Source organism: Odocoileus virginianus, chromosome 33, assembly GCF_023699985.2.
Source record: "Odocoileus virginianus isolate 20LAN1187 ecotype Illinois chromosome 33, Ovbor_1.2, whole genome shotgun sequence".
Taxonomy (NCBI): domain Eukaryota; kingdom Metazoa; phylum Chordata; class Mammalia; order Artiodactyla; family Cervidae; genus Odocoileus; species Odocoileus virginianus.
The window spans coordinates 458,119-906,347 of NC_069706.1; the positions used below are offsets into that span (position 1 = coordinate 458,119).

At 61.0% G+C, this 448,229-nt stretch overlaps 31 protein-coding genes, 4 long non-coding RNA genes, 2 other non-coding genes and 1 pseudogene across 77 annotated transcripts; 20 read left to right on the top strand and 18 right to left on the bottom strand.

Moving 5' to 3' along the window:
• The first annotated feature begins 3,212 nt into the window (after nucleotides 1–3,212).
• PRR35 (proline rich 35) lies at nucleotides 3,213–8,632 on the top strand. 2 transcript variants are annotated; one of them, XM_020886480.2, is made up of 3 exons: nucleotides 3,213–3,664; nucleotides 6,409–7,554; nucleotides 7,820–8,632. In XM_020886480.2, the coding sequence occupies exons 2-3, from the start codon at nucleotides 6,446–6,448 to the stop codon at nucleotides 8,439–8,441; spliced, it is 1,731 nt and encodes a 576-aa protein (XP_020742139.2). In that variant the 5' UTR covers nucleotides 3,213–3,664; nucleotides 6,409–6,445; the 3' UTR covers nucleotides 8,442–8,632. The 2 variants fall into 2 exon arrangements, with proteins under 2 accessions (XP_020742139.2, XP_070316435.1); XM_070460334.1 differs by lacking the exon at nucleotides 3,213–3,664 and adding an exon at nucleotides 3,861–3,913.
• A 1,757-nt stretch (nucleotides 8,633–10,389) lies between these two features.
• NHLRC4 (NHL repeat containing 4) lies at nucleotides 10,390–12,586 on the top strand. The gene is made up of 2 exons (XM_070461086.1): nucleotides 10,390–11,432; nucleotides 11,854–12,586. The coding sequence occupies exon 1, from the start codon at nucleotides 10,390–10,392 to the stop codon at nucleotides 11,398–11,400; it is 1,011 nt and encodes a 336-aa protein (XP_070317187.1). The 3' UTR covers nucleotides 11,401–11,432; nucleotides 11,854–12,586.
• Nucleotides 12,587–12,870: 284 nt separating this feature from the next.
• PIGQ (phosphatidylinositol glycan anchor biosynthesis class Q) lies at nucleotides 12,871–24,019 on the top strand. Its single transcript, XM_070460396.1, has 11 exons — nucleotides 12,871–13,012; nucleotides 15,870–16,568; nucleotides 18,099–18,230; nucleotides 18,310–18,430; nucleotides 19,756–19,882; nucleotides 20,083–20,236; nucleotides 20,354–20,465; nucleotides 21,035–21,115; nucleotides 21,568–21,682; nucleotides 22,982–23,043; nucleotides 23,773–24,019. Exons 2-11 carry the CDS (start codon nucleotides 15,880–15,882, stop codon nucleotides 23,923–23,925), a joined length of 1,746 nt encoding a protein of 581 aa, XP_070316497.1. The 5' UTR covers nucleotides 12,871–13,012; nucleotides 15,870–15,879; the 3' UTR covers nucleotides 23,926–24,019.
• Nucleotides 24,020–30,610: 6,591 nt separating this feature from the next.
• Nucleotides 30,611–52,265, top strand: RAB40C (RAB40C, member RAS oncogene family). Of its 3 annotated transcripts, none has more exons than XM_070460406.1 (7): nucleotides 30,611–30,830; nucleotides 31,558–31,775; nucleotides 43,507–43,567; nucleotides 44,012–44,072; nucleotides 49,315–49,392; nucleotides 49,690–49,912; nucleotides 50,472–52,265. In XM_070460406.1, the coding sequence occupies exons 2-7, from the start codon at nucleotides 31,634–31,636 to the stop codon at nucleotides 50,750–50,752; spliced, it is 846 nt and encodes a 281-aa protein (XP_070316507.1). In that variant the 5' UTR covers nucleotides 30,611–30,830; nucleotides 31,558–31,633; the 3' UTR covers nucleotides 50,753–52,265. The 3 variants fall into 3 exon arrangements, with proteins under 3 accessions (XP_070316507.1, XP_070316508.1, XP_070316506.1); XM_070460407.1 differs by lacking the exon at nucleotides 30,611–30,830 and adding an exon at nucleotides 30,916–30,974; XM_070460405.1 differs by lacking the exon at nucleotides 30,611–30,830 and having other exon boundaries at nucleotides 31,411–31,775.
• Nucleotides 52,266–52,359: 94 nt separating this feature from the next.
• WFIKKN1 (WAP, follistatin/kazal, immunoglobulin, kunitz and netrin domain containing 1) lies at nucleotides 52,360–56,206 on the top strand. Its single transcript, XM_020886395.2, has 2 exons — nucleotides 52,360–53,710; nucleotides 54,592–56,206. Exons 1-2 carry the CDS (start codon nucleotides 53,540–53,542, stop codon nucleotides 56,071–56,073), a joined length of 1,653 nt encoding a protein of 550 aa, XP_020742054.2. The 5' UTR covers nucleotides 52,360–53,539; the 3' UTR covers nucleotides 56,074–56,206.
• Nucleotides 56,207–56,501: 295 nt separating this feature from the next.
• METTL26 (methyltransferase like 26) lies at nucleotides 56,502–58,249 on the bottom strand. Of its 2 annotated transcripts, XM_020886396.2 has the most exons (6): nucleotides 57,899–58,246; nucleotides 57,579–57,741; nucleotides 57,341–57,400; nucleotides 56,945–57,012; nucleotides 56,777–56,855; nucleotides 56,502–56,697 (listed from the first exon to the last, which is right to left on the bottom strand). In XM_020886396.2, exons 1-6 carry the CDS (start codon nucleotides 58,093–58,095, stop codon nucleotides 56,650–56,652), a joined length of 615 nt encoding a protein of 204 aa, XP_020742055.1. In that variant the 5' UTR covers nucleotides 58,096–58,246; the 3' UTR covers nucleotides 56,502–56,649. The 2 variants fall into 2 exon arrangements, with proteins under 2 accessions (XP_020742055.1, XP_020742056.1); XM_020886397.2 differs by lacking the exon at nucleotides 57,341–57,400 and having other exon boundaries at nucleotides 57,899–58,249.
• A 382-nt stretch (nucleotides 58,250–58,631) lies between these two features.
• On the bottom strand, nucleotides 58,632–58,702 carry TRNAG-CCC (transfer RNA glycine (anticodon CCC)). The gene has a single exon. It is a non-coding gene; the product is annotated as a tRNA-Gly (tRNA).
• Nucleotides 58,703–58,779: 77 nt separating this feature from the next.
• On the top strand, nucleotides 58,780–70,424 carry MCRIP2 (MAPK regulated corepressor interacting protein 2). 4 transcript variants are annotated; one of them, XM_020886398.2, is made up of 5 exons: nucleotides 58,780–58,989; nucleotides 65,525–65,639; nucleotides 69,350–69,477; nucleotides 69,709–69,810; nucleotides 70,036–70,424. In XM_020886398.2, exons 1-5 carry the CDS (start codon nucleotides 58,908–58,910, stop codon nucleotides 70,104–70,106), a joined length of 498 nt encoding a protein of 165 aa, XP_020742057.1. In that variant the 5' UTR covers nucleotides 58,780–58,907; the 3' UTR covers nucleotides 70,107–70,424. The 4 variants fall into 4 exon arrangements, with proteins under 4 accessions (XP_020742057.1, XP_020742058.1, XP_070316505.1 ...); XM_020886399.2 differs by lacking the exon at nucleotides 58,780–58,989 and adding an exon at nucleotides 64,874–65,416; XM_070460403.1 differs by lacking the exons at nucleotides 58,780–58,989; nucleotides 65,525–65,639 and adding exons at nucleotides 65,702–66,228; nucleotides 68,335–68,470.
• Nucleotides 70,425–71,222: 798 nt separating this feature from the next.
• Nucleotides 71,223–85,365, top strand: WDR90 (WD repeat domain 90). Of its 2 annotated transcripts, none has more exons than XM_070460391.1 (42): nucleotides 71,223–71,325; nucleotides 71,527–71,618; nucleotides 71,743–71,919; nucleotides 72,009–72,117; nucleotides 72,299–72,460; nucleotides 72,721–72,835; nucleotides 72,912–72,979; nucleotides 73,324–73,421; nucleotides 73,503–73,718; nucleotides 73,869–73,931; nucleotides 74,161–74,229; nucleotides 74,854–74,964; nucleotides 75,032–75,177; nucleotides 75,248–75,305; nucleotides 75,703–75,821; nucleotides 75,903–76,046; nucleotides 76,134–76,264; nucleotides 76,334–76,450; nucleotides 76,751–76,986; nucleotides 77,128–77,267; nucleotides 77,404–77,534; nucleotides 77,877–78,007; nucleotides 78,246–78,407; nucleotides 78,598–78,726; nucleotides 78,811–78,965; nucleotides 79,057–79,097; nucleotides 79,273–79,401; nucleotides 79,526–79,693; nucleotides 79,968–80,065; nucleotides 80,531–80,633; nucleotides 80,802–80,923; nucleotides 81,031–81,190; nucleotides 81,284–81,474; nucleotides 81,551–81,719; nucleotides 81,840–81,951; nucleotides 82,055–82,226; nucleotides 83,369–83,491; nucleotides 83,681–83,855; nucleotides 83,969–84,099; nucleotides 84,202–84,531; nucleotides 84,656–84,740; nucleotides 84,999–85,365. In XM_070460391.1, exons 1-42 carry the CDS (start codon nucleotides 71,316–71,318, stop codon nucleotides 85,154–85,156), a joined length of 5,556 nt encoding a protein of 1,851 aa, XP_070316492.1. In that variant the 5' UTR covers nucleotides 71,223–71,315; the 3' UTR covers nucleotides 85,157–85,365. The 2 variants fall into 2 exon arrangements, with proteins under 2 accessions (XP_070316492.1, XP_070316493.1); XM_070460392.1 differs by having other exon boundaries at nucleotides 78,835–78,965.
• Nucleotides 85,366–85,534: 169 nt separating this feature from the next.
• Nucleotides 85,535–90,871, top strand: RHOT2 (ras homolog family member T2). 5 transcript variants are annotated; one of them, XM_070460393.1, is made up of 19 exons: nucleotides 85,535–85,680; nucleotides 85,784–85,842; nucleotides 85,915–85,996; nucleotides 86,075–86,118; nucleotides 86,959–87,012; nucleotides 87,441–87,493; nucleotides 87,570–87,678; nucleotides 87,761–87,862; nucleotides 87,934–88,032; nucleotides 88,160–88,268; nucleotides 88,359–88,479; nucleotides 88,677–88,761; nucleotides 88,835–88,977; nucleotides 89,061–89,161; nucleotides 89,246–89,376; nucleotides 89,465–89,551; nucleotides 89,662–89,784; nucleotides 89,875–90,074; nucleotides 90,302–90,871. In XM_070460393.1, the coding sequence occupies exons 1-19, from the start codon at nucleotides 85,644–85,646 to the stop codon at nucleotides 90,426–90,428; spliced, it is 1,866 nt and encodes a 621-aa protein (XP_070316494.1). In that variant the 5' UTR covers nucleotides 85,535–85,643; the 3' UTR covers nucleotides 90,429–90,871. The 5 variants fall into 5 exon arrangements, with proteins under 5 accessions (XP_070316494.1, XP_070316495.1, XP_020742064.1 ...); XM_070460394.1 differs by having other exon boundaries at nucleotides 85,536–85,680; nucleotides 89,872–90,078; XM_020886405.2 differs by having other exon boundaries at nucleotides 85,536–85,680; nucleotides 88,871–88,977; nucleotides 89,872–90,074.
• Nucleotides 90,872–90,962: 91 nt separating this feature from the next.
• On the top strand, nucleotides 90,963–94,851 carry RHBDL1 (rhomboid like 1). 3 transcript variants are annotated; one of them, XM_020886406.2, is made up of 8 exons: nucleotides 90,963–92,364; nucleotides 92,804–92,965; nucleotides 93,195–93,419; nucleotides 93,500–93,648; nucleotides 93,769–93,881; nucleotides 93,953–94,053; nucleotides 94,135–94,195; nucleotides 94,266–94,851. In XM_020886406.2, exons 1-8 carry the CDS (start codon nucleotides 91,867–91,869, stop codon nucleotides 94,535–94,537), a joined length of 1,581 nt encoding a protein of 526 aa, XP_020742065.2. In that variant the 5' UTR covers nucleotides 90,963–91,866; the 3' UTR covers nucleotides 94,538–94,851. The 3 variants fall into 3 exon arrangements, with proteins under 3 accessions (XP_020742065.2, XP_070316498.1, XP_020742067.2); XM_070460397.1 differs by having other exon boundaries at nucleotides 93,246–93,419; XM_020886408.2 differs by lacking the exon at nucleotides 93,195–93,419.
• Nucleotides 94,852–95,053: 202 nt separating this feature from the next.
• On the bottom strand, nucleotides 95,054–96,688 carry LOC110132847 (uncharacterized). Of its 2 annotated transcripts, none has more exons than XM_070460409.1 (5): nucleotides 96,558–96,688; nucleotides 96,057–96,150; nucleotides 95,765–95,924; nucleotides 95,440–95,592; nucleotides 95,054–95,340 (listed from the first exon to the last, which is right to left on the bottom strand). In XM_070460409.1, exons 1-5 carry the CDS (start codon nucleotides 96,686–96,688, stop codon nucleotides 95,177–95,179), a joined length of 702 nt encoding a protein of 233 aa, XP_070316510.1. In that variant the 3' UTR covers nucleotides 95,054–95,176. The 2 variants fall into 2 exon arrangements, with proteins under 2 accessions (XP_070316510.1, XP_070316511.1); XM_070460410.1 differs by lacking the exon at nucleotides 96,558–96,688 and adding an exon at nucleotides 96,223–96,432.
• STUB1 (STIP1 homology and U-box containing protein 1) lies at nucleotides 96,687–98,935 on the top strand. Of its 3 annotated transcripts, XM_020886411.2 has the most exons (7): nucleotides 96,687–96,845; nucleotides 97,336–97,534; nucleotides 97,621–97,786; nucleotides 97,971–98,058; nucleotides 98,212–98,268; nucleotides 98,356–98,472; nucleotides 98,550–98,935. In XM_020886411.2, exons 1-7 carry the CDS (start codon nucleotides 96,687–96,689, stop codon nucleotides 98,673–98,675), a joined length of 912 nt encoding a protein of 303 aa, XP_020742070.1. In that variant the 3' UTR covers nucleotides 98,676–98,935. The 3 variants fall into 3 exon arrangements, with proteins under 3 accessions (XP_020742070.1, XP_020742069.1, XP_070316502.1); XM_020886410.2 differs by having other exon boundaries at nucleotides 97,971–98,268; XM_070460401.1 differs by lacking the exon at nucleotides 98,550–98,935 and having other exon boundaries at nucleotides 97,971–98,268; nucleotides 98,356–98,526.
• On the bottom strand, nucleotides 97,821–100,652 carry JMJD8 (jumonji domain containing 8). 2 transcript variants are annotated; one of them, XM_070460408.1, is made up of 9 exons: nucleotides 100,476–100,652; nucleotides 100,299–100,397; nucleotides 100,064–100,112; nucleotides 99,890–99,986; nucleotides 99,732–99,800; nucleotides 99,528–99,647; nucleotides 99,392–99,441; nucleotides 99,156–99,290; nucleotides 97,821–99,063 (listed from the first exon to the last, which is right to left on the bottom strand). In XM_070460408.1, exons 1-9 carry the CDS (start codon nucleotides 100,565–100,567, stop codon nucleotides 98,983–98,985), a joined length of 792 nt encoding a protein of 263 aa, XP_070316509.1. In that variant the 5' UTR covers nucleotides 100,568–100,652; the 3' UTR covers nucleotides 97,821–98,982. The 2 variants fall into 2 exon arrangements, with proteins under 2 accessions (XP_070316509.1, XP_020742030.1); XM_020886371.2 differs by having other exon boundaries at nucleotides 99,374–99,441; nucleotides 100,476–100,650.
• A 143-nt stretch (nucleotides 100,653–100,795) lies between these two features.
• On the bottom strand, nucleotides 100,796–106,889 carry WDR24 (WD repeat domain 24). Its single transcript, XM_020886420.2, has 8 exons — nucleotides 104,978–106,889; nucleotides 103,631–103,808; nucleotides 102,819–103,491; nucleotides 102,180–102,298; nucleotides 101,980–102,101; nucleotides 101,783–101,887; nucleotides 101,350–101,690; nucleotides 100,796–101,209 (listed from the first exon to the last, which is right to left on the bottom strand). The coding sequence occupies exons 1-8, from the start codon at nucleotides 105,456–105,458 to the stop codon at nucleotides 100,856–100,858; spliced, it is 2,373 nt and encodes a 790-aa protein (XP_020742079.1). The 5' UTR covers nucleotides 105,459–106,889; the 3' UTR covers nucleotides 100,796–100,855.
• A 355-nt stretch (nucleotides 106,890–107,244) lies between these two features.
• FBXL16 (F-box and leucine rich repeat protein 16) lies at nucleotides 107,245–118,796 on the bottom strand. 3 transcript variants are annotated; one of them, XM_070460398.1, is made up of 6 exons: nucleotides 118,460–118,796; nucleotides 111,428–112,083; nucleotides 109,988–110,496; nucleotides 109,537–109,621; nucleotides 109,176–109,239; nucleotides 107,245–108,987 (listed from the first exon to the last, which is right to left on the bottom strand). In XM_070460398.1, exons 2-6 carry the CDS (start codon nucleotides 112,067–112,069, stop codon nucleotides 108,839–108,841), a joined length of 1,449 nt encoding a protein of 482 aa, XP_070316499.1. In that variant the 5' UTR covers nucleotides 112,070–112,083; nucleotides 118,460–118,796; the 3' UTR covers nucleotides 107,245–108,838. The 3 variants fall into 3 exon arrangements, with proteins under 3 accessions (XP_070316499.1, XP_070316501.1, XP_070316500.1); XM_070460400.1 differs by having other exon boundaries at nucleotides 111,428–112,116; XM_070460399.1 differs by having other exon boundaries at nucleotides 118,455–118,796.
• Nucleotides 118,797–119,040: 244 nt separating this feature from the next.
• On the bottom strand, nucleotides 119,041–126,945 carry LOC110132853 (uncharacterized). Its single transcript, XR_002312604.2, has 3 exons — nucleotides 121,001–126,945; nucleotides 120,268–120,423; nucleotides 119,041–119,482 (listed from the first exon to the last, which is right to left on the bottom strand). It is a non-coding gene; the product is annotated as an uncharacterized lncRNA (long non-coding RNA).
• A 70-nt stretch (nucleotides 126,946–127,015) lies between these two features.
• Nucleotides 127,016–129,242, top strand: METRN (meteorin, glial cell differentiation regulator). The gene is made up of 4 exons (XM_070460710.1): nucleotides 127,016–127,240; nucleotides 127,526–127,926; nucleotides 128,669–128,728; nucleotides 128,816–129,242. Exons 1-4 carry the CDS (start codon nucleotides 127,143–127,145, stop codon nucleotides 129,130–129,132), a joined length of 876 nt encoding a protein of 291 aa, XP_070316811.1. The 5' UTR covers nucleotides 127,016–127,142; the 3' UTR covers nucleotides 129,133–129,242.
• A 597-nt stretch (nucleotides 129,243–129,839) lies between these two features.
• On the top strand, nucleotides 129,840–133,847 carry ANTKMT (adenine nucleotide translocase lysine methyltransferase). 2 transcript variants are annotated; one of them, XM_020886487.2, is made up of 5 exons: nucleotides 129,841–132,673; nucleotides 132,886–132,990; nucleotides 133,081–133,221; nucleotides 133,414–133,464; nucleotides 133,592–133,847. In XM_020886487.2, exons 1-5 carry the CDS (start codon nucleotides 132,512–132,514, stop codon nucleotides 133,811–133,813), a joined length of 681 nt encoding a protein of 226 aa, XP_020742146.2. In that variant the 5' UTR covers nucleotides 129,841–132,511; the 3' UTR covers nucleotides 133,814–133,847. The 2 variants fall into 2 exon arrangements, with proteins under 2 accessions (XP_070316813.1, XP_020742146.2); XM_070460712.1 differs by lacking the exon at nucleotides 133,414–133,464 and having other exon boundaries at nucleotides 129,840–132,673.
• On the bottom strand, nucleotides 133,848–137,849 carry CCDC78 (coiled-coil domain containing 78). 9 transcript variants are annotated; one of them, XM_070460708.1, is made up of 15 exons: nucleotides 137,718–137,849; nucleotides 137,293–137,412; nucleotides 137,120–137,206; nucleotides 136,786–136,938; nucleotides 136,595–136,678; nucleotides 136,430–136,497; nucleotides 136,233–136,311; nucleotides 136,022–136,147; nucleotides 135,606–135,793; nucleotides 135,334–135,505; nucleotides 135,169–135,212; nucleotides 134,519–134,585; nucleotides 134,369–134,441; nucleotides 134,219–134,252; nucleotides 133,848–134,129 (listed from the first exon to the last, which is right to left on the bottom strand). In XM_070460708.1, the coding sequence occupies exons 1-14, from the start codon at nucleotides 137,847–137,849 to the stop codon at nucleotides 134,233–134,235; spliced, it is 1,413 nt and encodes a 470-aa protein (XP_070316809.1). In that variant the 3' UTR covers nucleotides 133,848–134,129; nucleotides 134,219–134,232. The 9 variants fall into 9 exon arrangements, with proteins under 9 accessions (XP_070316809.1, XP_070316808.1, XP_070316806.1 ...); XM_070460707.1 differs by having other exon boundaries at nucleotides 134,345–134,441; XM_070460705.1 differs by having other exon boundaries at nucleotides 134,369–134,445.
• Nucleotides 137,850–138,916: 1,067 nt separating this feature from the next.
• Nucleotides 138,917–141,248, top strand: HAGHL (hydroxyacylglutathione hydrolase like). Of its 4 annotated transcripts, none has more exons than XM_020886474.2 (8): nucleotides 138,917–139,021; nucleotides 139,351–139,415; nucleotides 139,504–139,621; nucleotides 139,692–139,800; nucleotides 139,878–139,981; nucleotides 140,178–140,279; nucleotides 140,573–140,652; nucleotides 140,872–141,248. In XM_020886474.2, the coding sequence occupies exons 1-8, from the start codon at nucleotides 138,917–138,919 to the stop codon at nucleotides 141,038–141,040; spliced, it is 852 nt and encodes a 283-aa protein (XP_020742133.1). In that variant the 3' UTR covers nucleotides 141,041–141,248. The 4 variants fall into 4 exon arrangements, with proteins under 4 accessions (XP_020742133.1, XP_020742135.1, XP_020742134.1 ...); XM_020886476.2 differs by having other exon boundaries at nucleotides 140,576–140,652; XM_020886475.2 differs by having other exon boundaries at nucleotides 140,181–140,279.
• A 7-nt stretch (nucleotides 141,249–141,255) lies between these two features.
• Nucleotides 141,256–147,562, bottom strand: CIAO3 (cytosolic iron-sulfur assembly component 3). Its single transcript, XM_020886469.2, has 11 exons — nucleotides 147,454–147,562; nucleotides 146,513–146,608; nucleotides 144,971–145,114; nucleotides 144,615–144,747; nucleotides 143,952–144,086; nucleotides 143,594–143,712; nucleotides 143,370–143,499; nucleotides 143,187–143,259; nucleotides 142,587–142,724; nucleotides 142,080–142,237; nucleotides 141,256–141,998 (listed from the first exon to the last, which is right to left on the bottom strand). Exons 1-11 carry the CDS (start codon nucleotides 147,517–147,519, stop codon nucleotides 141,760–141,762), a joined length of 1,431 nt encoding a protein of 476 aa, XP_020742128.2. The 5' UTR covers nucleotides 147,520–147,562; the 3' UTR covers nucleotides 141,256–141,759.
• Nucleotides 147,563–162,277: 14,715 nt separating this feature from the next.
• Nucleotides 162,278–165,941, top strand: MSLN (mesothelin). The gene is given in 11 exon segments (XM_020886454.2): nucleotides 162,278–162,474; nucleotides 162,972–163,015; nucleotides 163,129–163,228; nucleotides 163,837–164,015; nucleotides 164,106–164,261; nucleotides 164,511–164,653; nucleotides 164,732–164,859; nucleotides 165,175–165,269; nucleotides 165,481–165,490; nucleotides 165,493–165,666; nucleotides 165,741–165,941. Coding segments are annotated over 11 exon segments (1,209 nt in total). The 5' UTR covers nucleotides 162,278–162,389; the 3' UTR covers nucleotides 165,836–165,941.
• A 294-nt stretch (nucleotides 165,942–166,235) lies between these two features.
• On the bottom strand, nucleotides 166,236–172,440 carry LOC110132873 (mesothelin-like protein). The gene is made up of 15 exons (XM_070461087.1): nucleotides 172,321–172,440; nucleotides 171,969–172,080; nucleotides 171,381–171,501; nucleotides 170,756–170,860; nucleotides 170,514–170,640; nucleotides 170,251–170,441; nucleotides 169,908–169,998; nucleotides 169,553–169,694; nucleotides 169,019–169,206; nucleotides 168,786–168,941; nucleotides 168,582–168,709; nucleotides 167,667–167,797; nucleotides 167,489–167,583; nucleotides 167,034–167,289; nucleotides 166,236–166,654 (listed from the first exon to the last, which is right to left on the bottom strand). The coding sequence occupies exons 1-15, from the start codon at nucleotides 172,438–172,440 to the stop codon at nucleotides 166,557–166,559; spliced, it is 2,061 nt and encodes a 686-aa protein (XP_070317188.1). The 3' UTR covers nucleotides 166,236–166,556.
• A 5,570-nt stretch (nucleotides 172,441–178,010) lies between these two features.
• RPUSD1 (RNA pseudouridine synthase domain containing 1) lies at nucleotides 178,011–181,192 on the bottom strand. The gene is made up of 6 exons (XM_020886446.2): nucleotides 181,040–181,192; nucleotides 180,314–180,500; nucleotides 180,109–180,232; nucleotides 179,875–179,977; nucleotides 179,620–179,721; nucleotides 178,011–179,192 (listed from the first exon to the last, which is right to left on the bottom strand). Exons 2-6 carry the CDS (start codon nucleotides 180,493–180,495, stop codon nucleotides 178,777–178,779), a joined length of 927 nt encoding a protein of 308 aa, XP_020742105.1. The 5' UTR covers nucleotides 180,496–180,500; nucleotides 181,040–181,192; the 3' UTR covers nucleotides 178,011–178,776.
• Nucleotides 181,193–181,414: 222 nt separating this feature from the next.
• Nucleotides 181,415–189,612, top strand: CHTF18 (chromosome transmission fidelity factor 18). Of its 2 annotated transcripts, XM_020886492.2 has the most exons (22): nucleotides 181,415–181,560; nucleotides 181,777–181,971; nucleotides 182,056–182,206; nucleotides 182,341–182,509; nucleotides 182,862–182,954; nucleotides 183,039–183,091; nucleotides 183,221–183,365; nucleotides 183,662–183,871; nucleotides 184,377–184,474; nucleotides 184,749–184,872; nucleotides 184,958–185,109; nucleotides 185,243–185,336; nucleotides 185,574–185,672; nucleotides 185,801–185,931; nucleotides 186,152–186,323; nucleotides 187,105–187,329; nucleotides 187,410–187,559; nucleotides 187,639–187,769; nucleotides 188,410–188,554; nucleotides 188,657–188,770; nucleotides 189,089–189,146; nucleotides 189,220–189,524. In XM_020886492.2, exons 1-22 carry the CDS (start codon nucleotides 181,470–181,472, stop codon nucleotides 189,354–189,356), a joined length of 2,937 nt encoding a protein of 978 aa, XP_020742151.2. In that variant the 5' UTR covers nucleotides 181,415–181,469; the 3' UTR covers nucleotides 189,357–189,524. The 2 variants fall into 2 exon arrangements, with proteins under 2 accessions (XP_020742151.2, XP_020742150.2); XM_020886491.2 differs by lacking the exon at nucleotides 189,089–189,146 and having other exon boundaries at nucleotides 189,220–189,612.
• Nucleotides 189,579–191,659, bottom strand: GNG13 (G protein subunit gamma 13). Of its 2 annotated transcripts, none has more exons than XM_020886494.2 (3): nucleotides 191,506–191,659; nucleotides 189,945–190,076; nucleotides 189,579–189,765 (listed from the first exon to the last, which is right to left on the bottom strand). In XM_020886494.2, the coding sequence occupies exons 2-3, from the start codon at nucleotides 190,040–190,042 to the stop codon at nucleotides 189,660–189,662; spliced, it is 204 nt and encodes a 67-aa protein (XP_020742153.1). In that variant the 5' UTR covers nucleotides 190,043–190,076; nucleotides 191,506–191,659; the 3' UTR covers nucleotides 189,579–189,659. The 2 variants fall into 2 exon arrangements, with proteins under 2 accessions (XP_020742153.1, XP_070316434.1); XM_070460333.1 differs by lacking the exon at nucleotides 191,506–191,659 and adding an exon at nucleotides 191,194–191,309.
• A 4,509-nt stretch (nucleotides 191,660–196,168) lies between these two features.
• Nucleotides 196,169–280,307, top strand: LOC139032833 (uncharacterized). 5 transcript variants are annotated; one of them, XR_011485455.1, is made up of 6 exons: nucleotides 196,169–196,355; nucleotides 221,109–221,398; nucleotides 253,959–259,512; nucleotides 259,707–271,861; nucleotides 275,246–276,660; nucleotides 277,221–280,307. It is a non-coding gene; the product is annotated as an uncharacterized lncRNA (long non-coding RNA). The 5 variants fall into 5 exon arrangements; XR_011485457.1 differs by having other exon boundaries at nucleotides 259,707–268,854; nucleotides 269,750–271,861; nucleotides 275,246–280,307; XR_011485456.1 differs by having other exon boundaries at nucleotides 259,707–259,890; nucleotides 260,923–271,861; nucleotides 275,246–280,307.
• Nucleotides 207,038–207,112, top strand: LOC139032928 (U6 spliceosomal RNA; annotated as a pseudogene).
• Nucleotides 235,058–286,381, bottom strand: LMF1 (lipase maturation factor 1). Of its 2 annotated transcripts, none has more exons than XM_020886372.2 (11): nucleotides 286,168–286,381; nucleotides 279,998–280,307; nucleotides 276,460–276,470; nucleotides 259,724–259,872; nucleotides 249,843–249,908; nucleotides 247,229–247,396; nucleotides 237,311–237,494; nucleotides 236,657–236,810; nucleotides 236,327–236,510; nucleotides 235,606–235,718; nucleotides 235,058–235,277 (listed from the first exon to the last, which is right to left on the bottom strand). In XM_020886372.2, exons 1-11 carry the CDS (start codon nucleotides 286,358–286,360, stop codon nucleotides 235,103–235,105), a joined length of 1,707 nt encoding a protein of 568 aa, XP_020742031.2. In that variant the 5' UTR covers nucleotides 286,361–286,381; the 3' UTR covers nucleotides 235,058–235,102. The 2 variants fall into 2 exon arrangements, with proteins under 2 accessions (XP_020742031.2, XP_070317108.1); XM_070461007.1 differs by having other exon boundaries at nucleotides 236,657–236,813.
• A 3,318-nt stretch (nucleotides 286,382–289,699) lies between these two features.
• LOC139032834 (uncharacterized) lies at nucleotides 289,700–296,260 on the bottom strand. Its single transcript, XR_011485459.1, has 3 exons — nucleotides 295,988–296,260; nucleotides 290,456–290,750; nucleotides 289,700–289,787 (listed from the first exon to the last, which is right to left on the bottom strand). It is a non-coding gene; the product is annotated as an uncharacterized lncRNA (long non-coding RNA).
• A 1,496-nt stretch (nucleotides 296,261–297,756) lies between these two features.
• On the top strand, nucleotides 297,757–302,792 carry SOX8 (SRY-box transcription factor 8). The gene is made up of 3 exons (XM_020886447.2): nucleotides 297,757–298,451; nucleotides 299,718–299,944; nucleotides 300,636–302,792. Exons 1-3 carry the CDS (start codon nucleotides 297,814–297,816, stop codon nucleotides 301,373–301,375), a joined length of 1,605 nt encoding a protein of 534 aa, XP_020742106.2. The 5' UTR covers nucleotides 297,757–297,813; the 3' UTR covers nucleotides 301,376–302,792.
• Nucleotides 302,793–360,497: 57,705 nt separating this feature from the next.
• On the top strand, nucleotides 360,498–360,570 carry TRNAG-CCC (transfer RNA glycine (anticodon CCC)). Its single transcript has one exon. It is a non-coding gene; the product is annotated as a tRNA-Gly (tRNA).
• A 7,791-nt stretch (nucleotides 360,571–368,361) lies between these two features.
• Nucleotides 368,362–370,180, top strand: SSTR5 (somatostatin receptor 5). The gene has a single exon (XM_020886504.2). It carries the CDS (start codon nucleotides 368,398–368,400, stop codon nucleotides 369,502–369,504), a length of 1,107 nt encoding a protein of 368 aa, XP_020742163.2. The 5' UTR covers nucleotides 368,362–368,397; the 3' UTR covers nucleotides 369,505–370,180.
• A 6,334-nt stretch (nucleotides 370,181–376,514) lies between these two features.
• On the bottom strand, nucleotides 376,515–380,163 carry C1QTNF8 (C1q and TNF related 8). The gene is made up of 3 exons (XM_070460671.1): nucleotides 379,699–380,163; nucleotides 378,030–378,246; nucleotides 376,515–377,465 (listed from the first exon to the last, which is right to left on the bottom strand). The coding sequence occupies exons 1-3, from the start codon at nucleotides 379,699–379,701 to the stop codon at nucleotides 376,915–376,917; spliced, it is 771 nt and encodes a 256-aa protein (XP_070316772.1). The 5' UTR covers nucleotides 379,702–380,163; the 3' UTR covers nucleotides 376,515–376,914.
• Nucleotides 380,164–382,120: 1,957 nt separating this feature from the next.
• On the bottom strand, nucleotides 382,121–388,927 carry TEKT4 (tektin 4). 2 transcript variants are annotated; one of them, XM_020886445.2, is made up of 6 exons: nucleotides 388,491–388,927; nucleotides 386,358–386,428; nucleotides 385,880–386,023; nucleotides 383,962–384,184; nucleotides 382,963–383,117; nucleotides 382,121–382,389 (listed from the first exon to the last, which is right to left on the bottom strand). In XM_020886445.2, exons 1-6 carry the CDS (start codon nucleotides 388,794–388,796, stop codon nucleotides 382,173–382,175), a joined length of 1,116 nt encoding a protein of 371 aa, XP_020742104.2. In that variant the 5' UTR covers nucleotides 388,797–388,927; the 3' UTR covers nucleotides 382,121–382,172. The 2 variants fall into 2 exon arrangements, with proteins under 2 accessions (XP_020742104.2, XP_020742103.2); XM_020886444.2 differs by having other exon boundaries at nucleotides 388,263–388,927.
• Nucleotides 388,928–400,313: 11,386 nt separating this feature from the next.
• Nucleotides 400,314–403,864, bottom strand: LOC139032789 (uncharacterized). The gene is made up of 3 exons (XR_011485395.1): nucleotides 403,516–403,864; nucleotides 402,008–402,149; nucleotides 400,314–401,247 (listed from the first exon to the last, which is right to left on the bottom strand). It is a non-coding gene; the product is annotated as an uncharacterized lncRNA (long non-coding RNA).
• A 33,786-nt stretch (nucleotides 403,865–437,650) lies between these two features.
• On the bottom strand, nucleotides 437,651–441,791 carry LOC139032856 (collagen alpha-1(I) chain-like). The gene is made up of 2 exons (XM_070461089.1): nucleotides 441,016–441,791; nucleotides 437,651–438,809 (listed from the first exon to the last, which is right to left on the bottom strand). The coding sequence occupies exons 1-2, from the start codon at nucleotides 441,789–441,791 to the stop codon at nucleotides 437,651–437,653; spliced, it is 1,935 nt and encodes a 644-aa protein (XP_070317190.1).
• Between the last annotated feature and the right edge of the window lie 6,438 nt (nucleotides 441,792–448,229).

A 448,229-nucleotide genomic window follows, 5' to 3' on the forward strand; every position in this document is an offset into this window, starting at 1 on the left:
GCACCAAGCTGGCCCTGAGCTCCAGGGCCAGCGTGCAGAGCCATGGGGGGACAGACCCCAAGCCACACAGAGACTGCAGCCCCCGCTGCCCCGCCTGCCGGCCGGCCTGCCACTCAAGCAGGGAAAATCGCCTGTGACAGGCCCAGGAAGGCCGGGCCCCGGGGGCCGCGCGGGACACGCACAGCTCCTCTTCCAACATATGGTTGCTGTCGGCCCCGGGCGCTGCTCGGCCAGCGCTCCAGAGCTCCTCGGCCTGAGCTGCGCCCCCACCCGCCCAGCCGGCTGCTCCCGCGGATCCACACGGCCCCTGCCCCACTGGCATGCGTCCCCTGACGGGGAGCTCACTCCCACGGCAGCCCCTTTAGTGAGCAGCCAGGAGCCTCTGGTTCCAGGACCTCCAGCGCACGTGGAGCCGCTGAGCGAGCTTTGGGGGAGGGGCCGGGGGTGCTTCCAGAGGATGGCGCTGGTTGGGGGAGGGCTGCAGTGCACAGGTTTGGGGCCAGAGGCCTTCTGGGGTCTGGCCAGAGTTCTTCTAGAGTCCCAGTGTCAGGAGCCTCCCAGCTGCACACCCCCTCCCTCAGCGTGGGCCCACTCTGCCCCATGTCTTGGGTGGGCTGGGTAGCCCCACGATGCCCTCCCTGGAGCACGCCTCCCATGGGTACGCTCCCCACCCCCCACGTGTCTGTGGTGAGGTCCCTGAACCTGTTTGCAGCCCCCACCAGTGTCAGCCACTCCCGTCAGCGTGGCTTTGCTGCCCCTCACAGACCTGCAGTGAACCTGAGGCTCCCCAGTGCTCTCAGGGCCCCAGGTGTGACCTTGCCCCTGGGAACCACGCCATGAGTCCCTGAGGCCACCTCAAGTGTGCAGGAGGGAAGTGCCAAGGACGACCCGGGCTCTGCCCGTGGTGGGGCTCTCAGACGCTTGGGGGGCTGCTGTGTCATCAGCAAGAGGGTGACCCTGAGCCACGGCCACCGTCTGCCTGGCGTTGACCCCTCCCGGGGCTCTTAGACCCTGCTCACGGGCTGTGCCACTGTCCCTCTTCCCACGGGGCGAGCAGAGGCTGCCCGGCCCCAATACCAGTCCTGGTGAGGGCCGCACATGGATGCTGAGGGGAGGAGACAGGCCTGCCTCGGGCACCACACCGCTGTCCCCCTGCCTTCCCTGGACCCACTGTCTGTCCTGCCCACGTGCCCCTGGCACACAAGTGCCGGCATCAGTGGAAGTGACAGGTGTGCAGCCTTGGGCAAGCGGGCAGAGCAGGTTAATGGCCACGACGCCTCCAGCTGGAGGCAGAGGGAGGGGCTGCGTGTTCCCCGCCCCCCACACCAGGACAAGCTGAGGGAAGGCTGCTCCCTAGGGCCCCCCCCCACTCAGTCTGCAGGCCCAGACCGATACCTGGGGAGCGTGAGCAGAGGTTTCCGGGCTCAGGCCACAAGGGGATCAAGCCCCTGAGCTCGGGGGTCCCTGACACTGCCTCGGGTAGGGCCAACTCCCTGGGCCCGAGCACGCCCCAGCATGTTGGGGTGGGGCCTGTGGGTGGGTCACTGCAGGGTGGAAAGTGGGACAGGCTCCGGGCACACTGTGCCAGCCGCAGGGAGCAGAAATGCCCCCAGTGGCTCAGGTAGAGCCCTGCTGACCGGCCTCCCCTGCTGTGGCTGCGGCGGCCTGTGCACCCTGACTCAGCACTGGGGACAGGCCATTAGGCTGCGGCTGCAGCCAAGCTCTGGGACCCCTGCTGTGCGCCCGAGGCCCACCTGCACCCCTGGCAAGACCCCTCCTGGAGCCTGGCCACGCCCCTCAGTTTGAGCTCAGGGGGTGGGACTGCTCCTTGTCCCACCCAGACTCCAGGGAGGGCCATCCACAGGGTGGAGCTGGCCTCCAATGGCCTCTTCCCCTCTCTCCTGGGCTTCATCAGGCTGTGCTGAGACGCCCCTCCCTTCTCCTGGAGGGCCGGCAGCAGGGCCTCCCAGAGACCAGGAGGAGGAGTCAGCCGTGGGGGGCCAGGAGGCTCAGTGTCACCCCTGGGACCCCCAGCCCCAGGTCTCAGGGTGACCTGTGCCCCCTGCCCCGTCTGGGTGTGTCCGGAGTGGGGTCTGTGTGCAGAAGGAGCAGGCCTCCTGGCCCCCACGCTCCACAGAGCTGCTGGCGTGACGACCGCTCAAGCTGTCTCCCGGCCTGGGGCTGCCTGCACGGTCAGCTGGTCAGCTGGGCCAGGCCAGGTGGGCAGAGAGGGACGGCTGGTGGGCCGTGCCCCCCCGCAGCCCTCCAGCCCTCCCACCCTGCCCAGTGGGCTTGCAGGGGGGAAGTGGGGTCTCCCCAGTTGTATCAGGGAGGGTGACACTGGACAGTCACCCTCACACCAGTGTCCTGGCACCGGATGCCCCCAGAACATGGCGCCCTGCTCCTTACAAACGCCGGTCAGGGCTGACCAGAGCACCAGCGACAGCGCCGTGGCCAGTCACCCTCCTGCACAGCCGGAGCCCAAAACTGCGGCCAGGCTCACAGGGCCCAGAGAGCTCCATCCCAGAGACCCTACAGGACACGCCCTTGCCCCCAGAGTGCCCCTGTCCCCGCACTGAGCTGGCTGCCCTGGGCTTTGATGGGGGCTCTAGCAAAGGTGGAGTGGATGCTCACGGGGGCCTCCAGGGCAGCACATGCCCCTCCGACGGCCGACCCCACCCCACTCCTGAGATGGACATCACGCACCTCCGGGTTCGGACACCGTCCCCTAAACAAAGGCAAACATCCCCTGAGGAACACAACTGGCCTGGCCTGCGGTCTGTGTCCACTTCCAGAATGGTGCTGGCTGCTCAGGGGGACTTCTGCTAGGACCCAGCTGAGACATGGGGCCCCAGACTATTGTGTTGGACGTTTGGTATCAACATGGAGTCGAGCTCCACGGGCGGTGGAGCGGCTCAGGCTGTGAGGATAGAGGGGGCGGCGTTTCCTGGTGGGCCCTTTCCCCGCCCCCCCTGGCCCTCCCGAGAGGGACGAGAGGGACGGGCAGTGGAGAGGAGGCCTGCCAGCAGCGGACAGGGGCAGGGCCCTCCCCAGAGCGCCTGCCAGGGAGGCTTCCAGAAAGTGGGAGTGAGCGCAAGGGACCCCCTTTTCCCGGGTCAGTGACCGTCATTGGGCAGGGCGGGGGCTTGGGGGTGCAGAGCCATTCAGCCTCCTGTTTGGAGAAGAGAGAAGGGCACTGCAGGCAAGCCTTGGTCAGCAGAGGAGACTCTGCCCGGCATGTGATGGGCTCTGCCCTCCCCTGCCGGCTCTTTTCTCCAGGGTCCTCCTGTCCCGGGGCTCAGCCTCCAGGCCCTGGCTCAGGCGGAGGGGCTGTCAGGGGCCAGAGCCCTGCCCTGACGAATGAGTGCTGACGGCCCCACTCCCTGTGCCCTCGGCCGCTGACACCCCATCACACCGCTGCGGGGACCCCGGGAGACCTGGCTGCCTCTGCGCACCCCCGCGGCAGCCTGCAGGCGACGGGGGCGGGGACGTACCAAGCGCCCCTCGTTCGGCCGCACACCTGCGTCTGCACTGCGCGCTCCTCCACGGGGCTGCTCGACCCTGCCCTGCTCGGGTGGCGCCACCAGTGTCACCGGCCAGGACTCCATCCACGAGTTGCGGGAGCGGCGCAGATTGCTGAGCCGGTCCTGGGCGCGCGAGGCTGGTGAGTGCGCCGAGGGGGCGACTGCGGGCCGGGGAGTGGGAGAGACGGGGGTGCACCTGAGGTGGGGAGGGGATCGCTGCTGGCGCTCGGGCGCCTCCGCCCCCCTAGAGCCTGGGTCGGAGGTCGCCGCGCCCCCCGGAGCCCAGCGCCGTGGCGCACGCGCGGCCGCTCCTGCCGCCAACTTCGGTAGGTGCGAGTCGGCGTCGGGGAACGCGGTCCGTGGCGGAGGCTTCAGGGACTCGCTGCCTAGTGAGTGACCGCAGACCGCGCGGGGTCCCTCCGCAGTTTCCCTGGCGGAAATCGGGGTCGCGCCCCGAGAGCCCGTGCGGGTCCCGGGGAAGCGGGGTCGTGGCGGCGCCGGTAGGGGCGGGGCGGGAAGTTCCCGCGGGGTCCCGGGGCTACGCGCAGACTTATCGCGGCGCAGCAGGCTCTGCTTGGCCCAGGGCGCAGGTAGAGCGGCGCGGGCGGCGGCGGGTCTGAAGTTTGGGGGCCGCGAGGGGCCGACAGGATTGTCCGGGCGTGGGCAGGGCTGCCCCAGCCCCACGTCCCCCACTTCGCGGTGTCCAGGCTCCACGAACTATTAGGGCGCAGCAGCAGCCTCCTTATAGGAGGACGCCCTGGAGGGAGGCGGGGAGGGAGTCGGGGTCTGGACTTCAGCCGCGGAGGAGCCTGGTCACCTGCACCATGCCCTATGGGGTGCTCCCAAGTCGCAAGGGCCGCAAGCTCTAACCCCCCGGTGGCTGGTGGGGGCTCCAAGCGCTGGGTGCCCCCTCTCCCCCCTGGGGTGGGGCTCCTGACTGGCCGGCCCTCAGCTCTTCCCCAGCCAGGGAAGGGTTAGTGGGACCAGGTGTCTGGGCAAGCACCCTGGGGGGCAGGCTGCACTTGGGATGCCTTTGGGGGTGTGGGGTGTGTGCTGGTGTCTGGGGGTGTCTTCTGCTTGTGCACAGTCATGCTGGGCAGGTACCAGGTGTTCTCTGGGCTCCCATGGGGTCAGCGGCGCTGAGATGGCTCCCTACCAAGCCCCCCTGCAGCCAGGTGACTGCTTCGAAGCAGCAACACAGGGCAAGCCTCTTGCTTGCTGAGTCCAGGGGTCTAGGAGGAGCCCCCCCAGTCCAGGGGCCCGGCTGGGAGGTGGGGTGTTGGTGGCACCAGGCGGCACAGCTGTGTGGCTCCCAGGGCTGGGTGATCGATGGCCCCAGCACAGCCGCCTCTGTCTCTGGAGCACACACGCCCATTTGTCATCTGTGTCTTAGGGGGGTGGGGGACAGGAGTGGGGCCTGCCACTGCACCCACCGCCAAGTTCAGGGTGTGTCTGCGGCCCCCGGGGGCCCCAGCCCCTCTCCTCAGCCAGCCCCCTCCTCCCAGCCCTGCTGGGAGCCCTGTCCCTTCCCGGATAAACGCAGCCCTCCACACCCGAGCACTGGCCGTGCTAGCCCCCTCCCAGGACCCGTCCGAATGGGCGGCCCCCTCTGCCCCTCTGGCCATTCTCATAATGGGGGTGCCCGCTCAGTGTTTGGAGGCAGCAGACGTGACTCCCCACCATGTGCAGAGCCCAAAGGCCAGCAGGGAGGACGGTCTGCTCCCAATGACTGCCCCAGCCCTGCCCGGCTGAGCCCCAGGGAGTGGGACACATGCCCGTGTGTCCACGCCCGTGAATGACTGTGACCCTATGTGTCCTCGGTGTGTGTGTGCATGCATGTGCAGTGCATTCACGTGGGCGGTGGCCTGTCTACTCTGAGTGGTCTGTGAGCCTTGTGTGCCTGGGCCCCCTGCCTTCTGGCAACTGCCGGGCTCTGTTCCGAGGTGGCCCAGCTGCGCTGAGGTGGTCTCTGCGGGCGCTGCGTGAGGAGGGCTCAGTAGGAGCCCTGCACGCTTGTATGCATGCACTCGCCGAGCCCCGGCCGAGGCGCGCGCTGGGGCGGTGGACGGCCCAGGTGGCAGCCCAGATGGACCGCAGAGTGGCTTCTGAGCAGGCGAGCGGGGTGTGGGGAGAGGAGGGTCTTGGCCAAGCTCGGCCGCGGCAGGCTCGGCCGCCGACCTGCCGGCAGTCACCCAGATGGAGCCGGGCTGAGCAGGTGGCCATGCCGTGGGGCCGTGCCGGACATCCACGCCCCTCAGCCTGGCCTGGCCCACGCGTGGTGACCCCCTCGGAGACCGCATTGCCCAGGGACACCCTGCAGAGCAGGGACGTGCTGTGTCAACAGGCTCTCAGAGCTCCTGCTGGTTCCTCATCTCGGCAGCAGCCGGGGGCAGGGGTCTCTGGGGGTGGGGTGAGACAAGGAAGGGCCTTGTGTCCCCAGGAGGGAGTCTGCTCATATGCTGATACTTGGCTTCCTCCAGTCACTCACCAGTGCCCCCGGGGTAGACGGAGACCCAGGCTCTGCCTGCAGTGGGGCAGATGGGTGTGGATGGAGTCACCCCAGAATTGGGCCTGCCGGGGACTGGCCGACATGTATGTAGGGTCAACCAAGAAAGTTCAGGACTTAAATTTCGGATAAACAACAAATAATTTTTTAGTGCCCAAATGGTGGCTCGGCCATGCTTACACTAAGAAAGCATTTGCTGTTTGTCTGAATCCCATTTCCCTGGGCGTCCTGCGTTTTTGTGTGCTGACCGTGTCTGCTGACCCTCCAGGGAGGCCTGCTGGTCTGGGCAGCAGAGACCAGGGGGGCGGAGGGCCGCTGTGGTGACGGGGTGTGGGGTGTCGGCTAGGGTGCCGGCGCTGACCCAGGCCCCGTCTGCAGGTGGCATGGGGCCGTGGCCCGCCGGCTAGCCACCGCCATGTCCCGAGAGGCCAGCTCCTGCCGCCTGGGCCCCGGGGCTCGCGCTCGCGCGCGGAAGCCCAAGAAGCCGCACTACATCCCGCGGCCCTGGGGCAAGCCCTACAACTACAAGTGCTTCCAGTGCCCCTTCACCTGCCTGGAGAAGTCCCACCTCTACAACCACATGAAGTACAGCCTCTGCAAGGACTCACTGTCCCTCCTGCTGGACTCCCCCGACTGGGCCTGCCGCCGCACCCCGGCCACACCCCGGCCTCCCGCGGCCACCCCGGGCCGCCCCACGGACCCCTCGGCCCCAGCTGACCCCGGCACCCGGCCCCGAAGGGCACGGCTCCTGGACGCCCCCACCACGCCTGACCTGGACCTCACAGCCGCCGACATCCTCTCCTTGCGCCGCCGGGTCGGGGGCCCCCGGCTGGGGGCCGAGGGCTCCTCCCCAGGGACACCACCCCCTGAGGCCGGGGACATGCAGAAGGGTGCGGGCTTGGGGGGCCTCCTGGCTGAGGCATGGAAGCCGGGGTCGGGTGGGGGCCGGAGAAGTGCAGCCATGGTGGGTGCGGGTGCCTCGGGCCCCGAGACCAGCGTCCCCTGCTACCCTCCGCCCAGCTCCGGGGAGCTCCCCGAGGCCCAGAGCCTCCACCTGTCCCTGCTGGGCGTCAACTACCCTCTCGGCCCGAGCCTTTTTTCCTACTTGGGGCCCTCCCTGGCCGCCGCCGCACACGTGCCCTTCCTGGCCTCGGCCAGCCCCCTGTTGCCCCCGGCCGCTGCCTTCCCTGCCCCACAGCCCCCCGAAAGCCCCACCCTGATCCCCCGCCTGTACTACCCCCTGCTACTGGAGCATAGCCTGGGGCTGCCGGCCGGCAAGACCGCCCTCGCCAAGCCCCCCGTGCCCCCGAGAGGGCCCCCGGGGGCCCTGGTCCCTGGGCTGCTGAAGGTGCCGGTGCCGGGGCTGGGTGGGCCCTGGCCCCGCAGCACTCTCAGGGACCCCAGGCAGGAAGAGCAGCTGGGGCGGGCCGCCCAGAGCGACCCCAAGAGAAAGCTGGCCCTGGGGGCCCAGCCAGAACCCCTGAAGGCCCCCTGCAGCCGAGCGAGCGTCAGCGCCCAGAGCAGGTGGGTGTGGGGGCCCAGGCATGGGGCACTCAGGGAGGCGGGAACAGGGCTGAGGGGGCAGGGTGGCCCCCCCCCCCACCCTACCCAGAGTTCAGCCTGCAGAGGGGAACTTCAGGCTGCAGGGGGGAGACTGAGAGCACAAAGCCAGCCTTCCTCCCTTCTGGGGTTCCGAGGCCCCAGGCCAGGGTGCCAGGCTGGACAGGGTCATGGGGGGCGGGCGCTGTGGGGACAGTGCAGCCTTCTGACCGGCTCCCGCCACCCCCAGCCTGCGGACCGGCCCCTCCGCGATGCTCTGGCCCGAGGACAAGGAGCTGAGCGACCTCGAGACAGCTGGCCCCAAGGCCTCCCTGCCCCCGCAGCCACTGGGCCTGGCGCTGGGGGGCCCCGGGCACATGGGCGAGGACCTGACGCGGGTCCTGGGCGACTGTGCCAGGGCGGAGCAGCGCCTGGGCCAGCTGGCGCCTGCCGGGGGCCTGGCCCCGCGGCCCCTGCGGGAGCAGCTGGGGAAGATCCGCCGCGAGCTGCTCACCATCCACCAGGCGCTGGCGCGGGCCGTGCGGCCACCCGACGCACCCCTCGACCTCTCAGTGAAACGGGCGCCCACCAAGGCGCATGAGGTGCCCGCGGGGCCGTGGGCGCAGCCGGAGCTGGGCCCCACACTGGCCCGGGGGACCCCAGAGCCCCGTGGCCTGCTGGCAGCCCCGCCTCTGACCAGCCACACCACCAAGTGTGAGGCTGATTCCAGTGTCCCCCCGCCGGCTCTTCCCCTGCAGGCTCCCGAGGACCCTGGCATTCCCGGCAGCTGGGGTGCCCACGCTGGGGCTGGGGGCTCCTGGCCCCCTGAGGCTGTCCCAGGCCTGCAGAGCCCGCCGGGTGCCGAGGTCTGACCACAGCCCCTGCTGCCCCTTCCCAGATGGGCGCTCTCCTCCGACCCCGCGCCCACCGCCTGGCTCCCCTCCTGCCCCAGCATGCCCGGGGGCAGACCCCCACCCGCCGTGGCCACACCTGTCTCTGGGCCACGCAGTTACTGCCCAGGGCCCCTCAGTGAGCACGGTTGTGGACATTAAAACGGAGACCACCTTCACACACCCGTCTGGGCTCCTTCTTCACTGCCGCTGCAGCGTCACCGTCCACGTCAATGTCTCCAGACTGGGTGTCGGGGCACAGTGTCCTGGACCCTCCCCGGGGACTCAAGAGTCTGGGAGAGAGTGGGGTGCTATCCACGGGGGCAGAGCGGGGGCGGGCGAGGCAGGCATGCACAGTTTCGGATTCTCTGCGTTTCTGCACTAGGATGGTGGGCAGGGACCCTGGGGCATGCCTCCAGCCCCTGGCTGGCCAGCCCTAATGTCAGATTCGTCCAGGAGGCGGCTCGCTCTGGTTAAACGGCACCCCACGTGCTGTGGCCCAGGGCTGGTCGCGCAGTGTGGCCTCCACTGGGCCCTGGCCAGCCCCTGCAGCTGCGATAGGCATCGGGCGGCTTTCACAGCCCACTGCCTCCCTCCCAGTGCGGCCAGACTTGGCTTTCCCACAGCGGGGGGAGGGGTGCCCCGGGGACCCTTGGACCCAGCTAATCGCTTCTCTGCCCAGGAGCTGGCCACACCTCTGTGCCCACCCAGGAGTGGCCCCAGGAGGGCCGCTCCTGCCTGTTCCCGGCTCCCTAGGCTGGGCTGGCCGGGCTGGGGCCAGTCGGATCAGGACTGCTGCTGCCCATCAGCCGTGGCGACAGCAGATAGCATCGCGCCCACCCCCCACGGCCTCCAGAGCTGGGGTGCAGGAGGCTGGGTAGGGAGTGCTATGGGTCACAGACACAGACTGACCCCCACCTTCCAGGGGCTTCCTGGAGGGGTTTAGGGGCTGAGGGCTGAGCCACACACAAGGGGTCTGGAGAATCCCCAAGTACCGGGTCTGAGGAAGCCCCCTTCCACTTCAGCCCCCCGTTAGCACCCCCACGTGACTGCCGTACCCCGACTTCTCAGCACCCACTGGACTGACTCTGCAGGTGGGTGACCCCCGCACCACAGGTGCAGAAACAGGACCCAACCTGCTAGCCTGTGTGGGGGCACCCCCACCCTGGACTCCTAGGTGGGTGACCTAGCCAGCAGGTCAGGGGCACAGCCCTCCCCCCAGTCCTGAACTTGTGGTCCCGCTGGAGGACAGAGGGGGTGCTATCCCCTGAGATGGTGGCTGGGTGGACCTTGAGTGCAACCAGCCGGGCAGGCTGAGGAATGTCCCAGAGGCCAGTGCAAAGGCCCCGAGGCGGGAATGCGGCGGCACTGGAGGGTGTCTGGCAGGGTAGCAGCTGAGCGCCGGGCTCCTTCGGGCTTCCTTGGGCTTCAGCTCAAAGGCCGCCTGGCCGGAGCTCTGCTGGCCCCTCCCCGAGGCCAGGTGGCTCCTCCCACCCCCTTGAGCTCTGGTTTCCAACAACACAGGCCCGTGGCCCAGGGAGCCTAGCCCCAGGTAGGAGACCCCTGCCCCCGGCCAGAGAGGCCTAGGAAAGGACCCCTGCTTTACCCCTCAGGGGCTGGAGGTCTCCAACAAGGCGCCGTTCCTCTGCCCATAGAGAAACACTGCTCATCCATCACCCCTCCCCCACCTCGGACAGCAAGGTGCCCCGAGCTCCTCTTGAATCTCAGAGGGGAACAGCAGCCGTCCGGGAGGGGCGGGGGGGTGTGTGGGTCGTGCATCTCTCAGAACTGTGCTCAGGGACCACAGCTGGGAAAACAGAGCCCAGAGGCCCGACTGGCAGTGGGGGCGTGGTGGGACAGTCAGGTCTGTAGGTCAGGAAGACACTAGGATGCCAGGAAGCCATGTCGGGCCCGCAGCGCTGCCCGGCACATGGCGGGGTGTTACTTGTCTTGCAGCCTCACGCTTGGCCGGGCTGGAGGACCGGCTCAGAGAGGCCGAGGCCGTGACAGCCGCCCAACGCCTGCTCCCGGGCCTCCTTCTTGGGCTTCCTGGGCCTCCCCCACCAGTGCGCCAGCCACGGCCCAGGGACCGCGCCCCGCACTGGACCTTCCCAGAGACCCTGCCTGCTGCCGGCGGCCTCGGCTGCTTGGGCGGATCCCAGCGCCCACCGCGGTTGCCGGGGGACCCCGGGGCCTGCACTGCTCCCCAGATGGTCTGCTTTTCCTGACGGCGGGCGCCACACCCTGCGTCCACGTGCTGGACCTCGAGGGACGCTCCGTCTGCCACCTGCCCTGCCACGTGCCAGGGGCTGGGGCCTTTGTGCCGGAAGATGTGGTGGTGACAGCCGCTGGGCTCGTGGTGGTCAGCGACCTGGTCCACGGGGCTGTCCGTGCGCTCCAGCACACCGCCCGAGCCCCTCAAGGCCGCTGGGTGACGGTGGGCTCCTTCTCCGCCCCCCGGGGGCTAGCTGTAGATGCCTTCGGCCGCCTCTCAGTGACAGACTACGTGCCCGGGGCTGTGCACAGCTTCACACTGGGCCCTGACTTAGCACCACTGGCCCCCGCCTCCCTGCTGGGCCTGGAGGGCCCCTGCTGGGTGGGCCTGGCGCCCGACGGGGGCCTGGCAGTGAGCGAGGAGTTTGGGGATGTGCAGCTGTTCGGCAGTGCCCGCCAGCCCCTGGGCTCCCTGGGGGACCTGACCGGGCACCGCTTTGGCAGCCCAGCAGGTGTGTGCACCGACGCAGCGGGCGGTGTCATTGTGGCGGACCAGCGGCAGCGCCAGGTGACCCTGTTCCCCCAGGTCAGGGCGCCCATCTGCCTGGTTTCCGAGGGGCTGAGGCGACCCCTGGGTGTGGCCTGTGGGCCCCAGGGCCAGCTGCTGGTGGCAGACGCAGAGGACGGCGACATCAAAGTGTACCAGTCCCACCTGGAGTTGGCCTGATACCGTGGGCTTGAACCGGAACGCCCCTCTCTGTGCGTGGAGTAGCCCCCCAGACCTGGACCACGATGGGAGAAACGTTCAGGGTTCTCAGGGTTCTCCTGGGCCATGGGCCTCGCCCTCCTGACCCTGCACATTTGCAGACAGTCCTCAGCCACGTCATACCGGGCCCTGGCCTGGTCTCCTCTCCTTCTCCTGGGGAGGATTCAGATTCAGGGGGCAGCCGGAATCAGCTGCCTCCAGCCCCCAGGGCCCAGGAGGCCTGCGCTTTGGGGCAGCAGCTGAAGCCTGGAGGTCTCCGGCCTGTTGGGCCAGTCGCCAGCACTTACCCGGGCCGGCTCTCCATTCAGTGCTCCAGCCCCAGCCTCCTAATCAGAGGGAGGCAGGCAGGGTGGGTGTGGCTGGGCTGGGCTGGGCTGGGCAGGGGTGCGGCTCCTCACTGTCCCCTGTTTTCAGAGACGCCTTGGGTGCCCAGACTGCTGCAGCTTCTCTGGGCCCAGCTGAGGTAAGGGGGAAGCAGAGGACGGGCCACCTGGACGCGCCCTGGGGTGACACACGGCCGGTTACCAGCCTCCATGCTCTGGGCCCACGTGAGACTGTCTGACCTCCTGGAGCTGGACCAAACAGCTCAGGCTCATGGGTGGGGGGAGAGTCCCTGGCAGTGGTCAAGAGCAGGAGAACCTTCCTGTGAGCAGACAGGAAAACCAGGCTGGGGGTGCGGACGAGTGGGGTTCCTCTGAATCTGGGCCCAGCCAGGCTCCCAGCTCCCTCAGGGGTCCTGGGGGGCAGGCCACGCCTAGTCTGGCCCCAGGCGCGGTGAGGGGGTGGTCTCAGGGTCCCTCCATGTGTCCTGGCTCCTGAGAGCGTGGGCCTGGACTAAGTGGGTCAGAGTAAGGAAGTGCAGGGAACAGGTGCTGCGTCAATGCTGACGGCTACTGCTGAGTTAGAGGTCTTGTTCCCTGGAGAAGAGGGGGCCAGGGGCGCCCCCAACCCCCACCCCAGATGGCTTCACCCTCTGGACTGGCCCTGCAACCTCAGGGATCACTTGGCCTCTGCGGGGAGCAGAGTGCAAGTGGGCCAGCCCGGGGCTGGAGAGGCAGTTTCTTCTGGGACCCCCGGCGCCCCACCCGCTCCGGAGACTGGGGGGTCCTTTAACGCCGCGGTGATGGGGCAAGGTGGGGTTTGGAGCCCTCAGGGTAGGAAACCAGGGACAGGGGAGGTCTGGCCACCGTGGTGGGGGACTGGAAGGCAGGGGTTTGGGGGACACTGTAGGTAGACCGGGGGGGACAGTAGCGCTGCGACGGGGACAAGTCCTTGGGCACAGCGCGTGGGGAGACAAGGCCGCGGGAGGGACCGAGGCACAGCGCGGGTCGGCCGCTGGCTCCGGGACCGGAACGCTGCGTGCGCGGAACGCTCCGGCGGGGGCCAGCGGGCAGCCCGGGCGCCTGTGCGGCGGACCGTCGCGCGGCAACGCCGGGAGCGGGCGGAAATGGGGCGCGTGTCCCGCGGCGCGGCCGCGGCTGCGCTGGGGGCCTGGAGCGCCGCCGTCTGCCCGGGACCGCCCGACGCGGTTCCCGACCCCAGCCGGACCCCGCCGGCCCAGTGCGCGGCCCCGGTGAGCACCGCGGGGGAGGCCGGCGGCCTTGGGGCGCGACCTTGGGGGCCCGCCCAGCCGGGCTGTGCGCCCAGGCCCCGCCGCGGCGGCCGGGGAGCCCGGGGGCCTCCGGAGCCGACGCGGGCGTCTTACCTCTCGGAGCCCCTGCTTTCTCAGCCGTAAAGTGGGGGCGCCACCGGGGGCCAGCCGGGGCGGGCCTGGGACGGGAGGCGCTGCGGCCGCGCAGCCCAGCGACGCCGGGTTCGCGGCGGGCCACGGGGGCGCTCTGGCTGGGCGTCTGGAGCCCGGCCCTGTGGGGTGAGGGGCGGCCGGCCGGTGCCCTCTGGCCCGCCCCACCCGGTCCCGCCGTGGACCCGGCGTCAAGGGGTCAAGGGGACCGGCCATCAGCGCTGTACTGTCGTCCCTGATTGAGGTACAGGCCAAAACCTAGAGCCCTGGATTCGTGTCCTTCTGAAAAAAGAGGGGGAAAGCCCTCTTTAAACACAATCCTTGTTGTTTTTAAACACAGACATAAGGAGTAACAAGGAATTCTTGTGAGCTACCAAGGGCAGTGATCAGGAGACTCCCCAGAGGATGGTTTTAGGCAGTGAGGGGTTCTGGCCAGTCATAACTGGGTGTTTGCCTTAAATCAGTTCTGGCGGAGGACGACAGACTGCGGACTTTACAAGGCAGATGGTTGAGTTCAGGTCCTGTGGAGAGGGGTGTCCCACAGACTGTTGCCTGACCTGGGATGGTGGGCTGAGTCACAGGGCACCTGGTGTCCTGGGTAGCAGGCAGCTTTCCCGGGCTTGTGCCCTTGTCTTTATCGCAGTCTTTAAAGATGCACACGGTGCCGAGTTGCCCCGCTTTCTCCCGTCTGCACCTCTGCTATCGATTGCCTGCTCTTTCATCTTTTTCTGGCTGTCTGATCTGAGCAGACTTCTTTGTGTTGGTCACTCCCAGAGGCTGAGGTGGGGGTGGGGATGGAAACTTGCTCCTAGATTTAAGAGTTCTTTCTTACTGCCCCACAGATGGGAACACCACCATCTGCCCTCTGCTGCCTTCCCCAGACATGAGGAGCTCTTCTTCCCCTTCCTTTGTTTTTTTTTAGGTAAACTTTGTAGATGAAGCATAACACACACAAAGTGCACAGAGCGTATGTGTACAGCTCGATGAATTTTCTGCAAGTGAACCCACCGTGTAACCAGCTTTGCCCAGAGCATCTCCTCCCTCTTAGGCCAAGTGTGTTTGTCTTCTGACAGTAGCTCTGGGCGGTTTTCCTTAGCTCCTGTGAGAGGAGTCCCCAAACAGGGGACCGTGATCCTGTCATTTGGCTGACCTGGTGGTTGCAACTGGCTGGTGCTGAGAGGCTTGGGCTGTGCTGGCTGTTCCCTGATGGTGGTCAACATGCATTGGCCAGACTCTGACACACAGAATGCCTCTGTCCCTTTCATGATGCCCTTGACAGGTGTCAGGAGACAGAGCGGTCCTTGATGCCCCTGCCAGTGGCCACAGGGACTTGGCCCAGGGCTGCCTTTGGGCTCCAGGTTTCCCTGCAGACACCATGTTGCTTGCTGTCTCTGATCTCTGCAGGGAGGGGCATTTGGGAGTCTGGCTGCTGTTGGACTCAGGGGGACCCTTTCAGTCAGAACCCACAAGTGGGAGAGGCCTCTCCCTCCAGCCCGCTCTGGGCGCCGTGGAGTGGAGGAAAGTAGCTGCCCCAGTTGCCTGGGGTTAAGTCCTGGGTGTGTGAGGCCCCCTCCAGAGCCCCCCAACCCTCAGGAAAAGGCTCCCTCAAAGTCACACCTCCTCAGCCTCGCTGTCCCCCTGTTCCTGAGGGCCTGGTGAGCCCTGGGGCCTGGAGGGCCAGGCTCAGGGGGAGGCCTGTGTCCCTCCTACTCCAGGGTCTTAGCTCGGCGCCGCTGCTCTGCGCTTTGTGCTGACTGTGGGGTCGTTTGTGTCTGGGAGAGGGCCGGAGCCCCAGCGAGCCCTCACCAAGGCGAAGCTCCTGCCCGCCAGGCCCTCTTGCAGCCCTGCAGGACTCAAAGCACAGCCTACTGGGGAGGTTCTTGCTACTCAGGATCACGTGAAGGCTGGGAGGGCTGGGGAGACCCACCCCCACCTCTAGGGCCTGCGGGGGTGGGGCGGGGGGAGGTCCTGAGGGGGGTGCTCAGCTGTGACAAGAGGGTGGGGCCCCAGGGAGGGGTGGGCCCCTGAGTTGGAGGCTGGGGCAGGATGGATGCCGGTGGCTCCCTGCCTGAGCCCTGAGGCTCCCCTGGGGGTCACTGGGGCACCAGGCATGTGCCCAGGCATCTTCTGGGGGCCCCACACCAAGGCTCACAGCTGCCGGCAGTGGACTCGAGCCTCACTTTACTTAGCTCAGCAGTGATTCGTTTAGGTGTCCCATCTTTGTTCTTGCTAGCTTAGTAAGTCAAGCTTTGAGATGTTTAAATTACTTTAATTGTTAATGAGATTGTAGATTTTCCCTTGTGCTGCACTTCAGAAACTGTAATCAGTTCTTTAAAAACAAAAATTGAGCCCTGTACTCAGCCCTGTAGGCTGTGACCCCGCCTGTTTCAAGTGCTTGTGTCTTGAGGAGGGAAGCCTGGCCCCGCCTCTGGGTGGGGTGGGCGTGGCCTGGGCCTGAGCTCACTGCAGCCCAGGGCAGAGATGGGCAGCTGGGGGCTCCCTCGCCAGCCTCCTGACCAGACACGAAGCTGGGTCGCCCCCACCTGTGGGCCCAGTGGCTACATGGACGTGTCTGAGAGGGTTGTCTGAGCCACGAGCTGTGGCCAGAGCCTGTCTCTCCGGCACTGGCAGGCACCCTGGGCCCTTGCGGGGCGGCAGCGGCTCTGAGTTGAGCCATCCTCTCTTCCAGCTACCCCGGCATGGTGCTCAAGGCCTTCTTCCCCACGTGCTGCGCCTCGGCGGACAGCGGCCTCCTGGTGGGACGGTGGGTCCCGGAGCAGAGCAGTGCCGTGGTCCTGGCTGTGGTACACTTTCCCTTCATCCCCGTCCAGGTCAAGGAGCTCCTGGCCCAGGTGCAGCAGGCCAGCCGGGTGGGCGTGGCTGTGCTGGGCACCTGGTGCCACCGCCGGCAGGAGCTGGAGGAGAGCCTGGGCCCCTTCCTGGAGGGCCTGGGCGCCCTCTTCTCCCACGAACCCTGGCTGCAGCTGTGTCGGGAGAGGGGCAGCAAGTCCTGGAGCTGCAAGGCCACCCGCCGGCAGGGGCCCGCCCCCCTCGCCCCCGCCTGTGAGGACCAGGTCATGCTCATCTTCTACGACCAGCGCAAGGTACTGCTGTCGCAGCTACACCCGCCCGCGGCCCTGCCTGAGCGCCAGGCTGGGGACGCCACGGCCAGCGCGGGCGGCCTGGCTGCCGTCTTTGACACAGTGGCACGGAGCGAGGTGCTCTTCCAAAGTGACCGGTTCGATGAGGGCCCCGTGCGGCTGACACACTGGCAGTCGGAGGGCATGGAGGCCAGCATCCTCGTGGAGCTGGCCAAGCGCGCAGCGGGGCCCGTCTGCCTGCTGCTAGCCTGTCTGCTGTCACTGGTCTCCACTGCCAGCGCCTGTCGGTAGGTGCCCCCGGGGGGGGCAGATGGGTTGGGCTCACAGGCCAGATGGGCCCTTCTGAGGCCCATGCTGCCCCTGCACCCCAGCTCTCGTCCTGTGCCCCGTCCCCGCTGGGGGCTGCTCTCCTGGTGCATTTTGCTCAGGGTAAAGCCAGGCTTCCCGGCAGCCTTGGTGGTTGCCTGGGACCTGCTGGGTAGGGGATGTGGTGACCCTCAGACAGCTCAGGCCCTGACAGGGAACTTAGGTGATGGGAGAGCCAGGGTGTTCCACACAGGGCCCCCTGTTGGTCCCCCGGCACTTGCCCACCCCCTTCCCTGGCGCTGCAGGAGTGGCCGCCCCAGGAGGCTGTGGGCAGTAGCCCCTTGCTGTCCGCTGGGGGCTGGTCTTGGGGTTCACCAGAGCACTTCTGGCTGTGGGCCCTCTCCCTGTGAGAAGCCCCCCAGAGGCACCGCTGGGTGCAGAGCAGCTGTGCTGCACCCCAGATTGAGGGGTTTGGCCTCAGGTCTGGGGACGGGCCTTGCCGACTCCACAGAGGCTCTGGGGGAATGTGGCCCTGTCCCCACAGAGAGACCTCAGCAGCTGTGTATGGGCAGCACCTTAGGTTATGGGGACTGCTAGTGTCTTGGCTTGTGGGGTGGGTTCCAGAACTTCATGACTCCTTGAAATAAGTCACGTGAAAGTGTCTGGGCTTGCCTGGCGGCATTTTTGGAAAGAGAAGGTCCTTTGCTTTTGATGGCTTTCAAAAAATGCAAGAACGGCCATGAGTTGCCATGAGTTGCTCGCGTGCCCCTAGTCCCGAAGCCCCAGAGGCAGGTGCTAGTCCTTGATGGCTGTCAGGAGCCCCAGGACATCAGTCTGAGGCATGGCTGTGGCTGCAGGAGCGAAGCCCTGGGGTGCTGCCCAGGGCTGGCCTTGGCCTTGGCAAGACCCTGCCATCACCTGCCTTCCACTGGGTGGAACAGGGGTGTGCTGACCGCATTCCTCTTTGGGAGCTGGGTCAAAGTCTAAACCTGCAGGGTCAAGGCCTCCTTCCCCCCGTGGGCCTGAGTGTGCTCGTTTGGTGGCCCTGCTCTTGGCAGGCGCCCTGTCGGTCTCTCTGGCCAACAGCAGGGCTCTGGGTTACCCCAGAGTCAGGTGCTGAGTTGCCATTGGAAGCTTTGTTAACCTTTGCTTGAGAACATGTCTGCAGGTCTGTGAAGCGTCTGGTGTTTCCTTTGCCACGTGAGAGGTCAGCTTTGCTGGGCTTGACTCTTGACACGGTCGTCCGTCCGGCAGGTGCTCAGCTTCAGTGCCTGGAGTCAGCACCTCGTATTCCCAGTTGACAGTCATGAGTGGCTGCCACCCCCGCTGGGCTGCCCACCAGGGCCCTCTCCCGTGTCCGCAGCCCACGGTGTTCAGCAGTGTGGCCATGGGTGTTTGGGGCCACCAGGGCCTTTTCTCTCTGCACGTCTAGGGGTAGTGGCTGTGGCTGCAGCAGCCCCAGCACAGGGAAACCAGAGGCCCCGAAGGCCCATTGCCTCCGTCCCTCACAGGGTGTTCCGGCTGTGGCCGCTGTCCTTCATCTGGAGCAAGCTGTCCACCTGCGAGCAGCTCAGGCACCGGCTGGACCAGCTTGCGCTCGTCGTCAGCACCCACAGGGCCGAGGGCCCCGCCCAGCTGATGAGGTGCGGGCGCCACGGACCCCCTGCCCCCACTGACCCCCGCGGCCACCCGCATGCTCACGCCTGCTGAACCCGCTTCCAGGAAGGCCAACACGCTGGTCTCCATGCTGCTCGACATGGCCCTGGGCCTCCTGCTGCTGTCCTGGCTGCACAGGAAGGACCGCTTCGCGCAGCTGGCCGAGGCGCTCGTCCCCGTGGCTGACGTGAGTCGGCAGGAGGGCCCCAGCTCCTCTCCAGTACCTGCTTCCCGGGGGTGGGGCGGGCACTTCTGGGGCAGCTCACTGCGGGCCCACCCAGCCCCCTCTGAACCCATGTCCCGCGGGACCTGTGGGGCTGCACAGACGAGGGCCCTGTAGCTGGGCCGCCCTGCCGTCCTGACAGTGCCATCTGCAGCCCCTGTCCGGGCTTTGCAGGGGCGCCACCTGCCTGCCAGGCTCAGGCCCCGGCGCCCTGTGGCCCCACTGTGCACAGTTGTTTCTGCTCTCCTGGCCATCAGCCTGGGCCTCTGCACGGTCAGCGATCAGCGTCACGGAGACCCTGTGCCTCCAGGCTGCTCTCTCTGTGGCACGCTCAGCCTCCCACCTGCCCCCCCCGCACCGGTTCTGCGGCTCCTGCACTGAGGGCCACAGGCCCCGGCCTCCTCTCCCGATCACAGCCGCCCGCCCGCTGTCCGTCCACACTGGCTCTGAGCCCTCCTCATCTCTGCGCTTTTATCGGGAGCTTGCCTTTTTGCCTAGGGCAGCCCCCAGCACCCCTCCCCACCCCTCCCCACCCATGCCTTCTTGGCCTGGCTGCAAGCCACTCAGGTCTGGCTGCAGTGTGCTTGTGGGGTCAGCCACTCCTGCTATCGTTGGTGTCCAGTCACAGGTGGGCACTGGACCTGCTGGTGGCCAGGAGCCCCCAGGCGAGTCCCGTAGCTTCTAAGGGAGGCCTGGCCTGAGAGGGAGGAGGGGGGCCTGGGGGCTGGGGAGGGGGCTCGGTCACTCCGCCTGTTTCATCCGCGCTCTGCCTTTTGGCCAGTTTTATCCTAGGCCTCTTTTCTGCAGAATTGCTCAGAAATATAAATATTTAATTTAAAAATGAAAGCCTCTTCCTGCTGCCAAGCTCTTACCCTTTAAATATTAAATAAGCTCTATTTATAAAGAACATTCTGTTCCCTTCTCACTGCCCCAGACGTGGCAGAAGCCGTCACCCAGGGCTGGGAGAGGCCTGCGTGGAGGCGGGAGGGGCTGGAAGACGGGGCAGGGACAGGGCTCCTGTGGCCCCCCCGTGGGTGCCAAGGCCCAGGCCTGAGGGCCCGCCCGCCGTGCTGGCACCGCTCTCCTCCTGGGGCGGCCGGGACGGGGTTCGGCTTACTTGCTCTTTGTGAGGCCCCATGCTGGACCCTCACCCCTCGTCATTCTTCTCCCTGTGGGACCCTCCAGCCACTCTGCCCCCACCTTGCTCGTGGGCCCTTGATGGGATTGACCCCCTCAGGCTCATGTAGGGTCCCCAGGCGGGTCACCGGGTGACACCCCCGTCTTTGCAGCGTGTGGCCGAGGAGCTCCAGCATCTGCTGCAGTGGTTGATGGGTGCGCCTGCCGGGCTCAAGATGAACCGGGCGTTGGACCAGGTGCTGGGCCGCTTCTTTCTGTACCACATCCACCTCTGGATCAGTGAGTGCCCGCCAGCCCCGCGGTGCGTGCCCTCGGGACAGAGGTCCAGCCGAGGGGGCAGTGGGGCCCCTTGGCCTCTGCTTCCTGTCGGCCCAGCACCCCGTGTTTGGAGCCGGGCCATGCCTCAGGCTGCCATCCTCAGGAAGGACTGGGGGCTGCAGGACCCCGGGCGCCCCTCAAAGGTGACCCCGTCCCACCAGGCTACATCCACCTCATGTCCCCGTTCATCGAGCACATCCTGTGGCACTTGGGTCTCTCAGCCTGCCTGGGCCTGACGGTCGCCCTGTCCATCCTGTCGGACATCATTTCCCTTCTCACCTTCCACATCTACTGCTTCTACGTCTATGGCGCCAGGTGGGTGTGCGCCCCACCCCGCAGGCTGGCGCGTGCAGCCCTGGGCCCTGGGCACAGACGGACTCCCAGGCCGGGCGGGCATGGAGCGGCCCCCACCCTGATGGCCGTGGTCTGCAGGCTCTACTGCCTGAAGATCCATGGCCTGTCCTCGCTGTGGCGCCTGTTCCGAGGGAAGAAGTGGAATGTTCTGCGCCAGCGCGTGGACTCCTGCTCCTACGACCTGGACCAGGTACCAGCTCCATCCAGCTGGCCTTCGGCCTGCACCGGCACATGCAGCGGCTCAGGCATCATGAGGGGCAGCCTTGCTCCTGCTCTGCAGGCCCCAGGGGTGCAGGGAGCTGCAAGGGGCAGGGTGTACGCGGGGCCACGACGGGGCAGAACTCGCCGCAGGCAGGGACAGACCCTGCTCCGGGAGGCTGCAGGGCAGCAGGTGCTGGAGGTGCGTGCACATGGGGCCTGGCTCGTCCTGTTAGCTTGTCCACACCTGCCATGGGGATCCTGAGTGCTGCCCTCCAGGGTATTCTTTCCTGCCTAATTTTCACCACCCCCCTCCTGTCTAGTGTATGGGCTGCACACCTCTCAGCTGGTCCTGTCTCTGCCCGCTCTCTGCCCTTGTTTCACCAGGTCTGGAGAGCAGGTGTCCCTCCCAGGACTGGGGAGGGCTGTCCTGAGCGGCGTCAGGCAGCCGGCGGGCGCTCCATCTCTGGACGGGCGGAGGGGCTGTGGTCAGTGCAGGCAGGGGCACCCCCAGCACAGGGCTCTCACTGACGCTGACGCTGGCGTCCTCTCTCCTCGTAGCTGTTCATCGGGACCTTGCTCTTCACCATCCTGATCTTTCTGCTGCCCACCACGGCGCTGTACTACCTGGTGTTCACCCTGGTGAGCCAAGCGCCACGTCTAGGGCCTGGCCCACAGTGCTTGTGGTTAACTGCCGGCTCTGCCTGCCAGCGGGCAGCTGTGGGCAGGCCACCCACCCATGCTGGCCACAGCAGAGGGTGGCTGTTCGGGACTCCGTGTACTGGGCCCTGGAGCGGGCAGGGGTCCACCCTGGGGGGGTACCACCCCCTACTGCCCCAGGACATGCTGCTGGATGCATAGAGGGCAGGGCTCTCCGTGGTACAGGAGGGGTGTGGTACCCGGGTGGCCGGGCCGAGGGGCCAGTGGCGTGTGTTCCTGGGTTGGAGTGGCCCATCTTCTGACTGAGCGGGAGGGGGTTTCCTGCCCTGGCCCCCCCCACCCCCGGGACCTGTCAGGCCACTCGGCTCAGGCCTGTACAGCGTGGCTCTGCCACCGTCCCAGGCTCAAGGCCCTAAGCGCTGTCTGTGCTGCAGCTCCGGCTCCTGGTGGTCACCGTGCAGGGCTTGGTCCATCTGCTCGTGGACCTCATCAACTCGCTGCCGCTGTACTCGCTCGGTCTCCGGCTGTGCCGGCCCTACAGGCTTGCGGGTAGGTCTGCGTGCTGGGTGGGAGGCATGCCCAGGGGCCCTGAAAGCCGTGGTGTGTGCGGTGGGCAGGCAGGGAGCACAAGGCCCTGGTTCCAGGGGTGAGCTGCAGGGGGAGCCCCGCCTTCAGGTTCGGAGGCCGCAGGCACAGCCCTCTTGCCTCCTGAGTCTTTCCTGTGATGAGTGTGCAGTTTGCTTGGAAGCGTGTCTGCAGTGTAGTGTGGGCAGCGCCTGTGTGTGGTTCAGAAGAGAGACGTCCCCTGTGGCTGTGAGGGTGTGTGCCTGCTGGCGCCCCTCCACTGGGAGCTGGCCCCCTAGAAGACTGCCTCCTGCCGGGGCCACGCTGGCCAGCCTAGCCACCCCTGCTGGCCCCCCTGCATTCAGAGGCCCCTGTTTGCATGCTGACACCAGCCACAGGTTGGCCAGATGCCCCTGACAGGAGGCTGTCCCCACTGCAGGCCTAGGGAGGCCTGACCCGACTGGTCAGAGTTGTGGTCCAGCCCACCCAGTGCAGGGTCTTTGAACAGTCGGGGAACCTGGGGGTTCCTGGCGTGGCCCCCAGGTGACCAGTGTGCCCAGAAGGCCCTGGGCTGGTTTGCAGCCCACAGCTCAGCCCACCCCAGAGCTCGTGGTGGCTGCTCACAGCCAGTTTGGAGTCAGGAGACACGAATGTGTGTGTTTGTGGGCTTTGGGCCTTGAGTCTGCCCACCGGACATCCTTAAACCCTCTTTCCAAGAGCTTCCTCCGCTAACCCCCAGGTGGCCCAGGCTCCCCCAGCCCCACCACACCTCAGCCCCCAGACCCAACTCCTCCCTGGCCCCACCCGCGCTCAGGCTGGCATGGTCCTTTTAACTTCACAGGAAAGGCCGCAGATGCTGCCTCTCCTCTCCACTGTGTTGCCTTGGGGCCTCTTCATCAATTGATAATTAGCTCTTGTTTCTCCTTTTAAGAACCTTCCACCTTGGGGATCCCCAGGCGTGGGAGCCCATACTGCAGGCCAGAGTGTGGTGGGTCCCCGAGTCAGCCATGCTGGAAGGCGCTGAGATGAGCAGGGTGCCCACCGCCCAGCGGGTGCCTTGTCCACTCTCGGGAACCCCTGTCCTGCTCACAGAGCAGCACAGCCTGCTGGCTCTTCCCTGCCTGCAGACCCGGGACTTTGGTCTCAGTGTGGTTCTGCTGGAGCTCTGGTGAGGGGCGGATGGTGGACGGGACTGGAGAGGCAGCTGCTGCCCACAGCCGGCAGCCCTCCGAGGGGCGCAGTGTGGGGACCACCCTCCTTCACCAGGCCTCGCTCTCCTCGCAGCCGGTGTGAAGTTCCGGGTCCTGGAGCACGAGGCTGGCCGGCCCCTGCGCCTCCTGATGCAGGTAAGGCCTCCCCACGGCCCTCGCGTTGCTGCCCGTGGACAGGCGCCCCTCCCACCGTGAGGCCCCCTGTCCGGGGCATGTTCTCTGCTCCCCCTAGTGGGGGGCCTCAGGGGCCCTGGGGAGACTCTCCTGCCCTCAAGGCCTTTGGGCGCCGTGACCCCCTCTCTGCCTGGGCCCTCCCCCAGTGTGGAATCTCTGTGGTGTGCCAGACACCCTGGGGTACCCAGGCTCCAGCCTGCTGGGCCCTGCATCCCTGTCTTCTGCCCTGGACTGGGGCTCCATCTCCAGGCAAAGTAGCAGAGACCTGGCACAGGGCGGCCCTGTTGGGTCAGGGCCTGTCCTGTTGGGGCTGTGGACCAGTTGCCGGAGGTGCAGAAGGCCCTGTTGACTGCAGGCAGCCAGGCTGGCCTGAGAGGAGAGTTCAGAGGCTGAGGAGCCTGTGGTTTTCTGGGGAGGCTCCTACGAATCGAGTGAGTCCTGGAGTGGGCCCCCGCAGCCAGGCCCCCGCAGCCAGGCCAGAGCAGAGCACTGCTGACTGAGGCCCAGGCCTGCCTCCCGAGCTGCCTGCCCCAACCCACGTGCCCTGGCGAGATTGTGTCTAGCTTGGAGCCGGCCCTGCCCTGCGGTTGTCCAGTCCAGGGACCCCCAGGACAGCCTGCGAGGCCTGGAGAGGAAGTCCCAGGGGGTTGGGGGCCACGTCCTGGCTGATCGCTGCCCTTGTGCTTCCAGATAAACCCCCTGCCCTTCAGCCACGTGGTGCGCACCTACCGCCTCCCCAGCTGTGGCTGCCATCCCAAGCACTCCTGGGGCTCCCTGTGCCGCAAGCTGTTCTTCGGGGAGCTCATCTACCCCTGGAGGCAGAGAGGGGACAAGCAGGACTGAGGGCCCGGCCCCCGGCCCACCTCGCACCGCCACTTGCCAGTTGTCAGGGCGGCACACACCTCTTGCTGCCCCTGGTTGTCAGGGCCTCTGCAGGCCCCGCCTGTTGCATCTCCGCCCGACTCTGGTCCTGGGGGTGGTGAGCAGGGGGATGCACGCGGTCAGCCAGGCCAGTGCCCAGCTTCAGCACCATCACCTCCGCCTCAGGACATCCTGCTGACCCGTTGTGACGGCATAGTTCACCTGGTCCCACTGGCCCCTGGGCCTGCCGTAGACCCGGACGGGTGTGCAGAGCCCTGCCTCTGCCCGCTTTGCCCGTTCCCAGTAGGATGGGCCGGCAGGTCCTGGCTGCTCCCCTGCACCCCGCCCTGTCATGGGTGCACTAGAGTAACCTCAAGACTCTGGCCCCCAAGCGTCTCCTTCCCTGGGGGCTGCCCCTTGGGGTCCCCAGTGCCTTCCAACTTGTCTCAGTGGGGCAGCAGCCAGCCAGTCTGGGGTCCAAGCCACCACCGACCCCCAGCCTGGTCCAGCGGTTCCAGGAAACTGGGCAGCAGCGCCGCTGGCACTGAGTCACACACGGCTTCCTGTCGACGCTTCTGGGGAGACTGCTTTGCAGCAGGAGCTGCCCACGGGCCTCTGGGTGTCTCTCTGTGAAGCCAGGCCACATGGGGTGCCCCAGCTGGTAGCAGGGCCCCGCCCACCTGGCTGCCCGCTCCCGCCCTACTCCCTGCAGGAACAGGCTTGTTGGCCATATCTTCCATCCTGTCACTGGCCCCTGGCAGGGGCAGGCAGCCCCAAGGCAGGGGTCTCAGCACTGGTCTGGACCTGCCTGGCAGCCATAGGCAGGATCTGGGTGTGGGTGTGAGCCCAGAGTCCCGGAGGCGGGGTGCCTCAAGAGGCAGTGGCATCATGTACAACGTGTCATTGTGAAGGCGGAGACATGCGTGCAGCAGGCGGTGGGGCTGTGCCCCCGTCCACCCAGGCACTCGGGACTGGCCACCTGACACCACGCTCCCCAGCTGAGGGCTACAGTGGGGAGGCCTGGGCGCATCCCCTACAGCCCAGGGTCAGGCGGGTGGGTCCTGGCTCTGTCTTTTCTGCCGGGACAATAAAGCCTCCAATGTATTTGGAGTACACCACTGTGCCTTCATCAGCACTTGAGCGATGGGTCTGGGGAGGTGCCCCTTCTGGGGCGGGGGCCCCCACTGTCTGTCCTAAGACGACGACCAAGCTGGGGGGCAGTGGGCACTCCACGGGCCTCTGCAGATTTGGGGGCTGGGTGTATAGCCCCTTGATGTTCTGGCATGGATGGACGGACCCAGGGCCACTTGCTTTCTAGTTTTGGGCCTTGCCCTGGCGTGAGGGGCTCCCAGAGCAGGACATGGGCCCGGGGTGCAGACCTTTGGGTGAGTGGGTGAGCTCTGATAAGCATGTTATTGTCTGAGACCTGGGACTCCGTGCACGGAAGGGGTACTTCCTGATGGACTCTTCCGTCCTGCAGCCTGCAGTGCCCGCGGGTGGCTGCCCTGAGCCTGCTATCTGGGCTGTGGAGGAAAGGGTAGAAGCCTAAAGAGGCCATTTGGCAGCTGCCAGGCCGGCCTCTCCACCGGGGTCAGCAGAGGGCCTATGTGGGGCTTGGCGGGCAGCCCACGTTCTGCTAAGAAGGGTCTCCACCTTCAGATGCTGGGACTCAGAAACAGCACCTGGGGCCTGCCTCACCTCCTGCTGAATTCTCCCCTGCTCCGCTCAGCCCGCTGGGCAGTGGTAGCCATGTTCCCGGCCTTGTCAGGCAGCTGTCACTCGTTCTGGTTGCAGGACTGCCTGCCCGTCTCCCAAGGGCCAGGCCTGGCCCCAGAGCTGGCAGAGGGAACACTGGCCACTGGCAGCCACTGAGACACACCACCTGCACGTCCCAGCTGCTCGCATCCTGTCTGGTCTCTGGACCTGTATGACTTTCATCAGTGGCCCCCACCCCAGCCCAGGGCTCTGACCGCCCCTACCATGCTGACCTGGTAGGGCTTTGTGCTACATACAGCTCAGGCTCCCCTGCTGCGGCTGCTGCGAAGTCGCGTCAGTCGTGTCCAACTCTGCGACCCCATAGACGGCAGCCCACCAGGCTCCTCCATCCCTGGGATTGTCCAGGCAAGAACACTGGCGTGGGTTGCCATTTCCTTCTCCAGTGCATGAAAGTGAACAGTGAAAGTGAAGTCACTCAGTTGTGTCAGACTTTCTGCAACCCCATGGACTGTAGCCCACCAGGCTCCTCCGTCCATGGGATTCTCCAGGCAAGAGTACTGGAGTGGGTTGCCATTGCCTTCTCCGCAGGCTGCCCTGAGAAATGGACAATTCCCTTTTCATCTGGGGCCACTACCTCCCTGACAGGTCTTCACAGCCGCCAACAGAGGAGGGCCCGGTGCTCCTCTGGTGCAGACGGGCTCAGAGAGGGACGGCCAGCTGCTGAAGCAGGCAGCCTGAACCCCACAGTGTGCTCCTGGTGTGACCACTGGGAGACAGCCGGCACGCCACTTTGCGCCCTTCACCAGATCCCCGTGGCTACTGGCTTGCTGTGGCCGTTTTGTTGAGCTCATACTCTGATCATCAGTTGCCCCTAACTGTGCCCTGAAAGGCCCAGTGTGCGTCCTATCTTGTGGGGCCAAGGCCTGATCTATGCACCCATGGCACAGTGAGGGAAATGGCGACTTAGGGGTGGGGCCGCCTCATCCCCTGCTCCCTCTGCCCCCAAACGCCCCCAGCCCCACTCTGCCTGTCCCAGCACTGGGGTCCTTAAGATCCCACTAGTCACTTTGTAGCCTGTCCCTACGTGGGGTTCGTCTGATGATTCTGGGCTTCAGCTCCTGTGCTTTTGGTGGGAACAGGCAAATGCCATTGTGACCTCAGGCATCGCCTTGGGAAGAACACCGTGTTTGCCCATCCCTGTGATGTCAGCCGGACACACCAGGGCCACCTCTGCAAGCTGCTGTCCCATCCATGTGACAGTGACCAGTACAGAGACAGCGGCTCCCTGTCCTGCCCCTCCTCCCTCTGTGGCCCGCTGCTTGCAGTGTCCCCCGCTGGTTCTTGCTGGGCGTGCACATGCTCCAGCGCCCTCCACCTATGGCACTTCAGTGGGGCCTCTCTTGGCAGCAGGCCCAGGGCCTGGGGTTGAGGGTTGAGTAACCAGCGGGCCAGTTACTCAGTCACTTGTGTGACTCACCCCATTGGGTGGACCCCAGGCCCTACTCAGTGGGGAAGAGGAGACACCCCAGACCACTTCTTTGTTCCCTCTCTGGACAGAGGCTGGGTCTGGAGGCCTGGCCCCCATCCTGGCCCCAGCCAGTGGATGGGGGAACTGCAGGGGCCACCATCAGGCTCTTCACCAGAGGGGCCCAGAGTGACCCTCGACCACCCAGCATCTGGGCGCATTGCGGGGCTGACCCAGGACTTGTGAGCGAAGGGCTGTTTTGGGCTGCTGTGTCCTTGGCCTCAGGCTCTTCAAAGGTCATCCCTGCAGAAAGGCACAAGCTACGTGGAGGCCAGCTCCCCCACAGGGCCACCTGGGTTCAGGGAAGGGCAACCGTCCGCCATCCCTCCCTCGTCTGCCCCCGCCCCCCCCCAGACCCTATGGGTTCTTGCCAAGCCCTTCTGCCCTGAGGCCAGGAGGTCAGAGGCCAGAGAGGATAGTGGCGCAGAAACGCAGGACTGGAGGCACCTGGAAGGCTGCTGCGTCTTTCTCCCAGGACTGGACTCCGTGGACAGGTCTTGGGTGGCTGCGCCTGCGGCACAGGCTGTACTGGTAAGGACCCAGTGGCCTTGCTCCGCCCTGGGTAATGGAGAACCAGGGAGCAGGGGCCCCCAGTCCTGAGGTACAAAGGGTGGTTTTGACTTAAAATTCTCTTCAAAGTGGGATAACAGTTTCCCACCCACCATCCCTTCCAAGCAGCCTCAGACTCCGAGAAAGAAATGTCACCACCAGTGAGGAGTTACTTCCGAGCAGGGAGAAGGCAAGGCCAAGCAGAGGTGGGCTCCAAGGTTGGTGCAGTGACCTCTGCAGGAGAGGCTTGGCTTGGCTGTGGCTCCCCAGCTCTGCCGGCTGAGGACTAACGAGACTCTACCCACTGGCTGGCATTTCTGCAAACGCTGTGTTGTGGGAGGATGTGCCCTGTCTTGGCATGCTGGCGGCCCTGTCTGCCATGGGCCAGCATCCAGGCTATGGCCACTCTGTGGATTATGAATGAACCAGGTGGCCCTGCCGACCCCGCTGCCCATGAGTGCCCCAGAGCCAGGAGGGTGCCAAGAGCCTCTCCCTGCAGGCAGGTGAAAAGGGCCCGGTACTCACCAGGTGCTGTGCACCCAAAAGAGCGACCAGGCTCCTTAGGAGGCCTCCTCAGGCGCCTCACCAAAGCGAAATAGCAGAGTCCACGTGGCTCACTGCTCACTGCAGGTTATCTGTGGCTTGTGGGGGGTGGTCACTCAGTCGTGCCCCTGCCACGCAGAGGTCTGCTCCCTGTGAAGACCACCTACTGCTGGAGAATGGTCTGGGCTCAGTGACCTGCTAGGAAGAGTTCCTGGTGCCCTCTTGCTCGCCTCCTGGACACTTGCCAGTCGAGCTATCCTCAGCCCTAGTTGCTGTGCTGACGTGCTTGTCCCCTCTGCATGCAGTCTTCTTAGGGAGCTCCAACACACGTGGCCTCTGTCAGCTCGGGTCCTTTTCATTGACTTATTGTTTTCAATGTCTTTATTAAGGCATACTTTACATATTACAAAATTCACCCATTTCAAATGTACAGTTCTTGAGTTTTACAAAATAATTGTTATTTGGCCACGCTGGATCTTAGTTGCAGCATGTGGGACCTAGTTCCCTGACCAGGGATCGAACCCCGGCTCTCTGCATTGGAGCGCAGAGTCCTTGTCACTGGACCACCAGGGAAGTCCCTACAGTCACTGGATTTTTAATAGCTTTACCAAGTAATATAACCATCACCACTGTTAGAACGTTTTCATTATCCCAGAGACATTGTGCCCAGTAAGCAGGCACTTACCATTTCCCCTCCCCCAGGTCCTGGCAACCACTGATTACTTTCTGTGAACTTGCCTATTCTGGATGTTTCATATAAATATAGCAGGCATCAGCACTTTACTCCTTTTTACGAATGCAAATCTGTGGTGTGGTTACGCCACATCTTGTTTATCCGTTGATTTGCTGATAGATGTTTGTTTACACCTTTTGGTTACTGTGAGTAATGCTGCTGTGAACATACATACGCTATTTTTGTATAAGAGTATGTTTTCATTTCTCTAGGAGAGGAATTGCTGCATTGTACATTTATGCTGGACTTTAAAATTTTTTTGTTTATTTTTGGCTGTGCTGGGTCTCTGTTGCTGTGCAGGCTTTTCTCTGGTTGCAGGGAAAGGGAGCTACTCTCTAGTTGTAGTGTGCGGGTTTCTCACTGAAGTGGCTTCTCTTGTTGCGGAGCACAGGCTCTTGGGCTCCCAGGCTCTACAGGCTCAGTAACTGTGACATATGGGCTTGGTTGCTCCGTGGCATGTGGAATATTCCCCAACCAGGGATTAAACCCATGTCTCCTACATTGGCGGGTGGATTCTTTACCACTGAGCCACTAGCGAAGCCCATATGCTAAACTTTTGTTAACTACATGTCATGTGTGAATATGTTCTTGGGAAAATGTTATCAATGAGAACACCACTCTCCATGCCCAAAGGAAACCATGCTGTCCATTTGGTGAGCATCCTTCCAGACTATCCTGTGCACACATTATATTTCTCTACTCACAAATCTAGAATGAAGCGAATTAAAATTATAAAGCATCCTGTTAAAGTTACACTGGGTATAACTGTACTGTCATTTGTCTTCTCAGGTCAGTATTGTTCCCAGTTTACCTCATTGACTGAAGGGGCTGAGTAAACCTGGTTGATTAAATGGCATCCTAGCCCGGGTCTAGGCGGTTTCACCACTTTCACCATCACTGCAATGCTACAGTGATTCCTTGAGCTTGTTTCTGACAACTTCTCCAGACTAAACAAGACACGGGATTATTAGGCTGTCCAACCTCCCTCCCAGAAAGCTGTTCCCCACATCGTGGCCCACACGTGACATTGCCGATCCAATGGGGAGAAAAGTATTATTTTGCTTTACTTTCCATCTTGAAGAGTAAAACTGTTATCTTCACACGTGTTCACACGCAGTTCTAACCCATCCTGTAAACAACCCCAAAGTCACTTCCTCCTGGAGGCCCCCTGGTCAAACCTGAGAGCCCCACGCCCTACCCCGACCCGGCCTCACCAGCTCCGAGCCGGCAGTGCCATCTTCTCTGGAGCCGGAGGAAAACCAGCGCGCTGAGCCCGCCATTCGTAGCGTCGGGCCATCGGAGCCCGGCTGTCTAACTACAGACCTTGCCAGGGGAAAAGCAGAAGCGAAGGACCGGAGGGGACCTGCTGCGCTGGGGGCCCTGCGCCCCCTCTAAGACCCGCGCGTCCCCTCTCCGCCCCCAAGCATCCCCTCCTCACCGCCGCCCACCGGCCTCCCCGGTCCTTCGGGCCCGCCCCCTCCTCACACTTGACTTCACTGCCCCGGCAGCCCAGCTGCCCAGGAGGCCGAAGCGCCCGCGCGCGAGCGGAAGTCCCGCCTCCCGTGGTCACTCCGAGACCGATTGGCTCCCCTCTCCGCGCCACGCCCCCTTGGCGGAGAGCTCCGCTTCCGAGGGCACTGAGGCAGGTGGGCCGCTCCGTCCCGTCCGAGGTTTTCGTGAGGGAAGCAGCCACGACTTTCCCGAAAGCTCAGTCCTCCCGCGCCTAGCCGCCTCACCGCCTCTTGGGGACGGCCGCCGCCCTCCTCCGTCCGCGGAAGCAGGAGTGTACGCAAACAACCTGAAGCTCCAGGCTCCTGATTGGTGAGCATCTCGAAAGGGGGGCGGGCTCAGCGGCCGGGACCAACGTGCGGGCGGTCCAGCTGTTCTGGGAGGGTCTGCAGCGGCGGCCAGTGGCGAAGGAGAGAGCGGGCCGAGGAGTCGCGGGAGCAGGGGGCAGGGTTGCCGGTGAGTCCGCGATGCTCCGTGGGACGCAGCGGGGACGGCGGGGCTATGACGGACATGCAGGCGGACCAGTGCTTCCGGGAAAGCGGGCGGCAGAGGGCCAATGGCGACGGCGGGGAGGCGGGGCGTGGCGACGACGGGGCGGGGCATCTGCGGGCTTCTCCGCGCGGCCTGGGAAGCGGCGGGGCGGGGCATCTGTGATGGACCTGCGCTCGGGCTAATGGCCGCTGAGAGGGGGCGGGGCATGACCGATGGCGACGGCGCGGGGGCGGGGCGGCGGCGGGGCTGGGCTCTCGGAGGTCTCGCGGCGGAGTCTGGGAAGCGGGGGCGGGGGCTGGGGCGCCCGTGGTTCTGAAGGACGTGGCCGCCGGCCAATGGCCATGGGAAGGGGGATGGCGGACGACCAATGGAGGCGTGCGGGGCGGGGCGGGGCGGTGGGGCTGCGCGGCGCCTTGCGGGAAGCGGCGGGGCGGCGGCGGCGGCGCTGAGGCGAGCAGAGAAGAGGCCTGGCGGGGGTGGTGGAGCAGGTGCGGGCTGGGAGGCCTCGCCGTCCCCCGGCCCCGCTCACCCGCGCCGGCGCCCACAGGTCGGCCGGAGGCCTCCTCCCCGGGCTTCGCGGCGCCGTGGGAATGCGGGCGAGGCCCGTGCGCGCGTGAGCGACGATGGGGACGCAGGGCAGCCCGGTCAAGAGCTACGACTACCTGCTCAAGTTCCTGCTGGTGGGCGACAGCGACGTGGGCAAGGGCGAGATCCTGGAGAGCCTGCAGGACGGCGCGGCCGAGTCCCCGTACGCCTACAGCAACGGTAAGCTGGCACCTGGTGCCACCCGGCGACCTGCGTCCGCCTGGCCGCGGGCCGGCGCCGGGCGGGGGCCGGGGAGCAGCGCCCTAGCTCGCCGGGGCCCGCCGCGGCCCGCGGCGTCTCTGGGGCGGAGACTTGGTCTCGGGCCTCCGAGGAAGAAGGGCCTTGCTTTGGCCGCGCAGCCACGCCAGGTGTGCACACCTGGGCGTCCTCAGAGGAAGGCGGTTGGCTCCGGGCTCCGAGCATCAGTACCTTGTGCTGGAGGAAAACGCGCACTTCTGACGGGATTAAACGTTCTGTCCACGTTCTCGGACGTGTGGCCCAAACACGGCACATACACATCTGTGGCATCTACCTGGGTTTCTCTCAGCGTCCGCGGTTGACGGGGCAGCGCGGCCCCTCCCAGGCTCTGGCGCTTCTTCCCCAGGACCTTCGTGTTCCTGGCAAGGCTGTCTTTCCTGAGGAATTCTGCTTCTTGGCATTCTCATCCTCCACACTCTTTGTGTCTGGGATTCTTGTGAAGGCTGTTTACTAACCTTCTGGCCTGTGGCGGCCGAGACTGTGGGCGCTGCTCCTCCATCCTTTCCTTTCAGGACTCTCAGGGTCGTGGGGCTACCTGGGCTGGCCGGGCCCCCTCCCCGAGCACGTCCTCCCAGCCTCAGCGAGGGTAGGGCCCTGGGTTCGTTTTAGGGGCGAGAGGGCCAGCGGGAGGCCTCCACCGCCTCTGCCGGGTGTCTCCAGGCGCAGATGGTGGGCTCTTGAGTCACCCTCACCGAGTCGCTGCCCAGGCCGGTGGTGCGTATCCAGCAGATCGCGAAGCCAGGGCGCCGTCAGGGCAGCAGCGGTTTCTTCGGATGAGACCTCTGCTGCTGAGGGTCCTCCCGCCGGTTGTGGCGAGCGCTGGGGACACAGCCACTGGTGGAGAGGGGACCCGCCTCCTCCCTGTGACAGGCGGAGCACTGCCTGAGGCATGGAGACGGCAGGGACCCAGGGACTCCTGGTGACCTGGGCCAGCGTGGGTCATCAGCCAGAAACGGTGACGGGAGCCCCTCGCAGGTGGTCCTCTCCCTCCCTGGGAGCTCAGATTCCTTCCTGCTAACACCCCGCCATGGGGCCAGGGGAGGTGTCCGTGCCTGGGGCAGGACTTGGCGTCGAGGCTCCTGTGGACCGGCTGGGAGTTGCTGGTACAGTGGCGGCTGGCAGGAGGGAGGCACTGGCGGCCCAGCTGCTTCTCCCCAGGGCTCCACAGACTCCGCTCCAGCGCTATCTGCACTGCTGGGTCCCTGGGGTGCTAAGTGCGCCCCAGAGCTTGGAAGCCTTCTGCCACTGCTCAGGCCCTTCCCATTCACAGAGGGCAGTTCCGCCCTTCGCACCCTGGCTCCCAGAGTCTTCAGGGTTAGGAGCAGCGGGAAGACATGTCGTGGTGATGCGCCCACATCCTGGGAGCCTGGAGACCAGGCACAGCTCCGTCCTCACTGTCTGCTCCTGGCATCAGTGCTGCTGGGCGCGCACCTCCTTCGAGCCCGGGTTGTGGGGGAGGGAAGGAAAGAGATGGAGGGGCCGGAGGGGCGAGCTGGTGTGAGCGGTGTGCTTGTGCAGTGGCCGGCCCGGGGTCTGCCCTGCCGGATTTTCTCTGTTTCTGGGACCCAGTGTGCCGCTGTGGCTCTGCACAAGTCTGGCTGTTTCTGGGGCTGGAGGTTGGTTTCTGTCCTCAATGCCGACCCGAGGGAAGCTGCATCCTGGAGCTCTCATGCTGGGGTGTGCCCCCTGCTGTTTTCTCCGTTGTTTGTCCCCAGTGTTGGCAGGAGACTCGAGCTCCAGAGGCACAGCAGGCAGCCTGCTATGGCACCCCTGGGCTCACGGTTGCCACCCAACCCCTCCCAGTCTCTTTTGTTCCTTTGTGCTTTCTTGGGCGCCTCATTCTGGAGCCGAGTGAGTTCGGGGTGTCTTCCCTTGGTCGGGTGCTGGGTTCTGGGGTGAGATCGCAGCGGCAAGCCCTTCTCCCACTCGTGCCTGCACCCTCGGCTGCATCTCCGGCCTGGGCCTGGCCTGCTCCCTGATGACCACAGCCCTCCACTGCAGCGCTTTATATGTGCAATGCATCCCAGGAATTGACCAGGCGCACAGTGGCTGCTCCCTTAAGAGCTGGCCACTTGCCTGGTTTGCGCGTGGGCAGTACTTAGTGTGGCGGGCTGTCGCAGGGCCCAGGACCACATCAGTGAGGACATCGTCCCTCAGTCCCTTGGAGAACGTGGGGAAGGTGTCAGTGTCTGGTGCCCTGACCTGGAGCGAGCTGCAGAAGGAACGCGGGAGGGCGGGGAGGTGGCGCAGGGCTGACTGTACTGACCTAGGTGCTCTGGAGAGCATGCTGGGACTGTGTGCGGGTGTCAGAGACCGTGTGCAGGTCCCTCTGAGGATGGGAAGCTGGACTTCGTCAGTGCTTTGGGAATGAGCTGGGAAGTAGAAGTGAATAAAGTGAACTCGAGCTTCCCAGGTGGCACAGTGGTAAAGAATCTGCCTGCCAAGGCAGGAGACGCAGGTTCGATCCCTGGGTCTGGAAGATCCCCTGAAGGAGGAAGTGATACCCACTCCTGTGTTCTTGCCTGGAAATTCGACAGACAGAGAAGACTGGAGGACTGCAGTCCATGGGGTCACAAAGAGCTGGACTGAGCAACTGGGCATGCAGGAAAGGTGAACTTGAACTCGAGTGCAAGGCGGTAACTGAGGTTTCTCAGCCACATTTGGGATCTGGTAGTGATGAGCAGATTCTGGTGTCCACGGTGGACAGTTTTCTTCTGTGGAGGTTGGAATATCCAGACCCTCGTTGGCTGTGGACTTGCGTCCTTTGGAAGCAGGGGGAACGGAAACAGCGGCGAGGGAGACCGGCCCCAATGGGGGCGGTGGGCACCACCGGGAGCGCTCAGGGGAAGTGCTCACACACGGGGAGGCTGCTCGGCAGGCAGGCTTCCAGGATGCTGGGCGGGCTCTGCCTAGTTGAGTCAAGGTGTGCAGAGGGCATGGCGGAGGGGACACCCGTCCTCAGACGGAAGAGCAGAGTGGGGAAGGCCCGAGCCCTGGGAGTGGGCCGGTTCTCTGCCCACAGCAGGTGCAGGTCTGGGCGAAGGAGTCAGTGTCAACCCTGGACACAGGTCTGTGTGGTTGCTGTTTAGTTGCTCAGTTGTGTCCGACTCTTTGCAACCCCATGGAGTATAGTCCACCAGGCTCCATTGTCCATGGGCTTCTCCAAGCAAGAATATTGGAGTGGATTGCCAGCATTTCCTTCCCTGGGGGATCTTCCTGACCCAGGGATTGTACCCGGGTCTCCTGCATTGGCAGGCAGATTCTTTACCACTGAACCACCTGGGAAGCCCCTGGACAGAGATCTTGGCTGGTGATAAACACCAAGGGTTTGTGAACCCGAAAGGCTACCTGGTGTGTTCTCTGGGTCAGACAGCATGGCCCCGTGGGCCCCCAGTGGGCAGATGTCCTGGGACCAGGGTGGTTCTTGGGGGCGTGAGCTGAGCTGACAGCCGCCTGCGCTTTCCTAGGGAGCAGTCATCTGGTCTGAGGTGGGATGGTACCTGTGGACGAGGGCTGTGCATGCTGCTCTGGGAGGGGATGGTGATAGGTGCATGGGATGGAGTGTGCAGGCCTGAGAATGCAGAGACGTCCATCTGAGGGGCACTGGGGTGCTGTGTTCAGGTCCAGAAGCTGCCGCGGAGGCTGTGGATGCTGCAGTGCGGCAGCGTGGCCGGCCACCCGCACCCTCCCTGTGGGCCACACTGCCCCAGGGCTGCGGTGGCTCAGCGTGCTCTCCTTCCCCTCGTTTGGTCCCCCCTCTCTTCCTGGGTCCAATGTTGTCCGTCCTCAAACTGCCGGACTCTGATTTTCCAGCTGATGTAGTTTGGGCGGGAGGAGGTGTGTCCCTGAGCACAGGGCTCAGGTGTGATGTGGCTGCAGAAGCCTGTCAGCTGCAGGTGTGTACGTGTGCATACACACACCCCACGCACACCATGGAGCTGTGGTGATTTGACTTGGTCCGCGTCAGCAGCACCCACATCCCTTAACAATGGGAGCAACTTGGTCATGCTGTTGCTGCTGGGAGTGTTCTCTCTGTCACCTGGCAACACGGAGAGTCATCAGAGGGGAGGTCCTGGTGAAGAGCACGTGGGGGACGCTCACCCTGAGGAGCAGTGGGATGGGGTGCTCGCCTGTGAGCTCAGCACAGCGCAGCTCAGAGGAGGCTCGCTTTTCCGCTGGGTGTGCCTGCGTCCATAGCCGGACGAGCCCCGCTTCCCACGAGTGATGAGGCGCCCACCCTGAGGAATTTAAGGGGCACACCTGCAGGAAAGCAAAGCTTTTTTTTTTTTTTAATAAAAATGAAAAACTTCAAGCAGCCGCAGGTCTAGCAAGGACATACGGAAATTGGTAGGGTGAGATATTGTGGAGCCTTTAAAAATGCTGGTGTGGAGGAATATTGAATGAACATTCAGTAGTTAGAGAAGCCTTTGTCATCTTGTCAAGTCTGTGTAAGTAAGACAAAGGGCAGAATCGTTGACTGAAGCACTCGAGACGTTAATGGTCACCCTTGAGTTTTGGGATTATCAGTAGGGTGTTGTGTGTTTTTTTTTTAAATAATGTTGGAGGTTTTGTGTGTGAAACATGGCTTGCTCTTCATGGACAGTAGAAAGCTTTTGCTGTGGTTGGTCTCATGTGGTTTTCAAGGTGTTAAGGGAACCAGCCCATGACCTCTTTGGAGCTGCTCCCCAGCCCGAGTGTCCACTTGCAACGGCGTCCGCTCCGTCCCTTCCAGGCCCATGACGGGCTCCCGCCTGCACCTGTGGTTCCAACCCTGTGCCGCCGGAGAAGGGTGGGTGCGGGGCCAGCAGGTGGTGCTTGTGCGGACAAGTCTCTGTAGTCAGCAGATCAGTGGCTAGCCCTGATCACCGTGTGACATGGGCCCCAGCCGCCCCACCCCACACCCCCGCCAGCCCGCTTTCTTGCCTGAACTTCTGTAAATGGAGCCGGACGACCTGGCCTTTCTTGGCTGCTCGTTTTGACCAGCAGGTTTCCATGTCTGGGTCACCCTGAGGGGCGCTGGCGTGCAGATTCTCACATGTGTCTTGGCGAGCGAGCACGCGTGTTTCTGTTGGGCGTGGTGAGTGCTGGGGGTGGGCGCCGCCTGGCAGCTCTCCAGTGCGCTGCCCCGCAGGGAGGGCGTGAGGGCTGCAGGCACTCCACGCTCACCGTGCTGAGGGCCGCCTCCTGGTAAATCCTCCCAGCAGGCGGGTTTTAGACCGTGTTGAGTTGTTACGGCCGGCCTGAGATCGCCGCCCCGGTCACCCATCCCCTGAGACCCCCGCTGTGGTCGCCCGCCCCTTGAGACCCCTGCCACGGTCGCCCATCCCCTGAGACCCCCCCAACGCAGCCGCCCGTCCCCTGAGACCCCTGACGCAGTCGCCCGCCCCTCGCCGTCTCACCGCTCTGTGGGCACAGTGGTCAGTCAGGTGGGGCTGAGTCCCTGTTCCTTTGCTGTCGACAGAGGGCTGTCCCAGCCCCTCAGGGTCACCTGCGCTCCTCACCAGATCCCCCTCCTCCACTCTGAGAGCCAGGGCAAGGCCCTCCTTCCATCATGTCTGTCAGACTCACTGGCCAAGGGTGCCCACCTCTGACTCTCGATGACATTGGGCCGGGGAGCCCGGGGTCCTCTCTCCTCTTGAGGCCCATGACCCATCATGTCGGCAGAGCCCTTCGCCCTGTGGGAAGCGTGTCCTCGGTTCCGGGACTAGGACTGCCACAGCCCTACGGAAGGGTCTTTGGGTTGTTGGTGTCGTTGGCTTTTGCAGGCTGGTCGGCACAGCGCACATCTGTGTTTCTGCCCCTGCCAGCACTGGGCGGGTGTTCCCCAGTTGACACGCTCACACCTGACCCCGGAGATGGTGTCAGGAGGTGGGGCCTTCGGGAGGTGATCTGGTCAGGAGGGCTCCCTCGCAGCCCCCGCCCGAGGATACAGTGGGCAGCCACCCCTTCAGACGCTGGATCCCCCTGCGCTGAGTGGTCTCCTGGCCTCCAGACGGCGGGAGATAAATGTCTGCTGTCTGTGGGTTTCAGTCTGCGGAATTGTTTTAGCTCCGAGCCGACCAGAAAGCGTCACACACATGTCTGTGGGGCAGGAATCTGGGCCTCAGGGGCTCTGCGCACTCGTGGGCCAGGCCAAAGGCCCGCTGAGCTCGAGTGTTGTCAGCGGTGGTGCCTGCCCTCCATTCCTGGGCACAGGCCACTCCCTAGGAGCGTCCTGCTTCACGGAGCCACAGGGTTGTCCAGGCAGTGTGACCGTTGTGGGGCCATCGTCACTGGGCCCTTCTCTGAGGGGCGGAAACCAGGCTTGGCCCCCATCGCCCTTGGGAGGACTGGGGCCTGTGCCCACCTGTGAGAGGGCCCGCCACACTGTAGGAGACCCTCCTCTGCCCCCCGCGTGCCCTGGAAGGAAGCACGTGGCAAAGAGAGGCCTTGCTGTCCCCCCCACCCCTGGGGAGAGGGTGTGCAAGGCTGGTCAGGTGTGTCCAGGAGGACTGCTTGGCCTGGTGCTTTCCGCATGGCCACGCACAGCCCCAGCACTTCTGCACGTCTGCTGCTGTTGCTGAATGCTTTTTCTGGTTCCACAAGGACCTGGGCCTTTTTTGCCTTTGTTTGTCTCTGGGAACTTGGCGAGATCTGGTTCTCCCTCCCTGAGGAGTAGCTCTGAGGAGCAGCAGCTGCCTGTCTGCCCACTCACCCTGACGCTGGGCGTTGGCATCGTGTTGGGTCCAGGAGGGGAGCAGGGGTCTGGGGGCCGTGCTGGGAGACCAGCTCCTCCAGCACAGGGATGGCGGGGTGACAGCAGCCCCTCCGTGCCCGGGAGCTGTGCACCCGAGTCAAGTGCAATGGAAGGCGTTGATCAGCATTTTCTCCTTCGTTCTTAACCCAGTCTTTATCACTCGGTTTTTTCTCACTATTACGAATTTTTAACGAGTTATCCTGTGGCTTTTCATCTTGTTTGGAAGTGCCTAGGTGGATACACACTAGAGCTGCCAATTTCTCCTTAAGGACTAAACTTGGGATGGAAGTGGGGCTGGCAGGTTGTTTTGTAGGTGCGGCACCCCTCCTTGCCAGTCCTGCAGACGGGTCTGAGTTTTGCCTGGACTGGTGCATGGGAAATGCCCCCCAGCCCCCAGGGGTCAGGCAGGCTGTGCTTGGCAGTCTTGGTCCTGACAGCTGTTGCTCCCAGGGAGGGCGGAGCCCTGGGCTTCTGAATACCCGCAGTCTTGGTTTGTGTGCAGGTTAAAGCTGAGAGCTGATGCCGCTTGTCCCCTTCACCCTGCTGACCTTGTTCCTTCCCAGGGCTGGAGCGAAGGTGGGTCTTCTCGAGGTCTTTTGTCCTGCGTCGGCGCCTGCGGGTGTGGGAGATGTGGGTCCCAAGGGAGGACCGCTTGCTGCACTGCGGGGAGAAGTGCCCGAGGGAGGCGGCCCCGGCACCAGGCCGTCCTCCACAGGAGGGCCGTAGGGGCCCCACCAGGCTGCGAAGAGTGGGGGGGGGCGGGTTCCTGCTAGCTGGTGCCGCCCAGCCTTCCTCCTGTGTGTCCCTGCACGCAGTCCCAGCCCCTGGTGTGGTGGCTGTCAGGGCCTGAGGGGTGCCTGGTAGACTCCCCGAACACCAGGACGTGGGCACTTGCCAGGATGGGACCTGAGTGACCTGCTGCCTCCTCCTCCGAGCACCTCTGGGGAGGGTGGAAGCGTCGGTGCCGGGAAGTTCCTGTTGTGCCCCTGCCTCCTGGGCTGTGCTCCTCCCTGCTGGGTGGGTCCTGTGGGCCAGGGGACGTGGGGTCTGCAGGGGAGTGGGGTCCCAGGCGTTGGCTCTTCTGGACAGGTCTCTGCAGCATCCCCTTGACTCTCCTTGAGAAGGAGCGAAATTAGTGGATCACCTGTTCTGCCCACGCCGATCACTCAGCGCACACGTCTGTAATGTGAAGCAGGAAGAAAGGGTGCGGACGGTGTCGTAAGGTGGCTGTGGCCGAGTGAGTCGGTGCCTGGGGACAGCTTTGCGACGCTGAGAGGGTAAAGGGAAAGTGGGCCTGGCGGGGGGGTCACTGTTCACGATGTGGTTTCTTTCAAAATGCTGAACAGTTCTTACTCAGATTCTGAGCAAACAACAGACTCCTATGATTCATAAAGTGGAAATGTCCCTGTAAAATGTTGGACCCCACACAATGTGCAAGGTGGGGTCTCAGCTGTGAACACCCAGCGGCAGCGGGGGCGCGGGGTGGAAGTCGAGGCTCAGGCTGCAGTTCCTGGCTCGGGGCCGTGCAGGGTGGCTGGGGCCTGGCAGAGTGAGCCGTGCAGAAGGCCACCACGTCAGGTGAACCGCGCCCCCTCAGAAGCCCCGGGGAGCAGCAGACCTCCCATGAGCCCCCAGGAGAGAGGGGCCAACCATCTAGGAGGCGCAGAGCTGAAGCCTGGGCAGCCCGGGCCAGCGGGGACACAGCAGGCCTGCTCTGGCCCCCAGCCACCACTTGAGCCCTGCATCCATTGGAGGAGTGTCTGCAGTCCTAGGCCCCCGGCCGGGTCCTGCGGGGCCTCCTCCCCGTGTGTGAGGTGCCCTTGCCCCGCCCCTGTGTGTGCTGGGCAGTCGCCCTGGCAGCTGGGACTGGTTCTGTGCCCACCTGTGCCCACCAGGTGTTCCATGCATCCCATGAACCTGCTGGTCCTCGAGGATGGCCGGGGGACTGCAGTTCTGCCCGGACAGGTGTTGAGGCCACAGAGGGGTTCCAGGCTGGGAAGCTGTGGGGTCTGGTGCTGTCCCTGCGGGCGGGCCTCCCTTTGCACTCGAGTGTCTGGTTGTCTGAGTCTGTAACGCACACTGTACATTTCTGCCAAGATTTCGGGGGGTTGGTGGGTGAGCGGCAGTGTAAGTGTGAAGAGCATACTTGAGATGTGTTTTAACCACGCTGTGCGGCTCGTGGGATGTTAGTTCCCCTAGAGGTATGGGACCCCTGCCCCTACGTGCAAACACAGCATCCTAACCCCTGAACCGCCAGGGAAGCCCCTCCTTGCGGTTGTTTAGAACCTCCGAGGCAGTGGGTCAGTCTGCCGGCTCCTGTGTCTTCTGCCGAGCTGGCCCCCCTGCCATTTTCAGCTGGACCCTGCTGTCTGCCCTGAGGATCCTCCGACCCTGGGCGGGCTCCTGGGCAGGCGTCCCACTGGTTCCCGTCCGTGGGCCCTCTGGCTCAGCTGCTGTGCGTGGGGGAGTGCTGGGGGGAAGGCGGAGCTGGTCCCAACTCTGTGAGCCTGTCCGCACAGGGCCCTCTGGGGCATCTGGCAGCGCTGTGAGCAGAGGCCCTGAAGGCTGGGGGCCGGCCGTCCTCTCTGGAGTTGAAGTCCTGAGTGAGGAGTCGGGCGGGCTCAGGCGGGAGGTGGGCGAGGTCCCTGTGTCACCGCCCCTTGGCCACGGAGGCTGGTGTGCTTGCAGCGGCTCCCTGTGCCCTGCTTCCTCCTGGGCCCTCCCTGGGCGCCCGCTCCTCCCCACAGCTCCAGGCTGACCCTTGGGTCCTGGTGCCAAGTCAGCCGCAGTCCTTTCGTGGGGGCGGCCTCGGGGTGGGTCCCTGTGGCCAGCACCCACTGGTCTGAGCCCCCACAGAGGTGACTGCCTAGAGGATGGACGTCTGCAGCCTTCCTGGGAATCACTGTGTCCAGCACTGTCCTCACAGGGTCTGGCTCATGCAGCTGGAGAATCCGGACCTTCTAAGGCGTCCGGGGCCAAATCTGAGCTCCCCGTTTGACAGAGAATTCCAGGAGTTCCCTCCCAAAGAAGTGGGTTGTTGGCAGACGGTTGAGGGGAGGTGAACGCACAGGAAAGATGGTGGAGACACCCGAGTTCTGTTGGCTTGAGAGTGTGTGGGAGAATCTTCTCTTCCATCTTGAAAAAATTTGTGGCAAAATATACGCAACATAAAATTTATCATTTTAAATATTTTAGGTGTACAGTTCAGTGGCCCTCCCAGCATCTCCAGAGCTTTTTCATTTCCCAGCTGAGACTCCCCACTGAGCGCCCCCTCCCAACCCCCACACCACCTCCGGCCCTAGGCAGCCTCACTCCCTCCACTCTCTGTCTGAGGCTCATGCTCCAGGGACCTCGCAGAAGGGAGTCAGGCAGGGTTTGTCTTGTGTCTGGCCTGTTTTACTGAGCACAATAATGTCTTTAAGGTTCATTCCTGTTGCAGCATGTGTCAGATGCTCCTTCCTCTTTAAGGTGTGATAATACTTTATTGTACAAATGGACTGTGTTTTGATTATTCATTCTTTCATCTTTAGAGACTGGGGCTGTGTCCATCTTTTAGCTATCATGAATAGTGCTGCAGTGAGCGTGCATGTGCAGATGCATACATGTTGGCTGGGCTTTGTGGATTCCGTGGTGATTCTGAGTTTAATTCTCTGGGGGAGCGCCACGCTGTTCTCCATGGTGGCTGCACCATTTTCCAGCCCCACCAGCAGTGTTCACGGGTTCCAGTTTCTCTGCATCCTCACCAGCTCGGCTTGTTTTCTGTTTTTTTGATAATAACCATCTGATGGGTGTGATGTGGTGTCTCATATGGCTTTCATCTGCATTTCCCTGATGATCAGTGATTTGAGCACCTTTCATGTGCTTATTAGCTATTTGCATATCTTCATTGGAGAGACATCTCTTTTAAGTCTTTGGTCCACTTCTTAATTGGATTCTTTTTGTTGAGTTGTAAGATTTCTTTGTATTTTCTGAATACTGGTCCTTTTTCAGGTACATGATTTGCAAGTATTTATCGTGTCCCATTTTGTGGATCGTGTTTTCCTTCTGCTGAGTGTCTTGATGGGTGGGAGCCAGGCTTTGACACGTGGCCAGCTGTGAGTGGGGTGGAACGCCCTCAGGTTAGAGGCCCCTCGTGCAGCGCTATGGTGGACTCGGCCCACGTGCCGGGTCTGCATGGAAAATGCCCATTTCCAAGCCTCCCTGAAGCAGGTGTTGTGACTAGCCGAGAACCTGGGATGTTTAAGGCTTCAGGGAGGAGGAGGAAGGACTGAGCTTTTAGGACACCAGTTGAAGATCTTGCGTGTAAGGTGATGTGTCCAGCACTGTCCCTGCTCCTGCCAGGGATGGGACTTCTTGGGCTTTTTCCTCATGAAAGTATAAGAAAGTAATAAACAGGGAACTGCTACATGATATAAGAAACTGAATCCAATATGTTATATTAACCTATGATGGAGAAGAATCTGAAAAAGGATACATGTATAAAACTGAACTGCTTTGTGGTATAGCTGAAGCAATTGTAATTCAACTATACTTCAATTTTAAAAGTATTCAAAAAATGAAAAGTAAAGACGTGGCCAGCAGAGGTTCTCTGAGAGCTTTCTGGAGAAGCAGCGTTTCAGATGCCACTTTGTCATTAACAGTGCTCCAGACACACTCCAGTTGTCAGCACCTGGGTGCTGGGTGAACCCAGGAATTCAGAAAACCCATTAGCTCTGAGAAGCGCGTGCCGTGGCCAGTGCTGAGACCAGCCACCACCCTCCCTTTGGCTCACGCTTTGGCACCCACCTCGGGCCACTGGGACGCCAGCTCAGGTGACTGAGGTTTCTGGGCTCCCCGGCTGCAGCCGTGACTCCTCTGGGCTGCAGAGACCGGGTCCTGGCCAGGCGAGTCCTTCACCCTCTCTCCGCTTTATTGCAGGGATCGACTACAAGACAACCACCATCCTGCTGGACGGCCGGCGGGTCAAGCTGGAGCTCTGGTGAGTCGGGCTGCACGCCCAGACACTGGGGTGGGGGCTGCTGTGCTTCCATTGTTGCCGGGGCCGGGGAGCAGGGTGTAGTGAGTCAGGCCTTAAGGAAGCCCCCAGCACAGCAGCCGTGGAGACAGGACCACATGTGGTGCAGAGACCGGAAGGTCAGGGCTGCCTGTCCTGGCAGAGCCCAGCTCCCTTTTGCCCATAAAGACGTGTTTCCAGGGGCCCCAGTCCTTCCCTCCTTGCCCCGACCGGACTCCACATGGAGGGCGTTTGCAGACCCTCGCAGTTGATGTGTGACTTCCCCCGCACTTGGGTTCTCCAGCCCCACAGAGCAGTCTCTGGGGTGTTCTGGCCAAGGAGGTCCATGGGGCGCATGCAGAGCGGGAGGGGGCTGGGTCCTTCATGCAGCTGGGCTCCCATGGGTCACATCCCCCCACTTTGTTTCAGGGACACCTCGGGCCAGGGCCGGTTCTGCACCATCTTCAGGTCCTACTCACGGGGTGCACAGGTAAGGCCTGCACAGCCATCCTCCGGGGGGACCGCAGGGCTGTGGCACCACGTGCGGAGCACGGCAGCTGTGGGCTCGGGGCCAGCCGGCGGGACAGAGGGCTGAGCCCCGTGGGAAGGGCTGCTGCAGATCCCAGAGGGCGGACACAGGCTGTGGTGGCGGGCCTGCAGGGAGGGGCTGCGGGGCTGGGCTGTGTGCAGTGCGGGGGCTCCTGGGGGCCTGCTCGTCCCTGTCCTGGGCGTCTCACGGCGGCCTGGGTGCCAGCCGTCAGTGTGAGATTTGAGGCTGCACGGAGGGAAGCAGCAGTTGTGTGAACAGACCAGCTGCCCACTCGCTGCCTTTGAGAGGGGACTGGCTTCAGGGGACCTGTGGGGGGCCCAGAGTCTGACCAGGTGGGGCCTGCCCCCTGACGGTGGACTGGACAGTGGAGGCCGGGCCTCCTCTGCTTGGCGAGCAGGAGCTGACCAGTTAGCAGGCGCCTCTCAGGAGTGTCTGGAGCTCCGCTCCCTGCCGCGGGCGGGCGGGTGTGTGGTGGACAGCCCTCGGCGGGGCTCCCTGCTGTGCAGGCCTCCACCGAAGTGCCGGCGACAGTGCTGCTGTCAATCCGCTTAGCCTGGCGGTCCCACCTGGAGCAGCTGCTCCCAGACGGTCAGAGCCAGCAGCCCGCAGACTGGCCGGCACCAGCGTGGACACAAGGGTGCGGGGCCGCCCTACAGCCCAGGACTGCGGGAGAGTGCGGGCGGCCTGGTCTCTGCAGGGCTCTGACGAGGAGTCCACACGTGCACGGGGGGACGGGTGTCGGGGCCTGAGACCACGGGCTTCCTGACAGGTCTCTGGTCTTCCTGTTGCTTTTGAATGTTTCCCAATGTTTACGATGCACACGTTGCTACTTTTTAAATAAAACAGGAAATGAGCTGGGGGGGGTAGTTACCTCGGTTTATGGGGACAGGGCGATCGGGGAACGGCAAGGAGGCCCTGGGGGCCTGAACGCAGGCGGGCCGGCTGAGGGCTCGCCTGCAGGGGCCTGGGGAGGGGAATGCCTTTCCGTGTCCACTGCTCTGCAGGGCAGTGGGCGTGGACGTGTCACTTGTGCTGACTGACTGCGCTAGTTCCGGAGGCTCCTGTTGCTTCTGGGCTGGAGGGACCAGGCGTGGACCCTGAGTGTGTCTCCAGCCTGGGTGGTGGGTGGGGTGGCTCTCCCGCCTGGTCGGTGCCCCGCGCTGGCTGCAGTGTGGCCTCTGCGGCCTGGGGCGCGGTCAGCGGCCGCTCCTCCCCAGGTCCTGTGTGTCCTGTTGCCCCCCTGCCCTGGCGCAGTTCCCAGAGGCCCCGCAGCCGCCGCCGCAGCCCTGGCTGCACTCACAGGTCTCTTCCTGGGAGGCCCTCTCTGTCTCAGGTCTCCTGACTTGTGACCCTTGTTTTCTGTTGCTGAGGTGGCAGTGTGTGGCCCAGGCGGCCAGCTTGGGGGACCGTGTTCCCCTGTGCCATTTCCCGCGGGCTGGGCATGTGGTGGGAGCCAGGGGTGGGCAGCGTCCTGTTGAGCTGGGGCTTGGGATCAGCTGGGTTAGCACCAAGGGGAGCTCAGCCAGGCACTGGTCTCCTGGAGAGAGGTGAGTGGTCTGGGCACACACGCCCTTCCAGCGAGTGCCTGGGCGGGGTGTGTGCGGGTCGTCTGCTCTCCTCGTCAGCGCATTCGTTTCTGGGCAGAGTCGTGCTTGCGCCGTGGGGCGTGGGCAGGGGCATTCAGCCACAGCCTGTGGTTCCTGGCCGCTGTACCACAAGCGCGTGACTCAACCCTACACTCTCTGACCTTGGTCAGGTGGTGATTGCGCAGGTGTGTGTTTGTCCAAACTCATTGAACAGGTCATACCTGAAATCCCTACGTTTTGTGGTGTGTAAGCTCAGTAAACTACCTTGGCAACAAGGGTGCACACGCCCACCCCACACCTGGGAGGTTTTCTCTCACAGCTCGAGTCACCGGTGTGTGCTCAGAGGCTCGCTGCTGATGTTTGTGACAAAATGAGGTGCGTCGCCTGTGACCCAGCAGCCACACCCTCTGATGAGCCTGGGGCGAGAGTGGCTGCTGCGGGGAAGGGCCCTGGCATGCCAGGCGGTTTGCACCAGGACCCTTTCTGGGTCAGGAGACGTCTGTGGGCCCTTGAAAGACAGCAGCAGGTGACTGGGGATGGGGGGCAGGACCAGAGCCTCTGTTTCTACCCTGGAGTGCTTACTAAGTTTTAAGAAGCTGAGCCAAAGTTAAGAGAAACAGGACGAATACAGTAAGAATGTACTTCCCACTCCTGTGGCTCTCTGAGGTCACAGCTGACTCTGGGGTCCTTTGGAGGGGTCCTGGTGACCAGGAGCCTCATTTTGGGGTCTCAAGGAAGCCACCTGTGCTCACTCCCAGGCGTCTCTCCTGCCAAGTCTGTGGTCCCTTTGGTCCCCGCCCACAGTTGGCCGTCTGGCTGTCCTTCATCCTGTGACATCTCTGTCATCACCCTGACCTGGCGGACACGGGTGGTGGCGGTAGGCAGAGACTGGCGCCAGTTAGGAGACCAGCCAGAGGCTCTTCGACAGCCTTGGGGTGCACTTGAGCCTGAACCCAAGAGATGGGCTTCTCCCCATTTGCTTGAGCTTCTAAACATTACTGGTCCCCTCTTCCCCACCTGCCCGCACTGGCTTGGTGGGTCTGTGCGATTGGCTGGGGCCCGCTCAAGCTGCCAGTGAGGTGAGCTGTGCGTGAGACACAGCTTGTGGGACCTGGGTCCCTGACCACGGCTGGAACCTGGGCCCCCCGCGTTGGGAGACTGAGGCCCTGGACCACCAGGGCAGTGCCTTTCTGCAGTTTTACATGTGGAACCTCCTGGAACAGGCAGGTGGACTGAGTGGGAAGCTATCATCAATGCTCAGCTGGGGGAGGATGTCTGAGGAATTCCCATTCACAATGAAGAGGACATGTAGGATGAATTAGTGCTGACAAAGTTACAAGGAAATAGAAACATGGAGATGGGGATCTTGTAACAGATTTGATAGTGCTGACCTTATCCTTGCAAGTCAGAAAACTGAAGCATAGTATTTATTAATGGCTGGCCAAGACTCCTTGTCAGGCCAGGCAAAACCGTCAGCAAGAACTAATGGGACGTGGAAGTAGCGTACACTGCATACTGGATGGCTCGGGAACCAGGACCACCCAGAGGTGCTCCTGGGAGTGGGGTGTGGTGGTGGGAGGAGCGCCTCTGCTCTCTGTGCTCCCGGAGCACAGTCCGCTCAGGTTCTGGAGCACGACGGTCCGCTTCTGACGCTTTAACAAGCCAGGACGAAATCACTGAAGATGTCCTGTCGGCGTCTGGCTTGACGGGTACTCTGGTTTCAGGGCTCCGGCAGGCGGCCATCGGGAGCATTCCCAGCACTGCTGCCTCACCCCGCTCGCCGCTGGGAGCTCAGGTCAGGCTGGTCGGAGCTCAGAGCAGCTGTGCCCACAGCAGGGTGGAGTTCAGCCTTCAGGCCGTGGCCAGCACCCGGGCCCCCACAGCCTCAGCAGTCCTGGCCTTTTCCGGTCGGCCTCAATGGCTGCCTGCTCACCCCACCTTGGCAGTTACCCCGCACACTGGCATGGCCAGGCCTTTGGTTGCATGGCAGCCCCTGCCTCTTGCCCTGGTATGGCTCCAGGCCAGACGGGGTCCCATCAGCCCCAGAGGAGGTTTCCCCTCCTGAAGGCCACGCTTCCATGCTCCCTCTGATCAGGGCTGCACCTGGCCTGGACTGGACTGTCAGTGAAGGCTCAGTCAGGATCCCAAAGAGCACTGCTCTCTTAACATGATGTACTAAAGTAGATTCCTTTTTATATTATGTGTAAAATGTAACATTGATAAGTTAATAAAGATGCTTGAATCAAAAACATCACATAGGAAGCATAAGCAAGGAAATAAGTCCCCGTCCAGCCCTTCCACGGGCGGTCACATCTGTGGAAGTCTGTTCTGTGTGGTATGTTTGTATTTCTGTTTTCTAAAACTGCCCATGTGTGGCATTGGGGTTCGTGTTTGTCACCTCACTGTCTGTGGTGCCTGTGAGCAGTGTGGGTGAGCACAAGTGCACCCTGTCTTCGTTGCCTGCTCGCCTGACTGCCGGGGAATCTGGGGGCCACGCGTTTAGTTTGTCTGTTGACGTTTGTTTTATGAGCAGTTGTGTGTTGAGTATCTGCAAAGACTGAACACGGATGTTTGGCCTGGCCCTTGGTCCCTGTGCCTTTTGGTGGACTCTGCCCCCCACAGCGGGCAGCTCCCCTCCAGGCTGGGCGTCACCCCCCACCCCTTACCCGCAGGCATCTCCGCCCTGCCCTGAAAGCAGTCTCCACCTGCTCCTTAGCAGGGCCTAATTTGAAGCACAGTTTCAAGGGGAAAGGCTTCAGAATTCCTCATTTTGAGATGGAGGGTGCCTTCCATCGCAGCTGCACTCTCCCCTTCTCCATGTGTGATGGAGACGTGGGCTAGATGAAGGCGACTCCCTGCACAGGGAGGGCATGAGCCCTGCTGGCGGGTGGTTCTCACAGAGCCTGTTTCGGGGTGGAACATGAGGCCAGAGACAGGGGTGAGCCTGGGGCCCCAAGGTTTGTGAGAGGTTGCCGCCAGGCGGGTGGAGTAGTGGTCTCCAAGGGCTGTGGTAGGGAAGTCTCCGCAGTAGAGCCTCTGTGCAGCTCTCTCGGGGGCAGCTGCTCCCGGACTCACGTCCCCTGCAAGTGTGGGTGGGACCGCTCAGAAACACCTCTGCTAGGCACCCCTGGTTCCCCCAGGAAGAGTGCCCCCCACCACAGCCCTGTGTGCGCCTGCCTGTCTCAGGTGGAGTGAGTTTTAAACGAAGTAGGGTAACACAGCGTGCTTGAAGGAAAGACATGGAAAAACTGTGGTTCTGCCCCAGTGGATTTGTCATGTGGAGGGAGGCAGTACTGAGCCCTTGAGGTCCCTGACAGTCAGATGGCCCCCACCCAGACGGTGGACAGGGCAGACCACGGTGAGGAGACAGTTCAGGGCTAGGTGAGCCCTGTGCACAGAGCCCCCCTTAAACGCAGGAGGAAGGTTCAGAGCTCATTTTCCTGTTGGGTAAATTGCATGTCCACCTGACAGCTTGGCTGGTGCCCGAGTGACCCTGGCCCTGCCCATGTGGGGAAGGAGGGATGTGGGGGAGAGCCTGAACAAGACCCCGTCCATCCACGGGAAATGACCTCGTAATGCCTGCACTTCTCTTGCAGGGAATCCTGCTGGTGTATGATATCACCAACCGCTGGTCCTTTGACGGCATTGACCGGTGGATCAAAGAGATCGACGAGGTAGGTGTGCTGCCCCAGACCCCCTTCCAGGGCCACGCCCATCCCTGGCACGTGGGCCGCCATCCCCCACTTGCAAGGGGAGCCTCTGTGGTCCCCACTTGCAGCGCTTCCTACGCCCAGGTTCTGTGCGTCCCCATCCGCTGGCTGCTATGGCACCGTGGGTTGGGGTCCTGGGCCCCCATGAACCCCACCTCAGCACGGAATCTGTGGAGGGCCTGCCCGCGGGCTGGGGGCCGGGGGTGGGTGCAGAGGGGCATCCCGCCACTGCACTTCTGCTGAGTCCTGCACACCCCCTAGCACGCACCCGGAGTCCCCCGGATCCTGGTGGGGAACCGGCTGCACCTAGCCTTCAAGCGGCAAGTTCCAACAGAGCAGGCGCGCGCCTACGCGGAGAAGAACTGCATGACCTTCTTCGAGGTCAGCCCGCTGTGCAACTTCAACGTCATCGAGTCCTTCACTGAGCTGTCCCGCATCGTGCTCATGCGGCATGGCATGGAGAAGATCTGGAGGCCCAACAGAGGTGATGCGGGGGCGGGGCTCGGAGGGGAGGGGCCGGCTGCGGGGGAGGGGGCTCGGAGGGGAGGGGCCGGTTGTGGGGCGGGGCTAAGATGGGAGGGGCCTGTTGCAGGGGCGGGGGAGAGGGGCCTGTTGCGGGGGCGTGGCCTGGAGGGGAGGGGCCGGCTGCAGCCTGACCTGTCCAACCGCCAGCCAGAGGACAGGTTCCAGGCCCCATTCCCACCAGAGCAGAGCTAACGAGCCGGCCACGGGGGCTCAGTTCGCACCCAGGGTGACGGGTTTGGGGGGGTCTAGCCGCCAAGCCCTGCGGGGTGGGGAGGAGATGGGGGTGGGGTGCCCAGTGGCTGCTCTTGGCTTGCCTGGCTCCAGAAGGGGGTTGTTCTGCTTCAGGAAACCTGGAAGCTTTGCGCACCGCCACCCCCCCCCCCCCCAGTCCCCAAACCCCTTCTCTGTCACTTGTGCTCATCTGATGGCGAAATTGTCAGTTGCCACCAAGACCCCCCACTTTGCCTCCCCATGACCTGACCCCTCATCATCTGATACCCCCCTGCCCCGCCCCGCAGTGTTCAGTCTGCAGGACCTCTGCTGCCGGGCCATCGTTTCTTGCACCCCCGTGCACCTCATCGACAAGCTCCCTCTGCCCGTCACCATCAAGAGCCACCTCAAGTCCTTCTCAATGGCCAATGGCATGAATGCTGTCATGATGCACGGGCGCTCCTACTCGCTGGCCAGTGGGGCTGGGGGCGGCGGCAGCAAGGGCAACAGCCTCAAGCGGTCCAAGTCCATCCGGCCGCCGCAGAGCCCCCCCCAGAACTGCTCGCGCAGCAACTGCAAGATCTCCTAGCCGCGGGGGGCTCAGCCTGGGAATGCTCCTGGCGGGCTCTGGGCCCCGTGCTGTGTGTCGGGGACTTTGGCCACACAGCCCCTCCTGGGAGGCATGGGGGACGCACCTGGTAGGCTGGTGGTCTCGGCCAGACCAGCTGCACAGGACAGCGGGGACCATGCTGTGCAGATGCTGGCGGAACACGCCGGGACCCCGAGGAGCGGCTGAGAAGGGCCCTGAGGAGGCTGTGCCTGGCGATGGCCTGAGGACTGGGGCCAGGCCCCCTTTCTTATTTATGTAAAGGATGGTTGACCCGTTTTGTACATTTTTAAAGGACCAGCAGGGAAGCCTCTGTGCAGCCACGCAGTGAGCGCACAGCTGCTGAGGGGACGAGCCCGGGGACACTGGGGGAGGGTGGTGAGGCTGAGGCCAGAAGAGAGCCACCATCCAGGCTTGAGTCTGAACTCACAGTGCACTTCACACGGGGCATGGCCATGGGGTCCAGCGGGGGTCACGGGGACCCCCAGCTGCACTGTCGGCCTCTGAGCATGGTGGTCGGTGTGCCTGCCCCAGGATGCTGGGCTGCAGCTTCCAGGGCTCCCACTAGCCCTCCTGGAGGACAGTCCTGACCTGTGGGATCAGGGCCAGGGGTGACTCAGAGGTCTCAGGTTTCTTGGAAAAGGAAGTGGGCATACCCCCATGTCCCTCCCCCGTGCCCTCTCCCCACTCGGGGGCTGGCAGCCTTGTGTGATTCTGCACCTTCAGTTCCGTTTGTACCTGTTGCCACGTGAAGTTGGCTTGGCCTCTCTCCGAATTGAGGACACAGCTGTTTGTAGGCAGGCAGTGCTTGCTGGGCCATGAGGCCAGGGTAGGTCTGGGCCGAGCCAATCCCACTTGCCCTGGAGTTTCTAGACCCTACTCTGGCCAGCTTCAGTTTCCTGACCTTGGGTGGGATCCCATAGCTGCTCCTCACCCAGACTCACCTCTCTGTGAGGTCACACGTCACAAGAACCTTCCTCGCCCGTTTTTTCGTGGTGGACACTGAGCCCCTCCTCGAGGACCCACCAGCCAGCCTGAGCTGGAAGCTTAGCTTCCTTCCGTCCACCTGGCTGGTGACGTGACCACAGGTCACACTGGTGCTCAACTCTACCTCCTGCCTGTGGGCTCCTCCCTGGCCTGTGACCCCTTGATCAGGACTTCTGTGGTGGGTGCCCCGGGGGCTGCTGTCCTGAGAGGTGAGGTGGGGGGGGGGGGCCCGCAGCATCTGTGGACGGGTGCCCGGCTGCCAGCAGGGCCTGCGGAGGAGGCCCACCCTTCCCGTCTGCCAGTGGGCACCCCTTTGGACTGTTTGGAGGGAACAGACGGCCCTGCGTTCACCGTGTCAACACTACCCCTGCTGCTGTCCATAGTTGCTGGACGGTCCTGCATTCACCGTATCAACACTACCCTTCGCTGCTGTCCACACCCGCACCATTCCTGGGCTTGTCTTGGGACGGTTTTCATTTCTTTGTTCAGTAAACATAATTCAGCTCTGGTCTCTTGGCTGCATTGGGAGGGAATGAAGGTCTGGCTCTAACGGGCTGGGCTGGGTGGCAGATGGCACTGCAGACGGCTGCTTTGTCCTCAGTCTCTTCCGCACCTGGGGTGTCTCCTGGTGTTTGGACCAGACCAGGCTCTTGGGACCCTGCCTCTCAAGTCAGCAGGTCAGACGCAGGGCGGCAGGATGTTTTCCTGTAGGTCTCAAAGTGGGTAGTCCAGCGCCTGGGCCCTGATCTGCCCCTGCCCATGAGGGGCTTCCTGCCTGCTGGGAGGGTGACTCCCTGTTGCGGGGCCTATAGGGGATGGGCCATGGCCTTTGGGTCCTGGCTGTTCTTAAGCTCTCCTGGGACTCTTCTCAGGGTGCTCCTAGATGCCCTTGGTTTCTCTCAGGACTGCACGGCCCCACGTAGGGCCATACATGGCCACTGAGTCTCAAGTCAGTACAAGTAAACACTCAGCCTGTCTAGTGTCCACGACTCATGTGATTAGGACTCCCCTTTGCTGGCATCCACCGTTAGCCAGTTGAGGAGAAGCCTGGACCAGGGGTTGGGCACCTGGGTGGGGGTGGGGGCCCCCTAAATGCAAGAGTTCTGTCCTACATCAGCTACCCCCCCTCAACCAACCACTGGCCACAAGAGCAAGCCCAGGTGACGCCACCCACCAGGTACATTTGTGCTGTGAATGCCCCTCTCCAGCATGCCTGTGGGAAGGAGCAGGGGAAGAGGCTCCTCTGGGAAGGGAGTAGAAACCCATGGTGCCTGGGCTGGATGCAGAGCCCCTGCAGCTCTGCCTGGACACAGTCACTCCTAGGGGGCAGCCTGCTCTGGGGAAGGGGCTGGCCAGCCCTGCCCCCTCCTGCAGGGCAGCTTTGATCCCAGGGCCTGGAGGGCGGAGGGGCTCCAGTTACAGCAGTCCCCCCTCCCCTCTCTGGCCAGAGCCGCCCTTCTCCGCCCCTCGGTGACCCTTGTCGCCAGTGTCTCTGCTCCTGAGCGCCGGCCCCTCCCCGGCCTTCCTCCAGTCTCCCCGCCCCCTGCCCTGAGCTGACCAGAGGGGCCAGGCGGGGGAGGGGCCGGTGCCACATGCACGGACTCTGCTCTACCCGGCCAGCGTCTGCTGTGGGCTTCGACCTGGGCACAGGGGAACCCAGGGCAGACAACAGGGGCACCGATCGCAGGTCTGGGAGGGTGGATGCCTGCAGGGCGTGGGGCTCAGCAGGGTCTGAGGAGGGGCTAGTGGCCACACCCCCCACCCTGTGGGCCCGCTGTCCTCATGCCGGCCCTGAGGCCGCTCCTGCCGCTGTTGCTCCTGGCTGGGCTGACTGTAGGGGCCAGCCTGCCGCCCGGGCCTGGGGGCCACCCGGGGGTGTGCCCCAACCAGCTCAGCCCCAACCTGTGGGTGGACGCGCAGAGCACCTGTGAGCGAGAGTGCGTCGGAGATCAGGTGAGCACCGGCAGTCCCCACCAGCCCGGCTGTAGGGGAGGCCAGCTCCTGGGGGGCCCAGGGTGTTTTGGGGGTCTGGTCGGTCGGCGCCGGAGGAGCGCAGACCTCACCCCTGCCCCAGGCCTTGCCTGCACTGCAGAGAGGACCCAGCCACCCTTGACCCTGGAGGTCATTTTCTCTTGGGGCCCCCCACTCTTCACACTGAGCTCCATGTGAGGGGCCCTGGGGACAGACACCCCCAGATGCTGCCTTCACGTGTCTGAAGATTGAATGGGCTTCCCTGGTGGCTCAGCTGGTAAAGAGTCCGCCTGAAATGTGGGAGGCCTGGGTTCGATTCCCTGGGTTGGGAGGATCCCCTGGAGAAGGGAATGGCTACCCACTGCATTATCAAGGCTTGGAGAAATTCATGGACGGTATAGTCCGTGGGGTCACAAAGAATCGGACACGACTGAGTGACTTTCATTTCTCAGTCCTCAGACCTGCCCACCCACACTCTGAAACTAACTGTTCTTGGGCCCAGCAAGGCAGAGGCCAGGGCCCTGTTTGGATGTGCTGTCCCTGCAGTCCGACTGCACAGCACTGCAGTGGCGTGAAAAACATTTTACGTCCTCCCCAGGCCTTCGTGTCCTCTGTACGATGGGAGTAACAACCACCTGCTTTGGGGGCCAAGGGTCTGGGGGCTCAGTGAGGTTCAGCAAGGTGACTTGTGAGGGGCTGCTGACAGTTGTGGCTCACCCCCAGATGGAGAGCAAACCTGCTCGGCTCTGGAGGACACTGGCGCAAGGAGGGGTGGCAGGCCTCCCCTGCCCAAGCTGGGCACGCTGGCGCTGGGTGGGAGGGAGCATCTAGGTGCCCGCTGAGCTGTGCCCCCCGCCCCCCAGGACTGCGCGGCCACTGAGAAGTGCTGCACCAACGTGTGTGGGCTGCAAAGCTGCGTGGCTGCCCGCTTCCCGGACGGCGGCCCGGCCGCACCCAGGCTGGCGGCCTCGTGTGAGGGCTTCGTGTGCGCACAGCAGGGCTCCGACTGCGACATCTGGGACGGGCAGCCGGTGTGCCGCTGCCGGGACCGCTGCGAGAAGGAGCCCAGCTTCACCTGCGCCTCGGATGGCCTCACCTACTACAACCGCTGCTACATGGACGCCGAGGCCTGCCTGCGCGGCCTGCGCCTGCACGTCGTGCCCTGCAAGCACGTCCTCAGCTGGCCACCCAGCAGCCCCAGGCCCCCCGAGACCACTGCCCGCCCCACGCCCGGGGATGCCCCAGTGCCGCCCGCCCTCTACAGCAGCCCCTCCCCGCAGGCAGTATATGTGGGGGGCACAGCCAGCCTCCACTGCGACGTCAGCGGCCGCCCGCCCCCCGCTGTGACCTGGGAGAAGCAGAGTGACCAGCGGGAGAACCTGATCATGCGGCCAGACCAGATGTACGGAAACGTGGTGGTCACCAGCATTGGGCAGCTGGTGCTTTACAACGCCCGGCCCGAGGACGCTGGCCTCTACACGTGCACGGCGCGCAACGCCGCCGGCCTGCTGCGGGCCGACTTCCCGCTGTCTGTGATTCAGCGGGATCCAGCCAGTGCTGGGGCCCACGAGGCCGCCACCTCCCCGGCCCAGTGCCTGCCCAGCACGCAGGCTTGTGTTGGCCCCCCATCTGGCCGGGTCCTCTGGTACTTTGACCCGCAGCGGCGCGGCTGCATGACCTTCCCAGTGGGCAGCTGTGCTGGGGGCACCCAGGGCTTTGAGACCTATGAGGCGTGCCAGCAGGCGTGTGCCCGTGACCCCGGGGACGCCTGCGCACTGCCGGCCGTGCAGGGCCCCTGCCAGGGCTGGGAGCCACGCTGGGCCTACAGCCCGCTGCTGCAGCACTGCCACCCCTTCGAGTACAGCGGCTGCGAGGGCAATGGCAACAACTTTGAGAGCCGCGAGAGCTGCGAGCACGCCTGCCCGGTGCCGCGCACGCCGCCCTGCCGGGCCTGCCGGCTCCGCAGCAAGCTGGCACTCAGCCTGTGCCGCAGCGACTTCGCCATCGTGGGGCGGCTCACCGAGGTGCTGGAGGAGCCCGAGGCGGGCGGCGGCGGCATCGCACGCGTGGCGCTGGATGAGGTGCTCAAGGACGACAAGATGGGCCTCCGGCTCCTGGGCACCAAGTATCTGGAGGTGACGCTGGTCGGTGTGGACCGAGCCTGCCCCTGCCCCAACGTGACAGCCGGCGATGGCCCACTGGTTATCATGGGCGAGGTGCGTGACGGCGTGGCCATGCTGGACGCGGGCAGCTATGTGCGCACTGCCAGTGAGAAGCGCGTCAAGAAGATCGCTGAGCTGCTAGAGAGGAAGGCCTGCGAGCTGCTCAACCGCTTCCAGGACTAGCTTGCCCACCAACCCACGGCCCCAGCTCCCCACCAACCCGCTAGGCCCCGCCCTCCCCACACCCTCGCCCTCTGCCTGAATAAAGTCCTGGACCTCACGGCCTGTGGGTGCTGGGGGCCAGGCCCCGACATGCGCACGTGGCTCTGCTCTGAGATCAGAAGGGAGCACCAGTGAGCAGCCTGGGAGGTGGGTGCCACCTCCCCCCAGCAAGAGGACCAGGCAGTCAGCTCAGTCCTGCCTCAGCATTCCTGGGGCTTTTCTCCCTCGTCCCCTCACTGGTCGACGGGAGCAGCAGAGTCCAGGATGCCCGGGAGTCCTGACCCACAGGCCAGACCCCTCCTGTGCCCAGTATGGAAACCTCAGAGACAGACTGCCCACAGGCATCCTGCAGGGGTGCTCCTAGGAGATGACATGGGAGATACCAGCAGTGGGGCAGCAGGAAAGACTTTATTCTCAGGTTCTCAGCAGCCCTGTGGCCACTGGTCAAGAATCCCCAGTCAGCAGGGTCACACCCCGCAGTCTGGCCCAGGATGGCAGAGGCTTTGTCCAGGAACACAGGTATCGTGGAAGAGGGAGTTACTGTTTTCGGAAAATTAGGCACTTGTTGTTGGCTGGCATGTCCACCTGGGGGAGATACTTGGGCTGGAGAAGCTGCTCCTGGTCCCCAGGGAGGCTGCCCACGACCCTATTCCTCTCCACCTACCATCCTCTCCAGGAGCAGGCCGCTGGCCTGGCCCAGGTCCTTGAGAAGGGAGGTGTCCCGTAGCCCCCATTCGGGGTTCCTGCATGAGGAGAGGAGGCAGGGTCGTGGCCTGGGGGTCATTTGACCCACCTGCCCCCCAGCCAAGCCCCCTACCCACCCAGCTCTGACCTGCATCTGAGAGTCAGGTCAAAGTCCACGTTACTCTGGGGAGAAATCTTCCCGTTGACAGCATAGGCCTGTGGAGATTGGAGACACGGTTCTGCCCACTGTCCACAGGCTCAACCGTCCCCAGCCAGGCACGGTGCACACTCGCAGGATGGCACCCACAGAATGGAAAGGACACACCCCTCGATGCCCCCAGACAGGGGACAGTGGAGGACAGTGCTGAGCAAGGGCAAGTGACAGGGGAGTGCTGGAGAGCAGAGGGCTTGGGTGTGCTTCAGTGCGGACAGGAAGCTGGAGGGAAAGGCAACTGAAAATACCAAGAGGAGAAGGCAGTTCAGAAAGGCCCAGATAGCCAAGGCTGCCTGCCTGGGGAGGCCCATCTCAGGCAGAAGCACTCACCCCATAGGTGATGAGCACAGCCTTGGGTTTGAGCAGGTGTCCTGCTGCTCTGAACAGGCCCTGCGGACGGGGGGAGGCAGGACAGCAATAAGGAGCTTTCCCGGGACCTCCCCAGGCCTGAATCCCCATCGCTGATACTGGGCAGATTGGGCATTCCGCTCCCTCCCAGTGCAGGAAAAAGAGTGCCACATGGCGCAGGTGGGTGGCCCCCGGGTGGCTCACCCACGCTCCCACAGACCTCAGTGCAACTCAGGGGGCTGATGTGGCTCAAGTTGATGCAGAGCAGCAGGTCCAGCGACTGCGGCAGGATCCCGCCCCACTGTTTCCAATCCCAGCTGACGTCCAGGTACATCGGGGCCTTCACGTTGGGCAGCCCGTGGGCCTGAGTGGTGGCCAAGATGCTGCGGAGGACAGCCCGTGGTGGGGAGGCCTGTGCAGCCTTTTCTGAGCCCCCGCAAGCCTGCTTGGGGGGGCTTAGAGGAACCACAATAGCGGGAGTGTCCAGGGCAGCGGGACGGGGCCCACTTTCACCCGCAGGGTCCCACCTTCCCGCCGCACCTGTCCAGGCAGCGCTGGTCCACGTCGGACGGCTGCCATTCCGCGTGGGGGAAGGCTCGCGCAAAGTGGGCTGTGTGTTGGCCCGAGCCCGAGGCCACTTCCAGCACGCGGACGCCGCGCTGGGCCGAGTCCACGTACTGCCGCAACACCCGCAGGATGGGCTCCTTGTTCCGCTCGGCGGCCTCCGCAACCAGCATCTTTCCAGTCTCCCCCGGAGAGCGCCTTCGCGAGTTTGGCACAGCCGGGAGCGTCGGGGGCGGTAGTCAGGCACCGCGGGCCCTTCAGCAGTGGTAGTCCAACGCCGCGGCGCCTGTCGCGAGTGGTATTCCAGAGCCGCGGGGCCCGTCGGGAGTGGTAGTCAGGCACCGCAAGGGGGCGGGGGCTGTGGCCTGGCCGCATTGCAATTGGCCTTCCCTCTCCACGGACTACAATTCCCAGGAGGACACGCGCCACGACTTAAAGGCACCGCAGTCCCGGGAGGCCCACCGCGAGCCGCGGCGTCGGGACAGGGACCGGGGGCAAGATTGGGTCGTTAAGTTTACAGGCGTCCATTGGCTCAGCACCCGGTGCTCGTGGCTGTCCTAGCACTTTTTCATAGTGCTTGTTACTCCGAAATTGTCTCATTCGTGTCTCACTGGAATAGATTCCTTCCCTTTGTCTGGCTTTCTTTTCTTTTAATTAAATCTCTCGGGGGTTTTGGGGGCTGAGAGGGAAAAAAAAGTAAGTCGTAACCTGCGCCGCCCGGGAATCGAACCCGGGTCGCAAGAATGGGAATCTTGCATGATACCACTACACCAGCGGCGCGGCTGACAGTTAGGGTGTCCGCGAGACTTAGGAGATTGTGACGCAAGCGCCGCCGCCCTGGCCCGGACAAAGTCGTCAGAGCGCAGGCGTCGCTGCGGCTTGAGCAGCAGGGCTGAGAGCACTGGACTTGAGGGGCGGGGGGGCGTGAAAGAGGGGGTCCCACCGAGTCTCTCAGGCACCCAGCACTCCAGGGGAAGGAGCGGCGATGAGGGACGCGGTTTCTGGCCGACTGGATTCGAATTGGCGCCGTGGAAACCATAGCAACCGCGGCATTCCGGAAATTGTGGGTAAGGGGCCATGAGAGGGCCTTCGCGGTTAGACTGGGTTCCTGTCTGAGCGGGGCCGCGGGTGGGCGGGGGCAGCGGGGCGGAGCTCCCTGCGGTGGGTGGGGGCACGGGGCGGAGCTCCCTGCGGTAGGCGGGGCACGGCCCCAGGAGGGGCGGGCCGCCTGCGGAAGCGAGCCCGTACTGCTCAGGGGTCTCTGTGGGCTTGCGATAAGCAGTGCAAACCCGGGGTTCACGGGTGTTGAGGGGTCGGTGACCTCTGAGTCTCGTCGGGGGCCGGTTTGTGTGTTCGACCGCTCTTCCCTGGTTGTCTGGGGCCCGTGTCTCGGAAAGGGCCCTCTTAGCAGGCGTGAGGCAGCGCTCAACTCTCAGGTCTAGCTGATCTCCTTTGCTGGGCGATTTTTCTTGCGCGAGACGCTCCCTGCCCCACCCCCGCCCCCCACACACAGCCAGGGTCGCTCTGACAAGAAGCTCTGCGAATGGCGCTGACCGGGCTTTAGTATGGGGTTGCTCTCTCCGGGGCATGCAGAGTGGGACCAGAGACTACAGTATGAATGCGGTCAGAAGGGGAGGACAGCCTTGCCTGTTAGGGCCAAGAGGTGGTGTAGGGTTGGCCAGTGTGAACACAAGGCCCCTGGAAAAGCTTTCACTCAGTGGGCCGCCCTCCAGACAGCCCCTTAGCATTCAGCGGTACCACACTTTTCTTAGCCGACTTTCTCATTCATAAGCTTTCATTACCTGACTCACTTCTGCCTCAAGTTCTGGTTTGCTGGGGCTTCCCAGGTGGTGCCAGTGGTAAAGAATCAGCATTGTCAATGCAGGAGATGCAAGACACATGGGTTCAATCCCTGAGTCGGGATAGATCCCCTGGAGTAGGAAATGGCAACCAACTCCAGGATTCTTACCTGGAAAATTCCACGGACAGTGCGGGAGGCAACACAACTGAGCAACATACGCACGCCTGGTTTTTTGGGTATTTTCTGCGTCTCCAGGTGGATAAGAGGTGTCCCTCAATGTGAATCTCTGCCCCCTACCTGTGATGGTCAGTGACCAGCTGGGGCCTCTCCACCCAGGCCCCTCAGCTTCCTTGCCCGTTCAAGAGGTGCAAAGCTTCCTGGCATTCCTGGGCTACCCTGTGATGTTAAAATACAATAAAAAATAGAAGGCCTTCTTTGGTAGTCCAGTGGCTAAGACTCCTCACTCCTAATGGGAAAGAAAGTGTTAGTCACTCAGTCAACTTTTTGTGACCCCATGGACTGTAGCCTGGCCAGGCTTCTCTGTTCATGGGATTCTCCAGGCAAGAATACTGGAGTGGGTTGCCATGCTCTCCTCCAGGGGATCTTCCTAACCCAGGGACTGAACCCCGTATTCTGCACTCAGGAGGCAGATTCTTTACCACTGAGCCATCATCCCTGGTCAATGAACTAGATCTCACATGCCACAACTAAAAAGCGTGCATGCTTCAATGAAAATCAAAGATCCCCTGTGTGGCAACAAACACCCAGACACAGAGCAGTCAAAGAAACTTAAAAAAAAAAAAAGAAAGAAATGGATATTTGGTCTTCATCCTGATTTCGGAATAGAACTCTTAAAACTCTGGGATTTCCTGAAGGAAAGGGTGAGAGGAGCATCTGTTATGCATAACAAGCCCCTTTCAATCTCACCTGGGTTCACACCGGACAGGTGACAAGTCAGGAGGAGTGGGGGGCAGGCGGTTTCCAGGGGAAACTTCAGTCCTGCTCCTGACCTCTGACCTCCTGGGATGGGGGCTGGAGATGCAGCTAATCTCCAATGGTTCAGGATTAACTAGTCCTGCCCATGTGATGGACCTCCACTCAAGCCCCAAACGGAGGGAGTCAGGGAGCTTCCAGTCAGTGAACGTGGAGGGCTGGGAGGGTGGCTCCTGGGGAGAGTGTGGGGCTCCGCACCACTTCCCACACCTTCCCTGGGCATCTCCTGCATTTGTTCCCAAGTTGTGTCCTTTGTGGTAAACCAATAAGGTAAGCAAAATGCTCCCCTGAGTTCTGTGAGTCATTCTGGCAAGTTACAGGACCCCAATTTACAGCTGGTTAGTCACAAATCCACCTGTAATGCAGGAGCTGCAGGAGACACTGGTTTGATCCCTGGGTCAGGAAGATCCCCTGGAAAAGGGGATGGCAACCCACTCCAGTATTCTTACCTGCTGTGTTGTGGGACTGAGCCCTGAGCCTATGGATCTGTGTGAACACTGGGTGGCTGGAGTTAGAATCCACTTAGATTGTAGGATACCCAGTTGGGGTCCAAAGAGAACTAGAGGATTGCTTAGTAAGAAAAGCCCAAACTCTTTGTCAGAGGTGTGTCCTGTAGGAGGGAGGGAGCCTTCATGTTGTATGTGCTGCCCACATGCCCAGCAACGTCTTCCATTTAACAGTCCTTGACCTCAAGTTGCTCTCTGCCTGCCTTTCATCCCTCTGGGCTGGATTCTGTGTGAACTGACACCTGCCCTCCCTTCAAACTCATCAGGCTCAGAGCCTGGGGCAGAGGCAGAAGCAGTGGACAGAGCAGAGCAATGGGCTTCACTGCAGTATGAGCACGCATGCGTGTGTGAATGCTTGCATGGGAGCACCTGGGAGCTGTGTGAACGTGTGTGGGCACACACTTTCCATAAAGTCCCCGATGTATGTCAGACTCTGAAGCCCCCCAAGAGATGCTGAACATCAGACCCCTGGAAGCGTCCCATGCCTGGGCCTGCACTCAGTGCTCCCTCCTGAGGTTGTGTCCTGAGGGTTACCGTTGGAGCCAAAAGGGCCCTCTCGGCTACTCCTGCTGCCTCATGATGTCCAGAGCCAACAGCGGCGTCCACCGTCCTTCCTGGGGTCCAGGCCCAGGTGCCCACCACCTGCTGAGCTCCCTCCCGAGCCCTGCAGTGTGTACCCCGGGTGCTCACCCACTACTGATTCTCTCAGTATATTGATTTTCCAGAGCTACAGTGACAAATTACTCCAAAGTGTGGTGGCTCCAAACAACAGTTTCCTTTCTCACAGTTCTGCAGGCCAGAAGTCCAGAATAAAGATGTCGGCTCCCCATCGGCCCTACCGGAAGCTCTTTCGTCAGCACAGCTTCCTGCTCCTCTGTGGCTCCAGGCACTCCCGGGCTTGTGGCCGCCTCTCTGCCATCTCTCCTCTGGGTCTCTCTGTGTCCTAATACCCCTCTCCTTTTTATCTTTACTTAAATTTTTTTTTCTTTTTTAAGTTATAAAAGTATGATAACACATTTACAGGATACTTGGAAAATATAAAGTTCCACTATACATGACAATTATTTTCTTAAGTAGATAAAGTAAGATTTTTAGTTGGAGTTTCAATATCAAACTCTTAGAAATTAGTAGAATTTAAAAAATTAATAGGATGAATAGACACGTAGAAGGATAGAGTAGACCTGAAAAGCACTATGAACCAATTTGACATAATTAGGACTTATACAATTTTCACACAATGGGAGGATACGACTCTCTCCTTTCCCAAGGACAGGCTTCACTGGATTTTAGGGCCCTCTCTAATCTGGGATGACCTTATCTCAAATCCCTTGCTTTAACTATATCTGCAAAGACCATTATTTTAAAGAAGGTCATTTTCTGAGGTTCCAGGTGGTGTTTCTTTGAGGGGCCACTGTTCAACTCACTGTACTTGGGTGTGGGAATGGGCAAGCCCTAGGAATTCCCTGGCAGTCCAGTGGCTAGGACTCCGTGCTCTCACTCCCAGAACCGGGGCTCAATCTCCGATCAAGAAACTAAGATCCTACAAGCTGCAGCCAAACAAACAAAAAGGGATGGGCAATCCCTGGACACTTGGTGGCAGGTAAGGGAGCACCTGCCAGAGCTTTTCCTGGGGCCACTGACCACGCTTTGTTGGCAGAAGCCCATCCTCCAGTCTGGGTTGGTGAGGGCATGAACTTCAGATCTGCAAAGTGACTGAGGATGGCTGAAAACTTAAACTTTCTCCTCTAATACGAAATTTCAGTATCATATTTAGAGCCTTTTAGAAGAGAAAGTCTAGAGCAGGAACTGGCAACCCACTGCAATATGCTTGCCTGGAGAATTTCATGGACAGAGGGGCCTGGCAGGCTATAGTCCATGGGGTCACAAAGAGTTGGACACGACTGAGCAACTAACACACGCAGAAGAGAAGGGCTTCCCCAGTAGCTCAGCAGTAGAGAATCTGCCTGCCAATGCAGGAGACGCGGGTTTTATCTCTGGGTTGGGAAGAACCCCTGGAGGAGGGCATGGCATCCCACTCTAGTATTCTTGCCTGGAGAATCCCAGAGACAGAGGAGCCTGGTGGGCTACAGTCCATGGGGTTGCAAAGAATCACACAACTGAGTGACTAAACTACAGCAAAGAACAGAAAAGCCCTAATGTCTTCATTAGGGTTAACTGTAGTCAGTAAGGTAAAGGTCCCTCCTTGTTACGACGCCCATGTTCTCTGTGTGGCTCCAGGCGTTTCTGGGCTTGTGGCTGGCTGCTGGGTGAGGCTCCTGCTTCCTATTCAGCTGCCTGTGACTGACTCTGGGCTGGGTTCCCAGCCTCTCTGACAGTAGGGAATGTTTGCCGGCTGCAAGACGCTGTCTCTGGGGGCTTAGCAGGTTGCTCACTGTCATGGACAGTGTAGTCCAGGCAAGGTCAGACTGGCCAGGCTTCCTACCCCAACTGGAGAACCGACCTGAGCTCTTGGTCGCAGACAGACTAGACCCCGACCTCTCCCGGCTCAGGCTGGGCCCTCCCCGTGCCTCCTGGCTCTGTCCCCAAGTCAGGGTGGGTCAGGTGCTCAGGCTGAGTTCTGGCAGCAGGGAGTCTGGGAAGGCCCCTGGGTGGCTGTGGGGGTTGGGAGATAGGCCCTGCCCTCCTGCACACAGGTGTCAGGGCTGTGCTGCCTGCCCCCTGCAACCTGGCCTTCTTTCCCCCTGGCTGCCTGCTCCCCCAGCTCAGTGTCTTTGGGGGCCCTCTGGGTTCCTTCACCCCCCTGCCCCCAGCCTGTCCTGCACCCCCTCCCCTCTCACTTGGCAGGACCATTCCTCTTCTGTGGCTTTCCCGTGGAGTCTTTCTAAGGGCTCTGGACCCAACCTTTGACCTCAGACAAGGGCCAGGGGCAGGGCTGGGACATTAGGGTATAGCAGCCTTGCCCACCATCAAGGCCAAGCCTGCCTGCCCATCAATAGGGTCCTCTCCACGCTGGCCTGAGGGGGTGTCCATGAGAGGAGGAGCGCTCAGCTCCGTGTCAGCCCAGGGCCTGTCTCCTCCTGCCCAGGGCATTTGCCTTCTGGAAGAGACCCTCCCCACCCCTAGGCCCCTCACCCTTCAAAGTCTCCCCAGCGTGGGTTGGCATTGTGTTCGAGGCCACCGAACAGGCCAGGGCCGCCAGCACAGATGACGCAGGACCATGCTGGCCTTGACACAGCTGGGGGGAGGGGCGGGAGATGGGCCCCAGGGATGGAAAGGGGGCCCAGCGTGGCTGAGCGAGGGGGCTGTGCTCATGCCCTGGGCATGCTCTCCCCTCTCCTCTGGTTCCTCCTGAGGCACTGAAGTATGTCTCGCGTTCAGACCCCAGTGCCTGGGGGGTGGAGGAGTAAGTGCTCTTTCTCCCGCGCGGGATGACAGGCAAGCTGGGCTCCTTCACTTGCCTTCTGCACCCCCCAGCACCCAGGGTGCTCCTCCCTGAGAGCCTCCCTCCCGCCTCCCTGGGGTCTGCAGGAGCACACGTGGCAGACGGTACCCTGCTCCTGTCCCGTGGGGTGAAATGGAGATCCCCAGGGTGCCATGTCTCTGCCCAAACCCGGGAGCCGACCCGTTGTTCTCATCTTTGACCCCCCTCAGTCGCGTGTGAGTGAACAGCAGTGGCCCAAGCCGGCCCAGGCACCTTGGCGGAGGGTCTCCGACGTGCGGTGCGTGGGGACACTCTTGCTTCCAGGGTACACACAGATCTTTCCCAGCGCCTGTCAACGCCTCGGCTCCTGGGACACCACCGCCGACCCCACGAGGGCCTGAGCCAGAGCCTCGCCACGTCTGGGTGCCCGTGCCGCGCCCCCCCGCGCCTCCTCCAGTGGCGGACGGCGGCCCGGGCCCTGCGAAACTTGCTTAAACTCCGCCCTCAGACCTCTCCGGAGGTCCCGCCGGTTTCCCCAAGGCTTGAGCACCACCCCTGCCGCGAGCCTCGGCGCGGGCCCTTTAAGGTCCGGGGGTGTGCGGCGGGCCCGCCCCCTCCCCGCGGCGCCGGCCGCCTGTTAAAGGGGCCGCACCCGCGGCGCCAGCCGAGTGCCAGCCGGGCGGAGGGCGCGAGATCTGGCCGCGGGCCGGCGGGCGGGGAGGGCGCGGAAGGCGCGGGCGCGCTGCGGCCCCTCCGCACCATGTACACCATCACCAAGGGACCCAGCAAGCTGGTCGCGCAGCGGCGCACAGGTGCGCGGCAGGGGCGGGCAAGGCAGGGAGGGGGCGGACGGGGGTCCGCACATGCTGCCCGCCCCCGGCGCGGCGCCGGCTGCTGACGCGCGCTCCCGGTGCCCGCAGGTCCGACGCAGCAGCAGGTGGAGAGCAGGCTCGGCGAGCTCCTGAAATGCCGGCATTCCGCGCCGATCCCGCAGCACCCACGGGCACAGCCGCCGGGCCCCTGGCCCCTGTCGAGGTGAGACGCGCGGCCCTCCCCTCCCCCGCCGGCCGCCTCGGGGCCGCGAGGGTGACCTTGGGGAAAGGTTAGCGGAGCCAGGGCCACATGCTCCCGGCGGGCGCGGAGGGGGCGGAGCCCGCGGACCCGGCCCGCCTGCGGTTCGCAACCGCGACTCCGCGCTTCCGCCTCACCTGGCACCTGGCTGGGTCGGAGGGGATTGGGCTGGGGGTGCGTGATACACCTCCGAGCCCTGGGGCCCCATGCACCCAGCGTCGGGAGGAAGCCGACCGGCTTCTGGATTTTAGGGGCTCCAGGCGGCTGAGTCAGGTGCTCGGGCCGACCTTGGGCGGCGAAGGCCAAGCTTTGAAAGAAGCTGCCGCGGACTCGCCCCGGAGGGCGGGAGCGGCCGCCGCCGGAGGCTGCCAGCCCCGAGCTGGCCGAGCAGCGGGGGAGAGGTGCACGTGGTTCCCTTGGGCCCTGCCAGGCCGCTGCTCTCCTCCGCCTTCTCCCCGAGCCCCCGCCGGCGCTTTTCTGCCTTTCCTGACCAGCAGTTTTGCTGGGAGCCTCAGTTCAACCACTGTGGCCTCCAAGTCACTGTGCCCAGGAGGTCAGAGCCTCCACCTCCGGGACTGAACCTGTAACTTTTTGGCTCGGGTCCTGTCTCTGGTCTTACTTATTCTCTGCAGGCTCAGGGCCCAGGGCTTGGTCCAGGCCACACAGGCCTGAGGCTCCTGTGGGCTGTGGGTGGGTGGGGGCAGCACTGACAAGCCTTGGGATTTCTTCTCTAGTTGAGGATAGACGACCTCCGGGTTGGTAAGAGCTGGGGGCTGTGTTGCTGCGCGCCCTCAACCTGCCCTCCCCCTCAGTACGGGCCTGAGATGCCACAGGTAGGGGCAGCCCGTGAGACCCGTGTAGGCTGAGGCCCTTTCCTGGTGGCCTACTGCTGGGAGCACGCTGACACTCTGAGGCTGGTCCTGTGAGGACCACAAGCGCCTCCTGGGGAGAGGGGTGCCTGCGGCTGTGGGGGGCGTGTCCCGGGCCCACTGTGCTGTGACCCTGCCTTGTGACATCAGTCTGGTCCTCAGCCGCCCTGCCCCCCAGGGAGGGAAACGAGGCACAGGTGTGTTGGCCCCAGGCCCAGTCACCCAGGCAGGAAGCCCCCACTGTCTTACCTGGAGAAGCTTGTGCTTTCTCCATGCACCTTTGCCGGGGAGTGGGGGAGGAAGCATGCGGTGTGTGCAGGGTCCGGGTCCTGGGAGAGATGGAAGAGACAAGGGGCTGCAGCCAGCCAGGTCCCGGTCGGGGGTGCTGGTGCTCGGCCCCCGCCTCCGCAGTCCCGTCTGGCAGGGGGTCAGCAGGAAGGCAGATTGTGCTGGTCGTGCCGTACCCCCTTCCCTCTGAAGTCACTCCTTCCCTGAGCCAATCCCCTCCCAGCCTCAGGGGCGAGCCCCCACTGGGAGGCCAGAGCACCTACAGGTCTCCCACACAGGAACCCCCAGCCTTGCTCCTGAAACTTCTGGGGGGGGAGCCCATCAAAATCACTCCACCCAGACTTCCGGTCCACCCCTCCTCAGCCTGGCTTGCCGGGGAAGGAGGCGTCTGAGCCACTGGGGGTGCTCTGTGCCTGGAGCACCACGGGTGCCCCAGGCGTCTGCCCCTGACTGGGCTTGGGTCTAGGCGCTGCCCATGGTGGTGAACAGGCTGTGTGAGTCTGGGCCTCTTGATGAGCTCTCTCCCTCTGAGCCAGAGAGAGTAAGACTTGCTTTCGGGGAGAAGAGCACATGGAACCCTGTGACCAGCTGATGGTGCAGGGGGTGCAGGCTGATGGGGGAGGCGACTTGGGAGCTGCACTGCCTCATGGGCTTCGGGCTCAGACACGCATACAGTTCTGATGCTGCCGTCCACTCACCATGTGTGACCCTGGACAAGTCACTTCTCTCTTGAGTCTGGGCTGAAAATAGGTGTGTGGTCTACGTTGGAGGATGGTGAAGGGGATGAAGAGGAGGCCCTAGTTGGCAGGCCCTGAGCAGGGAGTCCAGAGCCGCTGCTGCCGTGGGCGGGGCCTGCCAGTGGACCGTGACCCTGGGCGCTGGCACGAGGGTGGAGGTGGGGGTGGCACCAGACTCGACCATAGGCACACCAAAGGGAGCAGTGCCCTTTCTTCCAGAGGGCCCATGGAGCCGCCTTACGTAACTGCCAGCAGGGGGCGGGCAGGTGCCAGCCTGAGCCCCTTCTCAGCCCCAGCCAGGCCACCCTCTGGTAGTTGAGTCACTAAGTCGTGTCTGACTCTTGTGGCCCCATGGACTGGGCTCTCCAGGCAAGGATACTGGAGTGGGTTGCCATTTCCTTCTCCAGGGGATCCTCCTCCAGGAATTGAATCTGGGTCTCCTGCATTGCAGGTGGATTCTTTACCACTGAACCACCAGGGAAACCACCCTCTAAGTACTTGGCAGTTTGTAGCCTTTGACTGCAATTCTTTTTTTCCTTCTTGGATGCTTAGTCTCCAACTTTCCTGGTGTTTGTGGCCTTGCAGGGGTAAGGTTAGCAGGCAGGCAAGGGGCTGTCCCACTTGAGGACAGACATCCACGCCCACTGGTTGGTATCGCTCAAGCCTGGAAGCAGCCCTGCCCCTCCACGTTCTTTGTGGCCACCCGACCTGCCAGCCTGGAGCTGGTGGGACTGGTGCCCCTCAGGATGCTCCTCTTTATTTTAGTGCCCCTCTCAGCTGAGGAGGAACCCCGCGCGGCGGTGGGGCACCTGAGCCCAGGATGGCGAGCAGGCCGGCGGGACCGCGAGTGCCTGGCGGAGTGGCACGTGCAGCCCAGGACTCCCGGCTCCCACCTCCTGCTGTAGGTGTGGGCCCCGCTCCCTCCACGGCCCTGTCCGGGGCTTCATGTGTGCAGGGCTGGGCCAGCTGCCTCCGGCCAGGGCAGACCATCCATGCCCTGGGCCCGGCTGGCCGGGGTGGGCCCAGTGGCCACTTGGACATTGAATGCCCACCAGGCCAGGTTCCAGCACCCAGGGCCATCTCCGTACTCAGCATTCCTGCACTGTGGGCAAGAGCACAGTCCTTGCCTGGAAGCTGCAGGGGTGGACCAGGGCCACAGTCGCCCTCCCCACTCAAGATGGCCCACTCAGCACTTGGCACTGTCTAGCCAGACCAGGCGCTGTCTCTGGGGCCGGGGCAGCTGCAAAGGGCCAAGTCCACCTGCTCTCCTTCGGGTCCTTCCTTCCATCCTGGGGCATCTTGAGATGAAGAGGCTTCTGTGGGGGAGAAAGTGACCAAGAACTATGCCTGGGGGCGGGGTGGGGGCGGGGTATGGCCGCAAAACCTGTTCACTCACGTCAGAACCTGGGCTGCTGGAGGCCTGGCCCGTCAGTGGGGAGGTGGGAGGCAAGTGGCAGTGGAGGTTCCTGAGAGACCCATGGGGGGCCGTCTGTGTGCCTTGAGCATGGGGCTCTGCGGGGATCTGGGGACATAGAGCCCCTCTGCAGCCTTAGACCTGCCTCAGGGCCAGGGCCTGCAGGTGTGAGCTGAGCTGTTGGGTGTAGGTCTGCAGGAGAAAGGCCTCGGCCACTGGCTGCAGCCCACAGCTGCCCTGTGGTTCAGGGATGTGCCCCGACTGGGCCTGGCCTGTGGGGCAGGGTGGCCTGCGGCTGCTCCAGGAGCTCTGCCAGGTAGCACCTGGCCTGGGAACGTGGCTGAGTGTCTCCTCGCCTTCCCACAGTCCAGGGCCGAGGCTCGTGTTCAATCGGGTGAATGGCCGCCGGCCGCCTGCCACGTCCCCATCCTTCGAGGGAACCCAGGAGCCCTACACACTGGCCCACGAGGAGAACGTCCGATTTGTGTCAGAAGGTAGTGCTGAGGCCCGAGGGAATGGCCCAGGCCACTGGTCCCCTTCCCACTGTAACCTGAACTTGAAGTTGCTGGAGGGCTGGGACGTACCTGGGCTCTGGGCCCGTCTATCCTGTGACCGTCCAGCAGGCCGCCTGTTCCCGTTCCCAGCTCTGGGCAGGGGTCCAGGCTAGCCACTGGTGTGGGAAGGTGCCAGGGGCCTGGCTCAGTCTGACTGTCCTCTCCCCACAGCCTGGCAGCAAGTGGAGCAGCAGCTGGGTGGTGGCCCGGCCGGTGAGAGCGGGCCAAGGCCTGTGCAGTATGTGGAGAGGACCCCCAACCCCCGGCTGCAGAGTGAGCCCTCCCCCACCCGCAAGGAGCAACCCCCCCTCCACTCCTGACCTGGCTCAGCCAGGTTCTAGCCCCAAGGGGGTGGGGCGAGGAATGGAACCTGATCCACTCTTCCCAGTGTCTGCTACAGCTGGGATCTGGGTGAGGGGCTTGTGGCCAGCTGGAGGGGGGATGCACGCTGGTCCGCCGGGAAGGTGTGTCACTGCCCAGCCTTCTGTTTCTCCACAGACTTCGTGCCCATCGACCTGGACGAGTGGTGGGCACAGCAGTTCCTGGCCAGGATCACCAACTGCTCCTAGTCGCAGCTTTGGAAGGAAGGCTGTCTTGTGCAGGGCCTGGCCCTGCCCCACGCTGGACCCTCTGCCAGGAGAGGACCACGGCGCCCTGTCTACCCGCTGAGGCAGGCCGTGCTTCACTCTGGGCCTGGCCAGGCGCCGGCCACACCTGAAGTGCCAGCATTTGGACTTTTGCCCCTGCTGATCCCTTGGCCCAGCTGTTCCAGGCTGCCGGGGGCCAGGGGTTGAAACTGTCTGACCTCAGTCCTGCTCACTGTGCCCGGGGACCAGCCCGTGGGGCTGGCAGAGAGGAGCTCCAGGCTAATAAAGTTGAGAAACTGCCTTTTGGAGAGGCCCTGACTCGGTGGGCTGTGGGGAGTGGGCGGGGGAGAGGTGCTCGTGTCCGGGCCCTAGGCCCGGCACGACTTGTTCTGCAGCCTCCTTTCCCCACAGCTGAAGCTCTGTCCAACTCTGGCACCTAGCCTCCTGCCCAGCTGCCTTCCTGTGTCTTGGGCCAGGTCATTTGGCATAGAAGTCTGTAAATGCCAGCTGACCCCCCACTGACACCCATGCCCCCTTCCTCTCCCTGTAATCATTGTCGGGTGTCGAAACCTGCTCTCAAGATCCAGAAATGTTACTTAACTGACCCTGAGATGGGGTCCCAGCCACCCAGAATTGGGGTCAGGTTTCAGGACGCCTGCTGTCGTATCTGAACCCCCAGGTCTGGCGGGGAGCCTTCGGGGTCCTGTGGGGCCGGCCGCTGACATAAGTGTCTCCAGAAGGCTGGGCAGCAGCAGGGGAGGGGAGGACCGCCCCCGCCAAGTGCGGTCAGGATTTCTGGGCTGCGTGTCACTCCCATCGCGAACATGGGACTCGGCGTCACGAACCTCCCTGATCAGACCTCACAGCGGGGGTGCCGGGGGTGCTAGGGCATGCCCACGGGGTCCCGGCCTGGGGATGGCCGCAGAGGCCCGGGGGCGGAGGGTCCTGCCCCGTGGCAAGACAGCAGTAGAGAAGTGGCTGCACATCAACCCGGGGCGACCAGAGGAGAGGTAGCCGGGCCCACTGGGGTCTGGCCCCGCCCTGCGCCGCGGTCACGTGTCAGGCGCGGTGACGTACATGCCGCCGTGCAGCGTCAGTGACGCCGTTGCCAGGCTTCTGTTGCTAGGCACGCGTTGCGTGCCCTGCGTGCGGTGCGCGTCGGCAGAAGCGGGAAGTGCGAGTTGAGGCGTCATGGCGCGAGGTAGCGGCGCGCGGACATGGGCCCGGGGCGGGGGTCTGGGGTCCAAGGCCCGGCGCCGCCGCGCACGGGTTGGTGCTGAGACTCGGTCGCAGCCCAGTCCGCGCGCCGCGCTGACCGTCACCGCTGGGGAGCGCGCAGGCCCTGCCGGGCCCTCCCTGGACCTGCGGTGGGCCTGGCACCTCATGTCCCGTTGTCCCCCAGTGTGGCAGCAGCCGTTCCTCAACGTCTTCAGACACTTCAAGGTGGACGAGTGGAAGCGCTCCACTAAGGAGGGCGACGTGGCCGCCGTGACGGTGAGTGGCCGGGGCGCCCGGCGGCGGGAGCGGCGGCCTCTCCTCTCTTCTCCCTGGACGTTTGTTTGCAGCCCTCCTGGCCTCCCCGGGCTGCAGGACGTCTGCAAGACGTCTCTCTGTCCAGGACAAGACTCTCAAGTGCACCGTGTACCGCGTGCGGGGCTCTGTCTCTGCGAGCAACTACATCCAGCTCCCCAAAACCAGCACCCAGTCCCTGGGGCTGAACGGACGGTACCTGTACGTGCTCTTTCGGCCACTGCCTGCCAAGCATTTCGTCATTCACCTGGATGTGTCCACTGAGGTGCCGACCTGAGAGGTGGAGGCTGCCCGGGGCCTGCCCCGCACTTCTGCAGCAGCCTTGACCCCTCATGTCCACCTTGTGTCCCACAGGACAGCCAGGTCATCCGAGTTTCCTTCTCCAACCTCTTCAAGGAGTTCAAGTCCACAGCTACGTGGCTTCAGTTCCCTTTCATTTGTGAGGCTGGGACACCCAGGGAAGGTAACGTGCAGATGAGGCATGAATGGGACAAGGGGATGGTCTGGGAGAGGCGTCCAGTCAGAAGGCTCAGGGGGAGGTCTGGGTGGGGGTCACGTGGTTGTGGCCGTGAGACTGGGAACAGGCCGAGGACACAGTGCTGTGGCCGGTGCTGACCTTGGCATGAGTCCTGCACACCTGCCAGGTGTGGCCTTCCCTGGTGCCCGCTGGACCTGCCTGCAGCTTGACCTGCACGACATCCTGCTGGTCTACCTGCATCGATGCTACAGTCATCTGAAGGGCGTCAGGCTGTGTGCCAGCATGCTGGTCCGGAGCCTCTACACCAGTGACCTGAGCTTCGACCCTGGTGAGGGCCACAGCTGTGTTAGCCTGCAGCCCACCTGCTTTTGCTCCCTGGGTGCCACCCTCCGCTCCATCCCTGGCACTCCATGAAAATGCCCATGCTGTGCCAGTTTGAGCCTCCCAGCTCCCGAGGCAGCTGTCAGAAGGAGTGGTGGCTGGGCTGGTGACCAGGCGGGACCCTGCTAGCCGCTGGTGTTGAGACCCCTGGACTGGGAGAAGGGCCTGGACGGTTCCCTGGACCTGGACCAACTCTGCTCTTTGCAGCCATCACTGTTGCTGAAGCCCGACGCGCAAAACTGCCTGTTACCCCCATACCTCGAGAAATGGCTTTCCCGGTGCCAAAGGGGGAGAGCTGGCACGATCGCTATGTCCACATCCGGTGAGTGCCTCTGCCGTCCCAGGCGCAGGGAGGGCAGGGCTGTCCCAGAAGCTGACTCTCCCTCTACCCTGCCGAGGTTTCCGAGCGGCAGCTCGCACGCGCCCTCCGAGCTGGTGCAGAAGAGCGGTTTCCCTCCTGAGGCAGGTGGGCCTGTGGGGCAGAGGTGACCTGGTTCAGGTCTGCAGAGCCCATGGTGCTCAGCAGGAGAGGGGGCCTGATGCTGCATCTGGGGAGGTGACCCCACCAGTGTGGTGCCTGCAAGGGCGCGGGGAGGCAGCCCTGGAGCAGCGGTAGATTGTGACTTGAGTGCTTGGGGCTTCAAACTTTCCTGCTGGGATGGGTGTTGGGGCCCCTGCTAGGGCGGACTGCCGCTGTCAGCCTGGCTCCTCTCCTGCAGAGTGGGCAAGGCCGGGCCCCCTGCTGCCCCGCCCAGTGCCTTGTGCCTGTCTGTACTCTGCTCAGTCGGTTCTTCTCCATTGTGGTCTTAGCGGGGCACGTACCGCGGCTGCTCCCTTCCCCAGCAGCCTGTAGCAAACCTGCGCGGGACCCCAGGACCCTCGTGGTCCAGAAGCATGACCCCACAGCCGTGAGTGCCCGGTGCCCTCGGAGATGGGGCTGGGGGTGTTGGCCTCAGGCAGGGTGCTCATGGGCACTTGTCCTCCTGCAGTCCCGCTGGGCCCCTGCCATGCCCAGGCCCCTTCCAGAGGTCCGCGTGTCCTGTGAGCGCTCAGAGGTCTCCAGTGTGGCTGGCCCTGGTGACTGTAGCCAGGAGCCCTCGGCCTGGGTGGAGACCACTGACGAGCATGCAGCCAGTGACGGCCTTCACGTGTTTGCCCATCAGGCAACGGAGCCCATGGCCCCAGAGGATGCAGCTCCAAATGAGGTGCGTGCCTTTCCCGAGGGAGGTGGGGCTGGACTGCGCCCCCAAGGGAGTCATGTGGGGACGAGCAGTGGATGGAGGGCTGCTGGGATGCTGCCCGCAGGGAACGGGCAAGGGGTGGGTGGTCCCCTCTGACGGTCCCTTCCCATCCAGCCTCCTGGCAGGAAGCAGAACTTACCGGAGGCAGCTTTGGGCAAGAAGCGTTTTCAAGAAGGAGTAAGAGAGTCGGTGCCCAGCCCCAGTGGTCTGCAGGGGGACCTCAGGAATGGGGCACCTGGAGGGTCCAGCACGGTGACTGCAGTTCTGGCTTCCTGCCGCAGAGTGGCTGGCAGGAGCTCAGGACTGGGTGACTTTCTTGGGAGGCTGGAACTGGCTCTGGGTGGGGCAGCCCTGCTGCAACAGGGACCTTGCCACCTGGCTCTCACTGTGCGTCTACCTGTTTCAGAGCTTCCTCCCAGATCCGATCCTGAGGCTCAAGGGGGTCATCGGCTTTGGGGGTCATAGCACCAAATGGGTGAGGAGTTCTGTGCTCTTGTTGGGTCCTACAAGAATCAGCTACACCAAGCAGACAGCAGGCAGACGCCGCGTTTCCCTGCCTTGGCTGCGTGAACCTCTGAGCTCCCCTAGGCACTGGGTCCCTGCACTGCTGTGGTTACCCAGCCCCGCCCGCATCCACACACACCTGGTGCCTCTTTGGTGCTTTGATGTCCAGACACAGGCGGCCCTTTGTGTTGTGAGCACCAGCCAGGGCGGTGCTGGTCCAGATGCTCGAGCTTTGAGAAAGCTGAGACCCTTGTTCATCCTTTAAGTCTTGGATGCATGTCGTCCAACCGAGTGGGCCTTGGTGTGGACAAGACAGGGTCCCTGTGGAGGCAGCCGCGGGAGAGGTGGCTGTGTGCTCACCAGGCTGTCCTGGCTGTGGGCTCTGAGTCTTTGTGGGCTCTCGTGCTCTTGTTAGTTGAACCCCATGGTTTCTTGCTTAGCGGGAGCCCTGCCGTGCCCACATGTGACTGGGCTTTTTCTGCCCTTTTGGCTCAAGCAACGCGGTGACTCCTGTGCTTATGCCTCGGGAGGCTCACGGGCGGTGGGGAGTGAAGCTGACAAGCCTGTGACCTCAGCCTCTGGCCCCTGCTTGCAGGCCCTGTGGACCCCGGATGGGGCTGCTGTTGTGTACCCTTGCCACGCGATCATCGTCGTCCTGCATGTCGAAACCCGGGAGCAGCGTCTCTTCCTTGGCCACACAGAGAAGGTGGGCAGCCCTGGCCTGGGGCAGCCTGGTCTGCTGGCCCATACCCTCCCTAACTCCCTGCCCCCAGGTCTCTGCTCTGGCGCTGGACGGGAGCGGCTCGCTGCTGGCCTCTGCCCAGGCCTGGCCCCACAGCATGCTGCGTCTCTGGGACTTCCAGACAGGGAGCTGCCTGGCCCTCTTCCGGAGCCCGGTCCACACCATCTGTTCCCTCCGGTGGGTGCAGGGCCTCCGGGGGGGGGTGGGGGCCAGCCCCTGTGACGCTGACTGTCGCCTCTGTCCACAGCTTCTCCAACAGCGGGGAGCTGCTCTTCGGCGTCGGCAAGGACCGCCATGGGCGGACGGTAACTGGGCTGGCGGGGAGGCGGGGCAGCCGTCCCAGGGTACAGGCAGGCGGCAGGGACCCCCGTTGGCCTACCCCATCCTGGCCGGGCACCCCCACGTCACACACTTCGCAGGGCATCTGTCTCACCCTTGTGGATGGAGCTGTCTTTTGAGTGACTAGTCTTGTTCTCTTTGCTGGCGAGTTCTGCAGGCCTGAGATGGATGTTTTTTCACGCCAGTGTCTCTGAAGCTGGGTGTTCCCCCTGGGGCCTCCCCTCCACTTGTGGTTGCGTTTTCTGCTCCTCTCTGCAGACACACATCTGTGGACACCCTGGGTGGGCATGGCAGGTTCCTCTGGCTTCTGCTGGAGAGGCTGGGTGGGCGGGCGGGTGGGCACTCAGTGCAGGCTTGTTGCAGACGGTGCTGGTGTGGGGCATGGCCCAGCTGGGGAGAGGCGGAGAGGCTATCATCCTTGCGAAGGCGCACAGTGACGCTGATGTCCAGGCGTTCCAGGTGGCCTTCTTTGACGAAGCCAGGTGATCGCCCGCCCTCTCTGGGTGCTGGGGCCACTGAGTCGTGAGCCTGCCCCTCACCCCACTCACCTCCCACCCTTGCAGGATGGCGTCGTGCGGGCGGGGCAGTGTGCGGCTGTGGCGGCTCCGAGGTGGGGTGCTGCGCTCCTGCGCTGTGGACCTGGGGGAGCATCATGCGCTGGAGTTCACTGACCTGGCCTTTGGGCCAGCCCAGGATGGCCACACTCTGTAAGCACCCCACCCCCCGCCCTCTTCCCTGAAGGCCTGGCGCCCCGCCCGTGGTGCCCACAGCCCTCACCTGCTGCTCCCTGGCAGCTATGTGTGCAGCCGCAGCGGCCACATCCTGGAGATCGACCACCAGCGCATGGCCGTGAGGCATGCTCGCCGTCTCCTGCCCTTGCAGAACCCCTGTGACCCCCTCGCACAGAAGCAGACCTTCAGTTTGAGTAGGTGGGCCTTGCTGCGCAGGGGGAGGGGTCCTGCTGCTGGGGGCTGACCCGGCTCCCCCCACCCAGGCCCCGGCATCGCCATCAGCAGCCTCAGCGTCTCCCAGTCGGCGTGCGCTGTGGGCTCCGAGGATGGCTACCTGCGCCTCTGGCCGCTGGACTTCTCCTCCGTTCTCCTGGAGGCAGGTGGGGCCTGCACACCACCTTGCCCCAGGGTTGGCACAGGAGGGCCATGTCCCCAGGCTGGACAGCGTGGGGCTCCACAGGGCCGTGTCCTGAACCTGGGAGTGGGTGGTCACGGGGGCGGTGCTGGTCCTAGGTCACAGGGAGAGGGGGCTCCAGGCAGCAGGAAGATGCACTTCTTGCTGTTCTGGACAAGGGGCTAGGGGTTGGTACAGCCTGGCTGTGGTCAGCCTGCCCGGGTGGGCCCTGGTGCGGGACCTGCCCCACTGCAGGCCCGGCGGTCACCGAGCCCCCTGCCTGCAGAGCACGAGGGCCCCGTCACCTCCGTCCGCGTCAGCCCCGGCGGCCTGCGTGTGCTGTCCACCACCTCCTCGGGCCACCTGGGCTTCCTGGACGTCCCCTCGCAGGTGTACAGCGTGCTGGTGCGCTCGCACACCGCCCCGGTGCTGGCCCTTGCCACCGAACGCAGCCGGGGACAGCTGGCCACCGTGTCCCAGGACCACACTGTGCGCGTCTGGGGCCTGGCGACCCTGCAGCAGGTGGGGTGTGGCCAGAGGGGCGCCGGCTAGGAGGGCGGTCTGGAGGCTGCAGGCGGGCGGCCCGAGGTGCAAGCCCCCTGGGGAGACCGGCTCTCGGGGTCCTGCTGTCCACCCTCATGCGGCTCCCCCCTTCCCCCCCAGCTGTATGACTTCGCGTCGCCCGAGGAGGCCCCGTGTGCTGTTGCCTTCCACCCCACGCAGCCGACCTTCTTCTGTGGCTTCAGCAGCGGGGCTGTCCGCTCCTTTAGCCTGGAAGCCGCCGAGGTCCTGGTGGAACATAGGTGGGCGCCCAGGCGGGCCTGCCTCACAGACGCCCGCAGTGGACGCCGGGCTGGAGTGTGGGCTCTCTGGGAGAGCCCGCCCTCCGCTGCCCCTGGACACCCTGTGAGCGTCTGCACACCTTTCTGTGTGGGGCAGGTGTCACCGAGGAGCCATCACCGGCCTGGCCACCAGCCCCGACGGTCGCTTCCTGTTCAGCACCTGCTCCCGGGGCACCCTGGCCCAGTACCACAGTGGCGCGCCCCGGTGCCGCGTCCTGCGAGTGGCAGGTCAGGCCCCCACGCCCAGCCCTGCGTGGGCCTCCCAGTACCTCCCTGACTGTGGTGTTGTGGCCTGTAGCCTCACTCATAGACCCACGGGGCCAGGTGTGGTCTTAGGACTGCCCAGCACCGCGGAAGTGAGAGATCAGTGTGTGCCCGCCCTGCACCAGGAAGGGGTGATCGCCTGCAGCCTGAGCAACAGGGAGCAGGGCCGGCCTCCTCGGACACTGTGTCTCGGGCCGGCCAGGCGGTCTCTGGGTGGTCACTGGGAGAGTCCCAGTGCTCCGGCAGTGCACACTGCCGTGGGGCCCCGCCCTACTCAGCTGACTGCCCGCCTCTATGTGCTGGCAGCTAACGTGGTGTGCCAGGAGGCCTGCCCCAGCTCCAGCGTCCTGGTGGTCAGTGGGGACAGCCGCCTCCTGGCCTTCGTGGGTCCCTGCAAGTACACGGTGAGCGTTGTGGACGCAGCCTCGCTGGATGAGGTGAGTTAGCTGGAGCCCTGCGTGTGTCTGCTGAGGGTGCCCGGGGTCTGTGGGCAACCCTGACCCTAATGGCTGGGTCATTCCTGTGGGCAGAAGGCCACACTCATTGCAGAGAGGACATGTGACCTGTGGGTGGCTGGGCAGGGCAGAGTGCCCACAGCTGCCCACCACCTGGGCCTCGGCTCTGGGGCTCCAGCTCCGCCTGGAGCTCATGGGGGCAATACTTACTCCCCCGCAGCTTCTGAGGGTTGACATCAGCACCCTGGACCTGGCTGGCAGCTGCCTGGACTCGCCTGTGGCCCTCTGCTTTGGCCCCTCACCCCCCGGCCACCTGCTGGTGTCCACCTCCTCAAACACGATCGCCGTGCTGGACGCCAGATCAGGCTGTGTGGTCCGGGAGGTGAGCTCAGGCCGAGGCTGGTGGCCTGGCCCCCTTCCTCCCGGTTCCGGCCTTGCAGCCCGCAGCACCCGCGGCGGGGCGGCCCTGGGCTGCCTGCTGCGCCCGGGTGGCAGCGCTCTGGGGAGGGCTCCCCCGGTCAGCGGTCCTGGGCGCACCCACGTTTCCTCGCAGCAAGTGTGCTCTCCCGCAGCTGTCCTGTGGCCGCCCTGCGGCCTGCGCCTCCCTGGCCCTCAGCGCGGACGGGCGCTTTCTGCTCACAGCCGCTGAGCGGGCTCTCAGGCTGTGGGACTACGCGGTGCAGGCCGGCCCCAGCTGCCAGGTGTGTGTCCTGGGCGGGGGCGCAGCAGGGTGGAGGACAGCCCCCGGCGCTCTGGGCTGACCCCGCGCAAGGGCCATTCCTCAGGTCTGTGCGACACCACCGCCCCAGGTGTACATTGGCCACTCGGAGCCAGTGCGGGCCGTGGCCTTCACCCCCGACCAGCAGCAGCTCCTCAGCGTGGGAGATGCCATCTTCCTCTGGGACATTCTGGTTCCCCGTGAGGGGCGCTCCCCAGAAAGGCAAGTGTCTGCCTTCACTTGAACCTGCTAGGCCTCTCTGGGCCCCTGCCTCCCCCACACACACTGACAGCCTCTCTTGTTGCCTCTGCAGTGTCCAGGGTGCTCCCGGGGCCCCCCTGACCTGCGAAGCAGGTGAGTGGCCCCACCACGCTGGCAGGCCCTGTGGTGACCGCTGGTGTGGGAGGCACATGCTGATGCTGTGCTGGGGCCCCAGGGCAGAGCTGGTTGGGAGTCGGGGGCTGGCACACCTCCTGCTCTGCGCCCACGCCCCTCAGCTCTGAGCACAGCCTGGCTCCTCCGTCCGCAGGCCCAGATTCAGAACAGCTGGAGGGCATGGCATCCGGGGCCAGAGGGCCCCTCCAGCAGCTGTCCATGTCACCCCCGGCGCTCCTACCCCGGCCGGGCCTCTGTGCTGGGCCCCCTGAAGGCTTTGACGGTGAGGGCAGCGATCCTGGGAGGGGGAGGCTCCCCCTGCATGCTCTGCTGCTCCTGGCCTGGGGGTGGGCTGGAGGCTCCGGGCACCTGCTCCCCCACCACTGCTGTCTCCCCAACCTCCCCAGGCGCCCTCTTCCTATCAGACGAGAGCCGTGGCCCCGAGGATCCCCATCAGGCCTCAGGCCTGTCCGTGATGGTCCAGAAGGAAGCCGGCCGGGCTGGCGAAGGGGCCTGCAGGGTGACAGGAAGCCCCCGGGACTTGGGCAGGCGCCCCCACCCCTGTGGCTGGCCCAGTAAGCAGGCGGTGCAGCAGAGTGGGGCAGGGTCTCGCATCTGGGCTGGGGCCCAGGTGGATTCCAGGTGGTCTAAGGACAAAGCCAGTTGCCCCAGCAAAGGGGGGTCACCTGCAGGGCAGATAGCCTGAGGCCCCGGTCAAGCCAGGTGGGCAGGGCGATGTAGCCTGTCCGTGCCCTCTGACTCCAAGCCTCTGACTAGCCAGGACAGGGCGACAGCGGGGAGGTTGCCATGTGGTCCCGGGGGTCCACAGCCTCTCGCCCTGCCTGACAGGTGCCTGCAGCACAGGGGGAGCCAGGGCCCGGCCCCCCGCTCACCCGAACTCCTACCGGCACTTCACTGCGCGCTACAAGGCCTCCTCGCCGGCCCAGGTGGGCGGGGTGGGGGTCGTCCTGGTCCCGGCCACTGGTGGATGCTGTGGAGGCCAGGCTCAGGCAGCGCGGCCTGTGGTGTCGGAGGGTCCCCTCCCGCCCCCCCGGCCCCGCCGTCAGCAGTGGCTCCTGGCGTGTCCCTGGGGCGGCTCCCTGGGCCGGAGGCTGCTGGTCACCCTCCACCTCGCACCCAGCCTGTGCTCCTGACAGGCTGCCAGTGGGACCAGGAGTGTCCCGTGCAGCAGCTCACCGTGCTGGCTCCCTCCTGCCTTCCCACACCGCGGCCTTCTCTAGGCTCCTCCCTGCCCCCCAGGCCATCCCCAGGAGCCCCTGCCTGGCCTCCCTTCTCTCCCACGCTCCTGCCCTCTGCCGCCTCCGCCCGGAGCCACACCTGCGGGCTCATCCAGGCCTGGCCTGAGGGCAGAGTCTGAGGTGGGCACCCGCGTCCTGGCCACTTCCCCGCAGGGCCTCTCCCTGCCCCCTGCTGGCGACGAGCGGCTGCGCCTGAAGGCCGTCGTGGGCTATAACGGGAACGGGCGCGCCAACCTCGTCTGGAGGCCAGATACCGGTGCGGCCATGGCCCAGGGGCTGCGGGGGGCCTGTCCTGCTGCCCCTCTGGGCCTCTTGTCCCCAGCCCTTCTCCATGGGGGAGGGCATGGGTGTGAGCCCCTGTAGCTGGGCCCACGGGGAGGTGCGCCGTGCCGTGCTGACCTGCCGGGCTCTGTCCGGCCCACAGGCTTCTTCGCCTACACGTGTGGCTGCCTGGTGGTGGTGGAGGACCTGCACTCGGGCGCCCAGCAGCACTGGCTCGGCCACCCCGAGGAGATCTCCACGCTGGCCCTCAGCCACGATGCCCAGGTGCCCGCCCTGCAGCACCCCCACAGGCCCAGAGTTGAGGTGCCCCTGCAGCTCGAGCAGGCCCGTGGACCTCACCCTCCCTGCTGACAGCGCCCCTCCACCACCAGGTCCTGGCCTCGGCCTCTGGCCGAAGCGGCGCTGCCTCCTGCTGCCAGATCCGTCTCTGGGACATTCCCCGGGGCTCCTGCCGGCAGCTCCTCTGTCACCACGACACCACGGTCCAGGCTCTGGCTTTTTCACCAGACGACAGGCTCCTGGTCACACTGGGTCAGCGGGCGGAGGTGGAGGACTGTGGTCTCTGAGCCCCTGCCTGTCCTAGGACCCCTGGGCTGCTGACACAGGCCCTCTGCGTCTCCCCAGGGGGCTATGGTGACGACACCCTGGCCCTATGGAGCATGGCCACCTGCGAGCTCGTGTCCTCCACACGCCTCCCAGAGCCGGTGCACGGTGTGGCCTTCAACCCCTGGGATGCCGGCAAACTGACCTGCGTGGGCCGGGGTGTCCTCACCCTGCAGCTCCTGTGGGGGCGGGCAGGTGACATCAGCCTCCAGGTGCCGGGGCTCGGAGGTGGCCTTGGAAGATGGGGTGTGGCAGCCCGGGCGTGGCTGACCCCCGTTCTCCCGCCAGGCCCACCGGGAGCCTGTCCCCGAGGAGGCGGGGGTCTGGGAGCTGAGCTCACTCTGCTACGGGGCCACACCCCTGCTCTACTGCGGCTCCAGTGAGGGCCAGGTGTGCGTGTGGGACATGCGTGCCGACTGCTGCTTCCTTGCCTGGGAGGCAGATGACGGCGAGATCGGTGGGTGTCTGAAGAGCCCGCGGCTCGGTTCCCCCTGGGAGTCATGATGCCGGGGCGGCGGGACGCCTTCTGGAGCCCCAGGCCTTGGGGACACGGCTCACGCCCGCTCCTGCTCCCCAGGAGTGCTGCTGTGCTCAGGCACCTGGCTGGTCAGCGGCAGCAACACACGTCGGCTGCGCCTGTGGGACGTGGGGGCCGTGCCGGAGCTGCGGCGCCAGGGCTCGGGGGCCAGGTGAGCGTGGGCCCTCCAGCTGGCTGGGCCCACCCCCAGGGGTGTGCTCGGGTGAGGCAGTGCCCTGGGCTCTCGAGGAAGCCCTGTGACCCCTGCTCTCCAGGTCCAGCTCTGTGTTCCTGGAGCGTGAACTGACCCTCGACGGGGCTGTCGTGAGCGCGGTCTTCCATGACAGCATGGACATGGGTGTGGTGGGCACCACGGCAGGCACACTCTGGTACATCAGCTGGGCCGAGGGCACCAGCACTCGCCTCATCAGTGGCCACCGGAGCAAGGTGAGTGCCGGGCGGGCCGCTGCTCACACGGCGGGGGAGCCACCGCGCTCCCCCTGCGCCCGTGGGTGCTGTGTCCGCGAGGCGTCCCCGCAGCAGCCCCAGGCCGTGGCCTTCGCGACCCTGCTTGTCCCGCCTCTGTTTCTTGTAGTGTACTTGGAGAAAGCTGGTTGTTCCTGCTGGGATCCCCCACCAGCGGGCTGGGTGTGCCCCTCTAGGGCCCCCGGGGTCTGGAGGCCAGGCCGGGGTCTAGGCAGGGCCAGCCAGCTGGTGTCTGCCCAGCAGTGCCCGTGTCTGGCAGCGGCGGTGGCAGTGGCCTTGTTGGCTCTGAGTCCCCCTGAGCTGGTGGTGACTGCGGCCCTACCTCCCGAGGGGCACGTGTGCTCCAGGCCCTCCCTCTGCAGCTCTGCCTGACCCTGGCCTGCCTGACCTGGTTCTGTGCCTCTCCAGTGGGAACTGGGCTTAGAGGTCACAGTCTGAGGGCCAGAGGGCCCAGCACTTCTCGCCCAAGCAGGACTCAGTTCTTACTTTTTTATTCAAATACAAGACTTGGCTTTTGTCCCCACCTCATTGGTGCACGTTCCCCGTCTCCTTGTTTTACACCAGAGACCCTGATTCTGTGTAATCTTTCTTTCCACACACATGATGATCTCAGGCCGCCCCCCACCGCGCCCCCCACGAGGCTCGGTTAACAGCACGTCCTTTACTTCAGTCTGTGGCCCCCAGAAGTCCCATGTTCTAGGTTCTGTAAGGACTGTTCTTTCTGTCATATCCCAGCAAGTGGACGGTCAAGTTCAACTGACTGGTGGGCTTCCTGTGGTTCACATTTCACCCAGGCTTCATGGGGACCTCAGGAGGGGGCCCTTCACCCAGGCCTCGTGGTGGACCTCGGGAGGGGCCTTCACCCAGGCCTCGTGGGGGACCTTGGGAGGGGGTCTTCACCCAGGCCTCATGGGGGACCTCGGGAGGGGGCCTTCACCCAGGCCTCGTGGGGGACCTCGGGAGGCTGGGACAGTGAGGCTGTGTCCTGTGGCAGGGCTGGGGCCCGGCAGCTCCAGGGGGAGGCGGATGCTCTCCAGAGCCACGTGGCTATGCTGTGTCCCTCCTTGGCCGTGGGCCTCAGGCAGCCTGGTGGCTCCTCACAGGTGAATGAAGTGGCCTTCAGCCCCGACGAGTCCCACTGTGCCACGTGCAGTGATGATGGGAGCGTGAGGGTATGGTGCGTGGCTAGCACGGAGCTGTTGATCCAGTTCCAGGTGCTCAACCAGGTATTCAGTGGTGCTACAGGGCTGAGGGCACGTCCAGGGCTGGGGGCACGCCCAGGTAGAGCCTGGACCAGGTGCTTGCTGGCCTGGCTCCTGCAGGCCCCATGGCCTCCCTCCAGTCTCAGTGTCTGGCTAGGCCTGCGCCCCGCCCCTTCCTGGGGAGTCCTGATGTTTTCTGCCGGTGGTCCCCAGAGCTGCCTCTGCCTGGCTTGGAGCCCCTTGTCGTGCAGACGCCCGGAAGAGCAGTACGTGGCAGCAGGCTACAGCGACGGGGCACTGCGGATCTTCAGCATCCCGCGCACAGCCGTGGAGCTTAAGATGTACCCGCACGTGGCTGCGATCACAGCCCTCGCCTTCTCTGCTGATGGTGAGGCTGGGCTCCCGGTGGCGGCACGGCTCTGCGGCTCTGCCTGGTCCAGGTCACCCCTTTGGGCTGAAGGCCAGGTGCACGAGTGACAGCACAGGGTCTGCCTGGCCCAGGTCAGACCATCGTCTCTGGAGACAAGGACGGGCTCGTGGCCGTGAGCCACCCCTGCACGGGGATGACCTTCCGGGTGCTGAGTGACCATCGTGGCGCCCCCATTTGCACCCTCCAGAGCACAAGGAAGGAGGTGACATGGTCCTTCCTGGGTGGGGCCGGCCCAGGCCAGGGTGCTGGCGGGACAGGGAGGGAGAACAGGGCAGGTGACACCCACCAGCCCTTGTCCCCACAGTGTGGAGACTTCGGGGCAGAGGGCACAGATCTGTGGCTGGCCGCCAGCGGGGACCAGCGAGTCAGCGTCTGGGCCTCTGACTGGCTGCGCGACCACTGTGAGCTTGTGGATTGGCTGAGCTTCCCAGCGCCCGGCCTCAAAGGGGTAAGCGTCCTGGCAGCCCCATGGGCGCAGTGCCCCGGCTGCCCACCCTGCACTGTGCCTCCACAGGCCTCCGGCTGCTTGCCACCCTCGCTCGCTGCCTTCTGCCCCTGGGACCCGGCGCTGCTAGTGTGCACAGGCCTTGGTGTGCACCCCGAGGTGGTCTTCTACAGCCTCCGCCAGAAGCAGGCACGTGCGCCTCTCCACGGTGCTGGGAGCCTGCGGGCCCCAGAGCTGGGGAGGGACAGGTCTCAGGGTCAGGGACCCCTCCCCCAGCCCCCCTCCCCCAGAGCCTCCTGCTTGCTGCCTGCAGGTGGTGGAGAAGATCCCACTGCCTTTCTTTGCTGTGTCCATGAGTCTGTCCCCTGGGGCCCACCTCGTGGCCATTGGCTTCTCTGGTGAGTGCTGGTGACTTGAGTGGGGCTGGCTGGGCACCGCTGTGTACCCTCACAGAGCCATACTCTTCACCATTGGGCCCTGGGTTCCTTGTCCCTGTAGGTGGACTGAGGACACCGCTCCCGGGGCTCACGGATAGATCTGTGACGGGGTGGGGCGCCGGGTTCCCCAGCGAGGCACCAGCTCCGTCTGGGGAGAGGGCCAGGGGGGCAGCAGGCCCCCGCCCCCGCCCTGGCCCAGCCCCTGCTGTCTGCCTGCAGAGCGCATGGTGCGGCTGCTGGACCGCTCATCGGGGGCCGTGCAGGACTTCGCGGGCCATGACGACTCCGTGCAGCTGTGCAGGTTTGCCCCGTCGGCCAAACTGCTCTTCACGGCAGCCTACAGCGAGATCTTGGTGTGGGAAGTGACAGGCTGCTGAGCCCTACCGCTCAGCTGGGCTCTTGGCCTGGGCAGAGGCTTCACTGAGAAGCTGGGTCGGCCCCGTGGGCTCTCCACTCTGTACCGGCGCCTCAGGAGCGTGTGTGAAGCATCAGGAACCCGAACATGTGTGAAGTACTCGGAGCCCCTCACCCTTGGGGTTTTGTTTCTGCCTTGTACAGTTCAAATAAATGTGCGTGTAGCGGTGAAGCATCGTCTCCTGGTCGCTGCAGACTACTGCCCGAGCTCAGCTTCCCCGCAGCCCCAGACCTCCTCCGGGCCTGGACCGCGCGCGCCCGCAGTGCCTGGCGCGCCCACGCGGGGGCGCCGCCGCGCTCTGCCGCCACTCTGGCCCGCCGGTCTCAGTGCGGCTGCGTGGGCGGGGCCGGAAGTGCGCGCTCCGAGAGCGCTGGTCCGGGTCTGGGTCGCGGTCGCGGTGGTGGGTGGGCGGGTGTGCCCAGGTCTGGGCCTTAGCTCCCGGCGCCACCATGAAGCGGGACGTGCGCATCCTGCTGCTGGGCGAGGGTAGGCGCTTGGGTACCGGGTGGGCAGGGGTCTCGGGGCCGGGCCGGGCCGGGGCGGGGCGGCGCGACCTCAGCCTCCGCGCTGACCGCGCTGCCCCGCGCAGCCCAGGTGGGGAAGACGTCGCTGATACTGTCGCTGGTGGGCGAGGAGTTCCCCGAGGAGGTAAGGCCGAACGTCCCGCGCCCCCGCGCCCCTGCGCCCCTGCCCGGCTCCCTCACGGCTGCGTCTGCCCAGGTCCCCGCCCGGGCGGAGGAGATCACGATTCCCGCGGACGTCACCCCGGAGAAGGTGCCCACCCACATCGTGGATTATTCAGGTAGCGCAGCCGCCCGCCCGCCGTTCCATCCAGGAGCCGGCGTCTCTGGCAGGTCTGCAGCGGGGTCTCTTGTTTCAGAAACCGAGCAGACGGTGGAGGAGCTCCAGGGTGAGATTGACAAGGTACAGGGTGTCCTGGGGGCTGCTGGGCACCGGGTCAGGGCTCACGGCTTGGGGGCCGAGCCACCGCGGCTTGATCTGCTTCATCCTCCGAGGGAGCGGATTAAGGAGCCACAACCTTGCTAATTCTGTCCCGACCTGCCCGCGTGGAGCTCTTCGAGCGGGGGTGGGGCTCTGCCTCTCCTGCCCACCAGGCTGGTCAGCCCTCCAGCCCTCCTCCCCTCGTCTTCCCTCTTCTGCGGACCCTGGGGAGCAGTCTCCAAGTTCTTGAAAGTGATCCGTTGGACAACTGTGTGCCCACACCCCCAGTCCTGACCCTTTAGTCCAATGCACCATCCTGGGTCTCCCGGTTGCACTGGGCGCCGTGAACAGTGCTGTGGGCTCTCTACCTTCCTGTTTTCCGGAGAACCTGGGCCTGGACTAAGCTTCGGGTGCCGCCCCTGCAACCTCCGCTGTGTCCTGGGGTGCGGCTGGCCAGGGTCCGGGCCACAGCCACTGTTTTACCATCACCCCCGTTGTGCTGTCGCCCTCTATCTGCTGTTGGCGGTAGGGGCCAACGAGCGAAGAGCTGAGGCTGGGGTTGGGGCACCAAGTGTCAGGATGGCTGTGTCCTGAGCCCTCATGGGACTCGCTGTCCAGAGCTGAGTACTAGGGCCTGGCTTCTGCAGCGGAAGTGGGCAGCGAAGGGCTGACCTGAGGTGTGGGTGGCCAATGGCCAGTGACTCAGCCTGGGAGCAGCTGAAGCGGTGGGCTTCCCTGGTCTCTGAGCCCCGTCCTGTCTCGCCTGTGAGCAGAGCAGGAAGCTTCAGGTCCCGCCGTGCGACCTCTGCCCTCCTTCAACAGGCAGACGTGGTGTGCGTGGTGTATGACGTGTCTGAAGAGGCCACTGTCGAGAAGGTGAGCATTCCAGGTTCTTGTTACTGGTGCTCAGCCTGGTCACCTGCCTGTTCTCCACACACACCCCAGGCTGGCCCAGGTTCAGGGCAACTTGCACCCGTGGCAGACCGCATGTCTCACGAGGGCTTTGGGGAGTCTCATGGGGCCCCTGGCATCCATCTTCCCTGGAATTCCCCAGAACGTGTCTGAGCAGAGATAGTGGATGGCCTTACATCTGAGTGTCTTTAGGCCTGGGGGGAAGGGCTCCTGACGCCAGGCCTTTTGTGAGTGTTTGGGAACTGCCTGCTGGCTGCTCTCCTGCACTGGCCTTGTTGCTGGTGGCCGTGACTTCCCTCCTCAGTGGGCCTGTCTTGAGCCAAGTGAGAGCTGCACCTGGGAGCTGTGGGCCGGGTGGGCCCCAGCCCTCACGGGCAGCTCTTACTTTTCAGATCCGAACCAAATGGATCCCGCTGGTGAACGGGGATACCAAGAGGGGACCCAGGTAGTAGGCAGGGCTTGGGGAGGAGGCGGGGCCCTGCCGGCTCCCTGATCGCTGGTGACCGTGGGCCTCTCCCCAGGGTTCCCATCATCCTGGTGGGCAACAAGGCAGACCTGCGGCCAGGGGGCTCCATGGAGGCCGTGCTGCCCATCATGAGCCAGTTCCCCGAGATCGAGACCTGCGTGGAGGTGAGCAGACAGGGCCATGGGGCTGCAGAGGCAAGGGCGTGTGCTTTCACGTCTCACCCGAGTCTGCTCCCACATGTCCCAGTGCTCGGCCAAGAACCTGAAGAACATCTCAGAGCTGTTCTACTATGCTCAGAAGGCCGTGCTGCACCCCACAGCCCCCCTCTATGACCCTGAGGCCAAGCAGGTGGGCAGTGGGTGCTGGCGTGGGGGGGAGCAGGAGGGAGCGGCGGGGGTGCTGAGCTGCCATCTCCACAGCTGAGGCCCGCATGTGCCCAGGCGCTCACCCGCATCTTCAAGCTCTCAGACCAGGACATGGACCAGGCGCTCAGTGACCAGGAGCTCAACGCCTTCCAGGTGTGGCCCCGCCTGTCTCCCGGCTCCCTATCCCCCGCCCCCTGGTGGCAGCAGCCCCCACTCCTGGGCCGCCCTCGAGACAGAGGGAGAGGGTGCCCAACCAACAACCACTTTCTATTGGAGACAGACGTCCTGCTTCGGGCACCCTCTGGCCCCACAGGCCCTGGAAGACGTGAAGATGGTGGTGAGCAAAAACGTGGCGGGAGGTGTACGTGACGACCGACTGACTCTGGACGGTGAGGCCTGACGCCCTTCTGCCCGGGGGTCGGGGGTGGGCGAGGCCGGGCTGTGCCCGGTGCCACTCCGTCCTCTGCATCCCTGAGCAGGCTTCCTTTTCTTGAACACGCTCTTCATCCAGCGAGGCCGCCACGAGACCACGTGGACCATCCTGAGGCGCTTTGGCTATGGAGACTCGCTGGAGTTGACAGCTGACTACCTCTGCCCACCGTGAGTGGCATTCAGGCTCCAGGCTCTCCTCCACTCTGTGTCGGGTTGGGCATGGGGCTCCTGGACCCTGCGTTGGGGGCCCTTGGCGTGCTCTCCCTGGGTTGGGGGGGCTGGCTGCCTGCCTGGATGGCCTGTGCTGGGAGGAAGTGCCCTGCAGTGCCCGGGAGCTGAGCGCATCCCCACCCCGGTGCCCACAGGCTCCGTGTGCCCCCTGGCTGCAGTGCCGAGCTCAACCACCGAGGTTACCAGTTTGTGCAGAGGATGTTTGAGAAGCACGACCAGGTGAGGGTGCTGGGCCCCGGCTGCGCCCGCGCAGCCCCCTGAGCGCCTGTCACTGCCGCCCCTCTGCTCACAGGACCGGGACGGTGCCCTCTCCCCGGCGGAGCTGCAGAGCCTTTTCAGTGTGTTTCCCGCTGCTCCCTGGGGCCCCCAACTCCCCAGCACGGTCCGCACCAAGGCCGGGCGGCTGCCCCTGCACGGGTACCTGTGCCAGTGGACGTAAGTGTAGCCCTTGCCTGCCCAGACAGGCCCATGCCCTCTGCCCTGCGGCGATGCCACGTGCCCCCCTCTCCTGTCCCCAGCCTGGTGACCTACTTGGATGTCCGGCGCTCTCTTGAGCACCTGGGCTATCTGGGCTACCCCACACTCTGCGAGCAGGACTCCCAGGCCCACGCCATCACAGGTGGGTGCCCGCTTCACCCCGGCCCCTGGCTAGCACCTCCCTGGCAGCCCCCACTTCCTGCTCATCCTCTCTCCCTGCCCACAGTCACCCGGGAGAAGAGGCTGGACCAGGAGAAGGGACAGACGCAGAGAAACGTCCTCCTGTGCAAGGTGGTGGGGGCCCCTGGTGTGGGCAAGTCATCCTTCCTGCAGGCCTTCCTTGGCCATGGCCTGGGGGTGAGCATCTGCGAGACTATGAGGGGGCCTGGGGGCTGGGCTTCTGGGGAGCAGCCGAGCCGTAAGCTGCAGGGGCCTCCCTCCTCAGCACCAGGATGCCCGCAAGCCTGCCGGGGAGCCTTCCATCTATGCCATTGACACAGTGCAGGTCAACGGGCAGGAGAAGTACCTAATCGTGAGTGCCAGGGGGTCCCCAGGGTGGGCCTGGCATGTGCACACGGGGGGGCACTGCGCAGCGTGGCCCAGGGACCCAGCCCTGTGCCCCTCTGCGGCCATCCCATTTAGCTGTGCGAGGTGGCTGCGGACAGCCTGCTGACCGCCTCGGCGGACGCCTCCTGTGATGTGGCCTGCTTGATGTTTGACGGCAGTGACCCCAGGTCCTTCGCGCTGTGCGCTAGCGTCTATAAGGCAAGGTCCCGCCCGCCCTGAGGGCCTGCGGGGTAGCAGGGCGTGAGCAGGGACCCCCGGCGCACTCACACGGCCCCCGCCCTGCAGCAGCACTACATGGATGGACAGACCCCCTGCCTCTTCGTCTGCTCCAAGGCTGACCTGCCCGGAGGCGTCCCACTGCCTGGCCTGTCGCCTGCTGAGTTCTGCCGGCGGCACCGGCTGCCCGCCCCTGCCCCGTTCTCCTGTGCCGGCCCAGTTGAGCCCCGCTTGGGCATCTTCACCCGGCTGGCCACAATGGCCACCTTCCCGTGGGTACCAGCACACAGCCCCGTGGGAGATGCACCCTGTCCCAGGAGGGCGGCGTGGCTTGGTGTTGGCACTGTGGTGGGGCGGGGCAGGCCCTAGGGGTCAGGCCTCTCAGGCTGCCCCTGCTTGGGGCGGTCTGTCGAGTGGGCGCGGGCAGGGAGCAGCTGCGGCGGCTCGGTGGTCTCTGGGAGACGGGGATACAGCAGCAAGGGTCTCCTTTCTCCTGCAGACACCTTGTCCACGGGCAGCTGCAGGCCACCTCCTTCTGGCTTCGGGTGGCGCTGGGAGCCGTGGGGGCTGCCGTCGCTGCCGTCCTCAGCTTCTCCCTCTATAGGGTCCTGGTGAAGAGCCGATGAGGCCCCGGGCCCCGCGGTCTATCTCAGGGTGCTGCGGGGGCAGGGCTTCCCCCGGTCTCCACTTTCCTCCTGAGGACAGCCCCCCACTGCCCTGCCGCTGCCCCTGCCCCTGCCCCGCCTGCAGGTAGGCTGGCTCCCAGCTGCTGCAGGTGCTGGGTGTGGCCTGCCTCTGTGGGCAGCAGGTGTTGGAGGGACCAGGGGTGTTTGAGCAAGTCAGTGCCCCCAGACCCGAATTCTCAGGGCTCCATCCCTTCTTCCTGGTCCTTGGTGTATGGCCAGTGGGTGTGAAGGGGGTATGAAGGCAGGAACTTAGGGCTAAAGGCAGGGGGTGGGAGCAAGAAAGGGCTGGACCAGCATGTGCCCCCCCCCCTACCCCCCAGGGACCAGTCCAGGGCAGACGTGAGATTGGGTTTCCTGATTAAATGTCACTTGCGTCTTTTCCATATTGGGTCCTGCTTACTGAAAACGACTTCTTGAATTAATTGAAGTGCGTCCTTGTGAGTGTGGGCTGGGAACATTCCTCTGGAGCTCATGCCTCCCCTCTTGGCCTGGGTCACCATCCTGGGGCCTCGGGTCCAGGTCAGGACCAGTTCGGCCCCGATGCAGCCTCAGAGCCTTGGGGACCATGGAGTCCACACTGGCTGAGGGTGAGGCTGGGGTGCCTAATACTGGAGGTCCCACTGATGCGACCCCCTCCCCCCACTGCCAGGTGTACCCACTCTCCAATCTCAGCCTCCACCTGTTGGCTTGGCTGAAGTGTGCTGAGGCTCTGGGATATGCTGGCATGCCCTGTTATGGGGAAGCTGCCTTCTTTCTCACCACTACCCCCGCCCCGCCCCTCCCCAGAGCCTCTGTCCCTCCCACTGGGCAGGGGACAGCCTGAGGACAAGGGGGCAGAGAGCCTTCCTGGGGCTGAGGTGGGGGCCTGGCTTGGCATTCAGGCCCTCACGCCGGCGTTCATCCTGGGCTCCCGTCCCCTCCGTCCCGCACTTGGTCTTTCTGTGCAAGGCAGGCCCTGGGCCCAGGCCCTCAAGCCCTGACAAGCTGTTTCTAGGGGGCAGGGAGCTGCCCACCCAGCAGGAACGCTCAGACCTAGCCCAGTAGGGACTGGGGGTCAGACCCGGAAGTTGTCCGACCATCCCAAGGCTCCTGGTGCAGTCCTCACTGGTGCCAGGCATGGCAGGATGCTCTTTGCTGCTGCGTCCATCCCAAGACCCAGCTGCATGGGGGTGAGAGTGGCCCTGTGGTGCGCGTCCCGAGTGCCATCTTCCTTACTGGAGGGGTCTGCCTGCCCTCCCTATGGGCCAGGGCCCCTCCCCATCCCAGCTCTGGCCACAGGCGGGGTCAGAAGCCTCCAGCCCAAGGTGTGTGGGTCCCCACCCGCTAAGCAGGGCCAGCTGCAGGCCTTCCCTGCCCCCTGCTATGTGGGCTGGGCCTGATGCTAGGCTGTCAGGATGGGCAAGTTGCCTGCAGGGAGGTACCTTCTGGGAGCCCCCGCCTGGAGAGTCCCAGCAGTGGGCTGTTCCCTGAGGCCTTCCCCGAGGAGGTGGCGTTGGCGCTGACACCCCGCCCGGGAAAACGGGTCGTGTGCAGGAGGGTCTTGGGTACTGCGCGTGACTCAGTTTCACGGCTGCCGCTCCGCGGGACTAGCAGGATGGGAATTGGGAGCCGCGCGCCGTTCTTGCCCGGGCACGTCCTCGTGCGGGGTGCGCGCGTGTCCCGACCGCGCGTGGCTGGGCGGGCGTCGGTGGCGTGTGCGGCGGGGGCGGGCGGCTCCGTGACGCGGCGCCGAACGGAGCGGGCGGAGCCGGAGGGCCGGGGCGGAGCGGAGTCGTCCGCAGAGCAGCCCCTCCCGGCCGCGGCCGCCGACCCCGGCCCCGGCCCCCGGCCCGGCTCTATGGACAGGAGCTCGCTGCTGCAGCTTATCCAGGAGCAGGTGCGTGCAGAGGTGGGGGGCGACGGCACCGCCCCCGCCGCGGCCCTTCGCCCTTGGGTGGGCCGGGGAACGGACTTCTCAGAGACCCTCAGCCCAGCGTCTCCCTGCGCGACCTTAGCCTCCCGCCCAAGACCCAGGAAAGGGCGAGCCAGAGCAGGGCGCTCGCAGCGTGGCGGGAGGGGGGTGACTGCCCTCATACCTTGGCCCTACCCCTCCAGGATGGGCAGGGCTTAAATGAGGGGGAGAACCCTGGAGAACTAGCGGAGCTTCAGGCCAGGGACCTAGGCGCTGGTGCCTGCAGCTCCTAGGACCACGTGGGTACAGGGACCTGGACCTGGGGTGTTCAGAGGCTGCCTCTCCAGGCTGACCTGCCCAGCCCTGTGGTCTGGGGGCCAGGCCCACGCTCAAGCTCTGGCTGCTGGCCTCCCCCCAACTGCAGCAGCTGGACCCTGAGAACACAGGCTTCATTGGTGCAGACACCTTCACTGGCCTGGTGCACCGCCATGAGCTGCCCCTGGACCCAGCCAAGCTGGACATGCTGGTGGCACTGGCCCAGAGCAACGAGCGGGGCCAGGTCTGCTATCAGGAGCTGGTGGACCTGGTCAGTGCACTGTGGGCGGGCAGCTGGGGTGGGGGCCCAGCCTAGCATGTGCAGTCCCTTGGCTGGAGTGGGGTGGGCAGGTGGCCCCTCCTCCCTGCCCTTTCCACTGGGGAGGGCTGTGGACACAGGGCAGAGCCTGGGACCCTGTGAGGAGCTGGGTGGACCCCTCAGGAGGGGCGTCCCTGGGTGGGGGGAGTATGGTGGTCTATGCCTGGGCCCCGCCCCCTAGATCAGCAGCAAGCGCTCAAGCAGCTTCAAGCGGGCCATCGCCAACGGACAGCGGGCGCTGCCTCGGGACGGGCTGCTGGATGAGCCAGGCCTGGGTGTTTACAAGCGGTTCGTGCGCTACGTGGCCTACGAGATCCTGCCCCGAGAGGTGGACCGCCACTGGTATTTCTACCGGCACCGCAGCTGCCCGCCCCCCGTATTTATGGCCTCAGTCACCCTTGCCCAGGTGGGCCTGCCTGTCCAGCCAGCTCCCCGGGCGCCTCCCTCGCCCCTGGTCCTGCCTGGCCCCAGCACTTGTCCCCCCAGATCATCGTGTTCCTGTGCTATGGGGCCCGGCTCAACAAGTGGGTGCTGCAGACCTACCACCCCGAGTACATGAAGAGCCCCCTCGTGTACCACCCCGGCCACCGGGCTCGGGCCTGGCGCTTCCTCACCTATATGTTCATGCATGTCGGGTGAGCACCCCCCATCTGGGTCTGGAGAGCTCAGCCCCTCGAAGTGGGGGCAGGGGGCTGGTAGCCCCACTGTGGACCCCACCCTTCCCTTCACACCCATTTGCCCCCCTCCATGGCCAGGCTGGAGCAGCTGGGGTTCAATGCCCTCCTGCAGCTGATGATCGGGGTGCCATTGGAGATGGTGCACGGCCTGCTCCGCATCAGCCTGCTCTACCTGGCGGGTGTGCTGGCAGGTGAGGCAGCTGCGTGCGCCGGGGCTGCCACAGCCGGCCTCACCCTCACGGCTCTCCCCTTGCTCACACAGGTTCCCTGACCGTCTCCATTACTGACATGCGGGCCCCTGTGGTGGGGGGCTCCGGCGGGGTCTATGCCCTGTGTTCTGCACACCTGGCCAATGTCGTCATGGTAATGGGGCAGCCCCTGGGGTGGGGTGAGGGGAGGGGCCCACGAGACCTATCTCACCGCCTCTTCTTTGCACCCCATCAGAACTGGGCTGGGATGAGGTGTCCCTACAAGCTGCTGAGGATGGTGCTGGCCCTGGTGTGCAGTAAGTAGGGAGCCAGGGCGGGGGCCTCAGCCCCTGGCCAGGGAGCCTCACCTGCCACCTCCCCCTGCAGTGAGCTCCGAGGTGGGCCGGGCCGTATGGCTGCGCTTCTCCCCGCCACTGCCTGCCTCAGGCCCACAGCCCAGCTTCATGGCGCACCTGGCGGGCGCGGTGGTGGGCGTCAGCATGGGCCTGACCATCCTGCGCAGCTACGAAGAGCGCCTGCGGGACCAGTGCGGCTGGTGGGTGGTACTGCTTGCCTATGGCACCTTCCTGCTGTTTGCCATCTTCTGGAACATCTTTGCCTACGACCTGTTGGGTGCCCATATCCCCCCACCACCCTGACAAGGTCACAGGGGCCAGGGTGTGGACCCCAGGGCCAGCCACTGGGCGGGCCTGCATGTCCACCCTCAGTGAATGTAGTCTCGAGGCTGCTCCTTCCCGGTGTGGAATGGTGGCCCCTGTGGCCCACTGAGTCCAGGCCAAGCCTTACACCAGCCCTGGCCACCCCCTCCCAGGCTGGAGGGGCAAGGACTGCTGGCCTGGGCCAGGTGGTGGAGGTCCCCAGGGGTGGCCCCAGAGGAGACCCTGCCCCCACCTCTTCCCTGAGACTTGCAGTCTGAGCCTTTTTGAAGAATGAATAAATATTTTACACAGCATCAGCTGGCTGTACTGGGGCCCTGGGCTGGGCTCGTCTCCTCCTCACTCTGAGAGAGTTAACTAACCAGTTAACTAACTGTGAGAGCCCTTCCCTCCACAAGAGTGGCTGAGGTGCCCCCCTTGCTTCTCTGTACCCAGCGTGAGGTGTGTCTGTGGGAGCCGGGAGCCCTGGGGAGGGGCTGTGGGCCTCACATTCAGGTATCAGTTCAGCAGGCATTTATTGAGCTTCGAGAGCAGCCAGCTTCCTGGTCAGCCAGCCTCCTGTCCAGAGACTTATGGCCTGAGATCACAGGGCAGGTGAGCAGGCTCTGGGCCGCAGCCAAGTCACTCAGCCTGGGTCCTGCGCTTCTTGGCTGGCCTGGTGTCCTCAGCGGGGACCAGGCTGGGACCCAGGTTGGGCAGCAGGTTCGGGCACATCTTCCGCCCTACAGCCCAGGTCCACAGGGCCATCTCCACGTGGTGTGGGGTCCACAGCCCAGATGGACTGCCTAGAGAAGGGCAGAAGGAGCCTGGGGCTTGGAGATACCGATCTTCCTACCGTCAGAGAGAGCTCTCTGTGACCACCCTGGCCGCCGTGGTCTCCGCACCTTGGCTCAGAGCTGTGGCACGCTCCTGCATCCGGCTCAGGTAGAGCAAGTAGTGCTTGACAGTGTACTGCAGGGCGGGCAGGCCGGGCACTGCGGCCACTGCCTCCTCAGACATGAAGGCTGCCACCTCAGGAGCTCTGGCAGCCAGTACCGCTGTGGGCAGTGAATGGACAGCACTCAGCCCCTCGTGGGCCTGGGGCTGCTGTCTCCAGCAACTCTCCCGTGTAACGTATCTTGCCATCAGACCATTTCACGGATAAGGACACTAACAGGCCAGGTTCCGCCCGCGACCCTGCCCGAGAATGGTCCAGCTTTCCCGACTAACCCGAGGCGGTAGCCGGGCCCACGCCGCGGAGGGTGCACAGAGCCATGACTGCTGCGTGCATGTCTGGCAGAAGGCGGAAGGCGGCGGCCGAACGCTGCACCACCAGCTCCGGAGAGTTGGCGGCCACAAGTTGCCGCAGGCGCGGTCGGAAGCGGCCCCTCTGTGGCCAGGTCGGGTCGGGTATCACGGGTGGTGGCTCTTGCCAGGAGCCCCCTCAAGACTGCCACGAGGGTGCGCCCCCAGGGAAGCCCCGCCCACGTGGCTGTGCCGCGCCCCACATGTGAAGCCTTACCGCCAGTTTCCACTCCAGCAGCCGCTCCAGCTCGTCTCGTGTCACGTGCTTCTCCGCGCGGGCCTCGATGGCCGCGGGCAGCTCCTCTCGGTACCTGGGGGGAGGCGGTGCTAGGAACTCCGGGCCACGGGGCTCGGCCCGCCCGCCCCTACCCCCTCCGCCCTACCACCGGTCCAGCGCTTCCAGCCGACCCTGGGGGCCCGCGCGTGCCCGCAGCACCACCCCGCGGCACTCCAAGACCGCGGCCCAGCGACTCGGGTCCGCACAGCTCCAGAGCCCGCCGGCCGCGGCCATCTCTAAGCGCCGGGCGGGGCCTCAGGGGCGGGGCGTCAGAGCGCGGCCGCGGCTGGCGTCTGCCCGGGTGACCCGGCCCTTCGCAAACCTCGACGCCGCGTCGCGTTGCTAGAGTCACACTCCCCGCCGGCCCCGCCCCGCAGCGCGCCGGGGGCACGCGCGGCCCCGCCCACCCGCGCGGCGGTCCGCTCCGCCGGCCACGCCCACCTGCAGACCGGAAGTTCCGGTGGCGGAGCGCTGGACCGGGCCCGAGCGGATCGCGGGCTCGGGCTGCGGGGGCAGGGCGGGCTGGGTGCGGAGCCTGGGAGCGGAGCCCAGGCGGTGCCGCGCGGCGCCATGAAGGGCAAGGAGGAGAAGGAGGGCGGCGCACGGCTCGGCGCCGGCGGCGGCAGCCCCGAGAAGAGCCCGAGTGCACAGGAGCTCAAGGAGCAGGGCAATCGGCTCTTCGTGGGCCGCAAGTACCCGGAGGCGGCGGCCTGCTACGGCCGCGCCATCGTGAGTTCGCCCGCGCTGCGGGAGGGGCTTGGCGTCCGAGCCAGGGGAGGGGCCGGGCTGCGGCTTCTGCCCCGCGCCCTCCCCAGAACACGTCGGGCCGTGCCCGCCAGACTTTCGGAGGGAGGGGTGGGTGCTTGGGGTCTGGGGCCAAGGCCGCGCCTTTCCCGAGCCAGTGCGGGTTGCCAGAGAACTGTGTTGGGTGGGAACTGTAGCTGTTCGAGGCCCACTGGGCTGGGGACCAGGCACCCTTGCCCCTTGAAGAGTCACACGCGATGCTGGGGATTTCCACGAGTCTGGGAAAGCTACCTTCACAAGACTCATTGGAGTCCAGAGAGTGGGCTCACGTAGGCTTCACCCTCCCTCAGAACTCAGAGGCTTGGAAGCTGAGAAAACGCTAGTGTCTTGGTTCCAACTGTGGGCCTCAAGTTGGGACGGAGTGGGCAGACTGAGCTCACTCCCTCATGCTGGCTGGTCCGGCCTTGGTCCCCAGACCCGGAACCCCTTGGTGGCAGTGTATTACACCAACCGGGCACTGTGCTACCTGAAGATGCAGCAGCACGAGCAAGCCCTGGCTGACTGTCGGCGCGCCCTGGAGCTGGACGGGCAGTCTGTGAAGGCACACTTCTTCCTGGGGCAGTGCCAGCTGGAGATGGAAAGCTATGATGAGGCTATTGCCAACCTGCAGCGAGGTGGGCTTACAGGCTAGCCGGTTCCAGGGTGCCTGGGACCAGGTGGGTGGACCGGCTGAGGTTTACCCAAATACTCTATCCCCCAGCCTACAACCTGGCCAAGGAGCAGCGGCTCAACTTTGGGGACGACATCCCCAGTGCTCTGCGCATCGCAAAGAAGAAGCGCTGGAACAGCATCGAGGAGCGGCGCATCCACCAGGAAAATGAGCTGCACTCTTACCTCACACGGCTCATTGTGGCTGAGCGTGAGAGGTGGGCTCCCCCCTCTAGTCACCACTCAGGTTAATTCTGAGGTGTGAACACAAATGTTTATTGAAGGCCAACTCTGGCACGCAGGAGATGGAGGAGAATGAGGCCTGAATGAGCCTAAGACTGGAGTGGAGTCTGACTGCCCCTGGCCAGACCCATCTCTGATCACCTTTTGGTCAACCCCCAGGGAACTGGAAGAGTGTCAGCGGAACCACGAGGGTGATGAGGACGACAGCCACATACGGGCCCAGCAGGCCTGCATTGAAGCCAAGCATGTGAGGGTGCCCCAGCTCAAGTGTGTGTCCTGTGTGTGTGTGCGTGCGTGCTGTGACGTGAGGTGCCCCAGCTCCTGTCGGGTCTGTGTCTCTCTCTGCATGGGGAGGGGAGAGGGGTGTCAGGCCCACAAGTGGCTGTTTGGTTCTTTGCAGGACAAGTACTTGGCAGACATGGATGAGCTCTTCTCCCAGGTAGATGAGAAGAGAAAGGTGAGCTGCCCATCTTCTGGGGCCTGTGGGTAGCCAGAGCAGTGCCCCTTCCCAGCCCCTGACCTGACCCTACCCTGTGTGCTGCAGAAGCGAGACATCCCCGACTACCTGTGCGGCAAGATCAGCTTTGAGCTGATGCGGGAGCCCTGCATCACGCCCAGCGGCATCACTTACGACCGCAAGGACATCGAGGAGCACCTGCAGGTGAGGGCCTGTGGGTGTTGGCAGTGGAACCCCCACCCACTGAGCAGCTCCTAATTCTAATCCTGTTGTCACTACAGCGCGTGGGCCATTTTGACCCTGTGACTCGGAGCCCCCTGACCCAGGAACAGCTCATCCCCAACCTGGCCATGAAAGAGGTCATCGATGCCTTCATCTCTGAGAATGGCTGGGTAGAGGATTACTGAGCAGGGTGGGTGTATGGGCCACCCACCTGCCTTGCCCGGTATCCTAGCTCAGGAGGGCCTTGGGGCAGTAGCCCCTAGTTTTCTGTATATAGTTTGTGTCCCTGGATCCCTACCCTGGTGTCCCCATCCCCACCCTCATCAGTTCTGCTGGGCAACGCGCCTCTCATCCTCCTCCTGGGCCAGAAAAGCGGGGTGAGGGTGGGCTGGGCTGAGGCTGCTGCCGCCACCTCTGTCCCTGTAATAAAACCTGTGAGCACTGCGGGGATGCGTGCTGGTGTGCAGTGGGCTCGCCAGCCACCCCCTTTGGCTAGCTGAGGAAGGTAGAGATGAAGACGCTGGTGTCAAGGTTGAGTGTGGCATGCCACCATCGGTCAGGGAAATACAGCACCTGGCAAGGGGTGGGGGGGACATGTGGGTTGATGGGTTGGCCTGGGGGTCCTTGGCCCGGCTCAGCCTGGCCCTTGCCTGCCAGCCACTGACCTCACCAGCCTGGACAGTGCATTCCAGGGGCCGTGCAGATGGTGTCAGGGCCGGGTATGTGTCCCGGAGCCAGGCCAGTGTGGTTTTGTTGGGGTGGAATTCGGGCGTCTTCTCAGGAGGGTACAGGAACCAGCGCTGGGGGGTGGGGGGGAGCAGCAGAGTTATGCTTTGTGTTTTGGTCAGTGAACCCAGAGTCTCAGCCCACACCCTGTGCTGACCTTGCGGCCATAGATCACCTCCGAGAACCCGGGTCCATGCCAGTGGAAGGGCACCCCAGAGCCAGCTCCTGTGGGGCAAGTTATGAGCACCTGGTTGCCAAGCTTAATCCTCCCCACCCAGCCCCAAAGTCCCCTCATCCTGCAAGGCACCCACCTGCAATCCCAAAGCTGTAAGCAGGAGTTGTACCCAGTAGGCTGAACGGAGGTGGAGAGTAGTGCCGAAAGAGGGAGGCCCATTCAGTGAAGTTGTTGTCCCCAAAGAAGTACAGAGTGTCTGCCAGCAGAAAACAGGAGAAAATGGGGATCTCCAAGTCACCCCCCACACACATACACACCCATGGCCACCTGTCTGGCTCACCATTGCCCATGGAGATAGGGTCCTGGGGGTGCAGCATCTGCTCCACATACTTCTGAAAGGGCAGGTCCACTGCAGTTTGAAAGGTATTGGTCAGGACTAGTTGGTGCTGCCTGCAAGATGCTGGCAAGTAGGCTGGGCTGCAAGGTGGGGCAGCTCACCTTTCTGGTAGGAGTAGGTGTTGGCGGTGCTCAACCGGACCACGCTGTGTCCAAAGGAGGCCAACAGCCTCTGACGGGTGCATAGGTCCCGGAACCTCTGCAGAGGTAGAGAAAGGACTTAGGGGTGGGGCCCTGCACTGGCGAGTGGTGGTCGAGAGGAGCGTGAATACTCACTGAATTGTCTGTGAGCCCCCGCAGAATAACAGGTCTGGAAAAGGCGTAGCTAGAAGGAAGGGCAGGGTCACGGCCAGGTCTGACCCGCGCCCACCCTCGGCTCCCGCCCACACGCGCTCGAAGGGGCTCAAGGGGAAGCGGCCTAGGGAGGAACAGTGCGCGTCCTCGGCGGTGCAGGGGACAGCTCTAGGGACAGGTTTCCGGGAGGTGTGGCCCCGCAGGAGGGCGCAAGTACCGCTGCACGAACTCGGCGTAGCTGAGGTCGGCCCGGCGCTCCACAGTGCAGTGCTCCTCCTCCGTCACGGCCGCCGGCGCCCCCGGCCCGGGCCGCCGCCTGCCGACACAGCGGCTCAGTTGGCCGGCCGCCCCGCCGCGCTCCCCGCCCCGCCTCGCCCCGCCCGGCGTCGCTCACCACCCTCCGTCGGCGTCCTCCCCGGAGCTCCGGGCGGGAACCGCCAGGGTCCAGAGCGCGAGCCACAGAAGCGGCCGCGCCCCCAGCGCCATGAACCCGCCGCCGCGAGGCACGCCGGGAGCGCCGCCGTGATGCTACCGACTGGCTGGGGAGCCGCTTCCTTCGGCCCGGAAGGAGGGCGCGCTTCCGGGGGGCGGGGCGAGGGCCACTCCAAGAGCTGCTATTGGTTCCTGCGCCGCGGAGGCCCCGCCCTCCGCCCAGCAGAGCAGGCTGCGCGGGGACCTGACTTCAAGCGACGCGAGCAGGTAACGAGCCGCTCAGAATGTCTCCCGCGTCCTTTATTTGGTTCAGAAGCCCGTCCCCACCAGCCCGGCAGCGGGTCAGGAGTACTCGCACAGGTGGCCGCAGCCAGCGGGGCAGTGGGAGCTGCCCTCCAGCCACTTCATGATGTGCTGCAGGTGGCCGCCGTGGCTGCAGCCTTGGCACCACACGAAGAGCCCCTTGACCACGTGGTGGCAGACGGCGCACATGCTGGCGCAGCGGCGGCAGCGGTCGCACACCCAGCCCCGGCTGCTCATGGGCCGCTTGCAGTGACTACAGTTGACATGCAGGGTGGTGGAGGCCTGGTTGAGGCAGCTGATGGCGCGACTGGTGCTGAGCTTGACCACTTGGTTGGACACATTCCAGAGGCAGAAGCGCTGCAGCAGGTCGATGTAGGAAGTGTACCAGTGCTCCTGGCGGCAGGACAGAGAGGGCGGAGTAAGAGCCCGGGCTTCCCTGGGCACAGACACAGGTGTGGGTGTAGGCGGGGCGTGCAGGGGCAGTCTTCGGGGTGGCAGCTGCTCCGGGGAGACCCCCAGACCCTGTCACCCACCTGGGTCTGTTCGTCGATGTCCTTGCGCACACGCTCACCCAGCACAATGAGCACGGACACGGCCATCTGCACGTCACCCTGCTCGGCATAGAAGCGCAGCATGTCACACACCAGGGCACTGAAGAAGTCAGGCGGCAGGCGGCTGTCACACAGCGCGTGCGAGACAGAGATGAGCGAGAAGGAGGAGTCCACAGGCACCAGGGAGGCTGCATCGGCCTCACTGCCGCTCACGTGGGGAGAGTCGGCCTTGTCTTGCAGGTGCTCGGGCCCTGGTGGGGTATCCACAATCTCGTGGCGCAGAGGGAAGGCCTCCTGGGGCAGCACATACTCGGGCTCCTCGGCTGCAACACAGGGGCAGTAAGGGTAGACAGGCTCTGAGCCTCTGGCCCTGCCTCCCAGCCCCGCCCCATCCCTTCCCCACACCCCCACTTACAGTGTGCGTGTTCCGGATCCAACAGGTAAAGCTCATCGTCCTCACCTTCCACGTCGCCCAGCAGGTAATCAGTGGGCACATCACTGCCCTCAGTCTCCTCATTATCTGTCCAAGGGAGGGAGGGCATTCCAGGACTGCCTCACGCTGGGAGACCCAGTCCCACTCCCATGAAGGCCCTCTGCCCGCCCCCACCCTACCTTCGTTGGTTATAAGTGTGGCTGAGGAGTCCAGCAGCACTGTGTCGCTCCGTGTATCACCCTTGCTGCGGTCCAGCCGAGTCTCACTGCCCAGCCCCGGGGCCATATCCTTCAGGTTGAAACTAGGGGCAGGGAGGGCCGATGGGTGGGTAGGTACCAGCAGTCCCACCCTCTGGGGAAAGCCGCCCCCAAGTGTCTACCTGTTCATGAGGGGCAGGCCACAGGAGCTGCCCTTGCCCACACTGTGGTTGAGATTGGTGGTGGGCACCAGGCCAGGACTACAGTAGATGATCCGGAGCATGGTCCACGTCTGAGCCACCTAGGGGTGGGCACTAGTCACTCATGGGGGTCCTGGGTCCCTGGCACCCTGCACAAGCCTCCCTCTGCCTGGATAGAACCACAAACCCTCAGCTTTCAGCTGCCCCAGGGACCCAATGTCCTGTCCCACCCCAGGTGGGAAGCCGAGGCCCACAGGAAAAACAAACACCCTAGCCTCCATCCTGTAGGGGCAAAGGAAACATGGAAATGGGCCTGAGGTCCCAGGGAGGTGATGAGAAAGGCATTGTGGACGTTCTCTGTAGGGCTGGACACCCTGGGAAGTTTAGAAGCAAGGACAAACCAAGAGGGGCCAAGACCCCACAACACCCAGGCCTGCAACCCCAGGAATGGCACTGGTGTCGGCCCACTCCTGGGGCTCTGTACACTCTCAGTTACTGGGGCAAGCTGGGGGTGTCCTCAGCCAGAGCTGAACTCTGAACTCAGGGCAGGGTCCGGCCACATCTGTCAGAGGAGCTCCAGGCCCTGTGCCAAGATCCTGGCCCTCAGCCCAACCTGTGTACCTGGTTGCGGCCAAGCTCTCGAGCCACTTTCGCATTGTGGTCACAGAGTTCAGCCAGTGGTCGGCCGGCCAGGGCATAACGCTCGGCCGTGTCCACGAACCAGCTCATGCTGCCACTGCCGGGTTCTATCTCAAAGACATTGAGGGCACTGGAGGCAAGGCCTGCAAAGGGCTCGGCAGGGTCCAGCTTGCGCTTGAAGAAGATGGGGTGGCGCCGATCCCCAGCGTAGGGTTTGCGCCCCGACTCAGTGGCCACGAGGCTCTCCTTGGCTGCGAAGGCCAGGTCCCCAAAGAGGCCATAGCAGAGGCCCTCAGGGTTGGCTCGCTCAACAGGCTGGCTGGCGTCGCGGAACAGGTGCTGACACAGAGTGCTGTCCTTAGAGCCAGAGAGCAGGAAGGAGGGGTCATGTGGGTGGCGCCAGGCGATGCCTGTCGTGACGTCCCGGTGCTCCTCAAACATGGCGGCGGGCACGAAGGGGCGGCGCACGTCCCACACATAGACGTTGTGGTCCACCATCATGGAGCATGTGGCGAGGTGGTGGCGGCACTCGGGCCTCCACTTGACTCTGGCTACGGAGGCGATGGTCTGCACGCAGTGCACCTCCTTGGCACGGTGTGTGGCCATGTCCCAGACCTTCACCATCTTGTCACGCCCACCTGTGGCCAGCCAGCCCCTGGGGAAGGCACATGAAGTCCCCAGTGACCTCCTTCGGGGTGGGAGGGCTCCCCACTGTCTCACGGGTCTTGAGGCAGTGAGAGAGCCCTTCCACAAGCCCACCCACCCTGCCCTGCTGCCCTGGCCCCTACCCACACCTGTCCTCGGGGTGCCAGTCGCAGCAGAATACAGGCCCATTGTGGGCTGTGAACATTCGCTCACAGCGGTCAGGCCGTCGAATGTCCCAAAGCTGCACGTTGCCATTCTCGAAGGTGGACGCGAAGGTGAAGTAGTCCCGGATGCTGAACTGGACATCACGTACACTCTCAGACTGGCCTGTGAGCGGACATTAGTGGAGGGAGAAGGTTGGGGGTGGGGGACGGGGTGGCCCACAGGAGCTCCAGAGGGGAGAGCAAGCAGCCAAGGGGGATTCCTCGGAATGGATGTGGGCTGGTGTTGCATGCCTGCCCGTGGCCCAGACTAGAAGGCCTGGAGGGTGGCGTAGACACTGCCAAGGCCTGTCCAAGGTGGACAGGGGCCAAGAGAGACATGGCAAAGCAGGCATGGCAATAGCCTAGGCAGGTGAGAGGGACACCAGGCATCAGGTGGTTTTTAACAGACTCCTGGACCTTGATTTTCTCTGGATTCTGCATCTGACATCCATCCTCGTGCAAAGCTGTCACTGCTTCAGGACCAGGTGTCAGAACACTGTGTGAACAGGAGCCTTGGTGGGCCAAATACAATCCTCTGGAAGCCTCAGGTCCCAGGAGGCAGGGATAGAATGCCCCGGGCTCTGCCCTGGCCCTACACCTTGAGCTGGAGCTACCAGGTTGGCCAGCCCCCAAGGACTGGAGACCTTGAGGGGTCACGTCCAGCCCTGAGGACCACCATACCAGGAGCCTCCGAATGCAGCACCCAGCTTTCCCCCACACGGGGAGCTCAAGGGCTGTCGTAAGAGACGCCCTGATTATCTGAGGGCTCTGCCCTGTCCTTCATTTGGTCTCATCGAGGTAAAAAGGAGAGCTGGCTCAAGGCGGGGGTGTCAGGAGCTGGGCCTGCTGGGAAGGGAACTGGGGGGAGGGGGGAACCAGGCAGTGCCCCACTCCTCACTGCTTCCCTGGCTGAGCACCCTGGAAGCAGACTTCACGCAATGAGGTGGCCTGGGGTTCTGAGGCATGGCGAGAGGAGGTTAAGCTGCCAGGGCAGCCACCCACTTGCCCTCTCCCTGATCCCACACTACCCTCGCCTCCTGCTGGCCCCGCAAGTGCATCAACGCTGTGCCCACACTTCAGGTACCCCTCACACTTCCACCAGGCCCACCCCTGCCCCTTTCCTGCTGACCAGCACCCCCTCCTCCAGTGCCAGCTCAGCTGGCTCCTCCTCCAGGAAGCCCTCTGGGAGCACACCTGAGGGCCTCTGTCACACACAGCGCTTCTCAACCTGCCTAGACAGGCCGGCCACCTGCAGAGATGCACACCTGCCCGACCTGCCTCCCGGGGCCTCACCCGAGAAGGTGCTGACAGAGTCCTTCCTGCGCAGATCAAAGCACTTCATGAAGCCATCCTGGGAGCCGCTGAGCAGCACGTGGGCCTCAGTCGGGTGGAAGCAGACTTTGTTCACCGTGCGCTTGTGCTCCGTGAACAGCTGGTCCTGCTTGTTGCGGGACGGCCGGCCCAGGTTCCAGGTGACCACCACGCCATTGGTGGCCGCTGTGGCCAGCAGGTTCTCGTCCATCTGGTGCCAGACAACGTCTGCACAGCTCAGGTTGAGGGAGGGCTTGCGGCCCACGCGCAGGTTCAGCTTCTCCACAAACTGCTCCTCCTCAATGGCATAGATCTTGAAGATGCTGCGGCCTGCTACGACCACCTGGGCTGCGTCACGGCACACGCTGATGGCGTTGGCTGGAGCATCCAGGTGGCAGTGCATGGTGCGGCCCGTCAGCACGCTCCCACTGAGGGCCGTGGTCACGCGGGACATCTTCTCCATGGCTGCAGGGGTGGCGAGGACAGGTCGGTGAAATGGGCAGGCCTGGTCAGCTTGGTGGCAGGGGCGTGTCCGTTCAGACCCTTCACCCTGGGTGGTTCCTCCAAAACTGCTTAGTCCAGAGGAGTCCACCGTTAGTCACTCGGTCTGACAGGCAAGTTTCATCACCCTGGCCGGGCAGTTGGAGGGCGCCATGGCTGCCCTGAGGCTAGCCAGCCCCATGTCTGACTTCTGGGGGAGACCTTACCTGGTCAGCCCCAGGCCAGGCCACTTCTCCAACACCCTAACTGCCAGATCAGGATGGTCACTGGACCTTCGGGCAGTCAGTCCCGTCAGGGAAGCCAGATGACTCCCACCGTGCACAGTCGGCCTCTGGAAAAGGGGCGGGAAGACCAGAGGCGCCCGGAGAACACAGGCTACCGAGGCACGAGGGTCAGAGGGGCTTTCAGGACCGAGCTGTTTACGGAGCCCGAGGGGTGGCTGGCGCGACCGCTCAGGAGAGCCCGGCGGCGCGGAGGTTGCGGCGGGAGCTGAGACAGCGGGAACAGAACCGGAGGAACAGAGAAGTCTCTCTTTCCGCGGGCACCTGAGCCATTTCCCGAAACTGCCGGTCCGGGGAGGAACTGCCACGCCGGAAACAGCCCTTCTCCGTCCCGCCCCCCGCCGAACGTGGTCCTTTTCTTTCCAGCTCCGCGCCGGAAGCGGGTGCCCACACTAAAAGCGTTCCGGAACGGGAGCGCGCCGTGGAGGCGGAGGGGCGAGCAGAGGTCGGGGAGAGGTTCCGCAGAGGTCGGGGAGAGGTTCCGCAGATTCCGCCTCCGGTATTCTTCCTCTTCCCCTTTTACTCGCGTTATTTTAACGCTAGTGCTCATCTCTGCCCCATGGTCCTTCAGCAAGCTCAGGCACCCCCAGACTGGCCCCACGCCCCTCCTCCGTCTCCGCCTTCTTTTTCGTCCTCTTCGGACCCGGGAACAGCCTCCTAGCGGCTCTCCAGAGGTCCCCCCTCCTGTCTCATCTGAGCCCGGCACAGCCAGGGACTCCAGCCTGCGGGCCTCCACACGTCCTCACCGCGCTGGGAGGCAAATCCCGAGCTCCCGGCCGCGTCCTCCCCACGCACCTCCCGCCACGGCGGCTGCCAGCCTGCCGAGCCCTTGCCTTCCTCACGGTCATCGCGTGTGCTCGCTCGGTGTCCTCCCCAGAACGCTTCTCCTCATCCCTCAGAGTTCAGCTTCAATGGCATGTTTTTAGAGGCCTTTCCCAGCCACCCCATCTAAGTGGCCTCCACGGCGCTCGTCACAACCAGTTCCCCGGTATACTGATTACATCTGTTTCACACGAGTGTGAACTCGCATCCGTCTGTCTCCAAGAGCTCTGGTGCCTGACTGGACCTGCTCACACAAAAGGTCCAATCAGTGACCCTCTCTGAGCCGCCCTTTCTCTCCTGGGTGTGCGCCCTGACCTGTGCTTGCTGCGCTGTGATCTTCTAGGATACCCCTAGCAGCCCTCATTTTTGCCCTTGTAAGAATGGGCGAGATCCTAGATATTTTGGAAGGAGTGTTATATGTAATGATTTTAGCGTCTATCCCCGCTGACACAGTGAGAGGTTAGGGGCCTTCTGTGGTGGTCACTGCTGGGTTTCCAGTCTGGCACAGTGTTACCAGTCTCTGCATGTTTATTGAAAGAACCAATAAACCTGATGAGGGGTGCACAAAAATTCAGACTTGGGCCACTCAAGACAGATAACACCTTCCCTCCACCGTGGTGTGATGACCTAAAAACAATTCAGACGTGTTTTTACAACTTTTTTAATATATATTTTTATAAACAGGTCACGTGATAAAATAGCACAAGAAACACTTACCAAATATAAGGTTATATCTTCCGCATATACAGGAGAATGAGGTCGTTATGTACAATAAGAAAATGATTTTAGGGGTTGGTTGGTTTTGTTTTCCTCTGTCCCCCTAATTTTTCCTCCTACAGTCGTTGGAAATATCACAGCTTCAGTTGCATTAATACTTTGGACAAATAGACAGCTGCCCCTCCCCACTGGGAGCTATGGGGAGGAGAGGCTGAAGAAACTGGCTCCTGACCATCTCAGCCCTGGAGCCTCTGACCAGCGCTCCAAGGGCAGGGAAATCTTTGGGCTGTTGAACTGTCTCTCTTCAACAGCATCTCTCGCTCGCTCTTTCTCTTTCTCTCTCTCTTTCACTCTCTGGCTCTCTGGAAACTGGCTACTCTCTTCCAACCAGATTGGGGTGGGGGGGAGTGTCCCAAGATAGGGTGTGGGTGCTCAAGGTTGGGATGGAAAGGGGTCCCAGCCCCCTCCTCAGCAATCGCCAAGATGGGCCAGCACCCCAGGACTTCCTGATGTCTTGGGACTGGACAGAACACGGTGAGCCCACGTGGGCAGGTGGAAGTCTGGGAAGCTGGGGAAAGGGAGGCTGTGGCTAGAAAGGAGCTCTCCCTCTGGGTGTTGAGGGGGAGCTGGTCACTGGAAGATTGGTCACTGGCTAGGGCCCCCCTTTCCAGCTTCCACCTGGTGGAGACCTGCCCGGGATGAACTGTTCCACTGAGGGGCCTGGGCCCAGCTGGCTACAAGGGTTGCGGGGCAGGGTCCACTCAGGACTGCTGCCAAGGCCTGCAGGCCCTACTGGTCGCTCCAGCTGCAGGCCTCTCAAGGTAGCTATGCCATCCCTGGTTTAAGGTGGACTGGGGCCAGCTGGGCTAATGTTGATTATGCCAAGGTCACTGTCAGCCCGGTGGCCCCTCTCCTAATCCAGTTCTGCCCTAGCCTAGCCAGGGTCCAAGGACCTTAGGCCTGTGGGTGGGGGTGGGGCGAGCCGGGCCTGTCTCACACAGCGGCAAGGAAGAGGGGAGGTCGCTGGGGGTCAGGCTGGCATGAGTGGGGGAAGGGCAGGTGGGACTTGGGCTCCTGGGCGGGCCATGGCTTTGGCGGCGGCCTGTTTCCCCTCGCACCCCTCGGAGGGCTCCAGGCGCGGTGCAGTGGAAGATGTGGGAAGCCCTGGGGGCTCTTCCAGGCCCCTGTGTCCTAGGGGACCCAGCTCCCCTCAATCCCCCTGGGCCCTGCCCGGGGTGGGGAGACAGAGCGGGGTGTGGCGGAGAAGGCGGTAGGGGCGGCCGTCTGGCGAACTCAAGGCGCCCCCAGGACCGAGCCCCAGCGCTCCCCCTCCGGCGGGCGGGCGAACGATGGAGGCGACTGTGGCGTGGCGAAGGGCGGGCGTGCAGTTGCGGGTGCGAGGGGCATGCACAAATTCCCCGAGCGTGCGTGCGTGCGTGCGCGGGGCTGGCCCGCCCGCCGCCCTCCCTGCTCGGGGCGGGGCGGGGAGGAGAGCGAGGGGCCGAGGGCGGGGAGGCCCGGACTACTCGACGACGAGGCAGCGGGGCAGGTGCTGCGAGAAGTACTTGAAGAGCTCGGGGGTGGCTCCGGGGCAGTTGGTCAGCTCCAGCTCCTCCAGGTCCTGCAGCTGCACCAGGCCCGATAGCCCGGTGGCGGTCAGCAGCGGGCAGCCTGCGGAGGGGCGGGGCTTAGTGGGCGTGGCCCGGAGGGGTGAGACTCCGCCCTCTGGCCGGGTGGGACCTGCGCCACCGCGAGTCAACACCAGGCGTGGGTCTACACAAGGGTCCCGGCAGTGCTGGCGGAGTCGGCCTAGGTGGGGGTGAGTGGCCACTGCCCAGGAGGGCGGCACAGGGTCTCACCTGCCAGAGACAAGAGACGCAGACTCCTCATGGCCAGGAGGTGCTTCAGCCCGAAGTCCTGCACCTGGGCGGGAAGGCGGGGCGAGTTAGCTATTTCCTTTCGCGCCTCGAGGGAGCCCCACTCCTAGCGTCAGGCCGTAGGGGGCAGGGGGTAGGTTCTCAGGTCCCCACGGAGTCGCTGAGGGCCCTGGGGACTCCGTGCGCGCAGCTTGGGTGTGAAGGGATCCCAGACTTCCTTACAGGATCTGAGTGGGCCGGATGCATGCAGGTCAGCGGCATATCTGGGTGGGGGCTTTCCCCGCGCCCCCCCCCCACCTCCCCCGCCTACTCCCCAGTCTCTGGAGGCGTGGAGGGCTGATACCTGGCAGCACCATCGCAGGTAGAGGCTGCGGAGGGACGACATGGTGGACAAATAGCTGAGGCCAGTGTCCGTGATGCGTACACACCTGTGGCCGCAACAGAAGGGGTTGCCCACCTTCAAAACACTTGACCCACCCCTCAGGTCCGGCCCCTTCCTTTTCCGCCCCAGACGCCGGAGCTGAGCTACCTCCCTACCCCACCTTGCCGCGCCCCACCCAGGCTCCGCCCCCAACTGGCTGCTAGGTCGTATTCCCTGGCTGGGGGATGGGGGGCACTGCTCAGCCCCGCCCCCGTGTTATAGTCCACACTAGGCTAGCCTCTTATGAGGGCCCCGCCCCCCCTCACTGCAGCCCCCCTCTAGCTCCAGGCTTGTTCACTAGGCTCCCTTCATAGAGTTCCAGCAGCCTCGCCTGGCCCTGCCCTCTGTGGCCTAGGGGTGGGGCCGTGCACACCTGTCCAGCACAAGCTCCTCCAGGCGATGCAGGTCGCAGGCTACATACTCGAGCGCCATGTCAGTGATGCGCGGGCACCAGGAGAGGTCGAGGCTGCGGAGCTTCCGCAGGTTCTCGGCCACGAGCTCCACGCCGTCATCCGTGACCTTGGAGCAGCCGGAGAGGCTGAGCGCGGTGAGGTTGGGCAGGCTGTGCACCACGTTGACCACGCCATGGTTGGTGATCTCCCAGCAGGAGAGCAGGCGCAGCGTGTGCGTGCTGTGGCCCTGGCGCGCCGTGAAGTAGGCCAGCGCTGTGTCCGTCACGTGGTAGGCCTGCAAGCTCAGCTCGGCCAGGTTGGGCAGCAGCTGCGAGATGGCCGCGATGGCGTCGTCGGCCACGTTGATGCAGTCGCTCACGCTCAGCGAGGTGATCCGCGCACTCAGGCTGGACCACAGCCCAGCCTCAGTGAAGTCGTTGCAACCTGACAGCTCCAGGCGCACCACGCCCTGCATCTGCTCCAGCATCACCTGTGGACAGGTGCAGGGTCAGGAGGGGGTCAGGAGGCCTCCATGGGGCTCAAGCCTACTGTGGTTTCCCAGGCATGACACTCCCCACGGGCATGGTGGGCTGATCGCAGACAGGGTGGAAGGAGCCTGCCGAGGGGCAGGAAGATGTGTTCTTGAGGGTGCAGACAGTGTAAACACCCATCAAGCTGGACTCTGCCAAGTGCACTTTACAGTGTGTTCGTTACACATAAACAACATTCTTAAGAGAGGAGGCAGGGCACAGGAGATCTGGGAGTCCGAGGCCAGGCTGGAGCAGGTGCTCAGAGCCCTTGGTGTTAATGATGCAATGATTAGAGTCCCCTTCCTGGGGAAGGGGCCGCCTCCACAGCTGCTCCTCTGACCTTTGCCCCTGCTTCTCCCACCTCCTCCAGCATCCTCCCTACCCAAGGCGACCTTCTCGGCATGCAGGGTCTCACATTTGTCTGCTTTGCTGTTGCATGCATGAGTGCTAAGTCGGTTGAGTTGTGTCCAACTTTGCAACCTCTGTCCATGGGATTCTCCAGGCAAAAATACTAGAGTGGGTTGCCACACCCTCCTCCAGGGGATCTTCCCAACCCAGGGACTGAAGCTGTCTCCTCCACTGGCAGGTGGGTTCTTTAGCGATAACTGGGAAGCCCCTGCATTGCTGTTACTGTCTTGAAATCCTTAGTTATCTTTGAGCAAAGAACCTGAATTTTCATTTTGAACTAGATCCCCCAAACTAGTAGCCAGCCCTGCTCCCCCCACCCCAGAACCACACTCCTCAGGGCACCAGCCCCACCCTCAGCCACTTTGCTGCTTGCCTGTGAAAGCTTCTCCCCGCCCACCCCCCCCACCAACACACATGTGCTGAGTGGCTGCTGCCTGGCCCAGCCCCCCACCCCTGCTCCTCTGGGCCCGTGGCCGTGCGCACCTCCAGGCCGGCGTCAGTGATGGTGGAGCGCTTGAGGCTCATGGCTTTGACACCCTTCTTGGAGAGCGCATAGTTGTCGATGAACTCACAGATGTCCAAGTCAGAGACGCCGACCAGGCAGAAACCCTCAAAGCCACGTGCCGCGAAGCCCTGTAGGTTCACGAACTCCTTCTCACCTCCAGGCAGCACTGTATAGAGCTCCTTGGCGTGCAACACAGGCGTGAGACCTGCCCAGAACTTGGGCTGGTAGAGCACACGCCTCCAGGCCTTGCACACTTGCGCCAGCACACACTTCTCGCAGGCCGAGAAGTACCAGAAAAGGCCATTGAGGATCTTCTCATCTGTGGCCAGGGGTGGTCGCTCTGCTGGGGGCCCGGACACTGGGGCTAAGGCTGGTCCACCAAGGGGGAGCCCTGCCTGGGGGCACAGGCCCCCGGCCAGGGCAGCCCGGGGCGGTGGGGCAGCCAGGCTGGGTGGTGGGAGGGTGGGTGGGGGTGGCTGGCAAGGGCGGTTCTTGGCAGCTGGCGTGCCCTTGGTGATGCTGGCTGCACCCAGGCCATTGGGCTGGCCCGGCAACTTCACCAGGCCATTGCGAGGCAAGCATGGAGGCTTGGGGTCGCCGTCGATGCCCGGGCTCGACATCTTCCTCGCTCGGGCTGCAGACAGGGTCCAGGAGACGGCAGTCAGTCCTGTGCAGGAGGACTAGGTTCCGCCCCATTCCCTGGCGGCCCCTCCCAGGCCATTCTCAGAATCGCCCAAGAGAAAGGGTCTGAGTGTAAGCCCTGCCTCCCTGACTGAGCAGGTGCAGGAAGGCAGGGCTGGTCATGACTACAACACTCCCGAGCACCTACTGTATGCACTGAGCTCAACCTCCACCCACCACAGAGCTTTTTGACCCCCAGGTTCTTTGGAGGACAGAACAGAGGTGGAGGGACACTTGCTGGTGACTTCCCCCTTCACCTCTGCTGCCCACCATCGGTGCCTGCCAGGCCTCTCTCTGCCAGGCAGGGCTGGGGAACTGAGGGTTTGGGGCATTCTCTGACCACTCCTCTATGCCACACCAGTGTAGCTCTCTGGAATGATTTAAGTGCTCCATCTGAGGCTCATGCACTGAGAATCTCCGTGGCTGCAGGAGGTTCTGTGGCTCAGAACGTACCCAGAGAAAGGGCAAGTGTCTTCCCAGGGTACTCACGGTGATGCCATCACTATGAGCCCTGCACACATATTGTTTCCTTAATCTTCCACTCAACCCATGGAGGACGAGGCTTTGATGATTGTACCCATTGTACAGATGAGGAAACCATAGCTTGAGGCAGCATGAATTGCTTGCCTGAGGTCACAGTAAGTGGTGGAGCCAAGACAAAGACAGAGAACTGGCTACGGAAGGCTATGTGTAGGGATCTTCCCACAGGGTGGGGCTGAGACCCCCCCCCCCCCCCGTCCCCCTGCTCAGGCCTCCAAGGCTGTGAATGGGTGGCAGAGGGCACTGGATGCAGATGACCCCAGAGAGAAGAGGCAGTGGGCCCCTCACAGGGCTACCATCTGCCTCTCGTTGCAGATCTCCTGCCGTCCCCACCCCTGACACTCAGCAAGGAGGTCACCCCAAATGGCTGTGTGGTCTTGGGGAGCCCTTTACCTGCTCCGAGCCTCACTGTCCTCACTTCAAAGCTTGGGGGTGATGACATGCCCCATGGAACAGCACGAGAAGAAGAGGGTAAGTGCAGGGCGCGGCTCACAGGGAGCTTGCTGGCCCGGGGGGCGGGGGCCAGTGGTCCTGCCCCGCCCTTCCCAGCGTCACACCCCCCACTGGTTTCCAAGCCCTGGGCAGGACAACACTGGCTGGCATTCCACATCCTGGGCTGGGCCCAAGGGTCTAACTGGGACACATGGCCCTCGTGGCTGCCAGCCCAGCTTTGAGTCCAAAGGCCTTCCTGCCATGAACCTTCAGGCTGCCAGTCCACGCCCCAAGAGGAGACCCCCACACCTTGGCTGCCCCTTCACTGCAGGTCATGACCAGGTAGTTGCATTCCTCACCTGGGCTAATACATCCCTAACAGCACTTGCCAAAGGCCCACTGGGATAATTGTGTATGTCAGCCTCACAACAGCCCGGCTGGGGGGCACAGGGGAAGCACTGCTGTGATCACAGTTTTCACACCAGGAAACTGAGGCTCCCAGGAGTTACAGCTGCCCACAGTGGCAGGGGTGGCACAGCTTGAGAGCTGCCCCAGACCCCTTAATGCCAGTACATAGGAGGGGCCATCCTGGGACAACCGCGCCGCATGGAGGGACAGTATGAAGCCCACAAGTGCCCCCCCCCATCCTGGGGCCAGGTGGGAGAGTATCCTGGCAATTCCCTCGTGCGGGCTGTGCTGGTTAGAGGGGCAGCCCCTGTCTGAATACTTTTTGCGTCCCCAGAGCAGGGCGCGCCCGGCGGCGGCAGCACCATGGACAGCGCCCCCGCAGGCGCCTCGTGCGTGCTCCGGGGCCGGGCCGGGTCGGGCCGCGCCACCACGGACAGCGGCAGCGCGCGGCGGATAGGGCATGGCCCGGCAAACTCAGCTCGGCTGGGAGGGGCCCGGGAGGCTTGCGAGGGGAGGGGGGAGAAGACGCCCGCTCGGCTAAGATCCGGAGGAGGAGGCGGCGGAGGCGGCACCAAGGGAGAAATAACTCAAGAGCAGTGCCGATTTAGGTTGAAAATTCTCCCAGCCATGGGTGCGCACGTGGAGCCTGAGTCGAGGGGATCACGTGTATGCCCCCGGCATCCGCGGGGCTCCCTTCCGTCCCCCACAGGAGCTCACATTTGCATACACCCACAGTCCCAGCCCCAGCCCCCAGACCTCTGGGTGGAGCCCATCCACGGAAAAGAGCTTACAGCAACCTGCAGGGAGTGTCCGAGGCCTGGCCGCCCCTCTTTCCACAGCCCCTGGCCGGCCTGTCTGTTAGCCTCCCCGCCCCCTACGTTCTGGGTTTGAGCACCCTTCCCAGAGGCAGGCCTGCTGCTCCCCGACCTTGTCCACAGTCTTGCACTCCAGCGGCTCTTCACACTCCAGCCTCGCTGACTTAGTCTGAGCCCTGGATCTTCAGCTCAGAACTGGAAACAGCCACACCTTAGCGCAGGGGTCAGGGCTTTGGGACAATGCTCAAATCAGAAATGGGTCTTCCTGCCGGTGAGGCAAGAGGCCCCTCAGCCTGGCTCTGACCCCCTGACCCAGCAGACGGTTGCAGAGCCTCCGCCTTCCTGGCACCTGCCCCCACTGCACCCAGTGTGTCCAGGAGGACCCACCTGGTCTTCCTGTCAGGACGGGGCAGGGGCAGCCAGTCCACTGGGGACTACTCCCCTTTAGGGAGAAGCACCAGCAGCTAACGTGCAGGGAAAGAGGCTTTTAAAATAAGACGGTCAGGCTCGCACTATTCTCAGTCTCAGCCCCTGGTGTGCCGTGTCTCCATGAGGGGTGGGATTCTGGGGGAGGGCTTCTCCTGTGATGGCTGCAGGGGCTCCAGGCTCCTGATTCACCACAGGAGGAGGGAGGTGGTCACTAGTTTAGCTTCTTGTCTTCACCAGCTGAGCCAGAGGTGAATCAGGGAGAGCAAACCAGGCCTCTGCTTCCCCAGCAGACTCACGGGAACCGTGGGGGCCAGAGGGCACCTGGGGAGCACCGTGAGTCCTGCAAGGACTCCAGACCTTGGTGGCTTCCAGGTCTGGAGATGGCCATGCTGGGGCTTCCTGAGGAGCTGCCTCTTCTACAGATGAAGTCACTGGGCCCCGAGACCCAGCAAGTCCACCTTAGAGCCTCACTTCCAGCCCCTTTCCAGACCTGACCCTACAGTTCAGCCAGACCTGCTGTCCTGTACTCCCCTATCCCTCTGCCCGGGCACATGCTGGTCCCCTGCTTGCTCAGGAGGCCTCCGGGCACATGCTGGTCCCCTGCTTGCTCAGGAGGCCTCCAGGATCCTTAACCCCGCAAGCTCCTCCTGTTCTATCCTTCAGTGTGAGCACCGCCCTGCCTCTCCCCATGCGACCCCTGGCCTGAAAGCATCTCCAGATGTCCGCCATGACGTGGACTATCATCACTGTCTGCCTGTCTGTCTCTCCTGAGGACAGACAGCATGACGGCTGAATGGCTGAATGAATGAAGAATGCCAGTCCAATGATCAGGGTCATGTAGAAAGGGGTGCAGTTTCCCCGGAGGCAGGACGGAGGGCAGTCGACGGAAGGGCTGGGGCTCAGCTCCTCAGTCTGGGTTGTGACACGGGCCGGTGTCCATGGGGGAGTGAGAGAGTGATGCCAGGACCCTTGGGAAGGCTCCCAAGACCCTGGGGCTTGGGGCGGGCTGTGCCTTTACTCAAACCTTTGGGAAGGGGATGGCTTGTGTCTCCTTTTTGTCCGAGTCCCCCCCTTGAGGGCTGCAGGGTTGAGGGTGCTGGTTGCCTGTTCCCCATGGTCGGGCCGGACCAGGGGGGAGGGGACAGGAAGCATTAGAAGGGAGGGAAGCTTCCCAGCACCACATCCCCCCGCTGCACTGCTGGTCTCAGCCCATCACACACTGCCCAACCACAAGCCGGGACAGCAAGTTTCAGAGTACATTTTCAGAAGTTGCACAAAGCTAGGATTTGACCCCAAGTCCTCCAGCTGTCTGACTCCCAAGACTCAGGCCAGGCATGGCTGTCCAGAGTGCAACCCTGCGCCCCCACCCACCCACCCTGCCTGCTCCCGCCTGCTGCTGCTGCCTCCTTTCTCTGCTCTGTTCTGCTTCAGTCCCTATGCTCTCCCAGCCTGGAGCCCTGGGCTGGGGGCCTCTCCCAGTGTGCCCCCTGTCATGCCCCTGCTCTCCTTCCAGAGGCTGCAAGCTGCGCGTCGACCACTGAGACACTCATCTTTGGGACTGCTCATACCCAGGAAGAGTGCTCATACCCACCTGTCACGGTCCTCAGCTCAGAGGCCTCTTCACTCATCCCTGATACCCCATCTAAAACAGTAGAACCTGCACTGACCAGTTCCCCCTACTGGCTGAGGGCCATCGAGCTGGACAAGGCACGGGTAGCCAGAAAAGCTCATATCAGATCAACCTGCAACGGCAGTCCAGGGGCTGGGGTGACGACCGGGGTAGCTTGGGGTTGGGGACACAGCGCAGGCTGACAAATTCCGTGACAAAGCTCTGTGACTCAGGCACGCTCACATCCCTACCACGTTGCACACATCCTAGCAGCAGCGCTCCCCTCCCGCCCCCAGCTCAGAGATGCTTGGGGGTGTGGGTTGCCCCACCCGAGCGCCTGGGGCTCTGGAAAGGCAGCATGTGGGGCTCAAGAGAGAGCCGAGTTGGTGCTCCAGCAGAGCACGTCCTGTGGCCAAGCTCAGCCACATGGGACTGGGTGCCTCCAGGAGTACGTGCCAGGCTCCAGGCCTCTCTGCTCCGTGCCCTCCAGGGCATGGGGCATCCAGTGCCTCAAACACTGCCCAGGGGATGCACGTGTCCAAGCCCACCCTCTGCAATGGGTCTGACTGAGGCTCCCCTGGGCCACTGGGTGGGGAGGTTCCGGGCCACCCACTTCGCTGCCACCTCCGCTCGTCCCTCAAGCCAGCCCTCAGACACAGCAGCAGCTCCCACGTGTGATGAGACGGGGGCTGCAGACAGCTCACAGTGCCAGCCCAGGAACCCCTTCCCCAGCCTCCAGGCAAGAGGTCTCCCTGGTCCCCGCAGCGCAGCCCTTCTCGAGGCTGGGCCCAGCTGGCCTGAGTGTCTGGGTGCTCTGACCTCCAGCCACTTGTTTCCTTCTGACCAGTGGGTGACAGGATTTGTGCAAGTGCCCTGAAAGTGGGTGTGAGCTGGAGGGCGGCATCGGCCCCGTGAACCCCTGCAGCGTCAGAGATGCCCGTAGGCCTGGCCCACAGCAAGGGGAGGCAGATGCCCCCAGGCCCCTGGTGAGGGGGAGCCAGGCCACGGAGGCAGCAGGCACTGGGCTAGGTGAGTCCTGGGGTCCCATGGAGCCTGCATGGCCTCCCTGCTCTGTGTGTTTGGGACTGGGCCTTGAATCCCCCTCCTCCCCAGACAGCCTCGGCCAGCCCCAGGGCCATCTCCTGTGGAGCCAGTGAGTCGCCCTGGGGGAGCCCAAACCTCTCAGGCTCCCAACCCGCCAGGCCTCCTGCCCCAAGGCTGCTGTCTGGTATCCTTCGAAGGCATCTGTGGGCAGAAAGGGCCCCAGGCTCTACCCGGCACCAGGGGGGCCTGGGCTGACCCTGGTCCATGGGCCCTGTCCATGGAGGGAAGGCCTCCCCTGCAGAGGCTGGGAGGGGTGAAGGAGCAGCCGCCAGGCTGCAGACTCTTGGAAGCTCCAACAGCCAGACCTTCTCTCCTTCTTGGGTCATGGGTGGGGGACTCCTCGACCCACTCAAACCCCCAGAAGGACAGACCCTCCTCCAGCAAGTCTCAGGGTGCCCAGCTCTGCTTCTGGGGCCCTCCAGCCTTGGCTAGCGCCCGGCCCCTCCTCCAGAGCACACGTGGCCAGCGCCCTCCCTTCCTCTCGACCTCCCACTGTGGCAGCTCCGTGCAGGGCCGGGCTCAGGTGTCCAGGGGCAGGTCAGCCACCGGCCTCGCGTTCACAAGCTCCTCCTGGAGTGTAACTGTATCTAACACCTGTCTCCAGGCCCAGGGGCTCACGGTGCTGGGCTGAGGAGTCCCGAGTGCTGTGGGGTCCGGGACCTCACCCAGGCAGCCCAGCTAGAGGCCTGTAATTAGGCGTCCACGGGGGAACAGCACGGTGGCACCGACCCACAGCCTTGGTCCAGTTGCCATGGGGATCCGGCCTCAACCAGGCAGCCACTGGGGTGAAGGGCTGGGGGGAGGCCCGGCAGGGCTGGAGGCCCAGCTGCAGCCGCCAGGGAAGGGGCTGCGGTTACGTAAGCCCGGGGGGGGGGGGGGGGGGTTGGCGGCGCTGTCCCAAGCCCCCTCCCCGCCTCCTGCTCATTGTGGCCTTCGCAGTGTTGTGGCCTGCCCCCTCCCCGCCTTGTTGCCTGGCCCGGCACACACCTTACCTCGGCCCGGGCTCCTGGCTCATGCCACGCTGTCCACCGGGCGTCCTCCCGTCATGAGGAGCCCGGCATGGGCACCGGCGAAGCGGGGAGGCGACCGAGGTGCTGGCCTGGCCGGCAGGGCCCGGCCGCGCCCCGCGCCCCGCGTCCGGCCTGGCCGGGCCCCTCCGCTGCGCCCCGAGAGGAGCTCCCCGGTGGGAGAGGATCAGCCGCCCCGAGCCTCCCACCGGGGAGGCTATGGCTGTGCCCAGATAAATAAGGCCGCTTTGCAGGGAGCCGGGCGGGCGCCTCCTCCCTCCCCTCGCCCTCCTCCCTGCGCTCCTCCTCCGCCCTCCTCCCCGCGCTCCTCCGCGGCCGCCGGCGGCGCCGCGCGCGCCCCCCGCCCGGCCTTACGCGCCGCTCCCTCGCGCGCTCCCGGCGCCGGTAGCCAATCCGGGCTGGCGAGCCCGGGCGGGGGCGCTGAGGATGCCGAGCCCCGCCCCGCCCCGCCGCGCCGCGCCCTCCCGCGCGCACAGCGCGCTCCCGCCCCGGCGCCCACGGGCACGCGCCGGCCCGCACGCGCTCCAGCTCCCCCTTGCCACGGGCGCCCGCACAATAACAAACCCGGCGCGCGGCGGGGCGGGGAGCGGAGAGGAGGGCCGGTGAGGGCAGGAGGGAGGCGAAGGAAGGTCCAGGCCTGCGAACGCAGAGCCAGGCTGGAGCGAACCCTGCCTCGGAGGAGCGACGGGGACCTCGAATCCAGCGGGGCCCAGAGGATCGAGCCTTTGGGCGCCAGCGGTCCGACCCTTCCCCTCCCTGCCCCTCTTGCGGAGCGGACGGCCGGGCCCCCTTCACCGCCCGGCCGTCACATCCTCCGCGCACCTGTGGGTACCAGGCCCCGGAACCTCCCTCAGCGGGGGGCACAGTTGCGTACCCGCAGAGCAGAGTAACAACTGACCAGTAGATCATTTCGGAGAGGGACGAGCGCGATGGAGGTTCAAGAGGGCCACGTGATGGAGACCTCCGAGGACGGTGGTGGTGGGGCTCCTGAGGACAGGACACTATACTGAGTCCCCCAAGGGAGAGAGGGCAAAGGAAGGTGTTTAGGAAAGGGTGTGCAAAGGTCCTGAGGCTCGTTCCCTCTGGGATGGGCCTGGAGAGAGGGTGGGACGGGGCGGGGCGGGAGGATGCGGAAGGCTGTCTGGGCCCCTGGGAATGCCAGGCCTCCCGGCAGGCTCGGGGTGAAGGACCGAGGCTCATGCTGCCCACCTCGGGACCTCCTGGGAGACAGCAGAGGGACCAGGTGTGGGGAGAGCAAAGTGGGGTCTTTGCACCAGGGAAAGATCCCCAGGGCAGAGAGGGAGCCCTCTGAGAGCCTTAATAGAAAATGAAACCGGCTGTTGTCGGCAACGTTTTGACAGGAAGCAGACCCAGCGGGGCTGGTGTGAGGCGGGGCAGTGGGAGAGGGCAGGCTGGCCCGTTCAGGCAGCTGTGTGGGGTGCTGGCGGGGTGAAGAGAGCTCTGTGTGTGGTGGAGACTGGCGCCCCCCGTCCTGCTGACCCTGACCGAAGGAGGCGGCTTGGCGGGGTGGGTGGGGGTGCGTGAAGACCTGAGGTGACTGGGGAGTGCTGTCTGACCCAGCCCATCATCTCCACCTGGGCTCAGCCCCGGCTGGGCAGGGGGCGGTGGGGCAGCCCGGACCCGACCCTGGTGTGCAGTGGCCTGACTGGGAGGCAGGCCTTCACTTTGCACTTTGCGGGGCTCTTGCCCCTCAGCAGGTGCCAGGGCCCATGCAGAGAGCAGGCTCTGCCCTCCCCTGGGGCTCCCCTCACCTGATCACATCACCTAAAACACCCCCTACTGGAGCTCCCCTCATCTTGATGGCTGGGCACAGAGGAGTCTCCCTAGCCCAGGCAGCTGGGGGTCTCCAGCTCTGGAGCATGAGGGGGTGAGGACGAAAGGCCATTGGCGCACTGTGCCCTGAGAACCTGCGGGTATGAGAGAGGGAGCCACAGTCACCTCGGGGAGCGGAGCTGCTTACCTCGCGGCTCTGCAGGCCTGACCTCCTCACGGGGTTCCTTCCTCAGGCCTTTCCTTGGGGTGAGGTGTGTGCTCCAGGATCACAAACCTGGGCTCAAGTCTGCCCTCCCGGGGTGGGGCCTCAGACAAGCAGGTCCCCTCTTGGAAAGTGAGTCTGGGGCCCAAGGGGTCGCCCTGGAGATCCTGGTGTAGCACGGGTGGGGACAGCCCCATGCTCCCCAGAGGTCAGGCTGCCCTGGACCCGCAGGGAGGACGAACACTGTGCCCCCACTGCCCCTGCTCCCCACCCAGAGGCAGGGCCCCCGAGAGGGCCTGCGGGGGGACTACGTGGCGTGGGGAGGCCACAGGTGTGTTTGGCAGTCCTCAGCACTCTGAAGCCTGATGAGCCCAGGGAAGTGAGAGCCTCGCAGCGTGGGGTGGCCCAGCAACTGTGGGAGGTGGGGGCGGTGGGTGGCAGGCCTGTACTGCCTCCAGCTTCTTTCTGCTCTCTGCCTTCCCTCCTCCTGGGACCCAGGCCCGACTCACCAAGGCAGGGGAGGGGGTGCAGGGGGTGGAGTGGCCAGGGCTGAGGATGACTCAGGGCCCAGCTGTCACCAAGGCAACCCTGTTGCCTAGCAATGGCGGTTTCCCAGTAACGTCTCCTAGCAATGGGATATTTTCCTGGGCCCTGGCTGGAGCCTGGCAGTTATTTTTAGCTCAGCTGCAAATCAATCTGCAGCTGCATTTTTGGCTCCTGGAGAAGATGCAAGGTGTATGTGGGGCGGCGGGAGGGAGGCAGTGGACTTCTCGTCAAGGGAGGAAACTTGCCATGTGTCATAAGGTACAGGCTCATAGGTGGGCTAGGCCAGAGTCCACCTGGGAGCAGGGTGGGGGCTGTGCAGGTGAAGGGGAATCAGAGACTATTCAGGCTGCCCGGAAGAGCTGACAGATGTGACTGTCTGCCTGATGGGGTCTCTGGGAGGGCCATTCCCTCCAGCACCCTGGGCTCCCTAGGTCAGGCTGGCCAGGAGCCTTCCAGGCTAGTGTTGATGGTGGGCACCCCTGGAGTGTGCCACTGGGTGGCAGCTTCCTGGCACCACGTGGCTCTGGGTTGTGGGAACCATCCTGATGTCTCCAGCCCGCAGCCCCTCCAAGGGTGACAGCACCCTGCCCCAGGTCAGCTGGAGCACACCTTCAGGAGGTCCTGGCTGCAGGGGTCTGGGCTCCCACAGGCTCAGCTGGCCTCTGCTCAGCCCACGTCTCCCCCTCTCCTCGATTTTGCTGAAACGGGAGCCCAAATGAGAGGTCTCAGCAGCTGGCAGAACTTGACCTCTCTGGGCTTTCCCACCATTTCCTCAGGAGCTCGACTCGCCGACCCCTTGAAACCAGTTCTCGCCTCCCACTGGCCAGCTTCCTGTTCCTGGTTTGCCCTGGGCGCCAACCAGACCTGGGGCGTAGTTCCCATCCGTCCACCTCCACTGACTCCGCCTGGGCTTTGTGTGGCTCCCACAGGCCCCAGATGGCCCAACCCCACCCCGATCTTGCGTGCTCCTCACCTGTGCCCCCCTTGCTGGAGGGCATGGCCCACCTGAGACTGCTCCTGGTTCCACCATCTTCTGGTCCCCAGCCAGGACCTGGGCTTTGAGTGGGAAGTCATTTTGAAGGGTCAGGGCACTGTAGTGTCTGGAGTTGGAGGCACACGCAAGAGCCTCCAAATGGAACACAGTATCGGGGGAGTTACCTGAGATTTGGGATGTCATTCGTCTGTCCACACACTCTCTGGGTATTTACCGAGCACGTCTTCTCCTGCGCCCACAGCCCTCTGGACTTCTTGATGTGGGCAGCAGACCTCTGATGGCTGACCGCACTGGGCGCTTCAGAGAAGCACCCCTCGCAGGCTGCGGGGCCAGGAGCTGTGAGCAGAGGCAGCCTGCGGGGTCTTCTTCCGCAGGTGACAGTCAGCGCCACCACCCAGCCCTTGGAGAATCAGCTGGGCAGGAGCAAGGGGAAGCTTGCTATGAGGGGGCCACCTCAGGGCCAGGTTTGTGCCGTTGCCAGACCAGGTCACTTTATAGGAACCCCTCCCAGGAACCCAGGGACACTGTCCTATTCTCAGGGGGTGGGAGGGGGTGGACAGGGAGGGTGGGGAGCCAGGGCCGGCGGGAGGAGGATCTGAAGCAACTCCCCACACTGACACCGAGGGGTGCCTTAAGCCCGCTGTCAGCCTCGCCAGCCTGGGGCAAGGGCGGTCCAGGGCCCTGGGGGTCTCTCCAGAACTAGACCTAGGTCTCAGCAAAGGCGACTGACTGGGATTCCCGTTCCTTTCCTCCCACTGGAGACTCCTTTGCCTTCTATGTGCTCACTGCCATGCCCTGTGTTTAGTTCAGTTCAGTTGCTCAGTCGTGTCTGACTCTGTGACCCCATGGACTGCAGCATGCCAGGCTTCCCTGTCCATCACCAACTCCCGGAGTTTACTCAAACTCATGTCCATTGAGTTGGGGATGCCATCCAACCATCTCATGCTCTGTCATTCCCTTCTCCTCCTACCTTCAATCTTTCCCAACATCAGGGTCTTTTCCAGTGAGTTAGTTCTTTGCATCGGTGGCCAAAGTATTGGAGTTTCAGCTTCAGCATCAGCCCTTCCAATGAATATTCAAGACTGATCTCCTTTAGGATGGACTGGTTGGATCTCCTTACTGTCCAAGGGACCCTCAAAAGTCTTCTTCAACACCACAGTTCAAAAGCATCAATTCTTCGGTGCTCACCTTTCTTTATAGTCCAACTCTCACATCCATGCATGACTACTGGAAAAACCATAGCCTTGACTAGACAGACCTTTGATGGCAAAGTAATGTCTCCACTTTTTAATTCCAAGGAGCTTTTTTTCCAAGGAGCAAGCATCTTTTAATTTCATGGCTGCAGTCACCATCTACAGTGATTTTGGAGCCCAAGAAAATAAAGTCTGTCACTGTTCCCATTGTTTCCCCATCTATTTGCCATGAAGTGATGGGACCGGATGCCATGATCTTAGTTTTTTGAATGTTGAGCGTTAAGCCAACTTTTTCACTCTCCTCTTTCACTTTCACCAAGAGACCCTTTATTTCTTCTTCACTTTCTGCCATAAGGGTGGTGTCATCTGTGTATCTGAGGTTATTGATATTTCTCCCGGCAATCTTGATTCCACCTTGTGCTTCATCCACCCTGGCATTTCACATGATGTACTCTGCATATAAGTTAAATAAGCAGGGTGACAATATATAGCCTTGACATGCTCCTTTCCCAATTTGGAACCAGTCTGTTGTTCCATGTCCAGTTCTAACTGTTGTTTCTTGACCTGCATACAGATTTCTCAGTTAAGAATCAGGTAAGATGGTCTGGTTTTCCCATCTCTTTAAGAATTTTCCACAGTTTGTTGTGATCCAAAGTCAAAGGCTTTGACATAGTCAGTGAATATTGGCAATTTGAACGCTAGTTCCTCTGCCTTTTCTAAATCCAGCTTGAACATCTGGAAGTTCACAGTTCACGTACTGTTGAAGCCTGGCTTGGAGAATTTTGAGCATTACCTTGCTAGTGTTAGATGAGTGCAATTGTGCGGTAGTTTGAACACTCTTTGGCATTGCCCTTCTTTGGGACTGGAATGAGAACTGACCTTTTCCAGTCCTGTGGCCACTGTGGAGTTTTCCAAATTTGCTGGCATATTGAGTGCAGCACTTTCACAGCATCAGCTTTTAGGATTTGAAATAGCTCAACTGGAATTCCATCATCTCCACTAGCTTTGTTCATAGTGATGCTTCCTAATGCCCACTTGACTTCACATTCGAGGATGTTTGGCTGTAGGTGAGTGATCACACCATCGTGGTTATCTGGGTCATGAAAATCTTTCTTTGCCCTGTGTGCCCCTTTCTAAATTCGTAGTTGGGTAATGACATATAAAACTTAGCATCTTCACCATTTCCAAGTGTACTGGGGTGTCGAGTATGTGTGTCAAACCACCGTCACCACCATCACCCCCAGAACACTCCATTCCTCCCAGACGAACACTCTGTCCCCATTAAACACCTATTCCCCCATTACCTTGCCCCAAGCAACCTCCATTATACTTTTTCACTATGAATTTGACTGTTGTAGGTACTTCATGTGAGTAGACTGATATTTTGTGACTGGCTTACTTCACTGAGAGGCTTCCCAGGTGGTACTAGTTAGTAGTAAAGAACCCACCACCTGCCAGTTCAGGAGACATAAGAGACTTGGGTTCCATCCCTGGGTTGAGAAGCTTCCCTGGAGGAGAGTGTGGCAACCCACTGTAGTATTCTTGCCTGGAGAATCCCATGGACAGAGGAGCCTGGTGGGCTACAGTCCATGGGGTCACAAAGAGTCGGACATGACTGAGTGACTAACACTTTCACTTTCCCACCCGCCTTGCCTAGGGCCAGGGGCAACTGAACACTTGAGCCCTGTGGGTCTCTGGCTTTTCATTGGCCTGGAAGGGCTGTGGTGTCAGGGAGGAGGCGGTGGTCTGCTCAGCCTGGCAGCAGCTCCAATGCTGCCTTCTGGTTGGCGTCGTCCGCCTCATCTGTCAGGGTGGACTTCTGGCCCAGGGCAGCAGGAGACTGGGGCGCGGGGACCTCACACCCAGAGACGGCAGAGGGTCTATGTCGGCCAAAGCTCTCAGGGACCCCAAGCGGTCCAGTACTGAGGCTGCAGTCCTGGGTTTGGGCCTAAGGCCTCTGTAGTCTGACCCCAATGTTTCATCAGGCTCTTTGGGGCCTGTCCGCTGTGTCCACATTGTGAGGCCTTTGCTGTCGGGAGCCGGCACACGAGATCCCACCCATGACAAGGTCATGAGGGAGAAAACCTGACGGGCAAGGCAGATCAGGTTTTCAGGGATTCCGAAAAGCTGCCCCCAGCGCTCACCTTAAAGATGATAGCTGTCTTTTGATGCTTGCTTCAATAAACTACTCCCTAATTTCTGTGACACAGGCAGAAGGCCTTCCTTCCCTGATCTCTTTCCAAATAATCAATTTAGAACATTAATCAATAAGCTTCCCGGGTGGTGGTATTTTATGAGATTATCCAGGGTGAAAGGAGTGTTTTAATTTAAACTCCTTTGCTGGTAGTTTGTTAGCCAAATGCATTTATGCCCTTGGTACTAATATGCATGATTGCTTATAATATCCTAATCATAAAATAGCATAAAGAACCTGATTATATAAAAGCCCTAATAGACATAGAGCATTTTTGAGGGGTGAAGGAGTCCTATTAGAAAACATAAAAAAAAAATTATTCTAAAAGTAGTTATTGGGTTGACGTTTGCTTGCTGTGTTTTTGCTTTTAATGTGCTAAGGTTGTGTTATAGAAACCATTGTTAATATGGTTAAAGATCTAGAGAAATAAGAACTTAGCCCTAGTGTGGTAACAATGAAATGGTTGTTAATTGTCAGCCAGGAGTGCTAGGTAGAAGCTGCCTCACCAAAGTCGCAGAGTCAGTGTGGGGTAAACTTCTTGGATAAACGCAACTGACAACTTCTGCAAGAGGATTAATTTTTGTGTTAACAAGGTTATACTTCTACTCTGTACTGTTGCCCTATGAGACTGCTACCTTTCAGTTAAGGTCACCAGAGAAACAGAAAATAGGTTTATATTCACCTGACTTGCATAAAATGTTAATAGGCCCCAAGGCCAGAAGATAATGTACAAGACCTTCATAAACAAGTATGCAGAAAACACCCTGGTTTCGTGAAGAACAAGCTGATGTAATGTTAAACTATCTTCCCCTTAGAAATGTACTAATTTAGAGTATAAAAGCCACGGTAAAAAATAAAGCATTGCCAGACTCTGCACCCCCCATCTGGTCACTCTCTCTCTCTCTCTCCCTCGCAGACTTGGCCCTATCAAGGCTGATCTCACGTGTCTTCTCTCTCTCTCTCGCTGACGCCGTTCATCCTGAGGGTATCCCCTGGATCCTGCTGAGGCTGGACCCTGGCACTTTGCCAAGGTAGTCTGCCGTCCTCCCTTTAGCCTGGCTGTCTCTGCAATCCCCACCTGACCACCACCCACCTCTCCTCCTGCCCTGGCCTCCACGGTGATCCTGGGGGCGAGTTTCCTCTAGGAGCGCGGCCCGGCTCCAGCTTGGCCCCACCTACCAGGGCCTGACTAGGGGGCTAGGGCTGTTCTTGCTCTTGCTTCTTCACCGACCCTGAGCCCGCATCCCGGGGTTACCCACCTGGCATGTGGGAAGTCACCAGGGCCAGGCTGGGGAGAGATGGGGGCGGCAGGCCCAGGTGCCACTCTTGGAGAGAGCCCTCCAGATGAAGCCCCCCTAACCCAGACGTTCCAGTGGGCACCACTGCTGCTGAGGGCCTGGAGGACAGGGGCCCGAGCAGGACAGCGTGCAGGGCGAGGCTGGATGCGAGCGGTGAGTGGGGGGACCTTGAAGAGGTGACGCAGAACTCCCTGTCCGCGGAGCCCCCTCCCGGGCCCCTGGCGACCCGCCCACCCCGAGAGCGCCGCTGCGATTGGTGGAAAGTTCGGGGCCCGCGGCGCGATTGGCCGTCCGGCCCGCCCGCCGCCTGCGCCGCTCCCAGGCTCCTGCCCGGTGCGTGGCCTGCCGCGCGGGCGGACGGGGCTGCGCGGAGCCGGGGCCAAAGCCCCGGCTGCTCCCGCCGCGCCCCCGCGCGTCCCCCGCGCCATGCCGCTCCCTGCGCTGCTCTGCGCGCTTTGCTTCTGCTTCTTGGCCGCGGCCGCTCGTGCCGGCTACTCGGAGGACCGCTGCAGCTGGAGGGGCAGGTACGAGCCCCACAGGAAATCCTCACGGGCCAACCCCTCGGAGCTGTGTGCGCCTCTTAGGCGGGGGCTGAGAGATGTGTCGCCCGCCCTCTCGGGCGCTCCGTCCCGGCGCCGAACCCTTGCCTTTGCCACCTTTGCCTCCCAGTCTCTGAGCCCCGGGCCTCAGTTTCGTTCTCCACCAAGTGGACGCGGCTCTTGGTGCTTGCGGGGACCGGGTGCAGGGGGAACGGGCTGGCCGGGTGGGGACGCCGGCCGCCCGTCTCAGCTCCGCCTGTCCGTCCGCAGCGGCCTGACCCAGGAGCCCGGCAGCGTGGGACAGCTCGCCCTGGCCTGTGCGGAGGGCGAGATCGAGTGGCTGTACCCGGCCGGGGCGCTGCGCCTCACCCTGGGCGGCTCCGAGCCCGGCGCGCAGCCCGGCATCGTCTGCCTGCGGCCGGCGCGGCCCTTCGCAGGCGCCCAAGTCTTCGCGGAGCGGGCGGGCGGCGCGCTAGAGTTGCTGCTGGCCGAGGGCCCGGGCCCGGTTGGGGCCCGATGCGCGCACTGGGGTCCTCGCGAGCGCCGGGCCCTTTTCCTGCAGGCCACCCCGCATCCCGACCTCAGCCGCCGCGTGGCCTCCTTCAGCTTCGAGCTGCGGGAGGATGGGCGTCCTGAGCTGGCCCCGCAGGCCCGCAGCCTTGGAGCGGATGGTGAGTGCGGGTCTGGGTGAAGACCTGACTGTCCTCCGCACTGCACTGGGATAGAAACTGAGTGGCCTGTCACAGGCAGGGCAGGTGGGGAGGGGCGGGGGGCAGAATCCTGGAAGGTGAGGCCAGCCAGGGCACCCGGGCCCCTGGTCCTGAAGGGCTGGGGGAAGGGATGACGGCCAAAGCTGTCCAGGGCTCCCTGGCCCGGCGGTGACCTCCCTCCCCTCCCCCAGCCCAGTACAACAGAAGTCCACTGTGAGCCCGTCACCATGGAGACGCAGCCCCGCCTCCCCACAGGGCAGCAGACCCAGCTCTTTGCTCTCCTGGAGGTCGGAGCCTGACCCCACGGGGAATGGGGGCTGTCTCTGCTGTCTCCTGACACCGGAACGCATCATAACCTCCTGCCCCGCGGGCTGGACTGGTGTCTTTGGGCCCCACGAAGCAGCTCTGGGAGACAGGGAGTTACTGCTTGCTGGTGCTGCGTGGGAGATGGTTGGGCACCCGGCCCTGCAGCTCCAGGCCCATGGGCCCTGTGCCTGCTTGCCGGCCGATGTCTGTGTGTGCATGACACACGCACGAGCTTTTAGTGTTACAAGTGCAGGGTGTCTTCGAGTGTGCACAGAAGTTCCCTGAGACCCCAGGTGCCGTCAGGCGCTGAGGGGGGTTCTGGGAGCTTGCCCTCGCCCTCCTGTGTCCAGCTGGGGGAGGGCTCAAGGCTCCACTCCTGACCTGCCCTGCATGTCAGCTGCCTGCAGACCCTGCAGTGATGCCGAGTTCCTCCTGGCCGTGTGCACCAGTGACTTTGGTGAGTGCCCCACTGTGGGGTGGATGGTGGGGAGGAGCCAGGGGCCTGTCTTCCCCTGAGGCCACTGGCCAACACATGTCTCCACAGTGATCTACGGAACCATCCTCGGGGTCGCCCACGACACAGAGCTACAGGAATCTGTCATTACCGTGGCAGCTGCCCGCGTCCTCCGCCAGACACTGCCGGTTTTCCGGGTGGGAGGCCCCGGGGGCCAGGGGCAGGCCTCCATTCGCACCCCACTGCACTGTGGCGTGCACCCCGGCCCTGGCACCTTTCTCTTCATGGGCTGGAGCCGCTTTGGTGAGGCCTGGCTGGGTTGTGCTCCCCGCCTCCAGGAATTCAGCCGTGCCTATGCAGCTGCTCACGCTGACCACCTGCACCCCTGCGAGGTGGCGCTAGACTGACAGGCCTGGGGAGCAGGGTGCTGGGGAGGGTGGAGGGTGGCCTGCGGACGGCATCACAGCGTCACCTGCTTTTGAGGTAACAGTGATGACCAATAAGAGCGCTGAATGGATGAGCCAGTGTGCATATGGTCCCCAGCCCAGGCCGCCTCACTCCGTTCTCTCCTCCCACAGCCTTGGGGGCTGCGTGCCATGCAGCCCATGCCTGGGGGAGGGGCTGCTGCTGGGGGGGCACACAGGGACCCTCTCTCACGTGACCCTCGGTTTGCTGTCCCAATGCCAGGTGCTTCTACCACTCAGAGTGGGAGTGAAAAGGGGCCATACCCCCAAGGTCTCAGGTGGGCAGGCAGGCGGCCCCACTTTCCACCCTGAGGGAAGGGGCTGCGGTTTGGCAACCTGCTGACTTCCCCAAGTGGTGTGCCGCAAGCCCAGCAGTCACCCTGCCCCCCCCCACCCGTGAGGAAGAATGGGCCTCTGTCCCCAGGCCCCTCTGATGTGCCCCCCATAGCTGTGGGGTCTCTCCTGCAGGGGTCCTATTTGTTGCCCATTTCTGGTGGGTGGGGGCACACAATGGGGTCTCTTAAAGACCATTTCCCCTGCCTCTACTCAGTGGCCTAGTTGTTGTTGCCCTGGACCACACGGAAGGCCCTGATGCTGAAAGGCCCCGGTGCTGGGCAGGGGGTGGGGAGAAGAGAGGGGAGTGGGGGGCTGTGCATGGGGGACTTTGGAAGCTGGAACGAGCTGGCTCTGCTGACCCAGTCCCATAGCTCGTGTCTGGGGGGGATTCCTGGGCTGAGCCCCAGAAACAACTTTCCTGGCAGTCCTCACTGGAGAAGCAACCCTGCCATCCTGCCAGCAGGAACTGAGGCTGGGAGGGGAGCAAGGTTCCTCGGGGTGCCTGCTGCCGGACTCAGCTGGTGTCAGTGCCTCGTGTGGCCACACCCTGTGTGGACAGCATGTCACTTCAGTGGCCGCTCTGGAGTTTCCGTGGGGCAGACTGTCTAAGGCTACAGTGTCGGGGGGACCTACTTCTTCACTTGGATGGGCCGATTGCTGAGGGGACTGCTGAGAATTGTGAGGGGGAGTACAGTCACCCTGGAGGGCAAGCGCCCCTGGGTTCCTGCCACCTCTGCTGTTCTTAAGGCTCCTTGCGGAGCCTCTTGCTCCCCCAGACTCAGACTGGCAACCCCAGATTGCTCGGGGCTCAGGCCCCAGATCTCCTCTTCGAGTACATCCCGAGTACATTCAGAGCGAGGCCAGCCTTCTGCCTTTAAATACCACCAACATGCTGATGACCCCACATTTGGATCTCCCATGGACCTCTCTCCTCGACCAGACCCTTGTATACCTGTTTCCCTCCCCTCCAACAGGGAGTATCTCAGTAAAGACCAGAGGAGAAGGAGTGGGGGTGTGCTCTCCTGCCCCCTCCTCTTCTCTGTCTGCAGAGGCCCTGGCCGAGGAGGGCTTCCCCTCTGGACCTGAGGGGTGCCTTACCCTTGGCTCTTGGCATGATGCTCTGGCCAGCTCTCCTCTTCTTTGGGAGAGAGGCCTACGGCCACACCCAGTGGTCACTGTGGATTGCCTTTGGGACCATCTGTCACAAAACTGTAGGGCAGCTGCCTTGGGATGGGCCCTCGGCTGGACACTGGCCTCTACCCACCTGCCCCGGGAACTGCCTCCGATGAAGCACCTCTGATGCATACATCCTCCTCCAGAGAAAGTGTTGGCTTTGCAACCAGCTCAGGAGGAGCAGAAAGAGCAGGAGTGGGTATGGTCAACAGGACGAAAGGAGCCCCAAGGTGCTCTGGGAGGAGCCAGGAAGGCTTGGGCCAGGAGCTTCATGCCTACTCTCCAGGAAGTGGCCAAAGGGAAACGGTGTGGGTGAGCATGTGGGCAGGGGCTATGAGAGCAGATGCCTTTGGGGCACCGCTGGGCGGGTGTACTCACAGAGGTGTGCACCGGTGTCCGGTGCCCAAAAGTGAGGGGCAGATGCAGGTGTGAAAGTGAAGGATTTGTCAGTGTGCTCACGGGGGAGTCTGGGTAGGCGGTCATTCACTTGACTGGCTTTTATTGAGTTTCTTTTAGGTGTCAGGTGCCGTGCCAGGCACCTAAAGAGCCAAGAATGGGATGCTGTGTAAGCCCAGTGCACGTCCTCCCTTTCTGGGGAGAGGCAGTGGAAGCCAGGAAGGAGGCAGGAGATTCTGGGTTGGGGATGGGAGAAGCCCTCCTCCTCTCCAGTACTCAGGTCTCGGGAGCACGGCACAAGGATACCTGTCTTCCACGCTGGTGGCAGCGGCGTGCCAGTGTGAAGCAATCTGCACTTGGGGGTGGGGGGCGGACAGTGGTATCCGGCAGGTCCACATTGCCTGAAGCAACGTTTGTCCCCGCTGGGCCTCCTGACGGGCTGTGGATGGAGGAGGAGCCTGTGTGCAGACAAGTTTCTACCACTCAAAGGCCTTCTGGCCTCAGGGTGGGGTCAGGAGAGGGTCCTGGCTCCCCTGCCAGTTCCCTCTCCCGTTCCCAAGTTCTGCCAGGGCACTTCCGGGAGCTCGATCTTTCTTTGTGTGTGTGATGCTTTCTGGAGAAGGGAGGTGGTCCTCCCTGTTCCTGGGGCTCTTCCACACCCATGACTGGGCCAGTTGCCAGAGGGTCCAGCCCCTCGTATTCGGCTACCCTCCCGTTGCGCTGAGACAGCCAACATCTGTCTTCTTGGTTTTGCTGAATTTCTCCTTGTCAACCCCCACCGGTCCCTCAGCGGAGCCCCAACACCCCCGTCCCCGCCCCTGCAGAGCCCGGTGTTTCCCGCGCACTCGGGCTCGTTGCCTTCAGCCGTGGGAGGACCCGGGCCCCCGAGACTGCTCCTGGGCTCGGCGGACGATCGGGGTGTGCGGGCCGCCGCCTCAACCGCGCGAGCCCTTCCCCGCGGGCGGACCGCCAGGCTGGGCTCCAGCTAAGCCGCACGGGCCTCCGCCGCCAGTCCGCGGGGCCCGGCAAGGCCTCCCGCGGGCGGCCCCCGCTTTGGGACGCGCGGTCCCGGGGTTTGCAGCAACAGTCCGCGGCGGAGGGACGCGCGCTGCGTGCCGCGTGCTGTGCGGCCAGAACCCCCCAGGGTCGCACCGGAACCCGGTGGATGGGCACGGGACCCGGGGGAAGTGGGATGCACGGACCGGCTGCTTCCGGCGTCTCGGCGCGGCCACCGCCCCGCCCCTTCCGGCGTCGGCGCTCCGGGTCGGGCGGGCGCGGAGCAGGAAGGAGCTGCGCGGTGCAGGTTAAGGCCGCGGGGAGGCGCGGTCTGCAGCCCGGGGCTGGGGCGTGAGGGTCTCGGGCCTGAGCCAGGGAGGGTCCCTGCGACGGGACGCCCCTAAGCCAGTGCCCCGCAGCTATGGAGCAGGACGACCCGGCCGAAGCGCTGACGGAGCTGCGCGAGCGGCGGCCGAGCCCGTTGGAGCTGCTGCAAGTGGCGGCGGGCTCGGGCCTGGCCGTCTACGGCGTGTGGGCGCTGCTGCTGCAGCCCGGCTTCCGCCGCGTGCCGCTGCGCCTGCAGGTGCGGAGCCGGGGTGCGGCGGGCCCGCACCGGCCGGGTGGGCAGGGCTGGGGCGGGGCGCTGAGCGCAGGTGTGAGGCGCAGAGTGCTGCTGCGCCGGACTTGGCGGGGCTGTGGGGTGGGACTCACTTCAAGTGGGAGCCGACTGCCCTCGCTCAGAGAGGAGGCCCCGGAGGCGGGCCCCACCCTCATAGCCCCGTCTTCCGCGTCCAGGTGCCCTATGTCGGCGCGAGTGCCAGGCAGGTGGAGCACGTGTTGTCGTTGCTGCGAGGCCGTCCTGGGAAGACTGTGGACCTGGGCTCTGGGGACGGCAGGATTGTAAGGACTGTGTGTTGGAGATATCTTTGCTGTAACCTTTTCTATGAGCGCGCCTCCGCGTCTCTTGGTCCTGACTCTCTGGGCCCACAGGTGCTGGCTGCCCACAGGTGCGGCCTCCGCCCTGCTGTGGGCTACGAGCTGAACCCCTGGCTGGTGGGACTGGCGTGGCTGCGTGCCTGGAGGGCAGGCTGTGTTGGCAGTGTCCGCTTCCACCGTGAAGACCTCTGGAAGGTAACCCAGAGACCCCTGGACCCCCTAGGAACCCACGCCTGATCTCCATGCTTCCAGTTCTGGCTTGGCTGCTCTGCTGATAGCGCCGAGTGCCTCTGTCACCTGGCGGGCTGGGGCTGGGCCTTGGAAGCTGTGGTGACTCCATGCCCACCAAACTTCTTTCCCAGCTGGGGTGACTTCCTCTTCCTGCAGGTGAGCCTGAGGGACTGCCACAATGTGTCTGTGTTCCTGGCTCCTAGTGTGGTAGGTCTGGGGTTCGCTGACTCCATGGGACGCCCAGGCCATCCCTAGTGTAGGCACTGGACCTGGAGGAGCTGCTAGGGGGAGCCATGTCCCCCCTGCCCATGCCACCCTCCCCTGTCTCCCACAGCTCCCATTGCTGGAGGACAAGCTGCAGGCAGAGTTGCCTGCAGGAGCCCGTGTGGTGTCTGGGCGCTTCCCCCTCCCCACCTGGCAGCCTGTGGCTGTGGTAGGTGAGGGCCTGGACCGAGTCTGGGCCTATGACATCCACAGAGGTGGGCCAGCTGGGCAGGCTGTGCCAGGGCCTGGTTCTGCCTCTGTACTTGGAACCCCCAATTCTCAGACTGGCTGACTGCACGCAATAAAGACTCTCTGCTCCACCCTGATTCTTTTTTAAAAAATATTTATTTGCTTATGCCATGTCTTAATTCCAGCACGTGGGATCTTTTGAGAGCTCTTAGTTGTGGCATGTGGGATCTAGTTCCTTGACCAGGCATTGAACCAGGGTGCCCTGCATTGAGAGTGTGGAGACTTAGCCACTGGACCACAAGGGAAGACGCCACCCTTGCGTTTTGTTGGCTGGAGGGCTGGGTGAAGTCATCTTCCAGGGGGTGCTGTGGGGAGAGCTCCATGCTGGCTGACTATGAAGAGTTCAGCTCCAGGTTTGCCTGTTGACCAGTTAGTGGTTGCAGGTCCTTGGGTGCTGGGGCTTGTCTGAAGGTATCGCCCCCACTTTCCAGGGGTCCCCTGTACCCACCAGCTTCCTCAGCCTCAGGATCTCCTGCTTGTACCTGCTCAGAGAAACCAGGTTAGTCACCTGCCTGGTTGTAGACAAGCCCTGCTGCCAGTGCCTGGGACTGAGGTCCCCAGATCCCAAGCCCACCTTCCCAGGTGCTGGTCCACATACTCCTGTAGCTCAGAAAGCTGCTCCTCTGCCATCGTGGCGCGGACCAGCAGCTGTGCCCGCTCCCGCTCCAGCTCTGCCTAGCGTGGGGGACACAAGCCATGAGCCAGGCGCGGGGGGAGGAGGGGCCTCGGGCCAGGTTCTGCTCACTACCTGGGTGCCACGGGTGAACTTCTGTAGATTCTGGTGGATCTGGGCCCAGGACGCAGCTTCCAGGCCCCTTGAGGGGAGGCAGAGAGGTGGGTGTGAGAGCTGGCATTGGCCCAAGTGCTGATCAACAACCCTGCTCAAGTCAGGGCCCTGCGGTCCTTGAGGTTCCTCCTGCGAGCAAGTTTGGGATGGCCCTGCCTGAGTCTTGGCGCCATCTCTGCATGGGGGTGGGGGGGCAGCGGCCACTCGGAAAGATGAGCCACCAGGCCAGCTTGGACTGTGACTGCAGTGTCAGTAAGGAGGCTTCATGTTGGGAACATGAAGGCACAAAGGCCGTGAAAGTAACGGGGCAGCTGCTCTTGCCTTGTCTTGGGTCGGGCCTTCTACTGTCCACGCCCCCAGTGGTCTACAGCTGGGGCTCCTGAGTCTCAGCCGAGATGAGGCATCTCCCTGACCCTCCCATTCAAAGTTAGCCCCTCTCCTGTCAGGACCCCTCCTCACTCCAGGCCCCTGGTTTTCTGAGATAGTGTCTCCTGAACAGGCCGAGACTGGAAGTCACAGATCACTTTGTTTGCTGCAGCAACCAGAACACTGCCCCTGTAGCTAGCTTCCAGGATAAATGGGTCCCCCCAGCACCCACACTAGGTACTCACTGCGGCTCTAATGTGCCCCCCTGGGAGACTTCACCAGATGCCTTCTGTGGGAACAAGAGTAGGGGTTGCTAAACAGGGCAGGCTGCTCCAGGGCCTGGGGGTTTGGGCTTGGCTGAGCTTGGGAGGGGTCCTGGGGTGAGTTAGGGGGCAGCAGGGAGGGGTCACCTGGGCCTTGAGCTTCTGGAGCTGCTTCTCCAGCCTGGCCTGGTCCTCTGTCCAGTGGCTGAATTCGGTGACTGTGTGCATGGGCAGCAGCGCCACATCTGAGGGGGCCACACCAAAGGCAGCCCTGGGGTTCCCAGGGGCCCCGACAGGGTCCACCAGCATCTGCTGCACACTAAGCCACGCACCGGGTCTCACAGGGCCATCCAACCCAGGGTGCCGGTCTCAGGGAGGGGCTGTCTGCCCCCAGGTGCCCGTCTCAGGGAGGGGCCCACCTGGGAGCAGTCAGCAGCTCTTCATGCCTCCGGCTCAGATCTGCCAGGCACTTGCGGTAGGAGCGGGCGGCCCGGGCCAGCTGTTGCTCACGGTTGTGATGAGCTGCCCTGATGTCCTCCAGAGTGGTCTCCAGGAATGTCCGAAGGGCTGCGGCTGTGGGCTTCGGGCCTGTGCCATCTGCGTATCCCTGGAGGAGGCGGGGCCAGGACCGGGAAGAGTGGCGCTTGGTCGGATCCAACCTCTCCCTCTTAATTCCCTCTCTAGAGCTGGTCTGAGGATAGTGTACTGGGCAGGCCTGAAGTCTTCAACAAGGTCAAGAGCCTCTCGGAGGTGGTTGGTCGTGGTCAGGCCAGGCTCAGGCTCCCTGGGACCCAGAGGCCTCCCACCCGGTACAGGGCCACCCCTCGATGCTCACAGCCACAGTTCGGGCGCAGTGCTGCAGTCGAATGGCATACGCCTCATTCAGCTTCTTAAGTTGCAGCTGCAGCCGGGCGTTCTCTGCCTCAGCCTGGTGGAGCTGGCCCCGGCAGGCAGACAACACCTAGGGGTGGAGGAGGCCCTGAGTCTGTGTCCCAAAGCTGGACTTTGCGGAGCCAGATTGCAAAGCAGGTAGGGCTGGGCCTCACCACGGCTTGTGCAGCCAGTCGCTGCCCAGCTGTCCTGGCCTCCTCCCAGGCTCCCTGCAGCTGCCGGCCCAGGGCTGCCCTGTGGACAGGGTGTGAGGCTCAGCTGGGCCCAGGAAGGGTGAGCCCCTCTTCCCCTTGAGAACAGCCCCCTTGCTCACTGGGCTCTCCAGTCCCAGAGTAGGGAGGCGGTCACTCACACACGCGTCTCCAGGGCCTTCTGCCGAGCCCCGTGCTGCTCCTGCGCCCGCTTTGCCTCTGCTGGCAGCTGTGGGGCACAGGACGGCTGGCTGGATGAAAGCCCAAGCCCCGGGTCCCCTCTTCCGCCCTACCTCCACCCCAGGCTGGGAGAAACCCTGACAGACCTCCGGGCTGGGTGGCTGAACACCTGTGCCGTCCCCCAGCTCCTGCTGCTTGTTCTTGGGGGTCAGGAAGTCTGTGGACTGTGCCTGCACAGAAGAGCTGCTGTCTAGGCCTCACTGTTCCTCGCTGGACCCGTTTAGCTTCCACCCAGGCAGCCCCCCGCCCCCACCTCCCACCGTGCACTCCCGGTGACCTGGAGTCTGCGACGGTAGGAGTGTACCTGCCCCCCAGCCTTGTGTCCGAGCTCCTGTGCCAGGGCCGGGCGACGCCCTGGATCAGCCTCTTCTGGGGCTGCCCGTGCTGCCTGCAGCTCCAGCTCCAGCACGCGGCTCTCCAGCCACAGGACCTGCGGGAGACCAGGTCTTCATCCATCTGGGCATCCACAGGGACGTAGCACACACAGGACAGGTGGGGTGTGTGAGTGTGTACAGAAACTGTGCGAGTGTGCATAGTCACTTGGGGCACACCTGCACCCCCCCCCCCCCACGCCCTCGGGTTGCCACACCTGGGCACACATCAGTGCCCACCTCACTCTTCAGCTCAAAGATTTCAGCATCGTGCTGCTCCTGCAGGCGCTGGTTTTTGATCTGCAGGTCGACCAGCTCCTTGCAGACCTGGGGTTGGTCAGGGTGAGAGGTGGAGTCTGTGAGGCCCTGGGGATGCCCTCCCTCCTGCCAGCACCCAGAAGCCCCACACCCACCTGCAGCCGCTGCTCCTCACTCAGCTCTAGGTCTGAGGGAAGCTCTGTCCCAAGGTTGGTGGCCCAGGCTGGGGCACCCCCAGGGACTCCTGGCAGCCAGGCCTCGGCCCGTGGCAGAACCTAGGGAGGCACCACCACTCAACCCCAAGGTGTGTCTCAGGCCTGGGCTGTGGTCTCCACCCTCGCACACCCAGCCTGGCAGAGCTGGGGCAGACTCTCCCGCGGCCAGGATCAGGCCCAGGTCCTGAGTACCTACACCCCTTCTGGCCTGTGAGGGAGCAGGAGAAGACACCCCAGAAGCAGCAGCGTCCTGGGAGGACTCACATTCTCAGCGGCCCGAGGAGGGGGCCCTGGGGCTGCCACATGCTCCATACACAGAAAGGACTGCAGGCTGCCCCAAGCCCAGTGTCTCCTCGACTACTGGCCTGTTGCTGCAGCACTGTGACTTGTGTTGCCAAGGCCTCTGTCGTTCCCAGGAGACTCCCGGTGCCCCGCCCACGAGGGAAAGCAGGACAGTTCAGTGGTTGGTGACACCTTTCCGGCTTCCTTTTCATCATCTGGGAAACTCTGACGGTCACCCCAGCATGTCTCAGGGGTGAGGATGGAACCAGGAGTGCGCAGAAGGCCCGGCTGGGGAGGTGTGGGACAGCGCACAGGGAGCCAAGCAGCCGCCCCTCTTACTGTTATCCTCAGGCAGCGCGCTTTGCCTTATCATGTGGGTTCCACATTCATTAGGCCCCCTGGCTGAGCGCCGGGACGAGCAGGCGAACAAACGGGAGCCTCCCTACACTCCCAGCCCGATCGAAGACGTCCCAACCCGGGGCCGGGGGACTCGGGAAGACTGGCTCAGCGCGGTGCCAGGAGGGCTTCGCGGAGGAGGCACCAGAGCTCCGGGCGCGACTGGCCGGACGAGCGCGCGCGCTCCGTCCGCGCACGCGTGCTCCCTGCGCCGGGCTCGGGTCCCGCGGCGCGCAGGCTCCAGGCCGGCACCGCGGGCGGGCGCCTCAGGCCCCGGCCGTTGGCGGCGGCGGCGTGAGTGGCGCGCTCCGTCCAGTCCCCGGGATTGGCGCCCGAGGCCCGCCTTTGTCCGGCTGTCCTTCAGGGAGTCCGCGCGACCGGCTGGCGCAGCCCGCGGGGGTGAGCGGACCTCCGGGAAGGGGGCGGTCGGGTCGGGAGGGGGTCTGGGGCTGGGGCCTGCGGAGTGGCGCTGAGGGCGGGGCCCGGAGAGGGGCAGGGTCCGGAGAGGGGCGGGGTCCGAAGAGGGGCGGGCCCGGGGTCGCGCTGCGCCAGGAGGGCGCTGGGGGCGGGGCCTTGGAAGCAGGCGGGGCCGGAAGGGGGCGTGGCTGTATGGGCGGGGCCTATGGCGTGGGGGCGGAGCTTGCGGCGGGAGGCGTCTTGGCGAGGGACTGGTCCTCGCAGCTGCAGGTCATCTGGAGTCTGGAGCTTGGCCTTCCAGGCCGGCCTCGGGACAGTCCGGGAGCAGCCAGCGGGGCTCCTTTCTGGCCCCCAGCGCGCGTGTGTGGAACTGACCCCTCCTGCGAACAGTCCTGCCTAGGGTCTGGAGAGGGCAGCCCCACGCTGAGGAAGGGGCTCAGGGGGCACGGTGCGGCCGAGCTCTGCGGCCATGAAGGTCAAAGTCATCCCTGTGCTTGAGGACAACTACATGTACCTGGTCATCGAGGAGCGCACGCGGGAGGCTGTGGCCGTGGACGTGGCCGTGCCCAAACGGGTGAGGGCAGGCTTGAGGTAGCGGGAGCACCGCTGTGGGCCCAGGCACCTTGGGCCGCAGGGAGAGGCTCTGGACAACACTGCTGGGGGCAGACCCTCCCCCTGTTTTCTGGTCTCTGGTTATTTGGAGTTTAGGGTTTCTTGGTTTGGGTCTCCTCTGCGGTTAGAGCCGTCTCTGAACTTTTTCACCTGGTGCCTGCTTTGTACGCAGTGGGTGCTCACTAATCGTCTGCGAGGTCTCCCCTGCCCCTAGCACCGTCCCGTGCCTGGGGCCCCAATGCAGGCAGCCACCTGGGCCCTCTGCATGTCCCTAACTCCCATCCCTTTCAGCTGCTGGAGATCGTGGGCCGGGAGGGGGTATCACTGACCACTGTGCTGACAACCCATCACCACTGGTGAGTGCCGTAGGGGCAGGGCTGAGGCAGGCGGGTTCACTCCAACCCAGCCCCAACCCCACGTGATTCCACTCTCACCCATCCTCAGGGACCACGCTCGCGGCAACGCGGAACTGGTGAGGCTGCTGCCTGGTCTGGTGGTGTTGGGTGCGGACGAGCGCATCTGTGCACTGACGCGCAGGCTGGCACACGGCGAGGAGCTGCGGGTGAGCGCACGTCCGGGAGGGGCGGGGAGAGAGCCTGGGCCCAACCACCTCACCTGCCCCTCTGCTGCAGTTTGGGGCCATCCACGTGCGCTGCCTCCTGACGCCCGGCCACACCTTGGGCCACATGAGCTACTTCCTGTGGGAAGAGGAGTGTCCGGACCCTCCTGCTGTGTTCTCAGGTACTGGCTGCCCTGTACCCCCCTGCCCCACCTCCCCATGCCCCATTCCACTCTCTCTGACCCATCCAACTCCCCAGGGGATGCACTGTCCATGGCCGGCTGCGGCTCACGCCTGGAGGGCACAGCTCAGCAGATGTACCAGAGCTTGGTGGAGACCCTGGGCACCCTGCCCCCTGAGACAGTGAGCAGCCTGCCCCTTGCCCTCTCATGGCTGTGGGGGCCCGGCTTCCCATATAAGCAGCATGTACTGAACCTGTCTATGCCAGGGTTCAGGATGATTGCCTTCTTGCCAGCCGTGGCAAGAAGTGGACCGGTGAGGGGGTGGGAAACATCTCTGCCCATAGCAGTGCTATGCACCTAAGCACCTCTCTCTCCAGAAGGTGTTCTGTGGTCACGAGCACACACTGGGCAACCTCGAGTTTGCACAGAAAGTGGAGCCTTACAACGACCACGTGAAGGCCAAGCTGTCATGGGCCAAGGTGTGGCCGCTCCTCCACTCTCAGTGGCAAGGTTGGATGGTGGGGCGGCTGGGCCTGGGACAGCACTGAGTGTGTGTGTGTGTGGGTGGGGTGTCAGCCATGACTTCTAGCCTGCGTGACCAGGCCTGGCTTGGCTGGGGCGTTCACCCACCTTAGGCTCTGGGTCACCTGCAGTCTGTCCCTCAAGTGCCCACCTTCAGGGCCTAGGCTCAAGCCCCCAGGCTGCGGGTGACAGGGCCAACCTGCCTGGGGCTGCCAGACAAGGTGGTGATCGGGGCCTGTGCTCGTTCCAGCAGCGGGATGAGGACGATGTGCCCACGGTGCCCGCAACCCTGGGCGAGGAACTCCTTTACAACCCGTTCCTGAGGGTGGCGTGAGTACCAGCCAGCATGCTGGGCCCTCCCGTGTGGGTGAGGGGGCTGGGAAGCATGGGGCAGGGCCTGAGCCCGCGAATCTTGGGGACCTGCATCCTCCCCAGGGGCCTCACCGCCCAGCAGGCTGGCACGGGGCTGGCCACCGGGTTGTCTCCACCACCATGTCTGGTTTGCCCCGTGGGTCCCCTTGAGCCCCACAGTGCCCCCTCTGCCCGCAGAGAGGAGCCTGTGCGGGAGTTCACGGGGAAGGTGGCACCAGCCGACGTCCTGGATGTGCTCTGCAGGGAGCGAGCGAGCTTTGAGAGGGCGGCTGAGCCGCTGCAGCCACAGGCCCGGGCCCTCCTCGCGCTGCAGTGGGGGCTCCTGAGCACACCCCGGCAGAAGTGAGCTCCACGTGGGCCAGGCCACACAGCCCTCCTCCCTCGACCCACAGGAGGGCCTGGCCGTCCTCAGTCCTGCCCGGCCCCAGAGGGTGGACACCCCACACCACTCTGGACCATAGTGAGACAGGGGTGTTTGCACAGAGTGCAGTGGGGTGCACAGGGCTCCTGAACTTCAAATAAAGCTTTGAAAGGCCTTTTTCTCGATGCAGACAGACACTCTTGAAAAGAAGCTGTTTTTACTAGAGGTGAGCTTCTCTGGGACGTGGCTCTGGCAGACACCTGGTCTCGGTGGAGGGGCAGCCCACCCCAGGGGGGTCATGGGCCGGCTGCCTGTGTCCAGTGTCCGCGGCTGCCCAGTGCGGCAGGCCCCCCAGGCTCTGCTGTGACCTCACCAGCCGGGCAGGTCCAGTCTATCACAACCGCCCATAGCAGTTTTGGGGGACTCTAGAGATGGAGGGTGAGGAGCCCTCCCACACCCAGGGGGAGCCCAGGCTTCTCAGGGCTCAGGACCTTGGAGAGGGCCAGTGGCTGGTAGAGCCTCCGGCCCTGTGAGAGGAGTCCAGGTGAGAGTGATTCTGAGTCCCACTGCTGTGAGGGTCCTAGTGTCCCTGCAGCATTTTGGGGTGCCCCTTGGGGTCTCGGGCAACTACCCTGCTGGAGAGCCTCCACCTTCCCAGGAGTCCTGGTGTTGGCAGCAGTGGACCGGCTGGACCCGTGAAGCCTCTACCATCTGATACTGAGTCCAGAGCCAGCCTTCTCCACCGCGTGGTAGCTGGTGTGCAGCAGGCGGCCGGCCCGCTCCGAGCCTGCGCCCTGCAGCCAGCGCTCATACAGCTCCTGGACCCCGGGCGCGTCCTCCGGTGCCTCGGTCCTGACCAGGCCATACAGCCTCTCGACCTGCTGCAGGAGCTCCTTGCCGGGCATGTCAGGGGCCTTGAGCTGTCCGCCCCCATTGAGGCACCCTGTGGCAGAGCGGGGCAAGCGTGGTCATGGAGGGTGCCAGCCAGCACGCATGCTCCCAGGGGCCCCCTGCCCACAGCTACCTGCCGGGCAGGCCATGACCTCCACGAAGTGGTATGGGCAGCGCCCGCGCTTGAGCTTCTGCACCAGGTTCTGGATGTTGCGGAAGCCATAGGCTGCGGCGAAGTGCAACAGGACTTGGCCGTCCCTCTCCAGAATCACCTCCTGGAGGTCCTTGTTCCTGAGGGCACAGACCTAGCTGTCCACACAGCATACCAGACTCACTCCCGGTGGGGCCGGAGACGGGGGAGGGGAAGAAGCTCCTTCCCACCAGTGGGGCAGGTGGCCTCAGCCTCAGGTTCCTGGTCTGCAGAATGGGAGCCCCACCTTCCCAAGGTCAGATGAGCCCCAGCCCACCCTCCCTGGAGTGGGGGCTCACATCAGGACACACTGTGCCAGGAGCTCCGTCCCGCCCCAGTGCTGTGGGTAGGGGACACCGAGCTCTACCACGAGGTGAACCAGGGCTTGGGAGCGCTGGCCCTGTCACCTGAGCCAGAGCGCAGGGCCCGGCTCCGGCCCTCCCCACTGACCTCAGGGGTCTGTAGGTGACCTCAGTGACATGGATCCCGAAGAGCTCCTGGGCTGCATGCCGGAACACGTGCTCCAGGTAGCCCCCCGAGCCCCCGCCCCGGTGGCTGGTGGGCTCCTGGGCAGAGGCACTGCTGCACCTGGGGAAGAGGCTGGGCCTCAGGTGGTGGTGGGGCCGCTGCCCACCGAGGCCTCTGAGCAAGCTCTGTCTCTCAGGTTTGAGAGCATTTGCTTTCTAAGCGGAAGATGAGTCACAGAGCCCAAGGCTTCGAGGGTGTGTCAGGAGGAGGCTTGTGCGGCAAAGGACTGTCTCCTCCGTCGTACCACCTGTCCAGGGAGCTCAGACCTGTGTGAAGTCAGTGTCAGCTCTGATGACCATCAGCCAGTTGTCCACAGGCCGCCTTGGGAGCTCAAGCATCTTGGACACCGAGATGCACGAGGGGCCAAGGGAGGCCAGGCCAGAGAAGAGGGAGGAGGCCAGTGCCTGTGTCGGAGGGCCACGGCTCCTCCTGCCGCCCGCCCAGACCCTGGGGACCCCCTGGTGGAGAGCACCCGGTACGGGTGAGCTTACAGCCCCTCCGACACGGCTGGTGGTGACGTACAGACTGTCTAGAGGAGCTGGCTCCAGCTCTGACAGCGAGACCCCTTCTTCTTCCAGCAGCTTGAAGACTTCACCTGCAGGAGACCACAGCACAGACGTGCTTCATTTGAGTCTCAAGAGCAACAGAGACCATTAAAGATGCATGGCTCCCAGTCACAGCGCCGGCCAGCCCGGGGCCCTGCACCTGTGGTGATGACACAGTCCACGTCACGTGTCTGGTGCTCCTGGCTGAAGAAGTCGGGTCTGGAGGCTTCCAGCTTTTTGTCGTAGCAGGGCATTACTGTTGCATGGTAGACCTTGTCAGGGGTCAGACGCTGTGTGCAGGGCGTGGCAGTGAGGCAGCAGCGCAGGGCTGATAGGGGACAGTGTGGGGGGCGCCGCAGGGGGCTCACCCTGGGTCCCTGTTACCTGCTGCTGGGCGAAGAAGTCCTTGACCAGGGAGCCCATGACCTGCTGCGGGGACCGTGCCGTGCTGATGTGGGGGAGGAGGGTGCTCCCGTGGGTCTTCTCGGCATAGCAGATCCAGCCTGAGGCCAACGCAGGGCGAGAACGGGGCAGTGAGGTGACTTCTGGGCGTGGCCAGACTCATGCAAGGGGTTAGGGTCCCACGAAGGAGCCCCCTGCTCTGCTCTTGCCAACACGTGTCTCTAGCATCCCCGTGATCACCCCTCAGGAACTGAAGCGGCTCCAGGTGACCCTCAGGCGGCTCCTGCCGAAAAGCCCCCACCCCCCTCACCATGTCCAGCTACTGGCCGCGGGCACACACCTGGGCAGGCGGAAGTCAGCACGGGCAGGGCCTGCTTGGGGTCGGCCTGTCCTCGGAAGCGCTGCACGAACTCCCGCTGGCACTCGAGGAGGCTGAAGTTCCTCGAGAAGGCGGTGTCAAACACGTAGTGTGCACCTGTGAGGGAGCACCCACCTCAGCCCCGGAAGGACAGCTGCGCCCGGGGTGGGCGGGCATCACAGGATGCACCGGTGGTGGACGCCCGGCGCCCTGCCTCTGAGCTTGGGCCTGCAGGCACCAGGCCGCACCCTGCACACGCCAGCACGGCCGCCTGCACTGGGCCCCCACGCCCTCCCAGCCCTGCCCCCAACGTGCAGGGGCTGACCAGGGGCCCAACTCAGGCCTGACAACCGTGCCCTGGTGGTGATAATTTAAAAACAAAGTAAAGAAAAAAAAAATAAAGAAAAAAAAAATAAAGAAAAAAAAAAAAACAAAGTTAAAGAGTGGGTGAACTCCAGGCTCGGGGATGTGCAGCATCATAATTCAGGGTTTTTTTTTATTAAAAGGCCCTGCTTTCAATCATCAAAACAGAACTTCAAGCTAAGTCAACCTGCAACAGAGCTTCTGATACACTAAGACCAGTGATAGCTGGGTGTCACCTCAGCCCCGTGTCTACACAGGAGGTCGCCAAGGTTCAGCACCTACCTATTTTTTTAAAGAATGCTGTTAATTTCCTGGCGGTGTCCGTAGGATTCAGCTGAAACCTCACAGCCAGTGACGCTCTGGACTGGGGCGAGACTGAGATGACAACCAGCTTCTGTTGATCAGGTGCTGCCATCTGCAAAGCCCGGGACCCACGGCTTACTCTGTGTGGCTTACAGCCTGACCCCATCACGGGGTCAATTTTGCAAACACACAGAACTTGAAGTTTAGGGTTAACACTTCAACGCCAGGAGTCCCCAGGAGACACAGGACAAGTACCACCAAGAGATGAGCTGCCCCGACGATACCAGTGAGGGACACTGGGTGAGCGTGGCATCCGAAGACAGCCCACCGCTCACCTTATTGGCACCTAGAACCTTCCGCAGCTCCTCGTGGCTCTGCTGAGTGATGAGCACAGTCTCTGCTGAGGTGACGCAGCCACTGCATGCCAGGCAGTCGTCCAGCGAGATCTTGGCCTTCTCCAGCTTCTTCATCCCTCCATCCTGGAAGCACGAGAACCCGGTACCACCCAAGGGCCCCTCCACACGAAGACACAGTGCTCTCAGGATGATGGGACCATGGGAGAGCTTCACTCTCTGGCTCACAGCACTGACAAGCAATGTGGTAGTTGGCTGGCTTTATGTGCCGTAAGTTTTTAGGAATTAAATATTTAGTACAGAAATACATGTACATGTTCTAAACTTTCCTAAAGGCACCAAATTCTAACTCTGGTACAAACTTGGCTGGCATATTGTATTAAAGAGCCTTGCTGCCCGCCAGAGGTGGGACATGAATCTTAAATGTGCAAAGATGCAGCCGACTCATCACTGGTCCCTAGACTGCCTACAGGGACAGGAAAGTGCTCTGGGGACAGGAAAATGCTCAAGGCCAGGCTCTGAAAGGAGAAGGAAGAGAAAGGTAATGTCGAAGATGAAGGAAGAAAGGACAGAAGAACAGGGAGGAGGAGACGGTAGAAGCCTGTGCCCCTCAACACCTGCACAGAGAAGAGTGGGCAAGGCATGCAAGGGGCAGTTATGACATCAGACTCAGCCAGACAGTCGAGAACTGGGCATTCACACTGGCCTCCAGGCCGACGGCTGGGCAGCTCTGAGCCTCAAATGGTCCCAGCAGAGCCCTCACTTCCTCTGCACACACAGGAGTGGCCTCAGCCAGGGCCGGGAAAGCTTCAGGAGTCCAAAGTGTGACGGAGGGCTGACGAGCCAGGACCACCCCGCCCCCCCCCCAAGCCCACTCACAAGGCCCACGTCGCACTGCAGCCGCAGTCTGAGCTCAGGGCACTTTCCCTGCCGGGCCGGGCTCAAGGCCAGTGGGGACTGATGTGCTTCAGACTTCCCTCCAGGTCAACCCCTGCTGCCCTGGAGCAGGGTCCCTGGCCCCATGAAGGACCCCACCTCCCGTGCTTGCTGGGCTGGGGCGGAACCCCAGCTGGGCTGCCAGATCGCCTTCCAGGGCTGATTAAACAGTGACTTGTTCCCTGGGATCGCTGGCTCCCTCTGTCTGGCCCCACCACGAACCATCCTGTGGCGCCTCGCCGGCTGGGAGGGATCTCTAGACTGGTACGCCTGGTGGTGCCTGCAGTCCTCGGGACAGCACGGGTGTCCTCGAGAATCCAAATGGCAGACAGTCAGGGTGTCAACTTTAACGCCGTGGGACTAGAGTCTTGGCATCGCTCAATTATACAGGAGTAGGTTTCACTATGAACAAGTGATCTGGACTAGAAAATCTTACACAATTAGAACTCAAGAGAGAGAGGGATGCCAGAACTGCCACCTCTGTAAAGAGCCCTCTGCAGTGCACACCTGAGAAAGGGCTGGTGACACGTGGAAAGTGCCATGGTCACTGCACCTGTCACTGGACAGGTCAGCTGGGCTGGAACTTACCTGACTGACTTGGAAGTAACTCCCGTCATCTTCGATGTGGATCTTGGCCACGCCGCTTCCCGACCTCTTATCCACCTTCATGGGCTTGATGCAGTCCTACCCGTAAGAGACCCGAAGGGCGCCTGAGCGCACGGGGGCGGAGGGGCCACAACACCGCCTGGGACGAAAACTCTGCCCTGATTCTGGCCTTCCCGCCGCAGAAGCGGTATTGGCGCTGTGGCTGCTTACCCTACTCGCGCGTGTTCAGACACCGCCCGCATCGAGGTCGCTGACCTGATGCAGGTGCAGGCGGTGTGGCCACCCTAACCTGTCCGCGGACACCGCCAGTAAACGGCGGGTGGGGCACCGCACGGAGGGCCAATGTTTCATTGGAGGCCGAGGGTCGGCAGAAAAGCTCTGCTCCGCCCAGTTCCTGGAAGAAGGTTCCTTTCTTCCCAATTCCTCTCCATCCGAGAGGAAGTTCGCTGGCCGTCGCGTTCCCAGCGAGCAGCCTCGGAAAGCCTCGGCAGGAGGCCCGTCCCGCCCTTCGCGCCCCCCGCGGCACGCCTCGGCCGAGCCCTGGTCCCGCGCGGCTGCCGGCAACCGATAAGCGGGGCAGCTGAGGAGGCGGCCGGCCCTCACGCGCGGCTGGCCTGTCCCCCTGGGGGCGCGCTCTGCCTCCTCCCCCGGGGGCGACACCTACGCGGACCACCGCGCTGACCGCAGCGGAACGCCCCCCTTGTTCTCGCGGCGGCGTGAAGAGCCGGCCAGGGAAGCTCGGCCGGGCCTCCCGGTCCCGAGCTGGGTCACTCTGGTTGTCGTGGCCGCCCGGAAAGGGGACTCGGAAACCGCGGGCTGTGCGACGCGGCAGGCCCCCTGATCCCGAGCCCCTCTCTAGGGGTGGCGGGGGAGACCGCGGCGGAGAGGACTCCTCGAGCGAAGCAGCCGCCCAGCCCGCCCACCTGAGACGGCGCGATGAAGTCGTCTAAGTCCGTCAGCTGCAGGGCCCCGCTGAAGGGCGACGCCATGGCGCCACACTGCCGCCGGCCCCGGCGCGGATGACGTCGCCAAACGCCGCGAAACGGCGAGGCAGTTCCGCCACACTGCCGGAAAGCGCTGCGTGGTGCATGCGCGGCTGGCCCCGCGGCAGGGCTCCCGGGGGGCGCGCGCCCCCTGCTGGCGGGCCGGACCCCCGCATCCCGCGCCGTCGAGGGCAGTCGGGAAGGGGCCGTGCCTCCCTCCGGGCGCCGGGCTCGCTTCCCCCCGCCCGCGTCTCCGCCCCGGAGAGAAGCCGCGGAGGCGCTCTTCTTGGTTCTGGACCCGCCCAAGAGCCTGGAAGGGCGCCGGGCTCGCAGAGGCGGCCAGCTCCGGTTGGAGTGAGAGGGGGATGGGAACAGGGGTGCGGAGCGGCTCCCCCCAGGCGGCCGGCCAGTGCAGGGCCCCGCGGCTCTGGGAGGGTGTGTGCTCAATTACGTGGTCGTGTCCGACGCCTTTGCGACCCCATGGCTGCTCTGTCCATGGGGTTTCCCAGGCAAGAACACTGGAGTGAGTTGCCAGTTCCTCCTCCATGGGATCTTCCCGACCCGGGGATCGAACCCGCGTCCCCTGAGTTGGCAAGCCCGCCCCCGGTTATTCCGGAGACCAGCCTTAGAAAAGCCCATTTCTCTGTGCAACGCGGAGAGAACGCTGCTGGCTGGATTCAATTTTTGAGCGGTCATATGCATTTTTTAAAAAGTTTTTATTATTATTTTTATTTTGCCTGCACTGGGTCTCCTTTCCGGCGCTCGGGGCGTCCCTGTTTTGCAGAGCCCCGGCTCTGGAGCGCAGGGGCGGCAGTTGCGGCTTGGGGTTAGCTGCCCCGTGGCATGTGGGATGTTAGTCCCCTACCAGGGATCGAAGTTATGTCCGCTGCATGGGAAGGGGGATTCTCAACCACTGGACCACCAGGAACGTCCCCGTCATATACATTTAATGACCACTTCTTATGAGGGCTTTCCAGAAAACTCCAGTGGTCGAGTCTGGCGCATCCTCGGGCCCCACTTGGGCCCAGCCCTGAAGGTGCCTTGGCAGGGTCAGCCCCAGACTATCCCCTGGGCATGATCTCACGTTTTGGGGGCCCATCGTGGCCTCAGCCCTTCTTGGTGTTCTTGTCCTGACATGGGCTCTACCTGCTGTATCCTCACCTGCCTGTGGATTAAGTGTGGAGTCCAGGGGCCTGAGGCCCACAGGCTGGCATGACCTCCTCCAGCCCCTGCAGCTGCTCCTCGTGGCTGCCAGGACGGGAGTTCCTTCTCACCATCAAGAGGGGCTTTCCCAAGGAGCTGAACGGTGGACTTCCAGGCCCCGGCATCCCCTCCATGTCCTGGCAATATCTGACAAAGGTCTGGGGTACAGTGCCTGAAATCTTGACAGTCTCACTATTGTGTGCGTGCTCAGTCGTATCTGATTCTTTGAGACCCCACAGACTGTAGCCCACCTGTAGCCCCACTGTAGCCCACAGACAGGCTCCTCTGTCTATGGAATTTTCCAGGCAAGATTTCTGAAGTGGGTTGCCATTTTCTACTCCAGGGAATCTTCCCAACCCAGGGATCAAACCCACGTCTCACACACTGGCAAGTGGATTCCTTACTGCTAAGCTACCAGGGAAGACCTGTTACATATGTTTCAACACAATTTTAAAATTAATAATGTATTATGTTAAAAACCATAGAATTACACACTATGAAAGGGTGAATTGCGTGGTATGTGTATTTATATGTCTTGAAAACTATTTTAAAAAATGGAGCTGGAGGCTGCCGCTCAAGCTGGCTGCCCCAAGAGGCCCCCAGAGGCCCAGACAGTAAGCAGGTCTGCCCCTGTAGGAGGGCCTGGGGGACTGCCAGGGCCAGCTTCTGGTTAAAAAGGCTGAACAGGGGTTTCTGACCTCTCTCTCTCTGACACACACATACACACGATGAGCGGGGTCTTCCTCCTGCCTGCTCTGAGTAGAGCCAAGAGCGGGGACTTTTCAGCCCCTCGGGGTATTTTTATTAACTCCCAGCCATGTCCCTAGAGCCCTTAGGCTCTTGTGCCAACAATACACCTCGCCTCCGGTGTGTGTGCTCTCACGTTTTGCAAATTATTTCATCATCATCATTATCGAGTGTTCACCTTGCGCTTCCCATGTGCAATGCCAGTGTTTACACACGTGGGGGACCGCGCGGGCCAGATGAGGACACAGGGAGGGGCTGAGGCTCTTGAGGCCGGGCTGGTAGGTCTGAGCACCTTCTCTGACGCTCTGGCCATGTGGGCACCCCTGTCCCTGAACCCGAGCGGGTGCAGAGCTCGTCCTCTGCTCTGGCCACGCCCACAGGACCTGCTTTGTCCAAACCTGACCATCGAGCGTCTGGTGGTTGGACAGGAGCAGGTGGGGTTTCTACCAAGGCATGTGGATCTACTGAGCCCTCCTGCCCGTGGACTCAGTCTCACCCTGTGAAGAGTCAGAACCATGCAGCTGCGGGGACAAAACCACAGCTGGGAGGCTGAAAGCCACAGAAGAGTTTTCTCTCGTGGTCTGGGGGCCCGAAGTCTGAAATCAGTGTGTTGGCAGGGCTGGGCCCCCCTAACGGCTCCAGGGGGACCCGTCCCACCTCCTCCAGCCTCTGGGCCTCCAGGCCTCCCTGGGCGTGGGCTGCATCCCTCCAGTCTCTCTCCCCATTATCACATGGCTCCTGTGTCTCCCCGCTTCTCTGATCCTGTAAGGATCCTTGGGTTCAGGACCCTAATCCAGGGTGAGCTCCTCTCGAGAGCCTTGACTTAATTATGTCTGCAAAGGCTCTTTTTCTAAATAAGGCCCTGTCCACAGGTTCTGCTGGAAAGCACCATTCAGTCCACCACAGGCCACGTGTCCATGTTTTCATGGGAATCAGGGGGTTCAGCAGAGGGCTGCATGATGGGGTGTGGCTCTCCTGGCTGTAGCCCCCTCCTCTAGGGGCTGGCAGACACGCAGGGGACACAGGCAGGCAGAGGGGACACAGGCCCTGGCACCGTGGAGGACTGCCGCCCTGGGCTGGGCCAGCACCTGTCTTCTCCAGGCAGTCTGTGTGCAGTAAAAATAAAATGACCCTGGTGGGGACAAGTAAAAGGTAGTATGTCTTTCCCAAAATAAATTAAAAGTTTTCCTAAACATGTGATTTTGAAACATGTTCTCTATGTTATGGTGTTGTGGGTCAACGCCCCCTAAGAAGCTGGACAGAAGTGGGGTTCCATGTGGCTGTGGTCTAGGAGCAGGGATATGCCTCAAAGGGTGCAGCCCATACAGTCAAGGTCTCTGTGTGGGATGCCCCCGTGGGGGTTGGATTCGGTGGGGTGGGGGGTGACTCGGGCCAGGGTAGGGGCTTCCTGTTGCTGCCTCAACTTGGCAGGGCCACCTGCTGAAAGGTGCTCCGTATTAAGCTTGGGGGCCAGGAGCCACCGGATGAGAGGAATGGGGAGACCGTGGGGCTGCAGGCCTTGCCCACGTGGCTGCAGGGCCTGGTGTCCCAGGGATCTGCCCCAGGCAACCGCCCAGGTGCCAGGCCACCGCGCAGGTGCCAGGCCAGCCTCATACCCAGCCATGGGGCTCTTGACTTCCAAGCCCTCCTCTTCCTTTTCATAAACTGGGGACTGTGCTGTTTGTTAGTACGGCACCCCGCTAGGTCTCTTATAAGGTGAGGGGCTTCACCCCTGGGGGCTCTGGGCAGGTCAGCTTGGTCTCTGTTGGCCCCAGCTGCTCCCCCAGCCCTGACTCGGTGGGCGTGGGGGCGCGGCCCCCAGGCTGGTCCCTGCAGACCCTCCCGCTGCCCTCTGAGTGGCTCCAGGCTCTGAGCGCCGGGTGTGGGGGACCCACGTGGGGCGGGTCCCTGTGCCTCTCAGTCTAGAACCCCAGAGAGGAGTCGACCTTCGTAGGAAACGTGGCCTGAGGCGTCCCCCACCCGAGCCCCCTGGCTCTGCGAGGCGAGAACTGCAGCCCCAGGCTGCGTGGGGCTTTATTAGTGGAAGGGAATCGCTGTGGGCCAAGAGTACATCATTAGCGGCATCATCAAGGCCCCACGCCTTCCCGCCGGGGCCGACCCGGCTTGTCAACAGGTGTGATCCCAGCAACGGCCCTGGGGGGCCCGGCGCCCGAGGCAATTAGCGCCTAATGAGGGGCCTGTGTGACCCGCTCTGTAGGCAGGGCCAGGGCTGGAGAGGAGAGGGCTCCGGGAGAGCCCCGCGGTCCTTCGGGGTCCCCCTGCTGCTGCCTGGGGCCGGGGGGCTGCAGGAAGCAGCAGAAAGAGTCGGTCCCAGAGGGGCCCTCACTGTGCGGCGGTGACACTTCAGACCTCGGGAGGGCCCGCACACTGTCCACGCGCGGGCGGCTGAGGGGGGAGCCCCCCACCGGCTGCGGGGCGCTGGGCACAGGGCCCACCTCTGTCATGGAGCATCGGGGCTGCGGGCCTGTGAGGATGGTGGCCAGGCACCTGGTCTGTGCTCTCTTGAGGGCGAGCGCTGGTCACACAGCTGGTCTGAGGGGGTCAGACCCTCCAGGGCTTCCGCTAAACCGTTGTCTCGGCCTGCACTGAGGGCGGGTTTGCAGCTGGTTGGTGGTGCTGTTGCCCTGGCCGCCTTGCTAGAGTGTCGAGGCTGGCCCACTCTTTGGTGCCCCTGCACCCACACTTTGTATTCAGCCCATAGGTCATCGGGGGGGCACCTGGAGCCTCCGAGGTAGTGTGTGCCTGGTAGTAGGGCTGCGAGGCTGCTGGGTAGGGTGGGGGTCTCCACCCAGGGCGCACTCCCTGAGGTGCTCACAGCCTGCAGAGCCGCAGGCTCAACCGCAGGTCTAGGGGGCTTGGTTTCTGGAGAGGCAGCCCCTGCAAGTGTCGTGGGACCAGTGGCCCCCTCCATCCCTGTCGTCGGGCCTCCAGCCCCCCGGCATCCCCCTTGTACCCCCGGCACCTCTCCCCTTGGCCCTCCCAGCAGGAGGGAGGGGCCTCCTCCGGGCGGGGGCGTGGGGGGTCCATAGCTGCTCCACCAGCCTGGCCCCAAGAACATGATGGTCAGAGACGAGCTGGGTTGCCCACCCAGACTGCCCGGGACCAAGGTTCACAAGCATGTCCCCCTCTGGTGTGCTGGTGGCCAGGAGCACCAGGTGAGCCTCAGGGGCATCATCCCTGTGCCCCGCTGCCAGCCTGACCCCTCCTGCCGGTCTGACCCTCCTGACTTCCATCCATCCACCCCTCCACCCCCCGCCTGCCTGGTGTGGGACGAGCCCCAGCCTGAGGGCAGAGTGGGAGGGGCTGGACGTGCCACCCCTGGGTGTCCAGGACACCCGCCGTGCCAAGGCCAGGGGCCAGTCCCGAGACCACCCACAGAGCTCCAGGAAGAGCTGGTTCAAGGCCTGGTCCTTGTCCAGCTTCCGGGTGATGATGGCGCCTTAGGCCCCGGGGCTGGTGGCCAGCCGGGCCAGCACAAGTGTGCCCAGGCCGCAGGCTGGGGTGGGCACTGCCCTTCAACCTGGACTTATCCCACCCTGACACCTGACCCCACCCTGACACCGGGCCCCCTGCCTGTCTGCTCAAGTTGCCTTCCCCCTGCCTCTCCCATTCCTCACCCTGCCCGCTCCCCCCACAACCCAGCCTGTTTCCTTCCAAGCAGGTGCTGAGCTGGAGACAGGTGGTTTCCTTTCCATCCACAGCTGGGAGTTTGCACAGACTCTGGGGTACAGATGCGTGTGCATGTGAAGGTGCGCAGGGCCCCTCTCTGCCCACACTGGGATTGAGATATCTGCGGGGAGAAGGGCGCCGAGCCTGGCCCTAGAACGGGCCCTTCGGGATCCGAGCCTGACCTCTGACTCTAGCCAGGGCTGCTCCCAAACCCTGCCCATCTGCTGCCCCCAGTGACCACCCCAGGACCCCAGACTGTGGTGGGGTTGGGGGTCAGAGAGTTAAGGTGGCCCTGCCCACCTGCCCTCACCCCTAGACACCTTGCAGGGCAGGGAGTTTCGGCAGATGCTGGGGGTGCTGGCACTGGAGACCCAGGAGCAGCTCCTCACTCTGGGGTCAGGGCATGTGGACGGGGTCACACCCAGCCTCCTGCCGCTTCCCCCCGCCCCCACCCGCAGCACCAGGCCGCCCGTGCCCGCCTGTGCCTCTATCTGCTGAAGTCATCACAGGAAGGGCCCTAGGATCTAGACCAGACGGCGCCATCCGCAGCCACAGGTGAGCCTGGCCACAGAGCGGACATCCTGGCGGCACTGCCCTGGGACGCTGGGCCCAGGTAGTGGCAGAGGCCCAGTGGGAGGTGGCCGGGCAGCCCTGGGCAGCTGGGCGAGTGGCTGTCCCATACCCCCAGCCCAGGAGAGCCACTCACGGCTCCAGCTCGCCTGGGAAGAAGGCCAGCAGTTTGGCTGAGGCTTCCTGGAGGAGGTGACCAGGAGCAGAGGCCCACTGACAGGTCAGCCCCCAGCTCCAGGCCAGCAGACTCCAGTCCCCTTCCCTATTTTGGCCACACTGGGGGACAAGCTGAGAAGCCAGAGCAGGAGCCAGCCTCCTGAGCTTGGGGCACGGCTCCTGCCCCCTGAGGACGGGGGTCCTCCCGGGGGAGCTGACCGGCTGCCCTGCGCCTCATGGGGATTATTGGGTCAGAGGTAAATGGGCCAGGGGGGAACCAGCAAAGCCAGGAGTGACTGTTTATCTAGATTCTCAGGTGTGGCTGGGGGTGCCCTGATGAGAATGGATATAGCCATGTGAAAATAAAAGAAAAAAAATTTAATGGGCAGAATAAACAGCCTCAAAGTTGCTTTGTTTGTCCAAAGAGAGTGGAAGAGCCAAGGGCTGCCTGGGAGCAACAGCTGGCAGGACAAGTGGGGGCCTCACCTGAGGGCGGCTGAGCGCGAAGCCAGCTGCGAGCCAGGGAAGCCCCGCAAGGAGCAGAGCCGTGTCTCCTCTCCACACTCCTTTGCATCTCTTCAATGAGTGTCACTTACTTTTGCTTATTACAAAAAACATACCTATCGCTGGTTCTGTCTTAGCACTTGTTATTGTCCACCTTTCTAATTCTGTAAACCTCCTGTTTGAATTCGACTTTCTTTGCGGTTCCTTCAAAGGTCGGCTCCGGCTTCGCAAGCCACCAGCCGCTCGGCTCCCTGTGGGAATTCATGCTTGTGTCCTGGCCCCTGTTTCTGTTGGTCTCCAGCTTCCCTTGTTGGTGTGCGGTCCCCCGCGTGGTCTGCTTCCTGAGCCGAGGCGCTTTGGGTGTTGGACATGTCTTCTTTCCGTCTGACAGCTGCCGTTAGCTGCTGGCTCGTCTCCTGAGTAAAGAGGGGTCCTTGACGCTGATGAAGTCAGGTTGCCCACCCTGCGCAGTGTAGATCCTGCTGTGGGGTCTGGGCGCCTCCCTCAATCACTGCCTTTTTTCTGTCCATATAGTTCCCTCTACCACACACAGGTCTTGACTGTGTTTAGTATCCAGCCTGCACGTGATGTAAACTAGGGGTCTTGCTTCCCTTCTCTCCATCCAGGGTGTCCTGTTGCCCAAACCACGGGTCCCCCGGACCTGGGCCTCCACTGCTTTGCGGAACCGCCTTCCGGGCATGAAGCCCCGCCACAGGTGTGTTTTGCCTGAAGTCTCTAGTCTGAGCCTTTGTTCCTATCTTAATCACGCTGACCTTGTCTTAATATCTGGGAGCTTGCCTGTTCTTTTTATTATCACCATGCATATTTATTCTCTTTATTTTTTTGAATGAGTTTGTTGAGTTCCGGAAGAAAAGGTCCTCCTAGAATTTTTACTAGGGTTGAATTGAATTTATAGACTGATGTCAGGTGCCCTTTATCAGGTTGGGTTCTTCCATGTAAAGGTAGGTGTCCCATGTTCCTGCTGAGGTTGATTTCCAGAGACTTTGTGTCCCCCGTCCGTGGAAAAAGTCTCTTCCAGGAAACTGGCCCCTGGGGCCACAAAGGTTGAGGAACTGCCCTGGGGTGTATCTCAGTTGCGGGGTCACGCGGTGGCCGCCCGCTCAAGTCCTGACAACCTGCCAGACTGTCCTCTGCGGCTTCGGCTCCTCTTGACATCCCCACCTGCAACGCCCGATGTGACAGTTTCTCCCCATCCTTGTCAGCAGCTGTTATACTCTTGATTTTTTTTCCTGATTTGCCTCTTTTCTTTTTCTTTTTTTTTGACCTTTCTATTTTGTACTGGGGTATAGCAGATTAACAATGTTATGATAGTTTCAGATGAACAGAAAAGGCATTCAGCCATCTGTACACATGTTCTCCCCCCAACCCCCCTCCCATCCAGGCTGCCACATAGCTCTGAGCAGAGTTCCCTGTGCTGCACAATAGGTCCTTGTTGGTTATCCATTTAAAATATTATGCTACTGACTTTTAAATCAATCATATTGTGGTATAACTTATGCACAATAAAGGCCTCCAATAAAAGGGCTCAGTCCAAACAAGTTTGGTGGTTACACACACCTGTGAAACTGCATTCCAGTCAAGACAATATTCCCATCAGCCCCAGAAGATCCCTCGCCGCCACTCCTGTGAACAGGAGTCCTGCATTTTAGTGAAGCTGCCTGGCCCCTGGCAATGACTGCTGTGCTTTTGTCATGATAGATTAGTTTGCAATTTAACATTTTTATAGAAATGGAACCATGTGGTATATACTTAGCATAATGATGCTGAAATTCATCCTGTTTCTTCATGTACCAGTAGTTTGTTCCTTGTTATTTCTGACTAGTATCTTATCATAGAAATAATACCGTATTTCATTTCCCTGTTGGTCTATTGATGGAAATTTGCCCCTCCCCCAACCCCCGACTGGGGCTACTGTAAACAGAGTTGCTACGAATAATCACGTACGAGGCTTTGTGTGCACATCTGGGCTTATTTCTCCAGAGTGATTACTTAGGTGTGGAATGGTTACGTTCTGTAGTTAGGAGCATATCTAACTTCTTAAGAAACTAAGAAGTGGAAAGCGGGTGGAAAACGGCAATGGTGGCTGGATCCCGGGTTTGTGGGCTGCGAGGTTGTCCTGGCTGCAGCTGGGGCTGCCTGTGTGGAGTGGCGCCCTGGTGAGGAGGACCCAGTTCCCAGTGAAAGGTCCTGGCCCCCTGTGGTGCCCCGGGGTGGCGGTGAACACGCTGAGTGCATTCCTGAAGTCGCCCCACGGAGAGGAGGAGAGACCTGAGTGCGCCGCCTCCCTGCCGTCTCCCTTGGGAGGTGGCGGCCACACCCTAGGGCATAGCCCTCGGGGGGCCTGCTGTCACCTGCCTGTGAGGATGGATCAGGACAGCCCGGACCACTATCCAGTGGGGCGACGGCTCTGAACACACAGACCAGAGCAGTGTGCAGGGCCGTCAGCTCACCTTCCCATGCCCGGTGACGGCCAGTACACTGATTTTCCGTCCCATTGCTCACGGCGGGAGATGACTTACATAGACAACTTAGTTGAGGGAATTCCCCGGTGGTCCAGGGGTCAGGACTCTGCGCTTCCACTGCTGGGCACCCAGGTCCAGTCCCTGGTCGGGAAACCCCACAAGCTGTACCGCACGGCCAAGCAAACAAAAAACGCCTGGCAGAAATGCCAGCACCACCCTGTGCTCCCACCAGCGCGTGTGAGTCCCACTGCCCCACGCCCGCGACACACTTGTCCTTGTTGGTCTCTTCGTGGGTCCTGGTTCTGGCAGGCGGGTGTGTGTCTTGTGTGTGGGGGTGTGACCCCCACCTCCCCAGTCAGTCGGGTATCTTTTCACAAGCCCGTTGGCCATTCCCGAGTCTTCTTTTGTCAACTGTCTGTTGACTGTTGTTCAGTCGCTCAGCTGTGTCCGCCTCTTTGTGACGGCATGAACTGAAGCCCTCCAGGCTTCTGCGTCCATGGGCCTTCCCAGGCAAGAATATTGGAGTGGGTTGCCATTTCCACCTCCAGGGGACCTTCCCGACCCAGGGATCAGAGCTGTGTCTGCACTGGCAGGCAGACTCTTTGCCACTGGGCCCCAGGGAAACTGTCCAGCCCCTTGGCCTGTCCTCACTTGTTTGCCTGCCCCAGGCGTTAGTTGCTGCGTGAGACCCTAGTTCCCTGGCCAGGGATGGAACCGAGCCCTCCCCCCGCCCCGCATCGGCAAAGAAAAGTCTTAGCCACTGGACCACCAGGTAAGTCCCTTGGCCTGTCTTTTACAAATAGCTTTCCTGAGAAAGAATTCTCACACCATCTAACCCACCCATTTGAAGCGTACAATTCAGCGTGATTCCTTTAACCTGAATCATCTATCACTGAATGGCTTTGGAATTTAGCTTTCGCTTTGGGCCTGATTGTGTCTCATAACGAAGGCAACCTAAAATTAGGAGGGAAAATAAAACCTATGTGCAAAGCATGTCCTGCATGGCCATCATGTTAACAAGAAAAGTAACGAGTCTCACACACCTCCTGTGACATCAAAGTTAACGTAGGACGTGAACTGTCAGTTCCCACCTGTGCTGCAGCTGTTGGGTCAGCTGTTTGGTCTTTTGGGTTCAAACTGCAGTTCTTGCAAGTAGGCACAGAGGAACCTCCTCACATCTCCAAATTCATGGAATTGTGCAGTTGCGGGGGCCCCACCTAACCCTCCAGTGGAAGCGATTAACCCTGTTAAGTCCATCTAGTGAATTTTTAAATTCCAGATTTTGTATTTTTCATTTCTAAAATTTCCTACTTGGTTCTTTAAGGACTATTTTCATTTTTTCCTACCTCCACATGCATGAGAACCCATTTTTTCCATGACCTCATTGTCTGATAATCCTAACACTGTCTTACCGCAGCCCCAGCAGATTCTTCTCCCTGAAGGACGGGTCGCAGTCTCCCAGCTCTCCTGTGCCAGCAGCTTTTGATTTTATCCTGACTGTTGTGACTGTTTTTGTTGTGTAGACACTACATTCTGCTATATTTCTACAAAGACTGTTGCTGCCTCTGTTTTGGCAGAACTTGGTCAGGCTTGAGCTGTGACCTCTGCCACTTGGAAGGTGGGCAGAGGTCAGTTTTGGCCAGTGGGTCATTTCAGCTGTCTGCCTCACACACAGTGGTTCAGGGGTCAGTGAGGGGCTGGGTGGGGTTCATACACAGAATCTGGGGTCCTTCCCTCTGCTGTCTCCTTTTCAGCGTTCTCCACTTACTCTCTGCTCTCTGGCTCCTTCGACCAGAAAGATGGGGAATTTTGGCTGGTGTCTGAGCACTCCACCCCACAAAGCTACACCCACAAAGGGAAATCTACACTCCCCGACACCTTCCGATGAATATCGATTCCAATCCAAAATCTGCCTCCTTTCCTTCACTCCCCAGAGCCCTCGGGATTGTTGTGTATCTAAAAGATAAATTTATTGTTTTTTGGTTGTGCCATGAAGCATGCAGAATCTTTGTTCCCGAACCAGAGATTGAACCCAACCCCCCTGCAGTGGAAGTGCCCAGTCTTAACCCACTGAAGTCCTGGGAATTGGTTTTTAAATATTCTGTCTGAATTTTTCAGTTGTTATCTATGAACATGACTTTTTTTTTTTTTAAGACACTATCTGTGAGTTAGTTCATGTCCCTGGTGTCCATGGGATTTCCCAGACAAGAACACTGGAGTGGGTTGCCATTTCCTTCCCCAATATACCTGTCAGCCTTCCTGATTTCTGTATAAATTGGCATCTGGCTTGACTGCACAGAATAGAAAACCCAGCCCATGGAGAGAGGTCAGAGACGGGGCAGCCGTACATACACAGATCAACAAACAGAAACATTTGCAGGTGTGTATTGTAGACAGACTTGACCAAAGTATCGAGGGTGCAGGGCAGGGATCAAAGGAGCTGCCAGGGACTCCGGCTCCAGGGGTGCACACAGAGGCTGCGGGGACAAGTCAGGATCTGCACGAGTGCCCACGAGTGCCCAAGTCAGGATGCAGACACTGGTGTCCGGCTAGCACAAAGACGCATGTTGTCCACCCCTGGGGCCACAGCAGCAGGAAGGTGTCTTCCACCTCCCTTCTGGGAGATGGCCAGTGTATAGGCAGGTGGGCTCCCAAGGCCCCCTCCCTGGCCACCCCCAGCCTGGAGCTCACTCCTGGGGGTCATGTCCTGGCTGGGCAGCAATCACCCAGAACCTGCTGACTCGGGTCCAGACCCTCATAGCACCAGCTGGGGGCCACTCCCTGGCCTTACTGTGCGATTGTGGCATCTCTGCGGCACTGAACCTGTTTTACCACCTGAGAAATGGGAGAATAAGACCTGACGAGGCAAGGCTTTGACTCCCCACGCATGCCTGGTACCTGATGGTCAGCTGACCTGGAGCTCCCACGCCTGCCCACAGAGGAAAAAGCAGAGGCCCGTCCCCTCCCCCCCACACCTCTCCAGGTCTCCACCCGCACATTCCTGCAGCCTGAGTCCTACCCCTCCCAGCTGCTGGCCAGCCCCTCATTTGTTTCCCTTGACAGACCAGGAGTCTGCATCCCAGTTGAGGAAACAGGCTCAGAACCGGCTGATCACCCCAACATCAGAGTCACCATGGAAGTGACTGGGGTCTTCAGCGCCCAGCCCAGGCTCCAGGCTCTTGACTGAGCTTGGCCTCATCTGCGCGGGGGGGGGGGGGGGGTCATGAGGGAGGGCCTGTGGGGGAGGGGACGGCGGGACACTTCCGTCGACAGCTCTGGTGGGAGCAGGGATTGGGTGGAGGCTGGTACCGGGCTCAACCTGGGAGGCTGGGGGAGACAGGGCAGCCCCCTCTCCTGCCCCCGCTGGTGCTTCACCCTTGTTGCCAGTGCACCTGGGGAGCAGTGGGGACCACCTCCCCGATCTCAGAGGGCAATGCCCACAGGGTCAACTCCATCCTAGCCCCAGCTGCTCCTGACATGCCGTGTGACCTCGGGCAAGCTGCAAGGCATCTCTGTGCTTGGGGCGGATGAAATGACCCTGTATCCAAGCCTCTAAATGTGTATTCTATGACCCTTCCCTCTCCCACTAGAGTGGCGTGGGGCTGGCAGGGAATGTGGTCTGACTTCATTCTCCACCAGCTGAGAGCCAGACCTTGGGGGTCGAGCTTGGGCTGGGATGGGAGGGTCTGCAGGTGGTGAGACAGGTGCAGAGGGAGAGAGCTTCCACCAGCGTCCTGCAGCTGCCCACCTGCTGGAGGCCATGAGCTCAGGACTCTTGGGCTGGGCGTTGGAGCCAGCCCGACACAGACGCGGCCACGGCCACCTGTACCTCGTGCGCCGCTCTGATGAGCTGATGGTCCGCTCAGACCCCAGACCCCATGTGCTGCCAGGCAGGCCCACCCTCAGGTCCTGGGCAAGGGCCTGAATCACCTTCTCCATCGAGTGCAGTGTCTATGCAGGCCCACATCCAGTGGGCACTCGGGGAGTGTGCAGGTGGCTCGTGAGTGACAGGTAACCAGGGGGACCCTGGTCTTGAAGGACTCAAGGTCAGAGAGGGGACCATCCTGGGTACCAGAAAGGGAAGCGGCGAGCGGCCTTGTGAAGGGGGACAGCACGGTGAGCGGCCCGTTCCCTCGTTGCACTCGTACGCGTGGCCTGGGGGGCCCGAACAGCCGTGACCCAGTGATCACACTGGGACCCCTCTGGGAGCTGCCACCCTGACAGCTGAGGTGCCTCAGTGGCCCCGACCTAACCTGTGTGGGGGTGCGGGGTGCAGAGGTTACAGGTCCCAGGGCCCTCAGTGGCTGGGAAAGGTTCTGAGGGCACCCCTACCTGGGGTGCGGGGTCCCTCATTACCCGAGGCTGGGTTTGGGGGCTCAGGGGAGACAGCAGGGGGACACAGAGCTCCTGTACAGCCTCATCCACCCCCAGGGCAAGACCCCACTCAACTGCCTATTTTCTGGTCTGGAGGCCTGGTGGGGGCGGGGGGTCCCCCTGGGCTTTTGCTGCTCCCCAGGACACTCCTTGCAGGCTGGGCTTGTTGCCCTGCTGAAGGGGTGCTGAAGCACAAAAGTGTGCCCCCATTTCTGGGCCGGGGTGGGCCCGACACAGACCTGGGTGGAGGTTTGGGGGAGGGGGTCGTTCCATTCCACCTGGCCGTGGTGGCCCCCTCCAGGCCTCCCTGGAAGATGCGTGTGGACAGCGGTTTGGTCTCCTGCTGACCCCCACCTATTCTGGGATAATATTCTCCAGGGATCCACTCCCCACCCACCTCATGCCCACACTGGTCCACAGGCCCCAATCCCACTCCACAGAGCACAGGAAGGTCTCCCCAGAATGTCCACCTGCTCCCACCCGCGGGGCTGACTGGCGGGAAGGGCTGTCACCCTCGGTTGTGTTTTGGCTGCAATGCATGGCATGTGTGACCTCAGTTCCCCGACCAGGGGCTGAAGCTGGGCCACAGCAGTGAAAGCCCAGGGTCCTGACCCCTAGGCCGCGGGGAACTCCCTTTGGCGCTGCCCAGGCCTCTGCTTTGAGGGGGAGTTCAGGAGGGAACCCCGTGGGCCCTGCCAGCCTGGTGCCCCAGCAGGGCCTGGGTGTGCACAAAGCCCAGGGGAGATGACCATGCTGCGGGGTGGGGGGGGGTCACTCAGCTCCCCTGTGTTGAGTGGGGAACCGAGGTCAGCCAGAGCCAACTGCAGCCCTGCCTCCTCACGGGAGACTCCTGCCCCGCCCCACCCTGCCCTGCGGAGGGAGAGGCTTGCGCCAGCCAGCCGTGGGCCCTCATGGTTGGGGGCCGGGCTGACTCACCCTGACCCCAAAGGTGGGGCCAGCTGCCCAGATGGGTGGGGCTGGGGCTGGCTGGTGCTGCGCGGGGCGGCTGCACAGACGACCTGGAGGCCTGTGCAGGTCCGAGCCCGCGAACCCCAGTGACCCTTCAGCATTGGCCTGGGGCAGGGTTGCGGGGGGGACACGGTGGTGGGGAAGCGGTGGGGACATCAGAGCGCCTGTCCTCCGCAGACCATGGCCTTGCAGACTGCTCCATCCAGCCTGGGGTCCCGGGGGACCCCCGCCCACGGCAGCCTCCTGCTCCTGCTTCTCAGCCTTGGTGAGCACTGAGGGTGGGTGGCCGGACACTGGAGTGCAGAAAGCGCAGAGGGCCACGGGGGTCCTCAGGGGTCCAGGGCCTCAGGAAAGGCTCTGCCAGCTCTACGGGTGCTCCCCCGCTACGGACAGGGCCCCCCACCCCGTTAGGGGCCCCTGATTCCGGAGACCCGTGTCCTGAATGTCAGCAGGTGCGAGTCCCAGGTAGGTGGCTAGCCTCATCTCTGCCCCGAGAGGGGACTGTGTCTGGCAGCCCTGCTGGACCCCACCCGCCCTGCAGGGCTGTGATGGGGGCACAGGCCAAACCGAGGGTGCCCACAGCACAGGCGTCCGCCTGCCCTGAGCAGGGGCCCCAGGAGGAGGATGCGGAGGCCTGTGCTCCTTCGTGGGGTGTCATGGGCCGTGACACCAGGGGCTGGCCGGGAGGGACCACCTTGGCCCCATTCCTCCCAGGGTGGAGCCCCTGGCCACCCCTCAAGCCTGATTTCCCCTCCCCTGCAGGTTGGGTTCTACCTTCCAGGGCCCAGGCTGCAGACGTGGGACTGGTAAGGACCTTCTGGGGAGTCAGGGGAAGGTTTTCTGGCCCTGTTGGGTGGGGGTGGTGTTCCTTGGAACCCAGGACACTCCCCGCTAAGTCCCAGCCCTGCTCTGTTCTCAGGCTCTCCTGACCTCAAGGTTGCAGCGCACGTCCCGGGACCTGTCCTGGCAGCAGCCTGAGCTGACCGACCTCCTCCCGAGGGCCCGGCGGGGCACAGAGAGTGAGCACGCGGCCCAGCCCCATCAGCGTCAGGAGGCGGGGGGTGGGGGCTGGCACCGTGAGGTCTCCTCTATCTGTTACCTGTGGCCCTTCCTGGCCACTGAGCTCCTTCAGTCATGATAACACGGGAGAATGAATAGAATCGCGCCATTTTGCTGATGGGTAAATGGAGGCCCCGGCGTGCCTGATAGCTCAGTTGGTAAAGAATCCACCTGCAATGCAGGAGACCCTGGTTTGATTCCTGGGTCGGGAAGATCCGCTGGAGAAGGGATAGGCTACCCGCTCCAGTGTTCTTGGGTTTCCCTGGTGGCTCAGCTGGTAAAGAATCCACCCGCAATGTGGAAGACCTGGGTTCAATCCCTGGGTTGGGGAGATTCCCTGAAAAAGGGAAAGGCTACCCACTCTGGTGTTCTGGCCTGGAGAATTCCATGGACTGTACAGTCCATGGGGTTGCAAAGAGTCGCACACATCTAAGCGGCTTTCACCTTTCAAACTGAGGCCCAGAGAGTCACGTGTTGCTGAGGGTCTCAGCGCAGGGAGACCCTGAAGGAGGAGGAGGAGGCTGACGGGAGAAGCCCAGCACCCCCCACCCCCTGGCTGTCCCTGCAGAGAAGGCTTGTCCCCTGGGTCAGGAGGCCCAGGTGGTGGACGAGAACCTCGTCTTCTATGAGGAGTGGAAGCTGGAGGCCTGTGTGGACGGGCCCCTGCTCGCCGCGCAGATGGGACGAGTGAACCTGATTCCCTTCACCTACCAGCAGCTGCACATTTTCAAGCGCAAACTGGATGAGGTAGTTCAGGGCTCAGCCCGCCCGCCACAGTGCGGCCATCCCTGCTGCCCCAGCCGTGGTGGTGGCCCTCACGGTCCCTTCCCCCGGAAGTTCTACCCGCAGGGGTACCCCCAGTCCCTGATCGAGCACCTGAGGTACTTCTTCCTTTACGTCACCCCTGAGGACATCCACAAGTGGAATGTGACTTCCCTGGACACCGTGAAATCTCTGCTCAAAGTCAGCCAAGGGCGCGGGGTGGATGCTCAGGTGAGAGCTGTGGAGGTGGGGAGGGGCAGACATAGGGTGTGAGGCTGTGCAGGCCTAGTGGGGGGTGGGGCGGCCCAGTGTGAGATGGCACAGGCCTGGGGTGGCACAGGGCGTGAGGTGGCACAGGCCCGGGGGTGGCACAGGGTGTGAGGTGGCACAGGCCCGGGGGTGGCACAGGGCGTGAGGTGGTCCAGGCCCGGGGGATATACCTCTCCCTGCCCCAAGCCACTGAGTGGCCTCCTCCCACAGGTGGCTGCCCTGATTGCCCGCTATGTAGGGGGAGGGGGCCAGCTGGACAAGGCCGCCCTGGACACCCTGGCCACCTTCCGCCCTGCCTACCTGTGCTTCCTCCGCCCCGAGCAGCTGGGCTCTGTGCAGCTCAGTGTGCTTTGGTGAGTCCTGGGGTCTGTCGGGGATGGTGGGAGTGCTGTGCTCCAAGCTCACTGCCCAGCCCCATGCTGCCTCCCCAGGATGACCACACCCCAGGACCTGGACGCGTGTGGGCCACCACAGATGGTTGTCCTCTACCACAAGGCCCGCATGGCCTTCCAGAACGTCAGCGGGTCTGAATACGTCAAAAGGATCAAGCCCTTCCTGGGTGAGCCCAGGAAGATATGGGGGGAATGATGCCTGAGGCTCCCCTGTCTTTGGGCAGTCCACTGGTGGCGTGACCAGTGTTCACAGTCTGTCCCTCCAAGTGTGTGTTGGCTGAGACCCTGTGAGTCCTGGGCACCTCCAACCTCTCCTCCAACCCAGAGGGTCAGGTGGTCACCAGGCAAACCAGGGGACCAGGAATTCCTTAGGAAAAGGGACTTGTGGTAAAAGAAGTGGCTTCTGGTAGCCTGTGGTCAGAGGGTGGGACTGGAGGCTGCTGCACGGTCTCACACTTGGCGGTTCCTCTCCCCGAGGGCAGGTGGGGCCTCCACGGAAGACCTGAGGGTTTTTACTCAGCAGAACATCAGTATAGACGTGGCTGCATTCAAGAAACTGCCAAAAGAGGCGGTGCTGGTACGAAGGTGGAGAAAGGCGGGGCCTTCTGTGGGCGGGGCCTCTAGGGGCGAGGTCTTGGGAGGGGTGGCCATCAAAGCCCCTTCCGGGGTCTACCTAGGCTAAGGCGGGGTCCGTGGGTGGGGTGTCAGGGTGGTTTGGGTGCAGGAGAAGCCCGAAGCCTCTGGGAAAAGGCAGGCGGATTCTGACCCCTGCCTGCGGGCTCTGGCAGTCGCTAACCGTGGCGAGGTGCAGAAACTTCTGGGCCCAAACCTGGTGGGCCTGAAGGCTGAGGCGGGGAACGAGCCCCTGCGGGACTGGATCTCCCAGCAGTCGCAGGAGGACCTGGACAGGCTGGGGCTGGGGCTCGTCGGCGGCGTCCCCAACGGCTACCTGGTCCTGGACCTCCACGGCCGAGGTGGGCTGGGTGGCCGGCTGGGCGGTGTCGGGCAGAGTGAGAGGCAGGGGCTGAGGCGCCTCTTGTCTGTGCAGAGGCCTCCTCGGGAGGCCCCCACCGCCTCGGACGAGGGCCTGGACCTGTGCTCACTGTTACCGCAAGTCTGCTCCTGGCTTCGGTCCTGAGCTGAGCCTGCTGCTGTGCCCTGGCGACCGGCGCTGCGTGGAAACCCCGCCGGGCTTGGATACCGAGGGCTCTGGAGCTCAATAAAAGAACCCCATCCCCCTCTTGAAGAAGTGCCCCGTGGTGTTCTGAGGACTGAAGGGGAGCCCTGACAGCTGTGCCCCCTGCACAGGGCCCCCTGGGTTGCAGCCCCTCCCACGGGCCCTTGGAAGGGGGAGGGGCTCCAGGCAGGAGGCCCTCAGGGCCTTCCTGGCGCTGTTTCCACGCAGGGTCTCCCCCTAGTCCGGGCCAATGCTCCAGGTGGCTTCTGGTGACACAGCTGCCCCAGGAGATGGCAGGTTGGAGTCCTGACCCCAGCTGAGAGGGGCTCTGTCCCTCCTCAGGCCCAGAGCAAAGGGACACAGGCGGGAAGATCAGCTTGTTCTTTATTCAGTCAGTTGGCCAAGTCAGTCCACAGAAGAAGCCTGCGCACAGGGGCAGCGTCTTCCTCACCGGCCGGGGCAGTGACCCCAGGCCCAGGCCCTCCCTCTGGCTCCAGGTCCTGGGAGCTGGGCGTAGGCAGGGACTGGCCCTTCAGGCCCCTAGGATGGGGGATGTGGCCAGGCCCCCTGGGGCCTGCATCTTGGTCTAGGCAGGCGTCCAGCTCCCCGTGCCAACCCCTGTTCTCCTGCATGTGGAGCTGGGGCAGTGCAGTCCTCCACCGTGCTGCAGATCCCCTGCGGGTAGCCCTAGCTGGGCCTTGGCGAGCCTCCAAACAGCAGCCATAGGAGGCCTGCGGGCAGGGCCATAGCCAGGGGCAGGTACCCCAGGTGGGCTGGTGGGCTGCCTGCAGGTAGCACACGGAGAGAGCACCTTCAGTCTAGCTGGGAGCTCCCAGGCTGCCCTGCGTCCCAGGCTCTGGGCCCACCCCTCCCACCGTCCCCGAGGGTGGGGAAGAGCAGTGAGGACCCCCAGGTAGGGCCGCTCTTCTGGGCCCAGCGGGGACCTCAGAGCTGCCCCATCCTCCACTTTCTGCTGCTCAACAGGTCTGGGGAGGCGACCGCGTCTTCACTAACTCAGCAGGCAATGCAGGGCTAAGTCACTGTCACCCATGTGTCGCCCAAGGAGGCAGATGGGAAGCGTCGCCAGCAGAGAAGGAGATGGGGTGCAAGAGGAGAAGCCGGGAGTGGTGTCGGGGTGGGGGGAGGAGGGTGGGTGCAGGGTACCCGAGCTGGGGGCGGTGCTCCCAGGCCCTTCTGAGGTGGGGGCTTGATGGCGCGTCCAGAGGGTGGTGCTGGGCGTCCCAGTGGTCGGGTGGGCAGAGCTGGTGGGGCCGGTGGGGTCCGTGTCCAGGCCCAGCTCGCTCAGGGCTGACCGATTGAGGCTGCGGAGCCAGGAGCTGATGATAGGGTGGCTCCGAGCCTTCTGCAGGTCCCCCACGTTCGGACCCAGCAGCGTCGTCACGTTGCCCACGCTCAGGCTCTGCGGGGGGCAGTGAGGGGTGGAGGAGGGAAAGGGCGGGGTTAGCGCTTGGCCAGAGGCGGGCGTGGTAAGACCCTGCGAAACGTCTTGAAGTGGCCTGGGGCCCCACTCTCTGCACACCTCAGACTTTGGGGTGTTGGGGCCTGCAGACTGTGACCTAAGGCTCTCCGACTCCCCCTGACGGGCAGCCCCCACTCACCTGCAGCACTCGGGGGTTCAGGTTGGTGAAGGTGTCGATGTCCATGGAGACGTTAGCCTGGGCCAGGTGCCGCAGCTCCTCCACGGGGGCACCGCCTAGGGGCGTGGCAGCGGTGAGGGGAGGGGCCTCGAGGGGAAGGGCTTCTGGGAGGCGGGCCCCACGCCGGCCCGGGTCTCACCGAGGTAGGGGCGCATGAAGCGGTAGTAGGTGTCTGTGGTGCTGGCGCTGGAGAAGGCCTCGCGGGCCTTGTCAAAGAGCACGTTCTTGCGGGTCTGAGGGCAGGAGGAGATGTCCAGGGCCCCGGCCAGCCTGGGGGAGGGGGCGCGGCTCGTGGGCAGGCCAGGGGCCCTCCACCTGGGTCACCGGTCCCACCCTCTCATCCCAAACCACGGCTTTCCCCTTGCCCTCGGTACTGGGCTCCGTAGTGTGGACGCAGGTGCACCAAGAACCTCACAGTGTGACCTGATTTGGAGATAGGGTCTTTCCTGTTTGTACACGTAATCAGATTAAGATGCGGTCACCCTGACTTAGTTCTTCAGTCTCTGAATCATGTCGGGCTCTTGGCGACCCCATGGACTGCAGCACGCCAGGCTCCCCTGTCCTTCACCATCTCCCAGAGTTTGCTCAGACTCATGTCCATCAAGTCGGTGATGCCATCCAACCATCTCATCCTCTGCTGTCCCCTTCTTCTGCCCTCAACCTTTCCCAGCATCAGGGTTTTTTCCAATGAGTCGGCACACACTGACTTAGGTGGGCCCTAAATTAATGACTGGTGTCTGAAGAAGGGAATGTAGGCACAAGGAGGCAGAGACAGGGTGATGGGACCCCTGAAGCTGGGAGAGGAGGAAGGAGCCGCCCCTTCAGGTCTCAGAGCGAGCATGGCCCTGCTGACACCTGGATTTCAGATTTCCGGCCTCCAGACTGTGAGAGGACATGATTCTGTTGCTTTCAGTCACTCTGCTTGTAAACCTTTGTCACTGCAGCCATGGGAAACTGGTGACCTCGGATGGCCTGATCTGGGCCCCCACCTGAGCCTGCCTTGGCTGAGGAGTGGAGGTGGGAGGTAGGGGCGGGAACTCTGATGGGGGCTCACCGGAACTCTGAAGGCCGGATGGCCTGGATCTGCCGGGGGCTCATCCAGCAGAGGCGAGAGCCCCCAATGGCCACGAGCAGTGCACCAGTGATGGTGCCATTGTGGTCCAGGAACTTCTGCAGGATGGCCTGCAGGCAAGGTTGGGGTCAGCAAGGCCAGGGTCAGTGAGGGTCTCCCGCCCACCACACCCCCACCCACTCTCACCTCGGTCTGGTTCTCCAGGGCCCCGTCTGGGGCCAGCAGGGTCACGACCGTGTCCTTGGACGTGATGTGCCACTGGCCAATCTCCGAGAGGGAGTAGAGGTAGGCCAGCGAGGGGATGAGCCGCAGCTGCTCCTCAGGGACTCCGCCCGGGTAGACCTGCAGGTGGGCGGCAGGTGGTGGTCAGGCCACACGGCCTACCCCCCACCCCCTCCCACTGCTGGGCTCTGGCACACCCTAGCTAGCTTAGCTTTGACGACTTGCTGGCACTCGGCGGGCAGCGGGTGCTGCAGCAGGGGGTCCAGGTTGGCCCTGAGCACGCGGCTGCCCAGGCAGGACTCGAGCTGCCCGCAGTCGTAGCGCACCAGGAAGAGGTTGTCGTGCAGGGTGGCCGCAGTGATGTTGCCACGGATGCAGGGTCTCCCTGCAGGTGGGAGTGCGGGTGTTTAGGACCCAGCTGGTCAGCCTCTGCCTGAGCTGGCCACCACTGCTGACTTTGGGCCCCACCTCACTCCTAACCTTGGCTCTTTCCAAGCTTGACTCCTAGCTGAAAACTTGGCCGAGACCAGGCTGAGTCAACCCTGACCTTGATCTCAATGCCCAAACCCGCCCCACCAGACTCTGACCACTCCCCCCGGCCAGGACACAGGCCCTGGCCAAGCTCAGGAGGTCCAGGCAGAGGGTGCCGTGCCTCTGGGGCCCCCACTGCAGGATGAGAAACCCGAGCAGAGGGGGACGCAGCATCCCCAGACCATGGTGGCCGCACTGACCTGTGTCCCGCTTGGATGGTGAGGACACTGCCCTGGACTTGGCCTCGAGGAAGCTGGTAACAAAGCGCCTGGCATCACGCTGCCTGAGCTGCCCTGCCCGGCATGCGGCCACTATGCTGCGGAAGAAGTCCAGGCCCACGGCCTGGCGGGCGGGCCTGGAGAGTCCACACCCTGGGGAGGGCCACCGCTTCCCTTCTCCTTCCCCTCAGACAGAAACTCCATGACGGGGGAGCGACTGGGGACACCACTTGGGTATCAGAGTGGCTGCAGGCTGGCCCTTAGGGCTGGACAGGCTGGTGGAAGTTCGGCTGGATCCCCCTTCTCCCGCATCACCCCACCTGGGGCATTGTCCTACCTCCTGCAGCTGCATCCACAGCCCAGGGCTGATGTATGAGGCCAGGGGTCCCAGAGCCTGCAGCCCCTCCAGGTTCCAGGAGCCAGGGGGCCTGGTGTGCAAAGGGAGCTCTGAGTCGGGTCCTGAGCAGCACCCGGACCCCCTCAGGCAGCTTGCCCTCCCCAGGTGCTGTTCCCAGGGCTCGCCCAGTGGACGCTCCCACCCCAAGCCTCTGGGTACCCCGTGGGCTGCAGGGTCAGGGTGGGGTGTGAGCTGGGTCGGACTTGGAGGTCAGTGGGGCTGTGAACACCAACCCCCAGGCTGCCTCTTCTCTCATCTGCAGGAGGGAGGGGTCCCCACCCACCCGAGGACGGTCCTGCCACTGGCCAGCAGCCTGTTGAGGGCAGCCTGCTGGGCAGCGGTGAGCCGGGGACAATGCCGCAGGTTCTGCAGCACATGGGGGTCTGCAGCCGCGATGCTGGAAGCGTCCATGTCACACACCAGGACCCCGAGGAGCAGCAGGTCGGAGGCGCTGAGCCTTGGCTGGGGCCCTCCCTGCAGGATAGCAGGTCAGCTCGAGCCTGGTCCCACAGCCCATCACCTGGCCGGCCGGCCCACGGCACCTACCAGGCAGGCCAGGGCCCTGTGCTGCAGGGCGGCCCTCTGGTCGGGCAGGTTGGCCAGCAGCTTTGTGTCTCCCTGGGCAGCACGGCGGATGAAGGCCCGGCAGTCCGCTTCCTCCACCTGCGTCAGGCTGCGGAAAGGTTGGGGGGCCACTGGGAGGGCCGACGGGGAGCCCTCCGAGTGAGGGTGTCCCCGGGAGCGTGCTCGGCCCACACGGCTGGGTGCCGGGTGCAAAGGGCACTCACTTGTAGAAGAGCAGCAGGTCGGGGGGGTGGAGCGCGAAGTCGCCCTGGAGGCCTTGTCGGGCAGCCAGGTTGGCCAGGCAGCTGAGCTGGGCACGGCGGGCGGCGTGTCACTCGCTGTGTGGTCTGGGCTCTCCTGGGCCCTCTGCTCTGACTGGGACCTCCCTGGAGCCCCCGCCCACCTCTCAGCCCCCATCCCGCGTCCACTGACCCCTCCTCCTGCCTGGCGGCTCTCTGTCACTTGACTTCCTGTCTTCCTCTTCCTGCATCCACCTCCAGGTGAGAAACGGCCTCAGGACAGGGAACACCAGCCTACGATCCCCTCCCCACCATGGTGGCTCCCTAAGGGTCCACTTACCCAATCCACCCCCCGCCTGGACATCTTGTCCTGTTCTCAGGTCATTTCAAATGTATTACTGATTTTATATTAATTTTATAATAAGACTGTCGGTGCAGCGGCCCTTGCTCTCCAGAACTACCCTGCATCCTGACCCCACAATCCTGGCCTTGTGCTGCCTGGGCCCCCTGCTAGGGACGCCTCCCTTCCTGCCTGTCCCTGGGGCCCTTCTCCAGGGAGTCCACCCCTGCCCTCGACCCCCAAGCAGTCTTGGCTGTGGCCGCCGCTGACCTGCCAGGCTCTGAGGAGGACGTGTTGCGTTGCCATCCTCCGGATGAGAGCTGCAAGTTGGTCGCGGGACAGCTGGCCGGCTGGCTGGCACCAGAAGCCTTGCAGGAGGGAGGCGCTGGCACTGGGTGGAAAGGAGACGGATGGTGAGGGGCAGAGGGAGTGCGGGCCGCGGACTGCAGCCTTCGGGACGGAGGTCAGACTCCTCAACTTGGGGTGAGGGCGAGAGATGCAGGAAGTGTGGACGCCCCCCTGAGGGCACCCTTGTGGTGCCAAGGCTCCAAGCTATGAGCAGGGCTTACAGGGAGCCCCTGTCCAGAGACTTCTCTGGTGGTCCAGTGGCTGAGACCCCACACTCCCAATACAGGGGGCCCGGGTTCGATTCCTGTTCGATTCCCAGTTGGAGCTAGGTCCCGTATGCTGCAACTAAGGGTTTATATGCCACAACTAAAGATCCTGTGTGTTCAGTGAAGACTGAAGATCCTGCATGTTGCAAATGAGACCCGGCACAGCCAAATAAAATTTTTAAAAAATAATAAATATTAAAAAAAAAGTGACCCCTGTCCAGGCTCTGGGTCTGAGGCCTAGTACCAGGGGCCCAGTTCTGGAGCTTAGGGCTCGAAGGCCCCAAGATGGCTGGGGGTTTGGAGGACACCTGCTGGGTGCCCACAGCCAGGCCATCCTCGTGGTGTGCCTCTAAGACCTGTGCACCAGCGAGGGTCAAGTCTCACGAGACCACAGCCAGGGCCCGACTGGTCCAGCTTGGCCTGCAGCCCTGCCTGGTGGTTCAGTTGATCGGTCCGTTGATGGGGGCAGACCAGTGACTTCCAACCCCCACCAGAGGACCCCCTAGATGGGTCTCAGTTTGGGGCCTGAGAGGGCAGCCAGACTCGGGGTGGAGAGAAGGAAACTGAGAGGCCTCAGGACAGGAAGTGACTGTCACCAGGCCGAAGGGGGCCTGTCCCAGCCATGTGGGTGTGACTTTGGTGCAGGGCACCAGAGGCCCAGCCATCTCCAGCGAGTGACCTGGGCTGGCAGGGCCAGGCCTCTCCTGCTTGACCATGCCCGCGCGTCATGAGCAGACCCTTGGAGGTGGTCCCTCCTTCTCACCCCCACCCGAGGAATCTGCTGCAGTAAACCTGATGTGGACACAGAGCCTGCACTCACCTGGCCCACAGGTCGGCCCTGCTGGCATCCAGGCCTCCCTGGGAGGCGCCCTCAGCCTGGGGGTGAGAGCAGTGGGCAGTGAGTGACACCAGGAGGGCGAGGCCCGGGCTCACCAGGGCACCTGGAACAGAACAGGCCATGCGCACGTGTATGGGAGCGTCCCGTGCGGGTCTGCCAGGGCCCTGCATCCTGGGTGGGCTTGTGACCGGCCCGACGCTGGGGAGCGCCACCTGGGGAGCTGGGCATCTGTGCGCTGGCCCAGCCCTGAGCATGCTGGGCACCTCTGACCAGGTGGGTGTGTGTGGCAGTATGTCTACTGTCTGGTGCTGTACGCGTGCGCACCTCGTACCTGTGTGGTGATGTATCCACACGTGTGGTGGGGTGTACCTGTCTGTGGTGGCATTTGTGCCCACATAGTATATCTGTGTGTCTACTGGTGAGGCAGTGTACACACGTGTGTGATGGTGTGTACACACGGTTGTGACAGTGTTTATGCACATGTGTGGCAGTGTGCACATACACGTGTGGTGGTGTGCACGCACGTGTGTGGTGTGCCCGCATGCATGTGACGATGTGTACACGTGTGTGTGGCAGTGTGTACGTGTGTGTGACAGTGTGTGTGTGTGTGGCTGGTGGCATGTGACGCGCACACCTATGTGGCGGCCTGCACATGGGCCCGGCAGTGTCCACTGAGTGCACCTTCTCCCTCCACCCCTGCGGTTCTGCCCTCGTGCTCTGAGCCCCAAGACCCCCAAGCAGGGGACAGGGGTCAGCGCCCACCTCCTCCTGTCCTCAGCTGCTCAGTCTTTCCTGGCCGTGGCCCCCTTGCCCCTGCCTTGTCCCCACGGCCCAGTGTCCCATCTGTGCCACCCCCTTTGTGCCCCTGATGTCCAGTGGTGGGTCCAGGGCAGGACCCCAGGTAGAGGCTCAGGAGGGGGGAGCGTGGTTCTGCCACCCCCAGGAGCCAGCCGTGGGCGCTACCCCCCAAGATGGGGAGGGAGAGTCATCTCACCTGCTCTGGGGCCCATGGCTGTGTGGTGCCCACTGGTCGTCCTGGCAGGAAGGCAGCAGGGTCGCAGGCAGTGGGTTCAGGTCAAGCTGGACAGGAGACGGAAGGTGGTGAGGCTGGGGGAGGGGGTTGCAGAGGGGAGGTCACCACCCAGGGTCACACGGGGCAGGGGACCTCGAATCTTGGGCTGCAGCTGTGTCTCAGGCACGACCCACAAACAGTGAGTCTCTGGAACAAAGGGGAGCGGTGGGGCTGTGGGGGAGCCAGGCCAGATCCCAGGGCCTTTCTTATCGCAGATCAGGCTCGGGGGACCCGTGGGCTCGGCTGCCGTGTCTCCCATGAACAAATCTCTCGACAGCTCTGGGGTGCGGGGTGGGTGGTGGACGTCCAGGACCCAGTGAGTGCCTGCAGCAGCTGGGAGAAGCCTGGTGGCCCCGACATGCCCTGGTGCCACCCAGCTTTGCCCCACACCCGGTTCCCAGGGAGCCCCCTTCCCCTCCCAGATCTCGGATGCCCAGTGAGAGCTGGCCGCGGGCACAACACATGCTGCAGCCTGCTGGGCGCCCTGGCCGTGGTGGAGGCCAAAACAGGCCTGGGGTGGGGGCGGCGGCAGGGAGCCTGGTCCACATCGCCAGTCCCTGGGCCACAGCCACGCATGGGCTGCCAGCTTGGGGCACCTGCGGGCCTCTGGGCTCTGCACAAAGAAGATGGAGAGGTAACCACCCCACATAGAGGCAAGATGGAGGCCCGGAGGGGCTCAGCTACCTGCCCGGGTCCACAAGGAGGCCCGACTCACAGCTGGGCCCCCGTGTGTCCGTTGGGTGGTGGCTCCTGCCCCTCCCTGCCCCTCACCTGAGCACTAAGAATGCCGTCTGTCCTGGAGGGAGGCTGCTCAGGGTCCAGATGGCAGGTGTCGGACACAGGGATGCTGTAGACTCCAGACACAGGGTCCCAGCCCGCTCAGGGTCAGCCCCTGCAACTGAGCCTCGGAGCGCGGGGTTGGTGCAAGGTGGGAGCGCCCACGTCTCTGCTCACCTCCATGCCCCGCTCAGCACCCTGCCCTGCCGGCCACCCACTCCGGCAGCAACACCCTCCAGGCAGATGTGTAGGGGAGGGGCTGGGGCTATACCAGGTGACATTGCCTTGTCAGCCCCTGGGGGCCCCGGGCACAGCGGGCACCTGCTCCCCAGCCCCATGGGAGCAGGAGGCTTAGCTCACGGTTGGCGGCAGTCCAGCACACATCCCTCCCCACTGCAGGGGGCGGGGGGGCCTGGCTGAGCCATGATCTTGCCCTGAGGGTCGCGTATGCATCTGTATATATGCGCACCTGCACTTGACGTGTGTGCCCGCATCCACGGGTGAGCACACATGCATGTCTATGTATCCCCAGGAGCACACACATCTACGTGCATGCATGTGCAGGAGGTGCGTGTGTGTCTCCAGCAGGGATCTCAGGCACACGTGGCCTCACTGTGGTATCTGGGTTGAGTGACACGTGTGGTGTGTTTCTGTTCTGTGGGTACTGGAGCAGAGCTTCCCACGCGTGTCCACAAGTGTGTGCGCTGTGGAGCAGGGAGGGTGTGCAGGCAGCCTTGATGGGAGGGCCATGCCGGTCACACATGCCTGGTGCCCGGCCTCCAACTTTCACTACATCTGCCCCTGCTTGGCAGGGCCAGCTCACCCAGGACTACGTGCTCATCGAGCCAGCCACATACAAGCCGAGGCACTGACCCTGGGGGACTGACGGTTGGAAGGACCAGCTGAGGGCCACTCCCTGGCCCCTGGAAAGCCAGCCACAGCATCGACAGCTGGAGGGCACCCAGAGCCGGTGGGGACTGTCCCTCCTGAAAGCTGTCCAGTGAGTCCCTGTCCAGCTGGCCCAACAGTGACACCTAGAGTCTGTATAAGGTGGGGTTCAGGGGGTGGACCCACGGGAGGTGGCAGTCTCACTCTGGGCCCCAGCACTGACCCCTGGAGGCTGGCCGCTCAGCTCTGAAGTGCTCAGTCGATGCTTGGTGATGGGGTTTCCACCTACTCCAGAGCCCAGGTTGGGTGGAGGACTCCCTACAGGCCAGGGAGTGCAGGAGGAATATGCTCACTGCCCTATGTGGGCTCAGCCTCCAGGGTGCCCCAGGCCCCGGGTGGACAGATGACCACAGCAACACAGCAAGTGCCGGGCTGTAGACAGGCCTTTTGTCCCCAGCTTGGTCACGTGCTGCTCATGGGATCTGCCCCCACCAGCCTGCTTTACAGATGGGGAGACTGAGGCCCGCCTGGCCAAGCAGGTAAGGGGGAGCAGGATTGGGCCCTAATGGCGGGGTTGGGCTCCTGAGCTGCCAGCTGCCTGCCCCCTGGAGTGTGACCGCTGTGGGCTGCCCACAGTAGGCTGTGGGAGGCAGATGGGCGGGTGGACCCCGTGTCTGGGCTCTGAGGCCTTAGTCCAGGGGCCAGTGGTGGGGGGCAGGCTACCCATAGGGAGCAGGTCGAGATCTGGCCCTGGGGGCTCTCGGAGGGGCTGGGGGGGCTCTCAAGGGGGAGAAGCTAGCCTATGGGGCATCTCCAGGGCAGCTGGCACCCATGGGCCCTGCCACCCTCCCACCTTGCCTTATTGCCCTCTGTGGCTGCCTGTCTGTCAAGTCCAGCCCTCTTCCCATCTGTCTTGTCACTTGCTCCGCAGGCTCAGCCCTGGTCCCTGAGTAGGCTTATGCTCTGCAGCGGGTCCTGTGTGCCCTTGGCTTTCCCCCAGGCCCTCCCCACCAGTAGGTCCCACCCTGCTGCCCAGCAGTCAGGGTTAGTCCCAGGCCCCAGCCTGACTGACCTCCCGGGCCCCTCGGCACTAAGCAGGGCTTGGAGCCTGGCACGTGGTGGTGGCTGTGTACCCCCGTCCCTATGGCGGGTGGTGAGGGCAGGGGTGGGAGCGGACTCCTGGCTCCGAAAGGGAGGGGGTGGGGTAGCCTTTGGCCCCCTGGCCTCACCAGCAGCTTCCTGGGATCTGAGGGTGGTGGACAGCGGCAGTGCCGGCCGGCTGGAGAAAAACGATTCTCTGTCCTGGCACGGGAAACGCCCTTGTGAGTCCAGGAACTGGGCTCCAGGGAGACGTAAAGGGAGCCCCACCTGCCCCATGCTGGGGCGCTGGGGCACAAAGACAGAGACCTGGCCACTCCCTGGGGTGCTCTGGGGTGGCCCGGCCTGAGCTGGGCAGGGAGGCCACCTGCAAGGGAAGCTGTCAGGATGGTCCTGCCGCAGCCGCAGCTGCAGCCCCTGCGGGCCCAGACCCTCTGGCAGGTGCCAGCAGCTGGGAAGCAACAGGGTGTGTCCGGGGGACTTTCAAAGTCCACTGCAGGCCCAGGACAGGTTGTGAGGGGCCGGGGGCAGCAGTGACCCCTGTGGGGGCAGCAGGCGTGATGGCTGAGTTGCGCCCAGGAGGCGTAGCAGGTGTGGCCACAAGGGGGCCTGGGGAGGGGCCAGAAACCTGTGCTAGGTGGGCTGGCGGCAAGTCCTTCAGGGACCACCCTTCATCCTCCACGCAGACGCTCACCAGCAGGGGCTGCGGGCGGAGCTTGCACTGGGGGTGAGGGGCTCAGGGCAGCCAGGCCCACACGGCCCGAGGCTCGGCAGGGGCCCGAGGAGGGGAGGAAACAGTAGGGTGGGGGTGGCAGGTGGGCAGGGAGAGGAGGGCCGAGGGGGAAGGCAGTGGGAGGGAGGTGGAGGGGCCGTCCTCGGTGAGGACAGAGGGGCTGGGAGTGCGCGGAGGGGAGGCTATCCCACCCAACTCCAGGCTGATGGAGGCTGGTACTGGCCTGCCGCGGTAGCCATCTGTCTGTGCAGGCTGTTGCCCTGTGGAGCCCCCCAGTGCTGTTAGGGATGAGGGGATGGAGGCGCAGGGAGCAGGGGCAGGGTCTCTGCAGAGACCCTTCGGGCAGGCAGCTGCCTCTGGCTCCACCCTGGCTGAGCTCTCGCTGTGATCACAGGTGGGTTGAGCCCAGAGCCCCACAACGGGGCCTGTCTGCCTTAGCCAGCCAGGAGGAGGGGCCTCGCTTGAGTGGGCACAGTGATGTGGTGCGTTGACTGCTAACTGCCCGGAGGCCCATGTACGTGCCCCCCACCCCCATCCCCTGCCCTGTGGCATTCTGAGATGTTGGAATTCCCAAGGTTGGCACTCTGGGCAGCAGCTCTATGGGGAGCCCTGGTGGATGCTCTGATGCTTTTGGCTGGGGGCCTGGGAGTCCTCCAGGGATGCGGCTGACCCAGTTTCTGTGCCCAGCCCCCACCCAGGGCTGCAGGCTGTTCTCTGCATGTGGGGTGGTGGGTAGGTCAGCAGCCAGGACCACAGGGTCCATCCTCGCTCCTGCTGGGGACCTAGGGCAAAGGTCTGCCCCGTGCGTGCAGGGGGTGGGGGTGGGGGACCAGGCCCCCCCAAAGCCCCCGCATCAGGCACATTCATGGCCACTCGCAGGTTGTCACTGAGCATTTATTCTCCATCCTCAGAGCCCAGCTGGGGCTGCAGCTGGGCAGCATTGTTGGGATGGACGGACTGCCTGGCTCCCGTTGCTCCCGGCGGAGGTCCTGCCTGGGGACTCTCAGGCAGGTGGTGGAGTCAGCGGCTGCAACTAGGAGCCTGGAAGACCCCACGGGGCAGTGCACAGGGCGAGCCTGCAGGAATGGCATGTAGTGGGGGTTAGGGGGGCTGATGGCACGTGTGTGGCCCACACCCACCTCCACATGAGATGCTCAGTATGTGAGTTGGGGGGGGGCCCAGAATCTGGCAGAAGCGAAGGCACAAGGTAGGACCAGCCTGGCACAGGGGGGCGGAGTGTCGAGGTCTGCAGACAGAGGACCCAGCCAGGCTGGGGGTGGTGGGCACAGAGGTCCAAGTAGAGCAGTATGCAGCAGGGTGCTCTGGGGGGTGGGCTGGGGGGCCAGAAGGAGCCCACCTGAGGCTGGCCCAGGTCCTGGCTTTGCCTCTTGCCCGGTGACCCCAATCACGTCTACAAGTCAGTCCCTGGAGCTGAGGCTCTAGAATCAGGGAGGCGCTGTTGAGGCTGTTTGGAGAGCGGTGTTGGGACAAAGGCCCACATGGGTCCTGCAGCCCAAGAGCCCTGTCCTCTGTGGTCGCAGCTGCCCGGCTCCAGGCCTGGCCACTGCAGGGACTGTCTAGGGCTCTGACCAGCAGCCCGGTCCTGCAGGGTCCCAGCCTGCTGTTCCCATCCTAGCATGATGCTCTCAGTTGTCTGGCTCCAGCGTCCACTCCGACAGCCACTGCAGGCAGGAGGCCCGCTGCACCTCTGTCTCGGGGGGTGGTGGGGGCCGGCCTGGCCCAGGCAGGGGCGTGCAGGGGCTGCAGGGCCCGGGGCCTCCTTCTGAGGGGTCAGGGTCCGGGGCAGCCCGCAGGACCTGGACGAGCTCGTCCAGCGGCTGCAGCAGGGTATGAGGGCTCCAGCAGGCGTCGAGGGAGGGCACGAAGGGGTCGGGCGTGCAGGCCTCCACGCACTCAGCGCTCGTGGGGATGCGCAGGTAGAAAGCGTGCAGCATCATACGGAACGGCTGGTCCTCCTGGCCCGAGGCCTGGCCATAGGTCAGGTCCCCCACGATGGGGTGGCCGAGGGCGCTGCAGTGCACACGCAGCTGGTGTGTCCGGCCTTTGGGGAGGAGGGGGGCCGGTCAGGTGGGAGTACAACCCCATGCCCACCCCAAGCCCATTCATATCATGCTCAGTGCTGTCCTTGAAGCTTCATGCAGCCCCTGAGGACATCAGGCCTCCCTGTGCTTCATGCCACAAAGTCAGAGCTCAAAACATCAGCGACTTCTGGGATGCTGCTGGTGAGGGCAGGGCCAAAGCAGCACCCAGTCTGCTGAGAACCCAGACCAGAGAGACCTCGTGTGGGGCAAGAAGCTGTAGGCTCTGAGGTTGTGTGGGGGGCAGGAGTGAGCCTGGTCAGCATGCTGGGGGCTCCGGGGCAGATTGCCCCCCTGCGGGGTGGGGACACTGTGGCGCCCTGTGCCGGGAGAGGCCGAGGCAGGACATGGTCAGCAGGGAGCAGGGGCCCTTCGCACAACCGGACACACCTGTGAGCGGCTGCAGCAGCACTTTGGAGACCGGGTCGCCTGCATACAGCCCGTGTTCCAGGACCACCAGCTCTGTGAGGCTTGGTTTTGGGTTCTCACAACCTGAGGGGAGTGAGGCGAGCTCAGAGAGATGGCTGGGCCAGCTCCAGGGCTGAGTCCACCGCAGCCCGGTCACATGCCCCGGTTGCCCCAGCTCATCCAGGGTCCCCACTGGACGGCTGTGTCCCTGGCTCCCCCACCCCCTGTCCTCCGTACCCTGTGTGCCTTCAATGCACATGGTGTGGGTCCGGCCTTCTGTGCTGTTCTTGCCGATGGAGTAGCTGATGGTCATCCGGCTCTCCTGGACGTGCCCCCGCACCTGCCAGGCAGGGGGTCACACACTGCTCATGGGGTCACCCGCCACTGCTGGGAAGCCCACCTGACATCCACAGCCTACCAAAATGGACGGAGGGTTGGAGTCTCCTGCCCCAAGGACCAGCCCGGCCTTACCAGAGCCAGATAAGCCTTGGTCACTCGCCGGTCCTTGAAGCACCTGTATGCACTGCCTGCGGCCGCCTTGTTCAAAGCCACACAGAGTGCCCCGCTGGTGGAGAAGTCCAGTTGGTGGCAGAACCTAGCATGGGGCAGAGGCTCAGTAGCGACTGGGTTGGGGGCTGCTTCCCCCACCTCCCCCGGTGGAGGCCACTGTGGGTACCTGAACCCGTAGTAGGTGTCGGGGTCGGCCAGCTCCGGGAAGCGGTGCCGCAGCTGCTTCTGGAGGGTCAGTGTCTCCCGCCAGGCTTTGCTGTCAATGCGCACGTCCCAGTGCTTGTTCACCACCAGGAAGTCACGGCTCCGGTATACGACACACAGGTTCTCCACACTGCCTGGCTCCATGGTGGCTGCAATGCGGGGCAAGTGCGTGGAGCGGGGTTACGGGCTGCCCAGCCCGCATCACAGCCCTGCCCACCTGGCCTGAACACCCCTGCTCCCCAGGGCTGTCAGTCTGAAGCCACTGACGCTGTCAGGTAAGCTTGTAGACCGACTGTGTGCCTGCACTCCCAACCTCTGAGTGGGATGAGCAGGGTGTCCACTGGTTGGGGGCTCTGGCCAGGAGCAGGCAAGCTAGTGGTACCCTGAACTCTGGCTGTGGGGCGGTCCTGCCCAGACCCGGGCCTGGGGGGATAAGCAGTCCTGCCCTCCAGCCCGCTCCCACGGATTCTTCCCGAGGCGGGCCACAGACACGTGATAGTGGCCTTTTCCTGAGTGGGGCGGGTACAGAGCAGGAGACGGGGCTCTCTCTCGCCCACGGAGACGCCCCCTGCTCTGGTTCCCCTCCGCGGGACTCTCGCCTCCCGCGTCTCATGGACACCGGCGGAGGGGTGCCCGGCGGATTCCTGATGCAAATCCTTCCCGTGCCCCTGCCCACTCCGGGATCGACCTGTAGCTGGGCTGCGCCGTCCGGGCTCCCGATGCCGCGGCCTGTCCCTGGTTCCCGCACTCGCGTCCCGCTCCTCGTGGCCCAGTGGTCCCAGAGCAATAACTCAGACCACAGAGGCGCGCCTGGCTGGGCCCGGCCGGCGCTCTCAGCCCCGCCCACGTCCCGCCCACGGCACGGACGGGCGGTCCTTCTGACCAATGGAGACCGCCCGGGTCCCGCAGCTCCCCCCCTGGCGTCAGGACTCGGCCCCGCCCAGCGTGCGCGCGCAACCCCGCCCACTCCCCGCCCTTCCTCCTGACCAATGGAGAGCGCCGCCGGGCACGCCGGCTGTTGATTGGTGGTGCCGGGTCGCTGGGGGCGGGAGCGGCGCGCGGGGCGCGGGAGGTTTGGAGCCGGTTCCCCGCGGCGGGCGGCTGTGCGGCCCGCAGCCATGGAGGACTACGAGCGAGAGCTGTACGGCGTCGAGGACGATTTCGACAACCAGTTCGCGGCCGAGCTCGAGGTGCTGGCCGAGCTGGAAGGTAGGCGCGGGCATCGCCGCGGCCTCGTCCCAGGTAGCTTGACGGAAGCCTGGCCCTCCCGGGGAGTCCAGGAGGGCTGCTCCGAGGGCCGCGCAGGGGCGAGGCCGCAACCCCCTTGGAGAGAGCAGGGCCCTGCAGCGGCGCCGGCCGCGGGGGCTGTGGCTGTGTGTGCAGACGAGCTGTCCTGGATGACTGCTGTGGGCCTTCCTTCCGCAGGGACAGCCGCCCTATCGCCTTCCAGGGACTCCCGGCCCACTGTGAGCCGGCCCCGCCTGACGTTCGAGGAGGCTATTGCTGGAGGGGAGACTGCCATTCACTGCTCTCCAGGAGGACCTCCAAGGAGCAGCAAGGGCAGTGTCAGAAAGAGGCAGCTGGCTTCTGACATCCAGGGGGACAGATACCTGCCCCCTAGTACGTTTTTGGGGCCCAGAGCATAGGGGTGGGGTGCAAGGCTGGGGAAGGCCCTCTATTCCTTCCTTCCATGTGTCTCCCCAGCTCCCCAAATCAAACGGTCCAGGCTGCAGGCTGTCAGGAGACTGAACTTTAGGTCGGAGGAGATGGAAGAGATGACGCCTCCTGACTCCCCGACTCTGGACATCACTCCCCCACCAAGTCCTGAGATATCTGATGAGCTGTGGGGCGAGGGGTGTGTAACTTGGGGCAGAGGCATCTCTGGGGGCCTTGGAAGGATCCCATTCCTCCAACAAGGTCTTGGGGCCTGGGGCAGGTCTGGGTCCATGGCTTTTCCCTGAGGATCCCACAATTGTGGTTCCCTCCCAGGCCCTTAGACGCCGGCGCTGATGCGGGTCTCACTCAGGCCTCGCTGGCCACCCACAATCCTGTCTTGCGGCGGCCCCCAGTCTTGGAAGACTATGTCAATGTGACCTCCACGGGTGGCGACCGGGCCTTTCTGGTGCTTCGGGCTGACCCAGTGGGCACTGGGGTGCAGGTGGGTGCCGTGCAGCCTCGAGCCGGTACGTGGACATCATATGCCCACTCCGACTCTGGGCACCCTTCTAGAAATTCACCCTGCCTCTGGTCTTACATTCGGGAGGGCCACCTTCTTTCTCCTCCTCCTCCATCTTTTCTCCCCTTTTTTCCCTCTTTTTTCTACCTTTTCCTTCACCCTCCTCCTTAGATCTGCTGCTATCCCAGTGACCCCTTGGGGTCTGTGGCAAGAAGGGGCTCCTTGTGGCTGTGGGTGCTAGGGAATGCCACATGGATCCCTGAGCACCGCTGGGAGGGAGCTGTGGCAACCCCATAACTAGAAGGGAGTGACTGCTGCCCGTTTTCCCCTACAGAGCCCTTTCTGTGATACCCGGTGGCGTGGCCATGGCCAGCTGGACCTGCTGGGCGTGCCTTTTGCCTCCCTGAAGGAGAAGGTCGACAGCGAGGTGGGGGCTGCTGGGGTTTTCTGGGAGAGGAGGGGTGGCTCCAGGGTGACTGGTGGCTGAGCTGTTTTGATCTAATTTGCACAGCGGCGGCAGCGACTGCTGGAAGAGGCCCAGCAGCTCTCGGACACGCTGTGCAGGTGAAACGGAGGACTCTCCACCCCGGGATCCTCGCTAGTCCTTGGACTGCTGACCCGTAGAATGCATTCCAGGGGGGTAGTCCCTGCATGGGGTTAAGGCCCAGCGGCTCAGGGCATGATGCTCTCCAGTCTCAGGTCACAGGAGATGGAGGAGGAGACTCAGCCCTCAGGGGCGCCTGAGGAGGAGCCAGCCGACAGCCAGGACGCCTCCCAGCATTGCCTCTGGGTGGATGAGTTTGCACCCCAGCGCTACACAGAGCTGCTCAGTGATGACGTGAGGCCTTGTTCTTGCTCAAGTGTGACTGGCTTCTTTGTTGCTGAGAGAAAAGAACTCAGGGCCTAGCAGGTCCTTGTGTTGCCAACCCACAGGGGTGTCAGGATTTATGGGAAGGATTTGATTAGTTTTGTTGGATTGTGTTGGTAGACGGAGAAACTGAGGCCAGTTTGGCCTTTCACTGGTCACTAAGCCTCAGGGTACCTGCATGTGTCTCTGGGCTTTTAAAAGTAGGGTGACATGAGGAGCAGGCATGAGGAGACCCCCCCGCCCAGGCCAGGCCTCTCTTCTTTCAGTTCACTAACCGCTGCCTTCTCAAGTGGCTAAAGCTGTGGGACCTAGTGGTGTTTGGCCGAGAGAAGCCTGCCCGGAAGCCTAGGCCCAGTGTGGAACCAGCCCGTGTTGGCAAGGAGACCACAGCTTCCAGCAAGTGGAAAAGCCATGAACAAGTGCTCGAGGAGATGCTGGAGGCTGAGCTGGACCCAAGTGGGCGGCCCCGGCAGAAGGTGAGTGCACCTGACTGTGCTGCACATTGTCCAATGGCTGTATTCTGGGTGGCTGGTGCCTTTGCAGCCTCTGGGGGCCATGAGGCACATTTACTGTCCCCGAAGTTGTGATGATGTCAGTGTCTTGGTGTGGAGTGTCAGCAATTTGAGCTGGGACTTGAGTCTTCTAATTACTTAGACAAAGGCAGCATGACTTGGAGGGCCCTACACCTTCCCATAGTGATTATAGTGGAATGTAGGTGGGTTTCAGGCGTCAGTCATGTCAGTAATAGCTATGTCTGTCTCAGGTCTCAATGTCACTCATGTCACCTGACATGAGGCTTTACTCTCTATTTGTGCCACGAGCAGGCAGGGACTTGTTCTTTGGTGATAGGGGCAGGGCAGGGCAACATCCTCTGGCACCGCACTTTGTGGGATGGGATTTTGTCTGGCAGTTGGGCCAGGGACTCCCAAAGTCTGTGAGGCGGTGCGGGTTGCAGCGCATTTTCTCCTGCCTTGGCTGCAGGTGGCACTGCTGTGTGGGTCCCCAGGGCTGGGCAAGACCACCCTGGCCCACGTGATTGCGCGGCATGCTGGGTACTGTGTAGTGGAGATGAATGCGAGGTGAGTGGGGGAAGGCCGGGCCTCCCTCTGTCCTAACGCGTCCGGCTACTGGGACATAGCCCTAGATGCCTGGTTTGGAGGTGGGGACTAGTGTCTCAGGTGCATGGCGGTGGCATGGTCCACACATCTCAGGGCTCCTGGGACTTGGCGTGGTGTCAGGGGGTGGCTTTGTGTAGTATCTTTGAGTGGTAGGCATGGTGGCTCTTCCCCGGGGGACCGTCCAGCTGGGGACACTGACTACCCTGACATTTGCTCCTGGGCCTCCTGGTTCCAGTGATGACCGCAGCCCTGAAGCCTTCCGCTCACGCATCGAGGCGGCCACGCAGATGGAGTCCGTCCTGGGCGCTGGTGGGAGACCCAACTGCCTGGTCATCGACGAGATCGATGGGGCCCCCACGGTGGGCCTCTTGGGTAGGCCGGCAGGTGGGCTGGTCCTCCTGCAGTGGGGGGCTGTGACTCACTACCATCTGCATGTCCCCCCAGGCCGCCATCAATGTTCTCCTGAGTGTCTTGGACCGCAAGGGCCCACAACAGGCAGAGCCAGGGGGCCCCTCTGTGCCCACAGGTGGGGGGCGGCGGCGCCGGGCAGATGGGGGTCTCCTGATGAGGCCCATTATCTGCATCTGCAACGACCCGTGAGTGGGAGGGCGGGACTTCTGTCGGGGGGTGGGATCTCTGCTGGGACCCTTGTCCCTCGCTTCCCTTGCTGCTGGACTCAGGCAGCGCCCTGGCCAGGGGGGGCTCACTGTGCACGCCCTGGTTCCGCAGGTTTGTGCCCTCTCTGCGGCAGCTGAAGCAGCAGGCCCTCCTGCTCCACTTCCCACCCACGCTGCCCTCCAGGCTCACGCAGCGGCTCCAGGAGGTCTGTGAGGGTTGCCCTCCCTCCGCCATCTGCCCATGGCCCGCCAACTGCTCCTAGGACGTTGGGTGGAGGTCCTGGTCCAGTTTGTTCTCTGGTTGTGGGTGGTTCCAAGGCACAACTGAGCTCCTTCCGCAGGGCTCTTCGGCCTTTGCTCCCCGTCAGACAGGAGCTGTTTCTAGGGAGGCGTTGGCTACAGGGCAGGGCTCAGGGGACACCCATCCTCCCACCTCTCTGCAGATCTCCCTGCGGCGGGGCATGCGGGCCGACCCTGGGGCGCTGGCAGCCCTCTGCAAGAAAACAGACAATGACATCCGCGCCTGCATCAACGCCCTGCAGGTGGGCAGGTGGCTATGGTGCGGGGGCAGAGGACAGGGGCGGCCAGTGCCCTCTCCACGCCTCCCCTGTGTCCATTTCCTGCTGGAGTGGGGGTCAGTCATCCTCACCCTCCCTGACCCCATGTCTAGTTCCTGCACAGGCGGGGCCAGCGGGAGCTGAGTGTTCAGGCCATTCAGAGCACACGCATTGGCCTGAAGGATCAGCGCAAGGGGCTCTTTTCCGTGTGGCAGGAGGTCTTCCAGCTGCCCCGGGCCCAGAGGTAGGCAGGCCACCCTTGGCCTGGAAGGTCCATGGTACCCTCACCCTGGGAAGTCAACCAGCTCTGCCTTTGCTGATGGAGCCATGGCACCCTGCCCTCCTGCAGGACCTCAGGGTGCCCTAAACATGCACAAGCCGGTGCTGCCGGGAGGACGAGGGTGGTAGGGCTGGGTCTGGGTGACGGGGCGGGGGCTCCACTCCAGCTTCAGCTGCCCCTGCAGGCGCCGCATAGGTCAGGACCCAACCCTGCCCACCCACATGCTCCTGCTTGGGGACCGGCTCTCGGGCTCGGGGCCCCTCGCTGCCGAGGCGCCTCTGACTGCAGCTGCGCAACGTTTCTACCACATCTTGCACATAGCCGCATCTGCAGGCGAGCACGACAAGGTGGTCCAGGTAACCGTGCTCCACCTCCAGTCTTGTGGGGGTTGGGGGGCAGGAAGCCTGGTTCTGGCAGCGTTTTTCAACCCCAGCCAGCAACTGACTGGGACTCGCATACTTCAGTGGTGCTGAGCCCAAGGAGAAACGGGTGGACCCGGCGCTTCGGAGGCCTCTGAGAGGGAGTGGGATCAGGCAGGAGGAAGGACTGACTGTGCCAGGAGGGGACGGCTGGCGGGGTTATCTGGTGGGATCTCTGTGTCTGCCCTTGGGGAAGTATCTAAAGGGCCCAGCAGTGGCAGGGGGGGCTGGATTCCGGATGTGAGCTGTGGGAACGGGGACATGGGTGCAGGCGGGGTGGAGGGCAGGTGGCAGGTCGCCCTACCTCCACCCCCGGGAAGCCTGGTGTAAGCTGCCTCCTTGGCTAAGCAGCTTTGGATTAGCAGCTGGGGATCCTTGCAAATCCGGAAAACCACTGTGTGGAGGGCAGCGTGGTGGCTGGAGGGGAGGGACTCCCACGTGCAACGTGCACGGGGGCTCTGTGCCCTTGACCCTGGTGGACAGAGCTTCCCTCTCCTTTAGGGGGTGACTGGGGGCTTCTTTCTCACATGTCTCGGGTCTGGGTCAGATGAGTGGAGGTAGCAGGCTAGGCCTTTCTGGCCCCCTCATGGCCCTGGGGCCACTCGCTGGGGCTCACAGGCTGGTGGGAGGAGAATGTCCCCCAGGGTGGCGCTTGTGCTGTGGGTGGGTGCCGTGTGGCTGGAGGGCCTCAGGGACTGGCCCGTCCACCTGCCTGCAGGGCCTGTTCGACAACTTCCTGCGGCTGAGGCTGCGGGACTCCAGCCTGGGCGCCGTGTGCACTGCCCTCGACTGGCTGGCCTTCGACGACCTGCTGGGCCGGGCTGCCCTCCACGGCCAGAGCTTCCAGCTGATGCGCTACCTGCCCTTCCTGCTCCCTGCCTTCCACCTGCTCTTTGCTTCCAGTCACGTGCCACGGATCGCCTTCCCCAGCAGCCAGCAGGAGGTACGGCTTGTGCCCTGCCCGGGGCCAGGGTCTAGCCCGGGGTCCTTCGTGACTTGGTCCTGGTCCACCCTCCACCCCAGGCCCAGAATCGCATGAACCAGACACAGAACCTGATCCAGACGCTGGTGTCGGGCATCACGCCAGCCACCCGCAGCCGGGCTGCGCCGCAGGCGCTCATCCTAGACACCCTCTGTCTGCTCCTGGACATCCTCACGCCCAAGCTGCGCCCAGTGAGTGCCTGGCCTGGAAGGGGCGTGCTTCCTGGGGCGGGTGGGCCCTGCCTGTGCTCAGTGCCCTGCTGGCCCACAGGTGAGCACACAGCTGTACAGTGCCCGAGAGAAGCAGCAGCTGGCCAGCCTGGTGGGCACCATGCTCTCCTACAGCCTCACCTACCGCCAGGACCGCACCCCTGACGGGCAGTACATCTACAGGCTGGAGCCGTGAGTCTGCGCAGCACCTGGGCTGGGGGTGCTGGGGCAGGAGGCCGGGGCGCTGGGCTCCAGGTGCCACAGCGACTGCTCAGCCAGAGTCTGAAGGCATGGTGTGAGCCTCAGTTCTCCTGTTGGAGGCTGGGGGAGTCAGTTCTAGCTCATTCCTTGCCCGAATGTGACTGTGCCATGGAGCCCCCACTGGGGCTTACCCTGGGGCCGGAGGTGTACCGCGGAGTCCCTCAGTGCCCCCAGGAGCTGCCCCAGAGGGCCCTCGAGCTCCCCAGGGCTCCACTCTGTCCTGAGAGGGTTGTGGGGTGGAACGCCCGCACCAGTGGGGGCTGGATGCAGGCCTTGGGCAGTAACGACGCTCGTTCTCATGCGCTCAGCTCAGCCTGAGCCCGGGCCCTGCAATGTGGTGTCAGTTCCTCCCTGGGCAGCCCTTCCCCTGCCCACGTGTGGTGGGGAAACTGAGGCTCAGGGTGGGAATGCCCCTGCTGCTGCGGAGCTGGGGCACGGCAGGGCCAGGCCTGGACCCTGTCCTGCACTTTTGCGTCTGGCAGGTGGGGTCAGAGGTGCTAAGTAGCTTGTGGCCTGTTCCTGCTGACTGGGTGTCCCGGGGCCTGCCCTGCCCCGCTCACCCCAAGAGCAGGAACGTGGAGGAGGTTTGCCGCTTTCCCGAGCTGCCCGCCCGTAAGCCCCTCACCTACCAGGCCAAGCAGCTCATTGCCCGCGAGGTGGAAGTGGAGAAGATGCGGCGGGTGGAGGCCTCGGCTCGGGCCAGAGACAGCTCCCAGGTGAGCCTCCCCAGGCCCAGGGAAGAGCAGGGCCCTCGGAGTGGACACGAGCCCTGCCGTGGTCCTGCCCAGTCAACTGTCGCTGTCCGTGACTTCTTGCAGGTGGATGGGGGTCCCCTGGGGGGCACGGGGGAGAAGGAGGTGCAGCCACCTGCCCCGTGCGACCACAAGCAGCGGCTAGAGTGTATCCTGAAGAGAGCTGCCCTGGAGGAACAGGTAGGGGCTGACGTGTCGGTGGGAGGCCGTGGGGGCGTCACTGGGGGGCCTGGGAAGGCAACTTTGGAGTGGCCTTGTTTTAAGTCCTGGAGTCCAGCTCCCTGCTGCTCAGCATGATGGCTCCGCCTGGGCCCGGTTCCCACCTGGGCAGGGTGCTGGTACCTCCTGACCTTGGCAGGGAGGTGAGTGTGAGCGTGGTGGAGGGCGCACACAGAGAGGCTCAGCGGGAGGGGGCCGTGGCCTCCGGGCCCTCCCCCCAGGTAGGGCTAGTTGGCTAGGGCTCAGTCCCCATGAACCTGACCAGCCTGTCTCCTTCAGCCTGAGAGGGACTTCTTCGGTCGTGTGGTTGTCAAGAGAGCAGCAGCCCCGAGTGCAGGTGTGTGTGGAGGGGTGGGCGGTGGAGGGACTGGCCGGAGTCAGGTGGAGGAACGACTGTGTGGCCCCCGCAGGGTACGAGGCCTCTGAGACTGACATGGCCGAGCGGCGCGTGGGCACCGCGGTGGGCAGGAGCGACGTGTGGTTCCGCTTCAAGGAGGGCGTCTCCAATGCCGTGCGGCGCAGCCTGTACATCAGGGACCTGCTCTAGGAGGCATAGCGAGCCCCTGGGGCCTGGGTGGCCACCTTGGGCTGTGCTGGACACCCCGACCCACGCTGGACGTCCCCAGGGCCTATGCCAGACACCCTAGTCCATGTTGGACACTCTGAGGTCACGCCAGACACCCTGGACTGCACCAGACATCCCCTGATACACACCGGCTACCTAGGTGTTGGCTTTCTCTCTCCTAGAAAGTGTACAAAAGCAGCAGCATTCTCGCAGAGTCTTTATAAAAGTCACACCTTTACAGAGGCGTCCACTTTACAGGGAGGCGTGAGTCTGGGCCGCGGGGCCTCACAGGATGGTGCACTTGCCCTTCTCCACCCATGGGTTGTTCTTCATCAGGTCTGGGTTCAGGAAGGGGTCCTTGGGGATCCCTTCCTCGATCCACTTGAGGAGCCTGTGGGTGGGGAGGGTGGGTGAACACGTGGGCTCCTGGCCCCCAGAGTGCTGCCTGATGGCAGTGCATGGGGGTGTGGTCTTGGCTCATACAAATGAGCAGGGGCAGGGAAATGAGACGCAAATCTTGCCAGTCTGGGGGGTGTGGCCACGGCTCCGCAGGGTATCCTGGGGACTCACTCGGGGATGGTCTTGGATGACATCTCCCTCTTGAAGGCCAGCTGGTACTTGAGGCTCTCGACCTCCTTCTTCATCTGGGGCACGTCCCACTCCTCCATGGCATCGGGGGCTTCGGAAGTGGCCAGCCTGGGGCTGGGGAGTATGGGGCAAGTCACAGAGCTGGGGGCTGCCAGCCTGCAGTCACCCTCCTGATGCACCCTCCCCCTGGTAAGCACCCTCCACACAAAGGGACACCCGCTCACTGCCTGGGGAGTCCCCACGGCCTCTGCCACGCACCGGGGAACAGGGCTGGGGCTGAGGCCACACTAATCAGGCCCCACGTGCCTGCCCCCCACCTCCCATGGGGCTCGTTAACTGCAGAGAAAACTTTCCATGCCTAGCTCTGCACCCCTACCTGCCATCGAAGCCTCACCAAGGCTGGGCCTCTGGGTTGGAGAGGGGAGGGGCAGTGTCCTGCCAACAGCAGGACTGGTCAGGTTACTGACCCTTAAAGTGCAGGACCCATTTCCCATCCAGGTAACAGGAGACCCTTGTGTCGGGGGCGGGACACACACATCCACACACACCCCTCCCCCTGCTTTGCATGGGCAAAGCCCACCCCAGAGCAGGTTAATCCTGGGGCCAGGAGGGTGGGGCTGCTATTTGCATCTCTGCCTGGGGGTTGGGGTGGGGCAAGCGCTGGGGGTCTTGGAGTCAGGGGCTACCCAGCTGGTCCAGGACTTGGGGGCCCCTGCGGCCTCCTGCTTGCTGCCTGGTGCCTCCTCCAACTTGCCTGAGTGTCTGGCCAGTGTCTGCCAGTATGTGGGCCACCCGGCAAAGCCACAGGTTCAGACTTGAGACCCCGCCAGCAAGTGAAGGGAGGGAAGGCCGCTCCTTGCATCCCCCTGCTCCAGCCCACTCGGGGGTCCAGGGAGCCCCTTGCTGTCCCCCAACCCCCGCCCCCATCACTGAAACTGGGAGCCAGGGGACTGGCTTCCTTGACCTGGGAAGTGTGGGCAGGGGCTGCCAGGAGTGTGACACTGCCTACCTCTGGCTGCGGAAAGGGCTCCTGGGAGGGTCTACCAGGAGGGGGTGAGACCTGGGGGGTAGCCAGTGGGGGCGAGAGGGGCTTCCTCCCAGAGAACCCGTGTTCCAGCACCCCACCTGGCGGTGCAGGTTCTGAGTCACGTGGGCGCGGGCCCCCCCAGACTGGGGGCGGGGGGCCGACAGGCCCGTCCGCAGCCCCCGAGCCCGCCGCCGCCAGCCCTACCTGCGCGGAGCCGCCGCCGCCGCGCCCGCCGCGCGCCCCTGGCGTCGGCGAACAGCGCTCGGCTCGCTCTGCAAGCAGTGCGGACGGGCGGCGCACACGGCGCACAGACGCGGTTCCCCTCGCAGCCAACCGGCGGATGGAGGGGGCCTCTCCACCGGTTTGGCCGGCCCCTTTGGACAGGAGGAAGCCCAAAGACGGACAGGCAAGGGCGCCTCGGGGGTTTGGGGGGGGGGGGTGTCCAGGTTAGCCCAGTGGGACCTGGGCGGGCCCCAGAGTCTCTGCTCAGCACAGGGGCGAGCTCCCCAGACCTACCTTGGACGGTGACCGCGAGGACAGAGATGAGGACGGCCAGGGGATGGCGAGGACGAAGTGATGGGCGAGCGAGTCGGGCACAGGCGGGCAGAGCCTGGGCAGGTGCCCCGCCCATCCCACCACCTGGGCCGGGCCCGGGCACCGCCCCCACCCGCTGCCCGCCCTCCTCAGGCCTGGGCTGACCCTGGGGAGCTGGCTTCGTCAGGCACACTCTGCCAGCCTTTGAGGGGTGGGAGGTGCAGCAGGAGCAGTGTGGGCTCAGCTCTGGCCCTGGGCAAGCTGTCCTCCCACTGCGCTGGGTGGGCTTGCAGGCTGCCACGTGGTGCAGAACCGGAGACCATCAGCTGGTAGATCGCACCCCGCCCCCTGGTGCTCCTCGTGGGCTGGAGTCACCAGGCCAAGATGCCAGCCCCCCACCCCCACCCCTGGGCCTCCGCAGTGTCCGCTGACAGCCCGGGGCCGCCCCACTACGGGCGTGAGCCTACTCTGACCAGGGCACCTGGGCCTGTGTGGAGTTGCTTCCTGTCCTGCATCCCCAGGCCAGCGGTGGGCAGATGGGCAGCTGTGGTGGGTGTCAGGCTCCAGGTCACCAACCACTCCCCTAGGAGGTCAGGCCCCGTGGCTCCCCAAGACACCTGGGCCAGGCCTTTGACAGGTGCTCCCACTCTGGAGCGGGACAGGTCCGGGGTGCTCCCCGCCCGCCCCGGGCCCTCCCTGCTGTGATGGCAGAAAACAAGGTCAGCGGCGCCTGCCCGGCCCTCTCCCACACCGACGTGATGATGGAACAGGAGGCGCTTCTGGAACTGGGGCATGTTAGGAAAACTAGGGATTATTTCTTATGGATTTATGGGGGGGTGGGGGGCGCTTAGAGCCGAGGGTGCCAGCGTCCTCCTTAGGGCAGATGGCCAGCAGTTTTGACCTCACTTCCCCCACCCCCGCCTGGTTCCTCTGGTGCTCTATGACTGGACAGGCACCCTGTTACTCCGGGTGCCTGGGGCTCTCCTGTGGCTGGGGCCCTGCTCACAAGGGGTGGGTGCTCAGGCATGGTGTTGACTCAGCCCCCAGAACTGGCTCCAGATTTAGATTGAAACCAGGCCAGCCAGTCCCTGTCCCCAGCCATGCCTTCCCCACAGAGGGTGCAGGTAGAACGGGGAACCCAGGACTGCGTTCTGGCCCTGGGAGGAGCCTTGGTGCGACGTGGTGGCCCCTGTGCTCTGTTCTGGGGCCTGTGGCGTGTGATCTCTCCTCCATGGTTCGGAGTGCTCCACTGTGACCACTGCACACAGGCCTTCATGATGGCACTTGAAAATGCCTGGGTGTCAAAAAAAAAAAAATGCCTGGGTGTCATCACCTCACCAGGATGGCAGGAGCTGTGTGGGGCGTGGGGTCCTGCATTCCCGCTCTGCGTGCTGTTTCCTGACTGTGAGCACTGGTCACACCTGCTGCCCCATGGACCCTCAGGGTTCAGAATCGATCCCTGTGCTGACCCTGGTGGCCCTGTGGGACAGAGGCTGTGACTCCACACGGCAGTCAAGCTGATGTGTGCCTGCTCATGTGAGCCTGTGAAGCCGCTGTCTTTGGTGAAAACTGGGGGACTAGTGACTCCTGTTTCACCTTCCTGGGAGTTTGGACTTGTCAACCCCAGATACCGCAGAGGGACTGGGTGGGTCTGGAATGAACAGAGGCCTAGTGGTTTGCGGTGGGGGGAGGATGCTCCAGAAGCAGTGACAGCTGGTGCTCCAGCTGATGCCACCTTGCAGTCACCCAGACCAGACCCAGGGAGACCAACCGCCTTTCTGAAATTAGCTCCCCTAACTAGGCTGCTGGTGAGAACCAACAGGTCTCCTCACTGGCCTAGAAACGGTCGTTCCAGGTCCCACGCCCGTAGGGCTCCTGAGAGCAGGGAGCCGGCTGGGCTCCCAGGGATGTGACGGGTGTGGGGGCAGATGCAGCAAGGCAGGGTCCCTTTGTGCTGGTTTTGGTGCTCAGGACGAGTCAGTGGTGTGTGGGGCGCCCTGACACTTTGAACAGGGTCCCCAAGGAGGACTCGGGGGGGTAGGGGCGGGAAACGCCCCAACCCGATAGGACCTGCAGCCTGGTTCGGTCCCAGTGCCACTCGAACCTGTGGCCTTGCTAGGCAGGGGCCAGAGATGAGGCCGGCCTCTCACCTGGTCCGTTCTGAGTATGCAGAACATGCTGGTGACCCAGAGCCACCTGGTGCTGTCAGCTCCCCGCCTGGTCCTGAAACCAGGCTCTCTTGCACATGGGGCCCCAGCAATGAAACGTGCAGCTGGGGCAGATCTGGCCCCATGTGCTGGCGTGATGAGGCCCGTGTGAGAACACCTCCCCTGTGTCTGCAGCTTTGCTTCGGACCGTGGGGGGTGGGGTGGGGTCAGACCCTACACACAACCCTCCCATGGCAACAGGCCTGGCCTCTGGTGAGAAAACTTAAGTAGTCCATGCTGTAGAACCTAGGCCTGGCAGGAGACGGTGGGGGCCCAGCCTGCCAGCACCCATCCCAGGGTAGGTGTGGGACCCTCTCTACTACAACAGGCTGACTCCCCTCCTGAGGCCTCAGGGGATGTGCCTACTTGTCTTCCATTCCTGGAAACAGCTGTCTGAGGTGAACATGGGGATAGGAAGATAAAAAAGAAACTATTTCACCCAGTTAAACAGAGCTCACAAGAAACTAGGTAGTTCTTGGATAATCTTTGAGTGTTTGAAAATGACTTCCAAAAATAATTTAAGCTCTTAGACTCATGTGTGCAAAGTGCAAACTCGTGTGTGCACAGTGAATGATTCCAGGGAATCACAGGTTCTAATTGGCGTAAGCTGTGAGTCATAAAGTCTCAGGGAAGTGACTCTGGTTAAGCAGTTTATTCTAATGGCTCTGCAGCCCACAGGTGACTCCCTCTCCTTCTCCAGTCCTCCCAAGACATTGGCTCCTGCCGGCATGTGGGTCAGGAAGACGCACATGGTCTGTACCTTGGTGCTCCTGAGGTTCAGGAAGAGGCCGAGGGCCTGCACCTGTCTAAGCACCAAACCCTCCAGTGCTCACAGGCCATGGGGGTCCCCTTCTGATGAGGCCAGTGCCACTTAGGGGTCCTGCATATTGCTGGCAGGTCTACTGGTCTGCACCCCCAAAAGGCCTTTCGTCATGAGGGTGGGTGAGTGGGACGAATGCACACGTCAGGCCACCAGTGTGTTGTCACCCAGGCCTGCCTGGGCATGGCTCTAGGTTTTCCCTCTCGACCTGCAGCTGCACTCCCAGGTCTGTGCAGCACTGAAGAAAATTCTACCTGATCATGCGGCAGCTATACGAGTGGAGCTCGGGGTGTGTGGAGGGCCCCCCCAACTCTGTCTCACAGCTGCCATAACCACCCCCACTCCCCTGCCGGGTGGCCAAGTGTGGTGGGCCTTGCGCCTTCAGCAGGTATGCTTCTGGTCCCAAGGGATATGCCCACCACGTAGGGGTGGATGGAAGAGGCTCCTAGAAAGTTTCAGTGCCCAGAGGTTTTCCACAAAAGCAGAAGTGACACTTTAGGGAACGTTGTTGTCAGCTGGGGCTGCCTCCCACGGCAGGGATGATGACCAGCAGTGCTCACTGCCCAGAGTAGGTCTGATGAACTGGCTGAGCAGGAAACTGAGGCCCCAAGGCTCTGGGCTTGCCCAGGTCTCACCCTCGGTTTTGTGTCCATCTAGTGACTTCCCTCAAACAGCTGGAACCCTGCCATCTGCTTATTTCATTAGAAGCTGCATTAGCTCTGGTGACTGCAGAGTGCAAGTGACTGAATGGGGACCCTCGACTATCACAAAGATCTCTCCCCAGAAAGGACCCCCGTCCTGTGCCAGGGGGCGAGGTCTCCCATGGGGACCAAGGACATCGTTCACCCCTCCCAGGTTCAGAGCAGGGCTCCTTCGCCTGGGCCACGTCTGCCACTTCTGGATGCAGTCTACGCAGACTGCTCTGCAGAACTTGACACTAGAGTTACAAGGAATCTAGAATTCAACCTCCCGGGGAAGGGTCTGTCATGTGAAACGGGGAAGGACCAAGCCAATGGGAGTCTACGCAAGGAGCAAACGCGGGAGCGCGTCCTGGACTGCGGGCGGAACCGGCGGGACGGCTCTGAGGTGTGCTCGGCTCGCTGCTCGGCAGGACGAATCTGCTCCGGGCTTGGCTTCCAGAGGACCCAGGCGGTGCGGAGCGGCGAGAGGAGCCCACGCACCGCGGGGCCCTGGCTGCTCGGGCGCTGGGACCGCAGGGCAGGCTCGGGGGGCTTCCCCTCACGGCCAGGATGAGGACAGGGAACTCGCCACAGACGTCGTTATCAGAAGTCTTAACTGGACGAGGACTCCTAGAACGGAGGCTGACGGCCAGTTTAGCTAAAGAACTTAAACGAAACAAGTTTCCGGCGCTCTTACTAGTGTTAACGTGCGGTGTTTCTCGTGAAGACAGTACCGAGCGGCTCCGCGAGGGAAGGCCCGGCAGCAGGCTCCGGGCACCTCTGCCGCTCCGCGATCCCCGTCGCTGCCGCACTTCCACAGCCCGCGCTGGAAGCCCAGTGTCGCCCTGGGAGACCCCTTCCGGGTCTAAGCGTGGAGGGGGCGGGGCGAGTAGGGGGCCTGCCCCTGGGCGAGGGGCGGGGCTTCTGTAGGACGCCGTTCTGCGTGACGCAGCCATCTTGGAGCCGGGAGGTGGAGTCTTCTGCGAAGGCGTGGCCAGAACGGAGGTGACATTGTCACCTGTCATGCTCAGGTGTTCCCTTGGCCTGGCTTCTCAGCCTCCTGTTAAGTTATGGCAGGTGACCTCTGAGGTGGCCGGGCATCCCCAGCCTCCCACGGCGGCAATGGTGAGTGAGACCGTCCGCCCGAATCTGTGAAAAAAGGGGAGATGTTGAAGACTAACGACAGAGCCGTCAGGGTGCCTCTGCCCAACCCATATTCCCCCTCTCGGGTTCCCCACCTCAGGTCCCACCTTTCAGGTCCCCTCCTCAAGTCCCTCCTTAGGTCCCGCCACCTCAGGTCATCCCTGTCAGATCCTCCCAAGTCCTCACCACAGGTCCCCCTTCTCAGGTCTCCCCCTTGAGCTACCCCAGTCAAGTATCACCCTCAGGTCTCCCCCTCAGGCTCCCCCGCCTCAGGTCTCCCCTTCAGGTCTACCCTTCTCAGGCTCCCCCCCTCAGGTCTCCCCCTCAGGTCCCCCCCACCTCAGGTCTCCCCCTCAGGTACTCCCTCTCAGTTTCCTCCCTCAGGTCTCCCCCTCAGGTGCCTCTTCGGATTCCCCCCTCAGGTCCTCCCCCTAGGGTCCACTCTTCTCAGGTACCCCAACTCAGTTCCCCCCTCTAGGGTCTTCCCCCTCAGGTATCCCCTTTAGGTCCCTTCTGTCAAGTTCACCCTCTCAAGCCCTTCCACCTCAGATCCCGCCTCTCTCAGGTCCTCCCCCTCAAGTCCACCCCTCTCAGGTCTCCCCACGCAGGTACCCCCTCTTAGGTCCTCCATCAGGTCTTCCCCCTCACGTCCCCACCCATCAGGTCCCCCCCCCCCCTTCTCAGGTCAGCCCCTCCTGTCAGGTACTCCCCCTCAGTTCCCCCCTCTCAGTTCCTCCCTCAAACCTCCTCACCTAGGTCCCTTCTCAAGGGACACCCCTCCTCCTAAAGGGCTGTTCTGGACACCTGAGTGAGCCATGTGATTATCGTTTCAGGTGAGTTTTGAGGTGTGCCATGGACCTGGACACCAGGAAGTTTTTGTAAAACTAACAAGCTGGGCAGACAGGCGACAGGGAACAAAACTTGTCTTCCATCATGACTCAGTAAGGACTTGGGCACTGTCCTGATGGCCTGTGGCTTGGACAGCAAGTAAGCCAGGATTGTAGGGAGGGGGAGGGGTGTGTTGAAGACAAACTCCAGTGAATCAAGGCACAGCACAGGAGCCGACCATTGACACAGCTGTAAAGCCTGGTCTCCTGGGATCTACATCCAGTCTTGCCCCACCACCGTCTCTATTGGGAATGGTTGTGGGGTCTGGGGGTGGAGGCCAGGGGTGCTGCTCAACACCCATGGGGGTGGGGGTCCACCACCGCCCTATGATGGTGAGTCCCTGAGGCCTTGAGGCTCCTCTCCTTGTTTCTCCACAGCCTCTCCCTCCTCGAGCCCCCTGGCCTGGTCCTGGGCAGGGCCTGGGTTGTGCAGATGGCCAAGTCCTACTTTTGTCCATCCCTAATGGGCAAATGCACCAGTGGCAGCACACGGCAAGAGGTGCTCCCAGTGGTATCTGGAGGCCCTGAGAGGTTCTTGGGCTGAGGTATGTGGAGCTATGTGTTTGGAGCTGGATCTCAAAGGAAGATCCCAGCAGCCCTGCCAAGACACAGTTTCATGTTGCATTTCACCTGAATCCCAACAAGGCAGCTCCCGAAGTCCCACTGCTGTGTGGTGGTGTCAGGCGGTTCCATCTTCAGCTGGCTGGCTCACCTATGTCCCCTGCCTGGCCTTTGCCACTAGGTGGAGCCACAGGCCTATCCAGTTGCTTCCCACGTTGCAAACACAGGACCTGCCTTTCACATTTAGCGTCAGGACTCCTCAACTTTCCTAAATTTTTCAAGTTTCTGTTACATGGTGACATCTAGGGGTATTTAGAAACAAAAATAGAGCAGCTGTTACACTTAGGACTTTAACTTAAAACCAGTGATGATGAATCCAGTGCATGTAAACATCACAGTTTAAAGAAAAACAGCTTTATTTTCCCATCGTTGGTGCAGATCCCTTAGAAGAGCTGGGTTCTAACTACATGGCCAACTGAAGTTCTTTCTGTTCTGTCCACATTGATTTGCTGCCTTTTGATTCTTTTTGTTGAAAGATAAGGAAGGTCAAACATAAAATATTTAAAGTAATTTTATGAGGATAAACGAGCTTGTAAACACCTGGTTTGTAATCAAGGTTACTCTGCCCCGTCAGTCTTGCTGAGGCTCAGATATTCAGGATTCTCAGAGGACAAAGTCTGTGTTAGAGATTGTGGGTGATTGTGAGGGTCCCAGTCCTTTCAGCTTTTGGGTTCTGAGGAGAGACTGGGCTGCTGTGATTACAGGGGCATCTTGCTACTTAAAAAAAGGTAAGTAATAGACTGTAACTTTTTTTTAGAGCACTCTTAGGCTTACAGAAAAACAAAGTAGAAAGGATGGTGTCCCTGGGTACCCCGTGCCCTTCACATCCCCCGTCGCTAGCCTTTACTTGTTAGTTATAAACCAACGCTAGCGCTGTGTTAGGTAGCATTCTCTTTCTGCAGCAGGTCCCCTGTCTTGTGTGGTCCTTGCATCTCCTGGGCTCCTCTGGAATAGAGTCTTTGACTTAGTTTTGACAGCCTTGACCATTCCAAGGTGTGTTGGTCAGGGATTTTGCAGGATGCCCCTCAACTGGGGTTTGTTGGATGTTTTACTCTTGGTTTGGCAAGGAGATGGTGACTGCTCCTCGGATCATGACCTTTCTGTATATCCTGCTTCCTTCCCCTGAGGTTGAGAGGGCTTGGAGGCACAGAACAGGGTCCTTCCTGTCCTCAAAGGGAGAAGGAGGGAGAAAGGGACGAGTCTTGAGGGGATGGCAGTCGGGGCCAGGAGAGCACGCGGTGTTGGAGAGGCAGCAACAACAAAGCAGGGCTGAGGGAGACGGCCTGACACCCTTGAGCACCTGGTGGAGCATCTGGTGGGAGCACTTCGTGAGGAGCCCTGCAGCGCCTCCCGCCTGAGGCCTCATTTCAGGGAGAGTGAAGACTCTGGTGAGGGGCTCCTTGGTCACAGTGGTTGGGCTCAGTCTGGGGAGCACATGTTCTCACAGCTCAGTTGCCTGGATCCAGTGGGCAAACAGCCAGCTCTCTCCCTGCTGGGCTTGGTCTCAGGTGAGCTAGTAGGATTGTGAGTTCAGGCTGCCGTCTCTTCAGAACACCCCCTTTAGCTTTTGTGGGAGTTCTCACTCTGGCCGCGGGGCCTTGAGCTACTGCGAAAGCAGGTAAAACCTGCTTTGCCCTTCAGGGTCCATGATTGGATTTGAGGCAGATTGTGTTAGTCGGGCGTGACCAGCTCCTGCTGAGGGGCTGGAGGCTTCATGGGGAGCAGGCAGGAGAGGGTGAGAGGGAGTGTGGGTGTGCACACAGAGAAAGCGTTGACTGCGGGCAGGGACTGGCAGACACTCTGGGCTGAGTGGGTTGGGCTGGATTGGGAGGTGGGGGCGCCCCTGAAGGTCGTCCCTGTCGCCTTCCCAGTGTTTGGGGTGGGAGTGGCCTGGAATCACATGGCCATCTGGTCCTTACCCCTCACTGTGCTGGTGACAACTGGTTTGTGGAAAAGCCTGTTTCCTCCCTATAAAAAGTGCCTTTGGTTCCATTCTTCACTGACGCATCCTTACTGAGTGAGGATGCTGAGTGAGGATCAAGGCTCCTGTCTTTTCATAAATGTTTTTAGTGAGTCTCTGTTTCCCATTGTCCCTCAGACACAGCTGATGGGCAGTCTTTCTATTTGTAGGACCGGCTTAGGCAGCCCCCTGCCCTGGACATCCGGATGTGGTTGAAGAGGTTCTTGCTGCCTTAGACAGTCTCTTGACTGACCCCTTTTATCAGTTGGCTCACAGCTTCTTCCAGACCCTCTACCTGTATGCACCCCCTTGCCCCATGGCCTCCCCATCTGAGGAGTCTGATAGCATTTAAAGCAGAAACACAACCAGCCCTACCCCCAGAAGTTGAACTTTTTGTCATTTATCTTCAGAAAAGCACACCAAATGTTGAGTGTGGGTCACCTGGATTGCTTCAGCTGTGGGTGAACAGACAAGTTCCCATTTCATTATCCACATGCCTCCTTTGTCCTTCCCTAATGGGGGTCAGAGGTGCTTTGATTGTGCATGATGGAGACCACCCCATTTCATTGCTTGAAAAACTCAGAGCTGTGTGTGTAAGAAACAGAGGGAGCGGGGCTTCCCTCTTGGTCCAGTGGTTAAGAATCTGCCTTGCACGCAGAGGACACCTCGGGAATATCCCACATGCCACAGGGCAACTAAACAGCCACAGCTGTTGAGCCCACACTCTAGAGCCCGAGCTCTGCAACAAGAGAAGCCACTGCAATGAGAAGCCTGTGCACCACAACTGGAGAATAGCCCCTGCCCGCTGCAACTAGAGAAAGCCTGTGCAAAGTGGTGAAGACACAGTACAACCAAAGACAAAAAAACAGTTAAGAGAAAGGAAAGCAGGATGGCCCTCTGCTGCCTTGCTCCCATGAGTCTGGAAGTTGGACTGCCGTTTGTTCCAACTGACATTTCTGGAATGGGCCTTATTTTGGAGCCAGACTGCTGGGGTTGACACTCTGCTGTTGTCCCCTCCCACTTGTGTGGCTTCAACTTCTCTGTGCCATGGTTTCTTCCCTTGTGAACTGAGGTTAACCCCACAGGGTGTGAGGATTAGATAAATTAATGCATGAAAAGGGCTCGTGGTCAGTGCTTTGTAAATGTGAGCCCAAGGTGATTTTGATGGTGGTGGGGATGATGATGATGGTTTTGGTTATGATAATGGTATTGGTGGTGGTGGGGATGATGGTGGTGATGGTGATGGTAGTTTTGGTGAGGCTGGTGATGGTAGTGATGATGGTAGTGGTGATGATGATGGTGTTTGTGATGATGGTGGTTTCTGTGATGATGGTCATGGTGATGATGGTGGTGATTTTGGTAATGGACCTCGCAGCTTTGACTGGATCTACTGCTAACTGCTGGGACCCAGCTCGAGGATGCCAGACCCCATCCCATAGATCAAGTTCTAGCTCCACTCTTTCCAGCCACTTGACTTTGACTGTGGAGACATGTGGGACTGTAGTGTAATGACATTTTATTTCATCTCTTCAGAGAAATTTTTCTCATATTAGAAAAAAAACATGTATATAGGATTATAGTAGGTCTCATGTAAAAACAAATAAGATATGTGTAAACTCAGATGTCAAAACATAATTTAGAGGATTATGAAAGGACTCACTGCTTGGTCATATTTTGGTCTTTTCTGGTGCCTCAGTACATACTGAATTGACAAAATATTTGGGTCACAGACATTTCCAAGCTCAGGTCTTATGTAGGAACTTAAGAATGCTTGCGCCTGTATTTTTTTTGGAAGAGGAGGGGAATTTATTCATTTTATTCCCAGTGGAAAAAACTCTGACATATCAGGACAAAATTCTTGCCTTTTGTTATTGTTGCAAAACTTTACCAGGTACTCTGAACACAACCGTGGTTTCACTGGAAGAGTAAACCCTGGAGAGATGGGGTGCTGGAGGTGAGTGGGGGCGGGGGTGGTACATGTGAGCCACTCAGCAGCATTGGTGTAGCCAGGGTTCTAGGAAGCAGCCCGCTGAAGGGTTTCTGTCAGAGAGTATTCTTGTGACCTGTACTTGAGCATCGTGGACCAGGGGTCACTGGCCCGGCCTGGAGGGGAGGCTTTGGCACGTCCGGCCACCCCGTTCCTTGGCTCTGTTGGTGGCTTCCTGGAGTGAGGACCCAACACTGTTCATCTCCTCTGCTCCCCAGTATGCTCCCAGGTTGCCGGGAGGGGGGGCCCCACTCCGCTCTTGATTCCTTCATTCAGTGTATGTTCTAATCAGCCTCATGTGGGAGATCAAACAGCCCTTAAAGGATCTGCTGTACCTGGCCTTGGAGGGAAAAGAAGATGGCCCACACAGCAGCGACTCTTGCTGACCCAGGGGACTTTGTTGGTGCTGGGTGACAGGGCGAACATGTGTGGTTAAGGGGTATGATGGGGATCAGGATATGCCATGCCAAAAATATAGCACCTTGGGGACTTCCCTGGTAGTCCAGTGGTTAAGACTCTGTGCTTCCAATGCAGGGTGCTGGGGTTTGATCCCTGGTCAGGGAACTAGATCCTACATGGAGGCAACTAAAGATACTGCACGCAGCAACTAGCACCCAGTGAAGCCAAATAAATTTTTAAAATTTAAATAAAAAATTTAAAAAACTTAAAAGAATTAAAATAGCATTAACAGAGCAAAACAGTACAAAGTACAGCACCTTGATGTGAGGTTTATTTTGAGCTGAAGGCATTCAAGAATCAACAGATGCAGAAAGAGGACTTTTTGGAGTGTCCCTCATCTGACTAAGAGCAGCTTCTGGGAAGTCAGGCAGTGGTAAATCCCTTCTGTGGGGGGTCTGCTCCCAGGGGACACTGGGAATAAGTTCTATCCCAAGTCCCTTCTAGGGTACATTATCACATACTTTCTTACGTTTCGATTATTCTCTTAAAACCCATTTGTCTTTGCTGAAGAGATTTGCTTTTCCTGTAAGAAGGCTTTTCTCCTGGCTCCCTTTCCCCTATTAAGTTAGGTATATAAGCATCTAATTGAAACCATTTACAGAGCCAGCTACTCTTCTGGGCTCCCATGTGCATACAAATGAACTTGTTCTTCTGTTAATCTGTTGTCAGTTCAGTCCACACACCGTGGTTACTACCCTACAGCCTCCTTCACCACAGAGGCTCCCTGACTTGGCCAGACCTGGGGGTGGGGTGAGGCGATGGGGGTGGAGGGAACTGGAGCCAGGACTGAGGAGCCCCACGCCCTCCCTCTGTCCCCGCTCCGCTTGTGTGAGATATGCACAGAAATTCACCAGTGAGTGGGAAGGTCAGACAGGTGATGGCTTTTCATCAGAAACAAAAACACTGTCAGGTGGGAAGGTGAGTGAGAGGAGAGGTCCCAGGGAAGGCAGATGGGGGTTACAGAGAAGGCAGGGGTGCTCTTTCTACAGGGCGGGTGATTTGTCATGGTCTGGGGAACTTCACATATCGGAAAATTGAAAAAAAAAAGTTAGTTTTTTCCTCTAATTTTGATTTGAAGTGGGTTTACAATGTCCCACATAAGAAAAGGCAGTTTGCTGTGTCCCACCCCCACACCTCGAACCTGTGTCCCTGGGCTCAGAGAGAACTGCCAGTCTGTCAACTCCATTGCCTGGGCCATGAGGAGCCAAGGGGCTTCGGGCAGCTCCGGTGACCTCTGCTCTTAGGAGGGGCAGGCAGCCACCCTTGCGCAGGGCGCCTGCTCCTCCGCCTGGAGGCCACATCCTAACCAGGCACAGATGCCATTGGGCCAAGGTTTGCTGAGATGACTTAGAATGTTTTTTTTCTCTCTTAAATTTGTTAATTATTTTTGACTGTTCTGGGTCTTTGTTCTGCACGCGGGCTTTCTCTAGTTGTGGAGAATGGGGGCTTCCCATTGCGGTGGCTTCTCACATGGTGGCTTCTTGTAAGGGAGCACAAGCTCAGTAGCTGTGGCTTGCGGGCTCTATAGCTTGGCCTCATAATTGTGGTGCATGGACTTAGTTGCCCCTTGGCAGGTGGGCTCTTCCAGGACCAGGGGTCAAACCTGCATCCCCTACATCGGCAGGTGGATTCTTCACCCCTGGACCACCAGGGGAGTCCCGACTTAGAATGCTTATCATTGATAACCTTCTGTTGAGGGTGCAAGTATGAGAGGTCATACCCGTGTTTTCTTGTAGGTACAGGATAACGTAGTTTCTGAATTTCAGGGAACTCCTTTAAATCAAGCTGGTTTTCCAGGGTGAAACACTATAGAATGAAAGAGAGTTAAGATGAGAAGGGCTTTAGCACAGCTCTGTAGCATCGCATTGCTCGGAGCACATCTGTTGAGAATTATGTGGGCCCTGCTTTTGTGGAAATGAATCCGAATTGCCTGTTTATCAAAGGAGGAAAATTAAGGGGATACTGAGCCGGTGGCACAGGGAATGGAATGGACGTGGTAGCACAGCTTTGAAGTGGCAGAAGAATGTTTGTCACTACTGTAAGCTTAGTGGTGGCATCTGGTATCGCTACGTGTTTTCTGGCTTTTTCTGATGAATTTTGGTTCTTCAAGCCCTCTCTGGGATTGAAGGTGGCAGTGGGCTTGGGTTTTAGTGATGTGGAAGCCCTGACTGCTGTCTTGTGTTATGTGGCTTGAGGTGTTAACCTGGCCTCTGGGTCAGTCCTTCTGCCCTGGGATAACTGGGATCCATCTCTTCCTAGGAGAAAACAAAATATTAAATATATTGGATGATGATGTCCTTTGATAAAAGATCCTTAAGAAGGGATCACCCAGGAAGGAGATCATTAAAGGCTGAGATCATCCCTTCTGTTTCCAAATGCTGACCAAAAGCCATAGCCTGTGCACTGGAGGGCCCTGCAAGCCTCACAGAGTAGTAGGACCCCACATGCCCCAGACTCCTACATGCAGGGTTACAGAAAGATGAGTGGAAACGGGAGAAAGACAAACAACCCAGTTCAAAAATGCACCAATAGGGGTTTCCCTGGTGGTCCAGTGGTTGGAACTCTGTACTCCCAATGTGAGGGGCATGGGTTCAATCCCTAGACAGGGAACAAAGATATTGCCTGCTGCACATTGTGGCCTAAATAAAGTTTTTTTTTTGGCCATGCCTTGTGGTATGTGGGGTCTTAGTTCCCCAACCAGGTATTGAACTTGCATCCTTCTGCAGTGGAAGTGCAGATTCACAAATACTTCCCCAGAGAAGATAAGTGGATGGTCAACAAGAACATGAACAAATGCTTGACAGAATGCAAATCTGAGCCACCATGAGATCCCACTCACCCCTTCTCTGGTGGTTATAATAAAATAAAAATGCAAAATAACAACTGCTTGCAAGGATGTAGAGAAATTGGGACTCTTGTGCATGGCTGATGGGGATGTAAAACGGTGTAGCAGCTGTGGGAAACAGTCGGAGTTTCCATGGAAGGTTAAGCACAGTCGCCAGGTGACCCAGCAACTCCACTTCTGGGTACATACCCAAGAAAATTGAAAATGGGCACCTGAACAGATACTTGCCTGCCCACGGTTTTTCCTGCAGTCACAGCGGCTGTGAGGTAGAAACAGCCTGGGTCCATTGATGGATGATGGATAATTGGAGTGAAGTTATCCATACAAGGGGTGTCATCCAGCTGTGAAAAGGAGTGAAGCACCCACACACTACAATGTGGACGGACTTCAAAACCACTGTTCTAAGTGAATGAGAACAGACAGAAAGGGCCACATGCCTGACATGTGTTCACTTGTGTGAAACATCCAGAACAGGCAAACTGAGAGACAGGAAACAGATTAGGACTTCCTTGGTGGTACGGTGGATAGGAATCTGCCAGCCAGTGCAGGGGACACAGGTTCGATCTCTGATCTGGGAAGATCCCACATGTCTTAGGGTGACTAAGCATGCACGCCACAACTGCTGAACCTGCTCGCCACCACTAGAGAAAGGAATACCCAGCACAACCAAAAGTAAATAAGTAAATAAAATTATAAAAAAAGAAACCAGATTAGGGGCTGGGGTGGAGTGGGGAGTGAGTGCTAATGGGTGCAGAGTTTCCTTTTGGGGTGATGGAAATGTCTGGAACTAGACAGGTGTGATGTTTGCACAAGGGAGCTACTAGTGAGACTCCTTCCCCGTCTGTCTGAGTGAGGACGGCGTGCGGGGGATGTTGTCAGGGTGCAAGTGTGTTGTGCTGAAAGGCTGCGTCTCCATCAGCCCTCCCCAGAGGGTTTCCCCGAGTTGTAAACTGGGCTCCCTGGCTGGAGGAGGGGGTTTCCCTTGGTGGCAGCGAGAGGCATGGAAGTCCAGGACTGCGCTATAGCCCCATGGCCTCCCACGTGGCCGGTTCTCTCGGCAGTGTCAGCTGTGGCAAGTTTTGTGTGGCGGTTAGACATCTTCCTGGCAGAATCCCCGGAGAATTCTAAATTTCAGTTGCACTCTCTAAATTTTCATTAAGAGCTTTCACCCAGAGAAAATGATGGATTAGATTTTATCATTGGAAAGAAGCCAGATAAAATTAGCTGCCTTTTAGTCCCCACGGCATCCCCCTCACTCCCTGCTTTTCTTTAAAGTCTCTGCTTTTCTCTCTTGGTTCCCAGGAAACAGGTGCCTGTGGATGTTTATTCGTTGAAAATACTGATGTTCGAGGCTCCTTTGAGCCTCTCTGCTTTTGTTCCTTCAGTGATTTTGCTTTTACTCCGATCTCTTCAAGTCTGGGAGAGCTCTGGGCCTTGGGCTCTGCATTGGAGAGTGTGTGGTTTCTTTCTTCTCCTCAGTAAAGTTTGTTGTTAGAACTTTATAGCTGTAAGCTGTAGAATATTTTTGCTGCACAAAAGAAATTAATCTGATTCCTTGTCTGTCTTTTCTTTTCTCTCCCAAATTCTCCTTCTTGGCAAGGGTAACCTGTGTCTCATCCATCAAAGTGCAGTTAGGAGTTTGCCTCCCAACAGCCACTTTTAGCATAGCTAGCTTCTGAGAGGTGACTGTCTTCTGTTACCATGTGTGGATGGTGAATTGTGAAAACAGCTGTTATTTCTTCCCACATCAGTACAAGGAAGACAGATTATTCTGCACAAAAACACAGGCATAGATCAGTCTGGAGAAGCTGAAACCATCAGGGAAGCCCTGCAAGGCGGTTGTTGGTTACAGGGGGCGAGGACATTGGAGTTATTCATGCGGGTGTGGGTTCCTTTAAATTCCACGTGCTTTTGGCTTCTTTAGCACATGCACTAAACTGTAACAATACAGAGATTAGCATGGCCCCTGCCCAAGGATGAGGATTCGTAGGTGGCTCAGTGGTAAAGAATCCACCTGCCAATACAAGAGATGCAGGAGACAAAGGCTTGATTCCTGGGTTGGGAAGATCACTGGAGAAGGAAATGGCAGCCTGCTCCAGTATTCTTGCTGGGGAAAATTCTATAGACAGTGGAGCCTGGCGGGCTACATTCTGTGGGGTCACAAAGAGTCAGACACAACTGAACACATAGTGTGTTTGTGTGTATGTCCGCGTGTGCACATGCTCAAGGATAACATGCAAATAAATGCATGAAGCATCTGTATCTTTTCATGATTGTTAAGTCAGTTTTTCCAGAAGAGTGACTTTTCAGATGGATTCCCTGCCCCCATCTCTAGGAGACTGTCTCAGAACTCTGAGACAATATGGCTTGAAAGAAAAGTCACATTAAATTTTATGTTATGGTTTGCATTTGGAAAATTTTCTAAGAGTAAAACTTATTTTTATTTCACACTATTAACTCTGGATCAGAAAGTATGACAGAGTCTTCCTGGCTATTAAGGCTGTGTGGAATATACATTCTAAGAGGGTGACCTTTGGGGCAGGAAGAGACAAGTACGGATGGGACTTTCTCTGATGAGCACCAGGGCGCTTTAGAGCTGCGGCGTTTCCCTTTCACCGTGTTCTTGCAGTTCTGTTACTTGCCACTAGATGCATGTGAGTGCCCTTCAGGACTGCAGTCATTTGGCTGATGAATCTATTCCTGGCAATCAGTAGATAGGTATAAATTCCACGTGGAGTTCAGCAGAGACGTTGAGCAGGTTTCAGATGCCTTGCCCCACGTGTCCCAGCATCTTAAATTAATCATCTGGGAAAAGGAGATTTTTGTGCTGTGTTGAGATGTAGGCGGATCCCAGTGTGTGTTCCCCGGAGCCTGGGAGGAACCTGGGGTCGGGCACTGAGGTGAGAAGGACCCGTTCATACCCAGTGAAAACCTTTGATCCTCCTCCTGTGGTCCAGTCCCGGTCTCAACACCCACCAAAGCATTCCTTCTGCCTCCTGCCCCTAAATTTTAATGTCATCCCAAAGGTGTTCTCCTGGCAGCTGAAAGGAAGGTTTCACAGACAATTTTATTGGATTCTTGATGCTATTTCACGATGATACGGAAACCCTTAGGAATGTTTTTGAGACCGTGGTTTCAGGGCTCAATAAATCACTAAAACTGGGGGCCTAAGACAACACTGGTTCTCTCACAGGCTGGAACTGGAATCAGAGATGGCAGTGTCTCGGGGCCATACCCCCTCTGGAGGCTAACGGGGCTGCAGCAGAGATCCTTCCAGGCTTACCCAGCTCCTGGGGCACCAGGTGTCCCTGACCTGAGGCCATGTCTCTCCAGCCTCTGCCCCCGTCTTCATGTGGTTTCTCTTCTGTTGGGATGCCAGTCACTGGATTTAGAGCCACCCTGATCCAGGATGATCTCACCTTAAAGCTTCTTAATTCCATCTGCGAGGATCCTTCTGTAGCGCCATAATCTGATAATCAGGTTGTGTTTTACAGTTTTCTGTATCTGTGACTTTTTGACATCTTAAGGAACCTAGCTTCTAGACTCTGCCCCACCTCCTTATCCACCCCACACACTGTCCCAACATTCCCCCTGCCCTTGGTCACCCAGGGCCAGGGACCAGACAACTGGGGACAGCCCCAGAGCCCCTGGCCCCTGGGACTGAGAAAGGCTCTCTTAGGCCTCCCCTGGCTCTTGTTCCCACTCTTGTGCGTCCCCGTGGCCCTGCACATGTGGCTCCATCTCTGGGGCCCATGAATTTGATAAACTTGGCTTTCCCCAGATGTTCTTCTGTAGCCACACCTGACCGACCGTCTCATGAGAGAGTACGCAACAGCCTGGGCGTGAATCATGGTGGCCATGGGTATTTGGGGACACTCTTCAGCTCCCCCGTGTGGACTGCACACATGTGTACGTCAGTGTTGAACCAGCAGGTCTGGCCACTGTCCCCCTCCCTTGATGTACCCTGGGACTGGGGGGCTGGTCACCTGAGGGGCTGACCCTGTCCCAAGGCTGAGGCCCCAGGAGCTTCCATCTGGGCTCTGAGGTGCTGCTGACTCAGTGCATTTCAGATAAGCAGGAAGTTCCTGGGAGGAAAACCACAAGCTTTATTTTTATTTAATTCCAGATTTTCTGTGGTTTTTGGAGATGGCCTTTAAAGATTTGTGTTTGATTTTTATCTCAAAGAGAATGCAGAAAAGCCCATGGGTCGGGGTCCAGAGAAAACACACACTGAGAAGAGAAACAGCGAGCTTGCACCAGGCAGCTGTGGGGGCAGGATGGGCCTGGGGGACAACCCCCTGGAGGCGGAGCGGCAGCGAGGCTGGCGCTGCTGTCCAAGGCCCTGCCTGGCTGCGCAGGTCAGTCCCACAGGCCGGCGGGCTCAGTGGGCCATTGGGTTTTGGGGGAGGTCTCTTTCATTGTCACTGGCCCGGAAAGCACACCAGGCTTCCCCCCTGTCTGGCCATTGTGAGGGTGACTGTGCCTCAGGGATCCTGTTCGATGTCATGGGGGAACAACTGGAGGATGGAGACTTCCCAGAAAACACTGGGGGGGTGTCCCTTTGGGGCAGGTCAGGGGGCCGGGGAGAGAGGGAGGGCCTTCTCCCCGGGCTGGCGAAGCGCCTCTGCTCTGGCTGCAGCCCTGGGAGGGAGCAGCTTGCTGGATAGCAGGCCTCCCAAACCACCCTGAGAGCAGCGCTCTCGCCTGGGGCTCAGAGTCCCTCAGGCCTTCCCTTTGCGGCCGCCCTCCCCAGCTCTGGATCCTGGGAGTCTCTGTACCAAGGGAGGGTCACCAAGTTCTTAGGGAAAAATCAAAGCAAATTGACCATAAAACTCAACTGTGCTTTAGGGAATTTGAGCGGGGAGACACTTTGACAGATTGGTGCAGCCCAAGCCCACCGCAGTGGACCCCGTGCTGCCCGGGGAGGCATGTGGGCCTGGAGGACAGGCCAGCATGCAGACATGTTGGTCTCCTCTGAATTTGGTGACCTTCAGCTTTTGAAGAATGGGGACCCTAGCCTTGGGGGACCCAAATTGGTTGGGTCTGTCTGATGTTGTCTCAGGACAGGGGGTTCACGCGTGTGCCTCTGTGAAGGATGGCTGCCTGGCACCGCCCATCAGGAGGCTGTGGTTTCCACGTGGCTTGTTTCTGGCCATGTGGACTCCAAAGGTCTTGCTTCTCTTTGGAGTCTCCGTTCATTCATTCATTCAATGTCCTATTTCCTGCTCCTGCCCCAGTGTCTGGGCCTTGGCCAGTGGGAGTCCCCCTTCCTTTCTGGATGACAGGTGTCCAAGCTTTGCTGTCCCCATCCCACTCTGAGGAGCCCGGGGCCTTCCAGTGGGAGGTGGACTCTGGAGGAGCTCAGGGACAGGGGAAGGTGTGCACACGCGTTTGTCCGTGCACCTCTGTCTGTAGCCGCTTGGATTGAAGCTGAGTTCATGCCCATGTGCCTCTGATTGTGTCCAGTTCCACAGCCTCGCTCTGGTTGCTGCCTCTGTGTGGGACACGTGCCCTTAACATGGAGTCCCAGTCCCGCCACTCAGAGCACTTGTCTCTGTTCCTCCGCTCTGTGACGTCCGTCCCTGGTGAGGACCTGCCTTGTCGCCTCGCCTGGAGAGGACAGAGGTGTCTGGAATAAGTGAATAAGGAGGCGGGAAGGACCCGCACAGTGAGGGTACCCCTGCCCCCACCACGGGGACTTCGGCTACACTGTCATCTGCTCTGGACAGAGTCATGTCACCTGCCTCAGTTTCCTTCTCTTGAGAATTGGGGTAACAATGATGCCTGGCTTATTGGAAGAAGGTCATTTATGTAACGATGGACGCAGGCCTGGTGAGCCCTTGGAGCTGGGGTGTGTGCTTGTGCACATGTTGTACATGTGTTTCTGTGTGTACGTGTGTCTGTGTGTGTGCACGTCAGCATGGCTCAGGCAGTGATGTGCAGAAGCAGGGCCAGGTGCACCAGCTCAGCGCCTGTCCTTGCCCTTGTACCTGAGGTGGGGCCCTGCCTGGCTCCTCAGGCCAGTGGCTGCCCCGCCGACCCCCAGCCTCTCTAGTGTCAGTGGATACAGCTCTGCTCAGGAGCGCCGGTCACCTGGGGTGACTCTGCAGGTGGACACCGTGGCCATTGGGTTCTGCCGGACGCTTTGTCACTGTCCCCTCGGCTTTCTGGTCTGGACCCCAGCCCCTCCAGCGGCCCTGAGTGCACAGACCCCATCCTTCTGCTGCAAGCCGCACTTCCTGTCTGCCGCCGCCTGTCCCTGCTCACCCCTCCCAACTGCTCCAGGCCTGGCTGGGCCCATTTCTTGGTTTCCTTTTGGGGCCCCCCTGTGCATCCCGATTAGCATTTGAAAGAGCCCACATTTGCACTTAACAAGCCCGAGGTGGTTTCTGAGGCCGAGTCTGCATCCTGTGACAGGGACAGACTCAGGAGGGGCGGTCTCAGCCCCTGGGCTCCCCGTCTGGCTGATGGGTCCCTCGGATGTTTGCACCTTGGACTCGGGCCTGTTTGCTTTGAGGGTCTGTTCCTTTCCCAGGGCTGCCTAAAATTGCCACAGGTTTGGGGGCTCGCGTCCCATCACAGTCTGGCGATGAGAATGAGAGTTCAGATCAGGCCACTCTCTGTGGCTCCGGGGAGGCTCTTGCTGTCTCGTCCACCTTCTAGGGCTGTCCATGGCCCTTGGTGTTGGTCTCGTCTTCACAGCGCTCTGGCTGTGTCTCTCCTCCTGTTGCAGGAAGGGAGACCCCTTCCAGAGCCTGAGAGTGGGCACTTGTCTAACCCTTGGTGAATGAATTGTACAAGGAGACCGCGTGCTGGCAAAGCCAGAGACTCTATTGGGAAGGGGCGCCTGGGCCCAGGAGCACTGCTTGGAAGCGTGGTGCCCAGTCTCTCCAGGTTGTCTGTCCAGTCATCCTGACTCGGGGTGCTTCCTGGCGGTGCACGCATCGCGTGCGTGCGTTGCTCAGCCAAGGTGGACTCCAGCGAGGAGGACTCTGGGAGGTTGTAGGACTTGTGGGCTGGTGTCTTCTCTCTCCTTCTGACCTTTCCCAAATTATTCCGTTTGGTGGTAACTCGTTAGTTTCGTGTTCCTTACCAGGATTTCCTGCTGTAAGAGAACTCTCACAGGTGGTTTCTATCTTGCCTGGCCAGGGTGGGTGGTTTCAGTCTGTGTTTTCCATAACACTCCTCCTGTAAGGCCTCCAGTCTTAAGGGATCAGGGCTGCCCTCCTCCAGGGGGGCCTCATCCTCTGCATTCATTGGCAGGTGGATTCTTTACCATTGCACCACCTGGGAGGCCTCAGGGGGGCACCTCATCTGAAGGCCCCATTTCCAGACAAGGTCACCTTCTGAGATGCTGGGGTCAGGATGTCAGCACCTACTTTTGGGGGACACAGTTCAGCCCATAGCAGAATGCCAGTTATATTGTATTGTATTTGAAGGTATCAATGTTATTTATGTTGTAAAGTATTTAATTTTTAGGGATATGCATTGAAACATGAGCTCTGTGTTCCAGTGCTCCCAGGTCCTCCCTAAGAAACGGTTGCCCCCCTGCTTCTCTGTGTCTTGGGTGTTTCGTGTGCGCAGAGGCCTCCACACACACCCCCTCAGCACCTTCTGTGGGTGGTTGACTCCACCTGCATGGCCCGTCTTTTGTGGACGTAATTTAGTGGCATTAAAAGTTAGTAACACAGTCTGGACACAACAGAGAATATCTTTGTAGAAGCTGTACTTACAGGCACAAGTGTGACCCAGGTTCCTGCAGGGGAGTGCCGGGTCACAGAGGGTGAGTATTTGTAATTCAGTTCTTTAACTTTTTATTATGTAATGATCTCACATCTAGAGGAAAGTTGCAAAAACAGTGTGGTGAATTCTGCATTCCTTTCTCCCAGCTCACCCAAAAGTCAATTGTTTCCTGTGTTTGTCTTCAGAGATTAAGTTGCATTATGGTGCCCGCCCCCGACATATTCCAGGGGTGTGTTTCCTGACACAAGGTGTTCATTCTCCTGCAACTGAAACACAAGACAAACTTGGGATGTTAACCTCAAACAACACTAGGTGTTCTTGAATCCGAAGTTTGTACTCACACTTCTTTAATTGTCCCATAATGACTTTTGCACACTTGTTGGATTAATTCTCGTGTTTCATCTCCTTGGTTTCCGAGGTTGATGGGAAGGGGGGTATGTATTGGTTATTTTGTGTGGATAGAAAACTCTGGATTTCTGTGTGTTAATTTCATGCCTTTGGGAACTCACTTATCGTTTGAGTCTGTTTTCCCCATTGATTCTTTAGAGCTAAGCCTGCTGGCCAATGCAGCTGTCACCTGCAGCTGTTGAATTTTTTTTGTAATATTTATTTATTTGGTTGTGTCAGGTCTTAGTTGTGGCACGAGGGATCTTTCATTGTGACACATGGACCCTAGTTGTGGAGAGTGGGCTCCAGAGCAGTTGGTCTTAGTTGCCCCACAGCATGTGGGATCTTAGTTCCTCAACCAGGGGTCGAACCTGTGTCCACTGCATGGCAAGGCAGATTCTTAACCACTGGACCGCCGGGGAAGTCCCTCTGGTTGTTGAATTTTGATGCAAAAGCACTAACTGAAAGATTGGCCATCAGAATACAACTCTGCTTGAGGAAAAGAGTAGTCATGTATGGATTTTTTTTTCCCCAGTAGCCATCTATGGATGTGAGAGTTGGACTATAAAGAAAGATGAAAAAAAAAAAAAAGAAAGCTGAGTGCCAAAGAATTGATGCTTTTGAACTGTGGAGTTGGAGAAGACCCTTGAGAGTCCCTTGGACTGCAAGGAAATCAAACCAGTCAGTCCTAAATATTCATTGGAAGGACTGATGCTGAAGCTGAAACTCCAGTACTCTGGCCACCTGATGTGAAGATCTGACTCATTGGAAAAGACCCTGATGCTGGGAAAGATTGAAGGCAGGAGGAGAAGGGGATGACAGAGGATGAGATGGTTGGATGGCATCAACGACTCGATGGACATGAGTTTGAGTAAGCTCCGGGAGTTGGTGATGGACAGGGAGGCCTGATGTGCTGCAGTCCATGGGGTTGTAAAGAATCGGACACGACTGAGCGACTGAACTGAACTAAACAACCAAGGCGAATTTTTCCCAAGACTCCAAAGTTGCTTCACTATCAGAAATTCTGTATAGAAAATTAACTTTTATCAGGGCTTTAAGAAAATACTTACCTAACTCTTTTGGCTGCGCTGGGTTTCCGTATGGTGTGCAGGCTCAGAAGTTACAGTGCCCAGGCTATTTGTGACATGTGGGGTCTAGTTCCCTGACCAGGGATCGAACATGGGCTCCCTGCACTGGGGGCTTGGAGTCTTAGCCATTGGACCACCAGGCAAGTCCCTGTCAGTGCTTTTTTTTGCACCTATGGGGATAATCACCTGATTTTTCTCCTGAAATGTATCTATATAGTGAGTTTTCTATATCAAATTTCTGATAGTGTGGCAACTTTGTGGAGTATTGGGATAAATCCCCCTTGGTGTGGTGTCTTATTTTCCTCATATAGTGTTGTATTCTGATGGCCGATGTTTCGGTTAGTGCTTTCGTATCAGTATTAGTAAGTGATGCTGGTTTGTAAATGTCTTCTTTCATACTGTCCTTACTATGGTTAGGTTACCAATTTTCTTCTTGCATTAGAAAAAGAATATAAAAGTTATGACCTCATTTCCACTTTGTGGGATAATTTGTAAAGCTTTAAGACCATCAGATAATCACAATGGTGTGATAACTCACCTAGAGCCTGACATCCTGGAATGTGAAGTCAAGTGGGCCTTAGAAAGCATCACTACGAACAAAGCTAGTGGATGTGATGGAATTTCAGTTGAGCTATTTCAAATCCTGAAAGATGATGCTGTGAAAGTGCTGCACTCAATATGCCAGCAAATTTGGAAAACTCAGCAGTGGCCACAGGACTGGAAAAGGTCCGTTTTCATTCCAGTCCCTAAGAAAGGCAATCCTGAAGAATGCTCAAACTACCGCACAATTGCACTCATCTCACACGCTAGTAAGGTAATGCTCAGAATTCTCCAAGCCAGGCTTCAGCAATATGTGAACTGAGAACTTCCAGATGTTCAAGCTGGTTTTAGAAAAGGCAGGGGAACCAGAGATCAAATTGCCAATATCTGCTGGATCATTGAAAAAGCAAGAGAGTTCCAAAAAAACATCTATTTCTGCTTTATTGACTACGCCAAAGCCTTCGACTGTGTGGATCACAATAAACTGGAAAATTCCCATCTGAAGGAGATGGGAATATCAGACCATCTGACCTGCCTCTTGAGAAACCTGTATGCAGGTCAGGAAGCAACAGTTAGAACTGGACATGGAACAACAGACTGGTTCCAAATAGGAAAAGGAGTACGTCAAGGCTGTATATTGTCACCCTGCTTATTTAACTTCTATGCAGAGTACATCATGAGAAACGCTGGGCTGGAAGAAGCACAAGCTGGAATCAAGATTGCTGGGAGAAATATCAATAACCTCAGATATGCAGATGACACCACCCTTATGGCAGAAAGTCAAGAGGAACTAAAAAGCCTCTTGATGAAAGTGAAAGAGGAGAGTGAAAAAGTTGGCTTAAAGCTTAACATTCAGAAAACTAAGATCATGGCATCTGGTCCCATCACCTCATGGGAAATAGATGGGGAGACAGTGGAAACAGTGTCACACTTTATTTTTTTGGGCTCCAAAATCACTGCAGATGGTAATTGCAGCCATGAAATTAAAAGACGCTTACTCCTTGGAAGGAAAGTTATGATCAACCTAGATAGCATATTAAAAAACAGAGACATTACTTTGCCAACAAAGGTCTGTCTGGTCAAGGCTATGGTTTTTCCAGTGGTCGTGTATGGATGTGAGAGTTGGGCTGTAAAGAAAGCTGAGTGCTGAAAAATTGATGCTTTTGAACTATGGTGTTGGAGAAGACTTGAGAGTCCCTTGGACTGCAAGGAGAGCCAACCAGTTTATCCTGAAGGAGATAAGTCCTGGGTGTTCATTGGAAGGACTGATGCTGAAGCTGAAACGCCAATACTTTGGCCACCTCATGCAAAGAGTTGACTCATTGGAAAAGACCCTGATCCTGAGAGGGATTGGGGGAAGGAGGAGAAGGGGACGACAGAGGATGAGATGGCTGGATGCCATCACTGACTCGATGGGCATGAGTTTGAGTAAACTCCGGGAGTTTGTGATGGACAGGGAGGCCTGGCGTGCTGCGATTCATGGGGTCACAAAGAGTCAGACAGGACTGAACAGTTGAACTGAACTGAGCTGAAGACCATCTGGCCCTTAAAGATTTGGTAGAATTTATCTGTGAAATGATCTAGGCCTAATTTTTTGGGAGGGTAGGGTGGATTGGGGTGGTTTATGGTTAACTTTTTTTTCCATGGAAATAGGTCTGAGTTTTCCATCTCTAACAGTGTCAGTTTTGGTGTGTATTTCCCCAGGACATTTCCTGTATCTTCTATGTCTTCAGACTCATTTGTAGAGCCTGATGCAAAGTGGCCTCTTTTCATGATTTCTATCGTTTCAGTGATTATTTGCCCTTATTACTTCTTATTTTGTATATTTGACTTTCTCCTCTTTTCTCAATTAAGTTAACTAATAGATGACATATTCTGTTAATTTAAAAATTAGGATTTTGGTTTACTAATCATGACTGTGCTTTTCTGTTTTTTACCCTGTCATGTCTTTTCTCATTTTTTAGTATTTCTTTTCATATGCTCTTTATTGATTTACTTAGATCTTTTTCTAAGCTTTTTTGGGTTGGGAATTTAACTTGTTTTCATATTTTTAAATAAAAATGTTTAATACTGCGAATTGTCCTATGATCAGAGCTTTAAATGTATTTCGAAGATTTTGGTATGTAGTGTTTTCACATCATTACCTTGTTAGAAATTCTGTAATTTTAACTGTTTTTGCCCATTCATCCAGGAGTTAGCAGTTAAAAAAAAATTTCCACATGAAAGTTTTTTTCTGTCTTTTTGATACTTCATAACTTGTGGCCCTATTGCATTATGGTCAGTTTTGTAACATTTCCACGTGGCGGAATTCAATTTCTATGGCTGTGTAACAGATTTCCACAGCTTGGCTTGAGTCACACCTGTTTACCATCATCTCTGGGCTCTGTGGGTGGGAGTCCCTGCCCAGCTCTCTGGGCCAGACTCATGGGGCCGAGGGCCGTGCTTGTGCACACTCGGGGGGGTGTGCTCCTTGTGTGGGGGCATCTCGACCGGCTCAGGTAGGAGCCTGGAGCCGGTGGGCCATGGGGTCAGAGAGCCGCAGCACTTGCATGTCCTCTCGCAGCCCCCGCACACTCAGGGCCAGAGCGACTGGAGGGAGAGGTGAGCGGTTCAGAGTTGGCGCCTGAGCATGGTCGTCCCGAGCACGGGGTGGTGAGGGGCTCAGCTGTGAGCTCCTGGGTGAGGGGGGAGAACTCCAGGGGGCGGGTGGGTATTTCCAGGGCTGGGTCGGGTGACTCACCTGTGCTGACCAGGTATCGGGCTGGTTCTCAGGGGCCACACGGAAGTGGAGGCCAATGAGGGAGTGGGGCCCAGGGCTTCATGCTGGGAGCTCAGCTGTGCCAGGGGGTGCTTAGGTTGGGGTGCCGTGCTTAGGTTGCTTAGCCGTGCTTAGGTTGGGGTGGCGGCAAGACTGGAGGGGAGAGTGGGGGAGGGAGTGGGAGGCTGGGGGCAGGGAAGCAGGTGAGGGTTGGTGGTGGGTGTGGCCTGTGGGGGGTCTCTGGCAGCGGTGTGTGCCAGGGTAGGGGGGCCTGGACTGTCTGGGGTCTTCTAGGTTGGGAGGCTGTTGGAGTGGGGTCGAGTTGGGGGCAGACCCCCGGCAGGTTTGGCTGCCCTCCAGGGGCTGAGTCCTGACCACTGGACCGCCCAGGGCTTCCTTGCTGTCCTGTCTGGAGGTGTCTCCATAGGACAGAGACTGGAGATAGCGCCCCACCGTCAGAGGCAGCAGCGGGCCCTGCCACCACAGCTGGCATCAGCGCAGAAGAGGTTTGAGTCAGGGTTGTGGGGAAACAGCCAAGGGGAGGCGGGCTCCTCCTCTCCTGTGTGAGCAGGACCAGGAAACACATCTGTGTGCTCTTCATTGTTTGTTATTTTCCCTTGGCTTTTCCTCACTGGCAGAATCTAAGACCTGTGTGAAATAGGTTAGATTAGATTAGTGGTTTGAGAACCTCCATGGGGGATGTCCAGGCTGCTTCACCTCAGTTCTACCCAGTGTTTGCACGATGCGGGGCCGCGAGCAGAGAGGCCCATGTCCCTCGGTCCAGCTCTGCCCTTGAGCTCTGCCTACGGGCGCTGGACATCAGTCTGAGTGAGGCCAAGGTCCGGAGCCACAGGCCGGTCGAGGCAGCTCCAGGGGACACCCTGTGGCCAACACACAGGCTCTCGGCTCATGAGTATGAAAATCACCATGAAGCTGTCAAAATAGTGGTGGAAAGAGGCGTGGGGAGGCCGCCTAGACCAGACCTGGTCAGTTGGGGGGCAGGTCTCGGGGCCCAGTGCTAGCGTCTCACCTCCAGAGGTCAGCATGACAGTCCCGGGGGTCCTGCTAACATGGCGACGCTCTCTTGGGGTGCCCCTTCCTGGGAGCTGGTGGCAGGGAGTGGCGGGCCAGTCTCACCTTGGCTGAACCTGGACTTGGGGTGTTCACATGGGGGTGCAGCCCCTTCAGACCCGGCCTCCGAGGGGCAGGGGCATCTGCAGGCCCACCCTGGGCCTGACCGCGGCTCAGCACTCGGCCCTGGGGAGCGGGGTTGGCTCTTGGGCTGGGGCCCCTGCCCTGGGGAGGAGACCCTGGTGTGACTCTGTGTGGGATGTGGTGCTTGTCTGCCAGCTTCTCCCACTTGGCACTGGTAGCCATCCTGCCTTCTCTGGACTGTCTGCCCCCTCCCACCCTGCCCCAGCTCCTCCAAACAGAGTGGTCAGCTCCAAGCTGACCATTGTGTGGTTCTCCCCTCTGAGGGGTGGTGGCTGTGGGTGTGTTGACGCCCTTTGTCAGGCTCAGGAACCTCTCGTCCCAATTTGCTGAGAAGTGGTTGCTGTTGATTGTGAATAGATACTGAATTTTGTCTGATGTTTTTTCCGCCTCTGTTGATAGGATTGTATGGTTTCTCTTATTTGGTCTTTTAATTGATTTTTGAGTTTTGAAGCAGCTATGCATTCCTGGGCTGAGCCCACTTGGTCACTGGCTTGTTTTCTATGTTGTGAGGGGTGATGGTCTCTGATTTTCTTATTTGTCCTTAATTTTGTTTGGATAAAGTTGACCTGGGAAGTGTTCCCTCCTTTTCTATTTTCTGGAAGAGATCGGGTAGGACTGTTGTTATTTCTTCCTTAAATGTTTGAAGAATCTGCCTGCAATGCAGGAGACCCAGGTTTGATTCCTGGGTGAAGAAGATCCCCTGGAGAAGGAAATGGCTACCCACTCCAGTATTCTTGCCTGGAGAATCCCACGGACAGAGGAGCCTGGTGGGCTACAGTCCATGGGGTCGCAGAGAGTTGGACACAACTGAGCGACTAAACCACCACCACTAGAATTCACCAGTAAAATCACTTGGGCCTGGGCATTTCTCTTTTCTAGTTTTAACTACAAATTCAATCTCCTCACAGTTATAGGACTGTTCAGTACCTGTTACATTTGAATAGGCTTGGTTGTTTGTGGTTTGGGGAGATTTGGTTTATTTCATCTAAATTATCAAAGGAGAGGTGTTCCTGTGTCTGACTTGAGTGTGTCCAGTGAGGCTGGGGCCACGTATGTGCCCCCAGGGCTGACCGGAGAAGTCAGAGGAAGCCCGGGGAGGGAGTGCCCCCTCACCCCTGCACTTGGGGGGGGGTGGCTGTGCTGGTGTCCTGGGGCTGCTAAGTCAGATCCCCACAGCCCGGACCACTGAAGTCAGGTGACAGCTCCCGTGTGCCGTCTCCTCTTGGGGTGAGGACCCTGGTGCCAGCCTTGTCTCCTCTTAGCTTATCACACCAGAAAGCTCCTATTCCAAGGTTATGTTCTGAAGTTCTGGGTAGATGTAAATTTTTGGAGACACTATTCAACTCAACATTCAAAAAACTAAGATCTTGGCATGTGGTCCCATCACTTCATAGCAAATAGATGGAGAAAAAGTGGCAATAGTGACAGATTTTATTTTCTTGGGCTCCAAAATCACTATGGATGGTGACTGCAGCTATGAAATTAAGAGATGCTACTCCTTGGAAGGAAAGCTATGACAAAACTAAACAGCGTATTAAAAAGCAGAGACATCACTTTTCTGACAAAGGTCCATGTAGTTGAAGAGGGTGACAGAGGATGAGATCGTTAGATGGCATCTCTGACTCAGTGGAGATGGTGAGGGACAGGGAAGCCAGGCTTGCTGCAGTCCGTGGGGTTGCAAAGTCGGACATTACTTAGCAACTGAGCAACAACAAACTCAACCTGCCACTGCTGACCTACAGGCCCTCCCTGGTGGAGTTGATCCCCCTGTGTGGGGACTGAGGAGCAGGGAACCCCAGGCCTGGGGATGCCTGTCCTGAGACCCACAGTGAGGGACATGCTGTGGTGGACCCGGGACGGCCTCTTGGGCGGACCTGTGTGCTAAAGCCCTGGGGCTGTGGTTGGCAAGGGGCGTGCTTGTGGCACTGGGTTGGAAGCACCTGGGGGAGGTTGGGGACTGCTGGGTCTGGGTAGCCGTATGGGGGTGTTGACTGGGCCTGGTCCCCCAGGACAGCTCATGAGCTCTGAACGTGCCATCCACTCCACTGGATGTGACAGTAAAAGGTCTCAGAGGCTGCAGTGCCCGGTGGAGATGGACAGACGGGACGGAGGGACGGCCCGGCCGGCCGCTTGCTGGGCGCCAGCCCCTGCAGCTGCACGCGGCCTCAATGGACTGAGGGGCTTTGATGGGGACACAGTTGGCCCCTGATAACTCGCTAATGGCGCTTCGTATTTTTTCGTCTAGAAGAATTGTGTGAGTGTGAAGACTTCAGGGAAATGGAGGCCACTTGATGAAGAGCCTTGAGCCCACCCCTTAAAGGAACAAGGCGCGTTTCTCCCAAGGCCCCGACAGCTGGCTCCTCCAGCTCCAGCCCAGCGTATTGAGATGCAAATGCGTGCCTGGCGGGAGCGCAGCTGCTGGCTGGCACCGAGGCCCTCACCCCAGGTGCAGCCCCTCTGAGCCAGCCGGGGCTGCCACGCGGAAGACCCTTCCAGGACAAATGGAATCGTGGCCGCGCGCAGGGGGAGAGGCAGGTGAGAGGCATCATCTGGTTCTGCCGGCTCTGTGTCATCGCTTTCCTGACTTTCAGCCCCAAAGCGAGGTGTCTGTGCAGGTGGATGAGGGAGGCTTTGTGAACCTGCTCTGGTCCTGAGGGCTCAGGGGAGAGGGAGGAAGGGCTCTCTGGGGCTTTTGAGTCTCTTGCAACAGGTTTACAAACTCAGGAAACAAAGCCCTTCTACAATGGGCAACCGACAAAGGGAAAATGTGTCGGTCAGAACACAAGAGAGGTGCTTGGGGACCCTAACCGGAGTCAAGTGGGCACACACGGTCTGGGAAAAGACAAACACCCAGCTCCAGACTCTTATAATGATTGCGGCCTAAAGGGTCTGACTGTATGACGAAAACAAATTTTTCTGTAGAAAACATTTTAATTGTGGATTGGAACACATATGGAAGTTCACAAAATGTGAGCTCAGAAAATGTTCACAAACAGAATGTGGGTGTAACTGCCCCAGGAGGTGCCCCCCAGTGTTACCTGTATTAGCCTGCTCACCCACGGGGGTTGAGTTGTATGTGAAATCATGTGACAGAATTCAAGTGCAGTCACTTGTCCCATGGGGGGGTGCCGGGCCCGTGTCTATCTCTTCTCTCCTGAGAGGTGTCTGGGTCCTTAGTGATCCATCGGTGCTGCTGTGACCTCTTTTGCACACCTGTAGTGCACTGGGGCCTCTGTCTACACTTCTGTTGTGATGCCTCAGACATGGCACTGCTGGGTCCTGGTGTGTACAGCGTCCGCTTTAGTAGATGTCACCAGTGTCCAATGGGGACCAATGCTTCCACTTCTCTGTGGCTTCACCAACACCTGGCATTGAAAATCTTATTTATTTTAGCCTGCTGTAGTGATGTTTCAGGGTTTCTTACTTGACTGAGGGATGAGTGGTGGCATGCTGGAGCTGGCTTGACCGCCACGCGAGACTGACCATGCTCACTGCTTCCAAGCTCTGTGCTGAGTGATCTGGTGAGAGTATTTAATCATGGAAATTTAAAAATACTACAAATCAGGGCTTTATCCACAGAGTCAGTTATAATTTACATAAAACAAAATGCACCTATGTTAAGTGTACAGCTTGATGGTTTCTGAGAAACCCTGAAGTACCTACCCTGCAATTAAGACATAGAACATTTCCAGCTCTTGTAAATACTCCCTTGTTCCACTTCCCAGTCAGCCCCTCCCCAGCCTGCCCCCTGGGGTTAACACCTGATCTGTTCTCTGTCCCTGTAGTTGAGACTTTTCCCCTCCCTATAGCCCTGTATAAGGGGACGACAGAGGATGAGATGGTTGGATGGCATCACCTGACTCGATGGACATGAGTTTGAGGAAGCTTTGTGAGTTGGTGATGGACAGGGAAGCCTGGCGTGCTGCAGTCCATGGGGTCACAGAGAGTCAGACATGACTGAGTGACTGAACTGAACTGATAGCCTTGTATACATGGAATTATACAATGTGTATTCCTTTGTGTATTCCAATGTGTATTAGCTCAGCATGGTTTTGAGGTCCAAGTTCGTAGCAATAATTTGATCCGTTTATTGCTAAGAATTATTAGTTGTGTGTTGACCACACTGTGGGCTCACCCGCTTGCCTGCTGATGGACCCCTGGGCTGCCCCCAGCTCTGTGGTTGTTATGAATGAGTCTGCTGAGGACCTGCTTACAGGGCTCTGTGTTTTCACACCCAGAAGAGGAACGGCTGGGCCATGTGGTAGTGCATATTTAATAAACTGTTTTTCATGTAGTTATACATTCTTTCTGACCAGTAGTGTGTGTTTCCTCTTCCTCTATTTTATGAAAGTTTGTGTAGGATGATATTTTTTTTCCATTAAATGTTGGATAGATATACTAATCAGGCCATCTTGGTCTGAAGTTTTGTGAGAAGATTTTAAATTAAGAATTCAACTTTTTTAAATTGTTATGGAACTGTTAGTGTTTTCTCTTTCTTTGTGAGTCAGTTTTAGTAACGTGTACTTTCATGGAATTCTTTTTCACTTCACCTGGGATGTAAAGTCTATTGGAATAAAATTCACAATATTCTCTTGTTGTCCTTTCAGTGTCTATAGGATCTGTAGTGATGTCCCCCTTTTTCTTCTTGATGTTGTAATTTGTTTTTTGTCTCCTTTTTTGCTTGTTCATTGTGTTCATTTGCTTGTTCAAGTTTATCCCTTTTACTGATACATTTTTTAACTTCTTTGAAAGCAAAGATACTAACTCACTTCTTTTCAGAAATGTTTATTATTTTTGACTGCACTGGTCTTTGTTTCTGTGCATGGACTTTCTCTAGTTTCTGTTGGGGGGTACTTTCTGATTGTGGCGCTTGGGCTTCTCAATGCAGTGGCTTCTCTCGTTGCGGAGCCCAGGCTTTAGGGCACATGGGCTCCGTAGCTGTTGCACAAGGGCTTAGTTATTCCATGGCATGTGGAATATTCCAGGACCAGGGATCGAACCTGTGTTCCCTACACTGGCAGTGGATTCTTAACCACTGGACCACCAGGTAAGTCTCCTTTTACTGATATTTTCAAAGAACTAGAGTGGGTTTCAGTGATTTTGTTCTCTAATGTTTGGTCCTGAAAGGGTTTTTGTTTTATGCAAAGGTCTTTGTTGGGAGTCCCCATGAATCAGGAGTAGGTGCCTCTTCCCCGCAGCCTGGGGTGCACTGTTCTGCCTTTCACCTTCTCCTCTTGTACTGAATTATATTTTGTGTGTGTGAGTTCAGATACAAAATTTGATTTTTTTTCCTCCAGCATTTTTACATGGTTTGAACCAAAGGGTTTTTGCAGTAGACCAACTCACTGTAGTGAGATTTTAAAGGGACAACTTTTAGGTTAGAAAAAAGGTACCATAAGAGAGATAGTGGGCCTCAACCTGGAAGCTAGCACAAGAAGACAAGAAAGAGGGAATTGCCTGGCAGTCCAGTGGTTAGGACTTTGTGCCATCACCGCTAAGAGCCTGAGTTTGACCCCTGGTCTGTTGTTGTTGTTCAGTCGATCTGTCGTGTCCGACTTTTTGTGATCCCATGGACTGCAGCATGCCAGGCTTCCCTGTCCTTCACCATCTCCCAGAGCTTGTTCAAAGCTTGTTCCGTTGAGTCAGTGATGCCAGCCAACCATCGAGTCCTCTGTCATCCCCTTTCTTCCTGCCTTCAATCTTTCCCAGCATCAGGGTCTTTTCGAATGAGTTGGCTCTTTGCATCAGGTGGCCAAAGTATTGGAGCTTTAGCATCAGTCCTTCCAATGAATATTCAGGGCTAATTTCCTTTAGGATTGACTGATTTGACCTCCTTGCAATCCAAGAAGTCAAGAGTCTTCTCCATCACCACAGTGAAAAGCATCAATTCTTTGGCGCTCAGTCTTCTTTATGGTTCAATTCTCACATCCATACATGACTATTGGAAAAACCAATAGAGCTGAACTAAAATCCCACACACTGTGCAGCCAAAATAAGTAAATAAAAAGGAAGACAATGAGCTTCAGGTGGGTAGAAAAGAAATAACACCATTCACTATTTGCATGTAAACTACAGACACAACTTAGAGATACCACGGGTTTGCTTCCAGCATACTGCAGTAAGCTTTATTGCAATAAAGCAAGTCATATGACTGTCTTTGTTTCCCAGTGCATACAAAAGTTACCTTTACACTGTGCTGTTGTCTATTAAGTGTGCAGTAACCTTTTGTTTAAAAGAGCAGTGTACATACATGCCTTCCATTTAAAAACGCTAACCATCACCTGAGCCTTCAGTGAGTTGCCTTGGTGTTGGTATCTGCTGACTGAGCAGGGTGGCAGTTGTTGAAGGCTGGTGGCTGTGACAGTTTCTTAAAAGAAGACACTGATGTTTGGCATGTTGACTGACTCTTCCTTTCTGAGTGATCTCTCTGCAGTAGGCAGTAGCACTGATAGCAGTGCACTTTAGCATAGTTGTTGTTCAGTTGCTTAGTTGTGTCTGACTTTGTTACCCTATAGTTGAACTTCTTTAAAAACTGGAGTAAAAAAAAAAAAAAAAATTGGAGTCAGTCCTCCCAAACCCTGCTGCTGCTTTATCAACTAAGTTCATGTAATATTTTAAAGTCTTTGTTTCCATTTCAGCAGTATTCACAGCATCTTCACTGGAGCTGATTCTGTCTCAAGAAGCCACTTTCTTTGCTCATCCATGAGAAGCAACTCCTCATTCATTAAAAATTCTGTCATGAGATTGAAGCAACTCAGTGACTTTAGGCTCCACTTCTAGTTCTCTTGCTGTTTTTGCCACATCAGCAATTACTTCCTCCACTAAAGTCTTGAACCCCTCAAAGTCATCCTCAAAGAGGTTGGAGTCAGCTTCTTCCAAACTCCTTTTAGTGTCAATGAGTCCTGAGTCACAAAAGTTCTTAATGGCATCTAGGATGGTGACTCCTTTTCAGGTTTTCAGTGACTTTGCCCAGGTCCATCCAAGGAATCACTGTCTATGGCAGCTATAGCCTTAGGACATGTGTTTCTTATTAATGACTTCAAAATATCTTTGATCCTTGGGCTGCCTGTGTTAGCAGGCATGAAAATAACATTATCTCATTGAATAATCTCATTGTTCATCTCCATCAGAGCTCTTGGGGGACCAGGTGCATTGTCAGTGAGCAGTAATATTAATATTTTGAAAGGAATTTGAATTTTTTTCCCTGAGCAGTAGGTGTCAACAGTGGGCTTATAATGCTCAGCAAACCATGTTGTAAACAGATGTGCTGCCATCCAGATTTTGTGGCTCCATTTATGGAGCGCAGGAGGGTAGATTTCACATAATTCTTAAGGGCTCTAGGATTTTCAGATGGTCAGTGAGCATTGGCTTCAACTTAAACTCACCAGCTGCACTAGCCTTTGACAAGAGAGTCAGCCTGTTCTTTGAGGCCAGGCCCTGACTGCCCTCCAGCTCTGAGAGTCCTAGGTGGCTTCTTCCAATAGAGGCTGTCTTGTCTGCATTGAAAATATTTTATTTGGTGTAGCCAGCTTCATTAATTGGCTCAGCTAGGTCTTCTGGATACCTTGCTGCAGCTCCTACATCAGCACTTGCTGCTTCACCTTGTACTTTTTTGTCATGGAGGCAGCGTCTTTCCTTCAGCCTCATGAACCTACCTCTGTCAGCCTCAGGCTTTCCTTCTGTGCCTTCCTCCCCTCTCTCAGCCTTCATAGAATTGAAGAGAGTTAGGACTTTGCTCTGGGTGAGGCTTTCATTTAAGGGAATGTTGTGGCTGGTCAGAATTTCAGTCTAGACTAAAACTTTCTCCACATCAGCAATAAGGCTGTTTGACTTTCTTACCATTCATGTGTTCACTGAAGGAGCACTTTTAATTTCCTTCAAGAACTTTTCCTTTGTCTTCACAACTTGCCTATTTGGTGCAAGAGGCCTAACTTTTGGCCTGTTTTGACTTTTGACATGTCTTCCTCACTAAATTTAATCATCTTTGTTGTTGTTCAGTCATTAAGTCATGTTTGACTCTTTGCAACCCCATGGACTACAGCATGCCATGCTTCCCTGTCCTTTACTATCTCCCTGAGTTTACTCAAACTCATGTCCACTGAGTTGGTAATTTCACCCAACCGTCTCATCCTCTGTTGTCCCCTTCTCCTCCTGCCCTCAGTCTTTCCCAGTGAGTTGGCTCTTTGCATCAGGTGGCCAAAATATTGGAAAAAAACTTTAGCGTCAGCATCAGTCCTTCCAATGAATATTCAGGGTTGACTTCCTTTAGGATTGACTGGTTTGATCTCCTTGCGTCCAAAGGACTCTCAAGAGTCTTCTTCAGCACCATAATTCAAAAGTGTCAGTTCTTCAGCACTCGGCCTTCCTTATGGTCCAGTCATCTTTAGCTTTTGCTTTAAAGTGAGAGATGTGCAACTCTTCCTTTCACTTGAACACTCAGAGGCCATTGTAGGATGATTGATTAATCGGCCTAATTTCAGTATTGTTGTATCTCAGGGAACAGGGAGGAAGAGAGGAAGGATAGCAGGTCGGAAACAAATGTTGATCCATTAGGTTCACAGTCTTATAGAGGTATAGGTTGTGGTCTCAAAACAGTTAACAGTAGTGACATCAAAGATCACTGATCACACATCACCATAACAAATGCAATATTCAAACATTTTAATTTTTATTAAGAGAATTAATTAAATTAATATTTAATTAATATTAAGTAAATATTACTACTAAAATGTGACATGGAGGCCTGAAGTGACAAAATGCTGTTGAAAAATGGTGCCGACAGACTTGATGCAGGGTTTTTTCAATTTGTAAAAAGCACCAATACCTGTGAAGTGCGATGAGACGAGTCTGCCTCTATTAGAAGAAGCTTCAACTTGTTGTGAGGGATGTGCTAAAGATGTCAAGGCAGTTCAGAGCAGTGGGGGCTGAGACCATGAGGTCCCAGGATGTATAATAAAGCTGTCATCATGTGGACCAGGCGATCCCCTGGGCAGGCATGATCCCGGAACAGTGAACCACACAGCCTGGAGGCGGCAGGGTCAGCTGCTGCTCACCCCTCAGGTCAGTCCCAGGGGGTGAGGTGGCCACACACCTGCGGAGAGTGGGCAGAGGACCCTAGCTGTGCCCTGCCCCGAGGCCTTGCTAAGAGTCTGATTTGAGTTGGGAAGAGGAGGTCGGTGGCCTCAGCAGACACAGGTTTAAGAATCACCAGCACCGCATAGCCACGACTGCCCTTCTATTTGCCCACCTTTCCTTGGCCTAGCGTTGTGCAGCCATGACTGCCATTATCATTTGCTTGTCTTTCCTCAGCTAATTGGTAGTCACATGTGTGACTGTCTTTCCAAGACCATCAGTGCCCAAGTGTGGTCACAGGCTGATTCTGGACACCCACCTTCCATCCCACGCACCAACCATAGCCGCCTGTGTCAGCCTGAGTGAATCCAGCCCTGTGCACATAGCAGTAAAGGGACGAAGCACTTCATGTGCCCCCCCCCCCCCACCCTTTTGTGCCATGTGCCCCACACACAGGGCAGTGTGAGGTCTCTCAGCCCCTGGGGCAGGGTCTCAGGACACTAACGAGGTTTTCTTTTTCGTTTTGTTTTATTTAAAAAAATAGAGATGAAATTGACATTAAGATTAATCATTTTGCAGTGAACATTCAGTGACATTTAGAATATCAGTGTCATGCAGTCATCACCTCTATTTAGTTTAAAAGTATTTTATTACCTCAGAAAGAAGCCCTGAACCATTAGCAGTTGCCCCTCATTCTCCCCTCTGGCAACCACTAGTCAGCTTTCTATCTTTATATTTACCTGTTCTAGATATTTCTATAGAAGGAATCATGTAACAGGTGATCTTTTTGTCTGGCTTATTTTACTGGGCATAATGTTTTCATAGAAAAGCTATGACCAACCTAGACAGCATATTAAAAAGCAGAGACATTACTTTGCCGACAGAAGCCCATCTAGTCAAAGCTATGGTTTTTCCAATAGTCATGTATGGATGTGGGAGTTGGACTATAAAGAAAGCTGAGTGCCAAAGAATTGATGCTTTTGAACTGTGGTGTTGGAGAAGACTCTTGAGAGTCCCTTGGACTGCAAGGAGATCCAACCAGTCAATCCTAAAGGAAATCAGTCCTGAATATTCATTGGAAGGACTGATGCTAAAGCTGAAGCTCCAATACTTTGGCCACCTGATGCAAAGAACTGACTCACTGGAAAAGACCATGATGCTGGGAAAGATTGAAGGCAGGAGAAAGGGACGACAGAGGATGAGATGGTTGGATGGCATCAACGACTCGATGGACATGAGTTTGAGTAAACTCCGGGAGTTGGAGATGAACAGGGAGGCCTGGTGTGCTGCAGTCCATGGGGTTACAGAATTGGATATGACTGAGCAATTGAACTGAACTGAAAATTTTATCCACATTGCAGTGGGTACTGGTACTTAGAAAAGAAATATTTATTTGGCTGAGTTGGGTTTTAGTTGCAGCACATGCAATCTTTATTTGTTGCATGAGAACTCTTAGTTGCAGTATATGGAATCTAGTTTCCCAGCCAGTGATCGAACCTGGGCCACCTGCATTGGGAGCATAGAATCTTATTAGCCACTAGGCCACCAGGGAAGATCCCTGAGTTAATTTTTGAATATGGTGTGAGGTAAGGGCCCAACCTCATTCTTTAGCATTTAGATCCATTTTTCCCAGCATCATTTGAAAAGACTATCCTCTTTCCACTGAATGGTCTTGGCACCCTGTCAAAGACCATTTGACCAAACATGTGAGGGATTCTCTAGGCTCTGCTTTCTATTCTGTTGATCTGTGTGTCTATTTTTGTGCTATTACCAGTTTTGATTACTTTGTATTAAGTTTTAAAATCAGGAAGTGTGAGCCCTTCAACTTTCTTCTTTTTCAAGGTTGTTTTCATTATTTGGGGCCCTTGCAATTCCATGTGGGCTTGAGGATTGACCTTTATATTTCTATAAAACAGGCCAGTGGAATTTTGATAGAGATTCATCAACTAAGTAGATATTTTACTAGTACTGTCATCTTAACAGAATTAAGTCATCAAAGCCATGGACATAGATGCTTTTCACTTTTGTACTTTTCAGTGTAGAAGTCGTTTACCTCCTTGGTTATATTTATTCTTAGGTATTTGATTCTTTTGGATGCTATTGTAAGTGATATTGTTTCCTTAGTTTCTTTTTCAGATTGTTCATTGCAGGTATAGAAACACATCTGATTTTTGCATGTTGATCTCATACCCTGAATCTTTGCTGATTTAGTTTATTAGCTCCAGTAGTATTTTTGTGGATCACTGGACTTTTCTGTATATAAGATTATATCATCTGTGAATATAGTTTCACTCCTTCCTTTCCAATTTCAAAGCCTTTTAATTATTTTTCTTGACTAATTGCTCTGGCTCGATCTCCAGTACAGTGTTGAATAGCAGTGGTGCAAATGGGCATCCTTGTTTTGGTGTTGATCACAGAGGTAAAGTTTATAGTCTTTCACCATTGAGGATGACATTAACTGTGGGTTTTTCATGAATGTTTGTTATGTGTGGAAGTGCCCTTCTCTTCCTAGTTTTCTGAGTGGTTTTATCATGAGAGCAAATGACTTTCTTACATCAATTGAAAGAATTTTTTTTTTCCCCTGCACCTATATTCTGTTACTGGAGAAGGAAATGGCAATCCACTCCAGTATTCTTGCCTGGAGAATCCCATGGACAGAGGAGCCCCGCAGGCTGCAGTCCACAGGGTCACAAGAGTCGGACACAACTTGGTGATTAAACCACCACCACCACCATGTCTGTTAATGTGGTGATTAACATTGATTGATTTTATGTTGGACAACTGTGGCATTCCTGGGATAAATCCCACTCGGTCATGGCATATAATTCTCTTAGCATGCTGAGAGACTTGTTTTGCTAGTATTTTGTTGAGGATTTTTGTTATAAATAATTCTGATAACAGAATTATGTCTGTTCATAAAGGATACTGGTGTCTTTGTCTGCCTTTGTTAGCAGAGTAATACTGGCCTCATGAGTTAGGAAGTGTTCCCTCCGTTCCTGATTTTTTTTGGAAAGAGTTTGGGAAGGATTTGTGTTAACTTTTCTTTGAATTCTTGGGAGAATTCTGTAACAAAGCCATCTGCTTCAGTCTTTTTCTCTGCTGGGAAGTTTTGGATTACTGATTCAGTCTTCTTACATGCAATAAATCTCTTCAATTTCCTATTTCTTCTTGAGTCACTTTGAGCATTTTATGTCTTTAGGAATTTGTCTCATCTAGGTTACCTGATTTGTTGGCTATATTTATTCATACTGTTCTCTTGTAATCCTTTTTATGTCTGTGATGTAGATAGTAATGTCCCACTTAGCTTTTTTGATTTTAGTTGTTTGTATCTTCTCTTTTTGTCAGTAAAAGCTACCGTTTTGTCAATTTTGTTGATTATTTTAGGAACTTTAAAGGTTAAGTTTTCTGATATGTGAGTTCTACCTTTGGAACTGAGTCCCTGAGCACAAAGGTCCATGGTGTCCTCAGGCTGCAGGATATAGGGTAGGAGTGGATCCTGGGGACAGGTTGTCATGATGCTGAGCAAGGGAACCTCTCAGCAGAGGGATGCAAGTAGCCTTCTCGGAATTCAAGTGTCTTTCATACTAGTATCTGTTCACTTCTGAAAGGGGTGTTGACCCAGCATGCTGGAGGTGTGGGGGGTGAGGGGTGCTAGGAGTGACAAACAGGCTGATAATACTCAAGGTAAAAGGCTGCCTTCCCAGTCCATCCATGTGAACATCTCAGTCCCTGCCTCTGCTGTTTGCTGTTTTAAGAGGAGACCACAGTCTAATTCACGAAGCCCTGTGAGCGCAGCCACTGTGTGAGGGTCCTCAGCTGTGCTTAGAAATCGGGGGAACAGAAAGAAAGACAGTGAGCGTGCAGCCCGAGGAGAAGATGGAAGGCAGACGTGGGAAGGTGGAAGGAAGGAAGAGCACATGTGCGGGTGAGACAGAGCGGGGCAGCCCACCTAAGAGGCCGGAGTGGCAGCTGTGAGAGCGGGGACGAGGTCGAGAGCAGCCCCGGTGAACATCGGAGGTGGGGGCAGGCCTCGGCCCCTGGGCAGCCTCCAGCGGGGCCGTCGAGTCAGGCAGCCAGGCACTGAGGACCGCTCAGGCTTCCCCATCTCCACGGGCCGTTCTAAAAACTGACAGCCTCAGCAGATGGTTCTGCCCCTGTGGGGCCACAGGCTGGTGTTTGCTGGCCCTGTCCCTCCAGAGTCGGCAGCCTGAGCGCGGGCCATCCCTGCGCGGATGCGGCAGCCTGGGGAGAGGAGGGCTGGATCTGACTGAGGGTGGGCTTGGCCTCAGCGTTTATCATCTCAGAGAGAAGACCTTCTGGTGAAGGGATGACGCCCGGAGGTCCTTTGATGGAGGCAGGCTCCCACACACCCTGCTCATGGGGACAGGACCTGTGCCGAGCCTTTTGCTCCATCCTCAACCAAGAGGGAGGCGGTGGGTCCTCCCTGAGACAGGCTCCCAGCTGAGCCCCCAACCAGGCTCAGTGGGTCACCTGAGCTTAGCTGCTGCTTGGTGACCGGAGGCCCAAGTCCTGTCCTGGAGCAAGAGGGCCGAGTGCAGGGCCAAGTTGGAGAGCTGGGGGGAGGTGTGGGGCTGGGCCCGGGCGTTGCGACCATCACCACATAGACCCCCATTCAGACTGTGGCAGCCGTAGGGGCAGAGCGCTCTGCGGGGAGAAGCCCCCAGATGGGGTGGGGGGTCTCAGAGAGGGCCAGCCTGTCAGGCAGAGGTTTCCATGGGGCGGCGGCTCGAGAGCGGGTGGGAAGAACCGACCTTAAATTTCCAGTCTCCTAGAGGGTCAGTGCCCGGGCCACACTCTGCCCACTTCTCTTGCAAGCAGGCCGCCCCTTCCTGTGTTCTGAGAATACCTCTGCCCCTGCCTTGAGCGGACTCCTGGTTTTAGAAGGTGAACCTAGGACCCTGTGCAGCGGCCTGTGCCTGATAGAAATTCAGTTCCCAACCTGCATCTGAGTTTCTTGTCGAGGAGGGCGGACCCTCACCCACCAGGACCCGCAGGACTCAGTTGCCTGTCCCAGAAGGGGTGAGCCAAGCCACCACCTCATGTCCCTGCCCCCCTGACCTCCCCATCAACAGCTGACTGTCCTGACACTGGACAGAGGCAGCCTTGGTTGGAGGAGACACACGTGTCTGGGCCTTTCTTTTGCATCAGGTCGACAGTGTGTCCAGCACTGGGGGGCCAGCCTGAGCCCCCTGCCAGCCTGTGTGTGACCAGGAGCAGCCTGGAGTCGAGCAGAGGCAGGAGAGATGGCCCTGAGTGTTGTGAGCACTGCGAGCTCCCAGTGCAAAGGCCCTGTGGCCCCATGTGGCTGGTGGGCGAGCAGGGGAGGGGCACAGTGACGGGTGGAGACCCCAGGTTCAGGCTCAGTGAGGTGGGCCCTAGGATGGCTTTGCAGGAGGGTGGGGTCTGACTGTCCTCGACAGGAGGGTATGGGTCTCAGGACAGGCTCTGAAGGTAGGGGTGGGGCTGCTTCTGACCAGTGGGGACCACTCAGGGACCCGAGCCTCTGGAGGCATGGGCAGGTCTGATGGGGCCCTTGATTTGTTAGTGGGCCATGCACCCACCCTGACTGCATCTGGGATGTCCCCTGGGGCAAGAGGATGCCGCGGGTTCCTGGGCCACCTTTCTGCTGTCACTCCTGTCGGTGGCTCCACCCGTGGCTCTGCCCAGCCTGCAAGTCTGAGCATCACCGTCTGTGTGTGTCCTAAGAGGTCCCAGGAGTCTTGGGACCAGCATGGCTGGACCGAGGCCAAGAGAAGAGCCCACACCAGGGGTGCCGAGTCCTGTGGCCTCCCCAGCCTGATCCCTGGGTGGCGCTGAGCCCAGAGTGTGGTGGGCAGGGCTGGCAGGGCGGGGACCCACCACGGCTCCTGGCAAGGAGGCCACCTGTGGTTCTGGGGCTAGGGGGTCACCCCGAGCCAAGACAGTGTCTCTTCAGGCCCCCTGCCCGTCCTGGGCCCCACAGGGGCACCCCTGGTGCTCCCACCCACTGGCAAGGTCCCCAGGACAGCCCCCTGGGAAGGGCCCAGGCACGGCGGGCCAGCGGTATCTCCGTGTAGCCGTCATGGGCAGACGTGCTGGCTCCAGGCTCCGTGTCTGAGGCCCCGTCTGTCCCGTGGTAGACACAGGGCGCCTGTTTGCCTGCGAGCAGAACACGGCCTCTCTGTTGGCACCTGGGCCAGCCGGCCCCCAGGCGGGCGGGGGGGCTCTGCACAGACTCACGCTTGTGCCCACCTCAGTCTGGCCTCCTGGCCCAGACCAGCTTGTTCTCGCGGGGACCCTCCACGTTGCGGCAGGCGCTGTGGATGGCTGGGGGGGGCAGGTGTCCACTCACTGCTGACGTCAGGCTGTGGAGGTTCTGGGCTGCAGCCCAGGAGGGTCGCCAAGCAACACACCATTAATCCAGTTCCACCTGAAGCGAGCAGGCCACAGATCGGCTGCCCTGGGGAACCCCGCACCCCAGCACCTGGGCCAGGGCTGACCGCTCTGCTGTGCCCCCCTCCCAGGTCAGGGTCAGGGAGCAGGAGGCTCCAGCATGAGACCGGATGCGTGGTCACAGGTTGGGGGAGGACCTCGATCAGGGTTGGTGGGGGTAGCCCACCCAAGGACAGAGGCCCTGTCCGCACCCCTGGGTGTTGGTCACTGCAGGGGAGAGTGGGTGCTGGGGTGTGTGGGCTCTGAGGGGATCCCCAGCTTCTCCCACACAGGCGCCTCCTGCATGCAGTGGGGACCCATTTGGGAGCAGAAAGGAGAGGCGGTGTTTCCTCCCAGCCACACCAGCACACGACGTGCTGGGCTGAGGACCAGCCTGCTGGTGCCAAGGACCCAGAGTGGGTGCTGTGGACACAGCTGGGGGCAGAGGCCATGTGGGCAGGTGGTCCTGGGGCTGACTGGAGCTTCGAGCAGCACTGGGACCATGTCTGGGGGCCTGGTGACCTGGGAGCGCAGCCAGGGCGGAGGACTCAGGAGCCCCTGGTGAACCATGACGTGGGGCGCATGGAGACAAGGAAGCACGGACCCCCACCTGGACCAGCAGCCCGTGCTCTCCAGCCCTGCTTCCCCACATGCCCTTGTGGATGGAGACCCTCACTCAGAGCAGCCAGCCGCTGTCCTCCTGCTTTATTTCCCAGCACGAGCCCTGGGCTGCCTCTACTCAGGTTCCGGGTACGGCCACTCCCGGGATGTGAAGTAGCCCCGCAGGTCCTGGAGGTTGAGAGGCGGGAAGTAGGGGCCGAGCCGCCTGCGGATCCACCACTTGCCCTCGGCCGCGTGCCTGCCCCCAGGGCGGCTGAACTTGTACCTGTAGTGCTCTCCTCGGACCCATCTGCAAGGCGAGGGCAGCGGGCAGCCTTGGCCCCTGACGGCCCTGGGTGCAGAGCTGGGCTGTGCCCAGCCAGGAGCAGCCAGAGGCCCAGCCAGTGATGGTGGGTGGCGGGGGGGTGGGGGTGGGGTGGGGGGTGGGGTCGGAGCAGAAGGGCCAAGCCTCAGGGCCTGCGGACTGAGCCCACGGTCCTTAGTGGGTGCGTGGGGCCTCATGTCCAGGCCTTGTTCTGGGCTGGGCCGGCCCCCAGGGCAGAGCTCTGCATTTAGGGGAGAAGCCCTGAGGGGCAGCCGAGGCTGCAGTGGGGGCCTGTTTGGCAGGGGTGTCTTACCTGGGGGGGGCCCGGCCCTCAAAGGGGTTGTGGGCCAGCAGGGACAGGGCCTGCGCGTCGTTGGCCAGGAGCTTGCCCGCCAGGTGGATGATCCACTCGTTGTGCTCGTAGGTCTGGGGGTGAGGAGAGGATGGGGTACTTGGGGTGCAGACAGCTCGGTGTCTGCAGCCACCCCCCCACTCTGAGAGCCCCCATGTGTGTGCACCCCGCCCCTCCCTCCTGACAGCCGCTAGCTTCAGGCTGTCGGCCTGGGGGCCCTGACTCAGTGCGCTCGGCAGTCAGCTTTTCTGAGTGGGGGCTTTCCTGGGGGCCTGTACCCTGTGGTGTTGGTCCTTCCTATTCTTGCCGCCTGCTTGCTCTCCTGGGTGCCTGCCCCCCTGCTGTCCTGTCCTCAGGGACCTGGATGGAGCGGGGCCGGGCCTGGCTTTGTCATCGGCAGGACCAGCAGTCCCAGGCATGTGACTGAGCCTCCTGGAGGCTGTTGTCCTGGGCAGGGGGCACAGTCCTGCCGGTTTGCTTGGGTCTGAGCGAAGGCTCCATGGATGCTGGCTGCGTTGTTACTGGCCACGCCTGCCTTGTTTGCCCTGGGGGAAGCACTATGAGAAGCCAGCAGGGAGGCCCAGCTTTGGGGGGGCCCTGGCAGGTTCCCGTGGGCCATGCCCCAGCACGGACTCCCTGGCCTCATCCTGTGTCTGCAGGGCCTCTCCACCGAGGGCCTCACCTGGAAGGCAGCGAACCACATTAGCCAGTCCAGGCGGTGGTGGTACGGTGAGATGAGGCAGGGGCGCCGCCTCAGGTCCCCAGGCTTGCACTTGAACTCGTAGTCCTCCCAGGCGGCATCGGGGGCGCTGGCGTTGGCGCTGGCTGTGCCCTGCAGGATGACCTCTGTGCGCTCCCTGGTGATGCTGGCGGGGACGGGGAGGGGCCATGTCAGGGCTGAGCCTCCCCACTCTGACCCCCGACCCGAGCAGGCCACAGTAAGGCTGGGGGTGCAGGCGGGGGCTGGCCGTATATGCGTGTCTACCCCGGGGTCTCAGTGGCCCTGAGGTACCTGCCGAAGGCCCCGTATGTGTTGACGATCCGAAGGGGGTTGAAGGAGCTGTTCATGACCTGCCGGGGGCTCAGCAAGTTGAGGACCACAGGGATGCTGAGCCAGGCCACCAAAACGCCCAGCACCAGGTTGACTGTGCCCCGTGCCACACAGCCTGCTGGGAGGGGGCACAGTGAGTGGGCTGTGACCCCCAGGCTTGGCCTCTCTGCGGACCCTTGGGCCCACAGACACCAAGAGAGGTACAGCTGTTCCCTCGGGGAGTCTGGGAAGGGCTCCCACCACGTGCAGCCCCCTTCTCCCTGAGCCTAGGATACCTTCCAGGCTGATGTGGGAACATGGCCGCTCCTCTCAGTGCCCCCTACAGCCCCCAAGCTGTCCCAAGACCTGGGCTGGAGCAGTAGCAACTGAGGTCACTGTGCTGGGGACCAGGAGACACGTCCATACCAAGCAGACGAAAGTGACCCTGCCCAGGCGTGGAGACAATGCTCTGTCTCCCAGGCCACTGGGGTGGGCACAGGGCTGGGTGCCATAGCCTCCGCAGTTGCACACTGGGGTGGGCACGGGGCCGGGTGCCATAGCCTCCGCGGTTGACTGGCACCAGACACAGGGACCACCTGGGCTCCCCAGCCATGCCCACCTTCCAGTGTCACCCACCGCGCGTCCGCGGGGCCCCAGCCCCTTGGGCCTCCTCCTTCTGAATCTTCAGGACTTGGTCCTTGAGGCGGCCAGGCCCCGAGGGAAACAGGCCGCCTAGGGTGGCGTCATCAAAGCAGGCGAGGCTGGGCACGATGGTCAGCCAGTTCAGGAAGCTCAGGTTCCCGCTGATGATGAGGACCACCTGCAGGGAGATGGGCTCCAGCCGTGGCACCTCACAAGCCGTGGTGACGCACGGGCTGGGGTCACGCCCTCCCCGAAGCCTGTGCTGATCCCAGGTGCCCGGCCCCCCTCCCCACCCAGGCCACTCGCCCGGCCTCCCTCAGACTGGCCCGGGGATGCCCATGTCCCAAACGACCTCAGAGATGAGCTCTGCCCCTGCGCCTCTGGTGAGGCCCCTTCTGCTGACCCCGAGTCTGGACTTGGCCCTGTGCGGAGGCTGCTGGGGTTCTCAGCTGCACAGCCGGGCTAGGATGAGTCTGTGTCTGTGGCAGCTGTCACCATGACCGGTGAGCGGCAGGCCCAGGGCGGCTTCCTCAACAGCCAGCCCCAGGGCCCTGCAGCTTGTCCTTCACTGGGGCGGAGTCTGGATGGGGCTCCTGCTGCTCCCCTGGACCAGGATTTGGGAGTGTGCTGGTGCACACGCCTGTGCCAGCCCAGCTTCCACCACGGAGTGACCAGGCACGAGGCCGGTCCTGAGCCCAGGTTTCCCCCGGACAGGGGGCCTGCGAGGTCAGCCTGCACCTGGATGCAGTTTAGCCGGACCCTGTCTTCATGAACCTCCCGGTGCTGTCTGCCAGGTGGCTGCCCGAGTGTCTGGTCACTGCCTCTCCTGAGAAGCTTCCATGGGCCCAGCTGGATCCAGTGAGTGCCTCTGTAAGCCTGGATGACCAGGGTCCAGGAAGCCCACATGTACTTAGTCCCCTGGGATTGGCACCAACCAGACAACTTGTCAGAGCTAAGGTCCCCCAAGTGCAGGACAGAAGGGGCTTCCGCTCCCTGGTCTGTCCACCAGTGTCGCCGCCTGCATCCGGGGATTGCTTCTCAGCCAGAAGCTCCACAGGGTCCCTTCTGGTAACCACATGTCTGTCAGCTGTTCCAGAGACTGAAAGTGGCACCTTCTACTTGATGCAGACCTGGCTGTCAAGGGTGTGGCTGGGAGTGGGGTGGTCTTCACTCGCGAGGAGAGGCTGCAGGGTCACGCCCGCCCATGTGCCTGGCAGGCGCCTCTGAGCACAGGGCCCCAGGGCCCCAGGCCAACTGCACACACAGCTTCTGGGTCCCTACAGGAGTGACAGACACAGGGGAGGAGGCACCAGCGGGGGGCTGGCTGGAGGCCAGGGAGGGTGAGGGGTGCACCCGGACACCCCAGCACCTCGCTAGTGCAGGTCCTGGCAGAGCATGTCCTGTCAGCACGCAGGCTGCCAGCTGCAGCCTTTTCATTTTCATTATATAGTTTTCAAAGAGGTGACATTTTCCATTTTCAGGAAGTCCAAGTTACACTTGTAAAAAAACTTTACAATTTTGCTTTTTTACCTAAGAAATCTTTTCTTCATTCAGAGATATAAAGATCTAAAAGTTTTCCAGGTCTGGTTATTATGTTTAGGTCTTGGATCCATTTCAAATTAGTTTTTTGGGAAAGGTGTGAGATAAGGGTCACACCGGCTCTGCTCTGGTCCAGGCTCTGCCTCTAGGGGAGGTGGGCCTCAGATCCATGAGGAAGCAGGGGCTCTGGGACCACAGGGGTCTCAGGTGTGGGAAGTCCATGTGGAGGTGTCTACAGGGAGACACCGCCTCAAGCACTGCCTCAGAAAAGGGGAAATGACACCAGGAGCTGCAGGTCAGCAAAGTAGAAGGAAATGGGGACCAGCAGCACCAGCAAGTAAACAGACCCTCAGTGACTGCAGACCCGCAGTGCCCATGGCGCAGTCGCCATGGTGATGAGAGGAGTAAGGATTTCATCAAGTTCCACTGTCCAACCAGATGAACACATTTCTGCAGAGCAGTCAGACCTGGACAGGCTGACAGCCCCCAAGTAGCAGAGTGACCGAGTGCCTGCCCAGGTCGCTTGCATGCGTATCTGCCGCCAGTGGGCCCCTCTGCTTCATGGGTCCGGGCTGAGTGGGCTGTTGAGGGAGGAGGTGAGACCACAGGCCCAGGCCGGAGCTGTGCGGCCAGGCGAGGCTCAGGTGATACTCGCTCCTTGATTTGGCGTTAAAGCTGCGTCTCCACCCTGGTGACAGGGAGAGCGTGTGGTCACGGTGCCAGCCTGAGCCAGGTGCAGTGGGGAGCTGGGTTTCTGAGTCAGTTCCATGCACCACAGTGGGGTTTTGCGGAGCGTGATGTGAGATGTGTAGCTCTCCTGGATTACTTTGGTTTTTTTTTGGGCTGTGCTGCACAGAGTGGGGGATCCTAGTCCCCCGACTCGGGATTGAACCCGTACCCCTGCAGTGGAAGTGTGGAGTCCGAACCACTGGCCCACCAGTGAAATCTCTCCCTGCATTACTCTGGAAAACTAGTTTTCCTGGTTCTGAGCCTAAAAATAGTTTCTATGTTTCACTGTCTAGGATGTTAACAAACCCCGGTGCCCAAAGTGGCCCCACCTGCGTCTGCCCTGGGCTGGTGGTCTCTCCTGCAGCCACGTCTGGCCGCTTGAGGTCCCTGGGCCTCTGGTCTTAAGCTGGCAGGGCTGCTCGGGGCTGACAGGGCTCTGCCCTGGGGTTTGCTGAGACCATGGGCTCCTGAGGGTCTGGGTTGGGGTGCCGGTAGGCCCTCCACCACCACGGGGGCGGCAGGGGTCGTGTGGCCCGGGCCCAGCTCCCCCTGGGCAGACCTCGTCTCCAGACCAGCAAGTCCTTAGATGCTACACTGGTCCTTCCTCTGTGTCAGCATGGACTTAGGGGAACTGGCCCTTTACCCCTCCTGACATGCCCATCCCATTGTGCTTGGGGGTGGGCTGGTCAGCCGGGTGGGGCTCTGTTCTCTCCCTGGCTTAGCTGTGCCACGGTAAGTAAGGATTGGAGATGGAGGGTGAGGACAGGCCGGTCCCCGGGGGTCTGCCATCCTGGTGCAGCTGTGGGGCCACATGGGTGGCAAGCCCTCTGCTTACTGCTCAGTTCGTGACTGAGACAGCAGCAAGAGCTGGGGAGAAGCCCCTGGTGCACCGCAGCCTCCATTGCGAAGACACCTCTGGGTCTGGCCCTGGGGGCCCCGCCTGCGTCCCACAGCCCTTGAGAAGGTGCGGGGAGCAGCCGGCCCCATCCACCATCACACTGCCCGCGGGCCTGGTGCCCGCTCAGGCCCCGCAGGCAGCTGACAGGTGGCTGTGTGCTCAGAGCCGCTAGGCTCTGGGAGAAGCCAGCAGTCCCACCACTCCAGCCACACTCAAACTGCTCCCGTCATGCTGCAGGGGCTTCCTGGAGACACCTGCCCACGTTCACCCCAGGTGGCCCAAGGGCAGATCTCCCAGGTGTGGCTGGTGCAGCCCACACCCTCACTGAGCTATAGCCTTGCCTTCTGGCCACTTGGGCCCCCCAGACCCCAGAGGTATCCAGAGAAACCCAGGCAGGATGCTGCTAACCTGAAGGACCCCTAGGAGTGAGCAGCATCTGTTCCTCTGCACCCTCACATGTACACATGCCACGCTGAAACCCAGACCGGCGAGCAGCAGAAGGAATGACGTTCAGTGAGAATCATGATCTAGGAGACTGACTGGAGGACTGTCTGTGATGTGCAGACGCAGGAGGCCCTTTGAGGGAAATGATGCAGCAGACCCAACAGCTCCCAGACTGACTCCTGGACAAGAGTGAACGGCACTCTCAGGCCTGAGGAATCCTGGGATGAGGGTACCTGATCGTTTACTGGAGTGAGACCTCAGCCCACATGTGTTCTGGCCATTTACCATTTCCAAAGATGAGTCAAAAGTAAAACAGTGTAAGCCTTTAGCCTGAAAAATGTTAAAAAATTAGAAGAAAAGGGAAAGTGAGGAAGGCAGCCCAGGGAGGCAGGACACCTGCCAACTGAGCTAGGAGCCCCACAGTGGTCTCCACTCAGCTCCACGAATGAAGGAGCAGCAGGAACGTGAAGAAGGGTGATTAGGACGCAGGGTCCCACCTGAGAGCTGAGCTGAGCATGAGGCCTGGTGGTGTCAGGACCCGCCACCCCTACTGCGGACGAGGATTGAGAGCCAGGCCCACAGACTCCAGCATTGCCCCTGCACTTCCTCTGCCCTGCTGAGCCGAGTTTCCCAAGAAGCAGGGCTGCACCTCGGGGCAGGTCTGCTTCATGCTCAGAGGCCACACAAATGACTGCATTTGGAAAAACGAAGCGTCTTAGAGATGCCAGGAGCTGGAGGGGCTGGCTTGCCACATGGGCACAGGGCAGGTGGCTCAGGAACCGAGAGCTGCAGTCCCGCCTGGGTTCCCTCGGCCACAGAGCTCGGAGGATGGGGCCTCCTCCGTGAGCCCGGGGAAAGTGCTTGACCCACCCAGGCTTTGTCCTCGCTGACCTCACTCGGGTCTGGAAGACCCCCGAGTCCTGGGAACTCATGTGGAGGGACACTGTGTGTCCAGGAGGCTCAGAAAGTGATTTGTAAGGGAATCAGCAGCAGTCAGGAGAGAATCCGCAGCACTGACTGAAAGGTAACAGACTGGAAGTGTTGAGTAGTCTGAAGGCACAGGCAGAGAAAAAACTTGCCAGGGGCAGTCAGAAGCCAACAAAGGGCTGAAGCCGGTGGCTAAGAATGTGAAAACAGCTACTGTCAAAAATGAAGGGGCTTAAGACAGTCCTAAGTAAGAGAAATATGAAAATGCCAAAGAACTGGATGGTAACTTGAGAGTTTAAAAAGTATCATATAAAACAATTCACTGGATAGGCTTTTGACAAAACTGACACTGTGAAAGAAGGAGTCAGTGAATCTGAGCCAGGACCACAGGAGATCTGTGAAGTGAGGCACTGGGAGAAGCGGACCTGAGCAGGGCCTGGGGGACGGAGCTAACCGGCCTGGTGGACGAGTGACTTAAACCCCGGGAGGGGAGGGGGCGCAGAGGAACACGAAGGTACTTCTCAGTGATGAGAACTGCACACAGATCACTGAAGCCTAGGAAATCTCAAAACAGGATAAACTTGAAGAAAGCCACACCCAAGGCACATTGAATCAACATGCTGAAAAACTGAAAAAAATCACAGAGGCTGCCAGAGGGGAGGAGTCACCACCAGAGGGCTGGCGACTCAGGGCCCCCAGACTCCCCAGCAGAGACCCCAGAGGCTGAAGGGAAGTCACCTGCCAGCAGCCTGTGTAAGAAATGTTAGAAAACTTCGGAACACAAAGGGAAAGCGAGTGAGCAGGACACGCGTGCCGGCAGGCAGGGGCTGGACACGGCAGCCTGCAGGCTGCTTAAATGAGTCAGTCATGCAGCATGGTCGTGGCTGCTGGAGTGATGGCTGCAAAGCTTTAACAGTGAGTGAGAACTTGCGGTTGTGATGGGAAGACCCCACGTAGCCAGCAGGGTTCCCTGGGGTCCTTTCTTCCCCTCATTTCTGTTCCAAACCAGTTACTTTCCATCCTGAACGAGAGCCATCGGAGGGGCTCTGGGCGTCTCTGGACCCGTGAGGGCCACAACCCAACATGGCGTGAGGCTTCAGCTAGTGTGGCTTCTGCAGCAATGATGCTGCACGCGCCTCCCCTGGCCTTGGTCTGGGACCCCATTGTCTCACTGGCTGTAACCCAAGCCTGGAGAGACAGATGCCAGGCCACCCCTGGGGGACCACAGTCTCTCCCACCCGCTTGTGGCAAACATGGCTGGTCTGACTGGGGCACCCAAGGGAGGGGTCAGGCGGCTCAGCACATGTGGGGCTGGGACCCCGGGAGTCAGCTCAGGCCCTGCGTTTTCTGAGGGGGGGCTTCTCCATCTTTGAAAAGGAGAATTGGAAATAGCACCCCCCGACCCCTCCCTGCCCTGCCCCACCCCGCCAGTGTGAGCCCTGGAGAGAGGCCGTTGCCGTGCAGCCCTGGCGCTCCTAGCCAGAGCCGCGGGGCCACAGGCCTGGGTCCATGCGCGCGAGGACACAGCACAGCCCAGGGCAGCCTTCCGAGGTCTGGGGCTTTGAGTTCTGTGTCCTGAGGAGGCTTTGCTGGTTGGCCTCAGCCATCTGCCCAATGACCTTGATATCCCGGCTGCAGACTCAGCTGCAGGAGTGGTGTGGGGCCAGCGCCAGGGCGGTCCTTTCTCCTGACAGCTGCAGGAGGGCCAGGGCCATAAGCTGCCTCCATGACGGCCGGCGTCTGGCTAGCCTGCCCTGGGCGCGGTCCTCTGGCCACTGGCTCAGGCTTTCCAGCTTTGGAGCTTAGGAGATGAGGACGCTCCCTCCTTGGCATGGCCACCTGAGTGGCCCTGACCGTCTGGGTGTGGCAGGAGGGGCTCTGGTTGAGGGGCAAGGCAAGGCCCCAGTTGCTGGTCCACAGGCCACAACCAGGAACACTCTGGCCCGGCAGGCTCCTGAGGCCCCGCAGTTCCAGCTGCATGAGGACTCGGCAGCCTAAGTCTGTGTGTGGCCCTAACGACCTCCGAGCAATGCCTAGCTTTCCCACCCCAGTCCTGCCTTGGTGGGTCCCCTGGGCCCAGAGACACCCCTCTCTGTCACTCCCCTGTGTGCCCAGCTGGGGAGCCTGACCCAGAGAATGAGGTTCACCAGAGCGTTTGGGGACAGAGGCCTGTTTCTAATGTGGCAGCGGGAGCCCCAAGGACTCAGGAGGCCATCGTGGCACCCCTGTCCAGCACACGCTGGCCGTGACCCTGTGCCGGCGGCCAGTGGGAAGATGAGCTGTGAGGTGCAACCCTGGGCCCAGGAGATGCCCCTCAAGGAAGGGGCGGGGTGCTTGCAGGTGACATGCTGTGGCCACAAGCCCCAGGCAGTTACAATGTTACTTCAGCTGCGGGGAGCTCACTTAGGCTGGTGAGGGCAGCTCTCTGTCCCCAAGCTGTAGTGATGTCCCCACAGCGATGTCCCCTGGGCTGTGGCTGATGTCATGGAGGTTAGAAAAAGCCGGACGTGGTGGGAGGTCAGGACAGGAGTCTGGGATGTGAGGTGTGTCTTTGTGTGGACCAGGTGCCATGGGGCTGGTGAGGGCCTGGTCCACGTCGGGATAGGAGGTCCAGCCGGGCCCACAGCAAAAGCTGACCACTGGCCCTGCAGGGTCTCTCCTTGGCAGAGCATGGGGGTCCGAGGTGGGGGTGGCGCGCCTCCCCAAGTAGACAACAGGCCGTCTCTGGAGAACTCGCAGAACCTTCCGGAACAGCTGTGCAAACTGAGCGTGGGAGGAGGTGCGAGTGCTCACATCCTCAGCCCTCTCCTGGGGGACAAACGGAAACAAACAGAGCCAGGGACCCTTGGGGTCGCGGGCGTGGAGACGAGAGCAACGTGCAAACCCACAGTACCCAGTGCCACGCCTGCGGAGGGCCGTGTGTCCGGGAGGCGGCCTTGCAGAGCCGGGGGCCATTGGTCCTCTCTGCTCTGGACAGCTGAGGCCTGGCCCCAGGAGGGCAGCAGAGCAGGCCTCAGAGAAGAGTCGCAGCCTGGGCCTGTCTGGGCATTGTGTGGGTGGGCGAAGATGATGCTGGGACGTGCCTGGACCAAGGCTTCCAGGGCCTTGGGGGACAGAAGGTGAGTGCATGGCTGGCCTTTGAGAGTGACGTCCAGGACCACAAGTTGGCATGACCTTTCAGGGTCCAGCTCTGGCTCTTCTCTGCCCAGTGTCCCTGTGCCACCACCGTCTACCACTGTCTACCCGGGCAGCAGACCCAGAGCTGGGTGGAGACCCAGCCATGTGGCCTGGGAGCCACCTACCCCTGAACCCTCCAAGTCTGCATGGCCCCCACGGTGGAGGTGCCAGTGCCCTGGCCCGGGACACACTCAGCCAGGCCAGTCCAGTTAGACGGTCCTTATCCGAAAGTGCCATGAGACATCACGTGCACTGGGAATAAACAAAGGCATTTTGAGGCTGCTGGGTCAAATGTCAACATAAATACCTTCCCAAATCCTATTTTCAAGTAGCTGAACCCTTCTACCTGCAGCAGTAACCCAAACTTCCTTCAGTTATTTTTTTGTGACATGGCCATTTGCTTTTCCTTACCACTTGCCAGAGCTGGGCTCAGATTTCTGGAGAGAAACTAGTCAGTGAAGCCTGAGGGATGCCAGGAATACCCCTGCCACATTTACAGCCCTGAGAGGGTTCTAGTGGTCCCAGGCTGGTGAAAGCAGCTGAAGCAGCAACTCATTAATGCCCCCGCAGTCTCAAAAGCGATTCACAGTCACCCTGGTGACCATGCAGGCTGAGCAGACCCGGGTTCCCGCGGAGGCGATGTGCCGGGCGGGTCCTCTGAGTTGCCTCAGGAGCAGGACCCATGTTCTCCATCAGCAGAGGAAGGGGGAGCCAGCAGTTGGGCATCCTGTGCTAGTGGAGGACCGTCCAGCGTGAGGCTGTGTCCAGGCTGCCGGACCTCAAGAGTGTTTGAGCCTCTGCCTGAGCTGAAGTGTGTGCACGGCAGGGATGTGGAGGAGTGCCCCTGGGCTCCTGGGGGTGTCCCTTCTCAGAGGCTGTTGGGAGTAAGGGTCACCGGCCAGCCAGGGTTTTGCCCTACAGCCAAGTCCGGAATAAGCTGTGGTGCATCCAGACAGTGAAGTATCAGTCAGCAGTGAGATGAGCTCTCCACCCACAGACAGACACAAGCAACCTCAGCTGCACATCACTAAGTAGAGACGCAAGTCTGTAAGTACATTCTCTGTACTCTTGGCTCAGTTTTTCTGTAAGTCTAAAATTGTTCTTAAAAAGCCGGTTGATTAAAAGCAAAGTAGAGCTTAAAATACTGGCAGCAAAAGCAGGAGGGTGGGGAGGCCATGACGGCACATCGAAGCCACAGGACCGTCATGGCGGCAAGGACAGGGCTTCAGCATGTGCTCGCCTGAAAGGAACAGTATACTCGCTAATTAGGAGAGAGAAAAGAATGGAAGGAGAAAAACCTCAGAGGAGAGCTAAACAAGGGCAAAGAGAAAACAAAGCTGTGGAAATAAATGCACCTGCTGAAGTACAGGAGCTTTTCACTGAAAGAGCACCAGGCTGGCTGGAATAGAATCTGAGCATCATGAGTGACAACTCCCAAGGAAAGGACACAAATCCAGACTGTGAAGTAGACTACCACAGCTTGTTCCTTGACCAGGATGTCTGAAAGCAGATAAAATGGACAAATTCCAAGGAAAGTGTTTTCCATTAAAAAACCTACAGAAAACAGAGACCCTTCCCATTCGGCAGCCACGAAAGGTTGTCAGTGGCCACACAGACTCTGCTCCACCCACCACCCCCAGCCTGGTCCGGGTGGGGATGTCGGAGCAATGGTTCCGTCCTGTCTTTGAGGGTGAGAGCGAGACCCGGAGCAGAGCCAGACACGGCCAGCGTGGACAGAAAACCACCGACGAACCTCACTGACAGTGCGAAAACCCAGACAAAATGGTAGCAAGTGTACCCAGGAATGTGTTGGCATATACACAGCATGACTTGAGTTTGATTCATCCTAGGAAGGTAACTGACTGTGGTTGCATTTTTGCTAAACCTCACCCACTCATGACTAAAAATACCCAAAACAAAAAGCACAAAACTTCTAGTAAACAAGAAACAAGAGAATTTGGTAGAAGCAGCCACAGTAAGCAACCAACCAAGCCACAGGCTCCCTCCTGCTGTGGGTCCCCTCCCCCCACCGGTACCATGGAGCCCATGTCGGGGGCAGCTCGGCACACGGGCCCCCACGCTGAGGAGCAGGAAGATGGGGGCCTGGTCCGTGGGGCGACGGGGCCCTGCGGGTCCACCCCCACAGGCGTGGCAGACAGGACGTGGGAGCTCAGGTTGTCCGTGGCGCGGCTGCTCACCTGGAACAGGACCTGCAGGGTCCCATGGACGATGCACATCCGCCGTCCGAGGAAGACAAAAAAGGGCACCAGTAGCTCCAGGAAGTGGTTGCTGAGCGTCTCGAAGCGGTGGAAGCACCACGGGGAGCGGTGCAGGAAGTAGGCCACGGGGTTGGGCACCGGTTGTGTCTGTGGGCAGGCAGCGGCCCTGAGGTGCGCCCAGGGGACCCGCCCACTGCACCCTGCCCCATGCTCCCACTGGCAGCCCAGGAGGCCGAGGGGGCTCTGGGGCCGCCCTGGCCGGAGAGGCACCCCTCCAGCAGCTTGCACGGCATTTAGCACTCCTAGATTTCCTGTACTTCTGATGCCAACCCCTCAGGGACCCCTGAGGGCCCTGGTGACCAGGCGCTCAGAGATGGGGGGGCACCTGTGGTCACAGCGCTGAGATGCTCGGGCGCTGGCGAGCCCCCCGCGAAGGGACAGGGTGTGGGGAGGAGGCGGGACTGAGGGAGCTCACACGTGGAGTTCCTCTCGGAGGACATGTAGGCTGGGGGCGCGGGGTCCCGGCCCCACGTGTGTGTTCCTGGGAATGGCCTCCACATGTGTGTGGGGTGGGCGGGTGCGGCAGGTCCCCAAGGCCCGAGTGTTGACTCAGCCGTGGCGCCGGCGCCCAGGGCCCAGCTGACGGGCCCTGTCCTCCCCGCACACGCGGCCATCCACAGAGGGGCCAGCTGTGCCGATGACATGTGGGGCTGGGGTGGCCGCTATGGACATCCAGCTGTCCATGAAGGGCATGGTGCCGGGCAGGACACCAGGTTCCCGCGGCCCCAGACCCGGTGGACCCACAGTCCCACCGACTTGGAGTGCGCCTCTCCGTGTCTGTGCAGAGTGGGTCCAACAAGGGCGCTGGGGTCTGCTGTGCACTCCTCCTCTGGGGCCCTGTGTCCTTTGCACCCGCACGGCCCACACATGCACGCATACAGACAGCACGGCTGCCATCGCCATCATAGGTAAGTGAGTGAGTGAAAGTCAGTCAGTCGTGTCCGATTGTTTGCAACCACATGGTCTATACAGTCTATGGAATTCTCCAGGCCAGAATACTGGAGTGGGTAGCCTTTCCCTTCTCCAGGGGATCCTCCCAACCCAGGGACTGAACCCAGGTCTCCCACACTGCAGAGGGAAGGGCTGGGCCAAAGATAAACTGCGCTCGCGGTGTGACTCCTCCTGGACACGGCTTAGAGCCCAGTGAAAGGAAGCGCTCCTACGGCTGCCAAGCGTGTGGCCTGTGCACCTGGCCTGGGTGTGGCTGCGGCCTGACCCTCTCCCTCCCCGTTGTGGGTGATTCCTACGGATTAGCTCTGGACGCTGAGGCGCCTGGTGTGCAGTGCGCATGCGGAGATGCTGGCCAGAGTGCGCGGGCCAGGGTGCCCTGGAGGGGTGTGGTGTCCAGCTGGACACAGGGAGGTGGGGGCTCCAAGTGCGACGCCCCAGGGGAGGGCCACCAACCCCCCCGGGAGAGTATCTTCCTGCTAACTTCTCAATTGGACACGATTTCCAACTTACAGAGTAGTTTAGTTGCTCAGTCATGTCTGACTCTGCAACCCCATGGACTGTGGCCTGCCAGGCTCTTCTGTCCATGGGATTTCCCAGGCAAGAATACTGGAGTGGGTTGCCATTTCCTCCTCCAGGGGATCTTTCCGACCCAGGGATTAAACCTGCGTCTCCTGCATTGGCAGGCAGATTCTTTACCGCTGAGCCACCAGGGAAACCCACAGAGAAGTTACAAGAACAGTAAAGGAACCCTGATGCCCAGCTTCCCAGATGTCCCCCTTCTTCCAGCCCCTTCCTCCTTGGGTAGTTTTCTGTGCCTCCTAACACTGAGCTGTGATGACCCTGTGTGGGTTTCGTAGGAGCACAGTGGCCATGACGCTCTTCTGCTTGTTGCCTATGACGTCCTGGTCATGAGAGCAGCTGGGGCCTGGGACCCCCAGCTCCTGTCTCTCTAGCCCCCCATCTGGGCACTGGGACCCCGACTCTGGGACCCCCAGCTCCTGCCTCTCTAGCCCCCCGTTTGGGCGCCAGGACCTCAACTCTGGGACCCCCATCTCCTGCCTCTCTAGCCCCCCGTTTGGGCGCCGGGACCCCGACTCTGGGACCCCCATCTCCTGCCTCTCTAGCCCCCCGTTTGGGCGCCGGGACCCCGACTCTGGGACCCCCATCTCCTGCCTCTCTAGCCCTCCGTCTGGGCGCCGGGACCCTGACTCTGGGACCCCCAGCTCCTGCCTCTCTAGCCCCCCATCTGGGTGCCGGGACCCTGACTCTGGGACCCCCCACCCCCTTGGAGGGAGCAGGCCGAAGCAGCCCCGGGGAAGGAAGACATCCCACCTGACAGGTGGTGCCCAGACCGGGGGAGAATGACAGGGCTGGTTTGAGGAGCTCAGGCAAACGGGGCTGAGCCGATGCCACTGAGGAGAAGGTTGTTCTGAGGCCAGATGCCCTCGGGTGAATCACAGAAAGACCGCAGCGTGGGCCCGAGCGTGGTCAGCAGCAACAGGGAGTCAGAGGGCCCGTCCTGAGGGGATGGTGGGCTCAGCGTGCACTCACGCCCCTACCCATACCTGGCCACCCTGCTCACCTCATAGTGGAAGTCCATGCAGGTGAGGTCCTGCCAGCACCGGTCCCCTCGGATCTTGATCAGGCCCTGCAAGGATGGAGAGGACCATGAGCCACCCCTGGACAGACATGCAGGGGTGACGCAGAAGGGAAACTGCGAACAGTGTTCCAGAAGGGAACATTCAGTGTCTCAGGAGTAACAGCAAATGCAGGAAAAAGAAACACTCTCCTTTTTACGTCAGTTCTTCCTGTGTTTCTTTAAAACCCAGCTTTTAGACCCTGAGCATCATCACAGTAATGCAACCGTGAGGTTTTAGAAAAGGCAAATTCATAAAGCATGAGAACACAGCCTGACTTAGAAATGCATGGAAGATGGGGGAGGGATGATGTCCCACTGGGCCTCAGAGAGAGTACCCACCCCACCGCTGACACGACGGGAAACACAGCACATGGGAGACCCCAGCACTCAGGGCACAGCATGCGGGAGACCTCGGGCTCAGGGACTCCTGTGCTGCCCAGTCCACCGGGCAACCCGCTGCAGAGAGGGGCTCCTGTGGGCAAGCTTCCTGGCAGCCCCGCCGGTCTCCCCGCCAGGCAGGGGCCAGCATGCAGCTCTGCAGTGGCCAGGAAGGCAGTCGGCTCCCGTGCCTGCCACACATCTGTTCACCGGCCCTTGGGAATCACAGCTCCACCTGACCCCCATGTGGTCAGAAGCCATCTGTCCCCTGGCAGGAGTGAGGCTGTTGCTTGACGTGGAGGTTCAGCCCTGATGTCTGTCTCAAGGGACAGCTGCCCTGGAAGGTGAGAACCATGTCACAGAGACAGCAGACTGCACGGGAAGGCCTCTGGGACAGTTGAGGGCTCTGAGCCAAGAGTGGACAGTGTGAGTTGCCCAACTTGTGGCGGCCGAGTGGCCAGCACGGCGGGATGCCTGCCCAGGAGACGAGACGTGCCCCACTCCGGCCTGGCTGGGAGCATGGCGCCTGCAGGATGGGCGAGGGCACAGCCAGCTCCTGGCCTGGGCCCCTGTAGGAGGCAAGGATGCCATGGCACTCGGAACAGACGCAAGAAACAGTGGAGTCCTGCGGCAGCCACACCAGTGGCTTCCATGGTGAGGCCAAGTGGCCGTGTCCTGGCTGAGCTCGCAGGCCGGGTGTGAGTCCGCCATGCAGCCCAGCAGTGAGTTCATACGTGTGTCCTGTGAAGGCCGCAATGCCCAACTGTCCTGGGCACCATCCTCACTGATGGCTGTCCCGCACTGCCCCCACCCCGGGGTCCTGGGTGCCCCGCAGTCAGGTGAAGCCATGCCTGAGGACCTGCTTGCTGTGTCTGCAGACTCTCAAGACAGGTCACTCTCGGGGGTGGAGTCGAGGCTCTGGAAATGGGGTTTTCTGAGATCATGGACGCACTGAGGAGACAGCTCCCAGCATGGACGCCCCAGACTCGGCTGCATCTGCATAGAAGCTCTGCTGCAGACCCCAGCATCCTGTTGGCCAGACGCCCCGCTGGCTCCTGAGGACAACGTGCCCGTTCACACGATGCTCCCCGTGAGCACGGCTCCGCTCCCTACATCCCCCGGAACCCAAGAGTGGCACTCTTTGGAGATTCACACCAGGCAGAGAAGAAAAAAAACAAAATAATTAAAATGTCACTCAAATTCTAAGCTGATATGAGACACTTAAAAATCTGAAATGTTCTTCTGGGAGCAGAGGATAATTATATTCCTCCCATCTATTGATTTCTCTCTACAATGCAGATGTCAGATTTTCCACGGATTTTTTTTCTTCCAGAGTAAGTGTCAAAGGAACAAAGCCTTCTTTGAGCCTTTTTCAGCCCAAAATTAATTCCAAAAAAATGGCACAGACAGGCCAGTAAGACACCAAGTGACCTGCAGCTGTCCACACAGCCCCTGCTCTCCTTGGGGAAAGGGCAAGTGCCAGGACCCTGGAACTTTCTGGGGCGGCTGAGGGGGCCCAGGCCTCACCTCATGGGCAGCGGGTGGGGGTGGTGCCCAGGGGACGCAAAAGGGCTTCTCTCAGAAGCTCACAGGTCCCAGAACTCGCTTCTGAAAATCTCCCCCTTGGAAATGGGAGAAAGAAGGCCTTTGGCCACAGAAAGAGCATCACTTTCTTGATGCTACATCAGTCCCCCCACACCTAACTGGGTGGGGGGGGCTCCAGGCCTGCGGCGGGGGGAGGGGTGACGGCCTCGGTCCCGAGCCAGCACCAGCTCCCTCGTCAGCGCCCAGTGCTGCACGTGCCCTGCATCCCGTTCTCCCCTCAGAGGCTCTGCTCCAGGAACCCTGCGTTCATCTTAAGCACAGGCAGCAGCCCTCTGCCTGCTCCTCCCACAAGTGGACACAGCCCACCTGCAGGTGTGGGAAGGGGGTTGGTTCTCCCTGGAGCAGGCCTGCTGGTCGGGGATGTGACCACAGCTGTGGGTATGCGGGCTGGGGTGCCTCAGTTCTGATCGAATCTGGCAGCACCCTGCATCTTCTCTGGCCGTGGAGATGACCCATGGGACCCCACGTGCTCTGCGAGAGGTGGGGGAGCCCCGTGTCCCGACTCTTGATGACGCAGCATCTGAGGGTCACGGCTCAGCGCTCAGACCTCACCCGAGTGCACACGGGCTTGCTCGGGGTCTCAGGACTGAACAGTCCACATCTGAAGGGGTCCCAGCCAACCCAGGGCCACTACGGGCCCCTTCTCTCCAGGATGGGGCAGTGTCTGCTTTCAGATTCCCAGGTGGGGTCAAACAGAAATCTGCCCTCTGAGCTCACCAAGGCAGCACTCAGGTGGGGGGCACCGTGTCTGCCGTGGGGGACCTTCTGGGCTGAATGTGAAGGGAGGGAGGGAAACTGTCGGTAATGCTGGTGGGGGGCTCATCATGCCCCCTCCCCAAACCCTGAAAGCCTGTGAAAACTGCCCGGATGACCTGTGCCAGGGACAGACCTGCCAGAGCTGTGGAGCAGGTCGGGGGGGACGGTCCAGGGCTCCCCACCACTTCAGGTCCAGGCACCACTGTCCTGCTGTGGCTGTTCAGAGATGAGGGGTGGTGGGGGGGAGCTGCTGTGAGGGGGAGCAGCTGGACAGAGCCCTTGGACAATGCTCCTCAGAATCCCAGGATGCCTCCCAGGAGCCGGGATGACAGACTGCAGGCTCCTCAAGGAAGCAGGCTCCGCAAGAAGTGGCCGCGATGCCTCCTTGATTTGTTCTTGGTGGGAGGGGCGTGTTGCATCCCTGTGTTTCTTTTATTACGTTAATAAGATTTTACTGCAGGGACTGACTCCTGGAGAAGAGGTTCTTCCTACTGAGCATCTGCTCTTCTTTGCTGAAATGGCACTCAAAGCTCATTTTCTCCTTCTACACAGACACCCAGTGATTTCAGCACTGTTTGCAAGATTGACTTTCCTTTCCCCTTGACCTGACATGGTACCTTGGCTCAATGTCAGTTGACAGCAGAGGTGGGTCTCTCTCCAGACTCTCCTCTCCTCCACGGATCTGTTTTTCTAGTTTAGATCAACATCATACTTCAGCTTTAAATTAACCTTAAGAATCAGGAAAAAAAAAAAAAAGAATCAGGAAGTGTGAGTCCTCCAACTTTGTTCTTTTTCAAGATTCTCTTTATGTGAATTTTAGAATCAACATGTCCAGACATGTCCAACATGTCCATGTCTATCAAAAGCCCAGTGGGCTTTTTTGATAGAAACTACCTTGAATTTATATATACATCCAGGTGAAAAAGACATCTTGACAATACTGAGTCTTCTGCCCCGTGAGTGGGGGACACCTGTTTGCTTACCTAGGTCTTTTACGTTCATATCATCAATGTTTTGCAGTTTTAATGTATGTCTTCTATATCCTTAATCATATTTATTATGAGGCATTGGAGTTTTCAAGCAATGGTCCATAGTATTTTCAGAATTTTATTTTCAAATGTCTTCTTTATAGCATATGATGGACCATTCATTTTTCACATTGACTGTATCCTGCAACCTTGCTAAATTAATGTATTCACTTTGGTAGCTGCTTTTTAAGATTCCCTGGGTTTTGTATAATCATGTTTGTGAATGTTTCACTTCCTTTTTTGGAATCTTTATGCCTTTCTTTCTTTTTCCTGTCTTATTGGACTTCAACAGTGTTGGAGAGCAGCACCAGAAAGAGACATCAGGCCTGTTGAATCACGCGTGAATGCTCTCCCCATCGGCACGGGAGCCCCACCTGAGACGACCTCGCGTGGGCCCCTCTATGTGCCCTGAGCTGAGACGCAGACAGCTCTCCAGCTCCGTTCTGCTGCTGTAGTAAACTGCATTTCTGAGGTAAGACACGCCTCTCTCATGGCCGAGCTCGATCGGCTGATGTTCTGCTCGGAGTGCCCATGTCTCTGCCCGTGAGGGATGCTGGTCTGTCCTGCTGCGCTGGCCTCCTCAGGCTCTGCTCACATGGAGGGACCTGGGGAGTGGCGCCGCCTCAGCTGTTCTCCAGGGTGTGTGCAGGACTGCCTTACTCCTCTTTAGATGTTTGATGCCACTGCTGAAGCCATCTGCGCCTACACAGTCTTTCTGGAATGGTTTTTTACATTTTGTTACAAATCCAATTTATTTACCAGATAGGAAGGAAGCCCTTTCAATTTCCTGTTTCCTTCTGTCTCAGTTTTGGTGAGCTACATTTGTCAAGGAATTTGTCCATTTCATCTGTGTTGTCAAATTTACTGGCCCAAAACTTTAAGAATAGTCCGGGTGACTTTATGGCTGAGTCTCAGACAAAACCGCCTTTATCTGAAGAAACTGTCTTCTTGTGGGCCTTCAATCACGGCTGGCCCTGCTGCATCCTGGCCTCAGAACGGTGGGTCCTGGGGGAATCTCTTTCTCCAGTTTAGATGCAGCTTTTGTGTGTTAACCAGACAGGTGTGGTATGCACACAAAAAGCGTGGGGATCCCAGGGTGTGTGTGCAGGTGTGAGGCTGGGGCTGCGGGCGGCACAGGTGGGCAGTAACCAGGCCCAGGCCGCCCTCCACAGCCTGCAGGCACGCGGGTTGCCCAGTACAGACAGAAAAGCACATCCTCGTGCTGCCCCTGGGGGGCCCGGAGGCTTGTCCTCCTGCCCGATTATCCGCAGCCTCCTTTCATGCTGCAACCCCTCCATTTACTTCACGGAAAAACCACCTGCATCAGGGACTTCCCTGCTGTCCAGTGGTTACGGCTGAGTGCTTTCAGTGATGGGCCCCGGTTCAGTCCTTGGTCAGGGAACTAAGATCCTGTAAGCTGTGTGGCATGGTAAAAAAAAAAAAACCCAAAAGAAAACAACAGCAACAATACACAACCTGGTCCGGCCATAGCAAAGATGCAACTCTCGGTGAGAACTGCTGACTTTAGCGGTGATATTGCTCAGTGAGAATTTAGGGTCCTAAGATCTTAACTCTTAAGATGTGAAGCAATAATAAAAACAATGTGGTACCTGAGGAAAGGTAGTAAAAGATGTTGGAAAACTGTAGAGAGAACTCACAGGAAAAGAAAAGCCACGCTAAGAACCTAGTTAGTGCGGTGCAGGCTGACAGCCCCCCTCCCCGCCCACACTGCCCTCCCCCAACATCCACAAGCAGGGTGCCCCCACTGACGTCCAGCAGCAGACAGGTTCCTATGGCCCGTGCTCTGGCGACACGGCATCTTCTGGCTGCCGTCCTCGTGGGCCCTGGACATCCCTGCGAGGCAGCCCCTGCCCCAAAGCAGGCTCCTACAGGAAGAGGGCCCACGGCCCCCACCTGTGGTGACGCCTCTGCCCCCCGGCTGCTATGGGGACAGTTTGGGGCCGTCATGTCACCTCCACGTCCGCGGAAACGAAAAACAAGATAACTCGCGACGCATAGGCCAGGCCTGCAGTCTGCGGGGGAGACAGGCGGGAAGCGGCAGCACCTGGCGGGCTGCTGGTCAGTCAGTCCCAGGCTTGAAGGACATGGCGTCACCTGCTGCTCTGCCCAGGAAAGCCCGGCCCTGGGGTGTGCGGGGCTCTGCTCTCTGTGGGGCTGATGGGCGCCCAGCGCTGGGAAGGCTGTGTGCACACCCGCCTGTGCTCACGGCCTGCCCAGACCCTCTCTCTCCTGAGGGACCTGTCGTCAGTGGGGGCTGCACCCTTCCCGGGCTCCACGCGGAGGCTCTGCTCGCTGTGGTGAGTGAGACCCCAGCCTGTGGCTTGCTGTTTCTCAATGGTGTCTTTTGAAGAACTCAAGATTTTAATTGTCCAGTTTACCCATGATTTTTCCTTAACGGTTAGTGGTTTCTGTGCTGTGAGCAGTCTTGGCCTCTCCCAGGACTGAGGGTGTTCTACATTATCTGCGAGGGGTGTCTTGGTTTTACGTGTTTGTGCACTTCAAACCGCCTGTCATGGGAGGTGTGGTAGGGGCGGGGGTTCGTGCACCCAATGGACACCCAGCACCTCTGGTGGAAGCTCCTTTCTGTCCTCGCCGACCTGACTCGCTGCCTTGTCCAAACGTCCGCCGCGCCTGACGTTAGTGTGGCGCCGTCTGCACGTGCTGACCTGCCTGTCGTCGCAGCCTCGCCGGCGCTTCCCTGGCACCTCGAGGGCCTCAGTCCCTGGAGCGTCCGGGACCCACAAGCAGCATGAAGCCGACTGCTTTATTCCCACTCAAGACTCGGTCCTGGGCATTTCCGTGCTCACCAAAGAATCAGTTCACCAATTTTGAAAAAGAAAACTCTTTTAGGATTATGTTGGGGCTGTATGAAATCTATTGACCAGTGTGGGGACAACTGACTGCTGGCCACGAACAAGGAAGACCTCCTTGCCGAGGGCTCCTCTAAGCACCGTCTGGGGGTTTTCAGGGCCCAAGTGTCACACTTCTGTGAACACTTCCTAAGTATTTTATGGTTGTTAGGATGTATCTGTAACTTTGTTTTCTGACAGTTTTTGCTAGCAGATGGAAACACTGGCCACTTCCTGCACACGGGTCAGCTTCACGCCCTAGTTCTGCAGCCCTTGTGATCGTCCGTGTGTGGGATGAACATAGGTGATTTCACTTCCTCCTTCCAGTCCTCAGGGCTTTCATCACTTTTTCTTTCTTTAAAGACAAGCGAAGATCTTCAACACACTGCCGAGTAGCCATGAGGAGCGTGGCCAGCACTGCCCTGTTCCCAAGCTTACAGGAAAAAACATTTCAGTCTTTCTGATGTCAGCTGTAGGCAGTTTGTATAGTTATCTTTTATCAGGTTGAAGACATTTCCTTCTATTTCCAGTTTGCTAAGAGCTTTTTTGTTAATTGTGAATAAGTGTTTTAACACTGATGCGTTTTCTACGTCGAATGAGATGAATATGTCGTCTGATCTCTTTCTTCCTTACGTCTGGCAATGTGGTGAATTACCTTGGACTGCAAGGAGATCCAACCAGTCAATCCTAAAGGAAATCAGTTCTGAATATTCATTGGAAGGACTGATGCTAAAGCTGAAACTCCAATACTTTGGCCACCTGATGTGAAGAACTGACTCATTGGAAAAGACCCTGATGCTGGGCAAGATTGAAGGCAGGAGAAGGGGATGACAGAGGACGAGATGGTTGGATGGCATCACTGACTCGATAGACATGAGTTTGAATAAACTCTGGGAGTTGGTGATGGACAAGGAGGCCTGGTGTGCTGCAGTCCATGGGGTTGCAGAGTCAGACATGTCTGAGAGACTGAACTGAACTGAATTCACGTCCCACCAGCCTTGCATCCTGGGAAACCCGTGCGGACCTGACCCCTCCATGTACTCTGGATCACCTGCTGACCGTTCCTTGAGAGTTTCTGTTGTGCCCTTGAGGAACACTGCTCTGGAACCTCCCTGTCTGAAATATCATTGTCCACTGGCCTCAGGAGTGTGCTGGGAAGGGTTCCCTCTCATGTTCTCTTAATGAGTGTGTGTGGGTTTGTATCGATTCTTCCTTAAATATTTGACCACACTCGTCAGTGGTGTGGTCTGGGGTTTTCGGTGGGAGGTGCTTTCTGTGTGTTTAATGACTCAGTTTATACGACGATTCGGCCACGCTGGCCCTCGCGAGTCAGTGCTGGACACCCACCTCTGAGTCCTCTAAATGCCCACTGCCCGTGCACGAAGCAGCTCATGCTACTTCTCTTTAATGTTGTATTTTGAAGAAAACCTTAGACTTCAGGAGAGCTGTAAAGACGGCACGGAGACTCTGTACACGTGCCCCTGCTGCTTCAGCCCCGCCTGGCTCTCAGCAGCCTCCCACGGACGCCTTGGCTGACGGTTCCTCAGGCTGTAACGCACGGTGTGATGTGGATCCTCAAGATGCTGGCAGAGACCAGGATCGTCTGGGCAACCTGATGGGACCCAGCTCCCACGGACAGACCCCTGCTGCTGCCCCTACTTTGCATCAAGCCAGCCCTGTCGCTCTGCTTTCCTACAAAGGATGGCGAATAATATCCAATATATTATATACAGACAGAATCAAGTAATTACACCTTTTAGTGCACCTGATAATCTTTTATCCAGTTGGTGCTCACTGTCAATCAAAACATCATAAAAGGTGCTTTACCACATGCTAATGATTCACTGCCTCTGGGTCGTCGTGGGAGTTTGCTCAGCAGCGAGCTGTGCTCTGTGGCCCAACGGCTCCGCCACCCCGGGCTCTGCACCCGCTCGGCTGGGCTCCACCCCGGCCCTCAGCTTCAGTGCCACACACGAGGCTGCCATCCTAGGAGGTCCTGACACACGCCTTTGAAACACTGCGTACATTTTCATGCTTTTTAAAGCCAGCTGACAGAGAAGCCAGAGTCGAGCCCTGGGTGGACAAGGAACTGCTAAGACAGATTCGAAGCTAAGAATGCCTGTGCGCTGTCAGGACAGCATGTGGTTTCCTGTTTCATCAGAGGGCCCCGTGAGCCACGCCCACTCTCCAGTTAAGTGTGAATGAGGGAAGCACTGCACTCACCCTGGAGTCTGGACACACAGTCATCCGACGCAGGGTTTCCCAATGCTGCAGCCGCTCCTACCTGATTGGTCAGGAGCCCGCGCCACCCCTCTGACCGCCACCCCACGGAGCTCATCCCCAGCACCTGGTGTCGGGGGTGGGGCGGTGTGTGGAACTTGAACATGGCGCCTCATCCTGGGGGCACGCCGTCCTGCTGGAGGGCCAGTGCTGGCTGCGGCCGGCAGGAACGAGGGCGTCGGACACCGAGGGCCTGGAGGACACCGTGTTGCAGGGACGCGGCCCCGCTCATGTAAGATGTCCTCGAGTAAATGGAACATGGATGAGGAGGGGCATGGAGTCCCGCCGAGTCACAGTGGCTGCTGACGCCTGGAGAACTGCGGCTCTGAGGGGGCCGGCAGGGCCAGGGCGCAGGGATGCACCCGCTGCACAGGCCCAACTCCCCGCAGGCGCGTGGTCGCCCACGAGGAACAGCTTAGAGCAGACAGACACCAGCCTGCCTGGATGGTGTGACGCGAGCGGAAGGAGCAGGGCAGAGGTGGGAGGCACCGTGCAGAGCCGCGCGGCCTCTGCCTGGTGAACCCCTCACTCCTATTTTAAGCTTCTGGAAGCCCGCAGGTGTAGCTGAAACTGAGACGTGCTCTTCTGCCGGCCGCGTGGAGGCAGGGGCCTGGCCCGAGGGCCGCGAGGAGTGTGTGGCAGGAAGGGGGACGCTGAGCACCCAGCCTTCGGGAGCGACACCGGCCACACGGGCAGGTCAGGAGGAGATGGGAGGCTTCCCTGGGCTGGGGTCGGACACTCCACACACCTAGGAGGGCTGGGGGCAGGAGTGACGGGGGCCTCCCCAAGTGTCGTTTGTCCCCTGGGCCTTGGGGGAGTCACGGGCTCAGAAACAGGCCCATGGACCTCAGGAAGTGGCAGGAGGGCACGTCCCTACCGGATATTAACAGGAGAAGGTTGTACTTACCGCTCCGAGCATGATTCTGAAAATCAGCCACCGGAAGCCCCACACGACGACCCGGGACGTGGGGGTGCCCCTGGGCAGCGCAGACAGCGTCCAGAGAGGGCAGAGGAAGATGCCCAGGAAGCCGGTCTCCAGGAGCTGGGACTCCCACCCTGCGGAACAGAGAGCGCGTGAGTAGCAGCTGCCTGGAGCACCCATGGCAGAGCCTGTGGCCCAGGCGGCATGCGGCCATCCTCGGGGAGGCCATGGGTGCAAGGGGCAGGTGCCAGGTTTGAGGTGCTGAGCGCAGAGCAGACCACAATCCTGGCAGCCCTGGTGAGGGGGGAGCTGGCTGGGGGTGGGGGATGCAGGTCCAGGCCCCGCCGGGTGGGGGCATGGTCGCCCTTCCCGCCGGGAGCCCATGTGAGGGACGCGGGTGTGGGCAGCGCTCCTGGGTGCCCAGTGTTTGTAAACGTCTTCCTCAAAACCCAGACAAACCTGAATGAATTCTGAACCCCAGCCTTCAGGGCTGGGCGTCTGTGCTGCTTGCTCTGAGAAGCAGCGAGTGTTCAGAGGAGAAACGCACAGATACGCCGCCACCAATGAGTAAAGCACCAGCCAGGGCAGGTGGAGCTGGTGGGTTTGTGGGTTTTCCCTGCACAACTGTTTGAAACTCGGCAGTTTGAAACTTCCTAGTAAAATATGCAGGTAGAAATCCCGTTGACTCTCACTTTGTGGATTTCTGAAACTCAGTTCTCTTGGAAAGAAGCGGGCGAGTTTGCTGCAGAGCGGCACCTGGAAGCAGCGGTGCGGGTGTTGGGGGGCAGCCCCGCCCGCCTCGGCCAAGCCTTCTGGGCTGCGGGCTCTGGGGACAGCAGCGTGCACTCTGCGCCGTCTGGAGGTGACTCTAGAAGCAGGAGAAGCCTGGATGGTGCCGGGAGGCATGCCCTTAGGCAGGAGCTGAGCAAGGTGGGCCCCAGAGCCCTGAGGGGGCTCTGTGATCAGGAGAGGAAAGCGGAGCCCAGGGTGACCGACCAAGGGGAGAGGGACCCACTGGCCCCCCGGACGCTGCAGCCAGGACAGCAGGAAAGGCCTTCCTTGTGTAGAACCTCGAGGGTCTGCACACTGGAGCCACCCACTTCATGTCCAGGTCTTGTCCTCATCATGGACACACACGACCTGTGCTTCTCAACGCGCTTCAAACCCCCTTTCTGTCTCAACAGGAAGAAGTGGACTCTTCCTTTCTCAGCAGCTTCTCTGGTGTTGTCCTGAGAGGTTGTGATTGTTAAGTCTGGACTCCTTTCCAGTGCCGTGGGGCATTTTATAACCTGCGGTTTACGGCAGCAGAACGTGGACAGGCTGTAACATGGCTCTGGGCGGACTTCACTCTGGGAAGGGCCCTCACAGGCCGCTTGGCCCCACCCACCTCTGCTCGGCCCCGCGAGCGGGCAGGCCCCAGAGAGGGCAAGGCCGGAGCAGCACGTGCCCACCTGTGAGGGACCCGCATCCCTGGAGGCCCCCCGCAGCTCGCAGGGCCCACGTGGGTGGGCGGAGGGGGTCCCCAGAGCCCAGCCTGCCTTCCCTGTCACCTCACTCTGCACAGACGCGACACACAGAATTTTAATGTGCTGCTTGAGTGACACCCATCAAAGCGACGCGCGAATGGTGGCGCCCAGAGAGCTGCTAAGTGCCGGGAAGCAGGTGACGGGCCTGCTGCCCCCGGGGACACACGTGTCACCTGCCCTCCCGCCTGCTCCCCGCTCCCGGAACCTGCCTCGCCCTGCGGGGCGTGGGCACCCCGTCTCGCCCTCCAGGCCGAGGCCTGCTGCCGTCAGTGCTCGCCAGCACCCACCTGCTCTGCTTCTTCCGCCGGGTCAGCAGCTGCGGCGCGCACAAGGAGCCCCATTGTTCTCCGGGGCCCGGGGACAGCCCTTCTCCAGACGCACACCCTCGCCCCTCGCCGAGCGCAGGCCCGTCACGGGGCCGGAAGGTTCCGCCTGCAGCAGAGGACCTCCCGCCAGGGGCTCTGGGGTGGCGGTGAGCAAATGGCAGGGAACCTGCCTGACCACCCCGCCTGCGGCTCACACTCCCACCGCTGCGGCTCTGGGCTGGCTTCCCGGACGCAGCCCAGGCTGGCCCAGCACGTGTGGGCGGTGTCCTTGCAAGCTTGAGGGTTGGCACCCCACCCTGCATGTGGGAGAGGAGAATGTGGGCGGCTACGTGGTCCCCCTTTCCCGAGGAGTCGCTTACCCACTGTCTCAGGGGATGGCCCGACAGGGACACGTGGTGGCGTCCCACCCTGTCCTGACCGGGGCTCAGGCCAGCCACTGACAGTGGTCTCCAGCTCTGAGTGCAGACATACTCCCCACCCTGCAGGCTGCGGGCACCTGTGGGCCAGAGTGGCTGCGGTGGGCAGACGGGAGCTCCGAGCACCCCTCTCCTGGCCCATGTCTGCCGGGGCCACCTGCAGCCAAGGGAGGCCCATGGTATGCTGAACATGGCCCTCAGCCTCCTGGCTGACCCCACTGCCTACACCTGGGGCACCTGCTCCCCGAAGAGCTGCTCCTGGACATGGTGCCAGCGTTCGGCCCTGTCCTCTAGGCCTGTGAAGAGTGGAGACGCTCTTAACGTTGAGGACCAAGGATCAGAAAAGCCGCCCTCAGGTGGCCTGCGTTGCAGAGCACACGGCCACCACGGGGTGGGCATCGCGCTGCAGGACAGACGCGAGTGGGGCCAGGCTGCTCCTGTGGGAGATGCTTGCTGACCGTTGGGGGCGCAGAGGGGGCCCCCAGGTGCTGTGGTCAGTCACCCAAGGTCACGGGCAGCACACACAGGGAGGAAAGGTGACCGAAAGCAGGTTTCAGCGGCCATGGCCACCCCAGGGCTCCGAAGCAGCTGAAGCCTCACAGCCGCCTCGGAACTGTGACAGTTACTTAGGAGAGGAGTTAAGTGTGGCAGGCAAGGATCCTTCACATGACAGCGCCCTCCATAGGGTGAGCAGGAAGCCCATTAGCCTCATGGTTAGGAGCGGGAGACAGCGAAGGCACCTCCCCGGGATGCAGAGCTGCAGGTCTCCAGGCAGAGCAGCCGTCCTCTGCCGCTGCTGCCAAGGAAGGGCCGTTTCACACCTGGGACACATCCTGGGGATGCTCCTCTGTCCCGAGGCCACACCTCCTTCGAGGGGGCGGAGGGAGGGGGCTGGGGGTCGCAGGTCAGCTGGAAGACGAAGGGGCTGGAGCAGCAGGCGGGACCCCTGAGGAGCACAGTCCAAGAGCAAAGGGCAGCCTTGCTGTGCAGTGTCCAGCCGGGGGGCGGGCCGCACGGTGGCTGGCCCGACACTGAGCCCTCCACTCGCCCTTCCCCAGATGGGACCCCTGCCAACACCGCCGTCCATTCAGCACGCCCTGCGCAACACATGGCTCACACACCTCCCTTCTTGGTTGAGGCAAAATATAAAATGAGACCAGGTAAAAAGCACAAGGGAGGCCACACAGAACCTGAGGGAAACCTCTCCCACTGGTGTTTACAAGAAGCCGCCAGCCGCCGCACGTCATGGGGACACGCGTGTCTGTTGTTCCCACCTGGATGGGGCACCAGGTGGCCGCGAGCCTGTCCAGTGAAGAAAGGAGGTCCTCATGTCTCCCTCACACCCCTCCCACAGGCCCCGCGTTGCGTGGGGCCTTGCCTAGGTCTGCTGACCCCTCCAGCTACTGGAACCGCCTGCAAAGATGCCCTGTCCTCGGGGAGCCTGGGCCACCCTCGGGCCCCAGAGGTACTAACGCTGCTGCCCAGACATGCAGCCACTCCTGCTCGGCCCCCCTCTCCCCACTGCCCTGAGCTGGGCCTGGCCTCCAGTCCACTGCCCCCCGACCCCCAGGACCCCATCTGCCCAGGAATCCTCCAGAGCTGGTGTGGGCTGGGCAGGTCTTCTGGGACAGGAGCCTCCTGGTTACTTCTCACATCTGTGAAGATTTCAGCCAGAGCTTGGATGGTGAATTTGAAAGAGCTGGTTAAAGGCTTCACGCTTTAAATAAAATAATTTAGAATTGCACGCTCCCAGTTAGGAAGCATTTAGCAAATTGCCAGCCTGTGTCTCATGGACGTCCTTGGGCGCTGCAGGGAACAGGAAGTGACCCGTGTGACCTGTGCGGTGACCCTCCTCCTGCTGCACTTGGTCACAGTGCTGGTTAATTCTCGGTTGCTGTGGCAACCAGACTTAAGAGCCCCAGGTGTCCCCTGCTGCTCTGGTCCACGCAGGTGTCACCAGCCAGCCCCAAACAAGACCCACAGTAATGGCCTTGGCTGGCTTTGCAGGCTTGGGGTAAGCACAGGAATGTTTCCTGTCACCGGAAATGAGACTTGGCAACAGAGATTTCTCAGGATTAATATATTCCAAACATTTAACATATATCAGGCTGGAGAGTATGGTGCCTTACTGTTTCTTTGTCTTTTGTTTCCTGTGCATGAGAATTAGCTGGGGCTCGTCTCAGAGAGCGTGTCAGACTCCTCGCGAGAGGCAGCCCTGGACACGAGGGCGAGCTCTGAGCCACCTCCGGCCTGCGCAGGCCAGGCCCGCTGGCCACGCGCAGACGACGCCCTGAACGCGGCTGGAGGAGGTCGGGGCAGATCCACTGTGTCTGCTTCACGGGACAGCTGCAAGTCACCGTCCTGGGGCTGTGGTGCTGAGTCTGAACAAAGTATTCAGGTGTAACTCTAAACACAAAACTTCTTCCACAACAAAGCAAGAGATGTGTTTTTCAGAGTGATGGCCTCCGTGAGGAGGCGGACGCGGGCTGATGGACGCCTCTGACAGTGTTCCCACTTGGGCAGTGCAGGTGCCGCCAGAGGCGGGAGGGAGGCGTGAGCAGAGCCCGCCCCGAGTGTGCATTGCCGCAGCCCCCCACGCGGAGCGCAGCCGCGTGGAGACTCGCGGGAAGGAGGGCAGGACCCGGGGCAGACGCCCAGTTCTCTGTGCAGCGGGCGGCTCTGTCCAGTTCAGGGATCAGGTGGGATAGAGGGCACCGCCCAGGACCGCCTGTTCTCAAACCAAAGCACCTGCTGCCACCCGCACACCCTGACCTTTTCTAGCGGAGGTCTCCATTGGTGTTATGACAAAACGGCTGATTCTGGCACACTCCGAAGGGAAAGAGAGGAAGAGAGCTATCCTGTTACTGAAGATGAGCCAAACGTTCAGTCCCGAATGCAGGCCCTGAACCAAGTGGGAGTGGTGGGGGCGGGAGGGGAGGCACGACAGTGTTTATGGTGAAAGCCCGATTCTTACCTCACTGTCCAGTGTGATGGACCAGGGCGAGACCCACTCCCATCCTGGAGGGTGCTTTACACCAAGTTAAGAACTGACATGCATGGATGTATCAATAACAGACCACCATGCAACCCTCCAGACAAAGCCACACATGCACACTCGGAGCACAGGAAGGAGGGGCCCAGCCATGGAGGGTCCGGGAGGCCTGCGGCTGGAGGGCTGCCTGCAGGACGGGGCCCAGCTTCTGTGCTTTCATCCCTGGGTCCCGCTGCTGCTCTTGAAGGAGATCAAACAGCTCTCCCTCAGATGAAAGGAGATTCCTCACCATCAAAAAGGACAGAACCCGAGACACAGCACAGAGGGCACAGGCAGAAGGGCACTGGGCTTACTGGGTGCTGATGCAGCGCCCAGTGCCTGGCGGGGTCCCAGTGACCCTGGCCCAGCCCCAACCTCGGGCACGGAGGAGGAGGCAGCCAGGCAAGGAGCTCTCTGCGCCTGAGGCTGGGCGTCTGGAAGCTCAGACCCTGAGATCGTCCCAGCCCCACCCTACCTGCTGGACACCACCGCAGAGGGCCGTCTCGTAAAGACTGTCCCCAGGGAGGGTGGCCCGTCTGCGGGGTCCAGGCATCCCTGGGCAGCACCTCCTGCCAGGAGCGGTCCCAGGAGCAGGCCAACCTTGGGACTGGCCGAAGATGGGTACTACTTGGTGGCTGGACACCCTGCTACCTTCCAGCCCTGAAGACCTGCACCCTCCCAAATCCCAGGATGCTGGGCCCCACCCCAAACCCAGGTGGGGCCTGAACCTTGCCTGCACCCCACCTTCGCCTCCTCCTTGCTGAGACTCTGAGACTCGTCCCAGGGCATGAAGCCCCTCATGTGAGGTGGAGACACTCCTCCAGCCTGGACAGCCACCGACAGGGCTTTTAGAAGCTCTTGTGGATAACCCTGGCCCAGCTCATGTCCACTCACCTTTGATTTCACTTATTAAAGCTAACTTACTAAAACTAACATATTCATCCTTAACAGAAAGCAAAAACGTTTAGTGAAGATAACTCAGAACCAGAAAGAAGCAGGAAGTGATCTGCTCACCCAGAGGTAAATCTGGTTAACTCCTTGGTCACAGATTTCAAAACAGTTTCTAGAGGCAAGATGGAATAGAGGACACACTGCTTAACATGGCATAAACATGGCCTTGCACGCTGGATAGCACTGTGGTGAGTGAACCCTACTGTGGAGTAACCAGAGCAGAGGCAGCGTGTATGTAACCAGCTCCCCACCTGAGCCTCTGACTCCCTAACAGTGGGGCGCCCTCCCCTGCCTTCCGGTCCTGCTGCAGGAGCCCGGGGAGGGGCAGGCCACCAGAGGCGCATGATGTGCTCCAAAGGGGTGGCCACCAGCCTGCCCAGCCCTGAGAAAACAGCAGGCAAGCCCAATTGAGTCTCCAGTCCAGCTACAGTGTCCAGGGCTGGCTCAGTAAGATGTCCATGGAGGGGCTGGGCGGAGGGCTCTGGGGACCCTGAACAGACTGGGAAGCCACGTCAGATCTTTTTGAGGCCGTGCTGACACTTTTCATCAGGATGAGCTGCCTGGAGAGGGTGGACTTGGGGGCTCTGCCTCAGCCGCCCCCCAACGTTGCGTGGCTGGGGCTGAGGCCCATCCCACTGCCGACTGGGCCACTGCTTGGGGGCTCTGCCTGCAGGTTGTTCCACCCAGCGCTCCACCCGGGTCCAGCCCAAGACCCAGCCTTTGTGCAGAGCCCGAGGAGGCCCCCGAGCTCCGGAGACCTCACAGCAAGCACAGCTGCTCCACAGACACTCAGGACATGGGGACTCGGGGTTCTCGACAAGACGCGCAAGCACACTACCAGCTCAGCTTGAGCCAGGTGCCTGGAGCCCCACTGAGGCTCCTGTCCAGGGAGCTGCCCGCTGCTGCCTGTGACTGCTCAGAGGACCTGAGCCCCATGCCCCCTGCAGGCTCAGAGCCGAGACGCGCTCCAGCGGGAACCAGGCCGACGCACTGTGGGGAGGGTTTTGGCACCCACCAAAGACCTACGTCAGGGGTAGTGGGGGTGCAGGCTGCGGTGGGCTGGAGGAGCCCCTGGGGAGAGCAGTCCCTGCCGAGGTCCACGCGGGTCCATGGACACCACGCAGGTTTCACCCCTGAATCCGGTCTGTCTTCTGAATGCTCAAAAGACAGCCGTTGACACTGAAGCCAAATAGAAAACCGGGTCAAGCGGACAGGAACCGGAGACGAGCCAGCATCCCATGATCAGTGCAGAATCCTGGGTTAAGGAGGCGGCCCCTCCCCGGTAAGCAGAGGACATGGCCGCCAGTCCTGCTAGACGCACTGGGCTGCTCACGGGAGGGAACTGTGCCGGTGTCAGTCTCTGTTCAGCGGGTCCACCCGGATAAGAGCTGCTATCGCGACAGCAACAAAGCAAGGCGTCCGCATTTAAAATTGCTGTTTTAAAATATCAAAGCTTTCACAAAAGGAGCCGGCACACAGCTGCTGCCCCAGGCCGACCTAACAATGTCCCTCCCTGTTACCGCACTGGCAGAGGGCAGGCATGCCGACGCTGTGTTCCTCCCATGCCTGACGACGGGGCATGGGAGCCAGGATGCCCCGGGACGTGCTCCGGACTCGGGCTGCAGTGGTGCCGAGACCGGGGCCTTCTCTGTGGGCTGTGGTGGGCTTGCTGAGACCAGGGTCTTCTCTGGGGGCTGCGGTGGGCTCACTGAGACCAGGGTCTTCTCTGGGGGCTGCGGTGGGCTCACTGAGACCAGGGCCTTCGCTGGCTCCTCAGAGCCTTTCAGGCTCAGGACACAGGCGTGTCCCTGGCACGGGAGCAGTGCTGGGGCGATGGGAATGAAGCCTGCCTGTTGACCTTGCCTCAGACAGGTGACAATTAATGCTGAGGAAACAGACAAGGACCATCTCGCCAGCTGCTTTTAGCTGTTCTGTGCAAATGTGATCAAGAAAAGGGCTTCTTAAAAACGACCCTGAGGATGCACTCCAGGACACCCCCAGGAAGAAGGCAGTGGGGACATGCTGCGCCTCTGGCCTTACCCCAGCACAGCGAGGCACCTGCTCCCGGACCACAAGGGCCCTGGGATGAACAGGGCGCTGAGTCCATCATTGGTACCTGCTCGGACAGAGCATCCACCTGCCTACCACCCCAATCCAAGGCCTTGGAAGTCTGCACTCCAAATGGTAATGGTGCGCAAGCAGAAGCCTCTGTGGACTGAGGGGCGCTGACAGGTTCTCACATGTCCCGTCAGTAAGAAACAAACAGTGTCGGGAGGGGCCGAGCCGCTGTGCTGGCGAGTGTGGAAAAGCTGCTGAGTGAGGCGTGATCAGAGACAAAAAACAAAGCAAAGGAAGAGGCAGTCAGGGAGCGCCCTGGCCGTCAGCGGTTAGGACTCTGCGCTTTCACTGCCCGAGTTCAGTCCCCGCTTGGGGAAATGACATCCCACAAGCTGTGTGGACCCTGCCAAAGAAAGTTATTAGAGAAAATTATTATACTTCACTATCAGCTCAGCACTCAACAATATTTACATAGTTGCAGTGTAAAGACCAAATATTAACTTAATGACACTTGTGACGGCTGACCTGAGACAGAGGAAGAGCGTCACAGAAGTGGGAGAAGAGCAGCAGGAAGTGCACGGATGACGTCCAGAGGTGACGCAGCAGGAGCGGCCGACGGAAACCCGACCGGGTAAACCCGAGCGAAACACGACCAGATAAACCCAACGGAAACCCAACAGAAACACGACTGGATAAACCCGATGGAAATTCGACTGGATAAACCGACAGAAGCACGACCGGATAAACCCAATGGAAACCCAACAGGCAGAATTGCTTGGGGAGATGGTCACCCCGAGAACAGGATGGGGTGAGCGCAGGAAAAACCACAGTGAGCTGTTTGTATTACAGGTTGTGTAATACGTCTTGCATTTCTAACCCACTCACACACCTAACTTAAAAAGTAATGAAAGGAACCATCTTCAGGCTGTACTCTCTGGTTGTAGTGTAATAAAATCAAACACTGACCAACCAGAGATAGCCTACAAAGCCTTAAGCATCTGGAGTTTCTGACCTGCTTTAAACAGCACCTGGGCTAAAGAGGCAGCCACACCTGAAGGTTATGAAACTGCACCTTGTGTGTGCACCTTGTCGGGGACACCGGGCCTCAGCCCACAGGGGCCTGAGACCAGTCACAGGGGGGGACCACCCGTCTCCATGCTTTCATTTCAGGTGAGAAGAATGGACAAATAATGAGTTAACCAACTCAAGATCTTAGAAAATACTAAATTCTTTCCTCTCAGGAGGAAGTGACCTATAAAAAGTAAAATTTAATGAGCCAGAACACATTTTAAAAAATCTGATAAATAAAACCAGTTCTTTGAAAGGAGGCACATGGCTACTGTGCAGTGGGAGGGCGGAGGGGCCACACAGGCTCTGACTGTCGCAGGAGAGTTGCATGGGGCTGGACCTGGGGGCAAGGGGAGGGCAGCTGGTCAGCAAGCAGACCGGGGCTCCGAGACCAGCCTCGGGCCTCTAGGAACCAGGTGCTGATAAGCCTGCCTTGGCGGCCTGGGCACTGGCACCCAGGAGCCTTCCGCCCACCGCAATGCTCATCATCAGCTATACTGTGAACTGAAAAGGAAACACTGGCCCAACATCTACATGACTGAATAAAAGTACGAGGCAATTTAGAAGATTCCAGACAAAAGCCCTCAAACTCAGGGTTTCTTCAGTACTCTAAAATTCTGCTTATTCTGTTTTAGAAACAAACGGGTAACGAGATATGATGGGAGAAATTCAGAACAACTAAAGCCTCAATAATCACGTAAACAAGAAAAAAGTCTTCAAAATATATTTTCTTCTCGGTTCCACTAAGTGACGGTCACCAGATTCTGCCAGGTGAGAAAAGAGAAAGGTGGGACCCGACATGGCCGTGTGGGGACGCCAGCGAGCCGTGTCCACACTTGTGCACAGAGCTGAGCGGGCTCCAGGTGAGGATGGAGGTTTGGTTCCCTTTGGTTCCCTTTGGTTCCCCCACCCCAGCCCCTCCCCTGGGCAGCGGGTCTCCTGCACTGTGCTTCCTGTTGCCAGGAGTGGACAGAGAGGAGAGAGCAAGGCCCAGAGCACCCTGAGGAGGCTCAGGCCAGAGGGGCAGGCGGGAGCTGGGACCCCAGCGAGGAGGGCCCCTTCCTGGCCACACACGGTGAGGACACAGTGGCACCTCCTGCCTCCCTCTGGGAACCGCCACCACCTCTGGGTCCATGGTGGCCCCGAGTCACCTGACCCATGCTGCCTTTCCAAGGACACGACCAGACACGAGGCCAGAACCACACAGCCCAGCAGCACCCACGTCTCTGGGAGGTCGGAGGACTGGGATGGGGGAGGCAGGGCTCCCTGGAAGGGCGAGCTCATGGCAGGGTGTCCCTGGCTGCCTCTGATCACGGGAATTTAATCACAAGAAACTGCTTTCTGGGACACAGGGCTGATGTGAGGGTCAGGCAAAGCTCGAGCTGGCTGGCAAGGGTCTGGAAACGCTTTGGTGGCTTTGCTGTGGCCGCAGCAGCTCTGAACTCGAGGCTGGCTAATCGCTTCCTGCAGGCAGGCTCCACTCCAGCACTGACGGGTTTTAATAAAAACTTTTGATTGAGCCAGTAAAGCCCTCATTAAGCTGTTTTTAAAGCATGAATTTAAGAGAGGTAAGGGTCACAGGGAGCATTTAATTTGCAACGGCTGGCGGGAGGTACTGCTGTGACAGGGAACGGGGGTCAAGCATCCAGGCCACGTAAACATGCGGCTGCCCTGACCAGCCTGGAGGCAGACCTAACACGCCAGAGGGAGGGAGGGCGCTGCTCTGCACCAGAGACCCGGCGGCAGGTGACCCAACTCGGCTGGTCCACAGCCCAGGCTCCCTGCCAGACCCCTGCCCACCCCGCTACAGCCTCCTGCACAGCCCACTCGTGTTTATTTTAAACATTGTGATTCATCAATTGAGGCGCCACCTGGAGGATCTGCTGTGCTCTCAGCTCACATGCACAACACGTGGCACAACTCACGTGGGTCACCCCATCGGCTCCGTCGTGGAAAATACACTACCGTAAACCTTTGTTCTCCAGTAAAACCTGTTCTCTTATGCTGTGACCTACTACAAAATAATAAAATATGCCTTTGTAAACAAAGATGAAAACATTTTCTCTCTCTTACTTGATCCTGCCAGAATTCGCTTTCCAGCTGGCTCTCCTGCGGACTTCATGGCTTATTGCAACTGGATTTTAACTAGTTACACGAAGCATTGTTTTGTTTCCAAACCGTTTATGCCCTGCATCTCCCTGCTGCACGGTAACTCTGTCAGTGGTGCTGGTGGCATTGCTCGGGTCCTGTTGTCTCTTATGGCACCCACTGTGTAGCCTGGCCGCCAACAGAACTGATGATCGCTAAACATCTTGGGGAAACAGATCACATTTAGGACTCATAAAATAATTGTGATAGTGTGATTCCCAGGCATGGGAAGAAGCAACAAGGGAAAACATTTCCTGGATCATAGTGGTAAGTAATAAGATGGAGGATCCAGAGAATCTTTAATTATCAACGGGGCCTAATCTGGAAATTAGCAGCTGGAGCAGCATATCAACAGGAAACTTTTGCCTGACTCAGGATGACTTGGTCATGTAACGTCTCTCAAATATTGGTCGAATTCCAGATCAAGAGGAGGAAACTGAGAAATGGAGTATTTCCTGCCAGATCAGTAAACAAAGGCTGTCACAGTCCTCATCAATTGCACCCCTCCAACATGACCTGGTGAGCCCCGAGGACACTCAGGATGTGGAAACTCGGGACACTGGCGCCAAGAGCTGAGGTGCCCATCAAGGAATGATTCGGTGAGTGCAGATTCATGCGTCTTCCCACACAGAGAGAAGCACTGAACTTGGCATATCTGATTTTCTTTAATTTACAATAATCTTTTGACATTCAGATTCAGTTCAGTTCACTTAATTGTGTCCAACTCTTTGCGACCCCATGAATGGCAGCATGCCAGGCTTCCCTGTCCATCACCAACTCCTGGAGCTTACTCAAACTCATATCCATCAAGTCAGTGATGCCATCCAACCATTTCATCCTCTGTCATCCATCCTCTTCTCCTCCCGCCTTCAATCTTTCCCAGCATCAGGATCTTTTCTAAGGAATCAGTTCCCACCAGGTGCCCAAAGTATTGGAGTTTCAGCTTCAGCATCAGTCCTTCCAATAAATATTCAGGACTGATTTCCTTTAGGATTGACTGGTTTGATGTCCTTGCAGTCCAAGGGACTCTCAAGAGTCTTCTCCAACACCACAGTTCAAAAGCATCAATTCTTCTGTGCTCAGTTTTCTTTATGGTCCAACTCTCACATCCATACATGACTACTGGAAAAACCATAGCTCTGACTAGATGGACCTTTGTTGGCGAAGTAAAGTCTCTGCTTTTTAATATGCTGTCTAGGTTGGTCATAGCTTTTCTTCCAGGGAGCAAGCGTCTTTTAATTTTATGGCTGCAGTCACTATTTGCAGTGATTTTGAAGTCCCCCAGAATAAAGTCAGCCACTGTTTCCACAACTATTTGCCATGAAGTGATGGGACCGGATGCTGTGATCTTCATTTTTTGAATGCTGAGTTTTAAGCCAACTTTTTTGCTTTCCTCTTTCAGTTGCACCAAGGTTCCTCTTCACTCTCTGCCATAAGGGTGGTGTCATCTGCATATCTGAGGTTATTGATATTTCTCCCAGCAATCTTCATTCCAGCTTGTGCTTCCTCCAGCCCAGTGTTTCTCATGATGTACTCTGCAAATAAGTTAAATAAGCAGGGTGACAATATACAGCCTGGATGTACTCCTTTCCCAAATTGGAACCAGTCCGTTGTTTCATGTCCAGTTCTAACTGTTGCTTCTTGACCTGCATACAGATTTCTGAGGAGGCAGGTAAGGTGTTCTGGTATTCCCATCTCTTGAAGGATTTTCCACTGTTTGTGGTGATCCACACAGTCAAAGGCTTTGATGTAATCAATAAAGCAGATGTTTTTCTGGAACTCTCTTGCTTTTTCTATGATCCAACAGAGGTTGGCAATTTGATCTTTGGTTCCTCTACCTTTTCTAAATTCAGCTTGAATGTCTGGAAGTTCTCTGTTCACGTACTGTTGAAGCCTGGGTTGGAGAATTTTGAATGTTACTTTGCTAGCGGGTAAGATGAGTGCAATTGTGCGGTAGCTTGAACATTCTTTGGCATTGCCCTTCTTTGGGATTGGAATGAAAACTGACCTTTTCCAGTCCTGTGGCCACTGCTGAGTTTTCCAAATTTGCTGGCATATTGACTGTAGCACTTTCACAGCATCATCTTTTAGGATTTGAAATAGCTCAACTGGAATTCCATCACCTCCACTAGCTTTGTTTGTAGTGATGCTTCCTAAGGCCCAGTTGACTTTGCATTTCAGGACGTCAGGCTCTAGGTGAGTGATCACACCATCTTGGTTATCTGGGTCATTAAGGTCTTCTTTGTATAGTTCTGTGTATTCTTGCCACCTTTTCTTAATATCTTCTGCTTCTGTCAGGCCCATACCATTTCTGTCCTTTATTGAGTCCATCTTTGTATGAGATGTTCCCTTTGGTATCTCTAATTTTCTTGAAGAGATCTCTAGTCTTTCCTATTCTGTTGTTTTCCTCTACTTCTTTGCATTGATCACTAAGGAAGGCTTCCTTATCTCTCCTTGCTGTTCTTTGGAACTCTGCATTCAGATGGGAATATGTTTCCTTTTCTCCTTTGCCTTTAGCTTCTCTCCTCTTCTCAGCTATACCACCAGCCCTTTGTTGCAAAACTTCTACATAAGCTGGCTACTGCCTCGCCCCCTTGGAGGAGTTCTCTCAGGGTTACTATAGAGATGCTGCCTCCTGGCCCTAAGTCCTAAAAACTCCTCCTGATACAACATAACCCCCAACTTTCAGGTTGTGACTCTTTTAGGTCCACATCTTCAGGCTCGTTAGTATTTTCCTCAGGTGTGTCTGCTCTGCAGCAGGCCCATTTCTGTGGGTTGTGTCTCCAGTAATCTTTCATGGTGTCAAACACTGTGTAGAGAGACAGCGGCTACTGGGTAAAAATAATCACCCAGAAACGCACCCCCTGGGCTGTGGGGTGGGGTGTGGTCTGCGCCGCTGCCCTGAGGACTGCAGGCTGCCCAGTGTCTCGGCACAGCTGCCGCACCACCGGTCAGCTTGCACTTGACTTCCTGCTCCCTGTGAACTTCAGTCCTGTCCCTGCTTCTCCATCCTGCCCTCGTAGTCCTTGGATGGGCACTGGGTACTGGTGCTCTGGCTGCAAGTACACGTTCCTAGGGATACAGCGTCCACCGTTAACTCCTCAGACCTACCTGCAGTTCACACCGAGCCACTCCAGAGGGTCCTCTCCCAGCCTGCCTGTCACAGGCGTCCTCCTGGGAAGACGCGAGTCCTTTTGCTGTAAGCCTCCCTGCACTGCAGTTTTCAATCTGTGCACTCACCTGGCTGTGCTGGGGCTTGGCTGCGGCACGCGGGGCCTCTGTGCGGCTCCTGGGCTCTAGTTGCAGTCAGTTCCATTCAGTCACTTCCGACTCTTTGTGACCCCATGGATTGCAGCACGCCAGGCCACCCTGTCCATCACCAACTCCTGGAGTTTGCTCAGACTCATGTCCATTGAGTCAGTGATGCCATCCAATCATCTCATCCTCTGTCATCCCCTTCTCCTGCCTTCAGTCTCTCCAGCATCAGGGTCTTTCCCAGTGATTCAGCCATATCAGGTGGCCAAAGGATTGGAGCTTCAGGTTCAGCATCAGTCCTTCCAGTTGCATGGGCTTCATTGACCCGAGGCATGTGGGATCTTAGTTTCCCAACCAGGAATCAAACCCATGTCCCGTGCATTGGGAAGCAGATTCTTTACCCCTGGACCATCAGGAAAGCCCGTCCTGTGTTTTAGAGCAGGTGAGGAAGAAACGCAGGGCTCGTGTCCTGGGTGTGGATGGTTCCCCTCCTGCCACCCCTGCCCCTGGACTGCGCCTCCACAGATAGTGCCCCCTGCCCCTGCCCCTGTCCCGCGAGGTGCAAGGCCCCTGGGGCTCCCTGTTTCCCTCTCCAAAGGCTGGGCTCTGCTCCTCAGTCCAGGCCCCTGGCCCGGTGGCTCCTCCTCCATTCACTCCTGACCCTGCCCCCTGTATCCAGCCCTACCCATGAGCTTTTATTCCAGACATTGTATTTTCTTCCCCTGCAGCCTTGGTCCTTCATCCCCATTTGCTCTGGATCCTGCTGTGGGTAGGGTGTGATGCCCCTGGGAGAGCACGGATATTGTTTCAACTGTGCAGGTGGCCCCCGGCGGTCCACGCTGGCTGGGCAGCCTCGTGTCCCCTGTACACACGTGTGTAGGCCTGGGGTCAGCAGGACTGGCCCGAGTGCACAGGAGAATCTGCGGCTCCTCCTCCGGCTCCCCCTGGCTACCCCCAGCTCCTCCTGGATCCTCAGAGCCAACAAGGATGGGCTTCCCTCAGAGGACTGCATGCCCACACCAGCCTTCAAGAAGCGCTCACACTCATGGTGACCCCACCCCCGCCTCCACCCTCAACCGGGGCCTCTGTCCAGCACCGGCCGCACCCCACTTCTTCCCTTGGGAGTGCACTGGACAGAACCCAAAGGGAACCCACATAGAACTGAAGACAGATGCTGTGCGCTGCTTTGTCCCAGTAATGGCTGCGAGACAGTCCAGGAAGCCCATCTGCAGTCCCTGCTCGAGGCCACAAGTTCCAGGTCACCTGTCATGCTCATCACAGGTGGCCCAGCTCTGCTGGTGAGGGAGTGACCTTCGAGGAGTGAAGCTAAAGACACTGACCTCTGACAGAGGCCAGAGACCATGACGCGGGTGGCCCTGGATGCCGCAGGAGAGGCCAGCGCGGGAGGTCACCGGCCCCCAACCCCAGCGCGGGAGGTCACTGCCTCCCCCCCAGTGCAGGACTCAGGGCCACAGGGAGCCCCTGCTTCTGCTCCCGAGCTCAGAGGACTGGGGTCCAGACCGGCCACACACCCTGAGCCCTGCATTTCTGCCAGCTCTGGAGCCCATGGGGTGCTACCCGCAGAGCATGGGCGGGACCCACAGTCTTCCGGCAGAAACCCAGGAAGACCCAAGCCCGTGGGGCCCCAGGAATCCTGCACCTACTGGGGCTTCCCTGTGCACTATGGGGAGTGGGGGCCGGCCTGCAGGGCACCATGGCCCTCCAGTCACCAGCAGGAACACCAGTGCTGACGTCCTGGATGCCCGCTGGGTGCCCACAGCCAGCACGGGAGGTGTGACGGGTGGAGGCGCGAGGCAGCATCTGGCCTCATCTGGTGGAGACCGCGGGTGAGGACGCAGGCCTGAGGCAGCCGGTGCAGCCACGGGAGACGAGACCCGTTGGTGCAAATTGCCGACACCCGGATTATGTGACTGCCACTTACCAAAGGAGTACCTGAAAGACAAGAGGAGAATTGTCACCAAACAACTTCTAATTTATGCATCGCTTTACCTGCTAAAGAAAGACTGACCCAGTGTCTCCAAACAGAATGGGCACAAGTCACATTACTGAGCCACAAGGAAGAAGGGCCTTCAGGTGGCAGAGCAGAGCGGAAGCTAGGGGGAGAGCAGAGGTCTGAGTGCAGGTGAGGTGAGGGGAGACCTGCCCTTGTTTACTGAACCTGGGGCACACCTTAGGTGTCACCGACAGGAGGTTCTTCTTACCGGCCCCACCGTAGTCACACTGCAGGGCTGTGCCCACAGCAGGGGATGAGTTAAGTATGTTTGGAAAAGTACGTGTAATGCTCTTCACCCCTGAACAACCTGGCGCCAGGCGGGCTGTTACTTCTGCAGTGGAGTGGTTTTTCTTAGAGGTTTGGTGAGAAGCCTGTGTAGATGTGGGCTCACGCAATTCTGATCCCAGTTCAAAGGTCACCTGTACTTGGTTTCACTGCACTGATTTCCTTTAAGCACTGTGAAAATGTCCTACCCCAGAATCTTTCATTTCAAATGACACCCCATTACACTGAGCACAGATGATTAGAAAAGCAGCCCTAAGGGGAGGACGTGTCAGATACGCCTTCCCTGAGGGAGTTGGGGCCCTGGGGAGCACACACGTGTGTGAACCCCAGGTCACAGGAAGGAGCCCCACGATGTAACGTGAGTGGACCCAGGACACTCCTCACACCATGAATCCTCTCCCCAGGTCAACATGACGCCAGCACGCAGACCCCGGGATAAAGGGCACAACTGTCAGGCTTGGCGAGTGCCCGTGAGTGAGAGGACCAGGCGCTGGCCTTGGCTGCACCACGGACAAGCCACACGCCTGCTCGGTGGTGGCAGTCGGACGCGGAGGCCACAGGTGTCCCCATCCATGTGAAGCACAGACAGGACACGGAGGGCGGTGCCGAGGGTGAGTGGGGACACAGGCTGAGGAAACGTTTTAGAGGTAGATGGTGGCTGTTCTTGCACAAGTTAAATAGTTACACTTTGTGGTACGTAAACAGAGACACTTTAAGACAAACACATTTGTTTAAAGAAGTATTGACACGTGAAAGGACAGGGAGTCTGAGATTTGCAAGCCCCCAGTGAGGGGAGGGCAGGTCCGAGGGACCCCCTGAGCGCCTGTTTCCTGCACCAGGCATCTTTCCCCGAGAAGGCAGGACGCAGACCCCATCGGCCCGGCAACTAGGCATGCGGTGAGGCCAGGGGCCCTTCCTCACGGAGTTGGGGTGCTCATCCATCCAACCCGAGAGAGGCTGGCTTCCCACAGGGAACACTGCTTGGAGGAGGAAGACAGGAAACGGCTTGAGCTCTCTACTGAGCAGAAGCCTGAGTTTCCACAGTAAACCCTTTACAACAGCCAGTCACACGCTGCCTGATGCAAGAAGTTAAGTTCTCCCAATAAGTGACCTTGGTGAGCAGAGGAGAGGAAGGGGCTGACTGTTCGAACCTCACTGAGTAGACACTGCCGGTGTCCCTTAGAACCAGTTGGAGGAGCCTGGGAGCTGACAGGGCAGCTGGCTGGCCCGGCCCCCAGCCACAGCCTGACCACGAGAGCAGCGTCCCTCTGTGGACTCGATGACGGGCCTCTGCTGAGGGCATTAGGAAATGCCTTCTCGTATCTGCTCCTATTCTGAATTTTAACTCTCAAGGCTGCCTGATACAAGATTTTTAAATATAGGTAGTTACATCTAATTACGTGAAAAGCTAAAAGGTATTCATTAGACTTTTACAGCTTTTACTGTATTTTTAACAGCTGGAACTTATGTTAGAAGAGGTGGCCGTTCACAGAACAAGTTTGGGGGATGTCTATTGTTCTGGTTTTTAAAGAAACTCATGTGCACCCTGTTCTAAGAGATTCAGATTTTGCGCCCAAGTGGTTTGTGTTAGCGCCTTACCTTCAACTGTCTGTTAGAGACAACACGGCCACTGGCACCGAAGGTGGCCCACAGTTCACTGACCAGTCATCTCCACAGGAAGGAAGGCAGAGAACCAAGGTGGGGGAGCACCCCAGCTTCTGTGTACACAGCCCTTGGCCTTGAGTCACCCAGAGGCCCTTGCGCCAGGTGACTGGAACACTGAACCGGGTTCCCAGTGATGTTTCACTTTGTAGGAGGGCATCGGGGATAAATATTTTATCTGCTCTCCCCTGGCTGGTGGCGGGGGGTGAGGGGGAGCGGCGTTGAATCTGCATAACTCTTCCACTTCCTGCCTGCTGCTGAGGAGCCCTTCTCCACTCGGGAAGCAGGTGGACGGGAATTTCTAACAAAGCGGGTTCTTTCAGGCTGAGCCTGTGAGCGCCCCTGGAGACAGCTGAACAGAAGCAGTGCCGGACGGGAAGGCCAGAGGAGCTAAAGCAGTGGCCTGGCCGTGAAGCCAGTGGCTGACAGCCCCTCCTCCCCAAGTTGAGGAACACAGGAGCCACCATGGCACAGAAGGCCATGTCCAGCACTGTCAGCGGGAGCAGAGAAGGCCTGTGTCATGTCCAATGGCCACGGGCAGTGGGGAGCCACCATTCCCACAAGGCCTGGGGTGTCCCCATGGGGACAGGGCCCTGCTGCACAGGCATGCGGTGGGGATGGCACTGCGCTGCTGCCCAGACCTCGAAAAACCATAGCATCAAATCCACTTCTCCACATCAAATCCATCTCTACCGGGGCCACGGGCAGGAGAGCCTGGACATCTTGGCGTCTCAGGCCAAGATAAAGTTTTCCTCCTCAGTGGCCACGATGCAGGGGTCGCTCTGCACCTCTGCGGCCCTCAGGCACCAGCTCCCGGCCCTTTGAAGTTGATCCTCTGTCCCTTCTGCCAGGGGCGAGTGCCAAGGCGGCTTCCTCTGCAGGAAGGGACCCCCGGAGCACCCAAGCTTGCTCCAAGTTTCCAGAGATAATCCTTTCTTCCTTGTGGGGGCCGGGAAGGTGGGGAGAGGGGAGGGCGGCCACAAGCCACCCTTAAGCACAACAAAGAAGCCCTTCAGGATTCCTGCCGCGGCCAAGCACAGATAACAGAACCAGAAACCCAGCCTCCGGGGGAGCTGACACTAACCGTCTGCCTGGGGCCGAAGGGACAACTTGGGCTTCCTGTGTGTCTGAGCAGGACAGCGCCGGGCCGGTCAGTCCCTGCGAGTCACTTGCATTTTACGCAGTAGTCCCTGCACTCTGGCTCTGTGTCTCTTCAGTGTCCCTGATCCCCAGACGCTCAACTCCCCCCATCGCACAGTCCTCCAGCACAGGAGGCGGGCAACGCAGTCTCAGGTGCAGCCGTGACACTCCCAACAGAATCAAAGTCACTCCCGAAGCAGGAGGCTCCTGGGTTTGGGCTGAATGCGACCAGCAGTGCCCCCACAGCCTAAGAAAAAGGGTGGTCTTTTCTGAACTCATGTAAGAAGACAGTTTGCTCACTCGCTCCTGCTGCTAGGAGGCCTTTAGGCTCCTGAGGCCCCGAGTGCCTGCCTCCCCGGTGCCCCATGTGCCCTCTTACCAGATCTGTCCCACGTTGACCAGGGACATGTAGAGGACCCAGAGCGCAGCCATGAGGACCATATTGGCGCAGCCGGAGACCAGGATGAACGAGGAGATGCCCAGCCCGAGGAGGGCCAGGGCATCCAGGTTGGCATCCATTTGAGACCAGTCCAGCAGCCAGAGGACGGTGGGGGCGTAGCTCAGGGCATCCCAGCTGACGCGCCCTCCGAAGTGCCGCTGCACACTCTGCAGGTACACCCTGCAGGGCAGCAGTCCCCTGTCTCCAATCAGCTGCTTGTTCTGATGGAAGGCCACCAAGAATGCCACAACTGGAAGGGAGAGAAGACAGAGCAGTGTGAGCAGGAGCACAGCCGTCTGCGGACACTTCCCACACGTGCGGGGCTCAGCCACGGGAGGAGACTGGGCAGGGTCTGAGCAGTGGTTTGAAATCAAAGTGTGGACTCGAGGGGTCTGAGTGTTTCACAAGTCTCTGGGGAGAAAGTAGAAGATCTGACCCGGAAAAGTCACAGGGCACAGGTATATGTACACATACCTGTGTGTGCTGCACCTGTTTATACACGATGTATATGTGCATATACAACACACACGCATCTATATGAAATATGTGACTGGCTGCATAAAACGGTTAGGTAACCATCCCAGAATGAACTTTGCTTAAAGAAAATTTACAATAAGACACTTATGTCAGAAACGTAGAAAGGCGTCAAATCTAAACTTCTACTCTAAGAAATCAGAAAAAAGAGCAGATTACATATAAAACAAGCATCAGAAAAGACATTTTTAAAAAGAGCTGACATCAATGAAATTGGGAACAGGAAAAAGAAAAACCAAAAGTTGGTTCTTCGATAAGATGAATATAATTGATAGAACTCTAATCAGAATAACCAAGAAAAGTAGAGAAGACAGCAATATCAGGGATGAGAAAAGGGACACCGCTAGAGACTTCACAGACATAAAAAGATAATACAGGAATACTACAAATCTAAGATCATAAATTTTGACAACTTAGATGAAACAGACCAATTACTTGAAATACATAAACCACCAAAACTCACAAAAGGAGAAATAAAGATAATACATCACAACCAACCAATTTCATCTCAGAAATGCAAGGCTGGTTCAACTCTCAAAGAGCAACCAATGTAATCACCATACTAACAAACTAAATAAGAAAACCATATGATAGTATCAATAGACACACAAAAAAAGTACATGAGAGAATTTATTCATTCATGATAAAATTTTTTTTTTTAAGCAAACTAGGAATAGAAGGGTACTTCATTAATCTGTAAATGGTGGCTACAAAATACCTATACCCAAGTTCATAGTTAGAGATTAATGGCAATACTTTTCCCTGAAGCCTTGAAACAAAGCAAGACTATCTCTTCTCTAATTACTCCTATTAACACTGCATAGGAAATTCTAGCTAGGACAATGAGGCAAGTATAAAAAATAAGAGTTATATAGATTAGAAAGGAAGGAATGAAACCATTTCTATTAATAGACTGCCTCTGTAAAAAATTCCCAAAATCAACCAAAATTGAAAAGAAGAAAAAAAAGCCCTTATAGCACTAATAAGTGAGTTTATGAAAGTCACAGAATACAAGATCAACAAACAAAAGTCAACTGTATTACTATATACCAACAATGAACTATTGTAATCTGAATTTTAAAAAAATTACAACAGCCACCAAACACAGTGTCTAGACTAAAAACACTGACAAAATATACACAGAATCTGTATGTGGAAAACTACAAAACATGATGAAAGAAATCGAAGGAGATCAAAATAAATATAAGGATTCATTGCGTTCATGAATTGGAAGAGTCAGCATTATTAAAAAGTCATTTCTCCCCAATTCGATCTACAGATTCAATGCAATCTCAATCAAAACATCCAGTAAACTTTTCCATAGACACTGACAAACTGATTCTAAAATGTGTATGTAAAAGCAAAGGAACTAGAATAGCCAAAATAATTCTGATAATGAGCAAAGTTCGAGGACTTATTTTACTCAACTTCAAGACTTACTACAGAGCTACGGTCATCAAGACAGTGTGGTATTAGCCAAAGTATAGACACATAAACCAACGGAAGAGAGTATAGAACCCAGAAGTAGACCTACACAAAGACAGTCAACTGACTTTTGACAAGGATGCAAAGGCAGTTTAATGGAGAAAGACAGTCTTTCCAACAGGTGGTGCTGGAATAACTGGCCATCATATGCCAAAAAAAAAAAAAAGAACCTTGACATATAACTCACATCTTATATAAAAATTTATTCAAAAAGGACCAGAGACCTAAGTGTTAAGACATAATAGTATAGAACTTCCAAAAGAAAATGTAGAAGAAAATGGATGTGACTTGGGTTCGGTGATGAGTTTTAGATAGAACAATCAAACCATGATCCATGAAAGAAAAAACCAGTAAACTTTTGCTCTGTAAAAGATATTTTTAAGAGAATGAAAAGACAAGTCACAGATTGGGAAACATATCAGTAGCTCACATATCTGATGAAAGACTTGCATCCAGAATACTCAAAGTGCCATTAGAACTCAACAAGAAAACAGACGACCCAGGTTTTAGAAGGGCAAAAGATCTGAGCAGACGCTAAAAGTCATCTGCTTCACATAGAGGATCCACAGATGTCAAATAAACACATGAAAAGATGCTCAATATCATTTGTTGCTGGGGAAACGCCAATTAAAACCACAATGCAATATCATCACACACCTATCATAACAGCCAAAATCCGAGAAACTGAAAATACCAAATGCTCCAGAGGATTCAGAACAAGGGGAACTCTCATTCCCTGCTGGTGGGACACACACGGTACGGTCACTCTAGAGGACAGTTTGGCAGTTTCTCATAAAGTTAAACAGATTTACCATAGAACCCAGCAATTATACTCCTAGGTATTCACCCAAGTGAACTGAAAACTTAGATTTACACAAAAGCCTACATGTTCATAATTACTAAAACTGGAAACAACATAGATATTCCTCAGTGTTAGAATAGGTAAACAAACTGTGGTGCGTTCATAAAACGGGTTGACATCCAGAGGGAACATCAATGGAATGTTGATTCACTCAACAGCATGGAAGGACCTCCAGGCCGTGTTACTGAGTAAAGGAAGCAGACCCAAAGGCTCCTGGGAAAGGTGGGCCCCAGGGCTGAACACGGTCAGGGCGCACCAGGTGCTGGTGTGGGGAGCAGTTGGTAATGCGCCCCGGGGACTCTGAAGGGATGGCACTGTTCTGTCCAGTCCTGGGGTGATGGACGACTATGTATCTGTCAAAACCCATAAAACTGTACATCACAAAATAGGAACCTTATCTAAACTATCAAAACAACCTAGCCAGGACTCCAGGGGATGCCGGGCTAGAGTGCAGACCAGGACACGTGAGCCCAACTCTGCTGCTAACGCACAACACGGCCACACGGCGTGGAAGGCAGGAGCGAGGGCTGGCCTAATTAACTTTGGGAATTGTTCTGAGTAAAACTGTGAAATGTAAGGTCAAAGACAAAGGGCTCCGGAGAGAAACACCAGAGTCTAAGTGGGTAGGCTCAGACGTGAGACTCCTGCCCTCATTCTGGATGAACTCCTCTGGCCCTGCCCAGGCTGCAGACTCTAGGCCCGTGTCTGTGCAGACACCCCGATGGGCCCCACATGCACCCCATGGGGACCACCAATCCGCTGCAACCCCCCAGCTCAGGCCAGAGCCTGAAGCTAAACAAGGATCCAGTGCAGAAGCTGAGCTCCTCCCTGGCCCCTGGAGGGCTCTCCCCAGACCCACAGCCTGTCCAGTCACCGGAGGACCCCAGACGAGCCCAGCCTGAGGGGCACCCACCAAACACAGGGCCAGGCCTGCTCAGAATGTCAAGGTCACTAAGAGCAGGCAAGCCCAGAGATGCTGCAGCCCTGAGGGGACAGAGGAGCCGTGATGGTGTCGTGGTGTGGGGTCCCGATGGGAAGGGGCGTCAGGGGAGGCTGGGTCGAGGCTGTGGCTTGGTCGCCTATGTGTGAGTGTGACAGATGCCACGAGAATGAGCAGACATCTCGAGAAGCCGCCAGGGGCTCGGGGTCCAGGGACCCGCTCTGTGGCGACAGCTTTTCTGTAAATGTGAGGCTTCCCCACACCTGAGGTGTGGACGCCGTCCTGGCTTGTGAGGAGCTCTGGCCCCTGTGTGGGCATGTGTGGTGGTTGCAGACAGCTCCGCAGGTCCCAGCCTAGTCCTTGTGCCCCAGGCTGCAGCAGCTGGATGAGGAGAACAGCGAGCTGAGGTCCTGCACGCCCTGCCTGAAGGCCAACATCAAGCACCTGGAGGAGGTGAGCTGCCCCTCGGCTCCACAAGGGCTAACTGAGGGCCACTGGGACCTGAGACAGGGTTGCCAAGATGGGGGAGCCGCCAGGTTGGCGACGGGCCTGTGGGTGGCATGGCTGGCCACGGGGTGTACCCGCCAGCAGGAGCAGACTGGTGACCTGGGAGCCAGGACAGGTGGAGCCTGGCCCTCCCTTTGCTAGGTGTGAGGCACTGCCCAGTTCCTGGGGTCCTTGGGCCTGGAGAGTCACGCCTAGATTAGGGGCCTCCTGGGTGGGCAGTCTCTGACCTGAGTGTCACACCCAGGGGCTGGGGTGCTGAGTGCGGCGGGCGGCGGGGAGGACACAGTTGGAAAAGCATCTGTGGCGGCACAGAGCAATGACAGAGACTCAAGGGAAGTTTATGGAGCAGGAGCCGCTCCCAGAAGACAGAGGTCAGAGGTGTTAAACACTGTCCCCGCTGCAGGAGTTCCCAGGGAGATGCACAGACAGGCAAGATAACGGCATTAAGCACCCCGTCAGGTGTGCAGAGGGTGAGGAAGCTTAAGGCCCATCACTCAGCCTTCTGGTGGGTTACACTCAACACCAGGTGGAAGGTGTGGACCCCACGGCCTTGTGGGAAGTTCCTGGGACTTAAGAGATGCTGAAGTTGTTGGCGGTCCCCAGGAGACCTGCAGCCTCCAGAAGAGACCAACCCAGGGCGCTGCCTACTTGCCAGCCGTCTCAACTAGGGACCCTCATTGCCAAAGATGGTAAACTGGTTCCTTAGGGCGGCTGACAAACTCCAACCCTACTCCACATAGTGAGAAAAGGAAGGTGGAGAAAAACTCATGTGCCAAAGCAACTCACTCTGCGCTCAGCGCCAGGCTTAAACTATCTGCCTGACCCAGCGGTTCAGGACGGTTTCCTTCTGAACTGAACTGAGGGTCCTTGCGGAGATCAAAGCCAGCCGGGCTCCCTGGAGGCAGAGCTGGGTCTATAAGCTGCGCTCTCTGCCCGAGGAGCCAGCGGGCTTTTCCCACTGTTAACGGCGCCGGTTTAAAGGTCTATTAAAGCCTCGCAGATTAACATTGTCTTGACTTCATCTTTCCCTAAGTGACAGCTCAAACGTTTAGAATGCCTGTTTAATCCCGTGGAGGATAGAGCATAGCAGCAAGAACTATTTTTTACAGTAATTTAGAGCACTCGAGAACAGATGAGAGTCGTGGCTGAGTTCCCGCCTCCCTCGGACCAGGGCCCCGGGTGTGCCCACTCCGGGTTGGCAGAAGGTCGCCGGCAGAGAGTGGCACGCGCGCCCCCTTCAAAGGCGTGTGCGGAAGCAACTCGGAAATGACGCGGGGACGCCGGGTGCCCAGCGCCTCCGGACCTGCTGGAACCCGGCTGCCCACGGGCCCAGGTCACTCTGCCAGTGGCCGCCCCCAGCCCCGCCGGCCCTGCGCTGCCACGTTCGTTCGCAAAGCTGTTTGGCGTCGGGCGCCACTGCTGGTCTCGGGGGTTTGCGCCCCTCCGCGCGTTGGGGCTGGGCGGGGCGCACACACACGCTGGTGGTCTCCGGGCGCCCAGCAGTACTCTGGGGGGCGGCCGGGTGGGCGAGGCCGGCGTGGGGCGCGCGGCTCTCCACGTGTTCACGCCTGGCTCGGGCCGCGCCCCGCAGGTGAGCCCGCACCTACTGCCCCGGTACCAAAGCTGCGGGGCCGCAGTCACCGCCTCCCTGGCTCTGGTCCGCTCGGGATCGGCGGGGGGACCCCGGGGCTCGGCCGCGAACACGCCTCGGGGGCGCCCTGGGCGTGGCGGACGGGGCGCGCGCGGAGGGGCCACACTAGGGGCCTGGCCCCGTGGACTCACAATAAACGAAAGCGAGGGCCCTCAGGAGCACGATCCTTGTCAGCCAGAAAGTGCCCGCGCGGAGGCGGACCGGTCGGCCCTTGAGGTCGCGCTCCTGCCCCGGCGGAGCCTCTGGCTCCGGGTCCCCAGCCCCGGCCTTGCGTCTCCTCAGCGACTCCCCAGGCGCCGCCATCGCTGGGCCAGCACGGCGCATGCGCGGGGGCGCGCCAGCCCCGCCCCGCCGCGAGGCCCCGCCCACACAGGAGGCCAGGCCCGCCGGCCCGGGGCGAGCGTCTGGCCGGTTGCCGCGCGCCGCCCCCCAGGCCCTACAGCTTGAGCGCGTGGGAGCCTGGAGGGCCGCGCCCTGCCCCCCGCCCTTTCATTCACTGCCTCGGCCACTCCCCTGCCTAGGCGCCCGCCCTCCGGGACCCTCACGGTAGAGAGGGCGGAAAGGCACTTCAGAAGCAGAAATGCAACGTGAAAGAGGTGATTGGGAAGCACAAATCTTATCGCAGACCTGGTCCGCGTCCACAGTGGCTGAGATACGGGCAACAGAGGCCGCCGGTGGGTCCCTCCGCAGGCCCTGGCAGGGGAGTGTGCGGACGGCTGAGGCAGCCGCTTCGCCCCAGGGCTCCAGGGGTGTGTACGGGTACCGCACAGGCGTCTCCTGCCCAGCGCCCCATCTCTGCTGTCTGAGGAGGGCGCTGCGGGGACGCTGACACAACTAGTGAGGGACAGTGTGGGCTGCGGCTCGCCCTAAATCTCAGACCTTCCAGCTTCCTTGCCCTTCCCCCGCCCCCCAAGCCCACAGCGTCTCTGCAGTGGACAGCAAAGCCCACTTAGACGGTCAGCGCTCCTACTGGCCCTCCAGCCACAGGGGACAGTGGTGGGCTGAGGATTCAGAGGAGAAAAGAACTTACTGACCAGTGAATGACCCAAGCGTCACCCCAGTGAGGACGCCAGCAACGCTACCTTCTGAGGACACAGGAGAGGTGCCTCTCAACAGGTGGAGTTGCAGGCATTCCTCAAAGCAAAGAAGAGGTGTGCGAAAGGGCAGGCATAGAGCCTTTGGCGTTACTGAGTAAACTGCGGAGCACCTGAAAGGAAATGATTGAGACAGGTGTGGGTTTTTCTTATTCATTTGTTAGAGCTCTTTACGTATTAAAGATCCTCTTTAGGGCTTCCCTGGTGGCCCAGATGGTAAAGAATCTGCCTGCAATGCAGGAGGCCTGGGTTTGATCCCTGGGTTGGAAAGATGCTCTTGAGAAGAGAATGGCAACCCACCCCAGCATTCTTGCCTGGAGAATTCCATGGACAGAGGAACCTAGCAGGCTATAGTCCATGGGGTCCCAAAGAGTCAAACACAACTTAGTGACTAATACACACACACATATATATAAAGTATAACACACATATTGCTTGAGATTTTATTTTAGACTACCTTTCCATTCCAAAGTGGAACTAGAACAGTGTCCTCAATTTATAAACAGATCAAACTCCATGAGGTATAGTTCTCATTGTAACTAATTATTCCCTAAGCATATGCAGCAGTTTTGTGTTGCTCACTGAGAATTCAAAGGTAAATATGAAACGGGTCTTGATCTTGAAAGAATTCACAGTCTAGTGGGAGAGGGGCAACCACCTAGTCATACCATGTGAAATGCTCCCCCCCCCCACATGCCCAGGCGAGTGTGTGGTGAATTTTGTCAAGAAAGATCCTCTTCTTCTATGTATGTTACAAATGCTCATTCTGGGTTTTTTGTCTTGTTCCTAGTGTTTGGTATGTTATCAATAGTTATGTGGTCAAATGACCAGTTTTTCTGGCTTGTTTAATTCTATCTTCACCACCCGTCATGGGGACTCCGGGAGGGGAGGGGCTGCCTTTGAACAGAGGCTCTCCCAGATAGGCTTGATCAGCAACTTCTGGACCCCCCGCCCCAGCCTCCACTGTTAGTGCTGATAGCATTTTGAGCGACTGAACTGAACTGGGCTTCCCTGGTGGCTCAATGATAAAGAATCTACCTGCAATGCAGGAGACTTGGGTTCAATCCCTGGGTTGGGAAGATGTCCTGGAGAATTCCATGGACAGAGGAGCTACAGCCCATGGAGTCGCAAAGAGTTGGACACGACTGAATGACTGAGCATCCATACACACGTGCCTCTTACAGTGTGTGTTTTTCTTTTAAAGGCTCCGTTTTCTTTTCCATGGAAAGCCCTCCCTTCAGAACTCGTCTGTAGAGTAGTACCTCTAAGAGTTCCAACAGAGGTGCAATCACCCACAAAGTGGAGAGCCCCCAGCAGGGAAGCGTGTGCCCGAGGACCTGGTCAGGCCTTGCTTCCAGGTCCTCCCACAGGAACCCACACGCCACACTTCCCCCATCCCGCCTTGTCACCCCCCCCTCAGCGAGCGATGAGCCCACGCAGCCATCTGGGGAGAGTGGGGGAGAGGCCGACCCCCGGCCCAAGCCTGCTCGAGCGTCCCGGGGTCCTCACCGAGCACTCGGAGCTGTGGGAGCAGCGCAGGGGCCGGGGGCGAGGAGGCCCGCCCTGCGGTCAGGTGGGACCCCGGGCGCTGCCTTTCAGGTGGGGACGCAGCACAAAGGGCCCTTTGTCCTCAGCTTCCCCTGGCCTGCGCTGCATTGTTCCCCCGAGAAGTGCACAATGAGACATTGTGCAGAGCAGAAAAGGGCCCCTTGTCCAGCCTCCAGCTCCGCGGCTCTGGGCTCCCTCCTCGGGTCTGCCCAGGGTGGGCGAGGCCACCAGAGAGGTCTGCTTGGAGCTCATGTTCTCATGTCCCCTCCAGGGTCCTCCTTCCTGAGCTGACCACAGAGGACCAGTCCATCTGAGAGTCTAGAACCTCCATGGGAATGAACACTGTCGAGCAGGACCTGGCCATAGAAAGGCCAGCCAGAGACTCAAGTTCTTGCCTGGTTCAACCTGAACTTAATAAAATGTGCACTGGTGTATTATTCAGCCATTAAAAAAAATAGATAAGTATTGATGTATGTACAACATAGATGAACCCTGAAAACGTGTGCAGTGAGAGAATTCAGACACATAAAGCCACGTATTATATGAGTCCATTTATATGAAACGTCCAGAATAAGTCTATCCACAGACAGTTCCCAGGGAGTGGGGTCGGGGGTGAGACTGCTCACAGGGGCAGAGTTTCATCGTGGGATGAGGGAAACATTCTATAGGGGTGGTGCAGAACACAGCGAGTGTACAAAATGCTACTGAATTGTACGCCTAAAATACTTACTTCTACGCTATGTGGGTTTCATCAAAAAAAAAAAAAAAATCTCTAGTCCTAGTTTCAGAATCACCTAAAAAGGTGATTTACCTGTCAGAATACGTCTTGTCATTTATACTAAACTTACATCTTGATCTGTATTGTTGTTGCTGAGTCACTCAGTCATGTCCAACTCTTTGTGACCCCATGGACTGTAGCACACCAGGCCTCCCTATCCATCACCAACTCCCGGAGCTTGCTCAAACTCATGTCCATTGAGTCGGTGATGCCATCCAACCATCTCAGCCTCTGTTGTCCCCTTCTCTTCCTGCTTTCAATCTTTCCCAGCATCAGGGTCTTTTCCAATGAGCTGGCTCTTCACATCAGGTGGCCAAAGTACTGGGAGTAGCTAACAGGTGTAAAATAATATTAGATATTATTGTGCTCCACGAGGGTGACCCACTCAGAAACAAACCTTTTTCTGCAACCCTGAGCCGTAGGGCTGCGGGCCTGGTGCTGGACGGGGCTCTGAGGTGCCTTCTCTGGCTCCCCAGCCCATGCCTGCATGAGCATCAACAGAGCTGCCACTTGCCAATGCCAGGGCCTGGAAAGGCTCCTGAACCCACATTTTCAAGCAAATAACTGTATGAAAGTAAGTCAAAAAGATACGAGAGAGGCCAGAGGTGCTGAGAAGAGGCCTGACTGCCCTATGGGCTGGTTTCAGGAAGACCCGGAGCCGACCCCACCTGGGCAGAACCAGAAAGGGGCCAGAAAGAAGGGGAGGAGAGAACGGGGGCCCCCCTGAGAAGAGCCATCAGCTCAAGATAAGCTGGGGTCCCGGGAACGCTGGGGTGGGCCTGGAGCCGGGGTGCACGGCTCACGGCTGGCAGCGCTCCTAGCAGCTGCGGGGCGGCTCCACGGAGGAAGGGCCACATCGGCACCTCGTCCAGCTGTCCCCAGGCACCCAGGCTGCCCTGCTGCATCAGGGCAACTGTCCCTGACGTGCCTTTGCAGCTGTCTCTGGCACCCACAAGAACCCAGCTTGCGCCCGAATCTAATCGTGCACCCTTCATTTACCCCAATTTTTCATGTCTTGACATCTGCTGATGGGAGGGGCAGGACCCGCTGGCACTAACATCTGTCACTGTCTTCTGGAGGTGGTCAGTGTGCGCCAGCCCACTCTGTCCAGCGGCCAAAAGCCCCTGGTGAGGCTGGCAGGTGCGGGAGGGGGTGGGCGAGCAGGTGCGGGCCATTTGTGGTTGTTCTGGAACAGTGACTCACGGGCGGCTGTTCTGCTTGGCTCACCGTCTCCTGTCCCCGCAGCTCGGGCAGTCTACTCTGCACCCCCGGAGGAGCCCAGCCCCATGCAGCCCTGCAGGGCGGTAGGACATGACTATTGCCAGACAGAACGGGCAGAAAGCTACCCTCTCTGGCTGTACAGCCCTAGGGGGAAAAGAACAGACAGTTAAGCTTTTCTCATGGAATCACATTCTGAACGGGAAAAAATTCTTGTAAACCTCCAAGGTCACAATCAGGAGCCCCCATAGGTGAATCTGGCCCACGGGACCGTATTGGTTACCAAACCCCATGGTAATGCCACGTAACAAACAGCCTCAAAGCCACAGGTCGCTGTCGGTGGGCAGTGCTCCCCAGCCAGCCTGGTGCAGGTGCCTCTGCGGTCAGCTGAGACCTGGGTGGCGGCAGGTCCCGGGCCGGGCCTTTGGGCGGGAGGGCCTCTCTCACCGCCACCACGCATGACAGCCTCGCCCACAGCAGCCTCCACACCTGCCTCCCTGCCTGGCTCCTGAAGGGACCTGCCTCCAGGACCCCTGATGTGGCCCAGACCTCGGGGTGCTGAGGGCTGGGTGGGGGGACCTGTGTCCAGGACGAGCCCGAACATGGTCGTGCCTTCCTGTGACTCTCGCCCAGCAGTGACAGGGGCGGGCAGCACTGCTGTTACGGGCTCTCGTGCTGGACGTCCAGTGGACCTGACCACGGAAAGCAACCTGGAAAGCAACCAGTTTCCTGTGACGGAGTTCACAGGGAGGACGCAAGACATGTGGGGTGTAGTCCGCGGCACACCCAGCATCCTACGGAGCAGGGTCACTCCCACAGGTGGCGGGCCCCCTGCTGCCCAGAGTAATGCCAGAACTCGCCCGAGCTAGAGGTCAGAGGATGGCATCAGGACCCGCAGCTGGGAGCACCCTCCTTGAAGGGACCCTGATGCCCCCTGGGGGAGCCCCACAGCCCCCCAGGGCAGGAGGCCGGGCAGGGACGAGCCTGCAGCTCCCGTTCACAGGCCGGCTGGGACATCTCCAGCCACACTTCCTGGAATGCTTCACAGGCCAAGCCTCTGCAGGGCCGACCCCACGAGCATCAGCCGCTGTCCCTGCACCGACGCAGGTCTGGCCTGGAAACCCCAGAAGTGTTTGCAGAACGAGCAACAAAACACATCACACTCACCCCTGATCTAAACTCACAGACCTGCTCAGTGGCCATGGGTGCTCTCCGTTTCTCGACAACAGAGAGTGTTGAAAGCTGTCGGAGATTGCCTCTAACCTCTCGGGTTGATCCTCCAGTGGATGCCCAGGGGTTCCATGGTCAAGAGCCTTCGGAGTTGGTGCATCCAGGCCCCTTGGTGCTTAGCTCCGCACAGCCTGCGCGGGGCCCCGTGTCCAGGGGCTTCGGAGAGGGAGCAGCGGCCCAATTGTTAGGAGGCTGTGATCTACTGGCCCCGGACCCCCAGCTACCTCTGATGACCAGCCGGTGCCCTGCTCACACCTGGCCAGGGAGCCTATTCCTTCTCAAGTTGATACCAGGTGACTGGGTGGCGACCACCAGTGTGAGCGGCAAAGCTGGCCCCCATCTCTTAGTCCTGGGGCCCCGGGCACGGGAGCAGGTGGCTGCCACTCGTATCCTGCATGTGTCCCACTAGGAAGGGGGCGAGCCAGCTGCTGCCCCTCCAGCTGTCCTGCCAGGCCCAGAGGCTCCGAGGGCTCTGCCCCAGTCTGGCACCCCAGAGGCAAGGCTCTGCCCCGCCCCCCGCGTCTGAGCACCTCCCACCTCCCTGCAGGAGAACCGCATCTCCCCAGAGAGCACCGTGGTTAAACCCCCTTCACCGTGCTCAGAAAAACAAACACCTGAGGGAAAATCTGTAACAGTGTGTGCTTTAACTTGCCTTGGACACTGGTGGGTCTGTGGAAACTTCCAGAGGTGTCCAGGGCCCAGCCGGCTGGAGCCCCTTACTAGAAAAGGGGATTTTCTCTGTGACGTGTCTACTTCCAGCCTCGCTGGCCCACCCTAGGCTCACCCGACACAGGCTTGTGCTGAGCGCTTCAACTTGGACAGAGTGCGTGCTCTGTCGCTCAGTCAGGTTCGACACTGTGACCCCATGGACTGTAGCCCGCCAGGCTCCTCTGTCCATGGGATTTCCCAGGCAAGAATACTGGAGTGGGTTGCCAGTTCCTTCTCCAGGGGATCTTCCCAACCCAGGGATCAAACCAGCATCTCCTGGGTCTCCTACATTGGCAGGAAGATTCTTTACCCACTGAAGCACCTGGTAAGCCCCAACTTGGACAAATGAGTGAGTGAAAGTCGCTCAGTCGTGCCCGACTCTTTGTGACCCCGTGGACTATACACTCCACAGAACTGTCCAGGCCAGAATACTGGAGTATTCCTTTTCCTTCTCCAGGGGATCTTCCCAAGCCAGGGATCAAACCCAGGTCTCCCGCATTGCAGGTGGATTCTTTATCAGCTGAGCCACAAAGGAAGCCCAACTTGGACAAGAGGCCTCATTAAATCAGAAAGTCAAGCTTGGAGGGAAAAGCATAGCTCTTGGCAGCCTGTTTGGGCTCAGAAGCCTGGTTTTCTAAAGTCAGTTTCAACGCCCTGGTCCCCTCCTGCAGGTGGACTGAGGATGTCCCTCCAGTCCCATTGCTGGGGTCCCGGGGCAAGGGCCCAGAATGGGACTGGGGTTCAGAGATCCAGGAGTCCAGTGGCATGCAGAGCCCTTCTGCAGGGACAGGGAGTGGATTTACCGGCCAACGGGAGGGGCCGTCCAGAGGCAGGCAGAGCCCAATGCCTCCTCGGCACCCAGTTACTCCGGGAAAGATGCTGCTGGCCCCTGGCCGGACCTCCTGGGGCTCCCTCTACCCCAGGGACCCCGCCTGAAGGTGGCTTTGGCAGCGGAATCACCCTCTTCCCCCCGTCAGAGACCTAACGACTGCGGGTGGAGCCAGCTCCAAGCCTGCTGGCTGGAGAGAGATGGACGGGCACAGCCGGAGGCTCGGGGACCCGGGGTTGGGGGGTGAGCGGAGGCGGAGCAGAGACTGCAGCTGTCCCGACACACCTGTGCGCGCATCTCACCGGGCAGACACTGGGCGCGGGGCCCATCTCCTAGGGTTGAGCATCGTCCCTCCCCAAAGAAGAACGGCCACAGCACGGGGGTCCCACCGGCAGCCTGCAGGCACGCCCAGGTGGTGTGGGTTTATTCATCAGGAGGCTGTGGAGCTGGTGACAAGGCACAGAGGGATAGCCTGGACCGGGCCCTGTGCCTGGAGGCCGGGAGGCACCTGAGGAGGTGCCCGCCGGACACAGCGACTGCTCATGGCCAGTGCCTGCCACGGACACCCCGAACACCCTGCCCTGCGGGCAGAGATGGGAGGATCCAGGTGCGACCTTCTAGAGTCCTCCACACAGAGAGACGAGGTCCACTACTGCCCGCCCCTGGGGGACGCCGGTCCAACCAGTTTCCACCCAGACCAGAACTTCCACAGCAGCTGGCAATGATGCTGGGGAGGGGCGCTGAGCAAAAGGCTCGGCCCAGAGCCCTGATGGTCTGTCCCCGGGGCTGCTGGAGCCCTGGGGCGCCTGTCTTCTCTCTCTGGGACCTGGTGGGCCAGGATGAGGCTGCCTCCATGGGGCCTCTGCTCAGAGCTGCCCCCTCATCTCTGGCCTGGACGTTTGGTGTCTGCAGAACGGCCAGTAATTAAAAGTACCAATTAATCCCTGAGGTTCAGCTGGGGTTCCCAGGATGTCATGCCAACCGCCTCGGGCCGCTTGCCAAGAGGCCCAGGCGGGGGCTGCAGACACACAGAGGACACACGGCCGCTAGGGCTCAGGGGCCCACGTGGCCAGCCCCCCAAGGCCAACTACAGACATGGCTTCCCTGACCGTCGGCGAGGAGAGCCAGACAGGGGATGGGCGGGGTGCCCTTCTCTGCGGTGGCCTGGGGCCCTCAGCAGCCCGTTCAGATAGGGACTTCCCAAGAGGGTCGGGCAGCCATGGTGGATGGGCTCGGGGGGCCTCTGCACCCAGAAGGGGTAGCCCTGCAGCTCTCTAGCCCTCCGCTGGCAGGCCTCATAGGCACAGGGGTGCCTGGCAGCCCACACCCTCTTCTCTGCAGGGCCCTGAAGTCTCTGCCAGGGGCTGCAGGCCTGGAAACCTTGCTTACATCAGCGTTCCCAGGCTGATGGTTGAGGGTCAGGGTCCTGCTCCAAACCTGGCCCATCAGATCATCTCCCTGAAATGACAGAGCCCACTCCGTAAAGGTGCAGCGTGTGGACTGGAGTGGGCGGGACAGGAAGGAAGAGCTAAGAGAAAGGGGGGCCAGGAGGGGAACTGGGAGCCGCCCCCACCTTGCCATCGGTGCTTTTTGCTGCCCCGGGGCCTTGGCACATGCTCTGTGCCCCCTCCCCACCATGCTCTTTCCTCTCTGGTCAGAAGCTTCAGGCCTCAACTTGTCACCTCCTCAGAGTTGCCTTCCTGGACCACCCCGCCCACACCCACGCCCATGCCCACACCCACGCCCACCCGTGGTGAGTTCTCACAGCTTGGTGTGTTGGCCCTCCTCAGATGCCAGCACCTTCTGGGCTGGGACTGTTGCTCAGAAAGGCCACCACACACAGTGGGCGCCTCATCAGTACAGGAACCAGCTGTGGCCCCGCCTCCTCTGCAGGCCACACCCTGGGGCCACTCAGGGACTGCCTGGCAGCTCAGGACACGAACCCAGGTCAGCACCCAAGGGTGGGGCTGGAGCACACCTGGAGAATTTTACAGCCTTCATGCCAGCCAGGGGGCTTTGGGGGCACTTCTAGGCATCAGCAGCCGGGACGAGCTGTGCCCTGGCAGGGGTCTGCCCGCCCCCTCGTGGGGAACGGTGGCCTGCACATACGTGACAAGCTGCCCACAGCACTGTGTCAGCCCTGGCCACTGCAGCCCAGGGCGCCCAGTGTGGTCACACGCCACACACTGTGACCTGGATCAGGCGCTGGGCTCCTCTAGCTCAGCCTCTTTTCCTCCAGGGGTCCCAGCGGTCACCGGTCTGCGGCGCCCCTCCATGGGTCAGTGGGAACAGGGAGAGGCCACCCTGCCCATGTGCCCAACACAGCCTGGGCTCCATTCTCCTCTTCATGGAAACAGACCTGGTGCCCAAGGGCACATCCGGTTCGGGGGGTGGGATCCAGTCCCCAGGTCAGGTCTGTCATCCCCGCCGCCTTCCCCCCACGTCAACCCTGCATCTACAGGATGCCTGGGTCCATGTGGGCCAGAAGTCCAGCAGCTGCCCCTGGGCAAACGCCCCCCCCCCCCCCCCCCCCCCCCCCCGCCAACCTTGGGCCTCTGGCTGTAGGGTGGGGCCCCAAGAGGAGGGCAGGGGCTCAGGAGCGAAACCACCGCTTCGAGTGGACTGTGACCCTGTGGAGATGGGCAGGTAACGGGAGGGAAGGAGTTGGGACAGGCCCTTCTGGAGGCCAGCTCTCCCTCCACCGTAGGGGCCTTCTCCAGCGTCCTCAGAGCAAGGCGCCTCAGGGTGCTTTCCTGGGAGACTGGAGGTCAGGGTCACTGACCCGGGGCAAGTGGGGCAGCCCATCCCTGACCCAGAGGTGGTGGGTACCTGCCTCTGGGCCCTGGTGCCGGCAGCTCCAGATGTGAGGCTGTGGGGTCCCGGCAGCCCCTGGAGTCCGCTTGGCGTCCGCCTGAAACCAGGCTTTCTCCAAGGCAGAGTGTGAAGAATCCTCATTTCTAATGGGGTTACGGCCCAGGTGCTCGGGCTCTGTGGGTGGGAGGGGGGAGGGACCGGGTGCTGAGAGCATCAGGCTGAGGAGGAGAGGCTCTCCCTGCAAGGTCAGAGGCTCAGTGGCAGCGCTCAAGTTGGTAAAAGCATCATCGACTTTCAATTTGGAGTTAACCGACCAGCGCCTCCTACTTCTTAGGTTGCACCCCTGCTAGCCCCGAACCGGAGGTGCGTGGTTGGGGACTGGGCACCCTTGCCTTGGGTCACTCGGGTCGGGTGGGCCGCAAGTTCGGAGACAGGCGCGTTCGGAGTTGGCTGCCCAAGGGGTGCAGTCTGGCGAAGCCTGGGCGGCTGGTCCGTCGTCTCAGGGCGGGTTTGGCGAAAGAATCCGAGCCGCCCTCGGGGACCGCCGGGCCCGCGGCCAACTCGCGGGGGCGGCCTCGGGCGGGGACTCGGAGCCGCGGCCCGGCGCTTGCCTCCGGGGAAATGTCCCCTCTCCGACCCCGCGGTCCCCACCAGGGCGGCACACCCCGCCCCCTTCTCTCCTTGGCTGGCGCGCCCACCTCCTCCACTCCAGGCGCCCGGAGCGACCTCCGCCTCCGCCAGACCACCCAGGACCGCCCCGCCGGACGGCCTCGGTGCCCCCAACCCCCGGATCACGTCCGGAAGGCCCTGGGCCCCCGCGTCCGGCCACGCCATCCGCCGGGCCGCCCTAGGGACTCAGCAGCTAGGGTCAGCCCAGGCCCCGCCCAGCGCTCCCGCCCCCTTTGGCCGCCGCGGCTCCCGCGGCCGCGCCCCCGCCGCACTTTCCACGCCGGGACCGGACCGGTCCTGAGGTCGCCCAGCTCCTGAGCGCGTGTCCCCTGAGCGCGCGTTACCTGGACGTGCGCGGCGTGCAGACTGGCACGCGGGAGGCTCCTCCACTTCGCGCCGGCCCTGCGGGCGGGGAGCCGACCCCCGCCCTGGGCCGCAGGCTGGCGGGCAGTTGACCCCGGCGCCTCTGGGCTGTGGGCAAGACGTCGGGGCTCGAAGCAGGCCGGGGGGAGGGGGGTGGTAGGCTTTTGAGGGCCCGCCTCCTCGCGCAGCTGGCTGCGCGGGCTGGGGGCTGGGAGCCCGGAGCCTGGACGCGCCAGCAGAGGGAGCGCGGCCGTGCACCCCGGCAGGCACAGGGAGCCCCGAGCGTCCGGAGCTCCCCGCCGCTGCCCCCTTCCCCTTCCCTCCCCTTCTGGAAGGGGGGCCCGCTGCGTGATGCACAGTCCGGCCTCCGATCCTCGGCTGCCGGGCGCGCCAGCCCCACGTGGTGCGGCGCCAGGCGGGGCGGGCGGGGGCGCCGCGGGAATCTCGGCGCTTTCTTTAAGGTGGGGGGAGGAGGCGGGGGGCGGCCAAGCTCCGCCCCCGGTGGCAGTGGGGTGCGTGCCGGCCAATGGGGAGCCGGGCGGAGGGCGGAGCCTTGTGGCCGCCGCTTAAAGAAACTTGTTGCGGGTCGCCCCGCGGGGACCGATCTCCGGCGGCAGCGGCGGCGGCTAGCGGGCTGGGGTCGGGCCACCGCACTGCAACCTCGGGTCCCAGAGCGGCTGCAGCGCAGCGGCCATCGACCCGCTGCGCCTCCCCGGTGCGCGCTTCTCCGCGCGCGGCCCCGATGCTGGACATGAGCGAGGCCCGCGCCCAGCCGCCCTGCAGCCCGTCTGGCACTGCCAGCTCCATGTCGCACGTGGAGGACTCGGACTCGGATGCGCCGCCCTCGCCCGCAGGTTCCGAGGGTCTGGGCCGCGCGGCGGGCGCGGGGGGCGGCGGCCGGGGCGACGCGGCCGAGGCGGCGGATGAGCGCTTCCCCGCCTGCATCCGCGACGCCGTGTCGCAGGTGCTCAAGGGCTACGACTGGAGCCTGGTGCCCATGCCCGTGCGCGGCGGCGGCGGCGGCGCGCTCAAGGCGAAGCCGCACGTGAAGCGGCCCATGAACGCCTTCATGGTGTGGGCGCAGGCGGCGCGCCGCAAGCTGGCGGATCAGTACCCGCACCTGCACAACGCCGAGCTCAGCAAGACACTGGGCAAGCTGTGGCGGTGAGTGCCTGTCCTCAGGCCGGGGGCGGGGACCGGGCCCTGGGGTGCCTGGAGCTGGGAGGTGGCGCAGCGCCCGGCCTCGGCCCTTCTCCCAGTGGCTGTTCCCAGGGCGAGTCCTAGTGGAAAAACCCGATCTGGCCAGCCTGGTCGGGCGCAGGGTACAGGACAGATTGGACAGGCAGAGGGCAGCGGGAGGAGTGTGCCCCCGAGAACACGGCTGTAGTCCAGAAATAGCCCCCTCTAGGCCATGACTGGCAGGCTGAGTTAGGGGACCTCAGCTGTGAATGGCCCCAGAGCCTGGAGGCCTGTCCCTCCCAGTGGAAAGTGGCCTCTTTCTAGAAGCAGGACCCATCTCTGGAGGTGCCCCCTCCTTGGAAAGGATGCCCAAACCACCCCATTGCAGGAGTCTAGAAGCAGATGGAAGGGTGTGGTTTGCCTGCCAGCATCTCCCTGCAGCTTTCCCCTCTTCTCCACCTCTGCACCCTCAGCGGGGACAGAGGGGGACGCAGGGGGTGTTCAGCGCTGGTGCCCACATTGGCGTGATGAGGCTGGCTACTCTGTAGAAAGTAGGATGGCAATGGTGGGCAACAGCGACAGGACTGCTCTTCGTTCAGGGCAACCCACCCCCACCAAATGCTCTCTCCTGGGCTTGACAGTGGACGGCTTTGGGGTCAGGGCGCTGGTCCCCTCTCCTGCCCCTCGCCTCGCGAGTGGGCACTCAGACCTTGTGTCTTCTCTGCTCCTGCCCGTGTCCCGTTGCTGCTGTGCCCCCAGACCCTGGCCCGCAGGCAGTTAGAGGGGAGCTCTGGAAGGTGCGAGGGGCCTGTGTGTGTTCACAGCCTCAGCAAGGACCACTGGGTCGTGCCAGTGTTTCTGGAGCCCTGGGAAGCCAAGCTGCCCGGAGTCTCGGCTTGGCTCCCGGGAAGCCTCCCTTTGTCCAAGTGTATGCTCAGCTGGGTCCTGGCCTCTGCACCCGCCTGCCTTAGAAAGTCCCAAAGGGAGGGAACAAACAGGCTCCGGGAGGGGAAGTGAGAGGGGAAAGATGGAAGCGGAAGGACCTGTGTCTTTCCTGGCTCATTCCTCCGATCGCCCCTGGCTTGCTCCCGGCCATCCTCAGTGCAGGGGCGCACAGCCTGGGGCCCCCGCCCCCATGGAGGCACAGGCAAGCACACAGCTCCCCTGGACCTCCCAGGCTCGCAATGCGGGGCCAGCGCCCTGGGCGGTGCCAGCTGCCTGCTCATCCCGCCCCTGCCCTCTGTCCCCCAGCCTGCTGAGTGAGACTGAGAAGCGTCCCTTCGTGGAGGAGGCGGAGCGGCTGCGCGTCCAACACAAGAAGGACCACCCCGATTACAAGTACCAGCCGCGCCGCAGGAAGAGCGTGAAGACCGGCCAGAGCGACTCGGACTCGGGCGCCGAGCTGGGCCACCACCCGGGTGGCGTGTACAAGACCGATGCCGGCCTGGGGGACACGCACCACCACGGTGACCACACAGGTGGGCTCCCAGGGCCGGCGAGCAGGGCAGGGTCCTCGAGAGAACCAGGCCTTCCCCGAGTCCCCTCAGAAAGGCCCGTAGCCCTGGCAGGCAGCTATTCCGATGCCCATGGGGCCCACTCGGCCTCCTCTGACACTGGGCGCCTCAGAGCTCATCCTGGCTCAGTGCCCTGTGACCTGGGTGTTTTCTGTCCTTCTGGAAGGCCTTTCGGCTTCCCTGGCCTTTTTACTGGGTCTGACCTCGGGTTCACTCATGCTGCTGGGCTGGTGGTCAGCAGCTCAGTTTCAGAATCAGACTGACCTGGGTGGAATCCCGGCCAGCTGAGCAGTCTACGTCGAGCTGGCGAAAGCGGTGGGCCTGGGGAGACAGGTTTGGTGTGGACCCTGTGGTTGCCATGGGTGGGGGACTGGGCGCGTCCTCTCCTCCACTCCACCCCCACCTTGGTGGTCACGACGGGGCCTCCCTGGCCCCAGATCTTCCTCTAGAACAGTGCTTAACGGAATTTCCTTGGCCGCGGAGTGAGGTCTGGGTCTGGCTTTGCTGGAATTTCTGGGAACTATATGGGAACAAAAAGCCGTTGATTCCTACCTGCGGCAGTTAGCCGGGCGGGTTTTCCTCCCCTGTGTGCGTCGCCAGCCCAGCCACCCCCTACAGAAGGGGCATTCATCCCTGAAATGTGCTCTGTCCCCAGGGCAGACCCACGGGCCGCCCACCCCGCCCACCACCCCCAAGACTGACCTGCACCACGGGGGCAAGCAGGAGCTGAAGCTGGAAGGCCGCCGCCTGGTGGACAGCGGGCGTCAGAACATTGACTTCAGCAACGTGGACATCTCCGAGCTGAGCAGTGAGGTCATCGGGAACATGGACACCTTCGATGTCCACGAGTTCGACCAGTACCTGCCCCTCAACGGCCACTCGGCCCTGCCCGCCGAGCCTGGCCAGCCCGCGGCGGCCGGCTCCTACGGGAGCGCATCCTACTCGCACTCCGGGGCGGCCGGCATGGGGGCGTCCCCCGTGTGGGCTCACAAGGGCGCACCGTCGGCCTCCGCGTCGCCCACCGAGGCGGGCCCCCCGCGGCCGCACATCAAGACGGAGCAGCTGAGCCCCGGGCACTACGGCGACCAGTCACACGGCTCCCCGGGCCACACCGACTATGGCTCCTACAGTGCGCAGGCCAGCGTCACCACCGCCGCCCCTGCCGCGGCCGCCAGCTCCTTCACCAGCTCGCAGTGTGACTACACCGACCTGCAGGCGCCCAGCTACTATGGCCCGTTCCCCGGCTACCCGTCCGGCCTCTACCAGTACCCCTACTTCCACTCACCCCGCCGGCCCTACGCCTCGCCCCTGCTCGGGGGCCTGTCCGTGCCACCCGCCCACAGCCCCCCCAGTAACTGGGAGCAGCCGGTGTACACCACCCTGACCAGACCCTGAGGGTGCGGCCGCGGGAGGGGGCCGGCCGAGGACTGCCTCGCCCCGGCAGAGACACACAGGCCTCCGGGGTCTCGGAAGGTGCAGCGAGGGCAGGCGCTGCGGCTGCGTCAAGTGCCTGCCGAGGCCCGTGAGGAGCCAGGCTGTGCGAACGAGCCCCCTCTGCTTACAGATTTCCAGACCCCCATCCACGGACAAAGCCCTCCTTCTCTTCCCTCTCTCTTTGCGGGGACTGCGGCTCGGAAGCCCAGCCGGGCCCCACTTCCGAGCAGGCATGGGTTTTGCATCTCCCTGGCTGCAAAGTGGCAGCCACAGCACAAAAGACAAAAGGAGGGAAGAGGTGTGGGGGCTCCGGGCCCCCCGAGCTCCGGCCAGCCTTGGTACTGAGAACTCGTAGGGCCCACGGATGACATTCCCGCGGCCGGGAGGCGTCCGAGGGAACACGTCCTGGGACCAGCCCATTAGACCCGAGGTGTTCCTTGTAGTTACAGTTCTTCCGAGCAAGGTTTGGCTGTGATTAACACTTCTCTCTTTTTATTTTATTATTTTTTTTAATTTTTATTTTTGAAGCTTCAATGTATTTGATTTGTTTTGAAAGCTGTTAAAATGTATTTATGTTCTGTGTTATTTTATCTGTAATTAATGAAGTAATCTGTGCAGAGAGTAGAATTTAAGACGAGACAGAAGCCGGAGAGCTGAGGGTGAGGCATGGGCGGGGCAGAGCGTGGGGGTCCTTGCTCCGAGTGGCAGGGCCCCAGCTCCGGGTCTCCCGGAGGTGGCTGGAGCCCTGAGGCAGGAGAAGGGGCTTGTCTTGTGGTTTCTCTGATCAGGTTGGGGTACCCCTGGCACGGGCATTAAGTCAAGGTTTAGGAGGCAGAGTGCCACTGAATTTCACCCCTGCCCGTGGCCGTGCCAAGTGGTGGAGGCGGGGATTTCCTGGGACTCGGTGGCTCCAGAAACGCATTAATCTTGGCTCTTAGGAACCAGGCGCCACCTACAAGCTGTGAAACTAGAACCTTCTCCACTAAGCGTTTTTAGATTCTTAGTTTTAGAAGAAAAATGCCGATTTACCTGTCCTGCTTCCGCTGTGCGCTGAGCGACGATAACTGCCTACTTCCTGGAAAATTGTGCCTTTAAAACTTTGTAAATTTAAGTACATCTGAGATGTTGCTTCTTTTTACTTTTTCTACTTTTTCCTACCTTTTTCTAGAAAAAAAAATTTTTTTTTTTTTTTTTGCATATGTCTTCCTGGGGGTGGGGGCAGGGGGCTGCAGCAACTCATTTTTATGCAATCTATTTTTCGGTGTCAAGTTTGAACTTTCGCTGTCACTTACCTGCTGTGTTTCGCTCCTTTCTGACCAAGCAATGCTAACTTTTGTACAGATCAATTTGATAAAAATTAAAAAATGCTTTTTATCTACATGGGCTGCATTTTGTGTGTTGCTTCCTGTAAGCCTGGGAGCTGTGGGTCTCTGAGACCGAGGGGGTCCAGTTTTGAAGGGGGGCTCTATGAGAGTTAACCCCAGGCTCCCTGGGGAGGGGCCCGCTGGCCAGACCACCCTCCTTATTCCTGTGGGGGGCAGGGGTCTCCTCAGGAGGCAAAACGGGTCCAGATGAGCCAGATTCGGATGGCGGTTTCCTCCCGGGCGAATCCCAGAGCTGGTCTCTGGGTGGCTGACGGCATTTTTCGGGCGCTGGCTCGGAGCCAGGCTGGGAGCTGGATAAAAGCCGCCCCGCAGGCCCTGGGCAGGGCTGTCTGGTGGGCAGAAAGGGTTTCTAGGCAGAGACGGTTGTGGGAGCGGCAACAAGCGAGAGGCCTTTCCCGCACACCCGGCTGGTGCAGGGGCTTTGCAGGCCGGGGGGGCGCCCACCTCTGAGCCGTGCAGACTCGGGTGGGTTGAGAGGGTTGAGAGGGAGATTATACTTCTCATGAGAACCGAGATACGCCAGGCAGCTGCCTCTGCAATTTTAATGGGGCGGCTCGGGCAGGGGGGCGCATGCCCCGTCCCCTCGCCGGCCCAGCCGCCCGCGTGGCTGCAGTCCAGGGCGCGTCCCTCGCCCTGCGCTGGGGAGCCGCGTCCAGGGCCTGCCAAGAGCAGCGTTTGGGAAGAGCTGCCCGGATTTATGAGGGTTCGTGAGGCCAGTGTGTGCCAAGCTTCCCAGGTGAGGCGGGTCTGGGAAGGGGTTGCAGAAAGCCAGGCTCACGGACGCCCACGGCCTTCACAGCCGGCTGCCTTTACGGAGCCAACCCCACCAGGCCTGTGCCCGGCCAAGGGCTGTCCAAGTCCATATGGCCCTCCCAGGCCTCGCACCGATGCCCCAAACCAAGGAAGGCCCCGGCGCCCAGCTTGCTGACAAGAGGAAAGGAGGCCTCCCCTGTGCTGCTCTGGGACGGCCCTGGTTCCCGAGGGCTGGCGGCTCTGCTGGTTTTGTCTGGACTTGGAGGGGCTCCTGTGAGTTAACTCCCCAGGGCCCGGTCTTCTCCTGCCGACTCACCCGACACAGGTGGGGTTCCCATGGGTTTCCGACCTCTGAGCTCCTGAGGCTCAGAGGTGAGTCCCCACCCCTGCCTGGCCTAGGGCCTGGAGACGCTGTGTCTTCGCCCCTCCAGGGGCCCCCTCCCCTCTTTGGGGGCTGGGCTGGTGGCTCACCTCCCGCCGCCGGCCCGGAGCATTTTCCAACATCACAGGCTGAGCCCACAGCCAAGGGTCCTGGAAGTGATGGGATCTTTGTCTCCCCAAATGCCAGACCCCTCAGTGGCACTCTGAGAAGGCACCCAGGGTGGATACCTGAGAGGTCAGGGCTGCTGGGTGGGGTCCCTGGCCTGTCCTGGTCCTCAGGCTGGAGAAGGATTTTTTTTTTTTGCCATCCCACCAGGCAACAGGATGCTAGCTCCCCCACCGGGGATGGAGCTCGAGCCCCTGCAGTGGAAAGAAGAGTCCTCAGCCCTGAACCCCAGGGAAGTCCCTGCTGAAGGACTTTTGATGAGAGCCTGGCTAACAACGTTCCCTCCAAGGTCAGCCTCGCCCAGCCTCGCCCCGAGTCCAGGAGAGCCAGGCTGCGAGCTGGTCCGGAGTCCTGTTCTTGGGAGGCTGGTCCCTCGGCCCACTCCAGGGCCAGCCTGGCAGCAGTTCCTCAATTTTCACTTCCTCACCCAGAAGCGAGAGCATTGCCTCTGATGTCGGCTGAGCAGAGTGCCCTGTTGAGGGAGAAAGCAGAACTGGCCTTCACGACCCCGCCCTGCTCAGGTGGGTTAGGAAGGCCCCTTCCTGGAACGACACTGGCTCTCAGAAGGGGACTTCCTGCTTGGATGGGAGCTCACAGCCCGCGTGGCGCCAGCTCCCGGGCAGGCGTGGGTCCTCTGGGCAGCTGCCTGGGGGAGGCCCAAAGGCCCACTCGCCCCCAGATACCGAAGGTCGGGCTCGGGACCCACCCAGCCTGCTGCGACTTTGGGCCACGTTTAACGGACAGCAGCCAGGACGGGACATTACAGATGGAGGGTCCTGGCCTGGTGTGGGACTCCTATTTCCTCCCCGATGTCTGGTCCATCCGCGTGGCGTCAGGTGGGGTTGGGCCGGGGGTGGACAATGTCTCCAGGTGGAGACTTAGGGCCACCAGACACCGGGCAAGCCCTCACGCCCTGTGTGGACAGCCTCCGTGGACACATTCCAGCAGACTTCATGGAAAACCTGTGCTGATCACAACCCAGTCTGGACGCCACAAAGTCAGTGGTGCCAAGTACCCCACCCTCACCCTGGGGCCAGTGTAGACCCAAGACAGGGCAGGAGGGGTGCTCTCCCAGGTGCTTGGGGTGAGGGTTCCTTCTTGAGGAAGGAGGCGTGTAGCCACACTCTGTCCCCAAACTCAGGCCCTTGGCCCCAACAGGGCGTGGGGGAGGGCCCTCCAAGGAGAAAAGCCAGGGAGGGAAGCAGCAGAAGGCAGAAATACACCCAGGGCTGTGGCCCGCTGCCACCAAGGACTGTCCTGCAGCTGAGAGCAGGGCCACGGTCTGGCCCCGAGGGCCCAGCGCATCCACCCAGACCGCATGCTGGGCACCCAGGCTCTGAGGCTGCCTTCTCTCGTGCCTCTCCGGCTGGCTCCAGGCCAACTGGCCTCCCTCTGGGAGCCTTGGTTTCCCCACCTGTAAGATGGAAGTGACCCCTGATGTTCTGGGCAGAACCAGCGAGTTTAGGGCCTGAGTGGACGCTTGAGAGCAGCCCCTGGAGCCATTACCACCTCCAGCCACACCATGCGGCTCCAGGCTCATCGGCAGAATAAGGCAGACTTGCTGCTTAAAAAAATCAAGTGAAAATGAAATGGGCAGAGAATGTGCATTCAAAGGTGGGGAAGCCTGGGATGCCCGCTCCCAGCCCCGGCCTCCTGCCGCCCTGAGTGCCTGTAGGGAGGTCGCCGGGCCAGGGGCTGGAAGCTCTGTCCCTCTGAGCCCATGACCATGGGGTAGCGGCGGCCTCGCTAAGGTGCCCTGAGGATGTACTGAGAGAGGCTGGGGCCAGCACATGGACGAACAGGACCGGAGCCCTCCGGCCCCCTTCCTGCAGACCGACGTGTCCTGGGCCCCTGGGGTCTTCCCTCCCCTCATCTCCCCCCAGGTGCCCAGTGACTTCCTCAGCTCAGCCCCAGACCAGCTGCTTGAGGCCAGGACACCTTCCTGCCTCCCGCCTGGGCGGGGTGTCCCAGGAGTGGGGGGTCCAGTGAGCCGCAGACATCTCCCTGCGCCCCCCAGCTCTCTTCAGCCCCTGTCGTCCCTGGAGGGGCTGAGGCCAGAACGTGGGGGGCTCGGGGCTCCAGCTGCCCTGGGAAAGCACAAGGTCCCTGGCCAGGCCACTCTATGAGGCCCCTCCCCGGGTCAACTCGGCCCTGCTCACCCACTCCCAGGCCAGGGAGCTCCCCATGGGACCCCGCAAAGGGTTAAGGTGCTGGAGGCCGGGTGGAGCGCAGCCGGGCTGGTGCGGGGCCAAGAGCAGGCGAAGGCGCTGCATTTTAATGAATCATTATTGCCGGGAGGCCTTTGTCTTGCTTTATCCGGTGCACAATAAAAGAATTAATTAGACAGAAAATGGCAGGGCAAGGAACTGACAAGTCATTAAGGGCTGCTGAATGACCGATGAGATGCACGCAGGGGTGGATTTCAGCTCCGGAATCATAATGGCCGGGCGGGTGCTTTGTATGCGCGACCAGCCGGCCGGGCAGCATTGTGGGTCCTGCCATGGTGGCCACGCGGGCAGTGGGAATCGGCTGACAAAATCGATGTAATAATTTTTGTGTGTAGACACAGCGTAAATATTTGGCGGCAGAGGGGACTTTGGGGTGGGCGTCCTGGCCTCCAGACTCAACTCCCGGCTCAGGGGACAGAGGCCAGCAGAGGGGGTGCCCCCCACTCCCTGCACTGTGAGAAGCAGAAGGTGGGGGTAGGGGAGAAGGAGAAAGACTGAGAGGAGAGGAAAGAGGAGGAGACAGGTGAGGAGAGGAGGGGGGGAAAGAGCCTGGAAGACCCAGAAGCAGCTCTCCCGAGAGCCAGGCTCTACCAGCGCCTGCTGCCGCTGTCATGGTTATTCAGACGTCACCAGGAAAAAAAAGTGCCACCTACAGATCCGCCTCTCCTACCCAGAAAAGCTGAGCTGCTCCGGGAGGGCAGAGCAGAGAGCCTGCGAGTTAGGAGTGCACCGGGGAGGGTAGCGGGAGGCTGGCCAGCCCCTCCGTGCACTCGCCCCCCCAGGGGGCTGGAGCTGGTAATTGCTAGAAGCCCCCTGCTCCTTCACAGAATGGCCTGTGCCCCGCGGGGTGTCCTCTGGGGGGGGTTGGGAGGGAAGGGGTGGAAACACTAGACAAGTCAGGAAAGGGGTCCCCCCCGCGCAGGTGATGGGAGTGTGGGGGGCCAGCAGAGTTTGTCCCCTGGATGTTAAGCTTATGTCACAGCAGCTCGTGATCCGGCTGACGGAGGATGAGAGCCCAAGCCTGCGTCCCGGGTCTCAGCACTCAAGCCCAGGCCGGATAACTTCACAGGAGGGTCAGCCCCCTGTTGCAACCCCTGCCCCCACACAGGCGGAGGGTGGGGCCTCTGCCAGATCAGGGCTGCACGGAGCAGAGGCCACACCTGCTTCCAGATGAACTGGTCCTGTTGGTGGCGGGGCCTCTGGACACTCCCCCCACCCCAACTGTCGTGTGTGTGCGTCCCCTCTGACACACGAGTGTGGGACTGAGGCGGCCTAGACCCTCTGGGCATCACCCCCAAAAGGGGGCCTCCTCTCCCTTCTCCCCCCTTTCTGGGGCCACTGGGGTCCTCTGAGGAACCGGCTCACTAAAGGAGGGGGAGGGAGGGATGAGATGAACGTGGAGAGGGTCTGGGTGACTCTGGCTCTGGAAACCGGAGGTGTCTACCTTCCCCAGACAGGAAGAGGGTCAGCACAGCGGGGTCTGGTGCCTGGCATCGGGGAGCTTGCCCCCTACCCCCGCCCAGGGCCTCGCTGGCCTCTGTGGTCCCGCTGTACAATGAGAAGGATGATGTGGACCACCCCAGGAATGGGGCTCAGAGGTATGGGAGATGCACGTGGACAGTGCTTACCACGGGACTGGGTTCAGAGGAGCCGCCAAACACACATCCCCCAGAGTGGACCTCGAGCTGAAGTTAGGATCACAACTCAGCCAGGGGTCGGCCTGCTGGGCAGGGCTGGCCCTGTAAATGGTACCATCCTATGCGCCCTCACTCAGTGCCAGGGGCCCATCTGGCTGGTTCTCTTCTTGCTGGGCATGAGTGGGCAGTAGCACTGAGGAGAGACAGACCTGAGCCATCCCTGGAGCAGGCAGAAATCTCCAGGCCAGGACTCAGGCGCAGCCCCTCACAGCTCTGGGTCCCAACTCATCCCGGTTTCTCCCAACACTGACTGTCACATCCAAGAAGGCCGTCTGTCCCTGGAGAACCCGAACGATGGTCACCCAATAGACAGGTGTGGGAGCTCACACACTGCCCTGCTTTGGAAAACACACACTTCGGGGTGTGGGCGGGGGCAAGGGTAGGGGTAACCCCATCCCAACACGGGCAGTGAGCCCCTGGGTGGCCTTACGAGCTCAACAGGGTCAGAGCCTTGGCAGTGCTTGACCTTCACCTTTGACCTAGGCTGTCCTGGACACAGACCAGATGCTCAGGGAGTGTTTGTTGACTGTGAATCCATGAATGAATGGGGGAAGGTGAGGCAAGAATCTCAACTCTCCAAAGCCTGAAGCCAGATGAACGCCCAGTGATCCCAGAAGGCCAGGAGGCCAGGCTGTTTCTCTCTCAATGCGTCTCAGAAGGCGGCTCCCTGTGCAGGCCTAGCAGGAAGTGAAAAGGGGTGGCTGATGGGGCTGGAGACACAAAGGCACCCCGGGAACCCTGCGCATCCCTGGGTGGCAGCCTGGTGGTCCATGCACAGTGAGTTGTGCGGGGGCTGGCCTGCTCTCAGCTGTTTAATATAGAATGGTGAGGAACACTGATGATCGAGACCGCGAATGGTCGAGAGGCATCTGAAGCATGTGCCGAGCTCCCTTCTCCAGAAGGCATGGCAGGGGCGTGGTGCGGGGGGCGGGGAGGGAGAAGGGAAAACATGAAGCACTGGAGAGGACACGGAGACCAGCGCCTCACCCCTTGAAATGGGCTCCATCCTCCTGCAGCGAGCATGCACATACCCTGTGGCGGCAGCCGGCTCCAGGCCCGTGTACACCCAGGAAAGCACTCACGCTAACGAGATAGATGGCTCTCTGTAGGTTGCACACTGGGATCTTCCCACATGCCCTTCAAGTAAGAAAGGGAACGTCTTTCCACACGTTGTGGTCCAACACAGCTAGAAGGAGCCAGGCTCCTCGGGGGCGGGCCCCCAGAGGCAGGGATCTCACAAGACTCCGTTCACTTCCAGGATGAGGGCTTTTGCTTTCTTGTGTTTAAAGGCAGGGCAATGAGAAAAACACATAGAAGGATTTCTTCCAAGATCAACCCCAAATTCTGCTGACCTCTCTATGGGAAGTGGGGTGTCTGGAAGTTTTTCTCCCCAGAGTGGGGGGACCCACATCCTCAAGTCTCCACATTCTGGAAGGTTCCACTCTACTCAGCAGATGGAGAGAAACTACGTTGAAGACAGGAGAGTAGTGGTGAAGAGAGCCTGTCGTCCACACCCGGGTATCCGGGTATCCTGCTGGGGGCAGGGGAGGGCGGGAGCCCCGCACAGCTGCCTGAGGTCCCGGAGAGGAATATCCAGGCAGGAGCGCCGTCCGTGAAAGGAGGACATCTCCGCGCTGTGCTGCGTGAGGATCTGGAGAAGTGTCCGTTCACAAGGGCTGGGGGGCAGGCAGGTGTGCTGGAGGGGGCGGGGGCCTTGAGGACAGCGGCCACCATCCGGGTGAACTGGGAGGGTCTGTGCCATCTCAGCCAAGGCCTGAGGGTCTGTGATTTCCCTATAGTCTCCTGCTGGCCGGCCCAGGCCAAGCCCTGGGCAGAGGAGCAGGATGGGGCGAGGCCCCAGGGGCGGGACAGGCCAGGCTCTGCTGTTGTGAAGATGGATGCTGCAGTGTCTGCCCTCTGAGAGGCGTGGGCTGGGAGCTCTGGCCCGCTGGGAAGGGGAAGGGCCCTCGCCGCGGCAGCTGGACAGAGGGGCTGTGGGCCGGGGTGCTGCTCCCAGGCTCGGCCTCCCTGAGTGTCACCTGAGATGCCCCTGCCCCATGAGCCCCCCGGCTACCCTGCCGGGGGACGCAAATGCGCAGGCATCATTCGCAGGGGACACGTTCTCGGTGTCTTAGTTAAGAAGGTTCTGGACCCCTCTGCACGCCCCGGGAGCTCAGCCAGCACGTCTGGATGCTCAGGCTGGCCCCTGGGAGCCGGCCGGGGGTGGGGCGCACACCGGGGGCTTCGGGACTTGGAGCCAGGCCGGCGGGAGGTGCCTCGGCGCCAGGACCTGAGCGGGAAGCGCCGGCGGCAGTGTTTCCTCCCCTGAAACACCAGCCCGGCCGCCCGCGGGCAGATGGAAGTCGCAGGCCGGCAGAGCGGGGGTTTCCATCGCCTTGGGAGGGCCTGCAGCGAGGACCGAGCAGGCGCTGTCGCGGAGGAAGCCGGTGCTGGGGCTCTGGGGAGGTGGGCGTCCTGCTTCCATCTGGCAGGGAAGCGGTCTTCTTGCAAAGCAGGACGCAGCCCGCTCAGTGCCTTTGGAAAGCAAACGAACTCCTTCTCGACGGTGCTGGGTCGATGGGGTCGCGGGCTCCAGCCCCCGCCCGCCTCCCGCTCCGCACACCGGGTGTGCGCGCGGCGGGGCTGCTCCCCCACGCGGGCGCCCGTCACCTGTTCCTCCCATTTGCGAGCTAATTCCGCAGGGCGCGTGGGCGGCGGCAGGCGCGGCAGATCCGGAGTGTGGGCGCGGCTGCTCCCCGCGCGGGTACAAAACAGCCCAGTGGAGGCGCATTTGCATGAAGCCCGGGAGAGGCCCCACCCAAATCTTCCTTGGTGTGGAGCCCCTGAAGCTCGTCTGCAAAATGCAGTCCCCCGTCCGCCCCCTGACCCCGCCATCCGGAAGGAAGCTGGGACCCCAGCCAGATGCAGCTTCTGTTCCCTGCTGGTTCCCCGCCCCCATTTCCCCCCCACCCCTCCCCGGGCCGGTCGTGTCCTGGAGGCTCAGACTCGGTTTACTCATCTGGGAAATGGGCACCCGGGTCCACCTGTCTGGGCACCGCCGGGGCCAAGGGAGCCAACCAGGGGAAGAGAGGAGCGATGTTCTCGTGGGCAGTCAGGCGGTCAGCTTGAAGGAGCAGAGGCTTCGGCCCCACGGAGCCTAGACGGGACTAAGATGAGATTCCTGCGCAGCGCAGCCTTAGAGGGTGCAGAAGCCAGAGCCACGATGCTGCAGCCGCACCGCAAGGCTGGGGCCCCCCAGAGAGGAAGCTCAAGAAACGCCCGCGGAATGAAGACAGCTCGGGTCCTGGGGGCGCTGGACCAGGCTGGGGGGCCTCCCTGAGGGAGATTCGTGGAAGGGGGGCTCCTAACCTTGGAAACAATTAACTCGCTGTACGGGCTGGCTCCCCAGTGGGCATCAGGCGGCTTGCAGGGGGTCTGGCCCGTGGGTGGGGCCTGCGGGGCTGGCGGAGGAGGTGAGGGGTGAGTCCAGAGGGAGAGCCCAGCGGGCACCCAGCGGACCCTGCGCCCAAGACTGAGAGATGGAGGAGCAGGAAGCCAGCTGGCTTGGCTGGAGCGACCAGAATGGTCGTTTCCGCATCCCAGGAGACCTAAGGGGACTGAGAGGGCTACCTCTTTGTTTTCAGCGCCTGGGAGGAAGGGTGGTACTCATGCTGCCCACACACCATGAACCCTGGGAGGGCAGTGGGGGGCCCACACAGCACCTCATGCAGGCACATGAGCTGACCATCGGGGTGGACGGGGGATCCAGGACAGCGTCTGGGCGGGAGGTCCGCGGGCTGAGCTCTGGCCGGCGTCCTTTGTGACACCACTCAGACTGCCTGCTTGGCGGGGGCCTCCCCACTCTGTCGATGGGGGGTGGGGTCCAGTGTCACGCACCTGGTGAGGCCTCTTGAGTTGCACTTCAGCTGAGTAGGTTCAGGGGACTGATCTGGGGAGAAGGAGGGCTTTTCTTGTGACCTTAGTTCCAGGAGCCCACCGGATTCCCCCACATTGCTCCTGTGGGCTTCCAAGGGCCTGGCCTGGGACAGGCTGCAGGAGCCCCTGGGGACCTGGGTGGCCAGACCCTTCCTGCTGTCTTTGGACTTGGGATCTTCCAGCCAGAGGTGGACACAAGCGACACCTCCTGAGCTCAGATGAGACAAGAGTGGGCACAGGTCGTTGGAAGTGCCTTCCCTCTGTCCTCAAGCCTGGCTCTCCTGGCATCCTGCCTGTGCCGGGGTGCTCACTACCTGGCCAGGCCATCCCAGGCCGGAGGTGGCAGCTTGACCCCAGCCTGACTTCCCGGAAGCCCTATGGGGTCCACTCCTTCCCTGCCGCAGTTTCTCAGTGACCTCGGTAAGTGGCCGGTCTGAGCTCAGCTGCGGGCTCTGTCCGAGGCGGGGCTGGAGGAGCCCCAGGCCCCAGGGAGGGGCCGCCTGTCGGCAGCTCCCCCCGTGACGGCTGCGTCTGGCTGAGAAGCAGCGAGGGGCTCTTGGGCCGCAGGGGCTGAGTTCGGGGGTCTGGCTGCCCCAGAAAATCAAAACCACATTTTCTCTCCTGGAGCTTCTCAGAGTGCTTTAAACCAGACTCGGAAAACTCATTTGGACGGATGCCGTTTCCACCCGGGAGGGTCTGATTTTCCTCGGAATGCCAGCAGGACGGTCAGCTGGAAGCCGAGCTCAGGAGAGCAGAGAGGGACGCCGGACCCTGGGCGGGCCGGGAGCTTGCCTGCCGGCTCTGCTCACGGCCTGCCGCCTGGCCTTGGACACGGCTCTCGGCCTGTCTGGGTGCTGCTCCTCACCTGGGGACTCCCTGGGAATCAGGTGACAGGACACAGGCAGCCCCCTTACGCCGGCCTCAGAGCCTGCTTCTGGAATGACCAGGGTTGCCCTTCAGTGGGGACAGCAGGCGTGTGTGACCTCTGCAAGCAGGGAATTAGTGTCTCTGCACAGAGGAACAGCCGGTATAGCCCCCAGGACCCCGATACACTGTGTGTGTGTGTGTGTGTGTGTGTGTGTGCGCGCCCAGTCACTCAGTTGTGTCCCACTCTTAGAGACCCCATGGACGGTCACCTGCCAGGCTCCTCTGTCCATGGGATCCTCCAGGCAAGAACACTGGAGTGGGTTCCCGTGCCCTCCTCCAGGGGATCTCTCCTACCCAGGGACTGAACCCTCATCTCTTGCGTCCCCTGCATTGCAGGCAGATTGTCTACCAGTGAGCCACCTGGGAAGCCCTGATACGCCTCACCGGGGGCTGATTAAAATGATTGCATTCCAACCTGTTCTTGGACAGCCTGTGTAGAGAATAAACGGGTGCGAAGCTGACACCTGGTGTGCGATAGCCGGGTTTGTGGGCCAGGACCGCGCAGGGAGGCTCGGCCGTGCTCACTGCCGCGGCCCCAGACCACGGGTGACACCAGCCAGGCCAAGGGGGAGACTGTGTGGCCCCCCGCACGCAGAGCCTCACTCGGCCCCAAACGGTAAGGGAGCGCAGGTGCTCGCTATAGTACGAGTGCGCCTCGAAAACCCGACGAGCGAGAGAAGCCAGACGCAGAAGGCCACATGGTGAGAGACCCCCGTACGTGGAGCGTCCAGGGTGGGCAGATCCACATCGAGGGTGGGTCAGTGGTCCCCGGGGGCTGGGAAGGGCGTGAACGTCCTGGAGTTGCGTGGAGGTGGTGGTCACATCACGTCGAGAATGTTCACTGAAAATGGTTAATTTCGTGTTATGGGAATCTCACCTCAATAAATTAGAAAGATTCGTGGCAGCCAAGATGACTCAGGTGTGGGGGTGACTCACCCAGAGCGTTTGCACTGTGGTCGCTTAAAGACAGATCCGAACTTTTCCACAAACTGAAAGACCCAAGTGAGGTCGCTTGGGCGGGGGAGGAGAGAGGCACCCTGGCTGAGCAGGGGCCCCACTGGCCTGACGCAGGGGTTTCTCCAAGGTAGGAGGGAACCGGAGCAGAAGCGTTCCATCCCCCGAGAAGTGGACGCAGGCCGGGCCACCCCCAGGCCAGGGGGCGGCTTTGAGAAATGAGTCTTTGTTGGGGATGGGCCCAGCAGGAGGGGCTGGGGGTCTGGGCCAGGCCGGGCGTGTGGAGAAGCCAGCGTGGAGAGGAGGCTGCAGAGGTGCATGAAGGGCCTGGCCTCTCTGGATTCGGCCAGTGCCCGGGGATCCTGCCCAGCACCGAGAATGAGGCTCAGAGTGCGGGGCTGGGGCCGGACCAGACCCTTACCCGCAGCGTCTCCACGTCAGGCCCCGAGGGCTTTGGGCACCCCTGTGCCCACACTTGTCTGCGTGTCCCGTGGGCCCCAGAGCTCACCCCCCAGTCGCACACTCTCTGGGGCAGGGGCGGGCCCCAGGGAGACTTCCCAGGCTTCACAGAAAGTGCTGCCGGTGGCAGGAGTCCGAGACGGGCCCCTCGCACTGCCCAGTGGGGCTAGAAGCCCAGACGTGGCCCCAGAAGGGGCTGCAGTGGCCCCTGGTCACCCGGAGCCCCACTTGCCCGGCTCCCCAGACAGAAGCATGCGGCAACCCCCCTGCCAAGGGCCCCACACAGAGCATCCTCTCCCACCACATGCTGGCTGTCAGGCCCCAGTAACAGGCAGAGGCCAGTGCATCTCCATGGGGGAAGGCCTTGGTCCCCCGGGAAGTGCTGGCCCCAGGCAGCAGCCCCTGGAAGCCCAGAGTCCATGACATCTCAGGAGGCTGTGCTCGTCTGTGGCATACGGGCCAGGCCTGTGTGGCAGGGGTGGGCACAGGCAGCAGCCCTCCTGGGGAGAAGTGGCTTCCCAGGGCATGGGTCACTCACGCCTGTCTGCGTGCAGCCTCAGGCGGGAGCCGCGTGCCCTCCAACCACCTCTGCACCTGGATGTGTTTCCTGATCCATGATGGTGATGAAAGCTGCCCCAGACAGGAAACCTTCTCCTCCAGCCCCGGCCAAGGCGCCTACGCCTGTGACCTCCAGGTAGCGGGATGCTGGTTGCACCCACTTTACAAATGGGAATACTGAGGCTCAGAGAGGGGTGGCACCTGGCGCAGGTGTAGCCCTAGGAATCCTTGGGGGTACGGAGTGAGTTAGGAGTCATCTCCAGTCTCTCCTTCACCCTGTGGTCCTGCCTGTCCCCTGGGATTCCCATAGCAGAGGCCCGGGACCCCTGGACAAGCAAGTGTGTCCCCATGTCCACGGGGTGGGGGATCCCGGTGCCCTGCTTGTAGGGCTGAGGGGGATAATGCACCTGCACAGCTCTGAGCATCCAGGAGGGGACGACTTATTTATTTATGACTGCGCCAGGTCCTTGTTGTTGTGTTGCTGTGCGGGGTTTTCTCTAGGTGTGGTGAGCGGGGTGGGCAGGGGAGGCTCTTCACCGCAGAGTGTGGGCTTCTCATTGCTGTGGCTTTTCTTGCGAAGCAGGGGCTCTAGAGCGCGGGCTAGGACGTTGTGGTGCTCAGGTTTAGTTGCTCTGCGACATGTGGATCTTCCAGGACCAGGGATCAAACCGGTGGGATCACATAGGTGTCGCCTGCACTGGCAGGCGGATTCCTAACCCCTGGGCCACCAGGGAAGCCCTCTGTAGGTGACTGGTTTTCATCGCCCCAGGTGACTGTCAGAGATAGAAGCGCCCATGGGCAGGGCGTGTCCTTCAAGTTCCTGGTTAATCCCTGGCCCCCCGTCCCCCAAGGACGTGGATGTATTTGGAGAAGGGGGCTCTTAGAGAGGTAAAGAAGGTGTATTGGGGTCGTTAGGGGGCTCTAATCAACATAACCAGTGTCCTTAGGAGGTCAGGACACAGATGGGCACAGGGGAGACGCCGGGGACCCGGGGAGAAGGCGCTGTGTGCTCGCTGAGGACATGCCGCCAGAGGACCAGCCCTGCCCACGACCTGGTCTCCATGTCCAGCACCAGGACTGGGAGGAGACACACTCCTGCTGTCGAGCCGGTCTGCGGGCTCTGCTCTGGTGGCCTGAGCAGGCAGAAGCCGCTGAAATACTTGCAGGTCAAGCACAGCATAACTCAGACAGCTGTGTCCACACCCTGGGAGGGGTTCCAGAAGTTTCTGTGACCTTGACATCTGCCCATCGGGGTTCCAGGCTGCCTGTGCAGCCCCCCTCCCCTGCAGGGAGCTTGGCGTGGACACACACGGTGCCTGGTCTCACACTGGCCCTCCCCCAAACCAGACCTTGGCATCAGGACTGCAGGAGAAGCCGCCCTGGAATGTTCCGCCCTGGCTCCGTGCCTGCTGGGCCGCGTGGCGGGCACAACGGTGCGGTTCACACCCCTGGTGAGTTGAATACCAAGGACTCAAGGTTTCTTTTCCTTCAGAAGCCCTCAACGAACTTTTCATGAAGCAAAAAAAACCTGTTATTTTTCCTGATGTAAATGTGGAGCCCAGGGTGGGTTCCAGTCTTCCAGAAACATTTCAGGGGTTGGGGAGCAGGGCAGGCGTGAGTGACTCTGCAAGCTGCCAGTGGGGCGCCAGGCCCCCCATTCCTGGGTCGGTACTGATGCAGAGCAGAGGTGGTGCTCAACAGGCCTTCAGGGTAGGGGGAGCCTGCAGGCTGGCCATGCAAATGCTGCCGGAGGCCCTGGGCCTGAGCTGGACAGAGTCCTTGGGCTGGGCAGAGAAGGGGTCTGTGCGCTGGGATGGGGTCTGTGCTCTGGGATGGGGTCTGTGCACTGGGATGGGATCTGTGCCCTGGGATCGGGGTCTGTGCCCTGGGATGGGGTCTGTACCCTCAGATGGGGGTCTGTGCCCTCGGATGGGGGGGGGGTCTCTGTGCTGGGATGGGGTCTGTGCCCTGGGATGGGGGGTCTCTGTGCTGGGATGGGGTCTGTGCCCTGGGATGGGGTCTGTGAGCTGGGATGGGGTCTGTACCCTGGGATGGGGGGGTCTCTGTGCTGGGATGGGGTCTGTGCCCTCGGATGGGGGTCTCTGCTGGGATGGGGTCTGTGCCCTCGGATGGGGTCTGTGCCCTGGGATCGGGGTCTGTGCCCTGGGATGGGGGGTCTCTGTGCTGGGATGGGGTCTGTGCCCTGGGATGGGGGGTCTGTGCCCTTGGATTGGGGGTCTATGCCCTCGGATGGGGTCTGTGCCCTGGGATGGGGGTCTGTGCCCTGGGATGGGGGTCTCTGTGCTGGGATGGGGTCTGTGCGCTGGGATGGGATCTGTGCCCTGGGATCGGGGTCTGGGCCCTGGGAGGGGGACTGTACCCTCAGAGGGGGGACTGTGCCCTCGGATGGGGGGGGTCTCTGTGCTGGGATGGGGTCTGTGCCCTGGGATGGGGGTCTCTGTGCTGGGATGGGGTCTGTGCGCTGGGATGGGGGGTCTCTGTGCTGGGATGGGGTCTGTGCCCTCGGATGGGGGGGTCTCTGTGCTGGGATGGGGTCTGTGCCCTCGGATGGGGGTCTGTGAGCTGGGATGGGGTCTGTACCCTGGGATGGGGTCTGTACCCTGGGATGGGGTCTGTGCCCTGGGATGGGGGGTCTCTGTGCTGGGATGGGGTCTGTGCCCTGGGATGGGGGGTCTGTGCCCTTGGATTGGGGGTCTGTGCCCTCGGATGGGGTCTGTGCCCTGGGATGGGGGTCTGTGCCCTGGGATGGGGGTCTGTGCCCTGGGATGGGGGTCTCTGTGCTGGGATGGGGTCTGTGCCCTGGGATGGGGGGTCTGTGCCCTTGGATTGGGGGTCTGTGCCCTCGGATGGGGTCTGTGCCCTGGGATGGGGGTCTGTGCCCTGGGATGGGGTCTGTGCCCTGGGATGGGGGGTCTCTGTGCTGGGATGGGGTCTGTGCCCTGGGATGGGGGGTCTGTGCCCTTGGATTGGGGGTCTGTGCCCTCGGATGGGGTCTGTGCCCTGAGATGGGGGTCTGTGCCCTGGGATGGGGTCTGTGAGCTGGGATGGGGTCTGTACCCTGGGATGGGGGGTCTGTGCCCTTGGATTGGGGGTCTGTGCCCTCGGATGGGGTCTGTGCCCTGAGATGGGGGTCTGTGCCCTGGGATGGGAGGTCTGTGCCCTTGGATTGGGGGTCTGTGCCCTCGGATGGGGTCTGTGCCCTGAGATGGGGGTCTGTGCCCTGGGATGGGGTCTGTGAGCTGGGATGGGGTCTGTGAGCTGGGATGGAGGTCTCTGTGCTGGGAGTCTCTGTGCTGGGATGGGGGGCTCTGAGCTAGAATTGGGGGGCTCTGAACTTGGATTGGGGGGCTCTGAGCTGGGTAGAGATGGGGCTGCAGCACCTGCACGGGGCACCCCTCCCCCATCTCACATCCATTGATTCCTTTTCTTTGCAAAACGAAGTGGGAGAATTTTCCTAACTTATTTCCATTAAGACTCAGATGCTTAAACATTGATATTTGGAGGGTGTTGGAGCTGAAACTGTTTCCATTTTCCTGTGGGTCCAGGCCCCACAGCGGCCCCTGGGGACTAGTGGTCATAGAGGGATGTCACCCAGGCCTGAATTGTGTTTGGAGCCAAGAAGTCTGTGTCCCACAGACCCAGGGCTGTAGAGTGGTGAGTTGGGACTCTTGGCAAGGGGCTGTGTGTCTCCAGCATGGATGTGTGTCTTAGGTCAATTCCCACCTTCGTGGCCGGCCCACCACCTCCTCCTCCTAAGTCCTGGCCTTGGGCAGGAAGACGCAGTGCTGCTGCGTGGCTGCAGACACAGGCCTGTGCAGCATGCTGTGTCTCAGCGGCGAGACGGGTCGCTCCTGGAGAGGCCCAGGTTCACCTGGCCCAGCCTGCTCTCTGGGCTCCCCAGCTTCTCCTTGCTTACAACCAGAGACAGGGGCTCACTCCCTGTGAAGGCACCTGGCAGGATGACTTGAAGGGCAGCCTCCTCCTTCTTCCTCCAGTCTTCCTGCTGGGCTGTTACTAAACTTCCCGCTTACTGGGGCCTGTCCTATCGCATCATGGGGCTGGGGAGCTGGGCTGAGGGCAGTGTCTTCCTGGTTCTGTCCAGCAGCAGCAGCCTGGCTAGAGAGGGAAGTCGGCCATGAATGAATGAATGGGTTTGCTGCAGAGACTGTGAGGCTTTAGGACATTTTCTGAGTGAGGAGCTGGCCAGCGAGCGCACCCACCCCTGCGGCAGCTCCGATTGGCGCGTTTTCTCCAGCCTCCCGGACGGCCTTGCCAAGTGTCATAAAAATACATCAGTGCTCTGGCCGCCCAGAGTCGCACTTACTGCCGGCGGGTGGGGGGGGGGGGGTGGGTGATAGGTTAAACAAATTCCACTCCAGAATTTACTGCGCCCGCTCGTCTTCTGCCTCAGAGCAGGCCCATGTTTCACGCAGAAGTACCTCCCTGAGTGTCCGAGGGGGAGGGCCCAGCTCACGGAAGGCAGCTTCCAGATTTTTGGGTGAACAAGGGTAGCTGTATAAACTGGCCAAAAACACGTCCTTTACAGAAAGGCGTTTGTGGAATTGCTTTCCAGTAACTGGTACATCAGGGGTAGGACGGGAACTGCAGCTTGAATTGGGCAGAAGAAATTTCCTTTTCTGGCTTCTGTGCATATCTGAAGTCTCGGAAAATGGAGTGGGGAGGAAGGGGAGGTGCCGGGGGGTGGGGGGTTCAGGTTCTGAGCTTTGCTCTGCCCTGTGGGCTGAAGCCCTCATTGGGATCGGAGGTGCTGGCACCCACAGTACCCAGCTTGGGGCTTCTGGCAGGCTCGGGTTCAGGGTCGCTCTGAGGGGAGCAGGCGCGTGTGTTGGGAAGGGCCTGGCCTACAGGGTGGCATCTCAGATTCAGCCCCAGAGCCCTTCCCTGGCACCCAGCTTCCAGTCAGGTGCCCGCGAGGGCTGGGGTCCTGGGACCACCGACGTGAACTCATGCCGGCCCCGAGGGGTGTAGGACCTCAGTGGTCTGTGGTCCTGTCTCCTGGGGCATGACGGCCAGCTGGGGACCGGTCTCAGCGTCTGACCCTCCCACTGCCGCCACAGCCCTGGAGCCGGTCACTCCTGCCCCGTCCAAGGGATGCTGTTGCCATGGCTGTCCTGGCCTCTGGGACCTTGGCGGTGGGCCCTTCCCTCAATACCCCGGCACTCGGTGGGGCGGTCTGAGAGCTGGCCCAGAGCAAGATGGTGTGCTGCGTGCGGCGGGGATGGGAGGTGGGGGTGGACCCCTAGGGAGCATGAAGAATGTCACTGCACGTATGACTTCTTTTATCTGTTGGGGACGTGCGTTGGTGCCCAGGGCAGAAGGCTGGGCCCGGGACCCGGGGAGGAGCAGCCTAGTGGCCCCCGCCTGGTGGTCCTCAGCACCGGGGACTCCCTGCTGTGGGCCTGGGCAAGCAGCCCTTGGGGGCCGCCCTGAGCTGGGCCGGCTGGCGGGCTGACGGCGGGCGTGAGTCACTATAGCACACAGGGCCAGGACGCCCCGGCAGGGAGGGCCCCGTGGGCGGGGGCATGGCTCCGTCTGGCCAGACGGTTCGTGTCTTCACCAGGCGCCTGAAATAGCTCCAGTGGCGTCCGGCGCAGGGAGGAGAGCGTGGATGCCCAGCGGGACGGACGTGCCCGGAGCCTCGGGCGGCTCTGCCAGGCCAGGTAACTAGAGCCTGGCGGGGACACCCTTCTGGCCCGGCCTCAGCCCACAGGGGGCAGCTGGCCATCCCCAGTCCTCCCAGAGGTCCCACGCCCTCCTCCCACCCCCGTGGGCTCAGCCACGCCTTCAGTGAGGGAACCTGGCCCCACTGCCCGCTTCCCTGGGGCCCTGGGTGGGCTCCTAGGACCCATGAGACTCTGCGGGTCCCCAAGCCCCCAGGGTCTCCTGCGCCCTCCACCTGGGCCTGCACACCCTGGGCAGGGGTCTTCATCCTGGTCCCGCAGGCCCCGTCCCCCAGGCTCCCATGTCCACCCGTGACGGGGGCGTCCTGGCTGGTGTCCTGCCCTGGCCCCTGCAACCCCTGTGAGCCTGCCCAAGGGAGGCAGGACCTCACTGCTCACAGACCATCCTTCAGGGCAGGCCAGGGGCTGCTCTGGGGGGCACTGGGGCCTGTGGGCAGGGGGGACACCCAGGTGAGGTTGGAGGTGCCTCCCTGGGGTACTGGGGGCTCCTGATGGACCAGGCAGATGGCAAACCCAGAGCCTGTTCTACAGGTGGTCTGGCCTGATTTATTTATTCTATTTTGGCCACACTGTGAGGCCTGTGGGATCTTAGTTCCCTCACCGGGATTTGAACCCGTGCCCTCAACAGTGAAAACGCAGAGTCCTCTAGCAGCTGGACCTCTGGGGAACTCCCTGGCTTGAGCTTTAAATAAACGGAGAGGAAGTCCAGGGCCGAGCCTCCCTGGGGATGAGGGTGGGGTGGGTGGTCACGGGTCCTGTTGAGAAGAGGAGGCCAGTGCAGGGCGCGAGGCATCCTGGGGTGTGTGTGCATACTCGATCTGTGGCTGGACGCACAGCAGGTGTCCAGACAGGGGCCGAGGAAGGGTCTCTGTGGGAATGAGAGGACACCCTGACGCTGGCAGAGGAAGACCTGAAGCCATGCTGCGGTGGTCTGAGCCCCGTCCTCCGAGTACCTGCAGGTCACGTGCCCACTGCTGGAATGTCGAGGGCCTGGCCTGGGGCGCCTACACAGGGACAGGTGGGTGCAGCATCCACCATGTGGGTCTCCTGGTCCTCCTGGAGGGAGGAGCGTGGGGCTGCCCAGGTGGGGCCCTGGCCTGGCTGCGGGGCTCCCGGCTGGCTTGCTCCAGACCTGGTGAAGCTAGAGCCACAGCAGCTTCAGGCACGGCTGTTGGCCCGCACGGCCTGGCTGAGGCTGCATCTCCAGGTGACCAGCGCCCCATCCTGCGTCCAGGTCCAGCGTGTCCACCCGCCTCAGCCTCACTGGGGTGGGGCGGGCAGGGGCATCCGGCGTCTTGAGTGTGAGGCCATAAGCAAGGCTGGGCATGGAGGGACCTTGAAGGACTTCCTGTTGTCAGTTTGGGGTGCGGATTGCTGGACTGTGGCATTAACACTGAGTTTAAAACAAGGCTGTTAACCAGCAGGGCAGCCCCTGGGACATGCCTGCGCCTGACGCGGAAGCCAGACGGCGGCACACCACACTGGCGGGCTCGCAAGCACGTGGGTGAGTGTGGTGTGCGGTGGGTTCCCCGGTTGCTTTCCTCTGGGATAGCGGTGATGCGTCCACGTGGCCTGTCTGCAGGCAGGAGACCCTCCCCTCCATGGGAGAGGGATCAGAAAGGTGCGGCTGGTGAGCTCTGAGCGTGTCTCCCAGCCAGCGTCTTCCGTCAATGGTCTCTGGATGTCAAGGGAGCTGGTCTGAGCCCAGCACATCCCAGCTTAGGTTCTGGAGATGGGAATTCCAGGAGGACGTGACCCCAGGAGTGCTGACGAGCAAGCGGCTGAGAGCCATGGGCAGCGGGCTCTGTCTGTGCAGGACGGGGCACTACCCGGGGTCACCTGCCGCGGGAGATGCTGTGAAGACACGGAGGAGGACAGCTGTGTCGGGATGGGGCAAAGACAAGGGCCATGTGGCCACCAGGGGCCGCCAAGGCCAGATGAGCCGGGAGGACCCTCCGCTGGAGCCTCAGGAGGAACTCGACCCTGTTGACACATCGATTTCCAAGTTGGCATCCAGAGTGCAATAGATTACGGTGCCGTTGTTTTAAGCCTGTCTGTGATCTTGAGTTCCTGGCCCGCGTCTGCCCGGGTTTCCTGCAGCCGCCTGGCTTTGGGACGTCTGTGGTGCTCCTGGCTGGTGGCCGCATCCCTTTGGTCTGTCTCTCTGTCTGTTGCCAGCTCCCTGCCCACACCGCACAGCAGGAGAGGCTCCTGGGGGGTTGACTCTGTCCTGACTCCCATGACCCTGGGGCTGGGGAGGGGTGAGCAGGCATGTGGCCCCTGCAGGCTCTGCGGGAGCCTGAGAAGCCAGCTCCGTGCCTGACCAGCTGGGCATCCGTGAGGTCAGGGGCTCGGTTCCCTCCCCCTTGGGCCGTGACCTCATTCACCCCCCAGCCCAGGTCAGGAAACGTGGGGGCTTATCTGGCCCCCACCCCCATCTCGACCTCAGAGGGGACCCCAGCCTCTGGGCCTCAGGGATGACATGCTTCTCTGCCTAAAGATGCTTGGGGGGCGGCACGGAGCTGGGAGTGTCGTCGGTGCTGAAAGATGCCAGTGAACCTGGTCTGCCTGCCCAACACCTGTTCGGATGTGACCGCACTCAAGGGGGACGTTGTCAGTGCTGTATGCCTTGCTAGACCCGTGGCCGCCTGGGACCTGCTTGTCTTCAAGATGATCCACTTGAATTCAAGCCTGCTAGAAAGAAGGCTTCCAGAGGTGGTTCGTGATGCTGATGGAGTTCTCCTTCTGGTCCACACACACTGGAAGAAGCACAGACCTGCTGTCCAGTTGGGTTCTCACTGAGGCCCCTGAATGCTCAGTGTGGGGCCCGTTTGGGGTGAGGATAGCTCCCTGACACCCAGGAGCCCCACAGGCAAGCGGGGCCGGGTTTGGGGAGGCCCAGTGCAGCTCCGCCCAAGCCCGGTGGGGGCCACACTGGGAGGGATGAGGGCTGGTTAAATCGAGTGGAAAATCAGTCTTCAGGGCTCCCCGGTGGCCACCATGTCCCCGGGAAGGCGCAGATTACCCGCACGGCCTGGCAGCCTCTGTCTGTGTTTCCCAAGGTGATTTGATAGCTGGACAGCTGCTCCGGAATCCACACTCTGGGAAGGCAGCCTTCCCAGATCTCCGCAGAGCGCTGCAAGGGGCCACCCGGGGTCTTGGGACACAGGCGCGTCCCCCCGATGCTGCCTGGTCCTGGGACAGGCCAAGCTGGCTCCCACCTCCCTGGCTTTGTTTGTGCCGTTGCCCCCCCACAGGCCCTCCCACGGCAACAGAGCAGGCAGGGGGACGGCTGAGGGGGTGAGGGCCCAGGGGCCTGCCCAGCCCACCCCAAGCCCAGGTTCTAGCAGTATCCACGGAGGACATGTAGCCATGGCCCACAGGGATCCTGGGGCTGGGCTGGGTCCTCCATGGCTCCCAAAGCTCTCCGGAGCACTCCCAAGTTCGATGCACAAACATGTATGCACACGTGTGCACACAGTGCTGAGCTCTCCCACACACGTGTGTGCACACATGTACACACATGGGCACACAGTGCCGAGCTTACGCACACATGCATGTGCACACACAGGCACACGGTGGGCACACATGTACACAGTGCTGAGCTCGCCTGCATACGTGTGTACACACCTGTGCCCACATGCATGTGCACACACAGGGACCCATGCAGGTAGCAGGCACAACAGGAGTCCCTCTGCACCCTCCTCTGCCTTTGAAGCAGGTGCCATAGTCTTTCTACTCAAATGCCCCAGCTACCCGAGACCCACTGGGTGTCCGGACCCCTAGTGGCTTTTCCTGGGCTGTTCTAACCTCCAGCGGCTCCAGAAGGAGCTGGCCGGGGGCGGGGAGCACAGGCTGGTGGGGCCCAGGGGAGCAGTCCAGGTCTGCTCAGAGCCCCAGCGGCCAGGAGACCCTCCCTCTGCCTGCACATGACAGGTGTTGAGGGGGCCCTACTGTGTGCTGGGCTCTGAGGAGCTGGGCTGGGAGGTGGGCCCTGGGCCTGGGTGAAGCTCTGTTTCTGAGCAGTGTAAGGTCCTGGGCACCTTGCCCAGGAAGATGTGGGGGTGAGTGGGACAGGTGAGGCCTGTGGGAATGGGCAGTGGCTGGCTGGAGGTGTCCCAGGGGGAGCCATGCTCACTTGATAAGGGGTAGGCCCTGGAGACCCACCCGAGCTGTGCTTCCTGGAGACAGGCCAGGGGCCTGAGTTTCCTCCAGGCCTGATGGTTCTGGAGCAGCTGTTTCCAGCTCCTGGGAGGTGGTGGCCAAGGTCCAGACACCCCACTCAGTAGCAGTCTGAACCCTGTGGGTGTCTACCTGCCTCATAGCCACTCCCTGAGTCTGTCCACACGGGGATGGTTGAGCTGTCCCTGGGGGTGGGGATTCAGGCGTGGGCCTCTGAGCTGGTGTCCCCTGGCCCTGTGAGCCTCAGTCTCCCCGTCTGAGCAGGGGGCTGGCCCAGAACACAGCACCTGCTGCCCAAGCTTAGAATTTGGGGTGGTTGACCCCACCAGTCCAAGCACTGGAAACGGTGCCCTTGCCTGCTGACGGCCGCTGCCCCGGGTGCTGCTCACGACCGGAGCTCAGGGTTGTGTGTGTGGGGTCTGGGCCTATCCTCTGTGGTTGCATCTGCTCGGAGCAGCTGGGCTGGCTGGCTCTCGGGCTGGGGTTGGCGAAGGACAGAGGCCTCCAGGGCCCAGGGTGGTACAGGAGGGTGCCCATGGGCCCCCATGAGATCCAGGGCCCCCAAGGCGGCCCCAGGCCCCAGCCATGAGGACAGGCACGTTCGGAACCCCTGTCATCCAGCAAGGTGCGCTGTCCTTACTGAGATGGCGCTCGTGGAGCGTGGCCTTTCATGGATCAGGTGTGTGGCTGTCCTGCAGAACCATCTGCGGCGCTGGGCCTGAGCTCGGTCAGAACCCTGTGTGCCCGGCTTGCTGGATCCGCGTGGCGGCTCAGGGCTCTGGGCCTGGTGGTGGGTTCCTGGGGCCTCAGTGGGCAGGGGTGCGCTGGTTAATAAACCACCACACTGCGCCTTAGGATGGCAGCTCATTTTCTCCCAGGCTGGCGGTCTCGAGCCCCACCTGGGCCTCAGGGGCTGGGATCGGAGTGTCTACAGGCTGGGCTCCTCAGAGGCTCAGGGCAGAACATGCGCCCTGCCTTCTCCAGTGTCTGCAGACGCTCTGTCCCTGGCTCGTGGCCCCTCTTCCATATTCACAGCTAGAAATGGCCGATCAGGCCTTCTCACGGCATCGCGTCTCCCTGGCCACCTCTTCTACGTCTGAAGACCCCTGAGATGACACCGGGCCCACCCAGATGCTCTCTGGTCCCAGTGTGGCCCATGGGGACTTGGCACCCCTAGGAACCATGGCCCAACCGCCCCCCGACCCTCCCCGCGCCAAGCCCGGGAGAGCTGCACTCACGCGGAGTCTGCTCCCAGGCCGGCACTGGTGTTGGGTGAGCGCCACTCCCCAGATGCAAGTCATGTTGATGGTGCGATTCTGGCAGGAGTGTTAAGGGCTGAACTGTGTGTCCCTGAATCCCTGTGCTGAAGCATTGACCCCCGGGACCTCCAGGTGGGCCTCATTTGGAAACACAGTCATTGCATTAATAGTGAAGCTAAGTGGTAGTTATGCCTGAGTGGGGTGAACCCTAACCCAGGAGACCGGAATCCTTGGGGAAGGTTGTAGACACAGTGCACGTGGGGAGACTGGGACTTACGGCCTGGCACCCAGGATCTGCCAGCTACTGGACAGGCCCCAGGACAGACCCTGCCGTGCCCTGGGGAGCCTCCTGCCCTCCCGTCCACCCTGGGGGTCCTTCAGACCTCGGCCATCGGAGGTCAGGCCTGACCACTCGTCTAAATGCCAGGCAGGGTCGCTGCGGGGCTGGGCGCTCCCTCCTGTCTGGGTCCTGTAGAGGGAAGCGGGGTGCAGGCAGCAACGTGGCTCCCTTTGGCAAAGGGCCTTGGGGTTTGCGGGGCCCTGGCCCCCAAGCCGAGCACTGCTGGAGACCTGGGGTCAACTTGTTGCCTGTGGGACCACAACACTGGGCTTTTGCGGATGGGACAGAGCCCTGTGCCGAGGGCCCCAGGAAAGAGAGCAGGCGAAGTGCAGACTGTGGGGACCCCGGCCTCCCCCTCTAGGGGGGCCCAGCCAGGGCTTCTGGGGAGGCCTCCGAGGGGCCGCTGGCCGTGGGAACTGTGGCCTCCTGGTGCCCGCTCCCTCCTCGGCCAGCGAAAAGTGGTGAAGAGGAAGACACCACTGAGACCACAAGCCCAGAACCACCGCCCCCCCCCCCCCACCCAGGGCTCAGGGCTTCGGAGAGACAGCCGTGTCTGGAGGGTTGCTTAGATCCACGGGGTGCCTGCTTCTGTGAGCATGTCCGAGGGGGCCCGGCCGACGACCTCAGGAGCCAGGGTCTCCCCACCCAGTGACCAAGACGCTCCCAAACACCCTTGGGAACAGTCCTTTTGTAAAAGCCTCAAGGCTTCAAGCATTCTTTAGGCTTTAGTCACGGTGGTGACCGGAGGCAGCTTCTCTGGCCAGCAGCCATCTGTAATGAGCCCTGGAGGTGCTCCCTGGGGCTGCCCCCAACGCTGCCCTCTGTGCAGAGGACACCGGGCTGGTCCCAGTGTGTCTCCCTGTGTGGGGTGGACCCCCTCCCTCCCCGTCTTCAAGACCAGGTTACAGATTCCCCCTTTGGAAAGGCCCCATGTGGCACCTCTTGCTGATGGTGACCGCGCACAACTCCATGGACGCAGCAGGCAGGTGGGGAGGCTGCCGGCTGAGCAGAGTGCCTGCCTGGGCTCTGCTGTTGGCCAGCTGGTGATCTTGGGTGTGCCTCGGGGTTCTCAGCTGTGAAGCCAGCCTCCTGCCCACTCTGCTGGGGTCAAACTTGGCTGACACGAGAGAAGTGCCTGGAAGCAAAGGGCATCATCGTGAGTGTGTTTCCGTCTTTTCCCTGCCCACTAGGAAGCTTCAAGCAAAGGGTGTGACCCAGCTCAACCTGCCTTGGGGGCTCTGGGCACTCCCTGAACGTGTTGGTTTATTTCGGTATTTCCTCTTCCTCTCTCCACTCATTATTCATTTCTTTTTTTTCATTATTCATTTCTTATTAATCACTTTTATTAATATACTTCACCTGTGGGCTTCTCAGGTGGTGCAATGGTAAAGAACTCACCTGCCAATGCAGAAGATGTAAGAGATGTGGGTTTGATCCCCGGATGGGGAAGATTTCCTTGGAGGAGGGCATGGCAACCCACTGCAGTATTCTTGCCCGGAGTATCCCATGGACAGAGAAGCCTGGTGGGCTACAGTCCATGGGGTTGCAAAGAGTGGACACGACTGAAGCGACGCAGCATGCACACGTACTTCATCTACATAAGATTCACCATTTTGAAGTGTAAGACTCAGTGGTTCTTGATACCCGTGACAGATAATGTAGTCAGGCAGCCAGGATCACAGCCAGTTTTGGAACGATTCATTATTCGCTGAAGGAGACCTCCCCACCCCTCAACCAGCACTTCCTCAGCCCCTCTCCCTAGACAACCACTAGTCCACATTCTCTCTCGGTGGATTTGCCTGTTCTGACATTTCATGGAGGGGCAACCACACAGTATGTGTCCTTCTGTATCTGGCTTACGTCACTGAGTGGGATGTTTTTGAGGTTCACCGGTATGTAGCGTGTACCAGTGCTTCCTTCTGTGGCTGAATCAGACTCCACTGTGTGGATGGACCACTTTAGGGTCGTCCACGCCTCTGTTGGACGTTTGGGCTGTTTTACCACTTCGGACTGGTGTGAGTCACACTGTGCACACGTGTGCAGAAGTTCCTGTGTGGACATGTTTCCCATTATATTGGGTGCCCACCTGGAATCCTGGGTCTCATGGCAGCTCTGCGTCTGTCCTCTGGAGGAGGCGCCGTAACTGTCTTTCCCGGGGCCGCGCCATTCCCATCCCCAGCAGCAGGGCACAGGCTTCCACGACCACATCCTCCCCAACACGCGTCATTTTCTGGGGTTGGTTTGTTTTGTTTCTTGATCCTGGCCTTCCTAGTGCGTGCGAGGTGGTATCTCATTGTGGTTTTAGTTTGCATTTTCTGAATGAGTGATGATGTTGAGAATCTTTTCATGTGCTCACTGGCCACTTGTGTGTCTCCTTTGGAGAAATGTCTGTTCAAATCCTTTACCCATTTTTAAAGTAGGCGGTTTGTCTTCCTGTTGTTGCGTTGTTTGAGTTCTCTGTGTATTCTAGACTGCTTTACCACTCCTTCATCAGAAACTTGATGCAAACATCTCCTGACCTGCAGGTTGTCTTCTCCTTCTCCTGATGGTGCCTTTGCAGCACAAATTGTTTTTTTTTTTTTAGTGTGTTTATTTTTTGGTTGTGCTAGGTGTGCGTTGCTATGCACCCAGGCTCTCTCTAGTTGTGGTGAGTGAGGACCGCTCTTGTTTGCTGTGCACGGGCTTCTCATTGCAGTGGCTTCTCTTGTTGTGGAGCTCAGGGCTTCCGTAGTTGCAGTGCGGCTCAGCAATTGTGGCGCGCAGATTTGCCTGCTCCGTGGCACGTGGAACCCTCCCGGACCAGGGATTGAACCTGTGCCCCCTGCATTGGCGAGTGGATACTTATGCCACCAGGGATCTTTCAGCCTGCTAGTTTTTAGTTTGCTGAAGTCCTTTATCTATTTTTTTTTCTTTTGTCATCTTTGCTTTTGGTATCTATTCCTTTTTTTATCTGACTGTAATGGACACATTTTGTAAGGTGAATCCTTCATGGGTCCTTCCCTGAAGGTAGTGGGGAGTGCAGGCTCGGTGTTGGCACATGTGGCTGTCATTGGAGCTGAGGGAGGCCAAGGCCATCAGGGAAGGCTTCCTGGAGGGAGAGGCTGGTCCTTCTTGCTGCGGCATTGGGATCTGGCCCCTTCAGCTTGGCGGGGCTCCCTGGGGCAGAAGTGGGGCCCCAAAGCATCCTCCAGGTGTGGGGCTGTCTTCCTCTCCTGCACCTGCCTGCCCTCCAAACCCCTCGTTTCTGAGCCTAGCCCCGGAACAGTGAGCGGAGACGGAGGGCTGGGAGCACACAGGGTAATTAATTTTGACTTACAGAAGCTGTATTAAATTGGATAGAAACTGGCGAAAATAGGATTAGGAGAGGAGCTGAGCCAAGAGCAAACAGAAGGAAAAGTCCCTGGGCCGGGCGGCCCAGCCGTGTCCTCGGATGCGGAGGCGAGAGAAGGCCTGGACATTTCTGGGCGATCGCGTCATGTCCGAGGCTCGGCCTCCCCTCGTCTCCCTGCCGGAGGCGGCAGCCCCGGCTGGGAGATGGGAAGGCGGCCGCTCCCCTCCCTGCGACGGCTTATCTGTGCTGAGCTCACTGAGTCCAAGGATTAATTTGGAAACAATTAAAATTCTGTGCAAAACAAGCCGAGGGCTGGGCTGCCCGGGGGCTGGCACGCACGGGGCCCTTTCACCACCAACGCAGAAATCTAATTAGTGCGGGATTAAGGCGGCCACAAACCAGCAAGCAGGGGACCCGGCTCTCAGAAGGCAGCTGAGTCCCAGCGTGCCGCGCCGCGGGCCGGCGGCAGACAGGGCAACGGCTGGCCGGGCTGGCGTCCTGGCCCCTGGCGAGCTGACGGCTGGGCTCACAGGCTCCCCTGCGCCCCAGTCCGCCAGCCTCAGCCGTCTGCACCCACATGGATGGACGGCAGAACCGTCTGAGCCCCTGGCGGAAGGTGCTGGGGGAGCTGGGGTCCGCCTGGACAGCCGTGCTGGCCTCTACCTCCTGTCTAACTGCATCTTCAGGAATTGTGAGGACCCTGCCACTCTTGACGGGGCCCCTGAGATGCTCACGGTTGTCTCACTGCTGTCTGGAGGTACCAGGGTTTGGCTGAGACAGTGGAGCCCAGTGGCCTGCCCCCCGAGGGTGCGTGAACTCGGTAATCAGGTCACCTGGAGTCCAGGTGTGCGAGGCCAGTGCCGGCCCACCTGCAGACGTGGCCTGAGGGATGCCAGCAGCTGTCCTGGACCAGCTCTTGGGGCGGACTCCGAGGGGCGTGGCCATCACTCCCAGTGCCCTGGAAGTCCGTGGGGGCAGCAGCCCTCCCCAGGGTGTGGCGACAGCTGCCCTGCCCTGCACATGGACAGGTCGCAGGTCTGGGGCCGGGGTGTGTAAGAGTCCCAGGCAGCCTTGTGCACAGCCTGCGAGGGCATCCCGACCTGGGGTAGAGACCCTCTGAAGGTGCAGACTCTCCTCCCAGAGCAGTGCTCTGACAGTTTCTCTGTCCCCTAGGCTCTTCTCTGGGTCGGGGGCAACACACCACCTCCCCCCAGCCAGGCCCCCCGGCCCGGCCAGAAAAACAGCCTCTGCACCAGGACTCGCGAGGCAAATGCAGCCTGTTGGTCTGAGGGTCCCTGCAGCTCCTCCCCACCCTGTGCTCAGAGCAGGGTGTGCACACGTGTATGGAGTGTGTGCGCTGCCATGTGGCGGGCCAGCAGCTGGGGGGGTGGTCTGTGTGCAGACGTCTCCCGCCACCTCGGGTCTCAGGGCACCGTCTCTGGGGGGCCTTCCAGGCGCGGGGGTGAAGGCTGGGGGTGAGCCGTGGGGAACCTGGGGCAGCCCTGGTCTGCGTTCTGGCCTCACCCCTAGGCTGCACAAACTGGCGGGCTGATGCTCAGGGTGGGTGGGGCCCAGGGCCCGGTGACGGCGGCAGGGGGAGGAGGGCCGTGATCCTCCCGGGAGGTCAGGGCGGTCAGGGCGGGAGGGCATCCTTCGGCCCCTCCTTGAGCTCTGAGTGTGCTAATGAGTTTGAACTCTGGCTCCGGCTCCAGTCCGCTGGCGGGGTCCTCCCAGGAGGGGCTGTGTTATCAGCCCACCCGCGGGCTCCACGTGAGCAGCTACTGGCCTCTTCAGGGCTTGGAGCCAGGGTACACCAGGAACTGATAGATTAATTGGCCGCAGCCCCTCCCCAGCAGGCAGGCCTGGCGCCAGGGGGGCAGAGGACGGACCCAGCAGACACTGCCCCCAATTTGGGAGAGGGACCCAGCTCGCCAGGGTCTGCAGCCAGGCTGACGCAGGTTCAGAGACGTGGAGACCTCATCCTTGACCCGTGTCCCCTCCACCCAGAAGGAAGTGGCTCTGCCGTCGAGACCCCGGGTTTCACTTCGAGCCGTGGTGCTGGGGGTTCCCTGAACTTCCAGCAGTGGATCTGGCCCAGGGGCCGGTCAGGGGCGTGGTGCGGAAGGCTGTGTCCCTCACCCCGCCGTGACCCTCACCCCGCCGCGACCCTCACCTCTCCGTGACCCTCTCAGGTGACCTGAACACACTTCTGCTTCTGGGCAAACCCCAGCAGAGAGAGGGAAGCGGGGTTTTCCTGGCTGGAATTCAGGGTGCACAGGGGATTCTGGTGGCCAAGGCCGCCGTGGGGGAGGGGCAGTGGGCGTTGTGTTGCACCTCGTCCAGCCCTCCAGATCTGGTCAGGGGGCTCAGATCCCTCCGTGGTTCTTCAGCTCAGCCTGAGCTCGTTGGTCAGGCTCCTGCCCCCAGAAATGGGGTCTTTGTGCCTCCCTCGGGGTCTGACTGTCGCCCCGCCCGCCGCCCTCACTCCAGCCTGGGCTCAGCTCTGCAGGGACGGGCCTCGCCCTGGAAGGTGTCCTGTGTCCCTCCCACCCAGGCGTGGCGTGGCGGACTCCCTGACTGCCCAGCACACGGCTCCTAGCAGCAGGACACTGGCAGCAGGGTCTGGGGGTGCAGCCAGCGGGGCCCCGGTAAAGGTGAGTCCGTGGTGGGGGTCTCCTTTCCCTCCCTGGGGGCCAACCGTGCCTCCCCTGCCCCAGCCCCAGAGCCTGAGGAGCGATTTCACTTCCTGATCTGCCTGGAAAACACCCCGGAGTCCACTTGGCCAGCGGCCGGGCACCTCTACAGGATGCTCCTTCTGCTTCTAGCAAGAGCAGTGGGGCCCAGAGGCCCCACCCTGCTGGACGTGCCATGGCATTCCCTGGGGTGACTCACGGGTGCCCAGCTCCCCATTCTGGGGGGCTGGGGGTGGGGATGCAGAGCTGGCGGGCAGGCAACCCCTCCTGGTGGGCGAGGGCCCTCTGTCAGGACGTCCCGGGCCAGGGACCCAGGCTTCTGCTTCCTGGAGGGAGCGTGGTGCTCCACCCCAGGACGTCTGGGTTGGTCAGGGGCCTCAGATAAGACCCTCCTTGTCCCTCAGCCCTGAGACGCTGGCTGGGGCTGGAGGCCGCTGACCCTGCGCGCTGACCCGGCAAGCTGGAGCCTGGTTGCAGACATCAGGCCTCCTGGAGGAGCTGCAGAGCTGCCCTGAGGGGTGGCTCAGGCTAACGCCGGGGCAGACCAGCCTGCCGGGCGCTGCGGGGCCCTTGCCGGCCCTCAGTTTCCTCCTGTGGATGTGCCCTGCCCCACAGTGCTCGTTGTCCATGCGCCAAGTGGGGAGCTGGCAGGCGCCTGGTCCCCGGGGTCTCGGGTCTCTCAGAGCCTTGGTCCTCAGATGTGAAGTGACCGCATCAACCCCTGGCCTTGCTGAGGGCGGGACAAGACCCCATGTGTGAGGAGTGGTCACGATGAGTGTTAATTGGGAGGCAGAGGACACGGGAGCCAGCCAAACACCCTGGGTTTGAATCAGTGTGGCCCCACGGAGCGGGGCTGACCCTGACCTGACCCTGACCTGACCCCGAGCCTCAGTTTCCCCGTCTGTAAAAGGGGCGCGAGCACCCAGCCTCCGGGCTGGCATGGGATCCAGACTCAGTGGAGGCGGGAGTGCTGGGATGGTGGGGGGCTGGGGGCAAAAGGGTCTGTGTGTCCATCCCCGGGTCACGGCCAGATGTAGACACTCTAGTGGCCTTGCCTGCAGGCAGGGAGTGGGTGGACATGACCCCGTGGGCCAGGGCTCGACCAGGATGCCGGGCACCTCTGAGAAGCCACCGTCCCTGGGGCATTGAGGCTGACGTCCCCGTGGACACGGCTGAGGCCCAGGGAGCGCCCTCGGAGGAGAGCTATAGGCAGTGTCCGCGCCTCTTGGGAGCGAGGCAGTGGCTTCTGGTCCAGGCACACTGTCCCCGTGCCCCAGCCCCTCTCAAGCAGCATGACGATGTGGTCAGGACCCCTCACCTGAAAGGACGTGACAGGCTTCCCACCCACCTGCCTCCAGAGATGCAAGCTGTTGTGTTAGAAAACCAAAGGCAAGGAGCCAGTCGGAAAACATCTTCGAGGATGGTCTCCTTTCTGAAACATCAGAGCTGTTGACTTCACCCTGTCTTGGTGCAGTCTAAGGCACAGCATGGTCAGCTGTTGGACAGTCAGGGCTTGAAGGGGCCACCCAGGGCTGCAGCCCCGCAATGTGGCCTGTCCATGTTGAGACGGGCCCTCTGTGTGACATGCTCGCTAGGTTCGCGAGACCGAGAGCAAGAATGTAACGTGGCAGCCCACGTGATGGGAAATTACGTAGGCAAAAGAGGGAATGAGGCGCTAACACAGGCTACCCCGATATGAACCTCAAAGATGTGATGCTCAGTGAGAGAAGCCGGACGCGGAAGACTGTGCAGTGTGCGGTTCACATTGAGAAGCATCGACAACAGGCATGTCCACGGAGGGAGAGCGGGGCTCAGTGGTGCCGGCGCTGGGAGGGGTGGGGGCGCTGGGGAAGGCTGCTCTTTGTGGGGATGAAAATTTTCTAAAACTGACTGTGGAGGAACTTCCCTGGTGGTCCAGTGGCTGAGACTCTGCGCTCCCAGTGCAGGGCAGCTGGGTACGATCCCTGGTAACTAAGGTCCTGTGGGTCGCAACTAAGATCCAGCACAGCCAAACAAAGTATTTAAAAAGTAAAAAATAAGTAAAATAAAACTGACTGAGGAGATGGTTACATTGCTCTGAATATATTAAAAGCCACGGAAGTTCAGACTTTCAGTGGGTGAACTGTATGGCATGTGAGTTATATCTCAGTAAAACTGGTTTTAACATCTGTGGGACTTCCCTGGGGGCCCAGTGGTCAAGACCCTGCCTTCCATTGCAGGGGGTGCAGGTTTGATCCCTGGTTGGAGAACTAAGATCCCACATGCCTCCTGGCCAAGGAAACAAAACATAAAACAGAAGCAATGTGCAAATAAAGACTTTGAAGGTGGTCCACATCAAAAAATCGTTAGAAAAATAAATGAGGAAAATGTAAGCCACCTCATTAATAATTTTAGTATTGATTACACGTGGCAGGGATGGTATTTCAGATGCACGCGGTGATGGTGCTCAGTTGGGGAAGATGAGGGCAGAGGACGTTCTGAGACGGGCAGCGATGATGGTGGCAGCACAGTGAGAACGAGTCCGAGCTGAGCATCCAGAAACGGCTCCAGGCCTCCAGCGGCTCCTGACCCTCAGCTGCGCTTGGGCTTCAGGACCGGGTGCTGCCTGCCCTGGCACCGTGTGGCCTGGTCTCTGTAAGCTGCTCCATGTTTGTCAGAGGCAGCTTCCTGACTCAGGGGCTCTGCTTACATCCTGGGACGGTGCACAGGCCCCTCAGAATCCACCCAGAACCTCGGAGAGTGACTTTGCTCAGGAAATAGGGTCTTTACAGTCCAAGCAGGTTGTGTTGAGGTCGGACTGGCGTGGTCGGGGGAGGGTGGCTAGTGTCCTTGCGATAAAAGGGAGAGCCAAAAGACACTGGGGAGGAGGGTGGCCGTGTGACCACGAGGCAGAGGCTGGAGGGACGTGGCCACAAGCCCGGGGACGCCAGCTGCCTAGAGGCTGGGCGAGGTGGGAAGGGCCCTCCCTGGAGGCTTGGGTGAGCCCGGCCCTGCAGCACCTCGATTTTGGACATCAGGCTGCAGACTTCGAGAGATGAGCGTTGTTGTTTCAGGCCGTCCAGCCTGTGGTTCTTTGCTCCAGTGGCCCCAGGACTGAGTGGCTGACCCGCCCACCCCCTGCTGGTGGGGCTCCCAGACCAGCCCGGACCTGGGCCACTGGGTGTGAGTGAGGCCGCGCTTCGCGGGCGCAGTGAGCCTGTAAGACTGTGCCACGGGGCGAGGGTGGGGCCGGGGGGGGGGTGGCGTCGCCCCACAGTGGGGCCAGGGGAGGCCGCTGTCCTTGCGGGGCGCCCGCTGGCCCCGACAGTCCCTCCCCTGGCGGGCTGCGCCTCCTGGTTTAAATTGCTGCCTGGTCGGGTTCCCGCTGCTTCCCAGCGGCCCCCCTGGCTTGGCAGTGAGGTGTCCTGGTCTCTTTTTCCAGCGGGTGTGGGCCAAGCGGAAAATGACCTCAGAGGGTGGGGAGGCCAGGGAGGCCTGTAGAGCTCCCAGGGCACCCTGAGGGCTGGGCTGGGGTCCCCGCTGGGAGCCCTGCCACAGGCACCGTGCCCTGAGCCCCGGGCTCCGGGGTGAGCCTGGACCCTTGTGCTTGCAGCCCTTGAGAAGACCCCTTGCCACTCAGCCTGGCCCGTGTCGACCTGTACCAGGGCCTGTCTGGGAGGAGGGGTTGGGGGCCGGGTGGAGGGCACTCCCACGGCCTAGACGCCTGAGGACCCAGCCAGACTCGGGTGCAAGCGCTTGCCTGTGTCCTCATCCTCAGGAGGCTTCAGATGGAGGTGGGGCGGTCGCAAACTGTGGCCCTGGGCCGTGGGGTCAGTATGAGGCATACCAGCAGGATGGCCCCTCATTCAGGGTCCTACCGGGAAAGAGAACCCCTCCCAAGGCGCTTTCATCAGGGGGAGCTGAGTTCCCCTTGATGGGGGCGTGGAGCGCCTACCCCCCCAGGCAGAGCAGCCCCTGCCGCCCACAGCCTTCCTCCAGGCCCCCTCCCCAGGGCTGGGTGTGGGGTGGGGCTGGCGGAGCTGCTGCCTGGGGCTCAGGGTTTGGGGAGACACCCAGGACAGGTGCTGGGTGCAGCCGGTGAGCTGGGTGTCCAGCCTCCGTGGCTGGGGCCAGGCTTGGGGGGCAGGGGACAAGCAGCACCCCCAGGTGGGGGGAGGAGGCTCTCGGGTGGAAGCTGGCGATCCTCCATGCTCCTCGGCAAGCGGCCGCCTCTTCCCTGGGGTGTCTCTTCCATCTCTTTTGAAGACTTGGCGCTGGATTTGGGGCTGGCCAGGGCAATTCAGGATGACCTCATCCGGGGAGCCTTAGCTTCATTGTGTCTGCAGAGACCCCTTTCCCAAACATGGCCCCATCACAGGTTCTGGTGAACACAAATTTGGGGGCACCATTCAGCCCCCCGTGGCCAGGCACACAGAGGGATCCGGACGTGACGAGGACTGGAATCCACCCAGAGCCTTCCTGTCCTGGGTGCCCGTCACCCGGGGGGACAGAGGTTGCTGCCTGACCTCTGAAAGAGAGAGCCTAGGAAGCTGTGGGGCCACGTGGGATGTGCCCACCCGTAGGACCCCCTCACCGAGTTCAGAGGCAGGTTAGGATGACTCGGGACTCAGGCGAGGGCTGGGCCTAGCCCCCAGCTGGTGCTTCTGTCACCATGAACCCCCGAGGAAGGAGCTGAAGGCTCTGCACCACCCCCCCCACCCCCGACCCCGGCCAGACCACTGCTTGCCAGGCCCTGTTAATTTGGTTCATTTGTCCTTCCGTCCATTCATCCAAACATCCATCTGTCCGCCATTCACCCATCCACCAGTCCATCCACCCGGCGTCTGTCCATCAGTCCATCCTCATCTATCAGCGTTTGTCCGTCTGTCCCTCTCTTGGCCTGTCCCTCAGTGTCTGACCTTGGGTGACTGATGAGTGGGCGGGGAGGGGAGCCCCAGACAGGCCTCACAGTCCACCCTCCCCACCAGGGCCTCGGCCCTCCCCGCCACCAGGCAGGCGGCCCAGCCTGCAGCTGTGGGCTCCGGGTGGGAGTCTGGACCTGCTTGCTCTGTCGCTGCAGCTGAGAAGTGTTTCCAGTTCACAGCAGCGTAATTACTCACCCTCCTTTGGATGGGGTGGGTGGGGGGGTGGCCTCAGGGCGGGAAGATGTGTGTGCTGGTCCAAGCTGATTCAGACCAGGGAGAGGACAGAAAGGCTGGACGAGGGAGGTTTGGGCAGAAGTTCAAGGGCGCAAGGAGGTGGCTGCGAAAGTGCAGGGGCGCCAGGTGGGAAAGATTCCTGCAAGCTCCCAGCATCCGTCGGTCCAGGCTCTGCAGGGGCCTGAGGGCACAGAGCCAGCCTGGGGGGGTGGGTTGGCTGAGGAGGGGGAGCTGCTGGCCAGGGCCCTGGGAACCCAGCGAGAGGGTGCTGGGCCCAGGGTGGGGCTGGCTTCACAGCACGGACACATCACCGGGGCCTCTGGCCCTGAGTGGACGCTCCCTGGGGTGTAGTGACCTCTGACTCTGACCAGACACCCTCTTTGCAAGTTCCTGAAACCAGCACGGATGAGCCAAGGCTGCTAGTCTTGGAAGTGATCCTCCGGCTGCCCAGGGGGCTGGTCTGGAGCCTTGAGGGGAGAGTTGGCCACAGGCAGCTGCAAGGAGTCCAGCACCTTGGCTTCAGATGAGACCCTGGTTTTGGGAGGGATGTGAGCAGGGGAGGACGTTTGCCACCCACACGGCCACTTCACGCTCCCAGACTCCCTGGGAGGTGCTGGGGTGGTGGGGCACTGAGGCTCCGGGCCACGCAAGTGGGGAGTGGCGGGGCCAACATTCCTGGCTGCCACTGCGGACAGAGGCCAGTGAGAGGCAGGGGTGGGTGGGCCCATCCAGAGCCCCATCCTGGGGGCCCCCTCAAACCGGCCGGCAGCCCCAGGAGCTCAGTGAGCAGGCCAGCAGCCTCTTCTGTGGTCCTGCCGAGCCCGCGTGTGCTCGGACGGTGGCCTGAAGTCCCCGCCTCCCAGCGTGGGCCTTGGTGGACAACGGAGCCCTGTGTGGACCGGATGAATGGCATGGGGGTGGGGAGGGGCTGGCACGGGGGCCTTGCCTGCCAGTCTGCTGTTAACCCCTTAAGGCCGGGCAGGGAGTGGGAGAGGGAGCAGCTTCCCTCATTCGCTTTGCTTCTCACTCCCAGGAGAGCACCTGCTTTCACTAAGCACCTACTGTATGCCTGCGTGCTCAGGAATGGTCCTCTAGCCCTGCTCTCTGCCTGGCATTGTGGACCCACAGGGGGCACAGCCAGCCCCACAGGGGTGCTTCCCTCTGCTTCTGCCACAGCTGGCCAGCCCAGGAGCCCTCTGGACACTGGACAGGACCCGGGAATTGGCACACAAACACCCCGGCTTCCAACCCCACAGATGCGCCGGAGCCCCTCACTGGCTGCTGTTCCCGCCCTGTCCCCTCCCCCTGCAAACAAGCTCCAGGAGCTGAGGCCTTGTCTGGGGTTCCCCTCCGGGACTCCTGCCCAGAGAGCCGAGCTGGGGTCCCCACTGCCCTCCATGTGCTGCTTCACATGGGATCTCAGAGAGGGAGGGACCTGGAAGCTTTGCTTTGTTCCCCACCTGCCCGTGGGTCCCCAACTTCAGGGAGGAGTGTGAGAGTCCACCCCTCCATGGCCTGGGGCTCGTCAGGGTATCCCTCTCACCCTGGGGGACCTCAAATGTGAGAGAGACGGTCCCGGCCAGGAAGGTGGCTGTGTGTCCAGCAGCTGCCCCTGGAGGGGACCCTAGAGCCGAGTCCTGGGGAAGTCGCCCCGCAGCTGTAACTCATGTCAGGTCGCCATGTGCAGCGCTTCGCCCTGAGCATGTAATCGTCCCATTTCTGACGGCCAGTCATCGCTGCTCACAATCAGCAGGACTTGCTCCCCTCGCCGCCAACCTCAGGCTCCAGCCAGCAACTTCCGAAGGAAGCCACGATGTCTGCGGGGACCATGAGCTTCCTGTGGGAGAGCCAGAGTCCTGGAGGCACCAAAATGAGGAGGGGGCAGAAGGGGGGTCGCCTGGAGGTGGCTCGGGAGGGGCCCGAGGGGGTGCTGAGAGCCGGATGTGCCTGCAGATGCCCTCGTCCCTGGGAGGTTTATGCGTTCCCTGCTTTGGGGATTTGGGACAATTTCGTGCAGCCGTTTGTGGTTTTCTCTGGTAATTGATGGTTACAGTCCATGACTGATGGGGGGGACCAAAGCCAGAGGGCCAGAGGCTGGTGGCACCTGGTCGGTGGGTCCCTCCACCCCCCCATCCCCCCAGGTGGTTTCTGCTGTGAGGCTGGGGCTCAGCCCAGGGCATCCCCATCCCATCCCACCAGCCAGGTGACCCCCAACATGCCCCTGCAACTCCATGGGGTCCCCTGTCCTCCCTGTGAGGCCATCGGCCTTGGAGGTTCTGGGAGCCGCCAGGGCAGCGGCCACCATGACATGTCTTGTGACTCGGCTGCTCTGCTGGGCTCAGGGTCGGGTCGGGGCTCCAGGGAGCGTGGGTGCTCACGTGCAGCAGCACCCGCCGTGTGCTCGGCCCTCTTTCTGGGGCTGTCTTCGTGGGCACAGCGCGCGTGAGCGCACCAGGGTCCTGAGTGAGGCAGACTTCCATCCCCACCTCCACCGCCCTCGGGGCTTTAGTGCTGCAGGGAGGAGGTGTCAGTCTTAGGTCTTAGCTGAGAGCCTGGCTTCCATACGTGACTTTCTTCTCCTGCTCGTGACCGTCAGCCAGCTTTTCTGTGTGTAGGCTTGGCCCTGGTGCCAGCAGAACCCCTGGAAGGAACGCGCCCCAGTGCCTTCAGCAGGGAAGGAAGACAGAGTCGGGTGTCCGGCTTCAGAGATAACCATGGATGATGAGAACTTTCGCACCAGAGGACTAAAGGCCTCCTGCCTCCTCAGGAGGCCAGCAGACTCTGGGAAGGGTGGTCTGACCCCCCGCATGGCCTTCAGCTTCAAGGTCGGGCCTCGGGCATCTCTGGTCTTGCTCATGTTCTTCATCTTTTGCATAAAGCTTGAAACTGTATTATACAAACAAGACAGGCTCATCACAAACACCTTTAGAACGTGCAGTTACAGCAACGAGAGCTCCAAGATTTCTACTGTGGCCCCCAAACACACATGTGCGACCCCAGGGAACTCTGGGGATCGTGTCTCTCCAGATGACTTTCCTATAAATGCAGCTGAAATGTTCATTTTGCTGCTGGTTAGTCACTCAGTCATGTCCAACCCTTTTTGACCCCATGGACTACAGCACACCAGGCTTCCTTGTCCTTCACCATCTCCTGGAACTTGCTGAAACTCATATCCATTGAGTCAGTGATGCCATCCAACCATCTTCTCTGTTGCCCCTTTCTCCTCCTGCCTTCAGTCTTTCCCATCAGCCAAGTCTTTGCCAGTGAGTCGGCTCTTAGCATCAGGTGGCCAAAGTATTGGAGCTTCAGCTTCAGCATCAGTTCATCCAATGAATATTCATGGTTGAGTTCCTTTAGGATGGACTGGTTTGATCTCTGTGCTGTCCAAGGGACTCTCAAGAGTCTTCTCGGCACCATGTTTCAAAAGTATTAATTCTTTGGTGCTGAGCCATGGTCCAACTCTCACATCCATGTGGGACTACTTGAAAAACCATAGCTTTGGCTAGACGGACCTTTGTAGCCAAAGTGATGTCTCTTCTCTGCTTTGTAATATGCTGTCTGGGTATGTCATAGCTTTTCTTCTAAGGAGCAAGTGTCTTTGAATTTTGAATTCTTGCAGAGCATCGTGGGATCAAGTCTCTGCAACCCCACTGGGCAGCCAGCCTCAAAGGGGCTCCCAGTGGCTCTCATTCCCTGGCGCTCCCACTCAGCGTGGGCCCTGTGCTAAGTAGGCCTAGCCTGCGTGGCTGGCAGGAAACTGCAGTGACAGAGTGTGTCGTCCGTCTCCAGGTTCAGAAGCCTCTCTCGGGTCACTCGCCTGAGGGATGCTGGCCGCCGCACTGGGAGAACGCCAGAGGGATGCTGACCTGCCCACCAGGACTGACCTGCCAGCCCCACAAGTGAGAGCTGGGACCCCTAGACGTGGACCTCCGGGGCCTGTCCAGCCTCCAGATGATGCCGCCTAGCCGACAGCATGACTCCGTCTTCACAAGGACCCAGAGCCAGACCCTCCAGCTGAGCCGCTCCTGGGTTCCCGGACTCGAAGCTGTGTGGAGAGGGAGTGTGTCTAGTTACTTCAAGCAGGCAAGTTTGGGGGCGATTGTTCACACAGCCCCCCTCGTGTGTTGTGCCCCCCCCAGCAAAGCCCCGCAGACGGTACAGTTTATACAGTGGAACTCTCACTGTCCCAGAGGACACAGAGATCCTGACGGCCGAGACCAGGGTGGGGCAGGGCTGATTCCTCCTGCAGCTTCTCTCCTGGGGGTGCAGACAACTATTCTCTCGCCCCCCACCCCGTGTCCCCACACGTGGTGCCATCTGCAAGTGTGTGCCCTGATCTCTTCTTCCCGTTGGATTAGGGTCCACCCGCATGACCCCATTGTATCTTCAACACCTCTTCAAAGACCTTCTCTCTAAATACAATCACATCCCAAGGAACTGGGGGTTAGGGGTTCAACATAGGAATTGGGGGCATGCCCAGCCCACAGCAGCAGTGGAGAAGATACCACACTACCCTTTTCTGCCCTCATTCTGGCCTTTGCCTTAGTGTGGCGTCATTGTCCAGTGAATTCTCATCCTCGGCTGGCTCATCCTGCAGAAGCACCCCCTCGACAGGCATTCGGAATGTTTATTTTTCTGCACTGTGGTTGCTGTTGGGTGGCAGGCCACGTCCTGCACCCCTGTCCACTTGTGACGTGTTTCAGATCGGTCCCTGCAAACACGGGTGCCATGGCAACGGGGGAGGACGTCTCTGGGTTTGCCCTCCCAAACCCTGTACTGCCTGGCCCTCCTGGGTGCAGGAGGGAGGCCTTATTCCCACGTCCATCTTTTATCCCTGCTCACTTGGTAACCATTTTCCAGTGAGGTTGAAGGTCATGTCCCCAGCCGCCTGCCCCTCCTCAGCCTCAAGCCCCAGCCTGCCCCGGGAGACGGGCGTAGTAGAATTCTCTCCTCACTGGCTCAGAGAGGTGAAGTGACCTGGCCAGAGTCACACAGCTGGTGGCTGTGCTGGCCGGGGACACCAGTCCAAGCCCAGCTGTAGCCGAGAAAGAGGAGGCTCTGTCTCTGGCTGAAAGCAAGCAGCTCTCAGGGGCAGAGCCTGGCCTGGCCGTGGGAGCCCAGCATGGGACCTCAGGGCGTAGCCATTCCCACTCTGCTGGCCGCGGACGTGTCTGGGGTCCCCTGGGGTCCAGAGCCCGGGAACTTCCCTCTGAGGCAATAGTTGGGCTGAGGCTGCCGCCAGGCTGGCCCACCGCGGCCCAACGTGTAATTAGGGAAGTGGGCTTCCAGCGGGGCCGGGGCCTGGAGAGAGGAGCGTCCGAGAGCGCATCAGCCACTGCTTGGGGGCCCTGAAGGGTGTTTGCACCGACACCCCACACTGTGAGGGGATGGGGGGCTGCTCAGGCCGGGGGGCCTGGGGCCGGGGTTCCCTGGCTGTCAGCCGGTGACCCCAGAGCTGCCTGCCTGAGCTCGAGCAGCCTCCTCAGACCAGGGGACGCCTGCCCCGCCTTCCCCCGGGGACCCCCCTCACCTCTCCTCCCAGGACGCCTGCCCACCTTCCCCCAACAATCTCCGTCACGCCCTCCACCGTTCCCTCTGTCATCCGGGAGCGGAAGGCAGATGAACCCCCTCTTGCTGGGCGGGAGCCCTGACTCTCCGTGTGAGCGCCTGGGGCGCCGGCCGGTACCTCACACAAGGTCCTGTCACCTCACCCGAGGGTCACCCTGAGGCTTCCTGGCCTCTTCGCCACGTAGCCACAGGCCCACCACACGGAGCTTCCAGTTTTTCTCCCTCCTGGGCACTCGGCATCAGCGTGACTGGACGGTCCCTGGGGCCCATGAGCTGGACTTGGGGTGGCGGGCTGCCTGGGGGTCCCGTTTGCTCGGAGGGGTCCTGTGCCTGTGACCATCGGGTTTTCTTCCATCTGCCCTCCTGAGCCCTATGCCCCCTGGAAACAGTGACAGCCAAGGACCCCCGTCCCTTCACACCCCACCAAGGGACAACCTCCCAGGACCACCTGCCCCCCGCGTCTCCCAAGCTCAGACTCCCGCCCTGCTCCCGGCGGCTCTTCAGGCGATGTTGCCCTCCCCACCCCCTCCAACGTTCATCGCTAGTTTGTAACCTTCTCCAGTGTGGGTGGCAGGGCCGCTCCGTCTGTGAAGGACCGGGGTCCGCCCCCTTGGTGTCAGGCGCCATGACTGGCCTGCAGGGTTAGCGCTCACTTTCTTGGCCGCGTTAAGTGCCACCCCTTGGCATTCACGGTATGTGTGGCGTGAGGTAGGGGTCTGAGCGTATGGGTGTTTGCGGGTAGACGGTTGTCCCCACACCCGCACCAGCCACTGGAGAATCTCTGCTTCCCTCGCCGACTCTCAACGCGCCAAGTTCCATGTGTGAGACCTGTTGCTGAACCCTCTGTTCCAATCCATCAACTCAAATCAACCCGCAAAAATGAATTTAATCAGCCCGGTTATGCGTGACTCTGAAACAGCTGGTTAATTCAGTGAAAAAAAAAATCACATGCCAGATGTTAGCAGATCATGTAACCAAGCGGCCGGGTCACTATTTTCAGTTTGGAGGGGGCGCTGAGGGCTGCTCATGCCTGATTCACAGGGCGTCACGCACTGTCCACTCCCCGAGGGTCAGGGCCGGACTGGACCGCGGGGTCGTGACAGTGAGTGGAGGGCAGATACAGATGGCCTGGAAGGAGATGGGCAGTCGGGGGGCGGACACACGAGATCAGAGGGCCAGGGCTGGGAGAGGACGGCACGGTGTAGCAGAGAGGCTGCCTAGGAAGCGCTTCTCAGCCTGTGTTGTTGTTTGGTCACCAAGTCATGTCCAGCTGTGTGAACCCATGCACTGCAACACGCCAGGCTTTCCTGTCCTTCACCATCTCCCAGACTTTACTCAAAGAGCTGCTATCTAACCATCTCATCCTCCGCTGCCCTGTCCTTCTTTTGCCTTCAATCTTTCCTAGCATCAGGGTCTTTTCCAGTGAGTTGTCTCTTTGTCTCAGAGTATGCTGTGGACCAAATGTTTATGTTAAATCCTATCCCCAAGGTCACTGTCAGGAGGTAAGGACGCTAGGAGGTGACTAAGCTATGAACCTCTCAAATGGAACTAGTACCCTCTAAAAGAGACGCCCCCCCCAAAAAAATAAATGAGACCCCCAGGGTCCCTTGCCCTTCCATGAGGAGGACACAACAAGAGGTTGGCCATTTCTGCATCAGGGTTAGGTCCTCTCCGGATGCAGACTCTTGCTAGCACCTTGACCTGGGACTTCCAGCCTCCAGGACTGTGAGAAATCGAGGTTTGCTGTTTAAAGTGCTCAGTCTGGGATGGTTTGTCACAGCAGCCTGAGGGGACCAAGACACAGGAGGTGGCCTCATTGCCTGGATCCGATGGTCAGGTTGGAGCCCAGGGACAGAGCTCTGGGATGGAGATGGTCCAGAAAGAGCAAGCGCAAAGGCCCTGGGGCTTCCCATCACCTGGGCAGGGCCCCAAGCAGGGGGAAGGGTCAGAAGGGCCACCAGAGAAGCAGGAGGCGTCGACCCCAGGAAGAGGAGACCCGTGAGCCAAGAAAGATCAGCAAGGTGGCCAGGACGTCCTGTCCCCAGGCCCACTGTGCACGTGGCCGCGGGGGCCCAGAGCAGGCTCCTCGCAGACGGGGCCCAGTGCAGGGAGGCTGAGCTGCTCCTTGGCATGGGTGGCCCCGTGAAGCCCAGACACCTGAGCCTGGTCCTGGGGCCGCTGAGTGGGAGCCCAGCTCACCCTCTGCCCAGCTGCCCATGTGCAGTTTTCAGGTGCACCCTTCTGGCCAGGGACGTCTGTCCAACCGACTTGCTCAAAAGCCAAAGTTGGTGGCACATTTTAAAATCTGAGAACTATGGACGGGCCTTGTGGTGTCACTCTGCAGCCATGGAGCCCACGTTTCAGGGGCCCCCAGTCTGGACAGACACAGCGTCCACTGGAGCTGACGTGCTGGAGCGGCTCTGGGCAGCTGCCAGGAGCCCTGCTGGACAGAGGGGCCAGCCTGGTCCAGCGCCCGCCTCTCTTGGTGGGGGCTGGGGGGGAGAGGGGCAGTGGGCAGACTGAGCTGCAGTTGGAGGGGGGACACTGGGGCCTCTGGGGGCGTCAGGCTGCCCCACACCCTGAGCCGCAGGGTGTGGTGGGCGGGAGCGGGTAATGGGTCCTGGCTGTGATTCTCACTGGGGAGGGCGGGGCAGTGGGGAGCCGGCTTGTTCGGCGTCAAGCCTGGCTCTGCTCCGCCGGCCGTGGAATTCCTCCTCTGATCCAGCTCCAGATGGGCCCAGAGAGGAACTGGGGGAGCACTGATTTGTGCCCCATCCAGAACCGCAGGCAGGGAGCTCCCTGCCCGTCTCCCGCCGTCCTGTCCCCGCCTCTCCCCGCACCTACACCCCTGGGACACCACTGGACAGCCTGCTGGCGCCACCAGGAAGGTGGAGTTGGGAGCAGTGGCTCGGGCCCACCCACTGGGGCAGGAGCCCAGCAGGGTCTCTAGGGGGCTCGCTCTGCCAGCCAGCACTCAGCTGGGTACGGGACCCAGGGACAGCAGTCACGCCCTGGCCTGAGTCCCCCAAGGACAGAGACATGCCTGTGGGGAGTGTCAGAGACCAAGGGGCATCCCCTGGCCTGGGCAGCCAAAGTCAGAGATGAAGGGAGGCCACAGATGGATGCAGCCAGTTCCCCTTCTTGGGCTCTTGCACCGCCTACTGTGAGCTTCAGGGAGGGGAGGCGGCCTTAGGCAGGCTTCCTGGAGGAGGCATCCTGAGCTGGTGAGGGGTCCGGTGACGGGCGGCAGCAGGCTGGGCCGCAAGGAGGCCGCTCGGTGGGCCGGGCTCTGGGCGGGCAGCCCTCAAGGCTCCGGCTTCAGTGAACCAAACCTGCTCTTCCCACGGGCCCCGTGGCGACCGCACGCCTCACGCCTGGCTGAGCACTCTCAATCGCCCGGAACGTCTCTCCCCGACGCCCAGCTTCCCTGAGCGCCTGAGTCGCCCAGCAGGCCCCGGGGGGGCCTCCTCTGTGGCCAGGCCAGGGTGGGAGGAGGCGGGCAGGGCCGCCAGGAGGCCGGGCCAAGAAGCCGGCCGAGGAGGGGGCCCCCAGGCAGGTCTGGCCGCCTGCCTCTGAGGGGTGCTCTGCAGGGACCTGGCCCTCGGCGTGCGGGGCGGGGGGGGGGGGGGGGGTGAGCCCTGGAGCCTGAAGGGACGGCCCCTGCACAGAAGGAGGCGCCGGGGCAGTCCAGCAGCAGCCCCCAGGCCGTGGCAGGCTCTGGCCTCGGTGTCACCCTGGGGGTGGGGCCGCCTCGGTGCCCGAGGCCGTTGTGTGGGGCTCACCTGGGGCTGTGGCCCCCCAACAGTGGCCATTTGCAGCCCTGACCCAGCTCCCGCCCCTGGGGTGGTGCGTCCACCATGGCAAAGCCTGTTGGTGTGCAGTCCCCACACTCCTGGGGCTGTTCAGGCCCTGGGCCAAGTTTTATTTTGACTCCAATCCTGCCATTGGGGCTGACGATTCTCACCTTTTATTTCCGTTACATCCTAAACGTTAACACTCTGTTAACTCCAACCTCTTGTTCTGAGGGACAACTGTACCAACAGTCCGGAGGGGGGCCGCCTGCCTGCTGGCCTGGGCCCTGGGCAGCCCCTTCCAACTGCCGGGTGGGTAAGGAGGGGTGGCCTGATCCAGAGTCCTGGGCCAGCCGGGGAGCATTGGGGAAACCGGCCCAGCGTCCGGTTGCCAGAGGCCTGCCTGACCGTCGGACCCGCCAGCCTTCCCGGCTGGCTCCAGCTGTCCTTACCTAATGCCGCCGCTGGGCGGGAGGCCGGGCGGCCGCCCCCACATGTGTTCCCAGCCGCCGTGGGGTGGGGGCCGGGTGGGAGCCAAGCCCAGGCCTCCCGCCTTCCCTGGAGCGGCCTGCCTAGTGTCCAGAGCGGGGCGGCCAGGCGCCGGCTCGCTGCCTGCATCACAGGCCCTGGGGGGCAGGGCAGGGAGGAGCCGGGGGCCAGGGAAAGCTGCAGGCTGAGCCCCTCCTGGGGTCCCTCCCTGCCAGCTGCCGGAGTATCAGCCAGCTCGGGGGGTAGAGGGGGCTGCCCGGGGCGATGGGGGAGGGGAGGGCTGTCTGGCCTGTGCTCAGCCCTGGGGGGAGGGGGGAGCCCCCAACCCCAGCCTGTCCACGGGCGGCCTCATGTCACTCTCCCCACACCTCCAGGTGGCCCTGGGGTCTGTGCCTTCCAGGGGCAGGCACTGAGGCACAGGGAGGGGCGTCCACCATCAGAGCCCGTGGTGGCCGGGAGGGCCATGTCTGTGCTGCTGTGTTGAAGGGGTGTCCCGCTGCCTGAGTGTGTCTGAAGGCCGTCCTGGGTCCCGGGAGCCTCCCTGTCACGCTGGGCCCTTCTGAGGCCCACTTTCGGCTCCTCTCACCTCTCACCACCTCCAGGAAGCTGCCGGGACTGCCCTGCTCAGAACCGGCCCTGTGTCCCCAGCCCCAGCGCCGGCATCCATGTCCTGGGTGCGGCTGGGCACTGGCCGGGGCCTGCAGTGGGGTGGGGGCCGCCCAGCCGCTCGCTGTCCAGGCCGAGCGGGCGGGGCTGGGCCAGGAGAATAGGCGCCTTCATGCTGCAGCCTCGGCTCCGTGTGTGCCGCGCCCCGGCCCGCCCGCGCCCCCCACCCTGCTGGTGCCCGCCGTGCCCTCCTCCGCTCGCGCGGCTGGCGGCAGGGCCTCCCCGTGTGGGACCGGGCAGCCACCTGCTGCCCACAGCCGCAGCCACACAATGGGGCCCTTGTGCGCCGGCGGCCGGCGGGCGGCGGGCAGCGCCTCCCGGCCCACCCCAGGCTCAGAGCCCTGTTGTGTGGGGCGGCTGCCCTGGCCGGGCAGCACGGAGCCGGACGGGCGGGCCCCACCACCCCGGGCCCCACCGCCCCGGGCCCCACGGCTGCCAGGCCTGGGCCCCCAGCCCCGTGTGGTTCCTGTCCCTGCAGCCTGTTAGGGAGAGGTGGGCTTCGCCAGGCTGAGGGCTCCATGCCAGGGCCCCTTCCTGGGGAGTCTGGGGTGTCCTGCAGCCTAGCCCACCACGAGGCACCGTCTGCCCCCGGCCTCCAGACCTCGCCTCAAGGCCAGGGTAGGGAGGGCGGTGGTGGGATGTGCTCTGTGGTTCTAAAACCTCCCCAGGAGCTATCTCGCAGCCCCCAGGGGTCTGGGGTGGCTGGTGGACACGTCCTGTTGGGAAGGGTCCCCAGAGAGCCCTGGGCGGGGCCGCTGGGACGCCAGGCGCAGACAGGTCGGGACACAGGGTGGTCAAGGCTCAGAGCTGAGCTGCAGCCTAGTGTAGCTGCGGGATGCAGGGCTCTCATCCTCGGATCTTGCCGAACACCCTGGGGTGTCACCCGAAAGGTCAAGGGTCTCTGCTGGCACAGAGATGCCCAGTCTGTAGACTGGAGGCCAACAGCTCCGCGGACCAACCCTGCAGACTTAGAGGCCCACAGGCCCTCTCCTCTGGCCACCTCGGCTCTGTACGGTGGGCAGGGGCTTTATCATAGAGCCTTCTTTTCCACTGTGGATGTGACATGTGGCCACAGGGCCAATCTGAGCCACCCCAGAGCTGGACAAAGAAGAGACAGGTCCTCTCATGCCCAGGAGCTCAGTGCGTGGAGGGGGCCATCTGCCCTAGGACAGTGAAAGCACAGAAAAGCTGAGCTGAGCAGACAGGAGTGCCGAGCGCCTGGATCTAGCCGTGCCTGAAGCTGTCACCACAACTTCACGATCCGGAAGCTGACACTTTTCGCTTATTTCCAGGAGTTTGATGCCTCTGTCCTTTGCTCCAGGATGTGGGGTGAACCCTGGGTGCAGGGTGGGGCACCGTGACGTGCTCAGGATGTATGACAGGGAGCCCGGCCCCTTCCCCTCTCCGGGTGATCAGGCTTCAGCAGCCTGTGCCCATGCCCATGCGTGGGCCTGAGGAGAACCACGGCCCCACTCTGGCCCACCACCCCTCGGGGCCACCCAATAGCCCCCTCCTTGGGGACCTGCCCCTCAGGGCAGCACTTAGCAGGCAGGGAGGCCCTGCAGCCGCCAGGGGCCCCATGAGGATGCTTCCGTCCAGCCGGGCCTGGCAGGGGCCTCTGAGCAGCTCGGACTCCACCTCCAGCCTCTCCGGGTCACTCCCACACCTGACCAGAGGCCAGCACCCCGGGGGGGTGTCCTGTGTCTCCTGATCGCCCCAGGCCACAGCCATGCACCCCCTGGACCTGCTCCAGGGCAGCGGGGAGAGGGGCCACGCCTCCCCTCAGGCTCGGGACCCCAGGGAGCCCCTCCTGCCCCCACTTCTGCCCTCAGTGAGGGCTGCACCCAGAACCTGACTGTCTTAGGAGCCAGGGACACGGTTGAATCCTGGCAGGGGGAGAAGGGACAGTCACAGCTGCTCAGGGCAGATCGTCCCTGCCCCGAGGTGGGGGTGCTCCCCCAGTGATGCCGACACAGGCCCCCCCAGTGGGTATCCTCGGTGGCTGGGAGCAAGTTTGCTGGTGGAAGGATCTTGGAGAGCAGCCCCTGCCTGCCCCCTCTTCAGGCAGGGTGCCCCCAGCCCAGTCCAGCCCCCCAGGAATGGGAGAGCAGCCCCCCACCCCCCAGCCGCGCTCCCTCCCAGCTGTTCTGGATGAGCCCCGTCCCCCGGGGCCTGTGCAAAGCTGAGGATTTCCTCCGGCCCGGAGGCCCACAGCTGCGCTCACACGTGTGCGAGATGAGGGGTGAGGCGGGCTGCGGGCGGGCGCTCACTGGACCCCTCCCGCCAGCCAGTTCAGGGGCCTGGGGGTGGGGGGCTGAGCTGCTCCCAGCCCCATGGCTGGAGATCCTGCATCCGTAGGCCCAGGGGCTGCTGGGCTGCATCTGAGGCAGAAGCCTGGTACCACCGTCTGGGGGACCCAGCTGGGCACACACAGCGGGCCCGGAGCTCGGGGTCACCCTCGGCCTCTCCTGAGGCTCCTGACCACCTGCACACATCTCCTCTGCACTGGGCACCCAGGTCTGGGGTGCCCAGACCTGCTGGGGGCAGGAGGCATGCCCACCAGTGAGTGGCACAGGGTCCCTGGGGTCACGACCCTGCATCGCTGCAGTGGGGTGCCTGGGGCTGTCAGGGGTCAGACTGGCTGCAGCCGCTGCTCCTCATCGGGGCCAGGGGGGCCCACATTGTGTCAGCCTGATAACCTCGGCTGCCCAGGGCCTGTACCTGACCCCGCGCCTCCTGGGTCCCCATGACCTAGGGGGTCCTCCGGGGGCCCAGCTCCTCCAAGGCTAGCCATCCACTCTGCCAGCCCCAGGACCCAGGTGGGGAGAGGAGACCCAGTCTGGTCCCCAGCCATGGATTCTGTCCAGGGTTGGTGTCCGGGTTGTTGGGCAGGGCAGTTCAAATTAAGGAGTTGAGAAGGGCTGAGTGAGCCCAGGATCATAGGGCCTGTGGCTCTGAGCTTTATAATCCAGTTTTGATGGCGATTAGCCAAATCTGTCATGAGACAGGGAGGGCCTCAAGGGTGTGGGACCCAAAGTGGGGGCAGTCCCTTCACCACTCCCTGCCCCCCGAGGCAGCACGCACCAGGCCCACCCCACCCAGGCCCCTCCGTGTCTGGGCCAGGAGGGTACCCCCAAGCCCCCTCAGTCAGTAATTTCCCTAAAGTCGCCCCTGAACCCCTCCTCTTCATCAGAACCCCTCCCCCAATGCACACACAGCAGAGGACGGTGGGGGACAGCCTGGTGCCCAGTTACCCACCTGCCACCTCTGGTTGCCATGTGGGTGCTCAGCCTGCCTGGGCCTCTGTTCCCTCATCTGGGGAATGGGCTAATAGTTGTACATGTGTTGGATTGTGGTGGAGAGAATGGGGCACATTCTGTGGAGCCCTTCCAATGGTGCCTGGCGCACAGGAGCACTCTAAGAATTTGTTAAGTAACCACCTCTCTGAGCTTCGCCCCCATCCTTATGAGGGGAAGGCCGCAAGTGTCAAGTTTAGAGATGGACAAGTCAAGCCAGGGGCACACAATAGGTGCTTAATGAGTGCTAGTGGACACTGGCCCAGGCCAGAGCCAAGAGCCCAAGAGGTGGATGCCACCCTGGGGACTGTCTTCCAGGGCAGGGAGGTGCCCAAGGGAGAGGCCGACATGAAGCCCAGCTTTGCTTCCTAGCATCCGGCTCGAAAGTGGCCCAAGTGTCTGGGCTGAGACTTGGGCAGGCGTTTCAGGGCTGACCCGCTGTGGGTGCCGGTCCAGCCCCGGGGATCTGCCACTGGCCCCAGGCAGCTGGGCCCACAAGGAGGAATGGTAGAGTCATCTAGCTGAAATGAAGATCTTAATAGCAAAGCCACGTCTTTCGAGGGAAAACATGCTTTGCGGCCAGCCGGCACATGCAAACGGGGTTCTGGAAAAGAAGAGGTCTGTGCAGAGCTGCCTCAAGCCTACGGCTGGATTATTAAACTCCTGCGTGGGGAGAAGCGATAAAAGAGACATGCATGGCTTCAGCCGTGCTCAGAAGTGCACGGTGCCGGAGATGGGAAATGCAGACCGCGCGGAGCCGCCCCACAGAAGTAAAACCGTCAGCTGTCGGTTTGAAGATGCTGGGGAGAAACAAAGCCCAGATAAATCACCTGCCTACAGCCGTGAGCCCCTCGCTCCAGGCTTGCGCCAAAGGCTGCTGATGGATTGAGTGCCGAGGAGGGGCTGCAGAAACTGATACTTGGGGCGCCAGGGGCCCGGAAGCGGCGTGGGGACCCTGTCTGCCTGACCAGATGTGTCTGGCCTGGGCCTCCTTTCCTGGGGGGTCAGGAGGGGACACCAGGGGAACTGGTGTGCCCACTCCATCCTCGTCTTGCCAGGCAGCCCCGGTCTCACCTGGAGACCTGGGGTTCTGGGCATCCCACTCCAGACTGGATGTCTGAAGTTGGCCTGGAAGAGACAGCTCCCAGGGGGCACCTGGTGCTGTTCCGAGGCCCCAGCACCCCCAGGCTGGCAGCTGGTTCGGAAGGATCTTCAGAGGCGGTCTGGTTTATTCTGCTCCGTCTCAGCTAGGCAGCATCACTGCTCATTGTGGTGCCCGGGCAGACATCACTAATCAAGCCCTGCACATGCTCCTGCAGAAATGGCTTCCTGACCTTCACAGCACATCTCTCCAGGCAGCCGAGGGTCTGATGGTGCTGGCCGGAGAGGTCCAGCCCACCCCCAGCCTCCGGCAGCCCCTGCCCCAGGAGGAAAGTGTCTCCCCTCCTCCCCAGAACTGTACCCACCTAGGGGTGATGCCACCCTCCTTGATCCTGGAAGCCCAGATAAACTGCCCCGTGTGCTCCCCCGGAGGGGACTCCTATTCTGTGCTTGGGGGTCAGTCCTGTTGGAGAGGGGACAGTCCTGCAGAGTAGAGGTGGACGGCAGGGGGATCACAGCCTCTCCCTGTGGGGTGATGGGCATGACGAGGGCCTGATGCCTGGGGCCACACTGCCCAGCCCTGTGGCAGTGCCAGCAGCCACCCCTCCAAGTCCTTCGGCCTGCCCACTGTCCTCAGGCCCCGTGTGTGGTCCACCTGTTCTATCCCCTCACCCACTGCCTGCGGCTCGACAGAGATGAAGATTTATAGCCCCCCATGTGCAACAGAGGCTTCCGGGGCCCCAGGGTGAGTGGAAATACACCTGTGTGCACACGAGGCAGTCTCACCAGGTGCGGGTGGAGCCCACACAGGTGAGCCTCGATCTCAGAGCCCTGACATCCCGAGGGCTCCTTCCACGTCAGGGCTGGTCCTGATGCGGGGTCCTGCCCCTGGAATGAGCAGTTCAGTTGACAACGTAAATTTAAACCCAGTGCGCAGGTCAGGTGATGCTGCCCACAGACAAGGGCCATGGAGGCCTGCCACCCCTTCAGGAGCCACCACCACAAGCTGTGCCCAGGTGAGGGTCCTGGGGATGAGGCAGAGACAGGCAGGCTGGTGGGCCGTCCAGAGGGGGGCCTGCTGGGCACCCCAGAGCACCAGGCACTAAAGCACAGCGGGGCCACAGCCAGGAAGCCCTGCCCCCACCTGCCATGTCCAGGACACGCCTGTGCTCGAGTCCTGGGGCTGGCCGCTGTACAATGTTCACAAACGGGACGGATCCCTCTCAGTCCGGAGGCCAGGAGTGGAGTCAGGGTGTGGGCAGGCCCCACTCAATCACCCCCTGAGGCTCCAGCTCCTGGAAGCCTCTGCAGCCCCTAGTCTGTGGCCACGTCCCTCCAGGATGAGACTGTGCCCGTGACATCAGTGACTTGGTGATTCTAGTGCTCCTCAGTCCAGCCTGGCCTCACCATGACTTAACCACACCTGCAAATAGGACCACAGCTTAGGGTCCAGATGCACGTGAATCTGGGGGACACTATTCAACCCAGTCAAGGCACCAGTGGTACGAGGGGCGGCTCGTGCCCGCCTGTGGGACAAGACCCCTTGCCGAGTCCCAGTCTTTCCTCTGTGAAGCAGGGCCACCTGCCCGCGACTGTCCCAGGCCCCGTGTCCTATGCAGGAGTCATGCCTTGTCCTGGTGTGCTGGGGGTTCTGAGGGTGAAAGATGAGGCGCCAGGCAGAGGTAGAGTGTTGGGGCTGGGAGTCAGTGCACTGGTATGGGGTCGGGGAAGGGGATCCCCAAGTTGGCCCCTGGTTTGAAGCCTTAAGCTCCTCCCACTGTGGCCTCAGAAGGCCCGAGATACCGGTGGCCGTGCTGCAAGGAACAAGGAAGAATTTGCTAGACGCACCCCAGGCAGGGGGAGTGTCCTCGACCAATGTTCACAAGTGGCCTCCACAGCTCAGGGGCCCCTTGTCCTGGAACAGGTCGGGGAGCTCACTGTGGGTGCTGGGTCAGAGGGTGGGCAGTGAGGCTCACAGGTCAGGAAGCTCACTGTGGGTGCTGGGCCCCAAGGGTGGGCAGTGAGGCTCACAGGTCAGGAAGCTCACTGTGGGTGCTGGGCCCCGAGGGTGGGCAGTGAGGCTCACAGGTCGGGGAGCTCACTGTGGGTGCTGGGTCAGAGGGTGGACAGTGAGGCTCACAGGTCAGGAAGCTCACTGTGGGTGCTGGGCCCTGAGGGTGGGCAGCTCACGGGGCAGGGCCCCGGCTGAGCCTGGGCAGGGGTGGGGTGCAGGCTCCTGGGGCTGCTCACTGCTGCTCACTCAGGGGGCCTGGAGTGAGGACACCATGGTCTCGGGGCACCTCCTGCTCTCTGCCCCGGGGACCTTGGACAAGGCACCTGTGTGCGTTTTCACGGCCGGCCTTGAGGTGTTGGTGTGCACACGTGGCAGGGCCCACTCCTGACACTGGTCACAGCCCACAGGCTGGCTGCTGGGGGCCTGGCCTCTGCTACCACAGGCCCGAGCACCCTGAATGCCAGTCCCAGCCCAGGGCCCCTCCAAGACCAAGCAGATGAGGGTGCAGGGCCTCCGGTAGCCCTGGGACCAGCCCTTGGCAGGCTGGGCTGGGCCATGGGGGGCACACCTGCTCTAGGGAGGGTGGGGGGCTTCCGGGGCTGCAGCTGTTAGTCCCCGGGCCAGACACAGCCTCCCCAGCAACAGCTGGGCCGGAGGTTGGACAGCCAGGAGAGCACAGAGCCCAGGCTGCTCCCGGCCCCCCCGGGGATCAGTTACAGCGGCTACAGATGCTTGGGAGACGATTGGGCAGGGTGGAGGAGGGGAGCACCCTGCCCAACCCCCAGCCCCAGGTGTGACACCAGGACTCCCCTGGGTGGGGGGCAGCAGGGACATGGCTGTCCACCCCCTCCCACGGCCCAGGGGTCCTGCCACCCACTTCAAACTATCCCTCGGCCTCCCCTGCTCCAGGTCTGAATCTCTGATCAGCAGCCATCTGCGCCCAGGATGTAGGAAGACCCCCTCCCACTAACCCTTTGGGTAGTGCACGGGATACCCAGAGGCTACCCCACCCCCTCCCCAAGGCTGACCACCACCAGCCAGCATCCTGGGGCTGAATGGAGGTGGGCAGGGCAGGGGGCAAGGTGGAGGCTGGGGGCCTTGGTGGGGCAGACCTGGGGGCTAGGGCTAAGAGGGGCTATGCTGCGTGGGGGGCCACAGGGTCATCGTGGCTGCCCCGGAATACAGCAGGGCCCCATCGGCACTCCAGGTGTCAGCGGCCCAGGCTCGTCCATCACTCCTGCGGTGCCTGGTCTCACTTCCCACACCTGAGATTCAGGGGTCCCAGAGCAAGGGACAGTGGGTCCCACCCCAGGCCTGGGAGCAGCCCAGACCCCGCCTTCTGGTCCGAGGTGGCCAGGGTGCCCAGACTCTTGCTTGAATGTCTCCAGGCCTTTCTGCTGACACGTGAATCTGCAGGCCCCTGAGACCAAGCCCTGCCGTGGGGACAGGTCCACTCTGCCCAGAGGCCCAGGGTCTGCACAACCTGGCCAGCCTGGAGCCCCTGGCCTCTCTGGGCCCTGGGGCTGTCTGCCGGCCCGCCTGGCCTCAGTCCCTGCCAGCCAGTTCAGCAAAGGACAGGCCAACCGTCAGGGCCAAGGACTCCCTGGCCTGGCCAAGTGGGGCCGGTTTTCAGGACTCGGGGATTTTGAACCAGCTGCTGTGGCAGGTGTGGCCGGCCCAGCTGAGCAGAGGCACCGGCCGCCCGGAGAGTTGCCAGCCAGCTGCTGGAGGGTGCGGGGCAGCCGGGCTGGCCCCTCGCCCGGGCGGCAAAGCCAACAGAGGGTGGACGGGGCTGGGGGAGGCAGGAGGCCCCCGCACCCACAGGGTTCACTGCTGCCCCACCAGAGCAGAGACCGCAGCCCGGCTTCTCTGGGCCCTCCGGACGGCTGGGGCGGTCGGCTGGCCTGAAACCCCCGGTTCTCAATCCAGGGTGGGAAATCCTCACTGTCCATCAGAGAAGAAGCACCGCAAGCAGAAACCCGTGCCCCAGCCCTGCGTCTCAGCCTGGGTCGCAGGGCCCTGAGGCGCTGGGGCTGCGTCGGCAGCATTTGTGAGCTGCTCACACCTCCCAGTGGCCACTGCCAGCTTTGTTCGCAGGGATTCAGAGGCTGAAGTGTGCTGGGGGATCAGGGAGCCCTGCGTGGTGCTGTGCTGTGGTCTACTGAGGGTACAGGCTCAGAGGGGGACCTGATCTGTTTCATGGGGGGGACAGGGTTAGGGGGCCGGGCGAGAGGAGGGAGCCAAGGAGAGGTTGCCCCCAGTTGGGAGCCTCAAACCAGACAGGGTCTCCATGCTACCAGGAGCCCCGGGGGGTGTGGGGGCCATCCTTGGGCTTGGCCCCCATCAAACGGGTATCAAATGGGCATGCCCAGCACCCAGGTGACCAGGCACCAGCTGGCCTCCATGAAGGAATGGTGGTCCCCCTGCAGAAGGGGCCACCGCCTGGTCATGGACCAGTGGACACAGGCCCTCAGGCAGGTCCCCGAGGGTGGGGAGAGGTGCGCCCCCTCCTCTGTTCTGTCCGGCCACCCCACAGCCCTGGGCCTCTGACACTAATCCCCGACAAAAGGGCGCCCCATGGAGGGCTGTCCCCCAGGGAGAGGGGCTCGGGGAAACACTGGGGAGGGGTCACCCAGCCGAGGGGCCACAGGGACCCCAGTCCAGGCTCACGGAAGGGGCAGGGCTCTCCTGGAAACCTCCAGAGGAGGGGACCGGAGGGGCAGTAATTAAGATCCCGGGTTTCTGAGGAGGATGCTAAGGCTCAGAGAGGTTGGGTGACCAGCTGAGGCCACACGGATGACCTGGTAGGAACCTGGCCAGACCACAGGTGGCACTGGGGACCGTAGGCAGACCCTGGTCACCCGTCGCTTGCCTCGCTCCAGAAGTCCGGCGCCGCGCCGCGCCCCGCCCCGCCCCGCCCCGCGCCCGCCCCGCCCGCAGTCACCGCGGCGCCCAGGCGGTGGCGCCAGAAGCCAATGGACGCTCGGAGGCCGGGTCGGCTCGCGACCTTCCCCGCAGCGCGAGTCTGAGTGGGGTCCCGCCGCGGAGCGACGAGGGATCGGGGCAGCCCCTGCTTGGGGACCGCGTGGCTCAGGAAGTGTCTAGTGGGGGGCTGCCTCCTCCCAAGGGAGGAAAGGGGGGTCCCGGTGTCGGGCTGCCTTTCCTCTGCTCCTGCCCCCACGAGCTGCCCCTCCGGAGAAGCTGCCCCCAGAGAAAGGGGAGAGCTGGGTGGGGCCCCGACAGGTTGAGGGAACACAGCAGGGGGCTTGGGGGTCCCAGGAAGAGGGCAGAGGGGAGCAGTTGAGGGTTGAGGGGGAGGTGAGGTGGGGGCCCTTGACCCCTGGGTCTGTACTGCCTCCCCCACTGCGGCACTTCAGCTCAGACCAGGCCCCGCCCCCACCCATTTTCTCCCAGATCCGCTGAGAGCCTCTAATTTGTCCTAATGCCTTTAATTTGTCTTTTCAGCCAGTTATCACTGTGTCAGTTTGATGCTGAGAGAGTCCACGTGAGTGCACAGTCAGGGCCGGGTTCTTGGTGCCTATGAACATTTCCTACTTGAGGCCCAAAGCCCCTGACCAAGAGGGGGTCCCAGTCAGGGGGCTGTGACATTCCGGGGCGCTGCTGGGCTGGGGCCGTTATGAGCGTGTCTCTCGCAGGAGGCACAGATGTGGGTGCCGGGCAGTAGGCTCTGGGAGCCCCGGCTGCGCGTTTCCCAGCCCCCCTGTGTCAGGTCAGCGCCTTCACGCTCCACATGTGGCCCAGCCTGAATCTTCAGTGGAAAGTCCAGCCTCTGCACCCTGTCACCCTCCGGGATGGGGCAGGTAGGGGGCAGGGGGATGCGGACAGTGCCTGGGGGACTCCTCGGGCCCGCCTCCACACGCGAGCTGCTGCGCAGACCCTCCAGGACGGTTTTGCACCCCTAACCGCGCTTCTCATGCTGAAGGTTCTGTCTGGTTGTTTTCCGAATCCCCTGCCTCTTTCCACACTGTTGGTTTTCACTTCGGCTGTCGTCAGTCAAATCACTTTATGCTGGTTGCCTGATCTCTTCTGACTCGTTCTGCTGTTTCCTTCCCGTCCTCAGAGTGCTGCTGTGCCTGCTGCCGTCCCCGTGTGTGCGTGGATCCTCAACAGGAGCTGTTTCTTGCATTGGGCCCCCGCCCTGTGGTGGACATGCGCCTTTGCTGGGCCCTGGGTGGTCTCTGCAGAGGCTCACAGTCTCCCCTGCCCAACCACCCAGAGGAGCCCTCCCAGGGCCCCGCTGAGGCCTGGCGTGGATGCCTGGTCACTCTCAGGCACTGGCCCAGGGCCTGGCTCTTATGCAGTGGATAGCAAAGCCGGCTTCGTGCTTGGGACGGTGTCCTGAGGTGCCCCTTGCTCTGGGGCAGGTGGAGCTGGGTGAGCTCTGTCTGCACAGGTCAGCTGTCCTGGCTGACTGATGCTCTAGGTGGTCCCTCACGAAGGTACTGGGGGGGACCAGCCCTGAGCCCGGGGAGGTGTTGCTCATAAGCAGTGCTGACCAGTGGTCACCACAGCTGGAGGCCTGGAGCTGAATCCAGCGCTGGTTCTAGAAGCAGGTGGTGCGGGAGGACCGTGGGCTGAATGAATCCCACGCTGGTTCTAGAATCGGGTGGTGCGGGAAGACCGTGGACCTGTGTCCCGCCAGAGGTGTGTCTGAGTCTCCCTCCCAGTAACTGCCGGCGGGACGTATTATGTGGAAATAGAGGCTTGTAGGTGTGACCGAGTCGAGGCCACGAGGGCAGCTCCCGTGCGGTGACTAGCGTGCTTGTGAGCACAGGGAACTTGGACACGCAGAGAGGCGGCCGTGGACAGCAGAGGCAGACGGGGGTGAGGGAGCGCCGGGAGGGAGGCGGGAGGGTCCCCAGCCTCAGGAGCGGGCGCGGCCCTGCCCACCCCTGCCTCCACCTCTGGCCTGCAGACCCTGGGAGCCGGGCTCCTGTTTCAGCCCCGGCGTGCTGCCCGGTGCTGCAGCCCCAGTGATGGTGGCAGGGCTCTGCCCGCGAGGCCACTGTGCCTCCGGCCTGCAGCCGCAGGTCCAGGCACCGGGTGAGCCCGGCTTCAGCCCCAGGGGCCCAGCCTGCCCCGGCCCCCACCCCAGCCCCCAGGTGTCAGGAGAGTTGCATGCTCTGCTCCTGCCGCTGGGGCCCGGACACCGCGCTGGCTCTGTCGGAATTGGGTCAGGTTTCGCCACCATCTAAGGGGCGATGGCCTTGGCCTGTGGAGCCCAGCAGCAGTTCAGGCCTCTGGGCACAGAGGTGGTTCCACGGCCACCAGGATCGCAGGCCGCTGGGCGTGGACATCAGCGTGGGCGCTTCCTGTGGCCCATAGGTAGTGAGGCTAGGCTCCAGGTCACCCGCAGGGACTCAGGGATGGGCGTGACCGTGGTCCCTGTGGGGTCCCCGGGCCCCTGGGACGTGACTCAGTGCGGAAGCAGCGTCCCTGTGGTGTGGCCTTTGACCCCGCGGTGATCCCTCCCGGGGAGGCCCCACTCTTGCTCCTGAGGCCTCCAGCCATTTGGATGAGGCCCACTTGAGCAAGGGCATCTTTCCCTAAAGGCATCTGACGTAGGTGGACAGTGCAGGCGCCAGGCCCACGCCTGCGCCCGCAGGTGGCTGAGAGCTGAGTGAGCGCGCCCGTCACAGCTGGGACTGTGCTGGCTCGTTTCCCTGTTTTCACTGTTCCCCTTTACAGACGAGGAAGCAGCGCTCAGAGGTGACCACTGGCCTGGGTCTGCGGCTGGCCAGGGCAGAGCCAGGGTTCCCCAGCCACACCCCTACCTGGGCCGCCACGAGGAGTCTGGGCTGCGATCTGGGGTCGGGACGGCTCCGGGGCCCGCATGCCCTGTGGGCCAGGTGGTTTGCTTGAAGGAAGGGTGGCCAGCACCCTGGTGTCAGGGCAGCCACAGGGCCAAGACAACATGTGCTGGGAGGCATGGTGGATGTCATGGCTGGAGCTTGCTGATGGCCCATGTGGATCTGGGCAATGAATGCAACAATTTTTCTCTTGAAAAAATTCGGAAGTTCTGGGACTTCCCTGGTGGTCCAGTGGCTAGAACTCTGTGCTCCCAATGCAGGGGGCCCAGGTTCAATCCCTGGTCGGGGAGCTAGATCCCACATGCTGCAACCTAGACCCAGCATAACCAAATAAATAACTATTTTTAACAAAAAATCAGAATTTCTGGTGATGCCGGCCCTGTGTTCTTGAAGGGCAGGAGCTGAGAGGGACCATTGCTTAGCCAGTGAACGGTAGGCCACTTGCCGAGCCCCACCATGACCCAGAAGTGCTATTCCTCATTTGTCCCCCCTGGCTGAGGACGAGGTGTTTGGGAGCCTGGCAGTGGCTCGTCGCTGGGGGCTCAGACGCTGAGACAGGATGAGGGGGCTCTGTCCCATGTCCCAGCCCTGCGATTCACTGCTGAGACAGTGCAGTGGGGGCTTCACACTTTCGTGCTGACTTACTGATAACTTTTCCTCTCGTGGGGAATTCTGCCTCCAAACGGCATTTGACTCTCAGATGTAAATGAAATGAAATAAATTGATGAATCACTAAATTCTAACATATTAGAAAAGAGCACTCCTTTGGCATCTGGTGACTTTTTAATTGACATACAAGTTGGTTGCTATGAACAAATCAAGACAAATGTGCTCCTTCTGACTTGCCTCCAAGTGGGAAATTAAGCGACTCAAATGGACCCTGAATGCGCTGTCACCAGAACACACTAAATGTGGAAATGCAACACAGAACCCCGCGGAGCTCTCGCGTCTGTGGGGACAGAGGGGAGGGCAGCCTCTCCCTGCCCCAGGGACACAGCCATCCTCCCCTGGGGAAGCTGGGGCCACAGAGGACCCGCCAGGCTGTCTGGACATCTGGCCACAGCCGGTGGGGTGTCCAAGGGGAGACCAGAGCATTAAGCCCTGGGGTGAAGCCCCTTCACCCCATGTCCATGTCCCACCCTGAAGTCTGGGAAATTGCTTCTTAACAAACCGTGCACTGAAGCCTGAGACCATGGCCGAAGGCAGCGCACACAGCGGCACCTGCAGTCGCTCACTCACCAGCACTCACGCCTTCTCAACCAGGACAGACGCTGCCAAGGGGATGTGGTCTGGGAGCTGCTGGAAGCTGAAGGACACACAGGCAGCGTGGAGCAGCCAGGGGCCTCCTGAAGGAGGGGGCGTTCCAGCTACAGGTGGGGAGAGGAAGGTGGGCCAGCCGGGAAAGGCTCCATGGTGGGAAGAAGCACAGTGTGGGGTGGAGGGCCCCCCAGCCCCCAGGTCCCGCCCAGCTGCGGGGTGGCTCCAGGTGAAACGGAGTCAGCCTCCGACGTTTCTGAATAGTCATGGGGCGCCTCAGCCCTGGTGCCCGAGCAGGGGCGGGGCAGGGTGGCTGGAGGGGGACATCGTGTCCAGCAGCCACTGGCCTCAGACTCTGCAGGAGATGGCAGCCCAGAGTGGAGCTCCAGCGAGGGTGGGCCCCACGAGAGGGGTCGGGGTCATCCGTGACAGGCCCCTCGGGCACTGTCCCGTTGCCATGGCTCCTGGCTGGGGCCAGCGTGACCTCTGTAGAGTGTCCCCAGGCTTCACCTTATCTGACCTCCTGGGGCTCAGAGGCCAGGGGACACCTGCCAGGAGCGGGGCACAGGGAGGGGCCACCGCCTCTCCTTCTGAGCCAGAGCCCCCAGGACAGCCCAGGTGACGCCCTCCTGGGTGTTAAGGTGTGGGCATCGCAGCCTGCTGTGTGTAACTGACCAAGCACCGCCCACCCACAGGGCCCGTCCCTGCTGTTTGCACTGCCCTTGCGCACGCCCCTGCACCCAGGACAGTGAGCCTCAGAGAGGCTCTCCCTGGTCTTCCTGTCCCCGCTGCCCTTTCCTGCCACCCTGATCCCTCCACTGATGACACTCTAAAAGCAACTCTACGTTGGTTCGTCGCCCGTCTGTCTCCCTGCCGGCCTTGGCGCTCAGAGTATAGTCTCGTCTGTTTTGTGCTAAGCAGCGCCTGCACCAGCCCGTGGAGCCATGGCCCCTGGGGATGCAGGAACTCCGTGTCTCCCACCTGAATGCATCCAGAGGAGGTGTGTGAATCTGCTGAGTGTGCAACAGGCCACACGAGTGTGCCAGCCAAGCAGGAGATGCTGTCCAGCCCTGCCTTGCCACCTCGCTCCATCCAGAAGGCCTTGTGCACTAGTCCACTGGGACGCAGGGACTTCAGCAAGGGGATAGATGTGCTTTGATGCCTGCATTCAGGTGGCTCTGACGCCTGCTAAGGGGAGACCCCAGAGTGGACCTCCCGGCCAGCTGTCCTGACGCCCATCGCTGGGACATGGCCCCACTCCATCCCTCAGAGTCAGCCTCCTGCGCGCCACGGAGGGAGGACCCCTCCTCCATCCTCCTCAGACTCTCAGAAGGGCACTTTGAGTCCCCTCCGACCCCCAAGCTCCAGTGTGCCGTCCCAGCGGACCTGAGAGAACGAGGTGGAGACGCCACTGTCATCAGAGTCGCCCGCAGCCACCGACGGGACAAGGGTTGTGGGCAAGCTGCGGACACCTCAGGGAGAAAAAGGGGCAGAGGACAGTCCTACGCGGGGCCCGAGGGGAGCCGAGTGCCCGCCCCCACCCCGCCCCAGCCCCGCCCCGGCACCCCCACCTCCCTCCGACGCTCGCCCCGCCCCGCCTCCCAGCCTGCGCCCCGAGCCCCAGAGCGCAGCCCCGAGTCAAGAGCCAGCGCAGCGGGTGCGTGTCTCCCCGAGGGCCGCAGGCAGCGCCGCCCCCCCGGTGAGTGCCGCGCCCCTGCCGCGCACCCCCGCCCCCGGCCCCCAGAGACCCGATACCCTCTCCGCGATTCTAACCGCCTGAGCGCAGCCTGCACCCTGTCCCTGGGTCGCTCGGCGCGCACCGCCCCGCAGCCGCCCTGTCTCCCGCTCCTCCACACCCCTCCCTCACGTGCGCCCCTGGAGTTCGCCGCCCGCTGCTCGGGGTCCCTCCCCTCCCCTCTTATCGGCTCCCCCCCACCAACCTGCCCTGGCTCGCCACCCTCGACCTGGAGTCAGGGCAGAAGCCTCGGGGAGTCAGGCCCGGCCCTCTCTGCCCTGAACCCGGGCCTCCCAGCCTCCCCGCGGTGGGCACCGCTGCAGTGGGGCCGCCCAGGGTGGTCTGCGCAGCTGGAGGCTGTGGCTGGAGTAGGTGGGAGGTTGAAACTAGAGTGGGAGGGGGCGGCTGGGGCTAGGACTTCTGCGTGGGAGACGGGCGGTGGTGGGCCAGGGTGCAGAGGGCCTGGTCCGGGGGCTCACCCTGGACCAGGAGGCGGGGTGCGGGGTGCACCCCTGGGAGCTGGAGCTGGGGACAGAACCTCAGCATCTCCAGGGCTCCGGTGCTCTGGGCCCACACACCTCCTCCTCAGAAGGGAGTACACGGCCTTGAAGTTTGCCTGTGGGCCACCTCCCCGCCCGGGGTCCAGGTGGGGTCTAGCCTGCTGGCTCTAGCCTCCCACCAGCCTGGGGCCCCAGAGAAGGCGAGGGCGGAGAGACCCTGCTGCCCAAAGTGTGAGGCGATCTTGGGTGCTGCTAAGCCCCACCCGAGGAGACTGTGCTGCTGGGGGCAGCGGCCACTCGCGCGGAAGACCGGGAGCCTCCCGGACAGACGCGGTTGATTGCCCCAGTGATGGTAAAGGCTGGTTCCCAGGAGACAGTGGCCAGGAATTCTGGGGGCAGGAGGTGACCCTGGAGACTTCCCGAAGGGTGCGGAGGCCCCACAGAGACCCTGTTGCCACACGCTCACCTCTGGTCCCCTCGTGGGGGAGGGTGCCCCAGGCCAAGGCTGCCTTAAGGACAGATGGAGCGAGTTTGGGGTGAGGACAGGGGTGGCCATCAGCTGCCCCCGTGAGCCAAGACCTCCCTGGGGAGGCAGGCCTCAGGGAGCCCCTTGGGTGGTGCTGGGGACTGTCCCTGCCCCACACAGGTGGGGACCCAGGAGCACCACGCTGCCATCACAGTGAGTTCCACAGCTGCCCCTGGGTGGCGGGGCCGGTTCCCTCCTGCTGACCGAGGACCATCTTCGCCTGTGAGGGGCTGGGCCCAGCGCTGGTCCTCCCTGGGGCATGGAGCACTGGAGTGCCGAGGTCCCCTCCCTGTCCCCAGGTCCCCACGGAGGCTCTGGCCCCTCTGCGGAGCCCAGGGCTGCTGGTGCTGGGCAGGAGATGCAGACTGCTTGGGGCAGGCAGGTGGAAGCAGCTATTGAGCGCCCACTGCATGCGGATCCTGTGTCGGGACTCGTTTCCTCTGCTCCGTGGCTTTGTATAAGTTTCTGTTACGGGAGCCGGGCCCAGAGACGTGGTTCGACTTACCTGAGACCCCTCGGCCAGCATGTGGGGGGGAGCTGGGGCAGGCAGGTGGGCTCTGTTCCCTGAGCCACAGCAGCAGTCCCTTCCTGGTGGGGGTCTGGGTCAGAAAGCCCCAGCGTTGGCCTGTGGTCCTTCTGCCGCTGCCCTCCCCATTCCTTATCCAAGCGGAGGGGCCGGAGGGGAGTCTCCATGAGGGTGTGATTCCTGTGACCAGGCTTGTTGTCCCCGAGTAGTGACTCTTGCAGAATTGGGCTCCAAGTGGCAGGCACAGCAAGATCGACCTAATTTTGATCTTTGCTGCTCTGAAGTTTAACTCAGGCCTTGGGGTGCCTGGGGGAAGGGGGACCTGGCAATCTGCTTGGGTCACCTTGGGTCCTGGGTGTCAGGAGCACCCGGCAGCTTCCTGAAGGCACTCATCTGATTCAGAATCAAACTCACATTCAGGCACATTGAGCTCCTGCCCCACTCAGCCTTCTGAGAGCCCTTCCTTGAGTACTTTTGGAGGGAGGGTGTAGTCCCCAGGACTCTCTCCCCAGATGCTGACACAGTCCACCCCACCATCTCCAGACCAGAGTCTAGCATTAGCTCCCCAGCAGCACCTCAATGGAGCTTTAAACATTATTTTACATTTAATTTCTTTTTATAGCGTGAGGAGGCCCTCTGTGCCCAGCCCTGGGGAGCAGAGGTCGGCAGGCCAACCCCCTGCCCACCAGAGCACCACTGCCTTGGGTCCACTCTCTGGGTGTTGGGGTGGCTCTCCTGCCAGCCGGATGCCAGTCCCGCCCACCCCTGCCCCCAACTTGGAGCGCAGTCCAAGGGACCCCCAGCTTCATCTTGAAATGCGTCGACTCCAGGAGCCTGTGTACACGTGTGCCAAGGCCCTTCAGTCATGTCCAACTCTGCGACCCCATGGGCCAGAGCCCACCAGGCTCCTGTGTCCATGGGATTCTCCAGGCAAGAAGACTGCAGTGGGCTGCTGTGCCCTCCTCCAGGGGATCTTCCCAACCCAGGGATCGAACCAGCATCTCCTGTGTTGCAGGTGGATTCTTTTCCGCTGAGCCACTGGGAAGCCCCGCCCCCCCCTCCTTCACCAGGAGCCTGCCTTAGCCTTTCTTAAACAGAGGTTTTGTCACACACCTCACATCCGGTCACAACGCACAGCCCGAGTGTTGGGGACCCGGACCACAAATCCTGCAAGACTCAGAGACAGGTCTTTTTCTGCTTCCGGCTGGCCGGGGCCCTCCTCCAGGTGGGGGCTTCAGAGGGGACAGTGTTCGTCTCTCCTTGGCTCCTGGGACCCTCGCGGGTGGGGCCTGCCGTCCTAACCCATTGCACTGCCCCAGGGTTTCTGTCCAGCCTCCCTGCCCACATTCTCCAGAGTTCTCGCTTCCTCCTTGACACTCTGTAGGTCACTCGGACACTGTTTCATCTTTACTTTATCCTCTCGGGACAGAGTTCATCCCAGGTCAGTTCTGCAGGCGCCTCTGCGCCCTGACCTCTGCACCTGCTCTGAGCAGGTCCCTCAGCCCCTCTTCTGATTCCGATTCTCTCTTTATCTGTGTCCAGACTTTTCTGGGTTTTTTGTGTGTGTGTCCAAATGTTGATGTTTTTCACATCCAAGAGTTGTAATTTTCAAAAATAGACGCTTGTTCATTTTACTTCTCAGAAGCCAAATTCATTTCAGAATATTTTTATCCATGCCTGGAGGATCCTAAACATTTCCAAACGTATCTCAAGCACACTTGTTCATTTTCTTTTACATCACCTGAGCGAATCCACCGATCCACCTTCACGCTGCTGATTTTCCGGGTCGAGTTTCCCAGTGGCCATTAGCGTCCGGCCGTGGCGGCCGGTCAGGAGCAGAGAGTGTCTCCCTGCTGTTGCCAGTGTTGTTTATACTGCACCCCCTTGTCTACCAGATGTCACTCGCCCACCCCCCAAACCCGGGGCCCCCAGCCCAGGCCTGGCAGCCGCTGGGGATGCCCTTGGCACTGAGGTGACTGGGGGGGCACTGAGGGTCAGCTGACCCCAGCTGGTCATCACAGCCCTTTTCAGTTCCCTCAGGGCCTTGTCTGGGTCCCCTGGGGGCACCTGGACCCCCATTCCGGCTGAGGTGTCAGCCCCCATCTTCCCTTCCTCTTCTCCTTCTCGCAGAGGCAGTTCCTTTCTCGTGAGGTCACCATTTTTATGAACCATTTCAACGTACAGAAAAGTACCAGAGTGATACAGTAGGTACACGTGTGCCCATCACCATGAACTTCAGCTGCCACCTCCCCAGCCATGGCCTGGCTATTTCTCTACAAACCCATCACCCCTGAGTCGTCCCCCGCATCCACCTGCCCCACATTGCCCCCCCCGACCACACACACAGACACACACACACAGACACACAGCACACACATAGACACAGAGACACAGACACACACACACAGACACACAGACACAGAGACACAGAGACACTGACACACAGACACACACACAGATACACAGACATACACAGACACACAGACACACAGACACACACACACAGACACACACACACAGAGACACATACAGACACACACACACACACACAGACACAGACACACATAGACACACACAGAGACACACAGACACAGACACACACACACACACACACACACGTGCGTTTCTTCTGTCCCACAGCTCGGGCTGGAATCTGCCTCTGCCTGTCGTGTGTTACCTGTTCATGGGGTGGGTTCCTCACCGACCCACTCCTGCACAGGGTCCTCTGCCTGGGGCTACAGGCTGCTGTCCTGGGGCTAGGGGTGCAGGCCCTGCCCCAGAGCACGTGCAGCCCCGTCTCCGATCATCTCCGTGGCCCAGGGGTGTCCATGCTGCAGCGGGCAGCTGCTGTGGGCAGGGAGACCAGGTCCTCTTGGCCACGTGGCCGGGCTCTGCTGGGTGACGCGGACACAGCTCCAGGGGCAGAACCTCTGCAGCCTGAGGTCTTGCTTTTCAGCCACGCAGAAGGCTGGGCACCTCTGGATGGTTCCAGAAGGCCACCTGGAGTCCAGCTCTGGGGTCCCTGAGCAGAGTTGGCCTGGTGGGTGTCTCCGCAGTCTGGTTTACTGGGCTGGTGGTGCCCGCCTGCTGTCTCAGCCTCCTTGTCCCTCCCCTCCCACCTGTCCCGCGAGTCCCTGGGGAGGCGACCCCGAGGGTCCTCGGTTCGTTACCTGCGAGGTGAGGTATCTGTGCCCTCCCAGGACTCCGCGAGGGCGGCCTGGCTGAGCCGGGAAGGGGGCCTCTGGGTGCAGAGGGCTGAAGGGACAGTCAAGTCTCTGGGGGCCATTGTGGCATCTCGGCTCCAGGGGCTGCCTGCCCGGTGCCCCCATGGCCGCCGGCCCGCTGCTCCTTCCTCTCCAGGTTTGTTTTCCAAACAATTTGCTTAATGTGATTCCCAGCCCAGTTGAACATGAGTAATCGTGTTTACCTGCCACCCCGGGGTAATCCCGTGCGTCCTGGGCAGGTAGGGTGGGTGCAGGGGAGACGCCCTCAGCTCAGTCGCTCCGTATCCTTCCTTCTCTTGCAGCAGACGCCCCGGCACTCTCACAGCCTGCCCTGTCCGCAGTGGCCGCGATGGAACATTTGTTCCCGGCCTCCCCGCTGACCAGCTGGAACACCTCCTCGGTGGTGCCTGGCGGCGGCAGCGACGAGAACGGGACGCTGGTGGGGCCGGGGCCCTCACCGGGCGCCCGGGCGGTGGTGGTACCGGTGCTCTACCTGCTGGTGTGCGCGGTGGGGCTGGGCGGCAACGCGCTGGTCATCTACGTGGTCCTGCGCCACGCCAAGATGAAGACGGTCACCAACATCTACATCCTCAACCTGGCCGTGGCCGACGTGCTGCTCATGCTGGGGCTGCCCTTCGTGGCCACACAGAACGCCATCTCCTACTGGCCCTTCGGCCCCGTGCTGTGCCGTCTGGTCATGACGCTGGACGGCATCAACCAGTTCACCAGCATCTTCTGCCTGACGGTCATGAGCGTGGACCGCTACCTGGCCGTGGTCCACCCCATCCGCTCTGCCCGCTGGCGCCGCCCCCGGGTGGCCAAGCTGGCCAGTGCCGCGGTCTGGGCCTTCTCGCTGGTCATGTCGCTGCCGCTGGTGGTGTTTGCCGACATCCAGGAGGGCTGGAACACCTGCAACCTCAGCTGGCCGGAGCCCGTGGGGCTGTGGGGGGCCGTGTTCATCATCTACACGTCCGTGCTGGGCTTCTTCGGGCCGCTGCTGGTCATCTGCCTGTGCTACCTGCTCATCGTGGTGAAGCTGAAGGCGTCAGGTGTGCGCGTGGGCTCCACGCGGCGGCGCTCGGAGCGAAAGGTGACCCGCATGGTGGTGGTGGTGGTGCTGGTGTTTGCAGGCTGCTGGCTGCCCTTCTTCATCGTCAACATCGTCAACCTGGCCTTCGCGCTGCCCGAGGAGCCCGCCTCCGCCGGCGCCTACTTCTTCGTGGTTGTGCTATCCTATGCCAACAGCTGTGCCAACCCCCTGCTCTATGGCTTCCTCTCTGACAACTTCCGCCAGAGCTTCCGGAAGGTTCTGTGCCTCCGCAAAGGCTATGGCGCTGGCGCCGAGGATGCGGATGCCACAGAGCCACGGCCGGGCCCAAGCGGCCGGCTGCAGGAGGCCACGATGCCCGTGCGCAGCTGCAAGGCCAACGGGCTCATGCAGACCAGCAAATTGTGAGTGCTGAGGCTGCGGGGGCAGAGGGGGCCTGGCAAGGCTGTGGGAACCCACAGCCACCTCTTCTGCCTTTCCTCCTGGAGTTGGGGGACTGGAGCAGAAAAGGAGACTTAGCCAGACAGCAGCAGGCAGAGTGAGCCACCTCCTAAGGCAAACAACAGACTGGAGAGGCCCTGGGCGCGTGCAAACGCTGGACCCCGTAGGAATTCAGCTTTCAATCTGGTCTGGCCTGAATGGTCCTCTCCACCCCGAGAAACACCAGCTCATCCCACCCCCTCCACCCCCAGCCCCAGGCCTGAAACAGGTCCTAGAGAAGGTGTCTGGCAGGCTTACTGGGGGAGGGCTGTGCACCTAGGTGTCCGGGCCTCACTGTGATCACGGCTGGAAGGAGAAGAAGGACATGGGGGTCACTCGCCCACAGGCCCCGCTGAGACAGCCCTGCCCAGTGTCCCTCCCACAGCTGGAGTCCACAGCTGGACCAGAGGAGGAAGCAGAAACCAGGGGGGCATGAGGAGTGGGCAGCACTGTGCTGGGCAGGGGAGAGCCAGGGTCAGCGCTGCCGGGGCTTCGGCACAGACCCCAGACCGAGGCCAAGCCCTGGAAACAAGATCACATAATGAGGGCGCTTGTGTTTGACGACTGCTCCCTGAATAAATTAAAGAATAAATGTTTGACTCTTTCTCAGAGCAAACATTGTCCCTGGAGCCGATCGAAGCCGGTGCACATCAGAGCGGGCGGATCGCAGGCGGCTGGGGCAGGGCAGGCAGCAGGACACCCAGATAACAGTGAGGGGAGCGTCCACACCTGCAGAAAGGAGCCACAGGGCCGGGCTGGCTGGAGCAGGGTGTGGCCCCAAGGATGAGGGGGGTGGGGGGCGGGAGCATCCGATCCTTCCATGGCTGCCGGGTGTGGGGAGTGGGCAGCTCGCTTGGAGCTCCTGTCCCCGATCCTGGATCAGTGGGGTCCCGCCGCCTCCTCAGCCCCAGCTTTAGTATCGGCTCCACCTGGGCTCCGCCTAGGAGGTGGAGGCCACAAACCCTGGTGTCAGTCACAGGGAGCTGGTGACCAAAGCCTCCCCACCCAGCCCTAGGGGAGAGGCATCCCGTGCAGGGGTGGGTGCCTGGAAGAAACCAGTCCATTCGATCAGTCACCCCCCTCCTCTGGTCAGGTCACCTGTGGGCTTGGATGCAAAGTCCATCTGCTCAGAATGACTTTGGTGAGCAAGCAGATGGCACGGAAATATCTGCTCGGGTCAATTTCTCCCAATTGATTTGACATGGCGAGCTCCCTCCCAGGGCGGTGCAGATGCCAGAGTGCCCTCGCCAGTCCTGCCTGTGAGGATGTTGGTGTGTGTGGACATGCCTGCGTGTCCATGTGCCTACTTCTGAGTGTGTATGCATGTGTATACACTCATGTGAATGTGTGGGTGTGTATGCGTGTGCATGTGCCTGCTTGTGGGTGTGGTGCATGTGTGGACATGTGTGTGTACACATATGTGAATGTGCGTACCCATGCGCATACATGTGCGACTGTGTGTGCACTGGTGTGTATGCGCGAGTGTGTGCCTGTATGTGTGTACACATGTGTGAATGTGTGTGCATGTACCTGCTTGTGGGTACCTGTGTAATGCATGTGTAGACATGTATGTACCTCTGTGTACATGAATATGTATGCCTGTGTGTACACATTTGTGAGTGTGTGTGTACACATGTATGGATGTGTGTACCTGTTTGTGCACATGTGTGAATGTGTGCCTGTGTGTGCATGTGTGAATGTGTGTGCCTGTGTGTACACATAGGTGAACGTGTGTGACTGTGCACACATGTGAATGTACCTGTGTGTGCACATGTGTGAATGTGTGTGCCTGTGTGTACACATGTCCATGTGTATGCGCACATATGTAAATGTACATGTGTGCACATGTGTGGAATGTACCTGTGTGTGCACATGTGTGAATGTGTGTGCCTGTGTGTGCCCAGGCCCAGTGGACTCAGCAGGTGGAGGAAGAGATGCTAGGTGGCCTGTAGGCCCTGGGTCTGGGTGGGAGCTGGTGGCCGGGCTTGGCCAGTGTGAACAGTCCCCAAAGCCCTGGGTGGGGGCCACTGAACAGGAGAGAGTGAGCACCTGGGCACCCCTGAGGGCCTGTCGAGGTGCGGGGACAGGAGTGTCCCAGAAGGAGGTGAGCCCAGAGAGCCACGGACATGGCACAGTGGGTTGGGTGTGGGGATGCAGCCTGGCCCATCCGCTGCCCTCCACGCCCAGCACAGGCTGGGGACAGCTGCAGGGGCCACAGAGCACCACACTGCTTGCAGGTCTTGGGGCCCCAGGCTCTGAGCAGGGTGGGGAGGGCAGAGCAAACACCCTCAGTGGAGGGGGTGACCTGCTTTACTGTCTCTCTCTCCGCATCAATGGGTTTTATTGGCTACTGGGCTCCAGTGGCTCCCAGAGTGACCTTGCTCAGGAAATCCGGCCTGCAGGACAGGGTGAGGCCACCTCCGGGATCAGGATGGGCTGAGGGGTGGCTATTTGCCAGGCGGGGGTGGTGCGGGGTGGCGGGGGACCGTGGTGCAGCCCCCACGGGCAGAGCCCGTGCTGTGGCCCGCCCTGGGGGCTGAGAGCAGGGGCCCCTGGAGGGGTCAGCGGGGCCCATCCTGGGGTGTCTCGGGACAGGAGGTGGGTAAATACCAGGAAGAGCTTCCCACGGAGTCTGGGGGCTGAGAGCTGGGATGCCCTTTGGGGGTGTCAGGGAGCAGACTGACTGAGAACAGGGTCTTTGCTGGTCACCTGTCAGGGCCGCCCTGGAGCCTGGGACCTCAAGGGCTGGGGGGGCTGCTGAGGCCCTGCAGAGACCACTGAGGCTGCGACCCGCCCCTCGATCCCAGCCTGTGGGGCTCCAGCCCCAGCCTGCCACCTGCTCTCCCTGCTGTCCTGGCTGCTCAGGGCTGGTTCGGCCACTGTGAGCCTCTGTCCAGGTGGAGTCCTCACCTTGAAGGTCCAGCAACTATCCAGGAACCTGAGGGGGTCCCCATCACTGCCCCCTGCCCTGGACTCTCAGGCTCACCCCTCCCCACTCACTAGGCTGCACATCCGGCCGTGGCAGTGACAGGTGTGCATTTGTTGTATCTGCGCTGACGGGGGTCTGGGGGCTCCATCTGGGCGCCTGCGTGGGTCCTGACCAGTGTTGGGGGGAGGGTCTCCATCCAAGCAAACCTCCTCCCTGGCTCCTGCCTCTGGGGAGGGAGCTTGAGTCCCCTTCTCAGCCCGTCTCTTCTCTGACCTCCGCACACACAGCAAACCGTGGCCATGGTCTGGGTGTGGGCAACCAGGCCTGTGGGTACAGGGGCGGGGGTACAGGAGGGGAGGGGCACGGCCATCCATAGGGGCTGGCTGTCCAGGTGAAGGAAACTGACCGTGGGGCAGTGGGAACTGGCCCGATTCCCTTCTGCTCTGCACCCCCGAGTGTCTACTGTGCCCCCACGTGTCCCCCCACCCCCCATGCCCAGGAAACAGGCGGCCCTTCCATTGCGCAGCTTGAGTAGGGTTTAATGAAAGGACATTTGCAGAGTGGACCCAGGGTCCTCCTATGGCCAAGGGCAGCAGACTTTCTGAGGGCTGAGGGCCCGTCCTCTCCCCCTCACCCACGTGGCCCATGGGGATCCATGTTCTGGTGGTCATCAGGCCTGAAAGGGTGGCCAGAGGAAGGGTCAGCTTCCAGAGTCCCTTGACCTCTCCCCATTTGGAACCCAGGACCCACCCTCCCAGCTGAGCCCCCAGGGGCCACGCCGAGGGGTCCCTGGCTCCAGGCAGGGGTCCAGTGGGTGCAGGTGTCACGAGAGGGGCCAAGGCTCCCAGGAGCTATGCTGTGGCCCCTCGGCCCCCTGGACAGTGCACCTGTCTGCCCGTGCATCCTCTGGAGGCCCTGCCCAGAGGAGAGACACAGATGATGGTGATGACCGGGCAACTTGGAAAGGAGACTCTCTGGATGGACACCCTTGAACACCCTAAATGATGCTGAGTTGTTCACTTTTCGGGCTTCCCTGCTGGCTCAGCTGGTAAAGAATCCGCCTGCAATGCGGGGGACCTGGGTTTGATCCCTAGGTTGGGAAGATCCCCTGGAGAAGGGAAACTCCAGTATTCTGGCCTGGAGAACTCCATGAACTGTATAGTTCATGGGGTCGCAAAGAGTCGGACAAAACTGAGCAACTTTCACTTTGTTCACTTTAAAATGGTACATTTTATGGTTTATGACTTTCACCCAAATTCTAAAAATGGATGTTTTGTTGAAATTCCACCAAACGGAGAAAAACTGAGACAGGAAACGGCTTCCATAGGATTCTGCCTCTTGGGCTGCCCCGTGTTCTTGTCGTTTCCAGATCTCTTCCCCAGGTCAGGTGCACCCTGGTCCCCCAACCCCGCCCCAGGCTGCTGTGCGGTGCTTTGAGGATGCTGTTCACCCTCTCGTCTCCTGAGCGAGCCGCGTGGGCATGGATTCCTGAGTCTGGAGCTTCTCATCACTTTGTGGACATGACACCTTCCCCTCACCCCACCTGTTCTCAGTCGTGGGTTTTCACTAAGCCGGGGATGGGAGGAGGCAGGTCTTGCCGCCCATCCTGCACCCACCTGCGGTGTTCCTGGCGCATCCCAGGCACGGAGGCTCTGACCAGCAGCCTCCACAGGGTTCTTGCTCGCACTCAGGGGAGCCACTACCTGGCCCCTGTTCTCTGAGGGCAGGGGTGGCCTTTACTTTGGAGTTGATCGGACACCATCTGTTTGGCCTGCTCTGCCCTCTGGGCCAGCAAGGGGAGCAGGACTGTCCCGGGGGCTCAGTGGAGCCGCCCCAGTGCCTCTGGTCCAGGCTCCACGGATGGAGTGAGGTGAGAGGGAGGCCCAGCGGGCAGTGAGTCCGCAGATTTCATGGGAATGCCCCCCAGCCCTGCACCCTCAGGGCCCAGTGCACCCCAGGGCCAGACGGGGAGCCCGAGAGAGCCAGCTTTGCCTGGGCTACTGGACTGGGCGGCCCTCCCGCCCCCACCCGGCCAGGTTGGCCTGCAGCACTCGCGGGCAGGGTCCCAGTTGGGGGCAGGGAGTCCAGACCTTCCACCCCTCATGCTCCTGTGCGGGTGCCTTTATCTCTGCCGCGGGAACCCCCCCTCGGCCCCCACGGCCCCTCTTAGCACTCCTGATGCCCTGCTGGTTGCCAGGCACCCTGGGCGTGCCCAGCTATTCCAGCCATAAAAGGACTGAGGCCAAAGGGCCAAAGTGCAGCCTGAGGCTCCTGGGCCCAAGTCAGCATCACTGGCGGGGGGGGGTACCGAGCGGGTCTCGGGAGGGGCCAGGGAGCAGTCCAGGGCCGCCCTCTGGCGCCCCGCGGGCTCTTCCAGCACCCTCTAGTCCCAGTGGGGCCGGGCTCACCAGTCCGGGGTGCCCCACTCAGTTCCCAACCTCTCGGCTACAGCAAGCCCCCCGGAGTCCTGCTGCCCCCTGCCCTGTGCCACGGCCAGGCCCAGCTGGGCCTTGGGGCTCCTGGGGGCGGGCATTGCTGTGAACCCTGCCCCCCATGCTCTGCATCTTGGGGTACAGACCCTGCTTGTGCTGGGGGTTTGGGGTCACAGCCTCGCCCAGGCCTGAGCTCAGGGACCCAGGCCTCTGAGTCCCAGCTTCCTCCTGGGATGTCCCTGTCCGCTGGTGCGGTGGTTGTAGGGCCTGCATGGGATGCAAGGGCCTCATACCTGGGACCTCAGGAGCCCTCGATCCTGGTCCAGAGCTGGCCCGAAAGCCAGCCTCAGAGGTGGGACTGTCATAGCCCTTGAGGCCCTGCGGAAGGCTGCCGGCTGGAAGCCCCCTCTCCCTGCAGACTCGGAGTCCCAGTAGCCCCTCTCCAGTGGGGGCCCTCCCCTCCCCCCATCCCAGGCCACCCTAGAGGAGTCAGCCCTGTGTGAGGGGGATCCAGCTCCCAGCATCACACACACTTGGAGATCTACACGCCCTCGCTGGACCTCAAAATCTCCACCTGTCCAGGATGCCCCGGTCTGGGAGGGTGGGCTCTGCTACCCACGGGTGTGTGCGTATGCTCCTGGCTCCAGCCTCACTCAGGGCGGATGTTCCTGAGGGTCATGGGGTTCCGTGCAGCAGGGGAGGGGTGCCGTGCTCCCAGCTGTGTCGCCTCCCCAAGCACGGGGACGAGGGGCTCCCACCCCCTCTCCACCCCCCAGCCAATAACCATGGTCTGGGGAGGTCTGCCAGAGACCATCTCAGGATGGGCTGTGCTCCTGGGGTGGGGCGGGGTGCCGTGATGAGGAGACAGGACCCGACATGCAGTGTTCTGTAGTCTCAGGGCCCCAGGGTGGAGGCCCTGGCCTGTCCATCACCCAGCAGCCCCAGCAGGCTCGGCCTGGCCAACCTGCAGCTCCAGCCACATCCGCCTGGCCCGGGACCTCAGCCAGCATGCTGGGCTCTGGTGGTTTCAGACACTGCTCCCGCCAGGGCCCCGGCTACGTCACCAGCTCAGCATCCTCACTTGGGCGGAGCGGTCACTGGAGGGGAGGCCAGGGAGGGCCCAGAGAGGAGGCAGTGGGCGGTGGGGCCACAGAGGCCGGACAGAAGGTCCCAGAATGGCCAGAGGACACGTGGCAGGAAAGGAAGAGGCTCGGAGCGGACCCGAGGGCGGGGCAGCCTGGTGGCTCCTCCTGCGGGGTGGACGAGGCCTCCAGTGGAGAAAGCTGGGCCAGTCCACACACACCTGCCCACAGGGACGGGGCCAGCCTGCTCTCTGCAGGTCCCCGCCAGGTCCAGCTTCAGCATGTGGAAGTGGGAGGTGATACCCCAGGGGTCTGGGGCTCCCTGGGCTCAGGCAAGCATCCTCCTCCCAGCCCACTCAAGACAGACCCGGGGATGCTGCAAGTCCCAGAAGACAGACCCACCGGGGCTGCCAGTGTGTTCACCCAGGCCGAGGCCTGTCCTGGTCCGGCCGGCACCCACCTACTCCACGTCATTGGCCCAGTGGTCTCTGCCGCCCTGAGCACCCTGGAATTCACCACACTCCACCCCTCCCCTGGAGCCTCACCAGTGTCCAGCCCAGCACCCAGTATGTGCTTTGTAATTCTCTCACAGCGCGGGGGCCTGGCACAGCCTTTATAAGCGGAAAGGGAACCGGACAAGGGGGGCAAGCTCCTTAGCAGACAAAGGTGCCCCGCCCCAACCCCGCCCACCGCGCACCCGGGTCTGCTCCGGAATCTCTTGCTGGGACCCCTCGGTTGGGGTCTGCGTCTAGCAGGTCTGGTGGGTCTGTCTTGCTCCTGCCGGGGCCATGCTCAGCTCAGCGTGTGCATGCAGGCGGCGCTCAATCACAGCTGGCCCCACTCCTAGGCAGGGGGCTTGGGAGGGTGGGCCCTGGGGGCTGGTGGCGCCGGGCCGTCAGAGCTCGGTGTCCGGCTTGACCAGGTGGCCGCTGAAGGTGATGTAGAGGTCGCCGCGTTCCCCGAAGATGGCGTTGTCGCGGTCGCGCTGGAACATGCGTACCCAGACGGCGTCGCCCGCGGCCAGCGGCAGCAGCAGGCTCTGCGCCTGCATCACGCTGCGCTCGCTGGGCTGCGCGTACAGCACGGCGGCCGCGTGCGCATTGCGCATGATGTGCAGATAGGTCTCCTTGTAGTTCCAGGTGTGCACGTTGAGGCTCAGGAAGTAGACGCCGGGCACGGTGCAGAGGAAGCGGCCGGAGGCCAGGTCGAAGGCGCCGTCCAGGTTGACCAGCTCCATGTCGAAGGTCACCGCCTGGAGGGCGTCGGCGCTGTGCAGCCCCTCCCGTCGGCCCACTGAGAAGGCAGCGTAGGCGCGCGAGCACTGCGCGCCTGGCAGCCCTGCCTGCCCCTTCTGGCCCTTGCGGCCCCGGAGGCCCCGGGAGCCGGGCGGGCCCTCCTTCCCGCTCCTGCCAGAGTGACCTCTGACCCCGGCCTCGCCCTTCTCACCTGCCGGGGAGGGGTGGGAGGTGAGGAGAAGCCACTGGTCAAGGCTCCCAGATTCTCTGGCCACGCGGCCCTGCAAGTGACCTCACCTCTGTGGGCCTCTGTCTTCTCTCTCAGAGCGGCGCTAACCCACCCTCCAAGGGGCAAAGAGAAAGAAGCCACACCCTGAGGGCCTGGCTGTTCTGTGGTCTGTGCTGACGCTCATGCGGGGCCAGAGAGGTCAGGCAGCCGCCAGAGGAAGGGTCTGAACTGGGCTTTGAAAGAAGAGAGCTCTGGGGTTCAAGTTCGGTGCAGCCCCCAGGGTGTGGGCCTCCCAGAGCCCCACCTCTCTCGCCCTCAGAGGGGACCCAGGCCCCTTCCCCTCCGCTGGGGGGTAGGGCTGAGGGTAGCCTCAGGTCCCCTGTCCACAGCCCCTTCCCCGGGACACCCTCTGCCCACCCGGGGGGCGGCCGCGGGGAGCAGGCACCCGTCCATGGTCCCTGCAGGGCCCCCTCCTTCCCAGAGCCCGCCCTGGGCCCTGTCCCCTCCCCTCAGCACAGGTGTCCCTGTAGGGCTGGGGATGCTCACCTTTGAGGATCGAGATGTCGATGGTGGGCCGCAGGCGAGGCAGCCGCGCCCAAGGGTCCCCGTCGCTCACGTGGGCGCCCGGGCCGGGGGCGGCGGGGGGCCAGGCTGGACGGCAGCACTGCACGCACGGCCGGCGGGGCAGCCCCAGGCCACGCCAGGCCCCAGCAGGCAGTGCCAGGAGCAGCAGGAGGGCAGGGGCCACCATCCGGGCCAGGGCCTAGGGCCGGGCAGGAAAGGAGGAGGAGGGTGGGAGAGGAAGGCGGGGAATGGAGGGCTCGCCCTGCTGAGCCCCCAGTGGCCCCCTGCGGCAGCCTGGCAGTGCCCCTGTGTGGGGGAGACGACGGGGGGCCCAGGAAGCCATCTGGGTGGGGAGGGACAGCTGGGACCCCTCAAAGGGGCTGTGGTCCCAGAGACCGCGGAGAGCACCTGGTCAGCCCCTCCTGGACTCTCATCCCGCCCTGACACTGCTGATGGGCCCCTCCCCGGGACTGAGACTCCTCCCTGACACAGCCTGGGGGCCACCACTGCTGGGAGGGCCCCCACCGCCCTCCCCGAGCCCTAGCAAGCGCCGAGGTGGCCGCCCGTGGGATCTGGCACTTCCTGGGCACTGCTCCCTGCTCATACTCCTCCCTCCCCAAGGCCTTAGTTCTGGGTGGCACCCTCAGTGCCTGCAGCTGGGGAGTCCATGTCCCCTAAAGCCCCCGTGGCCGGAGACCCCCCACCCGGCAGTTGCAGGGGGCGCTGAGTAGGGTGGAGGCTCTGAAGCAACCCCCCAAGCCCCACTCGCCGTGACCGGCCAGAGCCCTCCAGGAGGGGTTCCTTCAGGGAAGGGCATGCCCCCCATCCCATACCCCACACTCCGGGCAGCCGGGCCCCGGGCCCGTGTTGGGTGGGGCCCGAAATGAGGCAGTTTCTGCTGGGCTGCATTGCTGGGCAGAGGGGACACGTGCATCCTGAACCCCCAGGAGGAGGGAGGGTAACCGGGGAGGCTGCCCCAGCCCCCACCCAGCTGTACAGAAGCTGGTCTTTAATCCCTGCCAGTTCTGAGCCTCCGGCCTCCACATCCCCTCCCTTGGGAGACCCTGCCTGACCCTGGGCCCATCAGTGCCAGGTGGAGCCACACTTTCCAGCTGCTGGGGGCCCTGGGTGAGCTCCATAGGGGCCTGGGCCTCAGTTTTCCTGGCAAATGGACTCTGCCTACCCTGTTCTCCCAAGGGCTGCATCCAAGAGGCTCAGGCAGGGTTGGTCTCCTGCAAGGGCAGGTGTGTGAGACTGTGGTCCTCACTCTTCCCTGTACCCTGGCCATCCTGAGCAAATACCCAGGCCCCCGCTTCCAGGAAGCCCTCCTGGAAGCCATCCTTCCTGCAGCCCAGGATGAGGGCCTTCCTCTCACATAGTCTGAGACCCACTCCCAGGCTGAGCTTTCCCGGCAGGTGGGACCCCTTCTCTCCACCACCTCCTTCTCAAAGCTCGCAGACCCTCACCCACCCCCTGAGCCACATTGGACCCTGCAGGACTCTCCTGGACCCCTCCCATGGAGGAAACGGACCGGCGTGGGTGTCTCCTGGGCAGCCACCCCCGCAGGCAGGCCTGTGCTGCTGGGGCCCCTACCCCAGGCCCTGCTCAAGGTTGCTGTGAAGACCCCCACCCACCCCCACCCCCCCGTTACCATTTCACGACCGGGTGTTGCTGCCTGCCTGGCGGTCTCCGGCGTCTCTGCGCAGCGGCCAGTGAAAGAGCCCTTTCATGCCCACCCCAGGCACCCGTGGCTTCCCTCTGGGCCATCCAAGACCAACAGTCCAAGACCAACAGGCCTCCGGCCAGCTTCCGAGCTCCCGGCAGGAGGCTCATGGGGCCCCGTTGCCCAACGCCCAGCCTGCCACCTGCCGCAGCCCCGCCTCAGGGGCTCCGGGGACCTCCCCCAGCCCTGTTGTGGCGGGGCTTAGGGGCCTGGGGTGGCCGGGACTGTGGGGCTGGCTGCCATCCGTGGTGCAGTGATTTAGGGGGAGTCGGGGAGGCTGGAGCAGTGGCTGAGTGGAGACAGACCACTAGCCAGTGCCCATCTCTGGCTGAGCCGTGGGGGCTGGGCCTGGCGGGTGGCGCTGGGGGTGGGGGCAGCATCTGGCCAGGCTGTGGTGTCTGCCCCCACCTTCCACCACACCATGCCCGTGCCCAGCGGAGTGAGAGGCCTACTGTGATACTCTGTCGGGGGCCCTTGACAGTAGCCCAGCCTTTCAGGGGATGAGGGTTCTGTCCCTGTGATGCCAGCCCCCTCCGGCAGGAATGACTCACAGGGCGCCCCGGGCAGTGGTAGGCAGGGACTGTGACTACACCAGGACCTGGCCTCATGCTTGCTTGGGCCTGAGCAGCTGGACATTGGGCCCCGGGCAGCGCCTGGCGCCTCGGCCTCTGAACACTAGGCCATGTGACTCCCTGAGAAGCATCCCCCCGCCCACCGCCACACCAAGCCAGGCTGCCTGGCGGCGGGGCACAGACGTGGCCTGGGGAGCCGGGGCCACCTTCTGGGAGGCAGGCTGCGGGCATCTGGGGCTGGCTTGCTGGGTGGTGAGCAGACCTGGTGAGGGCTGTGGTCAGGGGAGCCCGCCAGCTGGAGCCGGTTCCCGGATGTCCCCGGCCCCTGGAGGTGAGGGTTCACACTGCAGCAGTGCTCAGCTGTCCCCACACCTTGTCCTTGTCTGAACAAGCTCTGCTGGAATCCAGATGTGGGTGGCCTGGACGGAGGCCTCTCTGCAGACGCCACCCGCTTCCGACCCAGGGCTGGGCTAACCCAGGCTCCGGCTGGCGCTGCTGGGCCCAGGGGTGGGCCAGGGGCTTCTCTCTGCCCGCTCCACTTTCATCTTGGGGGTTCCTGGGGCACCCAGAGAGAGGTGGATGCCCGGGCTCCACTGCTCCCGGCATCCAACCTCGTTTCCCTATCTGTAAAGTGGGCACCATGGACTCAGCAGTGGCCAGAATGTCCCCGGGCTTCAGCCACCCTCAGGGCCCTGGTGTCCCCTGCGCCTCCCGGCTCCCCACTCCTGCAGGGCCTGAATCCCTGGGGGTGGGTGTAGCTGTCTGTCTCCTCCCCAGGGCTGCTGACTCCCCAGAGAGATGCAGCCACGGCCTCGGGAACCTGCTGAGCAGCCCAGGGCCATCCCTCAGCTCCAGGACCTGGTCATTTGTCTCTACAAGAGGACACGATTTCCGGCCTCATGGGTGGTCATGAGACAACTGCAGACAATGAGTGCCCGGCCCCCTGGGTTGTGGAATAATGAGCCTCACACAGCATCTCCACTTGGCTCCCCATCAGTGGCCACGCTGGGGGGTGGGGGCTGGGACACAGAGGCCCTGGGCACTGATGGGGGCTCCGCACAGCGCGGCCCCGGCTGCTAATGGGGTCTGAGAGCTGTGAGCATGCGGCCGGGTTATTATCTCCTGGCCTCTTAATGTAGACTGCCCGAGTCCTGCTGATGAGTTGCTGTTGGGGAGGGAAGCGGCCCCCTTGAGCTCGTCAGCAGCAGGCACAGGGAGAGAGCCTCGGCGGAGGGGGAGAGAGAGGGCCTGGTGCTGCTCGGGGGGCGCCCCAGAGGCAGCGCCCACTTCTGTCCAGAGCCGTGGACACCAGCCCCCCCAGCTCAGGTGTGCCCTCTGGCACCCGCCCTGCGCCAGGTGGGGGTGGCAGGGAGAGGTCCCACAGTTCCCTGGGCAGTCACTGCCCCAGGCCTGCAGTGTACAGCCCGGGGCCAAGTCCCTCACGGGGAGCCAGGCCAGCACCATGTTCTGACGCCCCCACTAACGAGAGCGGCGTGCCAGCCGGCCTTGGGTGACTGTTCAGGGCATGGCGAAGAAGAACAGAGCTTCAGCCGCCACCGCGGGGCCCAGAAGACGTGACCAGTGGTGGCGGGAGGTGACGCTCCCCCGGAAGCATCTGGCAGGTGGCCCAGGTGGTCAGCGGGCAATGAGGGGGACCTCGATTGACCCCGTCCCCAGGTGGGGATTGGGGGTGCCCCAAGCAGGAGACCCCCGGCCTCCCACGGTGGGGACGATGGGGTCCACAGGCAATGCCCACCTGTCCAGGTGCGCACCCTGAGTAGAAAGCTAATGTGCTCTTTATTCAAGGAGGGTGGGCCCTGCGCCCGGCAGTCACTGGTAGCCGGCCAGCTGCAGCACGGTGGGGTAGTGGGCACGGTGGGCCATGCACTTGTGGCGGTCGATGAAGAGGCTGTTGGTCTTGACCGCGATGTCCTTCTCCAGGGTCATGCGTGTGTCCTCCAGGTTGCGCAGGGACTGCTCTGCTTCCAGAAGCTTCTCCTTCAGTGCTGCCAGGGATAGGTTCAGCTCCTCCACCTCACTCGCCAGCCTGGGGGCAGAGGCGGGCTGAACGGGGCCACCCCAGACGCCAGGCCTGCCGAGGGCGCCGAGGGGGTGGCCCCAGGTTCAAAGGCTGAGCGCCCGGGGGGGGGCGTCCTACTCAATACGTTTGGCCATAGAAGGACCCCCAAAAGCCCCAGGGGAGACCCAGAAGCCAGGCTGGGGGGGGGGGGTGCGTCCACCATGACGTCAGAGGTGTGGAGGGCCAGGACAGGTGGTTGGGGTGGCCATGTGTCTCAGGGACCTCTGCCTCCCAGACCCCGAGATTCCAGACCAGGGTGAAGTGGGGAGTGTGGCCGGCCCTGGCACTTGGAGACCCACACGGTGTCCCCCAAAGGGACGTGCAGTGTCCAGTGGTGCTGGGGCAGGAGAAGGGACGTGGGAGCCCCGTGTGGGGGGTGAGGTGGGGGCCAGCGTCTTTCCTCTTTACATTTGCAGGGCTGTGTGTTGGGGGGTGTTCAAGGGGCCCCCAGAGGCTGAGGAGGCCTGGGGGCGGGTGAATGGTGCCTGTGTGGTGGAGGGTGACCGGCCCAGCCCAGGGTGGCCCCCGTGGCCACAGCACCTGAACTGGGCAGAGTCTCGGCACAGCTCCACATTGGGCCGGTGGGAGCGCTGGTAGAGGCGGGTCTGGGCCACCTTCAGAGGTGCCTCCTTGTCCTTGATGGCCTGCTTCAGCGCCGCGATGTTGTGCTCCTGGTCCGTGATCTCCCGCAGCGTCTGCACACAGGACAGCCCGTGGGTCACCCCGCACCTCCAGCCCTACCCACACAGGACGGCCCCGTGGGTCACCCCGCACCCCGAGCCCTACCCACACAGGACGGCCCCGAGGGTCACCTCGCACCCCAAGCCCTACCCACACAGGACAGCCCGTGGGTCACCCCGCACCCCGAGCCCTACCCACACAGGACAGCCCCATGGATCACCTCGCACCCCGAGCCCTACCCTCTGGCTCTGGGGGCAGTGTGGAGGCAGGGCCGAGGTGGCAGTGCAGGGAGGCCCTGCCATGGGCACCCAGAGAGCCTGGGGTCAGGGCCCTGCTGCTCCAGGGCCAGCATCAGGGACACCCCCTAGATAGCCGAGCCCGCCACCTCCTTCCACTTTCCCTGCTCTGGCCTGCAGCCCTCCCCCGTATCAGTCGCGCCAATGGCAATGCCACCATCCTCAAATGTCACTAGGTTTTCTCATCAGCTTAATGAGGGCCCTGGGGAAGTGGGGTGGCGGATGGCAGCGGCCCTGACCAGGGGTCCCTCATGATGGACAGGGCCAAGGCGGGGCAGGGGCCAGGCCAGGCTGTGACCAGGGCATAGTGGACAGTGGGAGTCTGATGGTCTCAGCCTGGTCTTTGTAGTTAAAGGCGGAGAGCCAGTCTCAGGGGCTGCCCTGGCAGGGCCAGGTCATGAGCTGGGCATGCCTGACTGAGCGATGGGCGTGGCTATACCATAGCCTGGGTGTGGCCTGGTTGCGAGACGAGACGGGCGTGGCTGTATCGTGACCTAGGCAAGCCCAGGCTGCGGGATGGGCGTGGCCTGGCCGTGGGCTGCGCGCAGTCGCCAGGCCCCACCTTGCGCAGGTGGTGCTCCAGCTTGTGGCGCGCATCCTCCAGCTCCTCACACCGCCGCCCGAAGGCCAGGTTTACGGCGTCGCACTGCAGCCGCAGGTCCTCGGACGTGTCCTGCAGGATGCAGTCGATGAGGTTCCGCAGGTTGACCGAGGCCAGTCGCTCGCGCTCAGCGCGATACAGGTGTTCTTGGGTGAACTTGGCCCAGGTCTCGGGCGTGGAGGCACTGCGGGTGGGGGGAGTGGGCCGACACCGCGGTCGAGATGGGGCACGTACCAGGGCCTCCCCGCGCCCGCCACACCCCGAGCCCCCAGCTCCTCGGCACGAACGACCACCCGCAGTCCTAAGGCCACGTCGCGGCCCCATGCTCCTCCCGCTATGGCGCCCGTAGGACCTCTGCGCGCGCTCCCGGCGCTTCCTGCGCCGCCCGGGGTCCCGGCGCTCGCGCCCCCACTACTGAGGCTGCGACGGGTGGTGGCCGCGCGCCCCCTGCCGGCCGCATGCGGAGCTGCAGCCCGCACCCCCTTACACACACACACACACACACACACACACACACACACACTCTTTCACTCACACACACACACTCTCACTTTCACTCACACACACACTCTCACTCACACTCACACACACTCACTCACACACAGACACGCACACACAACACACTTTCACTCACACACACACACACTTTCTCTCACAGACACACACACACAACACTCTCTCGCAGTCACACAGACACACTCACACACTTTCTCTCATACACACACTCTCACTCTCACACACACACACTCTCTCACATACACTCTCTCCCTCTCACACACTTTTCTCTCACACACACATTCTCACAGACTCACACTCACACAACACACTTTCACTCACACACAGACACACTCTTTTCCACACACATACACACTCACATACACAGTCACACACATACTCACACTCACACACACAACACTTTCACACACTCTCACACACACTTTCACTCTCACTCTCACACAGACACACTTTCTCACACCCACACACAACGCACTTTCAGACTGTCAGACACACTCACACACTTTCTCTCACACACTCACACACACACCCTTTCTCACACACACACTCTCCCTCTCACACACTTTTCTCTCTCCCACACACACACTTTCTCTCACTCACACAGACACACTTTCTCACACACACACACAACACACTTTCTCTCGCAGTCACACAGACACAATCACACACTTTCTCTTATATACACACTCTCACTCTCACACACACACCCTCTTTCTCTCACACACTCTCCCTCACACACTTTTCTCTCTCTCACACACTTTCTCACAGACTCACACTCACACACACAACACACTTTCACTCACACACAGACACACTCTTTTCCACACACACACTCACACACACACAGTCACACAGTCACACACATACACACACACACTTTCACTCTCACTCTCACACAGACACAGTTTCTCACACACACACACAATGCACTTTCATTCAGACTGTCAGACACACTCACACACTTTCTCACACACACACTCTGTCTCTCACACACTTTTCTCTCTCCCACACACACACTTTCTCTCTCTCTCTCACACAGACACACTTTCTCACACACACTCTCACACAGTCACACAGAAACACTTTCACACACTCTCACACACACACACATACACTCTCTCTCACACACACTCTCCCTCTCACACACTTTTCTCTCTCTCTCTCATACACACACACACACACACACCGCCCTCAATGCTGGGTCCTGCTTCCCTCTGTGAAGCCCAGCTGGGACGGTGAACTGTGTGTGCCCGGCACTTGGGTGGGGATCCCGCCGCTCGCCTGCCCACCCCAGGAGTAGAAGAACTGCACAGAGGACCCCCAGCGGAGGGATGGGGAACCTATTGGGCTCCCGCAGCCCCACCTCTCCTCGAACTTGGCCGAGTGCGGGTAGAACTGCACGTCGGTGCTCTGGTTGTTGTAGCGGCAGCAGGCCTCGTCGATGTTGTAGGCCTCCACCTTGTCAGACCAGTCCATCTCGCAGGTTTCCTTGTGCTCCCGGTTCAGCCTGCGGGCAGACAGCGGGCAGGGCCTGTGTCAGGGCAGGTGGGGAGCTGGGCGCACTCCCGACGCTGGGCATGGCCAGCCCCCAGACGGCAGGGGGCCCTCATCTGCTGACGGTGGGCCCCGGGGTGCTGGTCTGGCTCTGGGTGTCCAGGCCCCTTGGCCACCTCCACCTGCCCAGTGCCCCGTCCCCGCCCTGTGCTTCTGGCTGTGGCCAGGGACCATCCAGCACCTCGCGGAGCCTCAGTGCTGGGTCACCCGACTTCCTGCCCACAGGGGCCTAAGGGGTAGGGGGACGGGGTCACCCCAGGGTGGCTCTGGAGGCCGCCCAGACCCACCGAGTCTGGCTCACGGCCTGCATGATGGTCCTTTTCAGGAGCTCCTGAATGTTCCGGATGAGCTCGGCTTCCTGGGGGAGAAGACCCCCACCCCTGGTGAGAGTCTGAGGACCTGGGAGCTCTTAAACCCCAAGGAGGAGCAGAGTTTGGGGTGACGCCCAGTGGAACTGGGCCCTGCTGGTGGCCCTGCTTGTTGACTCCCAGCCTCTTTGGTGGAAGTGGGGGAGAGCCTGACTCACCGGATTTATTCTGGGCTTGGAGCGCCCTGTCTGGGGCACTGCAGTGGGTTCTTTGGGGGTCTTCTATGGGCTGTGGGGAGCATCAGCCAGAGGTGGTTCCCACTTGCTGGGCAGGCAGCACCCCCGGGCTCCGGCCCATCACTGGAGCCTTCCCACAGTCCCCGGAGAGCCTGGCAATAGCCTCTGAGGGCCCTGTCGACCAAGTCCCCACCCGGGACTGCCCTCACACACCCAGGACACATGGAAAACCTGTGTTTCCTCCTGCTTCCCTGACGGGTTCATTTCCTGCAGAGGAAAAGCCCTCCCCGGACCTGAATCTTCGCCTCTGCTGGGCTCTAAGCTCTTGAGTCCGGTTCTGACCCGTGGGCCCGCCTTCCTGTCCTGACTCTGTTGTCCATGTGCTGCTGGGCGGAGGGCCTGGCTCAGAACAGAGCCATCACTCCTGGAGCCTTGGGAGGTTCTTGAGTGAATGAGTGAGGGTGGGGCCGTTGGGGGGAGGGCAGAGGAAGGGCCTGGGCTTGAGGGAGGCACCCAGGTTTGAGGGGGTCCCCAGGTGCCTGACTGTGTGTGTGTGTCTCCCCATGTCTCATGAGTGCCTGTGCCTGTGGGCTGCTCAGAGCTGAGGCCCTTCCCCACCAGCATCAGGGGCCTGGCCTGGGTGACCCCCGGTCCTAGGGGGCTGCCCCAAGGACAGGTCCTGCCAGGTCTCTTTGTGGGATGCACGTGGCCTCCACCCCACCTTCACCATCCACACCTGCACCCTGGTCTGAGGCTGGATTTCCAACACGGACATCAGCAGGGTGGGGGTGTGGTAGGGCTCCACCTCTGGGAACTCAGGGTCAGGCTTCATCTGCATGACCCAGGGTGACCAGAGGAGCAGTTCAGCAGGTGCCAGGACCCAGGGGTGACTGAGGGACCACCCAGTAGGTACCGGCACCACCATGACCTGACCAGAGTGTCTCCCTTGCCCTGCACACATCCCAACCCCAGCCAGCCACCCCTGGGGCTCAGCTCAGGCCCCTCCTGGTTTCCTGGGGACTGTGGAGGGGCAGCCAGGCCTGGGGAACAAGCCCCACCCTGCCTCAGGCAAACGTCCTGACACATGTTCCAGGATGAACGCCACCGTGGCCTGGGCCCTGCCTCACCCCAAGTGGGAGCCGGGGTGGAATGGGCACAGCAGGAGCCCTGGGCCCGGGGCTGGGCCCAGTGGATAAGCACCAGGCTCCAGCCCTGCCACCTGTGCAGGGGGACACCCAGGCCATGGTGCCCCTCACCCAGCAGGGCCTGACTGGTCCACCTTGCAGGGAGCTCAGCCTTGCCCAGCACCCACTGTGGGGACCAGGCCGAGGGAAGGCCAGACCTGGCACCCTCCAGGCCCGGGACACGGGCCCCGCTCCACCCGCCTCTCCCCTCCCCCCAGGCAGCCCTAGTTCTGCCCCTGCCCCCAGCCAGGGAGGCCCCAGGACCAATTGCTTCTGGCACCCCGCCCCTCTGTGCCTGGGCATGTGCTTGAGTGTCCCCACGTGTGCAGAGGGTGCAGGCTCCCGGGGGTGCCCAGGCACCGAGGCTTCTGCCAGCCAAGTCAAGGGGGGGACACGGGGAAGTTCATGCTGCCTGGAGAGAGCTGGGAGGCCGGTCTGCGGCTCCGGGACCCGGGTGGCCGAACCTTCAGCAGCTCGATCTCCACACAGTCGCGCACGAGGTCAGGGTGCTGTCGGCGCTCGCGGCACTGCAGGTTGTCGGTAACGATGGAGAAGGGCCCGGCGGTGGCGTCCAGGGCGTGCTCCAGCCGCTGCTTCTGGGCCAGCAGCAGCTCGGTCTCAGAGACCAGCTCCCCCACCTGGCGCTGCAGCTCCGACTTCCAGCCGTGCATGTCCTGCAGGCGCTCACCCACCTTCCTCGTGGAGTCCTGCTGCGTGCGCTGCGCCAGTGCCTCGGTCTCTGCCGCTAGCTGCTGGCTCTCGTGGCGCTGCCGCTCCGACTGGTCTCGGTCGGCGAAGGCCTGGTGGTAGCGGGCATAGCAGTTCTGGAACCACTCGTCCAGCAGGTACTTGGCCGTGCGGAAGCCGGAGGTGGCCAGGCCTGAGGAGGTATGGGCGCCTGTGTTTCGGGCCACATCGTACAGCTTGCAGGGCAGCTGGCATGCTGGCACCGTCTGTGGGGTCGGCTCCTTGGTTAGGAGTATGTCCGTCTGCGCCATGGCGCCGCCCAGGCACAGGCAGGAGTGGGGAGAGAGGGAGGGGGGCCGCTCAGCTCACTCAGCAGGGCAGCTCCAGCCACTGGGTCCCCAAGCAGGACGTGGCTTCTGGTCTCCCAGAGACCTGTACACACCAAGCCCTTCTGTTGCTAGGCAACCGGAATTCTCCCCCCTCCCACCACCCAGTGGCCCTCTTAAAGGGCCAGGCAGGCCCCAGCTCCACCTGTCCTGGCCACACCTGGTACCTGCCAGAGGAGTTGCACTACTTGTTCCCGTGTCAGACTTGTTCCCGGGCAGCACTCTCCTGGGCACCCAGGTGTCCCTGATGGGGGTTTACTCAGCCTCCAGTGAGAGCCTTGAATCAGATCCTCAGATCTGCCCCTAAGGAAGGAGGCAAGTCCTGTCATGGGGACAGTGTCCCCAAGACCACCCAGGGCCTGGCCTGTGTCTCCTGGTCCCTGGGCTGCTTCTTGTCCTTCAGTTGCTCAGTCATGTCCTACTCTTTGGGACCTCATGCACTGCAGCATGCCAGGCTTCCCTGTCCATCACCATGAGTTTGTTCAAACTCATGTTGCTTCAGTCGGTGATGCCATCCAACCATCTCATCTTCTGTCTCCCTCCTGCCTTCAGTCTTTCCCAGCATCAAGGTCTTTTCCAGTGAGTCTGTTCTTCGAATCTGGTGGCCAAAGTATTGGAGCCTCAACTGCAGTATCAGTTCTTCTAATGAATATTTGGAGTTGATTTCCTTCAGGATTTTCTGGTTTGATCTCATTGCTGTCCAGGTTACTCTCAAGAATCTTCTCCAGCACCACAGTCCTAAAGCATCGATTTTTGGCACTCAGTCTTCTTTATCATTCAACTCTCACAACTGTACACGACACTGGAAAAATCATAGCTTTGACTATATGGACCTTTGTTGGCAAAGTCATGTCTCTGCTTTTTAATACAGTCTAGGTTTGTCATAGCTTTTCTTCCAAGGAGCAAGCGTCTTTTAATTCCATGGCTGCAGTCACTGTACTCAGCCCAAGAAAATAAAGTCTGTCACTGTTTCCATTGTTTCCCATCTATTTGCCGTGAAGTGATGGAATGGGATGCCATGATCTTTGTTTTTTTAATGTTGAGTTTTAAGCCAGCTTTTTCACTCTGCTTTTTCACTTTCATCAAGAGGCTCTTTAATTCCTCATCACTTTCTGCCATTAGGGTGGTGTCATCTGCGTATCTGAGGTTACTGATATTTCTCCCATTAATCTCATTTCCAGCTTGTGCTTCATCCATTCCGGCATTTCACGTAATGTACTCTGTATATAAGTTAATTAAGCAGGGTGACAATATACATTCTTGATGTTCTACTTTCCCAATTTTGAACCAGTCTGTTGTTCCATGTCTGGTTCTAACTTGCCTCTTGACCTTCGCTTGGTACCTGGGGAGGGTGATATCTCCAAATGCCCACTCCTGGGCCAGTCCAAGAGCCCTGTCGATTCCCAACATGACTGGCAGAGGGAAACATTGGCCGTGAAATGTGGTAAGGAGGCAGGGACGGTGGTCTGGTTTTCCCATCTCTTGAAGAATTTTCTACTTTTTGTTGTGATCCACAGAGTCAAAGGCTTTAATATAGTCCAGGAAGCAGAGGTAGATATTTTTTCTGGAATTCCCTTGCTTTTTTTGGATCCAGCGGATATTGGCAATTTGATCTCTGGTTCCTCCTTCTTTTCTAAATCCAGCTTGAACATGTTGGAAATTCTCAGTTCACGTACTGTTGAAGCCTGTGTTGAAGGATTTTGAGCATTACTTTGCTAGCATGTGAAATGAGCATAATTGTATGGTAGTTTGAACATTCTTTGGCATTGCCCTTCTTTGGGATTGGAATGAAAGCCGAACTTTTTCAGTTCTGTGGCCACTGCTGAGTTTTCCAATTTGCTTGCATACTGAGTGCATCACTTTCACAGCATCATCTTTTAGGATTTGAAATAGCTCAGCTGGAATTTCATCACCTCCACTAGCCTGTTCATAGTAATGTTTCATAAGGCCCACTTGACTTCACAGCCCAAGATGTCTGCCTCTAGGTGAGTGACCACCACACCATCTGGGTTATACAGGTCATTAAGACCTTTATTGTACAGTTCTACTGTGTATTTTTGCCATCTCTTCTTAATCTCATCTGCTTCTTTTAGGTCCTTACATTTCCTGTCCTTTATTTTGCCCATTTTTGCATGAAATATTGCCTTAGTGTCTCTAATTTTTTTGAAGAGATCTGTAGTCTTTTTCATTCTTTTGTTTTCCTCTACTTCTTTGCATTGTTCCCTAGAGAAGGCTTTCTTATCTCTCCTTACTATTCTTTGGAACTCTGCATTCTTGGGTATATCTTTTCCTTTCTCCTTTGCTTTTCACTTCTCTTCTTTTCTCAGCTATTTGTAAGGCCTCCTCGGAAATCATTTTGTCTTCTTACATTTCTTTTTCTTGCAGATGGTTTTGGTCACCACCTCCTGTACAAAGTTACAAACCTCCATCCATAGATCTTCAGACACTCTACCAGAGCTAATCCCCTGAATCAATTTGTCACCTCCACTGAATAATCATAAGGGATTTAATTTAGGCCATGCTTGAATGGCCTAGTAGCTTTCCCTACTTTCTTCAATTTAAGCCTGAATTTTGCAATATGGAGCTGATGATCTGAGTCACAGTCAGCTCCAGGCCTTGTTTTTTTCTGACTGCGTAGAGCTTCTCCTGGAGGAGGAAATGGCAACCCAGTCCAGTATTCTTGCCTTGAAAGTTCCACATACAGAGGAGACTTGGGAGCTACAATCCATGGGGTGGCAAAGAGACCGACATGACAGCAGCTGAGCACCACCCTCCATCTTCAGCCACAAGAATATCAATCTGATTTCATTGCTTGATGCCCAACATGGCCAGCAGAGGGCGGCAGTGACCGTGAAATGCTGGGGCAGGGACCGTTGCATGTATGGATTTATCAAATTTATTGGTTTCCAAACCTCAACTGTGCCGGAAAAATTGAGCTTCGGACCTCCGGGACTGCCCTGCTTCCTTCTCAGCAGTGTTCATTCGGACAGCGGTCTGAGGCTGCGCTGGGGTCAGCAAAGCTCTGAGGCCCCAAGGACAGGCTGCTTGCACACCCAGGACAGGATGCTACCCTCCTCACAAAGGGGCTCTGGAGGGCACCCCCGCCCCAGATTGCTCCTCCTGTAGTTCATCCCCTCTCATGAGCCCTTCCCTGTCTAATCCTTTAGGGTAAACTGAGGTGGGGAGAGGAAGGTGAGATGATGACACGCAGGAGCCCGCACTGCCTGTACCAGCTCCACCGAGAGCAGAGTGGACCCCGAGCCACGGGCAGGCCAGCACAGTGGGAGGCAGCAGGCAGGCTGGGCCCAGGATCTAGCAGGTGGAGTGGATCAGATAGGGTGTGGTCCCAGCACCTGGAGAGCTAACTGACAGGAGGGAGAAGCCCCTGGTGGTTGTTCAGTTGCTGAGTCCTCTCTGACACTTGGGGACCCCATGGACGGCAGCACGCCAGGCTTCCCTGTCCTTCACCATCTCCTAGAGTTTGCTCAAATTCATGTTGATTGAGTCAGTGATGCCATCCAACCATCTCATCCTCTGTCGTCCCCTTCTCCTCTTGCCTTCAATCTTTTCTAGCATCAGGGTATTTTCCAATGAGTTGGCTCTTCGAATCTGGTGGCCAAAGTATTGGAGCTTAGCTTTAGCATCAGTCCCTCCAATGAATATTCATGGTTGATTTCCTTCAGGATTTTCTGGTTTGATCTCATTGCTATCCAGGTTACTCTCAAGAGTCTTCCCCAGCACCATAGTCCTAAAGCATTGATTTTTCAGCACTCAGCCTTGTTTATTGTCCAGTTCTCACATCCATACAGGACACTGGACAAACCATAGCTTTGACTACATGGACCTTTGTTGGCAAAGTGATGTTTCTGCTTTTTAATACACTGTCTAGGTTTGCCATGGCTTTTCTTCCAAGGGGTAAATGTCTTTTAATTTCATGGATGCAGTTCCTGTTCTCAGTGATCTTGGAGTCCAAGAAAATAAAGTCTGTCACTGTTTTCATTTTTTCCACATTTACCTTGAAGTGATGGGATGGGACAGGATGCCATGATCTTCGTTTTTTCAGTGTTGAGTTTTAAGCCAGCTTTTTTACTCTCTTTCACCTTCATCTAGAGGTTCTTTAGCTCCTCTTCACTTTCTGCCATTAGGGTGGTGTCATCTGTATATCTGCAGTTATTGAAATTTCTCCTGGCAATCTTGATTCTAGCTTGTGATTCATCCAGCCTGGCATTTCACATGATGTACTCTGCATACTGGTGGCTCAGCTGGGGAAGAATCTGCCTGCAATGTGGGAGACCTGGGTTCGATCCCTGGGTTGGGAAGATCCCCTGGAGAAGGGAACAGCTACCCACTCCAGTATTCTAGCCTGGAGAATTCCATGGCATATATAGCATGGGGTCACAAAGAGTCGGACACAACAGAGCAATTTTCACATAATGACTTAATCTTTGCATATAAGTTAATTAAGCAGGGTGACAATATACAGCCTTGACATACTCCTTTCCCAAGTTGGAACCAGTCCGTTGTTCCATGTCTGGTTCTAACTTGCCCCTTGACCTTCTCTTGGTACCTGGGGAGGGTGATATCTCCAAGTGCCCCCTCCTGGGCTGGTAGTCCAAGAGCCACAGTGCTTCCCAACATGACCAGCAGAGGGAAACATTGGCCGTGAAATGCGGTAAGGAGGCAGGGACGGTGGTCTGGTTTTCCCATCTCTTGGAAGAATTTTCTACTTTTTGTTGTGATCCACAGAGTCAAAGGCTTTAACATAGTCCAGGAAGCAGAGGTAGATGTTTTTTTCTGGAATTCCCTTGCTTTTTTTTGATCCAGTGGATATGGGCAATTTGATCTCTAAATCCAGCTTGAACATCTTGGAAATTCTCAGTTCACATAGTGTTGAAGCCTAGCTTGAAGGATTTTGAGCATTACTTTGCTAGCATGTAAATGAGCACAATTGTATGGTAGTTTGAACATTCTTTGGCATTGCCCTTCTTTGGGATTGGAATGAAAACTGAACTTTTCCAGTTCTGTGGCCACTGCTGAGTTTTCCAAATTTGCTGGCATATTGAGTGCATCACTTTCACAGCATCATCTTTTAGGATTTGAAATAGCTCAGCTGGAATTTCATCACCTCCACTAGCTTTGTTCCTAGTGATGCTTCCTAATGCCCACTTGACTTCACATTCCAGGATGTCTGGCTCTGGAATGAGTGATCACACCATCGTGGTTATCTGGGTCATGAAGATCTTTTTTGTACAGTTCTTCTGTGTATTCTTGCCACCTCTTCTTAATCTCTTCTGCTGCTGTTAGGTCCATACCATTTCTGTCCTTTCTTGTGCCCTTCTTCGCCGAAGGTATTCCCTTGGTATCTCTGATTTTCTTGAAGAGATCTCTAGTCTTTATCATTTCATTGTTTTTCTCTATTTCTGTGCATTGTTCCTTTTAGAAGGCTTTCTTACCTCTTCTTCCTATTCTTTGGAACACTGCATTCAGATGGATATATCTTTCCCTTTCTCCTTTGCTTTTTGCTTCTCTTCTTTTCTCAGCTATTTGGAAGGCCTTCTCAGAAACTGCTTTGCCTTGTTCCACTTCTTTTTCTTGGAGATGGTTTTGGTCACCACCCCCTGTACAGAGTTACAAACCTCCATCCATAGTTCTTCAGGCACTCTTTCTATCAGAACTAATCCCCTGAATCTATTTGTCACCTTCACTGTATAATCATAAGGAATTTGATTAGGCCATACTTGATTGGCCTGGTGGTTTTCCCTACTTTCTTCAATTTGACCCTTAATTTTGCAGTAAGGAGCTGATGAGCTGAGTCACAGTCAGCTCCAGGTCTTGTTTTTTCTGACTGTGTAGAGCTTCTCCTGGAGGAGGAAATGGCAACCCCCCCCCACCCCACCCCCAGTACTCTTGCCTGGAAGTTAGATAGACAGAGGAGACTTGTGAGCTACAATCCATGGGGTGGCAGAGTTGGACAGGACTGAGCTCTGAGGACCACCATAGAGTTTCTGTCTTCGGCTACAAAACATATTAGATATATTAACAATTTATTAAGTTTATTTGTTTCCAAACTGAATTTGTGTCGGAGAAATTGAACTTCAGAAGTGCTAGGACTGCCCAGCACCCTTTTCCGCAGCAGCGTTCAGACAGCGATCTGAGGCTGCACTGGGGTCAGCAAGTCTCTGAGGCCCCAGGGCGCCCGGACAGACTCTGCACACCCAGAATAAACTCCTTGCACACCCAGAGACAGGATGCTCCCTTCCCCACAGGGGAGATCTGCAGGGCAACCCAGACTGATCCTCCCTGAGTCAGCCCCTGCTTGGCCCTTCCTGACTGGGCCAGTCTCGGGTAAGCTGAGGTGAGAGGAGGCAGAGATGGAGGAGGAGGAGGGCCAGACGATGACCAGCTAACAGGAGCTTGGAAAGCACCTGCCCCTGCTCTGCCGGCTCAGTGTCTGCTGTCCCGGGTGCAGTGGGGCCCTGAGTCACAGGCAGGGCAGCACGGCCAGGAGGCGACCTGGCCTGGGCTGGGACCCGGGCTGCGGAGACGCAGAAGCTGGAGCAGCTCTTCAAGGATGTGGTCCCAGCGCCTGTGCAAGCTCCTAGAAGGGAGGGCGAAATCCCTGGGAGGGAGCAATGTAGTTGGTAGGAAGGGGAAGCCCCTGGTAAGAAGGGGAAGCCCCTGGTAGGAAGGGGGAGTCCAAGGTAGGAAGGGGAAGCCCCTGGTAGGAAAGGGCACCCCTGGTAGGAAGGGGAAGCTCCTGGAATGAAGGGGGAAGCCTCTGGTAGGACACTAAAGGTCCCTGGAAGAAAGATGGAAGGCCCTGGTAGGAAGGAGGAAGCTTCTAGTAGGTAGGAAGAATCCCTTGGTCAGAAGCAGGAAGCCCCTGGGCAGGAAGAGGAAGCCCTTGGTAGGATGGGGGAAACCTCTAATAGGAAAGGGGAAGCCCCTGGTACAAAGTGGGAAACCCCTGTGAGGGAAGGGGAAGCCCCTGGTAGCAAAGGAGAAGACCCTGGAAGAAGGGGAATTCCATGCTAAAAGGGGGGAGTTGCTGGTTAGGAGGATGAAGCCCCTAGTGGGAAGGGGGATATCCCTGACACAAAGGGGAAGACCCTGTTAGGGTGCTGAAGTCCCTGGAGAAAAGATGAAAGCCACTAGTAGGAAGGGGGAAACCCCCATTGGGATTTGGGGTTGCAAAACTACACAGAAGAACTACACCAAAAAGATGAATGATCCAGATAACCATGATCGTATGATCACTCATCTACAGCCAGACACCCTGGAATGTGAAGTCAAGTGGGCCTTAGGAGCATCACTAGGAATGAAGCTAGTGGAGGTGTTGGAATTCCAGCTGAGCTTTTTCAGATCCTAAATGATGATGCTGTGAAAATGCTGCACCCAAGATACCAGCAAATTTGGAAAACAGCAGTGGCAACAGGAATGGAAAAAATCAGTTTTTCATTCCATCCCCAAAGAAGGCCAATACCAAAGAATATTCAAACTACTGCACAATTGCACTCATTTCCAATGCTAGCAAAGTAATGCTCAAAATTCTTCAAGTCAGGATTCAGCAGTATATGAACCAAGAACTTCCAGATGTTCAAGCAGGATTAAGAAAAGGCAGAGGAACCAGATTGGCAACATCCATAGGATCATAGAGAAAGCTAGATAATTCCAGAAAAGCATCTACTTTTGCTTCCTTGATTATCTAAAGCCTTTGACTGTGTGAATCACAACAAATTGTTGAAAATTCTCAAAGAGATGGGAATACCAGACCACCTTACTTGCCTCCTGAGAAATCTGTATGCAGGTCAAGAATCAACAGTTAGAACTGGACATGAACATGGAACAACGGACTGGTTCCAAATTGGGGAAGTAGTATATAAAGGCTGTATACTGTCACCCTGCTTATTTGACTTATATCTAGAGTAAATGATGCGAAATGCCAGACGGATGTAGCACAAGATGGAAATAAAGATTTATGGGAGAAATATCAATCGCTTCAGATATGCACATGACACCACCCTAATGGTAGAAAGTGAAGAGGAACTAAAGAGCCTCGTGATGAAGGTGAAAGAGTGAAAAAGCTGGCTTAAAACTCAACATTCTGGAGAAGGAAATGGCAACCCACTCCAGTATTCTTGCCTGGAAAAGTCCATGGACAGAGGATCCTGGCGGGCTGCAGTCCATGGGGTTATATGACTGAACATGTGTGCACGAGGGTGGAGGGAGATGGGCTGGTAGCAATAAAGTGGTAGAACTAAAAAAAAAAAAAATCAAAAAAGATCATGGCATCTGTTCCCATCACTTCATGGAAAATAGATGGGGAAACAGTGATAAGACTTTTATTTTCTTGGGCTCCAAGATCACTGCAGACGGTGACTGCAGCCATGAAATTAAAAGATGCTTGCTCCTTGGAAGAAAAGCTATGACAAACCTAGACACTTATTAAATGGCAGAGACAATACTTTGCCTGGGTGGCAGGGGGAACCCCCTGAGATGGACAGGTAGCCCCTAGTTGGGAGGCAGGTGGTAAGAATACACAGAAGAACTATGCAAAATAGATGTTAATGACCTGGATAACCATGATGGTGTGATCACTCACCTAGAGTCAGATACCCTGGAGTGCGAAGTCAAGTGGGTCTTGGGAAACATCACTAGGAACAAAGCTAGTGGAGGTGATGGAATTCCTGCTGAGCTATTTCAAATACCTAAAGATGATGCTCTTAAAGTGCTGCACTCAAGATGCCAGCAAAATTGGAAAACTGAGCAGTGGCCACAGGACTGAAAAGGGTCAGTTTTCATTCCAGTCCCAAAGAAGGGCAACACCAGTTTGGACTATAAAGAAAGCTGAGCCCTGAGGAATTGATGTTTTTGAACTTTGGTGCTAAAGAAGACTCTTGAGAGTCCCTTGGACTGCAAGAAGATCCAATCAGTCCACCCTAAAGAAGATCAGTTTTGAATGTTCATTGTAAGGACTGATGCTGAAGCTGAAGGTCCAATACTTTGGCCACCTGAGGCGAAGAACTGACTCATTTGAAAAGACCCTGATGCTGGGAAAGATTGATGGCAGGAGGAGAGGGGGATGACAGAGGATGAGATAGTTGGATGGTATCACCGACTCAATGGACATGAGTTTGAGCAAACTCTGGGAGAAAGTGAAGGACAGGGAAGTCTGGAGTGCTGCAGTCCATGGGGTCACAAAGGGTCAGACACAACTGAGCGACTGAGCAACAAGCCCCCAGTTGGGAGGAGGCGTCCCTGCAGGAATGCTCGGACCCTCTGTGCTCAGTGTCCTGTTTATGCACTTGGGGTCCGATGGGTCAGCTGAAACCCTGAGCTGCATGGGCTGGGTTTCCAGACCACAGGGGCCTTGGAGGGCGCTCTGCCTGAACTCAACCCCTTGGTTAGGGACCCAAACACGGGAGGGCAGGGCCAGGTTCACCCCGGCCACAGCTGGAGTTTCGGGTCATGTGTGGGGGCTCGGGTGCAGCCATCAGCCATGTCCCTGTGTGGGTGACGGTTAGGATGGCTGCCCCGCAGGACCCTGGGGAGGGTACCCTGTCCACTCCCCACCCCCGAGCTTCCAGAGGATGCCCAGCCTGGAGGCCTCAGAGCACGGACCCAGGTCCTCAGGCAGGTGCCCTGCCCCCTCCATCTGCTTGCCAAGAGCCTGGCCCACAAGGCTGGGGGCTGCCGCCCCGCCCCTCACCGGGCTGACGCAGAGTCCGTCCCTCTGGAACGGCTGTGACCCATGCCTTGTCACCGTCCCCAGGGCCTCCTGCTGGCTCCAGCCTGGCTCACCTCTGCCCAAGCACCACCAGCTCTGTCCCGCCGGAAGTTCCCAGATGGGGAGCTGGGGGCCTGTGTCTCCTCGAGAGGCCCAGGTGGCCGTGAGGGACCCAAGGTCACTCCACTCAGCCAGAGGCTGAGACGCAGCCATCTGGTCTCCTTGGCTCCCCCTCGCCCCCCCACTGTGCCACCTGGAATGTCAGCTCAAGGAGCCGCTGGCCTCCAGACAGAACAGCGTCCACCCCCCCCCCCCCCCCCCGCCTGGCTCTCCCGGGGCCAGAGGAACATTTTCATAACGAGAGGATTTGAAGTGGCTCAGACAGCCCTGAGCCCGGCCTTGGCACAGTCCGTGGATGTGGGGATCTGGGAGCAGGGAGGGGCCCACATGCAGGACAGGGGGAAGGCCAGGCCCCGCCTCCAGGGGAAGAGCTCAGGAGGGCTTCCTGGAGGAAGTGTCCCCTCAGCGAGGCTTGGCAGGCACCCCCAAGGCTGTGGTCTGACCTCCGAGGAGGCAGTGGAGCCTCTTCCCTCGGGGATATGAGGCCCAGGACCGGAAGAGAGACAGGAGACGTGAGCCTGGGCAGGCAGGCCGACCAGGAGCAAGGCTGGCCCCGGCCGAGCTGGGCTCTGAGCCACGTCCCCCACCCAGGCGGCTGGGTGGACGACAGAGAGGCTGATGGGCTGACAATGGGCCCCGGGCAGCGGGGCAGGCAGGGGCTGAGGGCCGCGGGCGCTGCCCTGTCCATGCCTCCTCAGGGAAGGTTCCACCTGCAGGACCCAGTTCACCTGCCTGAAGGCGGGGGCTGTGTGTGGCTGCTGCAGGCACCTTGGCCGGGTCACCCCGCAGGCTGTGTGGCCGGGAGCCATCCTGTGACCCTGCCTCTGTTTCCCCATCTGTGAAATGGGGGTGCGGGCGGTCTCCCCATCTGGTGAGTGAGGACGGAGGGAGGTATGTGTGTGCAGCTCCTGGGTGGCTGTCCCCTCGTCTGGGCGACCTGAGCCCCCAGCCTGGTTCCCACCCTCAGGTGTTTCCCAGGCGAGGTCTCTGCCGTCTGAGTGGAGAGGTGGCCGCGGGTGGGCTCAAGGGCTGGGAGGGCCTGAAACCAGCGATCCTGGAACACAAGTCACATGGATGTCTCACTCTTGATGGAGGAGGAGGAATCTCCGGATGCAGAATAAACAGTGCTTATTAAAGTGGCTTCACAGAGAAGCTTCTGACCTAGGACCTGGAGCAGGACAGAGCTTGGGACACAAGGAACGAGACACCCGCCTGCAAAGCAGGGGGCCATGGCTCCTCTGGCCAGCCAGCCAGCTGGGAGAGCCACCCTCAGGCCTTGTCCCCATCTGTAAGTCACAGTTATGAGCCACCATGGGAAGTAAGCACCGCACCCGCCAGGCACAGAGCAAACGCTGCCTGAGCATATCACTCATGTCACTGCTGCTTTACTGTGACCCTGATGCCGGGAAAGACTGAGGGCAGGAGGAGAAGGGGGTGACAGGATGAGATGGTTGGATGGCATCACCGACTCAATGGACATGAGCTTAAGCAAGCTCTGGGAGGTGGTGAAGGACAGGGAGGCCTGGCGTGCTGCCGTCCACGGGGTCGCGGAGTCGGGCACGACTGAGCCACTGAACACACCACACAGAGCACTCGCCGTGTTCACCATTTAAAGAGTCCAAGTTGGCAGCATCTATTACATTCACCTAGTTCCGGAACTTTCTCGTCGCCCCATCCCTATTAGCACTCACTCCCGGCCCCTCACCCAGCCCCTGGCACCCCCCACTCCACATTCTGTCTGTGGGTCTCCAGGTTCTGGGTGTTTCCTGTGAATGGAAACACAGATGTTTGTCCTTTGACATCTGGCTCCTTTTCCTGCACAGTTTCAAGGTTCATCCAGGCTGTGGCCTGTGTTCATGCTTCACTCCTTTTCATGGCTGAGTAATATTCTGCCACGTGGATTATCCTCATCGCTGGTGGGCATTTGGATTGTTTCCACCTTTAAGCTGTTGCGAACATGGGTTTCAGGCTTTTAGTTGAACACTACTTTCAATTCTTTAGGGTATGTTATTGTTTTTATTACCCAGATGCCACCTGAAAGTAATAAAAATCTGATGGGCTGCCCGCCACCATCACACCCCCGTGAGTTTGAAACCCAGCACAGGTGGGGCTGTCACGTGGGCCCAGCCAGTCGGGTCGGTTCTTCCGGAAGTGGTTGGGCATGTGACATGAAGAGATGCTCCTGCACTCAACATGGCACTTCCAGCCCCCAAAATCCAGTCCCAGGAAAGATTGCAACTAAGAGGGAAGCTTTAAACAGAAGTAAAAAGTCACCTGTACCAAGCTGCACAGTGATGGAGTTTATAATCAGAACAAAGCAGAAAGAAGCGGTGTATCCAACAGTCAGATCGCTGCAGCGACAAGGAAGACACAAGCATGTCCTTGAAGGACACAAGCGTCTGGGATCTGGACGCAGATGAGTGAGGCCTGAGACGTGTCCACGGAACAGAGAGCGCTGAGACACAGGCAAGCTTTAATCCTAGCCCGGGGCAGCACGGCTGTGCTTCTCACACGGAGGGAGCTCCCCATCTGTGGAGGAGTTCAAGCAGTCAGGTGTGGGGATGTGGGGTTGAAGCCTGGAACCAGAATGGACAGGCCCTCTGTGACACCTCAGGGCACTCTGACTGCCCACTGCAAGGACACTAGTGCGGAGTAGGCACAGGAGCCGGACCTGGAGTCCGTCTCCAGGGGCTGGACAGAGGCGGCAGCACCAAGGGGGGGCCCGCCCTGATCCCCACGGCCCTCCATCCATGGTCCAGCTCACCTGGACCCCATCTGCCTGCCCCGCGGAATGGCAGAAGGACGGGTGTGGCTGGGGGACACTGCTTCTCAGCGGGGGACCTGCCGCCTCTGAGGTCGGGGTGGGCCCGGTGCACAGGAGCCTGGACAACAGGGGTCTTCTCCTCATGGCTGGAGCCAGACCCCAAGTCCCGTCTCTGCACGGGGTAGCTCGGGAGAGGCCCCAGCATCCCCTGGAAGCTGGGTGAAGCCCTGTGCTCTGCTCAATAACACAGGAGCAGAAGTGACCCAAGTCACTCATGGGCAGAGAGTCAAAGAGCTGGTGCTGGTTCTCCTTCTGCCCTGACCCTACTGGGTGGCCACTGGCATGTCCCTGAGCAAGGATGGTGTGGGGCAAGCCCTGGACAGCCCGCCAGGGACCGAAATGCCTTTGCTGTGGGAAGTCACCACGATGACCAGAGCTGTCACTGTAGCAAAACCAGGACCTGGGTCACCCCAGGCTTCAGCACCCATCCTGGGATGCTCTCCACCCCGCTTCCTGCAGACTCACCCCTCCTGCAGGAAGTCTGCTCTGATTGCCTCCTGCAGTCTGAATTGACTCAGGAGCTCCTCCGTCCTCTCCAGCAGTCCAGAGTCAGGGCCACACCCAGTATTCACAAACTTTTGCTTGAGTAAAAGGAACTCAGACTCGGCTAAGGAAACAAGAAACCAGCTTGAGGTGTGTGTAAGGAGAGAGGAGATGCTCCAGAGGCAGAGAGTGTACAAAGGGGTCCGATGGGCAACTCACAACACTCTTAGGTTTGAGCCACCTCCTGCCCACCAGCTAAACATCAGTTCAGTTCAGCCGCTCAGCCCTGTCCGACTCTTTGCAACCCTGTGGACTGCTGCACGCCAGGCTTCCCTGTCCATCACCAACTCCTGGAGTTTACTCAAACTCATGTCCATTGAGTCCGTGATGCCATCCAACCACCTCATCCTCTGTCATCCCCTTCTCCTCCTGCCTTCAATCTTTCCCAGCATCAGGGTCTTTTCTAATGAGTTGGTTCTTTGCATCAGGTGGCCAAAGCATTGGAGCTTCAGCTTCAATATAACCAGCATTAACATCACTTGCATTAAAAAGACAAATCCAACAGTAATGAGCAAACCAGACAAAAATTGCCCTACCCACTAGGATTTCCGAGGCCCCTGGTGGACATTAGCCAGTAGGTTTCAAGGCTGACAAACCAAATGTCATCTGGGGTCACATTAAAAGATGTATATGTTCCCAAATGAGGGAGGTTATCATCCTACTACCTCACTCAGCTCTGGCCACACGTGTGGGAGATTGGAAGAGACTATTCTGGGGCTGAGGCTCTTGGCTAAGTCCAGGGAAGAGTAGCCAGCGAGGGCAGGATTGACACCACCTCCCCCAGGGGAAGGGTCTCTGGAAGCACAACTTTGAGAAGAGGGTTCAAAGGATGGCTGAGCATCAACAACTGCCCCCTACCCTGCTACATGTAATTCTGCCCTTAAAGTCTTGTTGTGCATGGACCCACCTTCTAACAGTGCCTTGAAGGTGTTCCTTGGGGTCTGACCCCCATGTGTGTCCTTCACACCCCTCACTCTGGGGAACCTGCTGACCCAGCTGTAGACTCTTTAGGCCCGCTGGGGGGTGGCTGTGTGTGCTGAGTGGGCTCCTAAGCTGACTCAGTCATCCTCGACCCACCTCCTGCCTCCCAGTCCAAGAGTTTCTGCAAGAACAGCCAAATCCCTGACTTATCAGCTCAGCTTTATCTCCAAAACCTCCTACAATTTCCCAGAGAACAAAATTAAATACAGGATTTAGGGGAGATTTAGCGTCTGCGTGAGCAGGGCCAGAAACAGGCTGACATGACGAGGCCGCTGATGGCCAGAGGCCGAGGGCGGGCGGGCAGCGAGGCTGCCCAGCTCAGCCTCCACCTGGCTGTGCTCAGCGGCCACGTGCAGAGTCACAGGCCCCTGAACCCGTGTTCCCCTTCTACACCGCCCCCACCTCATCACCCTAGAGAGCCTTCCAGAACTCCACAGAGGTTCCATCACCTGGGCCTCGACATCCGGCGTGGATGTTAGGGGCGGACACACGCATGGTCCAGGGCAGGATTCAACGTATCTCCCACCCAGTCCTTTCCCGGGCGAGGAAGCTGAGGATGGGGGAGGTGAGGGCATCTCCGGATCACAGAGCCCAGTCAGCAGTGCGGCTGGGAGTGGCCTCAGGGAGGCTCCTGGGGGGTCCCTGAGCTCGTAGCATCCCCAGGGACACCCCTGCACATGGCTTGGAGAGCTGCCCATGTGCCCTCACAGACGTGCCAGGGGTGGGTTGAGGGGTGACAAGGGGTCTGGGGTCTGGACCCTGGCTCACCACGGCTCTGTCCCTGTGATAAGCCATGCCCCTGAGCATCATGGGACTGTGCCCCTGAGCATCATGGGACTGTGCCCCCAAGCATCATGGGACCGTGCCCCTGAGCATCATGGGACTATGAGTCCTGAAGATTCTCGGAAGCTCAGGGTGGTCTCAGGGACCCGGACTTGCAGCAGGGTCAGGAGTGAGGGCCTTAGGGTGGTCCTTAACTTGGCAGTCCCCTACAGGCTGACGGGTGGAAGCCGGTGGGCCTGGCAGGGAGCCTGGGGGCAGGGAGGGGCGCCCGTCTGGCCTGCCGGCCCACCACCTGTACAGACTCCTTGCCCCCAGGTTGGCGCCCAACACCATGAGCTCCGCTGGCCTCAAAAGGGCTGTGGGCTCTGGCGCCTTCATCCTGTCACCTCTTAGCCAGACTGGGCCTGGCCGAGCCCTGTGGAAGTGACTGGACTGACTGGCAATGGTCCTCCGTGTCCTGGAGGCCCTGGTCCCTGGGGGGCAGGCGTGGGGTCACGGCGGAGGTGGTGGGGTGCACCACATCAAGCCCTGAGCGGTTCTGGGGCCTGCCCAGCCCCCACCGGTTGGGCAACTTTGCCTCTCTAACAGGAATAACGGGACTCGGGGGCTTTTGCGGGGAGGACGGGTGGTGATGAGTAGCCGGGCTGAGGCATCCCTGGGGCGTAGGTGTGGTTGGGCCCCAGGGCTATTTGGACACTGTTAGTGCTGGGGCCTGAGCCCTGGGTCTCGGGCTCTGGGGCTGGCTGTCCTGGACATCCTAAACTTTGACAGGTCTCAGGGCTGCTCACATCCCTCCCCACTTTATACCTCTGCAACCCCAGGAGAAAAACGAGTGGGGGTCCCGGAGCAGCCAGGGGGCACGCCGCATCCCTGGCCGACCCTGAGTGGAGACAGTGAGGTCCCTGGGGACAGGGCCTGGAGGGGCCTTGAGGGGTCCCCTCTCCCCCTCTGCACGGGGTGCCTCCCCACCGCAAACTCAGCCGGCCTGTCCCCAAGGGGGGCACCACGCTCCCCACCCCCATTCTCGACTCCCCTTGCAGGCGTGGCCCCAGTGACCTTGGGGCGTCCGGCGGAGAGTCAGCGGGGGGAGCCGCCTCTGATGTTAAGAGGCTCCAGTGACATCAGCTGCAAGTGCTTTTGTGGGCAATCGAGCCGATTAGGGGTGTGCGGGCTCCAGATAAGAGCCCAGGTCACTCAGAGGGCAGGCGCAGAGGAGGACCAGTGCAAACGCATACTCTCCACCCAATCCCTGCCTGCTGCCCACCTCCCCCACCCCCAGCCCAGCCCCCTGGAGGCTCCCATCAAGGGCATGAAGCTCAGTCCTCCCAGACGAGTCCTCATCTGGCCTGAGTGCTGTGTGACCGCTGGCAAACCCCTAACCTCTCTGTGACTTGTCTGCAAACTGGAGGCATGATCTGCCATCAGTGATTATGAAGGGGTGTCCGGCTCTCTGCCTGGCAGGCTACAGGCCACGGTGGGCCGGGGGCTCCTGTCCTCTCATGCAGGGGACTTTGGGACTCGTCAGGGAGGATGGTGAAGTCTGACGCTCCCCAGGGGGCCGGCAGTGGGGTCTGGGCTACACTACGGCCCCTGTCAGACAACAGGGGTCAGGGTCCCACATGCAGTGTGACAGGAGGTCCCCAGGCCCCAAACATTCCCACACAGGAGTCTCCAGGAGACCTTCACATCACATTTCTGTGGGACCGCCCTCATATCCCCCTTGCAGCAGCAGTTCTCAGTGGGGGGATTCTGTCCAGGGGACCCTTTGCAACGTCTGGAAGCATCCGTGGTCCTCATGATGGCCGGGGAAGGGGCCCACTGGCATCCTGTGGGTAGCAGCCAGTGGCTCTGGTTACCTCCTCAGCACCCACCCCCACCACTGGCTGCATCAAGCGGATGGGTTGGGGGGGAGGTCCTGCCCTGGAAGGAGCCTGGCTCTTCCTGCTGGCCATCCTGAGCACAAGCCTTCCTCTCTCTTTCAGACCACACTTTTCCAGCAGGAAAGAGGAGCTGGCGCCACCCCCCACCCCCAGCATCCTTGGCCAAGGGCATCCCAAGAACATCTGAAGGGACATCCGGCCCCAGGAGGTGCCAGGAGCCAGAGGCCCGAGAGGACGCAAATAGCCCCAGTGCAGCCCCCCAGGGGCCGCAGCGGCAGGCTGGGCTCCACCCAGCACTCAGCCCAAAGAGCCCTGAAAATAGATAGAGGACGTAGCTAGGCGCATACCGAACCCCAAAGGCCCTCACGGCAGCGGCGGACGTGGCGTGGAGCCACTTAGCTGAGAACCAGGACCACTCAGTGTCTCCAAGAGGGAGCAAGCGGCCGGTTAAGTGCTTGGAGGAGGGGGGCAAGGTCACCACCGGGCCTGGCCAAGGGGGCGGCTGCAGGCCTGCCTACCCTCCTCTGTCTGCCTACCACCCCCATGCCAGCACCCCCAGCCTCCCCACAAGGCCCCCCACACCTGCACCCACTGCCCTGCCCCAGACCATGTGCGCTCTCTGCCGAGGGCCCTTGCCCAGCCGGTTTCCCAAGCTCAGGGGCCAGGGTGAGGGTCCCCAGGTAATGTTTGCGTTCCTGTTTTACCTCCTCGATTCCTCTGGTCTCTGGGGCTGTGGAAGCGACCCCAGGAGTAAATTCAGCTCCCCAGGCAGGTAGGCCCAGGCAAGCTGGGTCACTTGTGTCACTGGCCTGGGCCCGCCGGGGGTGGGGCGGTGGGCTCCAGAGGTCAGTGCAGACAGAGTCTGACAGGGATGGGCCCCCAGGAGGAGGGGGCTTGGTAGCTGCCCTCTGAACTTCAGGTGCTCCCCAAGCTGGGAGACCATCCAGGGAACTGTCCTCTAGACCATCCTGGAGGACCAAGGTTCGGGGGCCATGCAGGCATGAGGAGGCCCCCGACCCAGGCCCTGAGCCCATTGGAGGCCAGGGGAGGCCCCAAGGTGGGCCTGCCAAGGCCAGAGCCTTCTGTCTCCCGTCTCTGCTCGGCCAGGCACCTCTGGGAGCTGACAGTCCCAAGGCCAGGAAGGATGGTGGGCAATGCAGCCCGGGTGGGACTTCCCCCACCCCACCCAGCGACCCGCACCTGCCCACGGCAGAGTCACCCTGGGAGCACCCAGTGTGTGCCCAGAGCTCCAGTAGTTAGCCGGGGCTTGGACGGGCCCTGAGTCCACCAGCCCATCGGAGACCAGATCTCTGGCTGCCGTGTACCTCAGCGCCTGGTCTAGCTGACCATGGTCCCAGCTAGTGTCCACCCTCTGGGTCCCCTAAGAAGGGCAAGGAGGCTCCTGGGAATCAGGGTCTTCCTTGCAGGTAAGGTAATTGCAAACAGGGCCTCCTGGGGAGAGGGATGGACCTGGCACGGGCCGGGGGGTTCCTGGGGGGGGGGGAGGCAGGGAACAGCCTCTGCCAGCCCCCAGCGCCTGTGAGAGCCACCCCTCCGGGTAGCTCTAAACAGCTGTCAGCTAAGGCATCACCGCCTGACATAAGGCCATGAGGAAGGCCGGCCGCCAGCGGGGGGGCGCAGGCCCCCGCCCCCGCCGCCCGCCTGCTAATGCACTTTGCATTATTGTGCATCTCGCTTCCCTGAGAAGAGTGGAAGGGTGCTCTGGGGACCCTGCCTCTGCAAGGAGCTGGCGCCTCGTCCGCACAAATACCATTTACTCCTGATCTGCAGAAAGTTTCCTCCTGCGGGTCCTGTGTGCCCGCCCCCTGCCTCACCGCCACGGCCCCTGCCAGCCCCCCGCCCGGCCCCTCTGCTGGCCAGGCCAGCCTTGTGGGTCCTCAGAGCCCGGGATATCCTGCCCCTGGGTCTCCTCCAGGCTGCTCACCCTCCCGTCTCTCTCCATTCTCAGGACTGGCCCCGGGAACCCTCCTAAGGAAGCTCCCAGGCATCACCAGACCCTCCTGGGCTTCCAGCTGGGCCTCCGAGTCGCCCACACCTCGGCCTCCAATGGCAAGTGGCCACTGAGCACCCGGGCTGACCACGCGGGGGAACCCCACCAGGCCGAGCCAGCGTCCCTCCTCCAGGCGGCGGTGTGACCGCTGCCTGAGGGGCCCCCACTCGGCCTGGAAGGGCCACCAGCCCGGCCCAGCCCAACTGGCCCCTTGGCCACTCTACGGCCAGATGACTGGCAGGAACACCGTCACAGACAGAGTGAGACTGTCACCCCGCCAGGCTCCTCTGTCCATGGAATTCTCCAGGCAAGAATACTGGAGTGGGTTGGCATGCCCTCCTCCAGGGGATCTTAACACAGGACTCGAATCCGGGTCTCCTGCATTGCAGGCAGATTCTTTACCTTCTGAGCCACCGGGGAAGCCCAGTGTTAGCACCACAACCAGGGGCTTAACCCAAAGCTCATCCTCTTGCAATCTAGAGGCTGCAAGTTCCGAAGTGAAGTGTCTCAGCACCTCGCTCCCTCCGCAGCTCCTGGGAGAATCCTGTCAGCCTCTCCCAACTTCTGGGGCCCCTATGTTCCTTGGCTTGTAACTAACTGAGTTCTGAGGCCAGAATGGGCTTCAGCTCAGCGTGTTGCTGGCCAGCAGGGGCTGGCACTGGTATGGCACCTTAGGGGGGATGGGAGAGATGTGGTTGGGGGGAGGATTTGATTTCTGTGTGACGAGAAGCTGGCCCAGGTGGGTGGTGTACAGCAGGGCCCTGACCCCATTCATCTCATCAGCAGATGCGGGGAGGAGAGGTCGCTTCCCCACTCAATCCCAGCCCCGGCCAGAGAGGGACACAGATGGCCGTGGTTACTCTGGGAACATGGTCTGTTTCTATGGCGACTGGGCCTCCTGGTTTTGGTGGAGAATTGCCCACCAGGCCTTGGGAGTGGGGTGAGGGGGCAGGGGCAGAGCTAGGCCCCAAATCTTTGAGCAAGGAGCACAGCCTGCTTCTTGGACATCTGGGTGCCCGGGGTCCATGAGATGGGGCTTGGGATCGGCCAGAGAAAAGCTGCATGGGTCCCTGAGCAGACCTGAGCTCCCCAGTGGAGGGTCTGCCTCTCCCCGACCACTGAGGGGTCACTGGGGGCCCAATTCGCCACATCCCTGCCCCGTGTCCAGAGCGGGGCGCTCATGGTCAGATGCACAGCACTGCACCCTGAGCTTCAGCCTCGGCCTCTTTAGTGGTGTGTGAGCACCTAATGAGGTGTGCCATCAGGGAATTGTGCTGGATCAATAGGGACAATTCGGGTTTAGCCCTCCTTGGCCTTCCGTCTGTCCCCCAGAAGCTTCTTCCAGAGACTGGAAGGAGAAGTTATGGGGCTGGGAGCGGGAGGGCTTGGCTACGACCTATGAACGCTATGGCCCGCAACCCTCCTCCCCACCCATAGCCTGTCTATAAGCCGCACCCATGGGAGGCATCAAAGGCCTCAGAGACCCCGTGAAAGGCACCCCCCTCAGGAGGTCACTGTGGCCGGCGGGGACCCCAGGGTCTGCGCGGAGCAGAGAGGGAGTTCCATGGCCTGTGTCTGAGAGTCCTCACTGTAGAGTCCCCACTGCTGGGTCAAAGAAACCCTAAAACAAACCAGAACCACAGTGGGCCTGGAGCCTCCTACGGCCAGAGGCTGAAGAGAGGCTGCCCCTCTTACAGGGTGCAAGAGAGTGGACCCCAGCCCTGACATGGGCTCAGAGGGACCAGGCACATGGGGAGGCCTGGTTGTAGGGCAGGTGGTTGGCTGGGGCCCCCAGGTCCAGGGCCCAGGGGTGGGGAGCTGGCTGGGAACCCCTCTGTAAACACCCCCCAGCTTTGCAGGACATCTGCTGGCCGCCAGCACTTGGCACCAGGCTCAGCGTACATTTGCACGTGGAAATCTTGGATGTGCGTTTTACATTCAACAAAGAGAAGGACTCGAGTCTGTCTGGCTCACGTGTGTGAATGTGTACGTGTGTGGCGGCCCCCCTCCTGAGCCCACATCCATCTGCTGGTTTGGGCTGCGACTTCACAGGCTGGGGAGGGCCCTGCCTCCCGGGAGAAGTGAGTTCTCAAGCATCAGGAAACCTGGACCTTCTCGGGGAAACTCAGCTGAGGCTACTGGCCTCCAGGGGGACCACAGCCTGGGGTGTCCAGGTGCCCCTGAGCCGATGGAGGGCTCGTGCCTCGGGGGAGTTCGTCCACTCAGCTGTCTGCCCCCACTGCGGGACACCCCTCAGTGTGTAGACAGTCCTTGAGAACTGAGGGTCCCCATGATGTAGAGACCCCCACAATGACCACAGAGTCCTGGCATGTGGGCATGGAGACCCCCTACCCCCCGAACAAGGGGCTCGTCACATCATTTCCCCTTCAAAGCCAGCTGCCCCCCACTCCCCAGCATCACACTGACTGGGGGCCTGGGGGTCGTGTGGCCTGGACCAGGCCCCCCGTGGGTGGAAAGCTGGAATGCCAGCAGGGGGAGCCTGCAGTCCGGCCCTGGAGGCCCCGCTTGCCTCTCTCCTCAGCTGGGATGGCTGTGTACTCAGTGCCAGCCGGCCGGGGTCAGGGGACACCCTCAGATCAGGAACGTCCCAGTCTCTGTGAGGGTGTGACGTGGAAGGAGCTGGTGACCCGGGCCTGCAGAGACCCAGGACCTGGGCTTCCCGGGGGGCAGGTCAGCGGGTGGCGCCCAGGATGGTGGAGAGCCCAAGGCTGTGTTGCCTGCAGGTAGGAGAATGTCCTGCACTCTGGTGCCCAGGGAAGGCCAGGGCTCCAGCCGGTGTGACCCTCCTACGGGACCAGCCTTCTCCCTCATCCAGCCCCCAGTGCTTCCCAGAGGGTCAGCCGGGACCAGCCCACTACCTCACCCCTCCCCACCCCGGTTGGCAGGAGGACCAGGGCGAGATGGAGCAAGACCACAGTAGGGCTGAAGCCCAGCCACCCCGCAGAGTGGACGGCCCAGCTCACCCGGCCAGCGGCTGGGGTTTGGCCCATGAGGAGAGGACCATGGTGGACCAGACTAGAAGCTTGGTGGGCAGTGTCCCCAAGCCTGGATGGAGGCCCCCACTGTCCTCAGCCCTCCCCCCTAGGAAGCCTGGCACGTAGTCAATGCTGTGGGTAGTTCTGGGCCCCTGGGGCGGCCGACTTCGATTTTGCCTCCCCCACAGCCAGCACCTTCTTTCCTGGAGTCTGTGGGATCCCTGTCCTCTGGCCAGTAGGGCCCTGGGCCAAGGGTCACCCTGGATCCCCAGGGAGCAGACAGGGCCCCCCCCCCCAGGGCCCTAGAACACCTACGGGAAAGCCAGGATTTCAGGCGTCTGGGGGCCGCACCCTGGTCCCCCACCAGCTGTGGAGCTGCACTCAGAGCCCCAGCGGGGGAGGCTCTGCTGGTGTGATGCGTGCCACTGAGGATCACCAGGAGCAGGTGGCCCCGGGCTGGGTCTGACCCTCACTTTCAGCCAGGCTGAGGGAACAGGCAGCCCTCAGGGTCCACTTGGGCCCAGCAGGAAGGCCCCAGACCTGAGTTCCCCTGTCACAGATTATAGGCTGGCAGCTCTAAGCCGCTTGGAGGACTCCTGGGCCCTTCCCCTGACAGCAGGACAGGGGACACAGCGTTGTCCTCTCCGGGGACCCAGGGGCATCCGGGACACACTCCCCTCCTGCGGCCTTAGCGAGCGGCCAGCCCAGCTCCTGGCACTGAGGCTCCTCCACCCCCCGGAGCCCAGACACAGACGATGCACGTGGTGGTTGCCTGGCAACCCCGCTGCAGCGCCGCGCCCCACGCCCACGCAGGCCAGTCCTGCTTCCCCCGGCACCTCCGCACCTCCGGCTTGGCCAACCTGAGGGTGGGGCTGTGGGCGGGGGCATCCTGGGGTCTCAGCCGGGCTGGCCCCTCTGCAGACGAGCCACACAGCCTCTCCCTCACCCCCTGTGCTGGGCCCTGGGCTGCTGGCCCCGGGGGGACGGGTCCTGGTCAATGGGGGCATCTGCTGGTCCAGCCTCTGTCCTCAGCATCCGATGTCCAGTCCCAGCAAGAGGAAAAGAAAGCAAGGCCCCAACCGCCAGGAGCCCCTGCCCTCTTAAGCCTCCGAGCGGCCACGCAAGCCTCTGGGCAGGCCTCAGACCAGGAGACGGACTCTGAACAGCTGTGCTGGGTCAAGGTCTCAGACTGCGTGGCCCCGATTGAGGCCACACTGCTTTTTTGAGAAGTGGAAGACCGATTTTAGGCTGGCGAGTGACAGCCCCCCCAGGTGTGAAGTGTGATCTGCGCTCACCTGGCGGGTGCGATGCTCCCGGTTAGAGCAGTGACGTCTTCAGAGCGAGGGTGAGGCCCCCCACCCACCGCGTCACACCTGAAGAGGAAGCCCGCGTGCCCCTCATCACCTGGGGTCACATGCTGGACCAGAGCTGGAACGGGACCCAGGCCACCAGGTCTCACCGTTCCGGCTCCCACCCGGGGAACTCACCCTGACGCGGGGACTGCCTTCATGCAGCCTGGTCTCTGCAGGGTCCCCAGTTCAGCCCTCGGGTGGCCCTCCAGCCGCCCACACCCCCAGGGCCGAGGACTCCCCGCCCTGCAGTCCCTGCTCTGACAGGGGGCTGGGGACCTTGCTGTCACCCACCCGGAGGCAGGCTGACCACAGACACCGGCTCCTCCCTCCTGGTGCGGGGCCTCCAGCTTCCTGGCCTGGCTGAGCCACATCCCCTGGGCAAGGAGGCACCAGCTGGTCCTCCCCTCCGGGGACACACAGGCTGTTCTGGGTTGGGGGCTGGGGGCGGGACTGGGCCCAGGGCTCTTCCCCCTGTCCCCAAGACCGGCCTACGAACCCTGGGGCAGACACGCACCACCCTGCAGTGTCTCTTTATTTATTATTATTATTTGCTTATCTTTGGCTGTGCTGGGTCTTTGCTGTTTGTGGGCTTTCTCTAGTGTGGCGGGTGGGGGCTACCCTTGAGTTGCAGGGCACAGACTTCTCACTGCAGAGGGGAGGAGTGGCCTCTTTTGCAGAGCACAGGCGCCAGGCGCACGTGTTTAAGTAGCTGTGGCTACGGGCTCAGTTGCTCCGAGGCATGTGGGATCTTCCTGGACCAGGGATCGAACCTGTGCCCCCACGCTGGCAGATTCTCACCCACTGCACCTCCAGGAGCCCCCCACTGAGGCTCCTACCTCCCCTCTGACCTCCGCTCTGGATGAGGTCAAGGCGCTGGTGAAGCCTAGCTCTGCAGACACCTCGGGTCCTGCAGGCCGTGGGGGGCACCTGAATGGGCCTGGCAGCCCCCAGGGCAGCCCTCTACCCCTCCCTGCCGGGTCCTTCCAGAGGCACCTCAGAAGGTGCTCCAGGTGAGGGCGGGGCCCACGTGGCTGCCTTGAGGGTCCCTAGAGCTCAGCAGAAGGCCCAGGGGCTGGGATTTCCAGGAGTCCCCAGTCCTCAGAGCCTGAAGAAAGTGTGTGCCCTCCCACCCGCCCTCCTCCATCAGGGCTGTCAGCAGGGCTGGAGCGGCCAAGCCCAGCAGTTCCATGGCTCTGAGATGAGTCCTTATCCACAAAACCAGTGAGGGGGGTCCCGCCCCCATTCCAGGGTGTTGGGGGCAGAGGGGCCGCTCCTGCATGCTCTCACCAGGGGTGGTGGACACCGGGTAGCCAGCTCAGGGCTCCGAGAGCCCGTGTGTGACTGTTTGTTGGAAACAGAGAAGCAATATTTGCATTTCAAGGCCATCAGCCCTGGAAACCAAATATTTTGTTTGGGAATCAGGCCTGGCACACTGTGACGAGCAGACGCCCAGTGCCCATCGGGAAGGAGACAAGGCCGGAGTCTGGGGGCCCCTGGCGTCTCCGAGCGCCCAGCCCGAGGCGAGGGTGACACCCACACCCCCACTGGCAGATGGTGCCTGGCCACCTTCTCCTGGCCCCACCCCGTCCCCTCAAGTGATGCTCTGGACATCGGGGGCCCTGGGTGTGGCCTCAGCCTCCTGCAGGCTCCTGAGGGCCCCCGAGGCCTTTGCACTCGGCAGGCTCCCCCACAGTTCTCCTGGAAGCCTTCGCCCGAGCCTTCTTCTCCGGGAACAAGGGGCTCTGAGCCTCCCTGACCCCCTGACCTCTGCCTCTGCTCCTTCAACTGCTCACAGAGCGCCCCCAGGCTCAGCCTGAGCCAACTCATCCCTGGAGTGTTATCTTGCTTAACCCTCGGGGTGAAGTTTAAAGAGATTGTTTAAGGAGCGTCCTGGCAGGGATGGGTAACCTCTAACCCTGAAGTCTGCCCCTCCCAGCCTGTACTTCCTGCTGGCGGGACTGGGGCTCCAGCCTTGCTCGATTCGGCCTTTCTGCCTTGTCCCCAGGATCCCGTCTGTCTTGGCAGCCGAGTGGTGTCTGCACACACAGTGCTCCTTAGGAACTTTTGGATGAACATTGAATTGGGGCTCCAGGGCCGCGCAGCGAGAGCCGCCTCCTCCTCCTGCCCTGCTCCTTCCTGCTCCTGTGAGTCACTCAGTCGTGTCCGCCTCTTTGTGGCCCCGTGGGCTATAGCCCACCAGCCTCCTCTGTCCGTGGGATTCTCCCACTCCAGAGCAAGAATACTGGAGTGGGTTGCCATTTCCTCCTCCAGGGGATCTTCTCAATCTGGGGATCGAACCTGCGTCTCCTGCGTTGTAGGCAGATGCTTTACAATCTGAGCCACCAGGGAAGCCCCCTCCCTACTTTCTACTAGACGCCTAGCTGAGCCCAGCCCAGCCCTCCTCCTCAGAGGCCAGCTTTGCCCTCTCCCTGGAGCACTGGACAGTCTGGTCTGCAGACCAGAGGCATTGCCTGTGTACGTGAGCTGCGTGGGCAGGGGGTCCTCTGTGCCTCCTGGGGAGAGCCTCAGGTCGGGACCGGGGTCGGATCACCAGGAGGCTCCACTATAGGCTCTGAGATATTGGAGGAGACCTTTGTCAGCCTTGGTTACCCCTCTGGGAGGAGGAAGGGGGCCCACATCTCCATGGGGTCCATTCACCCAGGCGAGGCCCCTGCCAGCACCCGCGGACCTCCGGGATGCTCGGGGCTGTCTCTTCTCCGGCTCTCGCTGCCCTGTGGATAGGCCCAGGGAGGGGACACACGCCCTCCCCCCACCACGCCCCGGCCTCCTGACCCCATCAGGCATCTGGGGGGCGGCCGAGGAGTCAGAGGTGGGGTCCCCACCCCGTCACCAGATGAGGGTCACTTAAGTGGGGTCAATGGAGGGGCTCGGGGGTCCTGGGGCTTGTTACCCCCTGAGTGCAGGGCTAGGGCCCCTGGAGCCCACAGTGTGGGCTGTGGGCCTCCTGGCTCCAAACACACTTCAGAGAGTCTCCGCCAGCCCAGCCCTAAGTCCAGAGGGGACAGGACAGGGGGCAGCCTGGGTGCTGGCTGTCAGAAGCTCTGTGGCGTCTGCATGCGCAGCCAGGTTGACCATACAATCGGGACCCTCCCCAGGCTCGGCGGGCGAGCAGCCCCTCCCCAGGTGGGCCCCTCCCACTGGGCTGTGGCTGACGACATCACTACGGCCCCCAGCGGCCGCCTGGGCAGCATAGGACCCCCAGGCAGACGTGGGGCCAAGGGGCTTCGTTAGGAGACAGCCGAGCTCTGCCTGGCTGCCAAGCCCCCAGCCCAGGCTTCTCCCACCCGTCCTGGATGCCCCCAAACTCCAGCACCAGGTCCCCACCTGGCCTCTCTGGAGGGCATCAGGAGGCCTTCCACAGCTGCCCACAACTGGTCGCCATGGCTGTTTCCGTGGGGACCACCCCTGCCCAGCCACTCCAGCTCTGCCCCCAGGATGGCCGTGGAGGCAGAGAGGGATACAGTGAGGGGAGAGGGGCCCGGAGCTGCGCCAAAGCCAGGCTGGAGTCCCCAAGGTTCCTCAGGACACAGGCAGGACTCGCACGTGGCCCAGGACCCGGGGAGCAGCCGTCTAACCTCAAAGCAGGACCCCTCCAGCTCCCCGTGGTGGGGACGACACCTCCCCCAGCCACTTCTCGCAGGGAAGTAGGGGTGGCTCACGTCAACCCAAAAGGTCTCTTTCAGGAACCCACACTGCCCACACCCTCCCACTCAGCTTCGACTCCCAGAGATGGAAATAGAAGGCACTTCCAGCTTCACTATTTTTTCCAAGATCTTTACCTCTATTGAAGAATAATTGCATGTAGTGAAAAGCTCAAATTTCAAGAGTACAGATCTCATGGGGTTTTGAAGAGTGAATAGGAGTTTGTTCTGGTGGGCAGAATAAGTAAAGACATTCTTACTAGAGAGACTGAAATCAGCAGCAGATCAGTTTTTTTGTTGGAGTGGGGGGATCTTAGTTCCTCCATCAGAGTTGTAACCTGTACCTCCTGCAGTGGAAGCATGGAGCCCTAACCACTGGACCACCAGGGAAATCCCAGCAGGTCAGTTTGCTGGTATGAACCCTGAGGGGCAGTGATGCTGTGAGCTGCGTCTGTGGTGGCCCATTTATCAGAGCTACAAGAGAGATTCGGGGAGACTAAGAAGAGTACCCCCCAGGTTGATTATGGGATGTTGGCAGTGTGACTAGATCACAGCCTGTCTAGGAGATCCAGTGGAAATCTGGACTACCTTCTCGTGGCCCTTGAATCCGCATCCAGGGAACTGTGTCCCAGCCGAGGCTGCTGGTTACCCCCTCAGTGTTTGCTACTCTCTAGTCACTGCCGAGGAGCCAGCAGCTTTGGGTGCGAAGCTCGGAGGCCTTTCCTGGGAAAGTTAAAAGGCCCTGGGCCCCCTGCCCCCGAGCTGTCCCCACAGCCCTCCCGCTACGCCTGCCCAGGAGCAGAGTCAGAGCCTGGCTTCCAGCTCCAGCCTGCTCCCCCGCTCGCACTGTCTGTCTGTCCGTCCCCTGGACTCTGAGGCCCGCGGGGGCGCAGAAGGTCTCCTTCACCCAGGTGATGAGTGGCAGGCAGTGTCTTCTCTTCCCAAGAAAACCCCCCCACATACCCCCTCCTGCAGCCCCGGCGCCCCCTCTCCACTCGAGGTCTGTGATGGGGGTGGTTCCATCCCCAGGTCCCTCTTGATGTACCCTGAGCCCTGACCCCTGACTTCCCTGCCATCCCAAGAGTGTTGCCCCCTCTGACACTGACTCTCTGCTCTGGGGGCCTGCAGAACAGGTCAGAGACCAGAAGGAGAGTCGGAGGCAGGGGCCTAGGGTGCGGGGCGGCCAGGTGGCGGGAGGAGCGTCTGAGCTTCCTGCCTGAGACCAGCAAGGGGGAATCTGGGTCACAGGCTTCCGGGCCTGGCCGCCACTTCCCAGTAGCCGGCGGTGGAGGCGGGGGGCTACAGAAGACCCTAGGCCTCTGCTCCTCCCAGGCTCTGACCTGTTTCCCCCTGTCTGTGTGTCTGTCTCCCTCCAGCAGGAGACCCTGACAGATGGACAACCAGGGCCCAGTCTCAGGGCTCGTTCTATGTTGCAGCCTGTGACCGCCCCGCCGCAGGCACAGTGGTTCAGCCCATCCTACAGGTGGAATTGCGGCGAGTCTTGCAGTTCCGAGGTAGAGTGCCAGTCCTTGGCCTGAGCCCACTCCTGCTCCAGGGCCAGGGGAGGGCTGGGCGGGGGCCGAATGTGTCCCGAGTGCCCCCCATCCCCCGTGAGGATTTGGGCCCCTCGGGGCCTCCCCTACCCTGCCCTGCTGCTCCTTCAGCCCTGCTCATGCCCTTGCGTCCAGCCCCAGAGCTGGACCGCCTCAGGAAGCTCCGGGTCTACCTGGAACGCGGCCGTCATCCTGGCCCGGGGCACGGGCTGTCTCTCCCAGTTCCCAGGGTCTGTAAGACATCACGAGGGGCCGGCCGCCTTGCTCACTTCCTCCAAGAGGCCCTGACATTCCGCAGACGCGGCTCGGCCTGGCCACGTGGGTGCTGCGTGTGGGAAGCCACCCGCCCGGGTGGGAGCTGAGCCGGACACCTGGCGCCCCTCCAGCCCCGTCCTGGCTGCGCGATGGCCTCCCAGCTGCAGCTGCCCACAGACCCGCGGCGCAGAGGGCCGCCCGGGGAGGGCTCCCGCGGCCCCCCTGGGAGCTGCTGAGTTCTCATGGGGACCCTGGGCCTGGGACTGGATGTCTGCCTCCTACCAGCCGCGCAGAGACAGTGGGGCCTGGAGACCGAAGGCCAAGGGGCTGCACCCCAGCTGCCCCACCCCCTCGGTGCTCAGCTCACCGCACCTTCTGGAGGAGTCGGGGGGTCAGACTGGGAGAGGACACTGCAGCCCGGAAACTCCAGAACAGCCCCTTGGCGGCACCAGCGCTTTCTTAGGGGACAAAGACCAAGCCTTCCAGTTCAGAAGGAAGGTTGAAGGGAAGGGGAACTTCGGGGATGGGTCATTCCCAGCCTCAGGGCACAGGCCGTCGCCTCTGGTCACTGAAGGTCCCAGCTGTCCCCAGCACAGTCCCCACATACCCTGCCTGGTCTTCCCCCACTCTTGGACTCCAAGTCAGGAACCGGGGACCACGGGCTCGGACCTGCCTGCCTGTCCATCGAGGGACCAGACTCGGGCTCTTAAGAGGCCCGGGGCCACCCAGGGTTACACATGGTTGACCCCCAGCTCAGTATAAGTGACACTGGCTGGTAGGTTGAATTGTTTCCCTCAGGAGATAAGTTGGAGTCCCAACCCCCAGCAGCTAAGTCAGGGTCCCGACCCCCAGGAGATAAGTCGGGATCCTGACCTCAGTACCTGGGAATGGACCTTATTTGGAAATTGCTCTTTGCAGATGAGTCACTGGGGACCCTGGTCCCTTGGGTGCTGTCCTTACGCGAGAGGAGACTCGGCGACTCAGACACACAGGGGAGGCCGAGTGATGACGAGGCAGGGGCTGGAGGGAGCTGGGCGGGGCAGGAAGAGCCCCGAGGCCTCCTCGCTCCTGGACTGTGGCCTCCAGAGCGTGGGAGGATGAGCTCTGCGCCGGCTCCGGCCGCCCGCAGCCCCGGGGGAGACACACACCCCATGTCCTCGCCCCGCTCCCCGTGACGGTCCCTCCAGCCGCCCGCCCCCAGGCCGCCTCCCTGCTGGACGTGAGCCAGTCTGGCCCCATTGCACCCCCTGCCCCTCACCACCCCACCCCCACCACGTGTCAGACTCAGGTGGGTCCCCAGGACTCCAGACGGGGAGCCCTAACTGAGGCTGCCCGAAGGGGGCTGGTGCCAGGGGAGCCGGGGTGGGTCTCGCTGGCAGCCACGGTCCCCCGGCCTGGTACCCCTGCTGGGAGCCGCTCAGTCAAGGGCGGTGCTAAGCACCCACTGCACGCGGGGAGGTGCCGAGGCCGCCAAGCCTGCAGCACTCAGACTCCTCGTGAATGGCATGGGGCAGGGGGGTGACAGTGTGTGTAACAGCAAACCGGCCCAGTGCTGGCAGGCTTCCTGGAGGAGGCAGCACCTCACAGTCACAGGAGCACTTGCAGGGAGTCCCTACCCCCAGGGCTGCCTGGCACAGTTGGCGCTCAGTAAACAGGGTCCCACGGAAGGGGCTGGAGACGCCGTGTGAGCACCCGCCAGCGGTCAGCCCTGAGAGATGGGCCAGTTGTCCCCTCGGAGGGAGAACCCTTGAGCTCCTTCTGTTTCACTGGCCAAGTGAGGCCTGCCCTGTCCAGGACTGGTCCCCACATCTCCCTGGGCCACTGTGCTCCCTGTCAACTCATTCTGTTTAAATATTTAATCCTGTTAAATATTAAACCTCTTCCAAGCCCCAGTTACAATCAGATCGATTCTGGGCTGCGGTTGTGCTGTCTGCTGGCGTTCTGCCTCCTGGCGCCCAGGTTGGCCCGGGGTGCGTGTAGGGGGAGAGGGCACACAGGTGCTGCCAGCGCATGTCTGGGGGCAGGAGGCAGACAGGCCCCAGGACCCTGGAGGAGGCCCCTCTGCAGCCCAAGGCAGGCGTCAGCCCAGAGCCCGGGGCGGGCAGCCCCAAGCCCGCACAGCTATCCTGCTTTTGTGGCCACGGCCGCAAGTAGGCAGAAGCAGGATCTGGCATCTGTCTTCTGGCTGTTCTGTGGACCAGCAAACCCTCCTCTCCACTCTCACCAGGACCCTGTCTTTGCTTGGGTCCTGCGGCTGCCCCAGGTCCAGCCTCAGAGGAATTTACTCCTAGTTATCATATCCATCCATGTCCATGTTTGGACTCCATGTGTCTCTGGAATCTGATGTGTCTCAGCTCTCACCAGTTCTGGAGGATTCTCGGCTATAACGGTCCCACTCCCGCATCTCCTTCCTTTCTTCTCTGGTACTCCTTCCAGGGCAGGCGTCGCAAATTATTTCAGGCTTCGCCGGCTGGAGTATCTTTATCAATGATGTGACTGCAGCTTCAGTGTGAGAATTCACAGATGACACATGAGCTCCTGGGCAAGGCTCTGGTCACCCACCGCTGATCTCCTGACCTCTCTTTCATTTACTCCATCTTTTGACCCCTCTGTGGGGCACTTGGGATGGTCCCCAAACCTTTATCTTCCAACTCACTAATTCTCTCCTCAGCTTCGCACAACGTGATGTCCACCACACTGTGCAAAGCTCAAAGGTCATCCTCATGTCTCCGAGTTCCACTGCCCTCCCCACGACGTCTCACCCTTCCCTGGGGTCTTAGGCTCCTTCTTGTGTGTTTTGAGCACTCTCCGCACCCTCTTCCTATTCTTTGACTGTAATGGTGTGTGTGCGTGCGTGTGTGTGTGTGTGTGCGTGTGAGTCGCTCAGTTGTGTCTGACCCTTTGTGACCCCATGGAGCCTGCCAGGCTCCTCTGTCCATGGAATTCTCCAGGCAAGAATACCACAGTGGGTTGCCATTCCCACCTCTGGGGATCTTCCCGACCCAGGGATTGAACCTGAGTCAGCTCTTTCAAAAACTATTTGTTCATTTATTAATTTTTTTTTTTTTGGCTGCATCTTGAGGAATCCTAGCTCCCCACCTGGGATGGAACGTGTGCCCTGGGCAGTAGAAGTGTGGAGCCCTACCCGTCGAACCACCAGGGAGGTCCCCAGCTCCCGTTTCTGAGCTCACGGAGCCGATCTCCTTGTGAGCTAAAACTGATGGAGGGCTGTGCCTTCAGAGGAGTTGACAGCTCATGCTCTAGGGACCTGGGCTTGTCGCTGGCCCAGTTTCTCAGTCATGTCTTAGTTGGAGGATTCCTAGGCCTGCAGGGCCTGTGGGAGGCCAGGCTGTGTTCTCAAGTCCCGGGACACACCTCTCCCTCCTGCCCGGGGGCCAGGCGGACACAGACAACACCAGCGCCTGGACCTGTCCAGCCTCCTGGTCCCCAGTTCTAACCCCCGCCCCACCCCCACCCCTGCCAGATGGAAAGCCTTGGCAGTGGACGCCGAATCCCCTGGTTAGGAGACAGGAACGCAGGCCATCCCAGCCCCTAATCCAGACGGTGAGCGCACAGCCCAGGCTCACCACCTGGTTCCCCGTGCCCGCAACCTCCTGTGGTCTGTCTGTGTCCCCCAGATCCACATGTGCGAACCTGAGCCCCAGGTGATGGTGTCAGGAGGTGTCAGGAGGTCACCAGGCTGTGAGGGTGGAGCCTCGGGGGGAAGCAGCGTCCTTACGAAGGAGATCCCTCAGAGCCCCTCTCTCCCCACCCAGGCACAGAGATAGGTCGGCCACCGGCAGCCCAGCCATGTGGGCACCTGGCCTCAGACGTCCGGCCTCTGGACCTCAAGGAGGAAATCCCTCTGGTGGACAAGCCGCCCGGCCCGCTGCATTCTGCGTCGGCCACCCCAGCAGCCGCCAGTCCCTATCATTCCCTTCCTTCCCGGGTGAGCTGAGCAAGGCCTTGGAGCAGCGTCTGCGGTGGTTTGTCCAGCGTTTCCAGTGTCAGTGGGTGGGGTTTTCAGCTCATCTTTTGCTCCTCACTGCTGCTGCCCTGGGCCCCCCACCCCACCCCATCCATCCTGGAAGTCCCTGCAGGGCCACGAGCCCCTCGGCCAGACCCCAGCTCCCACTGGACACCCAGAGGGGACAGAGGCCACAGCGTCCAGAGGGGAAGTGGTGGTCAGCGTGGGCTCTGGGGATGCAGGGCAGGCTTTGTTCTCGTCCCAGCGGGGCTGTTAAACACAGGCTGTCCGCACTCCAGCTGAGAAGGGATAAAAGAGAGAGAGGATGCAGGTCTGGCACCGCGGGGATCTGACTGGCCAGGCGGCCGTGGCGATGCTTGATGGAGCCATGGGAAGCGATGGCAATGGGACCACATGGCGGTGGAGGACACCTCCCGGGGGGTCTAGGGCACCCTGGCCCTGAGGCCACAACGGGGCCGGAGCATGAGCCGCAACAGGGCGAAGGAGGGCTAAATGCTGAGGGGAGTCGGGAGCGAGCCCTGGGGTGGTCATGAGGCAGGGCCCTCAGAGAGAGCCCCTTGAGAGTCCCCCGACCTGGCTCGGTCATGGAACAAATACTGGCCCCAAAGACACAACCCCTCTTGATCCCAGGACCTGTGGGCAGGACCTCACCTGGGAGAAGCATCTTTGCAGATGGAATGAAGGACGCTGATCATCCAGAGAGGCCCTGAGTCCAGTCCCTTCTGAGACAAGAGAGGGAGGTAAGACATGGCCACACACGGGAGTCGGCCAGTGACCAAGGGGCAGGGACAGAGGCAGACAGGACTCCCCTGGCAGCTCTGAGGGTGCACGGCCCCTCAACCCCTTGGTGTTGGACTCTAACCCAGGCTGAGAAGGTAGATCCTGCTGTTTGAAGCCCCCTGGCATGTCTCTGTGGACCCCAGAGACCACACAGGGCTCCTCGAGAACAGAGACCCCTTGGGGAGCATGAGTGCCGGCACTGTTTACAGCGCTGACCAGGCACTTCCCGTGCGGGGTCCGAGCATCCCATGTAGGGACCGAGGATCCTGTGTAGGGACTGAGCTTCCCGTGTAGGGACCGAGGTTCCCTGGTGGGGACCGAGCATCCCATGTAGAGACCAAGCTTCCTGTGTAGGGACCGAGCACAGCCCCTGCCCAAGGTCCCTGGGGACCCTCCCACCGCCCATCTCCTGGCCACAGAGCAGCCCCAAGAGCACGTACTGGAGGTCCTGGGTCCCAGCAGGGGCAGCCGAGGATCCCCAGCCCCCGCGCCCTGTGCTGCCTCGCTCAGGGCTGAGATGTCGCTTCCTCCCGGGCACAGGATCAGAGGGGAGGAAAGATGAGAGCGTGAGTGAGAGGATGTGTGTGGCCTGGAATCAAAGCCTCTGTGGAAACCGCGTGCCTGTGGGAACCTCGGCCACGTCAGAACACATGGACTGGTGCTCAGACCCGGGCCCCGTGGCCACGCCCCACACCGGCTGCCTGCCCCTCCCTGCTCCAGCGAGAGGCTCCCTCGGTCTCTGCTCTTTGTGACTGAGGACAAAGGGACCTGGAGCAGAGGATGTGCGCAGGCCCCTGGAGGCTGGGCAGGCATCTCTGCATGCCTTGCTCTCAAGCAGCTCCCGGAGGTGCAGTTCTTGTGCAATAAACCACATGCGTTTGAAGTTGGACACACGCGATGCCTGTGAAACCACCAAGATCGAGACAGCGGAAACCGCCAGTCTCCTCGGAAGTCAGGAGCTCCCCATGCCCTGGTGTCGCTGCAGGTGGACCAACGAGGATGGCGGGCAGAGGTGTGCCCTACCCCCAGCTCCCTTCCCTCGGCCTCTCTGCTCCAAGCTCCGTCTGCACCCAGCCACCCTGCCTGCCATGTCCTTGTGCTCCTGGGCTGCCCTGCTGAGGACATTCGGGTCGTTTCCAGTGCGCGGCTTGAGTTTGCAGTCTGGACGTTTGTTCTGCCACTAAGTCGCATCTGACTCTTTGTGACCTCGTGGACTGCAGCAGGCCAGGCTCCCTTCTCCCTCACCATCTCCCGGACTTTGCTCAAACTCATGTTGGTTGAGTCAGTGATGCCATCCAACCATCTCATCCTCTGTGTCCCCTTCTCCTTTTGCCTTCTATCACATTTGTGTCCCCCTAAATTCACACACTTACACCTGCCCCAGTAATGGTTTTAGGATGTGGGGCCTTTGGGAGGTGATCAGTCAGAAGGGTGGGTTAGAGACTAGGCAGAGAAATGGAAATGACCAGTGAAACCTGAAGACAGGTATATAAGGCTTGAACTGTGATGCTGGAGAAGACTCTTGAGAGTCCCTCGGACAGCGAAGAGATCCAACCAGTCAACCCTAAAGAAAATCAACCTTGAATATTTATTGAAAGGACTGATGCTAAAGCTGAAGCTCCTATACTTTGGCCACCTGATGCAAAGAGCCGACTCATTAGAAAAGACCTTGATGATAGGAAAGATTGAGGGCAGGAGGAGAAGGGGGCGATAGAGGATGAAACGGTTAGATGGCATCACCGACTCAATGGAGATGAGCCTGAGCAAGCTCCGGGAGATGGTGAAGGACAAGGAAGCCTAGCGTGCTGCAGTCCATGGGTCACAGAGTCAGAGACAACTGAGCGACGTAACAACAACAGATGGGACCCCGGAGGGCTCCCTCACCGCCTCCGACCGAGGACACCATGGGAAGCTGCCCCACCAGACGCAGGGAATCCACGGCGCCGAGGTTTCGGACTCACGGCCTCCAGACAGCGGGAGATAATTATGTCTGCTGTTAGTAAATGGCCCAGATCATGGTATTTTGTTCTGGTGACCTAGGCCAGTGGGGACTGGGAATTACGAGGAAGCTGCTGTGAACCTTCAGGCAAATCTTGGTAAGACTCATGCTTCCATCTCTCTGGAGTAAATACCAACTGCAGAAAGATCAGACTGTACACTGTGAGCACATTTAAGTAACAGCCAAAATCCCGCCGAGTGATCCTGCCACTTTCTGATCCCACCAGCAGTGTGAGAACTCAAACCCTGCTCACCAGCCGACACGGGGTACCGCAGACCGCCTGACAGGGGAGGGTCTCTGCTGCGGCCGGCGGGTCGGGGCCGCGTACCCCCAGTGACCCGTCTCCACCACACACACGTCTTTCCTCGGTGACGTGTATATTCCAGCCTTTGACCATTTCCTAATCAGGTTGTCCTTTCAACGTGAGTTGTTTTCTTCAACCGTCTCGGACTCGAGAGTTTCCTGTGGACCACGCAAATGCCCATGCCCAGTCTGCATCATCCCTTGACTTCCTTTCGATGGGCAGGTTTTAACTGATGTAGCTCAATGTATCAAAATGTTTAAAAATATTTATTTATTTGGCTCTGCCAGGTCTCAGCTACAACACGAAGACACTTAGTTGGGGCATGTGGGATCAAGTTCCCTGACCAGGGATTGAACCTGGGTCCCCTGCACCAGGGACGCAGAGTCTTAGCCATTGGACCACCAGGGAAGTCCCTCTCTGTATCAGTTTTTCGTGTTATGTTATGTTTTTGTGTTTTCTTTGAGAAATATTTGCCCACTTCAAAGTTGCCTAGATACTCACCCAGAACCTCTACAGATGGTCACAGTTTTCGTTTTTATGCGGGGGTCTCTGCTTCATTTCTGAGGTGGTGCTAGTGGTAAGCAACCCACCTGCCAGTGCAGGAGACCTAAGAGATGTGGGTTCCATCCCTGGGTCAGGAAGATCCCCTGGAAGAGGGCATGGCAACCCGCCTGGAGAATCCCATGGACAGAGGAGCCTGGTACAGTCCACAGGGTCACTAAAAGTCGGACATGACTGACACGACTTAGCACGCAGACACGCATGCGTTGTTTCAGACCACCGTGTGTGGCAGATGAGGGAGGGTTGGGGTGATCTTCCTGCTGAGTCTGCTGGTTTTCCTGGCACCGTCAGTTGGAGCAAGTTCCTTCCTCCCACTGAACCTGCTCCCCAGCCCTGCGCCGTCGGGGCCGCGTGCGCGCTCAGCTCCGCTGCGGCGTCGATCGCTGAGGCTCCCCGGCCGACCACAGGAGGCGAGGGTGAGTCCTCCAGCTCTGCTCACCTTTCTCAGGATGGTTTCACCTCTTCACTCTGCTTGTCCACATGCATCGTGGATTCAGCTGGTTAACTGCCACCAAAATAAAATAAAATAATAATAAAGCCTTGGGGTCTCGTTTGGGGATCCCTGAATCTCACAGGGGGACATGGGAGGGGTGATGTCTTGGTGACGCAAAGGCTCCTGGTCCCTGATTGAGGATCAAGTCTGAGCCTCTGCCAGCTGAGGCCTGGACCCTCTCGCATCAAATTTCTGCTACTCAGTTCACTCCAGAGGTCGGCACATCTCCTGTTAAAATGCTTTCCACATATTTTATGGTTTGTGATATTTTATATATTTTTTAAAGTTTATTTATTTATTTTGACCACACTACACAGCATGTGGGATCTTAGTTCCCCAACCAGGGGTAGAACTCCTGCCTCCTGCATTGGAAGCATGGAGTCTTAATCCCTGGACCGCCAGGGAAGTCCCTGTTTCGTGATACTTTAAATGGAAATGTTTCCAACGTTCCTCTGCCATTTGGTGCCGATGCCCACTTCTGTCTGTGCTTCTGCGTTCTCGCTAAGCTCCATATTGGTTCCGGCTGATTTGGGGCGGATTCCGCAAGATCCCCAGACAGTCCTGACGTCTGTGTGTAAACAGTTTTGCTCTTTCCTTCCCAAATTTTCAGCCTTCTATTTCTTGTCCTTGCCTAAGTGGGCTAGGTCTCCAGCACCATACTGAGTGGCAGTGGCCAGGGTGGGCGTCCTCGTCTCGGCTCTGACCTCAGGGGGAAAGCTTCCCGCCTTTCGTCGCTGAGCATGAGGTCAGCGAGGGGTTATAGACGCCTCGGTCGGGTGGATGCGTTCCCGCTGTTCTGGCCCCAGTGGGAGGACGCCGAGCACCCGAGGCTCCCGGAGGCCCAGGGTCCCCCGACCTCCCTGCAGGAGGCAGAGCGTCACTGCTGTCCCGCCGAGCAGCTGCACGCCGAGAGGAGCCTGACAGGGACGAGCTCCATCCACATCTCTTGATGAAGCCGCAGAGGAGGCTATAAATCCAGGAAATTAAAGCAGCGGCATCTCCCATCTCCCACAGCTGCTCCCCGGCCAGGCGTGGGGGCAGGAGCCAGAGAAGTTTCCTGGCAGCTGGTCGGGGGGCTTGGAGAGGCCGTGTGGTCATTGCCCCATGCCCCACCTCAGTGAGCCTGGCTGTGGGGGCTTCCTGGGTCCAGGGCCCTGTCTGTGGAGGGGAGGGCGTGCATGGGGCCCTGGGGACCAGAGAGGCCCCCTGAGGGGCTGAGCTGCCAGCACAGGCGCAAAGCTCAGTCCTGGAGTCAGGCCCCGCTGCACCCAGCACAAGGCCAGATGTGCGGACGCCCCCTCCCCATGGCCCAGAGGGTGGGCTGCTCTCAGCTCATGGGACCCTCCATTTCACACAGAGATGCCCCTGGAGCCCCCTCCTTGGGCAGCCTGGCCCACTCCTGCCATCCCCAAGCCATCCCCTAAAAGCCTCCGCAGGAGGCCTGATCCACCGGCTCTGTGGACCCGCTCTGCGTCCCTGAAACAACCCTGCCTCCAAGCTCTCATGGGTCTCCCCAGGGCCCAGAACTATGCCAACCCCGCCCTGCTGAGCCCCCAGGTCCCTCTCAGGCCAGGAGTTCCTCCATGCTCTTTCTCACCTCATCCCACCTCTGTTCCCCACCATTGTCGATGGGGAAGGACTGCAGGAACTCATTCATACTAAAATGTGAATGGTTGCTACAGCTCAAGACGTAGGCCCTCCCAGAGAATGTGGTCTTTAAATGTGCGGGCAATGCTTAACCCGTCACTGGAGCTCTGGGGGAAAGGCTCTCCAATGATCCTCTCACTCGCGTGAGTCCCTTTCTCTGGAGAGGATGGGATGCCCCTGAGTCCCACAGGCTGGTGACCTGTGGGGGTTGGGTCAGATCAACGGCGTGCAGCGTGGCGGCCGGCTGAGTGAAGGACTGAGCCAGCTTGACAACAGACATCCGCCTTATCACAGACGCTGCCAGAACATACTTGTTATAAAGGCAAATGATACTGTTTCCCTTCACCTTCACCTGCTCTGACAACAGAGGGTGATTTACTAGCAAGCACAGGAGGAGAAAGCCTCAGTTCTCTCCTCGCTGTGAGTAAAGGGCCAGCTGGAACCATCGCTTGGAACGTGTGGCTCCCCATCAGGGGCCGGCCACGTGACGGGAGGGAGCCCCTGATGCCCTGGCAGCCTTTCGGCCCCTCCCCCTTCCCTGGGCTCACGGCGCTCCCAGCTGAGGACCTGCTGGGTGCTGGGGAGGAAGGCAGGGCTCTGACCCCCCCTCGAAGCCCTGGGCACGGAGGGCGCGCCGGGCAGGGTCACCGGCACTGACGTCTGCACTCGGAGGCCCTGGGGCCAGGGCAGTAACACGGGAGCACCTGCTCAAGAAACAGGTGGGAGAGGCAACCCAGAGGCTCGGCCGAGCAAGGCCACAGTCAGCTCTTCAGGGAGGGGCCCCCAGGGGTGACAGGAGCGGGCGGACGACACCGCCCTCCCGCGTCCCTCAGAGGATGACTCTGGCTGCCGTCTGCCTGACCCGCGGGAGCCCCAGCAGGACTGAGGCCCGGCTACCCAGGAGCAAACCCTCCTTTCAGTGTGGTGGCCAATTCATGGAAGAACCTGTCATTTTACATGGTTTATTCTCAGCCCCTTCAGGCTTCGAGCCTGCCTCATCCACCCCGCACCGCCTTCTGCTCAGGGCTGCCCGCCCTTCCTCAGCTGCCCTGCAGCCTTGCTCACCAGGCCTGCCCCTCTGTGCAAGTGTGCTTTCCGGGAAACAGATCAGGCCCCACACGCACAGCCTGAGTGGCCCCATTTCTTTTGGGGGTACAAGACTCATTTGGGGCTTCCCAGATGGAGCTAATGGTAAAGAATTTGCCTGGCAATGCAGGAGACGTAAGAGATGGGGGTTTGCTCCCTGGATCGGGAAGATCCCCTGGAGGAGGAAATGGCAACCCACTCCAGTATTCTGGCCTGGGAAATTCCATGGACAGAGGAGCCTGAAGTGCTAAAATCTGTGGGGTCGCAGTCGGTCATGAGTGAGCAAGTGCACACACATACACACACACACAAGACTAACCTGGGTTGCAGAACATGTCTGGGGACCGGGGCGAGCTGGACGGCAACCATCCATCCTGCTCAGGAGCCCCCCGGGGAATAGTGGGGACCTGCCACCCCAAGCAGACTCTGGAGTCGGGACCCTGGCACCCTTCTGCTGAGCTGGGGTGGGGGAGGGGCTGGTGGTCCCATGGACAGATGGGGACACAGTGAGGGGGACGCTGCCCGCGGGGCCCCGGGGCCACTCTGGACCTGGCCCACCATCTCACCTGGAGGCGTGGCCGCCCGACCCCCCGCGGCCCTCCCCAGCCTTCAGGTCGTGGCCGAGAGGCCTGCCTGGCCGGGCCTCCACCCCCACCCAGGGCCACTAAGGCCCCTGCCCCATCTCAAGAAGGCAGGCCCCTGGGTCAGCAGCGAAACATTGAGGCTGTGAACATGACCGGGGATTGGCCGAGCCAGACCTGTGCAGACCCATGTTGGAAGCCAAAGAGTTCCAATGTGCCCTCTTAGGCCTGGAGTCCTCTGGTTGCCGGCCTGCCCACTTCTGCTCTAAGGGCCCAGATTTGCACAAGTTGATGTTGGGGAATTCAAGGTGCCCCTGGCATCCACAGAGACACTTCCTGGCCCTGGTGGGTCCCTGGCAGGTCAGCCTGCTCCCGGGGCTGGGGAGGCCGGCCTGGTGGCTCTGCCTCCCACCCCCACTTCTGGGCAGGAATGGACCAAATGGGCCTTTCCACAGCATCTGCTTCTGATTCCTCAGCCCCATCTGAGGGACTGGCCCAGGCCCGCTCAGCCCAGACGGCCGCGCCGTGTGCCTCCGTGTGTCCCAGGCTGTCTCCTCGGGCCCTGGGTCCCCACGCAGGAGGCCCGACAGCCATTTGCCAGGAGTTAGTGCTCTGCCACCAGGTCTGGGCACCAGGTTGGGAGCCTGGGCAATCCGAAACTCCTTCCGGGGGAGGCAGGGTGCCCCATGCAGGAAGGGAGGCTGGGTGTGCTGCATGGCACAAGCGGCATGACTGCAGTGTCTCCCTGCTGGGCGTGTCTCACCGTTTCCGAAAATGTGAACTTACCGCAGCGTCTGGCGGCAGCCACGGAGAAGCTAGTATTAAGTGGAATCAAAGGAACCTTAAACAAAGTGGGAGCAATTTACAATCAATTATGTAAATGCTGTTGGAGCCTCTACCTCTGCCCCGCCTGGTGGTGCCCGGGGCGCCGCCTCTGCCGTGGGGTCCCCTGACGTTCAGCTGGGCGGCCCTGCACTGACCCCACAGCTGGGAGGGGTGTCCCTCGGGAGAGGCTGCTCCGTACGTGGCACCTGACAATTTACCCATTTAACCCAAAAATGACATGGCTAGTGAAGGAACTAGTGGTACCTCCCTCCCCGCTGGGCTCCCTGCGGCCCGCCGACTGCTGACCAATGACCACCTGACCTGGGTTGATGCCTGATCTTCTCCAGCGAAGAACAGGTGCAAAGTCAGGGCTGCTGCAGTGCACAGGGCATCCTGGTCCCCAGGAAGTGCTTCCCAGGCTCAGATGTCACACTCACACCTGCCTCCATCTGCTCCCCTGGATCGCCCGACGGTTCGAGGGTCTCTGCCCTGCTGCATCCAAGCTCCAGCGCTGGCACATGGGGGAGGGAGGGAGCGGGTCAGGGAAGAGGCCCCTGGCAGACCACCCAGTGGGCGGCCTTATCTGGGTCTCAGGGAGAACCAGAGCCCCCCGGAGAGTCACCGGTGGCCAAGGCCAGGTGGACGGGGAGGCTGGCTGAGGATGAGCCCAGGGTCTGTGGGCCAGCAGTTTCGGCCTTTCGGGGCCCCCGGGAGGGCCCCCTTGAGCAACCGCCTGCAGGAGGAGGCAGGGGAACTAGGGGGCTGTGCAGGAAACCGGGGTGTGGGGAGATGCGCTGACATCCACCTCAGGCCTTTGGCTTGCCCACAGCCCCTCCAAAGTGCTCAGAACCACCGGCCAACTCACAGCCTGCTTCCTCCCCAGGTCAGACTCCCTCCGGGGGAGCGTTCTCCTTGGGGGACATTCAGCGGCTCAGGCAGCAGGGGGCCTGCACCCCCGGATTCCAGGCTGAGACACACCACTTGGAGGAGGTCCCGGAGGCCGCCCTGACTTATTAGGGTGGAGGCTGTGCTCCGTGTGTGACCCCTGCCGGGCTGGCTACGAGGCCCCAGCCTGATGCCATTGCAAGGTGGCCATCCTGGGCCCTCGATGCCTGAGGATCCTGGGGGGCAGATGAGCACCCCGAAGGCCACCAAATCTGCTCCCTCGGAACCCCCATCCCGGGGCAGCTCACCTCCCCGCCCCCAGGCCTGGGGGTCATTAAACACGGCTGTGGTCATGGGAGTTCACCCAGTGCCATGCCCTCCCTGCAGACTCCCAGCTCACCAGGATGGGGTTCCCACACCACAGGGTCCCCAGATGCATGGGGGTCTCAGGAGATTAGGGTGGGCCACCATCCCAGTCAACATTTAGGACATTCTCATCACCCCAAAGGACACCCGCTGAGTTCCCCTCCTCCCCACCGTGGCAACCTAGGGCCTCCCAGGTGTGGACACCCCGCATCTGTGGCCTTGTCTGGCCGCTGTCACTCAGTGTCATGGTTTCAAGATTCGTCTGTGTTTCACTCCTCCCTGTGGCCGAGTGGACTCCGCTGTGCACACACACCACGTGCAGCTCACCCACGTATCTGCCAACACTGGGTGGCCTCACCATTTAGCTGCAGCAGATCCGGCTGCTGTGAACATTCCGGTAAAGTGTCTGGATATGGATCCTCAGTTCTCTTGGTCACGTACCAGGGAGCAGAATTGCTGGTTCCTTGGTAACACTGTCCTTAGCCATTTGACAGGAATAGCCAGTTTAATGTCACTTTTCACCTGATGCGGGTTTTATCTTTCAGGGGAGGCAACTTAAGGCTCAAAGAGGTCAAGACACTTGCCCAAAGCCACACTGCCACTGTGTGGCAGGCCTGGGATCAGAACCTAGGCCCTGTGGTTGCAGAGCCCAAGAAAGGCCCTGTGACAAGGCGAGAGGATGCTGCACTCAGCACCACTAAGGCTTAGGCACTTCATATTGAAACTTCCAAAATGCATTGCTGCTCAGGTAAGATTCCAGGCAATATCTGAGGTCCCCGGAAAAGGGCAGCCCCCTCTGCGAGCTGAGGGCCAGGTGCCCACCACACAGCCATCACAAGGCCCCTGTCTATGGCGAGGTTACTCCTCCCAATATAACCTGAGCAGCTGTGGCTCCCCAAATCCCTTCAAGGCAAGCACAAGCTCCTGCATGACATGTCAGCACACACTCATTTAGCACCTGCTGTACGCCAGGCACTGAGCAAAGAAGACCCCCCACTCCTGCCCTTGTGGGCCTTGTGTCCAAGGCCCCATGGAGTCATGCAGTTGGAGATGAAGGTCAAGAAGCCTGTGTGTTCCACGGTGACCCACCATACTTTCTCCTGCTTCTGGAGTCCAGGGCTTAAAGGCCACCGTCCTCAGGCCCCTTTCCCTCCCACACTGACCCAAGGGAAGCTGAGCTGGCTGTCCTGGGGTGGAGACTGAACCCTCCGAGCCTCCATGGGGTGAGGCCAGCCTGGAGGGTGCTGGCCACACAGACATACACACTCGGGGTGCTCCCACCCTAGTTTAAGGCCCCCCCTCACCGGAACCTGGCTCAGCTGGAACCGGCCCCTTTCCTCCCTTGCTCCCGCCCTCCCAGCCCTTTATAGACCCACCATGCTGCCCGAAGAAGGGACCCTAGATAAGATATAATGCATGCAGTTAAATTTGAATTTCAGATACAAACAAATGTGTTAAGTATAAATACATCCTAACTATTGCACTGGACCATAAAGAAGGTTGCTGTTGTTCAGTCGCTAAGTTGTGTCTGACTCTTTGCCATCCCATGAACTGCTGCACACCAGGCTTCCCTGTCCTTCACTGTCTCCCAGAGTTTCCACAAAGTCACATCCATTGAATCAGCGGTGCCATCCAACCATCTCATCCTCTGTTGCCCCCTCCTCCCCCTGCCCTCAATCTTTCCAAGCATCAGGGTCTTTTCCAATGAGTTGGCTCTTCGCGTCAGAAGGCTGAGTGCAGAAGAATTGATGCTTTTGAACTGTGATGCTTGAGAAGAATCTTGAGAGTCCCTTGGACTGCAAGAAGATCAAACCAGTCAGTCCTAAAAGAAATCAGTCCTGAATATTCACTGGAAGGACAGATACTGAAGCTGAAGCTCTACTACTTTGGCCACATGATGTAAACAGCCGACTCATTGGAAAAGACTTTGATGCTGGGAAAGATTGAGAGCAGGAGAAGGGGACGACAGAGATGAGATGGTTGGATGGCATCACCAACTCAACGGACATGAGTTTGAACAAACTCTGTGAGATGGTGAAGGACAAGGAAGCCTGGCATGCTGCAGTCCATGGGGTCGCAAAGAGTCAAACACGACTTAGCGACTGGTATTTCCATGGGATATACTTACACTAAACATTATTCATGTTTGTCTGAAATTCAAAGTTAACTGGGCAAGCTGTGTTTTTATCTGCTAAATTGGAGGCTTCTGTGAGTAGAGTGAACAGTGCCCATTCTGTGGCCAGAGACCAGAGGGCTGCTGGAAGCCCAGGACACCTGCTCCTCCTGGTCCCTGGTCCAGCACTGCCCTGTGGGGACCCAGAGGTGGAGGAGCCCAGGGGACGTGGGGGTGGGGTGTCACAGAGCAACTTGTCTGAGCGGGCTGATTCCACAGGCACAGCTCAAGAAATAAACAGGACACTAAAATGCAAAGGAGACTCCTGAGCGTTACACAAACAGCATCTCCTGGACACCTGTGTTGACCGGAGCTGTGAGTGTCAAGTGAGAATTTAGAAAAGCCTGGCCTTTAGCTGCCACCTTGTGCTGGGGCCGGGGGTGGCACTGTCCAGGGGACAGGCAGCCCCCAAATCGCCCTTGAGCTGGGATGACAGCCCAGGATGCTTGGGCCCGGGCAGGCGTACGGGCCTGTTACTGGAGGCATCCCAGCCGGGCAGGGGTCCAGGCCTGTGCTGGCCCTGCCGCCTGCCCTGAAGGGGCAGGGCTACTCCTGTAGAGCCTGGCCTCCAGCCCCACGCAGGCTGACGGAGGCACCTCTGTGTTCAGTTTCTAGGCAGCGGGGCGCTAGGCCCTGCTCCTCGGAGATGGTGGCTCGTCCAGAAGTGTTGGTGGGCTCAGCGGGACAGGGGATGGCTGAGGGGGATCAGCCAACTGCAGAAGGCCCAGGACCCCTCCTGTGCGGTGTAAGCCCCCACAGGGGCTGGGGCGATCAGGACTCAGCCTCCACCCCTCCAGTGACCGGCGCCTCACCTCTCCCCACCCTCGCTTGGGTCGCCGCTCTGCCACTCCACGCTCGCCAAGTGTCTCCTGGCCTCCCCACACCCACCTGCTAGGCACCGCAGGCACATCAGACATGACACAGTGGCTGCCCTGGGAGCCCCAGGCCGGCCTGAGCACCGTGAGGTGAGTGCCGTGGGGGAGGTGTCGTGGTCAGGGAGGCCCTGGAGTGTCCAGCACTGGCAGCTCGGGCCAAGCTAAGCATCCCAGCAACAGGCCAGGCAGGGCCAGGGCTGGGCCTGGAGGGGCGCTTGGATGGTGGGTCTGCGGTCCAAAGGGACAGTGGGGCAGGACAGACTGGACAGAGAGCCTGGAACCAGTGGGTGCTTCTGGACGGAAAGGAGTGTGTGGCAGGGAAGGGGGACCTTTGGAGAGAAAGGAGGCCACGTGACAGGCAGGAGAAGGGACCAGCGTGGTATGACGGGCCCTGGGGGCTTCAGCCAGCCTGAAGGTGGACTGGGTGCCCGGACACGGAGCAGAGTGGCCGGTCAGGGTGGTGAGCTCTCGGGTACTCACAGGTCAGACAGAGGTGACCCTGCTGCCCACTGCCCCACACCCAGCCTGCCAAGGTAGAGGGCCCCCAAGGCAGCCTGATGGCCGCAGTCGCAGCCATGTGCCCCCAGGGTGTGAGTCCTCTCCTGGGGGGAGGTCTAGCTTCTACCTCCCGCTGGCTGAACCAATAGGAGGTTCATTCCCCCTATCTTTGTCAAGAAAAATCTTCGCCCTTAAAAAAAACAAAAAAAACAAAAAGCAGAACTAAATTTTCCAGAGGCCAAGAGGATTAAAAAAAAATCTGAACACTCTGTACAGTTTAATTAAATACTTTTAATGCCAATTTCCAAATTGTCCTGTGTTTCATCTCTCCAACATTCCTTTCTAGCGATGTGAATATATTACAGCCTCATTGTTTCTAATGCTATTTTCTCATCTCCTATCACTCCGCGATCTGTTCTTCATTTCCCTTCTGTGGGGCGAGGCTGCCCCCCGCACTGCGCTCTACCCCCTCTGGCTGGAGAGCTCAGCGTTGGTACCATCGAACGCCACGCACACGGTCAGTGAGTATCATCAGCCCAAGGCTCTCAGAGGTGCTGGAGGGAGCCGGATGTGGTGGGAGGAGGTCTCCTTACAAGACCTTGAGGTGGACGCTGCCTGTCCAGAGTCTGTGCAGCCTCACCCATCTATAAATGGGCCACGGGGCTCCTGAAGGCTACAGGCTTTGTGAGCTTAGAGATGCTGTCTTTAAAAAATGCCTACTTTAAAAAATCCATGCCCTGTCCCTTCTGCAGACGTCTGAAGGACAGAGTGTGCAGATGAGGGTGAAAGTCTGTCACATTAGAATTCCTTGCTCCATGGGGCCCTGTGGGAACTCCTGCCCTGCCCCCCCCATCACAGCAGGGCCCCTGCACAGGCATGCTAGGCTGTCCCTGGTTCTTCCTGCTCAGCACTCTCTGCTTGCCACAGGGCCTTTGCACAGTCTGCTCTTGCAGCTGGTAAGATCACCCCCCACCCTGCCCCTTCCAGCTGCTTTCTTGTCCTTAGAGGTATCTTCTGCCCCTTCCCTGCCCCCCACAGCACTTAACACAGCCTGTAACTGTTCCCTTCCTCTATCCACCAGTTTCTTTGTGGCTGCCTCCCTGCTGGAATGAAGCTCCAAGGAACAAGGATAAGGCCTGGACCAGTCACCGCCACTGCCTCCCTGGTTCCACACTGTGGGCCTCCCACTGACTTTTATCCAGCAAATCAATCCCAGTTCCCCAGCCAGAACCAATCTTCAGCTTCACCTTCACCTTCAGTGATCCAGCCAGTGTGAAAAGATCGGGAGGACCAGGTGACCCCTGCCCAGGACGCTGCTGAGGCTTTCGGGTCTGACCCACCCTTACAAGCTCCCCTCAGGGCTCTCCCAGGCCCTCTCCTAGGTGACTGGGGCACTAATTGCTTTTTGAGGACCTTAATTACTGGTCATGGCCCTCTATCGCTAAGTAGCAGCATTAAAATAGAGTAAATGTTTTCATTTTCTTGAAAAGTTCACATATACAAGAGGAAGTGCTGCTGAGCAGCTACGGGCCGTGCTGGACACCCCCTGGGCCTTGCCTGGGAACTGCCAAGGTCCTGCCTGCCGGCGTCTTCCTTCCCCTAAGGCCCAGCGGCGGAGCAGGGCGCAGGGCCTCCAGGGTTCTCCCTACCCCCAGCACGGCCACCCCGTTCTGGTTGCATTCTCTGCAGTGCCATCGGGCAGTGCAGGTGGGGAAGCCCCGGTTGACAGTGACCTTGCCAGGGCCGCTCCAGGTCTGGGGGTCCCCACGTGGGTTTTCTCACCCACTCGAGCAACTGCTGAGGCCCGAAGCCCCTGGAGCCGGCCCGTGTGGACCAGCTACCCCGCTCTTCGTCTGGCGCTGAGTGGGCTTGGAAGAAGGGAGGTCGCACCCGGAGCCACCGGACTGGTGGTCGCGGAAAAGTGAAAAGCTTGGGAGGTTTTCAGTGGCCAAGGGGTCCGAGTGGGACCCCGGAGCACAGGGGGCGGTGTGTCTCAGTGTGAGACTGGGGGGCTGTGGGAGGGCCTGGGCGCTTCCCCGAGGTCCCATGCGGCTCGCTCGGTCCAGGAGGAGGCTGGGCGAGGGACAAGTTCGCAGAAGCTGCCGTAGGTGCGCTTGTGCGCGCTCATGTGTGTGTGTGTGTGTTGGGGGGGTGCGGATGCACGCGCATCCAGAATCCCACCCACGGATACAGCAGCGCATCACACGCGCGGTCACACCCAGGACACACATGCGGAGGGGGAGGGGCGCGCCCGCCGCCGTCCCTGCAGCCGCGCACCGCCCACGCCCGCAGCCCCGCCCCCTCGCCGACCCCCGCCCGCGGCGCCGAGGGGCTGGGTGCGCGCCCGGCGGGGAGGGGAGGGCCCGCCTCCGCGGCTCCAGCCGCCCCCGCAGTTGGGGGCGGGGAAGACGCCGGCGCCGGCGCCCCGCCCCCGTCCGGCCTCCCCGCGAGCGCCCCCTGGCGCCCCGCGCCCCGAGCGGGAGGGTGGGGGCGCGATGGGGGGCGCGGGCGGGCCCTGCTCCGCCTTCCCAGCGGGGGCGGGGCGCCTTCCGCGACGGGGGAGGGGCGGCGCGCGCGCCCCGGGGCGGGAGAGGCACCCCCCCCCCGCGCCCCCGGCCCGGCCCCGCCCCCGCCGCCGCGCCCCGCCCCCGCCCCGCCCGCCGCTCACTCCGAAGTTTCCTGCGCGGAGCGCGGACGGGATCCGCGATCGCTCGCCGCCCCGCCGCCCGGTCCGCGCCCCCCGCGCCCGGCGCCCCGCGCCCGGCCGCCTCGCGGAGCCCTCTGCGCCCGGCCGTCGCTGCCGGGCCAGCCGGAGCGGGAGCCGGAGCGGGAGCCGGAGCGGGAGCCGGCGGGCCGGGGGCGCGGGCTGGGGGCGCGGGCCGGGGGCGGCGGGGCTCCAGCAGGGGCCGATCGCCGCGCCGGGTCCGCTGTGACCGCACGGCCCGGGCAATGCCCGCGGGGACGCCGCCGGCAGCCGGAGCGAGGTGAGATGCGGTGAGGACGCGCGCCCCACTGCGCGCCGGGACCCTCTTCAACTTGAGGCGGCCGGCAGGGGAGCCCCTCGGGCGCCGGCCCCCGCCCCGGCGGTGGGGGAGGGGCCGCCCAGCCCTCGCCGGCGGGAGGGGGCGGGGGGCGCATTTGTCTCTAATGAGAAAAGACAAAGACATCCCGGCGGCCGTGGCTGTTTCCGCGGATCCCGCTCCGCCCGAGGGGGGCGAGGGTGTCGTTCCCGGGACCTGGTCACCGCCTGTACCCCGCAGGTGCTGCCAGCCGCTACAATGACCGAGGGCGTGCAGGCGGTCGACGAGGTCCGCGTGCCCCTGGGCGCGCCAGCCCCGGGCCCGGCGGCGGCGGCGGCGGCGGCGTCCCCGGCGAGCCCTGGGGCCCCGGGGCCAGAGGCGGAGCGGGGGTCGGGGCCCAGTGCGTCGCCCCCCGAGAGTCCGGCGGCCGAGCGCGGCGCGGAGCTGGGCGCCGACGAGGAGCAGCCCGTCCCGTACCCGGCGCTGGCGGCCACCGTCTTCTTCTGTCTCGGGCAGACCACGCGGCCGCGCAGCTGGTGTCTCCGGCTGGTCTGTAACCCATATCCTTCCCGGGTCTCCGGGGGTGCGGGGATCCTGGGTATGGGGGTCCGGGGCGCGGGACCTCCTCCCGCGTGTGCCTCCCACGCCCGAGCTCTTTGGCCCCGGCTTGGTCTGGGTGCTCGGGGGACGCAGTACAGGCGCGCGAGGGGAGCGCTCCTCGGAGAGAGGCGGCCCCAGGCTGCGCTTTGTGGGGCAGCCGCCGCGGCTTTCTTGATCCGAACGGGGTGTCCCCGCTCCAGAGCCAGCTCCGGACGAGAGAGGGTGGAAGAGAAGCGGCGAGGCCACCAAGGGCTTGGTGGAGAGGGGTCGGCCAGGAGGGGAAGTGGGTACTGCCTGCGCCCCCCCTGGGTGCCTGTCAGGACGGGAATTCCTCCCTCCGGGTTTACAGGACCTCCGGCCTGAGGCAGGATCCTCACTGCAGTGGTGGGTGCGGGGGGCCGGCGGGACCTCAACAAGGAATCAAAGTTTTCTCCCTGTCCCTTTCGCTTGGGAGAGTCTGGGAGACCCTGGGGGCCGGGAAGCCGTGCGCGCTCGCTGGTCCTTTTCCGTGGGGAGAGGCGGTGACGTCGGTTGTGAACTCGCCTTTCCAGGCTGAACTCGGTGTTGGGGCTGATTTAAGTCATGCGCAGCTGGGGGTGGGGGGCAGGGAGGCAGCTGGCACGCGCTCCGCACCCTGGTGTCCCTTCTCCCGGTGCTTCCCTGACCCCAGAGGAAGGGGCCTCTCTTTTTGCTCTTGGTGAGAGCGACACAGACTTTCAGAGAAGGTTCTAGAGCAGAGCTGGGTCAGGCAGGGGGCATTTCTGGGACACAGGTAGCAGAGCTGGGGACCCCCAGCAGGTGGCCTTTGGGGACTGGCAGCGGGCCCTGGCTCGCTGTGTCCCGGCCGGTTCTCCCGCGGGTCCCTGGCTGCCAGGTGGCTGGGCTGCGGGCACCAGGCGTTCCCTCCCCTTGGCCTGGAGGGACTGGGTGAGAAGAGGAGGCTGGTTGGGGGGAGACCTTGCACGTGAACTTTCCCTGTCCACGTGAAGGAGACAGGCCGCATGAGCGATGCGTGTATATATTTTTCCTACCTTGTGTGTCTAACTGTACAAACATCACATAGGAAAGAGGAATGTGTAGCAGGAAAGTAACAAACCCTGTCTTTTTTTCTTTCCTGAAATCCAAACGTGGGCTGAGTCAGAGTAGCCAACCCCTACCCACTGCCCCCAATGCTGATTCTGCAAGGGGTCGTCCGTCGTGGCCTGGGTGGAGGGCCATGGCTGCGTGCGGCCCCAGCGTAGCAGCAGGCTCCCCTGCCTGCCTTTGTCCCACAGCTCCTGGGTGGGCCTGGGCACCCCCTCAGCCCCCAGCAGCTGCCAGGCTGAGCTTGCAGGGGGGCTGTAGGCTGGTCTTCCCTCCAAAACCCTGGGCATCCCCAGGCCACCTGGTTTGGGTGGGAAGGTGGGCTGGCTGGGTGGGGTGCTGGGGGATACGGTGGGCCCTGAGGCCCTGGGACGGGAGGTGCCCCCCCGCCCTTCATCTGCAGGAGCACGTGGGGACCGGTCAGGAAAGGGTGGGAGCAGGGCCTGCACCTTCTCTCTCCTGACAGGCCCCGCGTCTGGCCGCCCTGTCCCTGTCCCGCCTGACCCTGTGTTCTGGATGTTCCAGGCGGGCTGCGTCCTTCGGGACGTCTGACAAGGTTGTTTGTGTTCCTCAGTGCAGGGGAGGGGGGTGCCCCACGCGGGTGGGGGGGCGCCCAGGGGGTGGGGGGTGGGGCTGGCAGGGCCACCTGCCCATGTGTCTGTTCCTGGCTGGGCTTCTGGGGACTCCAGGAGCAGGAGGGTGTCGAGAGGCGAGGAGGAGCCCCCCGCCGGGTCAGGGGCAGGGAATCGGGGAGCACCCTTATGACTGGCAGGGTGTGGGGGAGCTCGGGTCCTGGTATCGTCTTTCCCGGCTTGGCCACAGAAAGGCTGCCTGTGTCAAGTGGGGTGGGCTTGTCAGGCCCCCAGCGAGTAGGGACGGCTATGACCTCCAGCAGGTGCCAGGCCCTGGGGCAGGGGTGCCTCGGCTGCAGGGAGAACCTAAGATAAGACAGTGTGCCCTGACGGGGGACACCTGGTCCCCTCGGGGAAGCCCGTGGGCCTCAGCAAGCCTTTTCCAAGTGCTTCAGGTTCCTTGTGAGAGGCTGGGGTTCGGTGGGTGGCCTGCGGTCTGCTAGAGCCCACGTGGTGTCCGTCCTGCGGCCGGAGGACACCCCTCGGCCTCGGTCCCTACCCTGTAGGTGGGTGTTGTGCCGGCGGCACCCAGCGTCCTTCCCTGGACTCTCTCCTGCTGCAGAGGGTAAACTTGGAGAGGGAGATGGGGTGACTGGGTTTGCTCTGGGAACCCACATGCCGTGAAGCCACTCCACACTCCCCAGAGGCGGGCAGAACCCCAGCCGGTCCGCCGAGCCCAGCCCCACGCGGGGACGAGACCGGCAGTGGGAACACAAGCAGGGGCCTTCCTCAAGCCCGGACTTTCGGGAACCCCCACCTGACGTGGACAGCCCCCCACACAGACGAGCACACGTGTCCTGTCTTTGCCATGAAGGATGTCGGGTCCACAGCAGAGGAGCTCCCAAGGGCGGCCAGCGTCCTTATTGATTTACTTTGCTTTTTGAAAATATAATGGTGCTGGAACTTTTGGGTCGAGTGCTGTGTCTCCTACACAGGTTTATTTATAGCGGAAGGTGGGTGGGATCTGTGTTGCAGCCCGCGCCGCGGGGCTGTGTTCCGCCCGGGCTCCCCCGGGGTTCCTGACTCGCGCTGCCTGTGATGAGACTGCCGCGTCCCAGCACCCAAGCCGGGCGGGGCCTCCCAGGGGTACTCGCCGGCAGGGAAGGGGGCCCTGCCGCCGCCTCTCCAGGAGCCGTGGAGGCCGGCTGTGGCCCCGTCTGGGCGCCGAGGCACTGGGGGCTGGCTGCGGGGGCACCTGGGGGCTCGGGGGTGGTGGTGGCCATGCCCAGGAGGTGTGTCCCAGGGGCCCGGCAGCAGACACCCAGGCGTGGGGCTCAGAGGAGACAGAGGACGTGGCAAGGTCACAGGGCCACCCAAGGACGGCGCTGGGTGAGCCCAGCCTGGCTCCCGTGTCCGCGGGTTTGGCAGGGCCCTGCCCAGCAGGGAGGTGAGGCCCAGCGCCCAGGTCCTTGAAGGTGTCTTGTGGACAACGCGGTCGCGGGCCATCCTGCCGCTCCCCCGTGCTCGCTGCCAGTGCCTTGGCTCTCGGTGGGCGCCCCAGTGAGGACACGTGGAGCGTGGGGTTGCAAGAGGACAGGCCCCCATCTGCCCCCACCACCCCCCCTGGCCCCACAGACTGGCCGTGAGTGGACGGTCCATGTCCTCCCCTTCCTAAGCCTGCGGCCACTGAGCGCTTTGTGGAGCGCAGGCCCGGGGGGGCACTCCATCTTACGAGCACCCCCACCCCAGCACCTGGTCCTGGGCCCTCGTCCCGATGCTGCCCTGGACCTGGAGCTCCCAGACTGGGGGCCTGCTGCCCCTCGGCCGGCGGGTCCTGGGCTGACAGGGCCGCCCCCACTTCCTCTGACTTGGAAGGAGCTGCTGGGTGTGTGTCCATGTGTCTCTGGCCTGCCCAGCCCCCTGCCCCGGGCTCTGAGGGCACGTGTCGTGGGGTGGGGAGGGGAGTGGAAATAAAGACCCCGGCAGCAGAGATAGGGCTTCATGGTACGGGGGGCTTCCTGGGGAAGGACATTACCCTGAGAGCCAGTGGAGGGGGGCACAGTGGAGAGGTGATCTCAGAGAACCTGCAGGAGGTTGGGAGGGGGAGCCCTGTCCCTGGGGTGCCTGCTTCTGGGGTCTTTGGACACGGGCCTGAGCTCCCGTGGGACCCTGAGTTTAGAGCCGAGCTGTGACACATCTGTCTCTTGGCTAGTGTGTTGAGGAGGGCTTCCTGGAGGAGGTGAGGCTGGGCTGGACTCTTTGGGTGAGTGCGAGGTCCAGGAAGGCAGGGGGTGTAGAAGGGGAAATTGGGGTGAGCTGAGGCGTGTCTGCCCGGGAGGGCCTGGGCTGTGTCTGAGTCACTCGCTGCCATGAGACTGCCCGGGAAGGGTCCTGGCTTACCCCCAGCCCGCAGGGGCCTAGACTTCTAGACTCGCCCCGTTCCCTGCCCGGGCTCCTGCCGGGCCCTAATGCAGGCAGACGGTTTGTGTCCCTTCAGCTCCTGGCGGCCTGATTAGTTGGCAGACGCCAGGAGCGCTGATGAAGTGCCCGCGTGGGGCACGCTGACACACAGTGACGTGAGCACTGCCCCCGCCCCCACACCTGCTTCCCTGCTGGGCCCGGGGGTGCCGTGTGCGGGGGGCTGGGCGGCCTCACTGTGCAGACCCCCCTGGGCCCTGTCCTGGGCTCCGGGTCCTCCCAGCGGGCCACTTCCACTGCGTGTCGGCCTCTAGCCTGACTGTGCTGCGGGTCCTGGGACCGGGTGGGTCAGGTGGAGGCCGCTGGGGGCTGGGAGTCAGGGAGCCCCCTGCTCACGGGGACCTTGTGGGGAGGAGAGGGGAGGATGGATGGGGAGCAGGGCTGGCCCAGGTAGCCGAGTGACACGTGCAAAGGCCCCGAGGTAGACGGCACATGGCCCTCGGCAGGAGGGGTGGAGGATGTGCTGAGGTGGGGCGGGGGGGCAGGGCGACCAGAGAGGCCTGTGAGCGTGGCAGACGGGTGACCGGCTGGCCTGGGGCCTCGGGCCGGGCCTGCCGCCTGCCAGGCTGGGTCTCATTCTCCGGGAGGGGCCGTGTTGGGACCACTCTGGAGAGAAGTGGAGGACAGAGCAGGTGGAGGGCGGTGCAGGGTCCGAGGGGAGGCCGTGTGCACCCCGTGGTGACCACCCAAATTCTATCCTGCTGTAGGAGGCTGTGGGTGCCCTCCCTGGCACGGTGCAGTGCTCAGAGGTGGTCTGGGTACCCCCCTCGCCCTCCCGGAGCTGGCGAGACGCCCGGCTCCAGGGTCAGGATGGGAAGGAATGCGGGGGATGGGCCGGCCTGTCAAACATCGTCGGGCTGAGTCCGTGCAGCCTGTGTGCAGCTCAGAGTCCAGACCTTGGCCCTGCCGTCAAGGTCGGGCGGGAACGCATTACCTCCTTTCATGCGCGTGTGCCTGCCCGCCTGGGCAGGGGTGGCCGCCCTGCTAGCCAGCCGAGTGGGCCAGGTTCCCTTTCTTTCCTCCTTGCAAGGGGTACGGAGGACCAGTTGCTTCCTCCTCCCCTCAGCGGTTCACTTTGACAGAAGCGGGAACACCTCTGAGTCACGTGGGACTCGGCTGAGTTTCCAGGCGGGCGCCCATCCTGGCAGCCGCAGCGGTGATTTAGGGCCCGGCTCCCCGGCGGGTCTGGGAGGCGAGCGGCCCAGCCCTGGCGAGCTGGCAGCGAGTTCGGGCAGCGTCCCCAGAGCCTGCGCGCCGCGCCCGCCTCGGATGACAGATGGGGCCGCGTGCCTCTGCTGTCTTCACGGAGTGAGTAGCGGCTTGTCGTTTCGTCAGGAGGGGCCCCGCCAAACACACACGCACACGCGCACACACGCAGGCAGGGAGGCGAGGCTGTGCTGCCCTGCGTAGCCTCGCGGGCGCGAGGGCCCCGGTGTTCCCGGCCCCGGGGGCGTGGGCTCCTCTGGTGCCGGGCGGGCGGGGTGTCGCCGGCGCTGGCCGAGTCCGGAGCTCCGATCAGTGGGGACAGCTGATGGATGTGCTCAATTAAAGCGTACCAGTGGGGACGCTGCCACCTCTGTGTCCCCGGGACCGGAGTGGGCAGGGAGCGGCATGGTGGGAGCCGCCCGCCTCTGTGGCCCCCAGTGGCTCCCGAATGTGAGGGGGCCTCAGGGGTCCCAGGAACACCCCCTTTCCTGAGCACGATGCCGACAAGGACCAGGGCCATGTCCCGGGCAGCCCCGTGTCAGCCTCACCATTGGCTGGGGTGGAGGCAGATTTGGTAGAGGGCTGGGCCCACCCGGCAGGGGCTGTCTCGCTGCGACCAGCCCGCCTGTCCCGCTAGGTCTGGGACAGTTCAGGTGGCCCAGCCCTCTCTGGTGTCAGCTCTCCCTCCCACATGGAGCCGCCTGACCTGCTCGGGCACGTAGGGAGCTGATGTTAGTGAGAGGCTCGCGTTCTGGGCAGGGCCGGGGGTTGAGGGGGGCGGGGGGTGGTGCTCGGGGTGGCCAGCAGGCAGGCAGCACAGGGAGGCGGCCAGCAGCCCCCCTTCCCCCCGCCCGCTTGGGGCTGGGGGATAGGCCAGTCCTGCTGGGTGGGCACAGCCCCTGTCCGCTGCCTGGACTGGGCAGAGCCCAACCTGATGCTGGTGCCAAGAGCCTGGCAGGCGGTGGCCGGCCTGCTTGCTCGTGCTGGCCCCTCCCCGCCGCCCCCAGGTGGGGTCAGGGCACCGGAGCAGCGGGGACAGCACCCGTTTTCTGGGCTGCAGGGGCCTCTCTGCTGCCCGCCTGCTCACCGGCACCCGGTGGGGGCCCTGGCCGGGGTGGTCATGTTTCGGGCTGTTGCTCTCCTGAGGATGTTCGTGGGGGCACCCTGACACCTCCTTGGCGGCCAGGGCCCCTGACATCCCCCGCGGCTAGGCTGGGGCCTCTGGGGGCCCCTCCGTCAGCCCAGGTGCTGGCCCCTCACGCGCCTCGGTATCTCCCTCATGGCCCCTCTTCCTTCTCTGTCGCCGACAGAATGGTGTTTGTGGGGCACCCCAGTGCGGGGGGTGAAGGCCTCATCCAGCTCAGAGCAGCTGCTGAGAGGGTTGAGCCGTGGAGGCTTCAGAGGCATGACCGGAGGTGCAGCCACCTCCCCGCTCTGAGCATGCCTGGGTCTCCCCACCCCAGCCTGCAGGGAGGGTGGGCAGCATCAGGTGTTAAGCGGGCAGGGGCTGGGAGATGTCCCGGGAGGTGGTGGGACCTCTCAGGGGGCCCAGTCTGTGTCAGTGAAGGCCGACGCAGCAAGGGGGGGTGGGCTCGGGCCTGGGGGACCGGCCTGCCTCCTGGACCTGGCCGTGCTGTGCTGAGGGGCAGGCATGTGCCGGCAGGGGCCCCAGTCCCGCCTGCCCGGGGAGGTTGGGTAGTCGGAGCCCATCTGCTGGGCTGGCTTGAGTGCCTGCCGCTCCCTGGGAGCATGCCTGAGGAGCTGAGCGGGCGGGCCTGGGCTCACGGCGGGGCCTTCTCGGCCCCCCTGGCCAGGGAAGGCCTCTGGGGCAGGGCCCGTGGGGCCTCCCCGCAGGTTTCAGCTGCCAGGCCCAGGCCGCCCACTTGGCGCCACCAGACTGACCTTTGAGCTGCCTGTGGGCACCCCAGGGGGTCTGGGGCCAGCCTGGCTCAGCCTGGAGCTTGGTGCTTCCTGTGACTGCACAGGTGTCCCCCTGTCGGCGGGACGGGACACATGTGTCCCCCAAGCCCACATGGAGCTGTGTGCATGTTCCAGGCTCTGCCCTCTGTGCCGTGGACTGGGGAGGGCAAGCCCTTGAGGGCTTCAGGGAGCCTGTGACAGGGGTGGAGAAAAGCAGATGGGAAGGCAGCAGCGTTGGGGGCCCTCGCCCTAAGCTGGGAGCATCGCCACAGCCCCAGGCAGAGCGACCAGGCCAGTGGGGGCGCCGGGGCGGTCGGAGCGGGCAGGCTGGGCGTCAGTGTGGCTGTGGGTGTGCCCATCGTCCGCACAGACTGACGCGGGTAGGCTGGTGCGCTGTCTGGAGCGTGCCTCTGAATTCTTGTCCACTTGAACCTCAGAAAGTGATCTCGTGGGGAAGTGGGGTCTTTGCAGACGTGGTCGTGTTCGGATGAGGTCAGATTGGGCTGGGGGGCCCTGGACTCGCTGACGGGTGTCCTCTAAGAGGAGGGGACGCAGATGCTGGGAGAGACCACGTGAGGCTGGAAGCAGTTGCTGCGTGAGGCGGCCACATGCCCAGGATCACAGTTCCTTCAGCCTCCAGAGTCTGGGAGGGGCCTGGATGGGTCCCCATGTGGCCTGCTGACCCCCCGTCACGGACTCGCGGCCGCTGGGCTGTGAGAATTCCTGCAGTGTGAGCCCTGTGCTGCGGTGCCTTGTTTCGGGGGCCCTCCCCAGCTTGCGCACCTGGGCTTGCCCCTGGAGGCAGAGGCAGGTGGTGGGGACGGGCTGGTGGGAGGTGGCCCTTGCCAGGTACATCGCACCATCCACCCCAGGCCAGCCTCTGCTCGTCACGAGGAGCTCAGCCACGTGGGCAAAACCAGCCATGAAGTTGGTCATTTGGAGGCCTCGTCACCAGGGGGGCCTGGTCAGACCTCAAACGGTTGTGTCTCTAGGGTTCCTGGGAGGTCGCCCACCTGGGGCGGGGGGTGTCCCTGAGGAGGTGTCTGTCCAGGACGTTAGGCCTTTACTGCCTTTCCACCAGATGGAGCCTGCACAGACCCTGTGGGTGTCTGGGACCCTCGCTCAGCGAGTGACCTGTGCTGTGGGGCTCGCTGCTGCCCCAGGCGGCTGGAGTGCAGTGGCCGCGGCAGGAGCCCCGGTGTCCAGCCTCGCCTGGCTCCGTCCCGAGACTCTGGCCACGCGGAATGCAGCGTGGACAGCCGGCTCCCAGATGGGGACCCGCTCCAGCCACCGGGGCTCCAGGGGGGTCTGGCTGGCTGCTGCCACACTCTCTCCTGCCAGGCGCTGCCCCAGGTAGCCAGGAAAGAGGTGGCCTCGGTCCTGGAGCTGGACTCCCCCGACGCCCCCCACCTGGAGCCCAGCCCCGGGCTTCCTCAGCCAGGGTGGGGGCCCTGCCCCAGGCCTGGCTCTCCTGGTCCCCAGGGCCCCAGCGTGGGCGGGCTGGGCTCCCTCGAGGCTGTGAGGCTCCTTCCCAGTGGGCGGGGGTTCAGGGGCTGTGCTTGGTTGGGGGGGCGGGCGAGGGCAGGAGGCAGAGGACACACAGACAAATGAGACCCAGGCCTCACTGAGGCTGAGGACGACCACGGCTGGTGGGCAGCGTTGAGGGTGGACCTGCAGGGTGGTCTACAGGACTGGGGTGTGAAGGCCTGCATAGCGTGAGTGTTCCGGGGCTACTGGGGGCAGCTGAGGCTGGGTGGGGGGCCCCTGGGTGCCTGTCTGAAGGTCAGGCTCCTGGCGTGGAGGCGAGGAGACAGGTGTGGGGACGTCTGACAGGAGCCGCGGGGCCGGGGTGGGGGGTGTCTCGGTGCTCCCCTTAGAAGGGGCGGCCGGGAGGGCCCACTGAGCACTGGCCTGCGTCCACTGATTTTTGAAGCTGCTGTTGCCGCACATGCCTCGGGGCTGCGTGAGCCCGTGGGACGGTGCAAGGGGGTGACCAGGAGGTGCGTGGGGTGACCCTCTCCCGGCCAGGTGGCAGCACCAGCTCGCCCCGCGCGTCACTTTGTCTTTCAAGCAGTCGCCTGGCTGGCCGCAGTCTGATGAGTCAGCCTGCATTAGCGCCTCATCGAGATGGATGAGGACGCGTCCCGAGTCCTGCTGGCAGGGCAGCCACCCAGCTCTGGCCCCGGGATGGGACCAGGCCTGCTGGGCCCCCGTGACTCCGGATGGCCGCCGTGTTTGGCCGACACATGCTGTGCCTCGGGTGTGGCGGGCCAGGCGCTCCAGCAGCTTGGATTCCATGGACACATGGGCTTGGTCATGTGGTTCAGTGGGCTCCAGGATGCGAAGGATGCCCCACACGGGGTGCAGATGCTGGGAGGGGTGGGGTGGGCCCCCAGCAGGGCAGGAGGCCACGGGCGGACCGTCTGGGGTGCGTTGGAGGCGGAAGGAGATTGGCTGAGTGTGGAGCCTCGGGGTCCCTAGGAAGGATCTCAGCAGCCCTTCAGCGCCCCAAGGAGTGGCCTAGGAGCCGGGGGCAGCGTCGGGATCGCCGGCCGGCAGGGCCTGGGGCAGGGGGCTCAGGCAGCGTGTCCCTGGTGCGGGTCTGCGTGGCAGACGCTGGGCTTCCCGAAACTCCTCGGTGCTGTTCCAGAGCCACTGAAATCTGGGTCGAGGGGACAGGAGGGAGAGGTGGGGAGAACCGACTTGGGGCCCGCAGGGAAGGACACCCTGC

Bases quoted from the DNA above. Each gene is read 5' to 3' on its own strand.
- CHTF18 (XM_020886491.2), top strand. From the start codon at position 181,470: ATGGAGGACTACGAGCGAGAGCTGTACGGCGTCGAGGACGATTTCGAC. The intron at 184,475-184,748 runs GTGAGTGGGGGA...TCCTGGTTCCAG, and splicing joins GTAGTGGAGATGAATGCGAG to TGATGACCGCAGCCCTGAAG. The intron at 184,873-184,957 runs GTGGGCCTCTTG...ATGTCCCCCCAG, and splicing joins AGATCGATGGGGCCCCCACG to GCCGCCATCAATGTTCTCCT.
- LOC110132873 (XM_070461087.1), bottom strand. From the start codon at position 172,440: ATGGTCAAGCAGGAGAGGCCTGGCCCTGCCAGCCCAGGTCACTCGCTG. The intron at 169,999-170,250 runs GTGGGTGGGGAC...TTTGCACACCAG, and splicing joins AGTGGCAGGACCGTCCTCGG to GCCCCCTGGCTCCTGGAACC. The intron at 168,942-169,018 runs GTGTGCCAGAGC...GCCCACCTGCAG, and splicing joins TCAAAGCTAAGCTAGCTAGG to GTCTACCCGGGCGGAGTCCC.
- FBXL16 (XM_070460398.1), bottom strand. From the start codon at position 112,069: ATGTCGAGCCCGGGCATCGACGGCGACCCCAAGCCTCCATGCTTGCCT. The intron at 110,497-111,427 runs GTGCGCACGGCC...ACCTGTCCACAG, and splicing joins TCACTGACGCCGGCCTGGAG to GTGATGCTGGAGCAGATGCA. The intron at 109,622-109,987 runs GTGTGCACGGCC...TTGCGGCCACAG, and splicing joins GAGGAGCTTGTGCTGGACAG to GTGTGTACGCATCACGGACA.
- RAB40C (XM_070460406.1), top strand. From the start codon at position 31,634: ATGGGGACGCAGGGCAGCCCGGTCAAGAGCTACGACTACCTGCTCAAG. The intron at 43,568-44,011 runs GTGAGTCGGGCT...ACTTTGTTTCAG, and splicing joins CGGGTCAAGCTGGAGCTCTG to GGACACCTCGGGCCAGGGCC. The intron at 44,073-49,314 runs GTAAGGCCTGCA...CTTCTCTTGCAG, and splicing joins CCTACTCACGGGGTGCACAG to GGAATCCTGCTGGTGTATGA.
- RHBDL1 (XM_020886406.2), top strand. From the start codon at position 91,867: ATGCTAGGCTGTCAGGATGGGCAAGTTGCCTGCAGGGAGGTACCTTCT. The intron at 92,365-92,803 runs GTGCGTGCAGAG...CCCCAACTGCAG, and splicing joins TGCAGCTTATCCAGGAGCAG to CAGCTGGACCCTGAGAACAC. The intron at 93,420-93,499 runs GTGGGCCTGCCT...TTGTCCCCCCAG, and splicing joins CCTCAGTCACCCTTGCCCAG to ATCATCGTGTTCCTGTGCTA.
- NHLRC4 (XM_070461086.1), top strand. From the start codon at position 10,390: ATGGCGGGGTGTTACTTGTCTTGCAGCCTCACGCTTGGCCGGGCTGGA.
- METTL26 (XM_020886396.2), bottom strand. From the start codon at position 58,095: ATGCTGGTTGCGGAGGCCGCCGAGCGGAACAAGGAGCCCATCCTGCGG. The intron at 57,013-57,340 runs GTGAGTGCTTCT...CAATCTCCACAG, and splicing joins CTGTGCTCATCACCTATGGG to GCCTATGCTGTCAACGGGAA. The intron at 56,856-56,944 runs GTCAGAGCTGGG...CTCCTCATGCAG, and splicing joins GACCTGACTCTCAGATGCAG to GAACCCCGAATGGGGGCTAC.
- MCRIP2 (XM_070460403.1), top strand. From the start codon at position 65,727: ATGCTCCCGGCGGGCGCGGAGGGGGCGGAGCCCGCGGACCCGGCCCGC. The intron at 66,229-68,334 runs GTCAGAGCCTCC...TCTTTATTTTAG, and splicing joins CAAGTCACTGTGCCCAGGAG to TGCCCCTCTCAGCTGAGGAG. The intron at 69,478-69,708 runs GTAGTGCTGAGG...CTCTCCCCACAG, and splicing joins CGTCCGATTTGTGTCAGAAG to CCTGGCAGCAAGTGGAGCAG.
- SSTR5 (XM_020886504.2), top strand. From the start codon at position 368,398: ATGGAACATTTGTTCCCGGCCTCCCCGCTGACCAGCTGGAACACCTCC.
- LMF1 (XM_070461007.1), bottom strand. From the start codon at position 286,360: ATGCGCCGTGCTGGCCCAGCGATGGCGGCGCCTGGGGAGTCGCTGAGG. The intron at 280,308-286,167 runs GTGAGTCCACGG...TCTCCCTTCCAG, and splicing joins GGCCCTCGCTTTCGTTTATT to TTGTGGCATTCTTGGTGGCC. The intron at 235,278-235,605 runs GTAAGACACCCC...CTCGCCTTGCAG, and splicing joins GAGGGCCGGGCCCCCCCCAG to ATGGGTCCGAGGAGAGCACT.
- C1QTNF8 (XM_070460671.1), bottom strand. The intron at 377,466-378,029 runs GTGAGCATCCCC...CCTCCCCGGCAG, and splicing joins CGACATCTCGATCCTCAAAG to GTGAGAAGGGCGAGGCCGGG.
- CCDC78 (XM_070460700.1), bottom strand. From the start codon at position 137,849: ATGATGAAAAGGAAGCCGGAAAGGTGTCACCAACCACTGAACTGTCCT. The intron at 136,939-137,119 runs GTGGGCACTGAT...GGTCTCCCGCAG, and splicing joins TCTTTGAGCTGAAGAGTGAG to GTCCTGTGGCTGGAGAGCCG. The intron at 134,253-134,344 runs GTGGGCTTGGGA...TTCTCTGAGCAG, and splicing joins GTGGACCAGCACCTGGGAAG to GTACAAGCAGGAGATCCTGA.
- STUB1 (XM_020886410.2), top strand. From the start codon at position 96,687: ATGAAGGGCAAGGAGGAGAAGGAGGGCGGCGCACGGCTCGGCGCCGGC. The intron at 97,535-97,620 runs GTGGGCTTACAG...TCTATCCCCCAG, and splicing joins TATTGCCAACCTGCAGCGAG to CCTACAACCTGGCCAAGGAG. The intron at 98,473-98,549 runs GTGAGGGCCTGT...TTGTCACTACAG, and splicing joins ACATCGAGGAGCACCTGCAG to CGCGTGGGCCATTTTGACCC.
- PRR35 (XM_020886480.2), top strand. From the start codon at position 6,446: ATGTCCCGAGAGGCCAGCTCCTGCCGCCTGGGCCCCGGGGCTCGCGCT. The intron at 7,555-7,819 runs GTGGGTGTGGGG...CGCCACCCCCAG, and splicing joins AGCGTCAGCGCCCAGAGCAG to CCTGCGGACCGGCCCCTCCG.
- HAGHL (XM_020886474.2), top strand. From the start codon at position 138,917: ATGAAGGTCAAAGTCATCCCTGTGCTTGAGGACAACTACATGTACCTG. The intron at 139,022-139,350 runs GTGAGGGCAGGC...CATCCCTTTCAG, and splicing joins ACGTGGCCGTGCCCAAACGG to CTGCTGGAGATCGTGGGCCG. The intron at 140,280-140,572 runs GTGTGGCCGCTC...TGCTCGTTCCAG, and splicing joins CCAAGCTGTCATGGGCCAAG to CAGCGGGATGAGGACGATGT.
- WDR90 (XM_070460391.1), top strand. The intron at 78,966-79,056 runs GCAAGTGTCTGC...TTGCCTCTGCAG, and splicing joins GAGGGGCGCTCCCCAGAAAG to TGTCCAGGGTGCTCCCGGGG. The intron at 79,694-79,967 runs GTAAGCAGGCGG...CCTGCCTGACAG, and splicing joins CCACCCCTGTGGCTGGCCCA to GTGCCTGCAGCACAGGGGGA.
- RPUSD1 (XM_020886446.2), bottom strand. From the start codon at position 180,495: ATGGAGCCAGGCAGTGTGGAGAACCTGTGTGTCGTATACCGGAGCCGT. The intron at 180,233-180,313 runs GTACCCACAGTG...GCCCCATGCTAG, and splicing joins GACACCTACTACGGGTTCAG to GTTCTGCCACCAACTGGACT. The intron at 179,978-180,108 runs GTAAGGCCGGGC...CCTGCCTGGCAG, and splicing joins CCAAGGCTTATCTGGCTCTG to GTGCGGGGGCACGTCCAGGA.
- WFIKKN1 (XM_020886395.2), top strand. From the start codon at position 53,540: ATGCCGGCCCTGAGGCCGCTCCTGCCGCTGTTGCTCCTGGCTGGGCTG. The intron at 53,711-54,591 runs GTGAGCACCGGC...CCCGCCCCCCAG, and splicing joins GAGAGTGCGTCGGAGATCAG to GACTGCGCGGCCACTGAGAA.
- RHOT2 (XM_020886404.2), top strand. From the start codon at position 85,644: ATGAAGCGGGACGTGCGCATCCTGCTGCTGGGCGAGG. The intron at 88,033-88,159 runs GTGTGGCCCCGC...TATTGGAGACAG, and splicing joins AGGAGCTCAACGCCTTCCAG to ACGTCCTGCTTCGGGCACCC. The intron at 88,978-89,060 runs GTAAGTGTAGCC...TCCTGTCCCCAG, and splicing joins GGGTACCTGTGCCAGTGGAC to CCTGGTGACCTACTTGGATG.
- JMJD8 (XM_020886371.2), bottom strand. From the start codon at position 100,567: ATGGCGCTGGGGGCGCGGCCGCTTCTGTGGCTCGCGCTCTGGACCCTG. The intron at 99,801-99,889 runs GTGAGCTGCCCC...TTCAAACTGCAG, and splicing joins CACCTACTCCTACCAGAAAG to TGGACCTGCCCTTTCAGAAG. The intron at 99,291-99,373 runs GTCAGCACAGGG...CCCACCCCCCAG, and splicing joins AGGTGATCTATGGCCGCAAG to CGCTGGTTCCTGTACCCTCC.
- PIGQ (XM_070460396.1), top strand. From the start codon at position 15,880: ATGGTGCTCAAGGCCTTCTTCCCCACGTGCTGCGCCTCGGCGGACAGC. The intron at 19,883-20,082 runs GTGAGTGCCCGC...CCGTCCCACCAG, and splicing joins CCACATCCACCTCTGGATCA to GCTACATCCACCTCATGTCC. The intron at 20,237-20,353 runs GTGGGTGTGCGC...CGTGGTCTGCAG, and splicing joins TTCTACGTCTATGGCGCCAG to GCTCTACTGCCTGAAGATCC.
- CIAO3 (XM_020886469.2), bottom strand. From the start codon at position 147,519: ATGGCGTCGCCCTTCAGCGGGGCCCTGCAGCTGACGGACTTAGACGAC. The intron at 143,713-143,951 runs GTGTGTGCCCGC...CGTTGGCCTCAG, and splicing joins GCTGACTTCCGCCTGCCCAG to GCTGGATCTGCTATGCCGAG. The intron at 143,260-143,369 runs GTGCAGGGCCCC...GGTCTCCTGCAG, and splicing joins GGACTGTGTCATCACCACAG to GTGAAGTCTTCAAGCTGCTG.
- SOX8 (XM_020886447.2), top strand. From the start codon at position 297,814: ATGGGGAGCCGGGCGGAGGGCGGAGCCTTGTGGCCGCCGCTTAAAGAA. The intron at 298,452-299,717 runs GTGAGTGCCTGT...TCTGTCCCCCAG, and splicing joins ACACTGGGCAAGCTGTGGCG to CCTGCTGAGTGAGACTGAGA. The intron at 299,945-300,635 runs GTGGGCTCCCAG...CTCTGTCCCCAG, and splicing joins CCACCACGGTGACCACACAG to GGCAGACCCACGGGCCGCCC.
- METRN (XM_070460710.1), top strand. From the start codon at position 127,143: ATGCCGCTCCCTGCGCTGCTCTGCGCGCTTTGCTTCTGCTTCTTGGCC. The intron at 127,241-127,525 runs GTACGAGCCCCA...GTCCGTCCGCAG, and splicing joins CGCTGCAGCTGGAGGGGCAG to CGGCCTGACCCAGGAGCCCG. The intron at 128,729-128,815 runs GTGAGTGCCCCA...ATGTCTCCACAG, and splicing joins CGTGTGCACCAGTGACTTTG to TGATCTACGGAACCATCCTC.
- WDR24 (XM_020886420.2), bottom strand. From the start codon at position 105,458: ATGGAGAAGATGTCCCGCGTGACCACGGCCCTCAGTGGGAGCGTGCTG. The intron at 102,102-102,179 runs GTAGACACTTGG...CCCTGCCCCTAG, and splicing joins GGCCTGCCCCTCATGAACAG to TTTCAACCTGAAGGATATGG. The intron at 101,210-101,349 runs GTGGGTGACAGG...TCCTGCCGCCAG, and splicing joins ACATCGACGAACAGACCCAG to GAGCACTGGTACACTTCCTA.
- GNG13 (XM_020886494.2), bottom strand. From the start codon at position 190,042: ATGGAGGAGTGGGACGTGCCCCAGATGAAGAAGGAGGTCGAGAGCCTC. The intron at 189,766-189,944 runs GTGAGTCCCCAG...CCCCACCCACAG, and splicing joins TCATCCAAGACCATCCCCGA to GCTCCTCAAGTGGATCGAGG.
- LOC139032856 (XM_070461089.1), bottom strand. From the start codon at position 441,791: ATGGACACACACCCAGCAGCTCCTTCCAAGTCAGAGGAAGTGGGGGCG. The intron at 438,810-441,015 runs GTGCTGGGACGC...GACTTAAATCAG, and splicing joins GGAGGCCCCGCCCGGCTTGG to CCCCAACACCGAGTTCAGCC.
- TEKT4 (XM_020886444.2), bottom strand. From the start codon at position 388,796: ATGGCGCAGACGGACATACTCCTAACCAAGGAGCCGACCCCACAGACG. The intron at 386,024-386,357 runs GTGGGTCTGGGC...GTCTGCCCGCAG, and splicing joins CAGGCCGTGAGCCAGACTCG to GCTGAACCGGGAGCACAAGG. The intron at 383,118-383,961 runs GTGGGGCCTGGC...TCCTGTGTGCAG, and splicing joins TGGAGCACCACCTGCGCAAG to ACGCTGCGGGAGATCACGGA.
- LOC110132847 (XM_070460409.1), bottom strand. From the start codon at position 96,688: ATGGCGCCGCGCGGCACCGCCTGGGCTCCGCTCCCAGGCTCCGCACCC. The intron at 95,593-95,764 runs GTTAGTCGGGAA...CACTGCCCACAG, and splicing joins GGGCCCGGCTACCGCCTCGG to CGGTACTGGCTGCCAGAGCT. The intron at 95,341-95,439 runs GTGCGGAGACCA...GCCCTTCTCTAG, and splicing joins TGCCACAGCTCTGAGCCAAG to GCAGTCCATCTGGGCTGTGG.
- ANTKMT (XM_020886487.2), top strand. From the start codon at position 132,512: ATGGAGCAGGACGACCCGGCCGAAGCGCTGACGGAGCTGCGCGAGCGG. The intron at 132,674-132,885 runs GTGCGGAGCCGG...TTCCGCGTCCAG, and splicing joins GCGTGCCGCTGCGCCTGCAG to GTGCCCTATGTCGGCGCGAG. The intron at 133,465-133,591 runs GTAGGTCTGGGG...TGTCTCCCACAG, and splicing joins TGTTCCTGGCTCCTAGTGTG to CTCCCATTGCTGGAGGACAA.